General features: G+C 39.1%; 4 protein-coding genes across 15 annotated transcripts; 3 read left to right on the forward strand and 1 right to left on the reverse strand.

Moving 5' to 3' along the window:
- The first annotated feature begins 48,414 nt into the window (after nt 1-48,414).
- LOC100666842 (TOM1-like protein 1) lies at nt 48,415-80,276 on the forward strand. The gene is made up of 10 exons (XM_023553566.2): nt 48,415-48,484; nt 51,141-51,225; nt 52,995-53,073; nt 60,066-60,215; nt 60,831-60,953; nt 62,677-62,781; nt 63,817-63,933; nt 74,564-74,697; nt 78,944-79,004; nt 79,765-80,276. The coding sequence occupies exons 1-10, from the start codon at nt 48,427-48,429 to the stop codon at nt 79,888-79,890; spliced, it is 1,038 nt and encodes a 345-aa protein (XP_023409334.1). The 5' UTR covers nt 48,415-48,426; the 3' UTR covers nt 79,891-80,276.
- Nucleotides 80,277-81,220: 944 nt separating this feature from the next.
- On the forward strand, nt 81,221-93,761 carry LOC135228092 (TOM1-like protein 1). Its single transcript, XM_064271263.1, has 6 exons — nt 81,221-81,297; nt 85,705-85,756; nt 88,260-88,317; nt 88,892-88,973; nt 92,243-92,307; nt 92,961-93,761. Exons 1-5 carry the CDS (start codon nt 81,224-81,226, stop codon nt 92,304-92,306), a joined length of 330 nt encoding a protein of 109 aa, XP_064127333.1. The 5' UTR covers nt 81,221-81,223; the 3' UTR covers nt 92,307; nt 92,961-93,761.
- On the reverse strand, nt 81,292-101,197 carry LOC100666553 (cytochrome c oxidase assembly protein COX11, mitochondrial). Of its 4 annotated transcripts, none has more exons than XM_023553567.2 (5): nt 100,710-101,197; nt 96,927-97,082; nt 95,089-95,214; nt 94,574-94,672; nt 81,292-85,128 (listed from the first exon to the last, which is right to left on the reverse strand). In XM_023553567.2, exons 1-5 carry the CDS (start codon nt 101,070-101,072, stop codon nt 85,108-85,110), a joined length of 765 nt encoding a protein of 254 aa, XP_023409335.1. In that variant the 5' UTR covers nt 101,073-101,197; the 3' UTR covers nt 81,292-85,107. The 4 variants fall into 4 exon arrangements, with proteins under 4 accessions (XP_023409335.1, XP_023409336.1, XP_064127332.1 ...); XM_064271262.1 differs by lacking the exon at nt 81,292-85,128 and adding an exon at nt 85,136-88,149; XM_023553568.2 differs by lacking the exon at nt 94,574-94,672.
- On the forward strand, nt 101,139-301,571 carry STXBP4 (syntaxin binding protein 4). 9 transcript variants are annotated; one of them, XM_023553563.2, is made up of 18 exons: nt 101,139-101,237; nt 121,827-121,902; nt 122,586-122,711; nt 126,813-126,945; nt 143,067-143,173; nt 143,579-143,795; nt 144,757-144,820; nt 149,657-149,751; nt 157,254-157,350; nt 163,049-163,140; nt 168,137-168,226; nt 172,164-172,229; nt 199,066-199,242; nt 205,281-205,397; nt 206,221-206,270; nt 209,107-209,240; nt 252,625-252,682; nt 291,200-301,570. In XM_023553563.2, exons 3-18 carry the CDS (start codon nt 122,665-122,667, stop codon nt 291,312-291,314), a joined length of 1,659 nt encoding a protein of 552 aa, XP_023409331.1. In that variant the 5' UTR covers nt 101,139-101,237; nt 121,827-121,902; nt 122,586-122,664; the 3' UTR covers nt 291,315-301,570. The 9 variants fall into 9 exon arrangements, with proteins under 9 accessions (XP_023409331.1, XP_003414657.1, XP_064127327.1 ...); XM_003414609.4 differs by having other exon boundaries at nt 144,757-144,835; nt 291,200-301,569; XM_064271258.1 differs by lacking the exons at nt 101,139-101,237; nt 121,827-121,902; nt 122,586-122,711 and adding exons at nt 122,728-123,867; nt 135,413-135,628; nt 136,122-136,461 and having other exon boundaries at nt 144,757-144,835; nt 291,200-301,571.
- Nucleotides 301,572-413,226: the final 111,655 nt, after the last annotated feature.

Below are 413,226 nucleotides of genomic sequence, written 5' to 3' on the forward strand. Positions count from 1 at the left end.
TTATACAGAATGTTCATCTCCACCATGCAAGGTCTCTTGGTCTCAGTGTACTTGACAGTTCCTATAAGACATCCACTGCATACAGAACCCTGCATACAGAACCGCCTCTAACTTTTCTTATTTCCTTTCACTTGTAGCCTCTTTCCTCCACCTCTCCCACCATTGGACTGGAGTTAAAGCCCAAACAGGAAGTCAGAGTGTCCCAAAACAGCCATAATACTGAGGGCTAAGCAAAGATTCTAATTCTATGGAGACATTCTAATGATGGTGGGTTTAAAAACCCCTCATTCCCTCTTTCTTTGGTTCCTAAAGAGGTCACAATTCAGTCTGATCAAACACCTGTACAGGTTCTGTTAAACAGCAGATTAAAAGAACAAGGACCTTTTTACAGATATTTAGGCTTGAGTGGAAATTTACACTGCTGGCCTCCAGCCCATCGCTGAGAAAACATTTACTCTCTGCCAGAAGTACCGGCAACTCCTTTCTCAGGTTCTGCTTGTTGATTCAGAGGGTATACCAATACCTGTCCTCTTCTCAGGACCCGCCTGTCGGTTACCGAGCTCCTTCTCTTTTTCTCCATATTCCACAGTGCACTCAGAAGCGCTTAACTAATGCTTTAATATCAGCTTAATTCTGCTTCCATTATTCCCTGAACTCTGACAGCCCCATTGCGTTTCTCCCTTTTAATGTTTAATGCTGCTATGACTGTTACTGATAAGGACTAAATTTTACCCCAGGATGCCCAGGGCATAAATGTTTTTATTAGGAGTACAAGAAAAGGAAAGCCATTCTGAAAAACAGAAAAGATTCCAGTGATTTCCCTCTGGAGACTCATTGAGCAGAGAGCAGAGCCAACTTGTGGTTATTATTTGATCAGCTCGAGCTAATCTGTGTTGATGCCTCCTGCCAAGCCCTGCCATTTACGCATGATTTCTTACCTACTAATACATAATGTATAGATCTGTATATAGGCAAATCAATTATCCTGCTTCAAGGAAGCAAAGCCTAACTAATGGAAACATTAGCTTAGACTTTGGGAAAATTGAATAATTGAAAACCTGAGTGTGTATGCGTCTTAGGAGTGTGTATGGAGGGAGGGGAGTGTGTGTGTCCAAAGAAAAGGGAGCGGCAGGGGGTGGGGGGGAAGGAGTACAGAAAGCAAAGAAGAAGGAAGTCAGGGGCAAAAGTATATCACCTGGGGCCAAAATAACCTGGCTGTTCTGTACAGAGGACATCTGAGCCTAACAACCAACATCCATGTAAACAACACTTAGATGAATCAAGGAATTTTGGCTTTCTTTTGTCAAATTGGAAACCCTGGTGGCGTAGTGGTTAAGTGCTACAGCTGCTAACCAAAGGGTCGGCAGTTCACATCCACCAGGCTCTCCTTGGAAACTCTATGGGGCAGTTCTACTCTGTCCTATAGAGTCACCATGAGTCGGAATCGACTCGACGGCACTGTGTTTGGTTTTGGTTGTTTTTTTTTTTTTTTTTTGGGTCAAATTATCGGATGTAATAAGATATTAAAAAAAAAAAAAAGATATACATTTAGCTTTATTGAGCCAAGCTAAGAATCGGCACGAACATATACTGAAGAAATTATAAGTAACAACCTGTTCTAGAGAAGATTTCTCTACCATGCTTGAGCTCTTCCGTTCACAAGAAATGTGAAAATTCATGGCACAGACACAGTGTCTTAGTATCTATGGGGGGCTGGAGGATGTGAAATTAAAAGGAGCCGGTACTTTTGAAGTACTTTTGAAGGCTGGCTGAAGAGTAAGTACTGTGTGTTTGTGCAACCATCTCTATTCAGGAGACTGAGTTTTAAAACTTTAACAACGTATACTACGCCCTTTCAGTTATTTACGTGTAAAAGTGTTACTGGATGTGTTACTTTTCAAGAAATACAGATTTTCTAGGTCAACTTATTCCGTAATTTTGATTTTGCATTCCTCTAAGAAATTCCTAGGACTGAACTCAGTTGCTAGCATGTAGCTGGTACTTAAAAAATGTTTAAATGGAAAAATGGATGAGTGAGTGAATGAAAGGTACCATGTCCATATGGCTAGAGAAACTTACATATCTGGGGGTATAGGCAGACAATATTAAAATATTTTAAAATTGTAAGATTTTTACAAACATGTTTAAAATGATTACAATCTCCTTCCAGTATTTGATAGGAAGTCCATCCTTCTCTGCAGCAGACACCGAATAAGGAGCTTCATATTTGTGAGTGGAAGACAGAAAATACAGGTGCCAATGTAGTGAATTTTTCACTGGGGAAGTCATAATCTTTACAGTTATGAGACTCAGCTATAACAACGTTAAGTAAATTCAAGCGACGCCAAGATCAGCAGAGGCAAGAAGAGTCTGTGATACTTACGGCGGAATTCCAGACAGGTGTGGAAAATTCCAGATGGTTCATAGGATTTAAAAAAATAAAAGAGTAAGCCAAACAAATTTACTCTAAAACAAATACTGCATTTTAATGGTAGCCTGCAAAATTCTGTATCTTAAACTTCTGTAAGACAGAATATTATAATGATGTGAGCAGACAGAAATGCATTCTGATGCTACCATCACTAAGAACTGCCAGGTATTGAATGCCTTGTGCTGTGCACTTTGTGTGCTTTGTTTAACATTCAGAATAGCCCAGAGCTGAGTATCATCATCATTTTATAAATGAGAAAATTGATATACAAAAGGTGAAGTAACTTTCCAAGCTGACATAGCCAGGATGTGAAAGAGTTCGTATTTGAACCTAAATCGGCCTGACTCCAAAAGCCAGCTCTCGGTCTTCAAGAACCACTGCCTTCTGATTCCAAGAAAGATGAATATAGAAAAGAATGCTTTGTTAGTTTGTGCTAGTCCAGACATCACCTTAATACACACCTTCATGGAGGTCCTATGCTGTCTTTCACCCTCCCACCTAGCCCCATACGCACTTCTCCTCCCTTCCCACTAGCCCTCAAGTCCACTCCGCTCCCACTCAATGGCTTATACAATGCCACCATTTTTTTTTCTTATTTTTTTCTTCCTTCCTCCCACCTAGCCCGATATGTCACCTCCCTCAGGTCCTCTGCCATTTTTATTTTCTTTTTCTCATTCTTCCTTTTCTTTCTCCCTCTCACCTAGCCCCATAATGCCACCTCTGCCCCCTTTCTGTCAGTCGCTGCTGCAGCTATAAAGCCACTGGTCAGCTGCCACCGTGTGTCTTCCCCACCCCCACCTGCCAGTTCCTGACGCACTGCCATTTTTTTCTTTCTCTCTCCCACTTAGCCCTGTATACCACCAACCCTTCCTGGTGGCCCTGTCGTGGCACTGTGGCTAGAGATCCCATGATGCACTGCCTTGCCGCTGCCCCAGGTCTGGCCCACCCCCACCCGCTGGCACCAAATGCACCACCATCACTATTTTTTTTTTTTTCTTTTATTCTTTTTCTTTCTCCCACCTAGCCTTGTACATCACCTCCCTTCCCTTCACACCAGCCCCCAGGTCCTTCCCGCTTCCACCTGTCAGCCCCTACCATGCCACCATTTTTTTTCCTGTTGCTTCCTTTTCTTTCTCCCTTTCACTTAACCCCATGCACCACATTCCTCTTCCCCCAACAGCTGCAGCCATGGCTAGAGAGCCACCATCCCATCCCACCAGCAAGTCCCCACCACACTGACAGTTCCCCCCCCCTTTCTTTAGTATCTTTTCTTTCTCCCTCCCACCTAGTTCCACACATCACCTCCTCTTCCTTCCTACCGGCTCCCAGGTCTGCCTCACACCTGCTCATCAGCCCCCACAGCACTGCCATTTTTTCTCCTTTTTTCCTTTACTTTTTCTCCCTCCCCCCAGCCCTGTATGCCACCTCCCCACTTTTGTGATGGCTCCTGCCATGCCACCATGGATAAGAGTGCTACAGGTACACTGGCCCACCTCTGCCCTGGGCCCACCCCACTCCCACCCACTGGTCCCCACTGCACAGCCATTTATGTTTTTATTTTATTTTTTCTATGTTCTCTTTCCCACCTAACCTCATACACTGCTTCTCTCCTCTTCTCACCGGCCCACGGCTCTACTCTGCCCCCGCCCACCAGCTACTGCCTTGCCACCTCTTTTTTTTCTTTCTCCATCCCTCCCTCCTAATCCCATACACCACCCCCCTTCCTGCCAGCCCCCACCACACCACTGTGCCTAGAGATTTGCTTGCAGAAACTTCCCAAATACCATGAAAGATGAAAAGCTGACCACCCAAGAAGCTCAACTAACCCCATATAAGATAGACCCCTAAAGAAAGTCACCAAGACATATCCTAATCACACTTGCCAAAAACAAACACAAAGAAAGAATTCTGAGAGCAGCTAGAGAAATATAAAAAGCCATTTACACAGGGGAAATAATAAAACTAAACTCTGATTATTCAGCAGAAACTATGTAGGCAAGAAGGCAATGGAATGACATAGAACTGAAAGAAAACTGCCAACCAAGAATAATAAATTCTACAAAACCCTAAGATACAATGGTAAAAATTAGGACATATCCAGATAAACAAAAGTTAAGGAAATTTGTAAAAACCAAACCAAACTTACAAGAAATATTAAAGGGAGTACTTCAGTTAGACAACCAACATCAGACAACCTGAGTCTATGACACAGGATAGCATCAGCCAGATACAAACCTAGGTATAAAGAACTCTCAATAATGAAACAAAGCTGAAAGACTTAAAGCAGCAAAACAGATGTTAATCTGTAAACGATTACAATGTCAAAACAATAAAAAGGCAAATAAATGGTGTGTAGGTATAGAACTTTCCAATGAAGAAGTTAAGGCAATACCAAGTAATAAAAGACTGGTGCATACTTAGGAAGATAAGGGTAAATCACAAAGAAAGTTAACAAACCTACCCATCAAAATAAAAAAGAAAATACATAGAAGAGACTTAGTAAAAAAAAATCTGCAATAACCAGAAGAAAAGAAAATCCACAAAGGAATTTGGCATTGGTAAGTAAGAGAAACAAAAAACATCAGCACCACACAAAAAAAGCACACTATGGCAGCAATAAACTCATACCTATTGATAATCACACTGAAGGTAAATAGCTTAAATTCATCTGTAAAGAGACAGAGTGTCAGAATGGATAAAAATGTATGATTTATCAATATGCTGTCTACAAGAAACACACCTTAGACACAAAGAAAAATATATTAAAAATCAAAGGATGGAAAAAAATTTATCAAGCAAACAATAACCAAAAAGGAGCAGGAGTAGCAATACTAATCTCAGACAAAATAGACTAAGGCAAAATCAACCATAAAAGACAAGGACATTACATAATGATTAAAGAGTCAATCCACCGAGAAGACAAAATCCTAATAAATATCTACATACCCAAGGACAGAGCTCCAAATTACGTAAAACTCTAACACCATCCCCCTACAACCAGCTCATCTTTGACAAAGAACCAAAGTCCATTAAATGGGGAAAAGACAGTCTTTTTAACAAATAGTGCTGGCAAAACTAGATGCCCATCTGTAAAAGAAAAGAAACAGGACCCATCTTACACCATGTACAAAAAATTCAAGATGGATCAAAGACTTAAATAAAAATACCTACAGCAATGAAGATCATGGAAAAACAGTGACAACACTAGGGGTCCTAATATGTGGCATAAATAAGATACAAACCATAGCTAACAATGTACAAAACCAGAAGACAAGCTAAATAACTGAAAGACTCTAAAAATTAAAACACATGCCCATCAAAAGACTTCCCCAAAAGAGTAAAAAGAGAACCCACTGACTGGGAAAAAATTTTTGGCTACAACATATCCAACAAGGGTCTAATTCTCTAAAATCTATAGAATACTTCAACACCTCAACAACAAAAAGACAAATCATCCAGTTAAAAATGGGCAAAGGATATGAATAGACACTTCACCAAAGATATGCAGGCAGCTAACAGACACGTGAGGAAATGCTCCCAATCATTAGCCATTAGAGAAATGCAAATCAAAAACTACAACGATATACCATCTCACCCCCATCATAACTGGCACAAATAAAAAAAACAGAAAATACCAAATGTTGGAAAGGCTGCAAGGAAACTGGAACTCTTATGCACTGCTGATGGGAATGTAAAATGGTATACTAACCACTATGGAAAACAACATGACACTTCCTTAGAAAGCTAGGAATAGGAATACCATTATGATCCAGCAGTCCTACTCCTAGGAATACATCCTAGAGAAATGAGGGCTGTCACACAGACATATGCACACCCAGCTTCACTGCAACATTATTCACAATAGCAAAAAAATGGAAACAACCTAAGTGCCCATCAACAGATGAATGGGTTAACAAATTATGGTACATACATACAATGGAATACTATGCAGTGATGAACAATAACGAATCTTCGAAACATCTCATAACATTATGCTGAGTGGCAGAAGTCAACCACAAAAGGAGAAATATTGTATGAGACCAAACCAAAAACACAAACCCATTGCCATCAAGTTGATTCTGACTCATAGCAACCCTGGAGGACAGAGTAGAACTACCTCATAGAGTTTCCAAGGAGCGCCTGGTGGATTTGAACTGGTGGCCCTTTGGTTAGTAGCCATGGCTTTTAACCATTGTGCAACCAGGGTTCCCAAGAAAAGATTTACACACAGAAAGAAATAATTTCTGATGGTTACAAGGGGTGGGGAGGGGAAATCACTAGATAGTAGACAAATATTAACTTTGTTGAAGGGAAAGACAACACACAATATAGGGAATTCAGCACAACTTGACCAAGGCAAAGTCATAAAAGCTTCATAGAAGCATCCAAACACCTTGAGGGACCAAATTACTGGGGCTGAGGGCTGGGAACATCTAGATTAATTGGTATAACATAGTTCATAAAAAACTTTCTACATCCCACTTTGGTAAGAAGCATCTGGGGTATTAAAAGCAGCCATCTAAGATTTTTGGGTTTTTTTTTAAGATATATCTATTGGTCCCATCCTGTCCAGGGCAAAGGAGAGTAAAGAAAAGCCAAAGACACAAGGAAAATATTAGTCTAGAGGACTAGTGGACTACATGAGCCATAGTCTCCACCACCCTGAGCCCAGAACTAGATGGTACCTGGCTACCACCACTGGACACTCTGATAGGGATCACAATAGAAGGTCCTGTACAGAGCTGGAGAAAAATGTAGAACAAAAATCAAATTCACACAAAAATTCAAATTCACACACACATCAGAGTTACTGGCCTGACAGAGACTGGAGGAACCCCCAAACTATGGCCCCCAGACACCCTGCTAACTCAGAAATGAAATCAATCTTGAAGTCCACCTTTCAGCCAAAGATTAGACAGGCCTATAAAACAATAACACACCTGAGGAACATCCATCTTAGTTCAGTCAAATATATAAGGCCAAATGGGCAACACCTGCCCAAGAGCAAACAAAAAGGCAGGAAGGGACAAGAAAACTTGAAAGAATATATATGAAGGGCAGGCAAATACTTCTTAGGTAGCATAAACTATAAAAATAAAACTAACAAATTGGACTTCATCAAAACTAAAAGCTTCTCTTCAAATTACAATGTTAAGAAAATGAAAAGAAAAGCCACAAACTGGGAGAAAATATTTGCAAAACACATCAAATAATGGGTTGAGATGCAGGATAATAGGAGACTCTCATTATGTAATAATAATAATAATAAAACCAATTAAAGGAAAAGATTTGAATAGACACTTCATCAAAGAAGATATACAGATGACAAGTAAGCACATGTAAAGATGCTCAATCTTGTGATTTGTTCACTACCTACTAATAATTATCATTAGTCATTAGGTAAATGTGAATTAAAACCATAGTGAGATTACTACCTACCTGTTAAAATAACTAAAATTAAGACAACTGACCATACCAAGAGCTGGTGAGCACATAAAAAACATAAAGTAACTGGAATTCATATGCTGATGATGGGAATGTAAAATGGTACAACCACTTTGGCAAATCGTTTGGTAGTTTCTTAAATACCTACTTACCAAAATCAAACCAAACCATTGTCGTCGAGTTGATTCTGACTCATAACGACCCTATAGGATAGAGTAGAACCGCCCCACAGGGTTTCCAAGGAGTGGATGGTAGATTGGAATAGCCAACCTTTTGGATAGCAGCCAAACTCTTAACCAGTGCGCCACTAGGGCTCATCTACTTAGCATATTACCCAAATATTTTACTTCTAAGTAATTACCCCTGAGAAATGAAATCCTAAGTTTACATAGACTTCTTCACGACTGTTTATAGACGCTTTATCTGTAGTAGCCCAAAATCAGGCAGGGGAGGGGGAGTGTCAATCAAGTTACAAATGATAAACAAACTGTACAGTAGCCCCCCCTTATCCCTTATCCACAAAAACACTTTCCAAGACCCTTGTGGATGCCTGAAACTGGATAGTACTGAACTTTATTATACTATGTTTTGTCCTATGCATATACAGGCACAGCAAAAGATTAACAACAACTAATAAAATACAACAATCACAACAATATACTGTAATAAGTTATGTGAATGTGGTCCAGGGTGAGATGGAGCGGGAAGGCATGAGATTTCATCATGCTATTCATTTAACATATTCAGATCACAGTTGACCTCAGGTAATTGAAACCTCGGAAAGCAAAACCACACATAAGGGGGGGCCTACTCTATTATATCCACACAATGGAATACTACTTAGCAATGAAAAGAAACAAAGTATTGATACATGGAACAGAAAGGCTGAAGCTCGAAAGCTGTATGCTACGTGAAAGATGCCAGATTTAAAAGGTATATAATACATGATTCCATTTATGTGACTTTGTGGAAATAGCAAAATAACATAGGGAAAGAAAGCGTATCAGTAATTGCCAAGGGCTAGGATTGTGGAAAGAAGATTGACTACAAAGGATGTTTTGAGGTTGATGGAAATGCTGTATATTTTGATCGTGGTAGCAGTTTTATACCGTATATGTTTGTCAGAACTCAGAACTGTTCAAGAAGAATGAATTTTACTATATGTAAATTACACCTCAATCTGACTTAGAAAGAAATATACGCAAAACTAGTTTACCTTTATTAAAATTTAGTAACGGAAAGTATTTTATATAACCTAGATTCCACATAGTTTTCATATGTAAATCAAAAATTAGTTTATTCAACAGTAGAAACAAAGTTGTTCCCTGAATTTACTAATAAGTGGTTTTGTAGCTTTCAAAATAATCAACTATGAACTACTAAACCTCAAAACTGCCTCACCTGTAAATAAAAGAATGTACATTAAATTGGACTTGTTTTTTCATTACACACTTTGGAGTCGATCATTCCCAGAAAATCCTTTTGTCATCTTCAAAAGAGTCCCAAGTTACATACCCACCCCAGGATTATAAAATACAGGTATCTGAACCAAGCAGACTTCGCCGATTATATTACTGCTTTCTCAGCACCAACAACGTTAAGGTAATTGCGATTGAGTTTGTTCCTTCTCATTGCTAAACAAAAGTAGGAACATCCTTTATGTAATTCTAATTTTAAAGATTATTTCAACCTGCATGCATGACCTGTTACCTCTGGTCTGAAGCACACTATCTAACGAGCAGTACTGAAAGAAGAGTTACGCTTTCAAAAAGGTGCACCTACTGAATGACTGCTGTAAGCCACGCTCTTGAAGGCTGACATCCCTGAGCTGATTCCAGTTCACTGTGTGCAGTCTGAAACTCAGCAATTGCTTCTGACTGGGAAAGAATATAAGTTCCCGTTATTGTCTGAGCTTTCTGAAACAGGGTATGTGGCCTAGCACATAATAGTACACTTTTCTCAGTTTATTTTCAACTCATCGTATGGAATATTTCCCATAGAGGACTCACAAGGCAGAATGCAGGAAGCTGCTTCAGGCACTGGCAGAATGGCCTGGTCAGTGAATTTTTTGCAGAGAGCCCAGGGAGGGACTCATATCAAGGGAAGAACTGCAGCTCCCCTCCAGAGCAGCTGATGCTTAGCATGGCACTAGGGTGACATATCCATACATCTTAATAAAGTACCTGTGCATTAATCTATTAGTAGCAACACAAGCCAATACTCCAGTGGCCAAAGCAGAGTGGCTATGTGGTGAAGACTAACAAGATGGACGAGAGAAAACTATTACAAAGAAACAATGAGAATGCTGTCTCCCCCACCTGCAATGAATTCTCTGTCGTCAAAATTGAAAAGAATGCTTCACATTGAAAGAGCTGCTGTTGGAGGAGTCGGCTGGGTATGACGGGAATTGAAGGACAGGAAGCTGCTCCAGCGAGCACATTTATATCGAGATTGTTAATCCCCACTGATACACAGGTAATTAGCAGGAAAGCAACTGACCCCACCTGGAATGTCAGCAACATAAAAAAAAAAAAATTAATGGAGATGCAAATGAAAAAGATTTAATTTTTTAAAAGGTAAAATTATGCATATCAAAGGTTGGGGAGGCATACAGCTGGTTGACCAGTGTCTTTGATATTTAGAGTCAAACATGTTTGCAAGCAATAGGATAAGGTCAAGTAGAAGGTAGGTAAGAGTGGTACAGCAGTAGGAATGCTGGACTTAGAATCAAACTGTATTTGAATCTGCCTTCTTCCAACTCCTAGCTAGTTGACCTTGGGCAAGTTACTGAACTTCTCTGGAATTAAGTGGAATAATGAATTTCAAAGTGCCTGGCACTAGCAGACACTAAGAAGTTTGTTTGATCTGTTCATTTATTATAGAAATTTGAATACATGCAATTTGATTTCACATGGTGAACACTTAACTTTTTATTGTAAGGATTTTATTGGCTTAGGATTCATCAATCAAGATCTCAACCTTTCCTGAACAGGCCAACCCAACTGGGGTCACTCTTGTAGCTGACCTGGCTAAATAGTTAATGTACAGTCCTGCACTCCTGGGCACTTGGTGCTAAATTGTTTTGAAGCATTCTTAAGTCTGTTCATGTATGCATGTCCCTGTCTACTCAATTAGGATTATTGACTTGTTGAGCCAGAAGGCATTTTAGAGAAGAATTAGGCCAACCTCTTCATTTTACAGGTAGGAATATGAAGGTCCAGGGAACTCCAATTATGTACCGATTAATGGCTGAGTCAGCATTAGGACCAAATTTCTCTTGACTCCCTTCTCCCAATCTCTCATCACAAACTGTTCTAAAAATAAACACCTAGGAACAAGAACCAGCTTTGCTATTACTCTTGTCTATCCTTAAAACTCAGTACAGTCATACAGCCTAACTGATCAGTAGCACAAAACTTCCAATGTATGTAGATTTTTACATTCAGAAACACCAGAGATATTCTAATAATCAATTCATTCTATAAATCCCAATCTTTCTTCATGAGGTTGGTAATACTATCATAGCTATAGATAGCTTTATGCTTTATAAAACGCTTTCATATCCATTCTCATATTTGATCAACTTAGAAATCCCATGGAGGGCTCAGAGAGTAAGCATATTATCCTCACTTCACAGTTGAGGAAATGGAGAGCCAGAGAGGTCAAATAATTTTCCTAACTACACACAGCTGCTAATCGGTGGCACTGGCACTCTAACCCAGGTTTTCTTGCTTAATAATCCAATATACTCCCATTGCCCTTTGCTGCATCTTATTTGTAGGTATAAACCAAAACCAAGCCTGTTGTCATCAAGATAATTTGGACTCATAGTGACCCTATATAGGACTGTAGAACTGTCATCCCCCGCCCCCCGCACCCTCTCCGTAGGGCTTCCAAGGCTGTACGTAATCTTTGGAAACCCTGGTGGCATAGTGGTTACGTGCTACAGCTGCTACCCAAAGGGTCAGCAGTTCGAATCCACCAGGCGCTCCTTGGAAACTCTGTGGGGCAGTTCTACCTTGTCTTATAGGGTCGCTACGAGTCGGAATCGACGGCACTGGGTTTGGTTTTGGTCTGGTTATGTAATCTTTATGGAAGCAGATTGTCACATCATTCTCCCACAGAGTGGCTGGTGGATTCCAACCACCGAGCTTTTGGTTAGCAGGCAAGCTGCTTAACCACTGCACTACCAGGGCTCCTTATTTATATGTATACTTTTATTAAAATATTGACTTTTCATACTATGAGTCAATTCTTTAGGATATAAGTGACTAAAACCCAACTCAAACAAGCTTAAGTTAAAAAAAAGGAGTGGAGGGGTGAGCAGGGGATGTGAAGTTTACTGGCTAATATAACTAAATCACAGGAAAGGAAAAGAAGAGAGCAGCCCGATGACTGGTTTATCACCAGGAGGACAGGGACTTTCCAATCTACTCTGGAAATCCTAAAGAACAATTCTGATATGGTTTGGGGTCAATTTGTATCATACATTTCTTGGAGTTTTGTATCAATCTACTTTTTATTATCAGAAAATTGGGGGACAGGAAACCAGGCAGAAAAAAAATCAGTACCTGTCTACTACATAGATGTTCAGACAACCAAGGAAAAACCCTAGATTTAAAAAAAAGACTTAAGGTTATATTTATTTCCCAGGTCTGCACACAGTGGTGGGCCCGTAGATGTTTAACAACTGCCCTCTGGCAAAAACAAAACAAAAATAAGCCCTATTTGTGCTGTTTGCTGATTTCTGTGGCGTAAATACTCGTACCACTGCCAATTTCAAGCTACCAACGTGGCATCAATCAGTTCGCAAAATTCGTTAAAGTTTGACAATTGGCTCTCATGAGCCAAAACAAACCAGCCTCAGCACACCATAGCCTGCAGTAGTGAACAGTTCACAGGTACATAAGTACTGACTTCCCATACCCTGACCTGAACAGCTTAGGAAACCCATAGAGGCCACCAGTTCACTGTCATGTTCCTTCTCACCCCTGGAAAGGTGACAAAATTCAATTCAGCAAACATTTACTGAGTACCTACTAAATTCCAGGCATTAGACCCGCCAACATGAAGATAAAAAGATACTTTCCCACCCTTAAGAACTTCATACTCTACAAAGGGAATCTACTGAAGAGTGGAAGAAAATGTGAAAAGTATTATAATAGAAACATTAATTCATTCCTTCACAAGTATTTACAAATTATTTTCTAAGTGCTAACCATTCAGCTTACATTTACCTGAGAAAGTTAAACAAAAGAAAAATAAGAAATAAGTTTGAGAGTCAGCACTATGTAGGGAACAAAAATGAGGAGAATAAAGAGAAGTAAACACTGGAAGTATGGTGGAGTTCCCCAACTTGCAATTCAATATTGATTTTTTAATTTTAAAATTTAAATTTGTGATCTAATCCATTTCCTTCTATTTTTAAGTGAAAGGACAGCTCCCCTGATGCACTGTCAATCCTACCCAAATTCCTCCACCATCTCCCTAAAGGACTTTTTAAACTCCAAATTAAACATTAATGCACAAGAATAATGAGTGAATTGGACCAAACCAAACTCATGGCTCTACACAGGGAGGAAACTGAGCCAAGGAATGCAGAATACATAAAAGGAGTTGTCTCTTGGCCCTTTTTTCTTCCGTTGAAATCTATTCCACAAAAGCTCACCAGTGGTTGAATTCAAGTTGTGCTCACCATGGTCTTGCTTTATTTATGTATTAAATATTTTAGTGCCTGTCCTCATTTGATGTATATTTGTTAAGCAATTGTATTAAAAAAATAAATAAAGCTCCAGGCACTTTCTCAGTTGTTAAAGCCATGGTGGTAAATTAGATAAGATCCTTAGTCTCATGGAGTTACTTAAAATGAATAAATACTGAAGAAAAATATCAGATGGTGACAAGCATTATGCAGAATATATAAGAGTATATGATAAAGAGTATGAGTAGTTACCACTTTAGACTGGGTGGTGAGGGCGAGCCCCTCTGTGTTAATGACTTAAATTGAGATCTGAACAAGGGATTATCAGTGCCAAGATCAAGACTGGAAGAACAGCATTCTAGGCAAACTGAACAGCTAATACAAAAGATCTAATGGGGGTGGGGGGAGAGAGAGAAGGGCCCAGAGTGGACACAGCATAGGAAAGGGGTAATAAGAGTTAAGGTCAGAGAAGTAGGCAGGAACCAGGTGGTATGGAACAGTGTTCTCTTAGTCCCCAAACCAGTAGGAATCATCATCACCCTGGGAATTTACTAAAAATGCAAATTATCCAGGCTCTACTGAATCAAATTCTGTGGCTGAGGGCCAGCAATCTGGGTTTTAACTGTCCTTCCAGGTGATTATGATGCATACCCAAGTTTGAAAGCCTGCAGTATAGAGCTTTATAGATTAGCACAGGTAGTTTGGATTTTAATCTAAAGTACGGAGTCAAAGCCACTGATAGTTGTAGGTCTATGAGAGTAGGATGTATGACATAATTAGATTTATATTTATGAAAGATCACTCTCTGCAGCTTTGCAGGGAGTAAAAAGTAGGTAGGCAAGATTGCAAGCAGGGCAATGAGTTAGGAGGTTATTTCAGGCTAGGAATGACAGTGACTTAAATCAAGGCTTCAGGAGTAAAGATGGAGAAAACTGGATGCATGTAGGATATGTTTTGGCGATGAACAGGACTTAGTGATGAAAGAGATGTGGCAGGCAAATGAAAGAGAGAAACCAAGGCCCCAAGCAATGGTGTAGACTGTGATGCCATTGGCTGGTGTAAGGAAGGAAGAGTAGAGGTGAACTGTATTTGGGGATGGATATCAAGAGTTTCCTCTTAGTCGTGTTAAGCTTGGGAGGTCTAATAGACATCTATATGGCTATATTAATTAGGCAGTGGGATAGAAGAGGCTGGAGTTCCAAGAAATGGCACCAAAGTTTTTAGTAGGCATCTGTCCTCAGATTGTATGTAAACACATGGAATTGGGTGAGATCACCTGGGAGAGTCTGTAGATAGAGAAGTGAGTTCAGTTGAGGCATCTATCATTTCCAAGTCTGGTAGAGGACGGGAAGCCGTCAGAAGAATAACCCTTGGGATAGGGGAAAAGTAAGAAATTAAATAATGGTATTGTGAAATCAAGTGAACAGAATGTATTAAAAAAAAAAAAGAGTAGTTGGTTATTTTGAATGCGTCCAAAAGATCAGTAAGACATGTGAAAAAGAAGTGATCATTATAGACTTTGGGTGACCATAATGAGAGATGTTCCCATGCAGCGGTGGGGACGAAACTATTTAGAATCGGTTGAGAAGATAAGAGGTAAAAACTAGAGAAACAAACAACTCTTTATGTGAAGGGGTCAGAGAAATGGGAAGAAATTGGAAGGGGATTTGGGGTCAAGTCAAGATTGCCTGTCCCAGGCACCTATGTAAGATAGACAGTGCCTGCATCAGGGCTTTCCTATTTAGCAGAGATGGCAGGCAAGAAGCAAATAATACCCCCAAATCTAATTAGTTGTGCTAAATGCATAGAAGAGAATAACATTTATTGAGCACCTACAACAGGTAAGGCTATTTGGAAGTTTAAAAATGGTAGTTAAAATTGGAAAAACCAATGCACATTTAGGTAATTAAAATAAGAGCCAGTGTGTGATGCCTCTACAGCAGAGGTACAAAAGTACTATGGGATTCAGACTGTTTATATTGAAGGATAGAGAAGAATTAGCTTCTAATACAAAGGGGCTAATTCGCTAGAGACTAATTTAAAGATGTCAGTGAAGCACTAAAAGTAAGGGTAGAAATATATTTAGCTCTAAATGAATTCTATAGAATATTATGTGATGTCTGACTTAATATTTGTTTTGTTTTCCATGTTTATGGAAAATACTCATGTTTTCTTTTCCATGTTTATGGAAAATGTAAGAATGGCTGGATACCTGCAGAAAAAAGATGTGATGGGTATCTAAAGGAAGAAGATGTAGTTACTGAACGTCTATTATATGACATCATGAAGGTGGCCCAGAACTGGGCAATATTAAATAAGGCCTTCACAAATCAGACCCGACTCAATGGCAACTAATAACAGCAATATTCCATGACTACCTTTGTTATAATACCTTTGGTATCCATTCATCTCATAAAACCTTTGGCCAGCCTTGCTTGCTCACCTTTATTTCAGCTGAGTTATTCCTTGAATGGTCATGTTAAAGATAATCCCATATAGTTTATTCTAAGGACGTCTCTCAATGAGCTTATCTGCTCCCCAAATAAACAGATCATTCATTTCCACATATATTAATTTAGCAACTATTATTTGCAAAAATCTTAACTGGGAGTAAAAGAATTGTTCTCATCTGAAAGATTTCTAAACATCAAGACCACAAGAGATAATCTTGTAACCAAAAACCCAAACCCATGGCCACTGAGTTGATTCCAATTCATAGCGACCCCAAAGGGTTTCCAAGGCTGTAAATCTGTAAGGAAGCAGACTGCGACATCTGTCTCCCTTGAAGCCACTGTTGGTTTCGAACTGCCAACCTTTCAATTTGCAGTCAATCGCTTTAACCACTCAGCCATCAGGGCTGCTTGTAATCTTGTACAGTGGTTTCCAAATCTAGCTGTGTATCTCCATCCTGGAGGGAGCTTCTTGAAAATATATTTCCCGGTCTCCAACCCTAGAGGGTTTGAATCTGTTGGTCTGGTGTGCATCTAAGTACCGGCAGTTTTGAAGGATCCCCAGGCGATTCTGACGTGCCGCCATTTGTGGAAAGCACAGCTCTGATACAGGCAGCTTACAATTTATGCTTCCGTAACACGCTTTGGTTATAGTAAGACTGAAAAATTAAGAACGCTATTTGCATTATAAAGACAAGTGTTGCTTATTAAGAAATGGCCAGGAATTAGCAATGCCAGAAGAGAGAAAAATCTGTTGTCCACACGGTATGGAAAAATGCTTTTGCTGACCTATTGCAACTACCTTGTTTAATTAAGAGATACTGAGCTTTGCTTTGTAATAACAATGGATGCAACATGTTGTTAAAAAAATAGCCATAAGACGTGTTCCACTAATGAGGCTGCTGGTGGTTAAAGGGAAAGAAGCCAATTCACCGGAGAAAATGAAATGCTGGATCTGCTCAGTGGTACGTGGGGTTTATAACTACACACCTGGCCTCTAGAAAAATCTCATTGTGGGAAATTTTCATGAAAAACAACAAATCCATTTGATACCATTTAAACAATTGTTTTAGTGACATACTTTTAAAAATGATATGTTTTCTTAGGAATACATCTAATGTTTAATACCAGGGTGCACTAGAGTCCCTGCCCATGCGCAGGTTTAATAAATATGGAAATACACAAGTATATACGAGAAGTACGTTATCAGGGGCACCTGGCATAGTGAGTGGTTAAGAGCTATGGCTGCTAACCAAAAGGTTGGCAATTCGAATTCCCCAGGCACCCCTTGGCAACGTACTCTGTCCCATAAGGTGAGTTGGAATCGATTCAATGGCAACGGGCTTGGTTTTGGTTTTTAACTCTGCCCAGAGGTATATTAGAAGTTTGGTAAGAATTAGTTGAATTACTTTTTTTTTTTTTAATTAATTTTTATTAAGCTTCAAGTGAACATTTACCATTCCAATCAGTCTGTCACATGTAGGTTTACATACATCTTACTCCCTTCTCCCACTTGCTCTCCCCCTATTGAGTCAGCCCTTTCAGTCTCTCATTTCATGCCAATTTTGCCATCTTCCCTCTCTCTCTATCCTCCCATCCCCCCTCCAGTCAAGAGTTGCCAACACACTCTCCAGTGTCCACCTGATTTAATTAGCTCACTCTTCATCAGCATCTCTCTTCCCCCCACTGACCAGTCCTTTTCATGCCTGATGATTTGTCTTCGGGGATGGTTCCTGTCCTGTGCCATCAGAAGTTCTGGGGAGCATTGTCTCTGGGATTCCTCTAGTCGCAGTCATACCATTAGGTATGGTCTTTTCATGAGAATTTGGGGTCTGTATCCCATTGGTCTCCTGCTCCCTCAGGAGTTGTCTGTTGTGCTCCCTGTCAGGGCAGACATCGATTATGGCCGGGCACCAACTAGTTCTTCTGGTCTCAGGATAATGTAGGTCTCTGGTTCATGTGGCCCTTTCTGTCTCTTGGGTTCTTAGTTGTCGTGTGACCTTGGTGTTCTTCCTTTGCCTTTGCTCCAGGTGGGTTGAGACCAATTGATGTATCTTAGATGGCCGCTTGTTGGCATTTAGGACCCCAGGTGGACAATTCAAAGTGGGATGCAGAATGTTTTCATAATACAATTATTTTGCCCATTGACTTAGAAGTCCCCTCAAACCAAGTTCCCCAGACCCGAGCCCCTGCTCCGCTGACCTTTGAAGCTTTCATTTTATCCCGGAAACCTCTTTGCTTTTAGTCCAGTCCAATTAGGCTGACCTTCCTTGTATTGAGTGTTGTCTTTCCCTTCACCCAAAGCAGTTCTTATCTACAGATTGATCAATAAAAAGCCCTCTCCCTCCCTCCCTCCCTCCCAGCTTTGTAACCACAAAAGTATGTGTTCTTCTCCGTTTTTTCTATTTCTCAAGATCTTATAATAGTGGTCTTATACAATATTTGTCCTTTTGCAACTGACTCATTTCGCTCAGCATAATGCCTTCCAGATTCCTCCATGTTATGAAATGTTTCACAGATTCGTCACTGTTCTTTATCGATGCGTAGTATTCCATTGTGTGAATATACCACAGTTTATTTAACCATTCATCCGTTGACGGACATCTTGGTTGCTTCCAGCTTTTTGCTATTATAGACAGAGCTGCAATAAACATGGGTGTGCATATATCTGTTTGTGTGAAGGCTCTTGCATCTCTAGGGTATATTCCTAGGAGTGGGATTTCTGGGTTGTATGGTAGTTCTATTTCTAACTGTTTAAGATAACGCCAGATGGATTTCCAAAGTGGTTGTACCATTTTACAATCCCACCAGCAGTGTATGAGAGTTCCAATCTCTCCGCAGCCTCTCCAACATTTATTATTTTGTGTTTTTTGGATTAATGCCAGTCTAGGTGGTGTGAGATGGAATCTCATCGTAGTTTTAATTTGCATTTCTCTAATGGTTAATGATCGGGAGCATTTTCTCATGTATCTGTTGGCTGCCTGAATATCTTCCTTAGTGAAATGTGTGTTCATATCCTTTGCCCACTTCTTGATTGGGTTGTTTGTCTTTTTGTGGTTGAGTTTTGACAGAATCATGTAGATTTTAGAGATCAGGCGCTGGTCGGAGATGTCATAGCTGAATATTCTTTCCCAGTCTGTAGGTGGTCTTTTTACTCTTTTGGTGAAGTCTTTAGATGAGCATAGGTGTTTGATTTTTAGGAGCTCCCAGTTATCGGGTTTCTCTTCATCATTTTTGGTAATGTTTTGTATTCTGTTTATGCCCTGTATTAGGGCTCCTAGGGTTGATCCTATTTTTTCTTCCATGATCTTTATCGTTTTAGTCTTTATGTTTAGGTCTTTGATCCACTTGGAGTTAGTTTTTGTGCATGGTGTGAGGTATGGGTCCTGTTTCATTCTTTTGCAAATGGATATCCAGTTATGCCAGCACCATTTGTTAAAAAGACTATCATTTCCCCAATTGACTGACACTGGTCCTTTGTCAAATATCAGCTGCTCATACGTGAATGGATTTATATCTGGGTTCTCAATTCTGTTCCATTGGTCTATGTGCCTGTTGTTGTACCAGTACCAGGCTGTTTTGACTACTGTAGCCGTATAATAGGTTCTGAAATCAGGTAGAGTGAGGCCTCCCACTTTCTTCTTCTTTTCCAGTAATGCTTTGCTTATCCGGGGGTTCTTTCCCTTCCATATGAAATTGGTGATTTGTTTCTCTATCCCCTTAAAATATGACATTGGAATTTGGATTGGAAGTGCGTTATATGTATAGATGGCTTTTGGTAGAAGAGACATTTTTACTATGTTAAGTCTTCCTATCCATGAGCAGGGTATGTTTTTCCACTTAAGTATGTCCTTTTGAATTTCTTGTAGCAGAGTTTTATAGTTTTCTTTGTATAGGTCTTTTACATCCTTGGTAAGATTTATTCCTAAGTATTTTATCTTCTTGGGGGCTACTGTGAATGGTATTGATTTGGTTATTTCCTCTTCGGTGTTCTTTTTGTTGATGTAGAGGAATTCAAGTGATTTTTGTATGTTTATTTTATAACCTGAGACTCTGCCAAACTCTTCTATTAGTTTCAGTAGTTTTCTGGAGGATTCCTTAGGGTTTTCCACGTATACGATCATGTCATCTGCAAATAGTGATAGCTTTACTTCCTCCTTACCAATCTGGATACCCTTTATTTCTTTGTCTAGCCTAATTGCCCTGGCTAGGACTTCAAGTACGATGTTGAATAAGAGCGGTGATAAAGGGCATCCTTGTCTGGTTCCCGTTCTCAAGGGAAATGCTTTCAGGTTCTCTCCATTTAGAGTGATATTGGCTGTTGGCTTTGCATAGATGCCCTTTATTATGTTGAGGAATTTTCCTTCAATTCCTATTTTGGTAAGAGTTTTTATCATAAATGGGTGTTGGACTTTGTCAAATGCCTTTTCTGCATCTATTGATAAGATCATGTGGTTTTTATCTTTTGTTTTATTTATGTGATGGATTACATTAATGGTTTTTCTGATATTAAACCAACCTTGCATACCTGGTATAAATCCCACTTGATCAGGGTGAATTATTTTTTTGATGTGTTGTTGGATTCTATTGGCTAGAATTTTGTTGAGGATTTTTGCATCTATGTTCATGAGGGATATAGGTCAAAAATTTTCTTTTTTTGTAATGTGTTTACCTGGTTTTGGTATCAGGGAGATGGTAGCTTCATAGAATGAGTTGGGTAGTATTCCGTCTTTTCCTATGCTTTGAAATACCTTCAATAGTAATGGTGATAAGTCTTCTCTGAAGGTTTGGTAGAACTCTGCAGTGAAGCCATCTGGGCCAGGACTTTTTTTTGTTGGAAGTTTTTTGATTACCGTTTAAATCTCTTTTTTTGTTATGGGTCTATTTAGTTGTTCTACTTCTGAATGTGTTAGTTTAGGTAGGTAGTATTGTTCCAAGAATTTATCCATTTCTTCTAGGTTTTCAAATTTGTTAGAGTACAATTTTACGTAGTAATCTGAAATGATTCTTTTAATTTCCTTTGGCTCTGTTGTGATTTGGTCCTTCTCGTTTCTTATTCGGGTTATTTGTTTCCTTTCCTGTATTTCTTTAGTCAGTCTAGCCAATGGTTTATCAATTTTGTGAATTTTTTCAAAGAACCAGCTTTTGGCTTTGTTAATTCTTTCAATTGTTTTTCTGTTCTCTAATTCATTTAGTTCAGCTCTAATTTTTATTATTTGTTTTCTTCTGGTGCCTGATGCATTCTTTTGTTGCTCACTTTCTATTTGTTCAAGTTGTCGGGACAGTTCTCTGATTTTGGCTCTTTCTTCTTTTTGTATGTGTGCATTTATCGATATAAATTGGCCTCTGAGCACTGCTTTAGCTGTGTCCCAGAGGTTTTGATAGGAAGTATTTTCATTCTCATTGCTTTCTAAGAATTTCCTTATTCCCTCCTTGACGTCTTCTATAACCCAGTCTTTTTTCAGGAGGGTATTGTTCAGTTTCCAAGTATTTGATTTCTTTTCCCTAGTTTTTCTGTTATTGATTTCTAGCTTCATTGCCTTGTGGTCTGAGAAGATGCTTTGTAATATTTCGATGTTTTGGATTCTGCAAAGATTTGTTTTATGACCTAATATGTGGTCTATTCTAGAGAATGTTCCATGTGCACTAGAAAAAAAAGTATATTTTGCAGCAGTTGGGTGGAGAGTTCTGTATAAGTCAATGAGGTCAAGTTGGTTGATGGTTGTAAGTAGGTCTTCCGTGTCTCTATTGAGCTTCTTACTGGATGTCCTGTCCTTCTCCGAAAGTGGTGTGTTGAAGTCTCCTACTGTAAATGTGGAGGTGTCTATCTCACTTTTCAGTTCTGTTAAAATTTGATTTATGTATCTTGCAGCCCTGTCATTGGGTGCATAAATATTTAATATGGTTATGTCTTCCTGATCAATTGTCCCTTTTATCATTATATAGTGTCCTTCTTTATCCTTTGTGGCGGATTTAAGTCTAAAGTCTATTTTGTCAGAAATTAATATTGCTACTCCTCTTCTTTTTTGCTTATTGTTTGCTTGATAAATTTTTTTCCATCCTTTGAGTTTTAGTTTGTTTGTGTCTCTAAGTCTAAGGTGTGTCTCTTGTAGGCAGCATATAGATGGATCGTGTTTCTTTATCCAGTCCGTGACTCTCTGTCTCTTTATTGGTGCATTTAGTCCATTTACATTCAGCGTAATTACAGATAAATAAGTTTTTAGTGCTGTCATTTTGATGCCTTTTCATGTGTGTTTTTGACCATTTCCTTTTTCCACATGCTTTTTTGTGCTGAGACGTTTTTCTTAGTAGCTTGTGAGATCCTCATTTGCATAATGTTTAACTTTGTGTTTGTTGAGTCGTTACGTTTTTCTTGGCTTTTTTCTTGAGTTATGGAATTGATATTCCTTTTTGTGGTTACCTTATTATTTACCCCTATTTTTCTAAGTAAAAACCTAACTTGTATCCTTCTATATTGCCTTGTATCACTCTCCATCTGGCAGTTCAATGCCTCCTATATTTAGTCCCTCTTTTTGATTATTGTGATCGTTTATCTATTGATTTCCAGTTATGTGTATTATTTTGTTTATTTATTTATTTTTTAGAATTAGTCTTAATTTGTTTGTTTTTGTGCTTTCCCTATTTGAGTTGCATTGATATCAGGATGTTCTGTTTTGTGACCTTGTATTGTGCTGGTACCTGATATTATTGGTCATCCGGCCAAACAATCTCCTTTAGCATTTCTTGCAGTCTTGGTTTAGTTTTTCCAAATTCTCTAAACTTGTGTTTATCTGTAAATATCTTAATTTCTCCTTCATATTTCAGAGAGAGTTTTGCTGGATATATGATCCTTGGTTGGCAGTTTTTCTCATTCAGTGCTCTGTATACGTCGTCCCATTCCCTTCTTGCCTGCATGGTTTCTGCTGAGTAGTCTGAACTTATTCTTATTGATTCTCCCTTGAAGGAAACCTTTCTTTTCTCCCTGGCTGCTTTTAAAATTTTCTGTTTGTCTTTGGTTTTGGCAAGTTTGATGATAATATGTCTTGGTGTTTTTCTTTTTGGATCAATCTTAAATGGGGTTCGATGAGCATCTTGGATAGATATCCTTTCGTCTTTCATGATGTCAGGGAAGTTTTGTGTCAGGAGTTCTTCAACTATTTTCTCTGTGTTTTCTGTCCCCCCTCCCTGTTCTGGGACTCCAATCACTCGCAAGTTGTCCTTCTTGATAGAGTCCCACATGATTCTTAGGGTTTCTTCATTTTTTTTAATTCTTTTATCTGATTTTTTTTCAGCTATGTTGATGTTGATTCCCTGGTCCTCCAGAAGTCCCAGTCTACATTCTAATTGCTCGAGTCTGCTCCTCTGACTTTCTATTGCATTGTCAAATTCTGTAATTTTATTGTTAATCTTTTGGATTTCTACATGCTGTCTCTCTATGGATTCTTGCAACTTATTAATTTTTCCACTATGTTCTTGAATAATCTTTTTGAGTTCTTCAACAGTTTTATCAGTGTGTTCCTTGGCTTTTTCTGCAATTATCCTAATTTCATTTGTGATATCTTTAAGTATTCTGTAAACTAGTTTTTTATATTCTGTATCTGACAATTCCAGGATTGTATCTTCATTTGGGAAAGATTTTGATTCTTTTGTTTGGGGGGTTGGAGAAGCTGTCATGGTCTGTTTCTTTATGTGGTTTGATATGGACTGCTGTCTCCGAGCCATCACTGGGAAACTAGATTTTCCAGGTAATCAGCTAAAAAAAATGCAGTCAGATCCCTATCTGAATTCTCCCTCTGGCTCTGGGTATTCGGATGTTAATGGAGCCGCCTGGGGAGGGTGGGGGAGGGATCAGAGAGCTAGGAGTGTAGCACCACAGAATATAGAGCTGATCACCGCGTTCACACTCCGCCCCCGTCCTCCAAAATCCGGGCAGGACGGCTTCCCGGTTGGGACGCTACTCTCCCTGCTCCGAGACCTGTCACTTCCTCCCGGGGACTTCTCCCTCCGGTGCGCCGCACTGCTCACGCAAACTGGGTGGGCGTCACCCGCACGACCAGGTGGGCCCGCCCCCTGTGTCAATTCAGAGGAATATAATTGGACCCCACGCTCACGCCCTGCCCGCTTTCGCCAAAATCCCAGCGGGACGGCTCGCTGGCTGGAACGCTGCTCTCCGCGCTCCAAGATCAGTCACTGCCTCCCGGGTGCTTCTCCCTCCGGCTGCGCCGCTACGCCGCCCGCGCCAACCAGCTAGACTCTCTCCCGGGATGGGTTCGGGGGGGTAGGGCTGGGCCCCTTGTCTGTGCCGTCTGCCCCCCTGGGCTCTGCCCCAGATCGGGCTCCGAAGGTCACCTGCCTGGTACGCTGGCTCCTAGTTCTGAAAACGGTCGCTGTCTGCCCGTATTTGTTCGTTTTCCGTCTCTAAGTCTGTGCTTGTTGTTCAGAGTTCGTAGATTGTTATGTATGTGATCGATTCACTTGTTTTTACGAGTCTTTGTTGCAAGAGGGATCCGCGGTAGCGTCCACCTAGTCCGCCATCTTGGCCCCGCCTCTGAATTACTTTTTTAAGAATTAAGTTGAAAACGATAGGGGGCATTTAAAAAAAAAAAAAAAACTACTTATTGCTTGTTTATCTTTACCTTTCAGGTATCAAAGTAATTTTCCATCTTTGTTTATTCCAGTCTCACCACTATCGCTTTTCTAATTAGAAAGTTCTTGAATGCTCTAAACCCTTTTCTCTGTCATTCCAATTCATTCTCAAGAGGACGCTTTTGCTGACAGAAATCCTACCTTATAGAGGCAGCACTTGAATGGTTTGATTTCCCTATAGAGACAGGTGTTGGCCTCTTCAGACAACTTGGGGCACCTTCATTCTTCTCCCTCACCCTCTGCTCCTTCTAAGGATGGTGCCCTGGTGGTGAAGTGGTTAAGAGCTAAGCTGCTACCAAAAGGTGTGAATCCACCAGCTCCTCCTTGGAAACCCTATGGGTCAGTTCTGCTCTGTCCTATAGGGTTGACATGAGTTGGAATCAACTCCAGGACAACGGATGTTTTGTTTTTTGTTTTTTAAGGGTCAGTCCTGGTCGAGGGGAGACACTTAAGCCTTTAAGGGGCAGGAACACTGATCTGGATGACATACTTGACTCGGGGCTGAGTGTTTATAGGGGTGGAAATTTTAAAAGGCTATTAAAAATGTTACTTACCAGCAATGTTCCCCCCCCCACCCTGGCTTTGAAGTGCTGATTCATTCCACTCCAACCCCCTGCTGAGGATTTTCATTTCCACCCCAGATATACTGAATCAGAATCTACTTTACAAGATCTCCCAGGTGATTCTTATATATAGATTCTGATTCAGTACATCTGGGGAAGAAATGCAAATTCTCAGCAAGGGGTCGGAGGTGAATGAAACTTTTCAAGTTCTGGTTTTTCTCCCTTGCTTCTACAGGTTCTCCCCAGGGACCAGGTACTTCCAGGACTGCTTCCAAATGGGAAGAAACTGACTAGTTCTGTCACTTCTGGTATCTCTTTTCCCAAGGCTTGACCAGAACAAAGCCAGGAAAGGGATATCTTTTGCATTGGGACAAAGGGACTTTTTTTTTTTTTTTTTTTTGCACTTTAGCTCTTTTGGTGTGGCTTCTCTCAACAGCTGGTAAAATTCCATAACTGAAAGTGAACTCAGGGGAAAGAAATTAGCCATTTCCTCAGCTTTGGTTCTAGGTTCTTAACTAAGGCATAAGGAGACCTCTCCAGCTTAGCTTGCTCGAAAGTGTGGTTCCAGGGTTTGAGAACAAAATCTGCTAAAACTAAGTGTCTGTTTACTCTCTTTTGCCTCCACTGAGATTACATCATCTCAAAGGACTTCACGCAAGTCTTTCCAAGTGAATTGGCCCAGTACTGTCCTTACGTCTCCTCTTCATAGCACCCCATCTCACCCTCCCCCCCGCCAATGGAAAGCATGAGTCCAAAGTGTCTTCTGTTTTCAGCCTTCTAAAAATGCTACTTCAGGTAACTAAATATACTCCGGGTTGTGCTTCCCACTCCCAAATGGCAACTTGTCTGTGAGTCAATTACTGAAGTCTTTAGGGCTTTCTACCCAGCACCTGCCTATTAATTTGCTATGACCAACCTACAACATCTGTCAACTTTTCCCATGAATAGCTCCATAATTAAAATCCAACAGAGAGCTCAAAAGTTAATTAGGACAGGGAACAGCCATGTGAGCAGCATGGAGTACAGCTTTCTATAAAGCAAAGACAAGCTTTATGTAAAACAGGGGTGTGTAGCAGACCTCTGCCCAGCCCTGCCTCAGTCCCTGAACTGTTTTCTGACCTGTAACCTCACTGCAAAAGTGCCTAATAAAGGGTCACCACACAGGGGGCATCAATACATCACATTGACTATCTGACTTGTTACTTAAAATACTACCCTCAGGTGAACATTTTTCTCCTGCTTAGAGAAAGATGAAAATTTAGAGAGCTTTCCCTGTAGAAGATTGGACAGAAGTCCAATCCCCAAGATATGGAAATTAATCCAATCTCCACTTCCTCACTTCTTCCCTATCTCTGACACCACCCAGCACTCTCTATGTTGGGTTTGATAGTTCGCTATAATGCCTCATGGAACTCACAGACTACACTCACAGTTACATGGTTTACTAGGGTAAAAGGATACAACTCAGGAGTAAAGGATATCAGCGTCAGAAAGAGGTACATGGACAAGAGCTAAAACAGTCCCCAAAGCCGAGCTTCCATTTTCCCAAGGAAGCACGTCTATGCCATCGCCAACAAGGACAGGTCCCACGGCCGAAAAGGTCCCAAGCCCCCATATTCCAGGGCTTTTATTAGTCAATCCGCGTGCTCATTATTAGTTACCAGGTGGGCTCCCTAGTTATACCAGCACACAACAAATTCTCAGGCATAGTCAATACACGTTAATTACTTAGGAAATCCCCTAAGGTCGATATCCAGGAGTTGATTCTGACTCACGGTGACCCTATACGACAGAATAGATCTGCCCCACAGGGTTTCTGTAAATCTTTAAGGAAGCAGGTTGCCACATCTTTCTTCCAAGGAGCAGTTGGTGCGTAGAGTCACCGACCTTTCTGTTAGCAGCTTGGAGCTTTAACCATGGCTCGCCAGGGCTCCTTAGTTTTCAAAAAATCAAGGGCAAAGTTCAAATAAGGGAATTCATTGCACCGCAGGGATCGAGTATCTTGTCGCTCACACCTGGGTTTTCCTTATCGAATTTCCACGCTCTGTGCATAAAGAGTTTAAGTGTTCCAGAACCTGAACTAGAGCTCATAGACATAACAAATATCACAGAAGGAGGTTAGTGCAGTGGTTACACACACTGCAATCAAATATTTGCTACTTATCGCAAGATCTTGGGAAGTTGTTGACTCTCTACCTCAGTGCCTAGCACATGGCAAGTTTGCAAATGTTGGTATGTGATGTTAGACTGCTCCCTAATAGAATGATAAGAAATAGTAGGGATGTCTACTTTCATTTGCTCTCAAGAGGGGTTACTTAAGGGATTCATATTAATAGCCTCAATCTGTGTCTCTGAGAAATACTGTTTCCAAAAGCACAGTGCCATATTTTACAGGAATGTCATGTTTGTCAATTGGATAAATGATTTTTAAATAATGAGAACAAATCATAGAAATGGAATATCCTCATCACAGCAGTTAAAGAAGGTATATGACGGAATCTAAGAATTCATCCCTTCAAACAAAAAAAGGCTCTTTACCCTGAATAGCTGCAAAATTGAACCTCCTTTCCTGTACTTTCCTGTACAGCAGGACAGAAATGTCTTCCAAAATCTGTTATTTTAAGATTGGCAGCCAGAGAAGGGGACCATAAAACACTGTCGGAGATGACAGGGGCTGAATTAAGTTCCAGGGACTGTTCAGAGCTATGTGAAGGACTCATCTCTGGCCAGGGATAACTGGACATAAAAGTATATTGATTAATAATGTAACCTTCCTTTAAACCTGTTCCCAGGCAGCCCAAAATCCTTCACTGCACTCAGTTGAGAAATATGAAAAAGTTTTTCCCCATGATCCTCAAGAGAGGCAACAACTGGAATAAACTAGACTTGTCATGGAACAATTTCCACCATATGGAGCCCTAATGCCTCATGGAGCAGCGCCGAAGGGCCTGAAGGGATACACATTCATGCTTGTTCCTCCTCAAATGCCCCAGAGAAAAGGTCTGTGCGCTTGCAAGGGAAAAACTACTTAGGCGTCCTCAATACACTCAAAGACTAGACTAAAAGCATAGAAGTAATATTTAACAGAGAAATCTCTTTACATGACCAATATTCGGTAGTTAATCTTTTTATTGCTGTAGAATTCACAGGTGATTAATATTTGATATACAACACTAGTTCCCAGCCTGCAGGCAGCATTAGTTAGGCTGTTTGGAGTTGTCAGAACTAGAGATTCAATGGGGTTACCTTCAGCAATGAGAATTAGCTGGGAGGCTATACATGGAAATAAGAACAATAGAAACCCCACAAGAACTCTGGATCAGCTAGACTGAAGCTAGAATGTAATTTAAAAACTTTAAGATTTTTCAGGACACACAACAATTCCCGAGACCTGTTGTGGTGTTAGAGCTCAGGAGTGACAAACCTCACCAATGGCAATCCTCTTGCATTCTCTAATCTTGAACTACTCTCCAACCATTTCACCCTTGATTTGGATATCATTTTTCTATCTTCTGATTTTGGTTAGCTCCTGACTACTCTTGGCTCCTGCTGCAGATAATCCTACTAAAAGCTGCTGTAGCTAGCTAGCTTGCTGTCTATCTACCTATTGACACTGATTGGTATAAAGGCCTCATACCAGATCTCTACTAAGGCTGCTGATCCTCTTGAGACTGGCTAATTGTAGATTTAAAAAAAAAAAGCACACCGAACCCATTGCGGTTCAGTCAATTCTGACTCATAGCAACCCTATAGGAAAGAGTAGAACTACCCCATAGGGTTTCCAAGGAACACATGGTAGCTTCGAACTGCTGACCTTTTGGTCAGCAGCCAAACTCTTAAGCACAATGCCACCAGGGTTTCAAAATTATAGATTTGCTACCCTTATTTCAGGTGCCCTCTTCTAGTCCAATCAGTTAAGATAGCGGAGTCAAATTATTTAGAACAGGAGTTGGCAAAGTATGCCTTAAAGTATGGTCAAATCCAGTCTGCCATCTGTTTTTTATAAACAAAGTTTTATTGGAACACATCCATGCTCGTTCATTTATGTATTGTCTCTGGCTGCTTTCCGGAACCCTGGTGGTACAGTGGTTAACTGCTCAGCTGCTAACCAGAAGGTTGGCAGTTCAAACCCACCAGCTGCTCCATGAGAGAAAGATGTGGCAGTCTGCTTCTGTAGAGATGTAAAGCCTTGGAAACCCTACTGTGTTCTATGGCGTCACTATGAGTTGGAATCAACTGGATGGCAATGAGGTGTTTTTTGTTTTTGTTTTTTTGCAGCTTTCGTGCTATAATGGTAGAGTTGAATGATTACCTGCAAAGCCTAAAATATTTGCTAGTTGGCCTCTTAAAGACAATGTCTGCTGGCCCCTGTTTTGGAATGTGGCCAAGTGTTTAGAAAAAGTGCACTGACAAGGGGGTTCTAAGTGGTTTTCCTAGAAAGAGTTCAGGAGTACAGCAGGTATTCCAAGGCTGAAGGCCTCAGGGAAGCTGTAGAGTTATCTTAAGAAGTCGTTGATTCCACATGCACTAAATAGACTGAATAAATATTCATAGATGACTCAACAAGTACACATGCACTCCAACGTATAGAAATGATTTTGGTGCGGATAAAAGTAATATTAATCCCAAAATTCCTCTTTATGGGATTTTCCCATGAACTGGAATGTACCTCTAATCATATTTGGAAGCTCTGATATAGAAAGATAAAAGGAGCGTATAATACAAAAAGCATTTTTATGTAGCTCTGGAATGCAAATACTGCTGTCATTTTGTTTTTGTAAGGAACAGGGCAGGACATTTATTTTGAAACTTGGGGCTAAGGCTAATAAGAAATACTATGATTTCTACCACTTCCACCTTCCCTATTTTGAAGCTCATCCCAATCCTTTTATGATAAGAAGACAGCGAGGGAAAACTGTGTTCAATCACTGGATTCAAGGACTTGATGCAAAGTGCATTTCTATTCACTTGTGCAAAGATGTTAACTTTGTCCGTTAAGCCATGAGTTCCTCCTTACTTGATTATCAGCATTTTAAGTACAGGACTTTATCCTGTTCAACTACTAATTCCTAGCACAGTGACTAGCACCTTTGAGGCCTCATTATGTGTTTTTAGAATGAATGAGTGAATGTTGCCATAATATGTTCTCATCACTCAATTGGCAAAGCTGACATAGAAGGACATTTAACTATAAAGGAATCCAGGCACATTTTAGTAAATATTATACCCCTACGAAGATGCACAAAGACGTAAGGAAAAGGCTTTTCCTATAAAAGTCAGATGCAGAGTTTGTGTGATGCTGACCTCCTAATGCCTCTTTCCTCCTGGTCATTGCATTATTTGTGCTCAGGCCTGTACCAACAGACCTGCCTCTAACCCCATGCTCTCCAGACCTTTAATGCTCACCAGGCTCCAATCTTCCATGTAAAGTTAGTTGCTACTCTGTGGCCCAAGGACACTATGCCCATACATCTATTCACCACTTAGACTGAAACGCAATTATCTATTTACTAGATAGTTTCACTTATTAGCTTAGGAGTTCATATTGTATCTTCGTATGGTAAAATTCAATGATGTGTGAAAAATGAACAGTCTAACAATGATATAAAATATTTCAGGGACTATCCCCTCTGGGCTCCCTGATCACCTATGTTGATTATGGTATTTTTCCTTTGGTAGAGCCACCTCAACCTCCAAAACCAAACCAAGCCCATTCCCATCGAATCGATTCTGACTCATGGTGACCCCCTGTGTTATAGAGTAGAACTGCTCCAAAGGGTTTTCTTGGCCATAATCTTTACAGACACTCTCGACTACTAACCTAAAGGTTAGCAGTTCAAACTCACCCAATGGTGTTATGAAAGAGAGTCTTGACAATTTGCTTCCTTCAACCTCAGACCATTCATAACTGTGTACCAGGTAGCCTCTAACTATATCTCAAGATGTGCACAACTGTAGGTATGTATTTGTCAGCCAGGGATTTAAGTACAGACAGTCCCCAGGTTACAAGTGAGATCCCTTCCTGTGTCTGTAAGTTTTTAAGTCACATTTGTAGGTAAATCAGAACAGGTGCATACAGTTCCTTTTTAGCCTTTAGTGCAAGAAAATGCTTGAAGCCTTTTCAATGGTTTAAAAGCTGCAAGGGCAGCAAGTGAAGGTGATTGTAATGACGAATTTGTTGCCAAGGAGGGGTTGGTTCAATAGTTTCAAAGTGAGGGTAAATTTACATAACACTAAAGGGCAACTCAGACACTCTTAACCCAGGGACTACCTGTAGCAGACACAGTCTTTATTAAATTTTTTTCTCCTGTAGCCATTCAATTCCTGACACATGTCAACATTCCCAAGCAGCCACCTCCTCTAGGCTCCCCCATCTGCCCTGCCAAATAAGAAATACTAAGCTTCCCTGCCAGTGTGAGACTCCCAGCAAGGAAAATAGTGAGAAGCAGCAATGTGCTCCCCTGTGGAGCAGCTAGCCTTTACCAATAAAACACCCTCAAAAACACAGTTAGCCCGGGTTCCTGGAGCCCTCCCCTTCTAGTGAGTCATTCTTTCAGAATGTGTCTGCCCAGCAGGCCTTGGGGAGAATGTGATAAGTTAAACAAGGCTGCCCTCTCATGGCTAAAAAAAATTACCTGCATTAAGTAAAATGCTTGCAATTCTTGATACACAAGAAATCCAGAGTATTTTATTGAAAATCCAAGTAATAACTGTATCTTTTTAAAAGCAGACAATTTAAAGTACACTGCAGTCAACTTCTAAGATATAAATGAATGATAAGTCATATTATAAATTAAAAAAATACATTCACAATTTAAAAACTTTCTCCAGACTTAATTCTAATCATCAAAGATTCATTACTTGTTCTAGAATTTAATGGCATAGGAAACAATTCCTTAATATATTAAATTCCTTTCATAAATGATTTATTTGAGACTGTAGTCTGCATATAGTCCAATAACAATGGGTCTATTTACCTATTCATTCATGAGCAAATATTTATAGAGCGCCTACTAGAGGATTTCAACAATTCTAAGATGCACATACTTTTTTCCTTCACATTTTAACATCTCTGACGGGCATTATAACCTGTGGTGAGTTATAATCTCTTCCAGCAAGACAGCAGCAGTGATTTCGATACAGTCGTCATTGCCTGGGCATGCGCAACCTGCTTGTTATTCTTGGTGGTATCATGGGACAACTGCAACCCCTTGATGTTTCAGCTGGCAAACTATTTAAAGATCATTTGGAGATGGAAATGGAGTCCTGTTTGTTGTCTGAAAACCTTTGACTGACACATTTTGGCAAGCTCAAGAAAGCACCACCATCAAAATTCGCAAAACAGGTGTCAATAGCTTAGACGAAAATATCCAGAGACAATAGCAGAGCACTCTTAACTGCGGTTATCACCAATGCTCTTGATGACACAAAGGATCACATGGTGTGCAAAAACACGTATGAAAGAAGTTACAGAAATATCTTTAACTAATTTCACGTATATTCTTTTTCATACATAAAAAATATATATGCCCAAATATCAAAGACTTATTTAAATAAATATAAAATAAAAAGCCTAAGTGATAAGGAAGCAGTGTGTCATAATTGAAATGCCTGGGTGGTGCAAATGCTTAACACGCTCAGCGCTAACCTAAAGATTGGAGGTTTCTGTCCATCCAGAGATGCCTCAGAAGAAATGCCTAGCGATCCAATTCTGAAATATCAGTCGTTGACAACGCTAAGGAGCACAGGTCTCCTCTGACACACATGGGGTCACCAAGAGTAGGAATTGGCTTGATGGCAACTGGTTTTTATGTCACAGTTTAATTGGAAGCTTTTTTTTTTCCTCTTGGAGCTCTGGTGGTACAGTGGTTAAGATCTATGGCTGCTAACCGAATGGTCAGCAGTTCAAATTCACCAGCCACTCACTGAAAACCCAATGGAGCAGTTCTACTCTGTCCTATAGGGTCCCTACGAGTTGGAAGTGACTCCACAGCAATGGGTTTTTTCTCTCAGTGGTACCTAAAATGATAGTGCATCTTACAGCAGAAGGAGTTTTAGATTCAGTGATTATGGGATGTACCAGGCAGTGCTGTAGTCACTGAGTGACTAATGCAGTGATGAACAAGACAGATCCTTCTCACAGGGCTAGCTGGGGGGAGACAACTATAAACACATAAACAAAGAAATGAGGTCATTTCAAATAGTAGTAAATGCCATGAAGACAATAAAACAGAATAATAAGATAAAGAGAGGTGGAGGTGGGAAGTGTAGGGAGGCTTTAGATCAGCACTGTAGGGAGGAATAGGGAGAAGGCCAGGAGAATGTACCATCACATCACAAGAGGTCAGAAGAAATCTGTTCAAAAACAGGCAGATGTCAACTGTAACACACGGTTTTAGGAGGGAAGGAGAGAAAACAGTCCTTGGCATTGGCAAGGTGATGTCCCTAAAAAAGGGATGTTTCAGGACACTAAAGTAGGTTGAGGAGCCCTGGTGGTGAAGTCGTTAAGAGCTCAGCTGCAAATCAAAAGGTCAGCAGTTCGAATCTACCAGCTGCCCTTAGGAAACCCTATGGGGCTGTCCTACTATGTCCTATAGGGTCACTGTGAGTCAGAGTAGACTTGAAGGCACACAAACAACAAACAACAAAGTGGGCTGAAGGATGAATGGCAGGTGTGAATGTGGAGGAGCAAATATGCATCTCTTTGGGTAGATTTGCTTGCAGAGGCTGAGAGAAAGGGGTGTGCCTGCAAGACAATATAGGGTCAAAAAAGAATATTTTTTGGCCAAGATGGTAGAGTAGTCAGACGTTTCCTGTGGTCCCTCTTATAACAAAGACCTGAAAAAACAAGTGAATGGATTATATATGACAGTCTGGGAGCCCTGAACATCGAGGGCAAAGTTGAGGAGTCTGACTGAGGGGCAGGGTAAGGGAGAGATGGTTCAGAAGCAGCAAGGAGTTACCAGACCTGTCCCAGCAGGAACCAGTGCCCCGGAGGCCATGTCCACTGGTGGGAGCGCAGTGAAACAAGCAGTGGTGTTCAGGATGTGTTTTCCACATCGGAAGAGACCGAGCAGCAGCGGAGATTCCACTCACGCCTCCAGAGTTTGTGAAAGGTGGGGCTCAATCCGCAAAAGATAAGTATGTGCATCTAATCTACCACGCACATCAAAAAAACACCCCTTTGGGAAAAAATTCTCTCCCATTTACTTGATCCTTCCCCACTATGCACCAGATTCCAAGCCAGCTTCTGTGATAGCTGCTCTCCCTGGGGCGGAAGGAGGACGTGTTGCACATCCTGAGGCATTCTTCTGGCCTTGGAGAAGAAACAAATTAACACACAAGGAAAAAAATAATCTGCCGGCTCCCTTAAACCAGGAACTCAGGGCACAAACAGCTCCTTTGCCTAGGCACAAGCACTCAGGGGCGGTGGTCAGCCCCCTGTCTTGCTCAGCATGTGATCCCCTACTGCAACCAGGTACCTGTGCCTACACCAATCATCCCTGTTCATCTAAGACTGTAGGTGAGAGCCTGCACCACACACTTGGTGACTGACTACCTGGATACCTGAGCTGAATCCCTACAGGAAAAATAAATGGACTCCTGGGCTCATATACATAGTAGCAGCTCTACTGGTGACAGGACATTAGAGCTTCGAAGGCATCAATAATCAAACTAGCTCACTCGAGTAGCCTATTTGGGCATATCAAAACAAAACAAAACAAGAAGTTAGGACACAGTAAGCAAACATAAAATAAGTAAACACAATAACTTATTGATGGGTCATAGACAACAGTCAATATCAAATCACATGAAGAGGAAGACCATGATGGCTTCAGCAAGCTCCCAAAACAAAGATTCAAGAAATCTTCCCGATGAAGAGAATTTCCCAGAATTACCAGAGGTAGAATACAAAATACTAATATACAGAGCTCAGGAGATCAGGCAAAACACAGAACAAACCAAGGAACACACAGCCAAAGCATTAGAGGAACTTAAGAAGATTAGAGAAGAGCATAATGACAAATTTAATAGGCTGCAAGAATCCATGCAGAGACAGCAAACAGAAACTCAGAAGCTTGACAATAAAATTTCAGAATTAGACAGCTCGATAGAAAGTCATAGGAGCAGAATTGAGGCAACGGAAGTCAGAGTTATTAAGACTGAAGATAAAGCACTTGACACCAACATATTTGAGGAAAAATCAGATAAAAGAATTTTAAAAGATGAAGAAGCCCTAAGAATTATGCGGGACTCTATCAAGAGGAACAACCTACGAGTGACTGGAGTACCAGAATGCGGGGGGGAGGGGGAGATAATAGAAAATACAAAGAGAATAGTTGAAGACTTATTGGCATAAAACTTCCCTAATATCATGAAAGATAAGATCTATACAAGATGCTCATCAAACCCCACACAAGGCAGATCCCAAAAAGAAGTCACCAAGACATGTTATAATCAAACTTGCCAAAACCAAAAACAGAGAATTTTAAGAGCAGCTAGGGATAAATGAAAAATTACCTACAAAGGAGAGTCAATAAGACTAAGCTTGGACTACTCAGCAAAAATCATGCAGGCAAGAAGGCAATGGGATGACGTGTATAAAGCCTTGAAGAAAAAAATTGCCAGCCAAGAATTATATATCCAGCAATACTGTCTCTCAAACTGGAAGGACTCTGGTGGTCATGGCGCCCAGACCTTCTGTTGCCCCAGGACAGGAACCATTCCCGAAGCCAACTCTTCAGACATGGATTGGACTGGACAATGGGTTGGAGAGGGATGCTGGTGAGGAGTAAGCCTCTTGGATCAGGTGGACACTTGAGACTATGTTGGCATCTCCTGCCAGGAGGGGAGATGAGAGGGTGGAGGGGGTTAGAAGCTGGTGAAAAGGACACGAAAAGAAAGAGTGGAGAGAGAAAGCAGGCTGTCTCATTAGGGGGAGAGTAATTGGGAGTGCGTAGCAAGGTGTATATGGGTTTTTGTGTGAGAGACTGACTTGATTTGTAAACTTTCACTTAAAGCACAATAAAAATTATTTTAAAAAAAATTGTCTCTCAAATATGAAGATGAAATTAGGACCTTTCCAGATAAACAGAAGTTTAGGGAATTTGTAAAAACAAAACCAAAATTACGAGAAATACTAAAGGGAATCCTCTGGCTAGAAAATCAATAACATCAGATAACAACCCAAGAGTAGAACACAGGACAGACCAACGAGTTATCAACCCAGATAGGGAAATCACAAAAATAAATCAAAGCTAAAACACTCAAAACAGGGAAATGGAGACATCAACATGTAAAAGATGACAACCTTAAAACAAAAAAGGGGGACTAAAAAATGCAGTTATAGATCTTCCATACGGAAAGGAAGTTAAGGTGATATAATGAAATAAAAGATTGGTTTAAACTTAGAAAAATAGGGGTAAATATTAAGGTAACCACAAAGGAAAGTAACAATCCTACACATAAAATAAAAAAACAAGAAAAACATAAAGACTCGGCAAATACAAAAGCAACAACAATGAAAAAGAGGATAAGAAAATATATAAAGAAAAACAATTCAGCACAGAAAATTAAGTGGAACAAAGAAACTGTCAACACCACACAAAAAAGGCATCAAAATGACACCACTAAACTCATACCTGTCAATAATTACGCTGAATGTAAATGGACAAAATGCGCCAATAAAGAGACCGAGAGTGGCAGAATGGATTAAAAAAACATAATCTGTCTATGAGCCGCCTACAAGAGACATACATTAAAGACACAAACAAACTAAAACTCAAAGGATGGAAAAAAATATACCAAGCAAACAACAATCAAAAAAGAGCAGGTGTGGCAATATTAATTTCTGACAAAATACGCTTTAAAGTTAAATCCACTGCAAAGGATAAGGAAGGACACTACATGATGATTAACGGGTCAATATACCAGGAGAATATAACCGTAATAAATATTTATGCACCCAACGATGGAGCTCCAAAATATATAAAACAAACTAACAGCATTGAAAAGAGAGGTAGACAACTCCACAGTAATAGTAGGAGACTTGAATACATCACTTTGGCTAAAGGACAGAACATCCAGAAAGAAGCTCAATAAAGACATCAAACTCACTGCTGTCGAGTCGATTCCAACTCATAACGAACCTATAGGACGGAGTAGAACTGCCCCACAGAGTTTCCAAGGACTGCCTGGTGGATTCGAACTGCTGACCTCTTGGTTGGCAGCCATAGTACTTAACCACTAAGCCACCAGGGTTTCCAATAAAGATGCAGAAGATCTGAATATCACAATCCGCTAACTTGACCTCATAGACATGTACAGAACACTCCACCCGACAGCAGTCAAGTATATTTTCTTTTCCAATGCACATGGAACATTCTCCATAATAGACCATATATTAGGCCATAAAGCAAGACTTAACAGAATCCAAAACATCGAAATATTACAAAGCATCTTTTCTGACCATAAACCCATAAAGTAGAAATCGATAACAGAAAAAGCAAGGAAAAAAATAAAACATATGGAAACTGAACAACCCCTTGCTCAAAAACTACTGGGTTATAGAAGAAATTAAGGATGGAATAAAGAAATTCATAGAATCAAATAAGAATGAAAACACTTCTTACAAGAACCTTTGGGACACAGCAAAGCCAGTGTACAGAGGTCAACTTATAGCAATAAAAGCACACATCCAAAGAGAAAAAAGGGCCCAAATCAAAGAATTATCCCTACAACTCAAACAAAAAGAGAGCAGCAAAAGAAGCCCTCGGGAACCAGAAGAAAGCAAATAATAAAAATTAGAGCAGAATTAAATAAAATAGAGAACAGAAAAACATTGAAAGAGTTAACAAGACCAAAAGCTGGTTCTTCGAAAAAATAAACAAAATCAATAAATCACTGGCCAAACTGACAAAAGAAAAACAGGAGAGGAAGCAAATAACCTGAATAAGAAAGGAGATCGGGACTATCACAACAGACCCAACTGAAATTAAAAGAATCATAACGGAATACTATGAAAAGCTGTACTCTAACAAATTGAAAACCTAGAGGAAATGGACAAATTTCTAGAGACACACTACCTACTTAAATTAACACAACCAGAAGTAGAACAACTAGATAAACATATAACAAAAGAAGAGATTGAAAAGGTAATTTAAAAATTCCCAACAAAAAAAAGCCCTGGCCCTGATGTCTTCACTTGGAGAATTCTACCTAACCATCAGAGAAGAGTTAACACCACTACTACTATAGGTGTTTCAGGGCATAGGAAGGGATGGAATACTCCCAAACTCATTCTATGAAGCCACCATAACCCTGATACCAAAACTGGGTACAGACACCACAAAAAAAGAAAATTACAGACCTATATCCCTCATGAACTTAGATGCAAAAATCCTCAACAAAATTCTAGCCAATAGAATTCAACAACATATCAAAAAGTAATTCACCTTGACCAAGTGGGATTCATACCAGGTACGCAGGGATAGTTCAATATTAGAAAAACAATCAATAACTGGACTGGAACACCCATTCATGATAAAAACTCTCGGCAAAATAGGAATAGAAGGAAAATTCCTCAGCATAACAAAGGGCGTTTATACAAAGTGAACAGCGAACATCATCCTAAATGGAGAAAGTCTGAAAGCATTCCCCTTGAGAAGGAACCAGACAAAGATTCCCTTTATCACCACTCTCATTCAACTTATTCTGGCTGGAGGTCCTACCCAGAGCAATTAGGCTAGATAAAGAAATAAAGCACATTCAAATTGGTAAGAAAGAAGTAAAAGTATCTCAGTTTGCAAATGATATGATCCTATACACAGAAAACCCTAAAGAATCCACAAGAATACTACTGTAACTAATAGAAGAGTTCAGCAAAGTATTAGGATATAAAACAAACATAAAAAAAAAAAAATAAGTTAGGTTCCTCCATACCAACAAAGAGAACATCAAAGCGGAAATCACCAAATCAATACCATTTATAATAGCACCCAAGAAGATAAATTACTTAGGAATAAATCTAACCAGAGACATAAAAGACCTATACAAGATACTACCGCAAGAAACCAAAGGAGACCTACGTAACTGGAAAAACATACCTCGCTCATGGATAGGAAGATACAACATTGTGAAAACATCTATGCTACCCAAAGCAATCTACATATACAATGCAATCCCAATTCAAATTCCAACAGCATTTTTTAATGAGATGGAAAAACAAATCATCCACTTCATATGGAAGGGGAAAAGGCCCCGGATAAGTAAAGCATTACTAAAACAAGAACAAAGTGGGAGGCCTCACACTACCTGATTTTAGAACCTATTATACCGCCACAGTAGTCAAAACAGCCTGGTACTGGTACAACCACAGATACATAGACCAATGGAACAGAACTGAGAATCCAGATGTAAATTCACATCCACTTATGAGCAGCTGATATTTGACAAAGGTCCAAAGTCTGTTAATTGGGGAAAAGAGAGTCTCTTTAACAAACAGGGCTGTCATAACTGGATATCCATAAGTGGATGTCATAAGTGGAATGCAGGCCTCAAATTCTAGTAAAAAGACCAGACTTAATGGTCTGACTGAGACTGGAGGGACCCCAGAGGACATGGCCCCTGGACTCTCTGTTAGCCCAGAACTGAAACCATTTCCGAAGCCAACTCTTCAAAGATTAGACCAGACTGTAAGACATAAAATGATGCTGGCGAGGAGTGTGCTTCTTAGCTCAAGTAGACACATGAGACTGTGTGGCCAGCTTCTGTCCGGAGGTGAGGTGAGAAGGCAGAGGAGGACAAAACCTGGTTGAATGGACATGGGAGATAGAGGGTGAAGAGGAGTATGCTGTCACATTGTAGGGAGAGCAACTAGGGTCACGTAACAATGTGTTTATAAGTTTTTGTACAAGAAACTGACTTGAATTGTAAACTGTAATTAACTTAAAACTCACTTAAAAAAAAAAAAGGATTTTTTTTTGCAGAGTGAGGGTATTTGAGGCTTCCAACAGGCAACAAGTAAACAAATAAATACAGAATTTCAGATTATCATCATTGTTACAAAGGGCAAAACCAGGATGCTGGAGGAGAAAGCTTGGGTAGGAGCCTACCTACGTTAGGCTTTAGGCTCTAACAATTACTGAGCAGCAGTGATGATATGCCAGGCATTAGTTAAGAGTTCAAATATTATTTAATTTTGAGAATCACTTTATGAGAAATGTGGAATTAGTTCCGCTGTTATTGATAGAGAAACTGAGGTTCAGAAATAATAACTTGCTTGTCTAAGGTCACAGTTGGTAAATGGTAGCACTGGGATTTGAACCAAGTTTATGATCCAAATTAAAAGCATGTGTTTCCCTTGCTGCTCACCCTTCATTTCAAAGTTCTGCAGAACAAACCTCCCAGCAGCAGCCTGCTGGGTCTTTTCATCCCTCACTCCAGCACAAAATCCCAGCTCCCAGTCTGTCAGGTTTTTCAGAACCCCATTCTTTTCCAAAAAGCCAAATAAATTGATCAACGAATCACACATTATTCATAACATGCCAGTATAAACCCGATAAGTGACTGCTATAAAGCTAGTCCGTGCTGATAGAACCTTCTTTTCCCAAAGGAAGGTAACATCTACATCTTTTAATAGTGGCTTTTGGGAAGACATTGCCAAACCTCAAAGGTAGTTTTCTAATAGTGGAAATTAACAGGCTACTTGGTAGGCTGGAAGGAGAAAATAATGATAACAAATTAACATTTATTAAGCTTTATTACATGCTGAGCACCATTCTAAGTTTTACACATATATTTTCTCATTATTTTTCACAACCCTATAAGTTTTTATAAGTTAGGAACTATTTTTGTCACCTGGGAGCTGGAACTTGAACCCAGGTAGTCTGACTTATAAAGCTGAGCTAGAATACCAAAGGAACGCACAGTGATTATATTACAAATCCCAAACGAGAGTGAACTGATGAGATCTTAAAGGGCAAAGAAAGCTAGTTGGCTAAGGTTATGAAAATACTGGTTCCCTTGATTTAATTTCCATACAAAACTTCAGTTTCAAACTTCCTAAGAATCTGCCAAGGTGGCAAATTTAACCAACAAATGCCCTTTAGGCCCAGCGCTCAACAGAACTTAATGGTATGGATGAGAGAAGCTAATGGCAGCACTTCTGTGGTTTAAAGTTTAACATTTGGGGGAGGGTAGATGTTTAAAATCAATCATCGAACTTTCACTTGGCACTGCTAAATGCAGAGGGCTGGGCTAGAGGCTGAAGGTACTACCCAAGATCAGTGACAGGATCCTTGCCCCGGGAGTAGCATGATGCAACAAAAAAGGGTCCACACTGTGGAATGAAACAAGCCCAAATTCTCCTCCTGAGCCTGAATGACTCTTGACAAGTCCATTAGTAGAAAGGGAATAACGATTCACAGTTTGTGTGGTTATGATGAGGTTTACTGAAGATAACATACATGAAAGCATTTTGCACAGTGCCTTTAACAGTAAGAAATCAAGAGTTAGCGCCCATCACTCTTCCTATGGCTGGTCTTCTCTCATCTTCGGTCTCTGAGTTCGCCCAAAAGCCAATAGAAACAGAACAAAATAGTCCTCTGGGTGGAGAGAAGCCCTCTCCGTTGAAGCTGAGAGAGGATGCTCTTGAGACAGGGAAAGAGGGAAGCCTCTGCTTTGACTTTCCAGAATCATGAGTTGCAAAGATCTAGTATACTAAGAAAATAACTGCAGAAATAAAGTCAACATATACCTTTATACATATGATTTCCAAAAATAACGTGTACGAATTATTGTGCAAGAGGTCAATTTTAAGGAGAAATATCATCTTTAGATGCACGGAGGCTTGGTTGTACTCAAGAAAGCCCTAACTTCAGTACAATTTCATTTGTTAACAGTAGTAAGGCTTAGGACATTTAAGTGCTACTAGATTGAGCAGTGCCCAGTTGGGGCGGGGGGAGGGGAAGAGGAGCGGAAGGCAAGAAGAAGAGAGAACACGTAGATATCCAGAACTGATTGAAAGGAAGGAGTGGGGATAACTTCAAGACTTCCTACTTGGGAAATTATGGTATCATTAGCCAGCCATTTAGGGACCTTAAAAAATCTTAATGCTCTTGCCACATCCCAGACTAGTTAGGGTGGGACCCAGGCAACAGGGTTCTTAAAAGCAACCAGGTGATTCTAATGTGCCCAGGTTGAGAATAACTACGTTAATCAAAACGGGGAGGTCAGGTAGGATATTGAGATGATGGAGAGAAGGGATGAGTATAATTCTAAACACAGTGAGTTCAAGGTTCCAACAAGGCATTCAGGAGGGAATTAAGGAGTAGATCTCAGGAAGGATAGAGCAGCTCAAGACGTTGGAGAACCATTCATCAATTCCATAAACATCCCTTAAAGGCTATTAAAGGAGCCCTGGAGACATAATGGTTAATTGCTAGGCTGCTAACTAAAAGGTCTGAGGTTCAAACCCACCAGCCGCTCTGAGGGAGAAAAGACCTGGCAATCTGCTCCCATAAAGATTACAGTCTAGGAAACCTACAGGCGTGTGTGACTCGACGGCACACAACAACAACACAACAAAGCCTGTTAAGTTCCAGGATAACAACTCCTACAAATAGGATCCTATTCCCTTCGAGGGGCTTATATCTAGATAAGGAATGGACTTATAAACAAATAAGTAGTATAAAGTGTTGTGGGCTTGCAGACAGAAATCTGTATGAGGACAGAAAAGGAAGACTAAACTCTCTCAGGAGCAGTCAGAAAGGCTTAGTAAGAAGAGTCAAAGTGAACACACTCTCTGAGGGAAATTGAGAAAGAGGAAAAGGCGGACCGCAGGTATGTGGGGATGCTTACTTATGTTTAGCAGGCCAGAGTGGAAAATGGAGCCAAGTGAAGATCATGGAGAAGTAATGATCAGAGAAAAAAGGAATGTAAGATAAAGACTCTGAAAAGTTAGGCAGATACAAGGATGGTTAATAGGAGAGGGATCACAAGCTGCAGAGTGATCTAAGAGGGTGAGGCTATATTTGAGGATCACCAGGGCACTATGGAAATGAGTTTCACAGAGGAACAGCTGGGCAGTGAGATGTGTAGAATCACCTTGCAGAAAGAAATCTGGCCTTTGTCCTCCTTTCTTCTGAGCTGAACCAGGACCTGAGGCTAATGAATGGGGCTGACCAAACAAAGAAGGACCACCTAGGGGTCAGATGCTGCCTAAATCTCAGGAAGCATGACATGATCGACCATGGCCACTTGGTAAAGGTGATAAAAGCCCTGAGCCCTAAGGCTCAGGTGGAGCTTCCTGATTCATAACCATACATGGGAGAGGATGATGTGTTCCTTTTTGGGACACGGAAGTTCTGTGCCCTGACCCCTCCCAGACCTCACCCTATGTGTCTCTTCATTTGTATCTATTTTTTATTGTAATAAAGCTGTATCTGTAAGTGTGGTGTATTCTTCTGGGAATTCTGTGAGTCATTCCAGCAAATTAGCAAACCCACAGGGCAGCAAGAGCCAGTGGGGGCGGATGTCTGCCTGTTTGGCAGTGGGAAAGAAGGCATCCTCTAACATGTGAGCTCTGACCTAGGTCGGGGTGGCTGGGGCTGAAAGAGTGTGTGTGCCTTGTGAGCGGCTAGCAACAAGGATGGAGAAGTGGGAAGGTGTAGACAGGATCCATTTCCACACTTTGGGAATTGGATTCATGCTGATCCTTACTACACAGTCAGCAATGAAGGCAAAAGTTGACCACTGTGCCCCTTGCTTAGTGCAGGGACAGAGAGTGGGTGGTGTTTGGAACTGGATCCATCAAAAAAGAAAAGAATAAAGAGGTCAGAGATAATCCTATGGGGGGAGGTGGCATATATAAATATTAAAATAAGGAAAAGGAGTATGGTAGAGTAAGAAGAGTATTTGTTCCAGGGTTAAGATATTTGTATTCCTTTCTTTAAGGAGATGGATAGGAGCCCTGGTGGCACAACAGTTAAGCTCTTGGCTGCTAACCCAAAGGTTGATTATTTGAACACACCCAGTGGCTCTGCAAGAGAAGGACCTGGTGAAATGCTTCCATAAAGATTATAGTCTAGAAAACACTATGGGGCAGCAGCTATCAGTTTGGCAGTGGGACTGCACCCAACAGTAAGGAGATGGATGGTCTTGAGCCAGCCACTTGCCTTCTCTGGGTGTCACTTTTTTCATCTATAAAATGATGCAGTTAGAAATTATGTGATTTCTAAGCTAATGTCCAGCTCTGACAATCTAAAATTTTAGTGGTAAGAACAAAATCAAATAAAATGAAAGGGACTCTTAGCTGCAGAAAGCCTGATGGTAGGTCAACTTCTAGACACGTGGACTTGCAATATTTTGTACAGTCCCCTAGAATCTTGCTTTTTTCAAAGTGAACCAGTTAAGGGTACCATCTACCATCTACGGCTTTACCCACAAGAGGTGACATAGCACAGAAGTTGAAGGTCCAGGTTTTGGAATCAGACAGTCCTTCACTAGCAATGTGACTTATGAAAAATTACTTCAGTTTTTCCAATCTAAAATAGAGTAATAATGGTATTGACTTTATGAAGTTATTATGGGGATTAAGTCAACCTATCTCCTTCAGGGTCTTCCTCTTTTTCACTGATCTTCTACTTTACCAAGCGTGATGTCCTTCTCCAGGGAATGGTCTCTCCTAATAACATGTCCAAAGTACAGGAGATGAAGCCTGGCCATCTTTGCTTAGAGGGGTGCTCCTTAGAGGAGCACTCTGGCTGTACTTCTTGAAGACAGACTTGTTTGCTCTTCTGGCAGTCCATGGTATATTCGATATTCTCCGCCAACACCATAATTCCAAGGCATAAATTCTTCTTCAGTCTTCCTTATTCACTGTTCAGCTTTCACATGCATATGAAGCAATTGAAAATACCATGGCTCGGGTCAGACACACCTTAGTCCTTAAAGTGACATCTTTGGTTTTTTTTTTAACACTTTAAAGAGGTCTTTTGCAGCAGATTTGCCCAATGCAACACGATGTTTGATTTCCTGACTGCTGCTTCCATGAGTGTTGATTGTGGATCTAAGTAAAATGAAATCCTTTATAACTTCAGTATTTTCTCCGTTTATCACAATGTTGCTAATTGGTCCAGCTATGAGGATTTCTTTTTTGTTGTTGTTGTTGAGGTGTAATTCATGCTGAAGGATGTAATCTTTGATCTACATCAGTAAGTGCTTCAAGTCCCCTCTGCTTTCAGCAAGCAAGGTTGTGTCATCTGCATATCGAAGATTGTTAATGAGTGTTCCACTGATCCTGATGCCACTTTCTTCTTCATATGGTCCATCTTCTCAGATTTGTTCAGCATACAGATTGAACAAGCATGGCGAAAAGATACAATTCTGATGCACACCTTTCCTGATTTTAAACCATACAGTATCTCCTTGTTCTGTTCAAACGACTGCCTCTTGGTCTATGTACAGGTTCAGCATGGGACAATGCAGTGTTCTGGAGTTCCTATTCTTCACGATGTTATCCATAATTTATTATGATCCACACAGTTGAATGCCTTTTCATAGTCAATAAAACACAGGTAAACATTTTTCTGGTATTCTCCGCTTTCTGTCAAGATCCATCTGACATCAGCAATGATATCCCTTGTTCCATGTCCTCTTCTGAATCCAGCTTGAATTTCTGACAGTTCTTTGTCAGTATACTGCTGCAACAGCTTTTGAATGATCTTCAGCAAAAATTTACTTGTGTGTGACATTAATGACATTGTTCAATAATTTCCACATTCTGTTGGATCACCTTTCTCTGGAATGGGCATAAATATGGATCTCTTCCAGTCAGATGGCCAGGTAGCTGACTTCCAAATTTCCTGCCATAGACTAGTGGGCATCTCCAGTACTGCATCGGTTTGTTGAAACATCTCCATTGGTATTTCATCAATTCCTGGAGCCTTATTTTTCGCCAATGCCTTTAGAACAGCTTGGACTTCTTTCTTAAATATCCTTCGTTCTTGACCATATACTACCTCCTGAAACGGTTGAATGTAGACCAATTCTTTTTGTACAGTGACTCTGTATTCCTTCCATCTGCTTTTGATGCTTCTTACACATCATTCAATACTTTGCCAATTAAAAAAAGAAAATTGCCTTCAAGTCGATTCCCACTCATAGTGACCCTACAGGACAGAGCAGAACTGCCCCATAGGGTTTCCAAGGAGTGGCTGATGGATTCAAACTGCGTATCTTTAGGTTAGCAGCTGAGCTCTTAACCACTGAGCCACCAGGGCTCCATTTGCCCATCCCACCCAAACCCAGTGCCGTCAAGTCGATTCGTCATTTGCCCATAGAATCCTTTAAAATTGTAACTCGAGGCTTGAATTTTTTCTTCAGTTCTTTCATCTTGAGAAATGCTGAGTGTGTTCTTCCCTTTGATTTTCTAACTCCAGGTCTTGGCACATTTCATTAGAACACTCTGTTTCTTAGACACCCTTTGAGTCTTCCGTTCAGCTCTTTTACTTCATCATTTCTTCCATTCACTGTAGCTACTCTACATTCAAAAGCAAGTTTCAGAGTCTGTTTGGTTCTTCCCTTGTTCCCATTCCCTGATGGAAGGCCACTGGATATCAACACCAACCTAAGCTAAAATTGATTTTCTCTTTAAGGTTGCTTGACTATAGGATGCAGAGAAGGCAAAATGTTTTACTAGAGGCTATAACATGGAATAGAGATTAGGTTGGTGATGTCACAAAAGAGGTTTTGAACAGTGTCAGCAGAGGCTGCAATGATGACTAAGGAAGTTGATAAACAGTATCATCTTAAACCGCAACTCACCCCAGGTAAGCAGATGGAGAATATTAATTACGAACAGGGCTAATCCCATTATGAGAAATACCATCACAATGAAAATGTTTCATTCTAGATTACAGAATCCCAGGTAGTGGCTCACTTAGGTCAAGAAAAATTAAAAATAGAATTATAGGGGGGATAAAAAAAAGGGGTAATGGGAGGGAGCCTCCTTCCTTGGTTGGAGTGCACTGCAGTGAGCTTTGACTTCTATATTAAAATAAATAAGACCAGGAACATCAGTCACACTAGATCGCCGTTCTTCTCCTTCACCACCATTTCCAGGTCCAAAAATGGACTAGCGGGGTGGGGCCTGAGATGACTGCAGGAAGCAAGAACCTACGGCATAGATGAGCCCATCTTCAGGCTAATCGGCATCTGCCGGGAGACAGACACCCCACTTCCTAGCAGGCTTAGGCCTCCCTGGAGATTCCAAACCGATGTCAACTGGGTGCAAAGGAAAAGGAAATAAATTCAGGTTCTGAAAGGGCAGCTGCAGGAAAGGGTTGGGTCTCTCAAACTCAATTACTTTCTAAAGCAGCCCTAAAGCCAAACATACTCCCTATTTGAGCCAAAGAAAAGCCCCTCTCCTCTTCTCATAACCAGGCTGGAAAACACAGCTCCCAGGAGGTGGTGTTAAAAACCAATAGTTTGCTTGGCAGCGCCCTATGGTCCCTGGAGGAAACAGGAGAGAAAAAAAGGGCCTTGACACCTGGGAGGCTCCCAAGGCCAATCCCTTCTCCTTCAGCTTAATAAAAGGTAGGGAACACACCTCCCCTCCCGGATCTTTGGGGCGGCGGGGTAAATACTTGGAGTTATTAAATTCACTCGGTGGTCAAGTATTTATTTGGTGGGTGCCAGGCACTGACCTAGGCGGTTGACATCCTCTCCTTAATTCTCATAATCCTGAGATTTGTGTGAGCCCGTATTTCCCTCTGTACAGAGGAGGGTAAACGAGGCACAGAGTGAAACAACAGTTACCAAGGAAGCGGCGGGATCACAGCCCGGGTGGCTAATTCCCAAGCTGTGGCTCTGGGGCCGCCGGCCCGTGGGTCGGGAGCGGGCACTCCCGTCAGTCACGCGGGCTCCACGCGGGGCGCTGCCTCCCCGCAGTCCCGCCGGGTGCGCGGCAGGTGCGCAGGCTGCCTCTGCGGCCCCGCCCCGGGTCCCTGCCCGCGCCGGCGCCCCGCACCCCGCAGCTGCCGGGCAGGACGCGCCGCCTCCGCCCGAGCCGGGGCCCGAGCCCCGCGAGCGTTCGGGCGAAGAGGAGGAGCCAGGGCCACCGAGCGGGTGGAGTCGGGAGCCGCAGGGCGGTGGAGGCGGATTTCCTGGGCCCGGCTCTCTGGCGCTACCATGGCGTTTGGGAAGAGTCACCGGGATCCCTACGGGACCCCGTTGGGCCACCTCATAGGTAAGGAGGCTTTGGGGGTCGGGGAACCCTTTCCGCTTTACTCCACTGTCGGCTTGCGAAAGACCGAGTTAGTCCAAGTTTGAGGGAATTCTCCCCTTCCCCCCGCCCCGCAACTTTCCCAGGGCACCCACATTCCACCCGGCGCCTTACTAGACAATTCTGTCTTGTCGACCCTTCCCAGAACCTGCTCTTCAAAATTTACCTCGTTGTGATGCCTCTTTGGAGAGAAACAAAACAGGTGAAGCGCAGGATTCGGGAGTGGAGTTTGGGTCTCTACAAGGAGTGACCAGAAACTTCTCTGCCAGGGAAAGGTTGTTCATAAAGTGCGTTTCTCGCGGGCCCGATATTATGTCCGTTTGACCGATGTGGGAAAGGAGGCTCAGGGAGGTTAGGTGATGTGACATGTCTGTGAAAGCCAGGTCACTCCAAACCGTTTATCTGGCCCCAAGTTCATACAACCTGAGTTGGTGTTCTCAGAAAACAAAAAGCATAAAAATGCTCAGCTGTGGAGTGAAGGGAGCGCAGAGGAGAGGTCTGGGGTCACAGGATGGCTACAGAGGCCACTGGGGGACCACCAGGCATCTGCCTCACTCGTTTCTCCCGTGTCTGGTGTTTGCATAAACCATGCGGAAGGAGAAGCCTGTGACTACTGTTTTACCTGCACCAGCTCGGTTCTCTCGCTTCTCTCTGGTTCCTCCCTTAGGAACCGGGTGTGGTAGGACTATCATGGTGTCGGGAACTTAGTGGGGTGATGAAATCATGAGAACTTGGTCGTTACAATAAGGAGGCACAGATTTGAAGAGTTTTAGTCCCAGCTCAATTAACCGCAGTGTGGCACCGAGCATGCTACCTAACCTGAATCTTAGTTTCCACATTTTTATAAGAGGGCAAAAGTAACTAATCATACAGGGTTTTTTGAGGAGGTAAAGCTTTCTAAACTGTTAATGGCTATCCCCATGTTGGATGTTGGATATTAAAAAGAGCCCTGAGTAGAAACATATTCAGACGGTGTCTTCACAGGCAAAAGTAACTTCAGCAATAAAAAAAAAACAAAAAAAAAACCCTGTTTACCCTCCATTTGATTCCAACTCATGGCGACCCCTTGTTTGCAGAGTAGACTGCACTCCGTAACCATTCGCCTGTCTTCCCAGACTACTGGGAGTTGGAACCCTGTAAACCACTTAAACATTTGTGGTACACAAGGACACAAATCTCGGCCATAATTCTGATAAATTCTTTAATGTCGTAAACATTTGACTCCCAGCTATGTGCCTGGACCTGGACTAGGCGCTGGTGAGGCCAAGGTAAGACATGGTCTCAAATCTCAGAGAACGCACAAACTTGTAGGGAAAACGTACACAATATTGTAGTAACTACAATACAGTATCTTTGCAATACAAGAAAACACAAAATGCATAAAACTTAAGAAGAGGGAGATATTAACTCTGCCATGGCTTTCAAAGGGTGATTAGGAGTTTTCTAGGATGTTGGGAGGAAGAACAAGGAATAGGAGGGGAACATCTGGCAGAAGGAACAGGAGCTTGTGCCTAACATCTTGAAGTTGGTCAGCTTTGTCCATTCAATGCCAAATTCAGATAGCTCTTTTCCTAGATGGGAAGCAGGCTGAGCTTTGGGGTTCCTCCAACCAGGCACTTATTCTTTCTTCCCCTTCATTATTCTTTTTAATTCTTTTCTTTGCTTAACCGCCACCCCCCAGCATCTTGTGTTTTCGCGATGAGGTGTCTCTCTTCTTTTATAAGAAAGATGTTAAACTGATGCGTGTTGAGTGTTCTATCACCCTTCACAGAGAGCATTTTATATGCTTAAAGGAGATGTCTGGAGAAGTACAGGACAGCTTTGGTTAGTATAAGTGCTGAGAGTGACCGTGCTCTACTGCAAACCAAAAACCAAAAAAAACCATTGCCGTGGAGTCTATTCCGACTCATAGCGACCCTATAGGACAGAGTAGAATTGCCCCATGGGGTTTCCAAGGAGCGCCTGGTGGATTTAAACTGCTTACCTTTTGGTTGGCAGCTGGAGCTCTTAACCACTATGCCACCAGGGTTACAGGCAAATTCAGTAGTTCTGATATTTCTCTCTCTCATGCTCCGTCCCCCCGCCTCCATAATGATAAAAAAACAAAAAAAAACAAAAACCTGGGATCAGACATAGGTTTAAATCCTTTTTCTACCTCATACTGGCTGTATTACCTACCTTGTATTGTGTAATTTCCTTAACCTCTCTGAACTCTGTTTCATCATGTCTAAAAGTGGGTTAAATGAGATGCATAAGATAAAATACTTAGCATTGTGCAGTTCACTTTGTAGGTAAATATTCAATAAGCCATAGTTTCTCTCTCTGCCAGAACTTGAAGATGGAGATCCAGCCAGCCTGGCCCTGCAGTCTTTGTTGGTCCCACAGTATTTATTAATCGGTCACTCATTACTGTTGCAACATCAGCATTCTGAACTTGAGTTCTGATTGATGCCTGAATTTACTGGGAATTGTTCAGACAGAAAAAAAAAAAAAAAGTCCCTTGCCCTCTGTTACTATCAACTTAATGGTTCTTGCTAGTTAACCCCATGCAGGTTATTTCAGGAAGACCAGGCATGTTTTATTCTGTTGTAGCCCAGTCTCAACAGCTTTTTCTTTGCAGAAAAGGCTACGTTTGCTGGAGTTCAAACTGAAGACTGGGGCCAGTTCATGCACATCTGTGATATAATAAACACTGTCCAGGATGGGTGAGTACAATGTGTTGTTCATTTACTTGCCTCTGCTAAGAAGCGTGAGAACCACAGTGCGTTTTCTCTTGCAGACTCTTTAATTTTCTTGAGCATTTTCATCATCCCCAAGGGGCATCATCTGTCTTTTGAAAACAATGTCAGGTTGAAATATTGGGGCAGCTGCTTGTTTCAGCTTGTGGAATATCTGAGAATCCATTATAATTGTTCTCTCCTCTTTGCCTTTACCTTAAGCGTTTCAGACTCAGGACGCAAATGTCTTGTTCTTTAAAGAGTGAAAAAAAAAAAAAAGATAAATTGTTTCCTGTTTTAGGAATTCCTTTTGCTCCAATTTCAAGTATTTTATGTTAATGTAATGAAAACTATTTCAAGAAACTAGTTGACTTCCTGGTGGTGACCGGGCAATTATCATTAACCAGGAAATAAGCTAGCAGTCTTTTTCCTCTCCCTGTCACAATTTTTTTTTCTTCAAAATGCCGTTCATGCTATGTTATGAAATGATGTGCTATGCCTTGTTATACTTTTGAAACTGGTGAGAAATGAAATTATAAAAAACAAAATCACTATGAAGGGAACAACTAGCTTGAATTTACAGTCTGAATTACAGACTATTGTAAGGTATACAAGGTCGGCGTTTCAAACCCACCCACTGCTCCGTGGGAGAAAGATGGGGCGGTCTGCTTCTGTAAAGATTTACAGCTTTGAAAACCCTGTGGGGCGGTTCTTCTTTGTCCTATAGGATTGCTATGAGTTGAAATGGACTTGAAGGCAGTGGGTTTTTGTTGTTTTTTATAGGAACACAGGAGCCCTGGTGGTGCAGTGGTTAAGTGCACAGCTGCTAATGGGGAGGTCAGCAGTTTGAACCCACCAGCTGCTCCATGGGAGAAAGACATGGCGGTCTGCTTCATAAAGATTACAGTCTCGGAAACCCTGTGGGGCAATTCTGCTCTGTCCTGTAGGGTCACTATGAGTCAGAATCAACTAGACAGCAATGGATTTTGGCATAAGGGATATAATGCTGTTTGTTTTTTGTGTATATTCAAATGATAACTGACAGCAAAAGAGATTTAGGTTAGCTGGTGTTGATGAAGAAAATGTTGCAGTTAATTATTGAGTATACGTCAATGGAAAGTGCTCATGGTTGTTACTTTTAAGCATTTATAATGTTTTTCCTATAATCTTATTTACCATATTTAGTTCTTACGTGAATCTTTTCTTCAGTGATGAATACCAGTTTCTTCACTGATGATACAAGAGAAGGGAATCTCATAGGTGAAGTAAATTTCAACCTTATAATGATAGATAGTTCCTGCTTTATGACATGAAATTGTAGCATCAGAAGTTATAATTCCGCCTACATCCCTGACCTGTGTACGTCAGGAGATACTAATAGTGTAAATTAAAATGAACAAGCTTCATTGTTTTGGAAATTATGTTTCCCATAAACTGGTTCTGTGCATCAATAGCGGAATACAAGTATGAATACATTTCATGTATGGTGCTTTCTACATTTCTGTACCCTTTCATGTACATAATTATTTTTTTCATTCTCACAGTGGGGCAGGTGGTATTGTTTGCCTACATGCATGAGAAAACGTGGGCACAAGAAGTTAAGTGGTCTTTCCGGGGTCACACAGCAGAAGCAAGACTAGAACTTTGGTTGTCCAGTCCTTACCCCTTCTTTTTCCACAATGCATAATGTTTATCAGATACTACTAGTTTTCAGCAAATACCTAAACTGGTGATTTTCACTGTATTTTTTGCTGTAGGCCAAAAGATGCAGTAAAAGCTTTGAAGAAAAGGATTTCCAAAAACTATAATCATAAAGAAATCCAACTTACTTTGTCAGTAAGTACTTTAATGTTATAATTAAAATCTGGGATTTCCCAAGCTATAATCTTATTTTTAGTTCTGGGTTAAAAAAAAAAAAAATTAAAATACTCTGAGGTAATAGATTGGCAAAGAGTCATATACAGGATGAGTTATAATGTTGGTTTATTAGGAATTATAAAACAGTTTAGTTGATTGTAATAGCATTTAATTTCTTAGAAAGAGAGTGTTCCTGGAAAATTGATCTTTCCTGCTATAATTTGGAGAAACGTTCTTTGTTGATTTAAGCGATTCTCCTGTGGATTGTATTTTCTGATTTGGGTTTGGAAGCTTATTTGACGTGTTCCCATTTCCACTCCCTGCCCCATCCTTGGCCATGTGACCTCTTCAGTCACTTGGGTGAGTTGCCCTTTTTACTTTGGTACATTTTACAAGCCCTGCCTGCTGCCTGAGAGTGAGCTCTGTGGCTTTCTGATTTCTTCTGCATGCCTTTATTTACCTCAGCCCACCCCCAGGCCATGCATGGTTACTTCCCTAATCAGCCAGCATCACACTGTTCTTTGGAGCTTTGGGAATGTTTATCAAGAGAGGGTTATGGGGCAGATGTGAGCCTGGCTCCCATTTTCTACTTCCATGTGGGAAGAAAATTTATCACATCTTGCTTTTTTGGAGATTAACTGAAAGGAATGAGAAGGAATGAATTGATCAATCTTGATGACACTATCACTGAAGAAACTCTTCAAGTTGGAGTTTGAATATAGTTTTAGAGGTATTTCCCTCCTTCACCTTTTTTTAACCTCTTCCCTGTCCCTTATTCATAACAGCTGCCTCAGAAAGGTCACAGAATGGAGGAAATTATGGAGACGGAAGTAAGGTGCTTCTGCAGAACAATGGGCCAAAGACAAAAATAAACCTCTGACTACTCTAGTGGCACAGTGGTTAAGAGCTCAGCTGCTAACCAAAAAGTTGGCAGTTCAAATCCACCAGCCACTCCTTGGAAACTCTATAGGGTAGTTGTACTCTGTCCTATAGGATCACTATGAGCCACAATCAACTTGATGGCAACGGGTTTGGTCACAGAGGTATTTCTCAAATCACTTACCCAATTGATATACTCAACAATCCTGGAAAGTAGTTGTATTATTAATGCCATTTCACAGATGAAGACATTGAGGCTAAGAGAGGTTAAGTGACTGTTCAAGGTTATATGGCTATTGAGTAGGTTAGCCAGAACTTGGAAGCAGCCCTCAGATTCTGAATTTTATACCCTTTTCCCCATACCACGTTGCTTGTGAAAATGAATCAAACCTTTTAGGAGAGATTTGTGTTTTGTTATCTTCAACTACTTTGTGTATAGTGTAGTGCCCAATACATTAGTGTATCAAATGTTGGCTGAATCAATGACTGAGTGCCCCCACATCCTACCCTACGTCTCCCACTATCCAGGAAGACTCAAGGGCTAACGGAAGGTACTATAGAAAACCAAACCAAACCCATTGCCATTGGGTTAATCCTGACTCATAGCAATGCTACAGGACAGATTATAACCTCCCCATAGAATTTCCAAGGCTGTAAATCTTCACGGAAGTAGATTGCCACATCTTTTCCCCATGGATCGGCTGGTGTATTCGAACTGTAGACCCATTAGCAGCCATGTGATTAACAACTGTGTCACCAGGGTCCCTCAGTACTATAAAATTAGGATAGAAATATCTGAAGATGTGCCCCAAAATGATGTGAATCCAGGCTATCTCAAGGACACAGAAGGTTAGGAGAATTGAGTGAGGAAGGCAAGAAGTGAAAATGAATTTATGCTACCTTCCATATTTCAGCATGGGATATTATTTTACCTTCTCATAGTTATTTACTCTTCTCACAGTTATTTAATAGCTTTAGTTCTTTCTCTGTTGTGTCCAACCTACTTGACATTTCTGTAGTTTCTTCCCACCCCCATCTCCATATCTTCTTCTATCATGGTTCCTTCTTTCTGAAGACAAACCAAACCCCTTCCCTGAGGAAACTGGATTATTCCAGAATGTTGTCCCTTTTTACCCTCTACCCTTGGAAACTCTACGGGACAGTTCTACTCTGTCCTATAGGGTTGCTATGAGTCGGAACCGACTCGACGGTACTGGGTTTTTGGGTATTTCTCTTTGGGCTCCCACTCTTTCTTCCCCTCAAGTCACTGATCTCTCAAGCCTTACTGCCAGCGAGCTGCCAGTTCCCATTACCTGTTCTACCTCAGATAAATGTAGGGTCTCTGCCTCATGATTTCCACACAAGTATGTGAGAACAAGCAAATCCAAACCTGTACCAAAACAAGGATAAGAGTCACAGGTTGGGGGCCAGAATATGCTCTCGCTCTTAGGCTTAGCATTCATTTGAGGCTTTGGAAAATATCTATTTTCTTGGATTTTCTTTAAATAGTCCTTTGACTCTTGATATCTTCAGGCAGATTTCCCCAAGTTCTGTATCTAATGGTCAGTCTCCTCACCTCAGACTACTCACCACATTGCAGGTGTGTACCTAAGCCTCAGAGCTAACTTCAGTGCAGTACTTAAGTATTTAAGCCAGACTTAATTATGTGGGAAATTAGTTGCAGAAGGAATTACCCAGTGTCCATCAAAGGCAATTATAAGTTTAGCAATGAACTCTTTAAAATTGATCGTTGTGTCTGACATTTCCTCTTTATTACTATGAAGTGATGAGATCCTGTCAAAATCCATTGTAAATGTTCTTTGTATTATCTGTCACTTTGGGTTCTCCATGGACTTGTTAGCCTTGATTACGTCTTTGATGGGATCTGACTATATTGTGATTCCCTACCATCAGTTGGTGGAGCAGTTTTGCCAAGAAGCCAGTAGTTTAAAAAAAAACAAAAACAAAACATTTTGTTTCTAGGCTTTATAACTCTGAGCCAGAAACTAGCCTTTTCTTGAATGAGTCAATTGTGATAAATCTCGACAAGATACTACTGTTATTGTCAAATGGAAAATGGTTGAACAGGTTCCTGGGAATTATTTAACTAATAGGCTTTTGTAAAGTACCACCCATTAGGTGATGAGTTATGGGGACTTTAGAAGAAGTGTAAAATGTGATCGTCCCTCCAGGAGCTTATTACAGTTAAGGAATAAGAAGTGTGAGCTCACCCCTAGGGATGTTGTCTTAGGGTGGCCATACCTTAGTGTGATCCCCACGGTCCAGGTGTGGTCCCCAGTTCTGATGACTCAGAAGCCTGGTTAGTGCACCTGGGGTTATCAGGCTGGGGGACTTAGCTAATTCAACTTAACAAAAGGCTGACTAATAAATTTGTATCTGCTTTAAAAATTTACTATGAGAAATAAAACTCCTCTTCTTCCAGCCTGTCTGAGAAGAATACTCATATTAAATTTTTTTTTTATTATTATTAGTAAGGATAAATGAATTAACCAACCAACAACAAAAGAAGATTGGGAAGACTGGAGTCTCCCACTTTAGTCTCTCTTAGTCCCTTGTCTTCTGGGTTCCCTATACAGTCTCAGATTATGGATTCTTGGTTTTTCTGTTTCCAAAGATAGGTTATCTGAACACATTTGCACCAAGGCCCATTTTCAAAATGCATTAAAGCAACATACTTAATTTTTCCAATTTGGCACAGTAGCTTTTACTACTTACCTCAGTGGGCTGAGGGAGTAGGAAGAGATATTGGTAACATAACGGAGGTGGTGATGTAGAAGTAATGAGTCCTGACATACAAGATTTCAAAGGGAAAACACAAAGGATATGATTGCTGGTCTCCAGATGTTAACCTTCTCAACATTTCATGTTGGCTCTTTGATTTTGTGCATGTACCTCCTGGGAATGTTACCATTATCATCAAATCTTGGTGCTCCAAAGATAGAAATTGGTTTGTGAATATTTAGCAGGAAATTCACGACTCATTTTACTAATAGAGAAAATGAGAGTTGGAGGCTAAGTATCTTGTCTAAGACCAAAAGACCAGTTGGGCAAAGTATTTCTGTAAATTCCCTCTGGACTAGAGGCACTTTTCCTCCCAGCGTTTCACCCAATAAAAAATCATCATCATAATGTATCAAGCTAAAAGACATTTGTTTTTCAGCTTTTCAGCTCATTCTCTTCTAATCAACTTGCATTAATATAGAATCATTTTAATGTGTTTTAGATTTTGTTTTTATTTTCCCTTGCTTTGAATGTTTTCTCCATTGCTGCATGTGCTCAGCTTCTGTATTTTCTGATTGCCTTCTTGACCACATTGCCCTTAAAACTGTAGCTTTCATACCCACTGCCTCTTTTTGTTGTGCCATTAAAGTGACACTCAAAATACAGCGCATGGTGTATGTAATTTCCAGGGCTTCTTTTCTACAGAGCTGATTGTACCTGTGCCGGTCATGTTATGGTTTCTGTGACCTCCCTAACGTGAGGTGGTAGCGTTAAAACTAGAGATTTAATTTTGTTTTTAGGTCATTTTTGGAACAGTGCTCTATGCGTACAGTTCTTCAATACCACCTCATTCCTTCTTAGCCTGATTTCTGTTCATGTTGCTTTATTAAAAATGGTTTCTTAAAGGTGAATAATGACTCCGCTAATCAACAAATCTAGCTGAGTTTTTCTCAGTCTATATTCTTGACAGTTTAGCACTCCACCCCCCACACCCCCTTACCCAGAAACTGCCCTCTTTTGGCTTTATCAACATCATGTTTACCTTGTTTTTGTGCTTCAGTTTACATTGATTGCTCTTTGATTACATTTATTGAGTTTCCTTCTAACTTGTGTAATAGGTAAATCCCAGTGTTCCAGCCATTCCTTCTCATCTTAGGCATCTTTTGTCTTGGTCATCTAGTGCTGCTATAACAGAAATACCACAAGTGGCAGGCTTTAACAAAGAGAATTTTATTCTCTCACAGTCCAGTAGGCTATAAGTCCGATTCGGGGCACCGGCTCCAGGGGAAGGCTTCCTCTCTCTGTCGGCTCTGGAGGAAGGTCCTTGTGATGCGTCTGTCTTCCCTTGATCTGGGAGCATCTCAGTGCAGGATCCTCAGGTTCAAAGAACTTGCTCTGTTCCCAACACCGCTTTCTTGGTGGTATGAGGTCCCCATGTCTCTCTGCTCATTTCTCTCTTTTATATCTCAAAAGAGATTGTCTTAAGACACTATGTAATCTTGTAGATCTTGTCAATATAACTGCCACTAACCCATCTCATTACATCATAGTGATAGGATTTACAACACATAGGGAAATCGCATCAGATGACAAAATGGTAAACAATCGTGCAATACTGGAAATCATGACCTAGCCAAGTTGACAGGTATTTTTGGGACACAATTAAATCCATGACAGCTTTGATGACTCACTTTTAGCCCTGCAATTTCTTGAACTGTAGCAATGCATGTAAAGATCACTGCTAAACATCTCTACTTGAGTATCCTACTGTCGTTTTAAACTCAGAAAGCCTAAATTTCAACCCATCATTTTTACCCCTAGGTAAGTCATACCATGACATCCACCTCCAAATTTCCATCAAAGATGCCATCACTCTTAAGCAGAATGGAAGCCTCTTACCTTTTGGTCTTCATCCTTCTTCAACAAGCACCTGGTCACTGAAAGTTCTTCCTTCATAATTCTCCTGTGTCTTTCCCTTCTTTGCAACCCACTCCATCCTAGGCCTTTTCTGCATTATGGATGTACTAGTGGGTCTCTGGAGCCCTGGTGGTACAGTGGATAAAAGCTTGGCTGCCAGCGAAAAGGTTGGCAGTTCAAATCCACCAGCCACTGCTTGGAAACCCTATGGGGCAGTTCTCCTCTGTCCTGTAGGGTTGCTATGAGTTAGAATTGACTTGACAGCAATGGGTAGTTGGTCCCTGGAGCCCTGGTGGCACAGTGGTTAAGAGCTTGGCTGCTAACCCGAAGGTCAGCAGTTTGAATCCACCAGCAGCTCCTTGGAAACCCTATGGGGTAGTTCTACTCTATACTGTGGGGCTGCTATGAGTTGAAATCGACTCAGCAGCAACGGATTTGGTTTTTTGGTTTTAGTGTGTCCCTACTGGATCTCTCCATGTTTCCAGGATCCCCCCCACCCCCAACACACACACACACACATACACACGCAATTCCCTCTGCAGATTGCTGCCTGACAACCTCTTCAGAGTGTATTAACTCTTCTCTCAGACTTGGGATAGAGTTGTGATGGTGACAGGTAACAAAAACTCTTCATTAGCTTCTCGGTGTCTTTAGATGATGTCCAAACTCTTTACATTGCGACTCAAATTTCTCTTCAGTCTGATTAATACTCCTGCAGACTGTATCCACCCTACCACCTCATTATCCCCAATTTGCTTACATAAAGAAGCACTTACTATAGACAAACTGGAATACTTATTTCCCCCCTTATAACTCATGCACTTTGCTACCTTTGTATTTTCATGCTATTTATCTGTCTAGAATATAACGCTACGTTCATTTTTATTTTGCCATCTTTCAAAGCCCAGCCTTTTCCAAAAGTCTTAGAAGACTTATTGCACCTGGCTATAAAGGTCTGTACCTGGGGCGACTAAGTAGATTGTCATCCAAACTGAGACACTTTTGAGAATGAAAGGGGGTATGAACAATAGTAAAGCAAGGACAGCAGACATGTACCAGGATGGCTCTGGGGAAACTAGGATGAATGTCACCCTGTCTGTAGCCCACGTGTTTTGTTTGCACTTCCCATTTGGCACTTGGCATTTGCTATCCTGTATTGCTGTTAATGCTCTTATAGTTGTGTCCTGACTCTCCAGCAAGTCTATCCCCAAGGCAATTACGTTATCCACTGCGTTTCCTCACCCCACCACCCCGAACCTAACACTTTGCCCTATAGAAAAAATAAATTTTTTTTTTATTTTTATTTTTTCTATAGTCGATGCTAAATTGTTTTCATTAATTAGAACATTGGTGGATGTCTCTATTTTGTCTTATATTTAAGAGCTGGTTTTTGCCAAAGAGATATAATGTTTATTTTTTTCTCTCTAATTTAGCTTATTGACATGTGCGTGGAGAACTGTGGTCCAAGTTTCCAGTCTCTGATTGTGAAGAAGGAATTCTTGAAAGATAGTCTAGTTAAGCTGCTGAATCCCAGATACGCTTTGCCATTAGACATTCAGAATAAAATCTTGAGTTTCATTAAGGTAAGTCTGTTATATACTGTATGGGATGGTAAACTTCTAAGATTAGGGACTTAATTGTATACCTCCTGATTGATTCAGGGATCCTTTACAAACCTAGCATTGAGCCAGAAAGTATTCTTACTATTTTCTGTGTAATAATAATAATGTCTTGGCATTGGATAGCGCCTTTTTTCTAAAGAATTGGGAATTATTTCCCTACTTTTCTCTCAGTTTCTACTTTTTCCGTGTCAGGTAGGAAAGTTTATTATGTGTATGTTCATTTTGCAGATACGGAAACTATGTCCTAGAGTAGTTAACTAACTAGTTCAAGGTTACTTGGCAGAAAAAGCTCCTGATGTTATTTTAGAATCTGTTGATTTTGAATCCAGTACAACAAAAACCGATTAATAGTATCTCTGCCAGAATTTCGTGAAGATATTGAAACATGGGAGTCAGATGATAAAAAATATTTCATATCATTATTCTAGTTTTTGAAAATGCACATTTTGTCCGTAGTTTTCTCCTTTTGAGAAAGGTACTTAACTCTCAACCTCCCATTTTCTGTCACCTGTTTAAGAATTGTGTTTTGTTTTTACTGCTGTTTTAACTCTGGAACTTTCTGTCCTTTGGATTCAGACTTGGTCTCAGGGTTTTCCAGGAGGTGTGGATGTAAGTGAAGTAAAAGAAGTATACCTTGACCTGCTTAAGAAAGGCGTACAGTTTCCTTCCTCAGATGCCGAGGCTGAAACAAGACCACAGGTAAGGAGGCCTTTCCTTGACCAGTGTAGGGTAAGATAGCATATTACTCAAGATTTTTCTCATTGCAAGGGGCAAACCTAGCTCCACCTACCTTAAGCAAAAGGTGGAAATTATTAGAAGGATGTTAAGGTATCTCCTATAATAACAAACCCACAAAAATGCCAGTATTAGCTGGACTGTTGACACAACAGAGAACCGGGCATTCAAATGCCTTTAATTCGTCTACTTCATTTGACTGTTAGCTTCATTGTTCTCTCTCGTTTCAGACTAGCTTTTCCACATAGTGGAGACAGCTCCCAAATTTCATGTTATAGCTTTGGTTTTTTCAGTTTCTAAGTCTGAAAACCTGGAGAAGAGACAGATTGAATCAGTCTGGTTCAGTTCCCATTTCTGAACAAATCAACTGATGTGTAAGAACATGGCCGCTCCCATGGGAATCAGTTGTATGTAATAGAGGAGGGGGCAGTTTTCAAAAGAAAGAGTTGGTGCTGGACTGGCAAAATAATAGGTTCTATCATAAGTAAGGAAACCCTGGTGGCGTAATGGTTAAGTGCTACAGCTGTTAACCAAGAGGTTTACAGTTTGAATCTGCCAGACGCACCTTGGAAACTCTACGTCGCAGTTCTACTCTGTCCTATAGGGTCACTATGAGTCGGATTCGACTCGATGGCAGTGGGTTTGGTTTTGGGGACCATAAGTAATATAATGAATTTCAGTTTATAATTAATAGCTGTGCTACTGGGAGAGTTTCTAAAGGTTCATATGTATCCATTCCCAGGTTTGCAAATAACTTTGAGTAGCCGATTATAATTCAGCTCTTATCTTTCCATAATTGCCATAATGTGAAATAGTAGCTCTTCCCTTCTGTAGATTGGTGAGTACTGTCTTTGTGGAATAAACCATCAGGTGTTTACTAGAAGTCTACTTCATGGAAACGCTGCCTTGAGCACTAACTCTTTTACCTGTGCAAGCTGCTCCTGGCCATTAACCCCTGCCCCATCTTTTCTCTCATCTACTTATGAGCCTGCTCACCATACCCCTTTCCTACTTTCTTCCAAGGCACAATATGGTAGTAGCCTAGAACTTTGCTATTCAAAGTCTGAGCTGAGGTATAATCTGGGAGCTTGTTATAAATGTAAGTATGCTCCACTCTAGACTGCTGAATCAGAATCCTTGTTTTAACAAGATTTCCAGGTGATTTCTGTGCCTATTAATGTCAAGATGTACTGGCCTAGATCCCTGGACTTTGGGCTCTCCACCCATGGATGGAAATGAGGCATTGGCTTGGGGGGGGCATTTATTGGTGAAGAAGGAGATGCCTTGCCAATTGTAGATTAAAACCACTTGACATAAATTGATGTATCTTTTGTTTTTAACAGTCCAAAGAGAGGAGAGCAATAATTTCACATTGCAGCTTATCATGTAGACCCATGGTAAAAGCCATTTTATTTTACTAAACATTTGATTAAATTGTAATTCAGTTAATAATTATAATAGCAGCCACCTGTTATTCAATATCTGTTCCATTACGGGCATGCCATTTGCTTTAGTACTTTTCTTAAAATGTTGGGCAGGTTGTACACTGGATGATTTACTCCAGGCTAACACTCTGTACCCAAGGCTTTGGTTGAAAGAAAGTGATTGAGTCACTTGGATGGACAAACTGGGCTTGGGGTGGCTATGTGAATTCAGGTAATCATATCTCCGTATTTCATATTGACAGACTACTCAGATCTCATCTAATCCACCAACATCTGTTCCTACTGCACCGGCTCTTTCTGCTATAGTTGCTCCCAAGAACCCGACCATTACATTGGTCCCAGAACAGGTAACAACAGCAGTAGTATTTGTTGGTGACTTTTCCTAAGTTCTAAGCACTATATGTACAGTTCATTTATTCTTTTAACCACAAGCAGCTTATAATTTTAACCATCATTATAAGGTATAGGTACATTATTATCCTCATTTTACAGAGGAGGCGGCTGAGGCTTAGTGATGTTATGTGGCTTATCACGGTTTGGTCCTAGGAAAATTAATCCCATAGAGTCTGTCTGATTCCCAAGCCTAAATGCTTAACAACTGTGCTTGGCTGCTGGCGTTCATGGCTTTGTGGAAGCTTGGCTGTGGACTGCATCTTGTGTCATCCAGCTGGTTTCCCTTTCTCCTGGCAGGACTGTCCATATACTCTTTCAGAGAGCTCAGGAAGTGGTAGTCTTATTACTAGTGCTAATTGTGCCAACTGAATTTACTTTTTACCTCTTTGTGTATAGCTTTTTGTAAAGGGTCCATATAAGCAATTATTATATGAAGTTCATTTCTGTCCTGTTATAAGGGATATATCTTTGAAGACTTTATGCTGTTATTCTTGAGGATTCCTTATATAAGAGTCCATGTGATTAATTCCTCTTAGGATTTAATCTAGAAAAAAAAGTTTATCTCTTGATTCCTTCTTTTTTAATACCACAAGAATTATAAAAACCTTCATGTTTTTCTGTTTTCCCATTGGTTGCCAAGAAGGCCAGACTAATGTTTGCTTTTGTTTTTAGAAACTATCCCATCTAGTTCCTAGTATAGTCACCTTCTCCCTTCTCAATACTGGTTCTGATCTGACTTCTTTTTCTTCATTTTTAACTTTTCTAGAGCATATTTTTAGGTTTATTATGAGAGATTACAAATCCTTTTAGGAGGTAACAGATTATTCATTTGTAAAATCAATATGTGTGTGTATACTTGTATAAGTTTGAACATCTTAAATTTTGCTCAAGCATTTTCTCTTCCAGCCAGTGTCCCCCAGGAACAGGAAACAAGGTAGTGATTTGTTGGTGCCACACGTACTGACTGGTGCTTACGTTGCTCTCTGCAGATTGGAAAATTACACAGTGAGCTGGATATGGTGAAAATGAATGTGAGAGTGATGTCCACCATATTAATGGAGAACACCCCCGGATCTGAAAACCATGAAGATATAGAGCTTTTGCAGGTGTGGTATGGTTTCAGGGACAGTCAGTTCATGTGTCTCTTAAAGTTCTTTTCTAAACTCAGAGCCTTGGAGATGGGAGACACCTTGACATTGTCTGGTCCATTCTCCTCCCTGTTAACTTCAACTGATTTCTAAACTTCACAGAAAGAATCAAGGATGACTTTATTAGAAGTAACATAGGCATTGTCCTTACCCTTTTAAAACAAGTAATTTAACATCATTTATAACCTTGGTCTAATTATTTTATATGTGTAAAAGTTGCCTCTAAATTCATCCACTTAACAACATATTAAGTGTGATATGGCAAGGGATATGAAAATGAGGAGACTGTTTTTGTCCTCAAGAAACTTAGGTCTGGTGAACAAGATTATTGTGTTAACAATAAGCATCATAGCACACTAAAATAATGTTTTACAAATAACAGTACAGTTGAGTATTGTAGATGCTGTAATAGAAATTTGTTCAGTACATAGTGGGCTCATGGGTGAAGATTTTGGGAAAGGTTTAGATGGAGAGACAATACTCAGTCTGTGAGGGAGAAAGTAGGCAGGGCATTTGGTCCTGCATGAGCATGTAGGAGATTAAAAATGAAAGTTAATCATTAAGTAGAGTTCATACATAGTAATCCTTTTTAAAAGGACTCTTGGCGGTACAGTGGTTAAGTACTCGCCGCCAACTACAAGGTCAGTGGTTTGAACCTATCACCAGCTGCTCCATGGGAAAAAGATGTGGCCCATGCTTCCCTACAGATTATGGCCTTGGAAACCCTATGGGGGGGTTTCTCTGTCCTATAGGATGTTGGAATCAACTTGATAGCAATGGGTTAATCCTTTTTAAAATCTGTGCTTGGGGATTTTTAAAGATATAAAATTTCTAAGAACTTGTGGTATTACTAAGTGCGTTAAGTAAAATTTAAAAATTAAAATCAAAGTAAGGGAGTAAGCATGTGGTAGAAGGTATTTTTCAGAAATGGCCACAGCAGTATTTCTGGTTCCACATGCCCTTCCAGAGGCATTCAGAGCTCAAAATGAAAGATATAGGACCTTTTTCTCATTTTTTTCCATCTGTCTGTAGCAAACAGTCCTCCAATTAAAAAAAAAAAAACAGTGAAACGTTCCATTTCAATACTACGTGAATCCAGTTTTAGATTTTATTCCATCCTGGAGTACACTGAAATGCCTTATTTTCTCAGAATCTTTTGATGCAGATGTTTGGTTGACTTTTGCACAGATAATGCCAATTCCTTGGTTGCTGTTTGAATGCCAGAGTGGGAGGCTGTGTGTTGCTTTGAATAGTAAAGAGCCTTTGGTTATAAATCAACATTAGAATAATACTCATGGCCAATTGAAGTTGAATGGGATCTGGCATGAGATCAACTTGTTGATACAGGCTATTGAATGTGTAATTTATTTTCCTTTCGATGCTTTTGTTACTATCACAGAGATCTGGTGTGAGAAGTGCTATTCTTAATTTCTTTTGACAAATATTTAGACAGTTAAATATTTTTTCATCTAAATACTCCCTAAGTGATCTAAAATAATGTGATAAAAATCTCCTAGGGAGAGAGGGGGCAAAATGCATGTCTGATTCAAGGATCTAAAAAAGAAGACAGCCAAGATACAGTATGGAGAAACAACATAATCCTTTTCGTTTTTGCTTTTTCAAAGGGTTTTCTCACACCTGAGCTATTCAGATCGATAGAATTACAACCCGAACTGTTCAGATCAATAGAGTTAGAAGCCTCAGACAATGCTAGCTGTCTGCCTGGCTGCTCTCATGTAACTTTATGGGGCTTTCGGAGGCTTCAGCATAAGTCTAGGGGCGTCAGAGGAGGGGGCAGCAATTTGAAAGGCAGTGCTTGGATGGGCACAATACAGGGCAAGGGAGTTCAACTGCAACGAAGTGATGAAGGTACCTGAAGTCAACTCTACGAGTGATGAAGGAGACATTTAGTTTTTTTTACAACCAGGTAATAATATTTTTAGCTTGAGATAATAATAAATTTACCTCTTCTCTTACTTACATCCCATCGAGATGACAAAAGAAATATGAAAATAAGACTAAATGCCGAGGATTACAGGAAGGCCTGGGCAGACTGTCAGCAGACCAGAACATGGAGAACATTCAGTGCCTTATAAAGCAGGTGGGACTAGGCCTACTGAGGAACTGACAAAAGAGACCCCTCCAGAGGGACATTTCCTAGAAGAAACCCATAATGTTAACCTTAGAATCAGAGTAATATAGGACAAGCCTTGAGCAGTCAAATGGAGATTGAAACAGCTGCATCTGTCCCCTGCTGTCTAGCAGCTAAACTTTAGTAGGAGTGAGAGATTTCCAGGGTGGGTGTTAAGGCCAGAGAACAGGGCCGCCCTCCAAATAACAGGGTGGCTTCCCGGAGAACCTGGGAACCTCTGCAGCCAGAAGAAAGATGACTAGTACTTCCTGGGGTTCTTAAACCGTGCAGGTGAGGAGCCTCATCCTGGAGATAACATTGCAGTAGGGCTGGATGGGACCCAGAAATTTGCATTTTAAAGGTGCAATTCTCAGGCACCTGGTATGGAAATTTGCAGGTGAGAAACCCTCCTTTAAAGGAAAACATGCCCCAAGGCATCTACCCCCTTCATTCCACATCCTCTACCTCTGCACACACACACACTCATGCAGCGATGATCAATCGATAGCAGTGGGTCTAGCGTATTAGAATCACCTGGGGAGCTAAAACCAACAGCAGCAACAATAGCAATGCTACATAGTCCTGCCCTACCAGACCCAGTCCTACCCTAAAAAAATATAACTTTCTTTTGTTGGAGCCTCAGGCAGCAGTTATACCAGCTTTTCCCACTCCCAAGCCATTCTGATGTGCAGGCAGGATTGAGAATCACTGATCTAGACCTCAATCTAATCACTAAACATTTGAGGCAAACCAGTAGCATTAAGGAAAGAAATGAACTCAAATGGAAGAACTAACCTCCAAGGAAACTGATAACATCAGGAAGTAGACGATAACTTTAAAGTATGTGTAAGGCTCTCAAAGAGATCTGAAAAGCTATCCCTTAAAACAAAAACAAAAACTGAACTAAACCAGAGGCAAAGAAGTTTCCTAAGTAAAATGAATGCTTCAAAGGCCAGCATAGCAGGGACAGGGGTCTGGGGACCATGGTTTCAGGGACATCTAAGTCAATTGGCATAATAAAATCTATTAAGAAAACATTCTGCATCCCACTTTGAAGAGTGGCATCTGGGGTCTTAAATGATAGCAAGCGGCCATCTAAGATGCATCAATGAGTCTCAACCCACCTGGATCAAAGGAGAATGAAGAACACCAAGGACACAAAGTAATCACGAGCCCAAGAGACAGAAAGGGCCACATGAACCAGAGACTACATCATCCTGAGACCAAAAGAACTAGATGGTGCCTGGGTACAACCGATGACTGCCCTGACGGGGAACACTACAGAGAACCCCTGAGGGAGCAGGAGAGCAGTGGGATGCAGACCCCAAATTCTCATACTGGTCTGACTGAGACTAGAAGAATCCTGGTGGTCATGGCCCCCAGACCTTCTGTTGCCCCAGGACAGGAACCATTCCCAAAGCCAACTCTTCAGACATGGATTGGACTGGACAATGGGTTGGAGAGGGATGCTGGTGAGGAGTGAGCTTCTTGAATCAGGTGGACACTTGAAACTATGTTGGCATCTCTTGCCTGGGGGGGAGATGCGAGGGTAGAGGGGGTTAGAAGCTGGCGAAATGGACACGGAAAGACAGAGTGGAGGGAGAGAGCGGGCTGTCTCATCAGGGGGAGAGTAATTGGGAGTGCATAGCAAGGTGTATATGGGTTTTTGTGTGAGAGACTGACTTGATTCGTAAACTTTCACTTAAAGCACAATAAAAATTATAAAAAAAAAACAAGTAGATGGCGTGAAATAAAAACAAAGCTGTTGGAAATTCAAAGTTTGCTGAAATAACAATAGACTTGTAACTAGAATTGTGTGTTAGACTGTCTCATATCTTCCGTGTTACTTGATGCCTTTTTATGTTTTTCATTTCTTTGTCTCTCTGTAATGTAGTCCACTGATTTCTTCAGACCCATTACCAAGTTTATTAATTCTCTCTTTAGCAGTCTAATATGATACTTGACCTATCCATTATGTTAAATTTTATTCACCGTGTTTTTATTTGATTCTTGTATTTGATTCAGTAGTTCTGTTCAATTTTTTTCTAGTCATTTTTTAGTATCTTCTTATCCTGATTTTCGTCTGTATTTTATTTCTTTAAATATATTAAACATGCTTATTTTATGTTTATATCTCATAGGTCCATATTAGAGGTCTCTGAGGGTCTGATTTTTGTATCTTGGTTTCTGCTAACTCTTGGTTATGATGGCTATGATGGGAAGAATAATGGCCCCTCAAAGATGTCCATGTTCTCACTCCCAAAACCTGTGAATATGCTGCATTATATGGTAAAAGGAACTTTACAGATGTGATTAAGTTAAAGATCTTGAGATGGGAGAGGATCCTGGATTATCCAGGTGGGCCCAATATAACCACAAGAGCCTGTATAAGAGGGAGGCAGGAGGATCAGAGTTAGTAGTAGGAGATGTAAGGATGGAAGCAGGAAGTTAGAGTGCTGCAAGGAAAGGGCTGTAAGCCCAGGTTGCAGACGGTCTCTGGAAGCTGAAAAAAGCAAGGAACCAGATTCTCCCCTAAATTTTCCGGAAGGAATACAGCCTTGCCAACACCTTGATTTTGAACTTCTTACTTCCAGAACTGCAAGAGTATATTTGTGTAGTTTGAAGCCACTTGATTTGTGATAATTTGTTACAGCAACAGTAGGAAACTAATACGATTTTAGTACCTGGAGGTGAGGTGCTGCTATAACAAACACCTAAAAATGAACATGACTTTGAGATTGAGCAGTGGACAGAGGCTAGAAGAATTTTGAGAAGCATGATAGAAAAAGTCTGTATTGCCATAAACAGCCTATTGGTAGAAATATGGACATGACAGTTACTGTTGGTGGGGGCTTTGAAGGAAGTGAGCGCATGATAGAGAAAACCTATTGCCTTAGAGAGTACCAAAGTGTCATAAACATTCTGTTGGTAGCAACAGGGACTTTAAAACCGCTGCTGGTGAAGGCTCAGAAGTCAGATAGGTGGTATGTTCCATTTGGGTTATTTGAAGAGAGTTGGTAAGAGCTCAGCTGCTAACCAAAAGGCGAGCAGTTCAAATCCACCAGTCGCTCCTCAGAAACCCTATGGGGCAGTTCTGCTTTGTCCTAGAGGGTCGCTATGAGTCGGAACTGGCTCAACACCAGTGGGTTTGGTTCTTTGGTTTTTGGTAGGGCCCAAAGAAACCACAAGGCTAATTCGCTATCCTGGGGCTAGTGACAATGCTCTAATAACATCCCTAGTTATCAACAGCCAAGAGATGGGAACCTTTTCCAGAACCCGAAGGAAAGAATCATATGACAGAGCAGCAGTACCTTTGGTTGAAGGAGCAGAAGGAATAAACATCCATACCTCACTCTCCTCCATTGTCCTGTCAGCAGGCCTGCTGGCTGGATCCATCTGGAAGAGGGCAGCATACATGTTGATGTGGTCCCTACAGGTCAGCCCCAGGGCACAGAGCAGGGTGGAGAGGGCCTAGCGGTGAATTTGGAGGGCAAAAGGAAGGTGTTTGCATATAAGAAGTTTCTTGGTTCTTCTTGCAGATACTTTACCAGTGTTCACCACCTTATTTATGCTCAAGTTGAGCATTAAAACCCAGACTGTATACTTGGAACCTCTTCCTGTTTTGCTTGTGCTTACCTCCTAGAAGCTATTCTGTTTATTTGGAACCCACTTCCTGTCTGTTTTCTTCCATTGGAAATTCAATATATTTACTTGGAATCCTCTATCTCTTTCTTCAGTCCATGCTGAACAATTAGATCCTGAAGCCCTGCTAATGAATGGGGTCATATTCTTTGTTACACTCTTAGAAAATAAAACCATGTTTTGTTGTTAGAAACCTTTCCCCACTGCTTGTGGACTTTGAGCTTCACTAGGGGTGGAGACTAGATTTCTTTTGTTTGTCAGAAAGGAGTACAAGGACTCTGAGGTTGCATCCAGTTTAATGAAAGTTGTGATAAGTTAAGGGTGTCTACTCCAACCGTGGGAATGAAGAGTTGCATCATACGTGTCCTGATTTTATTTTCTTGGCATTGTGCTTGGCTTTTAGAGTACCTTTCTCAGTAGCTCCTACCTGGATTAGTTGACCTTCTCTGCTACCTCCCACTTGAGTTTTTCTTTTTTTTGCCCATCCCCAATAGGACATTGAAAGAAGGGAATGTTTTAGCATTCTGTAGCATAAAGACAGTGTTGATTTTAAAAGTACAGCTATAGAAAACTTCAGTGTACTAAAGGAATTAAAAATAAAAATGATGTGAATCTAAAATTTGATCCTGTGAGGATAATTTGTAACCAATAAGAAAGTTTAAAAAAAAAAAAGTTATCTCTCCCCTGACTGTTGTATTGCCTTTACCATTCAGAATGGTGTAAGGTATTAAGAGTGAAGGGGACTTGCAATGTCATTGAATCCATCTCCCTGTCTTAACAGGTGAGGCTGCATGTTCAGAGAAGGGAGTGATTTGCCAACACAATGGAGCTAGGACCTCATTCTCCAAGACTAAGTTCTATCCATTATACCAACTTGGTTCTCATGTTGACTGTCCAGTGTAGATGACTAACCTATTGTCATTTCATGTGAGATGTCTTAGCTCTTGACCTAGCTTGGAAGCAACTTGAAGGCAGAAACCAAGTGGTATACTTTTATGTATATTTAGAGTATATGCTTTACACACTGTATGAGTTCATTAAGTGTTTGTTGAATAGATCAATGTTCTTTGAAGACTTAGTGACTGAGGACAAAAGAAAGCCTAAGGGCTTACTGAAGACAATGACATTAGAGAAATAACCAAAAACCCGTTGCCTTTGAGTTGATTCCAACTCATAGTGACCCTATAGGACGGGGTAGAACTGCTCCATAGAGTTTCCAGGGAGCGCCTGGTGGATTCGAACTGCTGCCCTTTGGTTAGCAGCCATAGCACTTAACCACTACACCACCAGGGAAGTGAAGTGTTGACAATGTTTAATTGGGAAAAAGAGTTGGAAGGATTCTAATAAATTAATGATCTTCATGAGGATTGTGTTGACAGTTTACTTATCATTCGTCTGAGGCTTGTCCAGGGTAAAAACAGACTACATGAGCCAGTTAAGCTGAGAATTGTTCAGTTTTAGAGTAGGTGGTCAGGTACAATAGTTTTTATTTTGAGCAAATAGAGACCTCTGGGTGTCCTGCAGTCTAGGTGAGGACTACTAGAAAAGAGGAAACAATGTTAAAAAATGTTAAGGCCGGATAATAAGGGTATTGCCATGCAGATATTTCCAGAGAAGACTTTCAAGCAAACACATTTCTTCCTGGTTTTGCTTTTTCCAGGAAGATGTTCAAGTACTTTTATTTATTTCTACTGAGTTGCCCTGTGAAGATGATGGTGGGATGATTATAGTCGAAGTTGAAAGTGCCAAGAGACCTCCTTCCTTAATTCTTGAGTGCTCTGTGGAAGAGTAGGAGCCATCTGAATGTAGGGAGAGGAAGCTCTTAATGAGCTCCCTTTTGTTTTACAGGACAGACTTTTGAATTGGCTATTAAATTCACTTTAACTTAGAAGCTTGCCTTTGCTTTGATATGGTATAAAGGGAGGCGATTCCAAGGGTTCTCTGCTGGACATCTGCACCAGCAGCTGTTACTCTGTGTGTCGACTGCTCCCCGCTCCCCTGGCTCCCCACCATCCACCAGCCCTGCGGGTGCCTGCTGTGGGGAACTTCTGACCCATCCTTTTTGTCCATGGTGCTTGATCTGTGCTGTTTCCAGGTGGCTTGGCCCTCCTCTGAGACAAACATCAATTGCAAAGATCAGAGTGGGCTGGCCGTTTGAAGAGGTTTTTAAAATTCTGCTGTGCAATCCTGCTGAGAGATGTGGTGCTCCTTTCATATTTACTATTCCATCTGTCTCTTGAAAGGGCAAAAGGAGGGTCTTCATGTGACCAGGGGCTGTTGATATTGGCTGCAAATTCATTTCAAATTAATTTCTACATTTTTGTCACAAACATCTAACAGCCACTGTATTTCCTTGATCTTGACATTGCTCTAGCAAGGCTGCCAGTGAACAACAAGAGGAACAATTTCTGTATACTCATGCAAGCAAGAACAAAGGGAAGGTTCCCAGTCATAATGGGGTTGCTTTTACATGTCATTCTTAGTTCTTTCCTTTGTACGGTAATGGGTCCTGAGTAGTAGCATGAGTACTATAGGATGTTCGTTGTATTAGTTAAGCTTATAGTGACACTTCTTCAGGCAACCATAACACATTTATTGATTACCTGCTGTATGCCAGGTGCTATGGGGCTTCAACGACATCATTTTTTATTCTTACAACAACCCTATAGGATAATTGCTGTGGTGGATTAATTACTTTTGTGTGTGGCCTTTATAGCCCTGGTCTTGTAACTCCAAAACGTGATTGTGTGATAGGGTAATGATAGCCTACCAAGGGGGTTGGTCAGTTTTGCCTTAAAAGAGAGCCAATTCCAGAGCAAAGAGGCGAGCCCACCACCACCAAAGAGGGAGAGACCTACAGAAGAGACCCGCAGTGGGCTTCTCGGCCCACGAAGCAAGAAAGTTGAGTGCCTTTGGGCAGAGACTGAGGCCCAGGGAGAAGTCTACGCTTGACCCACGAATTTGGGACTTGCCAGCCTCCAAAACCTCGTGAGCCATTTCCTTTAAATGGTCCGTGAGTTCTGTGAGACGCTACAAGAAATTAGGGAACCCAAAGATGGGAGGAAGAGTACTGAGGCAAGAGGGAATAGTTGATGGAGTGATACAGAAGCTTGTAAAAGGTAGACATTTGGGACATCTTTAACCTCTGCCTCATAGGACAGCTTTGTGGTGATCCTTATAAAAGAAATTATTTGTTTAGTTGCAGTTATCCTTGTTTTACAGATAAAATAGGGGAAAGGCAGGCTTTGGACTCAGGTGTACTGAGTCTAAAGTCTGTTCTCCTTGCAGCATACTAGAAGCCTACAGAATACCACCCATGGGCCAAACCCTGTCTTTGTGAATAAAGTTTTATTGGAACATGACTACACCCACTTGTTTGCATATCTCTATGGCTGCATTCATGCTACAACAGCAGAATTAAATAGTTGCAAAAGAAACTTCATGACCAGCAAAGCTGAAAATATTTACTAGCTGGACCTTTAAGAAAAAGTTCGTTGACCCTTGCACTATGCCATTGCTGATAGTGGCCAAGTCATTAGCAAATAGCATAGCTTTTCTGGCTGCACATGCCAAGTGTGAAAACCTAGATCTTTCTGTCTGTCGCACTTTTTTCTTTTATTACGTTTTGACTTCTAAACATTTTTGTTACAATTTTGTGCAGATAGAAGCTTTTACCGCTGACTCTAAATGCCAGTTAGTGATAGTTTGATTTATTTATTTAGAGATTTTCTGTCAGGAGTCTTGAAGTAGATTGAGATTCTAAGTGGTTTCCTTGAAGCATGAATTTTTCAGCAGGTTTTTCTTTCTTGAGGGAAAGAGTCAAATAATATTCTCGTGTGATGTTTTAGCAAGGTCTTCTGCTTTCATTTTGAAAAGGGAGACTTCCCGTGTTTTTGCCTGATGTTAATTTCATGTTACATGGACAGATCCTAGCCAAGGTGAGATTGAAGAAATATTAATATCAGTTTTATGCTCCTGAGGTTTACTGGAGGTTTGCCTTGGAGAAAGTAAGGTGTAAGGCAGCAGTTTTTAAATGTCAGCGTACGTAAGAAACACTTGGCGTACTTGTTAGAAATGTAGATTCCCAGATCCCAGCCCCAGAGATCCTAAATCAGTGAGTCTGCTGTAGTTGCTTCTGATGCTTATGAGAAAATGTTGGTTTGGGGTATGGTCAAAGCTTAAGGCAATGATTCTAGATAGCCCAAATATAGATATTATCCATAACTAGTTTTTTTTTTAATCCTGGTTCAATTTACCTTGGAATGTAACTAGTAACTGTAAACTTTAAATGTTTATTTAAGTAAAACATTATAGGAGATAAAATTATGCTGCTGTAAATGTATTTTAACTACCTTCTTCCACTACCATGAATACTAACAACAGCATTTTATGTTTTCTGTACTGCTTTGTAGTTAGAACGTTCTTCATTACACACACCTCATTTGATTTTTATGTCAACCCATGAGGTAGATGTGGCAAGTCGTATGATATTTTCATTTATAGAATGAGGAAACTGAGATTTAGAAAATAAGCATTTTATTTCCCAACATTGCACAGCTAATAAGCAATGCATTTATAGTTCCCATATACCACTTACAATTACTAATCCATCATTCCATCCAGTTTACCATTTTGACCTTATGACACCTGTTTTGATTTTTAGAGGAAAATGTAGTCATTTTATAACTCACTCCGTGTATCTTTTAACCTTCTGTTCAGAAAGATGAGTTGTCCATAGACAAGTGCTTTGGTACTGTCCCACAGATGAGAATATTCGTAGTGTAGAAGAAGTAATCTCTCTGATTTCTTTGGCAGAAACTTTATAAGACGAGTCGAGAGATGCAGGAGAGGATCATGGACCTGCTGGTGGTGGTGGAGAATGAAGATGTAACTATTGAGCTAATTCAAGTGAACGAGGATTTGAATAATGCCCTCCTTGGATATGAGAGGTGAGAGCAGATGGAGTATCCTCTCCAACCGTCCTCCAATCCCAGTTTTACCACCAGTTACTCAGCATTTTCACTAGAGTGCCCATAAGTTGAAGCTCTTTGGAAGGTAAAGAATGAGTTAAAGACAAGGCTACCTTCTTCCTGAGATACAGGAGCTTGGTCCTGGCCTTCTGGGAGCTTGCGTGTGACTAACAAGAATGAGAGAGCGACTAAGCCGTGCATGGGGTATTCTTGGGCATCACTGGGCAGTGTAGGCAATAGTCATCTACTAATCTGTGAGCAGGGCCAGGATCTTACGTGTATTATCTGCACGGAGCACATGGTAGGCTCTCAAATAGATACATGTTATAGACAAAATATATTGGTGAAAATGGGGCTTGAGCTGAGTTTTGAGAAGGAGAAGAACATGGAATGGTAAAGAAAAACAAAGATGGCATTTTATGTGGAGAAAATAATCTATACAAAAAAACAGAGCAGCCAAATTTTATATAGGAACATAGATTTTTTATTTCCATACAGAAAATATGAAGATAAAAATTAAAAATATACACGATTTCTGTCACCTATTTAACATTTTTGTTTTGTTTTCTACAGTTTTCATAGTTGTGATCATAAAGAACATGCTTTTGCCTCTCCTTTGATTTTATTCACTGTAACAAGTATTTATTCTGTGTTTTTAAAAACTTTTGGTAAACTGCATAATGGCCCACGTTTATCTCATACTTCACTTATTATTGGACATCTCAGTTGTTTCTAATTCATTCATCAAAATAATTGATAGTACAGTGTAATAGGCTAGTCAGTAGTCAGCCTATTACAAATGTACACAGTTGGAAATTGAAATAAGTACCATGGAAGCAAAAGTTCAGGGGGTGTGTTCAGTGAGAATGACAGCTGGACTTAATCCAGGTTGGAGTGAGAGGAAGGGAAAGCTTCTCTGAGGAAATGCCATTTAAGCTGAGAACTATAGGATGAGTACCTAGTGCCATCCAGTCAATTCTGACTCTTCGCGCCCCTGTGATGAGTAGGAGTTAACTAAACAAGGAGCAGAGAAAGAGCACATACAGCTCGTAAAGCTGTTATAAAGTATAGTTGACTTTGGGAGAGAGTGTTTGCACCCAGAACCCAGTCCTTTGTTACAGACAAGTGACTCTCAGTCTTTTGTTGTTGTCATTGTTTGTTGAGTTGATTATGGCGACCCTATGTGTGCAGAGTAAAACTGCTCCATAGGGTTTTCAAGGCTGTGACATTGCAGAAGCAGATTTCCAGGCCTGTCTTCTGAAATATCTCTGGGTGGATTCGAACCACCAACCTTTTGACTAGTAGTTGATTGCTTAACCATTTGTACTGCCAGGGACGCCTCATGTAGAAAGTCTTATGTAAAACATAGCTCCAGGAAAAAAAAAAAAATTTTTTTTTTTTTTGTTTCCAGGCAAGTCTGGTCCCATTTTTCAACTCTATCCCTAGAGCCTCCTATCATAAAAATTCTGGAGTCTCTGAGAACTCCAAATTTGGCTACATCCTTTTATCTGTATAAGAGTCATATTGTCGTTTTGGGAGAGATAATTTTCCCTGGTGTGGCCCTGATACACCAAATCCCAGAGGTGTTGTTCCCAGTTAAAGCAACATTTCCGGAGACCCTTAGGAATGTTTTGTTGACAATTACTGGGAATATTTAATTGTACAGTGGCTGTATTTTCAACCAGCTGATAAAGAATGAGACCAATAATGGCATAAAGGGAAAAGTTGAACAGGCCTAGATTCAGATCTTCCTGAAGGTCCCAGACAAGTTGTTGAACCTTTTTAAGACTCAGTTTTGGACTTTTGTTTGTTTGCTTTTTTTCTTTTTTAAATCTATTTAGTACCTATTGAGAGGGTTTGGGCAGTAGAATGCTAGCACACTGACACTTATTAAATATTGATTTCTTCTCTTATCATCATTAATGTCCCACTGAGCCTTTAATTTATTGACTACATATTTTTCTACTGATCATGAATAAACCGAGAGTGGCATAAAACAACTGTAGTTGACGTGGAACTTTTTTTTTTTCCTCTCTCTCTCTTTACTATTTCTGTTGAGTAGAGATAACAGCTATTCTGACAAAAAGGTGGCTGGACATTGACAAGCCCAGTGACCAGGATATTTTAGTACTGAACAGTCTCATTGTCCTTGCCCTTTGTTTCCTATGGTTAAAACCTTAGTAAGTGGAAAAAATATCCACCCCACCCCTACCCCAACACACACACGCAAAGTGGTTTTCAGTATAGTGCTGCCTTCTGGTTTTCATCGTGGAGAATTCTGTTGCACACTTAACGAACGCTGACTGAAGACTTCAGTTACCTCTGTGGACAGCTTATTCTGATTCAGCTTTGAGCCACATGTGCCAAAATGACTGCAGTAAATTGTGTGACAGAAACACTTAAGTTTTCCTTAAGATTCAGAGAGAGATTCTCGCCACTAGAAAAGATACTGATCTGGTATTTTAGTTTTCTGTGACTGCTGTAACAAATTACTACAAACTTTGTGGCTTAAAACAACACGAATTTATTATCTTACAGTTTCATGGGTCAAAATTCTGAAATGGGAGTCACTGGATCAAGATCAAGGTGTCGGCAGGGTTGCATTCATTTTTGGAGACTCTAGGGGAGAATCCATTCCCTTGTCTTTTGCAGCTTCTAGAGGGTTCCTGCTTTCTTTGGCTTATGCCCCCCATCTTCGAAGCCAGCAATAACTGGTTGAGTCCTCATAGTGTATCACTCTTACTTCCTCTTCTGCCTCCATCATCCACATTTAAGGACCTTTGCGATTACACTGGGGTCACTTTCACCGTGTAGGATAATTTCCCTATTGTAAGGTCAGCTGACTGGCAACCCACATTCCATCTGCGGCCTTAATTCCTCTTTGCCATGTAACCCTACACGTTCACTGGTTCCAGCAGTCAGGAACATCTTCAGGGTGTCATAATTTTGCCTATCGCAGTCTGCCCTCTGGCCCCCAAAGGCTTAAATCCATTCTACTATAAGAAATGCATTCACATTATTCCAGCATCCCAAAATCTTGACCCCTTATGTCTAGGGAATAGCTATGCAAACAAGAAAATGGCATTGTAAGCTGTGAAGGTTGTTTAAGCCCAGCGCATAACTGACCAGCATATAAGAAGACAATGCTATAAATAGAAGGAAGGAAAAAATATCTTTTAGGAGAAAATTCTTAAACCTAAGTGCACATTCAGATTCTAGGCTCATGGAGTCAATGTGTCATAATAGTAATACTACATGTTTCTAAAGCAACTCTCAGTTTGCAAAGAAAACATTTACACATCCACCTGTATTCTCTCAATATTTGTGTGCATATGTGTATATGCATGTATGCATGCATGTGTGTACCTACCTACATACCTGTTGTCTACCTATTATTTTCGCCCCCGAAAAATAACTGAGGGGAGTCGTTCAAATGTTGTTATTCCCTTTAAGCAGATGGAGAACTGAGGTGCAGGAAGTCATATCCATGATCGTATTTAAATACTAGATATTAATGCTGACATTTGAACCTTGGAGTTCTGCCTTCAACTTCATTATTCTTTCAAATCTGTTCTGCTATTTCACTTCCCCTCCTTGACAAGCAATGTAAAATTAAATCAAAGTTTTAAAAGATCAGTATTCTAAGTTGGTATCACGTGTCTTGTGAAAAGATAAGCAGTGAAACAATTAAAATGCTTTAACTGTATTTGAATTTTTTGAAATATTATTTGTAATGTTAAAATTGAGAATAAGAATATATTTGAGAATAAGAATAGTCACGTGTGAGATACATTCATAAAGTAAAATATTATATAACCACTAAAATTATATTTCCAAATGATTATGTTCCTAGAAAAAATTCTCACAACATAATTGAATTAGGACAAAGAATGATATGATGTATAATTTCAACTAAGTTTGAAAATAGATTCACTCATAGAAAATAGACTAAAAGGGAATACATCATAATGTTAATGGGGACTATTTCTGGGTGATGGAGTTATTATTTTGTAATAGTTTTCCATTTTCTCACAATTTTCTCCAGTGGGCATCGTGACCCCTGTACATTGGAAGCAAGTTATTAAAAATATTTTATTGAAAATTGAATGTGGGTGAGGCTGATTGTCTTTGTTTCAAAATATTTGTGAACTAATATTTTTTTTTAATTTTTAGAATATTCATATTTGTTTTCTTTTAAATATTTGCATTCTGATAATTTAAACAGGTTTGCTCGAAACCAACAAAGGGTTTTGGAGAAAAATAACAACCAGGAGGAAGCTGCCAATGTAAGTGAATAGTTGTTGTTAGGTGCTATCAAGTTGATTCCAACTCGTAGCAACCCTGTGTACAACAGAACGAAACATTGCCCTGTCTTTTGCCATTCTCACAGTCATTGTTATGTTTGAGCCCATTGTTGCAGCCACTGTGTAAGTCCATCTCTTTGAGGGTCTTCCTCTCTTTCACTGACACTCTGTTTTACCAAGCATGATGTCCGTCTCCAAGGACTACTCCCTCCTGATAATATGTCCAAAGTACATGAGATAAAGTCTCACATCCCTGCTTCTAAGGAGCATGCTAGCTGTACTTTTTCCAAGACAGATTTGTTTGTTCTTCTGGCAGTCTATGGTATAGTCAATATTCTTCGCCAACACAACATCATTCAGAGGCAAATGGAAATGTTATAAAATAGAAAATTGAATATTTTACCAATTGTACAATAAGGAGCAAGGCTTATCTAAAACAGGTCTAAATGAGGAGATGTGCATTGACCATTTGGAGTGGTTTTGGTGGTACAAAATATTTGCCTTAATAACTTGATGTTATCAGGTTATTAATAAGAGATGATAAGAAGATTGCCTAAGTAAGCAGAAGCTCATGTAGATGGTGAGATGTGATTCGTAACAGTGTTTCCCATTGAAGAGCAAATTCTCACTCAAAATGCATCCAAACCAGATCCCCTCCCTTATGGGATGGCGGAGGGGGGAATCGTGATAAACTACATAATACATTTTTTTCTAAGTTTTGTTTTTGTTGCTTTGTTTTCAGGCTACCAGTGAACCTTCTGCCCCATCTTATGATCTCCTCGACCTAAGCCCCAGCCCCCTGACTCCTAGGGCCGCTCTGGGAGAACTCAGCACTATGAATGCTCAGCTTTCAGACTTAAGTAAATAAGCACTTGGGCCTTTTCAGACCAGCAGAAGCACTTGATGTGAAATACTTCCCCTTGATTTCATAATTAATTGCCACCTGAGAAGGATTGAAGTCAGTTAGAATATTGGAGAACTATGTCGGGAAATATAATTCCTTCCCAGCCAATGGTTGGGTCAAACCCAATACGGGAATGGGATGTGTCTGGGGAAGGAGGTCCTTGAAAATCATCCCGCTGGCTTAGAATCTCTCAGTTCATCTGCTGCTCTGTAGAGGTTGTTCAACTCCATGGCCAATGCTTAAGGCTACTCTGAACCCATACACTATAATCTGTGGGTTCCCCTGCTATGCCACAGCATCGGGTAAGGGAATACACGATGAAATGAAATGGCGAAATCTAGCAATTACAAGGCCTAATACACGTGGTGGTAAAATGTAGAGGGAGAAACACAGGTTTTAAAATCAGAGAAGTCCAATTTGAAATCCCAGTTCTGCCACCTCAGCCACCCAACCTTTGAGACCTCCTTCCTTTATAAAATGGGAACAATGGTTGCCTTATGAGATTGCTATGAAGGTAAATGACATAATGTTTATAAGTTGCATCGTAAGCTTAGGGTTACCTGTCTTATCTCTCTTATTTGTCATCTTCTACAATCCTTATTCCCCCAAAATTTTGGTAAATTACACAATAAGAATGATGAAAAGTGCTGAATTTCAGAAATTTTCCAAACTGAAATCAGTTTGTTTTTCTCTGAAGCATTTTTCCAGAGTTATAATATTCAGTATCACTGTGTCTGTGGATTTTTAAAATAATTTCTCCCGTTTCTAAAATGTTGGCTACTTATGTGAGCCAATGGAATGTATGGGGTCCTGTTACATTGGAGAGCTTTCTTAGGTTCTTATCAGGAATTTTCAGAGGCAGAAAAGAATTACTCCCTTTGGGGGGCCTCCCTTAGAATTATATAGGAAGTTAAGAGCTGGGGGGCAGTCAGTGTAGAGCTCAGAGCATACCAGTTAGCATTTTACTTTTGTGCTTGACAGAATAAGACACGTCAAAATCCTTCCCTCCTGGGTTAGCTTGAGATTTTAGAAAACCCAAAACAGTAGCATTTGCTACCTTTATGACAACCTCTTCTTGCAACATGGGATTTCTTCCTAGCCAGCTGCTATGAATGATGGTTTTTAATTTTTTAAGAAATCCCATGGTTTTTTGGTGACAGAAATTTCTAAATTAACCTCTGTAATTTGGTCATTTTTCACTGTGGAAAATCCAGCAGAACAACTGACTGACAAAGTGTTTTTAACCCAAGCAACAAGTCCATCTTGTGTTCTAGATTTTAAATCTCCAAGTTCTGTTATGACAGACAACGTGAACCCCAGTTGCCATCCACAGTTGAACTTTGTAGCCTCAGGAAATACAGAAACACCCTTGTAAGTATGTCATAACATTGCAGAACTAAGATATTCTGATTACTTACATTTAAGAAAACAAGGCATGGTAGAAAAAAGCAGAGACTTGGAAATTGATCAGACCTGAGTTAAAATCTCAGCACTACATCCAACCAGCTATATGACCTTGTTTGAGATACTTAATCACCGTGAACCTTTGTTTTTCTTCCAAGAAGGCTTCCTAGGATTTTTGCAAAGATTCAGTGAGATACTGTATATAAAACTCATAATATAGCATTTGGTACATAATAAGCCTTCAATAAATTATCTGTATCTATTATTTTTTAGTGGTGACTGGACATGAAGGGGGAAACAGGAACACAATGACACAGGAGAGAGAGGAGAAGTGAGGTTCAAAATTGTAACAGTAATGGCTACACCAATGACAGGTCACTTGCCACGTGCCAGGCACTTTGCTCACCTCTTTTTGTTTCTCTTATTTAATCTTCATGAAGTTCCTGGGTCAGTAATATTATTATTTGCATTTTGCAGAAAAGGAGCCTGAGATCTAGAAAGGAAACTGAGCCTGCCCAAGTTAATATAGCTAATAAGTGGCAGGTCTGATGAACTGATAGTCCACCAAAAAAGAAGTACAAATGACCCAGAAACATGTGCAAAGATGCTCAGCCTCACATATAGTAAGAGAAATGTAGATCAAAATACAGCAAGACATAATTTTTTCATCTATTGGATTGGTAAAAATCCAAACATTTGCTAACATACAGTTTGCTGGCTGCCTTACCAGGGGCAAGTGGCAATATCAAAATTATAAATGCATTTACCTTTGAACTTACAGTTTCAGTTCTAGGAATTTATATTGTATTTATACAAAAGAAAGTATAAGAGTATACATTACAGCATTTGGTACAATAGCAAATAATTGAAAATAGCTTAAGCATCCATTAGTTGGGACTAGGTAAGTAAACATTTACTCAGTGTACTACTGTACAGTTGGAATAAAAAAGTAGGCTCTCTATCTGAGGGACAGTCACCAATACATTTGTTGTTACGTGAAATGAGGTATAAAGCAATATGTGTAGTATACTATATTGCATTTGTGTAAAAAAGTAGGAATAAAATACATATTTATAATTGCCTCTTTGCATTAAAAAAATGCCAGGACACAGAAGAAACCAAAAAAAATGTGGTTACCTAAGGTCAGGAGAGGCAGGATAGAATAAAGTAAGAAATCAACAAAAGTTGGGTTTGACTTGCACCAAACTTTTTTAATATAGGAGCAGCACTGGTCGCACGTTGGTTGAAGTGCTTGACTGCTAACTGAATGATCAGTGGTTCGAAACCACCAGTGCCTCTGTGTGAGAAAGATGTGACAGTCTGCTTCCATAAAAATTTATACCCTTGGAAACCCAACGGTACAGTTCTACTCTGTCCTGTAGGGTTGCTGTCAGAATTGACTCAATGGCAATGGGTTTGGTTTTTGGTTTTTTTAGTGTTTTATTTAAACACTCATGTACCAACCACTGAATTATTTTTCTGTATTAAAAAAAAAAAAAGAAGGGACCTAGGAGAAGAATAAGAAAGAAGAATCAAACTGGGAAGAAAAACAACAAAAAAAAAAAAAGGAAGAAGAGGAGAAAGGAAAGATCCATATGTTGGAAAATGATAAGAGTGTCAATGGCTTATTCTCATGAACCACTAAATTGAGTCAGTACCTTAGGTTGGCCGCCTCTCATCTTGACTATGTGGGATGCAAGTAAATGCTAAAATGTCGTAGGCTTGGTAAATAATGTGTAAAGTAGCTAATACGGTTTTCCTATTATTCCAATCTTGTTGGGCAATATGAGAAAGGATGAGTAATGCAGAAGAAATCTCTTTCCAATAATCACCTGTCTAAAACACGTAAAAAAGTCAAATGCTGGCTAATACCTGTTCATTTTAATCAGTAATCTAGTGGATCTCATACTTTACTGTGCATAAAAATCACTTGGATGCCTGTTAAAAATTCAAACTGCTGGTCCCCAGAAATACCGACTTAGTAGATTAGGGGTTGTTGTTAGGTGCTATTGAGTCAATTTTGACTCATAGTGACCCACTTTTTCCTCTGTGTGTATTAAGTCTCCCTCTGCTTTTCTCTTTTAAGGATGTTTGTGATTAGATTTAGGGCGCATCTGGACAATACAGGGTCCTTAAATTCATTACAACTGCAAAGATCCTTTTTCCAAATATGGTAACATTCACGGGTTCCCAGAATCATGGTGTGTATGTATCTTTTGGGGGGGGACCACCATTTAACCCACTACATTGAGCTTCTTGAATCTTTGGGTGTTTGTCTTTCACCAAACTTGAGGTGTTTTCAGCCTTTCTTACATGCTGTCTGTTTTCTTCCTGAGACTGTGATGACACAAATATTAGACCTGCTATCATTGTCTCATAAGTCCCTGGGGTTCTGTTCACCTTTTATTTTCACTTGTTTTTTTTCCTATTTGTTGTTCAGATTGGATAATTTCTATTGATGATCAGTGTTCAATCTCACTGACTTATTTCCTCTGTCATCTCCATTTTGCTATTAAGCTCATCCTATTTTTATTTGTTATTGTATTTTTCAAAAAATTTTTAAAATTTCCATTTGGTTCTCTATATCCTGCATTTCTTTGCTGAGAGTGTTTTTCCTTTTTTTTTCAAGATTGTGATTGCTTACTGGAGCATTCGTATAATAGGTACTTTGCAATCTGACAGATAATTCCAACTTCTGTCTTGTTGGCCTTGGTGTGTGTTGATTCTCTTTTCTCATGGAAGTTAAGTTTTCCTGGTTCTTCATAAAACCCGAAAAACCAAGCTCGTTGCTGTCAAGTCGATTCCAACTCATAGCGACCCTCTAGGGTAGAGTAGAACTGCCCCATAGGATTTCCAGGGAGCATTCGGTAGATTGAAACTGTCAACCTTTCGGTTAGCAGCTGTAGCTTGCCATAGCTCATAACCACTACACCACTGGGGCTCTTGGTTCTTCATATGCCTTGTAATTTTGGATTGTATCCTGGATGCTTATAATATATGTTATAGGCTCTTGGCCTTATTTAAATCCTGTAGAGAACGTTGATATTTTGCTTTTAGTAGGCAAACCATCTGGGCAGGTTTATGCCCAGGTTTCATCCTGCCCTATGTGGGCTATTTCCAATGTAAGTTAAGTTTTCAACGTTAGTTAAGTTATTCATATCTGTCCCACATGTGCGCAAACCAGTGGTCAGTCTGAGGTATAGACAGCAGGCTGTGTGTTTAGTTCTCAATGTCTTTGGTATCCTGAATGGGATCAGATCCATGCACATACGGTGCAGGGGTGAGCCCAGGAGGTCATAGACAATTTCATGAGGCTGCTTTCCTTAGTTGCTCCTTCTTTGTGAATTTTCTGCTGCTTTCTGGTTTCCTGGAGCACCCCTTTTTGGTCCTACAGTCAGAAAACTGGACCTTTACTTACCCACTCTGCTATTCATCTCCTCAACTATGCTCGTGACTGGGACCAAATGGCAGGACAGAGGAAAAAAGAAACAACAGGGGTTTGTCCCATAGTCTTGAGATCACAGTTCTACCTAGTGCAGAGAAAGATTCTCCTCCATCACAGTTTTAAGCTCCTACAGGTCCCTGTCGCCTCCGCCGTCACTGCTTGCACCTTGGAATTGCCTGGGAGTTAGGGCTTGAGGGAACAAAGAGAAGAAAAAAATGGGGAGAGGGATTTCCATACTCAGTGTCAGGAGTTTCCATTCTTGCTCCTTGAGTGAAAACTAGAGGGCTTCTCCTGGAGTTGTCTCTGTCTTCACTGACGTCAGCTTTTGGTTTTTAGGCTGCATTGCATTCAGGCTAGAGAGTAGCAGAGGGGGAAAAATGGTAAATTTCACCAACGGTTCTGTGGTGCTTTGAATACTGGTCTTTCCCAACCTGCCTGCTACTGTTTACCCTTCAGAGTTCTCAGATAATTGCTTTGTGCATTCTGTCAAGGTTTTATAGTGGCATTCAGTGGGAGAGACAGGGTGGAAGGTGTTGCCTCCATCTTACCGATAACCAGAACCCTCCCCGCTCTCTTCTACCCTTTACTTGGCATTGCCTCTCATCCTTTGGGAAATGATGAGGTGGTAGCTACTCTGATGCAAAGACTGAAAGTTCTGTTCTTATCTGTGTGCTGTGCACGCTCCGGGGGTTCAGGGTTACCACTGCCAAGGCACAGTACTGTATGTCTTCGATTGCTTTGGTGTTTGCACATCCTGCCCTGGTGGACACTGAGACCATGGGACAATTGTTATATAAAAGTACTACTTGTGCGCAGTCTGAAGGTTACGTTTTAGATAGATGTTGTTTTTAGATCAGGAAAATCATCTTACTTTTTGCATTTGTGTTCTCACTGTAGGGTAACCATGCTGTGTTTTCACACTATCCTAGGCTTCCCCAAAGGACCAGCCAAAACCTCGCCTCAAGTCACACCTATGACAATGTAAGTAATGAAACCCTTCTCTGGCAGTGCACCTAGTCAGCAGATGATCCTGGCCACAAAAAGAGGCTGTCTGGTTGTTAGTTCTCATGTTCTGCTCAGTGCTTCTTTTTATATTTATAATGAGTTGATCCAGCCCTTGATAGGACTTTTCCTCGGTTCCTTTTTAATCTAAGTTGAGTCTCACTTCTGTTAGGAAAATAGTTAAGGATCAAAATTCCTTTACCGTTGTTTGCATTTGCTGTTTTCACGTTTTCCTCCTGCCCTCTTTGACAGATCACAAATAGGCTTTCATCCCTACCACTGTACTGACAGCTCTTGTCAAGGTCACGAGTGACTTCCATAGTACTAAACTACTACTGCACTTCTTAGTCCTCATTTCACTAGATATTTCAGTAGCATGTGACAAAGTTAATCACTTCCTCCTCTTTGTACATGTGCTTTCAGAGACCCCACTCACTTTTGGTTCTTCTCTCACTTCACCCCCACTCCTCTCATCTCCAACTCCTCTGTTAGCCTCTCCTCCTATTCTGACCTTTCAGTGCTGGAGACCCCAGGGCTCAGGCTTCAGATCTCTCTTTTCCATGCTACATTCATTCCTCAGTGGTCTTTTGGTTACATATCTTAAAGAACCATTTACATGCTGACAACTTACATGTTTGAATCTCCAGCACAGCTCCCTCCCCTGACCTTTGAACTCATGTATTCATATTCTGCTTAACACAACCCCTTGATTTCTTCTCAGTCCCCGCTGCCAGGCTGCTCCTCCTGCAGTCTTCCCCAGTAAGAAGGCCACTCCACTTTCTCAGTTGCTCAGGCCAGAAACCTTGAGAAATTACTCTTGAACTTTATCTTTCACCTGCATTTTATACCCAGTATCCAGCCACTTCTCACCACCTCCACATTGACATCCCAGCTCAAACCACCATCAGATGGTTATTGCAGTGGCCTTCTAAGGGTCTTCCTGCTTCTGCTTTTGCCTTTCCCCCTCTCCCCTGCTATCCCTCACAATTTTTTCTCAAAACAGAAACCAGAGCAAGCTTTTGAAAAAGTAAAGTCATATTATATCACTTATCTGTTCAAAACCATTGCGATTTTCTTTCCCTCTGTTGCACTCAGGGCAAGTGTGAACTGCTGATCTGATCTCCCCCGACACCTTTCCTACCCCATCCCTTGCCGCCTTCTCTTTGCTCACTCTGCTTCAACCACATTGGACTCCTCTCCGTGGAAATCTTTAGTAAAAGGCAGACTTATGCGATATGAAGAAAAACAAGAGTATTCCCATTGGCTTTTTCTGCTTCAGAGCCTGTGAACTTGCTATTCCCTCAGACCATCACAGGGCCCACTTCACTTGGGTCTCTGCTCAAATGTTCCTATTGGCGATGATCCCCTGCCGACTATATAGCAGACCAGTGCTCCCTTCCCCCCACTCTCATCCACTCTAGCCTCTCTGATCTCCTTTGCCCTGCATTTACAGATTAAATCCTGAAAATGAAGTCCTGTAAGCACTTCCATCTAACATCTGCTTATTTGTTTGTTAACTGTCTGTTCCCTGAGGGCAGCAACTTGGCCTATTTTATCTATTACTCCATTATCAATGCCCACCATTTAGTATGTGCCCGATACTTATTTTTGAAATTAATGGGGGACACTAGGACAAGAAAGAGGTATTTCTAATTTAGAATTTAATGTTTATCTTCTCAGACTCTGATTTGATAGGGCCACTTTCTGCTTCTCTGTGGAGTTGAGATTTTTAGTTTTTGTTTTTCCTAGTTGAGGCTGAGATATTTCATATTTAGCTTGAAACAACTGAGAATTTGGAATCCAATCCCACTTCTTTTTTAAAAGCAATGTTTTTGCTATGTATTTTAAATTTTATATGAAAACCTGGTGTGCAGTGAGTATAAAACCAGACAAGAACAGTAATTTTTGTAAGTGGTTATTGCCTAGAAAACTGAATAGTTTAAAATTACTAATTTGTATTCAGTTGAGAGTACACTCTCTTCTCACTTATCGACATGGCCAGGTGCCAAAGACCACGTCGTTGTGTGAAATCGATATTGTGCAAAAATGGAGGATGCCCACATCAGATCACAAAAATGGAGGATGACTACATCAGTACATAATGGCCAAATTACATCATTTCATGACTGCCAAACCACTGAGAATCATGGCCCAGCAAACTTGACACATGACCTTAACCATCAAAGCCGGCATTACTCTCGCCTCACGCACCGGTGTTCGTTACTGCCAGACATGCATCATTAATGTGCAAGATAGTTGGATAGTAGATTTTTTACTGTTGTTGTAAATGTGAAATGTCAAATAACAAGATAGTCGGTAAGTGAGAAGGTGTATATGGTTCTTAGAACAGTGCCACTCGGAAGCCCAGGAATCTAAATAATAAAAAAGAAAAGCTTAATGTAGAATGTTTGAGCACATGCCATGCTTTCTTCAGTTTCCAAAAGATTCACATTCATTATAACTACAGTTGGTTAATCTACAGAGCATCCCAGCAACATCATCAAACCAGAGGCTGCCATCCTTGCCCGGCAATCATCCAGGTACCTGAGACCTTATTATTTGCATCAAATAAGGAAACTTGTGAGAATGTTTGAGTTTGCCAAACATTTATTGGTAATTAAAGCTAGATATTAAAAAAAGATATATAGAGAGGGGAAATTAGAGGAGCTCATTTCTATTTTAAGCTTCATGAACTAAACTTAAATTTAGGGTAGGTACCATTATGACTGACATTCAAACCAAACCAAACCCGTTGCCATGGAGTCAATTCTGACTCATAGCGACTCTATCAGACAAAGTAGAACTGCCCGATAGGGTTTCCAAGGAGCAACTGGTGGATTTGAACTGCCAGCCTTTCCGTTAGCAGCCAAAAGCTTATCCACTGTGGACATTAGGAAGTTGAAAAAATGTGTTGAACTGCATATCATCTTTTGAACATTATGGTAAATAGATACTTGAGGTTTGGAAATATTTTATATATAGTTTTGTTTCTGGTTGTCAGTCTCTTGTTAGGATCTTCTTTGAAGTTTTTAAATTACGAAGAGAGTGTTAATTGCACACATCTCTTGGAAAAGCACACTGTGTGTTTACAGGTTCCTTTTTTGCCCCCTAAAGCGATGACAAAGAATGATCTTCAGCCATCCAATTACTACGAGGTAATGGAGTTTGATCCCTTAGCTCCTGATGTCACTGCAGAGTAAGTCATTACAAAATGATTAATATTTTCTTGTCTGGGTACCCTATGGTAGCAGAGCTAATGGGGCTTGGTTATACATTTAACTTCGTTTAGGTGTAGGCAGAAATTGATGGCCTTATTAAAAATGACTTAAAAGGCTTTATGGAGTCTGTTGCTCTTAATGGTCTTATTGTTCTTGGCCTTGTTTCTAAAAAATCAAAATGCTGAAGTTGCACATTAAGAAATAACCAGGACCAACATGGATATTAATGGATTCCTCATAGATGCCTTGGTAAAAGTCAAGTTCTCTTTAGCTTTGGAAAGGCACTATTTGCTGATTGTTTGACATAATACCACATTGAATGGATATTTTACTTGTTCTCTGACTACTGAACCCCAAAGAACATATATAAGAACTTGTTTTTAGTCTTCACTACCTATGACAAACCAAACAAAACCAAATTCATTGCTGTTGAGTCGGTTCCAACTCATAGTGACCCTACAAGACAGAGTAGAACTGCCCCATAGGGTTTCCAAGGAGCGGCTGGTAGATTCAAACTGCCAACCTTTTGGTTAGCAGCTGAGCTCTTAACCACTGTGCCACCAGGGCTCCTACCTATGACAAAAATGTACTTCAAATGGATTAATAAAGTGTTTAGTGTAAAAAAGTACTTTTAAACTTGAAATCCTTAAAGCACCATTATTTTATTTCATATTGGTCAAAAGAACATAAATATTTGTGGAATAGGGGAGTGATACATTTACTAGAGTTTTAATATACTTTGATTGATTGAAGGTTACTCCCAAAGTTCTTACAAATGATTATAACAAGTTTATGGAAATCATTGTTCAGAAACTGTATTTTGCCAGTAGTCGTGTTTTGCTTGATCTATACAAAATTTAAAATGTGCATTTTTAAAATTAATTTCCAATAGCAAAAAACTGGACTATTTCCAAAAAATCTAAATTTCTGAATCATTTGGAAGCTCTGGCAGAACCAGGCCTGTATTTTGACATGTCAGCAACAGGTTGGAGCTGAGTGGTAGCTGCCTCCTTTAGACAAGGCATGCCTGTGCAGTCTACTGGGCGCCACCTGACCCGCTCCATCCATTCATTTGATCTGCCTGGAATGGTAGGGATTTGAGTTTTTGACCCCCAGTTTAAATGCTCAATTTAGTGATACATTTTGGAATAATGTATGAATAAATCTTCTAGACTTAGGAGTTCACTAAATATTTTCTCCTTATTCAAGATTGTGAAATTGCCCTACATCATTATTCTGCTTATTAGTGTATCACTGAATTGTATTAGTGATTTGTGGGATTAGAAGTAATTGATATTAAACTAGGTATGCTCTCTGGAAACAATGTTTTTATCAGTTTCTGCCTCCAAAGGGGAAGTGGAGAAGCTTTTTTATTATATTCCAATTAATTAGATTAAGTAGATATGGCAGTGCACAGATATCAAAGATAAGAGACAGTAGAAAAGCTCCAGAGATAAAGTTTTAGAAGTTTCTACCATTGTGGTTCTTCATTTCTGGGCTGTAGGTTGTCTCAATTCCTTTGAAAATCTCATGAAATCCAGGGACTTCTCTCCAAAGAAAAGCACAGAATTCTGCAGGATATCACTGTTTATCTATGAACCCCCAGTTAAGAATTTCTACTCTAGCAGGACAAAGTAAAAAATACACAATTCATTCATTTAACGAATTTATTTAACATTTATTATGTGCCAGGAACTGTGGTTGGTGCCCAATTTATAATATTGAACAAGAGACTTGCTCCCTGTCCTCATGGAGGTCAAATCGAGTATGTAGACAAATTAAATCAGCAGGCAAACATATACTTGAAATTGGTCTTAACGGTGTGAAAAAATGCAGTGAATTGATAATGTATAACAGGGAGAATTATTAATTTAATTGGAGGTTGGAGGAGGTGACATTAAAGCTGAGACCTGCAATTGTTAGTCATGGGACAAGTCTGGGAATGTTACAGGCCCAGAGAACAACTTGTACAAAGAGGCCAAGGAAAGAAAGAGACTTGGCGATGGAAAAGTCAAAGCCAAAGCCAAGAATTGAGAGAGCAATAGGGAACCTGTTAACAGATGTGGAAATTGTAATTTGGAAGCAAAGAGAAGGGCATGTACGACTCTGATGAACATTGCTAAGAGGTCAAGTAAGACAGAGGACTGAAAACTAGATATTAGAAAAGATATAGAAATCATGGGTGGTCTTAGTAAGTCATTTTGGTAGAGTGATGAGTATGGAAGACAAATTTCAGTGTATTAAAAAGTAAGAGATGAAGATAATACATAGATAACTTACTAGAAGCTTACATGTGAAAGAATGATGGGAAGTGTCTGACAGCTAGAAAAGACGAATGAGGTGATTACTGTTAAATATCTATGGATTGAAAGACTGTGTTTTATAGAACGGGAGATGCGACAGCATCTGTTAATGCCGAGGGGTAGGATCTAGTAGAGAGGATGAGGCAGAAGATTTAGGAATGGGGGATAACTGAACGAGTGATGTGTTTCAGAAGCCAGGGGTGGACAGAATCACAACAATAGAAGAGAGGTGCAGATGAAGATTAAGTGATGGAAGATGAGGAAGTTTCTGTATCATGACATTTAACTGAGATCTGGCTGAGAGTGAGAAAGGGGGATCACAGGCTAAAGAAGGTTGAAATCTGTGGAAAACAAGAAATGAAGCTTATTAGAGAAACATTAAGATTGCAGGGCCATGCTGGGAGGCCCCATAAAGTTGGGGATCATGGCTTTACAGTGCTGATTTTTATATCTGAATGTCATGTTTATGGGTATAGATACCATTTCCTACCTATGGGTATATGTAAGATATGGAATGAAAGATGTCAGTTGTAGGATTGCTTAGGAGCCTGGACTAACATAGGTTAAATAAACTGGAGTAGAGCATTTTGGGTTTTTTTTAAACCAGGAAAAGCTAAACAGTTGGTGTTTTTTTTTTGCAGACAGGAAACTCTGTCCAAATTTGAGCCATATTTTTCATTTAAATCACAAAACTGAACTGGTTAAACACTAAGGATATTTGCAAGATGCATAAGGATTGCAACAGTAGAATTAAAGAAAGCGGGAATATAAGCTTCAGGGCAAAGTTCTGTGTTTATTCACCGATGTAGCCTGAATACTCAAACTAGTACCAAATTTTTAGTTAGGTTGCTCGCAGTTAAAAACCAAAATAGTACTTTGAAATTAACTATCAATGTCTTAATTGATACCTAACCCTTTTGCCATGATGGCTGGTTTTGTTTCAGAACTGTTTATGAAGAAATTGATGTGAATCACCTCAGAAGAGTTCAGAGTTATACTGACTGTTGAGGTAAAAACTTGACCTTACAAAACTTACAGACCATATTGTGCATTTCAGTGCAGTTGTCACTTCTGTATTTGGTATTTACATTCGGGCCATGTGACACTGACACTGTGGTGATTGAAATACCATTCCAGAAGTTACCCCTGATCACTCAAATGGTGATGAACTATTGCTCACTAATGAAATATTCTTTTTAGCCTTTTCAACTAGAAATAATGAGGCTTGGGAATACATAAGTTGGTTTACAGTATAGAAATATTGTAATGCTAACAAAAATAATTATCAATAGAAACTTAGTACTGAAATCATGCATTTATCCTGAATGTGCAGTCAATACCTGTTAATTGATCCTGGTAAAAACCATTCATTGTTAAGTCTTCCAGATAGGTCTGGATTGCTCCTATTTACTATCTAATGCTCCAGCTGCACTAATCATCCCATTTAATTACTAATGAATGCCTAGCCACCAGTGAGCTATCAGCCTTTTTTATTCTCCTCACACCCTCCTTCACCAATGGAAGAAGTAAATTCCCACTTCTCTACTAGACTGTGGGTCTCCAGTCTCCCAGCAGAGAAAGATGAAGAAAACACTTATCAAAGAATGGGGAGAAATGAGAAACGGACAGAGATAGCTGGCTACCTTCCTCTCTTTGTTCCAGGCAAAACTGGACTGCCAGCTCCCAGGCCACATCAGGAGTGCCACCTCTCTAAAGGCTAGACCCTGTCCAGCTTTGAAACCTGGAAGACAAGACCTACCAGTACGTCAAAGTCATGGTGGATACTGGGACATTTCTCCTCTGCAGTAATGAAGTTCAAATAGAAGAGTAACAGTTCCAGGGTAACATTCATGGTTCTGGACAACAGTTCAACATTTATCTCAAAAGAACTTGTTTGTGACATAGATTCACTTGAAAGTTCAGCCGAAGAAATATTTACTATACTTCAACCATTGAGTTTAATTTCAGGGTCTTAGGTTTTACAGGCCTTCCTACATTTTGAAAAGAAATCATCTATCACACAGTTGTGATAAGAGTAGATGAAGATTACTTTATTACAAAATAATTCTGAATAGATGTTAAGCATAAAATGTGAGAAACTAAAGGTATTTTTCAGGAAGATTACTGAGTGCCTTCATTTAACTAAAGTTGAATGTAAAAAGTCAATTTGCACTTCTAATACTCTTGTTTAGAATGAGAGGTAAAGCCTTGATGATTGTAAACGTCCCTGGACGCTGCATCAGGTTGCCTTTAAACTTGATTCTTTATAATCCTAAATGTTTGCTCTTTTTTACAGTAATTTAACATTTCTATTTAGAAGACAGACTTTACTGGAAAACGCTCAAGAATAAATTGTGCATTATTTTACATAAATTACAATGACAAATAAATTACTATTAAAATAATTTAATGTATCTTTTTTAGAGTTTGTTCACAGAAGAACTTTTGATGTCAGTACATGTACCCAACCCCACACTTACACAGTTCAACATTTGGGGACTTGGAATTATCACAGTAAATCCTGGAAGCCTAATAGATGGACTTAGACATTTTATTTCAATTTCACAGTACCACAGTTTCAAAGTAATTATCTATTCAGTACTCTGAATGTAAATTAGCCCTAGATCTTAGAGGAAAAACAGAATTTGAAATAAGAATGTAACCTTGGGCAAGTTACTTAGTGACTCCTCTTCCATGCTGAGCTTTTATAAAATAATGACTGAATTCACACTGAAGGCAAGTAGCAACCAACTATTTTAGACATAATAATAAACACGGTCAGAAGTTCTGGTCTATAGCCTAAAATAAACATTAGGTATAAATTTTTGTTTTTAATTCTTAGATTCAATGCTTCAAGTATGAAGGGCCAGTAATCTGGAAGAGATTGAATTAGGCTATACCATTAAATCCATGCCTGCATATTTAAAAAATAAAGCAGTTTCTTTTAACACTACTCTCTAAGTCTCGTGGTGAACAGTCACACATTCTGAACGGGCACTGTGGGTTCCTTATGGTAAAAGCTAAACTTGTTCTCTGAATTTTAAGTGGGGTAAATTAGTTGAGGGGTGGGGGGGGGCAAGTGCATAATAATTAAATATAAGGCTATATATTATAGTAGAATTATTTCTTCTCTGAGAAGGCAGAAACATGATTTTTCAAAAATCACAAATTTGAAGGTTTAGTTGCTGACTTCAATTATAGCCTGGAACTGGCAACTTGTGCCCTTCTTTAGCTTCAAAAAAAGTATAAGAAAGAGTAATGAGCTCAACATTCACCATTCTTGGATCTTCAGCAAATTCAGGATCAATGTAGAAAAACACTGGCATGTCTACTTCCTCTTGTGGATTAAGCCTTTGTTCTTCAAAACAGAAGCACTGGAAGTTATAGTAAGACATAATTTAATATAACATTCCTATTCTATTACTCTAACAGAAACTAAAAAAATGGCTCGTTTATTGGCTTTCATAAGCACACTGTTAAAGATAGTTGTATCTTTAGATCTGTCATGGACTAATAGCATCTTTTCATTTCAAACTGAGTTTTGTTTTAAGGATTGAGAATCACCAACTATTTCTTCTAATCTTAAAAGCAGATACTCATTTGCTTTGGCTCTCATTCTCCACATAACTGCTGTAAACAATGGGGAAAAAAAACAGCTTGAAGTTTAGAAAAATGTGTTTTCAGAAATTACAAGTATCTACTAAATTTTTTTTTTTTTTTTTACTAAATTTAGTGTGAAACAGTTTCATGTGCCTTTATCATAGTCTATAAAGTTTACATTTAGTTGTACCTGTATTTTGTTGAAATACTGTCCAGCTTCAAATGGTACAACATTGTATGTAGAAATTCCGATTACTGGTTTGTCAGTAGGATTCTTAGCTTTATAAAATGCCAGTGCAGTCTCTCCTGGCATTACCTGTTTTAAAGAAAATATACGTTATCCATATTTAGATCTCACGCAGTTCTTTCTCTTCCCTACTACAGTCCTAATATTTTCCTTATTCATCAGATGACAATACCTAATGTAAACTAATACACCAAAAAAAAAAAAAAAAACCAGACCCGTTGCCATTGAGTCAATTCATACTCCTAGCAACCCAATAGGACAGAGTAGAACTGCCCCATAGGGTTTCCAAGGAGCAGCTGGTGGACTGAAACTGCTGACCTTTTGTTAGCAGCCAAGCTCTCTAATACTGCACCACCAAGGCTCCAAACGAATATTAGGTCAGCAAAATAAATAGCAAATATTACCCACAAATATAACTGAGTTTCAAATTTTATTTGCATGTTTATCAATGAAGAATGAATGCTCTATTATGCATAATTAGTTATGGATTATCCTCTTGTATATTTGAAGTCTTCAAGCAAAAATCTGCATATTATGTTATTTAAAATGTGTTCATGGACAAGCCTAGCCTATCACAGCCCAAGCCTAAGTTCTTGGTAATACTTACACTTGAATAACATTACATGATTGACTAAAAACAAAATTTAAAGGATACCACCATTAAGGAGCCCTGGTGGCACAACGGTTAAGAGCTCAGCTGCTAACCAAAAGGTCAGCAGTTCAAATCCACCAGCTACTCCTTGGAAACCCTATGGGGCAGTTCTACTTTGTCTTATAGGGCCACTGTGAGTCAGAATTGACTCAAGGGCAACAGGTTTGGTTTTCTGGTTTTTTACCACCATTAAATTCAGCCTCCTTACGACCAGAGTAAAACTCTGAATGAATAGAACCTTTAGTTAACCAAAAAGGTTTAAATCTTTGTTTTTTAAGAAAACAACAGATAAGAAAAATAGCAATGCTTTTAAAAAAAGTTTCCAAAGAATGTTTTTTCACTTGTACCAATTCTGCCACTAATACCTTGTACACTACCATGTAATTGGAACAGACATTCAAAATAACTTGTAGAATTTCAGTCATTACAGAGAATCAGTCATGTTTACTAATCTAGGGAAAATTATAAGCATTTTCAATAATGGTTGAAATTAAGTCTTTCTGGGCAATCCTCAATTAATGAGATAATTTCAATTAAATCCTCCAAGTTAGTCAAGATCTTATGAAACCTTTTACCTTTTAGGTATAGTCTTACTGGAGTATAGCATGACTATTATGACTACTTCAAAGGTCTTCAATTTTTTTCTTTTTTTTGGAGGGACAGGGCCACTTTTCATGTAAATCAATAAACTACTTTTCATCGTAACCAATGATTTTCAACATTTTTCCTTTCATTTACTTTTCATTGTAACCAATGGTTTTCAACATCCACACCTGAGGAGAAACTGGCTATATGCCTGACAGCTGCAGCTACTCCCGAAATTAGCGACCAGAGGACTACGTAGTGAACTCCTAACATGATTTTTGCAAAAACAGATGAAATTTTCCATTCTTTCAAACGAAGTTTTACTATAATGATATATAACAGTTAAAGTATAGTCTGTTACATTAGGCGTAGAGCACTATCAAAAAGTAGTCTCTGGGAATAAAAATCCCAGCGATGAAATCTGTCAGAATTTTGAAATTAAGTTTACATGAGTGTTTCGTAAACTATGAAACAGGTTAAGGATGAAAGAAAAGAATTTTTACATTGAAAAAGTAATCTTTTATTAACTGCTTTAGTCACTTACATATATCTCGGTTTGCTGAGGTCTAAAGTTCCACTGGAGACTTGCATGCACGTCTGCATTAAAGGTAACCTTAATGATGCGATCCTTAACAGGCACCATGGTTTCAATCTGGTCTGATGCATGGCCTGCCACTACAGATCCTCCAAGCCCAGTAGCCTAGAAAAAGATATGAAAGTACAATGTGTTAAACAATACTTTTAGATGGTGATGATCTACTGGATAAAATTAAATTTTAAAAACAACTTGAATTATTCAGTTAACTTTAATAATCCAGTTGGAGCTAGATTTATTCATTAAAAAAAAAAAAAAAAAACCGTTGCCATTGAGTCGATTCCGAATCACAGCAACCCTACAGGACAGAACTGCGCCGTAGGATTTCTAAAGAGCAGCTAATGGATTCCAACTGCTGACCTTTTGGTTAGCAGCTGAGCTCTTAACCACTATGCCACCAGGGCTCCAGGTTTATATGCCCTCACCAAACAACTCCTATGACTGTGTCAATGGGTTGGCTGCTTTGCGGGTACCAAGGGGCCTATATTTGTTAAAGTTATCCATATTTACTCATTAATAATCCCTTGGTTACCTGGCATGGTCAAAAATGAGTTACTTGAGAGAAGATGAGTCTCTAGATAAGTGAAATATCACTGATAATAAAGCTCAGGATTTTTAGCTTAACTTTTATTTAATATGCTTTATTGCTAGTATTTCACACTATTATTCATTAATAGAAATAAAATTTACCCACGACCTGGTAATTTCAATTAAAACGTTTAAATAACTTTTTTTCATGCTCCTCTATTGTCTATTTCATAACTTTATAGCCCAAATTAGTCTATAGCTTGACTTTCATAGTCTGCTTCTCTCAGGCATCATCATAAGCCTTTTTCCATGTTGGTTAATGGTTTTGTATCTTTTTATGTATTTGTTTCTGTAATACAGTTTTTACAGATATCAGCTGTGAATCAAAGCATAATGAATATCATTTGGCCATTGAATCAACTAATAGTTAATTTGTGTCTGACACTTCTTGCCTATTTCCATTGCCATTAATTATTTATCAGAGGTGCTTTAAAAAAAAATCCTTACTTCCAAGGTCATCATTCTTCTGATGCTCGAGGTTGCCAGAATTATGGTCTCCGGATAATTAACGTGTTACTATACTAGGAAAAAAATACCAAATTTGAGGCTAGGGGAAGACTCCCAGCAAAAAAAAAAAAAAAAATCTTCTGCTTGTTAAGTCAACTAGCTTCACTCTAGTACTATGCAACATTATCAAATTACATGATGACTCTAAATTTTCTATTAGGACAAATCTTTATTTACCCTTGTTTAATAGATACAATCTTCTACCTAAAAGAAAAAAGTGCTATGTTTGAGATTTAAGATGTAACTCCTCTTCCAGAAGAATTTATGAAAGTCATTTAAATAAAAAAATAATTAAGTGCTCCCCAAAAGATTCCTTAATGTCATTTTCCTGACAGGCAGTCTTTGAATATAGATTTTTCAAATTTTCAAGTCCAGTGCTTAGAGAAATTAAAACAAAACAAAACAAAAAAGCAGAAGAGGGTACTGAAAAGATGTCCTGGGCCAGTTCTGTCACTTACTAGTTCCAAGAACTGAATAAATTAATTTCTTTGGGCTACAGTTTTTCTTACCTGTGAAAAAAAAAGGTCACTGTATTAAGTGGTCTACATAACCCTTTCTTTATGAATCTAAAGTGCTGTGATTCCAGATGCAACCGGGGTGCTATTTTGGAAATGTCACTATCACTTTTACATTCAAGTTAAGTTCAGAATTACAAATTAATTTTTTTCCCATTTCCGTTTTCTCATCCCCCTCCCCCCTTAAAACACATATTGTTGTCGTGTGCCAGTGAATCATTCTGACTAATAGTGACCCAACATGACAGAGAGAACTGCACCATAGGGTCTCCGAGGATGTGAATCTTTACTCAAGCAAATTGCCAGGTCTTTTCTCCTGCAGAGTGCCTGGTAAGTTTCAACCACTCGACCTTTAGGTTAGTAGTCAAGTGCTTAACCACTGTCCCACCAGGGCTCCTTAAAACATACATAAACCAAAAAAACAAATCCATTGCTGTCAAGTCGATTCTTACTCATAGTGACCCTATAGGACAGAGTAGAACTGCCCCATAGGGTTATCCAAGGAGCTGCTGGTGGACTCGAACTGCCGACCTTTTGATTAGCAGCCTGGGCTTTTAACCACTGCACCACCAGGGCTTCTAAAACACACATACACACATAATATTGTCATGTTCTTCAGTTTGGCAGGGTTTAACCTTGGCACTATTGACATTTGGGGCTGCATAATTCCTTGTGGGAGGCTGTCTTGTACACTAGATATCAGAAGTACTCTCTGCACCCCAGTTGTGACAACCAAAATTGTCTCTAACAAAAAAAAAAAAAAAAAAAAAAACGTTGCCATGGAGTCAATTCTGACTAGCTGCCAAATGTTCCCTGGGGGACAAAATCACCTCCCACCTCCTAGTAGTTGTGAGGGGGAATCTATACTTGCTGTTTTGGATTCAGTTCTACTTATGGTTTAACCGACAGGTAGGTTTTGAAGTTAATACTTGGTCCTGGCCAATCTCTGCAAAACTAATTCAGAGTCTATACTCATCCTCCAAAAATCAAGCTGTTGGATTTCCCACTCAAATGTTGACATTAACAGACAGAAAAGAAAAGCCGTTTTGACTTCTGCTGCTTCCAAAACTCATTGCCCTCAAGTTGAATCCGATTCATAGTGACCCCACAAGAAAGGGTAGAAATACCCGATACGGTTTCCAAGGAGCAGCTGGTGGATTTAAACTGCAGACCTTTTGGTTAGCAGCTGAGCTTTTAAGCACTGCGCAACCAGATTTCCTCTACTGCTTCAGACACGATCGAAGGGAAAGGCAAGTTGATCGCCATCAGGATAGAGGAAATAAGCCAGGCATTAAGAATGATGGCAGGGGAGGGTCATAACCCTCAATGTGAATATCAGTCATGATGTTAAGCCAGTGATTCTCAAACTTTGCTGCACATTGAAACACCCTGAAAAAACCAGACCCCTCAATTCCGACTCATAGCCACCTCCTGAGGAATTTAAAATGTACTGATGCCTGACTCACACTCCTGAACATTCTGATTTAATTAAGTCTCAAAGGCCTAATTCATGCCTCTCTATATGGATGAACGACTACTCCAGGTTTAAGCACAAGTAACAACACAGACCACGTGTGGTTCACAGAATGAATGTATTCATATAAGTTACATTTTAAAAGAGGTCTTGTGTGAGCAGGGAGGGTTAGGCAGGCTGCTAGAGTTACAGGAGGGCAGACCACGGACCTTTTCGGTGGGGTGTAGTTCAGAGATTTGGAGCCCTGGTGGCGCAGTGGTTGCCTTCGGCTGCTAACCAAAATGCTGACGGTTCGAATCCACCAGCCGCTGTCCTGCACGGTCGCTATGAATCGGAACCAACTTGATGGCAGCCGGTTTGGGAGTTCTTTTTTTGTTTGTTTAGTTTAGAGATCAGGGAACTTCACTGTTTTAGAAATGCCGCGTGGTGTAAGCCCAATCACGATCGGAACTTGGGCTCTATATGCAGCTTTCCCACTCACTTCTTTGGTGACCTTGATAGGTCACTCTTTTAAGCCCGTTTCCTCTCTGGTAAAATCTTGATTATCCCTTCCTACGACACAACACAGAGCGATCGCTGTCGAGGGATCTGTTCTGCACCAGCGCCACTACTGATCGCGACGCCAGGTGGACAGCGCCGGCCCCCTACCTGGCAATAGAGCCGATAAAGGGGCACAGCGGCGTAGGACGCCCCCAGCATGCCCACGGCGGCCGCGGCCACATACGTGAGGACCGTCTTGTTTCGCCGCCGCCACTCTTCCTCCTGCGCCCGCGTGAAAGGGTTCGTGTTCTTCGACCGCCGTGGCGGCTGCAAAGTCAGGTCCCGGGACGGGCTCGGGCGCCTCCACGCCCTGAGCCGCCTCAGCCCCCTTTCAGCACCTCCTGTCCCACTCCACCACGGGCTCAGCAAAGGCTCTACCCTTTCTCCAGCCCTGGTGAAGAACCCAGCATGACTGGACCGCCAGCCACACAAAACATTGCTGCTGCATCGCTTAATCCAGAGCCCTCCCATAGCTTCCGGAAAGAACGCGCGCCTGTCAGAGAGGAGAGCTCAGATCTCGCGAAACCTGCCCTTCCTCGCGATATCTGGGGGAAGGCCGCCGCAGCCTTCGCTACCAGGCGCTTCAGGTGGTGGCGCTTGTAGTCGAGCTACGGAGGCCGGGTTGCCAGATTGCGGGTAGGTTCGCGTTTCGCTTCATGACTGTCGCTCGTCGTGTGCGCTCCCCCAGTTCCTCTCTAACTTATTTTTCGGGAGACGCTTTCGCTCTTTCTCTTGCAAGTTCGTCATCACTTGGGATGTGCGCTTGATCTTTCTTCTGAAGCTCCACCAGCCTTTGTCTCGACTTAGCGGCCCCCAGCGGCGGCTCTCCCGCGGCCCTTTTTCCCGGGTTTTTCTGGCTGCCTGCCAGCTACTTATTGCCCTTGACTTAGGCTCGAGGATCACCTCCCCCAGGAAGCCTTCCTGTGTTGACCGCAACCCTCTCGGCCACTCACAACATCTGCATCTCCTCAGCTCCTGTGCAGTCTTCTGTTCTGATACCCCTTTAGTACTTGTTCAGTGAAAACCACCACTTCTGGAATGGGAGAGACGTTGTCAAACTCAAGTTCGTACAGAGGAAAGTGACCAGAATATAAGGGTCACTTAAGGAAGGATTGAAGGAAATGGGGGTGTTCATCTTGGAAAAGAAACTTTGAGGGATATAATAGCTTTCTTCACTTGTCCCAGCTGACAGACCAGGACTTGAGAGGGACAGATGGCGTAGCAGACTTCGCTGTAATAGAAGGAAGCATCTTTCTAGGAACTATAAAGCAGTGGTTAAAAGCTCGGTTTCTGAGGTTAGGCAGGTCTGGATTCACACCAGAGTCCTCACTACTGGCCCTGTGTGGTTAGGGCAGTAACCGCGTTTGTAAAATGACAATCATAATAGTGAATGAGAATATTCATGCAAAGTGATTAAGAACTATGGCTGCTAACCAAAAGCTTGCCAGTTTGAATCCACCAGCTGCTCTTTAGAAACCCATGGGGCATTTCTACTCATAGGGTCACTAAGACAATCCATTCGCCAGCAATGGGTTTTTTGGTTTGAGGCAGAGTGAAAGCTTAGTAAACGTTAGACTTTCTAATTGCCAGAGCAGGTATAATTATCTCCATTTCATGAATGAGGAAACTGAAGACCTGAGAAGTAGCTTTAAGCCATTCCACATATGTTATTTATTGCATTCTTACTGTGGGCCAGACACTACTCAAGTTGCTGGGGTTACAGCCCAGAACAAGTCAGACAAGATTACTTCTGTTACGGAGTGCACATTCAGGGACTCAGTATACTGAGGGACTCAGGAGATAGTAAGCAAGTAACAAATGCATAAATAAAGGAATTTCAGATAATCAGTGCAGTGAGGACAGTGAAATAGGATAATGTGATGGAGAGTGATGAAGGGAAGGGGTAGTAAAGTCTTTCTGAAGAAGTGACATTTGATGTTAGTCCCGAATGACGTTAAGGAGCTTACCTACGTAATTCCAGGCCATGCAAAGACCCAGAGACAGGAAAGAGTTGGGTGTGATTGAAGAACAAAAGAACAAAAAAGAGGCCAGTGTGTTCCTAGCATAGTGAGCAGGGAGGAAAGTGGTACGAAATGAGGTTAGAGCAAGTACGCAGGGCAAAATAATATAGAGCATTTTAGGCCATGTCCAAGGGTTGGATTTTATTCGGTAAGTAATGGGAAGCTCTTGGAGTGTTTTAAGCATGCAAGTAACATAATCTGATTCATATTTTTTTAAAAGATACTAGTAATTTGTGGAGAGTGGATTAAAGGGGAACAAGAATGGAAATAGAACAGGAGGCGATTGCAGTAGTCCAAGTGAGTGATGGTGGCCACCTTGAGTGAGTAATTGATTAACTTGTGCTCACAGGGCTGGAAACTTGTGGAGCCAGTAAAATCCAAGTCTCTTCTGAGTCCTTTCTCTTCTGGCACACTGTCTCTCAAAAGTTTCAACAGTCTGTGAAGCTACAGATTTATCTGTATTGGGTAATGGGAATGTTTGAAAATGTTTTTCATCCATATGTACCTTGGTTCTTGTTCCACATTGTCGTCTCCTCAGGACAAGACCTCTTTTGTATTTTAATTTTCTTACAGCTTAGATTCAAACCCTGTGTAAATGTTAATGTCACTGAAACTCCTAATACCTCTGCCTACTCTTTTTCTCCATGCAATCCTTCTGTGCAGCTCCATGTAGCAGTATAAATGTATTTTAGTAATGGTGTCTTTGTCTTGGACTCTTCATTTTATTTTACTTTTTTTGTAATTGCAAAATGTAACTATTCCATTCTAAGATGCAATAATTTGACAACAATCAGATGGTGTTGCTCGTTGTGGCTTTCTACTTTAATGAAAAAGAAGATATGCGTCGTATCTGGTCTTAAAATGATCATGTGAACTGACAATTCATGCTTATGAAGTACTTTTGAATGATAATTTGAATATTTTTGCTGATTCACTTGTATCAAATGTGCTATATAGAATGGAAACGCTGGTGGCGTAGTGGTTAAGAGCTGCGGCTGCTAACCAAAAGGTCGGCAGTTCAAATCCACCAGGTGCTCCATGGAAACTCTATGGGACAGTTCTACTCTGTCCTATAGGGTCGCTATGAGTTGGAATCTACTGGATGGCAATGGGTTTTTTTTTTTTTTAATGTGTAGAATAAAAGTATCATTTGGATCAGTCTCTAATTAACTCTTTATTTTGAAATAGTTTGCAAATTACTTAAAAGTTATAGCAGTACTACACAGACTTCCCACATATCCTTTACCCAGATTCTTCAATCCTTAACATTTCTGCACTGTTTAACAAAAATGATGCCCCAGAACTGTATAACCTTAACACTTAAGTGTATTTTTCCTAATTACAAGGACATTCTCTCCTTCTACAGTACAGCCATCAAAATCAGGAAGTTATCATTGATCCAGTATTACCATGTAATCCATGTACTTCATTCAGATGTCCCTTGTTTTTTCCCAGTGATTTCTATTTTAAGCCCAAAAGCCAATCCAATAATAAGTTTTGTCATTTTGTTCTTCAGTTTTCCTCAGTCTAGAACAATTCTTCCCTTGTCTTTCATGACTTTGACATTTTTGAAGAATACAGTCTAGTGGCTTGGTAGAAGGTCCTCCAATTTGGTTTATCTGATGTTTCCTCAGGATTTTTGCATCTTTGGGAAGAACGCCATAGAAGTGAAACTGTGCTCTTCTCAGTGAATCCTCTCAGGAGTCACATGAAGTCAATTTGTTCCATTACTGGTGATGTTGACTTTCATCACTTTGTTAAGATTGTGTGTGTCAGGCTTCTCTACTACAGTAAGACCTGCAAAGGTCAGAACCTGTGTAAGGCAGAAACCTGTCAGAGAAGGAAATCTCAAATATTTTCCACTAAAACAAGCGATAAATAGAAAAGTGATGAGACTGCACCTTGTCAAAGGCAGAAAACTTGCAAGACCCAGAAACACAAAGCAGTCCCGTTGAGTTCCTGCTTTCACAGGTTTTTCAGTATATACCAAACCTATTGCCATTGAGTCGATTCTGACTTAGAGCGATCCTATAGGACAGGGTAGAACTGCCTCAGAAGGCTTCCAAGGAGTGGCTGGTGGATTTGAACTGCACACCTTTTGGTTGGCAGCTGAACACTTAACCACTGCGCCACCAGGGCTCCTTCACTCTATAAGATTAATTAATAAATATGGTGTACTTATCAATTGTTAAGCAATTAATGTTTTGTGGGGAGATGCTTTAAGACTGTAAATATTCTGTGCCTCACTAAACTTTCTCCTACCTATCAGATTTAGGATCCGTTGATGATTTTTGTCTGAATCATTTATCACTATGGATGCCAAATGGTGATTTTCTAATTTCATCACTCCTTCTAGATTTATTAGTTGGCGTTCAACCATAACAGAGAGCATCCCCTTTTCCTCCATATATTTTTACTTTTTCATTTATTTACATCAGTATGTACTCATGGATTCCTATTTTCGTAAAGGGTTACAATTTATTGCTATCTTTTTAAGTTCTGATCTCAAATTTTCCCAGAGTTGGTCAGTAGAAGCCCCTTTAAAGTTGTTTCTTGTGTCCTTCTGACATGTTCTCGTTATTCGTTGATGACACATTTACTTTCTGATGCAAGATGTTCCAGGCTTATCTTGTATTTTCCTGACCTAGCCCTGGAGTCAGTCATTTCCGTAAGGAGTTTTAGTTCCTTTTAGTGAAGGAGGGTATTTAGAAACAAATCCTAGGTGCTAGCAGCGCCCACTGCTATTGGAGGTGCTCTTTGTGGCTTTCTGTTTTAATGAAAGAACTGGGAAATGTAAGTACGTAAACAAATGTATGTGTGTCTGTGGGTCCAGTAGTGAGAAACCTGGCTACCATTAACTTCAATGTATACACTTATTTTTTCAGTTTCCCCACATGTAACCAAACTACCGAGGCTGAAAGTTTGGTCCCAGACATGTGAGCCCATCCCTGACTGGCATGCCAGCCCAAAACTGGGCACCAGATCTGCATCCCTTCTCTCTCTCCTGACCGTCCTGTGGGCACCAGACAAAAGCTCAGCAGGCCAAAAGGAAAAGGGGAAAAGGAAAGGGGAGAATCTAGTTAGGAAGCTTGACTCCATTCATGTAGAAGGAGTAAAGGAAGGAACAGCCAGCTTAGGAAGTTTGGACCCAGACACATAGGCCCTCTGCCTACTGCCTTTCCAGGCTCTGCAGTTGAAGGAGAAGAGACTAATCTCTTAACTTTACTAATGAGGAAACAGGCTTGGAAGGATGAAATAACTTGCCAAAGCTCCTTCAGTTGGGTAGTGGCAGACCTGGAGCTCAAGCTTGAATTTTCCTGACTCCTTGCTTCTTACTATTTTTACTGCAACTTGTAGAAAGCAACCTTGCGATGGACAACAGACAACAAAGCGGCAACTTGATCCTTAATATTAGGGGATTTTTTTTTTTTTCCTGCTTCAGTTAAAATCATTATGTGGGTAGATACCTATCTGTAAGATGTTCATTTCAAAATTGTTTATTTCAAAGTTAGAAAAACATTATGTATTCAAAGTTAGAGAAAATAGCCCAGGCAGAGTTGGAACTTAAGATTGGGATCACAGACCAAGGTTAGATCTGATTCTCGTGCTAGTAATAGGCCTTTCAATGGATATGGGTAAATAATAATGTAAGATTGGGAGATGCTGAAATATGGTATTTTTTTCTCTAGAGATTTAAATTGATGAATAGCTCTAGACAGCAATTCCTGTGAGTTTGTGTTTGACCGTGATTGGAATGGGAGAACCTCAGGGCAAGGCTAGTACAATCCTGTTCTGTAGGTGGAGATGCTGATTACACACTTAAAGTATCAACAGCTGGTCTGACATTTCATACATGGTGCCTTTACTTTTTAATTTTTGGCACCTTTATTTTTTTTTTTTTTTATCATTTCTTGGCAGTAAATAATTAAACCTTATGAACTTTTTTAAGCTAGCTATCATCATGTCCAGTTTACGTATTTTTGCTGGGAATGGCAAATAGTCTAGAATAGTGTGAACATCTGAAGTTTGAGATGGTCTGGTGGGAGATCATATTAGAAAGTACATTGAAGACAATTTTTGCCAAATTGGATCCTTCATGGCACAGTGGTTAAAAGCTCAGGCTGCTAACCCAAAGGTTGGCAGTTCGAAACCACCACCCGCTCTTTGGAAACCCTATGGAGTAGTTCTGCTCTGTCCTGTAGGGTCACTATGAGTCAGAATTGATGGCAGTGGGTTTGGTGGTTTTTTTTTTTTTTTTTTTGGTTATGGCAAGTTAGGGAATTTGGGCATTTCTCCTATAGATAAAAGGAAGATTTAAAGATTTTTAAGTAGTGGGTAAGTATCATGTTCAGATCTGTGTTTGAGAAAGGTAACTGGTAGCAATAACATGGAGGACAGAGTGGAACGGGAAGAGGTTGGAGGCAGAAGGGTGGGTTAAGAAACTTACAGGACTTCAGGTGAATTAGAAGAGGGTCTGAATTCAGGCAGTGGGAATGGAGAAGAAAGAATGATTAATTGGTGAAACATTTGGAAGAAAGAATACATAGGACCTAGTTCCTTGTGTTTTTGTCCAACATTTTAATAGACTAGATGAGCAATTTGGCCTGTTCATCATATATGTTTCCACTGCTGAGTGTCAGGATAGTAGTTTACTTGATATTTTTTGAGCATGGTTGGCTCTACATTATTGAGTATGTAGGCATAATACCATCATGATTAATCACTGAATTTTATAAATTTCATGAAACTGTGACATTTAGGATTGGCCCATAGCCTAGGGACAAATGAATGAGCTGTTGTAAAAGAATACTAGCAAAAAAAAAGAAAATATGTCTTTGTTCTTAGGGACTTTTGGTCATATGTCCTTTTGTGGGTCTAAATATCTGCTGTCATTGTATATTTAATGTTTTTTCTCCTTGCTTACAGTAACCAGTGGGGTTTGCATTTTGTGACTGTTGTCAGTTTTTCTTGATCACATCACTGTAGGATCTAGGAACCAAATTTAAATGAAGTATGTTTTGTAAGAAGGGGAGAAAATGTATGCATAGAAAACTCCTGTGACTTACGGTTCTCTCTCCAGCAGTTATGCTTATTTACTGTTTAATGTGGCTCAAACTGGGTGATGGAATTTTGACTAGACATCACCACAGCCCCTTGTTTTGTCCCAGGAAAGGGCATGGAAAGGATCAGAATATCTCCCTTTTTGAAGCAGCTTTCTGGTATTTCCCATAGAGTTGGGCTGTGTGTTACAGGCAAATGCTATGTGGCCACCCCCAAGACAAATGAGCAGCATTCCTGGACTGCTTAGATTTTTAAAGAAAAAAAATGCACTAGCTAAGGGAATATTGCTTTTGGGTACAGAACAAAGGATACAGTAAAATAATAAAATAGCCCTTCAACTAATCTTTTATCTCCTGGTTTCCTGAGACTTTCATGTTATTTTAAAAGGATCAGTTAAGTCAAGTCTAGCCCAGTGAGGGGAGTCATTCCTGATTTTGTCAATGTTGTTAAACAGCCCTGTTGTAGTTTGTTGTTAAAAAAAATAAAAAATTATTATTTTTTTTTTGTTACCTGCCTTCAATTCATTATGACCACATGCACAATGAGATCAGACATGGGAGTTATATTTTTTAAAAAACCCATTGCTGTCAAGTCGATTAGTAAATAAAATGCTGTCTTGAAGAATCCCTCCTGTGATAAGGTCTAGCAACAAGTTCCATGGTTTTCTAAATGCTCTCTTGCTTTTTTTTTTTTTTTTTGGTCTCTTAAAGTATACTACTTGTCTCTTCAAGTGTAATACCGAATCTATAGGCCAAACTTCACAACAAGAAATGTTTACATTTTTCGAAGAGAAACCAGATAACTGGGAGCTCCTAAAAATCAAACACCTATGCTCATCTAAAGACTTCACCAAAAGAGTAAAAAGACCACCTACAGACTGGGAAAAAATTTTCAGCTATGACATCTCTGACCAGCGCCTGATCTCTAAAATCTATATAATTCTGTCAAAACTCAACCACAAAAAGACAAACAACCCAATCAAGAAGTGGGCAAAGGATATGAACACACACTTCACTAAAGAAGATATTCAGGCAGCTAACAGATACATGAGAAAATGCTCTCGATCATTAGCCATTAGAGAAATGCAAATTAAAACCACGATGAGATTCCATCTCACTCCAACAAGGCTGGCATTAATCCAAAAAACACAAAACAATAAATGTTGGAGAGGCTGTGGAGAGATTGGAACTCTTATACACTGCTGGTGGGAATGTAAAATGGTACAACCACTTTGGAAATCTATCTGGCGTTATCTTAAACAGTTAGAAATAGAACTACCATACAACCCAGAAATCCCACTCCTCGGAATATACCCTAGAGAAATAAGAGCCTTCACACAAACAGATATATGCACACCCATGTTTATTGCAGCACTGTTTACAATAGCAAAAAGCTAGAAGCAACCAAGGTGTCCATCAACGGATGAATGGTTAAATAAATTGTGGTATATTCACACAATGGAATACTATGCATCGATAAAGAACAGTGACGAATCTGTGAAACATTTCATAACATGGAGGAACCTGGAAGGCATTATGCTGAGCGAAATTAGAGGCAAAAGGACAAATATTGTATAAGACCACTATTATAAGATCTTGAGAAATAGTATAAACTGAGAAGAACACATTCTTTTGTGGTTACGAGGGGGGGAGGGAGGGAGGGTGGGAGAGGGTTATTTACTGATTAGTTAGTAGATAAGAACTACTTTAGGTGAAGGGAAGGACAATACTCAATACACAGAAGGTCAGCTCAAATGGACTGGACCAAAAGCAAAGAAGTTTCCGGGATAAACTAAATGCTTCAAAGGTCAGCGAAGCAAGGGCGGGGGTTTGGGGACTATGGCTTAAGGGGACTTCTAAGTCAATTGGCAAAATAATACTATTATGAAAACATTCTGCATCCTACTTTGAAATGTGGCGTCTGGGGTCTTAAATGCTAACAAGCGGCCATCTAAGATGCATCAGTTGGTCTCAACCCACCTGGATCAAAGGAGAATGAAGAACACCAAGATCACATGACAACTATGAGCCCAGGAGACAGAAAGGGCCACATGAACCAGAGACTTACATCATCCTGAGACCAGAAGAACTAGATGGTGTCCAGCCACAACCGATGACTGCCCTGACAGGGAGCACAACAGAGAACCCCTGAGGGAGCAGGAGATCAGTGGGTTGCAGACCCCAAATTCTCATAAAAAGACCAGACTTAATGGTCTGACTGAGACTAGAAGAATCCCGGTGGTCATGGTCCCCAAACCTTCTGTTGGCCCAGGACAGGAACCATTCCGGAAGACAACTCATCAGACATGGAAGGGATTGGACAATGGGTTGGAGAGAGATGCTGATGAAGAGTGAGCTACTTGTATCAGGTGGACACTTGAGACTGTGTTGGCATCTCCTGTCTGGAGGGGAGATGGTAGGGTAGAGAGGGTTAGAAACTGGCAAAATTGTTACGAAAGGAGAGACTGGAAGGGCTGACTCATTAGGGGGAGAGTAAGTGGGAGTATGGAGTAAGGTGTGTATAAGCTTATATGTGACAGACTGACTTGATTTGTAAATGTTCACTTAAAGCTCAATAAAAATTATTAAAAAAAAATGTTTACATTTTTAATGTTAGCTGAAGTGAGTCAATAAATGGTAGGAGTTTCTAACTTGTTAGTTACAGAATCCAGGCAGATTATTTATTGGGTAGCTAGCACCATCGTGGACTCCTTCTCTCTTGAAATGATTTTAAAGTAAAATTTCACTACACAAGTGCCTTTCTCCTCCCCTCCAGGTCTTCCCACATGTTCTGACTGCCGGCCACCCTTATCCCATTTGTGGACCAGACTGATCTTATAGGTTCAATTTAAGGAAAATCCTTGTCTCAAAAAACATTGAGAGATATTGTGATTTTCCACTTGTAGAGTCAGAAAAGAACCTTTAAAGATAATTTTATAGACGATCTCTTTGTTTTACATATGAAGAAACTGGGATGCAGAGGAGTTTCAAGTGGCTGCTCGAAGTCATGTGGCCAGTTGGCAGCAGACATGGACTCGAACTCAGATCTTGACTTCTAGATAAGCACTTTTCCCAATGCAATGAACTTATTAATGGAAAACCAGTGGCAAGAACAATTTCATGGTGTTTTTTTTAAACAGACTTTAGAGGATATGGATTCTCTACTACTTTATCTTTCAGAAGAAATCAATATTAAACACTGTTTCTACTATAAGTCTCTCAGCTATTAGTCTTTTTAAATTGTAGCAGAAAAAACGTATTTTATATATTTTTACTGCCTGTACCTTTACTTACAAAGGAGTAGTTATAAGAATTATATAAAGTACATAGCCAGCTTAAAAAAGGCAAACACCACCAGATTAATGTATTTTTTCTTTCATCTTGCAAAATTTGTTGTACTTTGGCAAATGGAGGTGAAAGAGAATGACATAAAGGGAAAGTGACTTTAAAGGAGACATAACTAGGAGAGCTCATTTTAAATACTAGATGCCAAGAAGGAACAGCCAAACCTGATACCTATTTCTTATATTTTTCCTCTTTAGAAAATAATATGCCCAATTAGTGTAATACTCTTTATGAAACATTCGGAAAATGCAGACTAATTTAAAGAAAACTAATAGTAATTCAAACTGCCACTTATTATTACTGTTTCATTTTAGTTTATGTATTTTCTTAACTGCAATTTTAAAAGATGAGGTCATTCTGTACCTTCTGTTTTGGAGCCTGCTGTTGTTTTTCACCTTATATTGGGGACTTCTTTCCAAATCAACAAATGTGAAGTGATATAGATGGACATGATCCTTTTTGATGACTACAGAGTATTACAGTATGTAGATATACTGTAAATTATTTAACCAACTATCATTTTTTCATAGATTGTTTCTTAATATTTGCTGTGAGTATTTAGATTGTTTCTAATGTTTTGCCATTATTAACTATGCTGTGATGGAATTCATGAACTAACAAATACTTTCTGTGCTGGTTGTGTCACTTTTTGCCAACCAAAGAGTATTAAAAAGACCTAGTGTCTTGCCTTTGGTAGACAAGCCCTGGATTTGAATTTCCTATTATTAGTGATATCCTATATCCCTAATTAAAATGTTTTACTCTCTCACTTTTTTAAACCTTTTTTCTTTATCGTTCAATTATTTGCTAAATGTGCAGAATTTTTGCTTTTGAGGAATATTTCTAAGTGCTGCAGTCTGTACTTAGCTACCTTTGTTAGACTCTTCTAACCTCAATTAAATGTCTCTGTTTGAACATAAAATCATGAGGGTACCCTATATATCCTTACTGTTCTAGCTGGAATCTGGTTACTTTATGTAGTGTGTGAACCTGAAAATTCAACTAAGGCTCTCCTTTTTGGCCCTTGGAAAAGATAACAGCATACTGTCCTTAAAAAAAAAAAAAAAAAACTTTAAAGCCGCCTTGAGCTTCTTTCTTTTCTTTTGTTCTCTCTCTAATAACAAGCATAAGCTCCCACACCCAGTAAGAACTAAAGTCCCCAGTTACTTGATCATGATAAACTGGTGGACCTTCAAGGACATCTGGATGTATATTAGGGCAATAGCTTCTGACAAAGTACCTTTCGCATGAGCTTTTTATTTATTGTTATTAATGCCCTCATTTACCTTAATACCACATGGTAGCTTGCTATCAAGTCAACAAACCTTTTCTTCACTGTTACCACACCTGTCCTTCCCCTTTCCACTGGCGAAATAACTAGAACACCTTGGAATCCTTTGACCCACACAGCTTCTTGTTAAGTTTTTTGAAGTAGGTGTAAAAGTCCTTTGGCAAGAGAGGATAGGAATTAACTGCTTACTTACTAAGCTTTTATGAGTCTTATGATCTTTGCAGTCATAGCTCAAGAAATCTTCTAATTAATTGATTTTTATAAGCAAGATGTGTATCTGTGTGTTTGTGTATATATGTGTGTATGTTGTTAAAGTGTTGAATAAGATGCACTTGGATATAAACCAACATATTGCAACTATACAGTTTTCAACAAAAATGTAACATATAAATTGTGCCTGTTTTCCCTCCAACTGGTTTATTAGTAACATTTCAAAATAAAGACATAAGGAGATTATTTTTTATATGGTAGAACACTTAACGACTTTCCAACAACAGTTTTTATCAACAACAACAAAAAAGGATAAAATACCTAGAAATAAATAAGAAATGTGTAAGACCCACATGAGAGCAACTTTAAGACACTATAGAAGAAACAGAACAACCAAAATGGAAATAATGAGAATACTCACACATCGTGAAGAATGTAACCAATGTCACTGAGTAACTTGTGTAAAAACTGTTGAATGGGAACCTAAACTGCTGTGTAAACCTTCACCAAAACACAATAAAATATTTTAAAAAAAAAACATTGAAGGTCACAAAAGAAGACTTGAACAAATGGAAAGACATACCAGGTTCTTAGACAGGAAGATTCAACATTATGAACCTAGACATCAATACTTCTTCAATTAATTTGTAAACTTAACATGATTCCCCAACAAATTTTTTTTTTTTTACACAAGATAAGGGGATTCTGAAGCTAATGTATAAAAATAAACAACTGAAAATAGCCAGGGAAACTTTGTGAAAAGAAAAAAAAAAAAAAGCAATAAGGGGGTACTGGTCTTACCAAATATTAAAAACGTATAAAGCCTCAATAATTAAAATATAATGATATTGGTGCATGAATAAATAGACTGGTAAATGGGCCAGAATAAAAAGTACAAAAGCAGACCCAAATACTTCTGGAATTTGGTATATAATAAAGGTCACATCTCCTATTATTGGAGTAAAGATGGATTATTTAATAAATGTGATTGAAACAATTAGGTGATCTCATTGGGAGAAAAAATAAGTTGAATCTATACTTTGTACTGTACATTAAAATGGTTTCTAAATGAATCTAAGATTTTTAAATTAAACTATAAAAGTACTAGAAGACAACATGAGAGATCTTTATAGCTTTGGAGTGGAGAAGGACTTTCTAATTTGACTTAAATTCCAGAAGAATGAAAGATTAATAAATTTAACTACAAACTCCAGTGTAACAAAAAATCCATAAGCAAGAACTAAAGGAGTTAAAAATATTTGTAATTCATAGTGCAGACAGAGGGATAATCACCCTAGTATTTAAGAACTCCTAGAAAGTGGAGAGAAAAAAAATAACAGCACTGTTTATCAGAGCAAAAAGTTGGAAACAATTCAAATGAATATCAATAAAGGAATAAATAAATTATACATTCATAAAAAGGAATACTGTGCAGTTGTAAAAAAAAAAAAACGAGAAAGCTGTGTAAAAATATGGAAAGAGTTCCAAACTATATATGTAGCAAGTGATGGGGGGCGGGGCCTGTACAACAGCACATGTCCTATGCAGGGCCTACTGTGTACCCCAGAGAACCAGTTCATGTCATTGTCTGTGTGACCAATACCCTCGGGAACTGTACAGTGCAGAGCTGTACAACGAGATGCTTTGTGCCTGATTGTGTGCTGCCTCTGAAAAAAACAAACATCAGGGGATCAAAATATTTACTCATGTACATTTATATCTGTATAACTAGAAGGATAAATAAGACTAAAACAGTGAATACTTAAGTGTGTGGAAGTGGTGTAGGGGTGGATAGGATGTATGTATGTGTGTATATATATGTGTGTGTGTGTTTGGAGCATTGGAATGTATTAGCTATTCAAAAAAAATAAATTGTATTGCATTATGGTAATTTCATCAAGTTAAGATAATTTTTGTCAGAAGATTTTTTATCGTTTTTCCTTTTCGTTTCTCTATTTTTGGTGTAGTAAAAAGAACTAGTTTTAGGAAGCATTGAATGTCATGACTCTGAAAATATAAATTACTAGCTCTGCTACTCAAACATATGCATGATGGGCAGGTTTTTTATCTGATCAAATTTCTAATTAGATGGATAAAAACTGGTTTAATAAGAACATAAGTAAAGAGATGAATATATAAAAACAAAGCCCTACTTTAAATTTTCTGGAGTAAATTCATCTTATAAAACAAGATTTTTCCCCAGTGTTCTTTCTCTGTATTTTGCTAACCTGTTTTCCTCTTAGGATTCACCAAACCAGAGAAACAATGTATTTTCTTTGAATGTGCGTATTTTTAGTAAAAGAACAAAATGTTTTCCTTTTGTGTCACTCATAAATAATATGAAGTCGTGTGTGTGTGTGTGTGTGTGTGTAACTTTACCAGAGCCCTGGTGATGAGGGCCTTGCTAACTTGTATAAAGAAGGGAGGAGTAGGAAACAGGCAAGACAGAGAGAAGGGAAAGACATTTTATGATCTTTGAGGATATGCAATGGATACCTTGGTCATTAAAAAAAAAAGAAAACCGTCACGTTCAGATAGCTGAGATTAAACCCATTCCTGTTATTGAATAAAGCTTAATCAGTAGGGTCGTCTTTATGTAAGAGAGACATCATATTACTATTGCTAACACTCTCCTACTTTTTTGGAGAATGAAGTTTTTTATACATAACTTAATTTCTCAGCATGCTGTAGTAGAAAAAACTTGAGTATGGAGCCAGGCAGAACTGAATTCAAATTTCACCTCACCACCTTTTAGCTTCGTGGTCATGGACAAGTCACATAGCTTCTCTATGACTTGGTATTCTTTTATGTAAAATTGAGTTAATAATACCTGCCCTGTAAGGTTAAAATCCGTAACATAGTATTTGGCTGTATTAGTGTTCAATGATGGCTCCTCCATTTGGGTTACGTGGCCTTCCTTAGGGCTTCTCTGGCAGCCTGTGCATACGTCCTTCGTAGCACTTAACACCATCCTGATGTCTGTTCATTTGACTGGTTTTGGAGCTGGCTGTGCTTTTGATCTCATCTGCAGCACTTAGGACACTGCCAGACATTTTGATATTTTAAAATTATTTAAATACTTGAAAACAGAAATATATTTAAATGCCCTGTTACGTTTAACATTATATGGAGTCTATTGTAGTGATTTAATATGGATACATCCGTTTAACTTGGATATGTTCCATTACTTGGGGATGTAATTAGAACAAGTCAGCAGTAGATGCGGACCTTACTTTGGTACCCTGAGAAGAAAGCCTGCTCAATTCTTCAGACCTTACTAAATACTCACTGCAACCTTTTGAGCTAGGTATTACTCTTCCCATCTTAATATGAGGAGATGCCAAGAAGTTAGATAACTTTTCTAAGTCCATATAGCTGGAATGAGCGGTACTGCCATTTGAGCTCAGCTTTTGTTACTCATTCCCAGGGTATTTTCCACAATGTTAAAAAAAAAAAAAAAAACTCACTGCCATGGAGTCGATTACAACTCACACCAACCCTGTAGGCCAGAGTAGAACTGCCCCATAGCGTTTCCCAGGCTGTAAATCTTCATGGAAGCAGACTGCCACACATCTTTCTCCTGTAGACAGCAGGTTGATTCAAACCGCAGACCTTTTGGTTATCAGCCTAGCCCTTTAACCGCTGCACCACCAGAGCTCGTCAGTGTTAAATAAATAACGTTTGAAATACTTAGCACAATATCTGGCACATAGTGCCAATAAATGGTAGTTGCTATTATTATTGTTATATCAGATTTCCTCCCGTGAGGTTTGAGAATCTCCCCATGCATGTATTGTTGTTGTTCTTAGGCGCCATCGGGTCAGTTCCGACTCATAGCAACCATAAGTACAACAGAACGAAACACTGCCCGGTCCTGCGTCACCTTCATGGTCGTTGTTATGCTGGAGCCTGTTGTTGCAGCCACTGTGTCAATCCATCTTTTTGAGGGTCTTCGTCTTTTTCACTGACCCTCTACTTTCCTAAGCATAATGTCCTTCTCCAGGGCCTGGTCCCTCCTCATAACCTGCCCAAAGTATGTGAGACGAAGTCTCGCCGTCCTTGCTTCTAAGAAGCACTCTGGCTGTACTTCTTCCAAGACAGATTTGTTCGTTCTTCTGGCGGTTCATGGTATATTCAATATTCTTTGCCAACACCATAATTCAAAGGTATAAATTCTACTTCGGTCTTCCTTATTCGTTGTCCAGCTTTTGCGTGCGTATGAGGTGAGTGAAAACACCATGGCTTAGATCAGGCACATCATACTCCTCAAAGTGACATCTTTGCTTTTTGACACTTTAAAGAAGTCTTCTGTAGCGGATTTGCCCAATGAAATGTGTCATTTAATTTCTTGACTGCAGCTTCCATGGGTGACTAAAGCAATCTATAATGAACTTAACGAAACTTACTTTTATAGTTGAACTCTCTCCCATGACTACATCAATCTGTGGACAACTGCAGTGGCTCTTGACTCCTAGTCACTACCTAGCCAAAGCCGTAGGATTTTTTTTTTTTTTAATCATTTTTATTGTGCTTTAAGTGAAAGTTTACAAATCAAGTCAGTCTCTCACATATAAACTTATATACACCTTACTACATACTCCCATTTACTCTCCCCCTAATGAGTCAGCCCGCTCCCTTCTTCCAGTCTCTCCTTTCATGACCGTTTTGCCAGTTTCTAACCCCCTCTACCTTCCCATCTCCCCTCTAGACAGGAGATGCCAACACAGTCTCAAGTGTCCACCTGATACAAGTAGCACACTCCTCATCAGCATCTCTCTCCAACCCCCAACCCATTGTCCAGTGCAATCCATATATGATGAGTTGTCTTCAGGAATCGTTCCTGTCCTGGGCCAGCAGAAGGTTTGGGGACCATGAGCACCGGGATTCTTCTAGTCTCAGTCAGACTATTAAGTCTGGTCTTTTTATGAGAATTTGGGGTCTGCATCCCACTGTTCTCCTGTATCCTCAGGGGTTCTCTGTTGTGCTCCCTGTCAGGGCAGTCATCAGTTGTGGCCAGGCACCATCTAGTTCTTCTGGTCTTAGGATGATGTAAGTCTCTAGTTCACGTGACTCTTTCTGTCTCTTGGACTCATAATTATCTTGTGACTTGGTGTTCTTCATTCTCCTTTGATCCAGGTGGGTTGAGACCAATTGATGCATCTTAGATGGCCGCTTGTCAGCATTTAAGACCCCAGATGCCACACTTCAAAGTGAGATGCAGAATGTTTTCTTAATAGAATTTATTTTGCCAATTGACTTAGATGTCCCCTGAAGCCATAGTCCCCAAACCCCCGCCCTTGGTCTGCTGACCTTCGAAGCATTCAGTTTATTCAGGAAACTTCTTTGCTTTTGGTCCAGTCCAGTTGAGCTGACCTTCCCTGTATTGAGTATTATCCTTCCCTTCACCTAAAGTAGTTCTTATCTACTATCTAATCAGTAAATAACCCTCTCCCACTCTCCATCCCCCCTCTCATAACCACAAAAGAATGTGTTCTTCTCAGTTTAAACTATTTCTCAAGATCTTATAATAGTGGTCTTATACAATATTTGTCCTTTTGCCTCTGACTAATTTCACTCAGCATAATGCCTTCCAAGTTCCTCCATGTTATGAAATGTTTCACAGATTCATCACTGTTCTTTATTGATGTGTAGTATTCCATTGTGTGAATATACCATAATTTATTTATCCATTCATCTGTTGATGGACACCTTGGTTGCTTCCAGCTTTTTGCTATTGTAAACAGTGCTGCAATAAACATGGGTATGCATATATCTGTTCATGTAAAGGCTCTTATTTCTCTAGGATATATTCTGAGGAGTGGGATTTCTAGGCTGTATGGTAGTTCTATTTCCAACTTTTTAAGGAAATGCCAGATAGATTTCCAAACTGGTTGTACCATTTTACATTCCCACCAGCAGTGTATAAGAGTTCCAATCTCTCTGCAGCCTCTCCAACATTTATTATTTTGTGTTTTTTGGATTAATGCCAGCCTTGTTGGAGTGAGATGGAATCTCATCGTAGTTTTAATTTGCATTTCTCTAATAGCTAATGACCGAGAGCATTTTCTCATGTATCTGTTAGCTGCCTGAATATCTTCTTTAGTGAAGTGCATGTTCATATCCTTTGCCCAATTTTTAATTGAGTGTTTGTCTTTTTGTGGTTGAGTTTTAACAGAATCATATAGATTTTAGAGATCAGGCGCTGGTCAGAGATGTCATAGCTGAAAATTCTTTCCCAATCTATAGGTGGTCTTTTTACTCTTTTGGTGAAGTCTTTAGATGGGCGTAGGTGTTTGATTTTTAGGAGCTCCCAGTTACCTGGTTTCTCTTCGTCATTTTTGGTAATGTTTTGTATTCTGTTTATGCCTTGTATTAGGGCTCCTAATGTTGTCCCTATTTTTTCTTCCATGATCTTTATCGTTTTAGTCTTTATGTTTCGGTCCTTGATCCACTTGGAGTTAGTTTTTGTGCATAGTGTGAGGTATGGGTCCTGTTTCATTTTTTTGTAAATGGATATCCAGTTATGCCAGCATCATTTGTTAAAAAGACTATCTTTTCCCCAATTAACTGACACTGGGCCCTTGTCAAATATCAGCTGCTCATATGTGGATGGATTTATATCTGGGTACTCAATTCTGTTCCATTGGCCTATGTGCCTGTCGTTGTACCAGTACCAGGCTGTTTTGACTACTGTGGCTGTATAAAATGTTCTAAAATCAGGTAGCGTGAGACCTCCCACTTTCTTCTTCCTTTTCAGTAGTGCTTTACTTATCCAGCGCTTCTTTTCCTTCCGTATAAAGTTAGTGATTTGTTTCTCCATCACATTAAAAAATGTCATTGGAATTTGGATCGGAAGTGCATTGTATATATGGATGGCTTTTGGTAGAATAGACATTTTTATGATGTTAAGCCTTCCTATCCATGAGCAAGGTATGTTCTTCCACTTATGTAGGTCCCTTTTAGTTTCTTGCACTAGTACTTTGTAGTTTTCTTTGTATAGGTCTTTTACATCTTTGGGAAGATTTATTTCCAAGTATTTTATCTTCTTGGGGGCTACTGTGAATGGTATTGATTTGGTGATTTCCTCTTCGATGTTCTTTTTGTTGATGTAGAGGAATCCAAATGATTTTTGTATGTTTATCTTGTAACCTGAAACTCTGCCGAACTCTTCTATTAGTTTCAGTAGTTTTCTGGAGGATTCCTTAGGGTTTTCTGTGTATAAGATCATGTCATCTGGAAATAGAGATAATTTTACTTCTTCCTTGCCAATCTGGATGCCCTTTATTTCTTTGTCTAGCCTAATTGCTCTGGCTAGGACCTCTAGCACAATGTTGAATAAGAGTGGTGATAAAGGGCATCCTTGTCTGGTTCCCGTTCTCAAGGGAAATGCTTTCAGGCTCTCTCCAAAGCCCTAGGATTTTAAGCCTCGCTCTCAAGTTCTCTTTCTTTTCCCCATGGAGCAATGAGTAGCTTTCTTGCCTCATGGCCATTGGGCTTATGCTGCTGGCAGTGCCATTGTTGCTTGGTGGCTTCATTTCTCTGGCTGCTGTGGATCTGAATGGCTTCCACTGTTCCTGCTGCTTCCTGCTAGAGGGGCTATGAAAGTTGAAGTAGGTTTTTTTCCCCAAACCAGGGAATACAACTCTGCATTAGGCTCCCAAAAAGTTAGTTTGCTCGTTTTGCCAGAGTTCATTCAGTTTTCTTAGAGAAGAATCTATGATTTCATCTAATGCAGGGCTTGGAGAGGAGAAGGATTTATTACCCTGGTTTTAAGTTCTGTGTCTCATTTTGGCTTTCCCTAGAACTTTGGGTTTCTGAGTTTTCAACCTTCCTGGGATTCTGTTAAGACTGGTCTTCCTTCATCTCTCTCCACCTTTTCTTTTGCTATGAGTCAGTTACTCTTGTGCTGAAGTATTGATTGTCTCAGCTTCTCAGAGCTGTGCTTGTCACCTCTGTTTCAACACCCGTTTCTGTTTGTATACCATACAACTGTCATTTTCTACATGTTTGTGCACACTTAAGAATGACTAAAAAACACTCCCCTAGGCTTCAGCATCTTTAGTTCTCTTTTATAGATTATTACTCCGTCATCTATTTTTTGTTTTCCAGAAGTTTATTGAAAATTTTCGTCTGCTGATGGCTCTTCTCCCATTTGCTCTTTAACGTTATAAGTTTATACTGTTTGTAACACTTTACTCTCATAGTAGTGTGCTCTTGGGAGAGAAAGGAGATAAACTCCAAGGTCAAGTTGCCATTTTTAACTGCAAATCAGGTTTTTTAAAAAAGGTTTTTTTTTTAAGCTTTATTAACATATAATCGATGTGCAATAAACAGCACATATTTAACATGTATAGTTTGGTAAGTTTTGACATGTGTATCTACCTGTTAAACCATCACCACCATCAAGGTAATGAGCATATCCATCACCTCCAAAAGTTTCCTTGTGCCCCTATGTGCTGTATCCCCTATTCCCTTTCAGTCTCAAGGCAATCACTGGTCTGTGTCGTCTTAATTCATTTTGGAATTATCAACAAAGACAGAAGCCTTTGAAGGAGAGACATGTGGTGATAAAAAAAAGAGAGAGAGAAGAGTAGAGGAACTAACAGCTATTTAATTAATAACCATTAATTGTAACTTCTCTGTAGATATTTTGCTTACCAAATCACATTTAATCATTACAATAACCTTCTGAAGTAGGCGATATTATTCTACTCTTCCTATGAAGAAACTAAGGCTCAAATTGAAGCCCAGGTTTATCTGATCTTAAGGTCCCATACTCTAGGCTCCAAAGACTGGGTCTTAGCTGGTAAGACCACCACAGTTTCTCATTTATGTGGGAAAAGTACACAATCTCTCTGAGTAGCTTCATATCCTGAATAAAAGGGTTGTACTAAATGGTCCAAAGAACCCTAGTGGCACAATAGTTAAGTGCCTGGCTACTAACCGAAAGGTCAGCGATTCGAACCCACCAGCGGCTCTGTGGGAGAAAGATGTGGCAGTCTGCTTCCATAAAGATTTGCAGCCTTGAAACCCTATGAGGCAGTTCCACCCTGTCCTATAAAGTCACTATGTGTCAAAATTTGGCTCTATGGCATTGTGTTTGGTTGGTTTGGGGACTAAATGATCCTAATGTCTTTTTGAACTTTAAGTTTCTGTGCTTCATTCAGATTTTTTATCAGAGATGGTAAGCCTCTGCTTAAATATGATTTGTTTTAATTAAAAGAAACTCCATTATTCTCTTAATTTTCAACAGTGGAGTTTTATGAAACATTGAAATCATATTTTTTTCTTTTCATAGAAAGTGTCTAAGAAGCTCATGGAGTAATATGAGTCAGAGTAATACAGGATCTGCAGGGAGTCTCTCAAGATAGTAGGTGAGAAAATAAAAATTTCTGTTTTCTTCAAGTGTATTGTGTAGTTATTTTGCAAACATTCTGACTGTAAACTTCCTAGCCTTGTGCTTACAAGGAGCATTTCCCTCACTTTTTTATTATGTGATTTTTAAGGTTTTTAATGGTAGAAGGGGAACCCTGGTGGCGTAGTGGTTGAGAGCTACATCTGCTAACCAAAAGGTCAGCAGTTCAAATCCACCAGGTGCTCCTTGGAAACTCTGTGGGGCAGTTCTACTCTGTCCTATAGGATCGCTATGAGTTGGAACTGACTTGATGGCAATGGGTTTGGTTTTTTGTTTTTGAGGGGAGGGGGGTGGTTTAATGGTAGAAACCATTATAGTTACCTAAAGCTTAGCTGTATTTTTCAGTTCTGCCAGAGAATGCAGATTTTATATGTGTAAATATATATATGCACACATATGTTTGTATGTATACATGTAGATACATATACATGTGAAGGGAGGTGAGAGCTGTCTTCACACCTTTCACTTGTTACTAGCAATGACTAAAATGTCATAGCCCAAAATGTATAAAATACATCTAACATCTATACCGAGGTACATAGTATTTATGTGCCAAGTATATATAATACTTTTATGCAAAGTTGGAATAAAATTTGATTGTTTTAAGACCTAACAATTTATTTCCCACTTCTCCAATCTTAGGAAAAGAAGATTTTCTAGGTTCTTCCTCAAGAACTTCCTTTACACAGCTGTTAAATCCAAGACTACTGTGGTGAAAAGTATGAATAAAAATACATCTGCTGTGCCAACATCCAGTCTACTTGAAAAGTAATTTTTAAATTAAAATTTAGTATGTTTTGAAAGTTCAAGGAAACCCTGGTGGCATAGTGGTTAAGTGTTCCGGCTGCTAGCCAAGAGATCAGCAGTTCAAATCCACCAGGCGCTCCTTGGAAACTCTACAAGGCAGTTCTACTCTGTCCTATAGGGTCGCTATGAGTCGGAATCGACTCAATGGCAGTGGGTTTTGGTTTTGAATGTTCATAGTTTGAAATATGTAGTATATTGATAAAAGTTTTTTTTAAGTTTTTTTATAAGCTAGCTATTTACTGTGATCTAGGCTAATAGTAATGTGAAAGTTGGTCAGTAATTACCTTTAAATGTAAATCAATGTGTGGAATAGATTCAGCATTCTCTTTTAGAATTATTTGTAGGGATTGCTTTTATTTTTTATTTGATTTGATTTTTGAATATAGAAACTATTTTATGATTTCTCTTTAAAAATTACATAATGTAAGAGTTAGCTTTTGCTGAGTAACAAACCACCCCAAAGTGCCTTGAAATAAGCGTTTATTCTTTCTTGTGATTTTGTGGGTTAGCTAAGTGGTTCTTCTGGTTTGGGCCAGAGAATGTAGGCTGGCCTCATTCACATGTTCTGGGACCTCACCTGGGAAGGCTGGGGTGGCTGAGGTCTCTTTCCACCTGGTTCCTCATTCTCCGGGAGGCTAGCCCAGGCTTTTTCACATAATGGTGGAACAGTTCCCAGCAACAAGCACAGGGCTTTTTCAAATGTCTATTTCCCTCACATTTGCTGATGTCTCATTGGCTGAAGAACTCCATAGAGCTTAGTCTAAATTCAAGGGGTGGAGGTATAGACTTCACCTTTTGATGGAAGGAGCAGTGAAGCCATATTTCAAAAAGGCATGCAGATAGGGATGGGAAGAATTGGTGGCCATTTTGCAAACATATTACACAGATAACAAGGTGTATTTGGAGTAACCTTGCTCTCATTCTTGTCCCTCGCTCTCTGCTCTATTCTTCTACAACCTGTTGCCATCGAGTTGATTCCAACTCAGAGCAACCCTATAGGACAGAGTAGAACTGCCCTCATGGGGTTTCCGAGGAGCGGCTGGTGGATTCAAACAGCCGACCTTTTGGTTAGCAGCTGCTCCCTTAACCACTGAGCCACCAGAGCTCCATTTCTTCTGTAGGTATCCATTTTTATTAGTTTCTTCATCTTTTTCCATGCTTCTTTTAGTGTAAACAGATGCATATACATATATACATGTTTGAATTATACTCCCCCAGCAGATTCTTAACCAAAAGGTAATATATGCTGTTTTGACCTTGCTTTTTTTTTTTTTTTTAAACAAAAATTTTATCCTGGCAATCACTTCAGTTTGTACAGATCTTCCTTGCTCCTTTTATGGCTGCATAGTATCCTATCTGTGGATGTACCATAGTTTATTCAATCAGTACCTTAATGATGGACGTTTGGATCGTTCACAATCTTCAGTGACTACAGATTATGCCACAATGAATAAACCTGGTACATAAGCCATTTTGTAGTTTTCGACAGAGTACTTTTGGGATAGATTCTGAGAAATAGGATTGTTGAATCAGAAGGTAAATTTTTCTTAGAGATTACCAAATTATCTCTTTAGGAATCCTACTGCTTTGCATTTCCACTAACTATGTAGAGGGTGCCTCTTTCCCTATAGCCTTGTCATTCGATATGTTGTTGAAGTTTTAAAGTGTTGTTACTCTGATAGGTGAATAGTAGTATCTCCATGGAGTTTTAACTTAAAATTCTCTTATTATAATTAAACTTGAGTGGCGGAACAATTTTTAATAGCAAAAGATTATTAAAAAGTAAGTAACCTAAAGTCTTAACAATAAGGGAATTTTAAAATAAGGTCCTAGCTGTAGGTATAAATTTTATGCTGCCATTGAAATTTATGTTTAAGAAGAACTTTCAACAACATAAAGATTGCTTGCAATAATGCTGGATTAAAAAAAAAAAGGAAAACGGTTTGTATACTATGAAGTTACTTTAAAAAAATTTAGGCAGATTTATAGAAAAAAAAGATTAGAAGTATACACACTGCTACCCAACAGAGCATCCCAGTAGATACTATTGGGATTAGAAAAAGAGGGATCACTTTGTTGAATCAATAATATATGCTGGAGAATGTGTGTACCCCCACTGAAGGAAATTCAGAAGAGGTTACTGGAGAGATTTGCTAATAAGGTACCTCATTTTCCTTTCTTCCCTCCCTAGGCCACACTCCTTTATGGCACTTGCAACCTAAAGTCCTATAGAGTAGGTTGAGGTGCTGAAATCCATATCAGTAGAACATTTCTGACCCACTCCTCCTCTCTGCCTTTTTTCTAGCTAATTGACTATTGCCCCAGTAGCCAGACAGGTCTTCCAGCACTAGAGCTGAGTTCAGTATAATGCAACCCTAGATGATGTGCTATATGGAGACCAAAGTATTCAAAAACACATAGTTGTGTAGTTGTGTAGGTCTTTTTAAAATTTTTGTATTCTATTTTTATAATGTAACTTTTGAACTCAATGGTTTTCTTAAAGATATTGAGAGAATTTCTATGGCAAAAGCTAATAAAACTTTTTTCTGAAAGCTATAGTGATACGTAAGATGTGAGATACCTCTTCTTTTAATGGGAGTTTCAGTTACTTGATATGTTTGAAGATAACTAAAAGTCCTATATATAAAAAAAAAAATATATATAAGCATGGTTTTATTTGTTTACCATGAAATATATCTTAGATCACATTTGGGCTCAGGAACAAGACTGGGCTAACATCACTACTTTCCAGTTTTATAGCTTTGGGCCAGCAGTTAGGTTGCTATGAGTCGGAATCAACTTGACGGCAACGAGGTTTTTTTTATTGGTGGACTCAAAGCGACCCTAAAGGACAGAGTAGAACTGCCCCACAGAGTTTCCAAGGAGCGCCTAGTAGATTTGAACTACCAACCTTTTGGTCGGTAGCTGTAGCTCTTAACCACTATGCCACCAGGGTTTCCAATTTCACCAATAGCTTCCAAAATAGTAGCAATAATTTAAATTGGTTAGCAGCCATAGCTCTTAACCGTTACACCACCAGGGTTTCCTTTGGTTGGTTAGGGAAGTGTTAATCTTAGACGTTTTATAAATATTAAATTGAATGGCACAAAGTATGTGTATTTCTTACACAGAATTCAGTATGTAATAAGTGAGCTAGCGTCCCTAAGCCTTGTCTCAAACTCTATTCAAGGTCTGAACCAAGTGTCTGGAAAGGCAACTCGGGGTCTACCATTTGGAGAATTCTTTTGAAAGTACCTTCTTTTCTAATGGCATGGCTCTTTTTTTCTGGTAAAATTGCAGCTACAGGAAGTACTTTTTACCAGAAAAAATAAAACAAAACAAACAAACAGTCAAAAAAAGGAAAAAAGTTGCCATTGAGTTGGCTCCAACTCCTGGTGACCCCATTTGTGTTAAAACAGAACTGTGCTCCGTAGGGTTTCCAGTGGCCAATTTTGGGAAGTAGATCACCAGGCATTTCTTTTGAGGCACTTCTGGGTGGGCTCAAACCTCCAGCCTTTCAGTTTGCAGCCGAGCATGTTAAATAGTGTGCACCACGCAGGGACTCATTCTAAATTGAAAGACTGATGTTCTCCCTCCTCTTTTTTTTTTCCTTTGGACATTCAGATAGAAGTCATATTTATTTTGTTTTAAATGGCCACAAACATGTCTTTTAAAGTTATTTACCTATTTCATTAAAATATTTAGTTTTGGAATCATTCAGTGTGGTCCAAAAATCAGCTAAAAGCAAATCTCGTCAGTCATCTTTAATGCATCTTTAAATTTATTTACATAATATTTTAAAATATTTTCTTTTGTTCTGCTCCAAAGAAATATGTATTATTGCTACAATTTCTTATAAGTTTTGCAAAGAAAATTAAAAATACAGGTGAGGAAATCTGTTTCATTGGTTTTAATCACTATACTTTTTAAAATCTAGTTGCTAGTATGCACTGAGTATTTTGAAATTGTCTAGGTCTAGGAATTTGATTTAAAAAGTAATTTAAAGGAAGATTGGTTCAGATCTCTGAACTAACCTGTCAATGCTAATTTATTTTATCTCAGAGATCAGGCTTTTCAGGTGATTACAGTTGCAAAGGAAACAGGCCTTGGTCTGAAGATCCTAGGAGGAATTAACCGCAATGAAGGTCCCCTGGTATATATTCAAGAAATCATTCCTGGAGGAGACTGTTATAAGGTAAAAATTAAAATAAAAGCAAAATAAAACAAACAAAAAAACCACCTAATGGCCAGGTTTGTTTCCCTACTTCATCCATAAATTAGTAATGTTAGCTGAGTGTCTATGTGACCATGCCTCTGAGAAAGACACAAAGGGACTGAAAAATGGACCTTTAGCTCCAAGGAGCTTTAACCTAACAAATGAGTAGGCTGCTCACATATGAAAACAACGTAGATTTTAGGCTCTAGCTAAAGGTTATATATTCTTGAATTACATGCTGTTCAACTCTTATCCTAAGTCTGGTTGATAGAAAGTATATATAAAAACATTATCTGGAGCCCTGGTGGTACAATGGTTAAGAACTTGGCTGCTAACCAAAAGGTCAGCAGTTCGAATACACCAGTTGCTCCTTGGAAAGAAACCCCATGAGGGCAATTCCACTCTGTCCTATAGGGTCATTATGAGCTGGAACTGACTCGATGGCACGTAACAACAGCATCATCTACTACTCTGAGTTTGGATTAAGTTGGATAACTTGAACTACATTCAGTTAGCTCTTTCTAGTTACAAAAACAAAACAAACAAAAAAATCCAACCCTGAAATAAAATCCACTCATTTCTAAATTTTCAGTAAAATTGTTATTGAGGAGTTGGCTAGTTATATCATTCACTAACATCTACATGAGACATTAGATTTAGAAGTGAGATCTTAAATTGTCTCTTTTGAGTGATTAGTAAATCCTACTCTCCTCTTCAATGTAAGAAATACATAATATGTAATATTATATGTATTATACTAAAGTAATATATTTTTCTTTGGTTACTGGAAAGCTCAGATCGAAATTTGAAGCACAAACCCCAGCAACTTGATTAACATCCTGGTTGCTGTATTTGCATTTGGTTCTCATTTGCCATTTCTGTTCTACTATTCTGTATTTGTCGTTTATTGAAAATTGCCTCAAGTCCCTTTTGGAAAGATATAGAGTATAAGGAATTAAATAAGTAAAATCTCCTATTAATATCAAGCAGTATAGCTTGAGAAAGGATCCTGTTATCATTAAGTTTGTTGTTGTTGTCATCATTGTTTGGTTAAATAGATAGTATTTCCTCAGATTAACTTTTGAGCTGATCCTGATAGTGGCAAATCCCACCCTTCTCACCTCCCCACCTCAAACACTTGTTTACCAAGCAGTTTTAAGTAGATTTTTTTTTTTTTCCTTGTTAGGGAAAAAAAAATTTATTTCACCAATAAAAAAAAAAAAAAATCCCACCGCTATCAAGTCGATTCCTACTCATAGCAACCCTAAGGACAGAGTAGAACTGCCCCATAGAGTTTCCAAGGAGTGCCTGGTGGATTTTGAACTGCCAGCCTTTCGGTTAGCAGTGGTAGCTCTTAACCACTACGCCATCAGCATTTCCAATTTCACCAGTAGAGTAGCTTCCAAAATAGTAGTATGATTTCAGTTGTTTCAGGCTTGTTCAGATAATGACACCTTACAAATATACTTTCCAAGTTGTAATTACTACACACTGAAAACAGTTAAACCTAGTAAGTTCAGGATATTATCATGATATAAAATTTCGACTATTAAATTTAAATTATTAGCCAAGTAAGAGCATATTTAAATGCTAAAGCTATTGTGCAAGAATAAAGGATGATACTAGAAGGAACCTATTGAGTTTAACCAATTTCAAGTAAAAACTGAAGTTTTTCTTCTCAGAACTGAGAGGTTTAGTTCTACTTTACTTTTAATGCTGAGATTATGTGTGTGTTACCAGTTCTAAGAAATAGCTAAGGTATTTCTTATAATACAGTTGATACAATATAATAACTTATTAGATGAAGGTACTTAACAGGTGAAAAGAATTTTTCTTTTTAAGACAAGCATCAATTTGTGCTTTTTTATTACCCTGAAAAATATTTGTAGTTAGAGGAATAAATCGATAGCAGTTGCTGAGCGGTTCTTCATCTGTTGTCAGTGTTGTCAGACTAAGAAATTATATACATAGTATTTATTTTCTCTCACTGGTTTTCCTAGCATTTCACTGTTTCAAAAAGGTGGTTAAAAAACAAACCTTGTAAGGGACTATATTCTGTTTTTACCACTAGAGAGCAGCACAGAGTTATTAATGTTCTTTGATTACACCTGGTCTTGTCCAACAGAAGAAAATGGCCAAAATAGAGGAAGGTGTTGGAAAAGAATAATTGTCCAATGCTTACATTTTATTTTTTATATTTCCACGAGGTGGATAGTTTATATGCATAATATTTACTCTGCAAATACAAAATTAATACAATTTTTTAAAAAAATAATTTTTAGATAATAAGTTAATAGCATTTACTGTGTTCTAAATACTGTTAGGAAACCTTGATGGTGTAGTGGTTGAGAGCTACGGTTACTTACCAAAAGGTCAGCAGTTCAAGTCCACCAGGTGCTCCTTGGAAACCCTATGGAGCAGTTCTACTTTGTCCTATAGGGTTGCTATGAGTGAAGTCGGAACAAACTCGACGGCAGTGGGTTTGTTTGTTTTTAAATACTGCTAGGTTAGGCAAGTCCATAAACTTCTAATCAGCACAAAATTTCTGCATGGTAGGTGCAGTCATAGAACAGGACACATGGGCTCGTTAGATTATCCTTATAAATGGCTGAATTAGCAATTGTTAGTATTGTTTTTAAATGCACATGAATGCTTTAACCTGCTGTAATTTTATTTTAACATTATAATATCTCGGAATTAACAATGCAGGCAATCTCAAATTATAGCTGGATTATTTTCCATTTATATTCCCAAACATCATATGTAAGGGGGTTGTTAAAACTCAGAAGGAACTTTCTTCAATTAATCATGGTTAGTTTCCTCTCTCCTCTCTCCTCCCCTCCCGCTCACATGTTTAACACCTGGCAGATAAGAAATGCAGTACTTCTTCAGTATAGCCAAAATATCATGTACCTTTGAAAAACATATTCAGAGTTCAAATTTGGGGCAATATGAACACATTTTTCAAGTTCAAGTAGGGAGGAAGGTTCTCCCATCTCTAAGAGATAGAGGCAGTCTGTATTGTTGTTTTTAGTTGCTGTTGAATCGATTTCAACTCATGGCAACCCCGTGTGTGCAGAGCACAACTGCTCCGTAGGTTTTCAAGGCCTATGGACCTTTCAGAAGCAGATCACCAGGCGTATCTCCAGAGGCACCCCTAGGTGGGTTCAAACCACCAACCTTTCAGCTGGTAGTCCAATGCTTAACCGTTTGCTTCACCCAGGGACTCCTACAGGTTGAGAACAAATATACAAGGTACTGAGTTAAGGAAAGATAAGAGCTCCAAGACCCCTCTCACCCCACCAGTTAGTCTTGTATTCGTCTGGAGTCCTAAAAGTTCAATCTTAGACCCTTTTTGAGCCTAGACACTCTTTTAAACTTCAAACCCGTATATCCCATTGTCTGATCAATATTTTTCTACTTGGATCTCAAAAAAGCATCTCAAACTCAACATGTCTGAGACAGAATTCATGATATGAACACACCTTCTTCTGCCCACCTCTTCCCAAACAGAACTTCCTCCAGGATTCCCAATCTTGATGGATGGCACCTTCTAGTTGCACAAAGTTACAAAACCTAGGAGTATCCTATTTTCTGTCCCATAACACCCGTACCTAATTTATTAGCACCATTGGCTTTTTTACTCTCTAAATATCTCTTGAATCCATCGGTCTTCTTGATCTCTACTGTCATCACCATAGCCTAAACTACCATCAGTTTTTATCAGACCTCAATAACTTTGTCTGCTCTTATATACCATGCCCATTTCCCTCCCGACAATCTTTCTAATACTTAGTTGCCTACAATGCCTTGTGAGCAGTGACTGTATATTGTAGCTTCTGCCCTCTATTTCTCTGGCTCTTCATCTCTATGCTTCAACCATAGTGGCATTCTTTCAGTTCCTGGAAAGGAACAAGTTTTTCCTTATCTTATAAACTATTTCCTCTGACTAGCAACAGCACCCCCCCCCCCGCCACCGCCCGCCACAGCCTCTCCCTCACTACTTCCAGATATCAATTCAAAGGTCGCTTCCTAGGGGATGCCTTCCCTGATCACCCCCAGCCTAAGCCAAGTGTCTTTCCTATATGTGCTCTTAGATGCCGTTCCTTCCCTTCATATCAGTTTCTAACTATATATCAATATCTGTGATGATTTTATTAACTCTGCCTGGACAGGAAGACAGTATGCCTCCTGAAAGGTAAGGATTCTGACTGATCTTATTCACAATGATATATGTAGTCCCCAGTGTGGTGCCTGACACATAGCAATATTTTTTGGAGAAGGAATGAAGGAAAGAAGGATCACTTAGTCATTCTGTCACTTTTCTGAAAATTACTAATGTGTAATTTTCCTATTTACTACACTGTCACCCTCTGGACTGCACACCAAGGTACCTCTCCTCCCTGGCCCATTGTGTCCAAACACATTCTGTACACTTTCAAGTTTTCAAATGTTTTTGTTTGTATATTTGTTTTATTGCTAATAACGTAGGGAACCCCCCACGTGTCTGTCAGTTTGTTGTACTGTGGGGGCTTGTGTGTTGCTATGATGCTGGAAGCTATGCCACTGGTATTCAAATACCAGCAGGGTGACTCATGGTGGCCGGGTTTCAGCTGAGCTTCCAGACTAAGACAAACTAGGATAAAGGACCCAGCAGTCTACTTCTGGAAAGAATTAACCAGTGAAAACTTTATGAATAGCAGCGGAACATTGTCTGATATAGTGCTGGAACATGAATCCCTCAGGTTGGAAGATACTCAAAAGATGACTGCGGCAGAGCTGCCTCCTCAAAGTAGAGTCCACCTTAATGACATGGATGGAGTAAAACTTTCAGGACCTTCATTTGCTGATGTGGCACAACTCAAAATGAGAAGGAACAGCTGCAAACATGCATTAATAATCGGAATCTGGAATGTACAAAGTTTGAATCTAGGAAAATTGGAGATTGTCAAAAATGAAATGGAACTCATAAACATCGATATCCTAGGCATTAGTGAACTGAAATGGGCTGGTATTGGCCATTTTGAATCAGAGAATCATATAGTCTACTATGCCACGAATGACAACTTGCAGAGAAATGGCATTGCATTCATTGTCAAAAAGAACATTTCAGGACCTGTCCTGAAGTACAACATTGTCAGTGATAGGATAAAATCCATACGCCTACGAGGAAGATCAGTCAGTATGACTATTATTCAAATTTATGCACCAACCACTAAGGCCAAAGATGAAGAAATTAAAGATTTTTACCAGCTTCTAGCAGTCTGAAATTGATGGAACATGCAACCAGGATACACTGATAATTACTGGTGATTGGGATGCGAAACTTGGAAACAAAGAAGGATCAATAGTTGGAAAATATGGCCTCAGTGGTAGAAACGATGCCAGAGATTGCACAATAGAATTTTGCAAGACCAACAACTTCTTCACTGCAAATACCTTTTTTCACCAATATAAACAACTGTACACATGGACCTTTCCAGATGGAATACACAGGAATCAAGTTGACTACATCTGTAGAAAGAGATGATGGAAAAGCTCAATATCATCAGTCAGAATAAGGCCAGCAGCTGACTGCAGAACAGACCTTCAGTTGCTCATATGCAAGATCAAATTGAAACTGAAGAAAATTAGAACAAGTCGACAAGAGCCAAATTACGACCTCGAGTATATCCCACCTGAATTTAGAGACCATCTCAGGAACAGATTTGACATGTTGAACACTAATGACCGAAGACTAGGTGAGTTGTGGAAGGACATCATGCATGAAGAAAGCAAGAGGCCATTAAAAAGACAGGAAAGAAAGAAAAGACCAAAATGGATGTCAGAAAAGACTCTGAAACTTGCTCTTGAACGTTGAGTAGCCAAAGCAAAAGAAAAAATGATGAAGTCAGGGAACTGAACAGAAAATTTCAAAGCATAGCTCAAGAAGACAAAGTAAAGTATTATGATGACATGTGCAAAGAGCTGGAGATAGAAAACCAAAAGGGAAGAACATGCTTAGCATTTCTCATGCTGAAAGAACCGAAGAAGAGTTCAAGCATCAAGTCGCAATATTGGGGAAAATATTAGATGACACAGAAAGCATCAAAAGAAGATGGAAGGCACACACAAAGTCATTATACCAAAAAGAATTGGTCGACGTTCAACCACTTCAGGAGGTAACATATGATCAGGAACCGATGGTACTAAAAGAAGAAGTCCAAGCTGCACTGAAGGCACTGGCGAAAAACAAGTCTCCAGGAATTGACAGAATACCATTTGAGAAGTTCAACCAAGGGGTGCAGCCCAGTGCTCACTTGTCGTTGCCAAAAATTTGGAAGACAGCTACCTGGCCAACCAACTGGAAGAGATTCATATTTATGCCTATTCCCAAGAAAGGTGATCTAACTAAATGTGGAAATTATTGAACAATATCATTAATATCACACACAAGTAAAATTTTACTGAAGGTGATTCAAAACCAGCTGCAGCAGTATATCGACAGGGAACTGCCAGAAATTCAGGGCGGTTTCAGAAGAGGACGTGGAACCAGGGATATCATTACTGATGTCAGATGGACCCTGGCTGAAAGCAGAGAATACCAGAAAGATGTTTACCTTTGTTTTATTGACTATGCAAAGGCATTCGACTGTGTGAATCATAACAAATTATGATTAACATTGCGAAGAATGGGAATTCCAGAACACTTAATTGTACTTGTGAGGAACCTGTACATAGATGAAGAGGTAGTCATTTGAACAGAACAAGGGGATACTGCGTGGTTTAAAGTCAGGAAAGATGTGTGTCAGGGTTGTATTCTCTCACCATACCTGTTCAATCTGTATGCTGAGCAAATAATCCGAGAAGCTGGACTGTATGAAGAAGAATGGGCTGTCAGGATTGGAGGAAGACTCATTAACAACCTGCGTTATGCAGACGACACAACCTTGCTTGCTGAAAGTGAAGAGAACTTGAAGCAAAGACCACAGCCTTCAGTATGGATTACACCTCAAAATAAAGAAAACAAAAATCCTCACAACTGGACCAATAAGCAACATCATGATAAACAGAGAAAAGATTGAAGTTATCAAGGATTTCATTTTACTTGGGTCCACAATCAACACTCAAGGAGGGAGCAGTAAAGAAATCAAAAGATGCATTGCATTGGGCAAATCTGCTGCAAAAGTGTTGAAATGCAAAGATGTCACCTTGAAAACTAAGGTGCGCCCGACCCAGGCCATGGTGTTTTCAGTCGTCTCATGTGCATATGAAAGCTGGACATTGAATAAGGAAGACCGAAGAAGAATTGATGCCTTTGAATTGTGGTGTTGGAGAAGAATACTGAAAATACCATGGACTGCCAAAAGAACGAACAAATCTGTCTTGGGAAAAGTACGAACAGAATGCTCCTTAGAAGCAAGGATGGCAAGACTATGTCTCACATACTTGAGACATGTTGTCAGGAGGCATCAGTCCATGGAGAAGGACATCATGCTTGGTAAAGTAGAGGGTCAGAGAAAAAGAGGGAACCCTCAACGAGATGGATTGTCACAATGGCTGCAATAATGGGCTTAAGCATAACAACAATTTTGAGGATGGCGCAGGGCTTGGCGGTGTTTCGTTCTGTTGTACATAGCGTGCCTATGAGTTGGTATCGACTGGATGGCACCTGAACGATGTAGGGAAAGTAGGCAGGAATCAAAATATTCCCTTCGACCCTGATACCACATTTAATTTAGTTGCTTCTAAGGTACATATTTTGGAACACGTATGTACTATACACACACACACGTGCATATATACAGACCATACATATATATGTATGTAATATACCTGATAGATGCTTATGGTTAGTCATTCATTGTTCACAAAGGATTGAAGTAGGACATATTTAACTTTCAAAGGAAACCTATTTTCAGGATATGCTAAGCATATCACTGGAGCTGGGAAAAAGGCTTTTGGATAAATAACAAGACCAGGCCTCTGGACGACAGAGAATAAAGAAACCAGTCCCACAATGGGAGCTGCAGAAGTGGCAGCCAACAGGGTTCACTTTCAACTTCACTCTCTTTTCTTCTTTGCCGTTTCTGTCACAGCCATCTTAGTCTCCTCAGGCCTGTTTTCTGGACCACATTCCTTTATCATAGACATGAAAAAGCAGCTTTAGTAGTTTTTAACAGAGGTGTTTAAGTGGTCAGGAATACATTGTGCTTTAAACATATTCATGAATGTCAATGTGCAAGAATTCAGACTCTGAAGTTCAGCATATTCAAAGTGCTTGGTACACTGCCTCCCATGTCCTGAGTTGCTCAGTAACTGCCAAACTGAAATCTAGACTGTCGGAAGAGGCCTCTGCCTGCCCCTGAAGTTAGTATCTTCCCATGTATGTTAGTCCAGCTGGGACAGAATTCACTGGTTTAGAATGCCAGACTTTTACAGAAACAGCTTTTGTTTTCATTCGCAGGTTCTAACTTTTAAACAGGTTCGGAAATTCACATGATCAGTTAAGAACTTATTCTAGGAGGCGAAGGAGGAAAAAAAACTACTGTGAATACTTTTTAGACAGAAAAAATGCATAAATACTGGAAGCCACAGTCAGAAGTCATTATTATTTCTCTTGTCTCTGACTCTGTCCTCCTGGAAAATGTTCCTTCAACACATCAGTGTGCTTTAATACAAGGTATGTTAAATTGGCTACACTAGATTAACAGTGATGAATGCTGCAAATCTAGCCTGGGAGGAGAATGCGAGAGGTAGTAGGTCAGCCTAAACCCTAATGCCATTTCTGCAGCCTTTCCTATTTTCTGTAGCTTTTCTCTCCCCAACCCTGACAACCAACTGTGATTTCTATAAGATACACGGATACAGGAACTGCCTCCAAATAGGTTAGCCTGTGGAATTAACTCAGTTCTGAATTCCTGTGGACAAGATTGTGTGCTTCCTCCAACCCGCTCCTCTCTGTCTCTTTTCCATTGTTTATGAAGATCTAGCTAGTGAGTCATAGAGCTAAAATTCAAATTCAGGTCCATCTGGCAGCAAACTGTGCTCTTTCCACTTCAGTTCACTGCCTTTGAGAGCATAAGGTGTATATTAGAGAGTACTCCTGCCCGAATGAAAACAGTTCATTTGCCATCTGACTTGTAGTCCTAATTATAGAATTTCCTCTTTTCTAGGAAATCTTCAGCAAAAGGAAGTAATTGTCAATACCAAGAATATTTGAATTAAAATGAAATAACCTAACATTTGCTTTTTGCTGTCCCAATTCTGGGGCCCTGGTGGTGCTACGCTTAAAAGCTCAGCTGCTAACCAGAAGGTCAGCAGTTCAAATCCACCACGTGCTCCTTGGATACCCTATGGGCCAGTTCTACTCTGTCCTATAGGGTTGCCATGAGTCAGAATCGACTTGATGACAATGGTTTTGGTTATTTATTTTTATCTCAATTCTAAAAGAAACTTTCTGGTGAAGAGTAAGTCAGTATACAATACTGGGGAAACCAGCACAACCTGTACAAGGTAAGGCTGTGGAAGCTCCACAGACACATCCAAACTCTCTGAGGGACCGAACTGATGGCTTGAGGGCTGCGGGGACCATGGTCTTGGGGAACATCTAGCTCAATTGGCATAACATAGTTTATAAAGAATGTGTTCAACATTCTACTTTGGTAGTAGCATCTGGGGTCTTGAAAGCCTGTGAGCGGCCATCTAGGACACTCCATTGGTCTCACCCTTTCGGGAGCAAGGAAGAATGAAGAAAACTTAAGATACCAGGGAAAGATTAGTCCAAAGGAGTAATGGACCACATTTACTATGGCTTCCGCCAGACTGAGTCCAGCACAACTAGATGGTGCCCAGCTATTACCACTGACTACTCTGACATGGATCACAACAGAGGGTCCCGGAAAGACCTGGAGAAAAATGTAGAACAAAATTCTAACTCAAACAAAAACCAGCCTTGCTGGCCTGACAGAGACTGGAGAAGCCCTGAGAGTATAGTGCCCAGATACGCTATGAACTCAGTAATGAGGTCACTCCTGAGGCTCACCCTTCAGCCAAAGATTGAACAGGCCCATGGAACAAAAGACTAAAGGGGCACACCAGCTCTGGGGCAAGGATTGGAAGGCAGGAGGAAACAGGAAAGCTGGTAATAGGGAACGCAGGGTTGAGAAGGGAGAGTGTTGACATGTCATGGGGTTGTTAACCAATGTCATAGAACAATGTGTGTACTAACTGTTTGATGAGAAACTAGCTTGTTCTGTAAATTTTCATCTAAAGTACAATCAAAAGATAATAAATAAAGAAAAGAAACTTTCTTTCCTTGTCAATGTACTTCAAATGCTTTGCTCAACTGAAGCAGCACTTGGTTTATTTTTCTTCCCCCACTACTGCACCCTCCCATCCTCCCCCCGCCCACCAAGTTGTTGCCTGGCCTTGGGATACAAGTCAATAGTAGTGTAGTCATTAAGCTTCAGTTAAAATTTACCTTATAAAACCAATTTTAATAAGGAATTATTTTGAAGATTAAAAATGGTCTAGGGCCAGATTTAACAATGATAGAAATTTATCTCTTCTAAGAAGTTAGATTAAAAAATTGTCTGTTTGACCTGTACTTCCAATTTCAGTTCTGGAATATAGAACCAGAATATAATGCAGCTCGACAGCACTGGGTTTTTTTAGTTTAGGCACAGTGTTGGGGCAAACTGCATGAGCTTCCTTTTTATCTGGGGGAATGGATAATTTTTTTATAATATTTGTCACATACAAAGGAATATTGGAACATATATGTAACTTTATGAAACATAATAAAATTAACACCTGTGAATCGACTAGATGTCATCACTTAAGAAATAGAAAAAAATTATAATTTTTATTGTGCTTTAAGTGAAAGCTTACAAATCAAGTCAGTCTCTCATACAAAAATTTATATACACCTTGCTATATATTCCTAGTTGCTCTCCCCCTAATGAGACAGCACACTCCTTCCCTCCACTCTCTATTTTCATGTCCATTCGGCTAGCTTCTAATGTTCTCTGCCCCCTCATCTCCCCTCCAGACAGGAGCTGCCCACGTAGTCTCACGTGTCTACTTGATCCAAGAAGCTAACCCTTCACCAGTATCATTTTCTATCCCATAGTCCAGTCCATCCCTGTCTGAAGAGTTAGGTTTGGGAATGATTCCTGTCTTGGGCTAACAGAAGGTCTGGGGACCATGCCCTCACAGGTCCTTCTAGTCTCAGACCATTAAGTCTGGTCTTTTTACCAGAATTTGAGGTCTGTATCCCACTGCTTTCCTGCTCCCTCAGGGGTTCTCTGTTGTGTTCCCTGTCAGGGCAGTCATTGGTTGTAGTCGGGCACCATCTAGTCCTTCTTATCTCAGGCTAATGGAGTCTCTGATTTATGTGGCCCTTTCTGTCTCTTGGGCTCATAATTACCTTGTGTGTTTGGTGTTCTTCATTCTCCTTTGCTCCATGTGGGTTGAGACCAATTGATGCATCTTAGATGGCCGCTTGCTAGCATTTAAGACCCCAGACACCGCTCTCCAAAGTAGGATGCAGAATGCTTTCTTAATAGGTTTTATTATGCCAGTTGACTTACATGTCCCCTGAAACCATGGTCCCCAAACCCCCGCCCCTGCTACGCTGGCATTCGAAACATTTGGTTTATTCAGGAAACTTCTTTGCTTTTGGTTTAGTCCAGTTGTGCTGACCTCTTCTGTATTGTGTGCTATCTTTACCTGAAATAATTCTTATCTACTATCTAATTAGTGAAAACCCCTCTCCCTCCCTCCCTCCCCACTCTCATAACCATCAAAGAATATTTTCTTCTCTGTTTAAACTATTTTTCAAGTTCTTATAATAGTGGTCTCATACAGTATTTGCCTTTTTGCAACTGACTAATTTCACTCAGCTTAATGCCTTCCAGATTCCTCCATGTTATGAAGTGTTTCACGGATTCATCATTGTTCCTTATTGATGCGTAGTATTCCATTTTGTGAATATACCATTATTTATCCATTCATCTGTTGATGGGCATCTTGTTTGTTTCCATCTTTTTGCTATTGTAAACAGTGCTGTAGTGAACATGGGTAAGAAATACAAATTTTAAGTACTTGTTTCGGCTTCCTGTGTGCTTCCCAATCAAAATCCCCACCCTCTCTCTCAGAAATAACCACTTTTGTGAATTTTGGGTTTGTTCTTCCCTTGCTGTTTATTTGCCTCATCTTCTGATATTGCTCTCCGTGTTTGTTACCATCTCACTTTAACCTTGAGTGATTGATGGTCCTGAAACTAAAATTTAGCATATTAAGCTGCAAGCTAGTATACATAAGTGAGGGTTCTGGGGATAGTTAATTTAACTGCCTGTGTAACCAAATGCTGTGATAAAATTTGGGTCCAGGCAACACAGAACTATGTTTACAAAGTCTTACAAAATCAGCCCTTGCATGTTACTGAATTTGTAGGACACATTTGCAAGATCCATATCACATGGTAGATGCTTTCTCCATGTTGCTTAGTCTTTTCTAGCATTTCTATCGTGTTTTCTCCCATAAATTGATTAAATGGAAGAAAAAAAAATCATCTGTGAATGGAGCTCACTTTGTACTTACATTCAGTGATTTATATTTATATTAAATTCAAATTCATTTTTTAAACTTTATATTTTTAAAACCAAATTGCTTTTTTTTTGTTAATTTTTTATGGTGTTTATGTTTCAGAGTATCGTAATTATGCATTTGGGCTATATGTCTTTTACACAGTGTTGTAGATAACACAAGCCTATAAACCTCATGGTAAATGTTTTATATGTGTATAAGTAAATATACCTATATTTTTAAAATAACTATTATATTGGCATTTAGTAGTAAAATAACTGTAAATCACCATTACTGTGTATAATGCAGTTTGGATGAAAGACAGGCATCCAAGGAATATGCTTTGGTACATAACACTATGAAAAAAGATAATTCCCTTGAATTTGTGGAAGTTACATAAATACCATCAGGGTGAAAATCTAGCTTTTTAGCCATATAAGTGTCTTCTAGTTATAAAAATAATGCTTTCTGCCTTTGTACTAATGATAAATGGAGAAGTATGAAATGTGCAAAGTCCTGGAGTTAGAAAACCAAAAGGAAAGAACACTCGGCATTTCTCAAGCTGAAAGAAATAAAGAAAAAATTCAAGCCTCAGGCTGCAGTATTGTAGGAGCCTATGGGCAAAATGTTGAATGACTCAGGAAGCTCCAAAAGAAAATGGAAGAAATACACAGTCACTGTACCAAGAAGGATTCATCTACATTCAACCATTTCAGGAGGGAGCATATGATCAAGAACCAGTGGTATTGAAGGAAGACCTCCAAGTTGTCCTGAGGGCATTGGTGAAAAACACGGCTCCAAATTTCAGCAAATGGATGCAGCACTGGAAGTGCTCACTTGTCTATGCAGAGAAATTTAGAAGACAGCTAACTGGCCAGCCAACTGGAAGAGATTCATATTTGTGCCCATTCCAAAGAAAGGTGATCCAACAGAATGTGGAAATTATTTAACAATATCATTAATATCACAGGCAATTAAAATTTTGCTGAAGAGCTTTCAAAAACTGGTGCAGCAGTACATTGACAGGGAACTGCCAGAAATGCAAGCTGGGTTCAAAAGAGGATGTGGAACGAGGAATATCATTGCTGATGTCAGATGGATCTTGGCTGGAAGCAGAGAATACCAGGAACATGTTTACCTGTGTTTTATTGACTATGCAAAGGCATTCTACTGTGTGAATCATAACAAATTATGGACATTGTGAAGAATCGGTATTCCAGGACATTTAACTGTGCCATTGAGGAACCTGTACATAGATCAAGAGGCAGTCATTTGAACAGAACAAGGGGATACGATACTGCATGGTTTAAAATCAGGAAAGGCATGTGCCAGGGTTGTATCCTTTCACATACTTATTCAGTCTGTGTGCTGAGCAAATAATCTGAGAAGCTGAACTATATGAGGAAGAATGGGGCGTCAGGGTTGGAGGAAGACTCATTTACAACCTGCAATATGCAGATGACACAACCTTGCTTGCAGAAAGCAAGGAGGACTTGAAGCACTTGCTGCAGTGAGATTAATTACTTTTTGTGTGGCCTTGCTAGCAATGGTCCTGTAACTGCCACCCAGGTGATTGGGGATTGGGTGGGGTGGTGTGATAGGGTAATTGTGGCCCACCAAGGGGACTGGTCAGTTTTGCCTTAAAAGAGAGCCAATTCCAGAGCAGAGAGGAGGCTCCTGTCACCACCAAGGAAGGATAGCCAGGAGCAGAGAGCTTGTCATTTGGACCTGGAATCCCTGCACTAAGAAGCTCCTGGAAGTAGGAGACCCAGAGAGAGAGAGAGCAAGCTGTAACCCTGAAGATGGTGAAAAGCGGTAGCAGGAGAGACCTGGCAGCAGGAGACGGCACTTGTCTGGCTTCCCCCTCAAGGGGAATCAGCCTTGGGCTGTTGATCTTAGTTCTCCTTTCCCCTCGTGAAGTTAGAGGAGGTCAGACATGCCTCCATGCCATTTTTACACTTGCCGATGAAGATCAAAGACTACAGCCTTCAGTATGAATTACACTTCAACATAGAGAAAATAAAAATCCTCACAACTGGACCAATAAGCAAATCATGATACACAGGGAAAATATTGACGTCAAGGATTTCACTTTAGTTGTACCCACAATCAACACCCATGGAAGCAGCAGGCAAGAAATCAAACAATGTATTGCATTGGGCAAATCTGCTGCAAAAGACCTCTTTAAAGCATTAAAAAGTAAAGTCATAACTTTGAGGACTAAGGTACGCCTGACCTAAGCCATGGTATTTTCAATTGCCTCATGTGCATGCAGAAGCTGGAGAAGGAATAAGGAAGACCTTTGAATTATGGTGTTGGTGGCGAATATCAACTATCCCACAGACGGCCAGAAGAAGGAACAAATCTGCCTTGGGAGAAGTTCAGCCAAAATGCTCCTCAGAAGCAAGGACGGTGAGACTTCATCTCACATACTTTGGACGTGTTATCAGAAAGGACCAGTCCCTGGAGAAGGACTTCATGCCTGGTAGAGTAGAGGTTCAGCAAAAGGGAGGAAGACCCTCAACGAGATGGATTGACACAGCATAGCAATGATTGTGAGGATGGCACAGGACCGGGCCATGTTTCTTTCTGTTGTATATAGTGTCGCTAAGAGTCGGAACTGACTCGACAGCACCTAACAACAACAATACTTAAATACCATCAGGGTGAAAATCTAGCTTTTTAGCCTTGTAAGTTTCTCCTACTTATAGGAATAATGCTTTCTGCCTTTGTAGTAATGATAGAGAAGTATCATAGGAACTGAAAATGAAGAGAGTTCATTGCTCTTTTCCAATTTGAGTTAAGAGAAAAGACTACTGAAGGCTAAGAAACTTGCCTAACAAATAATATAAAATCTTGTGACTGATATGCTGTATCTTACCCAGTTAGGCTAGATAGAGGCAGAGCCAGGACCTAGCAAAGACAATGCCAGACAACTAGTTGGAGTTGGTCATTATCAGCAGCCAACTAGGCTTGAGTCACAGGAGGGGTAACAGATCCAGGATATGTGTTTGATCATGAGCTGAAATATGGGTAAGATCAATATAATTAAGATCCTTGCCTGAATTCTTTTTTATTTATAAATGTGGGATAAATCTGAACAGCTTGGTGGCATGAAAGATACAGGAATGTTCAGAAACTAAAGTGAATGTATCTTTTATTCTGAGATATCCCAGGATTGTGTGGCCTACTGTATCACAGAGTCAGAGCTTTTTTGTTGTCATAGTGCCAAGCTTTTGAGACATCTCTTTTCTTGGTGTCCCAGTTTGTGTCCTTATATGCTCAGGATTCCTTAGTGTGCAGGTGTATTGAAAGAATACACGAATAGTTCAATTTCCCTTGCGTATATTATCAAACCAGGCTCTAATCAAAACGTTTTGCTACTGAGGTAATTTGTCTGTCTTTTTTTTTAATATTCTTCACTAAATCATTTCTTTGCTTTTAATTGTATTAATGAATAATAATATATATGTATATATATTAAATCATTCATTTCTTTTTAAATTTTACTGTTTTTTTTTTTTTTTTAGGATGGACGTTTGAAGCCAGGAGATCAGCTTGTCTCAATAAACAAGGAATCAATGATTGGTGTATCATTTGAAGAAGCAAAAAGCATAATTACCAGAGCCAAGTTGAAGTAACTATCCTCTCCATAAGATATAATGAGGCACTTAGCATGTTTCTTTAAAAATACTGATTTTAAATGTCTTAAGTACTTTAGACTCTAAAAGAAAAAAAAAATTTTTTTTCTGTTAATATCGGAAACACTATCTTGGAATTCAATTATAGTATATCTATAGGCCCTGGTAGCTTAGTGGTTAATGCATTGGACTGCTAATCAAAAGGTCAGGAGTTCGAAACCTCCAGTGGCTCTGCAGGAGAACGATGTGGCAGTCTGTGGCAGTCTGCTTCCGTAAAGATTTACAGCCTCGGAAACCCTTTAGAGTTGTTATGAGTTGGCATCAACTTGATGGCAGTGCGTTTTTGCTTTTTTTTTTTTATGTTTTATAACATCTATAAAGTGATTTCTTTTTAATGCCAGATCAGAATCTGATTGGGAAATAGCATTCATAAGACAAAAATGTGATGGCAATCGCCCAGACAATCCATCACGTACATCCATTTTACCAGCTTCAGGAGAACACGGACCTCAGACCTCAGCCTTCAGCCTTCTGTCTTCTCCTGAAATACTCATTCTAAAGACCTCATCCACCCCTAAAACAAAAGATGCCATTTTACCTTCTTTTAAGACAAGTCAGGTAAGCTTAAATTTGTCTGTTCATTTAGGCAGTTCATAAATTCTCTGTTTTTATGTTTCTGAAATACACAGAATTATAATTTATAATTAATAAATCAGCATTTCTTTGAAAGTTTTTTTTTTAATGTTTAATATTTTATGTTGCACTGTCAGTAGACAGTTTTTGAAGTCAGTGCATCCTACACCCAGAGCATCATGATCAGTTAGAAGATATCAGCCTGATACAGTGGCACCACAAAGAGGTACTTAGGCGTCTTTGAAAACTATGTTAGGGGTGTCGCGTTTAGTGCCAGTCAGTTCCTAATACGGTTTAGTTTATTATTATTTCTGTTTTCTCCTGGACTGAAACCAGGCAGTCTCCATTTTTGTTCCTTAGCTTTTTTAGCACACAGTGAGGCTAACCCTACTCATCCTTACATGTATGCCAGAATGTAGTTCACCCTATTAGGGTTACACAAAATCGGGAATTTCTAGATGAGAATTTATGTAATTAATTACTAACTGCTACAGTGCCCTAACATATCAGAGTTATAAAATAGAGCATGTATTCATTAGTGTTAGCTATAAAATAAAATAGAAAGCTCAAATAGGCTTTCTGTCAGTGGAATACAATTTGTCAAAGGTAAATTTAGTTTCAGGTACATGCTAGTCAGAAACAGAATGTAAGATTTTCTGTCAGCTCCTGACACTTTGTCACTGCAGTGGTAAGACCTTTTAAAAGACAAGGTGCTTGGCTTTATATTTTGTTGTTTGGATGCGGTAGAGCTGAAAGCAATTTTTACCTTTAACTCACAATTGCTTTGTTCAAAGATGACTATACCATAATTTTAGAGGTTTCACATTTTTTTTGGAATATTGCTTTAATCTCTTTAACCATTCTTTTTATGTTAACATGAGCTTCTAGTCTGGTCTTTGACCTACTTTCAAAAATGATATTTCATATTCCTCATTTTCTTTGATAGATAAAAACTGGATACAAAAAAACAGAACAGACTCCAATTACTCCATCAGACAGCAGCCCTACGGGTATGTCTAATAAAGGTAAATGCACATTTAATTCCTTTTTCTTGTTATTTTTTCAATTACTCTCTCTCAGTGAGAAGTACATAATGTGACTTAATAGACATGAAGGAAGGGTGCATTATTCCTTTTGCCTTCAATGAATAAAAGAGTAAAATGAATGTACTGTCCAGTGGTCCCTGTTAGCGTATGGCTTTTATTGAAAATTTTCTTGAACAAAGAGTTGAAATTTTAAAAGATGCGTTACCATAACAGTATATATCCGGCTGTAATAATTAATGAACTGCCAAAACCAAATAACGAAAACTCTTCTATAAATCAAGATTACAGTGCCTTATCTTTTTAGTGAAATATTGGTGAAGCATGTTAAAACTGGGTTAAAAAATCCTTCATTATTCAGATTAGAATACATTTAACTGTGTGTGTATATATGTTTGTGTTCATGTGTGTGTGTATTTTATCGAGCAAGTACTATATGCAGTGCTCTGTGTAAAACTGGTATCAGGGTGTGGATGGTTTTAGAAGTCTAAGGAACATAACATCTTATAGGTGAATGACACATTTAGACAAACAATGTAAAGACATGAACAAAGCGGGCTGAGGAAAGAAGTATTAAGTGGTGTAGAGAAGGCACAGCGGTTCACCACTCAGCTCTGAATGAATACTTGGAGGCTCAAATCCCTGCTCCCAGTTTATTAGCTATGTAACATTGAGGTGGTTGCCTCATGGGGTTGTTGTGAGTATTACGTGAGATCATGTGTGTGTGTCTGGCACTCATTGTAATTGGTACGTAGTATGTGCTCGGTACATTTTGCTGTTTATCAATGTTACAGACCCTGCAGACAGAGTGCAGCTCACATAATACTCCAATGTGTGTGTTTAGAGCAGAAGAGAAAACTTTCAACCCTTGATTCAATCCTCTGCCCTCTTTACCACTGTAAAACTAGTCCATAGTAAGGGTATTTGTCTCAATATGCAGAAATTAGTTAAGAAAAATTAGTAAAAATCAAACGTCATCCAAATCCTGAATGAAGTAGTAAACATCAGATGATAAAGTAAAGGTAGGAGATCATTCCAACTGAAGGAAGAACCACGAACAAAAGCACAGAGCTAAGAACCCTCGTAGTGAAATTGTTAGTGCTCAGCTGCTAACCAAAAGCTTGGCAGTTCGAATCCACTCAGCAGCTCCACAGGAGAAAGACTGGCAGTTTGCTGTCTGTCACAGGGGGTCACTATGAGTCGACGGCATCTAACAACAATAACAAGGACCCTAGGAGACAGCTCTGATGAGAGCAGAGGGATCCTACAATGAAATCATAAATAAACTGCAGTAAATGTACACCAGTGACTATAAGGAATGATTCTAGACTTTATTAGAAAAAAATAATTTATTGAAAAAATATTCAAGTGATTAAGCTTTATATAGTAAATAATAAAATACAATTAAAAGGGAAGCTACTTCTAGGGTAGAAATAGCACTGACTCACTCCCATTTTCTCACTTCCACCTAAATGTACTAGGCAGATATTTCTGGAGTTAAAAAAAAAATGAAGTCAACTCTAAATTAACTCTAGGTGATTTGTCTGTTTTAAATACTTAATTATAGATTATTCCTAAATTATTATTCCCAGATCATTAATTATCACTTCCAGTCTCTTTCAACCAACTGGTTTTTATTCAAAAAGTATAAAGTTTTATGTTAACCTAAAAAAAAACTCAGGTAAACCCATCCTTGTTCCCATCTCCAAATCTTCCCAAAATGTGAAACTTTAGAAGTTTTAAAAATCCATATAGTACTTGAATATGTTTTTAAAAACTATCCTGTTGTACAAATTTCTTACTTTCCAATCCAGAGTCATTTACTATCGCCTTAAGTTGAATAAGGCATGAGTTTGTGAATGAGCTGAAAGTGTACTAAAGACACTTCTAAGGAAATCAATTAAGAAATAATTGCATGAAGAAATACTCTCATTATTTTAAAGCAAGTCTTAATTCCCCTGCACAGAGTCTTTGAAATTGAAATAAGGTAGTGTTGGGGAAGAATATCCATTGAGGCTTCATGGTATTAATCAAATGGTATTGACCTCACTCTTATAAAAACATCCCTTTCATCTGTTCTTAAAAAGAGAAGAAACAGCATATCCATAATAATAATAATAAGCCATACTTTGAAAAGTCTACTCCCAGGTAAGAGCAAATACAGAGCTTGACCTTGGGATAGAGAGATGTGATCGACAAATGAGGCAAACTGTGGATGAGGGCCTTTTTGGGCCAAGCTACTCTGAGTTGCCAAAGCATACTGGATTTATGCACACAGTCCTTCTTAAGGTTTTTTCTCGAGTTGGCTGGAAGAAAAAACAGATTTTGTTAAGTCATGATTGCATATCATTAAATGGGGAGTTAGTAAAATTTTGCATTAAATTTCCCATTTAAACACAGTAGTTTTTTTTTTTTTTTTTTTTTTGGTTTAGTAGTTAATACTAACAATAGAGTTTTCAAAGTAGTTTTCTATTGATTTTACCTTTACAACTCCTGCTTGGGGTTCTGTTTTATTCTTTCTACTTAGCAAATGAGAAAACTGATGCTGAAAGATGTTGACACATTTAGGAGCTGACACACTTCAGAGTCACAAGAGATTAAAATCCTTCTTAGCTGTGTGACCTTGGGCTAGTTTCTTTACCTCTTTGGACCCTGCTCTTTTCATCTTTACAATGGGAATATGCCTTAGTTTGCTAGGGCTGCTGTAACAAAAAACCACAAAGTGGGTGACTTCAAAGAGCAGAAATTTATCTTCTCACAGTTCTGGAGACTGGGAGTCTGAATTCAAGCACACAGCGCCAGGTGTTTCTTGGAATTACTTGGTTTGTAGATGGGTTATCTCATGCTGTCCTCCACCTGTGTGTGACTGTTTCCGTCTCTGTCCTTTACTTTTTATAAGATGCCACTTAAGCATCCCTACTCAGAAGAGATGAGGATTAGAATCCACTCTCCTCTCGTGTGATTTCCTTAATTTAACTGATAACATCTCCAAAGAAAAACCCTGTTTCTCCAAGCAAGATCACATTCACCTGTGCAGGAGTTAGGCCTTCAGTATATCTCTTTGAGGAACACAATTCAATCCATAATAGAATAAAAACACCTATGTTATTATGAAGATTTATAAGCTCACATATGTAAAGTCCTTAGTGCACTGCCTAAATAGAAATAAGAATAAATAAGAGCTAATCTTCTGTTATTTCCAGTGTAACACATGACAAATTTTTATGCTTAGATACAGAAAACATAAGTGAGAATGCATGCCTCGGCGTGTGTGTACATGGTGTATCTCATCCTCTCATTTCATCTCTCTCCCCTTTGCTTTCATCCCCTTCCCCACCCATCCACAGTCATACACTTAAATTGAGTAATTCACTGGGAAAGTCCTGATCTAAGAACATAACCAGGTCAGCTTGGGTCCACCAAGTGTTCGTGTGTCTTCATTACAGGTCAATCACCATGTTGGAAGTCATGTTGTGAAGTACTAGCCTCACCAGATCAAACCTTAAAAATGACAAATGTTTGGACTAGCATACCTCACCACTCTTGCTGACCTCTTATGCCACACTTCAGGTTTGGCAGAGAATTTTTCTTATGAGAAAAAAAAAAAATCCATGTAGTATTTTTCCTCCCATGGCCAGCCTTTAGGTATCACATTAACAAAGAAGACTTTGTTCCTTTTATCAGAATTGTAAAAATTCTATTATACTGAAAACCAGTCTCTCTCATGTCAACTCAAGGTTTGATTCTGTTTGAAACTCAAAGTCATCAACCAGTGTTTTTTTTGTTTTGTTTTGTTTTTTATGATCTTGACACCTATAAACTATATTCAGGATTTTACATAGAATGTGAAAGATGTGTTAAAGGTTTAGAAGAGGACCGTTTATTTTCATATGAGCTTCTTATGTTCTTAAGAAAGAGAATGCAAATTATTTTGTACTTAGAGACAGATGCTCTGAGAAATTTTAAAAAATTAAAACACTGCATAAAGATGTGACATTTTAAAAAGTTTTTTTCTCTTCCTCTTGTTTCTATGTAGGACTAGTAAAATAGCATTTTAAAGTTCATTTAGAATAGTGACAATTTAGATAGTAAGGATTGATACGAATTACAGGGATTTGATTTATAAACTTTGGTGTATTAAAATGAATAAACTTTCTCATTCGACAAGGACAAAGGCTCATCTAAATAATCCGGGTATATCGAGAAGGTTTTGGAGAATGGTGAGAGGTCTGTGAACCTCAACTCTTGAGAGTCCATTTATGATACTGGAAATATAACCCTTCTGTAAAATAAGAAGTAGAATTTTTAGCTCAAAAAATTCTGAATCTGTATCATACTTTATATACAAACTTGAACTGATTTGCATTTATGGATTTTTCCAGGGTACTTCCAGAATTCATATAAAAAAACTACTTTTGCCAGTTAAAGAAATATTTATTATGATCTTTTAAAAATTTTCATAAGATTTTATTTTATTTGAAAAGAGACTATTTTACAATTAGTAAGGCATTGGGATGATGGTGGTGATGGTAGGATATACATTTGTCTTTTAAGTTAATATTTCCATGGGATTTAACTGTACCTAACTGGCCACTCTTTATATCTTTTAGGGCTCAAGTGAAGTTGGTTTATATGGTACATTTTTAGATTTAAGGAAAAATAATAATGAAAAACAAAAGTGAAATCTGACAACTGATTAGCCAGAATTATTTTGGAACAGCAAGAGCCCAGAGCACATCCTGTCAATTGAAAGGTTCCATTTCAGTTAAATTTCCAATTAAGGTGTACCCTGTCGTCTCTTAGGTATTGCCCCTGCCTGGATGGATAATTCTGGATCACAAGCAAAGAAGATTTCCCTAAATCCCTCTGTTCGCCTTAAGGCAGAGAAACTGGAAATGGTAAATACTTTAAATTTCTACCTTTTCCCATAAAACAACTGCAAGAAAGTGGTCTTACTGGAGCCATTTGTTCCTTGGTGAGTTACTGATTTACAATGAAATGAATGGTGGTTTGCATTTATATTATCCAGTTCATCCTTGAGTTGGACAGTTCATGTTGGTCTCCTAGTTCTAAACCAATATAAACCCTTTTGTAATTAAATTGATGTTTAAATTAATGAGTTCCTTCCTCTTTGGGAATGAGACAAGTATGATGTTCTATAATCTAGAATAAAAAAAAAAATGGAATAAATTATGACAAAGTGTATTAGGCTTCACATATAATAGCAATAAATGCAATGAAGTAATATTTCATTATTCTGACTATAAAAAAATTAAAGAGAAAGTATATCCTAAAGACAAAATGTTCAGATGCTCACTAAATATGAAGAAGATGCACCCTAAGCAGTGTACTCAGGCACCGAAAAATAGCCCTGGAAAGTGTAAAACGTTGAAAGCTTCTGTATGTAAAAAAACTTAAGATGATTAAGAAGGTAAAAATTAAAGATAGAAAAGCATCTTGAAACTGTTTCTACCAGACTGCCCAGGGAGCTGACAGGAAGAATGTGCCGTGTCATTTTGTAATGTAAGATGCTTATAGCGCTGGAGAGCCACAACCTCTCTGTTCCTGTCAGTTCCGTCTAATGGCAAGGTTTGCAATCAATTCCTATCAACATCCTCAAAAATTTAGTGATTGAGGTTTCGAAATGTGTCTATTACATATCTAAAAATGAATAACTATTGTTTTTTAATTGTATTGATTTAACATACGTTTCTGAACATCCAAGATATAATAACTAACCATTCTTCTGGATAAGGAGAAAATTATCTAGCTAATGGCTTTGCCTAGCAGACTTTGTTCTTTTACTCCTTTTAAATTTTCTAGGACATAATATTATTTTCCATCTGACTAATTTGCTTTGTGATATGAAAATCAGCTAGATTTTCATTCTGAGAAATGTGAGTTGCTTGACATTTGATCAGAATTCCAATCTTTCATCCTCCTTTTAGCCTAAGCAAATGGATTATTTTGTGGAAGAATAAAATGGCAGTTTTATATCAAAGGAAGCCACACTTGAACTGATTTGCATTTATGGATTTTTCTCTGCTTTTATTCAAGATACAGTGATCTTTTAGTAAATTATTCTTTGTTTTCAGAGTAGGAAACTATTTCACTTAAGTTTTTTTCTAAAATTTAAATTAGGTTTTAACCTCTAAATACTTTTATTTTCTAAGCTACTGTTTTTTTTTACATACTTATATATTTATATAATAATATGAGTCCCACTTCAGTTTAAAATAAATTCTTCTAGTTTAGTTGTAATTTTATAGACAAATTCAGTTTCATTATCCATTAAATTTTTAACGTTTTCTATTCAGTAATAGAAAAGGCCAGTGTGATTAAGTGTTTAAAATGAAGTAAAATTATCTTTCCTTTATTTTCTGTATTATACATAGCATCTAGATATTTGGCCTTGTAACCAGGTTTCACAAGAAAAAGGTGTTGACTAACAATGTGGTTGTTATTAAATAATTAGCCTACTCAGTACAATTTTTAAGGAGGGTCAAGAAGTTAGAATTTGATGAAGGAAATTACCTGTCGGGAGAGTGTCTCTCTCTCTCTCACACACACACACACACACACACACACGGACACACACATATTGGCATCGTCTTTATGAAATCCTCTGTTTTACTGGTCAAAGTAGGGAATTTTTTTCTCCAGATATACTGGAAAGTGATTGCTAACACTAAAATAGTTCTTTCTTAATTTCTTGTCTGAAAAATGCACTTACCATTGCTTCTTTCAATGAATACCCTGAGAATGGTTTAATATACAGATTAAAAAAACAGGTTGCTGCAGAGTCAGTTCCGACTCATAGCAACCCTACAGGACACAATAGAACTGCTACATAGGTTTCCAAGGAGTGCCTAGTAGATTTGAACTGCTGGCCTTTTGGTTAGCAGCCAAGCTCTTAACCACTATGCCACCAGGGTTTCCTAATATACAGACATTTAAAAATAATTTTACCATAGTTATTTGTACCTATCTATTTTTTCAAAGTATTTTTACAAGTACCGTGGTTTATTTGATCCTAATGTTAAACTTGTAAGTACTAAAAAAAAAAAAACCCGTTGCCACCTCTGACTCACAGAAACCCTGTAGGACAGAGTAGAACTGCCCCATAGGGCTTCCAGGGAGTGGCTGGTGGATTTGAACTGCTGACCTTTTGGTTAGCAGCCTTAGCAGTCACCCACTGCGTCACCAGTGCTCCAGACTTATAAGTAGGCATGTTAGTATTGCAAATAGGAATACAATTTATTAGTCAGCTTAGAGACAAAGAATTATTGCACCTCTTACCATCTCTATATTTGTACCTGAAGAAGATGTTCTGGGATACAGATGCCATTTCACTGTTATTTACTTTACCTCTGCCGTTTCTGTAACGTTTGAAGAAAACTGTAGTAAATAGTAGCATACTCAATATCTGACTATAGCTAATGAAATGTTCTTTATATTCTGTTGGGAAGTGTGTAGAGATATTTTTTATTCATCATTCAAACATCGGAAGAAGTCATGGATGCTTATTTGTCCAATTAGCAAACTTGCATCTTTGTTTAAGGTCAAAAGAAGACCTTAGTAGTTCAAGAAATTATTGGAACCAACTTTTTCATCAAAAATAAATTACTTCCAATTTAAATTTATGAGCTTGCCCTGAGTGATATGATATGCTGTATTCATCAGAGTAAATTTTGCTCTCAACAACACTTTCACCTATTACTAAGTTTAGCTGTTGTTGAATTTACACTATGGTTGATTGGATTGTACAATTTTATTATTGCTTAATATAAGAAGAACCACTGTGATAGATGCTTATTTGCAGTACTATTATAAAATTACTTTTATTTCTTTATATGAAAAATATACAAAAGAATATATATATACTGTGCACGCACAGTATAAAGAATAGTGATAAAACGGACACACATGTACCCAGCATTAGAATCAATCTTTCACACTCCCTGTGTTTCTCGATCATATATACCTCTCCCTCTCCACAAGAGGTAATTTAATTTTTGGAAAAAAAAAGTATATTGTATACATATACACACATATATAAATATTATACATATATACATTTTTGGAGAGAAAATATGGAAAATTATGCCCCAAATTGTTAATAGTGTTTACCTCTAGAGCAGTGGTTTTCAAGGTGGGAGGGGAAGGTTACTATTGACATCTAGTACGCAGAGGCCAGGGATGCTGCTAAACATTGTCTTCTACGATGCACAGGACAGCTCCTCACAATAAAGAATTGTCTGGCCCAAAATGTCAATAGTTCTGAGGTTGAGAAACCCTGCTATAGAGTGGGGGTGGATTATAAGGGATTCTCAATTTATAAATTTCTGGATTGCATGAATGTTTTTATACTGAAGTTTTATATATTTATATATAAATATATTTATATGTGGTAGAAATAGATATACCAAGTATTTAAAAAGTATTAATTAATAAAAAGTTTACGTAGCTGTATTCATACAAATAGATTTTCAGGAAAAAGCGTTGTTGTTGTTAGGTGCTGTTGAGTCGGTTCTGCCTCATAGCAACCCAACATACAACAGAACAAAACATTGCCAGAACTGTACCATCCTCACAATCATTGCTGTTTGAGCCCATTGTTGCAGCCACTGTGTTATTCCATCTCATCAAGAGCCTTCCTCTTTTTCGATGACACTCTATCTTACCAAGCATGATGTCCTTCTCCAGGGACTGGTCCCTCCTGGTAACATGTCCAGAGTACGTGAGATGAAGTCTCACCATTCTCACTTCCAAGGAGCATTCTGGCTGTACTTTTTCCAAGACAGACTTGTTTGTTCTTCTGACTGCACAAGATATATTCCATATTCTTTGCCAATACCATAAATCAAATGCAACAATTCTTCTTCAGTCTTCCTTATTCGTTGTCTAGCTTTCACATGCATGTGAGACGATTGAAAATATCATGGACTGGGTCAGGTGCACCATAGTCCTTAAAGTGACATCTCTGCTTTTAAAACTTTAAGGAGGTCATTTGCAGCATATTTGCCCAATGTAATATGTCATTTGATTTCTTAGGAAAAAGTATTACTTTAGGAGCCCTGGTGGCACAGTGGTTAAGAGCTTGGCTGCTGACCTAAAGGTCGACAGTACGAATCCACCAACCGCTCCTTGGAAATCCTGTAGGGCAGTTCTACTCTGTCCATTATTTTAGGAAAAAGCATTGTTAGAGATAAAAAGATTTATTATGGTGATAAAAATGACTAATTTACCAAGGAAATATAAAAATCTTGAGTCAATACATACCTAACAGCATAGCCTCAAAATATTTCAAGTAAAAAGCCAACAGAATTTCAAAGAGGAATTTATAAATCCACTATTATAATAGGAGTTTTTTTTTAAACACTCTATTCTCTTAAATTGAAAAACCAAGGAAATAAAAAATTAGTAAGGATATAAACTCTGCACCTTGCTGTTAAAGAACTTACATTCTTCTCAAGCACACATAGAGTATTTGTAATAACTGACCATGCCCTAGATCACAAGGGACCGTGGTAGCGCAGTGGCTAAGCATTTGGCTGCTAACCAAAAGGTCAGCAGTTGGAAACCACCAGCTGCTCCTTGGAAACCTTATGGGGCAGTTCTACCCTGTCCTATAGGGTGGCTGTGGGTTGGAATTGACTCGACAGCAATGGGTTTAGGGGTTTAGGTCACAAAGAAAGTCTGCACGGTTAAAGAACTGTTCACGGTCTCTTGCCAGAATGTCAAATTCCAAATTAGAAATCAGTAACAGAAAGATTTTTCTTAATACTCTCATGAAAATTTTAAAACATATTTCTGAATACCTTATGACTTGGAAACATGGATAATAAATATGTAAAAGATGTTCAATCTCACCTGTAATTAAGGGAATTAAAGTTAAAAAAAAAAAAGCATACTATTTTATATCAACCATATTGACAAAAATCAAAGCATGAAAACACCAGATGCTGTTAAGAATGTAACAAGTAGGAATGCTTATGTACTACTAGTATGCGTAAATTGGCATAAACATTTTGGAGAACAATTTTAATGTCTTACAAAGTTGACAATATGTATCACAGCACACTGTAAGGAAAATTGTCACACATGTGTACAAGGAGACATGTATAATGTTTTGTAATAAAAACAGATTGGAATGATTATAAAAGCCCATCAATCAGGGAATGGATCATAAATTATAATATATTCATACAATGAAATACTATTTAAAGTTAAAATATCTGAACTAGTTTGAAACAACAATATTGAAAAATTGTGAAATCATAACATCAGAGTAAAAATAAAAATATTTTGTAGTGCTATCCTTTTATACTGTTTATGTAAAAAATCTTGTGTGCAAAACAAGAGTACTTATTATTTAGGTATGCATGGTTCAATATTAATAGCATTAAATCATGAACAGAAAGGGTATGCCAACCTTAGGATAGTGGTCACTGTTGAGGAGCCATACAGAAGGCTTTCAACCAAGTCTACAATGTTTTCCTTCTTTAAAAATACATATAAATTTCAAGCAAATATCAGTGAGTATTTGATGACAGCAGATATATGGATCTCTTTTGTATTCTCTACTTTTTTTAGGGGAGTATATTTGGAACATTTTTATAACTGAAGGGAAAAAACACACGAAGTTAAGAATTATTACGCAGTGTTATGTAAAGCAAATACTTATGACTGGGTAGACAGGTTGGGCAGATGATTTTAGACTAAGTTTAAGAATCACTTTTGAAGGCGTCTTTCCTGATAATCCCTCTTGCTACTGTCTCCTCTCACTGTCTCCAGTCAGATTACCCATCTATACATTAACCATTTTGTTTTTGCCATAGAATACCCCATACACACCTCTATTAGATCATGTGTTATACTGTTTTACATTTATTTACATATTATTCCTACTCTGGAGACTAAGCTCTTTAAGGGCAGGGCCTAACTATATCTTGTTCGTCTATCTCTTGTGGATAGTTTAGTGCGTGACAAATAATAAGCACTAAATAAATATTTGCTAAATGAAATGATGAATGGTTAAACAGATTCCAAAGAGGGAAGAAATTTATAAGGGGACAGTGTCCAATATTGAAGATTACCTATCTTTAAACTTTGCCTCCAGCGATTGATGCTATATGTTTTCTTGTCAGGATTCACTAAATAGGCCCTATGCATTAGTTAAGATTAGGATTTGCTATGTATAACTGGAGAGCCCAAAATAACAGTAGTTTCCATTAGAAATTTTTTTCTCTCACAACTAAAAGAAGCCTAAATGAGGGTAACCAGGGCTGGCATGGAGGTTCTACAGTGTCAGGGTCCCATGCTCCAACTATCTTGCTGCTCCACCATCCTCATTGAGGTATCTCATTAACCAAGATGACAGCTCAAATTCCAGCAATCTTTTTATACTACTATTAAGCCAAAGAAAGAAGAGCCTACCTTTACTTTAAGAAGGAGACTTCCTGGAAGTACTCTACTGCAATTCTCCTTATATCTCATTGTCCAATATATAGTCACATGGCTTCTTCAAGCTATCAAAGGGGCTGAGAATTTTTTTTTTTTTTTTTTAGCTGAATGGCAATGTCTCTAGCTTAAAAAAAAAGGAACGTAATAAGAAGAAGAAAACAGACATTGGGACACAGCTAGCAATTTCTGCCATTTTTAATCAACTATTAAGTGCTGAAAGGGAAAGGTACTTTTCCCATGAGGAAAGAGCCTGAAAAAAACAAGAAGAGATGGGTACCAGAGCCCTGGTGGCACAGTGGTAAATAGCTTGGCTGCTAACCAAAACATCGGCAGTTTAGATCCACCAGGTGCTCCTTGGAAACCCTATGGAGAAGTTCTACTGTGCCCCGTACAGTTGCTGTGAGTTGGAATCGACTTAATGGCAATGGGTTTGGTTTTGGTTTGTTATCTCTGACAAGCCAAAAATTCAAAGATTTTACATTTAACCCAGTTCTTACCAACTTCAGTTTTGGTCTCAATGCCAAGAAGTTAACAAAATTAGTTTCATGTTTTAGAGTGTTACATACAGAGATTAATGGTAAATCTGATTTAATAGTATTCAATTGCTATTTTTCCTCTGCTAGATTATATATTTTAGGTTTAAGAAAGATTTTGATTTTTTTTGTTCTTGTGCTATGCTTATAAGTTTGGCATTAGCCAAAGTGCTGACCTTGAAAAAAGCTGAGGTGTTGGTAGAATCAGGAAGCCTATACTTTATAGGCAATTAATCCATCAACAGTCAGCAGACTTCCCTTGGGCATCTAATTCTTCATTCTGGTCACTGCTCCTGCTATTGATCCCCCCCCCCCACTGGTTTATAAAATAAAGTTGTAATGAAAAGTTTTATTCTTTGAAGATTTGAAAAACTGCTTCACATGAGTCCTCTTCCTTCCAGGCTCTAAATTATCTTGGTATTCAGCCCACGGAGGAACAGCATCAAGCCTTGAGACAGCACGTGCAAGTAGATTCAAGGGGAACAGTGTCTTTCGGAGGTAATATTAGATTCATCGTGTTGAATTATCTCAGAAACTTGGTTAAAGAGTTATTTTGACCCATTTTTACTAAGATTGCCCCATCTTTAAGAGCTTTAGGAGAAAGAGAAAAATAAGACCACATCTATTCAAGTCCCTTAATCAGTACTCTAAAAACTCAGCTAGAATAACTGGCCGGGCTGAGTCAGCACAGGGAACTGTATTAGAACTTTCAGCTCTAATATATCATCATTCTATCACATTCTTTTACATTGATATACAACCCGTTGCCATCGACTTGACTTGATGGCAACAGGTTTTGTTCTTTTTTGGGGGGCGGTGGGTGGGTATTTCATAAACATTGCTTTAGTAATAACAAAAGAAGCAGAACAAAAAATGTTGTTGTTTGTTAGGTGCCATCGAGTCTCTTCCGACTCCTAGTGACCCTATGTATATCAGAATGAAACATTGCCCATTCCTGCACCATTCTTACAATCATTGCTAAGTTTGAGCCCGTTGTTGCAGCCACTGTGTCAATCCACTCTATCATCTCACTACTGTGACCCAGAACCCCAGTGCCGTCGAGTCAATTCTGACTCATAGCAGCCCTATAGGATAGAGTAGAACTGCCCCATAGAATTTACAAGGAGCGCCTGGCAGATTCGAACTGCCGACCCTTTGGTTAGCAGCCATAGCACTTAACCACTACGCCACCAGGGTTTCCCACTGCTATGAGATTAATTCTGATCCTTTATTCAGGTAATATGATATACTATTTTATGACACTATATGATTATTCATAAGGTTTTTACTGGCTAATTTTTTCAGACGTAGACCACCAGGTCCTTCTTCCTAGTCTGTCTTAGTCTGGAAGTTCTGCTGAAACCTGTCTCCCATGGGTGACCCTGCAGGTATTTGAAATACCGGTGGCATAGCTTCCAGCATCACAGCAACACTCAAGCCACCACAGTACGACAAACGGACAGACGTGTGGGAAACTGACACACACATGAAGGAAGAAGTCCAAGCTGCAGTGAAGGCACTGGTGAAAAACAAACCTCCAGGAATTGATGGAATATACCACTTGAGATGTTTCAGCAAATGGATGCAGCGAGGTGCTCACTTGTCTATGCCAAGAAATTTGGAAGATAGCTACCTGGCCAACCAACTAGAAGAGATCCATATTTGAGCCCGTTCCAAAGAAAGGTGATCCAACAGAATATGGAAATTGTTGAACAATATCATTAATATCAGACACAAGTAAAATTTTGCTGATGATCATCCAAAAGCGGTTGCAACAGTACACTGACAGGGAACTGCCAGAAATTCAAGCCGGATTCGGAAGAGGACGTGGAACAAGGGATATTGTTGCCCATGTCAGATGGATCTTGTCTGAAAGCAGAGAATACCAGAAAGATGTTTGCCTGTGTTACATTGACTGTGAAAAGGCCTTTGACTATGTGAATCGTAACAAATTATGGATAACATTGCAGAGAATGGGAATTCCAGAACTCTTCATTCTGTTCATGAGGAACCTGTACATAGACCAAGAGGCAGTCATTCAAACAGAACAAGGGGATACTACATGATTTAAAATCAGGAAAGGTGTGCATCAGGGTTGTATCCTTTCACCATATTTATTCCGTCTGTATACTGAGCAATAATCTGAGAAGCTGGACTATATGAAGAAGAATGCAGTATCAGGATTGGAGGAAGACTCATTAACAACGTGTGATATGCAGATGACACAACCTTGCTTGCTGAAAATGAAGAGGACTTGAAGTACTTACTGATGAAGATCAATGACTATAGCCTTCAGTATGGATTACACCTTATCATAAAGAAAACAAAAATCCTCACAACTAGACCAATAAGCAACCTCATGATAAACAGAGAAATTGAAGTTGTCAAGGATTTTATTTTACTTGGATCCACAATCAATGCCAATGGAAGCAGCAGTCAGGTAATCAAGCCTTGCATTGCATTGGGCAAATCTGCTGCAAAAGACCTCTTTAAAGTGTTAAAAAGCAAAGATGTCACTTTAATGACTAAGGTGCATTTGACCCAAGCCATGGTGTTTTCAGTTGCCTCGTATGCATGCGAAGCTGGACAATGAATAAGGAAGACCAAAGAAGAATTTGTATCTTTGAATTATGGTGTTGGCGAAGAATATTGAATATACCATGGACTGCCAGAAGAACAGTCAGGATGCTCCTTAAAAGCACGGATGGCAAGACTTTGTCTCACATACTTTGGACATGTTATCAGGAGGGACCAGTGCCTGGAGAAGGACATTATGCTTGGTAAAGTAGATGGTCAGCAAAAAAGGATACCCTAAGGAGATGGAATGACACAGTGACGACAACAGTGGGCTCAAGCGTAACAACAGTTGTAAGGGTGACGCAGGACGGGGCAATGCTTCATTCTGTTGTACACAGGGTCGCTATGAGTCGGAACTGACTCGACAGCATCTAACAGCAACAACAATATAATTATTCATATTAAATATAGCATAATATACCACTGAAATGACTTACTATAGCATTAAACTTTGTCCATTATTGATAATTTTGATGGTTTCTCCATAACTGATATTATCAATAATTTTATATGAACATCGTTCCAAATGCTGCTTTTTTTTTTTTTTCCTTAGGAGAAATTCCCACAAGTGATTAGGACTTTTGATATGTGGTGATAAACTGTTTTCCAGAGTCATTTTACACATGTGTTTGTTCTGCTACTAGTAATGTTTGAATATTGCAGTTTTACTGTATCCTTGACAGCATTAAATATTGATTTTTTTTCTTATGTAGTAGACGCAATATGGTATTTTTAAAGCATCTGTATTTCTAACAAAAGGGAAATTCACCTTTTTGTATTGAAATGATGAAAAAAAGATATTGTCGCTCTCTCTGTTCTTAAAGATCATTCCAAAATTATACAAATAAGAAACAGAAATATATGTATAATTAATAACACAATTCATGAGGACAGAAAATGCATGAGAAAAATAAGTGAATTAGTGAGCAGAGGCAGTTAAAGCTCAAATATCTGAAGAGATAAGAAGATTACAGTGGGGAACAAGCTGATTTGTCCCTCAGAACCCTGAAAAGGCTTAGGAATTGAAAGCATCAGATACTTTAAAAGGCTGGGTTTAGGCAGGGCATTTAAGAGTAGGATTGTTAGAAATCTGTATAAGGAGCGATTATACATGCCATTCCCTGCCCTTCTCGAACAGTCCAGCAACTACTACTCCCTTACACCTCCAGGGAAAAAAGGTATATTCTCTTGAGAAATTAAACCAGATTTTGGACCTATGGTTGCCAGCAGCCAGGAAGCCTGGAGGAGTGTGTCATGAGTCATCACTTGCAACACACACCCAGGTTGCTCAGTGAAATTTGTAGCCATGTTTATAACCTATAGGTAGGAGATTGTAGGATTCTCTCTGAAGAAACTGAACAACAATGTCAGCTAGCCACCTGATTGTCCTGCGGTGACATCACCAACCAAAAGGCAAATTATGGACAGAAAACTTCCAATCAGCTTTTTTAGTGCCTGACTCTCAAATATGAACTGATAGCTAAGGGTTACCAGATATTTGGAGAAATTCTCCAACATAAAATATATCACCCAAAACTATCAGACAAACAGAATTTAAAAAAAGAGTGAGAGAGAAATAATGCAGGAGCAGAAGAGAATTTCAGATTAACTATAATTTAAAAAGATAAGAGAAGGTAATATATCTATGCAATAAGAGTAGGATGCTACAGCATAGGAGCAATCAGAAAACTTAAAAAGGATCCTACCAAGAAAAAGGATCCTAGGAAATTAAAAATATAGTCACCCAAGTAAAAAGCACGGACGGTATATGACAAATAGGTCACACTCTGTGGTCCGAAGCTTATATTTCCCTAGGACTGTATCAGGCAGGGAAACCCTGGCGGCATAGTGGTTAAGAGCTACATCTGCTATCCAAAAGGTCAGTAGTTTGAATCCACCAGATGCTCCTTGGAAACTCTGTGGGGCAGTTCTACTCTGTCCTGAAGGGTGACTCAGCAGCAACAGGTTTGGGGTTTGGTATCAGGCAGTGCCGTATAATGGTTAAGAGCATGTGCCTTGGAATCAGACAGATGTTAATTGGAATCCCTGCTCTGCTTATTTGTCAAGTCACCTTGGGTAGCTTACTTGACCCTGCCTTAGCCCCAGTTTATTCATCTGTAAAAAGGAGACTATAAGAGGACTTACCTCAGATTGTTGTGAGTATAAAATCGCCAAGCACTGTACCTGGCATGGAGCCCTGGTAGCACAGTGGTTAAAATCTTGGCTGCTAACCAAAATATCAGCAGTTCGAATCCACAGCTGCTCTTTGGAAACCCAATGGTGCAGTTCTACTCTGTCCTACAGGGTCACTATGACTTGGAATTGACTTAACGGCAACAGGTTTGGTTTTCTTTCTTTTTTGGTACCTGGCATTGGAGTCCCTGGGTGTTACAATTTGCACTCAGCTACTAACCAAAACTTTGGAAGTTCATATCTACCCAGAGGGGCCTTGCGAGAAAGACCTGGTGATCTACTTCTGAAAGATCATAGCCATTGAAAACTTTATGGAGCACAGTTCTACTCTGACACACATGAATTGGAATCAGCTCAACAACAGGTTTGGTTTGGTTTTTGGTACTTGGCATATTAAGAAAAAAACAACCAAACTCGTTGCCATTAAGTCAATTCTGACTCGTAGCGACCCTGTGGGACAGAGTAGGTTTCCAAGGCTGTAATCTTTACAGATGCAGACTGCCACATCTTTCTCCCATGGAGTGGCTGGTAGGTTTGAACCACTGACCTTTCAGTTAGCAGCCGAGCGCTTTAACCACTGCATCAGGATGTTAAATAAACATTCACTGTCACCAATTGCAGTCAAGTTGATTCCAACTCATGGTGCCCTCATGTGTATCAAAGTATAATGTACACCATAGGGTTTTCAATGGCTGATTTTTTTAGAAGTAGATTGCCATGCCTTTTTTCAGAGATACCTCTAAGTGGACTTGAACTCCCACCCTTTTGGTTAGCAGCCAAACACACCATTTGCGCCACATAAACCTTAGCTGCTGCTATTATTATTCAACCTCAGATACTTCCAACAAGACAAGCCTTAAGTTATAATGTTGTCATATGTTTCAGAAAAAAGTTCCCCTTGATACAAGAGTTAGATATGTCTACGAAATATGTTTATTATTTTCTTAACTGATCTATTGATTTTAGTAAAGTTAACTGAAGTAAGTTAAAACTAGTTTATTTCTTCTTACTTGAACTTACATTTATCTGTCATACCATTTTAAGGTAATTTATATAAACCAAAACCAAACCCAGTGCCATCAAGTCGATTCCGACTCATAGCGACCCTATAGGACAGAGTAGAACTGCCCCAGAGAGTTTCCAAGGAGCGCCTGGCGGATTCAAACTGTCAAGTCAACCCTTTGGTTAGCAGCTGTAGCACGTAACCACTATGGCACCAGGGTTTCCATTTAATTTATATAAGTAAGTTACATATAATTTATAATATAAAAAAAATATATGGTTTTAATTTATATAAGTTAAATTTGACTTACATTTGTCTTAGCATTAGTTATAACATAGTTTCAACTCAATATAAAAAAAGGTGAGATTTTTAGAAATCATGAAGTTAAATGCTCTGTTCTTACTGAAATATGTTCCATTTTAGATTTTGTCGAGGTTGCCAGAAATTTGTTTTGCCTGCAGCTGGACGACATAAATGTTGGTGCACATGAAATTTCTGACATACTAGATGCACAGGTAGAGTATACCTTACAGAGCTGCTTTGATTGCACTTAAGTCTCAAACATTATGTGTCATGTATGTAGGCTTTTTTAAAAAAAAACTTTACTGTTTGGTTTTTTCTTAGAAATTATACAGAATACAACAAAGAAAATATAAATTAATGTAATGACTATTTTGTTATATTGACTGATTAATCAGTCTCTTTTATTGCTAAGCATGTAAAAAAAAAAAAAAGCATGTAGCTGATTGAAATCACCCAAAGACCTTGTCGTTTGATAACTCTCAGGAGAGTACCCACCTCTCTTGAAATTGAGGCCCTGCTTTGTCAGAGCTGATTCGGTCTCATTTACGGAAGGAGGAATAAAGCCATAGGAGCACTGTTTTACCTCTGCCTGGCAGCTTTTATGCTGATTCAAGTGTTGTGTGTTTGTCTATGTAACATTGACAGCAGAGCATTATTTTGTTACTGCCAAACAGTTCTCAAAGCTGCCAGACGTATTTTTGATGAGGTGGCTTGGGTGATGGGGTTGCTTACAACATACCGAAGACATGGGGGAATTCAGAGTACTTTGTATGAGCGTGCAAAGCTTCTTTAGCAGCTGCAAACAGACCATCGTGCTTAAGTTAGTAATTTACTTCCTTCTTACCAAAATGATTTTAGGGCAGATAAGAATATGTTCAATCTGTGATGCTTTGATAGCAAAAGCAAAGTGCTGATGGCAATTACGCAGTGTGTTTTACACGCCAATAATTTCCTGTTCGTGGCTTTAGATCAAAATGTTGTACAATACTCATTACACTTAATTTATAAGATTTCCTTTGTGTTTTCTGCTTGTCAGCACACAGAAAGATGTCCTCATAATGTACTGATTTTTTTTTTTATTATTAAACTGGAATCCACCTTAAGAGTACAGTTGACCTCACTGTATTCACATACATAACTGAAACGTATCTCAGAGCATCACTTACTTTTTCTACAAGCAATGCATTCATATTTAGTATTCAATTCTAAATATGAATGCACCACTTAAAATTTTTTAAAAATTAGTTTCACGATCTGTGTCCCACAGTTTGAAAAGGACTGTGAAAATTACTGCGTATCTGCTGGTGAGAATATAAAATGGTACAGCCACTTTGGAAAATGATATGGCACTTCCTTAAGAAGCTAGAAATAGAAATACTGTACAATCCAGCAATCCTACTCCTAGGAATATATCCTTGAGAAATAAGAGCCGTCACACAAATAGACATATGCATACCCATGTTCATTGCAGTACTCTTCACAGTAGCAAAAAGATGGAAACCATCTAAGTGCCCATCAACAGATGAATGGATAAACAAATTATGGTGCATACACACAATGGAATACCACGCAACAATAAAGAACAATGATGAGTCCATGAAACATTTCACAATATGAATGAATGAGGGCATTATGCTGAGTGAAATAAGTTAGTCACAAAAGTACAAATGTTGTATGAGACCAGTATTATAAGAACTCAAGAAAAGGTTTACACAGAAAAAAAACATTCTTTGATGGTTGCAAGGGTTGGGAAGTAGAGGAAGGGGAAATCACTAACTAGATAATAGGTAAGTGTCAACTTTGGTGAAGGGAAAGACAACACACAGTATAGGTAAAGTCAGCACAATTTGACCAAACAGAGGCATAGAATTTTCCTAGATGCATCCAAACACCTTGAGAGACCAATTTGCTGGGGCCGGGGCCTACCCAAGGACCATAGTCTCGGGGCACATTTAGGTCAATTGGCTTAACATAGTTTATAAAGAAAATGTTCCACATCCCACTGTGGTGAGTAGTATCTGGGGTCTTAAAAGCTCGCGAGCATCCATCTAAGATACATCTATTGGTTACATCCCATCCAGAATAAAGGAGAATGAAGAAAACCAAAGACACAAGGAAAATATTAGCCCAAAGAACTAAAGGACAACGTGAACCAAAGACTCCACCAGCCTGAGTCCAGAAGAACTAGATGGCACCAAGTTACCACTACGGACTGCTCTGACGGGGATCACAACAGAGAGTCTCAGACAGAGTGGGAGAAAAATGTAGAACAGAATACAAATTCATGAAAAAAGACCAGACTTACTGGCCTGACAGAGATTGGAGGAACCCCGAAGACTGTGGCCCCCAGACACTCTGCTAACCCAGAACTGAAACGACTCCTGAAGCCCACCTTTCAGACAAAGATTAGACAGTCCTATAAAATAAACAATAACACACATGAGGAACGAGTTTCTTAGCTCAATCAAATGTATGAGACCAAATGGGTAACTCCTGCCCAAAAGCAAGACAAGAAAGCAGAAAGGGACAGGAGCTGGATCAATGGACACAGGAAACCCAGGGTGGAAAGAGGGAGTGTGCTATCACGTTGTGGGGATTGCAACCAGTGTCACAAAACAATATGTGTATAGATTTTTGAATGAGAAGTTAACATGAGCTGTAAACTTCCACCTTAAAACACAATAAAAAAATTTTTTTTTAATTACTGCATATATCAAACATATATAGAAATTCTTTTTTGGGGGGGCAACTGGTCTACCAGAAACAGATCAAAAATATGTTATTATTTTACAGAGTAATTCCCAGTTTTGTTTTTAGTTGAAGGGCAACGTAGTGTGTCATCTAAAACCACATCAATTGATCTGCAATTGAGGATGCTGATAGTCTGTGAGTGCGGAAACTCCCCACTGTTGGTTACCGCTCATATCAGTGTCACCAACAACAGGGTCAGGTTTTATAGTCATTTTGTTAGGGCTGCTTGCCTCTGTATTCACATCTCCTTTTTGGTGGATAAAAGGTGGCTAAATTTTCTTTTCCTTAATTGATTTCACATGTTTTTACTGAAGTATAATGTGCACATAGTAAAGCACAAAAATCTTATGTGTACAACTTGATAAGTTTTTATTATGCATCGACAGGTAATCTGCATTCGGAAACCCTGGTGGCAAAGTGGTTAAGAGCTATGGCTGCTAACCAAAGGGTTGACAGTTTGAATCACCCAGGCGCTCCTTGGAAGCCCTATGGGGCATTTCTACGCTGTCCTATAGGATCGCTATAAGTCGGAATCAACTTGACAGCAAAGGGTTTTTTTTTAGGGTTTCATCAGCATTCAGAAAGCTCCCTCATGCCAGCTGCCCAGTCAGGCACCATTCCCACCTCTAAAGTAGCACCACTATTCTGACTTATATACATACAGATTCATTTTGCCTGTTTTTGAACTTCATAATAAACAGAATCATACACTATGTGTTCTTTTGTATCTAGCCTCTTTTACTTATCATGTTGTCTGACTCAGAAGGAGGAATTGCTGAGTCAGTATAAGTCAGTCCTACTTTTGGGTAATTGACAAAGAACTCTTAGGCTTGGAAGAACATGGCATTTAGAACCAAAGGTATAATTATCTTACTGTAATTCTAATCATCATTGCTATATTAAAAAATTCACACAGTGCCACACCTACTGCTGGCACAAGGACACACACAGGAAAGGCAAGGTTGGAGCCCACAGTTAGCAGTTCTCTGAACTTAACAACACAGACTATATTCTGTCATCATACCAGATGTATCAAATATCATGAACGGACTATGTTAAAATCACGGAGAGAACATTATGCCCTAAATTAGAGTTTTCACATTTTGGGCTGTTGTTAAATCAACTTAATGAATTGCAGCCACCATTTTAAAAACTGAAATACAATAGAATGGAAAATATGAAAGTAAATCAAAGTGAATTATATGTGCTAAGGTAAACTAATGTTTCACTTTTACTGGGTCACAATGTAAATTGTATTTCTCATTATGTATAGCAGTAAAAAAAACAATAAAACTTTGATGGCCTCTTCCCTGAAGACTCGTGTATAAAACATCAAATACATGTTGAACAGCTGCAGTGTACATGGTCTTGTGTTAGGTGCAGCAACATGTTATTAAGATACATAAGACTCAGCCTATCCCTCAAGTAACTTAGGGTATCATGGAAGGAAAAGTCATGTACATAAATAATCATAGAAAAAAATGCATTATCTCATAAGGGCCAAAATAATAACACACTTAGAGCATTCAGAGAAGATTCGTACTGGACTTGGCATTTGAGTGAACTTGGAAGAGTAAGTAGAATTATATCTGCCCAAGAGGTGAACGAGGAGTGATAAGAGTGTTGGCAATCCCATTCTCTGCTTATTACTTTAAATTGTACTTTTCTATACTTTCTTTAGCTCTATTATAGCTTCCCCATAAGAAGATGGCTATCACTGGACTTGGATTTTTATCTTTAATTAGATTGTTAATGTTTTTACCTTGTAATTGGCTGTCAAAGAGATCACGCTAAAAGTAAAAGAAATTGTCATCGCTGCTTTTTTTTTTTTTTTTTTTTTTTTGCTGTTGCTGTTCACTTGTGGATGAATTATTATCTTTTATCTACAGTTTCTGTGCAGAAATCTTTTTAAGCCACTTGGCAGTTACATTATATTTTGTTTAGTTGAAACAAGACACCTAATCAATAAATCTTCTTAACTGGACGCATGTGAATCATTTTGATTGATACTGTCCAACATTTTGTCAGCCTTAGGTACCATGCACCGGGAGTGGATGCCTTAGGGAATAGTTTATGTTGGTGACACCTAAAGTCTTTTTGATGTTATAAACAGTCTTGGAATTTTGTTGAAGGAAAATTATATTGTTAAAATACAATGAAATTATATTGTCAAAAGAATCATAAAAGTGACAAGGGAATACATATCCTGCATTATCATCTAAATTCTGAGTAACAACAATGTAAGGTTACAACAATGTAAGGTTAAGCTTAAATGAAGGAAGATGCCTCGGATTACTTTAATTATCTCTTTTATCTAATCAAATGACTCCAGAGTAAGAAATTATATTTTGTTAATGAAAATGCAAAAGCCTAAGACTAATCAGAAAGGATTTTTGTATTAGATCTCATAATTAGCATCTAATATATAACTTTTCTCTTATATTTTAATATTGACAGCTTCTTCCCTGTGATTCTTTAGAAGCAGATGAAATGGAAAGGCTTAAGCGTGAAAGAAATGATGCTATGGACGAAGTGAATACACTTAAGGTAATCTCCAATTTAGCTTTCTTACATATTGTTGGGAGAAAAAAAGAAAATTATCCCATATTGGATTTTGAAGGATAAGTAGAATTATCTGAGAATAACCAGGACTTAGTTTTATTTTTAATTAAAGAGTATTAAGATCAAACAGCTAAAATCCAATTATCTCTCTTCATTTGGCCTTAGAGAGTTAATTTTTTAGCTCACACATTTATTATTTATATTTCTCAATATCCATGTAAGATTTAACATGAACAACAGTTTTTGCTCATTCCTTCTGATCTGGCTACTGCTTACTCCCCCCCCCCTCCTTTTTTTTTTTTTTTTTGTTACATTGATGACAAGGGCAAAATTATATTGGGAGCCAACAAATGAAGAGGTGGTAATTTTGGATTGTCGATATGCATTGGAAAATATATTTTCTCCCATGTTCAGAGGCATGCTTCAGAGATACCATGTTTTACAAACATAGTCTGTAATTAAGGCAGTGTGATTTAAGGGAGGAAAAAATACACATATCCCAAATATGATGTAGCATTTTTGTTCTCTTTATATATTTTCAGTCTGCCTTTAGTGGAATATTAAATTTGACAATATCCTAAGTTTTATTAAAAAGCCATTTATTGTTTTCCAAATCATCAGAAAGAAGCAATATGACCCTTTGATTTACCATTAGTTCACCATAGAAATACATTTTTTAAATATTTTGTTGTTTTACTGAATAACTAAACCTCTACTGTTAAAATAAAATCTGTGCATCAGCCCCCCCCGCCTCAAAAAAAGGAAGTGTCCCTGCTAGCTTAGTTTTCTATGGAAAACTATTATTAAAAATATCTTATTTATCCTTTTAGAGACTCTCTCTACATAGCCAACCATATTAAATGTATATGTAATATATATATGTATTTTAACTTTTACATAAATCACTTCATGCATTGAACACCTTTCTACAACTTGCCTTGTTTTTTCCCCCATTGTTACTGTTAAATCTTAGATGACTTAACAATTAGTATATGTAGATTAATATATATAGATCTATAGATTTTTCTTAATGACTGTCCTGTACATCTACTGGTTCGATCACAGGTTGTTTTGCCAGTTTCCTATTAATGGATATTTAGGTCATTTCCAGTTTTCCATTATAAAATAATTCTGCCATGAACAGCTTTACAGATGTATCTTTAAGCAACTGTACAAGTATATCCACATAGTAAATTTTTAAAAGTAGAATTGCTTTATCAAAGGATATTGATACATAAAATTTTGCAAATATCACCAAATTTCCTTTCAAAAAGGCATTATTCATTCACATTCCTTCCAAATGTATATAAGGATCCCCCTACTATAGGAATATTTTATATATACTCCTTTTTATAACTTTGAAACCACTGTCTTTCCACATTCTTTTTTGTGTGTGTGTATGTAACAATTAAGAGTTTAGATGGAAAATATAAACTTAGTTTAAAAAATAAATTGACAATAGCTTCTTCATACCCTCTTTAAAAACTTCTACATTACTTACCTGGGTAAGACACCATTTTTAATTTACTTCTACATAAACCATTAAATTTCATGATTGTTCAGAATCTTCAGAGGCTCTCAGATCTTTCTTTTTTCTGAAAGATTATCACTGTCAAGTGCAGTGTTATATTTCAGTTGTTTTATTTGAATATCAATATTAATTACTAGAATTTTAATTTAGAGCTGTATGTGCCACATTCATGCAACATTGAAATGCATCTTAGGAGTCATGCAATAAGTTAGGATTCACATTTAAAGTTAGTGAGGTATAACTGAACATATTCTAATGTGACAAAACCTGAAATCCTGAATAAAACATATTCTGCATCTTGTAATTATCTTTACCCAAAGTGTATCTATTGGTTGAAAGCCATTTAAAGAAGCCATACAAAATTGTTTACAAAGCAATACATATTTCCTTCCAGATAGTGTTTGTGTTTTACTACTTACTTGCTTCATACATACAAAAGATAACAGAGGCTGTTAAATGAAGTTTATAGAGTATACAGATGGTCTCTTATGACTTTTCATTATCCCTTGACATCTCTATTCTTCATGTGTAATTTGAAGTGTGGATAAAAATGAAACCAAAATAATTTGATCGCATGGCTAATTTTTAGTTTGCAAAATAGTTTTTAACAGTGCTGTGAGCTTTATTTTACTTAAAGCCTTTCTGCAGAATTCACTTTGCTGCTGCTTTGCAAAGGCAAATGAAAACAGAGATTTTTTTTTCCGTTTACACATGCAAAAAACTGGGACACCAACAGTGAAGGTGACTTGCCAGAGCAGAAAGCAAGGAAACCAGCAGTCTCTTGGCTCCTGGTCTATGGCATATTCATTAGATTGCTTTATCATATTCATGTTCATATACCCTCATTTCACCTCTTAGAAAAGAATGAGCTGAAATATGCCAGAAAACAGATTGCTTCTTATAAACATCGCATGGCTGACATGAATGTTTACCATTCAGCTTAATGTCCAAGCAATTCCTCTGTTTAAGTTTATAGTAAAGGGTGCTTTTAAAATCCTCTTAGTATTTCTAGTGTGATCAATAAAAAAGTGTTGTCAGCTCAACTGGACTGGACCAAGAGCAAAGAAGTTTCCTGAATAAACTGAATGCTTCGAAGGTCAGTGGAGCAAGGGCAGGGCTTGGGGACTATGGCTTCAGGGGACATCTAAGTCAATTGGCAAAATAAATTCTATTAAGAAAACATTCTGCATCTCACTTTGAAGTGTGGCATCTGGGGTCTTAAATGCTAACAAGCAGCCATCTAAGATGCATCAATTGGTCTTAGCCCACCTGGATCAAAGGAGAATGAAGAACACCAAGGCCACACGATAACCATGAGCCCAAGAGACAGAAAGGGCCACATGAACTAGAGACTTACATCATCCTGAGACTAGAAGAACTAGATGGTGCCCGGCTACAACCGATGACTGCCCTGACAGGGAGCACAACAGAGAACCCCAGAGGGAGCAGGAGAGCAGTGGGATGCAGACCCCAAATTCTCATAAAAAGACCAGACTTAATGGTCTGACTGAGACTAGAAGAATCCCGGTGGTCATGGTCCCCAAGCTTTCTGCTGGCCCAGGATAGGAACCATTCCCAAAGACAACTCATCAGACATGGAATGGACTGGACAATGGGTTGGAGAGAGATGCTGATGAGGAGTGAGCTACTTGTATCAGGTGGACACTTGAGACTGTGTTGGCATCTCCTGTCTGGAGGGGAGATGGGAGGGTAGAAAGGGTTATCAACGGGCAAAACGGTCATGAAAGGAGAGGCTGGAAGGAGGAAGCGGGAAGCGGGCTGACTCATTAGGGGGAGAGTAAATGGGAGTATGTAGTAGGGTGTATATAAGTTTATATGTGAGAGACTGACATGATTTGTAAACTTTCACTTAAAGCACAATAAAAATTATTTAAAATAAAATAGATTTCAAAAAAAGTGTTTACTTACACTTAACAAAGTTGGACATTTCGGAGTAAAAGTCTGACTTTAAGTTCACAGTTGATAATATTTGATTTGCATGGATAAAATTTCTCTACCTTCATAACTATTGCTTTGTATTTTAGTTATACCAGTTATATCTTCTTTTTTATGTTCAATCTTCTAAGGATATGCTAATATTAAATTAGGAAACTAATAGTCACCCCAGTCTTACAAGAACCTCAGATTTTGAGATTTAAAAAAATGGCTAATTAAAGTAACAGAAAATAATTCAATATCATAATTATAATGTAGATAACCAATTACTTTGAAATAATATCTATAAAACCAGAAAACTTACTGGGAAGCAAATGTGCAGGTGGTAGCAATTGGATATTTTGAGGGTTGTATAAGCTTTGCAACAAAGGACTAAACATACTACTCATTAACACCTTCATAACGAGTTATTCATTTGGTGATTTTTAAATATAGGAAAAATTATTTGAATCAGAAAGGCAGAGGAAACAATTGGCAGAAGAACTCCAGAATGTGAAACAAGTAAGTACGTGTGTCATGTATAATATGTGTTTTTATATGTGTGTGTAAACAGGTGAAGTGTAAAGCAGCAATGCTTTATAATATTCCAGAGCTTATAGATGCAAACCAATTATATAGATCTTGAAAGGATCTATATAATTCACTTTTGGAAGCAGTACATGTGCTAAAGCTCTGCTATTGTTGCTCAAAAAAAAAAACAAAAAAACAAATGTTAAAACTCCAATTTGATAATTGCTTTCAAAACCAGATATCCATGGACCAGAATGATCAGTCTCCTTGCCTTTCTATTCTTTTTTTTTTCCTTTTACCTTTTCTTTTCACTTTTTATCCATACCTCATTTTATTAAAGACAAAAAAGAAAAAAAGTCCAATGGAAGTCATTTTTTAATTTATAGAACATTATTGGAGATCAATGGTGGTCGCCTGATTTCAAATCTCCCCTACATTATCCCCCCCAAAATCAAAAAATTGACAAAACCCATTGCCGTCGAGGAGAGCAAATAAAACCATACATGACCCATACCTTCAACATGACTATGTGACAGAGAATGCTACAACCTTCAAATCACATGTAAATCAAATATGAAAGAAAAATTCCTGCAGCTCACCTGTCACAGCAAGCCTGGGATACAGAGAACAGCGGAGGTAAGACTTAAAAGACTATTAAAACAGAAAAAAAGGAAGTGGAGAAATTAGATGAAATACAAACAAAATCACCTCCAGAAAGAGAAAGTATACCAGTTAATGCCATAATACTGAATACAGGTTAAGTAGTCTTCAGCATTAGCTGTAAGAAAGGGGCTGTCATAGATTGAACGGCGTCCCCCCAAAATATGTGTCAACTTGGCAAGGCCGTGATTCCCAGTATTATGTGATTGTCCACAATTTTGTTATCTGATACGATTATTCTGTGTTGTAAATCCTACCTCTATGATGGTAGTGAGGTAGGATTAGAGGTAGTTTATTAATGAGGCGGGATTCAGTCTATAAGATTAGATTGTGTCTTAAACCAATCTCTTTGAGTTATAAAGAGAGAAGCAAGCAGAGAGACAGGGGGACCTCATACTACCAAGAAACAAGAGCCAGGAGAATAGTACATTCTTTGGGTCCCTGCACTAAGAAGCTTCTCAACCAGGGAAGACTGATAACAAGGACCTTCCCCCGAGATGACAGAGAAAGAAAGCCTCCCCATGGAGCTGGCACCCTGAATTCGAGCTTCTAGCCTCCTAGACTGTGAGAAAATAAATTTCTCTTTGTTAAAGCCACCCACTTGTGGTATTTCTGTTATATCAGCACTAGATAACTAAGACAGGCTGGAAAGTATGCAACCAGAAGTGATAAAGAAGTGATAGCCTTGGAGAAATGTTGCTTCTGTGGAAGAATCAGGTATATATAGAGAGGATGGTATCCCTTGCAGAGTAGGCAGTGAAAGAAAAGAAGGAAATAAGAGGAGGAAAATTATGAATCCTGCAGAAATCCCTGCCAAACCCTCCCCCCACGACCATCAACAACACCATTCATAAAATAAACTGCTCGGAAGAGGGTACCCTTGAACTAAACTCTTTCTGTGAAGTAAAAGGGAATTTAGAAAATCTGACCTCATCGTTATAGAACTACTGAAAAAATCAAAAATGTGAATTAACACTTTCCTGCTAATGAATACTCTGCACGACAATTCAGCAATGAAGCTGAAGAAAAGTCGCTAACACGACACTCCAAAATCAAATATCTCCAAACAAGCTTTTGAGGCTATGGAAAACACAGAAGTCAGAAATAAAAAACAAAGAATAGAAATTGACAAAAAAAGGGGGGGGGGGATGAAATGAGCGTTAATAAAACTTAGGAAAGAAATAGAAGAAAAAGATTAAATCATAATAGAGAGGAAATGAAATTACAAGGTGCCCAACGAAGAATGTATACAAATGAAAAGTCATTGAAGAAAATCAGGAAAATGAAAATAGAGCAAAAAGTAAAAAGGTTTCCCAGAAAAGTAAGTAAAAGCAACTGAAGAATACTAATATTTAAAACCATTAATTATCCAAGAAAACTTTCCAAGAATTAAAAAGACCAAAATCTGTCATAGGGAACTGGGGAAATGGGGCCTGGAGAGATCAACTCCAGGATATCTTAGTAAAATTCTTATACTTTTAAAATAAATAAAAAATGTGGCATGCCTCCAGTTGAAAACAGTTAATAACTTACAAAGGCAATAGGATTAGGTTGGCATCAGCCTTCTCAGTGGAGCAGCATTTTTAAGACACTAAGAGAAAGACATTGTGAACCAAGAATATTGTATATAGCCAAACTGACCTTCAGCTATCAAGGCTGTAGAAAATAATTTCGGAATGTGCCAGCATGCAGGGAATAGTCTACACATGTGGTATTACTGAGGAATCTAGGAGAAGATGAGCTTCATCCAACCAAAAAATTACTAGGATAACTTTGGCAAAAGTTTCCAAACAGTGATCACATCGTATATTTTATTGTAGAGCGAAGACTAAAATGAGAGTGAGTTCATGGGTAAAAGAATAATTTATAAACATTACATTCTAAGAAATATCAAAAGAATGCAATGGTTTAAAAAAGGAAAGATAAGGGAGAAAATAGAGGATGATCATTCTGTTGAATAAGTAAAGGCTAGTCATCAAGGAATATCATTCAAAACTGACGTATCAGATAGTAAAAGATTAAGTAAGAATAAAGGGGAATTCAGCCATTATAAAAAGTAATAATGCTAATCTAATTTACAGAATGAAAATAAAAACCTTTCTAAGTACCACAAGGAATTTATTAAAGATGCAAAAGACCCACAAAATTAAAAAAACAGTAAATTTAATGTCCATAGTAATTTTAATATAAAATAATATGATGGAATTTAAACCAAACAGAATAGTCACTTTAATCAGCGTGGATGGGATTAACTCGTCTATTAAAATAAAAGGTTTTCTCAGGAAAATATAGTTTACCATAACTGACCTCAGTAGATATAGAAAGTTTAAACAGACCAGTTTCCATAGAAGAAATAAAGTTATCAAGGAAACTATCCTATAGGAAAGGACCAGGCTAGATGGTTTCACAGAGGAATTTAACCAAAACTTTGGCAATCAACCACAAAACTAAATAAATTGCTTCAGAGCATAGAAAATGAGAAAATTTCCAAATTCTTTCTATGATGCAAGCATAACATTGGTCTTTAGCCTGACAAAAAGTAGAGCAGGAAAAAAAAAAGATACAACAAGACTAGAGAAAACAATTAGAGACATATGAATTAAGAAGAAAACTATATCTGCAGATGACATGGTAGCATAACTGGAAAATCCTAGAGAATAAATGAAAAAACTAAATTAACAAAATTGCAAGCTAACAAGATATAAAATTAATATATAAAACTCAATTGCATTCATGGAGGAAAGGAGGGACCTTGCTTATAGTAGAATGTCCCATGCGGACTGATAATTGCAGAGTGGCTGCTGGAGTTGGAAAAACAGCGTTTTGTATCTATTGTAGTAAAGGCTGCATCAGGCAAGAATCATAAGATGGTAAATCTAGAGGGAAATTTTGATGAAAGGAAGAATATTTACATGGTTTTAAATTGTCTGTCTCTACAAACTGCTTATTAATTGCAAAGGGAAAAATAGTAATTATATATTAGAGAAATCCGACAATACCTTAACTGGTGATGAAAATGGACATATCCAGTGAAGAACAGATGGACATTTTATTACTTCAAATGTGATACACAGCTATCACTTACATAGTATTCTGGCCGAAAACATAAAACCTGAATCCAACTGTGAGGAAACATCAGAAAAACCAAAAGCGAGGGAGAGCTTTATTTTATTTAAAAAAAAAAAAAAAGGCACATGTGGGATATATGTGTGGAGAGGTTGTATTCTTCAGAAATGCCAATGCAATAATAAAAAAAAAAAACCAGGCTGTAGAATGTCCCAGTTTAAGGAGGCTAAAGATACATGACCCCACGTGTCTGTCAGTTTGTTTTACTGTGGTGGCTTGCGTGTTGCTGTGATGCTCGAAGCTATGCGACCAGTATTTCAAATATCAGTAGTGTCAACGATGGTGGACAGGTTTCAGCAGAGCTTCCAGACTAGGAAAAAGGACCTGGCAGTCTGCTTCTGAAAAAAAAATTGGCCAGTGAAAACCTTCTGAATAGCAGCGGAACATGGTCTGGTATAGTACCAGAAAATGAGCCTCTCAGGTTGGAAGGCACTCAAAATAAAACCTCAAAGTAGAGTCGACCTTAATGACGTGGTTGGAGTAAAACTTTCAGGACCTTCATTTGCTGAGGTGGCACGGCTCAAAATGAGAAGAAACAGCTGCAAACATCCATTAAAAATTAATAAATGGAATGTACAAAGCATGAATCTAGGAAAGTTGGAGGTTGTCAGAAATGAAATGGACTGCATAAACATTGCATAAAAATTTCTTAGGCATTAAAGCCAGTTGCTATTGACTGCCGAATAGGGTTTCCAAGGACTGGCTGGTGGGTTCAAACTGCTAACCTTTTGGTTAGCAGCCAACTTCTTAACCATTATGCCACCAGGGCTCTGACTCACCAGGGCTCCAACATTAGTGAGCTGAAATGGACCAGTATTCGCCATTTTGAATCAGACAGTTGTATGGTCGGCTAAGCTGGGAATGACAAATTGAAGAGGAATGGCGTACATTCATCATCAAAAAGAACATTTCAGGATCTACCCTTCTACCCTGAAGTACAACACTGTCAGTGATAGGGTGATATCCATATGCCTACAAGAAGACCAGTTAATATGATGATTATTCAAATTTACACACCACGCACTAATGCCAAAGATGAGGAAACTGAAGATTTTTACCAGCATCTGCAGTCTGAAATTGATCAATCAATCCAGATGCATTGATAATTACTGGTGATTGGAATGCAAAAGTTGGAAACAAAGAAGGATTAGTATTTGGAAACATGGCCTTGGTGATAGAAACAATGCTAGAGATTGCATGATAGAATTTTGCAAGACCAGCAACTTAGTTACTGCAGATACTTTTTTTCAGCGACGTAAACGGTGACGATACACGTGAACCTCACCAGATGGAAAACACAGGAATCAATTGACTACATCTGTGGAAAGAAACTATGGAGAAGCTCAATATCATCAGTCTGAACAAGGCCAGGGACAGACTGTGGAGCAGACCACCAATTGCTCACATGCAAGTTCAAGTTAAAGCTGAAGAAAATTAGGGCAAGTCCACAAGAGCCAAAATAGAACAGAGTATATCCCACCTGTATATAGAGACCATCTCAAGAATAGATTTGACACACTGAACACTAATGACCGAAGACCAGATAAGTTGTTGAATGACATCAAGGACATCATACATGAAGAAAACAAAAAGTCATTAAAAATAAAGAAATACCAAAATGAATGTAAGAAGAGACTGTGAAACTTATTCTTGAATGTAGGGTAGCTGAAGCAAATGGAAGAAATGATGAAGTAAAAGAGCTGAACAGAAAGATTTCAAAGGGCAGCTCAAGAAGAAAAAGTAAAGTATTATAAAGACATGTGCAAAGACCTAGAGTTATAAAACCAAAAGAGAAGAACACGTTGGTATTTCTCACAATGAAAGAACTGAAGAAAAAATTCAAGCCTCAAGCTGCATTATTGAAGGATTCTACAGGGATAATATTGAACGATCCAGGATGCATCAAAACAAAATGGAAGGAATAGACAAAGTCTCTCTACCAAAAAGAATTGGTTGACATTCAGCGATTTCAGAAGGTAACATGTGATCAGTAATCGATGGTACTGAAGGAAGAAATCCAAGCTGCACTGAAGAGAGTGGTGAAAAACAAGGCTCCAGGAATTGACAGAGTACCAATTGAGATGTTTCAACAAACAGATGCCACGCTGGAGGTGCTCATTCATCTACGGAAGACAGCTTCCTGGCCAACCAACAGAAGAAATCCATATTTGTGCCCATTTCAAAGAAAGGTGACCCAACAGAATTCAAAAATTATTGAAGAATATCCTTAATATCATACACAAGTAAAATTTTGCTTAAAATCATTCAAAAGCAACTGCAGTAGTATATCGACAGGGAACTGCCAGAAGTTCAAGCCAAATTCAGAAGAGGATATGGAACGAGGGATATCATTGCTGATGTCAGATGGATCTTGGCTGAAAGCAGAGAATACCAGAAAGATTTTTTACTTGTGTGTTATTGACTATGCAAAGGCATTCAAATTATGGATAATATTGCAAAGAATGGGAATTCCAAAACATTTAATTGTGTTCATGAGGAACCTCTACATAGACCAAGAGGCAGTCGTTTGAACAGAACGAGGGGATATTGCATGGCTTAAAGCCAGGAAAAGTGTGTGTCAGGGTTGTATCCTTTCACCATACTTATTCAGTCTGTATGCTGAGCAAATAATCTGAGACGCTGGGCCATATGAAGAAAAACTCAGCATCAAGATTTGAGGAAGACTCATTAACCTCCTGCAATATGCAGATGACACAACCTTGCTTGCTGAACGTGAAGAGGACCTGAAGCACTTACTGATGAAGATCAATGACTGTTGCCTTCAGTATGGATTATACCTCAACATGAAGAAAACAAAAATTCTCACAGCTGGACCAATAAGCATCATCATGATAAACAGAAAAAATATTGACCTTCTCAAGAATTTCATTTTACTGGGATCCACAGTCAACACCCATGGAAGCAGCAGTTAGGAAATCAAAAGATGCATTGCAGTGGGCAAATCTGCTGCAAAAGATATCACTTTGAGGAGGAGTCAGGTGCGCCTAACCCAAGCCATGGTATTTTCAGTCACCTCATATACATGAGAAAGCTGGACAATGACTAAGGAAGACCGAAGAAGAATTGACGCCTTTGAATTATGGTGTTGGTAAAGAGTATTGATTATACCATGGACTGCCGAAAGAATGAATAAATGTGTCTTGAAAAAGTACAGCCAGAATGCTGCTTAGAAGCAAGGATGGCAAAACTTCATCTCACATACTTTGGACATGTTATAAAGAAGGACCAGTCCCTGGAGAAGGACATCATGCTTGGTAGAGAGTCAGCGAAAAAGAGGAAGACCCTCAATGAAATGGATTGATACAGTGGCTGCAACAATTGGCTCAAGCATAACTACGATTTTGAGGATGGTGCAGGACCGGGCAGTGTTTAATTCTCTTGTATGTTGGGTCGATATGAGTTGGAACTGACTTCAGCGCACCTAACCACAACAGAGACATGAAAACTAAATACAATACCTGACCCTAGACTGGATACTCTCCTGGAGGGAGAAAAATGTTATAAAGGACATAATTGGGTCAACTGACAAAATTGAAATACAGATAGTAGATTAGTATTACATCAATGTTAAATTCCTGAATTTGATAGCTGCACTGTAGTTATATAAGAGAATGTCCCCATTCTTAGGAAATATACACGGAAAATTTTAGGGGTAAAGATCCATGATGTAGGTAACTTACCCTCACATAGTTTAAAAAAAAAAAATGTGTGTGTATTTACATTTATGAAGTCCCTGGGTGGTGCAAATGGTTAACTCACTTGGTTGTCAGTTCGAGTCTACCCATAGGCACCTTGGAAGAAAGGCCTGATAATCTACTTTCAAAAAACCAGCCATTAAAAACCCCCATGGAGCACAGTTTTACCCTGACACAAATGGAGTCACCATGAGTTGGAATTGACAGCAACTTCTTATTTAAATTTTTATTTATATATGGAGAGAGAGAGAGATTGAGAATATGGTAAATCTCAGCGGCAACAACCTCCAAGTATCAGTGGCTTACAGGAATACTTTATATCTCACTGATGACCATGTTGGCAAAAGGATGAATCTGGGTGAAGGGCACGAGGATGTTTTTGTACTGTTCTTATTCTTACAACTTTTCTGTACGTTTGAAATTCTCTCCCAAGTAAAAAGTTATAAAAAGTCATTTTTGGCCTATTCCTGAGCTCTCATTTTATTAAATATTTTTGTACTTTGGTTCATATTCCATTTCAGTTCTTTTGATTTTTTTATATTCTGTACATGCAGAAGCTATTAGTTTGTATGGTCATGCTTTCTTACATTTTAGTGTTCCTTTGAATCCTGAAAGCAGAGTCTTATAAACCTTCTTCATTAATTTTTGTATGTAGAATAATTAAGGAGTGGGGCATTTCCCATCTACATTTAATTAATTTGCTTTCCCCTAAATACCTGGAACTTACAAGCTTTAGAATAACAAGCATGTTTGATAAAATAATAATTCCATTAAGGACTGATGTGAGACATGAATCTAAAGAAAAATAGTTCTGATTTCTTTTTCTAGCAATACCTGCAGTACCTACTTTTCCCACATGAGGCCCTCCTGTATTTATTTCTTTGAAAGGATTATTTTCTGTTATTAAGGAAGGTCAACTCTGCCTAGGACTCATATATATCGGTATTTAATAGAAGTCAGTAGGAAAAGACGGGGCATAGATGGGAGGGAGAACAGAGAGAATCTTACATGAGGCATAGTCATTTGAAATAGGAATTAGTGTTGTTAGTGATGGGCTTTGGAGTCAGACCATTCTAGGTTTATACCCTAACGCTTCCACTTGCTAGCTTTTGACCTTGGACAAATTACTTCACCTTTCTAAGCCCTTTTCCTCATCTATAAAATGAGTTTAATAATAGGATCCTTGGCAAGTGTATTGAAAGTATTAACTGAGATAATGTATATAAAAAACCAAATCCACTGCCGTCTAGTCGATTCCGACTCATAGTGACCCTATAGGACAGAGTAGAACTTCCCTGTAGAGTTTCCAAGGAGCACCTGGCGGATTCGAACTGCCGACCTTTTTGGTTAGCAGACATAGCACTTAAGCACTGCACCACCAGGGTTTCCATATAATGTGTATAAACCAAACCAAACCAAACCCACTGCCTTCAAGTTAATTCCGACTCATAGTGACCCTATAGGACAGAGTAGAACTGCCCCATAGAGTTTCCAAGGAGTTCCTGGCAGATTTGAACTGCCGACCTTTTGGTTAGCAGCCATAGCACTTAACCACTACGCTACCAGGGTTTCCATAATGTGTATAGCATATAGTAAACACTCAATAAATATTAACTATTATAGTTATTATTACAAATAACAGTAATACAAAATAAAAAGTACTAAGTGTGAAAAAAGAGATATAAATGTTTGTTTTAACCATTTGATTTGGAGGAGGAAAAACCTAATTTACCTAGGGGGATCAGGGGGCTTTTCATAGATAAGGTGGCATATGAACTTAGAAGAACACTCCAGGCAGACTAAAGAGCATGAAAATCATGGTGTAAAAAGAAAAAGCTTGTCTTCAGAGCCAAAATAGGCCACATCCAAATTGTTGACCATGCATTTTAAAAATTACGGAATTTTACCACTTTTTACCACCTCCAACAGTGGCCTAAGCCACCATCATCTTCTGCCTGTGTTATTGTTGTAGCTTCCTACCACATCACCCTGTCTTACCTTTGCTCCCCCTACAGTCTAATCTGAACACCGCAGCCAGAAAGATCCTTTTAAAACAAGTCAGAACTCTCCATGACATTCCACCTCACTCAAAGTAAAAGCCAAAATCCTACAAGTAGAAGCCTACAAGTAAATGCCAAAGCCTATGTAATCTGCCATGCCATCCCACCTCACACACTCCTCTTGCTTTGGTGACCTCATCTCCTACCACTCTTCCACTCTCCCATCTTCTACTACTGGCTCCAGTGCCTCTGACCTCCCTGCACCATCACTGCACTAATCCCCCAGCCCGCACTGTGTATGTGTGTGTTTTGTAGTATTGATTGCTTTCTAACGCACCATGTAATTTACTTGTTATGTTTTTGCCCATTGTCTCTATTCGGCAACTAGAAGGTAAGCTTTGGGAAGGCAACTGTCTTTGATTTGTTCTTTGATGTGTCTTAAGCAGCTAGGACAACTGGCACAGAGTAGGTACTCAGTAAGTATTTGGTGAATGAATAAAGAGATCAGTTAATATCTATGCTTTAAGAAGATTAATCTGATAGAAATTTGAAAAATAACAAGGTCAGTTAAGATACCCTTGTAATAGTCTTGAACAGCACAGTTGAATAGAAATAAAATGAAAGCCACATGTGTATTGTTAAATTTCGAGTAGTCACATTTTTAGTGTTGATGTTAAATGGTGGTGTGTTTAATTTCAGATTCCAGTTGTTCATTGCTAATGTTTAAAAAAAAAAAAGGAAATTACTTTTGTATATTAAGCTTGCTCTAACCACTTATTAGTTTCAGGAGTTTTTTTGTCAATTGTTTGAGATTTTCTATATAAACAGAGTATCATCTACGAAGAAAGACATTTGTATTTCTTCCTTCTCAATCTATATACCTTTTATTTCCTTTTCTTGTCTTATTGCATTTGCTAGGACTTCCAGTACATTACTGAATAGGAGTAATTACAGTGTATTTTTGTCTTTCTCTCAGTCTTAGAAGGAGAACACTTAGTTTCTCACCATTAAGTGGGGTGGTCACTGTAGGATTTTTATAGATGTTCTTTGACAAGTTGAGGAAGTTCCCTCTACTCTTCCACATTATTTTTAAAAAAATTTTAAAGAAACATGTAAAACTAATTTACCTGTTTAATTAGTATATCTAAATTATGTAATATATCTAAAATGTTATATTTTAACATGTGTTTTATTCATCTAGTTTTGCTATAACAGAAATACCACAAGTGGATGCTTTAACAAACAGAAATTTATTCTCTCACAATCTAGGAAGTTAAACATCCAAATTCAGGGTACCAGCTCCAGGGGAAGGCTTTCTTTCTCTGTGGGCTCTGGGGGAAGGTCCTTTTTATCAATCTTCCCCTGGTCTAAGAGCTTTTCAGTGCTCCTGGCTCTTCCTTGATGATAATGAGGCCCCCCTGTCTCTCTGCTTGCTTCTCTCTTTTATATCTCAAAAGAGATTAAGATACAACTTAGTCTTGTAGATTGAGTCCCGCCTCATTAACATAACTGCTTCTAATCCTGCCTCATTAGCATCACAGAGGTAGGATTTACAAAACATAGAAAAAAATCACATCAGATGACAAAATGGTGGACAGTCATACAATACTGGGAATCATGGCCTAGCCAAGTTGACACACATTTTTGGGTGACACAATTCAATCATGACAACATGTAATAATATAAAAATTCACTAATGAACTGTTCTACATTCTTTTTCATACTGGAAATTTGAAATCCAGCGTTATTTTACACCTACAGCACATGTCAATGTGGACATTAAATTTTCATTAGAAATACTGAATCTGTGTGTGGAGTTCATAAAATTTATAGTTGGAAAAGGTAGCTTTACATACCAAATTGTTCCAAATACAGTTAAAAATTTCCAGTAACTAAACTGAGTGTCAAAAATCATTTACTTTTCATATTTGTACCCACATTGACTGAACTATTTCATCTTTTCTTAGAAGATTTGATTTACCTTGGAAGCTAAATCATTTTTAAACTACACCTGTTAGTTCAATATATTCACTAATTCTTGTGTCAATTCAGCATTATTAACATCAAATTCAAAGAGGTGTTATATAAATTGGAAGCAATTTAAATTGATCAGTTTTAAGGAAAACAAAAAAGCAATCAATAATACAAAACACACAGCTCTGGTGGCGCAATGTTAAAGTGTTCACCTGCTATCCAAAAGGTCAGCGATTTGAACCCACCAGCCCTTCTGTAAGATAAAAGACCAGGCTATCTGCTCCTGTAAAGATTATGGCCTAGGAAACCCTATGGGGCAGTTCTTCTCTGCCATATAGGGTCCCTATGAATTGGAATGGACTTGACAGGAAACAACATCAACAAAATTACTTCAAATTTTTTTTTTTTTTTTTAGTTTTTATAGCCAGTTTACAAAATACTGTCAATAATTTAAATCTACATACTGATTTATAGTAAAGTATGTATATGCATAATTATTATTATTGATATAGATTACAAAAATTTTCCATTTCAGTACAAGTTCTCATACATTTCTAGCTTCACAAATAAACTTTTCCTTTCCTTGGAGCTTCAAATTTGACTCATTCATATGCAGTGTGATATCGATGGAAAAATGTAAATCACATTGCTATTTTTTGTCTTTGATTATTAAATATTTCTTTTGTTTTAAGAAAACCATGACTTGAACTTAAAAGTAAAGCACACCTTTTTGAAACTCATTCACAACTCAGCCAACTATCCTTGGCAAAGAATATAGGATCATTAAATTCATTGTCTTCTATTTCTTTTAATGATTTCATAAACTGGTGATTATTTATAGGATTTTCACGTATATGCTGGATAATGTTAACAACTGTATGCATGATGCTTTTTATACTATTTCCCCCCAGAAAGCTGAGCACAAATATTTTCAATACGTATCATACAATAGGATGAAACAGTAAAGAAAACATCAATCTCTGGTTTTAAATTTTTAATAAATCTGAGTTTTTGACCCAGCATAGCTGGAGCACCATCTCTCATGATAAAAAACTTTTTTGTTTGTTTTGTTTTTCCATATCTAACTTGAGTCTTCTTTAACAGATATAAAAGAATTAAAAAATATCTCCTCCATAAGTTTGAAGTTTTAGGCTGCAAGTTGAAAATACTTTGTTGTAAATTTAGAAGTCCTGAAACAAAGCATGCCAAAAGTATGAATTGGGTAATTTCTTATATCACATGGCTCACCTAAAGTGAAGTAAAAGTATTTGCAAGTTTTCAAATTTTGAATCAATTGATCATTGATGTTGTTATAAATTCTTGCATTCTGTGGGCATGTTTGTTTTGTGGCTTAATTGAAGATCTTTCCATTTTAGAAAGTGTCTTTTTCTCATATTTTTCTGACAAAATTAACATAAGTAAAATTACCGTTAAATCAAAAAATGGTTTCTTTCCCTGTGTAGGATTCCAAGCTATTTTATAGCTAGCCAAAGTAACAAATGTTGGACGTAGAATTCTGATTTTAGGTGACTGATTCATTCTGTTTTGACTGTTGAAAGGAAATCTATCATGTTCACTATGCCTTTGCAAAAATATCTCTTAATATTCTTCACTTTTTTATATATTTAGAAAACTTTTCTCACACAAAAAACAGCTTTTTTGCTTTGTTCTCCCCCAACAAATTGCACTTCCATTCATTGTGAAATTCGCGGCACATCTTCCTCTAGTCTCTTTTTTTTTCTTTACTGATCCAGCCATTTTACTTGTTAATTCACCTTAAAATTTGAGAAGTGATTGTCCAGATAATAGGTAATGGAGGATTTAACGGGGTAGCGGTAATGGGAATACACCAAAGGGACCAGTGTGAAAGCTCCACGGAGATAAAGTCAACCAGACATAACAATGTTAGAATGCGCAGTAATAAGCAGAGAGAGCAGCCTTGTGATTTGTTGATTAAGAGGGTTATAACGATGCAATTAACAACATAGGAGAAATGAGGTTGAGAGTAAAGATATTTTAATTTATAGTATTGTTTACTATTTAGTTTCCAGTTTGCAGAAAAAGAAAAATATCTGTATATGTCTTTGTGTTTACAAACCCACAGGCATGTGTACTGAAACACAACTCTTGATTCCAGAGGCAAGCACTTGCAGTAAAAAATAGACCACCTGAATCAACCTGACAGCTATCCATTTCTTAATAGATCATGTGTTGACCATGCGTACCATTCAGTTTCTTTATGTATATATTGTTGTGGTAGTGTTGTATGCTGTGGAGTTGACCCTGTGTCATAGTGACCTTATATGACCGAGTAGAACTGCCCCGTAGGGTTTCCTAGACTATCTATAATCTTTATGAGAGCAGATCACTAGATCTGTTCTCCCGCGGAGGGGCCAATGGGTTTAAACAGCCCACCTTTCGGTTAGCAGCCGAGCACTTAACCATTATGTCACCAGGGCTCCTCTTACATATGTAGCATGATACTATTCTGTTAATGGGATCTGAGTGGTACAGACTTACTATTAATGAGTTTCTAGGCTTTAGTGAAAATACTACCTCTGCATTTTTCCAAGAATCTCCTTTTGTTCACAATTAATGAAAGAGCCTTTAAAAATTAGAAATTGAGAGTAAGAGTGTATAACTCTTAATGACTGAAAAATCAGAAATTTTAGTTGTATGAAATTTGGCAAAGTTTTCTTCCCTCTTATTTTGGTATCTTTTTGAAGATCTTGACATGAAGTCAGCACAGTAATAATAATTGCACCAAATAAATCCTTTAAGTGCACTGGAAATCACTACTGGATTGATTCTTAGTTTGTTTTCCAATAACGGTTGCCAGTTGCTTCCAAAGGGGCAGAAACCTGTTGCCATCGAGTCGATTCTGACTCATAGTGACAGGGGGACACAGTTTGATATCCTTTATTCGTTCACTTTTACACTTGTAATTGAATCATTTGAGATAGTGGCCTGGTCCTAAAAACAGAATAATCTCCCCTTTTGAAGGTGCAATACCAGTTGCCATCAAGTTGATTCTGATTTATGGTGACCCATGTGTGTCAGAGTAGAACTGTGCCCCAGAGGGTTTTCAGAGACCAGTTTTTTATAGATCACCAGACCTCTGCGTGTACTCAAACCACCAACCTTTTGGTTAGCAGCCCAGCACATTAACTGTTTGCGGAGGGTGTATTAGCTATTTTAAATTATGGGAATTCATTTAACTTCATTTTGTGTAGTGACCTGAAAAAAAAAAAAACAGTGAGGAACTAAAAGGAGGCAGGGACAAAGGAGAAAGAAAAGGAGAGTAGGCTAGAAATAAATAAAAAGGAAAGAACAAGCTATAAATGGATCCTTTTTCACCAGAAAGATCAAGTCCATTATTTTTTGACAACCAGGAGTGGCTACCAGAATACTAACTCACTGTTCTGTAAAGAATTGGCTATGCTGTTCTCCAAAATCTAAATATTTTTTGATGAGTATTTGTGCCTTAGAGAATAACCCAACCTTACCATTTAAATTCATGGGCATAATTTCCCACGAAATTACACTTATTATTTTTTCTTCAAGTTATAACAACTTTTAACAGGCATGGGCCGTTCTTCTAGCAACTACCTTTGATCAACTTTCTAAAACTACTCTCACACTTAAGCTGTTTTTAAAGTTTCTTTCAGCATAGCGCTATGACCTAAGGCAGCAATGAATTGGTGCACTCCAAAAGTCAAATATTTAGCCTGTCTGAACCAGTCTTTGCCCTAAAGAAACATGGGAAATTATTCATTTGGCAATCTCTCTACGTTCAGATAAGCCCAATTGTAGTCGACCTCACCTGTGCAAAGGTTGGGTTGCATGCTTGAAGAGGGCAAAGTCCTGAGACAGAAATGTAAAGTCAAATCAGCACATGATTCTCTGTGGATAAGTAAAATTGAAAAAGAACTTAGTAACAGCTGGTGCAGCTAGCATGTGAGTTATCTTAGTTTATGGATGAAGCAACAAAGGACACTTTAAGAACAGATTAAGTAAATGTATCCCTAAAAGAGACAATAAGTTGCCCCAAAACAGATAATTGAAGAGACCTGCCATTCCTCAGAGCCCTGTTTGTTGGTGCAGTGGTTAAATGTTCGGCTGTTAATGGAAAGGTTAGCCACTCAGGGGGAGACAGATGTGGCAGTCTGCTTCCATAAAGACTTACAGCCTTGGCAGGATTTTTACTCTCTTCGCTGACTCGTAATGCCACCTTTCTGGTGTACCAATTTTCTAGATGATGTTTTTTCCAGGTTATTGCTATTGGGGACTGTGCTACTATGGACAAAGTTTTCATGTCTCTGGTTAAACTTGCGAGCAGTTATTGCAGTTACTCTTGGTTATTTTACCTGAGGCGCAGACTCGGTGGGTCATGGGGTGTGTAAATGTTGCACTTGGTAATGCCAAACCGTTTTCTAACTTGCATCAGTTTACACTCTCCACAGCCTTTCCAACACGCGGTATTGTCAGACTTTATAATTTTTGCCAATTGAATGGGTATAAAAATGTACCCTACTGTATTCTTGCTTTATATTTCACTGATCAGATCACCAGTGATGCTTTCTTGGCCACATGTATTTCTTCTTTGGTGAAATGGCTCATCCCCTTGTTTTATTGGATTATTTGTGTTCTTATTTGCATAAGAAATCTCTATGCCGTTTTGATACTAATTCCTTGACAATTGTGCTTATTGTGAATACATTCTCCCAGTTTCAACTGTCAAAAAGGTGGGGAGGGGCAATAAGTAATAACTGAGGACATGTTCACATTTTTACACTTTTAGAGATTGTATTCCTTTGTGCATTTATTAAACAGTAAAGCCTCTAATTTTAAGAATTGATATGACTTCCCACTCACTTTTTATTCTTCTCTAGTCATCTGAATATTTTATAGTTTTTTCAGTATAACACTAGAGGGAATTCTAAGATGCCATCTCATCTTCAGAGAGAAAAAGAAAAACATGTATTTGTTAGTCATTTCTATCCTAGTAGAGTGCTCTAATAAAATGTGCCTATGCTTCCATTTCAGATGGTTGCTTGTGACCTCAGAATGTCAACTTTTATTTTGTATTAAAAACCCTCTTCACAAGGATCCTTCATGCTGCTCTTTTATGGCCATAGCCACCTCCTTCCATCCCACCCGCTTCCCTAACTCCTGGCAACCACTAATCTCTTCTCCCTATCTGTAATTTTATCATCTCAAGAATGTTATATAAATGAAATACAGTACCTAACTTTTTGGAATTGGCCTTTTTCACTCAGCATCATTGCCTTGAGATCCATCCAAGTTGTTGTGTATACCAGTAGTTCCGTTCTTTTCATTGCTGAGTGCATGCAAACTGGTGATACCTGAATAAGGTTGGTGGGTTATATCAATGTCGATTTCCTGGTTATGATGTTGTACAATATTAATGCAAGATGTAACCATTGGGGGAGTCTAAATGAAGAGAACACAGGACCTCTTTGTATTCTTTCTTAAAATTATATGTGAATGTACAATTATCTCAAAATTAACAGTTAATAAAAAAGCAAAAAAAAAATCCTCTTTGAGAAAAAAGATTATAAAGCTCTTAAAGAGCTTTGACAGCAAACTGAATGGAGAAACTTATTATACAAAATTGATTGGATTTATTTTTCACCATTAATTCCATTTTTGTGATTCAGAAAATGGTATGTTCTCCACCATTAGACTCTGTCCAAGAAACTGCCTAAGGTAAAGAGAGACTGCTTGGAAAAGGAACATGAGGACATAGCTTTGGGACAGCCCAGTTGGCATTCCTGTCTGCACAGACACCAGCCATACCTAGTGATTCACTCGAGGTAAACGTAGCATCCTAAGCAAATATTGGCAAACAAAAAGTGTCTGTTTCTGAATTCTCATTTCCAAAAAAAAAAAAAAAATTTAATATAGAATAGATCTTACCATCTTATGAATTCTGAGAGAAATTTTATTCTCCTATTCAAGCTACAGATGCAATTTTAATTGTGTTAGATTAATTTGAATCACAGAATTTCCCATGTTGAAGGAATTTGGAAGGGAAGTAATCTTATTCTTCATAGAAACCTTCCAGTTCATTTGATCATAGTATTGCCTATAGTTGGCTGGCCACATTAGAATAGATGATGGTAAGGTTCTAGGTTCCATCCTGTAAGCCACTCAGACTCTGACTGTTCAGGGACCACTCATCAGACTCTTTCATCAATTGCTTCACACATGCCTATTGTTACTCATAAGGAAGACCTGGCAAGAGAATTTAAGAAACATTTATTAAATATTCATTTTGTATGAAAGTGCTGTGTGAAAACTAGACATATGTCTTAAAGAAACCATCAGTCTAGTAAAAGAAGGAAAGAAAAGAAAAATAGAGCAAATCTGTCACTTCCTAGAAAGCATTTCAGAATTGGTGCTGTGTAGCTGGAGAGTTGTTAAGAAACATGTTTGTATACCAAGGCTACCGTTACTTCTTATTGTTTTCCTTATTTAACAAAAAACAAATGCAGATCTCTAAAATCCCATAGGCGGTTGCTAAGAGAGCACCTTTCAGGGTGTATTTTAAACATCTTTGTAAATGCCAAACATTGTATGTTTCTTAATGTTAGAGCAATATATATTAATTTGGCTGACAAACTAGTAAATTTTACCCAAGGAGGAAGTGGTGATAAGGCAGTTGATACTATAAAACTCTTATCTTGGCAGTTTACTGTGTGAAAAACACTTTCAGTGCTTTTATTTCAATATAGGACTCATGACATTGTGTTAAATGATATACTCACAAACTTTTTTAGAGTTAAAAACAAGGCTTCTCTAGTCATGCCGAATCCCACATAAATAAATCACTCTGCTTGAAAATGTTTTACTTCGATTCCTTGTCATTCATGTGTTGATGTCTAAGATAGTCTGTGACCGTGGATTTTAAATTGAGTTGTGAACTCTGTCACAGTTCTTCAGTATTAAAGGCAGCTGATTTCCTGGTGTGATTGCTGGTGTCTGTCTGCCACCCTTGAACACATACCCTTCATCATAACACGTTTCCCATTTCCACTCCTGCTTTTTCCTCTTCCCTCCCTTTGTATCCTTAATCAATAACTGTTTCCCCCTTTTTCTTCCATCAGTTTATAAGATCTCTTTACATCGTAAGTATATTAACCCTTTTCCTACCAAATGTGGGGCAAATATTTTCCCTTATAAACAAATTGCCTTTCTAATTCTTTTCAAAGTTTTTAAAAACAGGCATTTGTATGTTGTCAAATCTTTTATGTGATTTTTCCTTTTTTATATAACCTTTTTAAAATTCATTCCTAGCCAGATTTTAGATGCATATTTACCTATATTTTTCTTTATGTAACCCATCTAAGAAGTTCTTTTGTTTGGTATATGATATGAAATGAGGGTCTACGTTATTTTTTTTTTTTTAATTTTTATTGTGCTTTAAGTGAAAGTTTACAAATTGAGTCAGTCTCTCATACAAAAATTTATGTATACCTTGCTATGTACTCCTAATTGCTCTCCCCCTAATAAGACAGCACACTCCTTCCCTCCACTCTATTTTCATGCCCATTTGGCCAGCTTCTGACCCCCTCTGCCCTCTCATCTCCCTTCTGGACAGGAGATGCCAACATAGTCTCATGTGTCTATTTGATCCAAGAAGCTCACTCTTCACCAGTATCATTATCTATCCCATAGTCCAGTCCAATCCCTGGCTGAAAACTTGGCTTTGGAAATGGTTCCTCTCTTGGGCAAACAGAAGGTCTGGGGACCATGACCTCCGGGGTCCTTCTAGTTTCAGTCAGACCATTAAGTCTGGTCCTTACACTTTTTTTTTTTTCCAAATAGTTTTAAATTCTCACATAACGTACGGTCTTTGGGAATATCTGGTCTTTCTAGTTGCTTTGTCAATAAATATTTATTGGGTGAATTGAATGAATGTTTTATCTCTTATTTGGCCAATACCAGCTGCTGTAGCTTTATGTATGTCTTAAATCCTTTGACTAGGTTCCATCTTGTTTGTTTTTCTTTCTAATTTTTTTTCCAGTTTTCAATGATCTGTTCTTCTAAATCAACTTAAGAATCTTATTGTGATACTTAGATTCAAATTTAGAACTCTGTCAGATTCCTCCAAAATAAGCAAAAAAAATCATAAAAAAAATTGATTCGTATTGAATTAATCCCCTCTTTTTTTTTTAACAGTTAATTCGGAATGAATACATTTTCTGTTCTGAAATCAGGTCTCCATTAAACCCCAAACTTCAGATTAATTATAATTGTTCAATATCTGGAAAAGTAGCCTTTGAGCTATACCATGTTGTAATGAAGAGAGTTTAAACACTGATTATGAAAGGAAGTATCTGATACTATAAATGTTTCCTTTGGGTATTATTTGCAACCAGAATTGAAGAAGTAGGGAAATCTTTTTTTTTTTTTTGATGTCAACCCTCACTAAACCAAAACATAGATGTTCAGGGTTAAAAATATCTTCAAAATGGGGGATTAACTAATTAATATTTATATTGCAAACCTACAACTTTCACATAGTAAAATTTATCAGATGTACTTGTGTGTCTGTCCTTGATTAGGAACTTCTGTTTATAAAGGAGAATGAATATTGTTTCTTTGATTTTTTTTTATGTTCAGAGGCAGAAATCAATTTTGCACCTTTTGGAGAGTCAGGCAGCTGCAGGTAAAGAAGTTGACAGCTCTTGGGAGGGTTAATTAGAGCTAATTATAATTTGATCGACCTGCTTTTCCTCTAAAAAGCTTTAACCAAACCTTCCTTTGTAAAGTGAGGATTTTGCTTTTTCACACAAACTAGAGAAAATCGTTGTTTATTATTATATGCTTTACAAAAAAGAGTTGCCACATAGAATCAGAGATTTGGGTGACGTTAGAAAGGACCTTCAAGATTACATGGCACTTGAAAGCGTAAGAGACTCATGATGGAAAATTGTCATTTTTAAAGAAATATAAACCAGTGTATTTAATCTTACATATTTAATGGAAAACCAAAAAATAAAATTATCAAACACAATCAAGTGTAACTGTCCTTTCACAACCTTTTTTTTCAGTCCATTTGGTTTTGAGAGAATCTCATTTGCTTGGTAAATACCATAAAAGGATTTTTTTTCAGTTGTGTATAAAGAGAGGATAAGGACATGATTTGCTTTTCATTATATGGTGCTTTTTCCATAGCATGGTTTATCTGTTTTATGGTTGTTACTGTGATTATTCAAATGAAATGTAATTCTACTAATATTCCCATAAAATTGAAACCTTTTAATGAAGAACTTTCCTATGGAAGCTTCTTACTAATAAGATTTCTAAGACAGTTATTACATATGAAAAACCAAATCATCATATGTGCTTATTGTCAACTCAATTATCCGCTCATTTTATGTTAAGTGGACCATCTGTTCATGGTAGATAGGACTTTCATTCCCAGACAGCTTGTGTTCTAATTGGGCAGTCAAGATTCTCTGAGTTTAGAAAGTTAGGTGATAAAATATTTGAATGACAGTTCAAGATAGCAGTAGGAGATATGCAGAAGTATGTGATTAATTACACACAGCAGATATTACAAAAGATGGGAGAGACAATTCAAAGCTGAACAGGTCCAGGAAAACTAGAGAAGATGGAATCTGAGCTAGGCCTGGAGGATGAGAACTGGGTGAAGAAAAAAGGTACCCCCAATGGAAGGAATGATGTGATCAAAAGCATCGTGGAGGTGAGAGAGTTCAGTCTGGGAAATACGGTTAGTTAATACACTTGGATTTGGTAATCATGTAAGAGCGTTGGTTGCACTAAAGCTGGAAGGATTGAGTTGGAACAAGTAGTGAAGAGTTTTGAAGTGTGGAGATTGAAGATGTGTTTTATCATGTAGCTCTCAGGGTTTGTTACACATGGTGGAACTTGAACAATATCTTAGGAAAATCAGCCCATCAGAAGTTCGAAGGGTACATTGTGAAGAACACAGTAGGCAGGAAGATCACTTACGTGATTCTTGGAGTATTCAAGCACGAGGTGATAAAAACATGCATCCGTAATGTGGTGAGAATGAGAATTAAGGAATGGCTGCAAACTACATCATAAATGAAGATTGTGGAGTGCTTGACAACTGGTTATGTAAGGAGATGGAGTAGGGAGCTGGAGGTATGGGTAGAAGAGGAGTGGGAAAAGAGAACGGGGAGAGCACTTATCAGAGACATGTATAAAGTTCTGTGAATAAATTTTCTCCCCCAAATACATTCATTCTTAAATGGTCAGTTGTAAATTCATTCAGAAATACCTACCGTTGTAGGTATTCGAGATTGCTTTGGGATCATCCATTGAAGGGTATACTATACATATTTTAATAAATCAGATACAGTAAAGACCTGCAAAAGATGGACACTATGTAAGGCAGAACGCTGTCAGAGATGGAAAACTAAATAAAGAATGATAGAGAAGTGGTGACTGCACCCTGTCAAAGGTGGAAGACTTTCAAGACTTGGAAAAACAAGACAGCCCCATTGAGTCCCAGCTCTCACAGGCTTCACTGTATATATTTTACGAAAATTAGATGTAACTTGTTTTTGAAACACTTCCTTGAACAGCCCTCTCCCCCAGGTCACCCTCAGTCTTTTTCACAAGCTCTAGTGGGACCAAGACCAGGAAGGATTTTCCAGTGAGTGGACGTAGGAAGCTGATAAGAGAAGTACCCTTCAGGGCTTGGTAGCATAAGCCACATTACAATGGAACATACATCTCTTTCCAGTCTCCTTTCTCTCCTGTCAGCCATTGACATTTTGAAAGATTTACTGATTACCTTAAGATTTATAGAACTTCTAAGGTTAGCAGTGTGGATGTGCTAGCTTAATTACAATGTGCGACTGCAGCTAATCCTTCTTCCTTCTACTTCAGGGAGCCGTTAGGACTCATAACTAAAGAGGAAAGGGTTTTACGTAATTGTTGCTAACATTTTAAAAAGACAGGTGCATACTATGTTTCCAAACAACTTCTCTGAAATCCGCAAACTGGTATTATTAATTGAATGCCACAGACGAGCCTTAATAAATTACGTATTTGAGCTCTCTAATCAGGAGGGTGATTAAATATATTTTCCAAAGGTAGTAAAGAGGAAAGAGAAAAAAACTGTACCAAAAACTGTAATAGTTTCTTTAACCCTCTTGTGAGAGCTGTTTTGATCTTGTAAAGTAGGTGGTATTATTCTCTGTTATACAGATGAACAAACTGAGTGTTAGAGACAGAATTACACAGCCAGAAAATGAAAAAAGAAAAAAATCACAGCTCTAAGTTTCTGACCTAGGTATGTCTCATCTGAAGCCCATGTTTTTAATTCAGTATCATGTTGCCTTGTGGGGAAAAAGCACTTTATATGGAAAAATACATAGGATATTTGTCCAAACACAGTCACATAGCCAAGTTCAAAGCATTTGTAACATACACAGACTTTTGTTTGTTTGGATTATATTTTTAAAGAAGAATTTGGTCTGATCTTCCCTGAGGATTCATTGTGAAATCATGAGGTGGAAAAATCCTCGTTTGACAAAGGGACCGTATAATTTAAAGGTATTTCATCAGTATCACCAAAAAAAAATTGTCAGATATTTTACTGCGTGATTCAGGATTCTCTTCTAGCATGTTTGATCATATGCTTAGCATTAAAAAGCATAATGCTAAAGTAATCTTTTTTTCTGATTTACTATTACATCTTGTTTTTTTTTTTTTTTCAATTACCTAACTTTCTAAACTGAATCAAACTCTACCTAAAAGAATTAAAACTGAATCAAACTCTACCTAATATCAAGTAAATCAGCGAATTGACTGCAGCATTTGCCCTGGTGGGATTTCAAGCTCATGGTGAGGTACTGGAAAAATCCTGGCTCGCTCGTCACTGACATAGGAGGCTTTACAGTTATTTATTTATTACAAGACAGCCAGGGAGGAAAAGAAAAAACTGAACTTATGTGATCGTGTACTGCTAAATACGGCACACCGCTGCTATCTTTTCTTCACTGCTTCCTCTAAACGTCATCATTTCCATGCACTAATCTTTTAAACAGCCATTCAGTGGGAATTAGGCTAGAACCTTGCTAAGGGGTCACATTCACCAGCCTGACAGTTATACATTTACAAAAGAAATAGCACGAATTTATTCAGCATCAAAACCTCTGCTTCTATTACCACCCAACTGCATTTCACACGGTATTACCATCAGTGCACTATAATGGCTATATAAATTCCATCCAGATTCCTCATTTAATTAACTAGCATTCTTTGAACAAAAATAAAAGTGCTGTTTTTATAGGGGAATAAAAGCTGCATGAAGTGAGTGTGAAGGAGACAAATCATCAAATTAGTTATTCTTCATTGCAGCTATGGAGAATTCTCTGCCCCTCCCCTTTCTCTTCAGAGGCGATATATTTTTTTCCAGCTTGATTGAATGGAAAATGGGAATGGTGTAGCAGGCTTGAATGTGTTTGAGTACTTTGTAATCGTTTATCCTCAGCCCATGCAGGGCTGGTCACAAATGATACTGTCATCTACAAGTGACTTTAACAATTTTTTTTGTCGTTGGAAAGGCATTATGACGTAGTAGTCAAGATCATACCCTTCAGAACTAGAATACCAGGGTTCAAATCCTCACTGGGCCATTTACTAAGTTCGTGATCTTGAGCAACTTAATTTTTCTGTGCTTCGGTTCCCTATCTATAAAATGTAGGTAGTAACAGGACGTACCTTACACAGCAGTGTGCACATGAGCCGAGGTGATCCATGTAAAATACTCAGCAGTGCCAGCGGGTAGAAAACCCCTGTCTCCCTTATGTACAGCAACAGCCTGATGTGACGTTGGTCAGGCTGGGACACTGGTGGTAAAACCAACCGATCTGGTGGGCTAAGTAGACGTCCTTTACTTTCCTCAGGTAATTCTTTCTAAAAGGGCACTTTTATTATAAGACAATTACCTTCAGATACAATGAGATAAAGTTTTTTGCTTCAGGGGTATAGTAGGGAGTTGGTTGGCCCTATCTATCCATGTTGCACCCCACTGCCAGATTTAGCTTTCTAAAGCACTGTGTTTTCCTGTCATTTTCTGTTTAAAAGTCTTCAAGACCTCCCCAGATACAGGCTCTTCTGTCTGTCCTGTCATTTCTACCAGAGCCTGACCTCTTCCCTCTTTCCAACCTTTTTTATGCCATTACTTTCCTGTAGAAACCCTCTGCTCCATTTACACGGGTCTTGTCTCGTTTCTCAAATGCGCCACATTTCTTCTTGCCTGTCTTCCTTTGTTCACGTTGTCCTTTTTGTCTGACATACCTTCCTGTCCTTCTCTTAACGAAGTCGTGCCTAACCTTTTAAGATGAGCCAGGAAAACAGAAGATCTTTTACCGCTTTGTGTCTTTACCACATACTGTGGTTCTCTGGACAAGCAGCTACTAAGTTAACGTTGTTAATGATGATGAATTATCCCCATAGCTGTACTTTCAAACTATATTTAGAATCTAACCACTTCACACCACCTCCACCACTGTCACTTTGTCCAAGCTACGGTCACCTTTTGCCTTCTCTGTTCCTCTTCTCCATGTTTCCACCTGGCACACCACTTTATTCTACTCTCAATACAGCATCAAAAGTAATCCTCTTAAAATTTAAATCAGATCATATCACTCCTCTGCTCAGAAACCCCCAATAACTTCCCAGCTCACCTGGAGTAAAAGCCAGAGTCCTTACATCAGCCTAGAAAGCCCCTTAAGGTCTGCACTCCACCCTACCCTCACCCGCATTCCCGGTACCACTCAAACGTCATGTCCTACTACTCCCCTCTTCCTGCCCGTAGTACTCTCTACATCTGTCCCTCTGGCCTCCTTGCTGTTCTCCAAAGATACAAAGCACCCAGTCCCAGCTCAGGGCCTTTGCAGAAACTATTGCCTCCTTGGGAAATCATGCCTCCAGCCCTCCTGCAGATCTCTGATCAAATATTACTTCAGTGAGATCTTCCTGATACTCCCTCCCTAATTTATTGTTTCCCTCCCCCAACTAGAATGTATGCTCTGATGATAGGGAGAGGCTTTTTGTCTGTTTTATTTAGTGCTGTATCCCCACTACCTGGAACAGAACCTGATACATAAGCACTTAATAAGTATTTATTGAATGTATGAGTGAAAAATTGACCCTTAAGAATATGTCTATATTCCTAACCCTTTCCTGTGCTTCATATGTAGTTAGGCTCAAATGAGAGCAAGTGTCCTACAACAGCTTCACGAAAATTAAAATAGCCACAGTTGAATATTAGCCATGGCAATTGGAGCAGAAAGTTCCACTCCAAACAAGAGAGATTTCTGCATCAAGTAAAGAAAACAAATGGTTTACAGTATAATACCTGCCATGTTAAATTACATCAGTGTCTTGGGGGACTGTCCTTGACCCAGTGCCAAGCACATTTTGAGAGAGTAAGTGGTTTTGGCTACCCTATCCTCTTTCTAAGGTGGAGGGTGTAGCTAGTGTATGGTGTTTTGTTTGTTTGTCGGTCATTTAGAGGCAGAATAATGTGGTGGAAAAAAAAAAAAGCATTAATGTGGGAGCCAAGCAGACCCGGTTCCAACTCTGGCACTACTCTGTGTCCTTTTGACAGGTTATATGGTCTCTCTGTTTCCTCCTGTATAAAATGGTTTTTAATAATGCCGTTCCCAAGATTAAATAAGAAAAGACACATAAAGCATCTGAGATGTAACAGGTTTCATAAACACCTTGTAGGCATTGTGTCATAGAGAGATAGCTATATGTTTTACTGTTGAATTCTTCTGGTTTAAATCCAAAAGGAGGAGTAGCAGTTAGACCGATGTCTGTGAGAAAAAACTGTGGCCCCTGAGGCTTGGTCCACGGAGAAGCCCCACAACACTGTAAATCTGTCAGCAGCATCCGGGGAAGCTGCAAGACCCTTCTTAGAGCATGAGCTCTACCACCCAGTGGAGTTTTGCAGTAGTCTGCTCTTTTTGTCCTTTGAAACAGTTCTTATGCTTCTGTTTTCCAGTTTCATTTCTCTTCTACTTTCCTTATTTTCAAAATGTCATGCTCGGTGTATGAAGTGAGAGGTTCCATACTGAAAACTACCCAAGAAATCTACAAAGGAAAAATTACTGTTCAGCAGCAGCTTCACGTAATAAAATAACACAAATACTTTCAAACCACAAAGTGAAGAACATACGTATATTGATTACGTTTTTAGAATTAAAACTTCAACTGTTTTTTGTTTGCTTGTTTTGTTTGTTTGTTTTCAAGTGTTTTTTGTTTGCTTGTTTTTTTTGTTTGTTTGTTTTAAAAATGACATTATATCTTTAGGAAGCCAAAGCTGTAGTTGAAGAAACAAGAGCCCTCCGAAGTCGGATTCATCTTGCTGAAGCCGCACAGAGGCAGGCGCATGGCATGGAAATGGACTATGAAGAAGTAATCCGTCTGTTAGAGGCCGAGCTCACAGAGCTAAAGGCTCAGCTTGCTGATTATTCTGACCAAAATAAAGTAAGCAAAACAGTCCTCTCTTCTAGTTACCATGGTTTCCTTGCCGTTGTCATGTATCCTGTTTTCATTTCTTTTCATCTGCACTTCTAAACTAGGTCAGTGTTTGTATTATATTATTCAATGATGGGATGATGTGTCGTCAGGGAGGTAGCACGAAGGTTGCGAGCCTTCCTTTATCCAGATAGCTTTTGGGATGGAAAAGCATGTGTCCCAAGTTTATCTGGGTCATTGGTCAACGTTGTACCGTTCAGGCATAAAGTCCGAGAAATATTTTACATTTAATTCATTACAGTGGTTTTCTCTTTTGTGTCTAAACTTGCTAATTTGTCTGGGGGGGACAGGGGGAGAATCTAGGGATGGGTTTTGCTCTTTGATTAGAGCACTTACGGACGTGTGAAAATTAAATAATTTTTACCCCATGCCCAAAATAATTAATGGGGAGAAACCGAGTTAGAATTTAATGTTTGTTGTTTTTTGGGCTTTGTGCATTTTTCCAGTTTCAATAGCAAAATCCTGAATGCTTTTCAGAAGGCAAAATGAACCAATATTTTTATTCATAGAATACATGCTATATTCATTGAATATTCCTCAAAAACTATAATAGATATACATTTTTACTTCACTGATATAAGGTAGAATATTGAATAATTTAAACTGATATTTTATAACTTTGTAGAGATTTTTTACTTATAAACACAATAGGTGTTTTTGTCTTTCATAGTGTCATATTTCAAAAGAACATAAAACAATTTTTAATAATTTACAGTTATTTGATTTAAAAGTAAAACAGTTAAATACTTTAAATGTACTATGTGGAAATGAAACAAGTTTTAGAAAAACAAAATATAGGACAAAATCTGAAATTTTCATTGGTTAGCTCTTGGGAGACATTAAGGTATTTTTGTTTAAATCTGTCCATTTAAACCAACTCCAAAAGAAGGCCCATGTTTCTATCACTCTTTGATAATATCACAAGGCCAAGACAAAACATACTACTTGAGAAAGCAGCAAGATTTAGGAACACTACGTGCATTTATTGTTTTTGACCCAGCATTTACATTCTGAAAACAGTGATATGTGATTTTGTTACATGAGTAATTTAACCTGATTCTGAAAATAATTGGGGAATATTGAAAGTACTTTTTTCAATAATTAAGTTACTTTTGGAGGAAAAGTCAACATCTTTAAGAATACCTTCTTTTTAGATACTATAACTTTCAAGGTGTTCATGTGAATTTGTTCAATTTTTTTTTTCTTTAATTTAGATTATTTACAATTCTCTCTTCCTGTTCCTAGCGAGAAACATTTTTGTCTGGTAATATGATTACTACAATCAATTTAGTTCTTCTCTTTTTCGGCATAATGGGGGTTTCATGTCATTCTTCTCAACAACATCCTAAGCTAAGCCATTGAGCTGTCTCTGGAAATACCTTTTTTTCCCCAAATAAGATACATTAGATGTTGTTCTCAAGATTAAATGAAAAAAGACACATAAAGCATCTGAGATGTAATGAGTTTAATAAATACCTTGCGGGCTTCGGATCCTACAGAAGTAACTATATGTTTTGCTATTTGGACCTCAACATTTTCTAAACCCAGTACGAGTAGGGAAACAGAAGGGAAACTTTTTAATTGTTTAAGATAGTTTAAAGGGAGATGTTGACCAAGATGTAACAAGATTAAGATTCAAATATTAATTTTTAAGATGCAGTTCTTTTTCTTACATTGTTTTTATTTTTAGTTTAAAATTTTTCCCTCATCTATTTATTAACATATTTACCTTTTTTAAATACACATCCATCTTGTAAAATAAAATATTACCAATATCTTTGAAGGCCCACAATGTTCCTTCCCAATTGCACCCCTCTTTTTTACCTTCTTCTTGAAGGATTCTAGAGGAAAATATTAAATGACAGAGGAAGCATCAAAAGAAACTGGAAGGAATACACAGAGTCACTGTACCAAAAAGAATCGGTTGACGTTCAACCATTTTAGGAGGTAGCATATGATCAAGAACCGATGGTACTAAAGGAAGAAGTCCAAGCTGCACGGAAGGTATTGGCAAAAAACAAGGCTCCAGGAATTGAATGAATATCAAGTGAGATGTTTCAACAAACAACTGCAATGCTGGGGGAGCTCACTCATCTATGTCAAGAAATTTGGAAGACAGCTTCCTGGCCATCCGACTGGAAGAGGCCCATATCTGTACTCATTCCAAAGAAAGGTGATCCAACAAAATGCAGCAGTTATCGAACAATATCATTAATAACACACACAAGTAAAATTTTGCTGAAGATCATTCAAAAGCGGTTACAGCAGTACATCATCGGGCAACTGCTAGAAGTTCAAGCTGGATCCAGAAGAGGACTTGGAACAAGGGATATCATTGTTGATGTCAGATGGATCTTGGCTGAAAGCAAAGGATACCAGAAAGATGTTTACTTGTGTTTTATTGACTATGCAAAGGCATTTGACTATGTGGATCATAACAATTTATGGATAACATTGCAAAGAATGGGAATTCCATAACCTTTAATTGGCTTATAAGGAACCTGGACATAGACTAAGAGGCAGCCATTTAGACAGAACAAGGGAATACTGCATGGTTTAAAGAAAGGTGTGTGTCAGGGTTATATCTTTTCACCATACTTATTCAATCTGTGTGCTGAGCAAATAATCCAAGAAACTGGACTATGAGGAAGAGCACAGCATCAGGATTGAAGGAAGACTCATTAACAACCTGTGATATGCAAAAGACCCAGCCTTGCTTCCTGAAGGTCAAGAGGACTCAAAGCACTTACTAATGAAGATCAAAGACTACAGCCTTCAGTGTGGATTACACCTTAAAATAAAGAAGACAAAAATCCTCACAACAGGACCAATAAGCAACATCATGAAAAATGGAGAAAAAATTGAAGATATCAAGGATTTTATTTTACTTGGATCCACAATCAACACCTATGGAAGCAGCACTCAAGAAATCAAATGGTGCATTTTATTGGGCAAATCTGCTACGAAAGACCTCTTTAAAGAGTTAAAAAAGCAAAGATGTCACTTTAAGGACTAGGGTGCACCTGATTCAAGCCATAGTGTTTTCAGTCACTTCATATGCATTCCAATGCTGGACAATGAACAAGGAAGACCGAAGAAGAATTGAAGCCTGCAAATTATGGTATTGGTGAAGAATATGGACTACCAGAAGAACAAACAAATCTGTCTTGGAAGAAGTACAACCAGAATGCTCCTTAGAAACTTGGGCAGTGTTTTGTTCTGTTGTACATAGGGCCACTATGAATCGGAAATACCCCAACAGCACCTGAGGACAACAACGTTTACCCCAAGGAGCCGTGGTGGTGCAGTGGTTAAAGTGCTCAGTTGCTAACCAAAAGGTTGGCAGTTCGAACCCACCAGCTACTCTGCAAGAGAAAGATGTGGCAATCTGCTTCTGTAAAGATTACAGCCTTGGAAACCCTGTGGGGCAGTTCTACAGGGTCACCATGAGTTGGAATAGACTAGACAGCAGCTGGTTTCCTTTACTCTCAAAGATAACCACCTTATTATATTTACTGTTAATTATTTTCTTGATAATATTACTACCTGTGTATATATCCCTTAACAGTATATTGTTTAATTTTACCTATTTACCAACTTGTTTCTAATTTTTAATGATTATCCGAGAAATTTTAACGTTCTATTTTAACTTAAATTACAAAATTAGTATCTTCCCCCTTCTTCAAAATGTTGTAAACACATAATAACTCCAATTTTCCCCCCCTTACTTAATTTCTATTTCTGTGAGTATTTTAGTTCTTGATTTTTGACCTTATGTATTAGTTACTATTACTATTTGTTTTGCCAGTAAACATTTGTTTAGATAGGCCCTATCTTTTACCATTTTCTGGGCTCAACATTCCTTCTTGTATTTCCGATCTTCTTACTAGGATCATTTCTTTTTTTTCCTGAAGTAATCCTTTAAAAATTCATTTAGTAAGGATCTGCTGGTAATAAATTTTCTCTGTTTTTGTTTGTCTGAAAAACATCTTTTTTGAACCTGTGATCTTCAAATATGTCTTTGCTACATCTAGAATGTTAGGTTGATATCTCATTCCTTTCACTGTTTTTATTCAGTGGTTGTGATGTCCGCTATCAATCTATCATTTGTTTGTAGAAAATCTGTTGTTTCTTTCTACCTGACTTTAAGATGTCTTTGTCTTTGATGTTCAGCATTTTGACTCTGATGAGTCATGTGTGGATTTATTTTTGTTCATGTTGCTTGGGATTTATTGGGCTTTCTAAATTTGAGGAGCAGTGAGTGTCTTTTGCCATTTCTGGAAAACCCTAAGCTATTATCCTGAGCTATTGCTGTTTCGTTCTTTCTAGAATCTTTTTTGTAATTCATATTAGATGTATGCTAGATCTTCCTCTTACTGTCTCTTTTTTATCTCTTCATTTTCGTATTTTCAATTTTTGTATTTGTGCTCCATTATGACGAGTTTCTTTACCTCTGTCTTCCATTTCACCTGTGCTCTTTTCAACTCTACCTAATGTGATGTTAAACCCATAAATTGAGTTTCTAATTTAATTATGATTATATTTTTATTTTTCAAGAAATTGATATTTTGTATAATCTGGATCAATTTTGATAGTTACTTGTCCTTTTATTTACTTGCAATTTCCTCTTTTTTTTTAAATATTAAACATACTTGAAATTCTATATCAGATCTCTCCAATATGTGCTATCTTGATAGGTATGATCCTGTAATTTGTTCCCATCAGCTGACTTTCATTCATGGTAGCTTATTTCCTCATATGTTTAGGTATTTTTGTTTGTTTGTTTTGTTTTTGTTTTTATTGTAAGGTCATATTCTTTGACACTTTGTATATATGGGAATTCTTTAAGATCTGAGTTTAGGATATATTTCTCCCAAGAAGTTTTGTGTTTGCTTCTATTAGCCTGGGGCTTTTTTTATGTTTAAACTAAACTTTCAACATGTGGATTTTCTGGCCACACAGATAATGTAAGTTTTTGCCCCAAATCTGCATGAGTTGGGGCCTGTGCTTAGGAATTATTCGGGGGAGACTTTTTTTTACCCACTCTAAAAAAAACTCTACCAGAGCCAAAATCAAATCACTGTTTGCCTCTCTTATTTATTTCTTCCTCTTTTACCCATTAAAGGTTCCCTGTTTGCCATTCGCTCCTGGTGAAACTCAAAGCTGTAGGCCAACAGGGATCAACATATACACTCAGAGCCAATTAGGCTGCAGTGCTGTCTTACCTCACTGGGCTCGCCCTGCATTGCTGTTGCTCTTCTCTGTGGAATTCCCTTAGTTTCCTGCCAACTCAGGCCTACATTAGATTATATTACGTTAAACGTAAATGTGTATCTCCAGCATTTACAATTGTTCTCTTGTGGTAAGAGTTTCTATCAACATCTGGTATACTGTGTTGCCAAAAAAAAAAAACTCATAAATTAATTAAAATATGTTTTACTATAAGAATCAATAAAGTAATAGTTGGCTTCTCTAGCTTTTATTGATTCTTATGGTTTTGTTTTGTTTTTGGCAGCATGGCATACCAGATGCTGACAGAAAGTTATATAGCTTATCTAAGGAGCCCTTGTGGCACAGTAGTTAAAGTGCTCGGCTGCTAACTGAACAGCCAATCAAATCCACCAGCCGCTCCATGGGAGAAAGATCTGGCAGTCTGCTTCTGTAAAGATTTACAGCCTTGGAAACGCTATGGAGCAGTTCTACTCTGCCCTATAGGGTTGCTATGGGTCAGAATTGATGTGACGGCAGTTGGTTTTTTTTTGAGTGGGTAGCTTATCTCATGAAACTTGCAATATACCTATGCATTTTAACTTGTAAATATTCAAGTGGTTAAGTGCCCCTCCCCCATAATCAGAAGATACGTAGAGTAAGAGAGAAAATAAATGATACGGTAATATTGAATATTAGTTAATAAAAACTGAAAATAGGACTCACTGTTGTAAAATTGAAGAAATGTGTTAGATGCGTCTTTTGATACCTCTTTCCAGGAAAGTGTTCAGGATTTAAGAAAGAGAATTGCAGTACTTGACTGCCAATTGCGAAAATCAGAAATGGCTTGTAAAACTTTTGAGGCATCCACTGAAAAACTTCTTCATTTCGTAGAGGTAAATTTTCTTGTTATCATTATGCTTTGTTCATTTTTAAGAAATATATAGGCAGCTGGCATATAGATAAATGCCACACTCTTTTGTGACTAACGAAACATTCCCTGGGCTCACAATTGCAATGCTGACCTACTGTCAGATTTAAAATTATATAGGTAATGAATAGACCAGCTAACATTAAGAAGATTATTTAGAGAAATAACAGAAACAGGGTAACATGATCCCAAATATTCACTATGTTTGGGGAATTTTTATTAATTTATTTTATATTTTTTATTGTTGAGAATATACACAGCAGAACATATACCAATTCAACAATTTCTACATGTACAATTCAGTGACTTTGATTATACTCTTCAAGTTGTACAACCATTCTCACCCTTCTTTGAGTTGTTCCTCCCCTGTTAACATAAACTCACCGCCCCTTAAGTTTCCTGTCTAATATTTGAGTTGCTGTTGTGTTTGATCCCGTATAGATAGTTCTTAAAAGAGCACAATGCTCAAGGCAGACATTCTTTACTAGTTAAGCTAAACTATTGTTTGGTGTTGATGTTTGGTTTTAGTGAATATTCTCCTAAAAATCTTGATACTATGTAAATATTATTCAATAAATATTTACCCCTTAAAGAAATATGTCTGCATGTATTATATTCCTGCATAAATTACATGTTAGTATAATTGATTTTTATTTTTCCTCACATAACAGAAACACTTGTTTAATCAGTTGGAACATGGGGGTTGTAAATATTAATTAAGCAAAAAAAAGACATTTTTAAAAACCATCAAATTTACCTATCTCCTTCACTACCTTGTTTGTCACTAGGCTGTTCAAGAAGTATTTTCTGATAATTCTGCTTCCTTATCAAATTTAAGGTAAGAATATTTAAGTGCTTTCTGTAGAGTATGACCACTGATTAAATTATTCATTGTATTGTTATGATTAAAATACTAGAATATCTTAAATAATCTTAAGATGCTACATATCCTATTGGAGTCATTGTTTAGTATCTTGTGAAAATAGGTGCAAGGACACGTTGTTTTTTGTCCCATCTCTGCAAAGAATATTTGGGGGTATTTAAGCAGTCATTAACCTTATAGAGTCCCTGGGTAGTACAAAGAGGTAATGTGCTCAGCTGGTAATTGAAAGGTTGAAGGTTTCAGTATACCCAGAGGTGACTCAAAAGAAAGACCTGGCAATCTACTTCCAAAAATCAGCCATTGAAAACCCTATGGAGCCCCATTCTATTCTGACACACTTGGGGTTACCATGAGTCAGAATTGTAACATTTACTCAGTCCTCTAGGAGTCCCTGGATGGCACAAACAGTCAAGCACTTGACTACTAGCTGAAAGGTTAGCAGATCAAACCACCCAGAGGTACCTAGGAAGGCAGGCCTGGTGATCTGCTTCCGAAAGGTCCCAGCCTTGAAAACCCCACAGAACAGTTTTACTCTGCACACATGGGGTCGCCATGAGGCAGAATGGATGGGAAGGCAACTAACAACAATTCAGTCCTTTATCATTAAAATGGAGATAGGAATCATCTATCAGTCTTTCTCAGGAATTCTGTAAATGTGAGATTAACTTGAAGTTCTTTAAGCGTATCTTTGTTATTGGGTGCTGTCAAGTTAATTCCAACTCAAAGCGTTCCTATAGAACAGAGTAGAGCTGCCCCATAGGGTTTCCAAGGCTATAATCTTTATGGAAACAGACTGTAACATCTTTCTCCCACGGAGTGGCTGGTGGGTTCCAACTGCCAACCTTTCAGTTAACAGCTGAGCACTTAATGACTGCGCCATCAGGGCTCCTTAAAGTAAGCATACCGTGTATGAATAAAAGTTGCTAGTCTCGGGTTCACTGCTAAACGTCATGGTCAACTCAGCAGATCAGTTGTTAAGGCAAACAGAATTTTGCAAAACATGTTCATACAATGAATTTCTTTCATTTTTATCATTCAGCAGATTTAATAAAAAAATATATTTAGGAAATACATCTTGATTTCTTTATTATTCACAGCCTGTTTCAGATTTCTACTTCTAGGAGCTACAGATATACTAATAAGATTTATTTACTTCAAACCACATGTTAACGGTCATTCTGATACGTGTTGAAAGACATAAACAAAAGAAAGATTCCTGTGTATGCATGTTCAAAGTAATTTTTTCTTCATCTTATAGTAGCTGCCACTAGTTCTTGATACGTTTCCTACTTCTAGCAATGTACATTTGGCAGAAACATAAAAAAACTATACCCTTTACTGTGAAAACAACAGTTCAATAAAAGATGATTCGTGGTATTCTTATTATATTGTAGGTTTCCATATAACATTTTCTGAACTGTCTATAGTTGCTCATTTTTAAGCTCATTTAATATATTTTATTTCTTGTAACTAAGAAATAAATTTATTATTATTATCCATTCTGTTTAGAATATGATTATGTGTATTCCATGATGATTCTTCTCAATAAGGATGTTAAAATACTCACAGTCGGATACTCCTTATATGGATTAGGTATCTCCTCCCTCCCCCTGATCTCCTTGTGACCTTGACCAATAATTCCAAAGTTTTGGCGTCAAAAATGATTGTTTAGAAGCCAGAGCCTGCCTTTGCCTTAAACTGCTTCATGGAAAAAGGCAACTTTAAAAAGCTACCTTAAGCAAATTTTCACCAACTCTTATAAGGTTAAACACTAGTACAATACGTTTCAGTCTTTTTAATATACAGTATCTTCTGTAGTGGATATTGGTCTTGGTCATTCTGCATAAAGGCTATGTATTTGAATTTGAGAACTGATGATGTAGTTTCTCTTTATGTATTAATACCGTCATGCTTAAGAAGATGGATTGTAAAATAATCATGGTTTTATCATCAATTTAAAATTGTCTCTTTTCAAATAAATGTTTTAGCATAATGGTTTTTTGCAGTAAGACCTTGCAATCTTAATTATATAAGAATGCATTTTTTTTCAGGTAACATTTTCATTTAAATAAAGTGATATAAGAGCACTAGGCTATTTTATATTTAGGGGCAACAAATGTAAGTACGCAAGAGATCATTTCAGAAGTGAATATACATATTGAATTTATATTTAATATTACTAGAAGTAATAGTAAATGTTCAATAATTTATGTTTAAGTGGTTAGTTTGAATTTTTATAAAAGGTACATGAAAAGAAACATCATGTTAGTGTAATGTAAGCGCTCACAAAATAAGCCCATTAATTTATTTGGGAGGCGGGCCATCCTTCTGTAACTGACTCCTTATATATGAAGCCAACCTAATTTTTAAAATATTCCTATTCATTCTATAATATAGAATTGGAGGCAGATATAATGTTTTGTGTGAATGACTTCATTTATGGCAAAAAGAGGAGGCCTGGTGGTGCGGTGGTTAAACTCTCAGCTGCTTACTGAAATGTCGGTGGTTCGAACCCACCAGCCACCCCATAGGAGAAGAGATCTGGCAATCTGCTCCAGTAAAGATTACAGCCTAGAAAACCTTATGGGGCAGTTTTATTCTGTCCTACAGGGTTCCTATGAGTTGGAATCAACTAGACAGCACACAACAACAACAATAATATGGCTGTAAGAATACGGTGTTCCCAAAAATAGATACATTTTTGTACAAATTTCTAACTGCTAAGAATCCAGATTTAGCAAAGATAGATATTATTCATTGTGTAATGCATTCAACTTTATTTCCCTTTTAGTGAAAGAAGAGCTCTGTTAGCTTCTCAGACTTCCCTCACACAGCTGGGAAGGAATGGGCGCAATGTCCCTGCCACCCTGGTGCTTGAATCTAAGGAACTTGTTAAATCTGTTCGTGCCATACTTGATATGGATTGTAAGTACTCTGCATTTTTTACCTTTTTTTTTTTTTACAATTTAGTTAACAAAACAAAGAACATTTCAAGTCTGATAATTTAATTTTTTTAAGTATCGGTTGCCTTTAATTGACTGCTAATCGATAGAACTGTCAGTGTACAAATTGTCAGGGAGAATATTTGTTTTCTTTAAAATGCTCACAGTGGCTTCCAGCTGAAGATAGCTGACTGAGAACATGCCTTTACCTCTCCTTCCATCCAAAGTCTCTTTGAAATGATAGAAAAATATGAAAATAAATCCACAGTAGCACTGGAAGTCTAGAAGGATGAAATCAACATTGAGGCATTTTTGAACAATATATAGCAGACGGAATAAGATCGAAGGTTCAACCCGGTTGATCAAAAGACCCCATAACAATAGAGGGATAGAAGACACTGTTTCAGCAAGTAGAGCTTTAGAAGAAAACTCCAGGATCACAGGCAGGGAAGACTGGGAAGAGACCCTAGGGCAGTCCACAGGGTAATTAATTAAAAGGCTGTGGAGTAGCTGAACCGCTTCCCTACTCTCAGAGCTGCTGGCTCAGGCATTTACTCCTTAGCTAGGACCAAAAGAGTACCTCTCTTAAGGAACTGTGTGATCTGTCCCTCTACACACCCAGAGTCAGCCTTGGACTAAACAGAGAAGCAAAGTAATGCTCTAAGTAACTTCCAATATCATGACAGGCAAGGAGATCATTAAGGAAAGTTTATATGATTAGACATTTCCATCCTTCCCTCCTCCTATCTCCAGGCACTTTTGCCTCTTCATGGATTTCAACTCTGTTTTTATAACCATTTTCTAACATACCATTTATTATCCTGCAATGAAAATTATAGATAATTTACCTAATTATGGTTAAGAGCTCAGCTGCTAACCAAAAGGTTGGCAGTTCGAATCCACCAGCCATTCTTTGGAAACCCTATGGGCCGTTCAACTCTTGTCCTGTAGAGTCACTATGAGTCAGAATCAACTCGACAGCAATAAGTTATACCTGTTATTTATGAAAATCAATAAAATACCCTAACAACTCAATGGGGCAGTTCTACTCTGTTCTGTCGGGTCACTATGAGTTGGAATCAATTTGTAATAAGATAATATGTATGTCAGTAGGTAAGTGTTGGAAACCCTGGTGGCATAATGATTAAGTGCAATGGCTCTTAACCAAGAGGTCAGCAGTTCGAATCCTCCAGGTGCTCCTCGGAAACTCTACGGGGCAGTTCTACTCTGTCCTTTAGGGTCGCTATGAGTCGGCATCAATTTGATGGCAGTGGGTTTGGTTTGGTTTGAGGTAAGTGTTTGGGCACAGCTACACTAGAAGACATCGTGTAGTAGTCAGAATCTTGCACCTATGCTTAGAATTACCATGCATGTGACAACAATAAATGTAGACTGATGCAGGTGCATCATATTATCAATTTAAATAGAACAGGCATGTTGCCATCGGTCGCATGATTGTGAGAAATGATGTATAGTTCTTGGCAAAGTTTTGAACAGAGGAAAATACAGAGTTCCATTAATTTACCCAGTAGTTACAAATGTAGGATATTCAATGTATATTAAACTGTGGAAAAATATTTTAGGTTTTTCTGTAATCAAGTTAGGTTCCAGCCTCAAATAATTAAATAACCAAAAATAAGTTTTTTGTTGTTTTTTTTTTTTTTAACCAAAATAAACCTTTGGTAGAATATTTGAAAATCATGTAGAACACAGGACAATTCTTTGTTGCATCAGAATGTCTCATGCATCCTATAATGATAGGGTGTTTAGCATCCCTGGCACCCTTCCACTAAACGTCACAAGCTCCACTGTGATGGTTAAGATTGTGTGTCAACTTGGCTGGGCCATGATTCTCAGTGTTTTGGCAGTTGTATAACATTGTGATCACTTTCCCATTGAAATTTGATATGTGACCATCCCCATGATGGAATCTGCTGAGTGGTACCGGCAGGGGTGAGGCCTGTGGCCACTCACCACCCCCTCAGCCTTCATCTCTCCACCTTCTGCCGTCTACTTCTTTTTCCTGCTCACCTTGCAAAGGTTATTGGCTTGTTTTGGATCCAGCAGCTGTCTCTTGTCTGACCTCTGGTTCTTGGTACTTGAGCTAGCAGCTTACTTGTCTACCTTGGGATTCGGTGATCTTCATGGCCTGGGAGCAAGAGTCCTGCTCCCCGACCTGCCTGTCTTGGGTTCGCCAGCCCCTGTAGCTAAGTGACTCAGGAGAAACCTTGCAGTCTTGCCTGCTGACCTTGGGAATTCCTCAACTGTCACAACCTGTGAGCGGGATCCCCGCTCCCCAACCTGCTCATCTTGGGTTCACCAGCTTGTGCAGCTCCGTGAATTGGACAAGACTCTTTCATGATCCAAGGACTTGGGACGTTCCAATCCCTACAATCGCGTGAGCTGTTTCCTTAATGTAAATTTCTCTCTATGTATTTATATGCATTACTGGTTTTGCTTCTCTAGAGAACCCAGCTGAAGACAACCACAAATTACTGTGATGATAGCTAATGCTTGACAGATTTCCAAAAATCCAACCTGGGTGTGATGCTACACTAACTTAGAGTCTCTGCTGTAGATCGTCATTTATAAATACAAACAAACAGCCAAAAATCACCAAATGTTGGACCAGAGAGGAACTGCATAACAGATACCAGAAAAAGAGAAATAAAATTTTTTTAACTAAGTTAATTCAATATCCAGAAGATAAATGTATTGTGTTTTTAAAATAAAATGGAATTATTATCCTTAGAGTCCATAAGACATTGCATTCATAATACAAGAAGCAGCTGCCATGAAAAAAAAAAAAAATTGTTAAAGAGTACTTTTAAAAAATAATTTTAAGTTTCCTCTTCTATTGAATCAAGATAATACCTACCCAATAAGGTCACTGTAAAGATAAAATAATATAATTTATATAAAGCACCTAGCCCTACCACATTTCCTGGCTCAAAGCAAACACTCTGAAGTATATTTTGAATTGTTTAAACTTTAATTAGCTGCTCTGTTTACAAATGCTGCATAACAAATCATCCAGAAACTTAGTAGATTAAAACAACAATTTATTATTGTGTCTCATGGTCCTGTTGGTTGACTGTTCTTAGCTGGACAGCTCTTGCTAGAGGCCTCTCATGCAGTTGCTGTCACATGTCTGCTGGGGCTGCTATAATCTGATGCTTTTACTTGGCTGGATGTCCAAGATGGCATCAGCTGATTGAGCTGAGAGCTCAGCTGGGGTTGTTAACTCCAACACTTTCCTATACGTGGCCTCTCCAGCATGGCAGTCTCTGGGGAATTAAATTTCTTGCATGGTGACTCACGGCTCTAGCATAGATATTCAGTGAGCAAGTCAAAAGCTGTACCGCCTTTTATGACCCAGCTTGAGAAATCACACAACCAGTAACATCATATTCTGTTCATCAATGCAGATTCAAGGGAAAAGAAGTTAGGCTCCAGCCCTGGGATGAGGATGAGCAAAGTCACATTAGAGAAAAGCATGTGAGTCAGGAGTTATTATTGTGGCCATCTTTGGAGAATATAATCTGCCACATTAAACTTATAGCGACCTTTTTTTTTTTTTTATAGGTTAGAGTAGAACTGCCCCATAGGGTTTCCAAGGAGCAGATGGTAGATTTGAACTGCCAGCCTTCTGGTTAGCAGCCAAATGCTTAACCACTTTGCCACCAGGGCTCCATTTGCCACATTGTTGTTGTTGTTGTTGGATCCCATAGAGTCGATTCAGACTCATAGCAATGCTGTAGAACAGTAGAAGTGCCCCATAGGGTTTCCAAGTTGCAGCTGGTGGCTTTGAACTGCTGACCTTTTGGTTAGCAGCCATAGTTCTTAAACACTGCGCCACCAGGGCTACTCTGCCACATTAGTGCATATTAAATATAAATTAATTTAGCTGGGATGGTTCAATATCATCATTACAAGTATCCATGAATACATGGCATATGCTGTCTTTTATTATCTTTCTGTCTCTTCATGTCAGTCTGTCTTCTGATTGTATTTGTGCTGGCCTGTACCATTCTCTTATCGCTATAGTTTGCGACTCTTAGTCCTCCCTATGCTGAATACCAGATGTTGTTTATTTATTGTTAAGATGTACATATTTTTGTATGTTAATCAGTACCCAAATAATATATTTTGAGTGTAGCCATGGGTAATAAATGGCTTTGCTTAATTCAAGTTACTATTCAAAGACGCTTTGGGCTAACTTTTGACTTCACAACTGTGTTATGAAGGATTGGAACCCAAGCCTCTAATAGTAGTCTTTGCTGAATTTATGCAATGAATATGCTTTTAAAAATTTGTATCATTAGAAACCCTGGTGGCGTAGTGGTTAGGTGCAATGGCTGCTAACCAAAACATCAGCAGTTCTAATCTACCAGGTGCTCCTTGGAAAACTATGGGGCAGTTCTACTCTGTCCTATATGGTCGCTATGAGTCAGAATCAACTCGACAGCAGTTGGGTGGTATATTACATTTTTAAAATCAAATTGTATTTCAAAAATCCTATAAGAACTCTTTATATAAAGAAGTTCTGTGGGCTCTAGAAAGAATGAGAATAATCACTTTCACATGTTGTCTATAAGCTCAGAATTTTATATATCAGACTTCAGTTGGGGTAGGAACAGTGGAGGGAAACACCTGCAGACATAGCCCAGTGAGCATTGCCATCATTACTTTTGATTACCTTGCTAACATTAGTGTTTATATTTGTCAAATATGATTATCCGAAGAACATATTTGAAATTCAGCAGAACTTCTTTGGAAGAAAAGTAAAAAGTTCCATCTGCACGTTTTATATGTTGCAAGATTTTTATGTAGCTTTTGCTGTTTAAAATTAACAAATAATTTCTATGTTCTTCTATTTTGAAATATAACTGCTAATGGTGGTATATTTTCCAGATAATTTTTATAACTTCATATGATGTATCTTTTTAAGTTTGATAATTCAGATAAACTCAGCTCATTTTTCTTTCTCTTTAAGCTGTAGATTTTTCTGCATATGTAATGGGAAACAGTTACTACCATGACATAGATAATTAAGCCACAACTCCTGCCTCATTTTCATTTGCTGTGGCTATCTGGATATATTGGAAACCCAGGTGGCGTTGTGGTTAAATGCTACAGCTGCTTTACAAAAGGTCAGCAGTTCAAGCCCACCAGGCGCTCCTTGGAAACTCTATGGGGCAGTTCTACTCTGTGCTATAGGGCAGTTCTACTCTGTGCTATAGGGCAGTTCTACTCTGTCCTATAGGGTCGCTACGAGTCGGAATCAACTTGATGGCAATGGGTTTGGTTTGTTTTTGTTTTTAATCTGGTTATTTCAAGTTAATATTTGAAATTTTCAGTTGGGTAATTGCCTCTACTTCAAGGATGTTATACTGTGGGATTTCCTTAGAAATGAAGGATAAGATTTCTTGGGTCTTAAAGCTTAAAACAAGGTTCTAAGGACTCGACAGCAATGGGTTTTTTTTTTTTTTTTGAGGAATATCTAGAACACAATTCTAAACCTTCTTTGGATCATGGTCTCCTTTGAAATTTGATGACAGCCCTCTTCCCAGAAATGTGCAATTATACACATTTCCAACTCGTTTTCAGAGTGTTTATAAACCCAAACCTAAGAATCCCCCAATATGTAGAATCACAGGGAACAGGAGTACTTTCTACACATTGCCAGCATGGCCATCCAGCCCTCCCTGGAATACCTCTAGCAGTGGAGAAGTGTGTGAATCTTAGAAGCAGCCTAGAGTTGAGCAACAGCTGTGAAACCACGTAAACCGTGCTCCACAGAGACTCTGAGGTTCCCTGGAGGTGCCCCAGAGCACACTTCAATTGGTGATAACAACTTAAGTGGATCTCTTCATCTCATCCTGTGGGCCTGTTTCCTCTTATAAAAAGTGGGGATCATAATATCTAAATGGCCAAATTACAGGATTAAATGAGATATGGGTAAAGTACCTAACACCTAGTATGATAAGCACCTGGTATTATAAGATGTTCCATAATAGTTGCTGCTGCTGCTGCTAGTGCTGGTACCACAATTCTTATTTAAAGTAATCATTAATTTAAATTTACTAAATAATGGTTGTCTAATTTTAATTTTAAAATAATTTTATATTTTATATTTATATTATTTTTTTAAAGCTTCTTTCAAGTTAGATACATTTGAAAACATGGTAGATAAGAGCTTTTCTTAATATCTAACATTTAATGTAATTATGAATTTTGAGTTAGAACATGATCACCACAGGAAACTGTGGTTAAATATCTGCGTCGTCATCTTTCAGTTGTTGATTGCTAACCGTGAGCAAACTTTGGTCTGCTCTCTTACATTACTTCTAGTGAAACAGTAGGAAAACAGAATAAGCATTTTCAGTCAGTATTGAAACCCCTGGGGATGCTTATGTTGATCTCCATCGGTGTTTGCATGGTTGATATCATCATGATGCCTTAGTTTAATCTTTATTTGAAATGACAACTTGTTTTGAACTGTAATCTTTGATCGACATCTACATTGACAAAATAATTCTATAACAAAACCAAAGAGAGGCAGACTTTTTTATAAAATGCATAATAATATCCCTCTAGATATCCCACGGGATGTCTTTAATGAAAACAGAACATATTGACTTCCTAAGTTGGCAGCACGCGTGTAGACATCTTCCTTCAAGACCCCCATGGAAATTATAAATGGGGTATAAAAATAGAGTAAGAATCTTCAAAAACAGTAGCAATTACAGGTAATCCCTGAAAACTTTTCTAGATATAGTGCAGGTATGACCACACAGAAGGATAGCACAAAGGCCCACTCGTTTACTCCCTCTGCTAAACAACAGCAGCAATTATGGAAATGACTAGAGGGAGCCCTGGCAGGAGGGCACATTTAATGGGTCCCTTTTTTAATCTGAAGGGGTCAATGGGATGTAGAGGGACTCTTTTTACTCTTTTCTTGATATTGCTGAGTCACTACCACTTGTCTAAATCCCCAGGGTTCACACAGATTCTGTGTCAAGCAGAAAGTCAAGTGGGGCTTAGTCCATTAAGCAGCATAGGCACACTTTGTATCCGACATGCACTGGGGCATACAGGAAACTTTAAATGCAAAGGGCACCCACACAACAACTTCTGTACCAAATGCCACATTACTCTGCACAGCCACCTATGGTCCCGTCTCACTTGTCACGCCCCCTTCATACTGCTGCGTCCTCATTATACTAAGAATGCAAGCACACATTAGCCAGCACCCAACCTGAGGTTTGAAACAGTGACTCCAACAAAAACCTGGTCGAATATCAAAACGACCAAGGAGTCACACAGCTTTTCAAAGGTCAAAAACCAAGTCTGACTAGAGAGTTCTCTACATTTAAGTTTTTATAACTAGAAATATATAGCGCATATAACATGTGCAGACATACACACACGCACACACACACGAGTATATGACTATGAAAAGGTCAACAGTGTTAAAGAATGGACTTCAGGATCAAGATGGTAGCGCGAGCTCCTCTGAAACCTCCTTCATTCTACTCTAACACTTAGACATGACATTTTAAATTGTGTGTTTGCATTTTTTAAAAGATATGAACCAAGACATGACCAGAGACAGGGTAAAACTGTAATAAGTGGAGTCTTACATTAGAGATTCACGGAATTAGTATAAGCAATTGTTGCAAAGATTTCTACACCCACAAGGACCCCAATGATGCCCAAGCAAAGAAGCAAGGGACAGGAATCCCCCTCTTGAGAGTACACTTTCTTTTATTAAATTAGTCATATATTTAAAAAAAAAAAAAACCTGTTGCTGTCAAGTTGATTCCAACTCATAGCAACCCCACAGGGTAGAGTCGAACTGCCCCATAGAGTTCCCAAGGAGAACCTGGTGGATTTGAACTACCGACCTGTTGATTAGCAAACGTAGCTCTTAACCACTACACCGCCAGGTTTCCATTTAAAAATCCTTCCAGTTTAGGAGCCATCTGGGCCTGCCACTAATTAAAGTTAGAGACAAACACTTTCATCCACTACAGGTGGGAATATAACCTGGCACAGCATTCTTGGGAATCAGTTTTGCAGTACATATCAAGAGCTTTTAAAACGTCCGTTTGATAGATGGTTCCGGAGAGAATGGGAGAAAAAGGTGGAGCAGAACTCAAATTCTTACCCCCCTCCCCAAAAAAGCCAGACAAACTGGAACAGTAGAGAATAGAGAACACCCTGAGAGACTCTTTTAAACCTAGAACCAAGCCTATTACCTGAGATCACCCTTTGGCGAAATAGCAGAGTGGCACAAAAAATAAAGGATATTACCTGTAAGATTGGTGCTCTACTTAAAAACTATGTATTTTCAACCGAAATACTGTATTTAAAAACCAAAAGTCAACAGTTACTCAAACGCAAGGATGAGAAGATAAGGGAGCAGGGAAACTAGACTTCTAGAAGTAAAATACAGAGCACAAGGAGAATTTTGACACATTGTAATAAATGTAACTAATGTCACTGAAAAATATGTGCAGAAATTGTCAAATGGGAATATAACTTGATATTTAAACTTTCATCAAAAACGCAGTAAAAATTTAAAACAAATACCTATTTGAAAAATTTTTTTTGAAAATTAAAATAAAAAAAGGCTCTTAATGGTCATATATTTTGACCTAACAATTGCACTTGTTAAAATTTTTGCAAAGAACATAATGAAAGATATGTATATATATAACTTTTTTCAACACAGCATTCTTACAGCAAAATTATGAATGTTCAACTGTTACAAGTTGGTTGAGTAATTATGTGGTTTTTAACCTAACCACTTGTGAATAGGAACGCTCTCTTCTCCTACCTGGCAGTGACCATCTGACTGCATATGTTTGCCTGTGCATCAATTCAGGTGTTCTTCTCTGAAATTAGCAAGATTTTAACTTTTAAAATTATAAAGTATCAGTAATAGCTGCTTTTTGCCCTATTCTGAAGCTAATTAGAACTTATTTAGGCAGATGGGAAAAGGTTTTATGAGAAAAAGGGAAAATGTGATACTACAACAAAAGGCCTTCCGAATTTTTTTTTTAGATCCTTTGCTTCTTTTAGTCCAACACTCAGACTTGACGTAACATCTCCTCAATCTGCCTGTTCTAGGCCTCAAACTCTCATCATTGCTTTCCTCATTTCCCCCAGAGCATATTTTTATTAACTAACATGAATTTATCAAAGGGAAAACTGTATTTCTTTAATGAAAGTCAGCTATTTGCCATTTAGAATGAGCACTATGGAATTTACTTCTTCACAAAGTAATCATGTAATTTATATATTTTTTCTTCTCATGGAATTGGGGAAGATGTTCCAAGCATTAGATGATAGCTTAGTATGTGATTCTGATGCCATTTGAGAGACAATGTCACCTATTTCTGTAAGGCAGGCCTATTCTCAGGTGACTTGATTATTCAGAGCCAAGTAATAACCACTGTAAATATTCATGGTGTCTTATTCTTCAAGGAAAACCGTAAACTCACATACTCTCTTGAATTGTTGCAAACCGAAAGTAGGTCACAGCTGTAATAAAAAAAAAAAAAAAAAACAACAGTGCTGTAATGCACCGTTTAAAAAAATACATCAAATTTGATCTTGGGTGATTTCTGTAAAATAGACTGTGCTTGGGTTATTCAGTTTTGTTTTAAATGGGTAAATTATTGTTAGCTTCAAGGAAAATAAGTAATTTCTTTCCTGATACAACTTTATTTCCAGAAAAAAAAAAGTAAAAAGAGAAATATATCACTGAAGAAAAGGTTATCGTTTAAATTCATTACTTCATTCCTTCGTGAGCTACTTATTGAGCAGCTACAATGGGTCAGACCTTGACCGGGGTACTGGGAAAATAGCATAAACAAGGTCCTTGCTATCCTGCTGCTTAGATAATTGTCGTGGGCAGAGATGAGCAAACAACCTAGAAGTAGGTAAATAATTCCACAGAATGAGGAGTGTTACACATATCTTGTAACAACAGGTGATGTGGTAGTAAGAGGGCATGTTACTTTAGACTGGGTGATCAAAGATGTCCTCTTTGAAGAAGTGACATTCAAGCCAAGACTCAGCCAGGAGAAAATATGTGGGAAGAGTTTTTCAGGCCAAATACAAAAGTCCTAACGCAGGAACAGACTTGACATAGTTGAAGGACAGGTAGAAGCCTGGGTGTCTGCTACATAGTGAGCATGCAGGAGAGCAGTGTGAGATAAGGGGGGAGACATAGGAAGGAGCAAGTCACATAGGGCTTTGAACACCCTCATACAGAGCTTGGATTATATTTTAAGTGTCCTATGAAGCCATTCATGGTTCAAAGCAAGTGCAGTAACATGATCTGATGTACATTTTTAAAGATCATTTGGGCAGTTGTTTGAAACTGTATTGTAAGGGTGGCAAGAATGAAGAAAGCAAGGATATCAGTTGGTTACTACAGTGATTGAGGTTGGAGATGTGGTAGCTTGGGCTAGGCTTGGAGTAGCAAGGGAGAAATCCTCATTTTTGTAAAAAGAGATGAGTAGTTTGTCAATGTGTATAATTTTTTGGAGCACCTAAAATGGCAGTATTAGTGTTTAAACTTGATATTCATGTTCATGTTGGGTCAATGAGTAACCTGAAGTCCAGTAGCACAGAGCATTTATGTATTGTCATTTTGGAGCATAGACTACCCCTTATCTCCTTATTGCGCCTTCTGTACATGAACCAGAAGGCGCAATAAGGAGATAAGGGGTAGTCTATGCTCCAAATGTTGGGTACTTGCTTTTTTCATTAAACAAATAAATTCTAGAGAAATCGAAGTGCTGAAAGTATTTAATAACTACCAGATCTATAGCAACAATCTACTATCTCTATTGGTATAAAGGAAACAACATAATACAGTTTTTCATTTGTAAAATCAGGAAGCTACTATGTTTTCAATGTTTAGTATACACAAACAAGTATCTAGTTTGAATCAATCCCCAGGCTACCACATATCTTGTGTTTTCATAAAAGATCATTTCCAAGAAAGTATTTTAGATATATATGTTAATCACGTACACCGCCAGCAGCCATAAGTTATGAAGGCATGGCTAACCAAGCAAAAATTAATTTTTCCCTCAAGGCAGGAAAATAGTTGTCAAGGGGACTGCAGAATGTACAATATCTAGGATTTTAATCAAGCAAAATGCATTTTCCCTCAAGGCCTGAAAGTGTCCTCAGCCAAACTGAATGCGTTCATTTGGGTTAATGTAATAGGTGTTCTCCAGAGTTCACATGAGGACGAAGCATTAACAACTCATCTCAGAAAAGGCAGGAGTATTAAAGTGTGTGAGGTAATGGCTTTAATAATTATTTGATATGATAAAAGAGTTCAATTTAGATCCAGAAGTTCCTGCCTTTAATAACAGAATATTAATATTACTATTACAGATGGTATCTTTAAAAATAATAACATCATAGGCATAGGTTTTTAAAAAAATTTTATGAGTTTTACAGTTTAATAGTACTAATGTGCATCACTATGTCCTCACAGCAACCCTGTGAGATAGGCATGATTATTCCTAATTTTAAAGATAAAAAAAGATCAAAGCTAGAGAACTGAAATGATTTACTCAAGTCATAAGTTTGTAAGGACAATGCCAGAACTCTAATTTGGATTTTCTAATTCTAAATCCAGGGTTCCTGGTAAGTCTTGGAAACCCTGGTGGCGTAGTGGTTAAGTGCTACTGCTGCTAACCAAGGGGTCGGCAGTTCAAATCCACCAGGTGCTCCTTGGAAACTCTATGGGACAGTTCTACTCTGTCCTATAGGGTCGCTATGAGTCGGAATCGACTCGACAGCAGTGGGTTTGGTTTTTGTTTGATTCTCTGTATCCTAACTTCCTGTCTCTAAAGTACAGATATGATCTTCATAGTTGTTTCAAGGATTAAGTGAACTAGTATGAAAGTGCTTCGTAAGATGTAAAGCATTTTGTAAATGTAAGATTATTATTTATCTTTGAGTCCATTTTTATTTTAATTAGAATTGCTTACCAGAATGTACCTCATCTTATATAATTTTCATGACATGCAGATATTCAGAATAAAGCAACAGGGTGCATTGGCTTAAAGAGCTTTGATAATATTCAAGCAGGTATAGAAAGATATTTATCTTATTGATAACATTGATTTTCTCAGTAGGTAAGACTGGAAGGTTACCTGTTTTTGTTTTTATTAGAAACTCCTGTATTATTTGATTTTTTAGAATGTGTTACTTCTGAAATGTAAAGCATCTTTTAAAAGTAAAAATTTTTTTAAACATCAGAGAAACCTCACAGTAAGAAATAAAAGCTCTTTTTGCAACCATTTACAAAAGAACACATGAAAGAGGGACTGATGAAAGTACCAAGGGGCCCCGGTGGCGCAATGGTTAAGGGCTCAGCTGCTAACTGAGAGGTCAGTGATTTGAACCCACCAGCCACTCCATGGGAGAAAAGACCTGGCGATCTGCTCCAGTACAGATTACAGCCCTGAAAACCCTATGGGGCAGTTCTGTTCTGTCTTATAGGGTCACTGTGAGTCAGAGCCAACTCAACAGCACACAACAACAATAAATGTACCTAGGCAAAGATCTTAAAACCTGAGGCTATAGAAATCAAGAACCAAATCTTTAAAATGATTTTCAAAAATTTGTGACCTAATGAACTTATCCAACCAACTTTATTGATTTAGATTAAATGTGATTAATTCCTTTGACTACACAATGCTATTGCTGTTTCTCATTCGTTTTTTAATAAGCCCCTGTGAAACTGTTCACTATAGATTAGCAAGTAAGCACAAGTAAGCCTGTGCTTACCTTGCTCATTGGATAATCTGCCCCTGCCCTGAAGCAGTAGTATGTTTGGTATGTTTGATAAAAACAAAGGATTTACAGAATGTACAATTACATAATTACATATTAATTAGTTAATATAAAATATACAACTAATTAGAGGTTTGAAGAGAAAAAGGTACAAGTAATGTGGTGGGCAGACTTTCGGGTGGTCCCTATGACCCCTGCCTACTGGTGTTCACAGCCTTGTGATTCCTTCCCCTTGAGTCTAGGCAGGACCTGTGATTTGCTTGTAAACAACAGAATGAAGCAAAGATGATGGTCTGTACCTGATGACATTACATAAGATTTTAGTCCCCTTTTTGCTGGAGTCTCTCCCTTGCTGGCTTTGAAGAAGTAAGCTGCCATGTGGTGAGCTGCTGATGTTGGGAGGCCTATGTGGCAAGGAGCTGAGGGCAGTCTCTAGTTGACAGCCAGAGGAACTGAAGTCATCAGTTCTATAACCACAAGGAACTGAATTCTGTTAACAAAAGAAGATCCTTCCCCAGTCACGGCTCAGATGACACCACAGCCATGGTTGACACCTTGATTTCAGCCTTGTGATAATCTAAGCAGAGGACTCGGCTAAGCTGTGCCCAGACTCCTGACCCACAAAAACTGTGAGATAATAAACATGTGCTGTTTTAAGCTGCCAAATGTGTGTAGTTTGTTATGCAGCAGTAGAAAAGTAATACCATAAACGACCGCCATCTGTTTTTATCTTCCGCATTGGGAAAATGACCTTTAAGGCTAGAACTTCCCCTGGAATAAAAAATTCCTCTTTATTACAGTAAGAGATACAAATTATATTCATAGAGCTTTCAGTCAATCTTCAGACTCCACATGAGATATTAATATCCTTTCTACCCCCTTGGCTCTTTTCTGTCTAATCAGAGGAAGTTTGGGGGGAATATAAGGGTACTCCTTTACAAGCTTTCTCGTAGGTTTCCCATATCATGAATGGACAAGTTTCCTTTGCTTTCTTTCTCCCTCTTGCCTTTCCTTAGTATTTCTACATTAGCAGACTTAATTAAGACACCAGCTTCCAGAAGCAGACAGTTGCTGTTACAGTAGGAATGCTCTGATGAATCGTCCCAAAGGAAGCAACTCTTCCTCCTCACCATGTAATGGTATCTAATTCAGCTTAATATTCCCAGTACCTAGCATAATGCTTGACACATAGTTGATGCTCAATGACTGTTTGATGAATGGATGTTCGTTAACTTACCTCACCCATAAACTCTACGAGAAAGAAGGAAAGCTGCCCTTCCCCACTGTGGTGCATTTCCTTCTTAGCCTTTTGGGATGAAAAGGCAAACATATTTATTTGTACACAAGAGAGCAAATGAATGAACCCTGACAGTACAGACATGAGTGAATTGCTTTTTGTAAATAAAAGGAACCTTAAAAAAACTTAATGTGAATTCTGATTATTTCATAATTCTCTTTTATTCTTCTCAGTTAGCATAGTTGTGTTTAGTTTTATATGAGACACATTCAGAGTTGGTAAATGCCAAAAGCTTAATTGGCTGATTCCAAATGATACTGACATAATGGACTCATTAGCTATGTCCCCATTTTCCATCTTCACATCACATAAAAGTACAAGCCTTTTATATAACCTGACAATAATTAAATCACCTTGATCTTTTATTCATTTTATTTTCAGCTTCCTTCTTTATAGACCACTAGTGGAAACACAATTTTAGCATTTTTCATTCCTGTTTGGTACATTGAATGCCTGGTACATTGTATCTTATGCTAGCAACTCATTAATTCTTTATAAATACTTTCTTAAATACATCTCTAAGGGCCCTGTTGGACAGCATTGATGACAAATTGCCCAAATGATTTGGTTTCATTTACATGACATATAAGTAGAAAGTTGGCAAAAATATATGCTTGATTGCTTTTACTGTCCATTTCAGACACATGGTATTGTTTCAGATCTAAACAAATACAAATAAAAGTATTTAAACTCAGTGACATTTATAAATTAAGAAATTGCATATCTGTTGATTTAAAACCTTCATTTCTAAAAAGTGAATTGACAAATCTTCTGTGACCATGCGTATTGTCTAAAAGTTATTTTTTTTTTAATTTTTATAAATATTTTCAAGGATTTGCTTTTTAAAAAACTCTAATTTTTCTAGAAAAGTCAAGGAATAGAGTATTCAGGTTATTTGAGTATTCCAGTTATATGACTTACAATATGTGCCATATACCCTTAAAAAAAAAAAAAATTGCCCTCGAGTAGATTCCAACTTATAGCAACCCTATAGGACAGGGTACAACTGCCCCGTAGGACTTCCAAGGAGCACCTGGTGGATTTGAACTGCCAGCCTTTTGGTTAGCAGCCATAGCTCTTAACCACTATGCCCAGGGTTTCTATATGCCATATGTACCGTATAAATTTTTTTAAAACATCAAACATTCTTAGTATCTATTGATTTCTTGCTATACAAGGCACTGTGTTTGGCATTATGGTAGACACAACAATGAATTAGAGGTATACCCTGCTCTCAAGGAGCTAACCATTTACAAAGAGAATGAAAATATGTACATATAAATATGATTCAAGCTGAACATGGTAAGGATAAAGTGCTGTGAAGTTTAGAGGAGAGAGAATGTATTAGTTTCCTATTGTTATAACAAATTACCATCAACTTAGTGGCTTAAAGCAACACAAATGTATTATGCTACAGTTCTGGAAGTTAGAAGTCCAAAATGGTCTCAGTAGGCTAAAATTAAGGTGTCAGCAAGGGTGCGTTCTCTTGTGGAAGCTCTGGGAGAGGATCCACATTCTCTCCTTTTCCAGATTCTAGAGACTGCCCACATTCCTTGGCTCATGGCCCATTTCCATCTTCAAAGCCAGCAATGGCCAGTCAGGTCTTTCTAATATCACAGCTTCTACTTTAAGGACCCTTGTGACTGCACTGGGCCCCACCCAGCTAATCTCCCTAATTAAGATCTTTTTTTAATTAGCAGTAAACTCCAGGAAGGTAGAGTTGTCACTTGTATACACACCACTGTGGCTCCAGAATCTTCTACAGCAGTCATTCTAAGTATTTATTGAATAACTAAATGAAAAACATCATAGAAGTAGATTGTACAGAACTAAACAACAATACAAGAGAGAAATAATGAAAAGGAGTAAAAATAACACTGAATTTTTGAGCTTGGATTACTGATGGGTGGTAGAATCATTAAAAAAAATCACAAAGAACTCAGACGGAAAGATAAATTTGGAAGAGAGAGAAGATGAGTTCCATATTAGATGTATTGGGATGCTCCTAGAGGGAGATAGGAGAAAAGTTAGGATTAGAGATGTTTGGGAGGTTAGACATGTAGATCTGACGTTTGAAACCCTAATATTGCTGAGTAGGAGAATGAGAAGTCCTTTGGGGACACCTCAAAAAGGAAGAGGGACGAGATGGGAAACAGTCAGGATGACATGAGTAAAAATCAAGAGCAGAGTATTGGTGGTAGGAGGAAGGAACCAGAAAGAAGAGAATTTCAAGAAGTGAGTGGTCAGTAGTGCTCAATATTGACAACAAGAGGACGACATGTGAGAGAAGGATTGGCTGTTACTGTAAGCATTTGCGACCTTTCAGATAGAAGTTTCAGTAGATTGATTTTACACCAACACTGTCTTGAATGTCAGTTTAATCTTTCTTCTATGATTCATAAGGCATCTCAGTATCTCTTAGAACCTCTTGGACATTTTATAAATTATGTAACTCTAGTCTAAAAGGTATAAGATTAAGAAAAAAAGTGTAGGAAATTGAACTCAATCTATACCAATCCTACAACATATTTTAGAAGTTACTTAATATAAACAACCCCCTGCCTATGCCCAGGTTCTGGTGACTTTCTAAATGTGAGGGACAAATGTGCTCTGATCACTGTCAACAACCGCCACCACCACCAGTAGCTGTCGGGTTGATTCACAAAATGTCATTTAAATGTATGCATATTTTTTCTGAATTGAGAAATGACGAGAGAAAATGTTAGTTAGGTTGGCGATATTTTGATTTTAATTTCTGGTGACATAAAAAGGTGCAGAACTTTATTTTTGTTATTTTGAAAAAATATGCAAAGAATGATTAAGCAGGAAAAATTGCTGATAATCTACCACCAAGAGACAATCAGCATTTACATTTTGTCAAAATTACGTTATTTACATTTTGGCACCTTGAAGACTAAGGCACGCCTTACCGTTGGTGTTTTCAGTTGTCTCATATGCATGCGAAAGCTGGACGTTCAATATGGAAGACCGAAGAATTGATGCCTTTGGATTATGGTGTTGGTGAAGAATATTGAATATACCATGGACTGGCAGAAGAACAGACAAGTACATCTTGGAAGAAGTGCAGCCAGAATGCTCCTTGGAAGCTAGGAGGATGAGACTTCATCTCACGTACTTTTGAACATGTTATCAGGATGGACCAGGACATTATGCCTGGTGTCTTGGTCATCTATTGCTGCCATAACAGAAATACCACAGGTGGATGGCTTTAACAAAGAGAAGTTTATTCTTTCACAGTCCAGTAGTCTAAAAGTCCAAATTCAGGGCGTCAGCTCCAGGGAAAGGCTTTCTCTCTGTGTCATCAGTCTTCCCTTGGTCTGGAAGCATCTCAGTGCAGGAACCCCAAATCCAAAGGACATACTCTGCTCCTGGCACTGCCTTCTTGGTGGTATGAGGTCCCCATGTCTCTGTGCTCACGTCTCTCTTTTATATCTTGAAAGAGATTGGCTTAAGACACTATCTAATCTCGTAAATCTCATGAATATAACTGCCTCTAATCCATTTTATTACATCATAGTGATAGAATTTACAACATACAGGGAACTCACATCAGATGATAAAATGGTAGACAATCATACAATACTGGGAATCTTGACCTAGCCAAGTTGACAGATATTTTGGGGGGACACAATTCAATCCATGACATTTGGTAAAGTAGAGGGTCAGTGAAAAAGAAGACCCTCAAGAAGATGGGTTGACACAGTGGCTGCAACATTGGACTCAAGCATAACAACAATTGTGAGGATGGTGCAGGACCGGGCAGTGTTGCATTCTGTTGTACACAGAGTCATTGTGAGTCATAAGCAACTAGATGACACCTAACAACAACAACTTTCAGTCTTTTTTTTTTTTTTTTTTTTGCTTTGCTTTTTTAAGTTTACTAACAGTCTTGGGTTTACTTTTTGTGTAGTGGGAGAAGCATAGTAGCTAACAGCACAGACTCAAAAACCTGATTACCTACCTAGGTTCAAATCCAGCCCTGCCTCTTATGAGCAACATGATCTTGGAGAGTTTCTTAACCTCATTTATGAAGTTAACTGCCTCAGTATCCTCACCTGTAATATGAAGGAATGACAAATTATTTTATAAGCTTATTCTATTATCTGGTATACAAGACAGAATTGATTCCATCCTCTTTCCCTCACCTTTCCAATCTTGCCCAACCAACCCATTACTGTCGACTTGATTCTGGCTTTTTTGTCCGATTTCTCTCCTTCCCCTGGCACTCATTTGGCAGGCTTCTCATCCTTTTTGTCATTTTATTTATCATTCTCCTGATGTTCTGTGGTTTATTTTTCTCGAAGTGCAAGTATTGTTTACAAACATAACCTAGGTTAGGAGCCTCCCCAAATCCTGGGAGCTGAACTAACAGGAGAAACTGAGGAACACAGCAGAGTTTTTAAAGCTTTTGTCTGTAATGGCTTTCAAGTTGCATTGCCCTGTACCCTCACCAAATATGGCCTGGATCTGTTCTGAAATAAAAAAGGATAATAAACTAATTAAAGCATTTGACTGTCTGTATCGGAGTTATTATCCTAAAAAGCCATTAACCATACAACGATAATCAAATGACTGGATGGGCCGTTAACAATAATATGTCCCTTAGGGTACCACATCACAACTGTGCATGCTGTGTAGAGACTATTGTGCCTGAATTGTTTCTAAGACTAGGCTAAATGTGAACTATTTAGGTAATAGAGAATCCAAGGGAAAACATTTTTTTCTTTTGTTTGCTTCAAGAAAGGATTAGCATTTATTTTAAGAATCTTTAAAGAAAGGGAGAGATTTTAAAAAATGACCTAGTTAGCCTTCTTAAAGTAATTATTCTAACATATTTTTTCAAAAAAGAGAATCTAAAATTTGGGACTATAATGAAGCCTGGTAGGTTTTGTGCTGCTTTTATTAAGCCATGAAGTGAGTACCTGTGTCCCTGGACAAAGTTTTAATGTAACTGTTTTTGGTCAAATAGCATCACAGCAAAGCATGGCCATGAAAGGTGGAACACTTCTCTTCTTGGCTTCGTGGTTGAAAACAAAACTGAGTCTTCGGGTCTCTCTATGGAACTCAATGGGCCTTTGGGGTATGACAATCATAAAAAAATAATTTCCAGGGAAAACCTTGATTTTGAATGTTTTGTCACCCTTTCAGCTATTCTTCCAGTTTCTGATTCAGGAAATAAAATAGCTGCAGTAGCTATAATATCCTTTCTTTGTGAGCAAGATTTTTGTTAACCTTAATCGTCATTGAAAACATCTTTGCTCTGTCCTACTACTGTAATGGAGGTTGTTATTTGAAAGTGGACCTGTCTTCATTGATGAAGTACTAACAGGGCTCTGTGAAGTGCATCGATATGTTTCAGCTGGAGAGTTTTTATATAGTAAAACGCTGTTATTTTATTGCTTGGCTAGGTACTGAATTGACATTAACTTAAGGAAACAGACTGTTGCAGGTTTTTCTAAGTAGCTTGCCATAAATCAGCCTCCAAAGACTTCCTTAGGAAACACATTGGTTCTTTAAAAAAATATATGAATGCAATACATTGAACGTAGTTCTTAAATCATCTGGCTCTCCTTTTGTAGTCTAGAAAAATATATCAATGTGTAATGTGGCTTCTTAGAGATTTGAAAAACAAAGAGTGTGTTCCAATTTCCAACAGAGCTGTCAATTTTGCAGTGCTTTGCTTGTTTTCGTTTGTTAGGAGTTGACTGTGGGGCCACATGCATTTGTGTAGCATCTTGCCTTAGCCCATCAACTTGAAGTTGTCTTTTAAAAAGTGACAAATTATGTTCTGCTTCCAAATAGAAAAGCAGGTTTTGTTAATATATTTTCTGTATCTTTAACTACTCCCTCTTCTTTTTTATCCTTTGAATAAAAACTGTTTGCTTGTTTAATGAACTGCAACAACACAATTATTGCGAAATTGGCTATTTAGTAGTATAATTGAATCCCTAGCCCAATCACAGTTTAAAATAATAAACAATTCCTCAGCAGAGTGGTGCCAGTGGCCATTCTGAAGATCAGGGTTCTCAGGCAATGGCAAAGGGAAGCAGACCTAAGTAATTGAAACATTTAAGACAGGATATAGGGGTGTTGTTATCCTCCAATATCTCAGTTTATTCTTTAAATTTATAATAATTCAGGGGTCAAATATGAACTAAATTTGACTAATCAGATATGATTAATGTTTAACTATGTTCATAAGTGACAGAGTAAAACTTCAGTTTTTCTGAACCATGGATGAACCCGTTGCCGTTGAGTTGTTTCCAACTCATTGCGACCCTATAGGACAGAGCAGAACTGGCCCATAGAGTTTCCAAGGAACACCTGGTGGATTCAAACTGCTGACCCTTTGGTTAACAGCCATAGCACTTACCCACTAAGCCAGCAGGGTTTCCACCGTGGGTGAAGGTTTTAATTTTCATTCGTTCTCCTCCCTTAGTCTTGATAGCCCAATACAGGAGTAAAGACGAACTCCGGGGAATAATTTTTTGATTGTTCATATTTCAGCTAAAATATCTGAGCTACTTCTTTATATCTCTGGGACTGAAAAGTGTAATGAAGCATACATATTCATAAACTTTTTTTTTAATGCTCAAAGTAGATGTTGCCATTTCCCAAGGACCTGATAAATGCAGTCAAATGAAATATTGCTATAGAATGTTTTCCATTTGAGAATATATTTTCACTATTTTACTGTCAAAGTATTTTATTGGTGTTTTTGTTATTTCTGAAGACCATTGGTGCGTAAATCATAGCACACATATATGTGTTTACCATAATATCATATTCAGAAATCTATGAAGGCAACAAATTTGTTGGAACTTGCAGAGCAAGGAGTGTGCTCTCTTTTCTGTTTAGCTGCTCACTTGCCAAGTTTCCCCATCTTAAGTTTCCTGCTTAATGATGTTACTGAAACTTAATTGGTATTTAATACAATTTTGAGATTACCAGATAAAAGATTTCACAGAAACACCAATTTTGTTATCTGGCTTTCTGTGTCATGGTTACCCTTAGTACACACTAAATGTAAAAACAAATGTAAACTTCCTTGTATATGAGGGTAATATGGTAAGAGCGTGAAGAGGTCAAAAAGGACAATTATGGTTATAAATAATTATCATGTAAGTAAACCACAAAGCAGGTAATTGTTAATTTTTGCTCAAACATTTTCTCATTTGAGTGGAAGAAAAACCACTGGGCTGTTGTGCTCCTCTCTTACAGGAGTGCTCTGTTATATGACCTAGATTTCAAATCTCTATAGTATTTCCTGTAGAATACCAATATATTCCCTCTCTGCACACCTTCCATTAATAATAAAATGAGTCAGCTACACAGAGACACTATCTGTACAAAGTTTTTAAGCAAATATTTTTATTAATGAAAAATGAGTACATAGTGCTATTAAGTTCAGATAAGCTAACAAACTATGTATAATTAAGAATCTAAAGGAAAATTTCTCAAGAGGTAAATAAAGATTCACTCTTAAGCTCTTTCTCTTTAGTAATAATATGCTTTTGCTCGTCTGTAAAGAAACAAAGAAATTTCTTATTTCTGTGTCAGATATAATCTTAGAATTCTTAGTAGGCAGAAACTGTGATTCTTTTAATTTGATATTATGCTAAACAAAATTTTTTTTTATCTACTGTCTCTTCAAAGAATCTTTCCTGCTGTCACAATCTACTATTATAATCTCAGTCTTGAAAAACAAAGAGTGTGTTCCATTTCCAACAGAGCTGTCAATTTTGCAGTGCTTTGCTTGTTTTCTACTCTGTCCTATAGGGTCGCTATGAGTCAGAATTGACTCGACGGCACTGGGTTGCTTGTTTTCGTTTGTTAGGGGTTGACTGTAGGGCCAGTCAAAAAAAAAAAAAAATTTTTTTTTTTTTTTAAATGAGCATTCACTTTCTGGAAGGCAGACAGCTATTCGATTCTATCATATGTCAAATAATATGGCAGATTTCAGTCAGACTATAGGCTTTCCTCTTGGCCCAGCCTTTACTGTAAAAAATAATATTTGTGAATTTTTCTTTCTGTAGCTCATTCAGATTTCAATGATGACCAAAAGTCTTAGGTAGGTCCTAATATTATTGGTAGGAAATTAGCCAAATCCAAGATCGTTTCATGGAACACTACATCATGTGATTAAGCCTTCCCAATACTCTGAACTTGACTAAATAGCACAGCACTCTTTTAAGAATGTACCTTTAAGAAACACAGGTCTATCCAAATTAGCTACACTAATAGTAAGAAAACAAAACGATAGCTTTCAGCTATATCTAAATGACATCAAGCGTCTGTATTACAAGTGAAATCCTGAGTCATCTAGCTGTTTCCAAAGGTACAAATGTTTGCATTGTGTGGGCAAAACATCTGAAAAATTGGTTGAATGTTTTTAGCTAGTATTTGAATTATTGCCATGATCTCAGAGTATTACTATAAAGCAGTCTTCTCTAGGAGCCATTTTCTCCCCCAATCATGCTATCACTTCTATTCCTTCCTTCCCTCCCTTTCTTTCTTCAAAAATATTGATTACCTACTCTTGTCAAACACTGGGTGTGAACAGGGAGTAAAACAGGCATGGTCTTTCAGGAGCATACACTTTTTTTTACACTTGGTGGGTAATAATTAGACATTTTAAAAGAGCTTATATAATCACACATTGTAGTAAGAGAATAAAGTACTGTTTGTCCATTCAACAATGCCTACTATATGCCAGGCCTTTTGAGAAGTCCATTCTACGCAGGGGTAAATGAAACAGACATGATACCTATTCTCATAAAGTTTATGGTTTAGTTGGGGAAGACAAACAATAAACAGGAAAACAAATACGTAATTTCAAACTGAGAAAGTGTCATGCCTGTAGTGAACAGGTTACTCTGATAGAGGTGGAAGGGGATCCACCTAGCTAGGGGGAACAAGGAAGGTCTGTCTGTCTGCAAGGTAAAATTTAAACAGAGACCTAAAAGGTACACGTAACTACAGTTAAAGTTGCTAAAGCACAATTTTTATTGTCCTTATATTCTGAAATTCTCTTTACAATTAATTAATTTCAAGTCTTTCCCCAGATACTTAGAGGATGTGGTGTTGTTGTTGTTAGGTGCCATCGAGTTGATTCTGGCTCATAGCGACCCTCTGTACAACAGAATGAAACACTGCCCAGTCCTGCACCATCCTCACAATTGTTGTTATGCATGAGCCCACTGTTGCAGCCACTGTGTCAGTTCATCTCCTTGAAGGTCTTCCTCTTTTTCACTGACCATCTGCTTTGCCAGCCATGATGTCCTTCTCCAGGGACTGATCCCTGGATGTGATAAAGAGTAATTTTTAATACTATTACATTTTCTTTATCAGTCAGTTCTTGCTATTCTGTAAATTTAGCTTCAAGCATTCAGGTTTTTATCAATAATATTTTCAAATTAAAATTCCATATTTAATGGATTGTCAGTGAGCAATGTAGAATGACAAATGATTAAAGCAAGTAGGCAATTAAACAGACGATAATGGAAGACAGTGATCCAATGGGGAGAAAAAATGATTTTTAAGATTCTCAGTGTTTATAAATTTTTTCAGTGTTTATAAATTAGATTCTAAGAGTAGATTTAACTTACTGGATTTTAAATACAGGTTTTGAATATTCACACAAATGTCTAATAACCAAATACTGTGTTGGTAGTCTCTATGTGTAAATAGTTATATGCCATTCTAGGTGCTGCTTAGGAGGCAGCTTCCAGCTAGAGCCAAGTACAGTGCTTTAAGACATGAATTCTATATAGCATTACATATATGTTATATAGTGACTATATTCCATAGTGATGAGCATTCCCGATAGAAGGAACAGTGTCTGAAAAAAGGATAGAGGAAAAGAAGTCCATAGTATGTTCCCGACCATAAGTGAGATTGATGAGACATGACAGTGAAAAGGAAGATTGTGGCCACATTGTAAAATGTCTTTTTTTTTTTTTTTTTTTTTGTAACTTTATTTATTGAGGATATAAACAGCCAAACATACGGCTATCAACCGTTTCTACATGTATAGTTCAGTGACATTGACTACATTCTTGGAGTTGTGCAACCATTCTTGTTATTCCTCCTCCATTAACATAAACTCCCTGCCCCCTAAGGTTCTATCTAATCTTTCGAGTTGCTGTTGTCAATATGATCCCATATAGATAGTTCTTAAAAGAGCATAATGCTCAAGGCAGACATTTTTTACTAGTTAAGCTAAATTATTGTTCAGCTTTAAGAAAACTTCAGGGAATATTTTTGGTTTAAGTTTTGAAGATTATCTCAAGGCAGTAGTTTCAGGGGTTCATCCAGCCCCCTTAGCTCCAGAAAGCGTGGAGTCCATGAGAATTTTAAATTCTGTTCTTCACTGTTCCCCTTTTGATTAGGATTCTTCTAAGTATTTTGTTTGTTTTAAATTGGGGTTGCTCATGCTGCTGCTTCGAGAGTTTTTTTTTTTTTTGAGGTGTACAAGTGTAAGTGTACAACTCAGTGAATTTTGACAAATGTGTATAGTTGTATAACACTTCTACAATCATGTTCTAAAACATTTCCATCACCCCAAAACTTTTTCTCGTGTCCCTGGGTAATCAACCCTCTCCCTCATCCCTATCATCCCTAGAACTACCTGTCTGCTTTCTATCACTATAACGAAAACCAAAACCAAACCCAGTGCTGTCAAGTCGATTCCGACTCCTAGCGACCCTATAGGACAGAGTAGAACTGCCCCGTAGAGTTTCCAAGGATAGTTTTGCCTTTTCTAGAATTTCAGATAGACTATAAGTATCTAGTTTCTTCCACTTAGCATAATGCTTTTTAGATTTACCCATGTTGTTGCATGTATCGGTAATATCAGTTTTGCTTAGTGGTATTCCATTGTATTGATGAACCGCAATTTGTTTATCCAATTACCAGTTGGTGAACATTATAAATAAAGCTGCGGTAGAGATTTAAGTATAAGTCCTTCTGTGGATTTATGTTTTGAAAGGGTCTTAAATGCATTTAAAAAAAAAAAAAAAAAAACTTTTTTAGTTTTTTTAAATGCCATATTATGGATTTTCTTTTTTTAAGTGGTGATAAACTATACTGTCAGACTAATGTTCTTTGAAGAGGAGAAAAAGCAAATTTCAAATCACTTTTAATTGAGTATTAAGTATTTGATGTACTCTGATTGCATGAATACTATTATTTGAAAAATGTATCTCCTCTAAATCGACTCGATGGCAATACGGTTGGTTTTTTATTTTTTGAGGCATTTTTATTGCTTTTAAAAAAATCATTAAAAAAAATTTAAGCAAATCTTAAAGGCAAATATCTGAGGGAAGCTTTGTTTTTATGATTTTTTTTTTCAAATTCCACCAGAAAGTAATATAAGATCCTTAACAAATTTCTATATAAGCATACCATTTTTTAATTTCAAAGACAAGGATGTTAACAGCAAAATGCTATGTAATTAGGAACTAATGATGTTTTGAGTTTCACTATTTGTACTCAGGGTAGGAAATATCAATGACGTTGACTTTATTTCATCTGGTATGTGGTAGCATTTCTAAAATTGCATGTTCGTTGGTCTTCTACTACCCTGTTGTCAAAATCCACAAATAACAGTTGTGCAAATATTTGTGAGAAGGTACCCCTGGTGTGTATAAAGACCTTAGAACAATAATAAAATGTGAAATACGTGCAGGATTCACTATGAAGCATCAATCTTCATGGGAGGCAAATTTCTGTAATCAGTCAACAAATATTTATTGATTCCCACTATGTGTGAGGCACCACTTTGTATCTGTGTGCCATTCTACCAGGCACTGAGATAGTAGGCACTCAGCAATGTGAGTAGAAAAGTGTTGAATGAAGTTCCTGGCAGATCCAGGGCCTGGGTAGGTAAGGAGCCAGAGGTGCTGCTGAGAATGTTGGAGAGGTTACCATGTCCAGCAAGTGTGAGACATATTTTGATGAGCTGGACTAGGGATAGCTTGGCTGAGATTTCGACAGAGATTGAGAGATTGAATCTGGAGATCTGAGACCACCACCTTCAACCCCACTTTACCTGCCCAGCTGTAGCCTGCCATATAATCCCTTTCACATATTCTCTCTCTCCTTTTTTTCCTAGAGTCTGCAAACAATATTACACATCTATAAAATTTCATAGCCAGTGTAATTAAAAGCAGTAAGCCTTTCTCTTACATCTCTTTCCTATCTCTTCCTACGTCAGGCCTCTCATTCCCTTGCTTACTTTTTTCTCTTTGCCTTTCTCTTTCTCCTCTTATTTTCTCTCCCTCACTAACTGACCACTGATTGAAATAGAAAATTGTTTGTAAATTTTCTGGATTTATTGGGGAAAAAAATTTACAATTTTGTGACTAACGTACAGATTACTCTGATATATATTATACATCTTAAAAATAGGTATAAAGTTATTTTTATTTGTATGTGCCTTTGGTATCTTTTTCTCAGTAACATTTCCCTTCCTAGGGATGAAAAAAGAAAAAAAAATTACTTTTGGTTTTGACATTATATGAATAAAGAAAAATATAAATGAGCATTGTGGTAGGCAGAACTCTAAGATGGCCCTCAAAATACCTAGTACCTGGTATACATATATCTCTTCCAAGTATTCAACCAAACACTAATTTAGGCGTTGCTGTGAATTAATGGACCTGTTACAAGGGCAAGGAAAAAAAAAAAAAGGAATTGCACCTTTTCTTCTCTGCTCCATTTGGGAAAACTAACTGATTGACCATTTAGTGATTGGAAATGGTAAAGTTGCTGTCAGGCAAGTTTGATTTCCACTGGTTAAGAGTAACAGTAATTGGACCAAAGCAAAAGCCAAAAAGTTTCCTGTACACACCCAAACACTTTGAAGGACAGGGTAGCTGGGGCTGGGCCCTGGGGACCATACTTTGGGGTCAATTGGCATAACAAAGTTTGTTAAGAAAATGTTCTGTATCCCATTTTGATGAGTTGCATCTGGGGTCTTAAAAGCTTGCTAGTGGCCGTCTAAGATGTATCAGTTAGTCCCAACCCACTTGGAGCAAAGGAGAATGAAGAACACCAAAGACACAAGGAAAATATTAGCCCTAGAGACAGAAGGTCCACATAAACCAGAGACTCTCTGTCAGTCTGAGACCAGAAGAACTAAATGGTGCCCAGCTACCACCAATGACCACCCTGACAAGGAACACAACAGAGAGTCCTGGATGAAAACGGAGAAAAGTACTGAGCAGAACTCAAATTCATGTAAAAAGACCAGACTAATGGTCTGACAGAGACTGGAGGAACACCTGAAACTATGGCCTCTGAACGCTCTGTTAACCCAGAGCTAAAAGCATTTCGAAAGTCCACTCTTCAGACAAAGATTAGACAAGACTATAAAACAAAAATTAGTACTCGTGAGGAGTGTGCTTCTTACTTCATTCAGATACGTGAGACCAAATGGGCAACTCCTGTTCTGAGACAGGATGAGCAGGCAGGAAGGCGTAGGAGCTAGCTGAATGGGCATCCAGGATGGAAAGGAGGAGCGTGCTTTTACATTATAGGGATTGCAGCTAATGTCACATAACAATATGTGTATAAATTTTTGTATGGGAAATTAACTTGAGTTATAAACTTTCACCTAAAGCACAATTTAAAAAAAAGAGTTAACAGTAACATGCTTTACATGTAATCAGCTGACCTTCAAACAGGGAGATTACCTGGTGGGCCTGACCTAATCACATAAGCCCTTTAAACCTGAGCCTAGAAATCAGAGACAGAGAAGTCAGAGATTGGAAGCATGGCATCTATGTGCATTGATGGCTTGAATATGGAGGGGCCTCTACAAGCTGAAAGCAGCCCCAGCTGACAGCCAGCAAGAAATAGGGGACCTGAGTCCCACAACAGCAATTTGGCCAAAAAGAAGAATGAACTTGGAAGCTAATTTTTTGCCAAAGTCTTCAGATGAAAACTCAGCCTGGCTGACAACTTACTTTGAGCCTTGTGATACCCCAAGCAGAGAACCCAGCCATGCCATGTCAGATTTCTGGCCTATAGAACTGTGAGCTAATAAATGAGTGTTGTTTTAGGCCGCTAAGTTTGTGGTAATATGTTACGCAGCGGTAGAAAACTAATGCAAGCGTGAATAGTGTATTATTTTCTGAAAAGCTTACTTTCAAAATACATAATTTTGGAGATTCTAATATGGTTTGGATGTCATGGATTGACTTATGACCCCCCAAAAAATGTGCGTATCAACTTGGTTAGGCCATGATTCCCAGTATTGTGTGGTTGTCCTCCATTTTGTGATTGTAATTTTATGTTGAGAGCATTAGGGTAGGATTGTAATACCACCCTGACTCAGGTCACCTCCCTGATCCAAAGTAAAGGCATTTCCCTTGGGTGTGGCCTGCACCACCTTTCATCTCTCAAGAGGTGAAAGGAAAGCAAGCAGAGAGTTGGGTACCTCATACCACCAAGAAAGCAGCACCAGAGGCAGAGCGTGTCCTTTGGACTCAAGGTCCCTGCACCTGAGAAGCTCCTCGACCATGGGAAGATGGAGGACAAGGACCTTCTTCCAGAGCCAACAGAGAGAGAAAGACTTACCCTGGAGCTGACGCCTTGAATTTGGACTTTTAGCCTACTTTACTGTGAGCAAATAAATTTCTCTTTGTTAAGCTATCCACCTATGGTATTTCTGTTATGGCAGCACTAGATGACTAAGACATTGGGATACTTTCGGTATGATAGTTGAAAGCTAATGACATTCCATAGAGATACGGGCCAAAATACCTAAAGAGATACTGTCTTAGTTTCTTAGCGCTGCTGTAACAGAAATACCATAGGTGGGCGGCTTTAACAGAAACTTATTTTCTCACAGTTTAGGAGGCTAAAAGTCCGAATTCAGGGCACCAGCTCTAGAAGGCTCTCTCTGTCCATTCTGAGGGGAAATCCCTGTCTTACCCTCGCTAGCATTCTTCTCACGGTTCCTTAGAGATAGCCACATGACATCTATCCCCCATTCCTGCTTGCTTCTGTGCCTAATCTGCTTCTTTTATATCTCAAAAGTAATTGGCTGACGATAACACCCTACACTGACACTGCTTTATTAACATAATAAGGAAAACCTGATTTCCAAATGAAATTATTATCCACATATATAAAAACCAAAAAAAAAAAAAAAACGACCAAACCCATTGTCAACTCATAGCAACCATACAGAACAGAGCAGAACCTCCCCATAGGGTTTCCAAGGAGCAGCTGGTGGATTTAAACTGCCAACCTTTTGGTTAGCAGCCAGATGCTTAAGCACTGCACCACTAGGGCTCACAACACGTATTTTGGAGAACACAATTCAGTCCATAACACACACTAATTTCACTGTCCATTTGAATCCAGCATTCTGACCCAGTTAACCAGCCTATGTTCCTGTTTTCTTACATCAAATCTGTAACTCACAGGCATTCACCAAGTGTGTTACTTTTCCTCTTAACTAGTGAAAACTACGCTTGCTGGACAGACATTTAACCACCTCCAATCACCAAACGGTGAGCCAATATTTTGCCTGACTGGAGCAGAGAAGGTGCTATTTTATTTTTTTTCCTTCAAGCAGGTCCATTAATTCATGTTCAGCAGCCACTGACCCCTAATATCTTTATTGTCGTAATAGCAGCAAGTCCTTTAAGGAAATTATGTTTATCTTTGTACACTGAAAGGAATTCAAATTCCTCCCTCATCTCTTTAATCCATAAAAAAGGAAGAATATCAACTCATGGGCAAAAAAAATGGAAATATTTAAGTATATGCATTTGCAGCTCCACTTTCAACACTTTTAGCACCCTTTCAACACCTTATTCTGAAGAACTCTCTGGAGTTTTACATCTTATCGAATAGTAGATGTTTGTATTGCCATGGATATTTAGTATAGAAAATGTTTATTCCTTAATTCAGCAAATGTCAAAAAAGAACCTACTATGTGCCGCAGTAGTGCTGGCAAAAGAGCAGTGAACAAAACTGCTATTCGTAGTGAGGGAGGAAACAGAAGAAGAAAGCAGGTTGCGGGGGGATAATGAGTGCCAGAGGTTGGACAGGAGGGAAGCTTGTCGTTTTACGTAAAAGGCTGTCATCGAATCGATTCCAACTCATAGTGACCCTACTGGACAGGGTAGAACTGCCTCATGGGGTTTCCAAGGCTGTAATCTTTATGGAAGCAGACTGTCACATCTTTCTTCCACAGAACTGCTGGTGGGTACAAACTGCAGACCTTTTAGCAGCTGAGCACTTAACCACTGCGCCACCAGGACTCCTTGCCATTTTATATAGGTGCCATTAATTTGAGGGAGAACTGTAGGAGAAGAGGTTTGGGACAGAGTCAGGAGATCAGTAGTGGGTACTTTTTTAAGTTTAAAAGTGAGACAACTTGGGCAAAGTGGTGGGGAGAATGTGCAGCTGGATTTACCAGTTTGGAATTCAGGAGAGAGGTCCAGGCTGGGGATATCGAGTTTTGAGTCACTGGAGTATAGATGATATTTAAAGCCAACAGACTAGATGAAACCACCTAAGGAGTGAGTGTAAGTAGAAAAGGAAGGGAAAGAAACGGAAAATAGGGACAGGAGGGATTGAAGTACTGAGACTTGAAGCACTCCCACTTTTAAAGATTGGGAGATAAGGAGAAACTAGCAAACGAGTTGCAGAAGAAGCAGCCAGCAACCAAGGAGAACCAAGAGAAAACTGTATCTTTGAAGTCTAATTAATGAAGTGTTTCAAGAAGGAAGGAGTGATCAGCTATGTCACATAAGTCAAGCAAGATGGGATGACTGCCTGAGAGAGGAACTAACTAACTCCTAGCAAGAGAAAGGACACACTAACGAGAAAGAGGTAGAATATGTGAGTGCAGAGGCAGAAAAGTTGGTAGATCCTGTGGTGGGGATTTGTGGAAGTTCTGTCCTTACCTGCTTCTGTCTTCTCAGTGAAGGAAGAAGACCATCAGCTAAAAAAGGATATGGTAGATGTACTGAAAGTTTCTTTCTTTTTTAATGAAACATACTTGTGGATTTTATATAAAATTTATTATAACAATAACCATTGAAAATTGTCTCTCATCATAACAGATTTAAAGTGTTTAGCATAGTGTTGACATTCAGGTGCCCAACAAATGCTTGTTATTATCCCTTTACTGTAAGACAAAATTGAGCTCAAATTTTCACGTACATTTGTGAAATGAAGGCTTGCTTTCCTTTTTTTTTTTTAATCAGTTTCATCTTCCAAAACCATTATATATAACTTCGGAACTTGAGGAGAAATATAGAAAAAAAAAATTGGCTATATTATCCATCATAGTACTTGACGTTGATTAAATTAAATTTAATAGCTAACTGATTGTCATGACGAATCAGTCAAAGATTTTAAGAGCAGAATAAAGTTTGAAATGATCATTTAGTCCAGTGACACAGTTCTTCCTGGTTATACGGAGGGAAACCTCGTATTTTAGTGAGAAAAGCTTCAGCAAGTTTTGTGGCGGGTTATAACAGTACAGGAATGAAATCCACTGTATGTTATTGATTTTAGGCAAAACAAACCAAAGTGCTTTAGCCGGCATCATTCCTCAGCATTGTATAAATACCCAGAGACAACTGCCAGTGATATTCTACATTACATTCACCTCTTCAGGCTGCGTGAGGAGATGAGTGTCAAGCAGTATAAGAAAGAACATATAAGCTGGCTTCTGAAATATTTGGACATCAGAGTTCAAGGAAATGACCCAACAATTAACTGGAAGTGAAAGAACTCGCACTGTACACTGAGTTTTGCATCAGTAGGGAGGAGAAATATAGAAAATGAATATTGACTTTTTCCCCCTCTTTCCATGGGTACTCATATAGTATTTATTTGCCAAAAAATAGTGACAACAAGATAAAGAGAAGCATGAATCATGAAGTAGCCTCCAGGAATATTTTTGCTATGCTATTCCTTTAATATATTTTAGCTTTTAGCATGCACAGTGAGTGACTTCCAACCAGAAATAACTCATGTCTAATTGTCTTAACATTTTAACTTTTGAATTTGAGGCACAGAAGATGTACAAAATCTTTCCACAGTATATATGCCATTTGCATTCGTTTGTTTGTTTGTTTGAACAATGCTGTATGTAACCAAGTGGAGAAAAAAATCAAGTCTCAGATCTAGAATAATGCTTGTTAATATGGTGTTTGTGTAAGTCTAATTAAAAAAAAAAAATTTAAGGAGTGTTTAAATCACAAGTCAGAAAATCTGTGTAGTTTTTTTAATAAATTATTTCCTTGGAAACTATTTTTTTATTTAAATTACAGCATTATTTGGTTGTTTATAGTTCACAAACATCACCCATATAACAGACTCAATTGGCACTGCAGTTCAGACCTACGAATTAACTTGTACAATCATAAATGTAGCATAAAATTTCTAAAATAGAAGACTGCTTTGTGTTTAAGCCTAAATATTATTTCAGTTCCTTTTAGAAAAAAATTATTCTCTGTAGTAATGCAGAAGCTGAGATGTTGGGAGCTTTGTTTTCTTCTTTGGTTCTTTAAAAAGTTAGGCAAAAGTATCATTTGATAATTTAAAAATATTGATTGTTCACATTTTAAACAGGAGTTGTGGAAATGGAAGCAGGTGTTTAAAAGCATAGGCCCTACAAGCAGATTGCTTGGCTTCAAATTGTGGTTGTACCATTCATTATCAGTGTGACCTTAGACAAGTTATTTAACCTCTTCATCCCTCAGTTTCTTTTTGAAAATTAGGTTAATAATAACACTTTTCTCGTATGGTTGTTATGAGAATACAATGTGTTAATATTTATAAAATACCTGGAATGTGAGGCATGTAGAAAACTCTGTATACATTTATAAATACGTAGTTTATTATTAGAGCGATGATTTTCTACGTCTTTAAAGGCTGATTTAGTTTTGTATCATCACCTATAGGACAAAACAATTTTCTGTTCTTTGTTTTTTGGAACTTCCTGTCTTTGAGGACCAGAGAGCTAAAAAATGGGTGTCCACAGTGGCATATTGGAGCCGGCTAGTACTGGTATGCAAGAATTTTGTGACCCAATTATTAAACACAGTGATTACTGAAAAGTAATGTTTAAACTTACAATTAAATAAATTATATTAGAAGCAAAGGTAATAAATACTCAAAACTCACCAGTTTCTAAATATTTTCCTAGATTTTATTGATATCTTTGTCTTGAAGTTATTTTCATCTATCTGTGTGGTGAAAATACATAAAATGGTATACCACCCCGCATCTCTTGCCAGTCCATGTTCAATGATGCCATGTTAGTAGCTTGAAATTGGTCATGGTTGGAATATTTACACTGTGGAAATTAGAAAATGCTCCTAATGAGGGCTTTGTTTAATTTTTTTTCCTTTCTTTTTCAAATTCCTGAGAGCCAGTTGCTAAACATCTACTCAGAACACCACTGGGTGAGGTCAGATTATCCTGCTAGTTTCTGTTATTCTTTTGCTGGATGTTATCATGGGTGAAACAAAGACTATATTGAGGAAAGAATTGAAGGAAAATATACCTCCAATGTAATGGAGAATTTCCCCTGTAGGTAATTTAAATGCTTTTCCTATATTAAAAAAAAAAAAAAAAATTTTTTTTTAATTACTAGAGCTGTAAATGGTGAGAGAGGACCTAATATTTTTATTTACTGTTAATAATAATAGTCTCCATTTGTATATCATTGTGCAGTTATATATTACTTCTTAAGAATCTTATAAGCTGGGCAGGACAGATACTACTATTATTATCATCATTACTGTATAGATGAGAAAGCTGAGACTCAGCAAGATTATTGCTTTCCCATGGTTATTCAACTTGTAATTGGGGAACTGTACATATAAATTCAAATTTTCTGCCTGCAAATCAAGTGAAAATTTCACTATGTGATGGATGTCATATTTTTTTTGACATATACTAAACTGCATATATTTAAAATGCACAATTTGAGGAGTTTTGACATATGAATATAGCTGTGAAACCATTGCCACAATTAAGTTAGAAACATATTCATCACCCCTAAAAGTTTCCTTATGCCCTTAGTTATCTTTCTCGCCCACTCCTCCCCCCCCCATACCCAAGCAACCACTGAGCTCCTTCCTGTCACTATAGATTCATTTGCATTTTCCAGAGTTTTATATAAATGGAATCATACAGCGTGTACTCTTTTTTTGGGTCCAGCTTCTTTACTCAGTATAATTATTTTGAGGTTCATTCACATTGTAGTGTGTATCAATATTCAGTCCTTTTCATTGCTGAGTAGTATTCCATTGTATGGATCTACCACCATTTGTTTATCACTTCAGCTGTTGGCGAACATTTGAGTTGTTTCCAATTACAAATAAAGTTGCTAAGAACATTTGTATACAAGTCTATGTATGGACATGTATTTCCTTTTCTCTGGAGTAAGTATCTAGAAGTGGAATGGCTGAATCCTATGGTAGATATACATTTAACTTTGAAAGAAGTTGCCAGCTGTTTTCCAAGATGGGTGTAGCGTTTTACATTTTCATCAGTAGTATGTGAAAGTTCTACTTCCTTCCCATCCTTGCCAACTTGGCATAGTCAGTCATTTTAATTTTAGTCATTCTAATAGGCGTCTGGTGGTAGCTCATCAGGGTTTTAATGTTCATTTTCCTGACTAATGATGTTAAACATTTTTTTTATGTGCTTATTCTCTCTATATATATCTATTTTGGTGAAGTGTCTATTCAAATTTTTGTCTATTTAAAAAAATTGGGTTGTTTTCTTATTGTTGAGTTTTTAGAGTTCGTTATATATTTTGGATCCTTTACTAGATACCTGCTTTGCAAGTCCACAGGTGGGTGGATTTCAGGGTTGATTGAATCAGGGTGTTTTGTGTGTGTGTGTGTGTGTGTGTGTGTGTGTGTGTGTGTGTGCTTTAAGTGAAAGTTTACAAATCAGGTGAGTCTCTCATACAAAACCTTGTATACACCTTGCTATATACTCCTTGTTGCTCTACCCCTAATGAGACAGCACATTCCTTCTCTCCACCCTGTGTTTCTGTGTCCATTCAGTCAGCTTCTGTCCCTCTTGGCCTTCACATATCCCCTCCAGACAGGAGCTGCACACATAGTCTCACATGTCTACTTGATCCAAGAAGCCCACTCCTCACCAGTTTCTTTTTCTGCCTTATAGTCCAGTCCAATCCCTGTCTGAAGAGTTGGCTTTGGGCGTGGTTCCTGTCTTGGGCTAACAGAAGGTCTGGGGACCGTGACCCTCTAGTCTCAGTCAGACCATTAAATCCGGTCTCTTTACTAGAATTTGGAGTCTGCCTCCCCTTGCTCTCCTGCTCCTTCAGGGATTCTCTGTTGTGCTCCCTGTCATGGCGGTCATCGGTTGTAGCCAGGCACCATCTAGTTCTTCTGGTCTCAGGTTGATGTAGTCTTTGATTTATGTGGCCCATTCTGACTCTTGGGCTCATACTTACCTTCTGTCTTTGGTGTTCTTCATTCTCATTTGCTCCATGTGGGTTGAGACAAATTGTTGCATCTTAGATGGCCGCTTGCTTGCATTTAAGACCCCAGACGCCACTCTCCACAATGGGACACAGAATGTTTTCTTAGTAGTTTTTATTATGCCAGTTGACCTAGATGCCCCCTGAAACCATGGTCCCCAAACCCGCACCCCTGCTACACTGGCATTTGAAGCATTCAGTTTATTCAGGAAACTTCTTTGCTTTTGGTATAGTCCAGTTGTACTGACCTCTCCTGTATTGTGTGTTGTCCTTCCCTTCACCTAAAGTACTTCTCGTCTACTATCTAATTAGTGAATCTCCCTCTCCTTCCCTCCCTCCCTCCCCCTTCTCGTAACCATCAAAGAATATTTTCTTCTCTGTTTAAACTATTTTTTGAGTTCTTATAATAGTGGTCTCATACAATATTTGTCCTTTTGCAACTGACTAATTTCACTCAGCATAATGCCTTCCAGATTCCTCCATGTTATGAAATGTTTCACAGATTCATCGTTGTTCTTTATCGATGTATAGTATCCCATTGTGTGAATATACCATAATTTGTTTATCCATTTATCCATTGGTGGGCACCTTATTGCCACCATCTTTTTGCTGTTGTAAACAGTGCTGCAGTGAACATGGGTGTGCATATATCTGTTCATGTAAAGGCTCTTACTTCTCTATGGTATTGTCCAAGGAGTGGGATTGCTGGATCGTACGGTAGTTCTATTTCTAGCTTTTTAAGGAAGCGCCAAATTGATTTCCAAAGTGGTTGTACCATTTTACATTCCCACCAGCAGTGTATAAGTGTTCCAGTCTCTCCACAGCCTCTCCAACATTTATTATTTTGTGTTTTTTGGATTAATGCCAGCCTTGTTGGAGTAAGATGAAATCTCATTGTATTTGATTTGCATTTCTCTAATGGCTAATGATTGTGAGCATTTCCTCATGTATCTGCTAGCTACCTGAATGTCTTCTTTAGTGAAGTGCCTGTTCATACCCTTTGCCCATTTTTTAATTGGGTTGTCTTTTTGTTGTTGAATTTTAACAGTAACATGTACATTTTAGAGATCAGCCGCTGATCAGAAGTGTCAGAGCTAAAAACTTTTCCCCAGTCTGTAGGTAACCTCCTTATTCTTTTGGTGAAGTCTTTGGATGAGCATAGGTGTTTGACTTTTAGGAGCTCCCAGTTACCTAGTTTCTCTTCTGCATTGTTAGTAATGTTCTGTATATTGTTTATGCCATGTATTAGGGCTCCTAGCATTGTCCCTATTTTTTCTTTCATGATATTTATCATTTTAGATTTTATATTTAGGTCTTTGATCCATTTTGAGTTAGTTTTTGTGCATGGTGTGAGGTATGGGTCTCGTTTCATATTTTTGCAGATGGATATCCAGTTATGCCAGCATCGTTTTGTTAAAGAGACAGTCTTTTCCCCATTTAACAGACTTTGGGCCTTTGTCAAATATCAGTCACTTATATGTGGATGGATTTATGTCTGGATTCTCAATTCCATTCCATTGGGCTATGTATCTGTTGTTGTACCAGTACCAGGAAGTTTTGACTACCGTGGCGGTATAATATGTTCTAAAATCAGGTAGTGTGGGGCCTCTCACTTTGTTCTTCCTTTTCAATAATGCTTTACTTATCCGAGGCCTCTTTCCCTTCCATATGAAGTTGGTGATTTGTTTCTCCATCTCATTAAAAAATGTTACTGGTATTTGGATTGGGATTGCATTCTACCTGTAGATCACTTTGGGCAGAGTAGACATTTTTACAATGTTGAGTCTTCCTATCCATGAACAAGGTATGTTTTCCCACTTATGTAGTTCTCTTTTGGTTTCTTGCAGTAGTGTCTTGTAGTTTTCTTTGTATAGGTCTTTTACATCTCTGGTTATTCCTAAGTACTTTGTCTTCTTATGAGCTATTGTAAATGGTATTGATTTGGTGATTTCCTCTTTGTCACTCTCTTTGTTGATGTAGAGGAATCTTATATATGTTTATCTTGTATCCTGAAACTCTCTGAACTCTTCTATTAGTTTCAGTAGTTTTCTTAAGGATTCTTTAGGTTTTTCTGTGTATAAGATCACATCATCTGCAAACAGAGATACTTTTACTTCTTCTTAGCCAATTTGGATGCCCTTTATTTTTTTATCTAGCCTTATAGCTCTGTCTAGGACGTCCAGCACAATGCTGAATAAGAGTGGTGATAAAGGGCATCCTTGTCTGGCTCCTGTTCTCAGTGGGAATGGTTTCAGTCTCTCTCCATTTAGAATGATGTTGACTGTTGGCTTTGTGTAAATGCCTTTTATAATGTTTAGGAATTTTCTTTTTATTCCTATTTTGGTGAGAGTTTTTAGCATAAATCGGTGTTGGACTTTGTCAAATGCCTTTTCTGAATCCACTGGTAAGATCATGTGGTTCTTGTCTTTTGTTTTATTTATGTGATGGATTACATTGACTGTTTTTCTAATGTTGAACCATCCATGCATACCTGGTATGAATCCCACTTGGTCGTGGTGAATTATTTTTTTGATATGTTGTTGAATTCTATTGGCTAGAATTTTGTTGAGGATTTTTGCGTCTAAGTTCATGAGGGATGTTGGTCTGTAATTTTCTTTTTTTGTGGAGTTTTTACATGGTTTTGGTGTTAGGGTTATGCTGGCTTCATAGAATGAGTTTCAAAGTAATCCATCCTTTTCTATGCTCAGAAATACCTTTAGTAGTAGTGGTGTTAACTCTTCTGTGAAAGTTGTGGTAGAATTTTCCAGTGAAGCCATCAGGGCCAGAGCTTTTCTTTGTTGGGAGTTTTTTGATTACTTTTCAAACTCTTCTTTTGTTATAGGTTTATTAAGTTGCTGGATATTATATTCTTTAGTAAAGCTTTATTAATTGTGAATTAGATCTCTGTTAAGCAGCCCCGATGGCACAGTGGTTAAGGCTCAGCTGCTAATCAAAACGTCAACAGTTTGAACCCACCAGTCACTCCATGGGAAAAAGGTGTGGCGGTCTGCTTCCATAAAGTTCACAGTCTTGGAAACCCTATGGGGTAGTTCTACGCTGTCCTATAGGGTTGCTATGAGTCGGAATCGACTCAACGCAATGTACTTGGTGGTTTTTGGTTTAGGTCTCTATTAGATCTCTCTCTCACTCTTTCTCTCTCTCAAGATGTTATTGAGTGCTGTCAGGTCAATTCCAACTCAGATACCAAAAAGTTTAAAGTATCCAGATGTTTGTAATACTTGCACTTGCAAGTGTTTTTTTGCTGTTTGTTTTGTTTTTTAAATTTTGCTCCGTTTGAGCCCTGTTTGAAGCAGATGGTATTGTCTTTCTCTATTTAATCCTCAGAACTCTCATTCTCCAGATTTCTCCCCACCCAAGCTCCTGCTATCCTTCATGTGAATCCACCACCTTCACCTTGCAGTTCTTTTTTTGCAAGTGCCCTTTTATTCTACTTTACTGTGATTCTGCATGCCCATCAAGAACCTTGGCATTAACAGAAACACCCTGCTCTCCCAATAGATTTTCTGTCTTTTTTTAAGTTACCCCATTATTCAGTTTACTGTTCCCAATAAGATCTCCTATTAGTCTACACCTCTGTTGTCTCTATCTTTCAGCCTCCACTGTTGGTTTTACTTCTGTTCTCATTCAGCTTAATCTGTGGCCCATTATTACAATCATTTTTACAAATTCCCTCAACTTACTTGGCATTTTCTTCTTCTGTCTCACCACTTAACAAAACTCCAAGCCTCAATAAACTGAATCGCCTACCTTGTGAATAATATACATAAGCAGATAAGCATTGCTATGCAGTTATACAACCATAATTCACTAGATTCCACTGCATCCTTTAAGGTATTAAGTTTGGTTATTTTATACTCTAACATCTCTGGATCTGGTTCTGTTGACAGTTTTATCTTTTAGCAATGGATCTTCCTCCCTTCTATGTGTCTCGTAATTTTTTATTGAATGCCAAACATTGAGATTGAAAAACTAAAGAGACTGAGATAAATAATACTTAAACCCAGAATTCGAAGGACTTGTTTTTTTTAGTCATGCCTTTAGTTGGGGTTTGAGTCCATCTTATTTGTAGTCGAACTGACTTTGCATTTGTTGCTTCTGTAGTTACCTTGAGTGAACCACAAACAAATTCCTCCAGTGGTGGTCTGCCACTCTCTTGTACTTACTGGGAGGTCTGGAATGCTGGAGAGTTTTTCTCATATTCCTGCTTTATCCTCAGCTGTCTGCAGGCTCTGCACTCCTGGTCATAGTGGATGTTTAATATCTACGCTCTTGTCCTCCCCCAGAAGTAGACTGTTGTTGCTTGTTATTCAGTGCAGGTCTCAAGGTGCCCACAAGGTGTAAGGGGTAATTGGTGTTCCTATTCCAGTCTCTGTTTTAGTCAAGTCCTGGAGTCACCATGAATCAGGATCAACTCGACAGCAACTAGTACTGGTGGACCTGAATTTCAGGGATGAGACTTTCTCAGCCTTCCTTTTCTGTCACCGACAAATAACCCTAAATTCTACTCAGTGTAACATCTAGAGCTGAAGTGTGTTTCCTGCCCCTCTCCCTATGGAAGCCAAACTCTGCTTTGTGTCAGTGCAAGAACCTGGATTTGAACAAGTTTCCTGTTACTCTTCTCCAGTGGCACCAAACAAAATGCTAGACACATAATAAATGTAGAATGAATAAAAGGACCAAATATGACCAAGAGAATCTTGGTACATGAGTAGAGTGAGGAATTGGAAGTAAACAATTTTGTATGGGAATATGATAGTTTAGTTTTAGAAGTGTTGAATTGTAGATGATATCCAGTATTCTGCATTGAATATGTACAAAGACTCTTACTCTGGCAAGACGCCCATACAGCTTTTAGACTCATCGCCATGAAATTGTTGATTGGAAACAGATGATCTCTGATGGAAAGAATGTTATATGAGGGTTCGTAGCAAACACTTCCAATCAGAAACAATTTCAGGTGGTTATAGTTGTCATAACAGTTTTAAGACAAATTTGAAAAGAAATGGAAAAATAGAATCATATATTTGCAAGTATAAAGATATGGGAAACGTAGATATGTTTTAATGCCTTAGAATCATAGTGATTATTAGAAAATATTTAGATAATATATCGTATTATAATTATGCCCAAATCGCTTACCGTGAAGAAATGAAAACCTTTACTAATAGAAAACTGAATCCATCATAATTATATAAGTTTGTGAAAATCAAAAGAAGCTAAGTGTTTCTTTTTGTATAAAGTAGGCTATTTGGTTTATTAATATATTGTGGTTTTCAGTTTATAATTGGACAGTAATTGTGTTTTTTCTATTACTGAACTATCATTGAGAGACTAATTACTGTCAGTTTAGTCTCAAAATCTGTTTTCTCACAGATTATATTAACTGAAAAATAAGAAACTTTAATTTCTTAGAAAGAAATGCTTATTTCAGAACAGAATTTATCATAAAGTAGGCTATGCATGTTATTTAATACAGAAGGATATTTTTATGGCTACAGTCATTGAATAACCATTCTGAATTAAGTATATATAAATTAGCACCTTTAATAAGTCTGTCATGAAGTTGTAGTCCTTGTTTCATAATTGTAAGAAAATATTCCAAGCAGAAATTCTGTTTTGACAACACAAGGGGATGTGGTATCCAGTTTTAATCTTGATTTTCAAATGATCCTGTGGATTAACAGATACTATCTTAAATTGTACATTTTTTTTCTCCTTTGCATTCAAAAAATCTGTGGTACAAGAAATTAGAAATATGGATATAATTGTGCTAGTCAGACAAATAAGCCATTCATCAGACAGAAACTTCAGTCACATTAAAATAGCTTCCTACTTAACTTTTAGCTGTCTTTGTCTTATTGATCAGAGCTCTTGGTATCGCTGAGCATTTTTGTCAAGAAAGCAAGCTTCTTATGTGCAGTCATCAGATTCTTCCCTGCAGGTGAGGGCTTGTGTGGTGATGAATGCAATGGTCTGTAACAAAGACATAGAAAGTCTGAAGGAAGAAAATAAATCTATTTGAACCTGTGCCACAGCAGCTATTTATCATGTCTTCTCTGGCTGAGCGTGAGCTGGCTACAGACACCAGAGGAAATGTCTATATAGTGTCGTTTCAGGGGCTTTCAAGAAACCAGTCATTTGCTTATGCCGAGTTCACAGAAGTGCTTATATTATACTTAGAATAGGGATATTTATTCACTATGAGAGAAAAGAAACTCTTAGGCAGCCAGTGTTAATATAGGAAGGAAATAGTTATGGACTTTTTGCCCTGGGTATTGTTTTATGCAACTTGTGTTAAAAGACTAGAAATAAATATAAAATAAAATTTCCCCTCCCACCCTTAATTAAGAAAACAGCATCCCTAGAGCTGCTTCTCGAAGAATAGTCTCTAGGAAGGAAATGGTGAGAATAAGGTTTTATTTCATTTGAACAGTTACTGTTACTGCACTTTTGCCATGCCTCTTGCTGAGATTTGGGGGAATGGAAGTCTATGGTTTGTTTTTATAGCTCAGTTATTTCTAAAGAGTAGACTACCTGCTTCAAGGAGTTTTTCTTTAGTGTGTTAATGTATCTTCCACCATGAAAGGGGCCATGATAAGCCAGTAATAAAGACCTGATCCAAAAGGTCAATTAAGATCCTTAGCAGTACTCAGGGATGGAGTACCAACCAAAACCAAACTCATTGCCTGTCAGGTCAAATTCCAACTCACAGCAACCCTATAGGACAGAGTAGAACTGCCCCATAGTGTTTCCCAGGCTGTAATCTTTGCAGAAACAAGCTACCATATCTTTCTCCCACATAGCAGCTGGTGGGTTCAAACTGCTGACCTTTCCGTTAACAACTGAGTATGCCACCAGGGCTCCTAGGGATGGTGTAAAGGAGTAGAAACTATTGTGTTCTAAAGGGGTATCACCCAGTATTGGAATTTAAGGGAATGTGGCTGCCTCAACATGAGGCTATTCTCTTGGTATGATGAGAACAAAAAGGTTCTCATTTACAGAAACATGGCCAAATAATTGCTTGCTAACTTCATTCTGCATCTCTTTATAGTTAACTGACTATACTCACTCCTATTATAGAAATGGAAGCTAAGCTTAGCAAATCGTTCGGTTGTTTGTGTTTAGTGCAAAAAATTCTTAATTAACAAAGTAAAATACCACCATCCATTGTAAATCATTTTGCTAAACTTTCAAACTCATAAGGAATTTTGTGTTGTCCAAAAGCTACTTTCAAACGCCTGCTGATCTAGCACTCATGCATCAATTCCCTGTGGAGCTGAGTGAAGTAATGTAAAGGGAGCCAATTAAGGAAACTTTGAGCCAGAATAGACAAGCAGAGGCCATCTTGTCCATCCTTCTGCCTCCAGGCGAAAACCATCCACTTGTACCAAAAATTTTTGCTTGAATTCTGCTGACAAAAATGCTCACCACATGTAAATGACAAGTCATAATCCAGTTATTGCAACTAAAGCAGATTGTTAACTGTTCAAGACTTATTTATTGTGTTCTGAAGATGCTGAGTATGAAAGCTTCTCCTGAATTGTCTTAATTCCCCTTTCTAGAAAACCATTTTCTACAAGAAATATACTAAAATAATTATGAAGATATAGAAGGTTTGTGTCCAGGAGTTAAAGTTATTAGTTTTTTTTTCATCATCTTATTAAGTGTATTTTCGTTTCCCTTTCACTCTAGGTCTACCTTACGGGTGGGAGGAAGCTTACACAGCAGATGGAATCAAGTACTTCATCAAGTAAGTACAAGCATCTCAACCATGTAAGCAATTTTCTTCACGTCTGGAGAGAACCTGGAAATTGCAGAATAATCAGCAAAACCAAGAAACCCTCATAGAGGTTACAAAAATTAGTAACAAAAAATGAAGGCTCACCATTTTCATTTTGTGTGATTTACATGCTAATATCAGAAATTGTTTGGAGAAAAAAATCTAGTAATAATTTCCAGGGAAACATCTAAAAAGGGAACAGGATTATGATTTAAACTTAAACATTGACTGCCCTGAAGACACAATGATGAAATATACAGGCTAGTTCCCTGATGTCATGAAATTTATATTACAGTGAGGAAAGATAGGCAGTAAATAACTAAAGAGATAAATGGGACAGTATATGAACAAACCTTAATTCAGTGACTTCTCAGAACAACCCTTCAAGGTATGTGTACCTTATCGTTTTCCCCATTTCATAAATGAAGAAAATAAGAGCCTTGAATGCTTGCCAAAAAGTTAACAACCATTAAATTACCAAGATAGAACTAGAACCCAAGTCTTCTGACTCCAAGATCCTTTCTGCTGGTCTAGACTGTCACTAATAGATACCTTTCTTTGAGAACCTCAACAAGAATACGTTTTCTAGTTGTTGGACTGGTTAGTTTTATCCTGGACAAAGCAATCTGATATACTTCCACTGTGTTCTGTATATTAATCTTTTGTATTCTGCCTCTGGTAATTCCAGGAATGCACTTCCATCTAGAAGATCCCTGGATTCTTTGTTTTGAGAGCTTGTTGAGGTGATCATGGTCTGTTTCTTTATGTGACTTGATATTGACTGTTGTCTCTGAGCCATCTATAAGTTATTGTATTAGTTTATTTGATGTTTGCTTACGGTGTCATAGCTTCTTGCTTCATTGTGTTTTGATATGCCCAAAGGGGTTGCTTGAGTGAGTTACTTGATTATTTTCGCCTTTGGAGCCCTGACGTCCTGTCCCCAGATGTCTAGAGCTGTTATCAGGTATATCAGTCTAGGAGTCCATTCACTTTTCTTGTATGAATTCAGCTCAGGTGTCCAGGGAGCTGATCATCAAGTGTGTGGTACAGGCTCTGTCCTACAGTCTTAGAGGGGCAGAGGTGATTGGTGTAGATACCAGTATCTGGCTGCAGCAGAGGGTCACACTCTGAAGAAGGCAGGGGGCTGAGAATCATCCTCCACATGTCTCTGAGGAAAGCGTGTCCCTGTTGCCTAGAGCATACAGGTGGATGGGTTCTGCAGACAGACCATAGGCATCCAGTGTTTTTGGTTGTAAGGACTGGGAGGTACCAGTTATCCTTGGATCCCTGTCACGGGTGGCTGGGTGACCTGAGTGGAGCTACCAGTTCTTAGGCCCCTGATGGGGGTAGGTGAGGACCTTGTTTAATAGGTAAAGAAATGTCAAACATCAAACACCCACCTCTCCGCAGCACAGCTGAAACGGTTGGAGTCTGCCAACAAGGGCCCATTCTCCTGAAATAGGCCCACACAGGTCCATGCAGAGGGGAAAAGTACTCAAAGTCCACAGACCGTTTATGCCTGGACAGGAGTCACTTCTTTCCTGAGCTCCCCAGTTAGTGGAGCTCGCAAATTATCTTTTCCCCCAACTGCAGATTTATTCCTTCTCCAAGGCCAGGAGGATGCCTTTAGGTGCTCAACAGGGCCTATTGCAGGCCCAGGGAAGTCAGCCGCTGAAGCCAGCTTGGGAGCAGGGGCGAGGGGGGCGTGGTAAAATATACGCAAGTACTTAGCTTTTGCCAAGAGCACCGTTCTCCTCTGGTTCCAGAGGAGTGAGTAGGCTGTGTGGCTGGCTACAGCCAAACGCTAGTACCAGCCCCCCATTACTGCTCCCAGGAATGGTGCCTGAAGGCTCCCTGTGATTCATTCAGGTCCAGTAACTCCTATCCGCTTCTGAACTGTCTCTTCCTACCCCTGCCCCTCAGTTCATATTCTAAGCTTGCCTTTGATGCTCAGGGCTCCTAGCTTGTCATAAATATACTCATTTCACTTGCTTTTTTGGGTCTTTGTTGTAAAGCAGGCTCATGGGAAGCATCTGTCTATTCAAACATCTTGGCTCCGCCGCCTTCCACTATGTCCTGGACAACTTCTTTCATGTCAGAGAGCACAAAGGGGAATCCCAACAGACTCCTAAGAACCTAAGAGGCTCCCTTATATCCTTTTAGCAAATTTTACTTGGTATGCATTTTAGGAGGAAAAGGTAACATGTGCTTGCTGTTCTTTCAAATGTGCCAGTATTTTCCTAAGCAGTATTCAGATTTTGTGTTCTCAAGCTCTGTGACTTTACACAGGTTCCTACATCTCTCTTAACCTTAGTTTTCTCATCATACAATAAGGGCTTTATTAACTACCTTACAGAGTTGTTACATGTTAAGCATCTAGCACAAACTTTGAACACAGTAGATGCCCAATAAATAGTCATTAATTTACCATATGGAGAAACCATCATGGTACAAACAGCATGACAAATAATAAGACTATTGAAAAGACTGAGAATTCACAAGCTTCATATTCGAAAAGATTTAAGGGAAAACCTTTTGAAGGGCATTCATGGTGTATTTTTTTTTTTTTTTGAGGTTTCTAGCAGAAAGTGACTAATAAAGAGAAGATATAGTTTGTGATATGTGAAGGAGGAAGAAGTTTTTGAGCAGAGGCTCCAGGAATGCCGTGCACAAATTAATTTAACACCATGCTATTTTATTCACTTCCAGAGTCATACCTCTTCTGGAAGGAAAGTTGCATTCTAATATGCTTTATTAGCTGTGTATAATTCCTGGAATATTTGAATCACTCTTCTGTAGGGATGGCAGGAAAATCAAGAATCGTGTTCAAATTTGCATTAGGTTTCTTTCTTTCTCTCGTTTTCACACTAACTTTGCAGTTAAGGGAAAAGACGTGGGAGAAGGGAAATGAGCATTTATTCAGCACCAGCTATATCTGCTAGCTGTATTTTCCTATGCTTTGTATCATTTAATCTTCTCAACAATGTAGAAAGTAGATGTTGCTAGTCATGTGTGCTGGGCTCTTACTAGTATGGTGTCATGATAGTGGTGAGCTACATCCTGCTCTCAGTCATGCTTATTTTCTAAAAAGTTCTCCAAAGAAATGTATGATCAAAAGAAGACAAACTAGCATTCATTATTAACAGGGGTTCTAAGTTCAAAGGTCTTTGGAAAATGTCAATAAATGAATCTGGACCCTGTGGGGAACTCCTTTCCCTAAGCTTAGCCACCTGTCAGTGTATCCTAACCCACAGCCAAATGTCAGAACCTAAGTAATGCAGTGTAAAAGAAAGATACTCAGGGGTACTCTCACTTGCAACAAAGAAAAAGGAAGGAGCAAGACATGGCCAACCAGAGACTGATTTTGTCCCACTGCTGGCTTAAGCCACCATACCAGGCAGATGCGGACAATAGTGTCAGGCTGTTACTACAAGGGAGAAAGAGCATCCAAGGAGAAGTGGGAAAAAAGGCAGCCCTGGGCCTGCCCTGAAATCTAGCTTACAATCCCTATGGAAGGAATAGAAAGAGATGCTACACTCTGCTCCGCTCCTAGAGCATATACCCCATGCGATGTGTTTTAGAAGCCTATCAGTTCTTTTCCTTGACTTTAATACTGACTGAGCTTTCATAAGGAAAGCAGAAAAAGAGATAAAATAAACCTCTTCTCCCAAAATGCAATGATGGGTATCATTGTCCCACCCTTATAGTTGGAGAAACAATAGTAAAATTGAGGGACCAGGATCTATACCAGGATTGTCTGACTCCAAAGTCCCACACGTAACCACAGCCATGCTCCATCACCTCCACCCCTTTATTGTAATGTGGTTTGTCAAGAAAGACATTTTAAACAGATCTTGATTTAGGTAGCGATCTTTACATTATAAGAGCCTTGGTGGCGCAGTGATTAAGTGCTTGGCTGCTAACTGAAAGGTTCGAACCCAGCACCCACTCTGCAGAGAAAGAGTGGCAGTCTGCTTCCTTAAAGATTAAAAAACCCTTTGCCAAAGAGTCGATTCCACCTCAGAGCAATGAGTCTATAAAGGTTAAACCCTATGGAGCAATTCTACTCTGTCCTAGAGGGTCGCTGTGAGTCAAAATCAACTCAGTGGCAACATATTTGGGTTTTCTAAACATTATCCATTTTTAAATAGCAGCATAGAAACTTGGCTCTAGGGATAAGTACATATCTCCTGGAGATTAGAAAGGTCAAATAACAATGGTAAGAAAATCTAACAATATGCCAGTGCTTCATTTACCCAACATCATGGAGGAATGGGGTACTATACAAGTAAACTTTTTTATTAGAATTTAAGCCCATTCAAGCACCAGGTTAATTATTCTTGATGGAGGAGCCCAGGTGGTGTAGTGGTTAAGATCTCAGCTGCTAACCAAGAGGTAAGCAGTTCAAATCCACCAGCTGCTCCTTGGAAACTCTATGGGACAGTTCTACTCTATCCTGTAGGGTTGCTATGTGTTGGAATCAACTCAATGGCACCTAACAACAACATTCTTGATAGAAGTCATACTTGATAAGTGTTACATACTTCCCTGCCTTCTTATACTGAGGCTGCTAAACAAAACCATGAATATCAGTCATGCTGTGTATATAATACAATGAGTTCTGCTGAAGGATATTAAGCTGTATAGGTGAGAGTAGAGACACAGCTGTCATTTCTTAGTGCTCTCAGCATGCCTGTCCATCCCCTCATCCCCATTCTCCCTTCCTCACTCTCTTCCCCTGGAGTTTCTTGTTCGAAGAAGACAGAGCGCAAGATCATCAGCCTAATTTGAATTGCGTGTAAATAGTCTCTGAGTGTGCGTCTCTGAGGTTTCTTCTGCGTGTCAAATACATAAATTCTGGTGCAAGTAGATTTGGTTACACAGGAAGACAGTTCCGGTGTAGGCAAAAGAACATGGGCCTAAGATGCATCAATTGGTGTCAACCCACCTGGATCAAAGGAGAATGAAGAACACCAAGGTCACGCGATAACTATGAGGCTGAGAGAGAAAGGGCCACATGAACCAAAGACTTACATCATCTTGAGACCAGAAGAACTAGATGGTGCCCGGCCAGAACCAATGACTGCCCTGACAGGGAGCACAGCAGAGAACTCCTGAGGGAGCAGGAGAACAGTGGGATGCAGACCCCAAATTCTCATAAAAAGACCAGACTTAATGGTCTGACTGAGACTAGAAGAATCCCAGCGGTCATGATCCCCAAACCTTCTGTTGGCCCAGGACAGGAACCATTCCCGAAGACAACTCATCAGACATGGAAGGGACTGGACAATGGGTTGGAGAGAGATGTTGATGAAGAGTGAGCTACTTGTATCAGGTGGACACTTGAGACTGTATTGGCAGCTCCTGTCTGGAGGGGAGATGGGAGGGTAGACAGGGTTGGAAACTGGCAAAACGGTCACGAAAGGAGAGACTGGAAGAAGGGAGCGGGCTGACTCATTAGGGGGAGAGTAAGTGGGAGTATGTAGTAAAGTGTATATAAGCTTATATGTGAGAGACTGACTTGATTTGTGAACTTTCACTTAAAGCACAATAAAAATTATTTTTAAAAAAATAGTGCAGTAAAAAAAAAAAAAGAACATGGGCTGTGGACACAGAAACTTAGGTTCAAATGCTGATGCCTCCACAGCATGATTGAATGACCTTGTGCACATTTGCGTAACCTCTCTAGACTTTGATTTCCTCATTTATGTATAAATTCGAAAGAATATTGACACTTCATAGGGCTCCTGTCCGGAATGAATGAGCTTATGCATATAAAGAGCCTAGCTCAGCGCCCAGCCCAAAGTAGGCACTCTTAACAAAGGTTAGCTCGCTTCGCTCCCTCCCCTTCTCTGATGTTGTCATAAGGGTTATAGGGTCGCTATGAGTCAGAATCGACTCAATGGCAATAGGTTTTTTTGCTTTTTCTTCAAGGTACTTAGCTGTGGTAGGTGATATTGCCAAATAAGTAACACCTGCATAAGCAAGCTTCTTAGAACTGTTTAGTTGTTTTGTTTTCTTTTTCTTTTCTTTTAATTGTGCCTTACGTGAAAGTTTTTTACGTGAAAGTTTACAGTCAAGTTAATTTTTCATACAAGAATTTATACACATATTGTTTTGTGGCATTGGTTGCAATCCCCACAATGTGATGGCACACTCCCCCTCCCCCCAGGTTCCCTGTGTTCTTCAGCCAGTTCCTGTCTTTCCTGCCTTCTTATCCTACTTTTGGATGGGAGCTGCCCATTTGGTCTCCTGTATCTGGTTGATGGTGTCAGTTCTGAGTTAACAATGCTCCCAGGGACCATAGTTTTGGGGGCTCCTCCAGTCTGTGTCAAACCATTAAGTCTGGTCTTTTTATGTGAATTTGAGTCCTGTTCTACATTTTTCTCCTGCTCTGTCCATGATTCTCTGTTTGTTCCCTGCCTGGGTGGTCATTGGTGGTAGCCGGGCACCATCTAGTTTTTTTGTCTCAGGCTGGTGGAATCTCTGGTTCATTTGATCCTTTAGTCCTTTGGGCTATTTTCTTTTCTTTTTTAATCTTCATCTTCCCACTACCTCAACCAAAATTTTGAGTCTAGATAGCCAGTATTAGTTTTTGAGGTGGGAGTGGCTCATTTACCAGGTGGGTGATGTTTGGAGGCAATAAATAACAAATAAGGAACTCAGGTCATTGCCTCTCTCACCTCTAATTAAAAGACACAGTGACTAAAATCACCTTCCAGAACACTGGAAGAGATACTAGTCTGTATACTTATAATCTCTTCTCTGAAATTTATTGACATCTGTCACTGTCTTCCCAGAAACTGAATTGTTACATCTGATAGAAACCAAGCCTTAGGCAAATAGAATGAGCGTAACTGTCAGTGCCACCCCAAGAATGCCCAGACGAATATAGTCCTCATTGAATACTCCTATCCATCCACATGTCTATTGCACATCTATTAATACTTTGTAGTAGTCTGTTTACTTTAACTTCTAACTCAAGAGAAGAAATATTTTAGCTGGTGTAAACAAATTTAACCAAAGTATTGGCATTACTGGAGCCAATGTTTTATAGGACCAACAGAGTTATGTGTATGTGTGAGTGTGTGTGTTTGTTTGAGTGTGTATACCAGTGTGTGTATACATATATGCAGGTAAGCAGAGCTTGCTCACTTACTGTATCTATTTATATCTATCTAATTGTACTCAAAGGAATATTTTCTTATTTTCTCCTTAAAGAATTGTAGCATTCTTAAGTTTAATAACAAAATGTAGATGATCTTGTTGGTGCTGTAGTTAATTTATCTAATGTGATCATTTTCCACCCAACTCCTTATTTTCCCTTTGAAGTTCTATGCTAGTACAGATTATAGTGATTTTTTTGTATGATTCTACTTTAAAAGTTCGTATCCTTCATATGTATATTATATAATTTTGAAAAATATATTTGTTAGTAAAAATAAATTTAAATATTAAAAATTAAACATAGCTGCCACATTGTTCTCATTGTACTGCTTTATCTTTCAGTTGAAAGATTCAGATTCACTATGAGTGATGACCATGCTTGTAATACTTGCCTATTTCCGTGTAATAAATTCCTCCCAAGTTTTGCAGCTTAAAACAACAAACATTTATTATCATATCCAGTTTCAGATGATCAGGAATCCAAGAGTGACTTATTGGATTTTTCTACCTCAGGGTCTCTTATGAGATTGTAGGCAAGTTGTTAGCTAGGGCTGGGAATTAAAGAGTGGCTTAGTGGGGCTGGAAGGTTCACTTCCAAGCTCACTCATGTGGCCATTGGCAGGAGGCTTTTGAGTGGTCACAACATAACATGGCAGCTGACCTCCCCCAGAGTGAGTGATGACAGAAAGACAGAGCGAGAGACAGAGAAAGAGAGACTCCACAACAATAGCTTCAGTGTCTTTTGTAATTTCTCCCTATATATGCCATCACTTCTGCCATATACTATTAGTCACGCAGACCAACCCTGATACAGTGTGAGAGTGAACTGCAGAAGAATGTGAATACCAGGAGGTAGGAATCTTTGGGGGCCATCTTAGAGACTGCCTACCATAGCATTGTTGTTAAAACAAACAAACAAACAAACCCATTGTCATCAACTCAATTCTGACTCATAGCGACCCTATAGGACAGAGTAGAACTGCCATATAGGGTTTCCAAGAAACAGCTGGTAGATTCGAACTGCCAACCTTTTGGTTAGCAACTGAGCTTTTAACCACTATGCCACCAGGACTCCGCTGTTGTTGTTAGGTGCTGTTAAATTGGTTCCAACTCATAGCAACCCCATGCACGATAGAATGAAACACTGCCTGGTCCTGCACCATCTTCACAATTGTTGCTATGTTTGAGCCCACTGTTGCAGCCACTGCATCAGTCCATCTTGTTGAGGGTCTTCCTCTTTTTCATTGAACCTCTATAGCAAGCATGATGTCCTTCTCCCGGGACTGGTTACTCCTGATAACATGTCCAAAATATGTGAGACGAAGTCTTCCCCTTCTCACTTCTAAGGAGCATCCTGGCTGTACTTTTTTGAAAACAGATTTGTTCGTTCTTCTAGCAGTCCATGGTATATTCAATATTCTTCACCAACACCATAATTCAAAGGCATCAGTTCTTCTTCAGACTTCCTTATTCATTGGCAAGCTTTCACATGCATATGAGGTGGCTAAAAATACCATGGCTTGGGTCAGGTATACCTTAGTCCTCAAAGTGACATCTTTGCTTTTCAACACTTTAAAAAGGTCTTTTGCAGCAGATTTGCCCAATGCAATGCATTGTTTGATTCCTCAACTGCTGCTTCCATGGGCATTTATTGTGGATCCAAGTAAAATGAAATCCTTGCCAGCTTCAGTCTTTTCTGTTTATAATGATGTTGCTTGTTGGTCCAGTTGTGAGAATTTTTGTTTTCTTTATGTTGAGGTGTAATCCATACTGAAGGCTGTGGTCTTTGATCTTCATCAGTAAGTGTTTCAAGTCCTCTTCACTATCAGCAAGCAAGGTTGTGTCATCTGCATAACACAGGTTGTTAATAAGTCTTCCTCCAATCCTGATGCCCTGTTCTTCTTCATATAGTCCAGCTTCTCATATTATTTGCTCAGCATATAGATTGAATAGGTACGGTAAAAGAATACAACCCTGGCACACACCTTTCCTGACTTTAAACCAATCAGTATCCCCTTGTTCTATTTGAACAACTGCCTCTTAGTCTATGTAAATGTTCCTCATGAGCACAATTAAGTGTTTTGGAGTTCCCATTCTTTGCAATTTTATCCATAATTTGTTATGATCTACACAGCCGAATGTCTTTGCATAGTCAATAAAACACAGGTAAACATCTTTCTGGTATTCTCTGCTTTCAACCAAGATCTATCTGACATCAGCAATGATATCCCTGGTTCCACATCCTCTTCTGCATTTGGCTTGACTCTCTGGCAGTTCCCTGTCGATGTACTGCTATAACCACCTACCATGATGCTGTTTCTCAATGTTATGTATTTATATATGTGAACAACATGAAATTGTTAATACTAGACGCTTGCTTTGAACATTAAATTATACTGTTGGTGATTTTTCAAGATCATACTAATTTGTTTTTAAAGGCTACTTAAGCTTGGCTTGTAATTCTCCATGGATTCATTTGGGTTGACATGCCTTTATCTCAGGTCCTAAAATCTGATATATCACTCCTCATGTTGTAAAACCTGTTCACCATTACATGGGAAGTATTATACTTAGAACATTACAAATACATATCAGTGAAACCTAGGGAGTCTATGTTATTTCTGAGTAAAACCAGTTTCTTTCTAGATCAGGAAAGGCAAATAGACTTCAATTCACACCAACTCTGTCAGTTGATAATGACTGCCTCAAGTGTTTTGAGAAGAATTCTTAGGCCGTATTCGACCTTACTGCTGTGTGCCTTGATCAGTTAGAGATGCCTGACCTGGGTGCAGCAGGGGAGAAGTGGCAGGTAGGACCCATGCCACATCTTTGTAACCTTTGATCATCCAGAACATATTGCTAACACAGAAGCTCTGTCAAGGTGAACAGTAATAATACATTAAGTTAGGCTAAACGAAATAAACAATGACAACCCCCCTCCCAGAAAGTTCTTGTGAGATGTTCAGTGTTTAATTGTTTTGCTTTTACGACTCTGGAGCATAACTCATTTCCAAATGGCTTTTCTCATTCCTCTCCAGTGAGAGTTCATTAATGACCCTGAATGATTGCCTGAACTTGGAATAGGACAGCCTGTTAGATTGTTCCCAGGTAGGAAGAAATGTGGATCATGACCCATCTATGAATGAATATTTGTCATCTATTAATTAAAAGTTTAAGTTACATTTTACCTTCTCATTTGTAAAATAAAGAAAAAATAGAAAACATTTCATTATGCAAATAGAGCCTATTTTAGATAGTTTTAATGTATCTAGAAATTAGGGAGACAGGAGAGTAGAAGGAAAGGATGGTTTCTGGATTGGAATTAAAAAGCTACTACTTTTTTTTTTTTTTTACCTTTTCCTAAAGCCTTGGCAGATTATTTTAGCTTCATTTTAGTGGACACTGTCAAGAACTTTCCCTCTGAAGACCACATTAATTTGGTTGCATTGGTTTGTTTTTGATGAGTTAAGAAATGTCCACTGAGAGACTAATAAGGTCTAAGGCTCTCTTGATGAGGTGTCAGGGCAATTTCTATGCAGCCTAGATAAGAAGAATGTGTGTAGGTTCCTCGCTGTCTTTTACATGTGGGAGAATCCTGAGCATTTCTTTCTTAATGAGACTTCCTGAAGAAGCCAACTGAACTTTTAAGGAGGAAATATGGACCTTTTGATATTTTGTCCCCAGACACATCTTAGCTATGAATAAGCTGTAAGGCATTGAAACCGCTAGTTTGAATTTCAAAGCTGTAACCATCTATTTGATACCAAACCAAAATCATTGCCATAGATTGAATTCCGACTCATAGGGACCCTATAGGACAGAGTAGAGCTGCCCCATAGGGTTTCCAAAGAGCAGCTTGATGGATTTGAACTGCCAACCTTTTGGCTAGCAGCCAAGCTCTTAACCACTGCGCCACCAGGGCTCCACCTCTTTGATACAGTGTAATAATAGGGACTGTGTAAATATTTATCAACTAAATGAATATTATGATTGGCAGTTTAAGCAGTTGGTGGAAAAAAAAAAAATACAGGCTTTAGTAGCAAACCGACCTGGGTTCTAATGTTTCCACCACCACTTTCGAGTATGACCTTGGTAAGTTATTTAATTCTCTGTACCCCCCTTATCTAATAAAAAAGGGTAATAATTTCTTTATCTTGGAATTGCTTGAGGATTGAATGAAATAAGAGGGTAAAGTCCCTGACCAAATACCTGACATGTGAAGAGTGCTTAGCAGTTGTTTGTTCCCCCTCCCTTCCCTTATTTTATATACTATTGCTGTCTGCCAGTGGAAGAGTTTTCAGTGACAACTTTGCACACTTGTAAATAGAAACCGGTAGCCAGAACCTGCAGTTAGGCCACTCTATAGCCAGTCAAAAACCCAGCAATAGGAGCAAAAAGGTTGTGTTGCTCATGAGCTTGAGAAAATTCAGCTTGCCTATGACAGAGTATGGGAATATGAAGCACTACATGAGAAACTGTCATTTGTACGTAAGGCCAGCCAGCTGTCTTGGGGTATTCAGAATGGCAAAGCCCACTGAAATCAGTAAAACATCCAGATCTAGACACCCAACATCAAAGTCTTTCTTCCTATGATGGGTATAACTTAGACATGAAGCGTATCTTCGTATCTTCCAGCATTTCACTAGGATAATATAAGTAAATCCCCTGGAATTGTGTAGTTTGAAAACTCATCACCTTCCTGGGGTTATACAGTGAAACCGGTGAGAGCAGGAACTTGATGGAATCGTCGTTTTTCCAGGTCTCGCAAGCTTTCCGCCTTTGACGTCGTGCAGTCTTACCACTTTCCTATTGCTGTCTATTAGTGGAAAATATTTGAGTTTTCTTTCTCTGTCAGGTTTCTGCCTTACACAGGTTCTGGCTTTCACAGGCCTTACTGTACTTTTGTTTAGCCAGATATGGAAGTATTTCTGCCTCCTAGACAATTTATTTAAATGTATTAACAGATACTAACTTTTTTGTCACACATCTTGCTTTCCAAATTTAGTTGCTTCTTTCTTAAATTACTTTCTATAAGACCTCCAGCATCTTCTTTTTCTTCATTCACTAGATTATCTCCATTACAATATAGTACATAATCTTTCTTCCTATGCATTTACCAAGTTTTAGGCAAATTGCAAGAATCCAAACCAATGCCTTTTCCCTTTAACCCTAGTCTTTAGTGGAGGAGGCAGCTGAGGGGGAGTGTGGTAGGCACAATAATGCCTCCCCCCTCCACCGCCCCACCGCAAAGATGCCACACCCTAATCCTTGGAGCCTTGAATGTGTTAGGTTACATGGTAAAGGGGAATTAACATTGCGGATGGAATTAAGGTTACTTATCACCTGACTTTAAAATAGGGAGATAAACCAAAAAAAAAAAACCATTGCCATCAAGTCAATTCTGACTTATAGCGACCCTATAGTACAGAGTAGAACTGCCCCATAGGGTTTCCAAGGAGTGGTTGGTAGATTTGAACTGCCGACCTTTTGATTAGCAGCCGAGTTCTTAAGCACTGTGCCACCCCGTATTATCCAGGTGGGCCCAGTTTACTCATGTGAGTCCTTAAAGCGGAAGAGGCAGGCAGAAGAAAAGAGTCAGAGAAAGAGGTATGGCAACAAAAGCAGGGTCAGAGAGAGGCTATGTTGCTGATTTTGAAGATGGAGGAAGAAGCCATGAGCCACAGAATGTGGATCGATTATAGAAGCTAGAAAAGGCAGAGTCTCCCCTAGAGTCTCCAGAAAGGAATGTAGCCCTGCCAACACCTTGATTTTAGCCCAGCGAGCCGTTCTGAACTGCAGAACTATAAGCTAATAAGTTTGTGTTATTCAAGCTACTAAATTTATAGTAATTTGTTACTGTAGCAATAGCAATAGAATACTAATTCATAGAGTGATGAAAGGGAGAGAATAATGGTTATGTTGTACCTAGAATGTGTCAGGCATCAAACTGGGGAATATGTTATCACATAACCAACTATTAGTCATATATGTTTTATAGTTTAGGAGACTAAGTCATTATATGTTTTATAGTTTAGGAGACTGGGGCTCAGAGTTTAAGTAACTTGTCCAAAGACATGCAGATAATCCCATTGGTAAGTGTGCAAACTGGAATTTCAAACCAGGCCTGCATCATCTGTACAGAATAGTGACCTTGGTCTGCGTCCATGTCCTATTTCTCCTACTGTTTGACCTTGGATAGGGCACTGAAACTCTCTGAGCTTCAGTTTCTTCAACTGAAAAAAAAGTAGAGCAAAATAAGGTTTATGAGGTTTGTATGAAAAGCAAATTGGAAAGTAGTTGTCTCAGGCTGGGTTCTCTAGAGAAGAAAGAGCAGTAAAGCATGTAAATATACAGAGATTTATATCAAGAAAATGGCTCATGCAGTTGTAGAGTCTGGAACATCCCAAGTCTGTGGGTCAGGCTGGAGGCTTCTTCTGATTCACGTAGCTACAGGGACTGGCAAACCCAAGATCATCAAGTCAGGCAGCAGGGCTCTGGCTCACAAGCTATGAAGACTGACGAATCCCAAGATTGGCAGGCAAGGTGGCGGGTAAGCTGCTAGCTCAAGTCCCAAGAACAGGAGGTCAGACGAACGGAAGCCTGCTGCAGGATCCAGAGAGAGTAAAAGCCCACAAGCCTTGCCAGAAAGTCCACCGGTATTGGATGCAGGCCACACCCCCAAAGAAACTCCCTTTCAATTGATTGGCTACTCACAGCAGATACCATCATGGAGGTGATCACATTATATCAAATCTCATCATGTAGGTGATCACATCATTATACAACTGCCAAACTGTATCATAACTTTCCAAACCACTGAGAATCATGGCCCAGCCAAGTTGACACACAACCTTAACCATCACAACGGGTATAAAAGAACCTAAGTAAAACTAAAACTTACCTGATATAAAGTCTTTGCCAGGTGCCACATACCCAAACATCCATATCAAATGAATCATCTCAGATTTTGAGGGAGGTGGAAATCTTCTTAAATCATAACTGTGCTTTATTATTTGGCATCACCACTAACCAAGTACAGCTATGAAAATCTCCATCCCTTTCTTGGCCATTGGGTGCCTAGAAACATAGTTTGGGCTATATTCTGAACCATTTCAGAAGCTGAAAATTTCAGCGTGATAAATTTAACTCAATGAACATTAGGGAACGAGGGATGGAGCAAGCACTTAGACATCTTACCATCAGATTTATTTGTCTTCGGTGGCACATTATATGCTTTTAGAGAAAACAGGATTCGCATAGCTAACAATAGTATTTGTTTGATGTAAATAATTATGACTTACTGTCTGGGATTTGAGTAAATGTACATATAACTCCAGCTATTTATAAAATAAACTGTAGTCAAAATTATCTGGATTATCATATAGTGATTCAATTATTACACCACCAAATGTTTAAATTTGTGGTCATTAAATCTTTGCAAGAAACTCAGACAAGAGAATATTGGTGGAGAGGGCTAGTAATGACTGTTATTTGGTGAATTTTAGGCTATATAAGTAAATCTAGCTTTTTTTCCTCTTGCAGTTGAATTACTGTACACGTTTCTGAATTATTTAGGGCAAGTTCACTGCATTGTCTTATCTGAAGATTGTTTTATCTGAGCCTCAATTATAAATAACTAATCTACAACTTTTGAGCCTTTTTTACTCAGTGGTATAAGAGTGATATATCAGTAGGATGTATAATGCATTATGTATCAAATATTTATTGAGCCCCATTTTCTGTAAGCCTAACGCAGGGGCTGTAAAGATGAGTAGGACACTTTCTGCCCTCCAGAAACTAACTGCCAACTGGGCAAAGACAGACATATAAAGAATTCATTGCCACACAGTGTTAAAAGTATACAACTACTGGGTAAGCACAAAGAAGTTACCTTTACACAAATAGTTTTTTATTCATAGTTACTCAAGTAATTAATTTTTAAATGAATTTTATGGCAAGTACTTTTAAAAAAATATAATAGCTTAAGACATATAGTCTATAATCATTGAATTAATCAATCCAACACATCTTTAATTATTTCATCTTCTAAAGCTGAAAAGCCCTTTTCAGATGGTCATCTAATCAATCCCAGAACCTCCGTACATATTGTTACTGAAACCAACCCAGATAATGTAGCCTCAGAGAGGAGTTTAACATAATGGTTAAGTTCTCAGAAGTCAGATTTGGGTCCAGATACTGGCTCTAAAACTTACTACTTTTATAACTGAAGTAAGTTGTTTCTCCTCTCTAACTATCAGCTTCCTCATAAGTAAAATGAAGATAACGTATAGCTCCTTCTCACCTTTAAAATATAACTAAGGCTCTAAAAAGCAATTAAGTCAATTTATTCACAAGTCCAAAGTGGCACCATTAGAAGCAATTAGTATGGAAAGTTCATGAGAGAACAATAGAGTTTGATGATATGGTTCTTATTTCATCTTTTATTCAACATTTTTTTTTCACCTTAATATTGTAACTCTAGAGGGAGGTTTTTATTTAATAGCACTTCCAACACTCACAGCTTTTGTACTTCATCACATATGATGGAGTCAGTAATACCAACAAAAACACCCCAAGACTTTAGAGATGGTCTAGTAAGGAACCTCTCAAAGTTCCGTCCAGCTTTGTGATTTTCTTGTTGTTGTTGTTGGGTGCCATCGAGTTGGTTCTGACTCATACTGACCTCATGTACCATCCTCACAATCATTGCTATGTTTGAGCCCATTGTTGAAACCACTGTGCCAGTCCATCTCACTGAGGGTCTTCCTCTTTATAGCTGACCCCTCTACCTTACCAAGTATGATGTCCTTCTCCAGGAACTGGTCCCTCCTGATAAACGTGTCCAAAGTACATGAGACAAATTCTTGCCGTCCTTACTTCCAAGGAGCACTCTGGCTGTGCTTCTTTCAAGACAGACTTGTTCATTCCAGCAGTCCATGGTATATTCAGTATTCTTTGCCAACATTGTCATTCAAAGGCATCAATTCTTCTTTAGTCTTCCTAATTCAGTGTCCAGCTTTCTCATGCATATGAGGTGATTGAAAATAACATGACTTGGGCCAGGCACACCTTAGTCCTCCAAGTGACATCTTTACTTTTCAACACTTTAAAGGGGTCTTTTTCAGCACATTTGCCCAATGCAATATGTCCTTTGATTTCTTGACTTGCTCCTTCCATGGGCATTTATTGTGGATCCAAGTAAAATAAAATCCTTGACAGCTTCAATATTTTCTCTGTTTATCGTGATGTTGATTATTGGTCCAGTTGTGAGGACTTTTGTTTTCTTTATGTTGAGTTATAATCCATTATGAAGGCTGTAATCTTTGATCTTCATCAGTATGTGCTTCAAATCCTCCTCACTTTCAGCAAGCAAGGTTGTGTCACCTGCGTATCGCAAGTTGTTAATGAGTCTTTCTCCAATCCTGATGCCACATTCTTCTTCATATAGCCTAGCTTCTCAGATTATTTGCTCAGCATATATTGTGGTTTTAGGATGTTTACTTCTCTGCTATTATAATAATATGCATATTTATATTTTTATAATTTTAGTGTAGTCAGCTTAACTTTGATAAAAAATATTAGAATCAATATAAAATTAGTTGAAATTAAATGTTTTAAATAATTTGGGGTTTTTCTAAGGTTTCAGATTTGGTAATTAAGAGAAATACATTTAATCTGATATTTACTAAATGTTTTTATTGGATAAACTAGTGAAAGCCTTATGACTTGTGCTATAATTCTTACTATTTTAATACGAACATTAAAAATTAAGGTAGCTTCTATATTTCATCCACTCCTATTCATAAGTAGAAATTGAATGTGGAAACTATGGTAGTAGTTGTGAACTTGTCTAATTAAATTTAGTCTCCATTAATCTTTATTCCACAGAGGTTTTTGATTATTGACATATGTAAAGTACCACAAAAATATGTATTTATTACCTGTATTCTGTATTTTATAAAGAGTGACTCGTTTATAAAAGTTATACACGTGGTTACTGGGAAAATAACAATCATGGCTTTGCCATGAAATAGTCTCTTTTTGTTTGACAGTGATTCAGAGTGATGCTAGCTGCTATAAGGAATTGACTAGTGGTATATGGCTTAAAGCTTACATACTAGTCAATGCAGGTATTCATGATTCATGGGTTGCTTTTCTTCAGATGGGAATGTTGAGACCCAGGCTGCTTTTGTGGCAAGGCTTTGATATTCCTTATGGCTAGAGACCCATACACTCATTTGGTGGATAGGGACTAAGAATAGAGACTTAAAAGTCCCTGGTTCACAAGAAGTAAACACCAGTTCTGTCACTTTCCATTGGCCAGAACTAGTCATATGGCCACATAAGGATGCAGAGGAGCTGGGAAATGTAGTCTGTGGCTGGGCAGCTGCCTCCTGGTAACAACTCTGTGGTATGGAATGGGGAACGTGAATTCGTGGTGGACACTGCCAAAGGGAATTTGAGAACGGACAAATATACCAACTATAAAATTCTGTATAATTATTTATTAGTATTTTTAATAGTATCTAAAAAGAATACATCATTCTTGTCCTGCGTATAGGTGCCAATGTCAGTAAGACATGTTTTTTTAGTTCTTCGATATTATGGCGTAAGACTGGGCAATGTTTCTTTCAGTTACATAGGGTCACCATGAGTCAGAGTCCACTTGACAGCAACTAATAACAACATCATAATCAAACACAGCATGAATTTTTAAGAGTTACTCAGGGCTATAATCTTTAGCTATAGAACAGTTTCTTTCTTTGAAAAATTATTTGCATAAGCTATGAGATCTGGGATGTTTTGGCTTTATTTAATAAACAACTGAGCAATTCAGGCCTGCATATATTATTAGAAAATATAATTAACATTTTTCCCATATTGTTCTCAGGAATTTTCTTTAAAGAATTCCTCTTTTAGAAGTCTAGAGGCAGAAATTTTTTTCTAGTATGATGCAGAAGTAATGTTTTACTATAGCTTTAGATTCTTGTAATGTAATTGGATATCTGAGACCTTAAGATTTTTTAATTATTTGAATTTTTTAAATTTTGAAGGATGATTGATGTATATTTTTATAGAAAATGCTTTAAATATATAATAAAATAAAATTCTTTCTTATAAGATTTGGATGAGATCCTGCTCTAATATATAATCAGAGCCTCACTGGATTTTGAAATGCCAGATTACAGAATGCTCAAAGTGTTCTGTGGTATTTGCAAAGTTTATTAACGAGAAATACTCATTTTGATTTTGGGCTCTACTTCCAAAATTACATAAAAGGAACCCCTTATATGTTGATACAGGAAGAAAATGCTTGTAGTTTTCTTTCAAAAATAGGTACTTTGGAATAGATACTTCATATGACTAGTTTTGGAATACATACTTCATATTACTAATCTGTGGTCAGTTTGTCACACTGTGGGGGCTTGCATGTTGCTGTGATGCTGGAAGCTACACCACCAGTATTCAGATACCAGCAGGGTCACCCATGGAGGACAGGTTTCAGCTGAGCTTCCAGACTAAGACAGACTAGGAAGAAGGACCTGGCAGTCTACTCCTGAAAAGCATTAGCCAGTGAAAACCTTATGAATATCAGCAGAACATTCTCTGATATAGTGCTGGAAGATGTGCCCCCCAGGTTGGAAGGCACTCAAAAGGTGACTGGGGAAGAGCTGCCTCCTAAAAGTAGAGTCGACCTTAATGACATGGATGGAGTAGAGCTTTCGGGACTTTCATTCGCTGATGTGGCATGACTCAAAATGAGAAGAAACAGCTGCAAACACCCATTAATGATCGGAACCTGGAATGTACAAAGCATGAATCTGGGAAAATTGGAAATCATCAAAAATGAAATGGAAAGCATAAACATCAATATCCTAGGCATTAGTGAGCTGAAATGGACTGGTATTGGCCATTTTGAATTGGACAATCGTACAGTCTACTATGCTGGGAATGACAACTTGAAGAGGAATGGTGTTGCGTTCATCATCAAAAAGAATGTTTCAAGATCTATCCTGAAGTACAACACTGTCAGTGATAGGATAATATCCATATGCCTACAAGGAAGACGAGTTAATATGACTATTATTCAAATTTACACACCAACCACCAGGGCCAAAGGTGAAGAAATAGATTTTTATCAGCTGCTGCAGTCTGAAATTGATCGAACATGCAGCCAAGATGCCTTGATAATTACTGGCAATTGGAATGCAAAAGTTAGAAACAAAGAAAAAGGATCGGTAGTTGGAAAATATGGCCTTGGTGATAGAAACAATGCCGGAGATCGAATGATTGAATTTGGCAAGACCAACGATTTCTTCATTGCAAATACCTTCTTTCACCAACATAAATGGCACTATACACATGGACCTCCCCAGATGGAACACACAGAAATCAAATTGACTACATCTGTGGAAAGAGACGATGGAAAAGCTCAATATCATCAGAACAAAGCCAGGGGCCGACGGTGGAACAGACCATCAATTGCTCATATGCAAGTTCAAGCTGAAACTCCAGAAAATCAGAGCAAGTCCAAGAGCCAAAACATGACCTTCAGTACGTCCCATCTGAATTTAGACACCATCTGAAGAATAGATTTGACGCATTGAACACGAGTGACCGAAGACCAGACGAGTTGTGGAATGACATTAAGGACATCATCCATGAAGAAAGCAAGAGGTCATTGAAAAGACAGGAAAGAAAGAAAAGTCCAAGACGGATGACAGAGGGACTCTGAAACTTGCTCTTGAACGTCAAGCAGCTAAAGCAAAAGGAAGAATTGATGAAGTAAAAAAACTGAACAGAAGATTTCAAAGGGCGTCTTGAGAAGACAAAGTATTCTAATGACATGTGCAAAGAGCTGGAGATGGAAAACCAAAAGGGAAGAACACGCTCGGCGTTTCTCAAGCTGAAAAGAACTGAAGAAAAAATTCAAGCCTTGAGTTGTAATAGTGAAGGATTCTATGGGGAAAATATTAAATGACTCAGAAAGCATCAAAAGAAGACGGTCATTATACCATAAAGAGTTGGCACATGATCAGGAACCAATGGTACGGAAGGAAGAAGTCCAAGCTGCTCTGAAGGCACTGGCAAAAAACAAGGCTCCAGGAATTAATGGAATATCAATTGAGATGTTTCAACAAACAAATGCAGTGCTGGAGGTGCTCACTCGTCTATGCCAAGAAATATGGAAGACAGCTCCTGGCCAACTGACTGGAAGAGACCCATATTTATGCCTATTCCCAAGAAAGGTGATCCAACCAAATGTGGAAATTATAGAACAATATCATTTATATCACACACAAGGCTGGGGGCCAAGATGGCTGACTACGTGACGCTACCTCGGATCCCTCTTGCAACAAAGACTCGGAAAAACAAGTGAATCGATCACATACATGACAATCTACGAACCCTGAACAACAAACACAGATTTAAAGAGTTGACCTGAGTGACAGAGACGGAGAACGAACAACTACGGGGAAGCACCGACTGTTTTTGGAGCCTGGAGCCAGTGTCCCAGTCAGTGATGGCTCAGAGACAGCAGTCGATATCAAACCACATAAAGAAGCAGACCATGACAGCTTCTACAACCCCCCAAACAAAAGAATCAAAGTCTTTCCCAAATGAAGATACAATTCTGGAATTATCAGATACAGAATATAAAAAACTAATTTACAGCATGCTTCAAGACATCAGGGATGACCTCAGAAATGAAATAAGCAAACTGCAGAAAAAGCCAAGGAACACACTGATAAAACAGTTGAAGAACTCAAAAAGATTATTCAAGAACATAGTGGAAAAATTAATAAGTTGCAAGAATCCATAGAGAGACAGCATGCAGAAATCCAAAAGATTAACAATAAAATTACAGAATTAGACAACGCAATAGGAAGTCGGAGGAGCAGACTCGAGCAATTAGAATGCAGAGTGGGAAATCTGGAGGACCAGGGAATTAACACCAACATAGCTGAAAAAAAATCAGATAAAAGAATTAAAAAAAAATGAAGAAACCCTAAGAATCATGTGGGACTCTATCAAGAAGGATAACTTGCATGTGATTGGAGTCCCAGAACAGGGAGGGAGGACAGAGAAAATAGTTGAAGATCTGCTGACAGAAAACTTCCCTGACATCATGAAAGACGAAAGGATGTCTATCCAAGATGCTCATCGAACCCCATTTAAGATTGATCCAAAAGGAAAAACACCAAGACATATTATGATCAAACTTGCCAAAACCAAAGATAAAGAGAAAATTTTAAAAGCAGCCAGGGATAAAAGAAAGGTCTCCTTCAAGGGAGAATCAATAAGAATAAGTTCAGACTACTCAGCAGAAACCATGCAGGCAACAAGGCAATGGGATGACATATACAGAGCACTGAAGGAGAAAAACTGCCAGGCAAGGATCATATATCCAGCAAAACTCTCTCTGAAATATGACGGCGAAATTAAGATATTTACAGATAAACACAAGTTTAGAGAATTTGCAAAATCCAAACCAAAGCTACAAGAAATACTAAAGGAAATTGTTGGGTCAGAAAACCAATAATATCAGATACCAGCACAACACAAGGTCACAGAGCAGAACATCCTGATATCAACTCAAATAGGGAAATCACAAAAACAAATTAAGATTAATTAAAAAAAAAATGCTCAAAACAGGGAATGATTGAAGTCAATATGTAAAAGATCACAATAATCAAAAAGAGGGACTAAATACAGGTGGCATGGAACTGCCATATGGAGAGGGATACAAGGCAATATATGACAATACAAGTTAGGTTTTTACTTACAAAAATAGGGGTAAATATTAAGGTAACCACAAACAGGTATAACAACTCCATAACTCAAAATAAAAGCCAAGAAAAACGTAACAACTCAACAAACAGAAAGTCAAATACTATGAAAATGAGGCTCTCACAATTTACAAAGAAAAAGGTCTCAGCACAAAAAGTAAGTGGAAAAATGAAATTGTCAACAACACACATAAAAAGGCATCAAAATGACAACACTAAACACTTACTTATCTATAATTACGCTGAATGTAAATGGACTAAATGCACCAATAAAGAGACAGAGAGTTTCGGACTGGATAAAGAAACACGATCCGTCTATATGCTGCCTACAAGAGACTCACCTTAGACTTAGAGACATAAACAAACTAAAACTCAAAGGATGGAAAAAAATATATCAAGCAAACAATAAGCAAAAAAGAAGAGTAGTAGCAATATTAACTTCTGACAAAATAGACTTTAAACTTAAATCCACCACAAAGGATAAAGAAGGACACTACATAATGATAAAAGGGACAATTGATCAGGAATATATAACCATATTAAATATTTATGCACCCAATGACAGGGCTGCAAGATACATAAATCAAATTTTAACAGATCTGAAAAGTGAGATAGACACCTCCACAATTATAGTAGGAGACCAGCACACCACTTTCGGAGAAGGTCAGGACATCCAATAAGAAGCTCAATAGAGACACGGAAGACCTAATTACAACAATCAACCAACTTGACTTCATTGACTTATACAGAATTCTCCATCCAACTGCTGCGAAGTATACTTTTTTTTTCTAGCGCACATGGAACATTCTCTAGAATAGACCACTTATTAGGTCGTAAAACAAACCTTTGCAGAATCCAAAACATCAAAATATTACAAAGCATCTTCTTAGACCACAAGTCCATAAAAGTGGAAATCAATAACAGAAAAAGTAGGGAAAAGAAATCAAATACTTGGAAACTGAACAATACCCTCCTGAAAAAAGACTGGGTTATAAAAAAAGTTATAGAAGCCATTAAGGAGGGAATAAGGAAATTCATAGAATGCAACGAGAATGAAAATACTTCCTATCAAAACCTCTGGGACACAGCAAAAGCAGTGCTCAGAGACCAATTTATATCGATAAACGCACACATACAAAAAGAAAAAAGAGCCAAAATCAGAGAACTGTCCCTACAACTTGAACAAATAGAAAGTGAGCAACAAAAGAACCCATCAGGCACCAGAAGAAAACAAATAATAAAAATTAGAGCTGAACTAAATGAAAAAAAAAAAAAAATGAATTAGAGAACAGAAAAACAATTGAAAGAATTAACAAAGCCAAAAGCTGGTTCTTTGAAAAAATTAACAAAATTGATAAACCATTGGCTAGACTGACTAAAGAAATACAGGAAAGGAAACAAATAACCCGAATAAGAAACGAGAAGGACCACATCACAACAGACCCAACTGAAATTAAAAGAATCATATCAGATTATTACGAAAAATTGTACTCTAACAAATTTGCAAACCTAGAAGAAATGGACGAATTCCTGGAAAAACACTACCTACCTAAACTAACACAATCAGAAGTAGAACAATTAAATAGACCCATAACAAAAAAAGAGATTGAAATGGTAATCAAAAAACTCCCAACAAAAAAAAGCCCTGGCCCGAATGGCTATACTGCAGAGTTCTACCAAACGTTCAGAGAAGAGATAACACCACTACTACTGAAGGTATTTCAAAGCATAGAAAATGACGGAATACTACCCAACTCATTCTATGAAGCCACCATCTCCCTGATACCAAAACCAGGTAAAGACACCACAAAAAAAGAGAATTACAGACCTATATCCCTCATGAACATAGATGCAAAAATCCTCAACAAAATTCTAGCCAATAGAATTCAACAACATATCAAAAAAATAATCCACCACGACCAAGTGGGATTTATACCAGGTATGCAAGGCTGGTTTAATATTACAAAAACCATTAATGTAATCCACCATATAAATAAAACAAAAGACAAAAACCACATGATCTTATCAATTGATGCAGAAAAGGCATTTGACAAAGTCCAACACCCATTTATGATAAAAACTCTCACCAAAATAGGAATTGAAGGAAAATTCCTCAACATAATAAAGGGCATTGATGCAAAGCCAACAGCCAACATCACTCTAAATGGAGAGAGCCTGAAAGCATTTCCCTTGAGAACGGGAACCAGACAAGGATGCCCTTTATCACCGCTCTTATTCAACATCGTGCTAGAAGTCCTAGCCAGAGCAATTAGGCTAGACAAAGAAATAAAGGGCATCCGGATTGGCAAAGAGGAAGTAAAATTATCTCTATTTGCAGATGACATGATCTTATACACAGAAAACCCTGAGGAATCCTCCAGAAAACTACTGAAACTAATAGAAGAGTTTGGCAGAGTCTCAGGTTATAAGATAAACATACAAAAATCACTTGGATTCCTCTACATCAACAAAAAGAACACCGAAGAGGAAATCACCAAATCAATACCATTCACAGTAGCCCCCAAGAAGATAAAATACTTAGGAATAAATCTTACCAAGGATGTAAAAGACCTATACAAAGGAAACTACAAAGCTCTACTACAAGAAATTAAGGATATACTTAAATGGAAAAATATACCTTGCTCATGGACAGGAAGACTTAACATCATAAAAATGTCTATTCTACCAAAAGCCATCTATACATACAATGCACTTCCGATCCAAATTCCAATGTCATTTTTTAAGGTGATAGAGAAACAAATCACCAACTTCATATGGAAGGGAAAGAAGCCTCGGATAAGCAAAGCATTACTGAAAAAGAAGAAGAAAGTGGGAGGCCTCACTCTACCTGATTTCAGAACCTATTATACAACTACAGTAGTCAAAACAGCCTGGTACTGGTACAACAACAGACACATAGACCAGTGGAACAGAATTGAGAACCCAGATATAAATCCATCCACGTATGAGCAGCTGATATTTGACAAAGGCCCCGTGTCAGTTAATTGGGGAAAAGATAGTCTTTTTAACAAATGGTGCTGGCATAACTGGATATCCATTTGCAATAAAATGAAACAGGACCCATACCTCACACCATGCACAAAAACTAACTCCAAGTGGATCAAAGACCTAAACATAAAGACTAAAACGATAAAGATCATGGAAGAAAAAATAGGGACAACCTTAGGAGCCCTAGTACAAGGCATAAACAGAATACAAAACATTACCAAAAATGACGAAGAGAAACCAGATAACTGGGAGCTCCTAAAAATCAAACACCTATGCTCATCTAAGGACTTCACCAAAAGAGTAAAAAGACCACCTACAGACTGGGAAAGAATTTTCAGCTATGACATCTCTGACCAGCGCCTGATCTCTAAAATCTATATACTTCTGTCAAAACTCAACCACAAAGAGACAAACAACCCAATCAAGAAGTGGGCAAAGGATATGAACACACACTTCACTAAAGAAGATACTCAGGCAGCTAACAGATACATGAGAAAATGCTCTCGATCATTAGCCATTAGAGAAATGCAAATTAAAACCACGATGAGATTCCATCTCACTCCAACAAGGCTGGCATTAATCCAAAAAACACAAAATAATAAATGTTGGAGAGGCTGCGGAGAGATTGGAGCTCTCATACACTGCTGGTGGGAATGTAAAATGGCACAACCACTTTGGAAATCTATCTGGCTTTATCTTAAAGAGTTAGAAATAGAACTACCATACAACCCAGAAATCCCACTCCTCGGAATATACCCTAGAGAAATAAGAGCCTTCACACAAACAGATATATGCACACCCATGTTTATTGCAGCTCTGTTTACAACAGCAAAAAGCTGGAAGCAACCAAGGTGTCCATCAGCGGATGAATGGTTAAATAAATTGTGGTATATTCACACAATGGAATACTACGCATCGATAAAGAACAGTGACGAATCTGTGAAACATTTCATAACATGGAGGGACCTGGAAGGCATTATGCTGAGCAAAATTAGTCAGAGGCAAAAGGACAAATATTGTATAAGACCACTATTATAAGATCTTGAGAAATAGTATAAACTGAGAAGAACACATACTTTTGTTGTTACGAGGAAGGTAGGGAGGGAGGGTGGGAGAGGGTTTTTTACTGATTCATTAGTAGCTAAGAACTGCTTTAGGTGAAGGGAAGGACAATACTCAATACATGAAAGGTCAGCTCAACTGGACTGGACCAAAAGCAAAGAAGTTTCCAGGATAAACTGAATGCTTCAAAGGTCAGCGGAGCAATGGCGGGGGTTTGGGGACCATGGTTTAAGGGGACTTCTAAGTCAATTGGCAAAATAATTCTATTATGAAAACATTCTGCATCCCACTTTGAAATGTGGCGTCTGGGGTCTTAAATGCTAACAAGCGGCCAACTAAGATGCATCAATCGGAATGAAGAACACCAAGGTCACACGATAACTAAGAGCCCAAGAGACAGAAAGGGCCACATGAACCAGAGACCTGCATCATCCTGAGACCAGAAGAACTAGTTGGTGCCCGGCCACAATCGATGACTGCCCTGACAGGGAGCACAACAGAGAACCCCTGAGGGAGCAGGAGATCAGTGGGATGCAGACCCCAAATTCTCATAAAAAGACCATATTTAACGGTCTGACGGAGACTAGAGGAATCCCGGCGGTCATGGTCCCCAAACCTTGTGTTGGCACAGGACAGGAACCACTCCCGAAGACAACTCAGCAGTCATGAAAGGGACTGGACAGTGGGTGGGAGAGAGATGCTGAAGAAGAGTGACCTAATTATATCAGGTGGACACTTGAGACTGTGTTGGCATCTCCTGTCTGGAGGGGGGATGGGAGGATAGAGAGAGTTGGAAGCTGGCAAAATTGTCACGAAAGGAGAGACTGGAAGGGCTGACTCATCAGGGGGAGAGCAAGTAGGAGTATGGAGTAAGGTGTATATAAACTTATATGTGACAGACTGACTTGATTTGTAAACGTTCACTTGAAGCTCAATAAAAGTTAATAAAAAAAAAATATATCACACACAAGCAAAATTTTGCTGAAGATCATTCAAAAACAGCTGCAGCAGTGTATTGACAGGGAACTGCCAGAAATTCAGGCCGGTTTCAGAAGAGGACGTGGAACCAGGGATATCATTGCTGATGTCAGATGGATCCTGGCTGAAAGCAGAGAATACCAGAAACATGTTTACCTGTGTTTTATTGACTATGCAAAGGCATTCGACTCTTTGGATCATAACAAATTATGGATAACATTGCGAAGAATAGGAATTCCAGAACACTTAATTGTGCTCCTGAGGAACCTGTACATAAAGCAAGGGGCAGTTATTCAGACAGAACAAGAGGATACTGATTGGTTTAAAGTCAAGAAAGATGTGTGTCAGGGTTGTATTCTCTCACCATACCTATTCAATCTGTATGCTGAGCAAATAATACGAGAAGCTGGACTATATGAAGAAGAACAGGGCATCAGGATTGGAGGAAGACTCATTAACAACCTGCGTTATGGAGATGACACAACCTTGCTTGCTGAAAGCGAAGAGGACTTGAAGCACTTATTAATGAAGATCAAAAACCACAGCCTTCAGTATGGATTGCACCTCAACATAAAGAAAACAAAAATCCTCCCAACTGGACCAATGAGCAACATCATGATAAACGGAGAAAAGATTGAAGTTGTCAAGGATTTCATTTTACTTGGATCCAGAATCAACACCCATGGAAGCAGCAGTCAAGAAATCAAAAGATGCATCGCATGGGGTAAACCTGCTGCAAAGGACCTCTTTAGAGTGTTGAAGAGCAAAGATGTCACCTTGAAGACTAAGGTGCACCTGACCCAGGCCATGGTATTTTCAACCACATCATGTGCATGCGAAAGCTGGACAATGAATAAGGAAGACCGTAAAAGAATTGACGCCTTCGAATTGTGGTGCTGGCGAAGAATACTGAATATACTCTGGACTGCCAAAAGAACGAACAAATCTGTCTTAGAAGAAGTACAACCAGAATGCTCCTTAGAAGCAAGGATGGTGAGACTGTGTCTTACATACTTTGGACATATTGTCAGGAGGGATCAGTCCCTGGAGAACGACATCATGCTTGGCAGAGTACAGGGTCAGCAGAAAACAGGAAAACCCTCAACAAGGTGGATTGACACAGTGGCTGCAACAATGAGCTCAAGCATAACAATGATTGTAAGGATGGCTCAGGACCGGGCAGTGTTTCGTTCTGTTGTGCCTAGGGTCACTATGAGTTGGAATCGGCTCGACAGCACCTAACAACAACAGTCATTCTTTTAACCAGTGTTTGTGACAAGATTACGTGCTGCTTTATCATGGTCTGGTGACTTTTTTTTTTTTTTTATTGTGCTTTAGGTGAAAGCTTATAGCACAAATTAGTTTCTCATTTAAAAATTTATGCACAAATTGTTTTGTGACATTGGTTGCAATCCCTGCAATGTGCCAGCACTCTTCCCCTTTCCATCCCAGGTTCCCTGTGTCCATTCACCCAGTTTTCATGTCCTTTTCTGCCTCTTTATCTTTGCTTTGGGGCAGGTGTTTCCATTCAGTCTCATATACTTGATTGAACTAAGAAGCATATTCCTCAAGTGTGTTATTGTTTGTTTTTTATAGGCCTGTCTAAACTTTTTCTAAAAGGTGGGCTTCATTCCTGAGTTAAGTGTGTGTCCAGTGGCTGTAGCCTTGGGGGTTCCTCTCAGCTTTGTCAGACCAGTAAGCCTGTTCTTTTTTGGTGAATTTGCATTTTGTTCTACCTTTTGCTCCTGATCTCTGTTGCAATCCCAGTCAGAGCAGTTGGTGGTGGTAGTAGCCAGGCACCATCTAGTTCTTCTGGATTCACGCTGATAGAGGCTGTAATTCACATGGTCCATTAGTCCTTTGGACTAATATTTTCCAGTGTCTTTGTTTTTCTTTCATTCTCCTTTGCTCTGGATGGGATGAGACCAGTAAATGCATCCTCAGTGGCGATTCCCAGACGCTACTCACCAGTGTAGGATGTAGAACATTTTCTTTATGAACTATGTTATGCCGCTTGACCTAGATGTCCTCCAAGACTATGGTCCCTAGCCCTCAGCCCCAGTAACTCAGTCCCTCAAGGTGTTTAGATGTGTCTTTGAAGCTTCTATGGCTTTGCCTTGGTCAACTTGTGCTGACTTCCCCTATATTGTGTGTTGTCTTTCCCTTCACCAAAGTTAACACTTGCCTACTATCTAGTAATTTCCCCCTTGCCCTTCCCCTCTCTTGTAACCATCAAAGATGGTTTTTTTCTGTGTTTAAACCTCTTCTTGAGATTTTATAATAGTGTTCTCATACAATATTTGCGCTTTCATGGTTGACTTATTTCACTGAGCATAGTGCCCTCCAAATTGATCCATGTTGTGAGATGTTTCATGGATTCATTGTTGTTCTTTATCATTGTGAAGTATTCCATTGTGTATGTACCATAATTTGTTTATCCATTTGTCTTAGTCATCTCATACTGCTATAACAGAAATACCACAAGTGGATGGTTTTAACAAAGAGAAATTTATTCTCTCACTGTCTGGAAGGTTTCAAGTCCAAATTCAGGGCATCAGCTCCAGGAGAAGGCTTTCTGTCTCTGTCAGCTCTGAAGGAAGGTCTTTGTCATTAGTCTTCCCTTGGTCTGGGAGCATCTCAGCACAGGAACCTCAGGTTCCAAAGGACATGCTCTGCCCCCAGTGCTGCTTTCTTGGTGGTGTCAGGTTCCCATGTCTCTCTGCTCACTTCTTTCTTTTATATCTCAAAAGAGATTGGATTAAGGCACTACCTAATCTTGTAGACCTCATCAAAATAACTGCCACTAATCCATCTTACTGCATCCTAGTGATAGGATTTACAACATTTAGGGAAATCACATCAGAATAAAAAATGGTAGACAGTCATACAGCGGAATCATGACCTAGCTAAGTTGACAGATATTTTTGGGGGCACAGTTCAATCCATGACATCATTCATCTGTTGATGGGCACTTAGGTTCTTGTCATCTTTTGTTACCATGAATAATGCTGCAATGGACATGGGCATGTATATGTCCATCCATGTGACGGCTCTTATTTCTCTAGGATATATTCCTAGGAGTAGGATTGCTGGTATGGTATTTTTTTTCTTTTTAAGAAGGTGCCATATTGCTTTCTGTGGTGATTGTACCCTTTTACATTTCCACCAGCAATGCATAAGAGTTCCAATATCCCCACAACCTCTCCAACATTTGTTTGTTTTTTGTTTGTTTGTTTGTTTTTGATTAGTGCCAGTAATGTCGGAGTGAGGTGGCTTGGTGACTTTTTTATAATTTCATTGACATGGTTCACTTTTTGTTCTTTTCCTCTAATTTGTTTTCAACAGGGATTTTTTTTTTTTTTTTAACTGTAAGTCTGCTGTAGTCGTTACTACTTACAGCTTATGGCTAGTTGTAAAATGTCCCAGTGACTGGAAATTATGGTACCTGAAACAGATTGAATTAACATTTATTTACTTATTTGTCTTTGTTTTCTGGTTCATATCGATAATACTATGCACTTAAGACTATCACCAGAAAATCATATTAGAAGTTAATCATTTTGGCTTATTATTCTGCAGGTTTCTCTTGAACATGATAAAACAATATGTGCCAGACTTGCTAAATTCACATTGGTATATAAATAGTGTCACCTACAATGGAAGATTAGCAAAAGAACCTCTTTCATCATCACAGACGGTTATAAGAATGAATTTCTACAAAATTAGTGTACTTTTTGTCTTAAATCGCTTTTCTTTTAACAAGGACTGTCCTAAATTTTTATTTTGAAAGAAAGCATTTTGCATGCTGGGTGGTAGGAAACATAAGGAGGGTAATTATAATGGGATTTAAATAATTCACTTACATTTCTTTGCCAATAAAATAAAGCATGTCTACTTAGGCTTTTTTTTTTTTTTAAATAGGTCTTTCGATTTACTGATATTATAAAAGAAAAAACACAACCCTGTCATCTTCCCAGATCTGATTTTACTGTTTTCCACTAACAGATTTAGCAATCATTCAGAGGCAAGTAGTATAACATTTTTTGATTTTCACATGTACCTGAACTGTTCTTGATCGCTCCCCAAATCAGGTCAGATGTACTGCCTCTGCAGGAACATTTGCCAGAGGTACTGTATGTTCAGATAGAAGATTTTCATGTTTCATAGTTAGCCTCATTTATTTTCTAGACCTCTAAATTTTTCATACTCAGTAGCAACATCTCACTTTCTGAACCATGCAGTCGTTGTTAATTAAATAGAGTCAACAAGGCTGATTTTTCTCACTCTTCTAGCTCAATTGCCAAGCACACAAATCAAAGAGGAAATATTTCTAATACTAGAATGTTCTCCAAGCCAGTAAATCTGGGATTATCTCATCACACCAATTATGTCAAAGCTCTTTAGCCACAGTGCTCACCAAGACATAAAATTGAGTGGTATATACACAAATGGCCCCATTCCAGCATCATGAGAAGATTCCAAGGTTTTCTTACAATACTCGGAAAGCCCCAATTATTAAGAAAACTAGCTGTGTCATTTATTGAATATCTACTCTCTGCCAGGTACTTTATATCCGTTACCTGAGTTTTAAATGCATTGTCCCATGGTTCTGAATGTTTTTACAGAAGACCCAGATGTGAAATGTGGACTTGAAATACAAAAAAAATACATTGTCTCTCTGTTACTTAGGTTTTGTTTTTTCTCTCTTAAGTTTTTGTACTGGTAAGCTCTTGTCAATCCACGTTTGATGTTTAGGTATGTATTTTTTATGCATGTACAGAAAAGTATACTGTGAACATAAGATTAATCAATTAATTATTTTATGATATTACCTTTCTATTTGCAGGTAAGATTAGGAGGTAATTTAAAAGTACTTAATCTGCCAGGCACTCCTTGGAAACTCTATGGGGTAGCTCTACTCTGTCCTATAGGGTCGCTATGAGTCGGAATCGACTCATTGGCACTGGGTTTGGTTTTTTTTGGTAATAAAAGTTACTGATAAGGATGACTTTCTAATATTCATTGTTCATAGTCTGTGACTTCATTTTTTTTCTTAGACAATTTGCTTGTGATTATTTTAAAATATCAGTTTAGTAGAATGTGCATATATGGACAGTTATAGTATTTTAATTATGAGAATGTTATTCTTAAAAAGTCAAATAGGAAAGCATGCACCCAAATTTATCCCTCAGGTAATTGTTCCTGTGTTTTCTTCCTTTCCACCTTCCCAAGGAGGGAACATTATAGGGGAGGGGAGATTTAAAATAATTTATATTACAGTCTTTTCTTTGGAATAACATCTTATAAAAATGCTGATAAAAACGAAAACATACATACCAAAAATTTTAAATAAGCAAAGGTGTCTCATCAAGTGTTTTCCTTTTAACTTTAGGTTTTTTGTTCAAGGCATGTCCTCATTTCACCTTGCAGTGGCATTCCAGCCCTCTTATGTTACGCTCATTAGTACTTCTTTAAAACCACTTTCAACTTAGGCAACTTTCCAGTTTTATGAAGGCCTTGAAAATAAGTTAACTTGTGCAGAATCAAATGCTTTAGTAAGTTTAGCCTCCATAATGAGAAATTCCATTAAACTATTTTGAAGAGATAATAGTAATTGGATTACTGTCAAGAGAATAAAGAATCTTTGTACCGCTTAAACACACTCTGAAGTTTTGAAACTATAAAGATGTCTAGGCCTTGCCACCCCACGTTGATTATTTAACAACTTGAACTGTTTTACCCCATCATAAAACAATCAGTAGTCTTCTTCCATAGAAAGATGCATTTTTTAAATTTAAACAGAAGAGTTGAACATATTTGAATTAAAGAAAATTTAGGGTATAGGATTAAAAACAAACCAGATTTGGTAATGATGGTAGAACTGACTGACCGTTTGTACTAACTCCAGCATTTTCAGATATCGTCATCAATAGCCAATAAAGTGGGTGATATTATCCAATTGTGTACTCAGGGACACTAGCCTCTTGAAGAGTGTTGGGGGAAGGGAGCACATGAAGAGCATATTGCATACTCTTGGAGAGTCACAAAGCACATTAGTATATTAAAGGCTTTGAGAAGTCCTGCACTAAAGAAACCAATTTAACTCTGTTTAATCTAGCGTATCTCAAACATATTTTACCATATTTTCCACATAACATTTATTAAAAATGTATGAACCATGCTTTTGAAAATGCTCTTCTGTAATGTAGGAGATACTTTCAGATCCAAATCTTATTTGATCTTCATTTCATCCCCAGATGAACTTGATCTGTTTGTGTGATGCTACTTCTGCAGGTGTTTGGGTATGACAGAAGCCAAGGAAACTGATCTGGCACAAATGAGGGGTGTGAGGTGAGCCAGAACTAGAAACAAATCTTCATCCTAATTCCAGGAGCTGCCTGTCTAACATTCAGATGTTGTACAGATGGTGATAGATTTAGGAGATTCATCCAGCTGAAGGCTGGGAGTAGGATACTGGATCTGAGAAACACCAGATATGAGGGCCTCAGCCAAAGGGCTGGAACAGACTCTGTGGAATGAAGATGACCTGGAATGGATACTAGGCAAAGCAACCAGTCAAAACCAAGGCAGGGGGAACCTATGCAGAAGCCCACTCCTACAGACTGAACTGACCAAGAGGCTGGAAGTACAACCTACAGCTAATGCATGGGCAAATCATATCATGTCTGATTGTCAGGAGGAGGATCCAGAACCCTGAGCTTGGAACATGACTTAATTTGAAAATCCAGGGAATATGCATTTATTCTACCTGTGTTTGTTTAGGACTGGTCCTAAAGGTGAATATTGTCAGTAAATTCAGCTAAAAGAAACTAGAGAAGACAGAGAAATAGAGGACATTACAGAGAGCCAACAGAAGCCCTGCGTAGGTATTGTTACTGTCCCATTTGACAGAAAAAGAGCTGAGACTCAGAGGAATTTATCTGTCTCTCCGTCCACCCTTCCATCCATCCATCTATTCATTCATTTGAACAAACAAAAATCATTCTGCCTCATTCCAGAAAAAGTTTTCGGAAAGATGAAGTGATTTCCCATGGTCACAACAGCAATGTTGGATAATAGAGGACCAAACTCTTTCTGATATACTCTGACTACTTTCTGTCTACCACGAGTAATAGATTTTTCAGTGAAAGGATGCTTGTTGGTACATTTTACAACCCTCCTCCCCCTCCTTTTTTTTTTCCAAACAGAATCTTACAGAGAGCACTAGTACATAAAAGCTGAACTGTCCTTACTGAGGCAGGCGTGGGAAGCCAGGGACATCTCTGTTCAGTCTTCCTTTGGCTCCCAGCAGAGTCAGCTCTCTGCAGTGTTGTTACCAAAACCAAACCAAACCCATTGCCATTAAGTTGATTCCAACTCGTAGCAACCCTATAGGACAGAGTAGAACTGCCCCATAGAGTTTCCAAGGAGCACCTGGTAGATTCAAACTGCTGACCTTTTGGTTAGCAGCTGTAGCTCTTAACCACTACGCCACTGGGGTTTCCGCAGCGTTGTTAGAAAGGCATTATTTTAGAATACTCTTTAGTAATATCTGAAGACTTTATTACACAACAGGTTGGATCACAGGCTCTTTGCATGTACTACCAGTCACTTCTGCTGCCTAAAAAATGTAACTATGATTTATTGAGGGCTGATATGTGCCAAAGTGTGTTTAAGGCTGAAGGCGGGACATCGTGGGCAGTTCTCTCTAGACTGCAGCATCAGGAATGGTGCTGTCTCTTCTCTCTTTAGTTCCTCCACCTGCAAATAAGTTTTCCAATATGTACAACACAGCATAAAAGAAACTCATTTAAGAAAGAGTGAAGCATTTCAGAGTTTCAACTAAAACTTCCTTTGGCCCCCCCACTGCCTGTAAGAAAAGGCCCAGACTCCCTGTCTTATACATTCAAAAGCCAGATACACAGGGTTCCCAGACTGCCTTTATGGACTTATCTTCTACCATTTCCAGCTTCCCCACCCCCCAGGCCCCTAAATCTCCACATGAGCCTTACCCTGCAACTCCAAGAAATATTCGTGGTTCCTAAACTTCATGCTTGTTTGTGCCTTTGCACGTAGCACTGCTCCCTCAAACCAGAGTGCCCTGACCTCTGTCTGAAGAACCCTTGCTCTTTCAGGGCCCAACATTTCCACAGTGAAACCAATTCCCCAGGCAGACCTGGCCATTCTTCTCCTGAGGGCACTCAGAATACTTCATAGTTAATGGAACACTTCATAGATCCATTAATAATAGTACTGGTCGCTCTGTTTTTTAGATATCTGCTTACATGATTCCCTCCCATGATGTATGGAATTTCTCAAAGACAAGAGCGGGATTTTTTTTTTTTTTTATTGTGCTTTAGGTGACAGTTTACAGCTCAAATTAATTCCTCATTCAAATATTTATACACATATTATTATTATGGGACATTGGTTACAATGTATCTAAAACTCCCCAATAGTCACAATCCCAAGAGTGGGATCCTATTCTTCTTTGTATTACTAGTGCCTGCATAGGTCCTGGCATTTTCTATGAATGAGTTATAGATAAATGGCCCTCTTCTAGAATTCATCCTTATTCAACTAGAGAGAAATTCCTTATCTACCAATTTCCTTAATTCTGGGTTCTCTCTTTTGATCCCACCCTTGTTTCTGCTTTCAGCTTCATCTGGAACCCTCTCTCAGCCGTCAAGGACCCTAAAGCTGTAAGATGCTTAGAATCACTCCAGGCAGCCTCCACACTGGTGATTCTTTTCCAAGACCCATCAACCCCTTCCCAGCTCCTTCCCTCTACCAGCCCCATTTTCCCCACCTCTAACTTGATCCTAGCCTTTTATTTTTGCTCTTACTTTATGACTCTAGGTGCCTTCTTACTCTCATCTTCTTTCCCTGGCTCCACCCTGATTTTCTTTTATCCCTACTTTTACGTATAACATATATAATCTGATTTCTGGCTATGGTCAAAACATAACAAACATACTGGAAAAATGAGGAAGACAGACAAAAAGCAAATAAACATAGGATATATCAGATGCATGGAAATCAGGTCCTGTGCAGCATTCTACCTAACAAGCTAGCAAGATCGCGAAGATCATGGCCTGTCTAGCTGTCGCAATGAAAATATCTCTTCTGTAACGGTTTTCTCTTATGATTCACCATTTTAGAAACATTTCACCCCACCACCACCACACAAAACTATGTTCTCCTCTGAAATTCAAAAAGCCTCAGGTTGAGAATTATTTACTTCACTGTCCCATAATTTTTTTATTGTGCTTTAGATGTAAGTTTACATAGCAAATTAGCTTCTCATTAAACAATTAATATACTCATTGTTTTGTGACATTGGTTGCCAACCCCATAACATGACAACACTCTCTCCTTCTTGACCTTGACTTCCTCATTGCCACCTTTCGTGTCCTCTTCTGCCTTCTAGTCCTTGCCCCTGGGCTGGTGTGCCCATTTAGTCTTGTTTTACTTTATGAGCCTGTCTAAATCTCTGGCTGAAGGGTGAATCTCAGGAGTGACCTCATTACTGAGCTAAAAGGGTGTCTGGGGGCCGTACTCTTGGGGTTTCTCCAGTCTCTGGCAGACCAGTAAGTCTGGCCTTTTCTTTGTGATTCAGAATTTTGTTCTATATTTTTCTCCATCTCTGTCTGGGACCCTCTATTGTGATCCCCATCAGAGCAGCCAGTGGTGGTAGCTGAGCACCATCTAGTTGTGCTGGACTTAGTCTGGTGGAGGTTGTGATAGTTGTGGTCCATTAGTCCTTTGGACTAATCTTTTCCCTTGTGCCTTTGGTTTTCTTCATTCTCCCTTGCTCCTGACACGGTGGGATCAGTGAAGTATTTAGATTGCTGCTCACAGCTTTTAAGACCCCAGACAGTACTTACCAAAATATTGTGTAGAACATTTTCTTTATAAACTGTGTTATGCTAGTTGAGCTAGATGTCCCCCGAGACCATGGTTCCCAGACCTCAGCCCAGTAATTCAGCCTCACAGGGTTGTCCCATAATTTGATGCTTGTTTTTAAATGCAGAGGCAATATAGAGCTTTAGATATGGAGTCATGAGGAGTGGGTTCTTGTACTGCTTAATCACTAAGCAGTTGTAATTTAATTTTGAGCCTTTGAATTTAAATATGAGCCTCAGATCCTTCATATGTAAAACAAGAGTAATCCTTGCCCTGTATCTCTCCTAGAGTCTTTATGAATTTTTCATATGCCTTCAAATACAAGATTGCTATTGAATAGTGATTTGGTTAACATCAGTATTTTTTTTTTTTCATATGTACATCAGATCTGATGCCTAACAATTTTGATTTTGATAAATTTTGATTTGTATCACTGAATGTACCAGTTGCCGTCAGTAATGGTAGCCCTGCTTTTCAATTTCAACCCAGAAAAATATTTTGTAAGAAACCCTAACATAGTAACTAGGATAGCATATTATCCTGAAAAATATAAACTATTCTTTCAAAATCTTTGGCATACTATTAAATTTCTGAGTAAAATCTCCTATAATCTAGAACTAGTATAGTATAGTGTATACAGTGTAGTATTAGTATAGTGTAAAAGCCAAAAACCAAACCTGTATAAAAAAAAAAAAATTTTTTTTTTAAATAGTATAGTGTAAAAGCCAAAAACCAAACCAATAAGTACAGTGTAGTGTAAAAGCCAAAAACCAAACAAGTCAATTCTGACTCATAGCAACCCTAAAGAACAGAGTAGAACTGCCCCATAGGGTCTCCAAAGAGTAGCTGGTGGATTTGAACTGCTGCCCTTTTGGTTAGTACAGTACAGTATGGTATAGCATAATATGAAATAAGACTATGAGCTCAGATTGGAGGGATCTTGAGGGAGATTTAGAAGAATTAGTATGAGTTAACTAGATAAATGAGCTGGGAGGGAAGAAGATTGTAGCAGAAGAGAAAGTATTGTTCAGGCAGGTAAAAAACCAAGGTATTTCCTGCAATACAGTATATGTTTGGTCCAGAAGGCATTGGTTGGCACTGAATTTTTAGCAGGCGAGTGACAGTGTGATAGGTCATTTAGAAATATCTGTTGGCTGGAGTGGCGAATGAATTAGAAAAGAGCTAGAACAGAGGCAGAGAGACAAGCCATTTCTATAACCCAGGCTGTAGCAATGGGAAAGGAGAGGAGGGAATAGACTCCAGGGATGTTACAGCCAAACAATGATACGACTTGCTGCTGACTGACTGCCTGTCAGGTAAGGGAAGGAGAGGAGTCAAAGATAAAGTATTCTCTTGCATTCCTTTTTGCCAAAGAAGAAAGAAGGAAATGGTTTTCACTGAACCTTAAAACATGACTAAGGACTTTTAAAACTCTGTTGGATCCAGTTCCACCTGGTCTGTCATTACAAGGAACTGCAGTAGGATAGAAGCAATGGTACTAGGATTAGAACTTGCATGGATGGGTAGATGGACAGTATTGTGGATTCTAATTTCATTTCTTGTTTTTCTCAAGTCATGTAACACAGACCACATCCTGGATCCATCCTGTGACAAGTGCAATGAACATGTCTTGCTTAGAGGAGAATGAAGATGATTGCCCCAGAGAGCTTCCTGCCCAGAAGAACTGATGATTTTCTATAGGAAACTGAGCTACATGGTCTTCTGGAATCTCCAACTACATGGATGACCTGAACAAATACATGTGACACCTAACTCTGAGATGCCACAATCTAAAATAGGAATAAAGCACACACTACTTGTTGAAGTTATGAAATAGAAAGTCTGGATTTAGGCTATTTTTGTAAAACTCTTTGATGTCACTGTGTGCATTTACAGGATCAATTGCCACTAGAGTAGTTCTTTAAGAATAATCTAGTCATATTTTTTTGAAATCATGTATAATTAGATTTTATATTATGTGTAATTCTGTCATATATATTTAGACCATTATAATTTTATACATAGTTTCTTTATAGGGTATCAGATATGGTGGTTTTATAATTATCATAATGAAAAATTATGTGAACATAGTGAAACACTTCATTTTACTTGACCATTCATTAGCCTTTTAGATTTGTATCTTAGGGAAGTTATTTTAGCAAGCTTTTTGGGTTTTTTTAAGGATCACATCTAGACAACTGTCCCACGGGCCACTGAATACAGCTTACATCTTTATGGGGCTTTCCAGTTTACCAAATGCTCTTCAGACCTTGTTTTATTTAAACCATACAACACTCCTATGAGACAGATCCAGTGGGTATTTATTCTTGTTTTTCAGTTAGGGAAATGGCAATTCAGAGAGATGAAGCACCCTGTCCAGGGCTGGGACTCACACCTAGACCTTCTGATTCTAAGTCCAGTCCCCTTTCCACCCCCCCATCCTGCTGTCTCTACAGAGGGAGGTCAAGCCTGACATGCAGGGCACTGTGGTTCTGTTGATACAGCTGGCCCCACAGCTGTGCACCCCAGTGACCACAGAGATTGAGAAGGCACCTCTTCCATCAAACATGTCCCCTTTATAACCCTACTAGTTTCTCCTATAAACCCTTCCCCCTTTTTTGTTCCATCCTCTCCAACCCCCAAACACTCACCAGGTAGGAATATGGCTTTGTGATGTTATTTCAACAGGCTTCTTTCAGCAGTTCACCTCTTTCTAAAGTAAAGAGACTGGCTCACATCAGTGATTTGCCTTGCTTAGATTGCCATTGCCAGATGGTGTGTTTGAGGGGAGTTGCAGAAAAGAGGGGTGCTGGATACTCTTCTCCTATCAGTAGGGATATGCCTACACTCCTCTGCTGTGAGTTCAAGGCTGATTGTGTTATTGCTGATTGTACTTTATTTTAGAGGACGACAACTAGACTATTTCTAGAAGGAATGAACAATTGGTTGGGAATTCTAAAGATTTTCTTTAGTTTAATGATTTAAACTTGAGGATGAGAAATGGAACATGGGGTGGGGAGGAAGTCATTTTAAATGTCCTGAGCCTTGGGTACCAACTGAATTTAAAATTTAAAAAAAAGGACTTATTTTATCCAATATTATTATTATATTGTTAGGTAATATACTTAGGGTAAATATGAGTAAGAATCATTAATCAGAATACCCTGTACCCAAACCATGTCAGATAACACAGAGAAGTTTCTATTTGTCAACATGGCTCCTTCCTTCCCTCCTTCCCTCTCTTTAAAATACAGAGACTCTAGAAGGAACCTTGAGGCTCACCTAATTTGATGATTTTCACACATTTTTTTGTTGGAAAAAACTCGTTCTCCAAGTGAATTCTTATGCAGAATATATATATATATATATGGATTTTTTTTTTTTTTTTAATATTGCTACTCCTTGGAATAAGATGGAGACCTGGAGCTCAAATAAAGCAGCCCCCAGCTGAGCTCCTTAGAACATAGTGTGTGAACCATCAGTTGGAACTGTATTATAGATGAGTAAATCGAGACCCTAAGAGAGAAAACAGCTGCAGGTTCACGCACTGAGTTAGTGGCTAGGTCAAGATTAGGCCCACATCCTAACTTTCTCAGTCACTGAATTTCATATGACATAATACAGATGTCTGTGGTAAATATATGTATACATTGTTCTCACCCATACATATGTATATACATCCCTAAATATATGTAGGATTTATAATTTATACCTTGAGTAATAATACGAAGTCAAATCCAGACTGATGGATAGTCATTAGCCCTGAGAAAAGTTTCAGAATGGCTACAGAAGGCTTCCGTTTGGCCCGACAGTGATTTGAATATTAGGAGGCTTGAGAAAAGCCCTGAGGGAGCTGTTTCCTTGTGTTCCCCCACAGGTGAGTGGGGTTCTCATACACCTGAAGTTTACTTTTATAAGTTAGTATCTAGAATTGTGAAAGTACCACCTTTTTGTTGTTGCAAAATTAGTGGTATGAAATTTCCCTCCCCCTATTAAGAATGTTTTTCTCCTTTGTTTCTTGTGAAGAAAACATAGAGGAGATGCTAGAATCACTTGAGATCAAAGCCCTTGGGCACGCCTCTCACTGAAAAAGATGCCTCATCTTTTAACTTTGCTATTTTGCGCCACTTTTCTCCCTGCTTCTATCAAATAGCTAATGGAAAAAGGCCTATGAAAAATTGTGATGACATCATTCTGTGCCATACCTTCTGATGGGTGGTTTGCATGTACTATCTCATCATCTTCTTAGAGCAAACCCATGAGGTAGGAACTGTAACTATCCTTATCTTATAAAGAAGAAACTGGGGCTTCGAGAGAGGTGATAATCTTTGTCTAAGGGTCACCCACCACCTAAGTATAACACCTGTGGTTCAAAGGCACGTTTCTATGACTCCAAAGCTCATGCTCTAAGCCACTATGCAGTGCTGCTTTGATTTGTTGTGTGTGGCTCTGGGACAGAGCTGGGATCTGTGGGTGCATTTGTAAAGAGGCTTGATCCACTTCAGCACGGTGAGGAACTTTCTGGTAGTTAGAGCTTATCAGAAAAGAATGCCCCAAGAAAAAGCAGAAGTACTGTCCCAGGCAGTGTTCAGCCAATCCGAACACCTTACTGTGGGAATGTTGCTAAGGAGATGGAAGGTCTGAAATGGCTGAACCATTTGCAAGATCTCTGAGACTCTCTCCTCTTTATGATTCTGTGACTTCTAAACCAGCAGGTAAACGCCCTAAGAGATGCTCAAAAAAAACATAATGTGGACTCATTAAGAATCCTTTTCCATTGCAAATAGAACTCCCAGATTATTTTTTGGTGAGTTGACTTCAGTATAGCCAGTCTTTCTTCAACATAAATCAACCTTGTCAACATGGTCATCTTAAACTCTTCCCCATTAACCCACGGACTCAATTTTAGGGTTAGAAAATCTGAGAGTTCTTATGTATCTCCATCTCACTTTGCTGAAGTGTGACTAGGGCTAACCACCTTACTCATTAATTACTCAGAAAATACTGAGTACCCCCAGTGTGCCAGGCACTGTGTCAGGCACTAGTTGGCCAAGTAGGGCAATAGCTAACCATTATTTCCTGTTCTGCTTAGTGTTGTTTAAAATAAAAAAATTAAAAAGTTTTTCAGATGTTCAGTGTGGCCTGCCTTAAATGGCTTTTCCTTTTTTAAAAAAAGTAATTTTTCATTGAAAAAATTAAACAGTATGGAGTTGAATAAAGTAAAAAACAGCACACCTGATTTTCCAGAGGTATCCATCATTAATACTTCTTGAGTATTTTTACTCAAAGGAGATCATACTTACTTTTGACATCTCATATCACTAAGTAGATTGCTATTTTTCAATTTTCTGTATATATCTTTACCCAATTAACCCATCATTTGTATAACCAGCAATCTATTGATGAATATTTAAGCTGTTTTCAGTTTTCTTCTGCTACTAACAATGTCCTAGTGAACTTTTATATTCATTAAATCTTTTTCCTCAGATATCTGTCCACTCTTAAGCAAACATGATTGTAGTGTAACTAAATTAATGAAAGTAAATCACTAGGTTGAAGATATCCCCGTTGCCCTCGAGTTGATTTTGAATCATAGGCACTCTGTAAGACAGAGTAGAATACCCCGTAGAGTTTCCAAGGAGTGCCTGGTGGATTCAAACTCCTGACCTTTTGGTTAGCAGCCATAGCACTTAACCACTACACCACCAGGGTTTCCAGGTTAAAGATATACTCATTTTAATTTTGGTAGACATTGAAAAATTCTCCTCCATAAAAATGGGACCAATTTGCACTACCACCCATAGTATATGAAAGCTTCTTTTCTCTATATTATAGGACTTTTTTAGTCCAAATATTGCCAATAACTTTTCTGATTAATTTTTTTTGTCCTTGGAAAAATGACCTTCTATCATTGTCTGAGAACCTAAATTTTTTTATTATCATGTTTCATATTTCCTTTAGCAGCAGAGCTGACTCACTGTTTATAGGGTGACTAATTACATTCATCTTTTCAGTTGAAAATGTTAAATTTTCCTAATTTATATATAATGGGAGTAAAAACCAACCTTTATATGAGCTAACTTAGGTGAGAGCCCTTGGTAAAGTGCAAAGCACAATACAAACACCTACACGTTCTTTGGGCATTGGTTTCCCTGTCTATATAATGAAGATAATAATCTCCTGCCTCTTCTCAAACAAGGTCAACTCAGCAAACATTTCCTGAGCATCTACTAAATGCCAGACAAGGTGCAAGGTTTTAGAGTTACCGAGATGAATAGTTCAAATACCTAATCGAGGAACTCATAGTCTGGAGTCAATTTGCAAAACCCATTTTCTTTTCTTTTTTTCCCAAAACCTTTTATTTTTCTTTTGAGTACTAAAAAGTTTATTAAGAACCCCCCCAGGAGAGCCCCTTTATCACTCTTTAAATTTGCAAAAGTCCAAAATAATGTTAACAACATCCCTTGACTAGAAAATGAAAAAAAAATATTTTAAAAAAGAACATACCATATGAAGGGCTCCTCCAATAATAAATGCAAAAGCAGCTGTCAAAATACAGAGTCAAATGATACTTTCATAAAGTGTTTGCAAAGTTAGAAAATATTATCCTTTTTCTGGGGGGAATGAGAGATTTTTATTTTCTGTGCCAAATGAAATGCAATTTTTTTCAAGGGTCAACAAACTTGACATTTTTACAATATATAGAAGAACTGAACTAACATTAAAACAACTTACTATATTGCATATAACTTTCAAGAAGATAAAAAACTCAAATAGTATCTGCATGTGGAGCTTAACTTTAGAAATGAAATACCGAAGATGTTTTAACTACAACTATCCACATGTAATATCATTGTGCCTGCATGATGGTTTTGTAAATATTAAATGCAGTTTTGTATTTGCATTCTTCATGTGACTTTTTACATTTAAACTAATACTATTTTTACAGTTTTTTTAAAGTTCAATTTTTATTCTCTTGGTGGATGGTGTTGGTCTGAAGAAAGGGGCATCAGATCAGTAGCTCCCTCCCCCACCCCCATTCCACCATCACCAAATTATTCTCTATCACATCACCCTGTTTATCTCATTAATATTGTTTATCAAGGGGTGTGATACCGGAAAGTATATTTATTCTTGACTTTTAGGTTTCCACAATCTACCTCCTTAGAAGACTGAAAAGGACTCATGATTTAGATGAAGGATTTGAGAGCATATATAATGCTGTTGTTGTTGTTAGGTGCCATTGAGCCTGTTCTGACTCAAAGCAACCCTGTATACAACAGAATAAAACACTCCCTGGTCCCACACCATCCTCACAATCATTGTTTTGCTTGAGCTTATTGTTGCAGCCACTACGTCAGTCCATCTTGTTGAGGGTCTTCCTCTTTCTTGCTGACCCTCTGCTTTATCAAGCATGATGGCCTTCTCTAGGGACTGATCCCTCCTGGTGACATATCTGTCTTAGTTATTTCATGCTGCTATAACAGAAATAATACAAGTGGATGGCTTAAACAAAAGAAATTGATTCTCTCAGAGTCTAGGAGGCTAGAAGTCCAAAGTCATGGTGCCAGCTCCAGGGGAAGGCTTTCTCTGTTTGTTGGGTCTGGAGGAAGGTCCTTGTCATCAATCTTCCCCTGGTCTAGGAGCTTCTCTGCACAGGAACCCCAGATACAAAGGATGTCCTTGCCACATGTAAAACATATTCGCTTCATCGTATCGCAGCAAAGGTTTTAAATCAGCTCCAAGACCAAAAATCCAAAAACTCCTCTTCATCTGTGAAATCTAGAGTACAAGTTATCTGCTTTCAAAGTACAATGGTGGAATGTCATGGATTGAGTTGTGTCCCCCAAAAATGTGTCAACTTTGCTGGTCCATGATTTCTAGTATTGTGTGATTGTCCACCATTTTGTAATCTGATGTGATTTTCCTATGTGTTATAAATTCTAACTCTATGATGTTAATGAGGTGGAATTAGCAGCAGTTATGTTAATGAGACAAGACTCAATCTACAAGATTAGGTTATGTTTTAAATCAGCCTCTTGAGAAAAAGAGAGAAGCAAGCAGAGAGACATGGGGACCTCATACCACCAAGAAATGAGCCAAGAGAATAGCACATCGTTTAGACCCGGGGTCCCTGCACTGAGAAGCTCCTAGTCCAGGGGAAGATTGATGACAAGGACCTTCCCCCAGAGCCAACAGAGAAACCCATCCCCTGGAGCTGGCGCCTGAATTTGGACTTCTAGCCTCCTAAACTGTGAGAGGATAAATTTCTCTTTATTGAAGCCATTCACTTGTATTTCTGTTATAGCAGCACTAGATAACCAAGACAATGTCCAAAGTATATATATATATAAAGGGAAGAGCAATACTTTCCTACTCTGTGTCTAGAAAAATAATTCCCCTGACTGTGAGGAGGGAAGTTGTTGTTGTTAGGTGCTGTCAAGTCAGTTCCAACTCATAGGGACCCTGTGTACAACAGAATGAATCACTGCCCTGATTCATTCTGTTGTATATAGGAGGGGGGAAGACAGAGTAAAAATGTTGGTGGGGCTCAGAGAAAAGGGCTCAGACCCACCTCCTGGACTAAGTTCCAGAAAGCAGAAAAACCACAAATACATTTATTGGTTTTGAGAGTAGAGGAAACCCATTATTCACTGTCCCCTAGGATAGAAAAGATTACATGGTGTATACAGGCAGATGGAGCCTTGGACAACTTCAGTGAGTTTCCTCCGGCCACAGTGGAGAATCATACTGATTTCCATGAACCCAAAAGGAGCACAGAAGTAGCATGTAGACCTGCTGGACCTGACTGAGGATCATTTCCATGCTAATCCACATGACCTCTCAGTGGAACCCAGTTTAGACAATGACATCAGACCATCCAGTCCCAGAATGCCATGGCACTACGTAGGCCCCCAGAGCTTACCGAAGAAAGGAGGAAACTTCCAAGTTGATTGAGATTAGAGTAGATCAAATTTTGAAGAAATGCAAGAGAATGATTTGGGTATAGATAAAAAAAAGATGAGTAGATAAAACCTTGAAGCAAAATAACAAGGTTAGTACATTTCAAAGCAGGAGCATTCAAAGTTATGTTCTTATAGGTTAATCAGTCACGATACTGAAGAATTGATTTGGCACAAGGGAGCTGTGTATTGCCACAGTACTCTGAAAGTGCAGAAATTATCCCATCTATAAATAAGCCCGCTGGAATTACTTGACTGTTCTTTTTCACAATGGAGAAACTCATCTTTTGTCAGAAAACTATAGGAAGTTAAAACAGGAAGACAAAACAAGTTGGGTGGATAATAAAGTTACCTTAGAATTTAGATAATTCAGATCAGTATTTCTCTGGAATAGAATATGAAAAGATGTTTGTGGGCATAACACAAAACTTACCATAAACATGGAGTGGGAGGAGGCTGGAGACACAGTCCTCTTCTCTTTCTTTGGACCCTGGTAGCACCTCAACACTTTCTACAAGTGGAAGGAGCCTGAGCATGAGTTCTAGAGACTTACCTAAGTCTCTCCCCGTCCCTGTAAAAGGAGGGGTTGGCTTAGATGAGTTCTACAGTCCTTCAGAGTGGGTACCTGGGACCCAGCTCAGATCCTTGCCATAGATACAGGATTACCAAACATCTTGGCTTTCCTAGGCCTGAGGGTGTTCCTGGGATCAGGAAACTTCAGTCCCTGGGAAATAGGAATAAATTGATCATCCTAACTTGACTTGGGAAAGTCACATAACTTATCTGAGCCTCAGTTTTCTCATATATAAAATAGAAAGAATACTTGCCCTGACTACTCCAGATTAGCATGAAATTCAAACTTTAAATTATAAATTCTATATAAATGTGAGTTGGTGGCATTATTACTAACATTAAAACAAAACGACTTAAAAGACAGTCTTAAAATTTATAAAAAGGGCAAGTGTTATCAAAGGAAATCGTGCAGTTGGAATGTGTGTGTGTGTGCGTGTACATCTAATTGCAAGCTTTGATGAGGTTGTCAGTTTCAATTTTGGGACTGTAAGAATATATTTTAAGAAGCCCTGGTTGCGCTGTGATTAAGCACTCAGCAGCTAACCAAAATGTCGGCAGTTTGAACCCACCAGCCCCTCTGCAAGAAAAATAGGTGGCAGTCTGCTTCTGTAAAGATTACAGCCTTGGAAACCCTATGGGGTGGTTCGACTCTGTCCTACAAAGTTGCTATTCATCAGAATCTGCTCGACGGCAACAGGTACAGGTAAGAATATACGCACCTAGAAATATAGCTTTTGTTTTTGGCAACTGTCCACTAGGAATTTTTAGTTACCTGGATCCTAGGACATGGTAGGGAAGTACTTCTCAACCTTGGCTGCACACTGAAATCACCTGGGGGTCTTTAAAATGTAGATGCCTGGCTCCTAGTCCCAGAGATTCAGATTTAATGGGTCTGGGGTTTGACTAGGCTTTGTAAGTTTTAAAATCTCCCAGGTGATTCTAATGTGTAGCCAAGGGACTCAATATATCAGGCTTAAGAGTTACCTTAGAAATTGTGCCTCTTGGAAGTTTGCTCTCACTACTAACCCAGATCAGTCAATGGTATCTAAAATCTGGTGAGCTCACTCCACAGAATTGCTTAGGTATGCCTCTAAGAGAGTTGACTTCTGATCTCAATAGGACAATAACTCACATCTACAAAGAACAACCAAGAGTGATGAGAGTCACCCAGGGTAGTTAATACTATGGTTATTACTGTTCTTATTATTGCAGGGGACAGTTGGAGGTGGGAGAAAAGGAGTCACAATTTTCATGTACATGGTACCATGTATCTTATTCAAATGAACTCTAAAACCTCGTGATAAGAAGTGGTCAAAAGTGACCAATATCAGGCTTAGTGTCCAGTGGAGAGGGATTCCCTAGTCAACAAAGGAAATTCACATGAGGAGGCCATTCACAGGTTATTCCCTGTTGATAGCTGTATAATCTTGATTGAATATTGCAAGAAATGAGATTTTTTCTTTTAATTTATAATTTTTTAGTGGTTATGAATAGAGCTGCTATAAACATCTGTGTGCTTGTTTTTGTGTGCCCTAAGTTTACATTCTCTAGGATAAATACACAGAAGTAGGATTGTTCTATCATATGGTGTGTTAGTTTTCTATTGTTGCCATAACAAATTACCACCAACGTAGAAGCTTAAACAATACAAATTTGTTATTTCATAGTTCTGTAGGTCAGAAGTCCAGCACAGGTCTTACCAGGCCAAAACCAAGGTGTCAGCCAGGCTGGTTTTCTTTCTGGACGCTCTGGGAGATAATTCATTTCCTTCCTTATTCAGGTTTTTAGCAAAATTCAGTTCCTTGCGGTTGTAGAACTGTGGCCCCCTTCTACCACCTTCAAAGCCAGCAATGGCCGGTCAAGTCTTTATCATGTTGCCTCTCTCTGTGACCCTTCTTGTATCCTCTTTGACCCTTCTTCCATTGTCACAACTCTCTCTGATCCAGCCAGGAAAGGTTCTCTTAAGGATTCATGTGATTATATTGGGCCCATCCAGATAATCCAGGGTTATCTCACCATCTCAAAGTACCCTTAACACCACCTACAAAGTCCCTTTTGCCTTATAAGGTAACATATTTACAGGTTCTGAGGATTAGGGCATGGATATCTTTGGGGGGGAGGCATTATTCTATCTACTTATCTTCTTAAGAAGCTTCCATGCTGTTTTCTAGAATGAATATACCATTTTCATCCCCATCAGTAGTGTATGAGAGTTCCAGTTGCTTCACATCCTTGCCAGCACTTGACATTGTTAGTATTTTTTATTGTAGCCATTCTTGTAGGTGTGTAATGGTGGCTCACTGAGATTTTAATTTCTATTTTCCTTGTGAATAATGATGTTAAATAACATTTCATGTGTTTATTTGCATCCGAAATCCGTGTATAATTTTTGGTTAAGTATTAGTCTTTTGCCTATTTTTTAATTGAGTTTTTTTTTTTTTTTCTCACTGCTGAGTTTTTAAGAGTTTTCTAATATACTCTGGATTCAAGTCCTTTACCAGATATGTTATTTTCAAACATTTTATTGTCTAGTTTTAATTTTTCCACTTCACCTAGATACTAGTTGTGCACATATAATTTCCCTGTACCTTGGGTTCCATAAAGGCTGGCCTAGGCCACAGAGTAATTTGATTTCAGCTTCTAAGTCAGGATATTTCAGATCTAAGAATAGATTTGCCTTCTCCTAGTTATAATAGACCCAAGATATCCCTAAATAACAATTTAGTTCCTTCCAGGGGAATCATATTGCTCTTAGAAAATATAATTTTATTCTCTGTTTAAAAATTCACTTATAATATCACAGGGAGATTTCTTTAAAAAAAAAAAAAAAACACTGGTGCCTAAACACGTGGCATCTACATCTCTTTTCACACCAATGTCTCTATAGTCTAACAAATATCATGTGACTGTGGATGTGGCCTATGCAAGAGAACCATTAGGGGAGTCAATGGATAGGAAATAAGAGTGAGCTGCAATGAAGTTTAAGAGTGATTCCTAAGCACAGGAGAGAGATTCCCCATATCACTGAATCATATAGATATACATATGTCAAATTTTCTTAGAACAATGTGACTTCTGAGATCTAAAGATACCTGCTGATGCCCTTAGAGGAAACATTGAAAATTAAGCAGAAAGTGAAGTTTATTGCAAGCTTTCTAGAAATTCTTGTCTAAGTCTGTATAATGAGAAATCAGTCTGGAACTGCCTTGAGAATTACCTTCAAGAATCTAAAGTTACCAGACACCATCCTAGAGAATCTGGAAATCATAATCTCACCTGTACCAAGTACAGTTGTTTATCAGAAACCAAGCAGGAAGTAGAATCCACCATAAAAGTTCCAAATGAAGGTGCTACTTATAGATAAGTAGTCAGGGTTGGAGAACAAGCAAGTGATGGTAAAGATCCCAGAAGCTAGAAATAATTAGAAGCCATTTCTACTTCTAGGGCTTAAGGGACAAGGGGAGACTTAGTGTTATTGGAGACCACTTAGAGATGACCACAGAGGAGGAGGCACCCTCCTGGAGCTGTAGTTGTAAAAATAAGCAGTTACTACTGGAACCTGGTATCAAAGCAAGAAGGAGGCAGAAAGGAAGGAGGATTATCCTGACCTTACTTTCCTCCTAGCTGCCCTTCTCCTGCAGGTGCTTCTCATTGCTGGAAAGCAGCCAGACCAAAAATACCCAACAGAGGAGCCCAGAGTAGGCAGTCCACAAGGGTTAGCTTCTTCCCAGGGCACAGAAAAGATCAGATATGCAATTGAGGGAGCAAATGAAGAATAACCAGCACAAGGAGTAATTCAGTGATTCCTGGTTCCTGTACAGAAAGAGATCTGCTACCCGAGAAATATAATAACCATGAGTAAGTAAACCACTCTTTCACTGATGGATAATTACTGCCTTCCTTCTATATGCACAGATGTTGCTCATAGATGAGTAAGACACACACAGCCCTTACCTTCACAGAGCCTATAGCCTAGTGGGGAGGAAGACATATAGATGAACCCAGCAGAGTGAGAAAAATACTGCAGTAGGGGAGGAAGAGGGTGTGACAGGTTCATGTAGTGGAGACATCCTAACTCAGATCTGGGAGATCAGGGAGCACTTCCAGGAGGAAGTTCTGTCCCGATTGAGATTTGAGTAATTAGTAAGTGTTAGCCAGGCATGAGGGGAGAATGGGAGGTTGAGCGAGCATCTTGAGTCATGGCGGGGAGATGAGAGTGTGATACCATTGGGTTCAGTATAACCAGAACATAGCTGTGAGAATGGAGAACACACTGGGTCATGGGAATAGCATGAACTAAGTCTAGAGACGTAAACAGGGGCCACATCTGGAAAGGCCTATTAGCCATGTATTTTGGGTTGGATTGTGTTCCCCAGAAAGATATGTTCAAGTCCTAACACCCAGTACCTGTGAACGTAACCTTATTTGGAAATAGGGTCTTTGGAGATATAATTAGTTAAAATGAGATTGTCATAGTTATCTAGTGCTGCTGTAACAGAAATGTCACAAGTGAATGGCTTTAACAAAGAGAAATTTATTCTCTCACAGTCTAGGAGGCTAGAAGTCCAAATTCAGGGTGCCAGCTCTAGGAGAAGGCTTTCTCTCTGTGTTGGCTCTGGGGAAGACCCTTGTCGTCAGTTTTCCCCTGGTCTAGGAGTTTCTCAGTGCAAAGACTCTGGGTCCAAAGGATGCGCCCCCCTCCTCTTATTCATTGTTGGTGACATGAGGTCCCTCTGTCTCTCTTCTCACTTCTCTCTTATATCTCAAGAGATTGACTCAAGATACAATCGAATCTTATAGATTGAGTCCTGTCTTATTAACATAACTGCCTCTAATCCTGCCTCATTAACATCATAGAGGTAGGATTTACAACACATAAGAAAATCACATCAGATGACAAAATGGTGGACAAACACACAATACTGGGAATTATGGCCTAGCCAAATTAACGCACATTTTGGGGGGATACAATTAAATCCATATCAGAGGTCATACTAAAATAGGGTGGGACCTAACCCAATATGACCTGTTCTTATAAGAAAATTTGCACACAGACTCATGGACACAGAGGGAAGAAGCCTATGTGATGACAGAGGCAGAGATTGGAGTTATGCTGCCACAAACCAAGGAGGGGGCTACCAGAAGTTGGAAATGGAAAGAATCCTTCACTAGAGACTTCACAGGATGCATGTCCCTGCCATCACCTTGATTTCTGACTTCTAGCCTCCAAAACTGCAAGAAAATACAATTCTGTTATTTTAAGCCACCAACTTTGTGGTCCTTTGTTATGGAAGCCCAAGGAAACCAATACGCCATGTTAAACAGCATATCATCCTAAGAATAAGGGTGAGGAACAGAAAGACCTTAAGCAGAGTAATGGCATAATCAAATTTGTTTTTAAAAGCTCTCTTAGTTATCTAATGCCAGTATATCAGAAATACCACAAGTGGATGACTTCAACAAACAGAAGTTTTATTCTCTCACACTCTAGTAGGCTAGAAGTCCAAATTTAGGGCATCAGCTCCAGGGGAAGGCTTTCTCTCTCTCTCGGCTCTGGAGGAAGATCTTTGTCATCAATCTTCCCCTGGACCAGGAGTTTCTCAGGCTCTAGGACCCTGGGTCCAAAGGATGCACTCTGCTCTCAGTGCTGCTTTCTTGGTGGCATGAGGTCCCCATGTCTCTCTGCTCACTTCTCTCTTTTATATCTCTAAAGAGATTGGTTCAAGACACATTCCAGTCTCATGGATTGAGCCTTGCCTCATCAAAATGACTGCCGCTAATCCCATCTCATCAACATCATAGAGATAGGATTTACAACACATAGGAAAATCACATCAGATGACAAAATGGTGGACAATCACACAATACTAGGAATCATGGCCTAGCCAAATTGCTACACATATTTTTGGGGGACACAATTCAATCCATGACACTCTCCTAGGTCTGAGAGAAAAGAGCCTCTCTATGGCTGTAAGACCGTAGTTAAATCTTTTAAGCTCCCTGACCCTCTCTGTTCCGTCTGGTACAAGAATAATTAGGCTTGCCCAGCATACTTCACTGCATTGTTGCAAGCCATGGACGGATGTGAAGAAACCCTAAGGCACAATCATAATTCCAAATAATGTTAATAGAAAATGTGGTTGATATTTTTAGTTCCCAAGGACATCTGCCCAGTCCACTAACCTGTTTCCCAAAAGCTGGAGAGGAAATTGAGAATGAAGCACCCCTGGAGCCAGCACCCTGAAAGGAGTGTTTTCCTTCATTTGCTTTTGAAATGGAGATCCTGTCCTGGCTGTGTGGCACAGGATGCCGATCCAATAAATGTGAATTGATGAACGGCTGAGTGAGGCTCTGTTTTGTTTCTTATTTTTGCGAACTTTTATGAGCGCAGAGGGGGAAACTAAATTAATGCCATATGCCTCTAAAAATCCCTCTGACATCTTTTATTATAATGGAAGATGACAACAGTTACCAGAGCAGAAGGAACATACTTGAGTGAAAGTAAATACCAAACACCTTTTGGGAAACAAAGCAGCTCCTGTTGACCTCTACAGCTGTTTTGCACCCTAAAGTATGGCAACCTGGAGTTGTTTAATGACTGTCTAACCAGGATTTCCACTTGTTTCCACAACTGTGCCCTCTCCCTCTCGCTTGGATGTGCAGGATTTTAAATGTCACAGTAATCAATTTTTCCCCCAGGATAACATGAAATATCATCAGAGCTTAATGGAGATGAACAAATGACCAAATTCAGATATGTTAGTGATATGTTGGAGGGATTACATCTATTCCACAAAGTTTCAAAGTCTCTGAATTTTGTTATACAATAAACAATAGGAAATAAAAATAACAAAAGCAACCATGTCTGAGCCCCTACCACCCACCAGGTTCTGTTCCAAGTACTTCACACCTATCATCTCATTTTATCTTCCTAATAATCCTTTGAAGTGGGCATGATCCTTATTTAACACATAAACTGATAAATGTATTGATTTATAAAGCCACGTGACTTACAGATAAGTGAATGTCCCCTACTTCAAGCTATGTGCTCTTGGGAAAGTTACTTTGCTGCTCTAAGCCTCCATCTGCAAAATGGAAAAAAGAGCACCTATGTTGCAAGGTAGTGGAGGATCACATTAAATGAGATATGTGCAGCACTTTAGTGCAGTAACTGCTACCCAGTAATCAATCAATGGTGCTTCATTAGCAGTATTATTTCCATTGCTATTATGTAGACCTGGCATTCTATGTCTTTCTGGCCCTTTCCCCTGTATCGTATTGCCTGAAAACCAAAAAACAGTTATCAGTGCGGTAATGAAATCAAAAAGCACAAACATATTTTTTCTCCCCTTAGGGTAATTTTCAACATCTTGCACATTTAATTCATGGAGAGGGCTCTAGCCATAGAGACTGTTTTCCCTAAAATTCTTAGGAACAAGTGAGAATTCATGTTAGTAATTCAGAAATAGGGGAATGCCACTTACTGATCTCTAGACACTAAAAAAAAAAAAAAAACCCAAAAGCTAATTAACAGCTATTACCAGCCCTCTAGGCTAAACCTATGAGTGTAGGTTACCAAGCAATGAAAAGCCTAGCCCATGAACTAAAAAAAGACACATCCTTGGGCTGCAGCCATCTTACTAGACTCTAAATAACAAGAAAAAAACAAGTTTAAACTGAAGGCACGCACACGTAATATCTCCATACCACAGAATGTTCCATGGTATTTTCCTGAACTCAAACCTATATCTCATTTACTAAAGTTCCTGGGTTCTACTCACCATCACCATGTCTGACAATTGTGGAGTCAGAAACAGCTGAGCTGGAATTGCAGGCCTGTGGTGTACTAACTACGTGATCTTGAGCTGAATGCTTGTCTCTGAGCTTCATGTACCCTCTCACTGAGCAGAAAACCAACTCCACAGAGCTTTCATGGAAGTCAAGGAAAATGCCTGACCCTGTGTCTGGCACTTAAGACCGCCATGAATATGACCACCAAAGGATTAGTAAAAGCATGTGACTATCGGGGGGGAGGTCCAAGATGGTGGAATAACCAGACACTTCCAGCGAGCCCTCTTACAACAAAGACCCAAGAAAACAAGTGAAATGATTATATTTATGACAAGCTAGGAGCCCTGAACATCAAAGGCAAAGTTAGAAATAGGACTGAGTGGCAGGGGGAGGGAGACACGGTTCAGAAGCAGAGAGGAGCTGCCAGACCTCAATCGCTGGGATTCCTCAGGCACCATTCCTGGGAGTGGCTGCAGCAGGCTGGTAGTAGTGTTCAGCCACACTTTCCTCAAGGAGAAGCAGCCAGCCGCAAGCCAATTCGCACCTCCAGAACTAGAGAAGAACAGCGCCCTCGGCGGAAGCTAAGTACTTGCGTATATTTTACCATGCCCCCCTACCCCCAGGCCAGCTTTAGAGGCTGTTGATTTCCCTGGGTGTGAGATAGGCCCTGTTGAGCACCTGGAGCCATCTTCCCAGCCTTGGAGAAGGAATAAATTTGCAATTGGGGGAAAAGATAATTTGCCAGCTCCACTAACCTGAGGAGCTCCAGACAGAAGCGGCTCCTGTCCAGGTATAAACAGTCTGTGGACTTTGAATACCTTTCTCCCCTGCATGGACCTGTGTAGGCCTATTTCATGAGAATAGGCCCTTGTTGGCAGACTGCAACTCTTTCAGCTGTGTGGTGGAGAGGTGGGTGTTTGATAATTGGCACTACCTTGCCTATTAAACAGGGTCCTAACCTACCCACATCAGGGGCCTAAGGACTGGTGGCTCCACTCAGGTCACGCAGCTACCCGCAACAGGGGTCCAAGGATAACCGGTACCTCCCAGCCCATGGTCCGTCTGCAGAACCCACCCGCCTGTACACTATAGGGAAGAGGGACACACTTTCCTCAGAGTCACTCAAGGGATGATTCTCAGCCCCCTGCCTTGTTCAGAGCATGACCCCCACTGCAATCAGATACTGGTACCTACACCAATCACCCCTGCCCCTCTAAGATTGTAGGACACAGACTGTACCATACACTTGATGACCACCTACATGGACACCTGAACCGAACCCATACAAGAAAAGCGAATGGACTCCTAGACTGATATATGTGATAACAGCTCTAATCATCTGGTGACAGAACATCAGAACTTCAAAGGCAAAAATAATCAAGCTAGTTCACTCAAGCAACCCATCTGAGCATATCAAAACAAAAAAAAAAGAAGCTAGGATACAGTAAACAAACATAAAATGAACAAATATAATCACTTCTAGATGAGAGTTAACAGTCAATATCAAATCACATAAAGAAACAGATCATGATCACTTCAACAAGCTCTCAAAACAAAGAATCAAGGGATCTTCTAGATGCAAGTGCATTCCTGGAACTACCAGAGGCAGAATACAAAAGATTAACACACAGAACCCTTCAAGATGTCAGGAAGGAGATCACGCAATACGCAGAACAAGCCAAGGAACACACAGAAAAAAACAGTTGAAGAAATTAAAAAAGTTATTCAAGAACATAATGAAAAATTTAATAAGCTGCAAGAATCCGTAGAGAGAAAGAGATCAGAAATTCAGAAGATTAACAATAAAATTACAGAATTAGACAACTCAATAGAAAGTCAGAGGAGCAGAATTGAGCAAGTGGAAGGCAGAATTGGTGAGGTTGAAGATAATGCACTTGGCACCAATATATTTGAAGAAAAATCAGATGAAAGAATTTTAAAAAATGAAGAAAACTTAAGAATCATATGGGACTCTATCAAGAGAAATAACCTGCGAGTGATTGGAGTACCAGAACAGGGAGGGATAACAGAAAATACAGAAAGAGTTCTTGAAGATTTGTTGGCAGAAAACTTCCCTGATATAGTGAAAGAGGAGAAGATAACAATCCAAGATGCTCATCGAACTCAACATAAGGTAGATTTTAAAAGAAAGTCACCAAGACATATTATAATCAAACTTGCCAAAACCAAAGATAAAGAGATAATTTTAAGAGTAGGTAGGGATAAACAAAAAGTCAACTACAAAGGAGAGTCAATAAGAATAAGCTCAGAGCGCTCTGCAGAAACCACACAGGCAAGAAGGCAATGGGATGACTTATATAAAGCACTGAAGGAAAAAATTGCCAGCCAAGAATCATATATCCAGAAAAACTGTCTCTCAAATATGAAAGTGACATTAGGGCATTTCCAGATAAATAGAAGTTTAGAGAATTTGCAAAAACCAAACCAAAACTGGAGGAAACACTGAAGGGAGTTCTTTGGTTAGAAAATCAATAATATCAGGTATCAAGCCAAGATTAGAACACTGGACAGAGCAATCAGAGGTCAACCCAGATAGGGAAATCACAAAAATAAATCAAGATTAAAAAAATGCTCAAAACAGGGAAACAACGATGTTATCATGTAAAAAAAAGAGAGCATTAAAACAAGAAAGAGGGACTAAGAAATGTAGTTGTAGATCTCTCAAATAGACGGGAAGACAAGGCGATATAAAGAAATAAAAGATAGGTTTAAACTTAGAAAAATAGGGGAAAATATTAAGGTAATCACAAAGGAGACTAACTATCCTACTCATCAAAATAAAACACAAGAAAAAATAGGGACTTAGCAGAAACCAAATCAACAACAACAAATAAGAGGAAAAGACAATAATATAAACTACTTGGCACAAAAAATTAAGTGGGAAAAAGAAACTGTCAACAACACACAGAAAAAGACAGAAAATGACAGCAGTAAACTCATACCTATCCATAATTACGCTGGATGTAAATGGACTAAATACAGCAATAAAGGGAAAGAGAGTGGCAGAATGGATTAAAAAAACACGATCTGTCTTTATGCTGCCTACAAGAGACACACCTTAGACTTAGAGACACAAACAAAACTCAAAGAATGTAAAAAAGAATATATTGAGGAAACAACAATCAAAAAAGAACAGGAATGGTGATATTACTTTCTGAAAAAATAGACTTTAAAGTAAAATCCACCACAAAGGATAAGGAAGGACACTATATAATGATTAAAGGGACGATATACCAGGAGGATATAACCATATTAAATATTTATGCACCCAACGACAGGGCTGCAAAATACATAAAACAAACTCTATCAGCATTGAAAAATGAGATAGACAGCTCCACAATTATAGTAGAAGTCTTCAACAGTCCACTTTCGGTGAAGGACAGGACATCCAGAAAGAAGCTCAATAAAGACACAGAAGATCTAAATGCCACAATCAACCAACTTGACCATATGACATATACAGAACACTCTACCAAACAGCAGCCCAGGATACTTTCTTTTCTAGTGCACATGGAACATTCTCTAGAATAGACCACAGATTAGGTCATAAAGCAAGCCTTAGCGGAATCCAAAACTTAGAAATATTACAAAGCATCTTCTCTGACCATAAGGCCATAAAAGTAGAAATCAATAACAGAAAAAGCAGGGAAAAGAAATCGAACACTTGGAAACTGAACAATACCCTGCTCAAAAAAGACTGAATTATAGAAGACATTAAGGATGGAATAGAGAAATTCATATAATCCAATGAGAATGAAAACACTTCCTATCAGAACCTTTGGGACACAGCGAAAGCAGTGCTCAGAGGTCAATTTGTATCAACAAATGCACACATACAAAAACAAGAAAGAGTCACAATCAAAGAATTATCCCTACAACTTGAACAATAGAAAGAGAGCTACAAAAGAAACCCTCAGGCATGAGAAGAAAGCAAATGATAAAAATTAGAGCAGAAATAAATGAAATAGGAAACAGAAAAACAATTGAAAGAACTAACAAGACCAAAATCTGGTTCTTTAAAAATATTAACAAAACTGATAAGCCACTGGCCAAACTGACAAAAGGAAAACAGGACAGGAAGCAAATAACCTGAATAAAGAAATGAGATGGGTGATATTACAACAGACCCAACTGAAATTAAAAGAATCATATCAGATTACTACAAAAAATTGCACTCTAACAAATTTGAAAACCTAGAAGAAATTGATGAATTCCTAGAAACACTCTACCTAACTAAACTAATACAAACAGAGGTGGAACAACGAAATAGATCCATAACAAAAGAAGAGATTGAAAAGGTAATCAAAAAACTCCCAAGAAAATAAAGCCCTGGCCGGGACAGTTTCACTGCAGAGTTTTGCCAAACTTTCAGAGAAGAGTTAACACCACTACTACTAGAAGTATTTCAGAGCATAGAAAAGGAGAGAGTTCTCCCAAACTCATTCTAAGAAGCCACCATATCCCTGATACCAAAACCAGGTTAAGACAGCACACACACACACAAAAAAGAAATGAACTTAGATGCAAAAATCTTCAACAAAATTCTAGCCAATAGAATTCAACAACATATCAAAAAAATAATTCACCATGACCAAGTGGGATTCATACCAGGTATGCAGGGATGGTTCAACATTAGAAAAATAATTAATGTAATCCATCATATAAATAAAACAATAGACAAGAATCACGTGATTTTATCAAGTGATGCAGAAAAGGCATTTGACAAAGTTCAACACCCGTTCATTATAAAAACTCTCAGCAAAACAAAACAGAAGGAAAAGTCCTCAACATAATAAAGGGTATTTATACAAAGCCAACAGCCAACATCATCCCAAATGGAGAGAGTCTGAAAGCATTCCGCTTGAGATCAGGAACCAGACAAGGATGCCCTTTATCACGACTCTTATTCTACATTGTGCTGGAGGTCCTAGCAGGAGCAATTAGGCTAGATAGAAAAATAAAGGGTATCCAGATTGGTAAGAAAAAGTGTCTCTATTTGCAGATGACATGATCTTTTACAAAGAAAACCTAAAGAATCCTCAAGAAAACTATTGAAACTAATAGCAGAGTTCAGCAGAGTATCAGGATACAAGATAAACATACAAAAATCAGTCGGATTCCTCTACACCAAAAAAAAAGAACATCGAAGAGGAAATCACCAAATCAATAAACCCAAGAAGATAAAATACTTAGGAATAAATCTTACCAGAAATGTAAAAGACCTATACAAAGAAAACTGCAAGACACTACTGCAAGAGACCAAAAGAGACCTACATAAGTGGAAAAACATATCTTGCTCACGGATAAGAAGATTTAACACTGTAAAAATTCTACCAAAAGCAATCTATAGGTACAATGCAATTCCGATCCAAATTCCAACGACATTTTTTAATGAGATGGGGAAACAAATCACCAGCTTCATATGGAAGGGAAAGAGGCCTCAGATAAGTAAAGCATTACTGAAAAAGAAGAACAAAGTGGGAGGCCTCACTCTACCTGATTTTAGAACCTATTATAGTCAAAACAGCCTGGTACTGGTACAACAACAGATACACAGACCAATGGAACAGAACTGAGAATCCAGACATAAATCCATCCACATATGAGCAGCTGATATTTGACAAAGGCCCAGAGTCAGTTAAATAGGGGAAAAGACAGTCTTTTTAACAAATGATGCTGGCATAACTGGATGTCCATCTGCAAAAAAAATGAAACAAGACCCATACCTCAGACCATGCACAAAAACAAACTCAAAATGGATCAAAGACCTAAATATAAAATCTAAAATGATAAAGATCATGGAAGAAAAAATAGTGATAATGCTAGGAGCCCGAATACATGGCATAAACAGTATACATAAACAATGCAGAAGAGAAACCAGATAACTGGGAGCTCCTAAAAATCAAACACCTATGCTCATCCAAAGACCACCAAAAGAGTAAAAAGGTTACCTACAGACTGGTAAAAATTTTTAGCTATGACATTTCCAATCAGTGCCTAATCTCTAAAATTTACATAATGCTGCAAAAACTCAACCTCAAAAAGAAAAATAACCCAATTAAAAAATGGGCAAAGGATATGAACAGGCACTTTACTAAAGATGACATTGAGGCAGTGAACAGATACATGAGGAAATGTTCATGATTATTAACCATTAGAGAAATGCAAATCACAGTTACAGTGAGATTCCATCCACTCCAACTAGGCTGGCATTAATCCAAAAAACACAAAATAATAAATGTTGGAGAGGTTGTGGAGAGACTGGAACACTTATACACTGCTGGTGGGAATGTAAAATGGTACAACCACTTTGGAAATCGATTTGGTGCTTCTTTAAAAATCTGGAGATAGAACTACCATATGATCCAGCAATCCCACTCCTTGGAATATATCCTAGGGAAATAAGAGCCTTTACACGAACAGATATAAGCACACCCATGTTCATTGCAGCACTGCTTACAATAGCAAAAAGGTGGAAGGAAACAAGGTGCCCATCGATGGATGAATGGATAAAACTATGGTATATTCACACAATGGAATACTATGCATCGATGAAGAACAATGATGAATCCATGAAACGTTTCATAATACAGAGGGATCTGGAAGGCATTATGCTGAGTGAAATTAATCAGTTGCAAAAGGACAAATATTGTATAAGACCACTACTATAAGAACTTGAGAAATAGTTAAACAGAGAAGAAAACATTCTTTGATGTTTACGAAAGGTGGGAGGGAGGGAAGGAGGGAGAGGAGTTTTCACTAGATAGTAGATAAGAACTATTTTAGGTGAAGAGAAAGACAACACACGATACAGGAGAGGTCAGCACAACTGGACTGAACCAAAACCAAAGAAGTCTCCTGAATAACCTGAACGCTTCGAAGGCCAGCGTAGCAGGGGCGGGGGTTTGGGCACCATGGTCTCAGGGGACATCTAAGTCAATTGGCATAATACAATCTATTAAGATAACATTCTGCATCCTACTTTGGAGAGTGGCGTCTGGGGTTTTAAACGCTAGCAAGCGGCCATCTAAGATGCATCAATTGGTCTCAACCCACCTGGAGCAAAGAGGAATGAAGAACATCAAAGACACAAGGTAATTATGAGCCCAAGAGACGGAAAGGGCCACATAAATCAGAGACTACATCAGCCTGAGACCAGAAGAACTAGACAGTGCCTGGCTACACCGGATGACAGCTCTGACAGGGAACACAACAGAGGACCCCTGAGGGAGCAGGTGAGCAGTGGGATGCAAATTCTCATAAAAAGACTAGACTTAATGGTCTGACTGAGACTAGAAGGACCCCAGTGGTCATGGTCCCCAGACTTTCTGTTAGCCCACAACAGGAACCATTTCCAAATCCAACTCTTCAGACAGAGATTGGACTGGACAATGGAATAGAAAATAATACTGGTGAATAGTGAGCTTCTTGGATCAGGTGGACACTTGAGACTATATTGGCATCTCCTGTCTGGAGGGGAGATGGGAGGGTGGAGGGGTCAGAGGCTAACTAAATGACATGAAAAGAGAGAGTGGAGGGAAGGAGTGTGCTGTCTCATTAAGGTGAGAGCAATTAGGAGTACATAGCAACGTGTGTATAAATTTTTGCAGGAGAGTCCGCTTGATTTATAAACTTTCATTTAAAGCACAATAAAAAAAAGTATATAACTATCAAGCTAATAGAAAAAGAGAAATGAAATGATGGAGAAAAAAAGTTTCAATCAATATAAAAGAAGACAAGAAAGGAGAAAAAATACACAACGTATTCTTTTATCTGGCTTCTTTTACTCTACATTAGAAATCAAGGGGCATTCTTTAAAGTAACCTCTGATCTTCAAAGTTGTTGAGATCATGAAAGCCTTGGAAAAACTGATAAATTGTTCCAGATTGAAAGAAACTAAAGAGACATAAATAAACGCAATGAGTGATCCTGGATTAACTCCTGGACCTATAAAGGACATTAGTTGGGTAATTGGCAAATTTTGAAGGGAGTTTGTGGTTTAGATAGTTGGTATTGTATTAGTGTTAATTTCTGGATTTTGGTGCTTGTACTTCAGATATGGAGCCGTGGTGACGCAGTGGTGAAAGCATTTGGCTGCTAAGCCAAATGTGGGAATTCAAATCCAACAGCCAGTCGTTAGAAACCCTATGGGGCAATTCTGCTCTGTTCTATAGGGTTGCAATGAGTTGGAATCGACTCGACAGCAATGGGTTTGGATTTTTTTTTTTTACTTCAGGTATATAAAAGAATGTGCGTGTTTTCAACAAATACACACCAAAGTATTAAGAGGCATGCTCTCAAATGGTTCAGAAAAAAGTGTGTGTGTGTGCAGAAGGGGAGAGAGAATAAAAATGATAAGGTAAACGTGCTGAAATGTTAACGGTCAAGGAATCTGGGTGAAGGGCATATAAGAGTTTTTTGTATTATTCTTGCAGCTATTTTTTAAGTTTGAAATTAGTTCAAAATATAATGTGAAAATAAAACATTATAACATGAGCAATTGCCCATGGTATTAAAAATTTTTCCCTGTTTGCTAGGTGTTCATAATCAAAGATAGGAGTGGAGAAAGGCAAGCAATGGGCAATAACATTCTGAGCTAAAAACTCTGGTTGTTGTTGTTAGTAGATTCTGACTCATGGCGACCCCATGTGTGCAGAGTAGAGCTGCTCCATAGGGCTTTCGAGGCTGTGACCTTTCAGAGCAGATCACCAGGCCTCTCTTTGAAGTGGCTCTGGGTAGAGTTGAACCTCCAGCCTTTTGGCTAGTATTCAAGCACTTAGCCATTTGTGCCACCCAGGGTCTCCTAGTACCCTGGTAGAGTGATGCATTGTATGTGTCAGGATCACGAAGGAGATAGACCTGTAATATCCCCACGGGACAGGCACATGGGGAGGTGGCCTCAGGGAAGGCCTCCTCACATTATTAATACTTGAGCCAAGCCTCACAGGAGGAAATAAGTTGGAGAAAGGCACAATGCGTGACCTGACCAGAATGATCAGCAAGTTTAAAGGCACAGAGGTGGGAGAAAGCCTCATGAGTTTGGAAAGCTGCAAATGACTATCCTTGGCTGGGGCACAAGATTCTTGTGTGGAAGCAGCAAAGTGCAAAGCAGCTTGGATTTTATCAGAGGATGATGTATCATAGGATGTTAGACCTGGAAGGAACCTTAAAAATCATCTAGGCCAACCCCATTCCACATATTCTCTATTCAATAGAGACTCTGCTGCTGTCATACAAGTACTTGTCTACAAGGCCCCTCCAAAATTATTGCTGACACACAAAAATAGATGAATTCATTACCAAAACTATGCATTAAACAAGCCATTTGGGACAAAGACATTAGTGAATGTCACACATAGGAATTTTCAGGATATAAACAATATGCAGAAAGAAAAACTCTAGCTATTCAGTAGTTCTATAGATTTCAAAAGAACTAATAGCTTCATTTTATATTAATAATTCTGAAACTAAATTGAATTATCAGAAAGTTAGGTGGTTTTGTTTAGCAAATCAAAGTATGTAGTGTTGAAAAGGATAGGTCCATAAAGAAAATATATACTTACTGAAATCCAAATAGGAAAAATATGCAGTGCCCCAAATCCTAAAAGATGCTTGATGTTTAGATCAAAAGATCAGAGAAGTGTTACAAAGAGGTTGACTTGGAGAAGAGATGATAATAAAATGGCAAAATTATGTTTGGTGTAGTGCAGGGTATTTGGAGGCAGACAAATGTGGGGTGGAATACACAAGGTCATTGTGATCTTTTGCCAATTAATTAACCTCTCTGAGGACCAGTTGTCATGAAGGTTAAATGACAAATGGAGGTAATATCACATAAAAAAAATCACATAAGTCCTCAATAAATATCACTTCCCTGTCTCCTTTTCTCCATTCATTCTTCTTCCCTCAACTTCAAAGCTACATCCTTATTTTCACAGATGACCAAAAAAAAAGGGGGGGTGAGACAAGACCTCTAAAATTCCCTTAAGAGGCCCCAAAATAAAAAGAGCTCATTTCCCAAAATATAGTGGACAAGAAAACCACAAAAGCTACCCATTCAAGTGAGCTTTAGAAGCTGTGGAGCTACAGAACTCACTGATGGCCAGAGTTGCCTTATGCAGATGGAGTATTTTACAAATCTGCTCCAGACCTCTGTTGAAGCTACTGCCTCACTCAGAGAATTTATTGCCATCATTAATGCAAGCTGATCAGCTCCCCTCCAGCCAGTTGTGCACAGAAGTAGGCTGCGCACTCCCTCTTTGGAAGGATGACGTGCAAAGGGAAGCCAGAGAAGCAGGGTGTCGATTCATGGGCAGAAGCCTTGCCCAGAAGACGACTTATTACATTAGAGGTGATCAAGCTTCAGAAGGAACCAAGAAAACTCTATTATGTTGTTAGGAATATGCATAGCCAAGTATGTGCTAAACTGAGCTCCTCCCTTAGTTCTTGCCAAAAGGGCTGGTGTGTTGGGCTGCGCTGCTTATTTTGTTTTTCTTACTCCAGGGCTCTATGGAACCCATTTGTAAAATCAAGCAGAGGTATAACTAAGGTATGGTAGGTAGGGCGCCATGTGAGGAGGGGCGATAATGAGCAGTTTGTATTGGCCATCACAGTTTCCATCACCAGCTGTGAGAGATCATTTAGCAATTTAAAACTAATTGCCACAGGCACTATTTTCTGTAGATAGGCCCCTGGTGGACTGCCAGAAATCATGACAAGTCCCAGATCTTGTGGGCCAACCCAAACTTGGCTGGGCTTAGAGGTGGAAGATATGCCTCCCTGGAGCTGGCTTCAGTTCCTCTCCGATTGGATTCAGGAAACACACGGGCGGGCGTATTATTTACGAAGATCTCTCCCCAGAGTGTAAGGCTGTCATGAGAGCACATCCGAATTTCCTTCAGGGGAGTCTGCCAAGACCCTGCAGGAGGGGGAGCAGTGTCTGGAGAATAGAATGGCTGCGAGGGAGATCAGATCTAGCCCTCCAGAGTTGTCAATTTAGAGGGATTTAGAGGGGCTTAGAATGAAAACACTCAAAGGAAATAAACCTTTCATTTCATTTCCATCTTTAAGGCAGGCAGACATGAGAATTAAAGAGTAAAGACCTTTGCTCTGACATAAGAGCACACAAGGATTAGTATATTGTAGTGACCTCGGTATTAAGTGTACCAAATGCTGTGCTGAGCTCTGTGGGCATTATCTGCTTTAATCTTTATGACATCATTTTACGATCAAGACTATCATCAGCTCCGTTTTACAGATGAGGTAACTGAGACTTAGAGATATTACCCAACTAGCTCAAGACCCAGCCTTTGTGTGCTGAAGCCATTATTCAGTGCTCTCCATTAGAAATAATCCATGAGAATCCCCACACACACAAGTAAGGTGTCTAAGCATTCAGTGGAGCTCTGGTGGCACAGTAGTTAAGTGATATGGCTGCTAACCAAAAGGTTGGCAGTTCAAATCCACCAACGGCTCCTTGGAAACCCCATGGGTGCAGTTCTACTCTGTCCTATAGGGTCGCTATGGGTCAGAATCGACTGGACGGCAATGGGTTTGGTTTTAAGCATTCAATAAAGGTAAGCATTCAATAAGGCAGCATAAGGTCAGCACTGGATTACTAAAGAGACCTGACACTAATCAGCTGTGAGACTTTGGGTAAGTTGCTTACCTCTCTGTGTCACATTTTTCTCATCTAAAGAGTTTAGACCAAATGCTCTCTGGATTATATGATATGATGAATAGTAATCATATGATGAGCCAGCATTTTTAAAAAAGCTGTCAATCAAGTCTAAACTAGGGTTGCCATAGTATCTCTGACCTCAGCCCCTTCTTCTCTCTGAAATTGCTTCTCTTTCCCAAATGAGAAGATAAATGGGCTGGAAAGACACACACACATCTTCCTCTCCAGAGCACCCTATGACTTGGTTGGACAGGAGACTGCCATTAACAGAAGGGCCCTTTATCACAGCCTGCCATTCCTCTCTTGGTGACCAGATTGTCTCATCTGTCTCAGTCAAGAGCACTGCAGCTGCTCCTGATTTTAAAGGACCCCACAAAGGGCTTCTCTCTTTGCTCATCCTGCTGGTTCTTTTCCGGCAATGGAAAAGCAGAGGTCTTCTCCACCAAAATGACCAGACAAGGAAAGGACAAGCCTATTAGAATGCGCTCAGAGCAAAACTGTGATCTTCAATGTTTTCTGGTGCTCCTTTTCTCTCCTTTAAAAGTACCTTTTTTTCTTAAAGGCATTTAATAATATGGCTTGGGCAGAATTCAGTGGACTGTAGAATTGGTTGCTTTTGTATGCATTCTTACCATACCCTGGTAAAAACACCATTTCCATACACCATATCCTTTCTTACTATATCTTACTCTTTTCTCAGTCACTATCTGACTGCTTCCAGACATGTTCTTTCTTCATACCTACCCATACCAAAAAAACAAAACCAAACCCATTGCTGTTGAGTTGATTCCAACTCACAGTTGGACCCTATACGACAGAATAGAACTGCCCAATAGGGTTTCCAAGGAGCAACTGGTGGATTCCACCTGCCAATCTTTTGGTTAGCAGCCAAGCTCTGAACCACTGCACCACCAAGGCTCCTCTCTCCTTTCCAGTATCCATCAAAGCCTGCCTCCTCTGGGAAGCTTTCCCTGAGTCCTTCAGGCAGACTCAGGTACTTTTTGTAGGAATAAATTATACTTGAGGCTGAGGGCCATGCTTTCTCCCCTTTGCATTCTTAGTACCTAGCAGAATGCCTAATGCAAGGTAGACACTGAATACATATTTGGTGAATGAATGTTGAAATGATGCTTCAGAAAAATCAATTATAAAACTAAATACTATATTAAATGAAAACTTGAGATTGTAAATTTTTTTAATAATGGTTATCAGTGGATCTACAGCCAAACAATAACTATACTGATGATCATTTTTCCTCTTTAGGCTTTATGAAATATATGTCTTAAACACGGCTATGTAAGTAGAAACCAAGAACAGATAATTTATCTGGGAGAGGGGAAGATGGATTTTCTGAAAATCCAATATGTTGCATCAGAGCTTCGATCAAACTGTAACCAAGTTCCTACAACTGGATGAAAGGATCAACCCTACCATCAACAAGCATCTATGAGAAGCATGCTGACCATCACTGCCCCAGATCTGAGAGAGATGAAAGGGAAGTTGGGCCACAGTTGAGTTACGAGCCCCAGTTGGAAGGAGGTGGTTTAGTGTAGGAGAGTGAAGGTTGAGTTATAAAGTGATTCTTGTTGAAAATAAATCTATAAAGGAATTAAATTCAGAATATCACTCCTTCCTTACACTGGCCAACTCTGTAGCCCCTATTCAAACAAGGTTGTTGCTTTGAAGAACAGATGCCAAAGCAAAATTATGAGACTCTTCCAATTTGCTTACACAGGCTGTATAATTGAGTGGAAAGTGTGACTGTAAATTCAGCTAGACCTGCGTTGGAATCCTGCCTTTTAGTAGCTATATTACCTTGGACAAGCCACTTACCCTTCAGAGCATCATTTTCTTCATTAGAAAAGTGTAAATATATTGTTGAGCGTGTTGTTGTTAGGCACCATCGAATCAGTTCCAACTCATAGCAACCCTATAGGACAGAGTAGAACTGCTCCATAGGGTTTCCAAGGAGCAACTGGTGGACTTAAACTGCCAACTTTTTGGTTAGCAGCTGAGCTCTTAACCACTGCACCACCAGGGTGTAGAGTCATTCAATAAATATAAATGAGAGAATGAGGATAAAACGGTAGATTTTGTATTTTCCCTCGTAACTCAAATTCCGTAGATATTTCTTGGGTTGAATTGTGTCCCCAAAAAGATACATGAAGGTACATGTGAAGGTAACCTTCTTTGGAAATAGAGTCTTTACAGATGTAATTAGTTGAGTTCATGCTAGAGTCAGGTGGTTTCCTTACAAGAAGAGACCCAAACACAGAGGGAAGACGGCCCTGTGAAGATGGAGGCAGAGATTGGAGTGATGCTGCCACAAGCCAAGGAACACCTGAAGCCCCAGAAGTTGTAAGACACAAGGAATTGAATCTCCCCTAGAGCCTCCAGAAGGAATACAGTCCTGCTGACACCATGGTTTCAGACTTCTGGCTTCCAAAACTGTGAGAATAAATTTCTGTTGTTTCAAGCTACCCAGTTTGTGGCTTGAAACAACAGAAATTTATTCTCACAGTGGCAGCCCTAGGAAATGAATACTCATACCTACGATGTGTTGTTGTTGCGTGCCATTGAGTCCTGGTGGCACAATGGTTAAGAACTTGGCTGCTAACTGAAAGGTCGACAGTTCGAATCCACCGGCAGCTCCTCAGGAGAAAAGACCTGGAGATCTGCTCCTGTAAAGATTACAGCCTAGGAAACTCTAGGGGCAGCTCTACTGTGTCATATAGGGTTGCTATGAGTTGGAATTGACTATGTACTAGCCCTGAGGAAACGTAGATATATATGAACATTCCCAATGCTTCAAAATCCACAGGAATAGAACAAAACAAATTTTGGAGATGCCAAACTACTAGCATAAATAAAGAACTTTGGAAACATAGGGGAGGGAATTGGTGGATTTGCTTCCAAGAGGAGATAAAAAGCACGCCAAGGAGAAGATCCAGCATTGGGTAGCAATTTCCATGTTACTCTCTGAGCTTTTACACTGTGAATGTAAGTGGTGCCTACAGTGCCAGCTGGTATTGTTAACAACTTGAGGCATTAATGTAATACAGTGATGCCCTCAGAAAATAAATAGAGCTGATAAAGAAATTAACGTGTTCAAAAATAAATGCATCATCTGCTGACTTGGTTCACATCTCCTTCACACACGATGAGGTTTACTCAGAGCTAGAAAGAAAGAGTACACCAGTAAAGTTAAACCCACAAGGGGTAATCAGGGGAAAGGTCAGTATCCCCTCCCCAGCCTTATGTGCTAAGTGACTAGGTATCTTCTATTTCCAAGGCTCTTTCCAGAGTACCTTCGCATTCATATTTTCATTGATTCTGGCCAACAAACTCTAAAAGCAAGAAGTGAAAATATTTTTATCATACAAATAAGGAAAATGAGACTCAGAGGGAATAGGTCATTTGTACAGTCACATGGCTGGAGACTGGTGAAGGGAATATTAGAAACCAAGCCTTTTGATTTTCATTCTAATGGTCTTCTAATACCCCCAGGGAAGTGCTTCTCAAACTATAAGGTGCATACGAGCCACCTGGCAGTCTAAATGCAGGGTCTGACTCAGAAGTCTGGTGTGGGGCCTAAGATTCTGCATCTCCAGTTAGCTCCATGATGCTGATAGTGCTGGTCCGTGTATCACACTTTAAGTAGCAAGGAGAAAGGGAACTCTTCTTAAGGAAAGATAACAGTCTGTATTTCCCAGAAGAAATTATTTCTAAACCTTATGACAGAGGATACCTTCTTGTTTTTTTCAAAACACAGGATAGTGGTTTCTCAACAACTTTTAACTAAGAATACTTATTTCCCTTTGATGTTTCTGGGGCCATGAAAGTCTCCTGTTATAATTCATCTATCTCAGTTCCATCTCTTGTCTCAGTCTCTTCTGTGTCTATCTCAGACTCTCTCTTTGACTTTCTCTATTTCCCTCTCTCATGCTTGACCACCAAACCATGTCCTTGAATTATGATGACTAATAATGGCTCACATTTTACACTCTCCAGTGTGTTCTGCCTTCTGAGCAAATGCCAATTTATCATGCTGCCTTTCGATGTAATAGGTAATGACAATTCATCTTCAAAATTAATCAGTCGATCAATACATATTCATTAGCTGCCCCAGTGTGCTCAGGAGGCGCTGTGTTTCAGGATGACCTGCCTAGAAATGAGACAAAAAATGGTTTGAGACAAGAAGAACATGAAATCAAGAAATAAAATGACAGGATATTCAGAGTAAATCAAAGTGTGCTTTTGGAAGTAAGAAAGAAAATATGCTTGATGCTGTGAGTATAGAAAGATGTATAAGACATAGTAATCGCCCTCTGTGACACTTTAAATCGGGTTGAGAAGTTGATGATGTGAATGATTATGATCATATTTATTCTGGGTAGTGGTTGGTTGGTAGTATATTTGTTTGATCTTTTCCATCTAGCATTCATTCCTCATTTTGTGGCTGGGGGTGGGGGATCCTGGGGAAGACTCCATTGGTCACTTTTTGATGAGGCTCCCAGTCAGGGTTCCTTGCCTGCACTTATGAAGGGATGAACTTATGACCTAAGCAAGCTGAATCAAAGACTCTCTCCCTGGAATTTGAATTTTGAGCAGAGTAACAAGAAGATTGAAAGTAGTTGGAGGTGATACCCTGGGTAGGAGTGCCCAAAACAATATTCCGCCAGTTCTTGGCAGAGCTTGTCTCCTGTCCTTTCTGAGTCCCCTTCTTAGTTTTTCTTTGATTATGTGAGTAATCGCATGGCTTTCCAATAGATTTCAGTTCCATGTAAGTTGTCCAGAGTTAGTTTCTGTTGCTTAAATCCAAAGAGCACTGGTTCATACAAACGCCTATTTTTTTTTTAACTAGGTGCTGTGCTATACACTTCTATATATTATCTAGTTTAATCATCACCAAAACCAAAAGAGATAGGTGTTGTTGAGTCCAATAAGGAATATTCTCTTTGTCTGAGTTCTGAATTAATTGAGAAAAAGACAAAGGGACCAAACATACCATCTTTATCACTGATAAAATCTATTCGAATATAGAGCATATACTTTCAAATGAATGGGTTTCCCAGTATTGCGCCCTCAGAGGAAATTAACTCACATAGGTATCCCTGGGTCACTGCAGACCTCCTGATGGAGAGACAAGCCTCTATAAAACATATATCGTGAAGCAACAAAGACGCACATGTGTGGCAGGCTGAATAATGGCCCCCAAAGATATCCAGGTCCTAATCTCTGATACCTATGAATATTACCTTCATGGCAAAAGAGATCTTGCAGATGTGATTAAGGATCTTGAGATGGGGAGATTTTCCTGGATAATCTGGGTGGGCCCTAAACACAATCACAACTGTCTTTATAAGAGGAAAGCAGAGGAAGATTTGACACAGAGGAAAGCAATGTGACTACTGAAGCAAGATGCTAAGCTTCTGGCCTTAAAGATGGAGAAAGGGACCATAAGCCAAGGAATGCAAGGAATGGAGCTCTAGAAACTGGAAAAGGCAAGGAACTGGATTCTCTCCTACAGCCTCCAGAGCAAGTGTGGCCCTGTCACACCTTGATTTCGGACCAGTAAAACTGATTTTGGATTTCTGACCTCCAAAACTGTAAGAGAATAAGTGTGTGTTGTTTTAAGCCACCAAGTTTGTTGTAATTTGTTACAGCAATCACAGGAGACTAATAAAACATGCTTTCTGTAAGCACCTCATTCTCAAGAAGAAGTGTTATAGGTTGAATTGTGGCCACCCAAAATATGTGTTGAATTCCTGGCCCTTGTACCTGTGGATATGATCCTGTTTGGAAATAGGGCTTTTCTTTTGTCATACCACTGTAGGGTGAATCCTATCACTTCTGAATTATAAAAATACCAGAATAGACAGAGAGACACACATGGGGGAAGACAGACACCATGTGAGGATTGTCTATAAGCCAAGGAGGCAGAGAACACCCAGGGCTGTTGACAAGGAAGGAGTCAACATGGGTGAGACCCTGTTTTGGACTTTTTAGCCTCCAGAAATGTGTGAAAATAAATTTATTTAAAGCCTTCCACTTGTGACATTTGTTACAGCAGCACTAGGTAACTAAGGCAGGAAGAAAGGGAGGAACTGAATTAGACATGCTCAATTTATTTTTCCTAAATATACCACTCAAGTCAGTCACTCCACCACCACCCCTCTCCAAGATGTGGTTAATAAAAAGATCTATTACACCAACTGAGCTCCTTCCACATGGGATGAAATACCTGGAGAAGAGAAGAATCACTCTTCCCAACAGGTGTGATTAACCTCTACTTTAATAATCATATCTTATTTTGTTCCCAGAATTTGCTGAACACTTTACATGGATTACGTCATTTAATCCTCACATCAACCCTCTGAAGTATCTATTATTAGTATTCCCATTTTAAAGATGATGAAACTCAGGCTTGGAGAGGTTAAGTAACTTTCCAGGAGTACCCTGTTAGTACGTGGTGAAGCCAGGATTTAAACCCAGACAATGTTATCCTCAATTCTATGTCTTCAATTACTATACCAGAAGAGCCTCTCTGACAAGGAAACAGGCTCTAGGAGAAGTTGATTCATTTAGGTAATGGGCAGAGACAGATTTCAAACCCAGATCTGCCTAACTGCAAGTCTTAACCACTATACAAATGCACATAAGATTTTTGGAGAATTGAATACCAACAGACATTCAGTGTTATGGATTGAATTGTGTCCCCCCAAAATGTGTGTCAACTTGGCTAGGTCATGATTCCCATGATTTCCCACCATTTTCTGATCTGATGTGGTTTTCCTCTATGTGTTGTAAATCCTACCTCTGTGATGTTAATGAGGCAGAATTAGAGGCAGTTAATGTTAATGAGGCAGAACTCAATCAACAAGAGTAGGTTGTATCTTGAGTCCATCTCTTTTGAGATATAAAAGAGAGAAAGGAGCAGAGAGAAGGGACCTCATTACCACCAAGCAAGAAGAGCCAGGGGCACACATCCTTTGGACCCAGGTCTCTGTGCTGAAAAACTCCTAGGCCAGGGGGAGATTGATGACAAGAACCCTCCTGCAGAGCCAACAAAGACAGAAAGCCTTCCCCTGGAGCTGGCACCCTGAATTCAGACTTCTAGCCTCCTAAACTGTGAGAGAATAAATTTTAGTTTGTTAAAGCCATCCACTTTTGGTATTTTTTTTTATAGCAGCATTAGATAGCTAAGACAGAATTTGGTACTAGCAGTTGGGTGCTGCTCTAACAAATACCTAAAATGTGGAAGCAGTTTTGAAACTGTGACTGGTTAGAAGCTGGAAGAGTTTTAAAGTGCCTAAAAGTGAAAGCCTAGATTGCCTTGACGAGACTGCTGGTGGAATTATGGACGTCAAAGACAATTCTGGTGAGGATTCAGAAGGAAGTGAGGAGAGCTGTTACACTGGAGAAGGTGCTGATGGTGAAAAGCAGTAACAGAGAAACGGCAGCAAAAGAACCAGGAGACCAGTGTGAGACAGCACTGGAGCCGACCCACAGAGCAAGAGAGCTGAGTGTCTTTGTTCAGGAGGGCTCCTGGCAGAGTGGGGTGCCTCTGAGCACTTATGGGTGGAGCTAAAGAGCTTTGGAACACTTGCCCAAGCAAGGCAGATGTGGGTGGAGAGGTCTGAGGGGCTGAAAGCCAAGAAACCAGGAAGCAGAAGCTAAAGAGACAAGGAACACAGGAAGCAGAACTGCCTCAGTCTCAAAGGATAGGGCCACAAGCTTTGGGATCTCAAAGAGTAGAGTCACCACTCAGATGAACCTGGAGAATGGGGCCACTCAAATTCGAGGGAGCAAAGTTGCCATCCCAGGCCCAAGGGGCATCCACTTAGAACACGGGGAGTGTAGCCAATACCTAGAGTGTGGAGGACAGAGCCATTGCTAAATGGTCTCAGAAAACAGAGGATTATTTTCAAGCACTGAGAGCTCATGTAATGTGTTCTGCTGACTTGCTTGGTGCCTGTTATTCCTTCTTTCCCTCCAATTTCTCCCATTTGTAATGGCAATGACTAGCTTGTGCCTGTTCCACCATTATACTTTGGAAACAGATGACTTGTATTCTAGGTTTCACAGATGAAGAGAAATTTTGGGGTTTTAGACTTGGAGTTGATTTAAAAGTTTTGCTATGATATAATGGAATGGAAAATCCTGGTGGCATAGTGGTTAAGTGCTATGGCTTCTAACCAAAAGGCCAGCCATTTGAATCCACTAGGTGCTCCTTGGAAACTCTATGGGGCAGTTCTACTCTGTCCTATAGGGTTGCTATGAGTCGGAATCGACTTGACAATGGTTTTTTTTTTGTTTTTTTTTTTTTTGATGATGGAATGAATGTATTGTACATTTGTCAAGGACATGAATTTTGGGGAGCCAAAGGGTGGAATGTTATGGATTGAATTGTGTCCCCCCAAAAATGTGTGTCAACTTGGCTAGGCCATGATTCCCATAATTGTCCACCATTTTGTGATCTGATGTGTTTTTCCTATGTGTTGTAAATCCTACCTCTATGATGTTAATGAGACAGGATTAGAGGCAGTTATGTTAATGAGACGGGACTCAATCTACAAGAGAAGGTTGTATCTTGAGTCAATCTCATTTAAGATATAAAATAGAGAAACAAGCAGAGAAACAAAGGGACCTCATTACCGCCAAGCAAGAAGAAACAGGAGTGTGCATCCTTTGGACTCGGGGTCCCTGCACTGAAAAGCTCCTAGACCAGGGGAAGATTAATGACAAGGACCTTCCCCCAGAGCCAACAGAGAGAGAAAGCACTTCCCTGGAGCTGGCACCCTAAGTTTGGTCTTCTAGCCTCCTAAACTGTGAGAGAATAAACTTGAGTTGGTTAAAGCCAGCCACTTTTGGTATTTTTTTTATAGCAGCACTAGATAACTACAACACTCAGAAAAGAAAAACGAGAGCTACATGGAGGGCTAGCGTTTTAAGCTGGACTTTTGAAAATGGATGGAATACATTTTGGGGAAGGCAGAAAGACCAGCATGAATCCTTGATTATCTAGCAGGGAGTGAGTTTAAAAAGCACTGACTCCATGAGTAAGATGAGGAAACAGAGACTGGGAGTGGGTAGAGGAGTTAAAGGCGAGGAGATCAAATTGGACAAAAGGATCAGAAATAGAGTTAAATAGATAGATTTCAACTAATATATATGATGTATATCTCTCTGGCATCAAGCACCATTCCTGGCACATAAAATAGTAGGTACTTAATAGTTGTTTGATGAATAAATAAACAAATGAAGAATGAATGGATGTTCTAAGAACAGCCCCACTTGGAAGTACAGTGGACTTGATGACAATCCTCTGAGGTTTGAGGTCTAAACCCACAGATGCTGAACAAATCATTTGGATCTGCAGTTTGACAAATAAATAGCCAAAACATAATAAGGTTCTAATGAAAAACATGCATACATTCCAGCATGTTTCTAACAGATCCCAGGTTTGCAAAAACATCAAATTCTCTTTATTGATGGCTACAGACTAGTGGTTCTTAACCTGACTGCATATTAGAATCACCTGGAAAACTATTAAAACTATTAGGCATCTCAGGCCCAACCAATTAAATCAGAATCTCTTCGGGGATGGGGAGCAAGCATGATTTTTGTTAACACTTCCCTGGTGACTCTAATGTCAGACAAGCTTGAAAGTTGCTCTCGGTAGAGTGTCTTCAGGAGCCTGCAGAGAGGGAAATGTTCCAAAGATTTAAGTGGCTTTAGGAAAATGTGGTTCCCTTCTAAATGAAAGTGACCAATGGAGAATTTTCTGCTCTACATAGAATGGGGGAAGGGCCTATTTTACACAATGAGAACCAAGCTCATCACTTCTACCAGGGAGCCTACAATGGAAAAGTTGGCCTGATTTAGAAAATTCTGGCTGAGACAGTGGAGAGCATTGAAGGGTGGTGTGCAGGCCAGCTGGACTTGAAAATGCCAACCCCTTTGATTTCCTCCCAACTCTCCTTCAGTACAAAAGCTACAGACGCGTGAATGTATTGTGACTTCTCATATCCACCACATTGAGCTAATAATGATAATGGTTTTAAACATTTTTTTAAAGTCTTATTTTGATGAAAAGTTCTCAACGAGGGTGCACATCAAAATCATCGAGGAAGAATTTGGAAAGCAAAATCCGGAGGTAGAACCTGAGCATGTGTTTTTGTTTGTTGTAAATTCCAAGAGTGATTTAGGGGGTTCATTCCTGCTTAAATACAACTACCTTAAATGAACAAGCATCTGATATAAAATGGATTCACCAATTCGCCAAACTTAAAAACAAGTAATGAAGATCAGTATCATCTTTTAAAAGTTCTGAATTCCTGCTTTGGAGTGGTTCACCTCCAAAGGCATTTGTTCCTAAATAAACTAAAGAGTATTACTTGGAGACCAATGTGGCGTACAGCTTCATCCAGGACATGAACTGCAAGTAGGCAATGTTCTGTTAATAATGCCAGCATCTGTTCCGTGTTTTCAACTGGAAAGCCAAGTATTTCCTGATTCACTCTTTGGAGTACTACAAAGGCTGTGACAGATTTTCTCTTTACATGCGAATAATTGGGTTTGCCCTTTACAGTTACTAAGATTAATTTACAGAAATATTTAATAAAAATCTTTCAAGAAAAAAAGACTTGGAGATGCTGGTGGATGGGCACACTGACACAAGCAGCTAACATCACATCCATAACCAATGGCCATTTCTCATGCTGCTTTAGGTCTACATCTGCTGCTGGTTAGCAAAAATTCCATTCACAGCTGTCCAGATGAATCAAATGTCCAATTAGCATTTTTTGCTCAGGACAGGATTCTGCCCAGAAGAAAAATTTTAAAACAGAAAGCACAAATGAACAGAAAGTTTTATTCATATTCTTGCTGAAAACAGTACTCTGAATTCTTGAATGTTTTCAAAAAAATTATAGGAAGCTATCAAAGTCCTCTAACAATATATTCTTCCCTAGGTGCAGTTAAGTTCAAAAGAATTTCAGTTCATTATATGCATGCTTTCCTGATGACAAGCCTCAGTCTGTTCTTTCCTGATCCTCAGTTTTGAAAGACCATCAACATAATAAGTTTTCCATCACTTCGAAATGGGAGATAGAGTGACTTCCTTCCAATAAAACCATCTTCTGTTTTCAATTTATATGTCTAAGGTGACAGGAAAATGAACTCGACCTAATCTTCAGATTTCCCTTAGTTATTGGTACATAGAATTTGTTTTGTACTTGTATGTTCAAGTATATTAAAGTACTCAGCAAAATAACTAGAATTCTAACTCAAAAATGCTCACAGTAGAGGGATTCACACCGGGTATGCATGGATGGTTCAACATTAGAAAAACAATTAATGTAATCCACCACATAAATAAAACAAAAGACAAGAATCATCTGACTTTATCAATTGATGCAGAAAAGGCATTTGACAAAGTTCAACACCATTCATGATAAAAACTCTCAGCAAAATAGGAATAGAAGGAAAATTCCTCTACATAATAAAGGGCATTTATACAAAGCCAACAGCCAACACCACCCTAAATGGAGAGAGCCTGAAAGCATTCCCAATGAGATCAGGAACCAGACAAGGATGCCCTTTATCACCACTCTTATTTAACATTGTGCTAGAAGTCCTAGCCAGAGCAATTAGGCTAGATAAAGAAATAAAGGGCATCCAGATTGTCAAGGAAGAAGTAAAATTATCTCTATTTGCAGATGACATGATCTTATACACAGAACACCCTCAGGAATCCTCCAGAAAACTACTGAAACTAATGGAAGAGTTCAGCAGAGTATCGGGATACAAGATAAACATACAAAAATCAGTCGGATTCCTCTACACCAACAAAAAGAACATTGAAGAGGAAATCACCAAATCAATGCCATTTACAGTAGCCCCCAAGAAGATAAAATACTTAGGAATAAACCTTACCAGAGATGTAAAAGGCTTATACAAAGAAAACTAGAGTACACTTCTGCAAGAAACCAAAAGAGACTTACATAAGTGGAAAAACGTACCTTGCTTGTGGATAGGAAGACTTAACATTATAAAAATGTCTATTCTACCAAAAACGACCTATACATTTAATGCAATTCCGATCCAAATTTCAACGACATTCTTTAATGAGATGGAGAAAAAAATCACCAACTTCATATGGAAGGGAAAGAGGCCCCGGATAAATAAGGCATTACTGGAAAAGAAGAACAAAGTGGGAGGCCTCACTCTACCTGATTTTAGAGCCTATTATACCGCCACAATAGTCAAAAGAGCCTGGTACTGGTACAACAACAGATACATAGACCAATGGAACAGAATTGAGAATTCAGACATAAATCCATCCACATATGAGCAGCTGATATTTGACAAAGGCCCCAAAACAGTTAAATGGGGAAAAGACAGTCTTTTTAACAAATGGTGCTGGCATAACTGGATATCCATCTGCAAAAAAATAAAACAAGACCCATACCTCACCCCATGCACAAAAATGAGCTCAAAATGGATGAAAGACCTAAATATAAAATCTAAAATGACAAAGATCATGGAAGAAAAAATAGGGACAACGTTAGGAGCCCTAATACATGGCTTAAGCAGTATACAAAACATTACTAAGAATGCAGAAGAAAGGAGCTCCTAAAAATCAAACACCTATGTTCATCCAAAGACTTCAACAGAAGAGTAAAAAGATTACCTAAAAAAGATTACCTACAGACTGGGAAAAAGTTTTTAGCTATGGCATTTCATGTCTGCGTCTGACCTTTAAAATCTACATGATACTGCAAAAACTCAACTACCAAAAGACAAATAACCCAATTAAAAAATAGGCAAAAGATACAAATAGACACTTCACTAAAGAAGACATTTCACTAAAGAAGCTAACAGATACATGAGGAAACGTTCATGATCATTAGCCATTAGAAAAATACAGATCAAAACTATAATGAGATTTCATCTCACTCCAACGAGGCTGGCATTTATCCAAAAAACACAAAATAATAAATGTTGGAGAGGCTGTGGAGAGATTGGAACACTTATACACTGCCGGTGGGAATGTCAAATGGTACAACTCCTTTGGAAATTGATTTGGTGCTTCCTTAAAAAGCTACAAATAGAACTACCATATGATCCAGCAATCCCACTCCTTGGAATATATCCTAGAGAAATAAAAGCCTTTACACGAACAGATATATGCACACCCATGTTTATTGCAGCACTGTTTACAATAGCAAAAAAATGGAAACAACCAAGGTGTCCATCAATGGATGAATGGATAGATTATGGTATATTCACACAATGGAATACTACGCATCGATAAAGAACAGTGAGGAATCTGGGAAACATTTCATAACATGGAGGAACCTGGAAGGCATTATGCTGAGTGAAATTAGTCAGTTGCAAAAGGACAAATATTGTATAAGACCACTATTATAAGAACTTTAGAAATAGTTTAAACTGAGAAGAAAACATTCTTTTGTGGTTACTAGAGGAGGGAAGGTGGGAGGGTGGGAGAGGGCTATTCACTAATTATTTGGTAGATAAGAACTACTTTAGGTGAAGGGAAAGACAACACACAAGACAGGGGAGGTCAGCACAACTGGACTAAACCGAAACCAAAGAAGTTTCCTGAATAAACTGAATGCTTCGAAGGCCAGCGTAGCAGGGGCAGGGGTTTCGGGACCATGATTTCAAGGGACATCTAAGTCAATTGGCATAATAAAATCTATTAAGAAAATATTCTGCATCCCACTATGAAGAGTGGTGTCTGGGGTCTTAAATGCTAGCAAGCAGCCATCTAAGATGCATCAATTGGTCTCAACCCACCTGGATCAAAAGAGAATGAAGAACACCAAGGACACAAGGCAATTATGAGCCAAAGAGACAGAAAGGGCCACATGAACTAGAGACTACGTCATCCCGGGACCAGAAGAACTAGATGTTGCCCAGCTACAACCGATGACTGCCCTGACAGGGAACACAACAGAGAACCCCTGAGGGAGCAGGAGAGCAGTGGGATGCAGACCCCATATTCTCATAAAAAGGCCAGACTTAATGGTCTGTCTGAGACTGGAAGGACCCCAGTGGTCATGGCCCCCAGACTTTCTGTCGGCCCAGGACAGGAACCATTCCCGAAGCTAACTCCTCAGACATGGATTGGACTGGACAATGGGCTAGAGAGGGATGCTGGTGAGGAGTGAGCTCCATGGATCAGGTGGACACTTGAGACTATGTTGGCATCTCCTGCCTGGAGGGTAGATGAGAGGGTAGAGGGGGATAGAAGCTGGTGAAATCGACATGAAAAAAGAGAGTGGAGGGAGAGAGCGGGCTGTCTCATTAGGGGGAGAGTAATTGGGAGTATGTAGCAAGGAGTACAAAGGTTTTTGTGTGAGAGACTGACTTGATTTGTAAGCTTTCACTTAAAGCACAATAAAAATTATTTAAAAAAAAAAGATGTTCACAGTAGAATAGCCCAAGAAGCTATTTGTGTCCCTCTACTGTTTAAAACCTTTTCAATGATTTTCCATTTCACTTAGAATAAAATCTCCAAGGCCCAGCATGTCTCCACTCTCAACTTGTGCCTTTCTCCCCTTGGCTTGTACGCCCCAGACACGCTGGACTTACTTCAGTTCTCTCAGTAAGTTCTTCTCCACCTGAGGACCTTTGTATAAACTTCTCGCTCTTGTATACTTTCCCTAGGTCTTTAGACCTTTACCTGCTCTTATAGCCCTTTCTTGGTCATATATCTAGCTCCACCTTCCCTGCCATAAAGCCTTTCCATGTCTCTTCTTTGTTGCCTTTGTAGCACTTATCACAGTTTGTAATTTGTGTGTGTGTGTCGGGGGGGTATCTTTATGTCCCAGTGGAAGGAAAGCTCCAGAAAGGCAGAGCTTAAATTATTCTTGTTCATCATACTATCTCCACTGCCTAGCAAAGTGTTTTCTACTTGTTAGCATCTCAATAAATATTTTTTCTTTTTAAATATTTTGCCATATTTTCAGCAAAAGAGTACACAGAAAAAACAGATTTCCATTCAGCAATTTCTACCCATATTGTTCGGTGACATTGGTTACATTCTTTGCATCTCAATAAATATTAATTCACAATGTAAGCAAACCATACTTTGCAATAAAGCAGATGTCATTCTTTTTCCAATCACAGCTAATGGAACTATCTTAGGAGATCCTCCCCAGATAAGGCCCTTTCTCTGTAATGAGGTAGTGAAAACTTTCAAGGGGACTTAAATTCTGTGATAATAATTGCCATTTGTATAACTCGCAAAGCACTCTTTTGTACTTTTACCCTTATTGTTACCCCTATATTATAGGTGGGTACTAAAAAGAGAGTTTCTGTGCCTCTTTAATTGCTCAAGATCACAAATTCATAAGGGGCAGAACTCAGACTCAAACTGAGGTCGACAGGTATCTAATTTACTCTTCTTTCCTCCCCCCACCCTCCTCTCTGCCTCATTATGCGTACTGCCTTGCAGTCAAGTTACTCCTGCCAAAGTCTGGAGATGATTTTTGGGTGGTATCTACCCTGGAGGAGAAATATCGTTTGATTTCAAATTTGATTGAATGTACAGCTAAATTAACCTGATGGAGAAAATCCATTTTCTAGAAGCAGTTTCAGCACATATTTTTGACAATTAACAAACACAATGCAAATGTTAAAAACAAAAAAGCATTTAAGAAAGAAAAGACAACGGAAGAGGTGAAATAAACAGAGGCTACTCTCTTTATCCCAGCTGGGAGTCTATTGCTATCCCTCTTTTTAAGGATGGTCTCAAGGAGAAGACTCATCCATGGGCTCTTTTTTTTTTCCCCCCTCTCTCTCCAGAGACAGTTTTACACATGCTTTGCTTAATGAAAGTGCCCCCATGGTCAAAATTATGTTCCATTCGCTGTCATTTCCCATGCCAAAGTTGATTTTTATGACAAGCTTCACCGTTAACTTTGCAGCCCAGATGTTGCCATGGCAGCGTGTAAGCTGTGAGTGCAGAAACCAGCTTCCCCTCCACAGTCACACTGGTGTTTAAAGCGATAATTGCAAGAGCAACTATTAAAATCACCTAGGCTTTATTGTTTTACATAATAATTGTACTATTTTCACCCAAATAATAAATGCCTGTTTTAAAATTCAAGCAATAAAGATTAAAATTAAGAAAAGGAAAGGAAGGAAGAAGAGGAGAGGAAGGAAGGGTCAGGAGGGAAGGGGACAGAAGGAGAGACAGGAGAGAGAGGAAAGAAGAGAGAACAGAAGAGAAAGAAGAAAGGAGAGGAGGGGGGAATAGGAGGGGGGAGGGAAGGAAAAGAGGAGCAGGGGAGAGGAGAGGATGAAAGAGAAGAGAAGAGAGAAGAGAAGAGCTATACTCAAGGATGCCAGTGTCTTGTGTTATTAACAAAAATAAATTTTAAGATCCAATTTCTTTTTCAATATTAAGACGCTTTGTAATTACAGCATTTCTCATTCCCATTGGCTTCCAATTCTCTTCTCAGCATGCCTAAGAAATTTGAACCTGTTCCAGGGAAGGCGCCCAATCAAGATGTAACTGCCAAGGTCATAGTGAAGAAAACGTTCAGAGCCCAAACTAGGAGGACCAAGACGAGCCTCACTAGGAGATCTTCTCTATCTGTATTTGCTTCCTCAGCTGTTTTTCTTTTCAAGTTGTGAGCAGAGAGCCAAACTCCAAGAGCAACAACCCAGCAAGGCTGAACATGCATGAATGCAGTTGTCGCCAAATGCAACCTGCAACAAAGTTAATCAGAAGCATATTTCATAATGTTAAGAGTTCTTATGCTGCAGGGTAATTAGCATAAATTGTAAGCAATTCATAAAAAGAATGAATTAGTCGCCTAGTCAAATCAAGATGTTTTTCCCTCTCTCTTCACCTTCATTCTTCAGTATCATTTAAAGTAGTGTCAATACTTTATGTTTACCTTGCTCAGTATAATCAATACACATAGATATGGGGACCCATACACACATATATAAAAGAAAATATTGCCAGAGCCAATAAACTCTGAAGCTAAGGCCCCCTGTGTCAAGATACAAATTCTGTTCTCCACTGTCTTAGGCTGGGTTCTCTAGAGAAGCAAAACCAGTAAAGTGTATATAGAGAGAGAGAGATTTATATCAAGGAAATGGCTCGCTTGGTTGTAGAGAGTGAAACATTCCAAGTCTGTGGATCAGGTTGAAGACTCTTGCAACTCAGGTAGCCACAGGGGCCAGCGAACCCAAGATCGGCAGGTAAGAGAGTAGGGCTGTTTCTCATAGGCTGGTAAGCTGCTAGCTCAAATCCCAAGAACTGGAGGTCAGACAAGAGAAGCCAGCTGCAAGATCCAGGGCAAGTTAAAAGCCCGCAAGCCTTGCCAGAATGTCCACTTATTATTTGATGCAGGCTACATACCCAAAGAAGCTCCCTTTCAACTGATTGGCTACTCCCAGCAGATCCCATCATTGGGGTGATCACCTTATATCAAATCCCAACATAGAAGTGATCACATCATATGACTGCCAAACCACTGAGAATCATGGCCCAGCTAAGTTGACACACAATCTTAACCATCACATCCACCATGACTCAAAGTTCTGCCCCTCTCACACCAAACCAGCCCTTTCCATAGTCTGCTCGCATGGTCCTTCCATCTTGGGAATACCTGATCTGTATATCTACAATTCTCAGGAAAAAGCAAAGGAAATATAAATAGGAATTGAGTATCAGGCTTTGTGCTGGGTACTTACACGTGTATGGTTTCATGTAATTCTTGCAAGAGCCTAGCCAGTCATACATGGTACATAATTTTATTAACACAGAAACTAAGGTAATAAAAAGTGACTTGCTCATGGTGACACAACAAGTACAGTCAGCAAGTAGTGAAACCAGCCAAGTGTTTCAGGCCCCAAATTCTGTACTCTTTCCATGGCAATAGAAAAGCTCTTGAGAGTAGAGCTACAGATGGCCCCCGATATTTAGGTTGAGAGAATAAACATCTGTTCTTTCTGACCAATATCTTACCTATTGGCATCCTACCTCTCCGCTGCTCCATGAGCTCCAGTGAAGCTGGAAATTACTGATCCTTCTGTAATCACACTCCCTCCTCCTGCAAGGGCTGGGTACATGTTTCAAGTTTGTCCAATCCTAGTAACACATTCCTCCATCAAATCTAAATGGTCCAGAGAACAGGCACAGGAGCCAGGCAAGGCCAATCAGCGTTCATCTCTGGATAAATGTACTATAGGAAGTAGTTTCCTCTTTCCATTGGGTTTGCTAAGCTGAAACAATTAACCCTGGAGCTACTGTCAGCTGTCTTTCCTGGCTGCAGGAAAGAAGCTTATCTGCTTCATAGCTGAGAATAAGGTAGAGAGATCAGATGACATACTCTTTCATTTCTCTATGCATTCGTACGTATGGTTCTCTAGGCCTAGAACACCTGTTTTAGTTTTCTTTCCAAAAAAGAAAATATAGCTAACTCTTATCTCATCTCAGGTGTCAGTTCCTTCAGGAGCTGTGTCTTCCTTCACCACATTGAGTTAAATGTCCCACTCCATATTCTCATAGCATCTTGTGCTTGCACCTGTAATTGAGATTATCACACACCCTTGCAAATACTGGCTACTCTCTTTTGCACCGTGTACATGATGAGCTACTCATACAGAATGAATGTGTCATAGTTGTCAACGCTTTTACATCACTTGAGAGATTAGAGGTGCATAAGAGATGCTCGTTGCTTATAGAATGCATAGATGATATGGGATCTAAAATGAATTTGAAAAGTTTCCCAAACTCCAGAAGCTATTGAGAATTATCTTCCGCAAACATAAGGAAAATTAGCCCCAAAGTTTCTGAATTTCCAAATTCTCTGAAACTGTCACAGGCAAAACTAGAACCTGTAAAAATTATAAGCAGATACATTGTAGCACAATATAAGAAAAGACTTTGTCAATCACATGCATCCCAATTGGAATAATTTTTTCAAACCTCCTAGAAATGTTCAAGAAACAGCTGCTATAATGTATGTTTCATATTTGAGTGATATTAGTCCATTGTCTTCAGGCTTTCATTATTTTTATTAAGAGTCAGCCACTGGTCTTTGTCGCATCTTTAAAGGCAATCCTCCCTCCCCCACCCTTCCCCCCAGCCTTTGAGTAACCTTAAGTCTTTGGTTTTTAGACGTTTTACTACGTTACGCATAGATGTGGTTTATGATTGGAGTTTGTAGCATTTCTTGAAAATACAATGTTATTTTGTCATGTTTGGAAAATTCTGTCAATATCTCTTCAAATATGCTCCCATCTCATTTTCTTTCCTTTCTTTTTGTAACTTCAGCTACATGCATGCTAGATCTTTTTGTCATATCTTTTTATCCTCTTCTTTTTAATGCTATTCTTTTCTTGCAACATTCCAGAGACTTTCTTTCTAAACTATCTGCCAGTTCACTAATTCTCTCTTCAGCTGTGGCTAATTTGATGCTAAACTATTTACTTAGCTCTTAATTTTCATTACTCTATTATTTAATTCCACAGTTTTTGTTTGACTATTTTCCATATTGCCTAATTTTCTGCTGAAAGTCTCCATTTTGCCATCCAGTTTCTTAAGTTAATTTAAAGTTCATGTCTGGTAGCTTCAGTATTTGCATCACCTATGGGTCTGTTTTTATTGGCAACTTTTGAAATTTGATTTTTGGTTAATTCTCATCTTTTTTTCATACCTGATTTTTTTTTTTTTAATTCTAGACTTTGTATGTGAAAAATTACAGGGATGATTTAGAGCTATAAAAGATATTATCTTCCTCAGAAAGAATTTAATTTTGCTTGTGGAAAAAATTATGATAGAGGCAAATCACCTTAATCTCTTGTAGCAGGAATTGAGCTGATTTGAAGCTGGGCTTCAGTCTTTGTAAGAGTCAGCATTAGCCTATTTCTGGTTTATCTTTTCTCCTAGGGTGTAGCCCTTTGAGGATCTCAATGGAAATACTTGTATATTTATTTAAGTGGCCTTTCCTCTTTTATGGGCTCTTAAACTCATTTTTTGCAATATCCTGTCCCCATATGAATCAAAGGAAAACCCTCAGCCTCTCAACCATCATTTTCTAACTGACAAATGTTGAACTTAATTCACTGGGTTTCCTTCACTTCCTTGCTGCCTAGATAGCTCTCCAATATGTTTATATATATTCACCCACGCACTCCTGTATATCAGGTGTCACACATGTGCGCTTATCTAAAATGTACCTATCTACATAAGAATTTACATCTATATTCCTTTTTATCTTGGTAGCTAAATGAATAGTTTGTTTTATAAGGATCAGCACAAAGCTGTCCTATGAGGTGGAGGTTAAAGATGTTCCAAATGCCTAACTTTCCCAAGCTGCTGTACCACAGCATCATCTCTAACCTTCTCACTTCAGTACTTTCCTTCTCATCTTTGGGTTCCCTAATTTCTTGCAATGTCTCACAGACTTCATGGATCATATAAAGGAAATGGCTCACGAGGTTCTGGAGGCTGCCAAGTCCCAAATTCATGGGTCAAGTGTAGACTTCTCCCTGGCCCTCATTCTCTGCCCAGAGGCACTCAACTTTCTCAGTCCGTGGCCAGGTAGCCATCTCCTGTGGGTCTCTGCTGCTGGTTTCTGCTGTAGGTCTCTCCTTCTTTGGTGGTGGTAGGCTCTCCTCTTTGCTCTTGAATCAGCTCTCTTTTAAGGCAAAACTGACCAATCCCCTTAACTATTGCCGTCGAGTCAATTCCAACTTATAGCGACCAGTCCCTTGGTAGGCTACAATTACCCTATCACACAACTGCCCGGGTGGGAGTTACAAGACCATGGCTATAAAGGCCACATACAAAAGTAATTAATCCTCCACAGGCCACCCCGTGGCTTTTCTAGTCATGGTTCCTTCATATTTGGAGGATAACTTCCCCTTCCCAATCATTTACCAGTCTAAAACAGTCATTAACAATTAGTCCTTCAATAGGGCAAAGAGTCCAAAGGGTGAGTTTACTCAGGTACCAGCCATTCAGGTCTACTATGGGTTTCCACCTGATCCGGTCAGGTTCTCCAAAAGTCATCTCATCTTCACCCTTTCTGGTCTCTGCCAAAATTCAATTGAGTGAAGATTATTTCCTCTCTCTGAGTCTCTCTTGAGGTATCAGCATAATATTAGGTTTCCCCTGCAGTATAACCCATTTGTTCATTCCTTTACCTTCAGCTATGATTCCTCCTTCCTTCCATTTGTCACCTATTTTTACCCAAATTTTTCCACCTTAGGAGGGAACATCAGGTTCAGCTTCTGTGCTAGTCCAGATTGTTGGTAGCAAAACCATTCTAGCAAGTGGTTCCCCCTCAGTCCACTCCCATTCATTTTGGATAGAGTTACATAGGTACAGCACTAGTGGGCTATCTCACCCGCTAGGAAATATGGCTGTATTCACTGTCAACCCCAATTTTGCCAGAAGGGAGGAAGGTACAATCCATCCCATTGGGCCCTTGGGAATTCTGGCATACATGTTCAGGGGTGTAGATACAGTCTCTTCCTTAAAGATCACCCCTGATTCTGGCATCCGCGGCTGCATCCCTGGTCCTGGAACTGCAGCATCCGGCAGGAAAAAAACAATTTTAGATGATGTGGGGAATAACTGTACAGTGGCACCAGCATCCTCCCGCCAACCCCTTTACCCCAGTTCCACCAGAGAAGTGTAGGAATCTGTCCAGTGGTGATCCTCTCTTTGTTCCCCTCATGTTGAGTGTGAGCACACACTCATGAAGGCATGTGAGCCAGCTCTTCATGCCTTTATCTCCCCCTGTTTTGGACAACAAGTGTTTCAACTGCCCATTCCAGTTCTCTATCAAACCATTACTCTGAGAGTGGTATGCAACATAGTATGTCCATTTAATATGATGTTTCTTGGCCCATTGCTGCACCCTGTGGGCTGTAAAGTGTGTTCCTTGGCCTGATGAAATATAACTCGGTGTCCCAAACTGGTACAGTACCTTTTGTTCCAATCCCCTTGGTAGGCCACAATTACCCTATCTCACAATCAGCTGGGTGGGCGTTTTAAGACCATGGCTATGAAGCCATACACAAAAGTAATTAATCCATCACAGTAGCTTTCTAATATTTTCAAACAGCATTTTAAAAATATGTTATCCAACCTTTCTGGTAGTTCTTAAGGAGAGGGTTTATCTGAAATGAGTTAGTCTGCCACTGCCAGGCTAATCCTGCTATATAATATTTGTATGAGAGCCTGGGGTTTGACTAGATACGTCTAAAACTCTACCTGGGAGAGTAAATGCAAGAGAATAGCAAAAAAGGAAAAAAATTTGTTTTTAATTACGGGCAACTTGGCTTCATATTGGAGTCCTGGTGGTGCAGCGGTTAAGTGTTAAGTCTGCTAACTGAAAAGTTGGCAGTTTGAATCCACAAGTTGCTCGTGGAAACTGTATGGGGCTGTTCTACTCCATCCTATAAGGTCTCTATGAGTCAGAATCAACTTGACAGCAATGAGTTTGGTTTAGTTTTAGGCTTACCTTCATACTATAAAATTTTAGTAATAAAATTGTGTGATGTTGAGATAATAGAAAAATAAAACCATCTAACAGAAAAAAGAATCTAGAAATATTGGTTATACTATAAATATATTGTAGTATTTATGATATATTTTGTAATATATATTATGTATAAAGGAGGCATTTCACATCATATAAATGATTTCAGTTGAATTAAAGATCTAAAAGTGAAAATATTCATGATCATGAAGTAGACAGACCCCTTCTAGGTTAACACACAAACTTAAAAAAAAAAAGATAACAGATTTGTCTCTGTTAAATAGAACTCTTATAGGGCAAAAGACACAATAAGCAGTGTTAAAAGGTAATAAAAAAAACTGGGAAATATATGTACATATACAAGACTATCTATATGTATGTATATATAAGACAAAGAATATGTGTGTGTGTGTATCAGATAAAGATTAGATAGATAGCTAGATACACAGAAAGAATACTAACTCAAATCAATAAAAAGATGAAAAGACAACTATTAGAAAAGTGGGACAAGGTGAATAGACATTTTACGTAAACATATCTGATAAACATATGCAGACCTTACTACATTAAAAAATCTGAAAAATAAAATGACAACAAGATAGTTTGTTTTTTTTTAATATTTCAGATTGACAAATATTTATACCCAATCTTGGCAGGGGTGTGAGGAAAGAAGAGCTTATATGCTCCTCGTGGAAGATAAATTGATGCAATATTTATGAAGGGCAATTTGACAATATTTATTAAACTTTAAAATATGAATACAGCCCAAGAGACGGGGCCACATAAACCAGAGACTACATCAGCCTGAGACCAGAAGAACTAGATGGTGCCCAGGTACAAGTGATGACTGCTCTGACAGGGAACATAACAAAGAACCCCTGAGGGAGCAGGAGAGCAGTGGGACGCAGACCCCAAATTCTCATAAAAAGACCAGACTTAATGGTCTGACTGAGACTAGAATGACCCTGGAGGTCATGGTCCCCAGATCTTCTGTTAGCCCAAGACAGGAACCATTCCTAAAGCTAACTCTTCAGACAGGGATTAGACTCTACTATGGGATAGACAAGGATACTGGTGAAGAATGAGCTTCTTAGATCAAGTAGATACATGAGACTATGTTGGCATATCCTAACTCAAGGGGAGATGAGAGGGTAGAGAGGGTCAGAAGCTGGCCGAATGGACACAAAAAGAGAGAGTGGAGGAAAGGAGTGTTCTGTCTCGTTAGGGAGAGAGCAATTAGGAGTATATAGCAAGGTGTTTATAAGTTTTTATATGAGAGTTCAACTTGATTTGTAAACTTTCACTTAAAGCACAATAAAAATTAAAAAGAAATGAATACAATTTCAGTTCTATCTTACAAAAAAGGAGCCTATCTTGCAGAAATACTGGTACTTGCTTTAAAAGAAATATACTGAAGCATTATTCCTAACAGTGTAAAACTATTTGAATGTCCTTAAGTATAGGAATAGCTAACCAAATTTTTGTGTATACATTAAATAATAAGCTATGAATCTGTTAAAAAGTACAAGGCAGGTCTATAGTTACTAAAACAAAACAAACAAAAAAAAAACCCAGTGCCATCGAGTCGATTCTGACTCATAGTGACCCTATAGGACAGAGTAGAACTGCCCCATAGAGTTTCCAAGGAGTGCCTGGCAGATTTGAACTGCCGACCCTTTGGTTAGCAGCCATAGCACTCAACCACTACACCACTTACTGTACTTACTATCTTACTATACTTACTGTCTTACTATACTTACTATCGTACTATGCTTACTATCTTACTATACTTACTATCTTACTATACTATCATAGATTATATGTTGATTAGTGAGAAGAGCAAGTTACATTTTATAATGTGATGTCTTTTTAAAAATTATTATATATATTGTTTGTATGTATGTGTGTGTAAGTGGTTTATTGAATGAGCTGAACTCAGTAACCAACAAAAAATGGCTGTGTATTTGTTTCCAAGCTCCCTCTTCCCAGTCATATGAAACTCCATCAGGCAAATCACACAGCTTCTTTTCTGATCACTGGCAGGTATTAAAAAATCTAGTACAGTCTAAATCAAAACTTCAATGTCACATCCAATTCAAAACTCCTCCCTTCTTCCCAGCACAGACCTAACCATGCTTGGAGACCACCAGTTGGGTAGGAAGGTGATATCTATCCTTTCACCCACCCTTCCTTTCCTCCCCCACTCTTGTCTGTGGCTCCAACAGGGTCAAGTCATGGAAAGGAAGGTTTTAAAACAAAAGTACTAAATGTCTTACTTACTGGGTGCTGTGATCACCCAGGCATCCTGTCAATGCCCTCTGTCACGGCAGACATCTAAATTCTGGCTCTTTCATGGGGATATATTTGTGGGTTCTTCAGAAGTCCCTTACCAAAACCTTCAACATGACAGAGGAGTCACTCTCCACCTGTCCTCTTGTAACTTCCTACCGTATTTCACTCTACAAACTCTTATTTCTGAGGTCCCTGCACCGTAACAGGTGACCCTCTTGGGCAGGCTTCCTCAGATTGGCTCAAGTCCAGTTATTTTCTAAGTGTGATGCTCACATATCTTTGCCCCACCGTGTGCAACTCTCCAGGTTTTGGAGACCCTCCACTGAGCCTCTCAGGCTGTGCCATCCCAGGCACCCCTAGGCAGCCTTCTGCCCTGAGACTTCTCCTGGAGGAAAGTTGTCACCAGTGACTGTGTTCACATACGCCTCAAACTCCTACAGGTACACCTCAGGTTCTCCTCGGAGCACTCTAGCCTCACTCCACCTCAGTGCCCTTCCCAAGATGGGTCTGCAATACTCCAGCTCAGCAAGCATTCAGCCACAGAAGAGAAGGTCTGTCTGTTTCCTTTTTCACAGGCATGAACCACTCATGTAGAGAAACCCCTTACTTGGCCTGAGGAGGCTTGAGGAGGAGGAGAAAAGCTATAGACTCTTGCACTCCTACAAATTATCTCCAAATAATCTTATTTCAAATTAATTTCTAGCCCACTTTTATGTAGGCTGTTGGTGGTGATGTTGCTGATCTCATTTTGCTTTGTTTTAGTAAATCCTGTGTGGGTGTTTTGCACCTTTCTTTAGACTATGGGGGCCCTTATCACCTGTTATCTTCAGCTTTGGTGTGTTAGCTGAAAATTCAAAACAATAAGTAATATCCCCTTTAGCATCCTGTCACATTATACCACACATATTCTCACACATAAATATAAATATATGTATGTGTAGTCATATTTATATTTGTTTATGAATAGAACAAGATCTAGAAGGATACCCACAAACTGTTAACACTAGTTATCTCTGCAGTAGAACTGCAGAGAAGGGTGAACTTTCACTTTTACTCTCCAGATTTCTGTATTGCGTTTGCTTTCAATAAACATGCATTTCTTTTGTAATTAAGAAAATAGTAATGATAGTAATAGTAATAAAATATTGACAATAACTGCCATTTTTAAGTCTCAAAGTATCAGGCTCTGTGCTAGATGCTTTGTAAACATTATCTGTTTTAACCTTCACAACAACTCCATGATTATACTGTTTTGTTAACTGAGGAGACTGAGATTCCTTGAGGCCAGCTTGGCGAAAGTCGTAAGCTGTGCTGGGCTGAGAAACCAATTTGGTCTGACTCCAGAAATCCACAACAATTCTTCCAGCATGTTCTAATCCTTTATAGCACGTAGCAGGGTGACAGGCACCAAAGGATTCCGTGTTGATTGACTTGACTTTAGGCTGTGAACTGCCTCTTTGCATCTGTGGCGCCCAGCACAGTGTTCTGGGTATAGAAGGCAATAAATGCTTGTTGAGTAGATTGAGTGATCACATAATTTATTGTTCAAATCATGACACTTCTGATAGTGAACGTGGATGCTGTCCATAAGTTTTGCAGGTACACATGTGAAAATCAGGACTGTTCTTGACAAACAACTGTTTGTGGAAGGAAGAGGAAGGGGTAGGAGGGAGAGAAAGGGGGAAAACATACCCATATTGTCTTATGATCCTGCAAATCTTTGAGTAGTGAATAAATCTTGTTTCTCTACAATTAAAGGTAAGAAGCTTTAAAACAAAATAGACTGGGGATAGGTAGTATGTCAATGTAAATCAGTTTCAGTTATCATAAGTTAGGATTTTGAGACTTACTGTATTTTAAAAGGGGAGGGATGGAGACCAATCAGGAAGGCAGAAAGGCTGAAAGAGCAGTCTGAGAGTTTTGAAGGAAAATAACCTGTTTATTTATTTATTATTGTACTTTAGATTAAGGTTTACAGAACACACTAGTTTCTCATTAAATGGTTAGTACACATATTGTCTTATGACATTGGTTAACAACCCCATGACATATCAATACTCTCCCTTCTCAAACTTGATTTCCCTATTACCAGCTTTCCGGTTCCTTCCTGCCTTCTAGTCCTTGCCCTTGGGCTGGTGTGCCCCTTTAGTCTTGTTTTGTTTTATGGGCTCATCCAGTCGTTGGCTGAAAGGTGAACCTCAGGAGTGACTTCATTACTGAGCTGAAAGGGTGTCCGAGAGCCATACTCTCAGGGTTTCTCTAGTCTGTCAGGCCAGCAACTCTGGTCTTTCTTTTTGAGTTAGAATTTTGTTCTACATTTTTCTCCAGCTCTGTCAGAGACCCCCTATTGTGATCCCTGTCAGAGCAGTCAGTGGTGGTAGCCGGGCACCATCTAGTTTTACTGGACTCAGTCTGGTGGAGGCCATGATAGATGTGGTCTATTAGTCCTTTGGACTAATCTTTCCCTTGTATCTTTAGTTTTCTTCATTCTTCCTTGCTCCTGAAGAGGTGAGACCAGTGGAGTATCCTAGATGGCTGCTCACAGGCTTTTAAGACTCTAGATGCTACTCACCAAAGTAGAATGAAAACTTTTTCTTTATAAACTATGTTATGCCAATTCAGCTAGATGTTCCCTGAGACCATGGTCCCCACAGCCCTCAGCCCAGCAATTCAGTCCCTCGGGGAGTTTGGATGTGTCTATGGAGCTTCCATGACCTTGCCTTGTACAAGTTGTGCTGGCTTCCCCAGTATTGTATACTGTCTTATACTTCACCAAAGTTACCACTTATCTATTGTTTATTTAGTGTTTTGCCATCCCCACCGCTCCCCTCCCTTGTAACAATCAAAGATTATTTCTTTTCTGTGCAAACCTTTTCGTGAGTTTTTACAGTAGTGGTCTCATACAATATTTGTCCTTTTGTGATTGACTTATTTCACTCAGCATGCTTATGCGATGCTTCATAGATTCATCATTGTTCTTTATCATTGGGTAATACTTCATTGTGTGTATGTACCACAGTTTGTTTATCCATTCATCTGTTGATGGACATCTAGGTTGTTTCCATCTTTTTGCTGTTGTGAACAATGCTGCAGTGAACATGGGTGTGCATATGTGTATTCATGTGGCAACTCTTATTTGACTAGGATATATTCCCAGGAGTGGGATTGCTGGATCACATGGTATTTCTATTTCTAGCTTTCTAAGAAAATATCATATTGTATCAAATATTCAGAAATGGTTGTATCATTTTGCATTCCCACCAGCAATGCATAAGAGTTCCGATCTCCCCCCAGTCTCTCCAGCATTTGTTATTTCCTGGTTTTTGATTCGTGCCAGTGATGCCAGAGTGAGTGGTATCTCCTTGTGGTTTTGATTTGCATTTCTCTAATGACTAGTGATCACGAGCATTTCCTCACGTGTCTGTTGCCCACTTGAATGTCTTCTTTGGTGAAGTGTCTCTTCGTTTCCTTTGCCCATTTTTTAATTGGACTGTCTTTTTGTAGTAGAGGTGTTGGATTTTCTTGTAGATTTAGAGATTAGACATTTGTCTGATTTGTAATAGCCAAAAAATTTTTCCCGGTCTGTAGGTTCTCTTGTTACTCTTTTGGTTTAGTCTTTTAGATCCCAGTTTTCTAGCTTATCTTCTGGAGTTCTTGTGTTGTTGGTTGCGGTTTGTATCCAGTTAATGCTGTGTATTAGGGCCTCTAACGTTGATCCTATTTATTCTTTTACAAACTTCATAGTTTTTGGCTTTATATTTAGGTCTTTGACCCATTTTGAATTAGTTTTGGTATGAGGTATGGGTCCTGTTTCATTTTTTTGCAGATGGACATCCAGTTTTGCCAGCACCATTTGTTAAAAAGACTGTCTTTTCCCCATTTGATGGACTTTGGGCTCTTGTCAAAGATCAGGTGACCATAGTGAATGGATTTACATCTGGGCTCTCAATTCTGTTCCATTGGTCAATGTATCTGTCATTGTATCAGTACCAGGCTGTTTTGACTACTATAGCTGTCTAGTAGGTTCTGAGGTCAGGTAGTGCGAGTCCTTCTACTTTATTCTTCTTCGTCAATAGTGATTTACTTATCCGGGGCTTCTTCCCTTTCCATATAAAGTTAATGATAAGTTTTTCCATCTCTTTAAAGAATGTTGTTGGTATTTGGATTGGGATTGCATTGTATTTGTAAAGCACTTTGGGTAGAATTGTCATTTACACAATGTTGAACACTGTGGATGCAAATATATAGATGCAACCATAAGCATGGTATGTTTTCCCATTTATGTAGATTTCTTTTGGTTTCTTGCAGTAGTGTTTTGTAGTTTTCTTTGTATACATCCTTTACATCCCTGGTTAGATTTACTCCTAAGTATTTTATTTTTTTAGGGGCTATTATAAATGGTGTTGTTTTCAAGATTTCCTTTTCATCATTGTCTTTATTGGTGTATAGGAAGCCAACTGATTTTTGTATGTTTACCTTGTATCCTGCCACTCTGCTGAATCTTTCTATTAGTTCCAGTAGTTCTCTTGTGGATTCTTTTGGGTTTTCTATGTATAGCGTCATATCATCTGCAAATAGGGACAGTTTAACTTTTTCATTACCCATTTGGATGCTCTTTATTTCTTTTTCTTGCCTTATTGCTCTAGCTAGGACTTCCAGAGCAATGTTAAATAGGAGTTGTGATGAAGGGCATCCTTGTCTTGTTCCTATTCGCAAGGGGAATGTTTTCAGCCTCTCTGCATTAAGAATGATGCTGGCCGTTGGTTTTGCATAGGTGCCCTTTACTGTGCTGAGGAATTTTCCTTCTATACCTATTTTATTGAGAGTTTTTATCAGGAATGGGTCTTGGACTTTGTCGAATGCCTTTTCTGCATCGATTGAGATGATCATGTGATTCTTTTCTTTCCTTTTATTTATGTGTTGGATTACCTTGATTGATTTTCTAATGTTGAACCATCCTTGCATACCTGCTATGAATTCTACTTGGCCATGGTGTATTTTATTTTTGATATGATGCTGAATTCTATTGGCTAGAATTTTGTTGAGAATTTTTGCAACTATATTCATGATAGATACTGGTCTGTAATTTTCTTTTTTTTTGTTAATTTGTTTATATTTAACTATTGATAGACAAATAGTCATCGTGTGAGGAAACCCAGTGATGCATCAAAGGACAAATGCTTTAGAATCAAAGTTCTATCTAGCAGTTCGCCTACGCAAGATAAAGAACTGAAAGAAGTTCATCTTCTCTCTAGGAGTTGTGCTGGAAGCTGTTTGGGTGTGGCAGAGATGCCATTTCATGCCCAGGCCCAGCTGAGGTTCATCCAATCTAGTCCTGTGAGCTCAGAGAGGAGTAGAGTGTGGTGAAAGGACTTAAGCTTGGGAGTTAGATGAAAGATTTAGACAAACTGCTTGGATAAGTAGTTTAAGCTCTCGAAGACTCACTTTCCTTGTCTGTCCATTTGGGATGAAAATAGCTACCTCACAGGCTGGGGTGAAAATTCAGTGAAACAATATATGGCAAGCACGTATCTCCCCTACCACTGTCAACTGTGTTGAAATAATGGTTCAAAGTAAAGAGCAAGCAGCCTAGGGCCCGTGCTCAACTGGTCTATGCTCTTTCGAGATCTGCTGCTGATGCTTCAGACATCGAAGCACATCATGTTACTGTTGTCCTACAGGTCATATCACAAGCTAAAAGGCAGCCTCAGCTTGCTGAGAATACCACTCTCCTTCCCACAATTTATTCCCCTCTTTCAAGAGGGCTCCTCTCCAGGAGGGTCGGTTATAAGCTTTTCATTCTGTGGGATTCAAAGCATCATCAAGAGGCAGGCATAGGTTCACAAAACAAAGTCAGGATAAACGTGGGTGCATGTGTGTGTGTAAGGGAAAGAAGTGAGATGAAAAGAGTTGAGTTCACTGATGAATCATAGATTACCTCCCAAGGATGCTGACCCTCTGCGTTTAGAATATTCACTTGTTCTCAGCATTCAGGGAGGAGAAAACTGAATCACTGACATACTGTATAAATCTAAATTTTATAATGGCATTTTATGGTATTAACGAGAAAAGCTTGAGCAGAGAAGAAGTCTAGCTTATTAAGCTCATTTTTTTGCTCTATTTTTCATTTTCTAAAGAGATTCAAATTCAAAGCCTGCACAGCAGAGAAGTGCTCATTTCCCTTTCTGGCATAATTTGTTTGTTTTGTTTACTTCAAATTGGGCTTAAATTAGGTCTTAGAAGGAGGGAATTCATTAAAATCCTGATTTGTACTATTGGCAAGTTGCCATCTGAAAGGCCTGTGCTACTTCTTTTGATGGGGTTCAAAAAAGAAATAACAAATGCCAAAAACAAGATTATGGTTTTACTCCATGTGCCAAGTTACAATGTTTACACCAGATTACAACATTAGAAAGAAAAAGAAGGAGAAAATTGATTCTTGATAGGTAGTTTTTTTCCCCTCTGCTGAAAAAAAATATATAAGCATTATTTCCTTTTAATACTTTTCCAATGAAGATACACACACACAAATCTATAAATACACACATATATGGTAAAATTAGTGTCATATTTGTGCATAAATTTGTATCATGCTGTTTTCCACTTAATCTTTTATTGTTGTCACTGCTTCTGCCATTGAATATTACTAGAGAACAGATTTTTTAACTGGCCACATACTATAATCGTAGGCTAAACATCAATCATCATTTATTTAATAGTCCTTTTGGAGCCCTGGTGGTACAGTGGTTAAGAGCTACGGCTGCTAACCAAAGGGTCGGCAGTTCAAATCTACTACCCACTCCTTGGAAACCTATGGGGCAGTTCTATTCTGTGCTATAGGGTCTCTATGAGCCAGAATCCACTCAATGGCAACAGGCTTGGTTTTTTTGTTTGTTTTTAGATAAATTAAAGACCATTTTAATGATGTTTGAGAAATAGCTATTTTTAAAATGTAAATTTGGGACCAGATCTCCCTTTAGATTCTTCTTGTTGTTATTGTTGTCAGTTCCAACTCGTAGCGACCCTATCTACAACAGAATGAAATACTGTCCGGTCCCATGCTATCTCACAGTTGTCGTTATTTTTGAGCCCATTGTTGCAGCCACTGTGTCAGTCCATCTCATTGAGTGTCTTCCTTTTTTTTCACTTTCCCGCTACTTTACCAAGCAAGATGTTCTTCTTCAGGGACTGGTCCCTCCTGATAACTTGTCCAAAGTATGTGAGACAAAGTCTAGCCATCCTCACTTCTAAGGAGCATTCTGGCTGTAGTTCTTCCAAGACAGATTTGTTCATTCTTCTGGCACTGCATGGTATATTCAATATTCTTCACCAACACCATAATTCAAAGGCATCAGTTCTTCCGTTTTCCTTATTCATTGTCCAGCTTTCACATGCATATGAGGTGACTGAAAATATCATGACTTGGGTCAGGAAGATTTACATTCAAAGAAGTGCTCATTTTAAAGCTTTTAGGATTCTTATTGTGAACTGTCCCCCGCCATGAAATTTGTCATCATGTGACTCCCACTAGATGGGTTGATAACCGAGGTCTCACGCCATCTTCACCTGTCTTGAACATGAAGTGAGTGTGTATCTATACCTACAGATACAACTAAACCATCTGTGCCAGGTAAAAATCCTCCATTTTTAAAAACCTTTAGAGAAGATTAAATTAAATAAAATCTAACCTTTTCCCACTGAGAAACCCTAACTTAAATAATGGATATTAATTATCAGGTCGTAAAACTCTTGTACACAAAGAACATAACAATGTAAAAGTTTTCTCTGGTTCAACTTAGTATCTAGTCAGAGCCTTCATTCTGTCTGATGTAGAAAACATAATCTATTCAATTCAGATAAGCTCAGTCAATTAATTAAGTGATTTTTTTTTTCTTTTTTTTGCCAGTCCCTAGAGGCCTAATTGGTGTTCGTTCCTCTAACTTTGGGCAAAGCTTTAGTGGGATGGGGTGTGTGGTCTACAGCTTTCTGTCTGTGTCCAATGGGATGTAATACACCCTGTATAAATTCTGATCATCACCTTGGGTTCCTACTGTGTCTCCCTGGAAGTTCTCCATCCTGCCTTGCCTTCAGTTGGCAGGTCTAGAGAGGGTATCCACCTGGATCTGATGGCCGGGCTCCTCTTATGTTAGCTGGTCCTCTAAGGGGCATGTGGAATTTTATATACTATTCCTTGCTTCTCAGGTATCCTAAGAGCTTGTTAGGTGGGTGGAAGGACACTATATCAAGCCCTCTCTGCCTAGACTTCCTGTTCCCATTTATACTGTACAGCCATTCTCCAATGCTGGTGTAGCAGACTGCTCTAAAGCATTGCTATCCCCTCAGGATTTATCTGAGGAGCAAGATGCACATCTCCTCTACTCTTGGATCCTCCTCCCTGTCTGGGTTTCACCCTGATGTCATCTTTCCCTTCCAGGCCAGTCCATCACTGAGACCAACTGGCAGCCAAGCTCCCTTTGCCTCCTCTGAAACTTCTCTTCCCCCAGGCTGTCACCTTTTCCCAATCTATACTGTCTTAATTATCTAGTGCTGCTATAACAGAAATACCACCACTGAATGGCCTTAACAAACAGAAATTTATTTTCTCACAGTTTAGGAGACTAGAAGTCTGAATTCAGTATGCCAGCTCTCAGGGAAGACTTTATCTCTCTGTCAGCTCTGCAGAAAGGGCCTTGTCCCCTTTCCACATCTGTGAACCTAGTGTTCCTTGGAGATTTCCATGTGTCTTGGCATCAATTTTCCCCTGGGTCTAGGAATTTCTCAGCACAGGGACCCAGGGTCCAAAAGGACACGCTCTGCTTCTGGCTTTTCTTTTCTGGTGGTAGTGAAGTCCTCTCCTCTCTGCTCACTTCTCTCCCCTTCTATCTCTTGTTAGATAAAAGGTGTGATCCAAGCAAGTGTGTGACTTGAGTAAGGCAGTGACTTAAGTAAGGCTGATGACTTAAGTAAAGGTATGGCTTGAGTCACACCCTCTAGTAAGACTGTGACTTAAGACACACCCCTACTGTCTTAGTTATCTAGTACTGCTATAACAGAAATACCACAAGTGGATAGTTTTAAGAAAGAGAAGTTTATTCTCTCACAGTCTAGTAGGCTAGAAGTCCAAATTCAGGGCAGCTGCTCCAGGCAAAGGCTTTCTCTCTCTCTGTCGGCTCAGGGGGAAGGTCTTTGTCATCAATCTTCCCTTGGTCTGGGAGTTTCTCCACACAGGAACCCCAGGTCCAAAGGACATGCTCTGCTCCCGGTGGTGCTTTCTTGGTGGTATGCAGTCTCCCTGCCTCTCTGCTTGCTTCTCCCTTTTATATCTCAAAAGAAACTGGCTCAAGACACAATCCAATCCTGTAGATTGAGTACCAGCTCTTCAACATAACTGCTGATAATCCCATCTCATCAACATCAAAGAGATAGGATTTACGACAAGTAGGAAAATCACATCAGATGACAAAATGGTCGATAATCACACAATACGGGGAATCATGGCCTAGCCAAGTCAACAGATATTTTGGGGGGACACAATTCAACCCATGACACCCCACCCTAATCCAGCCTCATAGAAGTTTTAGGTTATACAACACAAAAAATGGAAGATAGTTACATAATATCACAAAATGCAGGGAAATCATATCAGATCACAAAATGGAGGATAATTATATACTACTGGAACTCATGGCCTAACCAAGTTGACACATATTTTGGGGGGACACAATTCAATTCATGACATGTACCATACCAGTTGCCATCAAGCCTACTCTGACTCATGGTAACCCCTTGTATGTCAGAGTAGAATTGTGCTCCTTAGGGTTTTCAATGGCTGATTTTTTTAAAAAAATATGTCACCAGGCCTTTCTTCCGAGACACCTTTAAGTGGACTTGAACCTCCAATCTTCTGGTTAGCAGCAAAGCATGTTAGCCATTTGCACCACCCAGTGACTTCTTTCCCAGTCTACGTCATTGTTGCTGTTAGGTGCCATAGAGTCAGTTCGGACTCATAACAACCCCATGTACAACAGAACAAAACACTGCCCAGTTCTGCACCATTCTCACAATTTCTGTTATGCTTGAGCCAATTGTTGCAGCCACTGTGTCAATCCATCTCATTGAGGGTCTTCCTCTTTTTTGCTGACCGTCTACCAAGCACGATGTCCTTCTCCAGGGACTGAGCCCTTCTGATAATACGTCCAAAGTATGTGAGATGTAGTCTTGCCATCCTTGCTTCTAAGGAGCATTCTGGTTGTACTTCTTCCAAGACAGATTTATTCATTCTTTTGGCAGTCCGTGGTATACTCAATATTCTTCTTCAACACTACAATTCAGAGGTGTCAACTCTTCTTTGGCCTTCCTTATTCATTGTCCAGCTTTCACATGCATATGATGCAATTGAAAACACCATGACTTGGGTCAGACACACTGTAGTCTTCAAGGTGACATCTTTGCTTTTCAACACTATAAAGAGGTCTTTTGCAGCAAATTTGCCCAGTGTAACATGTCTTTTGATTTCTTGACTGCTGCTTCCATGGGCGTTGATTGTGGATCCAAGTAAAATGAAACCCTTGACAACTTCAATCTTTTCTCTGTTTATTATGATGTTGCCCAGTTGTGAGAATTTTTATTTTATGTTGAGGTGTAATCCATACTGAAGGGTTTGGTCTTTGATCTTCATCAGTAAGTGCTTCAAGTCCTCTTCACTTTCAGCAAGCAAGGTTGTATCATCTGCATAACACAGGTTGTTAATGAGCCTTCCTCCAATCCTGATGTCCCATTCTTCTTCATTTAGTCCAGCTTCTTGGATTATTTGCTCAGTATACAAATTGAATAAGTATAGTGAAAAGGTATAACCCTGACGCACACCTTTCCTAACTTTAAACCACACAGTATCCCCTTGTTCTGTTCGAACAACTTCCTCTTGATCTATGTACAGGTTTCTCATGAGCACAATTAAGCGTTCTGGAATTTGCATTCTTTGCAATATTATCCATAATTTGTTATGATCCACATAGTCGAATGCCTTTGCACAGTCAATAAAACACAGGTAAACATCTTTCAGTTATTCTCTGCTTTCAGCCAGGATCTATCTGACATCAGCAATGGTATCCCTGGTTCCACATCCTCTTCTGAATCCGGCTTAAATTTCTGGCAGTTCTGTGTTGATATACTGCTGCAGCCACTTTTGAATGATCTTCACCAAAATTTTATTTGCATGTGATATTAGTGATACTGTTCAATAATTTCTGCATTTGGTTGGATCACCTTTCTTGGGAATAGGCATAAATATGGATCTCTTCCAGTCAGTCGGCAAGGTAGCTGTCTTCTAAATTTCTTGCTATAAGTGAGTGAGCACTTCTAGCACTGCATCTGTTTGTTGAAACATCTCAATTGGTATTCCATCAATTCCCAGTTTATACAGGGAATTAACTCTGTAAGTTGGCTTTCTTCAGAGTTTTAGCCTTTTAAAATAAAAAAATTCATCTCTTGCCTCCACCACAAAAATAACCTTAGATTTCAAGACTAATGTCTCTGCTCTGAGTTTCAAGAGTCTATCTGGAACTCAGAAAAGAAAGGAAGGAGGGAAGGAGAGAGGGAATAAACAAGAGAGGGAAGATAGGGAGGAAGATAGAAAGGAAGGACTGAAGGAAGAATTTCCTTCCATTCCAAGTACTTTGTGTCTCCCTTCAAATGAATGTTCTCTGAGGCAATTAATTCTGACAAGTCAACGGAGTTAGGGTCATGGTGTGAAAAAAAGGAACCAAACTTAGTATTTGCAAGTTTTAATGTGTAACACTTACATTTCAAATCTCCAGTTATCTAACTAAAGTCACCCATGCACACGCACTTCCTCTTGCCTAAGGGTGGGGAAGGAGGCCATCTACAGCAGACTTATACAGTGGATGGAAGGAGAAGCAGAGCCCATCAGCTGCCAAAAAGTGCACTTCAAAGCAAGCTGAATTGACTGAGGTCAGCATGAGTGATTTCTTTCAGATCTGTGCTCCCCTGTTATCAGAAGTATCCCTGGAAACAAAGGGTAGAAATAAAGGAAATCTTACCCAAAGTGAATATTGGTAGGATCAGGGCCAGCTTTAAGTATTCAGAAAATTATTTGTTTGTATGCAGTTTTAATTTTATAAATTTGACAATGTGAGATGAATGATAAAGAAACTCCATCCCCATGGATCTGATATATTGGATAGTGAATACATTTTAACTTTGTAACAAACAAAGCCAGATTAATAGGTCTCTGACCTGAAATGATTTGGGACTTGTCACAAAAGTGAACTGGCAAGTGCAAGGCTGCACATCCATTCACTAATCAATTTGAGGTGTGTTGATTACATTCTCCTCTGAGCCTCAAGAAGGTAAGGAAGGACTTTAAGGTAACTTGAATAAAATTCTCCAACAACCACAATTGTGATATACATAGGGGAAAATAATCTCTGAATCTTTCTGGGATAAAAGGAAAATGGAATTCTTTCCTATCATACACTCTCTGGATGACTAACATGGGGAAAAGAAATTGGATTTGTTTTAGGTTCTTGTCCCAGATGGCAAAGTTAGGCTTAAGTTTCAGGGAGGGAGATTTAAAAAAAAAAAAAAAAAACACATAAACTTACCCTCATTTCTTCCAAATCATATAAGCATGGAGAGGAGGGAGTAGGTAAGGGAAGTGGAAGAAGATAATGGCAGAGAGGTCGAGGCACTGCTAAGTGTAGAACAACCATCACAGTGGCTTGACGTTATGAGCCCAGTAGAATCATTGTCTCTAAATTCTCCCATTCTCTCTCTCCTCTGGCAGGACCCTGGGAGGGATGGGGTTCATACATTCGCTTCTTGCTGCTCGCTCGCCATTTTGCCATGTGGTGGCCTTGGCCATCAGGGCTACATCTTTGTCACTTGACCTTGCAGCTATCATTGCCCGGCCTGACCTTCCCACTGCCAACAAGATGGGGGAAGGTTCTCTCACCAGCAATATTATAACTTCTTTGTAAGCAACTACAAAGAGTTGCTGTTGTTAGTTACTGTCAAGGCTCCAACATATGGCAACTTATTCATAACTGAACAAAAATATTGCCCACTCCTGTGCCATCTTCACATTGTTGGTATATTTGAGTACATTGTTGCAGCCATTGTGTTAATCCATTTTACTGAGGGTTTCCCTCATTTTCACTGACCCTGTACTTTACCAAACATGATATCCTTTTCTAGCGATTGATCTTTCCTGATGACGTGTCCAAAGTAAGCAAGCTGAAGTCTCACCATCCTTGCTTTTAAGAGGCATTCTGGTTGTATTTCTTCTAAGACTGATTTGTTCATAATTTTAGCAATCCACAGTGTGTTCAATAGTCTTCACCAACGCCACAATTTGAATGCATCAATTCTTATTCTGTCTTCCTTTTTGTAGCCTGACTCTTGTCATTTTCATTCTTTCATTCAACAGATATTCAGCAAATATCTAATAACCACCTACCATGTGTCAGGCAATGAGACCAGGACCAGGGCACAGTAGAGAAGAAGACAGTCAAGATCATTGACTTCATGGAGTGTATATCGAGTGTTGTTAACTATCTCTCATTTTAATAAACTTCAGCTAAGCTCCTCAGGTGAAGAGTAGCATCTCAATGGCACTTCCCAGGCTGGCGCGCAAGAGCATTCATCCCCAACAGCAGTTACCCAGCATCTTAGGACCTTTTCTTTCTGCTTCTGAATGATTTCCTGCTAACCCAGGCACTTGTCCAGGGCAAGGAGGCAGATGTTTTTTCTACTATCTTTCTCAATATTTTAATCACCATATTACAGAAACCAGCTCTCCATTCCATTTCTTGTTGTTTCTCCCATAATTCCTAGACGATCATTGTGAAAATAAAATTTTGTCAGCCAGTCCTGGTGGGCCAGAGTTATACAGATCAGATGTGAGAGGATATGAAAGAATATGAAACAATAAGACTTGACTATTCATATTATAAGAAATTTATAGGCAACAGATGTTGAAGCACATTGTTAAAATAATACCAGTAGAGGATCCATTTTGTATGTTTTGCACACTTTTCCTCAAAGCTGAAAATTAAGGAACTCATTAGAAAGTTTAGAGAAAAGTGAGAAGATCAGTTTAAACTCCCTGTTGCCCATCCCAAGCTCAAAGGGAATACTTAAACAGAATTGGGATCAACTATGGTGGGTTTCCAGCTTAAGGGTAAAAAGAGTCCAATTAAATTTTTCACCCTTTTGTTTCCAGGATAGTGCTTTTATCCTTCTTAAAAATCCTGCATTTCAGGGACAACTAGGGTTTTCTTTCTTTTTGTGGGGTTTTCTGGCCAGATATACTTGGAGAGTCAGATCCAGAATCGTACCTTGTCCATGGCTGCATATCCTCTTCGTGCTGGAAAGGACACATGTGGCCCTAAGCACCATCCTCCAGGACAAGAAGTTTGAGGAGCATCTGGTTTCAAGTTGGGGAAAGGGGCAAATTTTCAGTTGTTGATCAATGAGTGCATATCGCAGGCCATCTGATCACCAAATGAAACCCCCAGAAGACAAACACCTCTGAATAAGGGTCAAAAGTCAGAGTCATTCCTCCTGTTTCCTTTTACATATTCTGGGATGTGAGTTGTTACGGTAAGGAGAATGTATGTCTGCAGAACTGGGAGGGCAGGGTCAGAAAAATTATACGCCTTTGTGAAAGTTTAATCCTCTGAACCATCGTTGACTTGCCAACTCCCATGAGGACAGTGGGCTTGTAAGGTCCATAACATTGACTAAGGATAGGAAGACAGCACCATGTTATTCAGGGACTTGAGGGAAGTAACAGCCACTAATAGGACATCCCGGTAATGACAACAAAAGAGAGTACTAGCTTGACTGTCTTGAATGTGCAGGTATGAAATTGATGCCTCAAAAGTATGCTGGTTCTTCGCAGTGATTTTATTGGCTAAAGCAGATCTTATAACTTAAAGGGACACAATGAAATTCACCCCAGAATTCTGAGAGTTTGTTGGTAAGATCAATGCGGAAATATGATATGGGAAAATTTCCTGGACAAAGGAAAAGGCAACTTGATCCCATCTAAATAGATATTAACCTATCTAAAATAAGACTATGGCACCAGAGTGGGGTGTTGAGCCAAAAGGGCATAGAAAAGCAGGGATCAGAGAGGTGAAATTTGGCAGTGTGTGCTCAGTACTATCCAGGGGATAGAGATCACAAATCTGGGTGCTTCACCACATCCTGGATCCAATATCCTTCAAGAAGCCATATAATACATTGGTTAAGAATGTCTCTAGAGTAAGACTAAGCTGATTCAAATACCTGGACACTGGCTTACGAACTTACTTACTTCCGTCTTGGACAAGATACTTAACTTCTCTGAGCCTTGGTTTCTTTACCTGTAAAACTGAAATAATAATAAAAGTTTCTTATAAATAAGGAAATCCATATTACAAATGGATATATTAACCTAATTATTTACTCATCAGCCATGTGCCAGTCATTCTCTATCTCCTACCCTGCATTATTTTTTTCATGGCATGTACTACTATCTTACATTCCATTTTTTATTTATTTGCTTACTCATTTATTATCTGCCTCTTCCTGCTGGGATTTAAACTCTATGAGGACAGAGACTTTGTCTTGTTCACTGCTGTATCCCAGCATCCATGTGACACCAGTCAATGCTTTCCAAATAAATAAATGAATTTATAGAATAAATGAATATTTATCATGAATCAGTTTTCCTACATCTGCTCAATTCTGAGGAATAATTCTGATTAAACATAGTTTGTAGAGCAGCAAAGCTAATTACCAAGCAAGCCCCAGATCAGACCTGGTGCCAAGATCAAGTCACCTTGTGGATACCTGTGTGGGTATCCAGATAGTTGGAATCTTTAGACAAAATAACTCCACACAGCGATAAAAACATCTGAGAATGAATGGAAATTTGTACATTACCTCTGCGGAGATGACTCCAGCTTTTTGTCACTCTATTATATTGCAGTTCATTATTCCCTTTTCTGATGTCAGAAGAAAATCAGAGCCCTTGGGATTATTTATGCTAGAAGAGAAAATGCTGAGATGAGATATAATCTGTTCATTAAAGCAAGTCTTGTCAAATTCGCCTCATGTCTTTTTTGGTTAGGGTCATTAAACTGAAGGATCTGGGGAAATACTCTACAACAAAGGATTTTGTGGGATCTCTTAGGTTATCCCCACAGACAAAAAGGAAAAAGGTGGGCGAACTGGAACATGACTAGATGTACACTTATGGAGGATGCAAGAGGGGTCTTTGGTGATGAATTTCAATGTATTAGTGTGAATACCTTGAATACATGCTGTTCAAATCTGTGGGTCACAGAGCTAGGAATAAGAACTAACACATGAGGTGACAGAATCAGGTCCCATAAATATCTTACTGAGCTGTAACAATGGACCAAATATAGCAAGACTGAATTTAATAGAGATAAATATCAAGGATTGCACTTGGGTTCAACAAATCAATCACACACCTGACCCAGCTAAGCTCTTTTAAATCAACCAAGTCATTCCCAATCTGCACAGCCAATACTCTGGAAAACTCAGTCCCTGGCACCTTACACAGCCAAGTCAAGAGCACAGTTGCTCAAGGTCACACAATAATTCATCTCCTGACCCAGTCTGGTACCTCAGCTCCTGAACTCCTGCTCCATTTCCTGACTCTGACTGAATGCTTCCCTTTGGCTCTGACCATGGATGGACTTCCCTCTGTGGCAGTGTTCCTATTGCTCCTGGTTTACACTCCAACCTGTTTAAGTCCAGCCTCTGGGACCCACACCAGCACCTGCTCTGACCACAGATAATTCAAGGACAGAATTCTTGGAGCATCACTCAGTCTGGCACACATGAAGACATACATGTTTTTTACTTGCTTAGAAGTGCAATGAGAATGACCTAACCATAAGACAGGCTAACAAAAACACCAGTGCAGATTTGGGTCATATCGTTATATTCATGGTGCTTAAAGCTAGAGAGTTTGTTGCCTCTCTCTGTTCACCCTGTGATAGATCACATCTTGAGATAGAGGCCTGCTTCCATACACTACACATGCTTGTGTATCTCCAGAAATAAGGGTAAGGAGGCTCGAAACCATATCTGCAGAAGAATGTTTCCCTTTTATTCCAAAAGGAGATAAGGAGTCTCTTTTCTTAAAAAAAAGAAAGAAAGAAATAGTACTCAACTAATTACAAAGGTATGCCCAATGCAGGAACTTTGGAGAAGATAGAAAAGCACATAAATATATGTATTTTCATTTTTCTTGTTGTAATCTTTCATTCTGTACACCACACACACACACACACCTATAGATATATTTATAAAAATTGATACATGCTTTATTGTGGCCTTTCTATACTTTAAAATATATCAAGGTATTTTTACCATAAAAATAAACATTGTAATATAGGTTCATTGAAGAATGAGCACAAAGTTAGAACTTTTTAAAAAATATGGAGAGAGGATTTTTGTTTTTAAATTTTGAGAAAATACTATATATAGCTCTATGCTAATTTGAATGATATTTTTAGGAAAATATAAATGATAAAAAATTGGCTCAAAAAGATGTCCATTTAGCTGGTTTCCTACTCTGAGAATCTCTGAGAGATGACCTCTGTCCACCAGGTCACACACCCATGGTGGAACAGGCAATTATTTTGTTTGTTTTGTCAAGGACAACCAGATATCTTGGAAGGCATGTACCGTCATCTCACTATCCCTGAATTTTCTTTAATAATGACTTAATTTTCTAAGAACTGAAACGGATCAGAATCCAGCCCATGTTGTTCAATGACTGGTCTAATATCTCCTGCCCAGTCCCCACCTTGGCACCTTTTCAACCTCTCTGCATTAACACAAAGGCCAGCGGAGAGGAAAGTGCCCCGGTTCACCGTGTTCCAGTCCCTCTCCTCTCTGTGAGTTATGTCAGGTGGCTGGCTTGGGGAAATGCCAAAGGAAAAATAAACACCATTTTCAAACCAACTCAAGAAGGCTGGTATTTCCTCATGATCTCAGGATGATTTCCAAGCTGTTTGAAGAAGGTAGGAAAGGAGGACAAAGTTCTAAGTGAACGCCATCAGCACATCACCTTCCCAGACCCACAGTCATCACTGGGCTCCAAGGATCAGCACCTCTCAGCTTCTCCCTCTGGGGAAGAACAAAAGAAGAGATGAGAAGTTATATTGTTCAGAAGCCTTCTACTATTTCTGAATGATCCCGGCTTCCTCTTCACTAGGCAGCAAAACTGAATCCCCCAAAGCTACCCATGTCACCTATGGCCCACTTACTATTTCAGGGAACAGGGGTACCTGAAGTTCTGGAAAGAATATGATCCAGTGCAAAATAACCTTTCAGTTGTGCTCAAACCCAACCAAAGGACCCCCACTTCCCCACACATAGCTAATGAGGCCCTTCCTCTGCACCTTGTCTCTTGCTATGCCCTTTGTATGGAAAGCCCTTTCCCATCCCTTGATGGCTTGTCTTGTTTCAAGTGCCAGCTCAAACGGAACCCTGCAACAGAAAACACCAGTGATTTCCTCTTCACAAGCAGCTAGCTCACATGGCACGTGCTCCCTTATTTCTTATAGCCCTTTCTCTTTTACCCTTGTAAATGCTGACATATGAAAATGCCTTAACTTCACCACTGGACTGTAGGCTTCCTTATGACATGGTTAAGGTCTTTCCCCCATAGGAACTCAGCAAACAAATGAAGGTTGCATCCTTATCCTAAAAGCTGCTCAAGTCCCTGGTGCCCAGGGAAGAGTGTCTTGTTCTTAATGTTTCCTTTGGGGCACTTCGTAAGCTATCCCTCTTTCAGATTAAAATTAAGCACTAACACCTTCCAGCTCTTTGGCTCCCGGGGACTCCCAGCTGAGCTCTCTTTCTCAGAATCAGGGGAAGATCTCTGGGTTCTTTCCCAGCACACACCCCTGTTCTTTTCGCCCACCCTCACCGCCTTGACCTGCAGGCAGGGAGAAGTAGCCGCAAACAACAGCTCTTCCAAACTCCCAACCCATCTCCAAGGTAAACCCATCATACAACCTCTCTCCAAACACTTTTGGAAGGAGCTTGAGGCCACCTGCAAATCTGCCTCCCCTTTGCAATGAGACAGTTTGGTACCATGGAAAGCACGGTGTCCCATGAATTGAAAAACCCAGACTCTAGTCTTAGCTGTCTCTAAACCCAACATCTTGGGAAATAATTTCTCTTCCAGGTCTTGTCTCTGTAAAATTAAAATTAGTGCCTCACAAACCATTTCCAGCTTCAGAACCCTTTGTTCAAATGAAAGCTTATATGAAAATGAAAAGAAAGAAAATATACAAAAAACAGAAATGTTCTGGTTGAAATTAAACGGGGTGTAACTATCCCTCTCACTGAATTTCTCTCTCCTCCATTTCCTCACTTGCAGCAGCCCCTGTGAGAGCCCCTTAGAACCTCTGAAGGCCCTACAGAGCAAAGTTTGAAACCCATTGAATAGATGGTCACTGAGTGGTTCTCCTAATCTGAGTTTCTGATCTCATAATGTGGAAATCAGGGATAGCCCAGCATGGAGGGGACTTGAGGGAAGCAAATGGTGGTTAGCGAGGAGGGGAGCCTGAGATCCCCCATGGAACCTGATCACTTGTCTCCATACAGCAGACAGGCCACAGACCACAGTCTCAGGCCTTACCATCGTAGGGCACTTAAGGGCAGGGATCACACTTCATTAATCCCTGCATTCTTACCACGTAGCAATGTGTCTGGATCAAAGCTATCATTGCTATATCAGGTTCTGTGACTCTCAATGAGTATGAGTTGCTTCCCATGCCTTCTTTCACAAAACATTTAATTCCACTCTGCTTTGCATCTAACCTAGTTGTTTACGTGTCTATCTTGTTACTGTGCTGTAAGGTACTTGAGGGCACGGACAGTACTTATTCATCTTTGTATCCCAAGCATCTAACACAGCTCCTGGCATTCAGTAAATGTTTGTAGATTGAATGATTTAGAATGTATGGGTTCAGGATGCTGCTGTCTTGTCCTGGACTGTAAAGTATAAACATATATCTTTTCCCATGACCTACTTGGAACTTCTCCTGCTTTCCCCCCATACCACATCCTGGACTTAGTTGGAAGGGTGTCAAGAGTTCCATCCCCAACACAAGCCCATCCAAGCATCTGCTCACCATAGAACCTTCTCTGTTGCCCTTCAGACACACTGGAGTCCTTTAGGTTTCTCTTCTTCATGTGTTTCAAACTATCTTCATTTCTTCCTTTTTCTTCATCCTTGAAAATAACATAACACAAAATAAAATGACTGTCCTATCCAATCCTGGGCTTTTCTCCTTCCATCTTAGGGCCATTTGCCTAGCAATAAGGAGTCTAGCTAGTGGCACCCTGGTTCTCTGGGATTCTGGCTAAGCAGCCCTTGGAAATGTGTAAGGAGTCTTCCCAGTGCTTCAGGATGAGGATCTGTTCGACTCGCCACAAGACACTGGTTTCACTTGCTAATGATCAAGCCTCATTCATTGAGAGCCATTGAGTGCCAGGCATTCTGCCAACTATTTTACGTAGATTATTTCACATAATGTTCATATCTCTAAGACATAGATTTTTTTTTTTTATCATAACCATTTTGCAGATGACGTAACTGAGGGTCAGAGAAGTTAAAGTTGCCAAAGTTCACAGAGGTAATAGGTGGTGAAACTGGAATTTGAACCTCCGTCTTTCTCACTTCCAGCCTTCAGTCTTCACAGTGATAATAAGCTCATGTTTACTGAGTGCCTAGCCTAAATGCTAGACTACATAGTAAGCAGCTCATTTAATTCTCACAAACACTTATGAGTGGGTGCTATTATTACTGTCATTTTAGACATAAGAAAACTGAGAGTCAGAGAAGTAATTCCCATGTAGTAGATACGTAGTAAATGTCAAACCTGGAACGTGACCCTACCTGGCTCCGGTGAGCACTAACCCACCACACGACATGGACTCTCCTCACCATGACACCTCACTATAGATATCATAGTATGTGCACCTGATCTCACATTGAGGAAAGGACAACTGGTCACACTCCAGCCTTTCCAACCATGACCATGAACACAGAAATTGATCACTACCCCAGGAGTCATCTTCGAATCTGAAGGAAAACAAGATAATGTTTGGTATCAGCCAAGGCCCTAATGTTAAGCTGATATTAGCTTCATCCTTGTCCCCAGCTTCCTAGGCTGTTCCCAGCTTCCTAGGCTTCCTCTTCCACCCTCCCCAAGCAGACTACTTTCAGAAAATGTAAATCCAGGAGAATACTCACTTAAGCAAAATGTAAGCAGGGCCACAGATTGCTAGGAGAATATCATATAATGCAGCCCAAGGCTAAATACAAATAATTTGTGGACTATCTTCTTTGATTTACCTGTGCATGCCTTCACTAGCAATATACAATGAGGCCCGTTTAACAGTGGAGATCTGAGCCACACCTTGACTAAATCTAATGTGTCCAGAACCAAATTCTTGGCTTTCCTTCCTAGATCTGCTCCTCCCAGTCTTCCCATTTCAGTTAATGGAATCCTTCAGATTTGAAGAGGAGACTATTTCAGCTGCTGTAGCAACGAACTTTAAGTTATCTTTGGCTCCTTTCTTTCTCTTATACTGCGTCTGCAATCCATCAGCAAATCCCATTGGCACTACCTTCAAAAGTACATCCGGGAGCTGATTATTTCTCACCATCTCCACTTGCTACTATTCTAGACCAGGATTTCTCAACCTCGGCGGTATTGGAGTGTTGGGTCAGATAATTCCCTGTTGTGGGGGCCTGTGCTGTACATGGTAGGATGTTTAACAGCGTCTCTGCCCTCTACACAGTAGATGCCAGTAGCAACACAACCTCCAGCTGTGCCAACCAAAAATGCCTCCAAGCATTGACAAACGTCCCATGGGGGCAAAATTGTCCTTGGTTGAGAACCACTCCTCCAGACTCAGTCATTATCACCCCTCCTTTGAATCACTGTGGAAATCCTGGTGGCGTAGTGGTTAAGTGCTACGGCTGTTAACCAAAAGTTTGGCAGTTCAAATCCACCAGCTGCTCCTTGGAAACTCAATGGGGCAGTTCTACTATTGCACCTGCCTACTGCCTAGTCTGCCTGTTTCCAGTCTTGCCCCACTACAAACTATTCCCTACCCAGCAGCTAGAGGGCTAGAGGGATTCTTCTAATATGTAGGTTAGGTCATGCCACCACTCATCTGCTCACAACCCTCCAGTGACTCCCATCTCACCCACTAAGAGCCAAAGTCCTTATAATGGCTTAAAAAGCCCTACCTAGCATGTAGGTAGACTTCATTTCTCTTTCTGATTGAGTAGTAGTCCGTTGTACATATGCACCACATTTTGTTTATCCACTCATCTGTTGATGGGCGTTTAGGTTGTTTCCACATTTTGGCTATTGTAAATAATGCTGCAGTGAACATTGGTGTACATATGTCTGTTTGTGTTGCTGCTTTCAAGTCCCTTGAGTATATTCCTAGCAGTAGAATTGCTGGGTCATATGGTGGCACTGCTTTTAGTTTTCTGAGGAACCATCACACTGTTTCCCACAATAGCTGCACCATTTTGCATTCTTACCAGCAATGGACAAAGGTTCCAATTTCCCCACATCCTCTCCAACATTTGTTTTCTGTTTGTTTTTTATCTTAGTCATCCTAGTGGAAATGAAATGGTATCTCATTGTGGTTTCGATTTGCATCTCTCTGATAGCTAATGATGTTGAGCATCTTTTCATGTGTTTGGTAGCCATTTGAATGCCCTCTTTGGTGAAATGTCTGTTGTCAAAGTTTTATATATATATATATATATACACACACATATATACATATATATATACATAAAATTAGATTCTTACCATATCTATGGCTTCCCAAAGATACTCCCCCAGTCAGTAGCTTGTCTTTTCACTTTTTTATAAAGACTTTTGATGAATAAATGTTTTAAATTTTTATGAGGTCCCATCTATTTATTTTGTCTTTTGCTGTTTGTGCTTTTGTTATTATAGTAGATAATCCATTGTTAAAACCTAGACCTGACAGCCTTGCCTCTGCATTATCTGCTAAGAATGTTTTTGTTTTAGTTTTCACATTTAGGTCCTTAATTCACATGCTACAACATGGATGGAGTTTGAAGACATAACGTCAAGTGAAATAAGTCAATCACAAAAGGGCAAATACTGTATAACCTCACTTATGTAAGAAGACAAGAACAGTCAAATGTATCGAGACCAAAGTTTATTAGTGGTTACCAGGAGCAGGAGGGAAAGGGAAAAGGGATGGGGGGGGGGATATTGCTTCTGGAGCACTGAATTTTGGTTTAAGGTGATGGAAAAATAGCATTGATTAAGGGTAGGGTTTCACAGACAATGTAATTGCTGTCAATAAGCTATATACCTGTAGAAAGTCAAATTGGCAAAAGTTTTGTGACAGATATATTTATAAAAATAAAAAAGAAGTAGCTGCTGAGGCTGCTTATCCTTCATGGGATTTCGTTTCTTGGTTGGGAGGTTTGGGTCATGGTTCTATGATACATCCCAGCTAGTTGGCCTGATATTGTGTTAGTGCTTCTGTTCTATCTCCTAGTTTGTTGCATAGTGCCTGAAGCCTTAAAAGCTTGCAAGTGGCCATCCAAGGCAGAACAATTGGTCTCTATTTGCCTGGAGCAACAGAGAAGGAAGGAGGGTCAGGGATAGGAGGAAGAAATTGAATGTGTGGCTAATTGTCTCCATGAACAACTGCCTCCTTTGCCAGGAGACCAGAACTGGGTGGTGCCCGGCCACCATTACTGAAGAGTCTTTGATCAAAAGGGAGAAAATACAGAATCAAATTTCAAATTCTCATGGACTCCAGATTTTCTGGAGCCATGGAAGTTGGATGAACCCCTGAAACTATCACCCTGAGGTAATCTTTAAACCTTAAGCCTTAAACCAAAAATATCCCCTGAAGTCTTCTTAAAACCAAATAATGTCTGCCTTGAGCATTGTGCTCTTTTAAGAACTATCTATATGGGATCGTACTGACAACAGCAACTTTAAAGATTAAGATAGGAAACATAGGAGGCAGTGAGTTTATGTTAATAAGGGAGGAACAGTTCATTCAGAAAAGGAGGGTGAGAATGGTTGCACAACTCAAAAGAGTGTAATCAATGTCACTGAATTGTACTTGTATAAATTGTTGAATGGGTTTATATTCTGCTGTGTATATTCTCAACAACAATAAAAAATTAAAATAAAGTCCTACCTAATTTGCAGCAGTGCCACTGCACATAACCTTGGCGACCCCCTCTCATACCTCTCTCCCCTTGTTCCATGAGCTACAGCCACTCTAGCCCTCTTGCTATTCCTTGAATGCTGAGCACGTTCCTGCCTCAGGGTCTTTGGACTTGCTGTTCCCTTTTCCTGGAATGCTCTCTTCGCAGGTATCTGCATAGCTTTCTCCCTTACTTTCTGCAGGTCTGTGTTCAAATGTCACCTTCTTGGATAGGTTTTCTCTGACCTCTGTATACAAAATTGCATCCCACCACTCCCACCCAGCATTTCCTATCCTTCATACTGCTTTACTCTTCCTCTTCTCCCCCCCATAGCACTTATTACCATCTAACATACTATTTTTTTTTTTTAACATACTATAGGTTTACTTATTTGTTTGCATATTGTCTGTTTGCTTTATTGCTGAATATCTCTCATCTAGAGCAGTGCCTAGTTATACCAAACCTGCTGCCATCAAGTCAAGTCCGACTCATAGTGACCCTCTAGTTACACAGTAGGTGCTTAATAAATAATTGCTGAATGGATGAATGACCAGGTTATATCAAACTTTGTTACAATGTCATTAAGCTCTGAGGGACGTAGTTTGATCAATGAGCATTTAAGTGTGTTATAACAAGCTTTATTTTCTTTAGGTTCTATTTTCCAACATGACTTTGTTTAAATATTAGAGGAAGAAAGACAGTACCCTCATTTTACATAGTGACCATTTGATAGTTTCTCAGATCTATGGAAACGTCTCTTTTGTTCACTCACCAAACACTTCCTGAATGTCTGCCTCGTGGTCTGCTAGTGATTGGAGGATAAAACTGGTCATGTGACATAATCCATGCTCTGCAATAGAAGGTGGACTGAGGTGAAACACGCAGGGAAGTAAAAAACCAAAGCAACACGGAAGGAGGGCAGTAGTTAGATAGACAAAGTTCGGAGGACTCGATGGAGTTTGTGAACGAGGTGTTCCTTGATTTGAGCCTGGAAGGAGCAGTGAGACGCTGGCCATGGAAAAAAAGAACACTCTAGGCAAAGAGGTAAGATAAGCCACGGTAAAAAGTCAGGTAAACCAGCTTAGACGTGTTCAGTGAACAAGGTCTTCCAGGTGAGTTGTGTTAGAACACACAGGGCTCTGAGTACCAGACTCAGGGGGGTAACAGGAAGGCTGGAGAGTTCAGGATAGAACAGTGTTTCCAAGCACGGGGCCTGGTGTCGGTGAGACCTCGGTTCTGTTCACTAGCAATGTGATTTCCCTGTGCCTCGGTTTCATCCTATGTGAACCTGAGTTGATAACAGTGCCCACTCCATAGGGTCATTTTGAGCCTGCATAACATAATGCATGTAAAGTGCTTGGCACATAATAAGCTCTCAAATGTTAGCTGTTATTATTTCACTATTTTTGCGTGCAATTCATAAAACATTTCCCCAAAGCAGCAGCAATTTCTCAGAAAGATTTGGTAGATAACTCCCATTGGGGCTGGGAAATGAGCTATAAAAGAAAGACTCTCAATAAGCTACTAATGAATAGTTGGGCAGAGTGTGCAGCTATGAAGAGAAAAACATACCTAGGGATTCACAGGCACCGATCTCCCTCTCCCTCTTTCTCTCATTAACAGTTTCACACACACACACACACACACACGCACACACATCTTTTCCAGGTGTTCCTCAAATAGAATTCTGCAAACAATATGTGTAGTAAGCACTCTTGGTAGAATTCCTCCAGGGATGATCCCAGCGCCAGCGTGGAAGAAGGCACTCTAATCACTGTTTCCCTTGAGAAGCCTGCGGTTGCTTGAGTTGAGGAAAGCCTGTAATAAAATGCTGTGCATGAATTGATAAAGTAACTATTATTACTGTAGACAGCAAAGTACAAGGAAGAATGTCCTGGTTAGTTTATTCATGCCTTTGAATCGACAGTTCCCTGGTTTTTTACACACTGAATCCAGCCTTTACAAAGTGAAAATGGTTATGTATGTGAAATCGATATGTCCCACTTCATAAACCTAGTTTATAAAATAAGGTCACTTTCCTTTTAATAATAAAATCTATATGATCCAAAATTCCACTTGCTACTGACAGACTGTATTCCTTCCTGCCCTAGGATTACCTTTTCCATGATTATCTCAGTCTCTAAGTTTATGAAATTTAAGAATACAAAGTGTTTAGATAAATGTCTATCTCTATTTCAATAGAATACCAAGTATTATCATTTAAGTACTATAAGTATTAAGGATAAGTATTATTATTATTCCTACCATCAGTTATCATTCCTGGTATTTCATCTTGACTACTGGAATCAGGATTTGGTGAGCCAAATTAAGGCATAGGATGCCACACTTGTGATACATAGCAGTCAATGAAGCTGATCACAGATACTCCAGCTCCCTTTCCTTCCTGGAACCAGGTAGAATTGTATGTATTCAACCATTTGTGGTCGGATGGAGCCATGTGACTAGTTCTGGGGAAAGGACTACTAAGTGAAAGTAATGAGTGTCATCTCCAGGCAGAAGCATTTTGTTGCTGATGTAGGACCCTCCAGAGCTCTATTTTCACTCTGACAAGAAAACCACATTCCAGATAATGGCTGCTCCTGTGTCTTGGTCCCCAGGTGAGAACAGTGAAAAGATGGAGCAGAGCTCCCAGCCAACCTGCAATACAGATATAGTATGAGCAAGAAATAAGTCTTTATGCTTTCAGGCCACTGGAATTTGAGTTTGTTTGTTACTGTGACACATCCTAGCCTACACTGACTGATACACTCACTGATAATCCAAAAAGACTCTTTACCAGTGGATATTTGTAATATGGCATTTCCTAGGGTTTTTCTTAGGAAAAATATGAAGGAAGGAAAAAGAAGGCCCCTTCTTCTAGTATTAGGCTCATCTTTGACAAGGCTCCCAATGTTGTGGCCATTCCTGGCTAGTATTCCCACATCATAACCATGGTGATGAGATGGCCCAGCCTCAAGCACATGTTCCAACCTTCATTTGACAATCAAGGCCCTGTCACCAACCACACCCTGTCTCCATCATGGTGACATTTTGATATCCTTTTCTACCTACTGGCCTCAGTCAGTACCATCCCAATCATCAGAGAATTTCAAATAATATTGAACATAAAAAGGGAAAGAAAAAGGGAGTTCCCAGTAAACTTGGCTCCTTATGCAAATGTGGTCAACTCCTGCCCAGCAATCTTTAAACTCTCTGTACAAGGCATTAGTCGATGTTCAACCATTTCAAGAGGTGGCATATGATCAGGAACCAATGCTACTGAAGGAAGAAGTCCAAGCTGATCTGAAGGCATTGGCGAAAAACAAGGCTTCAGGAATTGATGGAATATCAATTGAGATGTTTCAACAAACAGATGCAGCACTGGAGGTGCTCACTCGTCTATGCCAAGAAATATGGAAGACAGCTACCTGGCCAACTGACTGGAAGAGATCCATATTTATGCCTATTCCCAAGAAAGGTGATTCAACCGAATGTGGAAATTATAGAACAATATCATTAATATCACATGCAAGCAAAATTTTGCTGAAGATCATTCAAAAACAGCTGCAGCAGTGTATTGACAGGGAACTGCCAGAAATTCAGGCCGGTTTCAGAAGAGGAGGTGGAACCAGGGATATCATTGCTGATGTCAGATGGATCCTGGCTGAAAGCAGAGAATACCAGAAGGACGTTTACCTGTGTTTCATTGACTATGCAAAGGCATTCGGCTGTGTGGATCATAACAAATTACGGATGACATTTCAAAGAATGGGAATTCCAGAACGCTTAATTGTGCTCATGAGGAGCCTGTACATAGATGAAGAGGCATCAGACAGAACAAGGGGATACTGATTGGTTTAAAGTCAAGAAAGGTGTGTGTCAGGGTTGTATTCTTTCACCACACCTATTCAATCTGTATGCTGAACAAATAATACGAGAAGCTGGACTATATGAAGAACAACGGGCATCAGGACTGGAGGAAGACTCATTAACAACATGCGTTATGCAGATGACACAACCTTGCTTGCTGAAAGTGAAGAGGACTTGAAGCACTTACTAATGAAGATCAAAGACCAAACCCTTCAGTATGGACTGCACCTCAACATAAAGAAAACAAAAATCCTCACAACTGGACCAATGAGTAACATCATGACAAACAAAGAAAAGATTGAAGTTGTCAAGGATTTCATTGTACTTGGATCCACAATCAACAGCCATGGAAGCAGCAGTCAAGAAATCAAACGACGCATTGCATTGGGTATATCTGCTGCAAAGGACCTCTTTAAAGTGTTAAAGAACAAAGATGTCACCTTGAAGACTAAAGTGCGCCTGACCCAAGCCATGGTGTTTTCAATTGCATCAATGCATGTGAAAGCTGGACAATGAATAAGGAAGACCAAAGAAGAATTGACGCCTTTGAACTGTGGTGTTGGTGAAGAATATTGAATATACTATGTGCTGCCAAAAAAACAAACAAATCTGTCTTAGAAGAAGTACAACCAGAATGCTCCCTAGAAGCAAGGACGGAGAGACTGCGTCTTATATACTTTGGATATGTTGTCAGGAAGGATCAGTTCCTGGAGAAGGACATCATGCTTGGCAGAGTAAAGGGTCAGTGGAAAAGAGGACGACCCTCAACGAGGTGGATTGACACAGTGGCTGCAACAATGAGCTCAAGCATAACAATGATTGTAAGGATGGCTCAGGACCAAGCAGTGTTTCGTTCTGTTGTGTATAGGGTCGCTATGAGTCGGAACTGACTGGACGGCACCTAACAACAACAACATACAAGGAATTATGAAATGGGTGGCTTTGTCACACCCAAAATTTATCACCTAATTTCCATACATCAGGTACCTTGCTTTTTCTCCTGGCCCTTACTAGCACTGGGTAGAAACCTCTCTTGACCATTTCTCAGGATCTTTGCAATTTCTGTTTGCAGGTCTGTCCCCAACCGGACTGTGAATGTTCTAGTATCTAGGATTTAAATACTTTTCCTTTCCCTATTCTAGCTGCTTAACAAAATATCTGGCATATGAGAGGGGCTTACCTTTGAACACCTAGTTTAGGTATCACATCCCAAATGAAGCCCTTTCTTGACCTCCTTCAACCTCCCACCCACTGAGAACTATGGTGTGGCTTGGGTCAGACACACCTTAGTCTTCAAGGTGACATCTTTGCTTTTCAATGCTTTAAACAGGCCTTTTGCAGCAGATTTGCCCAGTGCAATGCATCTTTTGATTTCTTGACTGCTGCTTCCATGGCTGTTGATTGTGGATCCAAGTACAATGAAATCCTTGACAATTTCAGTGTTTCCCCATTTATCATGATGTGGCATATTGGTCCAGTTGTGAGGATTTTTGTTTTCTCTATGTTGAGGTGCAGTCCATACTGAAGGCTGTGATCTTTGATCTTCACCAGTAACTGCTTCAAGTCCTCTTCGTTTTCAGCAAGCAAGGTTGTGTCATCTGCATTATGTGGGTTGTTAATGAGTCTTCCAATCCCGATGCCCCATTCTTCTTCATATAGTCCAGCTTCATGGATTATTTGCTCAGCATACAGACTGAATAAGTATGGTGAAAGGATATAACCCTGACACAGCACCTTTCCTGACTTTAAACCAATCAGTATCCCCTTGTTCTGTCTGAACAACTGCCTCTTCATCTATGTATAGGTGCCTCATGAGCACAATTAAGCATTCTGGAATTCCCATTCTTTGAAATGTTATCCATAATTTGTTATGATCCACACAGTCGAATGCCTTTGCATAGTCAATAAAACACGTGTAAACATATTTCTGGTATTCTCTGCTTTCAGCCAGGATCCATCTGACATCAGCAATGATATCCCTGGTTCCAGGTCCTCTTCTGAATCTGGGCTGAATTTCTGGCATTTCCCTGTCAATATACTGCTGCAACCACTTTTGAATGATCTTTGGCAAAATTTTACTTGCCTGCGATATTAATGATATTGTTCTATAATTTCCACATTCAGTTGGATCACCTTTCTTGGGAATAGGCATAAGCATGGATCTCTTCCAGTCAGTTGGCCAGGTAGCTGTCTTCCAAATTTCTTGGCATAGACAAGTGAATACTTCCAGCACTGCATCCGTTTGTTGAAACGCTTCAACTGGTTTTCTGTCAGTTCCTGGAGCCTTGTTTTTCACCAACGCTTCAGTACAGCTTGGATTTCTTCCTTCAGTACCATTGGTTCCTGCTCATATGGTACCTCCAGAAATGGTTGAACGTCAACCAATTCTATTTGGTATAGTTAATCTGTGTATTCCTTCCATCTTTGAGAACTATGGTAGAGATAGCCATTCACTCTTTTATGTGCCCTCCAGCCTGGTAAACTTGTATCCTTGCAGTACCTCAATTTATGGTTCCTATTTGTGAAACCCTGGTGGCATCGTGGTTAAATGCTATGGCTGCTAACCAAAAGGTCGGCAGTTTGAATCCACCAGGCGCTCCTTGGAAACTCTATGGGGCAGTTCTACTCTGTCCTATAGGGTCACTATGAGTCAGAATCAACTCGACGGCAGTGGTTTTGGTTTTTTGTATTTTTGAACAAGTCTGTCTCTTCCTTACAGACTGTTTCCCCTGATCTCCTGGAAAGGCAATTTTCATTTTCTTGGTAGCTCCATCAACTAATGCATGACCTTGTCTATCTTTGTTGAATTATCAAACATACAATTTATAGAGCCACATAAATACACACATACAGTTAATAGTTGGAAGACTATAGTATGATTTGGGCTAATTTCTTATTCATCCTGAAAAAGGATAGATTAAAAAAAATTCAAAAGAAAGAAAGAGAGAAACAGAAAAGTAAATATATGGCTGTTAGTAAAAGTTAACATCTATAGCTGGTGTCATGAATTGAATTGTGTTCCCCGAAAATATGTGTATCAATTTGGCCATGATTCCCAGTATTGTGTGATTGCCCACCATTTTGTCATCTTATATGATTTTCCTATGTGTTATAAATCCTATCTCTACTATGTTAATGAGATGGGATTAGTGGCAGTTATGTTAATGAGGCAGGGCACATTCTACAAGATCAGATTGTGTCTTAAGCCAATCTCTTTTGAGATAGAAAAGAGAGAAGCAAGCAGAGAAACATGGGAACCTCATACCACCAAGAAACAAGAACCAGGAGAATAGCACATCCTTTGGACCCTGCACTGAGAAGCTCCCTGACCAGGCAAAGATTGATAGCAAGGACCTTCCCCCAGAGCTGACAAGTAAGAAAGCCTTCCCCTGGAGCTGATGCCCTGAATTTGGACTTGTAGCCTACTAGACTGTGAGAGAATAAATTTCTCTTTGTTAAAGCCATCCACTTGTGGTATTTCTGGTATAGCAGCACTAGGTGACTAGTGCTTATATGGTGTCCAACCAGCTGAAAGGTCCTTCCCTTCTACCGTGAAGTATCTTATCTAATCTAAGCAGTCCTTCAATGCCCTCTCCTATTTGCTCTCTTTTTCAACCACTCTCAGCCTATGAGATCTCCATCTGCTCTGAACACCTGCCATGATACATTATCACTACTTAGGCACTTAATTGCATGCTGTCTCATATCATAATTTCAATGTTTTCCAACTATCTATTCTGTCAGCTTAACTTTATTCCCTTTTGAGTGCAGGGACTTGGTCATATACATATTCTGTACTTCTTCAAGAACATTTACACTTCCACGTATTTTGAAATCCCGTTGCCTGAGTCGACTCTGACTCATAGCGACCCTGTAGGACAGAGTAGAACTGCCCCATGGAATTTCCAAGACTGTATCTTTACAGAAGTAGACTGCCACATCTTTCTCCCACAGAGCAGCTGGTGGGTTCAAATTGCCAACCTTTTGGTTAGCAGCCAAGTACTTAACCACTGTGCCACCAGGGCTTTTTGCTTCCAGGTTAAAAAAAAATGTACAGTAGGGATTTAATACTTGTTGGAGGGTGGATAAATAAATAGCCCATAAATGGGTGTTTGTATACTTCATTTTACATAATTCTGCCAAAATGACATTACTGATCTTTCATCATGACTCAAGTTGTTTTTCCAGTAGTAGTTATAATTTGGCCTTGATGTGCTGATGCCTTTACTCACGCCTTTGCTGGGAAGGTGTACAGCACAAGGGAAAAATGCAAATATAATCCACACATCCATGACCAATCGATTTTCAACAAGGGAGCCGAATCTATTCAATGGGGAAAGAAGAATAGTCTCTTCAACAAGTGGTGCTGGGACAACTGGATTTTTGCATGCAAAAGAATGAAGCTGGACCCATACCTCACACCATACGCAAAAATTAACTCAAAATGGAACAATGACCTAAATATAAGGGCTAAAACCATAAACCTCTTAGACAAAAACATAGGGGTAAAGCTTTAGGACCTTCTTTTAAGCAATGGATTTTTAGATTTGACACCAAAAACACAGGCAACAAGAGAAAAAATAGATAAACTGGACTTCATCAAAATTAAAAACTTTTGTGCATTAAGGGACATTATCAAGAAAATGAACAGACAACCTACAGAATGGGAAGAAAGATTTTTAAACTATATATCAGATAAGAGTTTAATATCCAGAATAGATAACGAACTTTTTAAACTCAACAACAAAAAGACTAACAATCCAATTTAAAAATGGGCTAAGGACTCGAATAGACATTACTCTAAAGAAGATATACAAATGGCGAACATGACGCTCGTAAGAGGTGCTCAGCATCTTTAGTCATCAGGGAAATGCAGGTCAAAACCACAATGAAATACCACTTCATATGCACTAGGGTCCCTTTTATAAAAAGAAAAACAAACAGAAAATAACAAGTGTTGGAGAGGATGTGGAGAAATAGGAACACTCGTACATTGCTGGTGGGAATATAAAATGGTACAGCCACTGTGGAGGACAGTTGGAAATTCCTCAAAAAGTTAAACGAAGAAATACAATCCAGCAATTCCACTGCTTGGTATATATATACTCAGAAGACTTTCAAGTGGTGAGTCAAAGAGACTCGCCAATGTTCATTACAGCACTATTTATAATAGCCAAATGGTAGAAATAACCCATGTCTGCCCGCGTCCAAAGAATATTACAGAATAGGCAAGAACGGGAAAACAGACACGCATGCTGCCACAGCCATGTCTGTCCGAGTCCAAGAAACACTACAGAATCATCAGTATATATTAACATTACAAATGGGCAAAACCACTGAAAGCTTCACCTTTTCACAGATTGGCTAGAAAGCGTGATTCTACATTTTGAATCCTCTTTCTTAACGATCATTGATACAGGTTTCAGTCAGGAGGGGTCTTCATTGGTCCAACAAATTTTCTATTCACTAAATCTTTTTTTTTTTTTAATTTTTATTGAGCTTCAAGTGAACGTTTACAAATCAAGTCAGTCTGTCACATATAAGTTTATATACACCTTACTCCATACTCCCACTTGCTCTCCCCCTGATGAGTCAGCCCTTCCAGTCTCTCCTTTCGTGACAATTTTGCCAGCTTCCAACTCTATCCTCCCATCCCCCCTCCAGACAGGAGATGCCAACACAGTCTCAAGTGTCCACCTGATACAAATAGCTCACTCTTCATCAGCATCTCTCTCCTACCCACTGTCCAGTCCCTTTCATGTCTGATGAGTTGTCTTCGGGAATGGTTCCTGTCCTGGGCCAACAGAAGGTTTGGGGACCATGACCGCCGGGATTCCTCTAGTCTCAGTCAGACCATTAAGTATGGTCTTTTTGTGAGAATTTGGGGTCTGCATCCCACTGATCTCCTGCTCCCTCAGGGGTTCTCTGTCGTGCTCCCTGCCAGGGCAGTCATCGATTGTGGCCGGGCACCAACTAGTTCTTCTGGTCTCAGGATGATGTAGGTCTCTTGGGCTCATAGTTATCGTGTGACCTTGGTGTTCTTCATTCTCCTTTGATCCAGGTGGGTTGAGACCAATGGATGCATCTTAGATGGCTGCTTGTTAGCATTTTTAAGACACCAGACGCCACATTTCAAAGTGGGATGCAGAATGTTTTCATAATAGAATTATTTTGCCAATTGACTTAGAAGTTCCCTTAAACCATGGTCCCCAAACCCCCGCCCTTGCTCTGCTGACCTCTGAAGCATTCAGTTTATCCCAGGAACTTCTTTGCTTTTGGTCCAGTCCTATTCACGAAATCTTAATAGAAAAAGATAAAAGTGGAAAGTCTTTTGTGTTCCCATTGATTTGTTTCCCTAAAAGATATCTTCGAAGGTTATCTTAGCTATTGTCTTTATATCTTAGGGCCCAGGTGATGTGTCCCTGTGAGTTCTTGTGAGTCCCCGCTCCAGCTGGGTCACATTCTCAAGGACAAGAAATAATGATTCCAATATTATTTCCTAAATCAAACCAAATGTAACTGGTATACATATAATACCCACCAGTTGCTGTCAAGTCGATTCCAACTCACGGCAATCCAATGTGTGTCAGAGTAAGCTGTGCTTCATAGGGTTTTCAGTGGCTGATTTTTCAGAAGTAGATCACCAGGCCTTTCTTCCAAGGTGCCTCTGGGGGGACTTGAGCCTCCAACCTTTCCGTTAACAGTGAGCACGTTAACTGTTGGCATCACCCAGGGACTCCACATATTATAACAATGATAATGATAAAATCTGCACTACAAACTCACAGAATAATTAGGAGGGTTAAAGTTAATCACAGATGTGAGGTTGCTGTGTAGGCTTTATTATGCAAACGTTTGCTGCTGAGAGTCCCTTGGTTAAAATCTCTTTTCTCAAGAGAGAGAATTTAGAAAGAATCAAATTATGCAGATGATGTTTTGGGTTGTGCATCTTGGGAGTTAAAAAAAAAATTCTCAACAGAGTTCATCAGAAACCTTGAGACATTCAGATACAAGCTGAACAGAATAAGAAATGTCCATAAACTGTACATGACAAGCTCTCTACGAGGAAATGATTTACATAAAACCTGGTGCCCAGCACAGAGCAAATGCTAAATAACTCTTTGTTTTTTTCATTTTATTTTAAAATTTAAAAGTTACAAAAGTAAGCAGAGAGTCAGCCATCCCTCGGCTTCTGTCCCGCAGCCATCCAATATTCTTTCTTTACCAGTTTCTTCTGCATCTTTCCAGAGTTATTCTATACATTCACAAGCTTATACACAATCTTTAATTTTTTTCAGACAAACATTAGCATCCCATACATAATGGTCTGCATTTTTTTTAATTACGTAATGTATCTTGGAAGTGTCTTCATATCAGTGCCTATAAACCAAAAAAAAAAAAAAAAAGACCAAACCGCTGCCGGCGAGGATTCCGACTCATAGCGACCCTATAGGACAGAGTGGAACTGCCCCACACAGTTTCCAAGGAGCCCTGGTGGCTTCCAGCTGCCGACCTTTCAGTTAGCGACCGGGGCACTTAACCGCTACCCACTAGGGTCTCCTTCAGTGCCTACAGAGCTATTTCATTGTGACAGCTGCAGAGAATTACGCGTATGGCCCAGCGGTGATTTATGTCAACGTTTATCGTTGGCCATGTAGATGGTTTCTGGTCACTTGCAGTATCACACAGTGACGTAAGGAACGAATATCCTCCCAGGGGACGTCTTTTCACAGAAGTGCGAGTCCTTGTGTAGGATCAACTCCGAGCTGTGGAATACGGGATTCAGAGGGCGTTCTGTACCTGTGTGCAGTTACTTCGTTTGAATTTTTAATACCCGTCGAATCTGATGAATTTGTAGCGAGCCTCGTGGGGCGCGAGGCAGCTCTCCAAGGCTGCAGGTTACTGAGGGTGGTGACCGCGGTTTCCCGAGGCAGAGCCCCCTCCGACTGCGCGGGAAGGCAGCACGAGCAGAGGCCCCGCACCCGCTCGCGCCCGCTGGCGGGTCCCGCCGAGCCCGGCCCGCCTCCCGGTGCGGCCCCACTCGTGCGCCCGGCGCCCTAAGCCGCTTCCAGGAGAGCCCGGCACGTGCGTTTCCACGTGAGGCTTCCAGGCGGCGCGCGAGTGGAAGTGCGCATGCGCCTGCCGCTGGGGAAAGTAGGTCAGGCTCCTCCTCTCACGTGACCGTTCCCCTCAGCTAGCCCGTCGCCTCCCAGCCCCGGCGCAGCCTGGAATCGCTCTGCAGCAAACGTGATGGGGCCGGGCGCGGGCGGAGGCGGGCCCGACCTGCGAGCTCCCGGCGCCCGCGAGGATCTCACGGTTCTCCTCCCCCCGGAATGCTCCGCTCAGAAGTCGGGCGGGCAAATGGAAGCGCTGCTAGCGGGTGTCCCGGGTAGGGAATGAATGGGGAGGGGAAAAAAAAAAAAAGCGACCTCAAATTTCTGACGGCGGGCTTAGGAAGCGGGCACAGGGCTGAGGAATATATCCCATCGTAATGCTTTTTGGAACAGTTTTGTCTGAAAGAAGGGATCGCGCGCCACGTGTCCGTGTAAACCGAAAAACACTGATCTTTTGCGATCCTAATTTGTCTGTGGGGTAATTGAGACATCCAGGGAAACAAACTTTGTAAAAGCACATGGAAGAATGTTGATGGTACCTAGAGTTGTGCAGCAATGTAACACGGGCCCATATCTGATCTCCTCTTACCCACTCTCCAGAAAAGGTACCCCCACCCCAAAAGGGTTTTTTTTTTTTTTTTTTTTTACTTTATAAGACTTTTTATTTACTGAGGTAAACTTGGCATAACAGGCAAGTAAACATTTCACAGTGTACAATTCAGTGGAATTCAGTGCATTTGTAAAGTTGCACAACGACCACCTCTAGTTTCAAAACGTTTTCATCGTCCTAGAAGAACGCTGTACCCATGAAGTAGGTCACTTCCATCCCACCCTCCTTCCATCCCCTGTGTGTGGATTTCTGTATGGATTTACCTATTCCAAATATGTCATATAAAAGGAATCGTACATTACGTGACCTTTTATAGCTAGCTTTTTTTATTTGACATAATGTCTTGAGGTTCATCCAAGTTCAGCATGTATCAGGACTTCCTTCTTTTTTATGGCTGAATAATGTTCTGTTTTATGTATATTCCACCATTTGTCTATCCATCCATCTGTGGATAGATATCTGGGTTGTTTCCACCTTTTGCTACTACGAGTGGTGCTGTAAACACTCCTGTACAAGTTTTTGTGTGGATGCATGCTTTCGTTTTTCTTCGCTAGATACCTAGCTGTGGAATTGCTGGGTCATATGGTGAGTCTGGAGCCATGGTGGCACTGTGGTTAAGCATTTGGCTACTAACCAAAAGGTTGGCAGTTCAAATCCATCAGCCACTCCTTGGAAACCCTGTGAGGCAGTTCTACTCAGTCCTATAGGGTTGGTATGATAAGTCTATGTTTAACTTTTTGAGGAAAAAATGAAAAACCAAACCTGTTGCCATCGAGTCGATTCCAACTCATAGCGGCTCTACAGGACAGAGTAGAACTGCCCCATAGTTTCCAAGGAACGCCTGGTGGATTCAAACTGCTGATCTTTTGGTTAGCAGCCATAGCACTTAACTACTACTCCACCAGGGTTTCCTTTTGAGGAAACACCAAGCTATTTTCCACAGCAGCTGCACCATTTTACATTCCAACCAGCAATGTGCTAGGATTCCTACTGTTCCACGTCCTTGTCTACATTTGTTATTTTCTGTTTTGTTTTGTTTTACTGTAGCTATCCTAGTGGGTGTGAAGAAATATTGTGGTTTTTGCTTTGCATATTCTAATGACCAATGTTGTTGAATAGTTCTTTTCACGTGCTTCTTGACCATTTCAAGAAGACTTTTAGGCAAATTCCTCCTCTTCCATAAGAGACTTTGGTGGTGATGGTGTTGCTCATAAGGTGGGCTGAAGGGGCAGGGGGTGAAGACAGCAGCTCAAAATCAACTGAAGCCTAAATTTTATGTATTAGGAATAGTTTTACTTCTTGTTCCCACTCCTGACTTTTAACTTGCACAAACAGCCTCTGCCAAAACTACTTGCAATCCAGTGGGGGAGGCTGACAAGCAAAATCAATGGGTTACATGCAATGGGCTATAAATGTTTCAATAGAGGTGTGCCCAGGTGTTACATAAGCACGGAGGAGGAGGGGGACCCAAACTCCGGGGTGGGCACCCTGAGTCTTGAAGGCTAAGTGGGAGTTAGCTGGCAGAGAATTAAGGCAGAGCGGGTGGAAAAGTGTACCAAACAAAGGTAACTACTAATAGTTACATAACATGTCCCTTAAGGATTTTTTTACTATACATAATTGTCTGAGCCGTGCGTATGGTTGGAATGTATATTGTTTACATTTATGTTGCTCTAAGCCTGTCTTTAATGAGCATCATTGTGAATAATGCTTTTTCTCCCCACTTTTATGTTAATCTTTGGAGTGGGATAGTACATAAAGCATTGTCAAATTATTTCCCGAATATGTTGTACTAATTTATACCCCTCCCCCCCCCAAAAAAGCCTGTTGCTGTAGAGTTGATTCTGACTCCTAGCGACCCGATAGGACAGAGTAGAACTGCCCTGATAGAGTTTTCAAGGAGTGCCTGGCGGATTCGAACTGCTAACCAAAGGGTAGCTGCAGCACTTAACCACTATGCCACCAGGGTTTCCAGTTTATACCAAGGTGGTATTTAAATATTTAGCATTCAGGCAGTAAATGGTCCATTAGTTATTTCAAATCAATGAAGCTTGTTGAGATTAACACTTGGTTTACTAGAATGCCATAAATCATAATAAAACATTTTGGTTTTTTTGTGACCCGTGATAAAATTCTAATTGAATTCAAGTTTGAGAAATGGGCAGTATCAGACCAGTGCATTTAATTCTTAGAGGGAACCACCTAGGATGTACAAGGTGAGAACTAGAGGAAGCGGGGAGTGAGACAAACTAAAGCAGCTCTGGTTGCCCCTTTCTTACTGTAAATCAAGAGTAACAGAGAAAGAAGCTCCACACAAGACAGAGCAAGCAAAGAAGCTTCCATACTTCTCTGCCAATGTCAGAAGAAAAGCAGCAGAATCAAAAGGACCCCAGGTCTGCCCTAAGAGGCCACTATAATTTGTAGCAGGAAAGCTGGTCATGTGTTTAAAATAAATTTCGGGAAATGTAGAACTTCCCAATGCTGTGTCTGTTGCCATTTGTACCTGAAAGGCAAGGACAAAAGGCAGTTTAGGTAGTATGGACAACACATGAAGAAGGTATCTTCCTTTTTGCCTGTATTCAGCTAGATCATTAAGGAAAACTAAGCGTGGAGTAGAATTATAATTTCCAGAGACTTGGCTATGGTTCACACTGTGGTTGTTTCCATTATATTCATTCTTCACCTTTTGTAGTGACGTCACATTTTAGGGTGTATTCTACCTCCCTTCATGAGTCAAGGGCCAACTGGAAGGCAGCTATCAGACAATACCAACTTCAGGGGTTGACCTTCATTGATTTAACAAATCAAGGCTGTTCCATTGAGCTGTTCATGATGACTAGAAGAGTTAATGCATCAAAATCAGTTAAAAGTTCCTGGCACCTATTAAGCACTCAATGAATATCAATTGTTGATGTTCTTGTTATCATTAGTGTAACAATGACTCACTCAATCAGAGGGAGACTTAGACTTGTTTCAGTGGTTACATGATGACCTTTTCTCCGTGGATGGGGGTGAAAAAGCAGTTATAACTATTCATTCCATCTTCCCACTTTGAAGGAAGCCAAACCAACCACACACCTGAGAAACAGGGAGGGGCAGTGGAGGCCATGACCTGATCAAACTTCACTTGCAGTCATTTCAGTTATTTGAGCCAACCACATTCCTTTTGTTACTGCAGTCATCTGAGTTGGGTTTTCTGTTGTCTGCAACAGAAGCATCCTACCTGACACCATGCCCAGGGCCTCGTTTTAGAAGTGATAACACTGACATTCTGTGCTGAGCATGGACTTGTTGAAGAATGGAATTAAATCTCAACTTCGTGGGAGATGAATACAATGATCCAACAAGACATTATATCTGTCATGAGGATTATTTAGTATCAGATCTTCAACCTTATTCTAAATCTTGTTTCCAAGGTTTTTGATTAGGGGTGTGTGTGTGTGTGTGTGTGTAGGTGCTGAAGAGGGGAGACAGATTGAGATTGGAAGAGCACTTCTCTGAGTATGGTTCCAGAAAAAAAGACAGCATGTACGGAAGCTCTAAGTCTATTTGAAATGTCTTTTGTCAAAGAACAATCCACGCTGATGGCAGGAAAGCACATATAAAGGTAGCTTTGATTATTTTATTCTTTGTGTGCCTCCGTGAAGATGGGCGACTTTGCTAAAGAATCTGTTTCAGGCTAATTTTTCTCTCTTTTTTTCTTTTAATATTTCTTGGCTAATGTGTTGGTGCTTTACTGGAGTAGACTCATTTCTGGACATGGTTAAACAGCTGTTTCTCTGTTCTTTCTAATTTCAGTAAAGCAGCGTTCCAAAAAGAATGGACAGCTCAGTTTATATTTCCAGGTTGGCCACTGAATAGAATTATGTGTACTGTAGGGAAAAGCTGTGTGACATTGAAGGGGTCACTTCCCCACTCAAGGCTCAATTTCTCCAAATGAAACAACTAGACTCTATGAGTTCTCAGGTTCTATCCATCTACTCACTGTATGACTGGATGAAAAGAAGGTACTTTGGTTTCTTTGCTGGGTTTTTTAGGAAAACTGCACATATCGGTCTCAGATGCCCTTTCCCAGCATGCAATTGGCCAGTAAGCCCCACCTCCATCAAATATTCACTATGGACAACCAAGGAGGGTTTCTCTGAGAATAAGGTGATTCAGGTCTCCCATCTTTGAACATCTGTTTCTGGTTATTTCATTGTATAATTCTTTTATTTTTTCCTGGAGTGAAGAAAGGAACAAGAAAGGAAAATTGTGTGAAGTGGAAGTCAGCATTCAACAGAAAATATTTTGCTATTTCAAGGCAGCGTACCATCCCAGGGAAGGCGTGCTCTTGATCAGATTTTCTTCACCAGGGGAGCAGATCAAAATCACCCATGAGATTTTTTAAATACATGTGCCTGGGACTCCACTTCTCAAAGTCTTGAATAAGTAAGTCTAAGGAGAAGGGCCTGAATACTGTGCACCCAACACCAGTTCAGAGCTACTGGTTGGGTCCAAACCATTTCCTCCTTCCTGTTAAATTATCCGCAGGTCCTTTTAGCCAATGATACTAAAACGTCTTGTATTACACTGTACAGCTCACACTAATGGAAATACGTCTGCAAACAAGAGGGACATTTCTTCCTAAGTTACATATTAGGGATTTTAGTTGATTGTAAGAAAAAAATCTAAATAATTCTGAGAATTTTACCTAGTTTGCCGTTCCAAGTGCTTTTAGCATTTCTAAAACTAGGTATATAATGGTTTGATACAGAGCTACTATATTCTGAACTATACATGGCATTTGCAAAAGATGGAGAGCAATATATGGTATCAGTGTTCTCTGTTAAATCATTGAGGTATATTCCAGAATTATAGTACTGGAATAACAAGAGGCGTGATTGCATCAACCTTCTCAGAGTTTATTTAAGGAAATTGTATTTGTTTGCTGAACTGTAAATTAAACAGGTCTAGCCTTCCACTGGAAATCCTGGTGGCGTAGTGGTTAACTGCCAACTAAGAGGTTGGCAGTTCAAATTCACCGAGTGCTCCTTGGAAACCCTGTGGGGCAGCTCAGTTCTACTCTGTCCTGTGGGGTCACTATGAGTCGGAATTGACAGCAATGGGTTTGGTTTTGGTTTAGCCTTCCACTCCTTTAGGCTTGCATCTCTATGGCTGCATATGGAATTCAGTAAAGAGCATCCAGGGAGAGAAAAGGACAATATTTACTCAAAACATAGGAGAACAAAGAATTGCTCATCTCCACAAGTCCAGATTTTGAAGCAGTGAGCAAGCAGAGGTTTTAGAGTCAAACAGAATGTGCTTGAGACACAGCTCCCTCTTGCCACTACTAAACCCACTGCCACAGAGACAATTCCTACTCATAGCGACCCTATAGGACAGAGTAGAACTGCCCTGTAGGGTTTCCAAGGAGTGCCTGGTGGATTCAAACTGCCGACCTTTTGGTTAGCAGCCACAGCTCTTAATCATGACGCTACCAGGGTTTCCCCTTGCCACTACTAGTCCTGTGTAACTCTACCCGTTACTTCATCTTCCAAGCTTCGGAGTCTTACCTACACTATGGTGGTAACCACACTTACACAGCAGGCCTTCTGTAAGGATCAGAGCAAGGATGATGTATGTAAAGTGCTTGGAACCCAATAAGCACCATCATCATCATTTTCATAGGAAAAAATAGCCAGAGGCAAATAAGCGAGGATTTACTTTTCCTTCATGTTCCTAGCTTTAATCCAGTCGGCTCCAACTCCTAGTGACCGTTTATGTTGCCTGCTACACCATCTTCATGATCGATGGTATACTTGAGTCCATTGTTTAGGCTACTATGTCAATCCATCTCATTAAGGGTTTCCCTCATTTTTTTGACCCTCCACTTTACCAACCATAATGTCCTTTTCTAGCAATTGGACTTTCCTGATGACATGTCCACAGTAAGCTAGTTAAGTCTTGCACATTCTTGCTTCTAAGGAGCATTCTGGTTGTATTTCTTCTAAGACTGATTTGTTTGTTCGGTCAGTCCATTATAGAGTCAATATTCTTCATCAGTATCCTTTCACCTTTCCTTTATAGTTTCTTCTTAATGAGAGGATTTCAGTAGGAATTAGACTAAATTTGGAAAGGCCCTATCAGCCCGTTTATGAATGGGGATGCCATTTCAAAGTGCCTGCTTCTCTATAGATGAAGCACAAAATGTGTACAAATATCAAGCTATATGTAAAGTGTTCACGGGAATAAAAACAAGATGCCTTTGCACTATGCAATAGCTATGAATTGATAGTTTCACTTAAAGTCTAGTGAAAACTTTAACTCCCTGGAGTTGGGGTGCTGCAATCTTTTGGAGCAATCTTTTTTCAACACAGGAGGAAGTGGATCCAAATAGGGTATGTAGTGTTTACAAGATCTCAGATTCTTACAGAACCTAGGATTAGGAAGAACAAAGAAGGTGGCTGTGCCTTAGTTGTCTTAAGGGAAGGGGAGAAAATTGAACCCTTAAGAAGAAATTTTTTAAAAAAAAGAAATAACTGATGAAGACCCTGAACTTCCTTGGGACAAATTCACGTGTCTAAGCAAGTAGAGGCAGAAAGGAAGGAAGGATTGTGATATTAAAATCAGGCATTTGAGATCAAGGGGAAAACTTGAAGTATTTTGTAATTATGAATGATGCAGCCCACAATGAAGATATAAATCTTTTACAACATAAAAATACAAAAATAAAATGTTTGTAATAATGAGTATATACGTCAACTATTTACCCTGTAAATACAGAATGCGTTTTTTTTTTTTTTTTTAAGTGCTGGAATATATGTAAAAGTTACTACCTATCAGGACCCAAAGAAACACTTGATAAATTTCAAATATGGACATGGTGTTAGCAGTGGTTAACTCCGAAGGTGTTATTTTTGTGTGTGTGTGTGCTTTTTTATATTAGTTAACTTTTTATAACAAACATGTATCACCTTTATAAGAAAAAAATAAGTTTTTTTCACTTAAAAAGAATACATAATAGGTACTAGATAATCACCCTGTTACAGATATAAGTATTAAGCATGTGTTCTGGATTATTTCATTTCATCTTCACAACCCCTGAAGTAATTTGGAAGACAGCTACCTGGCCAAACGACTAGAAGAGATCCATATTTGTGCCCATTCTAAAGAAAGGTAATCCAACAGAATGTGGAAATTATCAAACAATATCATTAATAGTAACCCAGTGCCCTTGAGTCGATTCCGACTCATAGCGACCCTATAGGACGGAGTAGAACTGCCCCATAGAGTTTCCAAGGACACACAAATAAAATTTTGCTGAAGATGATTCAAAAGAGGTTGCAGGAGTACATTGATAGGGAACTTTCAGAAATTCAAGCTGGATTCAGAAGAGGATGTGGAAACAGGAATATCATTGCTGATGTCAGATGGATCCTGGCTGAAAGCAGAGAATACCAGAAAGATGTTTACCTATGTTTTATTGGCTATGCAAAGGCATTCGACTGTGTGGATCATAAGAAATTATGGATAACATTGTGAAGAACGAGGTTTCTATAACGCTTAAGTGTGCTCATGAGAAACCTGTATATAGACCAAGAAACAGTCATTTGAACAAAACGAGGATGCTGAGTGGTTTAAAATCAGGAAGGGTATCCGTCAGGGTTGTATCCTTTCACTATACTTATTCAGTCTGTATGCTGAGTAAATAACCTGAGAAGCTGGACTATATCAGGATTAGAGGAAGACTCATTAACATATGACACAACCTTGCTTGCTGAAAGTGAAGAGGACTTGAAGCATTTACTGATGAAGATCAAAAACTACAGCCTTTAGTATGGATTACACCTCAGCATAAAGAGAACAGAATTCCTCACAACTGGACTAATAAGCAGCATCATGATAAATAGAGAAAAGACTGAAGTTGTCAAGGATTTCATTTTACTTGGATCCACAATCAACGCCCATGGAAGCAGCAGTCAAGAAATCAAAAGACACATTGCATTGGGTAAATCTGCTGCAAAAGCTCTCTTTAAAGTGCTAAAACGCAGGGATGTCACTTTGAGGACTAAGGTGCGCCTGACCCAAGCCATGGTATTTTCAGTCGCCTCATATGCATACAAAAGCTGGACAATGAATAAGGAAAATGGAAAAAGAATTGATGCCTTTGAATTATGGTGTTGGCGAAGAATATTGACTATACCATGGACTGCCGAAAGAACGAACAAATCTGTCTTGGAAGAAGTACAGCCAGAATACCCCTTAGAGGCAAGGATGGTGAGACTTTGTCTCACATACTTTGGACCTGTTATCAGGAGGGACCAATCCCAGGAGAAACACTCATGCTTGGTAGAGAGTCACCTAAAAAGAGAAGGACCCTCAACAAGATGGATTGACACAGTGGCTGCAACAATGGGCTCAAACATAGCAATGATTGTGAGAATGGACAGGACTGGGCAGTGTTTTGTTCTGTTGTGCATGGGGTCGCTATGAGTTGGAACCAACTTGATGGCACCTAACAAAAACAACAACAATTACTATGTTGTAAATGTACTAAGAATGTGTCCTGAATTATTTCATTTCATCTTCACAACAAACCCTGAAGTATCATGGCAAAGACTGTTGGTTTCTCCCTCTCCCTCTCCCCCTTCCCTGCCCTGTTCATTCTCTACTTCTATAATAACAGAGGTTTTAGGTGACCATAAGGTCTCTGTGTGGTACAAATGGTTTGCTCTCAGCTTCTAACCCACCCGTGGGAGAAAGTTCTGATGATCTACTGTTGTAAACAGTACAGCCAAGAAAACCCTATGGAGCTCAGTTCTACTGTGTCACACATGGGGTTGCCATGAGTCGGAATCACTTCTGAATGACACTTGCCCTTTAAATCTCTGGGGATTGCTTATTTTTTGTAATCTATCGGGCTGAAAGGAAGTTTGAGATCAGCCTGGTTATTTCTTCCTTTAGAGCAGTCTGATTCTCCTGCTAAGGTATTTACAGGCTGTAAATTTTAGATTAGCAACTTCATAAAGATATGTGATAGTACTCATCTGTATTTAATCATTTTGAAATAACACTGTAGACCCTTCGATGTATGGATTTCTAGCTTCTATCCTTGAATTTTCCTATTATATTATTTTTTTTCTCTGTTATTAACTTCAGAAACACCAACCATCTGTCTTTCTCATTCTTTCAACAAATATTAAATAAATGTTGGCTGTCACTCTTAACATTACTATGTGCCAGGCATTGCTCTGTATATCAGCAATAAGAATGAACAGGATAGACAAAGTGTCCATGCCATGGAGCTAATTTTTTTATTGGAAGGAGGCAGAAAATAATTAAGAAAACTGAAAACTAAATGAGATAATCTCAAATAGTGATATGTTTTAGGAGGAATTAAAAAAACAGGGCGATATGATGGCATAGCTGCCATGAAGCAGTAGCCCAAGGACAACCTCACTGTTTGAGTTGAACCTGGAATGACTTGAAGAAGCCATTCATTTAAAATTCATTGATTCCTCTTTCTTTGCCATACTGCACATCCAATCCCTAAGAAACTCCGGCTGAGAGCTTTGGAAAGTAGATTTCAAAGTACATCTTGAATCTGACCACCTCTGGTCACCTTAGCTACTACCATCCTAGAGCAACCTACCTTTATCTGTCAACTGGTCTCTCTGATTCCACTCTTACGCCCACCCTCAAGAGTCTGTTTTCCATTTAGCATCCATAATATCTTTTCTGAAAAAGAAGTTAGATTGTGTCAGTGCCTTGCACAAATCCCTATAATGGCTTCCTATGACAGAAAGAGAGATTTTCTACCAAAAACCATGTATTTCATCTTCCTTTGATAATAGAATTACCGAGTTTTAAGTAGGCACATTTCCCAGCTTCCTTTGGAGCCAGTTTTGGCCATGTGACTAAATTCTGGTCAATATGAGTAGAAGTAATGTGAACAATTTCTAGGCTTCAGCCTTAAGAAGAAAAGGTTTGTCCTCTTCTCCTTTCTCCCTGTTCTGCTAGCTGAAATATGGACTCACATGGTGGTGAGCCACCTTACACCATGTAGAGGATAGCAAACTCTGGTGGATGGTGGAACAACAAGATAGGAGAAATATGGTTCCTAGCACTGGACACCCTTGAACTGCTTACACTCAGACTGTTACATGAAAGAGAAACTTCTATCTTATTTAAGCCATTGCTATTTAGTGACATGAACAGAAAGGAGGTGTGGCACTTCTGGGTCATGACCTTAAAATAAAAGATCACTTTGTCTTTACCTCTCTTTGCTGTCTGGAATGCAAACATGATGGTGACAAATGGAGATGCCATCCTGGATTCAGAAATGGAAACATCGTCTTGAGGATGCCAGAGCCATCTACTAATCCTGGGACAGGTACATGAGAAAGAAAGAAACTTCTAACCTGTTTGAACTGTACTTTTTAGATCTCTTTGGTACAACCTAACTGCTTCTACTTAGGATTTACTTAACTGATATATTTCCTTTCACACTTAAATGAAATGAAATCGGAAGTCCTTAACTATGGAGACAAGTATGTCTACCTCATATGGAGGCTAACACCTAGCATGGTGCCCAGGACAAAGTAAATACTAAAATATATCAAGTCTCTTCCTCCTGCTTCATTCAGCACATCATTTTAATGCCTAGAAGCCCTAAGATCTGAGTGACTTTTTTTTTTTTACTTTTATTGTGGTAAAATGTACATAACATAAAATTTGCCATATTAACCGTTTTGAAGTATACATTTCAGGGATGTTAATTACTTTCAAAATGTTGTACAACCTTTACCACTATCTATTTCCAAAAGTTTCCTATCACCCCAAACAACAATGATTCCCTACTTCCTCCTCCCCCAGCCCCTGGCGACCTCTGATCTACTTTCTCTCTCTATGAATGTGCTCATTCTAGATATTTCATGTAAGTGAAATCATACAATGTTTGTCCTTTTGCATCTGGCTGATTTTTGAGTGGCCAAATTTTAATGGGAAATTTAATACCTATAGTCAGAAAAGATTGTTCTTAAGAGGATGACATCACTAGATAGGTATGTCAGGACATGTCTCACTAAATTTTTGACATTGGAAAGGTGCCAATTCTTTGAAAAAGTGAAACATTATTGGTTTTGTGCCTCTTACCATTATCAAAGATAGCTCTTTGTCTGATCTGTGCCTTAATTTTCTCACTCTTCCCAGACTGCCTACAGGAATGAATTCAGTACATATTCAGTGGCAGAGGCTTGATGTATTAGCACAACAGTGTTGTACCAGTTTTTTCTTAGAGAGTTAAAGCTTGTGGATGCCCACCCACTGCCATGGGATTAATTAAATTGGGCAACAATCAGAGCCATGATTAGAACATTCATGGAACAGTGGGGAGAGGCCTTATCTTGCCCAGCACCCACTGTGTACCACAGCATGCTGCAACATCATGAAGAAGGTAACCAATGGTCAGTGGGTTTCCACTAAATGCCCAGCTGTGATGGTGCTTTGCATATATTATTTCTTTCATTCTTCCACAAGACCACTAGAAAATAGGCATTATGATCCTCGTTTTAATGATGAGTAAACAGAGGCTTGGGAGATTTAATTATTTGCCCAATAATGCTGAATCAGACAGTTATAAAGCCAATTTCTCTTCCATATCTGTGTCCTTTGACTCCCCACTACCCCTCACCCCTGGCTTCTGACAATGCGATAAGGTGGAAGCTCGGGGTTAGGAGTCAGGGGAGTCAAATCCTCACCCCACCTCTGTGTCACTGCTCATGACCTTGGTTAAACCCCTTCACCATTCTTGGCTTCAGTCTTCTGTTCTGAAAACGGTGGGTGCTGGAGCTGAGCTGGAGGATCTCTCAAGTTAACATTCAAAGTTTTATGGGTAGAAGGATGTGGAGTCCACACCTGTTGTTGGATGACCCAAAGTGCTTGACAGTCAGCATAATAGGCTTCATGGGTGTATTGTTGTTGTGTGCCCTCAAGTTGGTTCCGACTCATAATGACCTTATGTGACAGAATAGAACTGCCACATGTTCTAGGCCACACCTTCCCTGCTGTCTTAGTTATCTAGTGCTTATAAGAAAAATACCACAACAAACAACCAAAAGCTTTAACAAACAAAAATTAATTTTCTCACAGTTTAGGAGGCTAGAAGTCTGATTTCAGGGTGCTGGTTCTAAGGGAAGGCTTTCTGTCAGCTCTAGAGGACTATCCTTATCTCTTCTGAGCTTTTGCTCCTGGCTGATCTTCGCATGGCTTGGCATGTGTTTTCCCCCATCTCTGCTTTTTCACTTGCTTGTGATAGACTCAAAACACACCCTACACTCATCCTGCCTCATTAACATAACAAAGACAACCCATTCCAAAATGGGATTATAACCACAAGCATAGAGGTTAGGATTTACAACACATATATTGGGGGAACAAAATTCAATCCATAACACCTGCATTCCTCAAGAAAACCAAGGGTTAATTGATTCATCCACTACCGTATTTTTATGCAAATAACATATGTGTTATACATTTTTTGCCAACTGTGCAATCCCCCTCCACCCCCATGTTATTTTCAGAAACACGCTACGCCAGTTTTTTTTAAACATATCGTTGACTTCAATTTCCATTTCTGATCACATGGGAACTTCACGTAAGGCAGGTATTATCAACTTAATAGAAACAAAGGCACAGTTTTGATTGTTTCTTTTCCCATGATGGGACTACCAAACTTGATCCATGACTTCTTGACCATGGCTAATACTTTTATTATACAATTATGATCAAAAACGACATTTTCAGACTATTTTTATACACATAAGCAGGAGATCAAAGAAAATTAACAGAACGGTATGATTAACCTATAATATGGGAGGATGCGAGAATGAGACCAAAATTCACTTCTGGAAAAGTCACAAGACATATGCGGTATATGCATGGGCATGCGATGCCAGAACTGTTTTACTTAATTTCATTATTTCTGCCCATTATTTGTGTGTGCACATTATTTATATAGGCACATTATCTGCAAAAAAAAATGGTAACTATTTATTGAACAACTTCTGGGTTCTTAACATTGTGCGTGGTTACATTGATGGACAAGAGATACACCCTGCCCTCAAGGAGCTTACATTTTAGCAGGCGACACAGTGACACAGCCCCAAAACAAATGCACAATTACACATTTTAGTAAGTATATTAAGAAGGAAATGAATAAGACTTCAAGATGAAGAGTAACGGAGTAGGATCTGCTTCAGAGAGTGGCAGTCGGGGTAGGGGCACTCATCTAGGAGGAGCTCTGATAGATGAGAAGGAGGCCATAGTTGTAGGGAAAGTGGCGGGAAGATTCCCAGGCAGAGGGAACAACATATGTAAAGGCCCTAAAGTTGGAAAGAACTTAGTAAGTTTGAGGAATTGAGGCTTAAGTAAGTGAAGCTGGAAATATAATCAGATCAAAACCTGCAGGGCAGGACTTGAAAGCTGTGGTAAGGAGCTTAGATTTTGACTGAAATGCAGCAGAAAGCCAGAGAAGCATTTAAATAGGGAAGAAAAGTGATCCTACCCCCCCACCCTTTTATCTGCTTGCCATGTTGGTTGGGGTAAATTTTATTAAAGTATAGTATACATTCAGAAAAGTCCATGTTGTAAGTCATTCAGCTCAATAAACTTTAAAAGTGGAAACCCCTGCTTAACCAGCACCCAGATCAAGAAATAGAACATTAACCCAACTCCAGAATCCCCTCATGTCCTGTTTCATTAGTTTACCCACCCCTGGTGGGAGGCTGAAGCCATCTCCTACTGGCTTTTGAGTGCCCATTATCAAATTTCAGGAATTAACGAGCTGTTTCTTAAGCACAGCCACTATTAAAAATGATTTATATAAATTTAGAATTAAATAAATTATATTAAAAACAAAGGTGAGAAATTCTAGAAAAATGCAAAAGAATCTATAGTGACAGAAAGCAGATCAGTATGGCCTGAAATGGAGGAGGGCAGGGTGGGCCAGGATAAAGAGATTGCAAAGGGGCACAAAGAAGCTTTTTAAAAGTGATGGTTATGTTCATTACCTTGATTGTACTGGCTTCATGGGTGTATTGTTGTTGTGTGCCCTCAAGTTGGTTCTGACTCATAATGACCTTATGTGACAGAATAGAACTGCCCCATAGAGTTTCTTAATCTGTAATCTTTACAAAAACTTTCCCTCATGGTGGGGTGGTTAAGTGCTAGGCTGCTAACTGAAAGATTGGTGATTTGAACCCACCAGGCACTGCAGCACAAAGGTGTGACAGTCTGCTTCCGTAACGATTACAGCCTTGGAAACCCTATGGGGTAGTTCTACTTTGTCCTACAGGGTTGCTATGAGTCAGAGATGACTCAGTGACAATGGGTTTTTGGGTTTTAATCTTTACAGGAGCAGATTGCCGGTCTTTTCTCCCTAAGAGATGCTGGTGGTTTTGAACTGCTGATCTTTTGGTTAGCAGCTGAGCACTTAACCATTGCATCCCTGTGGATGTTATTATAGATTAAATTGTGTCCCCCAAAAATGTGTGTCAACTTAGCTAGGCCATGATTCTCAGTATTGTGTGATTGTCCACCATTTTGTCATCTGATGTAATTTTCCTATGTGTGTAAATCCTACCTCTATCATGTTAATGAGGCAGGATCAGAGGCAGTTATGTTACTGTGGCTGGACTCAATCTACAAAATTAGGTTGTATCTTGAAATATAAAAGAGAGAAGCAAGCAGAAAGACAGAGGGACCTCCTACAACCAAGAATGAAGAACCAGAAAGGGAGCACATCCTTTGGACCCAAGGTCCCTGCACTGAGAAGCTCCCAGACCAGGGAAAGATTGATGGCAAGGACCTTCCCCCAGAACCCTGAACTCAGACTTCTAGCCTCCTAGATTGTGAGAGAATAAACTTCTCTTTGTTAAAGCCATCCACTCATGGTATTTCTGTTGTAGCAGCACTAGATAACAAAGACAGGTGTATACATACGACAGAAGATCATATTGTACACTTAATCATGTGCAGTTTATTGTATGTAAATTATACCTCAATAAAGTTGTCAAAAAGAGGGAAGTGACTGGGACACAACTCAATAAATATTTGTTAAAAAACTAAATATAGACTAGACTAGGAATGTTCAAGGATGGTGGAAATCAAGAGTGTCGTTGGATGTTTGAAGTCATCTGAGACCTGGTGACATTACCTGCTGGGGCTTTCAAACTTGTGAACGGGTTACTGGAAAGATCATTTGGCACATATTAAAAGGTAATAAATACTCAAAATTCACCACTCTGTAATCATTCTACTCCATTTTGTTATTATTTATGTTCTCGAGATTATTTACATCTATTGTATCTCTTCCCAACTCTGTATTCAATGACACCACATTGTTGTTGGGTGCCATCAAGTCAATTCCAACTTATAGCAACCCCATGTGACAGGGTAGAACTGCCCCATTTTCTTGGCTGTGATCTTTATGGGAACAGATCTCTAGGTCTTTCTCCTGTGGAGCTTCTGGGTGGCTTCTAACTGCCAACCTTTAGGTTAGCAGCCAAGCACTTAACTGTTCTGCCACCAGAGCTTGGAATTGGCCAAGGTAGAGTATTTACACTACATAAATCAGCAAATGGCTTTCTTTTCCACTATGCTGGCTTCTAAACACATAGACGCTTTATATACCATACATACTCTTTTGGGTCTGGTTTTTGGGCTCCACATACTATTTGTGAGATTCGTTCATGTTGTTGCATGAAGTGGATTCACTGAGTGGAGGATGGATAGCAGGGATACTGGATAGGAGAAGTAGACACCAGCAAAGAGGTAATCTTGGCCAGATTTTGCCACTAGGAAAATGTCTGGGAGTGGGCTTAGAAAGGAGAGGGAGAGCTTTGGGCTGGAACCAAGTGCAAATGGCAAACAGAGGTCACAGCTTCTGCAGGGGGTTCCAGGACCTGGAACTGCTATGGAGGAGAAGAGATTGAAGACTAAATAAGAGGTAAACTGTGTCAAGTCTAAGGAAGGGGCACCAGCTAAAGGATTTGTAACTGATAGTTGTAGGATTAGTTGTACAGGAAATGAACATACAGTAAAGGAGACAGGGCTGATAGCAGCCAGGAAATTAAGACTCCTATACTTTTCCAGAAAGAGCAGGTAATATTGTAGATCCTTGGTTTCAAGGACACCTTTGGTTTGAAACAGGATGGGGGAGGTGACTAACACACAGGAAGAGAAAAAGGACAAATTTTATCTCAATGAGAAAATTATACTGATAAGATAGAGGGTGGGAAAGCCAGAATAAGGATTAAAAGTGGGAAGGTGCTAGTTTTTTCAAGGTACAATGTTCAAAATTCCAAATGAATTAAAAAGGCGAGGAAATACTTCATTCTTCTGTGTGTTTGTTCATTCATTTGTATGTATAATATTTATGTTTTAGGCAGTAGGCTCAGTGAGTTTGAGTAAGAGGCAATGTCTGTTGAGAGCCTAGAACTTGACTCTCGAAGCCAAAGTCTTGTTTTAGTTGCTGGGGAAGAAAGGGCCGGGCATTCAGGAGCTCAGACAGAAACAGAGCAATGTGGAACAGGGGAAACCAGCCAGCCCTCTACTTCTCCTCCTCCCCACCCCATACCAACCACTGGCAGGGAGACGTGCTCAGCTGGGTAAGGAGCATTCTCTTTCTAGAATTCTTTTTTTTTTTTTTTTTAACTCCCTAGTATCCTAGTGTAGAACTGTCTAGATTTCACAAAAACTAGGGTCAGTATAAGCTCTAAAACTTATCAAGACAGTATTTCTTAGAGTACACTCTTGAAACCCCATAAATCAGAATAACCTTGTGTAGTGGGTTGAACTATGTCCCCCCAAAAAGATATATACACGTTTTAATTTTTTTTTCTTTTTCTTTTTATCCATGAATGTGACCATATTTAGAAACAGGATCTTGGCAGGTGTAATAAGTTAACAATCTTGAAATGAGACCATCCTATGTTTAGAACCAAACTAGTTGCCATCAAGTCAACTCCGATTCACAGTAACCCCATGTATGTCAGAATAGGACTGTGCTCCATAGGGTTTTCAATGGCTGTTTTTTTTTTTTTCGGAAGTAGGTCACCAGGCCTTTCTTCTGGGGTGCCCCTGGGTGAACTTGAACCTTCAACCTTTCAGTTAGCAGCCAAGCATGTTAACCTTTTGCACCCTCTCAGGGACTCCCTTCTACTTAGGGTGGGTCCTCAGTCCAATAAACGGTATCCTTACAAGAGAAAGCAGAGGGGAATTTGAGACACACATACCCAGAGGAAAAGGCAACATGAAGGTGAAGGCAGGGAATGGAGTGATGCTGCCACACGCCAAGGAATGCCAGCAGCCATCAGAATCTAGAAACGACAAAGGTCCTATAAACCTTTCGAATGGAGCATGGCTCTGCTGACACCTTGAGTTTAGACTTCAGACCTGAATACATTTCTGTTGTTTTTAGCCACCAAGTTTGTGGTAATTTTTGTGGCAGCACTAAGAAACAAATACATCTTGTTAAAAATGCAGGTATTTAGACCCCGCTCCAGATTACTAAATGAGAGTCTTTGGTAGCAGGCCATGAATCAGCATTCTAACAAGCTCCTGCAAACTTTAGCACTCTGATAACCAAAACCAAACCCAAACCCACTGCCGTCAAGTTGATTCCGACTCATAGTGACCCTATAGGACAGAGTAGAACTGCTCCATAGAGTTTCCAAGGAGCGCCTGGCGGATTCAAACTGCTGACCTCTTGGTTAACAGCCATAGCATTTAACCACTACACCGCCAGGGTTTCCCCCTAGCTCCTGATAAATTGAGTGTGACTTCTGTCTTTTGAGACTGAAATGGCCCAATAATTCAAGGTTTTTTTTAATAGAAAAGGACATCCCATAGGCTGCTTGCCATTGTCTTAGCAAAGAGCCCAGAATTATTAGGCAGTTGTCTGAGATACCCAGACTACCAGTTATTGGAGACTTGTAATTGCATAAGTACTGACTGGGTAGCAAGTAGAGCCACAAGCCTGGATACATGGCAGTGGATCTCATGTGGATGGGAAACCTTGCTCAGTCAGTAGGTGTAGAAACTGGTAAGGAAGGAGAGCTGAATGGTCAGGGTTAAGTTAAGGCAGGTAAATAGAAACCCAAGCTGGAGATGTAATGGAGAAATCTGGGAAGCATTGATAACAAACACGACTACATTCAGATTTGGATAAAAGCTGAGAGGCAAAGGAGGAAGGACCAAGCTACTGAACTCTGTAAATGATATTTTTAACTCCTTCAAAGATAGGCAAGTAAGAACAGTTGAAATGTGAGAGTTAGAGAAAACAATGCTTAGGCGGAGTGATCAGTACCTTTAGATGACCCAGGTGTGTGACTCTGAACTTCAGTGTTGCCCCCAATGAAATCTATATATTTATGCCTTTAAACAACTATGTAGTGAGAGTCCCTGGCTGGTGCAAACAGTTAACACTCAGTTGCTAACCAAAAAGTTAGGAGTTCAAGTCTACCCAGAGGCTCCTCAAAAGAAAGGCCTGGAGATCTGCTTCTGAAAAATCAGCTATTGAAAACCCTGTGGAGCACAGTTCTCCTCTGACGCACATGGAGTTGCCACGAGTTGGAATAGACTCAACGGCAATTGTTTTGTTGTTGCTGTTTTTATGTAGGGGATACAGAGTTAGGTGTACTGAAGAAATCAGGAGGAAAGAACTACACCCTTGAGGAGCAGTGGGGGAGATTGAAATGTAAGCAAGAGTTTCAGAAGCACGAAGGAGGACTAACTTTTTCTGGGTGAGTCACCAAGGCATCACTGAGGAGTGGCAGCTGAGCTGAGTTCTAAAGGTCGAGACGGGCGTTCAGAGGAAGAAGGGAAACAAGCTGGAGCATGAAGGAGGAGAGCAGGACAGCTAATATTTACTGAGTGAGCCCACGCTTCGTGTCAGGCACTAGTCTAAATTCCTTTTGTACCTTAATGCATTTCATCCTCACCTGTGATATGGGTACAATTGTTATTCTCATATTATAGTTGGTAGAAATGAAACTCAAACAAGCTAAGTGACTTGTCCAAAGTCACCCAGCTAACAGATGGTGGAGCCAGGATTTGAGCTTCAGGGCTCTTATTCCAGAGCCTGCCCACTTACCTAAACATTGCATGCTGCCTCCTATTGGTGGGGCTGGGGCACAGGTGTGGGGTGGAGAACTGTTACCTGCCATAAATGAGTCTGGAGACTGGGGTTCAACTGGGGGGTGGGTTGTCCACTGCATGATAAGGACACTGGGCTTGATTCTACATGTAGCGTGGAGACACTCCGTGCAGTATCACATAAGGCTCATAAGAGAGAAAAAATAACAAAATAGAATCAGTATTTTTGAAAGACAGTTTTGGTGGAAGATTATATGGCGGTGGGATTGAGGAGGGAAAATGCAAGAGGAGTAATAAGTAAGGAGGCTGCTGGGATTATCCGAGGGAGAGCTGATAAAATCCTGAACCAAGGCAGCAGTAAAGGATATTTCTGAGAAAAAGTTAGGATCTGATTTAAATAATCTTCAAAAAATCAAATTGGGGGATGAGGAAGAAAGAAGAATCAATTCTGACACTTCCAACTGAGTGACTGGGTAAAGTGGTGCCATTAGAGGAGAGAGGAGATAGAAGAAAAAGAAGAGTTGGTTTATTTCGGGGGAGAGGATGACAATTTAAATTGCAAAAAGGAATAGAGTCTCAGATATTTGGGATTTACTACAGGACTGTGGCATCTATGCTTACTAGGTTGAGTTAGAAAATTTTGCTAACCAGACATGTTCACCAATTCTGTCCCAGAATAACCTTTTCATGGCTACAGGCTGCGCTATTATCTTTGGCCAAAAATAACTAAGGGGAGAGATCAAAGAATATAGTTCCCTCAGTGCAAATCCATCTCTCCTCATGGAAAAATAATTCTTGGTAGAGATGGGACATAATCCTTACAGAGTGAAGGCATTTTAAAAGTCTGCTATGGATGCCCAGCTTTAGGTTTAATACAGTACTTAAACTCAAAAGCGTTTGTGTTCAGATTGTACGTTTTGCGTTTAGTTAGCATTCATATGTAGCTAGTGCATAGGACAAAACAAGTTCAACTTCGAAATAAAGTAGCTGCTCTCTGACAGGGAAACTTCAAAGAATCAAAACATAAAGAATGAAGCTGGAATAACCCAACACTTCCTTGTCTTTATATTGTGGGGTGGAGACCTAGGGTCACCCAAAGGCCAATCAAGGCCCTTCAAGAGAAGGAGGTGGTGCTGGGTAGTGTTGGCTTAATATTCAGATAGACTAGGGCAACTCTACGGCAATGGGGTTTATGGGAGGGTTTCTCAATGCTAGCACTATTGACATTTAGGCCCGGATAATTCTTAGTTGTGGGGGGCTTTCCTGTGTATTGGAGGATTTTAGCAGCATCCTTGGCCTCCACCCACTAGATGCCAGTAGCAATCCCTTCAAGCTGTGACAAGCAGAAATGTCTCCAGACATTGCCAAATAGTCCCTAGGGAAAAGGGCAAAATCCTCCCTGGTTGAGAACCACAGAGATTGACTTAGATTCCAGTCTTTTTTTTTTTTATTAGCTCTGTGACGTCTACCTGTTACTCAACCGCTCAAAGCTTCAATATCCTCATCTGTAAAGTGGAGAATGCAGTGGACGTATGCCTGCCCAGGAATCCCCGTCCTTGAGAACTGCTCTTCCTGCCTCTCTAGCCATGTGTTACAATAGGATAGCCATGCTACTCTATCCCTGGGACCTTGCTGACTAATCCAGGAATGGGCAGCTGACCCAAGCAGGGCCCATCTGAGTCCTTCTCCAGTGTTTTCTATTCTGAAACTGCAGAAGAGGATTAGTGTCTCTCTGGTGGAGGAAAGCCAAAGATACGAAGCTCCTGAGCTACTGGAGATCCATGTACTGGAGGAGGCCAATTTGCCAAGAGAGAATGAAGACAACATCAAGAGAGGATTTAAGAGATGTAGAGAAAAGCAACAAAAAGGCTTCCAAGGCCCTTGCCTAAGCCAGTTTGATTTCGGTTTATGACATGGCCAAAAGAGTCTTGACCAATAAGAAATACGATGTTGTTGTTAGCTGCTTTTGAGTCAGCCTGCAACTCATGGCGACCCCCTGAACAATGGAACAAAACTCTGCCCAGTCCTGCTTCATCCCCATGATCAGTTGCCAGTTGGTCCGTTGTAATCCATAGGGTTTTCACTGGCTGATTTTCAGAAGTAGATTGCCAGGCCTTTCTTCCAAAAAATATGATAAACTAAACCTGTTGCTGTCAAGTTGATTCTGATTCAAAATGACTCTACAGGTCAAGTAGAACTGCCCCCATAGGGTTTCCAAGAAGCAGCCGGTGGATTCAAACTGCCAACCTTTTTGTTAGCGGTTGAACGCTTAACCGCTGCACCACCAGGGCTCCAAGAAATATGATGGAGCTTGCCTTATAGGGTTGTTCTGAAGATGGACTCTAGTGATGCATGCAAAGCATTTAGCACAGTGCCTGGCACAGGCAGCGCTCTGCGAACAGTAGCTGTTATTGTTCCAATCATCTGTATCATTCTCCCCCTAGGAAACTGTGTGTTCCAAAAATACTGAACCTCTTATAGTTCAGACTGTGTTAGCTCATGCCTGTGTGCCCCGTAGCTGGTTACACCTCTCCTATCCACTGCCTCCCTGGTCTACAAAACCTTCCTTGTGAGGCCCCCTCTATGAAACCTTCCCTGAAACTTTCAGGCAGAGTTAATCACTTCCCAGTCATACTACCTTTTCCCTTCTCTATCAGTTACATATGTTCCACTGAGGTAGGTATATTGCTAAGTGGTTTTCTCCTCCACCTGACTGTGAGGGCCTTGAGAGCAGAAACCCTGTACAATTTCTCCTTGCTTTGATCCTCACATCAGCACAGCACTTGGCCTAGCACAGCCCTGCATCAGTGTTGTCTGCTTTCAGGAATAGAGGACTAGGGTGTCCTCAGGAAGGCTACCTACTGGAAGCTCATCAATCTTAATGTTCCCTGCCTGACAAAAAAATGCATTAACAGATGGGGAATGGTGTGCTTGGAACCTAGTGGAAAAAAAAAAAAAGTAAAAGCAGAGTCCAAAGAGTCAGGAATGCTGCTTCCAGCGCCATGCAAAGACCAGCAGATGTGATGCCTGAGAGACATAAAGAGTAGGAATAAACTCACCTTCGAATATGTTGGTCAACATGTAAGTAAGAAGATCTAAAACCACCTTGGGCCGAGCAAGACTTTTCAAGATGCTTCTTTGTGCTCTTCCGCCATCCCCCACTTCTCCTACGCTGGCTCTGTCTCTTGATGGAAATGTCCACATCCTCGCACTCAAGTGGAAAGACACACTAAGCAAGGCTATGTGGCACCAGGCTGGCACTGCATGATGACATTAAGGTCATCCGACTCACTTCCCCTGCTCTTGATGCCATGCTCAGCAAGAAGACTCCCATGGAGAGTATTCCTACAGGGCAGGAAACACATAATGCTGATGACACGAGTTTTTAAGGACTGCTTCAAGTTCATCCTATCCGGCATGCCCAGGGCCTCTTTCTAAAGGAAAGGCATGCTAGGCTCATCTCGTTGCACGTGGTTTGTGCCACATGCCTGAGTTAAACCAGTAGTTTTGGTATCTAGTAATTGACCTAATTTACCAATGTATCAACAAAGGCACCTACTTATAGCAGGCATTAACCAAAAAAGAAACAAACTCGTTGCTGTCAATTCTAACTCATAGCGACCCTATAGGACAGGGTAGAATGGGTATGGAGCTTAAAACAATAGAAATTTATTTTCTCACTGTTCTGTAGGCTAGAAATCCAAATTCAGGGTGTCAGTAGGGCAATGCTCTCTCTGAAGGCTCTAGAAGAAGAGGCTTTCTTGTCTTTTCCAGCTTCTGGTGGCCCCAGGCATTCCTTGGCTTGTGGCGGCATCACTCTAATCTCTACTGCCATCTTCACAGGGCTGGCTCGCCTCTGCTTCTCATCTCTTTTCATAAGAATGTCAGTCATAAAGAGATTCAGGCCCACCCTAATGACCCCATCTTAACTAATAACATCTGCAAAGACCCTATTTCCAAATAAGGTCACATTCACAGGTATCAGGGGTTAGGACTTCAACATATCTTTTGGGGGGATACAATTCAACCCAACGGATGGCTCATGTGAAACTCCACCCAAGGCACAAACTGCATACAGTATGGTGACTGACCTAAAAATCAGAACCTTTATCTTGGAATGAAGAGACAATGATTGCGGGGAGTAGAACCCGAATCCCTGCATGCTGACAGGCCGTTGTTCTAGCCTCCTCAGGTCTGCAAGACATCTTGGCTGTGGAAGCTCTGGGTACTGAGAGCATACGTGCCCTTAGCACAGCTCTGTAGGCTTCCTCTCCTCTTCAGCTTAAAATACAATCTCATCACCTGAGGGCACCTGGTCTTACATTTTCCTTGCATCTAAAAGAGCCTAACACACAGCTTGAAAATCATGCTTCAGTGTGTGGTTGATGTCAGTCAATTTTGCTAAGCCTGGCCGACTCTGGATACTGAGCAAATTGAAGACTAGATCTGAGTCATGGTGATTCCCTACACCTATTGCTCACCCATCTCTAACTTCTGCTGTATTTACTCAACGTGAAATAATTTTAACGCATTCTTTAGCGCACAAGTTTCTATTCCTCATCCCTTAGTAAGATTCGTGAAATGGGCATCCCTTGCCTATTCTGGCTGCTGTATTTGATTTTTCATTGAGCTTTAAACTTGTATTTCTTTTGGAGACTGGGAGCAATAGAAAGGGGCTGCCCCTGGTGAGAGAGAGAGCAAAAAAAGGTGAGAAGAAAAAAAGGAACCTGTGTGTTTGGTTGGAAAGTAGCCTCCATTACCACAGCCTAAATAAAAAGATACACAGATTCACAAGTGGGAGCATCTCTGTGAAAGAACGAAGAAACCATAACATACAAATATGCCCAAATAACAAGCTGTCACATTTATTTAGCCCTTCACAATTCTCCAAGAGCCTCCATATGGGTTCTCTCATTTAATCCTCCTACCAACTCTGTGAGCTGGGAAACAAAAGCCTTAGTTTATATTCCACACAAAGAAAATAGAGACCAGAGAGGTCACCCAAGGTCACAGGGCGGAGGTAGAAATTGAGCCAGTGAGTTTAATGAGAGAATGTTTGTCATTTGTTTATTTACTCATTGTATGGAGGTAAAGCTTCCTTGTCAAACAAAGCTGTTTTCAATTCAAGCTTCTTCAGGTATTAGCTGAAGAACATGGCAAGTCGCTATAATTTCTCTGGGTCTCACTGCCCCTATCTGTAAAATGAGGATAATAACCCTACAAACCTAATATTGTTCTTACAAGAAATAAATAAGATTATGTATTTTAAAAAAATCCAAACCCATTGCCATCGAGTCACTCCAACTCATAGCTACCCTATAGGACAGGGTAGAACTGCCCCGTAGGGTTTCCAAGGGTGTTACCTTTACGGAAGCAGACTGCTATGTCTTTCTTCCATGGAGCAGATGATTGGTGTGAACCACCAAACTTTCGGTTAGCAGTCAAGTGCTACTGAGCCACCAGGACTCCTTGAGGTTATGTATAAAAAGGACTAATACTGTGCTAGAACATAGTTAAACACATAATAAATGTGCCTTCTTGTCCTCCTTCCTCATAGTGTTGTTGTTGTTATGGTTATTAGATATTTTCAACCCGGGTATGTCTGGCCCCAAACCCTGTGCTCATGCCACTGTAACACACTGCAATCCTGTGTATATGTGATAAAAAGGAAGATGAAGGAAAATGGTAAACAAGAGAAAGAAAGCAAAAAAAAAAAAAAACATACATGTGACACACACCTGGCTCAGTACCTCTTATACCTATGTCTGTCTTCTCTTTCCCACTCAAATTTACCAGAGCAAAACAGGGCTTAGGAAAGCGGGAGGGGGAGCATAGCCATGGTCTTTTCCATGAGTTGAGGAATGCTTAGCATTCCCTGGAAATATTTCATCACTTTTCTTCGCATGTTCCTGCACCAAGTGAACAGATTTGAGGGTCTCCAGGAGTTAAGCTAGGTCCCTGGGCAGTACAAAGGTTTGTGCTCAGCTACTAACCAAAAGGTTAGTGGCTCCAATCGACCCAGCGGTACCACAGAAGAATGGCCTGGAGATCTACTTCCATAAGATTACAGACAAGAAAACCTTATGGAGCAGTTCTACTCTGAAACACACTGGGGCCATCGTGACTAGGAATCGACTTGATGACAACGAATTTGTTGTTGTTGTTTTAGTAGTTAAGCTAAATGGATATAATTTTCCTTTTTGGCATTTTAGCTGAATTAGAGGTTTCAGGAAGAAGAGAAAGGACAAGCCTGAGTTAGGAGGATTCAACTGAACTCTCACGTGATGCCTTTCACTTCTGAATTACTAATTCCCTGGATAAAGTGCCCTTTCTGGCAACAAGATGAACAGGTTCATCTAGAGGTTTGGCTTGCTGGTGTACAAAGCCTTTCATAAACACAGTGCTCACCTCCACGCACCCTGGACTCCCAGCCCCTGGTAAGGTGCAGTGGCAGGCATTGTGTACTCAACAAGGTTTCACACCCACTGGGGATGTGAAACACAGACACTGCTTACCCTGGAAAGATCTTTCCGCAGACCTGCAGGACTGGTGCCAAGATGGCTGCCTCGCATCTGCCCTCACTGGGCTGTGAAAAAGATTTCTTTACCCAACCTCACTATTAAAACACCTGAAATGACAGGCCAGATGGAAACCACTGGCTGGGCAGAAGGCTGACTTCCAGAGCTTCAGGGCAGAGCAAGGCTTGCTGGCATCTCTTAAGAAGTTGACTCTGACATACCTTTTTTCTATGGTCATTCTTATTTTTAGAGCAGTTCCACACCTAGGCAGCCTTGGCTGTCCTTGGCTTCCCTTCTTGAAGAGCCAACTGAAGAGTTTTCCAGTGATTTATGAAATGTTCTCATAGTACTTAGTTGTTTGGGTTTCTCCAACAAAGTGGTTTAATTTTGACTCTATTTCTAAGTGCATGCAGGTTAAGACAGGAACACTGAGGTGTTGGTAGTTGTAACCAAAAGCATCCAAGAGGCTTGATTATTTGCTCATATGCAACGAAAGCAAATTGGTCATTGCCTCTGCCTCTAGGCTCTTACCGAAGTTAATGTGGACAACTTTGTAGAAAATCTTGTCCACAAACCAAATGAGCCATTGAAAGTGGGCCATTCATTTTAGCCACAAACTTTGAACTTTGTTCTGTTGCTCGATATGAATCAGAGCCCAGGAAAATTATAAATAGCATGATTCTGTCTTTGAAGATAAAGTGCCCATTTTCCCAAAGGGTCAAAAGTTTTGGTCACCCACAAATATGCAGTCAAATGATTTTCAACAAGCACACCAAAGCAATGCAAAGTAGAAATGAAAGAATTTTCAACAATTTGTGCTGGAAAAACTGAATAGCACATGAGGGAAAAAAAGAATCACAAACCCTACCTTGCACTGTTCACAAAAATTAGAGATGGATCATATATCTAAGTGGAAAGCTAAACTATAAACGTTTTAGAGGAAAATATAGGAGAGTATCTCCATGACTTAGAGGTAGTCAAGTTTCTTAGATCACAGAAAGTGGTAACCATGAAAATAATTGTTAAATTGAACTTCCTCAAAATTAAAAGCCTCTGCTCATGGGAGAAAAAAAAACTTTTAAGAAAACTAATGGGCAAGCCACATATTGGGAGAAAATATTCACAACACATATATCTTACAAAGAACTTATATCCAAAATATATGAAGAACTTCTACAATTCAATAACAAAAAAGATTAACAACTGAATTTAAAATGGACAAAGGATTTGAACAGATACTTTACAAAGAAAGATACCCCAATGACTAAGAAACACACAGAAAAGTGCTTAACATCATTATTTGTCAGGAAAATAAAAATAATGAAATGCTATTTTTTTTTATCCACTACAATGGATAATTTTTTTTTTTTTTAACTGACACCACTAAATGTTGGTGAGAATCCAGAGCCAACTGCCACTCCCATACATTGCTGCTGGAAGTGTAGAATAATTCACTCATTTCAGAAATTGGCGGTTTCTTATAAAGTTAAATATGCATCTATCTTGTTGTTGTGTGCCATTGACTTGATTCTGACTCATAGCAACCCTATAAGACAGAACAGAACTGTCCCACAGGGTTTCCTACACTGAAATCTTTATGGGAGCAGATCACCAGATCTCTGAGTAGCTACTGGTGAGTTTGAACCACCAACCTTTCGGTTAGCAGCAGAGCACCTAACCATTGCACCACCAGGACTCCTTACATCTACCCTAGGATCCAGCTGTTCTGCTCCTTTGGGTTTATTCTGGAAAACTAAAAACATATGTTCACAATAAAACTTGTCCGAGAATGTTCATAGAAATTTTATTCAGAATCATTAAAACCTGGAACCAATGCAAACGTCCATCACCAGAAAAAAGATAAACTGTGGTCTATTCATAAGGTAGAATACTACTCATGATTAAAAAAGAACAAAGTACTGAAGCATGCAATGTGGGTGAATATAAACAATTTGATACAGAGTGAAAGAAGCCACACACAAAAGAGTACATGCAGGATAATTTCATTTATACAAAATTCTAGAATAAGTAAAACTGCTAATCTATTCTGAAAGAATTCACTTCAGTGGTGGTCAGTTCCCATGGAAGTCATGGAAATTGACTGGGTGGGGCATGAGGGAACTTTTGGTGGTGAAAAAAATATTCTAAATCTTAAAAGAGGAATAGGTTACATAGTGTAAAAACGTTTAGGTCATTTTGGTAAATATTCCAATGATTTGTTAGGACATGGAATATATTTTCAATTTCTTACATAGGAGTCTGGTGGTGATTTTTTGGATCTGAATTCTGTTGTTTTACATAGAGATCGGTATTTCCAAGCATTATTATTATTATTTGGTCTCATTAAGTTGTTGGTAAGCGTATAACTTAAAAAACCAACCCAAACCAAACCCATTGCCATCAAGTAGATTCCAACTCATAGTGACCCTATAGGATAAGGTAGAACTGCCCCATAGAGTTTTCCAAGGCTGTAAATCTTTACAGAAGCAGATTGCCACGTCTTTCTCCCATGGAGCAGTTAATGGGTTCGAACCACTGACCTTTTAGTTAGCAGCCAAGTGCTTAACCACTGCATTATTGGGCTCCTTTTAGGCTATAACTTAGCCAGAATAAGATTAGCTCCAGGTGTGTTTGGCTGGTGATCATTTAATGGGCTGGTAGTTGATGAGAATATTTGCAAAAATGAATTTCTTTCATCCATTTAACTATGGGATAGAAAGTAGATGAAAGGACAGGTTACAGCAAAATGTATTGGTTTCTCTTGCCACTGTAACAAACCACCACAAATGTAGTGGCTTAAAACAACACAAATTTTTTTCCCTTACAGTTCTAGAAGCTGGAAGTCCGCAATAAGTGTTATGGAGCTAAAAGCAAGGTGTTGGCAGGGCTAGTTCCTTCTGAGGGCTCCATGGGAGAATCTGTCCCTTGTCTCTTCCAGCTTGTAACACTATCAGAGTTCCTTGGCTTTTCGCCACATCACTCCAAGCTCTGCTTTTGTCATCACATTGCTTTCTCTTCACTCTGATCTCCTGCCTCCATTGGGATTACATGGGGCCCACACAGATAAGGTGCACCTGACCCAAGCCATGGTACTTTCAATAGTCTCATATGCATGTGAAAGCTGGACAGTGAATAAAGAAGACCTAAGCAGAATTAATGCATTTGAATTATGGTGTTGGCAAAGAATATTGAATTTACCGTGGACTGTCAGAAGAATGAACAAATCTGTCTGAGAACAAGTACAGCCAGAGTGCTCCCTAGAAGCGAGGATGGTGAGGCTTTGTCTCGTGTACTTTGCACATGTTATCGGGAAGGACCAGTCCCTGGAGACGGACATCATGTTTGACAAAGTAGAGGGTCAGTGAAAAAGAGGAAGACCCTCAATGAGATAGACTGACAGTAGCTGCAACAATGAGCTCAAATACAGCAATGATTGTGAAGATGGTACAGGACTGGCCATTGTTTCATTCAGTTGTACATAGGGTCGCTATGAGTCACAACCAACTCCATGGCACTTAACAACGACACCCAGATAATCCATGATAATCTCCTCATCTCAAGACACTTAATTAATCACATGTGTAAATTCCCTTTCACCATGTAAGGTAACATATCCACAGGCTCTGGGGAGTAAGACGTATGGCTTTGAAAGCTCGTATGCAATATATTAGAAAAACCCGTTGGCCACAGTTAAAACATTTAAACTACCATATTTTCAAATGATATCTACCAAAAACATCTATAGCTATATATATAATAAAATATTTATGTATGTCTGCCAATTTTGTATTTTCATGTTTTTATTCCTGAAATTCCCTTCTTCTGGGATGCCCTTTTTTCCCCTAACCTTATCCCTGATCTCTGCATGTACAAATACTATGCATCCTTAAAGTCCTGATTTGAGGAATTTTGCTGATTTCCCCTTTCCTAAACAAATCTCTTTGGAGCCCTGGTGGCATAGTGGTTAAGAGCTTGGCTGCTAACCAAAACGTCAGCAGTTCAGATCTACCAGCTGCTCCTTGGAAACTCTATGGGCCAGTTCTACTCTGTCCTGTAGGGTCGCTATGAGTCAGAATTTGCTTGATTGCACCTAGCAAAAACAACAAACAAATCTCTTTATTTCCAAACCCCTTTGGCACATGTCTTAGTTATCTAGTGCTGCTATAACAGAAATACCACGAATAGATGGCTTTAATGAACAGAAATCTATTTCTCACAGTTTAGGAGGCTAGGAGTCCAAAATCAGAGCACTGGGTCTGTGGGAAGGCTCTCCCTCTCTGTCGGCTCTGCTGAAAAGTCTTTGTCTCTTCTGCTTCCTAGTTCCTTAGAGATCTCAATATGTCTAGGCATCCATCTCACCCCATCTCTGCTTGCTTAAACTGCTCAATTTTTATCTTGTAGGAGATTGACTTAAAACATACCCTATACTAATCCTGCCACGTTAAGGTAACAAAGATACCCCATTTCCAAATGGGATTATAATCACAGGCATAGAGGTTAGGATTTACAATACATATTTTTTGGGAACACAGTTCAATCCATAATACTCTACCTTTTGGCCCCACAAAATTCCGTCCTTCTCACATGCAAAACACCTTCACGCCATCACATCATTCCCGAAGTCATAAATCAGCTCCAAGCCCGAAATCTCATCTCCTGAATCCTCTAAGTCAAACATGGGTGAGACTTTAGGTGTATTTCATCCTGGGGCAAAATTTCTCTTCATTTGTAAACCTGTGCCTTAGTCATCTAGTGCTGTATAACAGAAATACCACAAGTGGATGACTTTAACAAACAGAAGTTTATTTTCTCACAGTCTAGTAGGCTAGAAGTCTAAATTCAGGGCATCAGTTCCAGGGGACGGCTTTCTCTCTCTGTTGGCTCTGGAGGAACGTCTTTCTTGTCAATCTTCCCCTGGACTAAGAGCTTCTCTGTGCAGGAACCCTGGGTCTAAAGGACACGATCTGCTCCCAGTGCTTCTTTCTTGGTGGTGTGAGGTCCCCAATTCTGTGCTTACTTCCCTTTCCTTTTATCTCTTGAGAGATAAAAGGTGGTGCAGGCCACACCCCAAGGAAACCCCCTTTACATTGGATCAGGGATGTGATCTTGTAAGGGTGTTACAATCCCCCCCTAATTCTCTTTAACATAAAATCATAATCACAAAATGGAGGACAATCACACGGTCTCTTCAGCTTCTGCCTCCTGGTTCCTTGGAGCTCTCCATGTGTCTCAGCATTTATCTTACCTTCTGCTTGCTTAATCCACTCATTTTTTATCTTGTAAGAGATTGACTCAAAATACACCCTTACTAACCCTGCTTCATTAACATAACAAAGACAAGCCATTCCCAAATGAGATTATAAACACAGGCATAGAGGTTGAGATTTACAACACACATTCTATGAGGACACAGTTGGATCCATAACAGAAGTCTGTGCTCCTCTTAGAACATCACAGTCAATATTGTATTATGGTTTTATATGGCATGTGTCTAAGTAGACTGTAAGCTCCCATCAGACAGGATCTATGTCTGATTATCTTTGCACACAGTTGTTCTGAACTTGTATTGAATGGATAGGTGAGTAAACATCCAATAACACAATGGACTTATGGTCAGGAAATCTTGGTACAAGTCTTGGCTCTGCCTGGTGACCTTGTATAAATCCTCTGATCTCAGTGGTCTTTGTTTGAAATGTAAAATAACTGAATGGTTGTGGTAGACTGTTACTTTGGTGACTCCCAATGAACTCTGCCACCTAATTTTCATGTCCTTGTGGAGTTTCCTTCCCATTGACTCCAGGCTTGGCCAAGTGCTTTGCTCTGGGCATGGGGACACTAGCAAGCCTTGATGAGAACTTGCACATTGGAGCTTATCTTGAAATGCTGGCTCTTGCAGCCTTGAGTTGCAATGTAAGAAGTCTGGCTACTCTGCTGGAGAGACCACATGAAGAGACCGTATAAGGGGGCCATGTGAAAAGGGGAGAGGCTGTGAGACTACGTGGAAAGAGAGAGAAGGCCAGCCATCCGACCGTCCCAGGTAAGCCTGGCCCAGATTGCAGAATGGTGAGAAATAATAAAATGGTTGTTATTTTAAACCACTAGGTTTTGGTGTGGTTTATTACATACAAAGTGGGTACCATTGGTTCCTCACCAGTTTTCAGGACCCAGTGAGATGGTACGTGTGGAGGTGCTTTTCAGTGGAGAAGCACTAAGCACATATCATTGTCATTAAGTCAACTCTGACTCATAGTGACCCTACAGGACAAAACAGAACTGTCCCATAGGGTTTCCAAGGCTGTAATCTTGGGTTTTTGGGTGGGTAATCTTTACAAAAGCAGGCTGCCATATCTTTCTCCTGTGGTGCAACTCTTGGGTTCGAACTGCTGACCTTTCAGTTAGCAGCCAAGTGTTTAACCACTGCACCACCAACGGCTGTTATTTCTGGCCGTATGCACAGGAGTCATGGTTCATGCTCATCTGCAGAGATCATCCCTTTAAGAACTGGCCTGTGGAATTGAGGTTCTTGCCATCCTATAAGGAGATCTGATTGCACAGTGGTTAAAGCGCTCAGCTGCTAACTGAAAGGTCCAGTGGCTGCAACCTATCAGCAACTTTGTGGGAGAAAGATGTGAAAGTCTGATTGTGTAAAGATTTTAGCCACAGAAACCCTATAGGGCAGTTCTACTTTGTCCTATAGGGTTGCTATGAGTCAGAATAGACTAGACAGCAATGGGTTTGGTTTTGGGGTTTATCATCCTACAGGCGTTTAACTTCTGGTTCATTCTATCCCTCTTCTCTCACCTGGCATGTATCCATCACTGTTTTCTGTTGAAAAAGAGAGACTGATTTATAGTCTTATGAAAAATCAAATAAAACAAGTTTACAGAAAAACTGAGTAAAAAAAGATGTACCAATTTCATTGATCTTGCCAAGAGAAAGGACAATAAAAGTTTGAAAGCTAGTCAACTCTCATAATAATTTCAAGTCTCTAGCAAATACATTTGAATTTAGAGAAGGCTGAGCTAGAGAGAAGAGTCATTGCAGGTAGTCTAAGGGCCTGGCCCTCAATCTGGTCCAGTCAGGGGAATTACATGAACCAAATTCTCCAGAGGCTGATTGGCCAACCAGAATGCCAAGTTATCCATTTAAAATGAGAAATGTAATTTCCAATCCCAAGTATTAGGCTCTT

The sequence above is a fragment of the Loxodonta africana genome, chromosome 18, assembly GCF_030014295.1.
Source record: "Loxodonta africana isolate mLoxAfr1 chromosome 18, mLoxAfr1.hap2, whole genome shotgun sequence".
NCBI lineage: Eukaryota > Metazoa > Chordata > Mammalia > Proboscidea > Elephantidae > Loxodonta > Loxodonta africana.

Coding starts and splice junctions, on each gene's coding strand:
- LOC135228092 (XM_064271263.1), top strand. CDS start 81,224: ATGACAGACAACGTGAACCCCAGTTGCCATCCACAGTTGAACTTTGTA. Junction 85,757..88,259: donor CAAGTCACACCTATGACAAT/GTAAGTAATGAA, acceptor GTTAATCTACAG/AGCATCCCAGCAACATCATC. Junction 88,974..92,242: donor GCTCCTGATGTCACTGCAGA/GTAAGTCATTAC, acceptor GTTTTGTTTCAG/AACTGTTTATGAAGAAATTG.
- STXBP4 (XM_003414609.4), top strand. CDS start 122,665: ATGAATAAAAATACATCTGCTGTGCCAACATCCAGTCTACTTGAAAA. Junction 122,712..126,812: donor ACATCCAGTCTACTTGAAAA/GTAATTTTTAAA, acceptor ATTTTATCTCAG/AGATCAGGCTTTTCAGGTGA. Junction 143,796..144,756: donor CTTCTTTTAAGACAAGTCAG/GTAAGCTTAAAT, acceptor TTTCTTTGATAG/ATAAAAACTGGATACAAAAA.
- LOC100666553 (XM_003414392.4), bottom strand. CDS start 101,072: ATGGGAGGGCTCTGGATTAAGCGATGCAGCAGCAATGTTTTGTGTGGC. Junction 97,083..100,709: donor TTTATCGGCTCTATTGCCAG/GTAGGGGGCCGG, acceptor ATCTTTTTCTAG/GCTACTGGGCTTGGAGGATC. Junction 94,673..95,088: donor AGTATTTCAACAAAATACAG/GTACAACTAAAT, acceptor TATAACTTCCAG/TGCTTCTGTTTTGAAGAACA.
- LOC100666842 (XM_023553566.2), top strand. CDS start 48,427: ATGGCGTTTGGGAAGAGTCACCGGGATCCCTACGGGACCCCGTTGGGC. Junction 48,485..51,140: donor CCCGTTGGGCCACCTCATAG/GTAAGGAGGCTT, acceptor TTTTCTTTGCAG/AAAAGGCTACGTTTGCTGGA. Junction 79,005..79,764: donor ACCAGGAGGAAGCTGCCAAT/GTAAGTGAATAG, acceptor CTTTGTTTTCAG/GCTACCAGTGAACCTTCTGC.